Source organism: Mesoplodon densirostris, chromosome 2, assembly GCF_025265405.1.
Source record: "Mesoplodon densirostris isolate mMesDen1 chromosome 2, mMesDen1 primary haplotype, whole genome shotgun sequence".
Taxonomy (NCBI): Eukaryota; Metazoa; Chordata; class Mammalia; order Artiodactyla; family Ziphiidae; genus Mesoplodon; species Mesoplodon densirostris.
Window position 1 is genome coordinate 153,450,513 of NC_082662.1, and position 576,716 is coordinate 154,027,228.

The following is a 576,716-nucleotide window of genomic DNA, read 5'->3' on the forward strand; positions in this document are numbered from 1 at the left end:
TGCAAATGGCATTATTTCATTCTTTTTCATGGATGAGTAATATTTCACTGTATATATATATCATTATCCATTATCCATTATCCATTCCTCTGTCAATGGACATTTAGGTTGCTTCCATGTCTTGGCTATTGTAAATAGTGCTGCAGTGAACACTGGGGTACATGTATCCTTTTGAATTATGATTTTCTCTGGATATATGCCTAGGAGTTGGATCACTGGATCATATGGTGACTCTATTTTTAGATTTTTAAAGGAACCTCTATACTGTTCTCCATAGTGACTGCACCAATTTACATTCCCACCAACAGTGTAGTAGGGTTCCTTTTTCTCCACACCCTCTCCAGCATTTATTATTTGTAGACTTTTCTGATGATGGTCATTCTGAGCCAGTGTGAGGTGATACCTCATTGTAGTTTCGATTTGCATTTCTCTGATAATTTGCGATGTTGAGCATCTTTTCATGTGCCTATTGGCCACCTGTATGTCTTCTTTGGAGAAATGTCTATTTACATCTCTTGCCCATTTTTTTTGTTTGTTTTTTTTTTTTTTTTCTTTTTGCGATACGCGGGCCTCTCACTGTTGTGGCCTCTCCCGTTGCGGAGCACAGGCTCCGGACGCGCAGGCCCAGCGGCCATGGCTCACGGGCCCAGCCGCTCCGCGGCATATGGGATCCTCCCGGACCAGGGCACGAACCCGTATCCCCTGCATCGGCAGGCGGACTCTTAACCACTGCGCCACCAGGGAGGCCCTCTTGCCCATTTTTTGATTGGATTGTTTGTTTTTTTGATATTGAGCTGTTTGTACATGATAGAAATTAATCTCTTGGTCTCATCATTTGCAAATATTCTCCCATTCTGTAGGTTGTCTTTTCATTTTGTTTATGGCTTCCTTTGCTGTGCAAAAGCTTTTAAGTTTTATTAGGTCCCATTTGTTTATTTTTGTTTTCATTTCCATTACTCTAAGAGATGGATCCAAAAAAATATTGCTATGATTTATGTCAAAAAGTGTTCCGCCTATATTTTCCTCTAGGAGTTTTAGAGTATCCGGTCTTACATTTAGGTCTTTAATCCATTTTGAGTTTATTTGTGTAGATGGCTTCACTTCTTGATTGTGCTGATGGCTTGATGTAGCGTTTAAATGTTAAAACATTAAATTATGCCCTGTAAATGTGTATAGCTTATAGTATGTTAATTATAGCTCAATAAAAATGTTACAAATGCCTGGGAGAGGGATCCCATGAGATACTTTTTCTGTGCACCGTTAGAAATGGTGATGGTCAGCGTATTATCTCCACACTTGGGTTCATGGGGTTCTGGATTCATGAAGCATCACACTGGGACATCTCCAAAGCATTCCAAACCTGTAATTTGGGATTGCTTTTTTTTTTTAACATCTTTTTTGGAGTATAATTGCTTTACAATGGTGTGTTAGTTTCTGCTTTATAACAAAATGAATCAGCTATACATATACATATATCCCCATATCCCCTCCCTCTTGCGTCTCCCTCCCACCCTCCCTATCCCACCCCTCTAGGTGGTCACAAAGCACCGAGCTGATCTCCTTGTGCTATGCGGCTGCTTCCCACTAGCTATCTATTTTACATTTGATAGTGTGCCACTCTCTCACTTCATCCCAGCTTACCCTACCCCCTCCCTCTGTCCTCAAGTCCATTCTCTATGACTGCGTCTTTATTCCTGCCCTGCCCTTAGTGGGACAGCTCTTGAGGTGAAGAAGGTATCTGTGGGATAATCTATTGACAGCTCAGGTCGCCTTGACACACATGTATGTAGTCCTTTGCTCAGTGCTTATGGAAACATGGTTTAAAACAGGAGACAGGGCCTCCCTGGTGGCGCAGTGGTTGAGAGTCCGCCTGCCGATGCAGGGGACGCGGGTTCGTGCCCCGATCCCGGAGGATCCCACATGCCGCGGAGCGGCTGGGCCCACGAGCCATGGCCGCGGAGCCTGTGTGTCTGGAGCCTGTGCTCCGCAACGGGAGAGGCCACAGCAGTGAGAGGCCCGCGTACAGCAAAAAAAAAACAAAAAAAAAAAACAGGAGACATTCTAGTCCTTAGAGGAACTTATGAGTCCAGTGGAAAAAGCAAGTCAGCTTCAGCATATAATGATTCAACAAAAAAATTGTACAGTAGGCTTAGGTCTTAGTTCAATACCATGATCTGGTTTGGAATTATTTCATTATTTATAAAACAGATGGGTAATACATATCCTGTCCCTTTTAGAGGTGTTACAAACAACAAATAATTAAATAATTGTGGGAAAGTATTTGATAACTACTTCAATGTCAGCTATTATTAGATGCACACAAGGAGAGGTAGGAGGTGAGGACTGTATGGTCAAGGATTGGTGGGATTGTTAGGTAGAAACTTCCAGAGTAAACAGGGAACACAGGAGATGAAAAGGGCTCCAGAAGGTCCATTAGCTGGAGAATTATACTAACTAAGAGCAGAACACCTGGGCCCAACCCATCAGTGTGGAAACTCATAATTTGAGATCAAATTAGTGGTAGTTGTTTTTCATTTTCTGACTATCCAAAAACCATCCACTCTTCCCAAAAGCACTTGCATTTTCTTTAGGGGTGCCAGTTCTCCCCTACAGTAGATATACTTGGTAGAAGGGAATTCAGTTGCCTGTGTCTTGAACCAAGTCCTAAGGGGCTGAGATTATTGACCATTGTGTCTGTCTAACATCCTTTCCTTCTCAGGAGACCAGAATCTCCCCTTACTCTTGGAACTGTTTCTTCTCCCGGTGCTCATGTGGTTATAGGGAACTTCCATGTGTTCACATCTTCCACATCCACAGTCTCCGGATGATTGCTTTACAAGTGGGTGTTGGCCCAAGCCAAGCCTATCAGGGTCCTTTCCTGGCCCTCTTCAAACTGGCACTAAAATGAAAGAGGTGGACCTTCTCTAGAAGTAAAATCTATGAAACATGAGCCATGGCATCTACACTATCATGCAGAGGAAGTTGACCTGTAGGAAAAGAACAGAAGAGGCAGAAGAAGAGAGCCCTGATGGCATCCCAGGCCCCACAGTGGTTTGGTTATTCAACTCTTCTTTTGCTTACATGATTTACTTTGTATTCTTAAAACAAAACCAAAAAACTCACCTTTTTGCCTCGCCATTTCGGATTGTGTTTATGTCACTTGTAACAAAATTTTCTATTTAATAAAAAGAGAGGAAGAGAATGTGAATTTTGAAGGTTTAGTTAACTGTTGAACACCTACTATTTGCCTACTGCTTTCACATATCTTTAATGAGATCTTCTTAGATCTGTGGCATTATTTCATTTTACAGATAAGAAAAACTGACGAATAATAATAGAGCCAGTAACAGGCAATAGAGCTAATGATGATCAGATTCAGGACGCTAATCAAATTCACTAATTCCAAAGGCATCCACACTCTTCCCACTATTACATATTACCCTCCTATGAACATAAGCTCTTCCAGGACCAAGTCTTATCAATGCTGGTATTTTCAGCACTTTGAAATTTTCTTGTCACCTAATGGCCATCTTGTACATATTGGTTGAATGAGTGAAGTGTTAAGTTAAATTAAAATAGTTCTGGGGGACTTCTCTGGCAGTCCAGTGGTTAAGACTTCACCTTCCAGTGCAGGCGGCATGGGTTTGATCCCTGGTCAGGGAGCTAAAATCCCACATGCCTCCTGACCAAAAAACCAAACCATAAAACAGAAACAATATTGTAACAAGTTCAATAAACACCTTTAAAATGCCCCATATCAAAAATAATCTTAAAAAAATAGTTCTGAATTCAAAGAACTAGGAGGATAGGGTCAAGCAAGATTTGATAGTCTCTGCAAATAAGGTGTTTTACATAATTGTTATATTACTCCAAATGAGTGTAGAATTAAGCTTTCCTGCACCTAGTAATATTTTAAATACAGAGAAGAACTTGCTCTCTAAAGGAACCTATGATGAGTCTTTTTAAAACAATAATTATGCTTCCTTTTTGACATCTGCATAAATCTAGATTTTCCCGTAATATGTTTATTTAAAGCAGGAGTTGTGGACCTCTGGGCTACATATTTAGACTTCAGATATGTTTTGTTTAGTTGGCAGAGTGTTAAAAAAAATTGAAATAATTGCCAACATTTACAAGCAGGAATTTTAAAATTAAACTTGGAAGTTTGGGTTTCTTTTTAAAAATGGGGTATTGTGATAACACAGAGCTTTTGTCAACGTGTGGCCATAATCAGCTGAATGAAGGAATGACTGCCCCTTTTGGTCAGAAGAAGGCCACAGAATCCCCATCTGATTCCCTCACGCTACTTACTTTCCTGTGTGCATTTGCATGAGCAAACCTGGTTTAAGTTGTATTGTCTCTTTAAAAAAATTTTTTTTATTTTATATTGGAGTATAGTTGATTTACACTGCTGTGTTAGTTTCAGGTGTACAGCAAAGTGATTCAGTTATACATATACATATATCTACTCTTTTTCAAATTCTTTTCCCATTTGGTTATCACAGGATATTGAGTAGAGTTCCCTGTGCTATACAGTAGGTCCTTGTTGGTTATCTATTTTAGGTATAGTAGTGTGTATATGTCAATCCCAACCTCCTAATTTATTCCCACCCCTTTCCCTTTGGGTAACCATGAGTTTGTTTTCTAAGTCTGTGAGTCTGTTTCTGTTTTGTAAATAAGTTCATTTGTATCATTTTTTTAGATTCCACATATAAGTGATATCATATGATATTTGTCTCTGACTTACTTCACTTAGTATGATAATCTCTAGGTTCATCCATGTTGCTGCAAATGGCATTATTTCATTCTTTTTTATGGCTGAGTAATATTCCATTGTGTGGATGTACCACATTTTCTTTATCCGTTCCTCTGTCAATGGGCAGAGGAATTTAAGTTGCTTCCATGTATTGGCTATTGTAAATAGAGCTGCAGTGAACATTGGGGTGCATGTATCTTTTCAAATTATGGTTTTCTCTAGATATGTGCCCAGGACTGGGATTGCTGGATCATATAGTAGTTCTGTTTTTAGTTTTTTAAGGAACCTCCATACTGTTCTCCATAGTGGTTGTACCAATTTACATTCCCACCAACAGTGTAGGAAGGTTCCCTTTTCTCCACAGCCTCTCCAGCATTTACTGCTTGTAGACTTTTTTTTTTTTTTTTTTTTCTTTTTTTGCGGTATGCGGGCCTCTCACTGCTGTGGCCTCTCCCGTTGCGGAGCACAGGCTCCGGACGCGCAGGCCCAGCGGCCACGGCTCACGGGCCCAGCCGCTCCGCGGCATGTGGGATCCTCCCAGACCGGGGCACGAACCCGTATCCCCTGCACCGGCAGGCGGACTCTCAACCACTGCGCCACCAGGGAGGCCCGCTTGTAGACTTTTTGATGATGGCATTCTGACCAGTGTGAGGTGATACCTCAAAACTTTCACTCATTAAAAACATCATTAAAAAATGAAAAAGTGAATCATTGTCTGAGGATAAAATGTTCAAATATACAAAAATCTAACAAAAGACTTGTACCCAGAATAATAAAGAATTCCTATAAATGAAAAAAAAATGTATTCTCTCTCTCTAAGCCATATAGAGCATGGGAAGAGCACATATAGAGAATGGAAAGATTCTACTCCATTGTCTTTCCAAAAAACCCCAAAATTCACAGGCTGGCAGCTGTACTTTTTAAAGGCATGTGTTTTCCTGACTACCTAGAAATCTCTATTTGGTAAATGCCAGAAAGTTACTTCTCACACTGATTCACTTGGTCAAATAAAAAACTTGACTTTGTTACTGGCGTATGTACCAGCAGTGGACTCATCCTCTAAATTATTTTCCAGTAATCTTCCCTAATGACATTGAAGTGCAAATCGAAACGAATGAAAAACCAAGAGTTTGGAACCCTGGGCAATTAGCAAGCTCATTTGTTGACTTGATGAAGGAGAAAATGCTGATGTAGAAGAGAAAAATACTTTGTCACTTTTATGGTGTCTGGACTGTCCTTTTGCTTTGTTGCATTGTCTTATTTTGGTTTTGGTTTCTTATGTAACCCTGGTGGAGCTAGCAAAGAAGATGAGAAGAATTAAGATTTATTTAAATCCCCCTTCATCCCATTTGTGAATCACCTCCTTTAGACCATGCAACACCTATACATGATATACAGAAGGACACAGATGTTAAACACATGAGGTCAGAGCCAGAATAACTGGGTTCTTACACTTACTAGAGCAGGGTCTTATTAGTGAAGTTATTTAACTCTTCTAATGTCTTGGCCTTCTTAGAAAAAAATTCTTAGGGTTTTTCATCCTGACTCTATGACTTGCTGTCTGTGTGTCCTTGGACAAGTAATTAACTCCTCTGTGTCTCAGTTTCCTTAACTTTATATAGGGATAATGTCCCTAGCAAATCCTTCACAGGATCACTATGAGTATTGTCAGAGTATGGTTTCCTGAAAGTTAAAAACATTCATATATATTTTAAGGATTGTATCAATGGTTTATTTGACAGTGATGGAACCAGGAGGAGGGCAAAACCTGGTTTAAAAGAAAAGAAACAGATACATAGTCACTGGAAAAGAGGAAGAATGCTGTAATAAGATTGCAACATTTGATACAAAACTGGTTAATATCCTACAAGGAAAACAACCATGACTTTTGTGGCTATCTTTTCTATCAGACAAAAATAATTTGCAAAATTCATTGGTAACATGTCAATTTCCTAACAGTTAAAAACTACCTGTGCAAGTCCTGGACCCAAACAATAGTAAATGGAAAGTCAAAGTTACCTCCCCTAAAAAGTCATAGGGCCTTTAGGCAGGTTGTTAGACACTACTGTGTAAAACTTTGAAAACTCACGATGGAGTCTTTTTACCTTATTTCCCAATTTCAGATCATTTTACTTAAAAGGCTTAAATGAAATAACATTCATAAAGCCCTTAGAGTGGCGCCTACTAAGTGTTCATTAAATGTTATGTTTTTTCAACATTACTCGTGAAATAGGGGAAAGTAAGTTTTCTACCCTATGTGATTATTACAATAATTAGACTATATAAGCTCTTAACATCATGCCTGGCACAGAGTAAGCCCTCAACAAATACGAGTGTTGTTATTGGTTGCTAGAATGTCAGATACTATATAAACATATTGTATAATCATGTTAAGAATCCGTGACAGCAACTTTGCACATGATCACAAATTCTGTGAATTTTGACATTATTAACCTTTAAAGAATGCACAACATTCAAATAGTTTCAATTCCAAATCTATATAGTCTTATCAAGTGGTCTTAATTTGTTCTAAGTTATATGAGGAACACCTGAAACCCTTCAGGAGCAAGGCTCTTCTTAGACTAATCAGTCTGTCAATCAACCAGTCAGGTGTCCATGGAATCACACTGACCAATCTGGATTCTGTGGTCTTATTTCATGGAATACATTTTCACAGGGAGCAAGTGAATTATCCACTTTCTTGTAAATAGTGTTCAGTGAGGTTGTCTGTCTTCAAGTCTGTGCATTAGATGTGACAGATTGTGTATTCTCAAAAGCCCCATGAATAAGATCTATGAGCTTTACTACACTAGACTATGCCTACTCTTTGTGATCCTGTCCTCTCTAGAGAATACCCAAGACCTGCAAAATGTTTTGGGGAAAAGAGGAGTGCCCAGATTAAGAAATGAGGACAGATACTGCTTTTCACTGTCTATATTGGTTTCATTAGCAATGCCTATGCGTATTGAAAACTAGCCAATATTTAGAGGTATTCCCCAATAACGAAGCCTAAAGGCAAGATAGTTCTTTTCCATTCACACTTGACTGTTATTGAGCACCTACTCAATGTAATCTCCCACTACCTCTGTTATCTCATTTAATTTATGCCAAGGGCAGAGATCATGCTTTGAGCTAACTGTTTCACACCCAGTGCAGTTATAGGATTGAGAATACTGCCAGGGTGGAAAATCTTTTCCTCTACCCTCTTAGGTTCAGGAGTGTGAACTAAACCAACAAAAGATAGATTAACAGGAGAAAAGGCACACAGTTTTTTATTTATTTATGTGCACTGGAGTTCACAGAATAGAAGTGAAATTCAAAGAAGTGGTTAGACTCAGGGGCTTACCATTTCGACAAAGGAAAGGGATTTGTTCTTCAAGGGATGATAAATTGTGAGGAAGTGACTAGGAAATATTTGTGGGAACTACTGGGAGATAAGAGTTATTTTAGTAAGGTCTGTTTATGCAAACTCATCTCATTGTCAACTTTCCATCACTGGTAATAAGAGTAATCTTCTCCTTTGGGAGGTGGTGGGAGGCAACTTCCTCAATGGGAAATGTAGGCCCTACTTTTAAGCTGATAAGGGGAGCAGGCAGAGAACTGTTCCTGCAACTGTTGATTTTTCAATTTCCTTCAACTCAAAATAATCCTTTTGCCAAAGTGGCATATTTTGGGGCAGTATATTCTGGACCACTTCAGTACCCATTGGGCATGCAAATGTTGACTCTTAGAGGCATTCAGAAAACTTCAAAATGAAAGGAAGGAAGAAATAGGGCATAGGAGCTACTTTGAGCAGCTTTACATAAGCTGGTTACAGCTATCAAGGAACATAAAGCTTGGAATCTCATACCTATTTAGAGAGACTAGAAGGTAATTAAACATGCTTGCACCTAATCTGCTTTCCCAAAGGAGAGTGGAGAAGCCAAATTGCTCAAATTGGAGAATCCTCACTGTTACACCATAAATTTCCAAGGAATTGAGAAAAACAGAAAATCAGTATTTATTATGTACAAACTATACAATGTTAACAGGAATAAGAAAACCATATCCAAACTCTGTGACATTAACAGGAATAAGAAAACCACTCAGCCTTTTGTTAAGAAATTAGGTTCAGTCAGTTGATAAAGTCCTTGATGCATCAGTGAATATATTTGAGGCCTGTTACTTTCCATCACTCTCTTAGGCATTCCTATTTTATTTTTATTTATTTTATTTTTTTAAACATTTTTATTGGAGTATAATTGCTTTACAATGGTGTGTTAGTTTCTGCTTTATAACAAAGTGAATCAGTTATACATATACATATGTTCCCATATCTCTTCCCTCTTGCATCTCCCTCCCTCCCACCCGCCCTATCCCACCCCTGTAGGTGGTCACAAAGCACCGAGCTGATCTCCCTGTGCTATGCCGCTGCTTCCCACTAGCTAGCTATTTTACGTTTGGTAGTGTATATATGTCCATGCCACTCTCTCACTTTGTCACAGCTTACCCTTCCGCCTCCCCATATCCTCAAGGCCATTCTCTAGTAGGTCTGTGTCTTTATTCCTGTCTTACCCCTAGGTTCTTCATGACCTTCTATTTTTCTTCTTCTTAGATCCCATATATATGTGTTAGCTTATGGTATTTGTTTTTCTCTTTCTGACTTACTTCACTCTGTATGACAGACTCTAGGTCCAACCACCTCACTACAAATAACAATTCTGTTTCTTTTTATGGCTGAGTAATATTCCATTGTATATATGTGCCACATCTTTATCCGTTCATCTGATGATGGACACTTAGGTTGCTTCCATCTCCTGGCTATTGTAAATAGATCTGCAGTGAACATTTTGGTACATGACTCTTTTTGAATTATGGTTTTCTCAGGGTATATGCCCAGTAGTGGGATTGTTCAGGTCGTATGGTAGTTCTATTTGTAGTTTTTTAGATTAAGAAACCTAAGCCACAATTGTAGAAACTCTGGATTGGAAGGAATCATCTGTATTCAAAGGCGGTGTTCATGATTATGTTGAGCCTTTAATAGTTCATTAATTCACATGTGTAGGGGAAGACTTTACCTGCTTAGGTTCTGTATCTGGGGCCTATATATTGAACTGACAAAAAGACGGACTAACAGGAGAAAAGTATACAACTTTTATTTGATGTTAATATTTTTATGTGGCATGGGGGGCTTCATGGAAAGAAATGAAAACCCCAAAGAAGTATTTATACCCAGGGGCTTAGATACCACTTGAACAAAGAGTGAGAAATTGTGAAGCCATGATAAGACTAAGGAAAAAGATGTTTGGGCTAGAGGTGGTATGTTGTGGGAACATGACTAGAAATTAATTGCAAAAACTAATGGAAGTTAAAGGTTATGTTAGTAAGGTTTGTATAGACTCATCTTGGCATCAACTTCTTGGCTCTGATGACAAGAATATTTTCCTCTTCATGATACAAGGATGACACCTTTTCCATGGGAAATTTATGACCTGCTTTTAGGTAGAAAGGGGGAGGTCAGAGAACCTCCCCTTCCTGCATCTGCTGTTTCTCAATTGCCTTCACCAGCAGATAATCAGTAGGCCAAATCAATATGCCAATACGCCACCCCAAAGTATATTTTGGGGTGGTATGTTCTGATTCCCTTTGATTTCAGACACACACAGCAGTGAGTGCTAGATTACAGTGGGCAGCAGCTTGAAGCGAGACAGCTCTCTGACCGGGGGTCAAACCCTGATCCAGTGGTGAAAGCATAAAGTCCTAACCACTAGAGCACAAGGGCCAGTGGCTAGAGTTTGGGTTCCGGGTCCTTGTCTGACTTGAAAAGAAAAAATTCTGACAGACAGAAGGTAGAGAGGAAAGTAGAGTGTTTATTAGAAAAGCAGAGTACATGAGGACAGAAGCATAGGCGAGGTCAGCAAGAGTCGTGCCTAAGGGAAGTTTAAATCCTTTACAAGGGGACAGTCTTCCGGGTCTTTTTTTCCCTCTGGCCAATTGTCTTTCTTTGCCCCCATGGCTGATTTGCCTTAGGACCTTCCCCTGAGAGCGTGCACAGCTCTCAGCCAAGATGGATTTTAGTGCAAGGGTCTCGGGGTGGGGGGTGGGGGTGGGTTGACATGACTTATTATGGTCTGGCATCCCCTGTCTTTTTACCCCTGAGGAGCCTTTCTGCAGTGTCTCCCTTACCCCAAGGATGGGAAATATGTGACTTCTTGATCTTTTGTTCAAACAGGATTTAGCCCCTCTCTGTCCCTGCCATGACTGTTATCTAAAAGTGTTCACAGGAAACAAAGTCCAGCTATTTACCCTGTCCCTGTTGTTATTTCTATCTCGAAGTGCAGACAGGAGGCTGGTCATAAATATCTAGCCTGGAGCCCACTTGCCTCCTGCCTCAGGAAATGTGAACAGGAGGCCGGTTATAAATGCCTAGCGTGGAGCCCAGCTATCTCCTGCCTCACCCTTCTCATGGTTTTAAGTTCCATCTTTTTTAAACAAACTATGGGGAATATGATTGAAAGAAAGGTCCTTTCCTACATGGGTCTACTTTTTAAATAATATGTGTTTTTTTTAAATTAAGGTATAGTTGACATATGACATTATATTAATTTTAGGTGTACAACATAATGATTAAATATTTGTATATATTATGAAATGATCACTACAATAAGTCTAGTTAACATACTTAACTTTCACCATACATATTTATAAACTTTTTCTCTTGTGATGAGAACTTTTAAAATTTACTCTTAGCAACTTTCAAATAAGCAACACAGTAGTATTAACTATAGTCACCATGTTCTAATTACATCCACATGGCTTATTTATTTTATAAGTGGAAGTTTATACCTTTTGACCCCCTTTACCCATGTTGCTCATGTCCTATTCCCCACCTCTGGCAACCACCAATCCATTCTCTGTATCTATGAGCTTGGGTTTTTTTTTTTTCTGATTCCACATATATACGAGATGATACAACATTTGTCTTTCTCTGCCTGACTTGTTTCACTTAGCGTAATGCCCTCAAGGTCTATCCATGTTGTCACAAATGTAAAAATTTCAAGTTTTTAATAGCTGAGTAACATTCCATTGTATGTATATGACACTTTTTCTTTATCTGTTCATCCATATATGGACATTTAGGTTGTTTCCATGGCTTGGTTATTGTAAATAATGCTGCAATGAACATGGGGGTGCATGTATCTTTTCAAGTTAATGTTTTTGTGTTCTTTGGATAAATACTCAGAAGTAAGATTGCTGTGTCACATGGTAGTTCTATTTTCAATTTTTTGTGGAAATTCTGAACTGTTTTCTGTAGTGGTTGCACCAATATACATTCCCACAAACAGTCCACAAAGTTTCCCTTTTCTCCATATCCTCACCACCATTTGTTATTTCTTGTCTTTTGGATAGTAGTCATTCTAACAGGTGTGATGTAATATCTCACTGTGGTTTTGATTTGCATTTCCCTGATGATTAGTTATATTGAGCATCTTTTCATGTACTTGTTTGCCTTCTGTATTTCTTTGGAAAAATGTGTATTCAGATCTTCTGACCATTTTCATATTGGATTGTTTGCTTTTTTGCTATTGAGTTGTATGAGTTTTCTTTTACAATACTTTGGATACTAACCTCTTACCATATATGTGACTTGCAAAAATTTTTCCCATTCTGTATGTTGCCTTTTCATCTTTTTGATGGTTTCTTTTGCTACGCAGAAAGTTTTTAGTTTGATGTGGTCCCACTTGTTTATTTTTGCTTTTGTTACCTTTGCTTTTGGTGTCAGATCCAAAAGATCATCGCCAAGAGCAAAGTCAAGGAGTTTACTGCTTATGTTTTCTTCTAGGAGTTTTATAGTTTCAGGTCTTACATTCAAGTCTTTAATCCATTTTGAGTTAATTTTTGTGTATGGTGTAAATAGTGGTCTGGTTTTGTTCTTTTGCATATGGCTGTCCAGTTTTCCCAACACCATTTACTGAAGAGACAGTCCTTTCCCCATTGTATATTCTTGGCTCCTTTGTCATAAATTAATTGTCCATATATGCATAGGTTTTTTTCTGGACTTGCTATTCTCTTCCATAATTTATGTGTCTGTTTTTATGCCAATATCAAACTGTTTTGATTACTATTGCTTTGTAATATAATTTGAAATCTGGGAATGTGATGCCTCCAACTTTGTTATTCTTTCTCAAGATTGCTTTTTTTTAAAAACATCTTTATTGGAGTATAATTGCTTTAAAATGGTGTGTTAGTTTCCACTTTATAACAAAGTTATACATATACATATATCCCCATATCTCTTCCCTCTTGCATCTCCTTCCCTCCCACCCTCCCTATCCCACCACTCTAGGTGGTCACAAAGCACCGAACTGATCTCCCTGTGCTATGCGGCTGCTTCCCACTAGCTATCTATTTTACATTTGGTACTGTATATATGTCCATGCCACTCTCTCACTTTGTGCCAGCTTACCCTTCCCTCTCCCCACATCCTCAAGTCCATTCTCTAGTAGGTCTGCGTCTTTATTCTCATCTTGCCCCTAGGTTCTTCATGACCACTTTTGTTTGTTTGTTTTTTAGATTCCATATATATGTGTTAGCATACGGTATTTGTTTTTCTCTTTCTGACTTACTTCACTCTGTATGACAGACTCTAGGTCCATCCACCTCACTACAAATAACTCAATTTCCTTTCTTTTTATGGCTGAACAATATTCCATTGTAAGTATGTGCCACATCTTCTTTATCCATTCATCTGTTGATGGACACTTAGGTTGCTTCCATGTCCTGGCTACTGTAAATAGAGCTGCAATGAACATTGTGGTACATGACTCTTTTTGAATTATGGTTTTCTCAGGGTATATGCCCAGTAGTGGGATTGCTGGGTCGTATGGTCGTTCTATTTTTAGTTTTTTAAGCAACCACCATACTGTCCTTCATAGTGGCTGTATCAACTTACATTCCCACCAACAGTGCAAGAGGGTTCCCTTTTCTCCACACCCTCTCCAGCATTTATTGTTTCTAGATTTTTTAATGATGGCCATTCTGACTGGTGTGAGATGATATCTCATTGTAGTTTTGATTTGCATTTCTCTAATGATTAATGATGTTGAGCATTCTTTCATGTGTTTGTTGGCAATCTGTATATCTTCTTCGGAGAAATGTCTATTTAGGTCTTCTGCCCATGTTTGGATTGAGTTGTTTGTTTTTTTGATATTGAGCTGCATGAGCTGCTTGTAAATTTTGGAGATTAATCCTTTGTCAGTTGCTTCATTTGCAAATATTTTTTCCCATTCTGAGGGTTGTCTTTCGGTCTTGTTTATGGTTTCCTTTGTTGTGCAAAAGCTTTTAAGTTTCATTAGGTCCCATGTGTTTATTTTGTTTTTATTTCCATTTCTCTAGGAGGTGGGTCAAAGAGGATCTTGCTGTGATTTATGTCATAGAATGTTCTGCCTATGTTTTCCTCTAACAGTTTGATAGTGTCTGACCTTACATTTAGGTGTTTAATCCATTTTGAGTTTATTTTTGTGTATGGTCTTAGGGAGTGTTCTAATTTCATTCTTTTAAATGTAGCTGTCCAGTTTTCCCAGCACCACTTATTGAAGAGGCTGTCTTTTCTCCACTGTATATTATTGCCTCCTTTATCAAAGATAAGGTGACCATATTTGTGTGGGTTTATCTCTGGGCTTTCCATCCTGTTCCATTGATCTATATTTCTATTTTTGTGCCTCAAGATTGCTTTGACTATTGTAGGGTCTTTTGTGATTCCATACAAATCTTAGTATTGCTTGTTCTATTTCTATGAAAAAATTCCACTGGAATTTTGATAGGGATTGCATTGAATCTATAGATTGCTTTGGGCAGTATAGACATTTTAACAATAGTCTTTCAATCCATGAACATGGAATATCTTTATGTCTTTAGTTTCTTTCATTAATGTCTTATAGTTTTCAGTGAACTTCCATCTTTCTAGTCACTTCCTTGCTGTCTCCTACTTGTATTTATCACATCCAACACCCAGTGTCCAGGAGTGATTACAAATCTCCCATTATGCTATAATTAGTAGAGTGTAGGATAACCATCGTGTCCATCTTTCAATCACCATAGTTCATGTCAGTGCTGCCAAAGTTGAATCCATTTTTTGGTTACCACAGCTCAGAGTATTGACTCATACTCAGCCTTTCATTACACAATTCCTAATCTCCCTCACATGTGCTATTGCTAAGCTCCTTCTCCTCTACCTTGCTTATGCAGATGCTTTTCTGGAACAAGAGGCAACCCTGGCATTTAGAAGGGTATTTTTAAGTGTGGACTCTTTATTAACTTGTTCATTCATTCAAACAATTTTTATGATTTCTTGCTATTCTGCAGTCATTCTTCTGGGACTATAAATTGAATATGGTGGACACAGTCCTTGAATCTTTCAGTCCAATAAGGAATAGGAACAATTATTCCAATGAGTACAACTGAGTAAGATAAGAGCTCTAACAGGAAGTACAGGATTCTATGACAGAGTCTCTCATCCAGGTTTGGGGAATTAAGAAAGGTTTCATGGAGGATATGATATGTTAGCTGAAGAGTCACAGAGATGTAGGTGTTGGTTGAGCAAAAAGAAAGGAAGAATGACCTCCCCCCAAAAAAACAAACAGCTTGATCAAAGAACAGAGAAGCTGCATGGAGATTTTGAGACATTGAATCAGGTTAGGGAGTATAGGATCAGGAAGAAGCAGTAGAGAACAAGGCAGTAAGGGTAAGCCAAGTTTGAGTTTAAACATGATCCTAAAAGAAATAAGGAGCTATTAAATGATATAAACAGAGTAATAGCATCCTATCATCACCTTAGAAAGATCACTCTCGCTTCAGAGTGAAGAACGACTGAAGAGAGACATATTGTTGAAGGCAGGGAGACCAGTTAGGCTGTTGCACTACTCCAGGTGAGCAATGGTAGCAGTCTGAAACACAGTAGCAGCAGTGGCTATGGAGAGAAGGTGAGCAAGATATTTAGAGGTAGAAATAACAGAACCTGTTGAAAGATTAGCCAAGAGAGTGTAAAGGAGGGAGGTGGTAAAAATAATACCTGAGATTTTGGTTTGACTACCTGGATGAACACTGGGCACATTCACTGAGAAAGAGAATCTAGGTAGAGGAGAAGGTGTTTCCTTGGCTTTGTTGTTTGTCTGCTTGGGTGCAGGGTGAGTAATAAGTTCTTTTTTGCACGTGATGGGTTTCAATTGACAATGGAGATGTTAAGTAGGAAACTGAATACAAGAATCTCAATCTGAATGACAGATTCAAGCTGGAGCTAGAGATTTAGGAATCATCAGTGTATTGATAGGAAGTGAATACAAGGAGGGGGTGAGAGGTTCAGTGGTAAGAAGAGACAAGGATATAAGAAACCCAACCATGTAAATTTTGGAAGAGGAAGAGGACTCCGCAAAGGAGGAAGAAAGGGAATGCCCAGAGTTACAGATGGAAAACCAGCAAGGAACTCTCAAGAAGGAGGAAGCTATCAATTGTATCAAATACTGCTGAGAGGTCATCCAATGTATTTTCATTTTTTTATTACAATTCTGTTATCCAAACTTCAAATATGTCACTACATTCATTCATTCACTCATTAAAACAAATATTTATTGAGCCCTTACTATATGCCAGATACTGTTCTAGGTCCTAGACATATATAGTTAATAAAATAGACAAATACCATATGTAAGGCAGATTAAAATGTTAAGCCAAATTAAGAAAAAAAGTCCCGTCTTACTTTCTATAATTTGGAAATCAGCATCCATGGGTTTCAGCTAACTTTGACCATCTAATGACATCAAATTTATATTTTGTTTTCTTCCCCAAAGGAATATCATGAGAGACCTTATGAAGTGGCATGTCAAATACCATATTGAAATCCAAATACAGCATGTATCATGTGTTTTCCTGATCTCCTAGTGTAGCAGTATGTGTGACTGATTTTTCTACTTCCTTGGAGGTGGAATTGTCAGAAAATCAAGTTTTGAAACTTGTCAGACACTTGGATTTCAGCCAGTTAATTAGACCACAGGTTATTAAATATCTGTTGAGCACCTGCCTTGTGCCAGGCACTTTTACCTGGATACCATGGTGGTCAAAACAGACGAGGTCCCCAACTTCTCACAGGAGATGGGGTAGGGTAGTACTTAAGAGCATGAACTTTGTTTAAAGCCCTTCTCTGCCGCTTAATAGTAAGTTATTTAATCTTTTCCTGCCCCAACTTCATCACCAACTAGGGCTTAGTTTCATCATCAGCAAAATGGGGATAATTATAGTAAACCTATCACATAGTTGTTAAAAGATAAGTTTTTTAAAGGATTTGTTAATAGATGCAAAACTAGTCAACATTAACAGGGTGGTAATCAATTGCATTTTACTGAACATGAGAGGTGACATCTGAGACAGGTAGGAATTAACCAGATGATGGTAGGAGAGAGTAAGAAAGGGGAAGAGAAATGCACGTAAGTCTGGAACATTTGGGGAATTGAATTTAGTGTAGTCTAATGGACTATAGACTGCGGTGAAGGGAGAAAATGGTCAGAAAGAATTTGAAGATCTTAAAACCCTTGAACACTGTGTCTAGGAATTTGGATTTTAAGAAAAGGATGAAATGTTGAACAATTTGGTACAGGGAATTGATAAGAATTGATTTGCACTGTAACAAGGTCTTAGGGCTTCAATCAAAGAGCTGTGTGGAAAGAAACAAGACTGAAAAAAGGGAAATGAATTAGGCATTTTTACAGTAATCCAGGCAAGAGATGGTGGTAGCCTCAACCAGGGGCTTAAAGTAGTGATAGAGAGAAATAGAATCAAAATTCTTTATAGAGGTCATCTGACAATGAGTGATGTGTTGTAAAGAGTAAGAGGGAGAAATTAAGGTTCCAACTCAAGTTATAACTTGAGCATCTGAAGAGATGATGCAGTCATTAACTGGGACAGGGAACACAGAAGAGGAAACGAGTGTTTGAGGGGGAAGATAGTAAATTTAGTTTTGGGCATGCATGTAGAGTTTGAGTAGCCAATGGGGCATTAAATGGAGATGTTAATGTAGCTAGATATGAATCATAGAGGGTAGAGGCAGATGTGGAGTCACTGAATATAGGAAGGAAATGAAGCTTGGTTTAGGATAGCTCACCCAGATAGAGTAAGGAGAGAAGACCTAAGACGAACTCTGGGAACACCAACATTTTAAGGATGGGCAGGGAAAGAGCAACTACCAAGGAGACAAGAGGGGGCAATTAAATGTGTAGATGGAAAACCCGAAGAATGCAGAACGGCAGAAAAGAGTGTTTCAGGAACAAGAGAGGGAGTGGTCAGAAATAGTAACTAACAGAGAATGCTCACCATGCAATAGGCACTGTTCTAAGTGTTATACATATATAGCTCATCACATCCTCTCAACAATTCCACATGATAAATACTATTATTATCATCCTCATATTATAGATAGGAAACTGTCAAATGAAAAAAAACACACAACCTAAAACTTGAGAGTTATGTTTGTTTTAATATGAGGACTTAAGCCTGGGACACAGCATCTCAGATAACTCTGAGAGACTGCTCCAAAGAGGCAAGGTGGGGAGCCAGGATATACAGGAATTTTTGCAAAAAAGACCAAGTAGTTGAAACATCTGAAGATTACTGTTAATTAAGGAAAACCAGATATCTCAAGTTAAGGAAGTTAGCACTTTTCTTTATATTGGAAGATGCAAAAGTCTAGTCTCATTGAAATCATTCCTTTGATATGCACCTCAGCTATGGGGGCTAGAATTCTGTGCTCTCTCATCCTGAGTCTCCTCAGAGTGCACTGCTGGGGGTGGCTGCAGAAGTTGACCACTAGATAGCGGGCATCCCGTTTTTATCCTGAGTTCCCTCGGGGCTCGCTGTAGGGGCAGCTGTAAAGCGATCGCTTGATGGCTGCAACATCCTGTGTTTACTGATATGGCAGGCAATATTTTTTATTCACAAAACCAAAGCCAAGAAGTTAGATAACCTGCTCAAAGCTGGCACGAGAATGAGTCATAATTCAGATTCAGACTCTCTGACTAAAGAGTTTCTGCTCTTAATACTCTGCTTACTGTGTTGTCACACACTGCAGAGGTCAGGTCTGCAGAGTCTAAGAAGTGTTCATTAGATTTAACAAGACAGTTATTAGCAACCTTAGTAAGAGGAGTTTTAGTTGTTGGTGTAGAAAGGCATATTTGAGTAAAGGAGTGAATAAGAGACAGTGTTTTTTTAAGCAGTTTAATTGTGAAGGGGAGATGAGAAGATAGTTTAATGAGAAGGGATAAAGGGAGATTGTGTTACGTTTGTGTGTTAAGATGGGAGAGAATTGACTTCATTTAAATATGAACAGCAAGGAACTCAGTAGAGCGGGGTGGTTTAAGATACAGGAGAAGGAAGAAGTAACTAACAGGTGGAAATTTCTGAGAAGGAGGTGGCATACAATCCAGAGATCCCTCCCCATCGATTGTATCATGAGAAAGGTAGGAAAGAATGAATAAGGTAGGTCCCCTTGTAGATCTGAGGGATCTGATTATTAGAGGGAGTTCCTATATGATGGAGGACAGAAGTTCATATATTGTTAGGGGGCGTTGTAGGTTGGAAGAAGAGCAGTTGGGGGTCCAGTCAGGGCCAGAGATTCAGATCAGAAAGTCCAGATCGCAGTCAATATAGTATGGGTATAGCTGGCCAGTCTCTTCTCAGACCTCATCCTTTCCAAAGCCCTCTTCACAGGCTCCTTGGGCCTTCAGCTTCTTGCTCAAGAATTTCACAAAGCCTAAATATGGTCCCCAGGTTTTTCCCAGTGGAGTCATTCATGCAGTCATGAATCACAGCTGGAGGTTATTAGAGGGTTCAGTGCATCTCACAGGCTCTTTACCACACCTGAACACACTTCACAAAGACAGGCCATTCCTCCTACAATCATTTTTGTGGAGGACTTATTGGAGGACAAATATTTGTCTTAACAGCTTTGAAGGAAAAAAAAAGCTTGTATCTCTACCACGAGGTGGTAAAATTATCTTTTCCTGATTTCCACTGAAGAAGCAAACAAACTATCTTCCTTCTCTGGAAACTGTGAGTGAGGGCTGGGGGGATCCCTCACATACCTATCTTATGACCTTACTGGATACAAAATTTTTTTTTTGCAATTTCACAATTCTAAATGTATTGTTGTCTGTTCCAGTGGGCATGTTTAGAGGACAGATGATAACCAGCTAGGTATCTAAGCAACTGTTCTATGACAGACTAAAATTGGGGAGCTACAAGTGAAATCATAAGAAGCATAGAAACATTATGTTAAAAAAGTCACAAGACCAAAAAGCATTGCCAGGGGTTCCAGGCAAGGGACTGCAGCTGAGCATCAGAGCTGCATTGTGACAAGACACTGCCAGGCTGCCATTGCACTGTGGTTGTCAAGGGAACTCAGGTAAACTCTCTAGGAGAGTCATCATTTCTCCTTCTCCAGACTTCCCCATCTTAAATCAGTAGTTATCTCCTCTCATTTATATAACATTTAAAAAATATGTATACACAATGTTGTACACCTGAAACTAATACAATATTGTAAATCAATTATACTTTAATAAAAAAAAGAATAAAACTATGTATAACTGGACTCCCATCCCAGAGATTCTCTTTTTCGACAAAACAGCTACTGATGTTTAGTGGACATACAATGAGCTAAACCTAAAAATGCACAATTTGGTAAGTTTTGCCATAACAGCATCACCACAATAAAGAAAATGAACACATTCATCACTTCCAAGAATTTCCTCCTGCCTCTGGGCAATTCTTCCCTTCCACTACTCTAACCCCCATTATCAGATAACTATAGATATGATTTCTGTCACAATATATTAATCGTCTCCTGAAATTTTGTGTAAATAATATCAGTATGTATTTTTTTTTGTCTTCTATCACTTGGATAATTTTTTTTCAGATTCAATCATGTCGTTTGATCAATGGTTTATTACTTTTTATTACTGAATAGTATTTCATTGTGTGGATATATGGCAGTTTGTTTAACCATTCATCTGTTGATGGATGTTTGGGTTGTTTCAAGTTTGGGACTATTGCAGATTAAACTGCTATGAAAATTCATGTATAAGTGATTGTATAGATACATGCTTTCCATTTCTCTTGGGTAAATACCTGGGAATGGAATAGCTAGCTCGCATGGTAGTTGTATTTTTAACTTTTTAAGAAGCTGCCAAACTGTTTTCCAAAGTGGTTGCACCATTTAAGATTCCCACCAGCAGTCTGTAAGAGTTCCAGCTACTCCACATCCTTTCCAATACTTGATATAGTAAATCTTTTTTTTTAATTTTAGCCATTTTAAAAGGTATGTAACAATATCTCATTATGGATTTAACTTGCATTTCCCTAATGACTAATGATGTTGTGCATCTCTTCATGTGCTTATGTGCCATCTATATGTCTTTGATAAATGGGCATATCCTTTGCGCATTCTTGTTGGGTTGTTTATTTCCTTATTATTGAGTTGTGAGAGTTCTTTATATATCCAGATACAAGTCCTTTATCAAATACATGCTTTACAAGTGTGTTCCCCCAGTCTGTGGCTTGTCTTTTCATTTTCTTATTAGTGTCTCTCAAAGAGAACCTTCTTTTTTTTTCTTCTTTTTTTGATGAAGTCCAATTTATTCATTTCTTACTAAATGGATGATCCTTTTGATGTCATTTTTTTTTACTTTATTGGAGTATAATTGCTTCACAATGGTGTGTTAGTTTCTGCTTTATAACAAAGTGAATCAGTTATACATATACATATGTTCCCATATCCCTTCCCTCTTGCATCTCCCTCCCTCCCACCCTCCCTATCCCACCCCTCCAGGCAGTCACAAAGCACTGAGCTGATCTCCCTGTGCTATGCGGCTGCTTCCCACTAGCTATCTACGTTACGTTTGGTAGTGTATATATGTCCATGCCTCTCTCTCTCTTTGTCACAGCTTACCCTTCCCGCTCCCCATATCCTCAAGTCCATTCTCAAGTAGGTCTGTGTCTTTATTCCTGTCTTACGCCTAGGTTCTTCATGAAATTTTTTTTTCTTAAATTCCATATATATGTGTTAGCATACGGTATTTGTTTTTCTCTTTCTGACTTACTTCACTCTGTATGACAGACTCTAGGTCTATCTACCTCATTACAAAGAGCTCAATTTCGTTTCTTTTTATGGCTGAGTAATATTCCATTGTATATATGTGCCACATCTTCTTTATCCATTCATCCGATGGTGGACACTTAGATTGTTTCCATCTCCTGGCTATTGTAAACAGAGCTGCAATGAACATTTTGGTACATGACTCTTTTTGAATTATGGTTTTCTCAGGGTATATGCCCAGTAGTGGGATTGCTGGGTCATATGGTAGTTCTATTTGTAGTTTTTTAAGGAACCTCCATACTGTTCTCCATAGTGGCTGTACCAATTCACATTCCCACCAGCAGTGCAAGAGTGTTCCCTTTTCTCCACACCCTCTCCAGCATTTATTGTTTGTAGATTTTTTAATGATGGCCATTCTGACTGGTGTGAGATGATATCTCATTGTAGTTTTGATTTGCATTTCTCTAATGATTAATGATGTTGAGCATTCTTTCATGTGTTTGTTGGCAATCTGTATATCTTCTTTGGAGAAATGTCTATTTAGGTCTTCTGCCCATTTTTGGATTGGGTTGTTTGTTTTTTTGTTATTGAGCTGCATGAGCAGCTTATAAATTTTGGAGATTTGATGTCATATTTTTAAATCTTTACCTAACTCAAGGACACAAAGATTTTTCTCCTGTTTTATTCTAAAAGTTGTATAGTTTTTACATTTAGGTATATAATCCATTTTAATGTAATTTTGGTATACAGTACAAAAATGGATTAAATTTTATTTTTCTTTTATATGGATATCTAATTACGAATGATTCAGCCCAATTTTTAGAAAAGAAAAGACTGTCTTTTCTCTACTGAATTGCCTTTGCATATTTGTCAAAAATCAGTTTACAGTAGATGTGGGAGCCTATTTCCAGACTCACTGTTCTGAATCACGATCTATGCGTCTATACTGATAAAACATTGTCTCAATTACTGTGGCTTTATAATAAATCTTGAAATCTGATAGTACTAATCCTCTAACTTTGTTCTTTTATTTTGAAGTCGAATTGTCTATTCTAGATTTTTTGAATTTCCATATGAATTTTAGAATCAGTTTGTCAGTGTCTACAAAGAAACTTGCTGAAATTTTGACTTGGATAACATTTCATCTATAAATAAATTTGGGGAGGATTGATATTTAATAAAATTGAGTTTTCCCACCATGACCATGGTAAATCTCCATTTAGAACACTAATTTTTCTCAGCAATGCTTTATATTTTTCAATGTACAGGACTTGCACAGCTTTTGTAAAATGTATCCCTAAGTATTTTATATTTTTATTACTTTTTACATGTTTTCTTAAATTTCAATTTTCAATTGTTGAATGATTGTATATAGAAATAAAAATTGATATTTACATATTGATTTTCTATCCTGTAACTTTGCTAAACTCACTTATTAATTCTAGTAATATTTTGATAGACTTCATAGGGCTTTTTACAGAGATGTTCATGCTGTCTCTGAATTTAAAAAGTTTTACTCTTCTTTTCCAATATGGATACCTTCCATTTGTTTCTCTTACCTTACTACACTGGTTTGAACATCCAGAACAATGCTGAATAGAAGGGATGATAGCAGACATCCTTGTCTTGTTATTAATCTTGGGGGTATATATTCATTCTTTCACCATTAGGTGTAGGTTTTCTGTAGATGCCCTTTACTGGTTTGAGAAAGAATTCCTTGTTTGCTGATTTTTTAAATAAGGAATAGATGATGGGTTTTATCAATGCTTTGTTTGCATTTATTGAAAAAATTATATAGCTTTTCTTTATTAGTTTGTTAATATGGTGAATGAGGAAATACAGTGACTGATTTTGAAATGTTAAAACAATCTTGCATTCCTGGAAAACTCTTAATTCATCATCAGTTATTATCCTCTTATATATCATTGGATTTAATTTGCTAAAATTGTGTTTAGAATTCTTGCAGATGCCACCAAAGAAGTTCTACTGTACTAGAGCTCATCAATGAAGTTGGCAAAGTTGCAGGATACAAAATTAATATATAGAAATCTGTTGTATTTCTATATACTAACAATAAACGATCAGGAAGAGAAATTAATGAAACAGTCCCATTTACCACCACATCAAAAAGAATGAGATATCTAGGAATAAACCTACCTTAGGAGGTAAAAGACCAGTACTTGAAAAACTATAAGAAACTGATGAAAGAAATTGAAGATGACACTAAAGATGGAAAGTTATACTGTTTCTTGGATAGGAAGAATCAGTATTATTAAAATGACCATACTATCCAAGACAATCTCTATAGATTGAATGCAATCCCTATCAAAATACCAACGATATTTTTCACAGAATTAAAAAAATTAATTTACAATTTTCTATGGAAACAAAAAAGACATGAATAGCCAAAATAATCTGGAGAAAGAAGACCAGAACTGGAAGGATCATGCTCCCTGACTTCAGACTATATTACAAAGCTACAGTAATCAAAGCAGTATGGTATAAGGTTAACAGCTGATCTTTCAGCAGAAAATCTGCAAGCCAGAAGAGACTGGCAGGACATATTTAAAGTGATGAAAGGGAAAAACTTACAACCAAGATTACTCTACCCAGCAAGAATATCATTCAGATTTGACAGAGAAAATAAAAACTTTACAGACAAGCAAAAGTTAAGAGAGTTCAGCAGCAATAAACCAGCTTTACAACAAATGCTAAAGGAACTTCTCTAGGCAGGAAACACAAGAGGAGGAAAACACCTATAAAAACTAATCCAAAACAATTAAGAAAATGGTAATAGGAACATACATATCGATAATTACCTTAAATGTAAATGGACTAAATGCTCCAACCAAAAGACATAGACTGGCTGAAAGGATACAAAAACAAGATCCATATATATGTTGTCTACAAGAGACCCACTTCAGACCTAGGGACACATACAGACTGAAAGTGAGGGAATGGAAAAAGATATTCCATGCAAATGGAAATTGAAAGAAAGCTGGAGTAGCAATACTCATATCAGAGAAAATAGATTTTAAAATAAAGATTGTTACAAGAAACAAGGACACTACAAAATGATCAAGGGATCAATCCAAGAAGAAGATATAACAATTATAAATATATATGCAACCAACATAGGAGCACCTCAATACATAAGGCAAATGCTAACAGCTATAAAACAGGAAATTGACAGTAACACAATAAAAGTGAGGGACTTTAGTACCTCACTGACAAATGGACAGATTGTCCAAAAAGAAAATATATAAAGAGACACAAGTTTTAAATGACACATTAGACAAATTGATTAATTGATATTTAATTGATATTTCTAGGACATTCCATCCAAAACCAACAGAATACACTTTCTTCTCAAGTGCTCATGGAACATTCTCCAGGATAGATCATATCTTGGATCACAAATCAGCCTTGGTAAATTTAAGAAAATTGAAATCCTATCAAGTGTCTTTTCCGACCACAGCATTATGAGACTAGATATCAATTACCGGAAAAAAACTGGAAAAAATACAAACACATGGAGGTTAAATAATATACTATTAAATAACCAAGAGATCACTGAAGAAATCAAAGAGGAAATCAAACAATACTGAGAACCAAATGATAATGAAAACACAATGACTCAAAACCCATGGGATGCAGCAAAAGCAGTTCTAAGAGGGAAGTTTATACCAATACAATCCTACTGCAAGAAACAAGAAACATCTCAAATAAACAACCTAACATTACACCCAAGGCAATTAGAGAAAGAAGGACAACAACAACAAAAAAACCACCCAAAGTTAGCAGAAGGAAAGAAATCATAAAGATCAGATCAGAAATACATGAAAAGAAATGAAGGAAACAGTAGCAAAGATAAATAAAACTAAAAGCTGGTTCTTGGAGAAGATAAACAAAATTGATAAACCATTAGCCACACTCATCAAGAAAAAGAGAAGATTCAAATCAATAGATTTAGAAATGAAAAAGGAGAAGTAACAAATGACACTGCAGAAATATAAAGGATCATGAGAGATTACTACAAGTAACTATATGCCAATAAAATGGACAAGCTGGAAGAAATGGACAAATTCTTAGAAAAGCACAACCTTCCAAGACTGAACCAGGAAGGAATAGAAAATATGAACAGACCAATCACAAGCGCTGAAAATGAGACTGTGATTAAAAATCTTCCAGCAAACAAAAGCCCAGGACCAGATGGCTTCACAGGTGAATTCTATCAAACGTTTAGAGAACAGCTAACACCTATCCTTCTCAAACTCCTCCAAAATATAGCAGAGGCAATAATACTCCCAAACTCATTCTACGAGGCCACCATCACCCTGATACCAAAAACAGACAAAGATGTCACAAAAAAAGAAAACTACAGGCCAATATCACTGATGAACATAGATGCAAAAATCCTCAAAAAAATACTAGCAAACAGAATCCAACAGCACATTAAAAGGATCTTACACCATGATCAAGTGGGGTTTATCCCAGGAATGGAAGGATTCTTCAATATACACAAATCAATCAATGAGATACACCATATTAACAAATTGAAGGATAAAAACCACATGATAATCTGAATAGATGCAAATAAAGCTTTTGACAAAATCCAACACCCATTTATGATCAAAACTCTCCAGAAAGTAGGCATAGAGGGAACATACCTCAACATAATAAAGGCCATATATGACAAACCCACAGCCAACATCATTCTCAATGGTGAAAAACTGAAACCATTTCCTCTAAGATCAGGAACAAGACAAGGTTGCCCACTCTCACCACTATTATTCAACATAGGTTTGGAAGTTTTAGCCACAGCAATCAGAGAAGAGAAAGAAAGAAAAGGAATCCAAATTGGAAAAGAAGAAGTAAAACTGTCACTGCTTGCAGATGACATGATACTATACAGAGAATAGCAAAGATGCTACCAGAAAACTACTAGAGCTAATGAATTTGGTAAAGTAGCAGGATACAAAATCAATGCACAGAAATCTCTTGCATTCCTATACACTAATGATGAAAAATCTGAAAGAGAAATTAATGAAACACTCCCATTTACCACTGCAACAAAAAGAATACAATAACTATGGATAAACCTACCTAAGGAGACAAAAAACCTGTATGCAGAAAACTCTAGTCACTGATGAAAGAAATTAAAGATGATACAAACAGATGGAGAGATGTACCACTTTCTTGGATTGGAAGAATCAACATTGTGAAAATGACTATACTACCGAAAGCAATCTACAGATTAAGTGCAATACCTATCAAATTACCATTGGCATTTTTCACAGAAGTAGAATAAAAAATTTCACAATATGTATGGAAACACATAATTGAGAAAGAAAAATGAAGCTGGGGGAATCAGGCTCCCTGACTTCAGACTATACTACAAAGCTACAGTAATCAAGACGATACAGTACTGGCACAGAAACAGAAATATAGATCAGTGGAACAGGATAGAAAGCCCAGAGATAAACCCATGCACATATGGTCACCTTATCTTTGATAAAAGAGGAAAGAATATACAATGGAGAAAAGACAGCCTCTTCAATAAGTGGTGCTGGGAACATTGGACAGCTACATGTAAAATAATGAAATTAGAACACTTCCTAACACCATACACAAAAATGAACTCAAAATGGATTAAAAACCTAAATGTAAGGCCAGACACTATAAAACTGTTAGAGGAAAACATAGGCAGAACACTCTATGACATAAATCACAGCAAAATCCTCTTTGACCCACCTCCTAGAGAAATGGAAATAAAAACAAAATAAATGGGACCTAATGAAACTTAAAAGCTTTTGCACAACAAAGGAAATCATAAACAAGATGAGAAGAAACCCCTCAGAATGGGAGACAATATTTGCAAATGAAGCAACTGACAAAGGATTAATCTCTGAAATATACAAGCAGGTCATGCAGCTTAATATCAAAAAAACAAACAACCCAATCCAAAAATGGGCAGAAGACCTAAATAGACATTTCTCCAAAGAAGATATACAGATTGCCAACAAGTGCATGAAAGGATGCTCAACATCACTAATCATTAGAGAAATGCAAATCAAAACTAAAATGTAGTACCACCTCACACTGGTCAGAATGGCCATCATCAAAAAAATCTAGAAACAATAAATGCTGGAGAGGGTGTGGAGAAAAGGGAACCCTCTTGCACTGTTGATGGGCATGTAAATTGATACAGTCACTATGGAGAACAGTATGGCAGTTCCTTAAAAAACTAAAAATATAATTACAATATGACCCATCAATCCCACTGCTGGGCATATATCCTGAGAAAACCGTAATTCAAAAAGAGTCATGTACCACGATGTTCACTGCAGCACTATTTACAATAGCCAGGACATGGAAACAACCAAAGTGTCCATTGACAGATGAATGGATAAAGAAGATGTGGCACATATATACAATTGAATATTACTCAGCCATAAAAAGAAACAAAATTGAGTTATTTTTAGTGAGGTGGGTGGGCTTAGAGCCTGTCATACAGAGTGAAATAAGTCAGGAAGAGAAAAACAAATACCGTATGCTAACACATATATATGGAATCTAAAATAATGAAAAAGGTTCTGATGAGCCTAGGGGCAGAACATGAATAAAGATGTAGACATAGAGGATGGACTTGAGGACATGGAAAGAGGGAAGGGTAAGCTGGGATGAAGTGAGAGAGTAGCATTGACATATATACACTACCAAATGTAAAATAGATAGCTAGTGGGAAACAGCTGCATCACACAGGGAGATCAGCTCAGTGCTCTGTGACCTCCTAGAGGTGTAGGATAGGGAGAGTGGAAGGGAGACACAAGAGGGAGGGGATATGGGTATATATGTATATATATAGCTGATTCACTTTGTTTTACAGCAGAAGCTAACACAACATTTTAAAGCAACTATACTCCAATAAAGATGTTTAAAAATAAAACAAAACAGTATGGTACTAGCACAAAAACAGACACATAGTCAATGGAACAGAATAGAGAGCCCAGAAGTAAACCCATGCACTTATGGTCAATTAATCTATGACAGAGAAGGCAAGAATACTACAATGGAGAAAACACAATAAGTCATTCTGGGAAACCTGGACACTTACATATGAAAGAATTAATTTCGAACATTTTCTCATACCACATACAAAAATAAACTCAAAATGATTAAAGACCTACATGTAACATCGAAAACCAAAAAACTCCTAGAAGAAAACATAGGTAGAACACTCTGACACAAATTGAGCAAGATTTTTTTGGATCTCTCTCCTAAAGCAAAGGAAATAAAAGCAAAAACAAACAAATGGGACCCAATTAAACTTATAAGCTTTTGGAGAACAAAGGAAACCATCAACAAAATGAAAAGATAACCTACTGAATGGGAGAAAATATTTGCAAATCACATGATTGTTAAGGGGTTAATATCCAAAAAATATATACCGCTCATACAACTCAATATCAAAAAAACAAAAACAAAAACCCAAACAACCCAATTAAAATTGGACAGAAAACCTGATTGACAAAACAGGCACATGAAAAAATGCTCAACATTGCAAATCAACAAAGAAATGCAAATCAAAACCACAATTAGGTATCACCTCACAGCTGACAGAATGGCCATCATTAAAATTACCACAAATAACAAATGTTGCCAAGGATGTGGAGAAAAGGGAATCCTGTACACTGTTGGTGTGAATGTAAAAAATTGGTGCAGCCACTGGGAAAACAGTATGAAGTTTCCTTAAAAAACTAAAAATAGGGCCTTCCCTGATGGCGCAGTGGTTGAGAATCTGCCTGCTAATGCAGGAGACACGGGTTCGAGCCCTGGTCTGGGAGGATCCCGCATGCCGCGGAACAACTGGGCCCGTGAGCCACAGCTACTGAGCCTGCGCATCTGGAGCCTGTGCTCTGCAACGAGAGAGGACGCGATAGTGAGAGGCCCGCGCACCGTGATGAAGAGTGGCCCCCCGCTTGCCACAACTAGAGAAAGCCCTCGCACAGAAACGAAGACCCAACACAGCAAAAATAAATAAATAAATTAATTAATAAACTCCTACCCCCAACATCTTCTTTAAAAAAAAAAAAACAAACTAAAAATAGTACTACCATATGATGCAGCAATTTTGCTCCTGAGTATACATCCCAAGAAAATGAAAACATGAATATGAAAAGATACACACCCCAGTGTCCATAGCAGCTTTATTTACAATAGCCAAGATATGGAAGGAACCTAAGTATCCATCAACAGATGAATGGATAAATAAGATGTTGTGCAGTGTGTGTGTGTGTGTGTGTGTGTGTAGTAGTAGTATTCCATTGTATGTGTATATATAATGGAATGAAATACTACTCAACCATAAAAAAGAATGAAATTTTGCCATTTGCAACAACATGGATGGACTTCGAGGGTATTATGCTTAGTAAAATAAGTCAGACAAAACAAATACTATAGGTATCACTTATATTACAAACTTTGTGTGTCCATAAAAATAAAACAATCTAAAAAATAAAACAAAAATTTTAAAAACTAGTGAATATAACAAAAAAGAAACTGACTCACAGATATAGAGAAGAAACTAGTGGTTTGTTTGTGGTGAGAGGAAAGGAGGGAAGGGCAAAATAGGGGTAGGGCATTAAATGGTGCAAACTACTTTGTATAAAATAAATAAGCTACAAAAATATTTTGTACAGCACAGGAAATATAACCAATGTTTTACAATAAATATAAGTGGAATTTATAAAAATTTTAGATCACTATGTTCTATAACTGAAATTAATAAAATTGTAAATCAACTATACCTAAATAAAACTTTTTTAATTTAAAAAATTGAAAAAAATCAGTTGACTGTAGATCCATGGATTTATTTTTTGACTCTGTACTCTTTTCCATTTGTTTATATGTCTGTGTTTACGCCAGTACCATATTGTTTTGCTTACTATAACTTTGTAATATATTATGAAGTCAGGCAGTGTTATGCCTCCAAGTTTGTTCTTCTTGCTCAAGAGTGCTTTGGCTTTTGGGGATATTTTGTGATTCCATGTGAATTTTAGAATTGTTTTTTCTGTATCTCTAAAGAATGCCATTGGGATTTTGATAAGGTTTGCATTGAATCTATAGATCATTTGGGGTAGTATGGACATTTAAACAATTCCTCAATCCATGAACACAGTGTGCCTTTCCATTTATCAGTGTCTTTAATTTTATAATTTTCAGAGTACAAATCTTTCATTTCTTTGGTTAAGTTTATTCCAAAATATTTTATTCTTTTTGTTTCTATGGAGAATGTGGTTATTTTCTTAATTTCCATTTTGGGCAGTTCATTGTTTGTATAGAAATGTGATTGATTTTTACCTGTTGATTTTGCATCCTACAACTTATAGACTTCACTTTTAATTCTAACAGGTTTTTGTTGTTAATTCTAACAGGTTTTTGTTGTTGTTGTAGTTAAGTCTTCATAGTTTTCTATGTATCTGATCATTTCAACAGCAGAGTTGATTTTTCTTCTTCCTTTCCAATTTGAATGTTTTTTAAATTTTTTCTCATCTAATTGCCCTATCTAGGACTTCTAGTACTATGGAGAAAAGAAGTGGTGAGAATGGGTGTCCTAGCCTTGTACCCAATTTTAGATGGAAAGTTTTCAGTTTTTCTTCATTGATTATGATGTTAGCTGTCAGCTTATTAGATGTGGGCTTTATTGTGTTGAAGTAAGTTCCTTCTATACCTATTTTGTTGAGAGTTTTAATCATGAATGGATGTTGAACTCTGTCAAATACTTTTTCTCTATTGAGATGATCATGTGGCTTTTTTACTTCATTTTGTCAGTGTGTTGTATCATATTGATTGATTTGCATATGTCAAACCATCCTTGCATCCCAGGGATAAATCCCACTTGGTCATGATGTATGATCCTTTTAATGTCCTGGTGAATTTGGTTTGCTAGTATTTTACTAAGTGTTTTTACATCAATGTTCATTAGGGATATTGGCCTGTAATTTTCTTTTCTTGTTAGTGTCTGTTTTTGGTATTAGGGTGAAGTAGGTCTCATAAGATAAGTTTAGAAGTGTTTCCTCTTCTTCTAGTTTTTGGAAGAGTTTAAGAAAGATTCGTATTAATTCTTTGAATGTTTGGTAGGATTCACCATGAAGCCATCTGGTTCTGGACTTTTCTTTGTTAGGAAGTTTTTTGTTTTTTTTTTTTTTACTTTTATTTTATTATTTTATTTTATTTTATTATTATTTTTTTGCTTTATAACAAATTTAATCAGTTATACATATACATATGTTTCCATATCCCCTCCCTTTTGCGTCTCCCTCCCACCCTCCCTATCCCACCCCTCCAGGCGGTCACAAAGCACCGAGCTGATCTTCCTGTGCTATGCGGCTGCTTCCCACTAGCTATCTACCTTATGTTTGGTAGTGTATATATGTCCATGCCGCTCTTTCACTTTGTCACAGCTTACCCTTCCCCCTCCCCATATCCTCAAGTCCATTCTGTGTCTTTATTCCTGTCTTACCCCTATGTTCTTCATGACATTTTTTTTCTTAAATTCCATATATATGTGTCAGCATACAGTATTTGTCTTTCTCTTTCTGACTTACTTCACTCTGTATGACAGACTCTAGGTCTATCCACCTCATTACAAATAGCTCAATTTCATTTCTTTTTATGGCTGAGTAATATTACATTGTATATATGTGCCACATCTTCTTTATCCATTCATCCGATGATGGACACTTAGGTTGTTTCCATCTCCGGGCTATTGTAAATAGGGCTGCTATGAACATTTTGGTACATGTCTCTTTTTGAATTATGGTTTTCTCAGGGTATATGCCCAGTAGTGGGATTGCTGGGTCATATGGTAGTTCTATTTGTAGTTTTTTAAGGAACCTCCATACCGTTCTCCATAGCGGCTGTACCAATTCACATTCCCACCAGCAGTGCAAGAGTGTTCCCTTTTTTCCACACCCTCTCCAGCATTTATTGTTTCTAGATTTTTTGATGATGGCCATTCTGACTGGTGTGAGATGATATCTCATTGTAGTTTTGATTTGCATTTCTCTAATGAGTAAAGATGTTGAGCATCCTTTCATGTGTTTGTTGGCAGTCGTATATCTTCTGTGGAGAAATGTCTATTTAGGTCTTCTGCCCATTTTTGGATTGGGTTGTTTGTTTTTTTGTAATTGAGCTGCATGAGCTGCTTATAAATTTTGGAGATTAATCCTTTGTCAGTTGCTTCATTTGCAAATATTTTCTCCCATTCTGAGGGTTGTCTTTTGGTCTTGTTTATGGTTTCCTTTGCTGTGCAAAAGCTTTGAAGTTTCATTAGGTCCCATGTGTTTATTTTTGTCTTTATTTCCATTTCTCTAGGAGGTGGGTCAAAAAGGATCTTGCTGTAATTTATGTCATAGAGTGTTCTGCCTATGTTTTCCTCTAAGAGTTTGATAGTGTCTGACCTTACATTTAGGTCTTTAATCCATTTTGAGCTTATTTTTGTGTATGCTGTTAGGGAGTGATCTAATCTCATACTTTTACATGTCCCTGTCCAGTTTTCCCAGCACCACTTATTGAAGAGACTGTCCTTTCTCCACTGTACATTCCTGCCTCCTTTATCAAAGATAAGGTGACCATATGTCCGTGGGTTTAACTCTGGGCTTTCTATCCTGTTCCATTGATCTATCTTTCTGTTTTCGTGCCAGTACCATACTGTCTTGATTACTGTAGCTTTGTAGTATAGTCTGAAGTCAGGGAGCCTGATTCCTCCAGCTCCATTTTTCATTCTCAAGATTGCTTTGGCTATTCGGGGTCTTTTGTGTTTCCATAGAAATTGTGAAATTTTTTGTTCTAGTTCTCTGAAAAATGCCAGTGGTAGTTTGATAGGGATTGCATTGAATCTGTAGATTGCTTTGGGTAGTAGAGTCATTTTCACAATGTTGATTCTTCCAATCCAAGAACATGGTACATCTCTCCATCTATTTGTATCATCTTTAATTTCTTTCATCAGTGTCTTATAATTTTCTGCATACAGGTCTTTTGTCTCTTTAGGTAGGTTTATTCCTAGATATTTTATTCTTTTTGTTGCAATGGTAAATGGGAGTGTTTCCTTGATTTCACTATCAGATTTTTCATCATTAGTATATAGGAATGCCAGAGATTTCTGTGCATTAATTTTGTATCCTGCAACTTTACCAAATTCATTGATTAACTCTAGTAGTTTTCTGGTAGCATCTTTAGGATTCTCTATGTATAGTATCATGTCATCTGCAAACAGTGACAGCTTTACTTCTTCTTTTCCAATTTGGATTCCTTTTATTTCCTTTTCTTCTCTGATTGCTGTGGCTAAAACTTCCAAAACTAGGTTGAATAAGAGTGGTGAGAGTGGGCAACCTTGTCTTGTTCCTGATCTTAGTGGAAATGGTTTCAGTTTTTCACCATTGAGGACGATGCTGGCTGTGGGTTTGTCATATATGGCCTTTATTATGTTGAGGAAAGTTCCCTCTATGCCTACTTTCTGCAGGGTTTTTATCATAAATGGGTGTTGAATTTTGTCGAAAGCTTTCTCTGCATCTATTGAGATGATCATATGGTTTTTCTCCTTCAATTTGTTAATATGGTATATCACGTTGATTGATTTGCGTATATTGAAGAACCCTTGCATTCCTGGAATAAACCCCACTTGATCATGGTGTAAGATCCTTTTAATGTGCTGTTGGATTCTGTTTGCTAGTATTTTGTTGAGGATTTTTGCATCTATGTTCATCAGTGATATTGGCCTGTAGTTTTCTTTCTTTGTGACATCCTTGTCTGGTTTTGGTATCAAGGTGATGGTGGCCTCGTAGAATGAGTTTGGGAGTGTTCCTCCCTCTGCTATATTTTGGAAGAGTTTGAGAAGGATAGGTGTTAGCTCTTCTCTAAATGCTTGATAGAATTCGCCTGTGAAGCCATCTGGTCCTGGGCTTTTGTTTGTTGGAAGATTTTTGATCACAGTTTCAATTTCAGTGCTTGTGATTGGTCTGTTCATATTTTCTATTTCTTCCTGATTCAGTCTTGGCAGGTTGTGCATTTCTAAGAATTTGTCCATTTCTTCCAGGTTGTCCATTTTATTGGCATAGAGTTGCTTATAGTAATCTCTCATGATCTTTTGTATTTCTGCAGTGTCAGCTGTTACTTCTCCTTTTTCATTTCTAATTCTATTGATTTGAGTCTTCTCCCTTTTTTTCTTGATGAGTCTGGCTAATGGTTTATCAATTTTGTTTATCTTCTCAAAGAACCAGCTTTTAGTTTTATTGATCTTTGCTATCGTTTCCTTCATTTCTTTTTCATTTATTTCTGATCTGATTTTTATGATTTCTTTCCTTCTGCTAACTTTGGGATGTTTTTGTTCTTCTTTCTCTAATTGCTTTAGGTGCAAGGTTAGGTTGTTTATTCGAGATGTTTCCTGTTTCTTAAGGTGGGATTGTATTGCTATAAACTTCCCCCTTAGAACTGCTTTTGCTGCATCCCATAGGTTTTGGGTCGTCGTGTCTCCATTGTCATTTGTTTCTAGGTATTTTTAAATTTCCTCTTTGATTTCTTCAGTGATCACTTCGTTATTTAGTAGTGTATTGTTTAGCCTCCATGTGTTTGTATTTTTTACAGCTCTTTTCCTGTAATTGATATCTAGTCTCATAGCATTGTGGTCGGAAAAGATACTTGATACAATTTCAATTTTCTTAAATTTACCAAGGCTTGATTTGTGACCCAAGATATGATCTATCCTGGAGAATATTCCATGAGCACTTGGGAAAAATGTGTATTCTGTTGTTTTTGGATAGAATGTCCTATAAATATCAATTAAGTCCATCTTGTTTAATGTATCATTTAAAGCTTGTGTTTCCTTATTTATTTTCATTTTGGATGATCTGTCCATTGGTGAAAGTGGGGTGTTAAAGTCCCCTACTATGATTGTGTTACTGTCAATTTCTCCTTTTATGGCTGTTAGTATTTGCCTTATGTATTGAGGTGCTCCTATGTTTGGTGCATAAATATTTACAATTGTTATATCTTCTTCTTGGATCGATCCCTTGATCATTATGTAGTGTCCTTCTTTGTCTCTTCTAGTAGTCTTTATTTTAAAGTCTATTTTGTCTGATATGAGAATTGCTACTCCAGCTTTCTTTTGGTTTCCATTTGCATGGAATATCTTTTTCCATCCCCTTACTTTCAGTCTGTATGTGTCTCTAGGTCTGAAGTGGGTCTCTTGTAGACAGCATATATATGGGTCTTGTTTTTGTATCCATTCAGCCAATCTGTATCTTTTGGTGGGAGCATTTAGTCCATTTACATTTAAGGTAATTATCGATATGTATGTTCCTTTTCCCATTTTCTTAATTGTTTTGGGTTCATTATTGTAGATCTTTTACTTCTGTTGTGTTTCTTGCCTAGAGAAGTTCCTTTAGCATTTGTTGTAAAGCTGGTTTGGTGGTGCTGAACTCTCTCAGCTTTTGCTTGTCTGTAAAGGTTTTAATTTCTCCATCAAATCTGAATGAGATCCTTGCTGGGTAGAGTAATCTTGGTTGCAGGTTTTTCTCCTTCATCACTTTAATTATGTCCTGCCACTCCCTTCTGGCTTGTAGAGTTTCTGCTGAGAGATCAGCTGTTATCCTGATGGGGATTCCCTTGTGTGTTATTTGTTGTTTTTGCCTTGCTGCTTTTAATATGATTTCTTTGTGTTTAATTTTTGACAGTTTGATTAATATGTGTCTTGGCGTATTTCTCCTTGGATTTATTCTGTATGGGACTCTCTGTGCCTCCTGGACTTGATTAACTATTTCCTTTCCCATATTAGGGACGTTTTCAACTATAATCTCTTCAAATATTTTCTCAGTCCCTTTCTTTTTCTCTTCTTCTTCTTGGACCCCTATAATTCGAATGTTGGTGCATTTAATGTTGTCCCAGAGGTCTCTGAGACTGTCCTCTGTTCTTTTCATTCTTTTTTCTTTATTTTGCTCTGCAGCAGTTATTTCCACTATTTTATCTTCCACCTCACTTATCCGTTCTTCTGCCTCAGTTATTCTGCTATTGATCCCATCTAGAGTATTTTTTATTTCATGTATTGTGTTTTTAATCGATGCTTGATTCATCTTTAGTTCTTCTAGGTCCTTGTTAACTGTTTCTTGCATTTTGTCTATTCTATTTCCAAGATTTTGGATCTGGGAAATAGAATCTTGGATCATCTTTACCATCATTATTCTGAATTCTTTTTCAGGTAGACTGCCTATTACCTCTTCATTTGTTAGGTCTGGTGGGTTTTTATCTTGCTCCTTCTCCTGCTGTGTGTTTTTCTGTCTTCTCATTTTGCTTATGTTACTGTGTTTGGGGTCTCCTTTTTGCAGGCTGCAGGTTCGTAGTTCCCGTTGTTTTTGGTGTCTGTCCGCAGTGGTTAAGGTTGGTTTAGTGGGTTGTGTAGGCTTCCTGGTGGAGGGGACTAGTGCCTGTGTTCTGGTGGATGAGGCTGGATCTTGTCTTTCTGGTGGGCAGGTCCACATCTGGTGGTGTGTTTTGGGGTGTCTGCGGACTTTTTATGATTTTAGGCCACCTCTCTGCTAATGGGTGGCGTTGTGTTCCTGTCTTGCTAGTTGTTTGGCATAGGGTGTCCAGCACTGTAGCTTGCTGGTCGTTGAGTGAAGCTGGGTGCTGGTGTTGAGATGGAGATCTCTGGAAGATTTTTGCCGTTTGATATTATGTGGAGCTGGGAGGTCTCTTGTGGACCAGTGTCCTGAAGTTGGCTCTCCCACCTCAGAGGCACAGCACTGACTCCTGGCTCCTCAATTTGGGATGATTTGTTGTCTATTCATGTATTCCACAGATGCAGGGTGCATCAAGTTGATTGTGGAGCTTTAATCCACTGCTTCTGAGGCTGCTGGGAGAGGTTTCCCTTTCTCTTCTTTGTTCTCACAGCTCCTGGGTCTCAGCTTTGGATTTGGCCCCGCCTCTGCGTGTAGGTCGCCGGAGGGCGTCTGTTCTTCGCTCAGACAGGACAGGGTTAAAGGAGCAGCCTCTTCGGGGACTCTGGTTCACTCAGGCTGGGCGGGAGGGAGGGGCACGGAGTGCGGGGCGAGCCTGCAGCGGCAGAGGTTGGCGTGACGTTCCACCAGCCCGAGGCGCGCTGTGCGTTCTCCCAGGGAAGCCGCCCCTGGATCCTGGGACCCCGGCAGTGGCGGGCTGCACAGGCTTCCGGATGGGCGGTGTGGGCAGTGACCTGCGCTCGCACACAGGCTTCTTGGCGGCGGCAGCAGCAACCCCAGCGTCCCACGCCCATCACTGGGCTCCACGCTTTCAGTCGCCACTCGCGCCCGTCTGTGGAGCCCCTTTAAGCAGCGCTCTTAATCCCCTCTCCTTGCGCACCAGGAAACCAAGAGGGAAGAAAAAGTCTCTTGCCTCTTCGGCAGCTCCAGAGTTTTCCCGGACTCCCTCCCGGCTAGCTGTGGCACATTAGCCCCCTTCAGGCTGAGTTCTCGCCGCCAGCCCCAGTCCTCTCCCTGCGCTCTGACCGAAGCCCGAGCCTCAGCTTCCAGCGCTGCGCACCCCGGCGGGCGAGCAGACAAGCCTCTCGGGCTGGTGAGTGCCGCTCGGCACCGATCCTCTGTGTGGGGATCTCTCCGCTTTGCCCTACCCAGGTATGTGGGGAGTTTCTTGCCTTTTGGGAGGTCTGGGGTCTTCTGCCAGTGTTCAGTAGGTGTTCTGTAGGAGTTGTTCCACGTGTAGCTGTATTTCTGGTGTATCCGTGGGGAGGAAGGTGATCTCCGCGTCTTACTCTTCCACCATCTTACCCGGAAGTCTCAAGGAAGTTTTTGATAACAGATTCAATCTCCTAATTTTTTATGGCTTTGTTTAGGCTTTCTATTTCTTTTTTGTTTGTTTGTTTGCGGTACACGGGCCTCTCACTGTTGTGGCCTCTCCCGTTGCGGAGCACAGGCTCCAGACGCACAGGCTCAGCGGCCATGGTTCACGGGCCTAGCCGCTCCACAGCATGTGGGATCTTTCCGGACCCGGGCACAAACCCGTGTCCCCTGCATTGGCAGGTGGACTCTCAACAACTGCGCCACCAGGGAAGCCCTCTATTTCTTCTTGATTCAGTTTTGGTAGGTTGTATGTTGCTAGGAATTTATCCATTTCTTCTAGGTCATCCAATTTGTTGGTGTGCTTTTGTTCATAATAGTCCTTGATAACCCTTTTTATTTCTGAGGCATCCACTGTAATGTTTCCTCTCTCATTCTGATTGTACTTTTTGAGTCTTCTCAGAGATTTTGTCTAGGAATTTAGACTCTAGCTAAGAGTTTTGTTTATCTTTTCAATAAACCAACTCTTAGTTTTGTTTTATTCTATTTTTTCTCTGATTTATTCCTGCTCTAATCTTTATTATTTCCTTTCTTCTGGAAATTTTGAGCTTAGTTTGTTCTTCTTTTGTAGTTTCTTGAGATGTGAAGTTAGGTTGTTTATATTAGATCTTTCTTCTCTTTATTTTAGACATTTATTACTCTAAACTCTTGGTACTCCTTTCATTGCATCCCATAACTTTTAGTATGTTCTGTTCCTTTTGTTGTTGTAGTTTCAAGATACTGTTTTTTTTTTTTTTTTGCGGTACACAGGCCTCCCACTGCTGTGGCCTCTCCCGTTGCGGAGCACAGGCTCTGGAGGTGCAGGCTCAGTGGCCATGGCTCACGGGCCCAGCTGCTCTGTGGAATGTGGGATCTTCCCGGACTGGGGCACGAACCTGCGTCCCCTGCATCGGCAGGTGGACTCTCAACCACTGCGCCAACAGGGAAGCCCTTTTCAAGATACTTTTAAAACTCCCTTTTGATTTCCTCTTTGATTCAGTGGTCATTCACGTGTATTGTTTAATTTTCATTTATCTGTGAATTTTGCAAATTTCTTATTTGTATTGATTTCCAGTTTCTTTCCACTTTTGGGAAAAGATACTTAGAATGATCTCAGTCTTTTTTTTTTTTTTTTTTTTTGCTGTACGCGAGCCTCTCACTGCTGTGGCCTCTCCCGTTGCGGAGCACAGGCTCCGGACACACAGGCTCTGCGGCCATGGCTCACGGGCCCAGCCGCTCCGCGGCATGTGGGATCTTCCGGGATCGGGGCACGAACCCGTGTCCCCTGCATCGGCAGGCGGACTCTCAACCACTGCGCCACCAGGGAAGCCTGATCTCAGTCTTTTTTAAGTTTGTTAAGACTTGTTTTGCTACCTAACATGTGATCTGTCCTGGAGAATATTCCATTTATACTTGAGAAGAATATGTATTCTTTGATTGTTGGGTAGAAAGTTCTGTACATGTCTGTTAGGTGTATTTGGTCTATAGTATTGTTCAGGTCAGTTGTTTATAAATTTTTTGTCTGGGTGTCTGCCTATTATTTAAGTGGAATATTGAAGTTCCCTACTATTATTGCACTGCTGTCAATCTCTCCCTTCAGATCTGTCAATATTTGCTTTATATATTTGGGTTTTCTGATGTGTGCATATATATTTATAATTGCCCTATCTTCCTGTTGAATAGATTCTCTTAACATTATACAATGATCTTCTTTTTTTAAGACATTTATTTAGTTATTTTTGGCTGTGCTGTGCAGCATGCAGTATCTTAGTTCCCTGACCAGGGATCAAACCCCGGCCCGCTGCATTGGGACCGTGGTGTCTTAACCACTGGTCTGCCAGGGAAGTCCCTACAATGACCTTCTTTGTCTTTAGAGACAGTTTTAGACTGAAAGTATATTTTGTCTGGTATAAGTATAGCCATCCCTGATTTCTTTGGTTACCACTTGCAGGAAATATCTTTTTCATCCCTTTATTTTCAACCTATGTTTGTTTTTATATATAACTTGAGTTTCATGTAGACAACATATCACTGGATCCTTTTCTATTATTGTTATCCTTTCAGCCATTCTATGCCTTTCGATTGGTGAGTTTAATCCATTTACATTTACTCATTGACAGATGAGGACTTACTATTGCCATTTATTAGTTGTTTTCTGTTTTGCAGTTGTTTTGTCTCTCTCACTGTCTTTTCTGTTGTTGCTGTTATTTGATGATCTTTTGTAGTGATTTGCTTTGATTCTTTTCACTTTGTTCTGTATCTGCTATAGTTTTTCCTTTGTGGTTAGCTTAAAACTTGCTTAAAATATCTTGTAGTTATAATCCTGTATTTTAAGTTGCTAGCAACTTCAGTTGCAAAAAAACCTCTACAATTTTACTCCTCATCTCTACACTTTGTGTTCTTGTAGTCAGAGTTTGGTTCTCTATATATTGTGTATCCGTTAATAAAGTTCTATCTTTTAACTTTCATATTGGGGTTAAAGGTAATTTATGTATCACCATTACATTGTTTCATTATTCTGTATTTGTTTATATATTTACTATTACCAGTGAGATTTATGCTTTCATTTTGCTTCTAGTTTTTGTTTCAATCTGAAGAATTCCTTTAAGCATTTCTTGTAAGACAAGTCTACAAGAAACTGCTCAGTTTTTGTTTGTCTGGGAAAGACTTTATCTTTCTTTCATTTTTAAAATGTAATTTTACTGGGTGTCTTATTTTTGTCAGTTTTTTTTTTCTTTCAGGACTTTGAATTTATCATTCCATTCTATCCTGGCCTACAAGATTTCTGCTGAGAAATCTACTCCCAGTCTTCTGGGGGTTTCCTCATATGTCACTTTTCTCTGCTGCTTTCAAAATTGTCTCTTTGTCCTTGAATTTGATAATTTGATTATAATGCACCTTGGTGTTGTCTTCTTTGGAATGATCCAGTTTGGAAACTTTTGAGCTTTCTGAATCTTGATGTCCATTTTCCTCCCATGATTTGGGAAGTTTTCAGCTATTATTTATTTAAATAAGCCTTCTGCTTCCTTCCCTATCCTCCTTCTGGGACTCCCATAATGTATATATTCATCTAATGTTATCCCATAAATCCATTATTTTAATTCTTTTTGTTTCTGCCTCTGACTGGATGATTTCAAATGACCTTTCTTTGAGTTCCAAGATTGTTTCTTCTGCTTAATCAAATTCATTATTGAAGATTTCTATTGCATTTTTTCCATTTTATTTATTGAACTCTTCAGCAACAGAATTTCTGTTTTGTTTTGTTTGGAGATTTCTATCTCTTTGTTAAACATCTCATTTTGTTCATGTATTGTTTTCCTGATTTTGTTGAGTTATCTGTCAATGTTTTTATATAGCTCTCACTAAGCTTCTTTGAAACAATTATTTTGAATTCTTGGTCAGGCAAGTCATAGATCTCCATTTCTCTGGGGATGGTTATGGGAAAATTATTTTGTTCTTTTGGTGATATCATGTTTCTTCAGTGTGTGTGTGTGTGTGTGTGTGTGTGTGTGTGTAGTCCTTGCAGACTTGTGTTGATGTCTGCATATTTGAAGGAGCAGTCACCTCTTTCAGATTTTTTGTAATGGCTTCAGCGGAAAAGACCTTCACCTGTGGGTAGGTGTGAGAATGTCAATTGGGTGGGGTGCAGTGGCTCCAGCTCTGTGAGGGAGAAGGGCAAAGTGGCATGGACACCAGGCAGCTCTGTCAGCTGAGGTCAGATTCAGTGAAGACCATAGGAATCCTCAGCAGCCAAGGCTGTGGGTGTCTACAATAGCAGCAAGGGCTGTCTGGGTCCTCAGTGGTGAAGGTTGCTGGGATACTCAGTGGTGAAGGCTTCTAGGGTCCTAATGCTCTCCTTTCCCCCCAGAGTGGGAAATTGCAGCTAAGCAGGTCCTTCTTGGAACCAGTTTCTTGGTTGTAGGTATGTGCATGGTGGTGGTGGTTCTGGGGTCCAGGATGTACATGCATATGCGTGTATCGCAATGAAAGGGTTAGAGGTTGTGGTATTTGCATGCACACGGTGGCATAGGCTAGTGGCACTGAGGCTGGAGATGGTGCAAAGGCTCTGGCCTTGGTTGGGGGGTGCACACCTATGTGGACTCCGGGCAGCTTCATCAGCTCAGGTTAACATTGGAGAGGACTGGAGGGTACTTTGTGTGAAAGCTGCACATGTCTACAGCAGTGGCAAGGGCTGCTAGGTTCCTCCTGCTCTCCTTTTCCCCCATGGAGGAAGGTCATAGCCAAGGGGATTCCTCTCGATGCCAAGCTGTGCTGGACTGGGACATGGGATGTTATGGATAAAATACTTCCTATGACTTTCTATACAGCTATCCTGAGTTTTTGCACTCCATTCATTTGCTACAGCTTCTTTATCCTACTCTGGAGCTGTCTTAGAGAGCTTTTTCATGGTGGATAATTGTTTGTGGGTAATTGTTTAACCATTGTTTTTGTGTATGGTTGAGCTTTGGGACCTGTTAGTCTGCCATCTTGCTGAGGTCACTTCCCTACACAGAGCTTTCTTTGTAAATATGTTTTAACTATAATTTCAATTTATTTAATAGATATAGGACTATTCAGATTATTTAATTCTTCTTGAGTGAGCTTTGGTGGTTTGTGTCTTTCAAGGAACTTGTCAATTTCATCTAAGTTTTAGAATTTCTTGGTGTAACCGTGTTCATAATATCCTTCTGTTTTCTTTTTAACATCTGTAGAACCTGTGGTTATGTATCCTCTCCCATTTCTAATATTGGATATTTGAGTCTTTTCTCTGTTTTGTTTTGTTTTCTTATTAGTCTGGCTAGAAGTTTACAGTGTTATTGATTTTCTCAAAAAATCAGCTATTTTTATTGATTTTTTTCTATTTTCTATTTTATTAATTTCCATGCTGATCTTTACTATTTTCTATCTCATGCTTACTTGGGGTTTAATTTGCTCTTCTTTTTGTAGCTTCTTAAGGTAAGAAGCTGAGGTCATTGATATAAGTTCATTCTTCTTTTATAATATAGGCATTTAATTTCCCCTTATCTACTGCTTTAGTGGCATCTCACACATTTTGATATGCTGTGTTTCATTCAGTTCAAAATACTTTCTAATTTCGCTTTTGATGTCTTCTTTGTCCCATTGGTCCTCTAGAAATGTGTTATTTAATTTCCAAATATTTGGGGATTTTCCAGATGTATTTCTGTTTTTGATTTCTAACTTACTTCCAATGTGGTCAAAGACCATGCTTTGTATGACTTAATTACTTTTTCAATATATTGAGGCTTGTTTTATGGCCCAGAGTATGGTCTATCTTAGTAACAATTACCTGTACACTTGACAAGAATGTTTATTTTGATGTTTTTGAGTGGAATGTTCTATAAATATCAATTAGTTCAAGTTAGTTGATAGTGCTCAAGTCTTCTGTAATCTTACCGAGTTTATGTCTAATTGCCCTATCAATTTTTAAGAGAGAAGTATTGGAAGCTCTCACTATAATTGTGTATTTGTCTTTCTCCTTCAGGTTCAATCTGTTTTTGCTTCACATATTTGTTGTGTTATTAGATTCATAAACATATAGAATTGTTATTTTTGTAATTGTCTTTATCCCTGTTAGTATTATTTGCTATGAAATTTAGACCTTCCAACCTTCTTTTGATTAATTTAAGCATAGTATATTTTTTCCATCCCTTCATTCATAAGCTATTTGTGTCTTTATATTTCAAGTGTATTCCTTGTGATCAAGATATACTTGAGTCTCACTTTTTATACAATCACACAGTGTTTGCCTGTTAGTCGTGTTATTTTGACCATTCTATTTATTGTGATTATTGATATGATTAGATTTGTCTAACATGTTATTTGTTTTATATTTGTTCCCTGTGCTCTTCCCTGACCCCCTTTTTCTTCTTTTTCTGCCTTCTTTTGGGAATACTTAAATAGATTTCATGATTCCATTTTATTGCCTTTTTAGCTTATTGGCTATAGATCTTTGCTTTGTTATTTGAGTGTTTGCTTTAGAATATATAGTACACTCCTTTAACTTACCAAACTCGATCTTTGAATGATACTTTACCACTTCATGTATAATAGAACCTTACAATAGTATATTTCTTCCTTCCTCAACTTTGAGATATATTTGTCAAATATTTTACCTCTACATGTGTATAAGATTGCAATAAACTAAACACCACATTGTTATCATTTGTGTTTAAACAGTTAATTGTCTTTTAAAGTGATTTAAAAAGTGGGAAAAAATCATAAATATTTATCCATGTAGTTACCATTTCCACTGCTCTTCATATGTTTTTATAGGCCATATTTCCATCTGGTATCACTTTCCTTCTGCCTGAAGGATTTCCTTTAGCATTTATGATAGTGCAGATCTGCTGGCAAAATAATATATATATATCTTTCTGGTTTCTTAGTCTGAAAAAGCATTTTGCCTTCATTTTTAAAAGCTATTTTCTCTGGGCCTAAAATTCTAGGTTGACAGTTGCTTTATTTTAGTCCTTTAGAGTGTGATTCCACTGTCTTCTCACTTGCATTGTTTCCAATAAGACATCTGTTTTATTCCTTACCTTTATTCTTCTGCAGATAATGTGTCTTTTATTCATTTGGCTGCTCTTAAGATTTTCTCCTTATCACTGGTTTTGAAGTTTTATTATGATGTATCTTGATGTAATTTTATTAATGTTTTTGTGCTTAGGGTTTTGTTGAAATCCTTGCATGTGTATTTTTATCGTATTCATCAAATTTGGGAACATATCAGTCATTATTTCTTCAAATATTTATTCTGAAACACTCCTGCACTTTAGGTTCTTCAATTAAAAATATATTAGGCTGCTTGAAGATATTCGAAAGCTCATTAATGCTATGTTCATTTTAAAAAATTATCTTTGTGTATTTCATTTTGAATAGTTTATATTGCTATGTCTTCTTAGTTTTCTGATCTTTTGTCATGTCTAATCTGCTATTAATCCCAGCCATTGAATTTTTATCTCAGCCATTGTACTTTTTATTTCTTTAAGTTTTCTCTAGCTCTTTTTAAAATATCTTTCATGTCTCTAGTTAACTTTTAAATTCTATAGAATGCAGCATTTAATTTCAATGTCCTTATCTACTAGTTCTAGTATCTGTCAGTTCTCAGTTATTTTCAGTTATTTATCTCCTCATTATGGATTTCATTTTCTTCCTTCTCTTTATGCCCAGTAGTTTTTTATTAGATACCAAACATTTTGAATTTTACCCTGTTGAGTGCTGGATATTTCTGTACTCTTATCCTCTTGGGCTTAGTTCTGGGACATAGTTAAGTTACCTGGAAACACTTAATTCTTTCCTGTGCTTTTAAGATTTGTTAGGCAAGACTGAAGCAGTTATCAGTTAAGGGCTAATTATTCCCCACCACTGAAGCAAGAAAACTTCTGTTTAATCTACATATTGTCCCTTGAATCTTAAGGTTTTCCATTCTAGGTGTTGAGAATAGACACTATTCTTGGCCCAATATGAGTGTTTCATATTAATCCTTTAATCCTTTCAGATTATTCCCCATAGTTTTAGATAATTTTTGTACATATATGCACTGATCAATATTCAGATGAATACTCAAGGAGTACCCTCTGCAAATATTCAAGGCACACACATTCTCTCTCTCTTTATAGCACTTTTCTCTCTGATACTTTGTCCTGAGAATTCTACCAACTTAATTTCACCAGAATCTCAGCTTTCCCTCTCCAGTCACAGTGCACCACCCTGTACCAGAATCTGGCAACAACCTGGCTGCAAGCTAGGGTAATCACAAGACTTACCTCGTTTCTTTCCTGGGACTCAGAGATCACTGTCCTTTGTTTGCTCATGCCTGGGGTCTTGCAAACCATTGCTTTATATATTTTGCCCATGTTTTGGCTGTTTCCAATGGGAGAGTAAATATGATCCCTGTTACTCTTAGTCAGAAGTAGAAGTCCCAGAAATTCTGTCTCAGGAGGTATTGGATTAGGCTTAACATATGATTCTGAGAAGCAACCAAGCTTGGGGGCTTCTGCTCTAGGCTAAAGAGTAACCTCAGGAAAAATGATAACTTCCACAGTCAAATAAGCAATAAGATGAAGGGAATCTCTGTTTTCCTTCCGTCATAAGCAAAAGTTAGAAGATGTTTCCTTCCTGCTGCTATGGCCCTTTGTCTAACCCAGAGCATAGTCAATCTTATATTCTTCTCCTTCAATGTTAAGATTACAGGAAGTACTTCCTGTAATTGCCTACTCTGTCCTCTGACTCTACATTGCCCTCTCTCTCCCTAGTTACTGGTAAAGCTAACAACTAACCTTTGGGAATGATAGGTTTATTATATTATATGTTGTTCTCCATTGAAGACTGAACAATTGAAGGCCAGCAAATGGTGTAGGGCACCACCCAAACAGAAGCAGATCTAATAAGGAAATCTCTGGGTTCCCTGGGGAGTCCATAGATTTTTAACAGAGAAAGGAAGGCAGCCCTTGGGGGAGGACCCAGAACTGCCAGTCTGCAGCCTGAGACCTAGAGACTTGTGTCCCTTGTAATTTTGCCCAGGCAGGTGCTGCTGCAAATGCTATTCTTGTTGTCCGGACTCTAATTTGGGATTAAAACACAGCAGCTTGGCTCACTATCTCAACACTTTAGTTATCACTTTCCCTTCTAGAACTTCAGTTAGAGATTTTTTCACCTTCACGAACTTGTGGGAAAAAAGGGTACCCCCAAATGACTCCTCATCGCCTCATGGATCCAGATTCAGAAGAATCCACCAGAGAAAATATTACTCACTCAGGCTCCCAAGGCAAGTAGAAATGGTGTATTATCCCCTTTTTATAAGTGAGGAAGCTGAGACCTTGATGAATTATATGGCCATGGGCCTGTGCAGAGATATCTCTAGGTTAAGGAGAAGTAAGTGACTGCTTAGGACCTTGAAAACACCAAACTTAGTCTCTGGTTTTGCATTAGAATACAACATAAAGTGAAATAAACATACCTCCTACTGGGCATTTCAGGACTATCATCTAATGGCTAGAGTGATTATCAATCTTTGCCTGCTTGTGAAAGGTACTCGTTGACTGCTGGGCAGATCAATCGGAGCACAGTAAATTTAGCCAAACAAACTCAGCAATGCTTAGCATATGGCCACTCAGAGTTGTTGGGTGATGGTGGTAGTTCTTTTCAAACCACCAGAACTTTGATAACAAAGTGAATCTAGTTGTTTTATATTATATTAAGCAACATATATCATTAAGAAAAGTGAAGTATCTATAAGGTAAAGCTTAGTAAAACAATAAGCCTATGTTTATCCCCCAAATGTCTATCAGTAGAAAAAAATGTTCCAAGAGCAGAAAATTTGATCGAGTTATGCAAAAACAGAAAGAAGGAAAGAGGGTCTTTAGATGGTTTTGTCTCCTGTATGACTTTTGCCTGGGGCCTAACCACTACCTCAAGTTGCCTCCTAATCATATAACCAGAAAATGTAGAGCCAGAATTATTAGGGTTCTTGGTATTAATACTTAGTTGGGTGGCTAGCAAATACACAATGAATGAGTTAATGAGAGAAGAAATGAAACTCCTTTTCTGGCCTACTCGGCCCTTCCTGATGTGCCTTCAACCTGTCTCCCAGTCTCCTCACCTACTATGCTCCTCCTATGTTCACTCCTCCAGTTTCCTTGACTTTCTTGTTCTTTTTGAAGCATGACCTGCTCATTCTTGCCTTAAGATCTTTGCACAGGCTGTTTCCTTTAGCTAATTGCCTTTCTCCAGATCTCAACATGATAGACTCTTTCTTACTGACCTTTCCTGATTCCTGATCTGAAACAGCTCATTAATCATCACATCACATCCTCCTCCTGACTTTCACCTTAGTATTATTGCCACCTGGTATTGGGGTATTTGTTTTCTCTCTCTCTCTTCTTCATTAAAATGCAAGCTCTATAATAACCAGCATTTATATAGACTATGTGCCTTGCATCATTTTAGGAACTTGACATATGGAATAATGTGTTTAATCCTCATAACAACCCCATGAGTTTAGTTTATTATTATTATTACCCTTATTTCACAAGTGATGACTCTGAGTCAATAATGAAATCGAGGTGTGGGGAGATGAAATAACTTGTTAGTAAGTGGCAAGGTAGGGCTTCGAACCCAGGCAGTCAGACTCCAGAATGCATGTTCTCTCTGCCCACTTCTGCAGGGAGTTGGAGACTCTGTTAGTCAGGGTCCTCCAAGAAGCAAACACCAAGATGGGATTAGACATGCAAGAAACTTATCTGGGGGAAATCCCAGTAACAGAATATGAAAAAAGAGCCAGAGGAAACTGGTAGAGAAGTTAGACCATGATGGAGTTCTGACCTTGGTGACAGAGAGAGGGGTGGAAGGCAGAAGAAGGAGGGAAAGAAGGCACACCACAGATTGCAGTATCATTTTAAGAAAAGTCTCCCAAAAAAGTCAGTCAGAATCATGCATCAGAGGAGTCATATCTTCCAGGACCTAGCCTGCCTTTGTACCTCTGCCAAGTTCATTCATTAACTGGGAGCAGTCCTTGGGAAGTGTAGCCTTGGCAGGAATATGGTGATGGATTTCAGAGCACAGCAGCTGGGGCTGTCAGTTAATGACATTCCCTGAGATGTGTATTTTCACAGTCACCACAGGGATGCTGCCTTGTTAAACTACCATACCTCTGACACCTGGACACCTAGACTAGCACATGGCAGACACTTCATATTTGTCAACTAAATAAATTACCCTTTGGAAAATAAATATACTTAATGATTGATTGTTGGATATAAACAAATAAGTGAACAAATGAACACACAAAAGAAATAAAAAGAAGTCTCCTAACCCCTTTAACATTTGCCCATCACCATTGTTGCTTTGGTGAAAAGCAAGAGTGGGAAGAACTTCCAATAGGGTCATAGGAGACAAAGTATCTGCTTCACCCTTTCTTCTTGGTAATGCTGTGTTTAGGCAATGATTTACAAAGGTAAGCGTACTCCCCCAGGGAAAAGAATGCTATTTGGCTGTTGTTTGGGCAGATGTACTTCTGAACACTTCAGACCCGCACATTTCAAGAACTTAATCCACATGAAGTAATGATAGTTCACTCTCCTGAATCCATTCCAAGCTGGCTAGGTATATCGCATTGTGTTTTGTATCACAGACAGGCCCTCTCAGGCTCACAATTTCCTTTTTCTTTCTTCCTTTTTTCCCCTTTTTATTTTTGTTTTCCTCTTTTCCGCTTTCTTTCCATCTCTCCCTCTCTTTCTCCCTCCCTCCCTTCCTTCCTCCCTTCTTTCCGTTTTACCTTTCCTTTAAACAACAAAGATGTATTCTCTCACAGTTCCGAAAGCTAGACATCTGAAATCAAGGTGTGTCAGTAAGACAAAGCTCCCTCTGGGGGCTCTCGGGGAGAGTCCTTCCTTGCCTCTCCTTAGCTTCTGGTGGCTCCTGGTAACTCTTGGCTTAGAGCTGCCTCCCTCCAATTTCTGCCTCCACCATCAGATGCTGTTCTCCCTGTGTCTTCTGTCTCTATATCGAAATTTTCCTCATCTTTATTTTTAATTCTGGCCAAATATATATAACATAAAATTTATTTTAACCATTTTTAAGTGTACAGTTCAGTGACATTAAGTGCATTCACCTTGCTGCACAACCATCACCACGTCGGTCTCTAGAACTCTTCGTCTTGCATCACTGAAATTCTGTACCCACTAAACACCAACTCCCCGTCCCCCTCTTTCCCCAGCCCCTGGCAGCCACCATTCTACTTTCTGTCTCTACAAATTTGACTACTCTAGGTACCTCATATAAGTCGACTCAGGCAGTATTTGCCCTTTTATGAGTGGTTTATTTCACTTACCATGTCTTCAGGTTCATGTTATAGCATGTGTTAGAATTTCCTTTCTTTTTAAGGCTGAATGATATTCCATTGTACATTGTATTCGTTTTCTAGGGCTGCCATAATAAAATACTACAGACTAGGTGGCTTAAATAACAGAAATTTATTTTCTCACAGTTCTGGAATTTAGAAGTCCAAGATCAAGGTGTCTGCAGGCTTGGATTCTTCTTGAGGCCTCTCTCCTTGGCTTGCAGATGGCCACCTTCTCGCTATGTCCTCACATAGTCATCTCTCTGCCTGTTGTCAGTGTGCCAATCTCCTCTTCTACCCACATGACCTCATTTTCCCTTAATCACCTCTTTAAAGACCCTACCTCCAAACTCTCACTTTCAGAGATAATAGGGTGGTATTTCAACACATGAATTTGGGGAGCAGGGCACAATTCAGACCATAACACCCACGGAATGGTTATCAAAATCAGAAGGTTAACACTGATACAATTCTATTATGTATTCTATAGTCTTGGTTCAAATTTTTCCAGTTGTTCCAGGAATGGCATTTTCCTGAATGAGGATACAATCCAGGTTCAGACCTTGCATTAGTTATCCTGTCTCTTTCATCTCCTTTAGTCTCAAACATGTTTTCAATCTTTCTTTGTCTTTCATGACCTTAATTTTTATTTTTTTTTTTTGCGGTATGCAGGCCTTTCACTGTTGTGGCCTCTCCTGTTGCAGAGCACAGGCTCTGGACGCGCAGGCTCAGCGGCCATGGCTCACGGGCCTAGCCGCTCCACGGCATGTGGGATCTTCCCGGGAACCCGTGTCCCCTGCATCGGCAGTCGGACTCTCAACCACTGCGCCACCAGGGAAGCCCCATGACCTTAATATTTTGAAATGTATTGTTCAGTTATTTTATACAATGTCCCTCTTTGTATGTTTCCTCGTGATTAAATTAGGTTTTGCATTTTTCAAGAATGCCACAGAAGTGATATTGTGTCCTTCTCAGTGCATGGTATCAGGAGGCATATAATGTTAATCTGTCCCATTTCTGGTGATGTTATCTTTGACTATTCGGTAAGGGTGGTGTCTGCCAGGCTCCCCCACTGTATTTTTTTCCTTGTAATGAATAAATATCTTATGGGGAGATACTTTGAGACCATGTAAATATCATGTTTCTCATACTTTTGTCTACAAATTTTAGTTTCCACTGATGATTCTTGCTGAAAACTATTACTTTAGGGTTTACTAAGTGGTGATTTTCTAGTAATCCTTCTACATTTATTGGAGTGTAATTCAAGGAAGAGCTTTCCTTTCTCCACCATTTATGTATCTATTCAATTATTTATTTATATCTGTGTGGACTTATGGATTTAATTTTACTCTATGAGTTATAACCTACAGTTACTCATTTTGCTGCTCAAATTGTTCTGGATTTGGTCATTGGGAGCTTATTCATTTGGCTTCAGTGTCTTTTTATATGGCTCTAACATTTTTCAACCATTTCCTAATCTCTGACCCCACAAGATGTTCCAGGCTTATCTTATATTTGTCCTGCCCAATCCTTGAAATGTGCCTTTTCTTCAAGGAGTCCTTGTTCATTTTATTGAGAATTATACTTTATTGAAGCAGTTACTTTTACTAGGGAATAGGCACTAGGTGTGCTCATTGGTGTAGGGGTATAATTGCTTCCAGGCCTTCTCAGCAGACAGAGCTATGAATGCACACACACACACACACACACACACACACACAGAGCTACTTTTATATCTATCTTTATATATATATATTTTGATTGACAAGAATTCTTTTAATTTTCTTTAATAGATCTTTATTGGAGTATAATTGCTTCACAATACTGTGTCAGTTTCTGTTGCACAAGAAAGCAAATTAGCCATATGCATACACATGTCCCCATATCCCCTCCCTCTTGAGCCTCCCTCCCACCCTCCCTATCCCACCCCTCTAGGTCATCGCAAAGCACAGAGCCGATCTCCCTGTGCTATGCTGCTGCTTCCCACCAGTCAACTATTTTACATCCGGTAGTGTATATATGTCGATGCTACTCTCACTTCACCCCAGCTTCACCCTCCCACCCCATGTCCTCAAGTCCATTTTCTATGTCTACCCCTTTATTCCTGTCCTACAACTAGGTTCATCAGTACCACTTTTTTGTTTTAGATTCCATATATATGTGTTAGCATACAGTATTTGTTTTTCACTTTCTGACTTACTTCACTCTGTATGGCAGACTCTAAGTCCATCCACCTCACTACAAATAACTCAATTTCGTTTATTTTTTTGGCTGAGTAATATTCCATTGTATATATGTGCCACATCTTCTTTATCCATTCATCTGTCCGTGGATACTTAGGTTGGTTCCATGTACTGGCTATTGTAAATAGTGCCGCAATGAACATTGTGGTACATGCCTCTTTTTGAATTATGGTTTCCTCAGGGTATATGCCCAGTAGTGGGATTGCTGGGCCATATGGTAATTCTATTTTTAGTTTTTTAAGGAAACTCCATACTGTTTTCCATAGTGGTTGTATCAATTTACATTCCCACCAACAGTGCAGGAGGGTTGCCTTTTCACCACACCCTTTCCAGCATTTATTGTTTCTAGCTTTTTTGATAATGGCCATTCTGACTGGCATGAGGTGATACCTCATTGTAGTTTTGATTTGCATTTCTCTAATAATTAATGATGTTGAGCAGCTTTTCATGTGCCTCTTGGCCATCTGTATGTCTTCCTTGGTGAAATGTCTATTTAGGTCTTCTGCCTATTTTTAAACTGGATTGTTTGGGTTTTTTTGATATTGAACACAATGAGCTGTTTGTATATTTTGGAGATTAATCCTTTGTTGTTTCATTGGCAAATATTTTCTCCCATTCTGAGCGTGCTCTTTTTGTCTTGTTTATGATTTCCTTTGCTGTGTAAAAGCTTTTAAGTTTAATTAAGTCCCATTTGTTTATTTTTGTTTTTCTTTCCATTACTCTTGGAGGTGGGTCAATAAAGATCTTGCTGTGGTTTATGTCAAAGAGTGTTTTTCCTATATTTTCCTCTAAGAGTTTTATAGTGTCTGGTCTTACATTTAAGTCTTTAATCCATTTGGAGTTTATTTTTGTGTATGGTGTTAGGTAGTATTCTAATTTCATTCTTTTACATGTAGCTGCCCAGTTTTCCCAGAACCATGTATTGAAGGGGCTGTCTTTTCTCTCTTGTATGTTCTGCCTCCTTTGCCATAAATTAGATGCCCATATGCACATGGGTTTATCTCTGGACATTCTATCTTGTACCATTGATCTATATTTCTGGTTTTGTGCCAGTACCATACTATCTTGATTACTGTAGCTTTGTGGTATACTTTGAAGTTGGGGAGCCTGATTCCTCCATCTCCCTTTTTCTTTCTCAAGATTGCTTTGGCTATTCGGGGTCATTTGTGTTTCCATACAAATTGTAATATTTTTGGTTTTAATTCTGTGAAGAATAACATTGGTAGTTTGATAGGGATTGCATTGAATCTGTAGATTGCTTTGGGTACTATAGTCATTTTCACAATATTGATTCTTCCAATCTAAGAACATTGTATATTTCTCCATCTGTTTATGTCATCTTTGATTTCTTTCATCAGTGGTTTATAGTTTCCTGAGTACAAGTCTTTTGCCTCCTTAGGCCAGTTTATTCCTAAGTATTTTATTCTTTTTGTTGCAGTGGTAAATGGGAGTGTTTCCTTAATTTCTTTTTCTTATTTTTCATTGTTTGTGTATAGGAATGCCAGAGATTTCTATGCATTAATTTTGCATCCTGAAACCTTACCAAATTCATTGATTAGGTCTAGTAGTTTTCTGGTGGCACTTTTAGGATTTCTATGTATAGTATCATGTCATTGGCAAACAGTGACAGTTTTACTTCTTTTCCAATTTGGATTCCTTTTATTTATTTTTCTCGTCTTGTCTCTGTGGCTAGGACTTCCAAAACTATGTTGAGTAAGAGTTGTGAGGGTCTTGTTCCTGATCTTAGCGGAAATGCTTTCAGTTTTTCATCATTGAGTATGATGCTTGCTGTGGGTGTGTCATATATGGCCTTTACTATGCTGAGGTAGGTTCCCTCTATGCTCATTTTCTGGAGAGTTTTTATCATAAATTTGTGCAGAATTTTGTCAAAAGCTTTTTCTGCATCTATTGGGATGAGCATATGGTTTTTATTCCTTAATTTGTTAATGTGGTGTATCACATTGATTGATTTGTGTATATTGAAGAATCCTTACATCCCTGGGATAAATCCCACTTGGTCATGGTTTATGATCCTTTTAATGTGCTGTTAGATTCTGTTTGCTAGTGTTTTGTTCAGAATTTTTACATCTATGTTCATCAGTGATATTGGTCTATAATTTTCTTTTTTTGTCATATCTTTTCCTGGTTTTGGTATCAGGGTGATGGTGGCTTCATAGAATGAATTTGGGAGTGTTTTTCCCTCTGAAAATTTTTGGAAGAGTTTGAGAAGGATAGGTGTTAGCTTTTCTCTAAATGTTTGATAGAATTCGCCTGTGAAGCCTTCTGGTCCTGGGCTTTCGTTTCTTGGAAGATTTTTAATTATGGTTTCCATTTCATTACTTGTGATAGGTCTGTTTATATTTTCTAATTCTTCCTGGTTCAGTATTGGAAAATTGTACCTTTCCAAGAATTTGTCCATTTCTTCATGGTTATCTATTTTATTGGCATATAGTTGTTTGTAGTAGTCTCATAATCCTTTGTATTTCTACAATGTCAGTTGTGATTCCTCCTTTTTCATTTCTAATTTTATTGATTTGCATCTTCTCCCTTTTTTTCTTGATGAGTCTGGCTAGGGGTTTATCAATTTTGTTTATCTTCTCAAAGAACCGGCTTTTAGTTTTATTGATCTTTGCTATTGTTTCCTTCATTTCTATTCATTTATTTCTGCTCTGATCTTTATGATTTCTTTCCTTCTACTGACTTTCAGTTTTCTTTGTTCTTCTTTCTCTAGTTGTTTTAAGAGTAGGGTTAGATTGTTTATTTGAGATTTTTCTTGTTCCTTGAGGTGAGAGTGTATGGCTATGAACTTCCCTCTTAGAACTGCTTTTGTTGCATCCCACAGGTTTTGAGTTGTTGTGTTTTCATTGTCATTTGTTTCTAGGTATTTTTTTATTTCTTCTTTGATTTCTTCAGTGATCTCTTGGTGATTTCGTAGCACACTGTTTAGCCTCCATGTATTTGTGGGTTTTACAGTATTCTCCCTGTAATTGATTTCCAATCTCATAACATTGTGGTCAGAAAATATGCTTGATATGATTTCAGTTTTCTTAAATTTTCCAAGGCTTGATTTATGACCCAAGATGTGATCTGTCCTGGAGAATGTTCCATGTGCACTTGAAAAGAAAGTGTATTCTGCCACTTTTGGGTGGAATATTCTATAAATAACAGTTAGATTTATCTGGTCTATTGTGTCATTTAAAGCTTGTGTTTCCTTATTTATTTTCATTTTGGATGATCTGTCCATTGGTGTGAGTGGGGTGTTAAAGTCCCCTACTATTACTGTGTTACTGTCCATTTCTCCTTTCATACTTGTTAGCATTTGCCTCATGTATTGAGGTGCTCCTATGTTGGGTGCATAAACATTTATAATTGTTATATCTTCTTCTTGGATTGATTCTTCAATCATTATGTGCTGTCCCTCCTTATCTCTTGTAACAGTCTTTATTTTAAAGTCTACTTTGTCGATATGGTTATTGCTACTCCAGCTTTCTTTTGATTCCCATTTGCATGGAATATCTTTTTCCATCCCTTCATTTTCAGTCTGTATGTGTCCCTAGGTCCGAAGTCAGTCTCTTGTAAATAGCATATATGTGGGTCTTGCTTTTGTATCCATTCAGATAGTCTGTGTCTTTTGGTTGGGGTATTTAATCCACCTACATTCAAGGTTATTATCAATATGTATGTTCCTATTACCATTTTCTTAATTGTTTTGTGTTTGTTTTTGTGGGTCTTTTTCTCCTCTTGTGTTTCCCACTTGGAGAACTTTCTTTAGCATTTGTTGTAAAGCTGGTTTGGTGGTGCTGATTTCTCTTAGTTTTTGCTTGTCTGAAAAGCTTTTGACTTCTCCATCAAATCTGAATGAGTTCCTTGCTGGGTAGGGTAATCTTGGTTGTAGGTTTTTCTCTTTCATCACTTTAAGTATATCCTGCCACTCCCTTCTGGCCTGCAGAGTTTCCACTGAAAAATCAGCTGATAACCTTATTCCTTTGTATGTTATTTTTTATCTTTCCCTTGCTGCTTTTATTTTTTTCTTTTAATTTAATTTTTGTTAATTTGATTAATATGTGTCTTGATGTGTTTTTCCTAGAGTTTATCCTGTATGGGACTCTCTGTGCTTCCTGGACTTGGGTGACTATTTCCTTTTCCATGTTAGGGAAGTTTTCAACTATAATCTCTTCAAATATTTTCTCAGACCCTTTCTTTTTCTCTTCTTTTTCTGGGACCCCTATAATGTGAATGTTGGTGTGTTTATTGTTGTCCCAGAGGTCTCTGAGATTGTCTTCAATACTTTTCATTCTTTTTTCTTTATTCTGTTCCTCGGCAGTTATTTCCACCATTTTGTCTTCCAGGTCACTGATTCATTCTTCTGCCTCAGTTATTCTATTATTAATTCCTTCTAGTGTATTTTTAATATCAGATATTGTGTTGTTCATCTCTGTTCTTTAGTTCTCCTAGATCTTTGCTAAACATTTCTTGTATTTTCTCAGTCTGTGCCTCCATTCTATTTCTGAGATTCTGGATCATCTTTACTATCATTACTGTGAATTCTTTTCCAAGTAGATTGCCTATTTCCTCTTCATTTATTTGGTCTTGTAGGTTTTTACCTTGCTCCTTCATTTGTGACATATATTTTTGCCATCTCATTTTTTTTTTTTATGAGTGGGATTGTGTTTCTGTCTTACTGGTTGTTTACCCTGAGGCTTCCAACTCTGGAGTTTGTAGGCTACTGGGTAGAGCTGGGTCTTGGGGCTGAGATGAGGAACTCCGTGAGACCTCACTCTGTTGAATATTCCCTGGGTTCTGAGGTTCTCTGTTAGTCCAGTGGTTTGGACTCGGAGCTCTCACTGCAGGAGTTTTGGCTGGATCCCAGGCTTGTGAACCCAGATCCTGCAAGCTGCCTTGGTGGCAAAAAACCCAAAAAAACATAACAATAACAAAGTAAAAAATAAAATTAGACTAGGAAACTAACAGGTATGTTAGGAAGAATATAAAAATAAAAATATAGATGAATCAACAACTGGAAGGTACATCAGTACCACAATATTAAAAAAGAGGAAGGGGGAAGAGAAAACAAAAGGGGGGACGGAAGGCTTTGGCTGTGGAGGGTGGGGCCTAAGTGAGGGTGAGTTTTGGGTGGTGGGCAGGGCCAATGCTCAGGACCCACAGGGCTGGAAAAGGCCCTGGGGGCTGTGGGGCATGTGGCTAGGCTCAAGGAACAGAAGGGGCCCAGGCGTGCCCCTCACCCCTGGTCTCAGAGAGCATAGGACCTCACCTGGGAGCCCAGCAGGCTTCCTGGACTCGAGTGGGTGCGGCAAATGCCCTCCTCTCCTCTCCTGCTCCTCCTGTCTGAGAGGGCCCCTCCCTCCTGCCTCTCCTGATCTCCATGGCCTCCCTGTTATGGCCTCCCTGTTATGCCCTCAAGGACCCACACAGCCTGGAGGGAGCCTTGGAGGGCAGGGGACTGGCCTAGGAGCTCAGCAGGCTCCCCGTACCTGAGTAGGTGGGCATTTGCCCTCTGCTCCTTTCCTGCTCCTCCTGGATGGCTCCTCCCGCCTGCCTCTCCTGATCTCCCTTCAGCTTCCTTCCTATGCCCCCAAGGACCCACACAACCTGGAGGAGGCTTTGGGGGGCAGGGGATCGGTCTGGGAGCTCAGCAGGCTCCCCAGCTGGAGTGGGCAGGGCAGTCACCCTCCGCTCTTCTCCTGCTCTTCCTGGATGGCTCCTCCCACCTGTCTCTCCTGATCTCCCCAGCCTCAGGGGCACTGATCCTGTCTGGCTTCCACTTCTCCTCCCCACTCAGTCCCCCACATCCTACTGGTTCACTTTGGGGTTCCTTCTGTCTCCTTGGGCATCAGAGTCCCCCCAGCAGCAGCTGGCAGGCACCCTAGTTCTGTATATATTTTTAAGTCCTTGAGCTTATACTAATGCCTCCAATTTTAGTTCAACTTCACAAGGCTTATTCTAGCCTTCCGCTTTTCCTGATTTGCAACTCCTTTCCCTGACAAAGAGCAACCTAGCTCTTATTATTCATAATATATTTGCCGACTCATAGAATACTCATAAAGTAGTTTCAGAATTGCTAACCCATAACCCTGTGGAAAACAAACCTACCAACTAAAGTATAATATTTGTGTAGTTTTTCCTTTTTTTTTTCTATTTAGTCTTAAATTATATAGTCAAACTTCTCTTTTCCAAAGTTACATTGGTTAGTTATCCACTGCCACCACCACACCATCAGTGTGGTTATATTATTGGTAATAGAGTTTGGCTCATACTTTTCTGTTTATATTCCTTTTGGAGTCTCCTTCACCACCATTCATTTAAATTATATATCTATATTTTGAGTATGTGAGATATTAATATAGATCTAAGTCACAACTATACAATTTTTATTTTTTACTCAAGAAGTGGTGTCCCCCAATTCCTACCACGTTCCCATTTTTCATCCTGTTTCTACCCACTGCCTGTGGCTGACCAATATTATTAGTTTCCAGTTCATCCTTTCTATTTTTAAATAAATAAGTACATTTATGTATATTTTCTTTTCTTTTATTTAAACAAAATATTTTTTTCGATGTGGACCATTTTTTTAAGTCTTTATTGAATTTGTTACAATATTGCTTCTGTATTATGTTTTGGTCTTTTGACCACAAGGCATGTGGGATCTTAGCTCCCCAACCAGGGATTGAACCCACACTCCCTGCATTGGAAGGGGAAGTCTTAACCACTGGACCACCAGGGAAGTCCCTGTATATTTTCTTATTTTTCCCTTATACTCAAAGTAACATGTGATAGACACTCTTGCATAGATTGCTTCTATTCACCTAATATTATGCCCTAAAAATGACTACATATTAGTTCATAGATAATTTCCTCATTTTTTTTACAGTTACATAGTAGTACTGCATTCTGTGGATGTACCATAGTTTATTCAATCACTTTGCTATATTTAAATTGTTTCTTATATTGTACTATTACAAACAATTCTGCAATGAATAATCTTGTGCATGTATATCTTTATATTGCTAAGGGTATATCTTTAGGGTAAATTTCTACACTACTTATAGCAATTGCTTTGACTCTTTGTCTGGGTCAATAATATTACTAAACCTGGATTTGGGTCTGCTTGCCTGAGAGTAGTAAAGCCAATCTATTGACACCACATTGTCATGAAGGAAAGTACAGCGTTTATTGCAGGGTGCTGAGCAAGGAGAATGGGAAGCTCATACTCAAAAGACTCAAATTTCCTGATGACTTTCAGGGAAGGATTTTTAAAGGCAGTGTAAAGGAGGGGGTTGTAGGGTGTGTGATCAGTTCATGCACAATTCTCAGATCAGTTGGCATCAAGGTGAAGTTTCAAGAATCACCAATCTTCTGCTTTCAACCAGTCTGGGGTCTAAGTGCTTGCGGTCAATGGTTTCCATCTGCTTCCTGTGGGAACAACTTAGGAATGTGCGTCAGACCTTTATCTATATCTTTCAGGGAACTGGGAGTTCTGTGATTCAGCTATGTGGCTGGTTTATAGTCTAAATTGTTACCAGTTTCTTGGCCCAATAAGTATTTTTCGTTTCTACCTCTTCACATTTCCTACTCATTAACTCTTGAGCCAGACTTTTGAAACCCAGGGGAGGCCTGGGAGACTAAAGTAAAAGCCCTTTATTTCAAAGGACAAGGATACAGGGACTTGTATGTGGTTTCAATATCCCCTTTTCTTTGATGATTCTCAGTCTTGAGGGGAATAGGTTCAGGACATGAATAAAATTTTGGATAGAGAGGTTAATCATAAACCCAGCAGAGGAACTCAGTTTCAATAGGTAAGTATGTAAGTATTTTTTATTATGTAAGCACAAATTCTTCTCCAAAAGACTTTCACTACTTTATATTCCCATCAGCAATGTATGAGAATGCCTGTTTCTACATAACATCACCCACAAAATGTCTTTTGTTTTGTTTTTTTCACCTTTATACTGGATAAGAATGGTATCTCAGTGTAATTTAATTTTCATAAAATCTAATTATGAGTGAGATTGAACATTTTTCATATACTTGAAGGTCATTTTATATGTATTTTTGTAATTTGTCTATTCATATCTTGTCAATATTTTAATCAGAGTTTTGTGCCTCCCTTCTTAATTTTTATAAGTCATTTACATATTAGAAATATTAGCTTTTATCTATTATATATCCTGCAAATATTTTCTACTGGTTGACCAGTTCCCTTTTGACTTCGCTTGTTGTGGCTTTTGCCATGCAATTTCTGCTTTATGTACTCAAATTTATCAGAAAGGTAGATGATTTCAAGACGATGTCCTATAGGATGGTTGAAAGAGTTTCTAGAGAAGAAAAGCTTAAGAACATAATCATTAATTTTCACTTATTTGGATTACTGTCATGTGAAAGAAGGACTAGACTTATTATTCTGTTTCTCCAAGGGAAAGAATTATATTAAATGACCTAAAATTGAAGGACACAACTTTTGCCATAATGCAGTGAAGGGCTTCCTAGTGATGTATGGACCTTTGTTTTATAAGTAGCTTATTCTTATCACCAGAAGAATTAAATTAAAGGTTGCTGTCATAGTACAGGTTATTCTAAAGGTCAAATATTAGTCTTTGGTACAAAGTAAGATTCCAGTTGAGCTGGGGTAGTAAGCTCAAAATGGATTGTCAAAGACAGGAGTGATTAGAGCAAATTTGACATTGAGTGGCTGAGCCAATCTAAGGTTGAAAAACCGAGGAAGTCTAGAGCTATACAGAGCAAATCAGAATGGGTAACAGGGGCTTCCCTGGTGGTGCAGTGGTTAAGAATCCACCTGCCAATGTGGGGGACACAGGTTTGACCCTGGTCCGGGAAGACCCCACATGCCGCGGAGCAACTAAGCCTGTGCACCACAACTACTGAGCCTGCGCTCTACAGCCCGCGAGCCACAGCTTCTGAGCCCATATGTCACAACTACCGAAGTCCATGTGCATAGAGTCCATGTTCCACAACAAGAGAAGCCACCGCAATGAGAAACCCATGCACCACAATGAAGAGTAGCCCCCACTTGCAGCAACTAAAGAAAGCCCAGGCACAGCAACAAAGACCCAAAGCAGCCAAAAATAAAATAAATTTTTAAAAAATGGGTAACAGAAAAGGGACTGGAGCATATTTAGAAATGTGGGTTAATATCCTCGATGATTTTTATGAGTTTTTGCTGAATATCCAGCAAGGTAAATTGAGTTAACATAAACTATACCAATAGACACCTTGATAAATTTGCATTTTCTATAAATATTTATTGCGCTATGGCTCTGACACCGTCTAGGTGTTCTAAATATAGCAGAACAAAAATAGACATTTTCCTGGTTTTGCAAGGCATGCAGTCTTGAAAGTTGCTATTTGCCTCTGTGAATCTGCTTACCAGAACTTTGTTCCAGGTCAAATTATTTCACCTAACACCTAAGAATATCAAGAAATGTCATCTTGCTGAAATTCAGATGACTTATCTGGCTGGGCTGAACTGAACAAATTGTATTGCCCATATATTTCATTCTACATACTTAGAACAACTTATACAATTTAATCATGACTATTGTAACAGAAGCATTTTCAGTATCCCCCCATGAGAATTCAGAGGGATGAAGGGAACTGATAAGGTGGAAAGTAATAATCATCCCAGGCTGGGTGAATCAGCAATGGAACCCAAGCAGGACTGAAAACCTCATACTCTCAGGATCTCCATTCAATGACTAGACTACACAGCATGACAATTTGGCATCCTCGTCCTGTGCCTTTATGTTGTCTAACAACATACAGAGACATCCATAAAATTCATGGAATAGTGAAAAATTGCTTGAGGCTAAGATTTACCCTAAATAGCTGCATTTCTCTCAACACTTGAATTTAAGCAAATGGACCTCTGGGACATAGAATAATTAGATGTCATAGACCTTTCAACCTTTGAGCTAGAATATTCTGTACAGTCCACCTACTCTAACATCCCATACTGCAATGGCCTGGAGAGGTGAATAGGTCTTCCCAAGATCACAACTGGTTAATTGTATGTCAGAGTCTTCCACACTGTGGCTCCTGGGTATCTCATCTTCATCTCAGGCTATTTCTCCCTCTTCTCTATATTCTGGCTCATCTCATCCTCCTTTAATTCCTCATATGCATGATGCTCTCTTTTGCCTCTAAGCCTCTGCACATGTTATCCCCACTGTTTGGATTAATTCCCCTTTATCTCTCTCTGGACAACTTTCTCACTTAATTTTCTGATCTCAGCTTATCCTGTAGGCTTAGTAAAGTCTCCTCTTCCATGTTCTCATAGTACCCTTTATATCCCCTTGGAAATGCTCATCACATCTGCAATTACATGTTTGATGCTTATTTCCCGCCCACCCCACCCCCGCCAAAGTCAGTAAGCTCTTTTTGTCTTATTCCCCACTGTATCGCCAGATGCTAGGCCAACATTTTTGGACATAGTGGTTACTCAATAAATGATTTTTTATTGAATGGAAACCAGGACACAGATTTAGCTTTTCTGGTTCCCAATGTGACACTATTTCCACAGAATAGTCCTGCCTCCTGACTAAACATTCTTTTCCTCTGGAGGTGTTAGGAGACACTGACAAGGATCAAGTATTTTCTCTGAGGTCATATAATTACTGTGGTACTTAAAAAGTACCTGATAAAAGAAAGATATTTCAGAGATTAGAGTGACCCAAAGTTAGATGGATGAAGCATCACATGAGATAAAAATGTCAGCAGGACAATTTTTCAATTTGTAGGACAAAAATACACGTTTGGTTTGGTTAAATCCTGTATCACAGCAAATGTCATCCGAGATTATCCAGCCAGCAAGATCAGCCCATCAGTTCTGATATTTACTGGTGTGAGAGTTTGCCCTTATTGCCAAGGTTTTTCTGAATTCAAGAATACTTAGGAAGTTACACACCACCAGTCCCTTCCATCAGGAAACTTGCACAAGCCTATTAGATAGCCTCATCCAAGAGAAGGCACAGAGCAGAAGCAAGGAGAACTACAATACTGCAGTCTGTGAAACAAAAACCACATTCACAGAAAGATAGACAAGATGAAAAGGCAGAGGGCTATGTATCAGATGAAGGAACAAGATAAAACCACATAAAAACAACTAACTGAAGTGGAGATAGGAAAACTTCCAGAAAAAGAATTCAGAATAATGATAGTGAAGATGATCCAAGAACTCGGAAAAAGAAAGGAGGTAAAGATCGAGAAGATGCAAGAAATGTTTAACACAGACATAGAAGAATTAAAGAACAAACAGAGATGAACAATACAATAACTGAAATGAAAAATACACTAGAAGGAATCAATGGCAGAATAACTGAGGCAGAAGAACGGATAAGTGACCTGGAAGACATAATAGGGGAATTCACTGCTGCGAAACAGCAGAATAAAGAAAAAAGAATGAAAAGAGTGAAGACAGCCTAAGAGACCTCTGGGACAACATTAAACGTAACAACATTTGCATTATAGGGGTCCCAGAAGGAGAAGACAGAGAGAAAAGACCAGAGAAAATACTTGAAGAGATTATAGTCGGAAACTTCCGTAACATGGGAAAGGAAATAGCCAACGAAGTCCAGAACGTGCAGAGAGTCCTGGGCAGGATAAACCTAAGGAGAATCACACGGAGACACATAGTAATCAAATTGACAAACATTAAAGACAAAGAAAAAGTATTCAAAACAACAAGGAAAAATGACAAATAACATAGAAGGGAACTGCCATAAGGTTTAGAGCTGATTCCTTAGCTGAAACTCTACAAGCCAGAAGGGAGTGACATAATATATTTAAAGTGATGAAATGGAAGAACCTACAACCAAGATTGCTCTACCAGCAAGGAACTCGTTCAGATTCGATGGAGAAATCAAAAGCTTTACAGACAAACAAAAGCTAAGAGAATTCAGCAGCACCAAACCAGCTCTACAACAAATGCGAAAGGAAATTCTCTAAGTGGGAAAAACAAGAGAAGAAATGGACCTACAAAAACAAATGCAAAACAATTAAGAAAATGGTAATAGGAACATACATATCAATAATTACCTTAAACATAAATGGATTAAATGCTCCAACCAAAAGACACAGGCTGGCTGAATGGATACAAAAACAGGACCCATATATATGCTGTCTCCAAGAGACCCACTTCAGAGCTCGGGGCACATACAGACTGAAAGTGATGGGATGCAAAATAATATTCCATGCAAATGGAAATCAAAAGAAAACTGGAGTAACAATACTCATATCAGATAAAATAGACTTTAAAATAAAGAATGTTACAAGAGACAAGGAGGGACACTACATAATGATCAAGGGATCAATCCAAGAAGAAGATATAACAAGTATAAATATATATGCACCCAAATAGGAGCACCTCAATACATAAGGCAACTGCTAACAGATATAAAAGAGGAAATCGACAGTGACACAATAATAGTGGGGGACTTTAACACCTCATTTACACCAATGGACAGATCATCCAAAATGAAAATAAATAAGGAAACAGAAGATTTAAATGACACAATAGACCAGATAGATTTAATTGACATTTGTAGGACATTCCATCCCCAAACAGCAGAATACACTTTATTCTCAAGTGCACATGACACATTCTCCAGGATAGATCACATCTTGGGTCACAGATCAAACCTCAGTAAATTTAAGAAAATTGAAATCATATCAAGCATCTTTTCTGACCACAATATTATGAGATTAGACAGGAATTACAGGGAAAAGAACGTAAAAAAACAAAAACACATGGAGGATAAACAATATGTTACTAAATAACCAAGAGATCACTGAAGAAACAAAGAGGAAATAAAAAAATACCTAGAGACAAATGACAATGAAAACACAATGATCCAAAACCTATGGGATGCAGCAAAAGCAGTTCTAAGAGGGAAGTTTATAGCTATACAAGCCTACCTCAAGAAACAAGAAAAATCTCAAATAAACAATCTAACCTTACACCTAAAGGAACTAGAGAAAGAAGAACAAACAAAACCCAAAGTTAGCAGAAGGAAAGAAATCATAAAGATCAAAGATCAGAGCAGAACTAAATAAAATAGAAACAAAGAAAAGAATAGCAAAGATCAATAAAACTAAAAGCTGATTCTTTGAGAAGATAAACAAAATTGATAAGCCTTTAGCCAGACTCATCAAGAAAAAGAGGGAGAGGACTCAATAAATTTACAAATGAAGAAGGAGAAAACGGACACCACAGAACTACAAAGCATCCTAAGAGACTACTACAAGCATCTCTATGCCAATAAAATGGACAACCTGGAAGAACTGGACAAATTCTTAGAAAGATATAACCTTCCAAGACTGAACCAGGAAGACATAGAAGATATGAACAGACGAATCACAGGTAATAAAATTGAAACTGTAGTTAAAAATCTTCCAACAGGGCTTCCCTGGTGGCGCAGTGGTTGAGAGTCTGCCTGCTGATGCAGGGGACACGGGTTCGTGCCCCGATCTGGGAGGATCCCATATGCCGCGGAGCGGCTGGGCCCGTGAGCCATGGCCGCTGGGCCTGCGCGTCCGGAGCCTGTGCTCCGCAACGGGAGAGGCCGCAACAGTGAGAGGCCCGCATACCGCAAAAAGAAAAAAAAAAAAAATCCCATCTCTAACACTTCAGAGTTAGAAGCAGCCAGATTTTACAATCCTGCAAAGCCCTGGATTTCTGGACTTTCTATTCATTTTATTTCTGCTTGCAAACAAGCTGATTCTTTCCTGAACTTATCTCTTTCTTCTAATACCTCCTCAAATGCAACCAAGAGTATCCAACATGCATTGGTAGCATCCTGTTTTCCAAATTCTTCCCCTAAAGTTATGAAGTCATTAGACACATGATCTGACATCCAGGTTATAGCATTGTATTTCAAGTTCTAGTGTTTCATCAAATGTATGGCACTGTTTAATATGTATCTTGATCTTTTTAGCCTTCAATAATGGTTTGCTGTCACTCAGTGCTGATTTTTTAGGTCCTGGCACAAATTCTGGGCTTTTGCTTTCAGTAACATCCCAATTCAAGATACCAGTTTCTTTGTTAGAGGAATTCATTTTAGCTGCTCTAAGAACCACAAAGGTTTATTTCTTGCTTATACCCTTATCTAATGCAGGTCAGAGGCTCTCCTTGGGGGCTCTCGGCTTGGCAGTGACCTCAAGGTTCAGTACCTTTGCATCCTGTGAAACTGCTATTTAAACATGTGGCTTCTAAGAAGCACCATAGAAAGAGAAAGGAGGAGCTAATTGTGTAGGGACTTTTCTACCCACATCCCATTAGCCAGAATCTGGTGGACTCAGTCTAATTTCAGAGGATGTTGGGAAATGTAGCATTTCTCTGTGCACAAGAAAATGGATTGGTGAGCACCCAGCCTTCCAAACTAGCCTGCCACACTAAGGATGTTCCAGGCTCTTTATCATTGATATTGATTCAATTCTCACAACAACCCTATGTAGAAGGTATTATCCCCATTTTATAGGTAGGAACTAGAAAGAGCTTATGATATTAGTCTTCCCACATTTCGTTGCCTAAAATTAAGAGTCCCCATCATGAGGTCAGGTAGCATCAGGAAGGCTGCCATTTAACCAGATGGTTTCACCTCAGTCCAGATTTTGGTCATCAGTTTCGAGGACCAGAAAATGATTTGGGGTTTCTGAGAGCGAGTTGATTACTCAGGGGTAGCTTTACATTAACTAAACTCACAGGAATTGCTCTGTACATCACTAATAACTTATTAACTTATGAAAAGAAATACAGGGCCTCCCTGGTGGCGCAAGTGGTTGAGAGTCCGCCTGCCGATGCAGGGGATACGGGTTCGTGCCCCGGTCTGGGAGGATCCCATATGCCGCGGAGCGGCTGGGCCCGTGAGCCATGGCCGCTGAGCCTGCGCGTCCGGAGCCTGCGCGTCCGAAGCCTGTGCTCCGCAACGGGGGAGGCCACGACAGTGAGAGGCCCGCATACCGCAAAAAAAAAAAAAAAAAAAAAAAAAAAAAGAAATACAGTTGTCCCTTGAACAACATGGGTTTGAACTGCGAGGATCCACTTATACGCAGATTCTTTTCAATAGTAAATACTGCAGTGCTACGTGTTCCCTGGTTGGTTGAATCTGTAGGTAAGGAGGAACCACTGATACAGAGGGATGACTATAAGTTAGACATGAATTTTCAACTGTGCAAAGGGTCAGTGCCCCTATATCCCATGTTGTTCAAGGGCTAGTGGTATAATCATCACATGGGCTGGAATTTCACATGGGTGTGATATGCTCTTTTTCTAAAGTCTGGTGATATTCAGGAATGAGTGTTGGGGGGATATCAGGGTCACATGGAGAGCACTTCAACATACACATGGTTTCTTGCCTTATCTATCATGATGCTCCCATACTTCCTGGAAAGCTCCCTAAGGGATTCTCAGACAACCTTCCTATTCTCCTCTCTCTTTCTCCACTTTGTCCACATCCACTATAAACAGACAAATCTCTGAAAAGCTACATTCTCCAAGAACAGCCAAGCAGAACAAGGGTATTTATTTAGATGAGATTCTGCTCCCCAGATAGGAAGGCTTGGAATCCTTTCGTGCACTACAGAGAGGGCCCTACCAGTGGGAATCAAAAGTTCTGCCCACATTGGTCTCTTGCTATGTACTTTCTGCCTCCTTTATGTAGCTTAAGTCATCCCGCTATGAATTATCTTTTTCTAAGTTTCTCTTACTGACCAACCGCATCCTGACTGTATGCTTTTCTGAGCGCTGCTCATATATCTGTTTGGATTACAGTCAAACTTTGCTGTACTTTTCAGATGACTTTGCGTATCTTTGCTGTAACCAGAGTCATATATGCTGGGTCATAATTCAGTGAGGGAAATTTACCCCTTTTCCAAATTCTGGATAACATCTTATTTTTTACTCTGTGTGTCCCTTATGAATTATAACAGAGAAAGCCTGGCATAAAAGAAGTAAACAACTTCCCTCTGCTTTGACGTTTCTCCATATTTCCTCTCCCTTAATGCTGTGTTGATCAATTATCAGGTATCAGTGATGGACCGTGGCTCAGCAAGTCATCTGAAGTTTGCAATCAACATGAAACATTCCTATCCCTCTCTAAGTTTTGGCCATATTTAGTAAGGTCATAGACTCTCAGCTTATTTAGGATTGTCAGAGTCATAATTTTCTAATAATTTTGGATACTACTTGATTAGGGGATAGAGAAACTAAATTAAAGAGTGAGAAAGAAATCTCTGAATTCCAGGGGATGTTAAGATTCCTCTGTGGGGGAGACCACTGACCTGGTTTGGAGGTAAAGCTGGATGATCCTCAAGAGCTCTTCCAACCCTGACATTCTGGAAGCTTCCAGGCTCTTTTTAGGCTTCTTAGCCACTCTTCCTTGGGGTAACTAGATGTATGACAGTTGCTGGGGTTTTTTGTTTGTTGGTTTATTGGTTTGTTTTTAACAACTGGACTTCTCCCTGCCTTCCACTAAGATTTCCTTCCCACTGAGAGCTGGCTCTTACTTGAAATCTGAGTATATATCTTAATAAATGTATAAATTATTTTTAGCTAGAGATGATTTTATTGCTACCTAGGGAATGTAAAACATTTATTCTGTCCCCATGACACAGTCTTCTGTTTTGTGTATGCTGCTTCCATCTCCAAGCACTGCCTCTGCCTTTGGGTCCTGGCCTTAGAGCAGCTCAATGTGGGACCCATGTGGGGGTCCTTTTCTATTTCACAAGTGAAGCAGAGTGGTCTGATTTGCCATGGTCATGGTTGAGGTGGGGAGCAGCTGGAATAGCACACATGGAACTTAGCAACATTTTTTCATTTTATTGTTATTATTCTCTTAGTGTTTCTGTAGGAGATGCTGTTTCTGAGTGGCCTGTGTAAAATGAATAATGGGCAAAGGAACAAGGAAACGATCATTGAAGGCAGCCTACTGTGCACTCAGACCACATCAGAGTAGCCAGTGGTAAGACCTTAAGAGAGACTGAATGGGCTTTGTTAAAGAATTCCCTCTCACTGCCCTCAGCTCAGTCAATCCTTGGACCCAGTGGTATACTGGGGCTGGTTGGCATGGGCTCATACAAGCCAATTGTTCATATCTCTTCCCAAACCCCACATTCAGTAACTTCCTAATGGTAGCTTGAAGTTGGACATGGTTGGAATATTTACAACATGGAATTGGAAAATGCTACAAACTAGGGTTTAAAATTTTTTTTTCTTTGAAGAGCCAGTTACCAGACATTTAACAGCAAACCACTGTCCAGATTTAGTCATGGCACCGTGTCAGCTCAATGAATTCAGAGTATAACAAGGATAGAGATCTAGTCACCTACATGTCATGGGGAACTGAAAAGAGCTTACTATTTCAAGCCTGTTGAATTATAAATGTGTAATAATGTACTGTGAATATAAGCAAGGCACACATGCAACATTTATATCTCATTCTTCTCTCATATCCTCTCATATTCCTATGACATATTAAAGTATTTCCTTAATGTTTGAGATTTTATTAACTTTTAACACTGATTGAAATAACTTACTGAACTCCTTTATTTTTCACAGACATTAAAATAAAATACCATTAAGATTCGTGGATGATTAGCCTCTCCAAATTTCTGAAATTTTGCTGTTAATTTAACTATTTTTTTAAAATAAAAAGTGATATAAGGGAACTTCCACATCAAAGTAGTTTGTAACAGTTGATTGTCAGCAGATTGGCACTCCAGTTTTCCAGTTTTTATTAGAGAGTTGAAAACTATATCTGCTGGGACTTCCCCGGTGGCGCAGTGGTTAAGAATCTGCCTGCTAATGCAGGGGACCCAGGTTCGATCCCTGGTCCGGGAAGATCCCACATGCTGAGAAGCAACTAAGCCAGTGTGTCACAACTACTGAGCCCACTTGCCACAACTACCGAAGCCCACATGCCTAGAGCCCACGCTCTGCAACAAAAGAAGACACTGCAATGAGAAGCCTGCACACTGCAACAAAGAGTAGCCCCTGCTCAACACAACTAGAGAAAACCCACACACAGCAATGAAGACCCAACGCAGCCAAAAATAAATAAATAAATAATAAAAACTAAATTAAAGATATGTATATTTTTTTAAAAAGAAAACTATATCTGCAACAACTAAGAAATAATAGGACAATTGAAAAACTTATTTTAAGACATCAAAGAAATGTGGAAGCAATAAGGACTAGATAACACAAAATTCTGGAGGGAGGAAGACCCCTTTCTATGTGAGCTGAAATTGGTAGCATTTTATTTCCTGGGAGTATTTTACAAATCAGGAAAAGGACTGGATATCAGGCATGGCCTAGGCAGCGGCTGGCTTCTGGGGAAAACTGGAATCAGCAGTTCCTATATTTGTCTTTGGTTTTCAACAGGTTAACTATATGTGCTTTGGTTGGCTTTCTTTGTATTCATCCTCTTTGGAGATTGCTGAATATTTTGAATCATTCAAAAGATTCTCATCCATTATCTCTTCAGTTCTTAAGTCTGCCCCAATCTCTCTCTCTCCTTTCCTTCTGGGACTTACACCTATGATAGCCCCCCCCCCTTTTTTTTTACAGCATTACTCTCTTCTCTTTTTAAAAAAAAAATTTTATTTATTTTAATTTTTATTTCTTTTATACAGCAGGTTCTTATTAGTTATCTATTTTACACATATTACTGTATATATGTCAATCCCAATCTCCCAATTCATCCCACTACCACCAACCTGCCTCTTTCCCCCCTTGGGATCCATATGTTTGTTCTCTACATCTGTGTCTCTATTTCTGCCTTGCAAACTGGTTCATCTGTACCTTTTTTCTAGATTCCCCATATATGCATTACTATACATATTTGTTTTTCTCTTTCTGATTTAGTGCACTTTGTATGACAGTCTCTATGTCCATCCACGTCTCTGCAAATGACCCAAATTCGGTCCTTTTTATGGCTGAGTAATATTCCATTGTATATATGTGCCACATCTTCTTTATCCATTCGTCTGTCGATGGGCATTTAGGTTGCTTCCATTACCTGGCTATTGTAAATAGTGCTGCAATGAACATTGTGGTGCATGACTCTTTGAATTATGGTTTTCTCTGGGTATATGCCCAGTAGTGGGATTGCCGGGTCATATGGTAATTCTATTTATAGTTCTTTAGGGAACATCTGCACTGTTCTCCATAGTGGCTGTATCAACTTACATTCCCACCAACAGTGCAAAAGGGTTCCCTTTTCTCCACACCCTCTCCAGCATTTATTGTTTGTAGATTTTCTGATGATGCCCATTCTAACTGGTGTGAGGTGATACCTCATTGTAGTTTTGATTTGCATTCCTCTAATAATTAGTGATGTTGAGCAGCTTTTCATGTGCTTCTTGGCCATATGTATGTCTTCTATGGAGAAATGTCTACTTAGTTCTTCTGCCCATTTTTTGATTGGTTTTTTTTTAAACATTGAGCATCATAAGCTGTTTATATATTTTGGAGATTAATCCTTTGTCCGTTAATTCATTTGCAAATATTATCTCACATTTTGAGAGTTGTCTTTTTGTCTTTATAGTTTCCTTTGTTGTGCAAAAGCTTTTTTTTGTGTGTGTGTGTGGTATGCGGGCCTCTCACTGTTGTGGCCTCTCCTTTTGCAGAGCACAGGCTCTGGACGTGCAGGCTCAGCAGCCATGGCTCATGGGCCCAGCGGCTCCGCAGCATGTGGGATCTTCCTGGACCGGGGAATGAACCCGTGTCCCCTGCATCGGCAGGCGGACTCTCAACCACTGTGCCACCAGGGAAGCCTGCAAAAGCTATTAAGTTTCATTAGGTCCCATTTGTTTATTTTTGTTTTTATTTCCGTTACTCTAGGAGGTGGGTCAAAAAAGATCTTGCTGTGGTTTATGTCAAAGAGTGTTCTTCCTATGTTTTCCTCTAAGAGTTTTGTAATGTCTGGTCTTACATTTAGGTCTTTAACCCATTTTGAGTTTATTTTTGTGTATGGTGTTAGGGAGTGTTCTAATTTCATTCTTTTACATGTAGCTGCCCAGTTTTCCCAGCACCACTTATTTGAAGAGACTGTCTTTTCTCTATTGTATATCCTTCCCTCTTTTGTCATAGATTAATTGACCATAAGTGTATGGGTTTATCTCTGGGCTTTGCATCCTGTTCCATTGATCTATATTTCTGTTTTTGTGCCAGTACCATATTGTCTTGATTACTGTAGCTTTGTAGTATAGTCTGAAGTCAGGGAGTCTGATTCCTCCAGCTCCGTTTTTACCCCTCAAGACTGCTTTGGCTATTTGGGTTCTTTTGTGTCTCCATACAGATTTTAAGATTTTTTGTTCTAGTTCTGTAAAAAATGGCATTGGTAATTTGATAGGGATTGCATTGAATCTGTAGATTGCTTTGGGTGGTATAGTCATTTTCACAATATTGATTCTTCCAATCCAAGAACATGGTATATCTCTCCATCTGTTTGTATCATCTTTGATTTCTTTCATCACTGTCTTATAGTTTTCTGAGTACAGGTCTTTTACCTCCTTAGGTAGGTTTATACCTAGGTATTTTATTCTTTTTGCTGCAGTGGTAAATGGGATTGTTTCCTTAATTTCTCTTTCTGATCTTTCATTGTTAGTGTATTAGAATGCAAGAGATTTATGTACATTAATTTTGTATCCTACAACTTTAACATATTCATTGATTAGCTCTAGTAGTTTTCTGGTAGCATCTTTAGGATTCTCTATGTATAGTATCTTGTCATCTGCAAACAGTGACAGTTTTACTTCTTTTCCAATTTGGATTCCTTTTATTTATTTTTCTTCTCTGATTGCTGTGGCTAGACTTCCAAAACTATGTTGAATAATAGGGGTGAGAGTGGACATCCTTGTCTTGTTCCTGATCTTAGAGGAAATGCTTTCAATTTTTCACCACTGAGAATGAAGTTTGCTGTGGGTTTTTCATATATGGCCTTTACTATGTTGAGGTCGATTTGCTCTATGCCCACTTTTTGGAAAGTTTTTTATCATTAGTGGATGTTGAATTTTGTCAAAAGCTTTTTCTGCATCTATAGAGATGATCATATGATTTTTATTCTTCAGTTTGTTACTATGGTGTATCACATTGATTGATTTGCATATATTGAAGAATCCTTGCATCCCTGGGGTAAATCTCCTTGTTGTGTGATCATTTTAATGTGCTGTTGGATCCTGTTTGCTAGTATTTTGTTGAGGATTTTTTCATCTATAGTCATCAGTTATATTGGTCTATTATTTTCTTTTTTTTATAGTATCTTTGGTTTTGGTATCAGGGTGATTGTGGCCGTGTAGAATGAGTTTGGAGGTGTTCCTTCCTCTGCAGTTTACTGGAAGAGTTTGAGACGGATAGGTGTTAACTCTTCTCTAAATATTTGATCGAATTCACCTGTGAAGCCATCTGGTCCTGGACTTTTGTTTGTTGGAAGATTTTAAATCACAGTCTCAACTTCATTACTTGTGATTGGTCTGTTCATATTTTCTATGTCTTCCTGGTTCAGTCTTGGAAGGTTATACCTTTCTAAGAATTTGTCCATTTCTTCCAGGTTGTCCATTTTATTGGCATAGAGATGCTTGTAGTAGTCTCTTAGGATGCTTTGTATTTCTGCAGTGTCCATTTTCTCCTTCTTCATTTCTAATTTTATTGATTTGAGTCCTCTCCCTCTTTTTCTTGATGAGTCTGGCTAAAGGCTTATCAATTTTGTTTAGCTTCTCAAAGAATCAGCTTTTAGTTTTTTTGATCTTTGCTATTGTTTTCTTTGTTTCTATTTTATTTAGTTCTGCTCTGAACTTTATGATTTCCTTCTTTCTACTAACTTTGGGTTTTGTTTGTTTTTCTTTCTGTCTTTCCTTTAGGTGTAAGGTTAGATTATTTATTTGAGGTTTTTCTTGTTTCTTGAGGTACGATTTTATTACTATAAACTTCCTCTTAGAACTGCTTTTGCGGTATCCCATAGGTTTTGGATCATTGTGTCTTCGTTGTCATTTGTCTCTATGTGTTTTTTGATTTCCTCTTTGATTTCTTCAGTGATCCATTGGTTATTTAGTAACATATTGTTTAGCCTCCATGTGTTTGTGTTTTTTATATTGTTTTCCCTGTAATTCATTTCTAATCTCATAGCATTGTGGTCAGAAAAGATGCTTGATATGATTTCAATTTCCTTAAATTTACTGAGGCTTGATTTGTGACCCAAGATGTGATCTATCCTGGGGAACGTTTCATGTGCACTTGAGAAGAAAGTGTATTCTGCTGTTTGGGGATGCAGTGTCCTATTAATATCAATTAAATCTATCTGGTCTATTGTGTCATTTAAAGCTTCTGTTTCCTTATTAATTTTCTGTTTGGACGATCAGTCCATTGGTGTAAATGAGGTGTTAAAGTCCCCCACTATTATTGTGTTACTGTCGATTTCTTCTTTTATAGCTGTTAGCAGTTGCCTTATGTATTGAGGTGCTCCTATGTTGGGTGCATATATATTTATAATTGTTATATCTTCTTCTTGAATTGATCCCTTGATTGTTATGTAGTGTCCTTCCCTGTCTCTTGTAACATTCTTTATTTTAAAGTCTATTTTATCCTATATGACTGTTGCTACTCCAGCAACAGATTTCCATTTGCATGGAATATCTTTTTCCATCCCCTCACTTTCAGTCTGTATGTGTCCCAAGATCTGAAATGCATCTCTTGTAGACAGCATATATATGGGTCTTGTTTTTGTATCCATTCAGCCAGCCTGTGTCTTTTGTTTGGAGCATTTAATCCATTCATGTTTAAGGTAATTATCGATATGTGTGTTCCTCTTACAATTTTCTTAATTGTTTTGTGTTTGTTTATGTAGGTCCTTTTCTTCTCTTGTGTTTCCCACATAGAGAAGTTCCTTTAGCATTTGTTGTAGAGCTGGTTTGGTGCTGCTGAATTCTTTTACCTTTTGCTTGTCTGTAAAGCTTTTGATTTCTCTGTTGAATCTGAATGGGTTCCTTGCTGGGTAGCAATCTTGGTTGTAGGTTCTTCTATTTCATCACTTTAAGTATATCATGCCACTCCCTTCTGGCTTGTAGAGTTTCAGCTGAGAAATCAGCTCTTAACCTTATGGGAGGTAGCTTGTATGTTATTTGTTGTTTTTCCCTTGTTGCTTTTAATAATTTTTCTTTGTCTTTAATTTTTGTCTATTTGATTACTATATGTCTTAGTGTGTTTCTCCTTGAGTTTATCCTGCCTGAGACTCTCTGTGCTTCCTGGGCTTGGGTGGCGATTTTCTTTCCCATGTTAGGGAAGTTTTCAACTATAATCTCTTGAAATATTTTCTCGAGTCCTTCCTCTCCCTCCTCTCCTTCTGGGACCCCTGTAATGGGAATGTTGTTGCATTTAATATTGTCCCAGTGGTCTCTTAAGCTTTCTTCATTTCTTTTCATTCTTTTTTGTTTATTCTGTTCTGTGGCAGTGAGTTCCACCATTCTGTCTTCCAGGTCACTTCCTATCGATGATTGTTCAGCAGTTAGTTGTGATTCCGGTGCTCTCACAAGAGGGAGTGCTCTCTTCTCTGTTTTTTAAAACTTATTTTTCTTTCTCTCTGATTCAGTTTTTCAATTTGAGTATTTTCTATTCATATATCTTCACTTCACCAATTCTACCTTCTCCTGTGTCCAGTCAGCTGTTGAAACTCTCCAATGAGTTTTTTATTTCAATGAGGCTAAGGGGAAGTCTTCCTCAGTTTGGTGGTAAAATACATAAAGTTTACTATGTTAATCATTTTTAAGTTTATAGCCAATGGTATTAAGCACATTCCTATTCTTGAACAACCATTGATACCATCCATCTAGAACACTGTTTACCTTACAAAACTTAAAATCTATACCTATTCCACAATAACTCTCCATTCCTCCTTGCCCCCCAGCCTCTGGCCACCATCATTCTACTTTCTGTAGCCTCATATAAGTGAAATCATACAGTATTTTTTTGTATGTGTGGCTGGCTTATTTCACTTAGGATAATGTATTCAAGGTTCATTTGTATGGGACCATACTAATATGTATTTCCTTAATTTTTAAGGCTGAATGATATTCTATTTTATGTATATATCACTTTTTGCTTATCCATTCATCTGTCAATGGACATTTAGGTTGCTCCTACTTTGTAGCTATTGTGAATAATGCTACTATAAACGTAGTACACAAATATCTTTTCAAGACTCTGCTTTTAATTCTTTTGAGTGTAAACCCAGTGGTGGAATTGCTGGATTTTATGGTAATTCTATTTTTAACTCTTTGAGGTACCACCTTACTGTTTTCCACAGTGACTGCACCATTTTACATTCCAATGAACAGTGCACAAGTATTTCAATTCTTCCACGTGCTCACCATTGCTTATTATTTTCTGGTTTTATATATATGCCATCCTAATGAGTATGAGGTGGTAGCACATTGTAGTTTTATTTGCTTTGCCATAATGATTAGTGATGTTGAATATCTTTAATTGGGCTTATTGGTCATTTGTATATCTTCTGTGGATAAATGTCTATTCAAATTCTTTGCCCATTTTTGAATTGGGTTGGTTGACTGTTGTTACTGGGTTTTAGGAATTTTCTATATATCCTGGATATTTATCCCTTATCAGATATATGATTTGCAAATATTTTTCCTATTTTGTAGATTGACTTTTTACCCTGTTGGTAGTATCTTTTGATGTACAAATTTTTAAATATTTTATGAAGTTCAGTTTGTCTGTTCTTTCTTTTGTTGCCTGTGCCTTTGTTGTCATATCTTAGAATCATTGCCATATTAATTTTTAGGATTTTGTCCTATGTTTTCTTCTAAGAATTTTATAGTTTAGGGTCTGTGTTTTGGTCATTAATCCATTTTGAGTTAATTTTTGTTTATGATATTAGTTAAGAATCTAACTCCATTCTTTTCCATGTGGATATCTACTTTTTCCAGAACCATTTGTTTAAAAGAGTGTCCTTTCCCCCACTGAATGGTCTTGACATCCTTGTTGAAAGTCACTTGACCACATATACAAGGATTTGTTACTGGATTCTCTATTCCATTCCATTGGTCTATATGTCTGAATTTATGTCAGTACCACATTGTTGTGATTACTGTAGCTTTGTAATAAGTTTTGAAATCAGGAACTGTGAGTGTCTATCTTTTTGTTCTTTTTTCAGGATTGTTTTGGCTATTTGGGTGTCCCTTGAGTTTCCATATGAATTTTTTGGATTTCTCTATTTCTGCAAAAAAGGTCATTGGGATTTTGATAGGAATTGCATTGAATCTGTAGATCACTTTGTGTGGTGCTGACATCTTAACAATATTCACTCTTCTAGGCTACAAACATGGAATGACTTTCCATTTATTTATGTCTTCTTTAATTTCTCTTAGAAATGTTTTTTTCATTGTAAAAGTCTTTTGCTTCCTTAGTTCATTTCTAAGTATTTTTTGATGTTATAGTAAATGGAATTATTTTCTTAATTTCCTTTCAGATTGTTGTTAGTGTACAGAAACGCAGCTGATTTTTGTGTGTTGACTTTGTGTCCTGCTACTTTACTGAATTTCTTTATTCGTTCTAACAGGGTTTTTTGTAGAATCTTTAGGGTTTTCTGCATATAAGATTATATTTTCTGCAATAGAGTTTATTTTACTTCTTCCTTTCCAATTTAGATGTATTTTACTTCCTCTTCTCACCTAATTGCTCTGGCTAGGACTTCTAGTACTATGTTCAATAGAGTGAAGAAAGTGGGAATCCTTGCCTTTTTCCTGATCTTAGAAGAAAAGCTCTTGATTTTACACAATTGATGATTTTCACTGTGGATTTCTCATATATGCTTTTATTGTATTGAGCTAGGTTCTTTCTATTCCTAATTTGTTGAGTGTCTTTTTTTAAAATATATATCATGAAAAAGAGTGCTGAATTTTGCCAAATGCTTTTTCTGCATCAACTGAGATGGTCATATAGTTTTTTTACACTCCATTATGTTAATGTGATGTATCACACTGAGATTTCTTAACCTCTTTGCAGTCCAGAAATAAGTCCCCTTGGTCATGGTATATAATACTTTTAATATGCTGCTGAATTTGATTTGCTTAATATTTTGTTGAAGATTTTTTCACCAATTTTCATAAGGAATATTAGTCTGTAGTTTTCTTTTTTTGTAGTGTGTTTGTCTGGCTTTGCTGTCAGGTTAATGCTGGCCTCAGTGAATAAGTTAAGGAGTATTTCCTCCTCTTTAATTTTTTGGAAAACCTTAGAAGTATTGGTGTTAATGCTTCCTTAAATATTTGGTAGAATTCACGAGTGAAGCCATCAGGTCCAGAGTTTTCTTGGTTGAGAAATTTTGATTACTGATTCAGTCCCCTTACTAGTTATATGTCTATATATATTTTTTATTTGTTAATGATTTATTCTTGATAGGGCTTGTGTTTCTATGAATATTCCATTTTAGGCAGTTATCCAATTTGCTGGCATACAGTTGCTCATAATACTCTCTTATAATTATTTTTATCTGTATAGAATTGGTGATATTGTCCCCACTTTCATTCCAGATTTTAGTAATTTAAGTCTTCACTATTGTTTTCTTATTACATCTAGCTAAAATTTGTTAATTTTGTTGGTCTTTTTGAAGAGCCAACTTTGGGTTTCATTGATTTTTCTCTATTATTTTTCTATTCTCAATTTAGTTGATCTCCTCTCTCATTTTTATTATTTCTTCATTCTGCTACCTCTGGGTTGTTTCTTCTTCCTTTTCTACTTCCCTAGTTGTAAAGTTAGGTTGTTAATGTGAGATCTTTCTTGTTTTCTAGTGTGAACATTATAGCTATAAATATCCCCTTTAGTACTGCTTTCATGTGTTCTGTACATTTGCGTTTGTTCTGCTTTTGTCTTCATTCACTTCTAAGTATTTTCTAATTTCTCTTGTGATTTCTTCTTTCATACATTGGTTGTTTGGGAATGTGTTGTTTGATTTCTACAAATTTGTGAACTTTCTTTTTTTCTTCTGTTATTGATTGCTACCTTCATCTTGTAGTCAGAAAAGATATTTTGTATTAGTCTATCTTTTAAAATCTATTGAGACTTAATTTCTGGCCTGACCTATGGTCTCTCCTCGAAAAGATTCCATGTGCACTTGAGAAGAATGTGTATTCTGTTATTGGGTAGAAGCTTTTTGTATATGTCTGTTAGATTTAGTTCGTTTATTGTGTTGTAAAGCCCTCTATTTTCTTTCTTATCTTCTGTCTGGTTGTTCTATCCATTATTGAGAATAGGGTATTGAAGTTTCCAACTATTATTGTAGAACTGTCTATTTCTCCTTTAATTCTGTCAATTTTTGCATTATATATTTTGATAACCTGTTATTTACTCTATAAATGTTTATAAACATTATATTTTTTGTTGTATTGAAACTTTTATTAATATATAATGTCCTTCTTTGTCTCTTGTGTACTTTTTAAAAATAAATTTATTTATTTATTTATTTTTGGCTGCATTGTTTCTTCGTTGCTGTGTGAGGGCTTTTTTCTAGTTGTGGCAAGTGAGAGCTACTCTCCTTTGCAGTGTGTGGGCTTCTCGTTGCAGTGGCTTCTCTTGTTGCAGAGCATGGGCTCTAGGTGTGCAGGCTTCAGTAGTTGTGGCTCACAGGCTCTAGACTGCAGGCTCAGTAGTTGTGGTTCATGGGCTTAGTTGCTCCATGGCATGTGGGATCTTCCCAGACCAGGGCTTGAACCCATGTCCCCTGCATTAGCAGGCGGCTTCTGAACTACTGTGTGATCAGGGAAGCCCTCTTGTATACTTTTTTGATTTAAAGTCTATTTTATCTGATATTAGTATAGCCAATCCTGCTTTCTTTTGATTACTATTTGCATGGAATATCATTTTCTAGCCTTTTATTTTCAACCTATTTGTTTCATTGGATCTAAAGCAAGTCTCTTGTAGACAGAATATACTTGGGGCTTTTTTAAAATTCATTCTGCTAATCTTTGTCTTTTGATAGGAGAGTTTAATCCATTTACACTTAAAATAATTACTGCTAATTTTTTCTATATGCCTTATAGGTGTTTTTTCCCCTAATTTCCTGAATTACTGTATTATTTTGTGTTTAGGTCACTTTTTGTAGCAAAACGTTTAATTTCCTTTCTCATTTTTTGGTGTATATTCTTAGTGTCTTTTCATTTTAGCCTATAGGATTCCCTTTAGCATTTTTTGCAGGAAAGAATATGGTAGTTATAAACTCCCTCAGCCTTTGTTTATCTGGGAATGTATTTATTTCTCCTACACTTTTGAAGAACAGTTTAGCCAGCTATAAGATTTTTGGTTGACACTTTTTTCTTTTAACACTTTGACTGTATCAGCCCACTGCCTTCTGGCCTCCAGTGTTTCAAATGAGAACTATGCTGATAAAATAATTGAGGATCCCGTGTATGTAACAAGTTGCTTCTCTCTTGCTGCTCTAAAAATTCTCTCTGCCTTTGGCTTTTGACAGTTTGATTATAATACATCTTTGTATGGGTTTCTTTGGGTTCACCCTACTTAGAGTTTGTTGAGCTTCCTGGTGTTTATATTCATGTCTTTCATAAAATTTGGGAAGTTTGGGGCCACTATTTTTTTCAAATATTCTCTCTGCCCCCTTCTTCTGGAACTCCCACAATGTGTATGTTTGTTTATTTGATGGTGTCTCAAAGGTTTCTTAGGCTCTGTTCACTTTTCTTCAATCTTTTTTCTTTCTGTTTCCCAGATTCAGTGATTTCATTATCCTATCATCAACTAAGATTTATTCTTTCCTCTGTCTGCTCAAATCTTCCTTTTAATCCCTCTAGTAAATTTTTCATTTCTGTTATTGTACTTCTTAATTCCAGAATTTTTTGGTTTCTTGTTAGGTTTTATATCTCTTTCTTGATATTTCATTTTGTTCATTATTTTCTTGACCTTATCATCGTCATGTAGTTCTTTGAGTATTTTTAAGACAGTTGTTTAAAAGCCCTTGTGTAGTAGATGTGCCATCAGTTCCTTTTCAGAGATACTTTCTGTTGGTTTACTTTTTCCTTTGAATGGGCCATATTTTCTTGTCTCTTTGTATGCTTGTGATGTTTCAGTTGGAAACTGGTCATTTGAATAAAATAACATGGTATCTCTCGAACACTGATTCTCTCCCTTTCTCATGGTTTTTGTTTGTTTGTTTCTTTGTTTTGGGTTTTTTTTTTAATTGTTCTAGGCCATCTCTGTGCCAAGAATCACCTTAGGTGTAAACTCAAAGTCTTCTCAGGTCTTTTCTGAGCCTGTGCCTTCCTTTGAGCATGCACACTGACTTTCTAATTTCCCCGCAAATATGGTAGCTTTTGAATGTTCTAGTCTTCAATGTCTGGCTCCCAAAGGGTGAAACAAAGAAAAACAGAGAAAGAGAAAGGAAGGGAAAATGGCACTGACCCTTTAAATCCTATTGAGTCACTTCAGTCAGAGGGGGAGGAGCTTGCAAAAATCAGGGGAGATACAACAACTTAACCTGCCACTTATTTATTTGCACATCCATAATCAGAATCTGCACTCAGAGCACACATCCCTCACATTTGGAGGACAGGGTTCTTTTTGCCCACCCTGACTCCTGCAAACTATATGCAAGTGGCTCCAGGAAAACGTGCATAGTGGCCTGCCATGGGGTGGAGGGGTGGGGAATGGATGGCTGCTACTGGGCTAAGAGCTGAAATGGACTGAAATTAACTGTAATTATTTTTTATTTTTGAATTTTATTTTATTTTTTTATACAGCAGGTTCTTATTAGTCATCAGTTTTATACACATCAGTGTATACATGTCAATCCCAATCGCCCAATTCATCACACCACCACCACCACCCCACTGCTGCTTTCCCCCCTTGGTGTCCATACGTTTGTTCTCTACATCTGTGTCTCAATTTCTGCCCTGCAAACCAGTTCATCTGTACCATTTTTCTATGTTCCACATATATGTGTTAATACACGATATTTTTTTCTGACTTACTTCACTCTGTATGACAGTCTCTAGATCCATCCACGTCCCAACAAATGACCCAGTTTCATTCCTTTTTATGGCTGAGTAATATTCCATTGTATATATGTACCACATCTTCTTTAACCATTTGTCTGATGATGGGCATTTAGGTTGCTTCCATGACCTGGCTATTGTAAATAGTGCTGCAATGAATTTTGGGGTGCATGTGTCTTTTTGAATTATGGTTTTCTCTAGGTATATGCCCAGTAGTGGGATTGCTGGATCATATGGTAATTCTATTTTTAGTTTTTTAAGGAACCTCCATAATGTTCTCCATAGTGGCTGTATCAATTTACATTCCCACCAACAGTGCAAGAGGGTTCCCTTTTCTCCAAGCCCTCTCCAGCATTTGTTGTTTGTAGATTCTCTGATGATGCCCATTTTAACTGGTGTGAGGTGATACCTCATTGTAGTTGATTTGCATTTCTCTAATAATTAGTAATGTTGAGCAGCTTTTCATGTGCTTCTTGGCCATATGTATGTCTTCTATGGAGAAATGTCTGTTTAGGTTTTCAGACCATTTTTGGATCGGGTTGTTTTTTTAATATTGAGCTGCATAAGCTGTTTATATATTTTGGAGATTAATCATTTGTCCGTTAATTCATTTGCAAATATTATCTCACATTTTGAGAGTTGTCTTTTTGTCTTTATAGTTTCCTTTGTTGTGCAAAAGCTTTGAAGCTTCATTAGGTCCCATTTGTTTATTTTTGTTTTTATTTCCATTACTCTAGGAGGTGGATCAAAAAAATTCTTGCTGTGATTTATGTCAAAGAGTGTTCTTCCTATGTTTTCCTCTAAGAATTTTATAGTGTCTGGTCTTACACTTAGGTCTCTAATCCATTTTGAGTTTATTTTTGTGTATGGTGTTAGGGAGTGTTCTAATTTCATTCTTTTACATGTAGCTGTCCAGTTTTCCCAGCACCACTTATTGAAGAGACTGTCTTTTCTCCATTGTATACCCTTGCCTCCTTTGTCATAGATTAGTTGACCATAGGTGCGTGGGTTTATTTCTGGGCTTTCTATCTTGTTCCATTGATCTATGTTTCTGTTTTTGTGCCAGTACCATATTGTCTTGATTACTGTAGCTTGGTCGTATAGTGTGAAGTCAGGGAGTCTGATTCCTCCAGCTCCATTTTTTCCCCTCAAGACTGCTTTGGCTGTTTGGGGTCTTCTGTGTCTCCATACAAATTTTAAGATTTTTTGTTCTAGTTCCATAAAAAATGCCACTGGTAATTTGATAGGGATTGCATTGAATCTGTAGATCGCTTTGGTTAGTATAGTCATTTTCACAATATTGATTCTTCCAATCCAAGAGCATGGTATAGCTCTGGTCTGTTAGTACCATCTTTCATTTCTTTCATCAGTGTCTTATAGTTTTCTGCATACAGGTCTTTTGTCTCCTTAGGTAGATTTATTCCCAGGTATTTTATTCTTTTTGTTGCAATGGTAAATGGGAGTGTTACCTTAATTTCTCTTTCAGATTTTTCATCATTAATGTATAGGAATGCAAGAGATTTCTGTACATGAATTTTGTATCCTGCAACTTCACCAAATTCATTGATTAGCTCTAGTAGTTTTCTGGTGGCGTCTTTAGGATTCTCTTTGTAGCGTATCATGTCATCTGCAAACAGTGACAGTTTCACTTCCTGTTTTCAAATTTGTATTCCTTTTATATCTTTTTCTTCTCTTATTGCCATGGTAGGACTTCGAAAACTGTGTTGAATAATAGTGGTGAGCTTGGACATCCTTGTCTTGTTCCTGATCTTAGAGGAAATGCTTTCCATTTTTCACCATTGAGAATGATGCTTGCTGTGGGTTTGTCATATATGGCCTTCATTATGTTGAGGTAGGTTCCCTCTATGCACACTTTCTGGAGAGTTTTTTTTAATCATAAATCGGTGTTGAATTTTGTCAAAAGCTTTTTCTGCATCTATTGAGATGATCATATGGTTTTTATTCTTCAATTTGTTAATATGGTGTATCACATTGACTGATTTGCATATACTGAAGAATCCTTGCATCTCTGGGATAAATCCCACTTGATCATCGTGTATGATCCTTTTAATGTGTCATTGGATTCTGTTTGCTAGTATTTTGTTGAGGATTTTTGCATCTATATTCATCAGTGATATTGGTCTGTAATTTTCTTTTTTTGTAGTACCTTTGTATGGTTTTGGTATCAGGGTGATGTTGGCCTCATAGAATGAGTTTGGGAGTGTTCCTTCTTCTGAAATTTTTTGGAAGAGTTTGAGAAGGATGGGTGTTAGGTCTTCTCTAAATGTTTGATAAAATTCCCCTGTGAAGCCAGCTGGTCCTGTACTTTTGTTACAAAATTTTTAATCACAGTTTCAATTTCATTACTTGTGATTGGTCTGTTCATATTTTCTACTTCTTCCAGGTTCAGTCTTGGAAGGTTATACCTTTCAAAGAATTTGTCCATTTCTTCCAGGTTGTCCATTTTATTGGCATACAGGTGCTTGTAGTAGTCTCTTAGGGTGCTTTGTATTTCTGCAGTGTCTGTTGTAACTTCTCCTTTTTCATTTCTAATTTTATTGATTTGAGTCTTCTCCCTCTTTTTCTTGATGAATCTGGCTAATGGTTTATCAATTTTGTTTATCCTCTCAAAAAAACAGCTTTTAGTTTTATTGATCTTTGCTATTGTTTTCTTTATTTCTATTTCATTTATTTCTGCTCTGATCTTTATGATTTCTTTCCTTCTGCTAACTTTGGGTTTTGTTTGTTCTTCTTTCTCTAGTTCCTTTAGGTGTAAGGTTAGATTGTTTATTTGAGGTTTTTCTTGTTTCTTGAGGTAGGCTTGTATTGCTATAAACTTCCCCCTTAGAACTGCTTTTGCTGCATCCCATAGGTTTTGGATTGTCGTATTTTCATTGTCATTTGTCTCTAGGTATTTTTTTATTTCCTCTTTGATTTCTTCAGTGAGCTCTTGGTTATTTAGTAATGTATTGTTTAGCCTCCAGGTGTTTGTTTTTTTTTTATATTCTTTTCCCTGTAATTCATTTCTAATCTCATAGCATTGTGGTCAGAAAAGATGATTGATATGATTTCAGTTTTCTTAAATTTACTGAGGCTTGATTTGTGACCCAAGATGTGATCTATCCTGGAGAATGTTCCATGCGTCTTTGAGAAGAAAGCATAATCTTCTGTTTTTGGATGGATTGTTCTATAAATATCTATTAAATCTATCTGGTCTATTATGTAGTTAAAACTTCTATTTCCTTATTTATTTTCATTTTGGATGATCTGTCCATTGGTGTAAGTGAGGTGTTAAATTCCCCCACTTTTACTGTGTTACTGTCGATTTCCCCTTTTATAGGTCTTAGCAGTTGCCTTATGTATTGATGTGCTCCTGTGTTGGGTGCATATATATTTATAATTGTTTATCTTCTTCTTGGATTGATCCCTTGATCATTATGTAGTGTCCCTCCTTGTCTCTTGTAACATTCTTTATTTTAAGGTCTATTTTATCTGATATTAGTATTGCTACTCCAGTTTTCTTTTGATTTCCATTTGCATGGAATATCTTTTTCCATCCCCTCACTTTCCATCTGTATGTGTACCTAGGCCTGAAGTGGATTTCCTGTAGACAGCATATCTATGGGTCTTGTTTTTGTATCCATTCAGCAAGCCTGTGTCTTTTGGTTGGACCATTTAACACATTCACGTTTAAGGTAATTATCTATATGTATGTTCCTATTACCATATTCTTAATTGTTATGGGTTTGTTTTAGTAAGTCCTTTTCTTCTCTTGTGTCTCCCACTTAGAGAAGTTCCTTTAGTATTTGTTGTAGAGCTGGTTTGGTGGTGCTGAATTCTCTTAGCTTTTTCTTGTCTGTAAAGCCTTTGATTTCTCTATTAAATCTGAATGAAATCCTTGCTGGGTAGAGTAATTTTGGTTGTAGTTTCTTCCCTTTCATCACTTTAAGTATATCATGCCACTCCCTTCTGTCTTGTAGCGTTTCTGCTGAGAAATCAGCTGTTAAGCTTATGGGACTTCCCTTGTATATTGTTTGTCATTTTTCCCTTGCTGCTTTCAATAATTTTTCTTTGTCTTTAATTTTCTCAATTTGATTACTATATGTCTTGGTGTGTTTCTCCTTGGGTTTATCCTGTATGTGACTCACTCCGCTTCCTGGACTTAGGTGGCTATTTCCTTTCCCATGTTAGGGAAGTTTTTGACTATAATCTCTTCAAATATTTTCTCTTGTCCTTTCTCTTTCTCTTTTCCTTCTGGGACCCCCATAATGCTAATGTTGTTGTGTTTAATATTGTCCCAGAGGTGTCTTAGGCTGTCTTCATTTCTTTTCATTCTTTTTTCTTTATTCTTTTCCACAGAAGTGAATTCCACCACTCTTTCTTCCAGGTCACTTATCCGTCCTTCTGCCTTAGTTATTCTGCTATTGATTTCTTCTAGTGTAGTATTCAGTATTGTTCATCTCTGTTTGTTTGTTCTTTAATTCTTCTAGGTCTTTGTTAACGATTTCTTGCATCTTCTCAATCTTTGCCTCCATTCTTTTTCTGAGGTCCTGGATCCTCTTCACTATCGTTATTCTGAATTCCTTTTCTGGTTGCCTATCTCCACTGCATTTAGTTGTTTTTCTGTGGTTTTATCTTGTTCCTTCATCTGGTACATAGCTCTCTGCCTTTTCATATTGTCTGTCTTTCTGTGGTTGTGGTTTTTGTTTCACCTGCTGCAGAATTGTAGTTCTTCTTGCTTCTGCTGTCTTCCCTCTGGTGGATGAGGCTATCTAAGAGGCTTGTGCAAGTTTCCTGATGGTAGGGACTGGTGATGGGTAGAGCTGACTGTTGCTCTTGTCGGCAGAGCTCAGTTAACTTTAATCTGCTTGACTGCTGATGGGTGGAGCTGGGTTCCCTCCCTGTTGGTTGTTTGGCCTGAGGCAACCAAACATTGGAGCCTACCTGGGCTCTTTGGTGAGGCTAATGGCAGACTCTGGGAGCACTCATGCCAAGGAGTACTTCCCAGAACTTCTGCTGACAGTGTCCTTGTCCACATGGTGAGCCACAGCCACCCCCCACCTCTGCAGGAGACCCTCCAACACTAGCAGGTAGGTCTGGTTCTGTCTCCCCTGGGGTCACTGCTCCTTCCCCTGGGTCCTGATGTACACACTACTTTGTGTGTGCCCTCCAAGGGTGGAGTCTCTGTTTTCCCCAGTCCTTTCGAAGTCCTGCAATCAAATCCCACTAGCCTTCAAAGTCTGATTCTCTAGGAACTCCTTCTGCTGTTGCCGGATCCCCAGGTTAGGAAGCCTGATGTGGGGCTCAGAACCTTCATTCCAGTGGGTGGACTTCTGTGGTATAAGTGTGCTCCAGTCTCTGAGTCACCCACCCAGTAGTTATGGGATTTGATTTTACTGTGATTGCACCCCTCCTACCTTCTCATTGTGTCTTCTCCTTTGTCTTTGGATGTGGAGTATTTTTTTGGTGAGCTCCAGTGTCTTCCTGTCCATGATTGTCCAGCAGCTAGTTGTGATTCTGTTGTTCTCACAAGAGAGAGTGAGAGCACGTCCTTCTACTCCGCCACCTTGGTTCAGGGCCACAAATTTCGCTTCTTCCTTAATTTTCTCCCACCAAAAGTATCAGCTCTGTGAAGGCACCCTCGGTGGCTGCTTGTTTGTTGTATCTCCAACGCCTTGCTCTGTGCTGTCCTGGAGTGGAGAGGGCCCCACACTGTGCAGTGCTGCACAGGGAAACTGTGAGGGTGGTCTCTGGGCACAGAGAAAGAGGCCAACTGCAATTTACCATCAAAGATTTTACTGGAAGTGGCAAGCCTTCAGTCTATACCACAGTGTTCCAAAGTAGTTACATCACACAGATTCTGCCAGTTTTATTGTTGTCTAAGCGAGGAGACAGATTTATGGTGCTTCCTACTCTGCCATCTTCCCAGAATCCTCCTACATTAATTGAATTTTGCATGTTAAACCAATCTTGCTTGCATCCCTGGAAAACCCCATGATGTATTATCCTCCTTTACATATTGTTGGATTTGATTTGTCCAAATTTTGTCTAGAATTTTTGTATCTATGTTTATGAGGGATATTGATTGGTAGTTCATTTCTTGTAATGTTTTTATTTTGTTTCTGTTTAAGTTTAATGTCGAACTCATAGAATGACTTGGAGAGTACTCTCTTCAATTTTCTGAAAGAATTTGTGTATACTTGGTATTAATTATTTATAAACATTTAGTAGAATTAACTAATGAAGCCACCTGAGCCTGGAGTTTGCTTCATAAGGTTTTTAACTAAGTTAATCTAAGTTGTCAAATTTATAGTTATAAATTTATTTATAATATTCACTTTTTAGCCTTTAAATATCTATGATCCATAGTAATGCCCTTGATCTAATTCCTGATACTAGTACTTTGTGATTCTTACTCTGTGTAGCTAAATATTTATCCCTTAATTTCAAAGAATCATCTTCTTATTTTGTTGATTTTTCTCTATTTTTCTGTTTCATTAATTTATGTTTTGACTTTTTCTTTTCCTTTATTCTACTTTCTTTGAATTTAATTGGCTCTCCTTTTTCTAGCTGGGAGCTGAGATCATTGATTTGAGGACTTTATTCTCTTCTAGTATTGGCATTAATTCTATAAAATTGTGACATTCTACAAGATTTGATAGGTAATAATTTCATTTTCATTAAGTCTGAAATAATTTTTTAAATAATTTTATTTATTTATTTATTTATTTTTGGCTGCATTGGGTCTTCATTGTGGTGAGCGGGCTTCTCATTGTGGTGGCTTCTCTTGTTGTGGAGCACAGGCTCTAGGCACACAGGCTTCAGTAGTTGCGGCTCATGGGCTCAGTAGTTGTGGCTCCCGGGCTCTAGAGCGCAGGCTCAGTAGTTGTGATGCATGGGCTTAGTTGCTCCATGGCATTTGGGATCTTCCTGGACCAGGGCTCGAACCCGTGTGCCCTGCATTGACAGGCAGATTCTTAACCACTGTGCCACCAGGGAAGTCCTGAATTAATTTTTAATTCCCCTTTGATATATTCTTTGACTTATGTATAATTTAGAGGTGTGTTATTTAGTTTCCAAATTTGGGGGGGATTTTCCAGAGACCTTTCTGTTATTGGTTTTTAATTTAATTTCATAGTAATCAGAGAATATACTTCGTATGACTTTAATACCTTAAAATCTTTTGACACTTGTTTTATGGTCCCAATATGGTCTATATTGGTAAATATTACTTGTGTACTTGAAAATAACAGGTATTCTACTATTTGCAGAATCTTCTATTCTAGTAAAGTAGATCAAATTAAATGAAAGCGTTATTCAAGTCTGCTCTATCATTGTGAGAAGGTATTGACATCTCTAAAAATAACTGTAGATATGTTTATTTATCCTTGTAGTTCTGTCAATTTTTGCTTCATGTGTCTTGAAATTTTCTTAGATGGTACATAAATTTATGCAGTAGAAGTAACAATCATAATAATTTATCTCTTTATCATTATGAAATACTATCTTTATCCCTAGTAATAATGTTTGCTGCGTAATCTACTTCACTTAATACTAGTACCACTGCTTTAGTTTTTTATTTTTATTTTTACTATTGTTAGCGTTGTTTATTTTCTATCCTTTAACTTTTAATCTATTTGTGTATTTATATTTGAGGGGTGTTTCTTGTAAGTCACATAAAGTTTCTTGCTTTTTAAAATCAATCGGACAAATCTTTGATATTTAGACCATTTACTTTTAGTGTAATTATTAATATGTTTATTTTCAATTTATCCTCTTGCTGGATTTTTTTGTTTGTCACATCTGTTTTTCATTCTCTTATCTTTTTTCCCTGCCTTAATTTGGATTTATTGGACACTTTTTTTTTTTTTTTTTGCAATACGCGGGCCTCTCACTGTTGTGCCTCTCCCGTTGTGGAGCACAGGCTCCGGACACGCAGGCTCAGCGGCCATGGCTCACAGGCCCAGCCGCTCCACAGCATGTGGGATCTTCCTGGACCAGGGCACGAACCCGTGTCCCCTGCATCGGCAGGTGGTCTCTCAACCACTGCACCACCAAGGAAGCCCTATTGGACACTTTTTATAGTTCTATTTTATCTCTTTTTTGTTGTTTATTTATTATGAATCCTTGTTTTGTCATTTTGGGGATTGCTTTAGGGTTTATAGTATACAACTTTAACTTATGACTCATTGGTTGTCTATTTTCAAGTGATATTATACAACTTCTCATAAAATATAAGACACACAACATACTTTCATTTCACTCCTCCTGACCTTTGTCCTATTGTTGTCATAAATTTTAATTTCACAGATGCTGTAAACCACAAAATGCATTGTACTTTTATTTAAACATTTTTAATTTTTATTGGAGTATAGTTGCTTTACAATGTTCTGTTAGTTTCTACAGTACAGCAAAGTGAATCAGCTATTCAAATTTATAAATCCCCTCTTTTTTGGACTTTATTCCTATTTAGGTCACCACAGAACATTGAGTAGAGTTCTCTGTGCTATACAGTAGGTTCTCATTAGTTATCTATTTTATACACAGTATCAATAGTGTATATATGTCAATCCAAATCTCCCAATTCGTCCCACTCCCCCATTTCCCTTTTGGTATCCATATCTTTGTTTTCTATGTCTGTGTCTCTAAAATTGAAATCCTATCAAGCATCTTTTCTGACCACAATGCTATGAGATTGAAAATCAATTACAGGAAAAAAATAAAAATACAAATGCACAGAGGCTAAACATTTATTTTTAATAAATGGTTAATAAAAATATTTCATACTTACCCATGTAATTATCATTTCCTCTTTTCTTTATTTCTTTGTGTCTATTCATATTTCAATCTGATGTCATTTTCCTTCTTCCTGAAAGACCTCCTTTATCATTTCCTCTATTGTAGGTCTCTTCAGATTCTAAAAGAAACCTTATTTTACCTTCATTTTAAGAGTGAATTTCCCTGGGTGTAGAATTCTAAGTGGATTTTTTTTTTGGTACTTTAAAAATGTTGTTCAAGTGTTTTCTCTCTTGCATTGATTATGATAAGAAATCACCTGTTATCCTTTTCTTTGTTCTTCTGTGTATTGGTTTTCTATTTGCTGCTATAACAAGTTATGATAACCTTAGTGGCTTAAAACGGCACGTTTATTATAGTTCTGTAAAAATATTCAGAAGTCTGAGACGGGTCTCACTGTGCTAAAGTCAAGGTGTTGATATTGCTGTATTCCTTTCCAGAAGCTATAGGAAAGAATGCTGTTTTTGTTTGTTAGTTTGCTTGCCTTATTCAGCTTCTAGAAACATTTTGCATTCCTTGATTCATGACCCCCTTCCTTTTGAAGTCAGCAACATCTGGCCAGGTTCTCACACTGTTATTTCTCTGGTTTTCTCTATGGTCTCCCGCATCCTCTTTTGAGGACCCCTCAAAATTATTATATTATATTGGGCCAATTCAGATAATCCAGGATAATCTTCCTGTCTAGGGTTACCAGATTAGCAAATTTTATTTTATCATCTATATTTATTCCTTTAGGCATATAACATAAAATAGTCATAGGTTCTGAGGATTAGGACATGGACATCTTTGGAAGGCCATGGCTCTGCCTTCCACATTCTGTATGTACAATATCATGCCTTTTTTTCTCTGGATGCTTTTAAGATTCTCTTATATCACTGGTTTTGAGCAATTAGATTTTGATCTGCTTTAGAGTAGTTTTATTCCAGTTTCTTTTGTTTGTATTTCATCTAGCTTTTTGGGTTTTGTTTGTTAGTTTTTATATAATTATTTTTTATTGAAGTATAGTTGATTTACAGTGTTGTGACAATCTCTGATGTACAGCAAAGTGACTCAGTTATACACATATATACATTCTTCTTTTATATTCTTTTCCATTATGGTTTGTCACAGAATATTCAATACAGTTTTCTGTGCTATACATTAGGACTTTGTTGTTTATCCATTCTAAATATAATAAGTAATAGTTTGCATCTACTAACCCCAAACTCCCAGTCTATCTCTCTCCCTCCCCCCATCCCCCTTGGCAACCACAAGTCTGGTCTCTATGTCTATGAGTCTGTTTTCATTTTGTAGATAGGTTCATTTGTGCCATATTTGATATTCCACATATAAGTGATATCATATGGTATTTGTCTTTCTCTTTATGACATACTTCACTTAGTATGATAATGTCTAGTTGCATCCATGTTGCTGCAAATGACATTATTTCATTCTTTTTTATGGCTGAGTAGTATTCCATTATATATATATGTACCACATCTTCTTTATCCATTCGTCAGTCGGTAGATATTTAGGTTGTTTCCATGTTTTGGCTATTGTGAACAGTGCTGCTATGAACATAAGGATGCATGTATCTTTTTAAATTATAGTTTTGTCCAGGTATATTCCCAGAAGTGGGATTGCTGGATCATATGGTAATTCTATTTTTAGTGTTCTGAGGAACCTCCACACTGTTTTCCATAGTGGCTGTACCAACTTACCTTCCCACCAACAATGTAGGAGGGTTCCCTTTTCTCCACACCCTCTCTAGCATTTGTTATTTGTAAACGTTTTAATGATGGCCATTCTGACTGGTTTAAGGTGGTATCTTATTGTAGTTTTGATTTTCATTTCTCTAATAATTAGTGATGTTGAGCATCTTTTCATGTGCCTACTGGCCATCTGTATGTCTGGTTTCAAGAAATGTCTATTAAGGTCTTATACCCATTTTTCAATTAGGTTGTTTTTTTTGTTGTTGGTTGTATGAACTGTTTGTATATTTTGGAGATTAAGCCCTTGTCTGTCATATCATTTGCAAATATTGTCCCCATTTCATAGGTTGTCTTTTCTTTTTTTTATGGTTTCCTTTGCTGTGCAAAAGTTTGTAAGTTTGATTAGGTCCCATTTGTTTATTTTTGCTTTTATTTTTATTTCTAAAAATATTCTGGGGCTTCCCTGGTGGCGCAGTGGTTGAGAGTCTGCCTGCTAATGCAGGGGACACGGGTTTGAGCCCTGGTCTGGGAAGATCCCACATGCTGCAGAGCAACTAGGCCCGTGAGCCACAACTACTGAGCCTGTGCATCTGGAGCCTGTGCTCCGCAACAGGAGAGGCCACGATAGTGAGAGGCCCGCACTCCGCGATAAAGAGTGGACCCCGCTTGCCACAACTAAAGAAAGCCCTCACACAGAAACGAAGACCCAACACAGCCAAAAATAAATAAATAAATAAATAAATTTTAAACATATATTTTCTTATTTATTTATTTATTTATTTGCATCAGGTCTTGGTTGTGGTTCACCAGCTCCTTAGTTACAGAGCACGGGCTCCTTAATTGTGGCATGCGAACTCTTAGTTGTGGCATGCCTGTGGGATGTATTTCCCCAACCAGGGATCAAACCCAGGCCCCCTGCATTGGGAGCATGGAGTCTTATCCACTGTGCCACTATCCCTGCTTTTATTTCTATTGCCTTGGGAGACTGACTTAAGAAAACATTGGTACGATTTATGTCAGAGAATGTTTTGCCTATGCTCTCTTCTAGGAGTTTTATGGTGTCATGTCTTATGTTTAAGTCTTTAAGCCATTTTGAGTTTATTTTTGTGCATGATGTAAGGACATGTTCTAACTTCATTGATCTACATGTAGCTGTCCAACTTTCCCAGCACCACTTGCTGAAGAGACTTTTTCCCATTTTATATTCTTGCCTCCTTTGTCAATGATTAATTGACTGTAGGTGTATGGGTTTATTTCTGGGCTCTCTATTCTGTTCCATTGATATGAATACCTGTTTTTGTACCAATACCACACTATTTTGATTATGTAGCTTTGTAGTATTGTCTGACGTCTGGGAGAGTTATGCCTCCTGCTTTGTTTTGTTTTTTCCCCCTCAGGATTTCTGTAGCAATTCTGGGTCTTTTATGATTCCATATAAATTTTTGGATTATTTGTTCTAGTTCTGTGAACAATGTCATGGGTAATTTGTTAGGGATCACATTAAATCTGTAGATTGCTTTTGGTAGTATTGCCATTTTAATAATATTAATTCTTCCAATGCAAGAGTATGGGATATCTTTCCATTTCTTTGAATCCTCTTTTATTTCCTTCATTAATGTTTCATAGTTCTCACTGTATAAGTCTGTCACCTCCTTGGTCAGGTTAATTCATAGGTTTTTATTTATTTATTTATGTTTTTGGTGGATTTTAAAAGGTATTTTTTTACATTCCTTTTCTGATATTTTATTGTAAGTGTAAAGTAATGCAACTGATTTCTGAATGTTAATCTTGTATCCTGCTACTTTGCTGAATTCATTTATTATATCTAGTAGTTTTTGTGTGGAGTCCTTAGGGTTTTCTATATATAGTACCATGTCATCTGCATATAGTGACAATTTTAACCTCTTCCCTTCCAATTTGGATAACTTTTATTTCTTTTTCTTGTCTGATTGCTGTGGCTAAGACTTCCAATATTATGTCGAAGAGAAGTGGTGAGAGTGAGCGTCCTTGTCTTTTTCCAGATTTTAGTGGGAAGGCTTTCAGCTTTTCACCATTGAGTATTATATTGGCTGTGGGTTTGTTATAAATGGCTTTTATTATGTTGAGATATGTTCCCTCTATTCTCACTTTGGTAAGAGTTTTTATCATAAATGGATGTTGAATTTTGTCAAATGATTTTTCTGCATCTATTGAGATGACCATGTGTTTTTTTGACTTTTCTTTTGTTAATGTGTTGTATTACATTTATTGATTTGCATATGTTGAACCATCCTTGTGAACCTGGGATGAATTCCACTTAGTCATGGTGTATGATTTTTTTATGTGTCATCAGATCCTGTTTGCTAATATTTTGTTGATAATTTTTGCATCTGTATTCATCAAAGCTATTGGCCTGTAATTTGCTTTTTTTGTGATGTCTTTGTCAGGTTTTGGTATCAGGATGATGGTGGCTTCATAGAATATCTTTGGGAGTGTTCCCTCCTTATCTTTTGGAAGAGTTTAAGAGGAATTGGTCTGAGTTCTTCTAAGTTTGGTAGAATTTGCCTGTGAAGCCATCTGATCCTGGACTTTTGTTTGTAGGAAGTTTTTTTTATTGCAGATTCTATTTCACTTCTCGTGATCAGTCTGTTCAAAGTATCTATTTCATCTTTATTCAATTTTGGTGGGCTGTATATTTCTAGAAAGTTGTCCATTTCTTCTAGGTTGTCAAATTTGTTGGCATAAAACTGTTCATATTATTCTTTTATGGTTTTTGTATTTCTGTGATATCAGTTGAGATTTCTCCATTTTCATTTCTTATTTTGTTTATTTGGGTTCTCTCTCTTTTCTTCTTGTTGAGCCTGGCCAGAGGTTTGTCAATTTTGTTTACCCTTTCAAAGAACCAGCTCTTGGTTTTGTTGATTTTTATATTTTTTAAATCTTTATTTTATTTCCCCCTTGATCCTTATTATTTCCTTCCTTCTGCTGACGTTAGGTTTTGTTTGTTCCTCTTTTTCTAATTCTTTTAGATGGCAGGTTAGGTTGTTTACTTGAAATTTTTCTCTTTTTTTGATGAAGGCCTGTATTGCTATGAACTTCCCTCTAAGAACTGTTTTTGCTGTATCCCATAGATTTTGTATAGCTGTGTTTTCATTGTCATTTGTCTCAAGGTGTTTTTTTAATTTCCTTTTTGATTTCCTCATTGACCCACTGGGTATTTTTTTCTGTTTTTTAAATTTTATCATGAGACTTAGTTGTGTTTTTTTAAAACATTTTATTTATTTATTTTATTTTTTGGCTGTATTGGGTCTTAGTTGTGGCACACAGGATCTTCATTGAGGCATGCAGGATCTTTTGTTGCAGTGCGTGGGCTCTTCATTGCATCATGTGGGCTTCTCTCTAGTTGTGGTGTGTGGTTTTTCTCTCTCTAGTTGTGGCATGCGGGCTCCAGAGTGCATGGGCTCTGTAGTTTGCAGCACGTGTACTCTCTAGTTGAGGCACAGGAGCTCAGTAGTTGTGGCACATGGACTTAGTTACCACACAGCATGTGGGAACTTAGTTCCCTGACGAGGGATTGAACCCACGTCCCCTACATTGGAAGGCGGGTTCTTTACCACTGGACCACCAGGGAAGTCCAACCCATTGGTTTTTTAGTAACATGTTATTTAGTCTCCATGTAATCATTTTTTTCTCATTTCTTTTCCTGTGGTTGATTTCTAGTTTCATGTCACTGTGGTCAGAGACATGAAATAATTTCTGTACTCTTAAATTTGTTGAGGTTAGTTTTGTGCCCTAGGATGTGGTCAATCCTAGAGAATGTTCCGTGTTCACTTGAAAAGAATGTATATTCTGTTTCTCTTTTTTGGATGCAGTGTCCTGAAAATATCAATTAAGTCTAACTGTTCTATTGTATCATTTAGGACCTCTGTTGCCTTACTGATTCTCTGTCTAGAAGATCTGTTCATTGATGTGAGTGGGGTGTTAAAGTCTCCTACTATTACTATATTCCTATCAATTTCTCCCTTTATGTCTGATAATATTTGTTTTATGTATTTGGGTGCTCCTATGTTAGGTGCATATATGTTGATGAGTGTAAAATCCTCTTCTTGTATTGATCCTTTTATCATTTTATAGTGTCCTTCTTTATCTTTCTTTATAGCCTTTGCTTTAAAGTTTAATGTCTGATATGAGTATTGCGACTCCCGCTTTCTTGTCATTTCCGTTTGCACAAAATATTTTTTCTATTCCCACACTTTCAATCTATGTGTGTCCTTTGCCCTAAGGTGGGTCTCTTGTGGACAGCATATTGTAGGCTCTTGTTTTTTAATCCAGTCTGCCACTCCATGTCTTTTGATTGGAGCATTCAGTCCATTGACAGTTAAGGTAATTACTGATACATATGTATTTATTTCCATTTCAAACCTTGTTTTCCAGTTGATTCTTTGTTTCTTCTTTGTTCCTTTCTTTTTCTTTTTGTGGTTTGATGATTTCCTTTTATTTTATGCTTGTGTTCTCTTCTTTTAGGCTTTTGTGACTCTATTGTATGTTTTTGATTTGTGGTTGCCCTGTATTTCAAATATTTTAACCCCCTTCTATACCTGCTTGTTTTAGATTGATAGTCGTATAGGCTCAAACACTTTCTTAAAAAAAAGAAAAAGAATCTGCATTTTCTTACTCTCCTTCCCCACATGTTTTGATTTTGATGTTCCTTTTTCCATCTTCGTGTTTATTCTTTGCTGTTCCTTGTGTTTATCATTGCCTTCACAAATAGGTTTTTTTTTCTTTTTCTCTTTATACTGGCTAATTTAAGTGATTTACTTTCCAACTGTGAATTCCTCCTTCCTATTTCTTCTTGCCTCTTTTCTATTTAGAGATGGCCTTTCAATATTTATTTTAGGATAGGTTTAGTATTGCTGTATTTTTTACTTTTTGCTTGTCTGCGAAATTTTTTATTTCTCCTCCTATACTAAATGATAACTTTGCTAGGTAGAGTATTCTAGGTTACAGATATTTCTCTTTCAAGACTTTGAATATATTTTGCCACTCCCTTCTGGCCTGCAGTGTTTCTATAGGGAAATCAGTTAATAGCCTTATAAGGGTTCCCTTGTAAAGAACTCTTGGTTTTTCTCTTGCTGCCTTTAGAATCCTCTCTTTATCTTTAACTTTTGCCATTTTTATTATAATATGTCTTGTTGTAGGTTCGTTTGGGTCTACCTTGTTTGAGACCCTCTGTGCTCCCTGTATCTGGATATCTATTTCCTTCTTTAGGTTTGGGAAATTTTCAGCCATAATTTCTTCAAATACTTTTTCATTTCCCTCCTGTCTTTCTTCTCTTTTGGGTATCCCTATTATGTATAGATTGACCCACTTTATATTATCGCATACATCTCTTATATTGCTTTCTTTTTTTTTTTTTTTCATTTGGCTTTCTGTCTGATGTTTTGATTGGGTAATTTCCATTAGTCTATCTTCCAGGTCACTTATTCTTTCTTCTGCATTGTTCATTCTGTTATTCATTTCCTTGAGCTCAGCTTTTGTCTCGTCAAATGAATTTTCTAATTTTTCTTGGCTCCTCCTTATAGTCTCTAGTTCGTTTTTACAGTAATCTGCATTTCTGTCAATAGGCTTTCTTAATTCCTTCAGTATTTCTATTACCTCCTTTTTGAACTCAGTGTCTATTAGACTGAAGAGGTCTATTTCATTGTTTGTTCCTTCAGGAGAATTTTCTTGGTTAATTAAGAAAGTTAAATTTTCTTTTAACTGAAAATGGTTACTCTGCTTCTTCATTTTGCTTATATGTCTCTTAGTCTGTGAATTTAGGAGAAACAATTATCTGCTGTAGTCTTGGAGGGCTATGTATAAGCAGGAGCATACTGTGTAGTTTGTGAGAGTTTAATATTTTTGTGGCATGAGGGCTGTTTTTGGTTTGCATGCTTTCTGTTTCTTTCCTCAGAGTGTATTGGCTATTATCTCCTTGATAGGGAGTGTGAAGTTGCCCAGGTGCACAGCTCACACAGGCTCCCAGGAAGGTGGGGGCAGCAGTTGGATCCTGGTTGCAGGTCCCACTGCAGTGGTAGTGGTTTGTGCACCCTGGGGAAGTTGGCCCCAGATTGCAGGTCCCTGGACAGCAGTGGTGGTGGGTCGTGCACCCCCAGGGAGGTAGGGGCAGTGGTTGGCTCCAAGTCACAGGGCCCTCAGCAGCAGTGGCAGGCCACGTGCACTGCTGGGGAAGTTGGCCCCAGACATTGGGGCCCTTGGCAGTGGTGGGCCACGCCAGCTCCTGGGAAGGTGGGGGCAGTGACCTGCACGCATTCACAGCAGTGGAAGCGGCAGTGATGCACACCCACCTCTGGAGTCCAAGATGGCAGCCACAGCTCATGCCTGCCCCCTGGAGCTCATGTAGCTGGTGCTGTGCCACCTGCTAGCGCATGGAGAAAGAGGCTCCTATGGCAGGCCCTCCCCTTCCCTCATGCGCCCACCAACAATGGTCCCTTGCTTCTCTAGTGGGCCCAGGCTTCTTCCCGGACATGCTCAGTTGTGGTACACTACACTCTAACCCCCTCAGGCAGCCAACCCCCATCCTCTCCCCAGGGTCTGGCCTCCAAAGCCTGAGCCTTAGTACCCAGCCTCCACCAGCCCCAGTAGGTGAGTAGACAAGCATCTCAGGCTGGGGAGTGTCGGTCAGCACCATCCTTCCATGCAGGTCTTTCTCCACTTTGCCCTCCACATATCTTTTTCTGTGCTGTCTTCCAAGTCTCTGAAGTTCCCCCTCTGTCCCCAACAGTAAGGGGACTTCCCAGTGTGTGGAAACCTTTCCTCTTTCACAAGTCCCTCCCAGAGGCTCAGTTCCCCTCCTGATTCCTTTCTCTCTCTCTTTTTTTTCTTTTTTCTTTTGCACTACCCAGTTATGTGGAGATTTTCTTGCCCTTTTGGAAGTCTGAGGGCTTCTGCCAGCATTCAGTAGATGTTCTGTGAGAGTTGTTCCATGTGGAGATGTATTTTTGATGTTACCATGGGGAGGAGGTGAGCTCCACTTCCTCCTCCTCCACCATCTTGATCTGATCCCTCAACTAGCTTTTTGGATCTATGAGTTTATAGTTTATATCAATTTTGGAAATTTTTCAACCATTAGTTTTCAAATTTTTCTGTAGCTTCTTTCATAGGGATTCCAATTAAGCAATTGTTAGGCTGCTTAAAGTTGTCCCACAGATCACTCATGCTCTATTTACATTTTTTTAACTTTGTATTTTATATTGGAGTATAGTTGATTAACAATGTTGTGTTACTTTCAGTTGTACAGCAAAGTGATTCAGTTATACATACACATGTACTTATTCTTTTGCAAATTCATTTCCCATTTAAGTTGTTACATAATATTGAACAGAGTTCCCTGTGCTATACAGTAGGACTTGTTGGTTATCCATTTTAAATATAGCAGTGTGTACATGTCAAGCCCAAACTCCCTAACTATCCCCACCCCCCATCATTCCCCCCTGGTAACCATAAGTTCATTCTCAAAGACTGTGACTCTGTTTCTGTTTTGTAAATAAGTTAATTTCTATCACTTTTTTTAGATTCTGCATATAAACAATATCATATGATATTTGTCTTTATCTGATTTACTTCACTCAGTATGATCACCTCTAGGTCCATCCATGTTGCTGCAAATGGCATTATTTCATTCATTTTAATGGCTGAGTAATATTCCATTGTATATATGTACAACAGCTTCTTTATCCATCATCTGTTGATGGACATTCATGTTGCTTCCATGTCTTGGCTGTTGTAAACAGTGCTGCAATGAACATTGGGGTGCACGTATCATTTTGGACTGTACTTTTCTCTGGATATATGCCCAGGAGTGGGATTCAGGATCATATGGTAGTTCTATTTTAGTTTTTTAAGGCACCTCCATACTGGGTGTATTCTCCATAGTGGCTGTATCAATTTACATTTTCACCAACAGTTTAGGAGGGTTCCCTTTTCTCCACACTCTCTCCACCATTTATTGTTTGTAGATTTTTTGATGATGGCCATTCTGACTGGTGTGAGGTGATACCTCACTGTAGTTTGGATTTTCATTTCCCTAATAACTAGCAATGTTGAACATCTTTTCATGTGCCTTTTGGCCATTTGTATGTCTTCTTTGGAGAAATGTCTATTTAGGTCTTGTGCCCATTTTTTGATTGGGTTGCTTGTTTTTATGATATTAAGCCACATGAGCTGTTGTTTGTAAATTTTGGAGACTAATTCTTTGTTGGTCGCATCATTTGCAAATATTTTCTCCCATTCTGTGGGTTGTCTTTTCATTTTGATAATGGTTTCTTTTGCTGTGCAAAAGCTTTTGAGTTTAATTAGGTCCCATTTATTTATTTTTGTTTTTATTTCCATAACTTTGGGAGATGGATTGAAAAAGATATTGCTGTGATTTATGTCAGATGTTCTACTTATGTTTTCTTCTAAGAGTTTTATATTATCCAGCCTTACATTTAGGCCTTTAATCCATTTTGAGTTTATTTTGTGTATGGTGTTAGGGAGTGTTCTAATTTCATTCTTTTACATGGAACTGTCCAGTTTTCCCAGCACCATTTATTGAAGATACTGTCTTTCCTCCATTGTATAGTCTTGCCTCCTTTATCATAGATTCATTGACCATAGGGACGTGGGTTTATATCTGGGCTTTCTATCCTGTTCCATTGATCTATATTTCTGTTTTTGTGGCAGTATCATACTGTTTTGATGACTGTTGCTTTGTGGTATAATCTGAGGTCAGGAACACTGATCCCTCCAGCTCTGTTTTTCTTTCTCAAGATTGCTTTGGCTATTCAGGGTCTTTTGTGTCTCCATACAAATTTTAAGATTTTTTATTCTAGTTCTGTGAAAAATGCCGTTGGTAATTTGATAGGGATTGCATTTAATCTGTAGATTGCATTGAGTAGTATAGTCATTTTGACAATATTGGTTTTTCCAATCCAAGAACATGGTATATCTTTCCATCTATTTGTCTAGTCTGTTATTTTTTTTTTATCAGTGTCTTATAATTTTGGGAGTACAGGTTTTTGCTCCTTAGGTAAGTTTATTCCAAGGTATTTTATTCTTTTTGATGTGATGGCAAATGGGGTTGTTTCTTGAATTTCTCTTCCTGATCTTTCGTAGCTAGTGTATAGAAATGCAAGAGATTTCTGTGTGCTAATTTTGTATCCTACAAGTTTACCAGATTCATTGATGAGCTCTAGTAGTTTTCTGGTAATGTCTTTAGGATTTTCTATGTATAGTAATCATGTCATCTGCAAACAGTGCCAGTTTAACTTCTTCTTTTCCAATCTGGGTTCCTTTTCTTTCCTTTTCTTCTCTGACTGCCATAGCTAGGACTTCCAAAACTGTGTTGAATAAAAGTGGCAAGAGTGGACATCCTTGTCTTGTTCCTGATCTTAGAGGAAATACTTTCAGCTTTTCACTGTTGAGTATGATGTCAGCTGTAAGTTTCTTGTATATGGCCTTTATTATGTTGAGGTATGCTCCCTCTATACCCACTTTCTGGAGAGTGTTGGTCATAAATTGGTGTTGAATTTTGTCAGAAGCCTTTTCTGCATCTATTGAGATGATCATTTGGTTTTTTTTTTTTTTTTTTTTTTTTTTTTTTCCTTTTTGCGTTATGTGGGCCTCTCACTGTTGTGGCCTCTCCCGTTGCGGAGCACAGGCTCCGGACGCGCAGGCCCAGCGGCCATGGCTCACGGGCCCAGCCGCTCCGCGGCATATGGGATCCTCCCAGACCGGGGCACGAACCCGTATCCCCTGCATCGGCAGGCGGACTCTCAACCACTGCGCCACCAGGGAGGCCCGATCATTTGGTTTTTATTCTTTAATTTGTTGATGTGCTGTATCACACTGATTGATTTGTGGATATTGAAGAATCCTTGCATCCCTGGGATAAATCCCACTTGATCATGGTGTATGATCCTTTTAATGTGTTGTTGGATTCTGTTTGCTAGTATTTTGTTGAGGATTTTTACATCTATGTTCATCAGTGATATTGCCCTATTATTTTCTTTTTTTGTGACATCTTTTTCTGGTTTTGGCACCAGGTTGATCATGGCCTCATAGAATAAGTTTGGGAATTTTCCTTCCTCTGCAACTTTTGGGAACATTTTCAGAAGGATAAGTGTTAACTCTTCTCTAAATGTTTGAGAAAATTTGCCTGTGAAGCCTTCTGGTCCTGGATTTTTGTTTGTTGGGAGTTTTTAAATCACAGTTTCAATTTCAGTGCTTGTGATTGATCTGTTCATATTTTCTATTCCTTCCTTGTCCAATCTTGGGAGATTATACCTTTCTAAGAATTTGTCTGTTTCTTCCAGGTTGTCCATTTTATTGACATATGGTTGCTTGTAGAAGTCTCTTATGATCCTTTGTATTTCTGTGGTGTCAGTTGTAATTTCTTCTCTTTCATTTCTAATTTTATTGATTTGAGTCCTCTCCTTTTTTTTTTTTCTTGGTGAGTCTGGCTAAAAGTTTATCAATTTTGCTTATCTTTTCAAAGAACCAACATTAATTTCATTGATCTTACTGTTTTCTTCATCTCTATTTCATTATTTTTGCTCTAATCTTTATGATTTCTTTCCTCCTACTAACTTTAGGTTTTGTTTGTTCTTCTTTCTCTAGTTCCTTTAGGTGTAAGGTTAGATTGTTTATTTGAGATTTTTTTTTGTTTACTGAGGTAAGATTGTATGCTATAAACTTCCCTCTTAGAATTGCTTTTGCTGCATCCTATAGGTTTTGAATCCTTGGGCTTTCGTTTTCATTTGTCTCTAGGTGTTTTTTGATTTCCTCTTTGATTTCTTCAGTGATCCATTGGTTGTTTGGTTGCATATTGTTTAGCCTCCACCTGTTTGTGTTTTTTTTTTTACAGTTTTTTTTTCCTTGTCATTTATTTCTAATCTCATAGCTTTGTGGTTGGAAAAGATGCTTGATATGATTTCAATTTTCTTAAATTTACTGAGGCTTGCTTTGTGGCCCAGCATGTGGTCAATCCTGGAGAATGTTCCAGGTGCAAGTGAGAAGAATGTGTATTCTGCTGCTTTTGAATGGAATTCTCTATAAATATCAATTAACTCCGTCTGCTCTAATGTGTCATTTAAGGCCTGTGTTTCCTTATTGGTTTTCTGTCTGGATCATCTGTCTATTGATGAAAGTGGGGTGTTAAAGTTCCCCAATATTATTGTGTTACTGTTGATTTCTCCCTTTATGGTTGTTAGTATTTGCCTTATGTATTGAAGTGCGCTCCTATGTTGGGTGCATATATATTTACAATTGTTATATCTTCTTCTTGGATTGATCACTTGATCATTATATAGTGTCCTTCTTTGTCTCTTCTAATAGTCTTTATTTTTAAGTCTATTTGGTCTGATATGAGTATTGCAACTCCAGCTTTCTTTTGATTTCCATTTGCATGGAATATCTTTTTCCATCCCCTCACTTTCAATCTGTATGTGTCCCTAGATCTGAAGTGGGTCTCTTATTGACAGCATATATATGGGTCTTGTTTTTGTATCCATTCAGCCAGTCTATGTCTTTTGGTTGGAGCATTTAATCCATTTACATTTAAGGTAATTATCCATATGTATATTCTTATTGCCATTTTGTTACTTGTTTTGGATTTGTTTTTGTAGGTGTTTTTTCTTCCCTTCCTCTTTTGTTCTCTTTTCTTGTGATTTGATGACTAACTTTAGTGTTGTGTTTGGATTCCTTTTTCTTTTTTGTGTATGTATCATAGATTTTTGGTTTATGGTTAACATGAGGTTTTGATATAGCAGTCTATATATAAACTAGATTGTTTTAAGTTGCTGGTCTTTTAATTTCAAATGCATTTCCAATATCCTGCATTTGTGCTCTCCTCTTCTTATAATTGATGGTTTTGATATACTTGTGTGTGGATATTTCCTACCTTTAATGTATGTTTGCCTTTACCAGTGAGCTTTTCCATCCATAATTTTCTTTTTTCTAGTTTTGGTCTTTTCTGTTTAGCATTTGTAGCAAAGTTGCTCTGGTGGTGCTGAATTCTCTTAGCTTTTGCTTGTCTGTAAAGCTTTTGATTTCTCTGTTGAATCTGAATTAGAGCCCTTCTGGTTACAGCACTCTTGCTTGTAGGTTCTTCCCTTTCATCACTTTAAGTGTATCATGCCATTCCCTTCTGACCTGCAGAGCTTCTGCTGAGAACTCAGCTGATATCCTCATGAGAGTTCCCTTGTATGCTATTTGTTGCTTTTCCCTTGTTGCTTTTAATATTTTTTTGTCTTTAATTTTTGTTAATTTGATTACTATGTGTCTTGGTATGTTCCTCTTTGGGTTTATCCTACCTGAGACTCTCTGTTCTTCCTGAACTTGGGTGACTGTTTCCTTTCCCATTTAAGGGCAATTTTCAGCTATTATCTCTTCAAATATTTTTTCAGGTCCTTTCTCTCTCTCTTCTCCTTCTGGGATGCCTATAATGCAAGCATTGTTTTGTTTAATGTTGTCCCAGATGTCTGTTAGACTGTCTTCCTTTCTTTTCATTCTTTTTTCTTTATTCTGTTCCACAGCAGTGATTTCCATCATTCTGTCTTCTAGGTCACTTATCCATTCTTCTGCCTCATTTATTCTGCTACTGATTCCTTCTAGTGTATTTTTCATTTCAGTTATTGTACTGTTCATCTCTTTGTTTGTTCTTTAGTTCTTCTAGGTCTTTGTTAAACATTTCTTGCATCTTCTCGATCCTTACTTCCATTCTTTTTCTGAGATATTGGATCATCTTCACTATCGTTATTCTGAATTCTTTTTCCAGTAGGTTGGTTATCCCCACTTCACTTAGTTGTTCTTCTGGGGTTTCATCTTGTTCCTTCATCTGGGACATATTCCTCTGCCATCTCATTTTGTCTAACTTTCTGTGATTGTGGTTTCCATTCCACAGCCTGCAGGACTGTAATTCTTGCTTCTGCTCTCTGCCCTCTGGTGGCTGAGGCTGTCTGTGAGGCTTGTGCAGGCTTCCTGATGGGAGGGGCTGGTTCCTGCCCAGTTGGGTGGAGCTGGGTCTTGTCCCTCTGGTGGGCAGGGCTATGCTCAGGGAGACTTTAAGCCACTTGTCTGCTGATGGGTGGGGCTGGTTGGTTGTTTGGCCTGAGGCAACTCAGTACTGGAGCCTACAGGCTGTTTGGGGCTAATGGCAGCCTCTGGGAGGGCTCATGCCAATGAGGACTTCCAAAAACTGCTGCTGCCACTGTTGCTGTCCCCACAGTGAGCCACAGCAACCCCTGCCTCCACCAGAGACCCTCCAATACTAGCAGGTAAGTCTGGCCCAGTCTCTTCTGGAGTCGCTGCTTTTTTCCCCTGGGGCCTGGTGCACACAGGACTTTGTGTATGCCCTCCAAGAGTGGAGTTTCTGTTTCCCCCAGTCCTGTGGAAGTCCTGTGGTCAAACCCTGCTGGCCTTCAAATCCAGATTCTCTGAGAACTCCTCCTCCCATTGCCAGAACACCAGGCTGGGAAGTCTGATGTGGGGCTCAGAACTTTCACTCCTGTTGCATAACTTCTGTGGTATAATTGTTTTCCAGTTTCTGGTCTCTCACCCAGCAGGTCTGGGGTTTAATTTTATTGCAGTCGTGCCCCTCCTACTGTCTTGTTGCAACTTCTTCTTTGTCTTTGGATGTAGGGTATCTTTTTGGTAGTTTCCAGTGTTTTTTTGTTGATGGTTGTTTAGCAGTTAGTTGTGATTTTGGTGTCTTTGTAAGAAGGGTGTGAGTTCATGTCCTTCTACTCTGCCATCTTAAGCTAATCTCTGTGTTTACATTTTAAAATTCTCATTTCTCTGTGTGTATGGTTTTTAAATTTTTTCTTTTACTATATCTTGAAGTTTACTAATTTTTTCTTCTAAGCCTAATCTGCCATTAATTTCATTAGGTTTATTTATTTATTTATTTATTTTTATTTTTTATTTTTTTGCGGTACGTGGGCCTCTCACTGTTGTGGCCTCTCCCGCTGCGGAGCACAGGCTCCGGACGCGCAGGCTCAGCGGCCATGGCTCACAGGCCCAGCCGCTCCGCAATGTGGGATCTTCCCAGACCGGGACACGAACCCGTGTCCCCTGCATCGGCAGGCGGACTCTCAACCACTGCGCCACCAGGGAAGCCCCATTAGGTTTATTTTTATCTCACACTTTGTAATTTTCATTTCTAGAAGCTCAATTTTAGTCACTTTTATATTTTCCATGTCTCTTCTTAAGTTTTGAGCATATGGAACTCAGCTATAATAATTGCTTTAATGTCTTTGCTAATTCTAACATCTGTATCAGTTCTGAGTCAATTTCATTTGATCAATTTATCTCCTAACTATGGGTTGCATTGTCCTGCTTCTTTACATCCTGGCAATTTTTTATTGGATGTCGGATGTTTTGAATTTTACTTTCTGAGATGCATGATATTTTTATATTCCCATAAATATTCCTGAGCTTTGTTATGGCTTGTAGTTATGTTACATGAAAACTGTTTGATCTTTTCAAGTTTTGCTGTTAAGATTTATAAGAGAAGACTGGAGCAGTTATCAATCCATGGCTTATTATTCCCTATTACTTAGGTAAGAGCCTTGTGTATACTCTACCCAAATCCTCCTCAATTTTTTGGTTTTTCAGTCTGGTATTTGGGACTAGACATCATTCCAAGCCCTATCTGATCACCGGGTACTGTTACCTCTAATTATAATATTTCAAATAGTTTTCCCACAGCCTTGAGTAGTTTCTTCATATGCATGTGCTAATCAGTATTCACCTAAATACTCAAGGGTAAATCTTTGCATATCTCCAGAGTTCTCTCTCTGTGTAGCGCTCTCTTTTCTGGTACTCTCTTTTTAGCAACTTGAGCTGCCATAGTCTCCTACAAACTCTCCACTCCTTATCCTCAGCTCAGGGAGTTCACTGGGCTCTACGTGATTGCCCTCACATCCCTCCACCCTGCACCATGGCCATCATAATGTCCCATCTCTCATAGGAATATGGTGTTTCCCATCTCTCAAGGACCATTTGCCTTCATTGCCTGATATGTAGTGTCTTGCAAACCTTTGTTTCATATATTTAGTCCTTTTTTAATTGTTTCAGTTGTAAGGTTAGATATGGTTCCTATTATTCCATTTTACAGAGAAGCTGAAGTCCCCATAGCCTCATTTTTTTTTTTAAAGAGTAGAAACTATTTTGTATAGGCAGCAAGGGAGAGGAATGGAATTCTAGAAGTCATACTGCCTTTCTTTGAGGAGTTCAGATTCCTCTAGCATGTCTCAGCATCAGATATTTATTTGGTTTCTCATTTTCTAGTATATTCTTTAATATCCATGCTGGATCTGCCATCTGCCTTTATGTAATTCTGCAGCTTTCTGTGGACCATTCTTCCTAGGCATGTACTGTTGGTAGAGAGCAAAGTGTACCTAATATTGATAACTCATGACATACCAAAACAATATTTTACTATAATATAACCTCCAGAGAAAATATTTAGAAAAATTATTCAGAAACATCTCTTTCTGATATTTCTGGACTACACAGGTCTGAATCATAGATGAAAGATCAAACTATTTTATGAGTGTTTTTGAACTCCCCAGTCTTTGTCCCCTTCCAAAAAATAGTTTATTCAGTGATGATACTATTTAAGATATATGGTCATAGAAATGTATTCATCATTCATTTATCCACTAAATAAATATTTGATAACCTATTATGTGCCAGGCACCTTCACTCCCTTGGGTTGTATATTTGTGTCTCTCTTTAGCACTTTATACCTTATTACTCTTTGTTTTGTGTTAGTATATAATATCAATCTCTCTTCTGACTTGTGAACTTATTTCATTCAAAATCCATACCTTATTTAACATCTGTATATCCCTCATAGCATTTGACATATTTTCTAGAATCTAGAAAAACCTCAGTAAAGGATTTCCATTTGGAATGAACTTTTAAATACACCTGTGCATTTGTGTTTTTGAGAATATAGATATATACCTTGTCTGTGTATTCCTTACTTACTGACTTGCAGCTTTCACACAGAAAACAATTTTGAGGAGGCAATATAGTCCTTTCTTTGTAAAAGTCATTCCTTCTCAGCAGTAACTGTTGCGTCTCTGCAAGTTTGATCAAAGCAAGGCAAGAGTCCCTCAAGAGGTTGTTGAATTTAGAAGAAAAAGTGTTTTGTTTCTTATGAATATTTGTAAGAGGACTATGCTTGGGAATGATGGTGCTAATCTTTTACATCTATGGGACATAATCATTCCTGTGGATGCACTACAGCTCCAGGCTGAGAGATAGCAAGGGTAGTCCAGACATATATAGATATTACCTGTTTCTCCCAGTAGCTTTTAGCTCAGACTAAATGATAACATATGAGGGCTTTTAAAGGAAAGTTTTCAGCAGAGGTTATTTTCAGCTTTATTTAGGCACTACTGACCTGTCTACTTAGTTATTTTATAAATCTTACCAGGGATAGGAGCTTTTGGTTTCTATCTTTATTTACTCTTCTGCACAAATTTGGGGAGGTATCAATGGATCTTTGCAGTCCTAATCTCTCAGGGTCACAGAGAAAAAAGGACTTTGGGAACAGCATGATGGGTTTACTGCTCATAACTAACTTTAAATGTATGCAGTTACAGACACATATCAAAACCTCCCTGAAGGCATGAAGCCCCTTTTGCTTACTAGTTTAGTCTGATTATTATTATTATTATTATTATTATTATTATTTGCGGTATGCGGGCCTCTCACTGTTGTGGCCTCTCCCATTGTGGGGCACAGGCTCCGGACGCAGGCTCAGCGGCCATGGCTCACGGGCCCAGCCGCTCCGCGGCATGTGGGATCTTCCCGGACCAGGGCACGAACCCGTGTCCCCTGCATCGGCAGGCAGACTCTCAACCACTGTGCCACCAGGGAAGCCCCTGATTATTTTTTAAATAGGCAATATTTATCTATAGGCCAATGAGAGCAAACTCCTGCTAAAATATCTATTTCCTTTTTAAAATTTTCAAAAAAATACTAAAGATGAACAAAGATTTGGGTTAAAAGATGAGGAGCCTAAACTCATGTTTTGCAATCTCACTCTTTCACCTCCTCTCTTTCTTTGCCTCTTCCTTCTCTATTTACATTATGTTTGAACTTTGTATTTACATGAATGAGTTAAGAGGAAAACTTAACATATAAAAATGGGTTAAATAAAAGGTCTCTGACTGCATTTCTACTTAAAAGCATGATGAAATAACATGGACTAGGGCAAACTTAGCTTATAAACAGCTAGAAAACTAGATAATATACATGTGTCTTAGTTCATTCAGGATGCTTTAACAAATTATCATAGACCGCATGGCTTATAAGCAACAGGAATTTATTTCTCACAGTTCTGGAGGCTGGAAAGTACAAAATCAAGACACCTGCAGATTTGGTGTCTGGTGAGAGCCCATTTCTGGTTCATAGATGGCAGTCTTCTCACTGTGTCCTTACATGGTGAAAGGGGCTATTGAGCTCTGTGGGGTCACTTTTATAAGAGCATTAATTTCATTTATGAGAGTTCATGGTCATGACCTAATCACCTCCCAAAGGCTCCACCTCCAAATATCATCAAGTTGAACATTAGATTTCACATATGAATTTTGGAGAGACACAAATATTCAGTCTATAGTAACACAAAACAAGTATTTTCCAACATTTTACCACAAGCAGGACAGGAGCGTGTCCCCTATTAGATAAATGGAGAGAAACAAGTAAAGTGAGCCTTGTGATCATCTTGGATTTCTGCCTGGAGGCAACATCTAGGCTGTGGGCATAGGTGGAGGGGTGTCAACTCAAGCAGGGCCCAGTGACCTTCATGAATTCATGACATAGATATTTGGAAATTAGGGCTCAAGGCAGCTACAGTGTTGGATGTTACAGTACAGAATTTCAGAAAATATGTGCAGAAAAAGAACTCCAGAAACCTAAAAAAGAACCCTCATGAATCTTTGCTGAATACAAGCTGTACAGTCATAGAGGAAAACCATACAAGGCCAGGTAAAGAAAACCCAAGAGAATTGTAATCAGAATAATCCCCAGAGCTCATACAGGTCAATGAGATGTTTAAGCTGTGAGGATGTATTCAAACTATGACTAGCCAAATTGGAGAGCCATTGGTGATCACACCAGGGCATTCAGTGTAGACTCCACAGCTTGGCACTAGGGCTATGCTATCATAGGGTGAAGACTACTCTAGATCTGCTCTAGAAAAGGTTAAAGACAGGCCTTAGAGATCAAACTGATCTGTAAATTACCTAACTGCCTGCCCAACACTCTTTAAGGAAAGACAACACAATCCAGACACTCAACAACATAGTATTCACAAAGTCCTGCATCCAGCAAAAATTAATAGACATTCCAAGGAAAGGAAAATGTGACTCATAATTAGAGCAAAAATCAATCAATAGGAACAGAAATGATAGCATTAGAATTGAGTGTCAGAATTGAGATTAATTGTAGGACAGTTCAACTGGTGTTGAACAACCAGCTGGTGTTTGAGAATTGCGTGGTGGTATGTGGGGAGAACCCTGCCCCACATGCATTGTAATTGGTGACCAGAGTCAGACATGGCAAAGGAGAATTAAGGGAGAGGACAGAATTAAGTTTGCTAATCAGCTAACCTTAAAATAAGGAGATTATCTTGGATTATCTGAGTGGGCCCAAAATAATCACAAAGGTCCTTAAAATTGTAAGAGGCAGGCAGAGGAGAGAACCAGAGTGATGGTAGTATGTAAAGGACTTGGTTGACATTTCTGGCTTTGAAGATAGAGGTGGGGAGGGCCCATGAGCTAAGGAGTGCAGGAGGCCTCTAGTAACTGGAAAAGGCAAGGAAATAACTTCTTCTCTAGAATCTTCAGAAAGAAATGTATCCTGTTTACACATTGACCTTAGTCCAGTGAGATCCATGTTAGGTTTATGGTCTATAGCAGTGTAAGATAATAAACTGTTGTTCCTTTAAAACACTAGATTTTTTGTGATTTGTCATAGCAGTAGTAGAAAACTAACACTCTTGCTGAGGGTAAAATCTCAGGCAGATTCTTACACCAACAGGGCCATGTTCTTCACCATAGGACTCCCAACCCCAATTTAGCCACAGCTAATTTGCACATGGAGGACATGCCACATAAAAGCAGCCCATCTATAATCTGACCAGTGGACAATCAGGTGTTGATTAAATTGGATTAATCAGATGTTTTCCCTTGAGCCTTGGAACTAGAGATATGAAAGAGCCAGAGTTCAATAGAAACAGAAGATAGAAGTGGAAAGGCCCAGAAGGAATCAGCTCTGGGAGGAGTAGCTGAGTCATGCTAGTAGGGCAGAGTACAAGGGTGGCCATGAATGGATGCCTACTTCCAAGGGGCCAGTTATTAACCTATTTGTCAAGTTGTCAGGACTCTGCAGTATCATGAATCTCTTCCAGTTTCGTTGACACCTGGATATGGTCAAGATCACTGTTATTCTTATGTCCAGATGTATAAAATTCCCTCTGGTACTAGGATCAACCTTGCTGAATATAGCCATTCATTTCTTATAAGCAGTGGAACTTAGGTATTACTAAGCGCCTAGAATTTCAAAGGTTCTGAATGGTTAGTGCCTCCCCAAGGATTGTTTAGAATTCTCATGCCCTGTTTCAAATTTTAGTTAAGGAAGGGCCTAAGCAGCTGTAACAAAGAGACTCCAAAACAGAGGGACTCAAACAAGTTGTAGGTTTATATATTCCTCATTTAACAGTCAAAGTCAAGCAGCCTGTGCATGGTAGGTCAAGAAGTTTCACTCTACAAGATCATCCAGGAACCTAGGTTCCTTGTACCTTGTTGTTTTACCACCCCTTAGGGTGCTTTCTGTCTCTACATGTTTCAGTCTCACCCTCTGGCACCACAACTGCCTTCCAGCTGAAAGAAAGAGGGAAAGAGACAAAGTAGATGGCAAGCATATCCTTTCAAGACACTTGTGCATATCACTTCTGCTTACTTTCCCTTGGTGACAACTTGGTCACTGGCTGAAAGGTTGGCTGTGATGTCTTCTCTGGTTTGGTGGTCCCGTGACCTTCTAAAATATCAGTGTGGAGGGAGAATACTATTCTTGAAAGAATCGGGGGAATGAATATGGGGAAACAGTTATCAATATCTTCCACAGTTTCTAATGTTCATCTGAAAATACTACTATTATATGCTAGGTCCTTGTTGTGCCAAGGATAAACATTGTTATTACAGTAACACAGTGTCTGCCCTCACATAGCTTACATTCTAGTGGAGTGAACTGACACATTATAATTTGGTGTGATTATTTTTTAATTAATTAATTTATTATTATTATTATTATTATTTTGGGGCTGTGTTGGGTCTTCATTGCTGCGTGGGCTTTCTCTAGTTGTGGCGAGCGGGGGCTACCCTTAGTTGCGGTGCATGGCTTCTCATTGTCGTGGCTTCTCTTGTTGCAGAGCACAGGCTCTAGGCATGTGGGCTGCAGTTGTTGTGGCTCCCGGGCTCCAGAGCGCAGGTTCAGTAGTTGTGGCACACAGTCTCAGTAGTTGTGATGCATGGGCTTTGTTGCTCCGCGGCATGTGGGATCTTCCCGGACCAGGGCTCAAACCCGTGTTCCCTGCATTGGCAGGTGGGTTCTCAACCACTGTGCCACCAGGGAAGCCCCTAATTTGGCGTGATTATTGGTCTAACAGGGAAACTATAGGGAGCTATGGGAATATATAGTAAAGGTACTCAACCCAGCTTCAGTTCTCCCTGAAGCCTGAGTAGGAAGCAAGGCAAAATGTAGTTGGGAAAGATTTTCTATGTAAATAAAAGTGTGTGTTTACTTCCTGAGGTGAGAAACTTAGTGCATGCTGAATAAAGAAACCTAAGAAAGGGTGGTGACTCTCTTAGGTCACTCTAGTACATTCTAAGTGAATCATTCATTTTTTTCAATAAGATATTTTCAGTGCTTATTATGTACTAGTCCCCTTCTGGGCACTGGAAAGCTGGAATGAGAGTTAAGACTGTGTTGTTAAGCCAGAAACTGCCATTCCATAGCTGTATAAATTTCTTTGTGTTCATGAAATAAGACTAGACTGTCTTAACTTTTCTCCCAAGTAGAATGCCCAATAACCAATAATCTCACAGGGACTTTAATTCTAACCAGAGACTTTCAATACATACTGAACTGCTAACAGATTAGATGTACAAATACAAAATCTCATGACTCAGAGCATCACAAAGGGTTACCTGGTAGAAGGTCAGTATCCATAACAGTAAGTTATACATATAATAATTAGATTAGCGAGCAGTGATATAGAATCAGGTTCTGTTCTAAATGCTTTCTGTGTTAATCTATGTAATCCTTATAAGAACCACATGAGGTGGGAACAAATACTGTCCTCATTTTACAGATAGAACTGACTCTCCCAAGGTCAGTAAGTGGTGATGCCAGAATTTGGACCCAACCAATATGGCCCCAGAGTCCTTGTTCTTAGCCTCTATAGAAAACTGTGAAATACTTGGTAGTTAACGTTACACAACAGGGTCATGTAGTCTCTAAGATGTGAATTGCCCTTTTTTTTCCCCTCTTTCTTTCATACTGAGTTCTTATATCCAGCACCTCAGTAGAAGGTTCAAGTATCACTCCATAGAGTGAAGGTCTTGTAAATGATTATCAGTAATTAGGAAATACATTGATTAGGATAATATTTAAAATTTGATTCTATTTTTGGGATGATGAACATGTTCTCAAATTAATTGTGGTGATAGTTGCACAACTCTGAATATAATAAAAAATACTGAATCGTAACTGTAAGTGGATGCAGTGTGTGACCTGTGAATTGTATCTAAAGCTGTTAATTAAGACAAATCCATGTGACTTCAGTTTATTGTCACCACAGCTAAAGCAATCCCCAGTCCTTACCTGGCAGGTGGGAGGCATGGGTGCTCTCTCCCTCCATTCCCGGGATGGGTCCCTTTTCACAAACTCTTTTCAATCTTGGAAACCTTCAGAACTCCAAGTGAGATATGTCATCTACCTTTACATCTCTCCCCCAGTTCTAATGATGGTGCTGATGTGAGGGAAAGTGGCGGAGCCCAGGAACTGGGTTCAGATCTGCATGACACACTTTAACAAGACAGTAGTGTTCTAGATCATACCCCAAGGAGACAGAGGAATTTGGAAAGAGGACACCTGGATAAATTAGGGATGTTTATCCTGGGTGTCTTGATAACAGTCTTCAAATATCTGATGACCTGTCTTCTGGAAGAATTAGACTTAGGTAGTAGCTCTAGAGGACAGGTCTATGAGTAATAGATGAAAGTTACACAGAGAGGGAAAAAAACACCATGAAATAGGGCCCATCTCAAATTGCCACCTATTTAGTCAGATCCACCTTAAAATACTACATTCAAAAGCTTACCCTTTGATATTTAAAGACTGGCTCTACATGGTATGTGCAAACCAGAGAGGAGTCACACTGACAGGAAATGCCCTGGGTCCAGTTCCACAAAGGACAAATTTTGGAGCCTGAATTAAAGATTCTGTGAGTGTCTGTCTAATCCCAGATACCTTTATAATTAATATCCCTTATCCTGGCTGAGTCAGTGTGAGGTCTCAAACCTTCTATATAAGAGCAGACTGGCTCAAAGCAGCTGATGCTTCTAAGAAACTCCTCAAGAAGGAAAACAAAACATTATAGCTTCTTTTCCTTTGAAGCTGACATCAGCTACTAACAGAAAAGAAATTCCAAGCCCTATAAATATGGTTACATCTAGTGAGTCTCAGTTTTCCTTTTTCTTAAATATTTTCTCGGATAGATGGTATTTTCTGGAGGGAAGATATAAAGAGACTTTTGCAAGAAGAAAGGACCATGTAGTCCCCAAATGCTATAAATGGAAATAACTTTGGACTCAGAAAGGAATGTGTATTTGAGTTTTTATTTTAGATCAGGCTGTAGCTGGCCTATTGTGTAGCCTTACACAGGATAGATTTCTTTTTTTTTTCTAATTTTTATTTTATATTGGAGCGTAGTTGATTAACAATGCTCTATTAGTTTTAGGTGAACAGCAAAGTGATTCAGTTCAGGATAGATTTCTTATCAATAAAATGAGGTGCTGAAATTAAATCCCTATTTCTCAAACATGGCTTCTTGGATCACTTTAATCTGAATCATCCAGGATGCTTATAAAATGTGAAAATATGGAGCCCCACCAAGACCTACTCTCTCAGTATTTCTGGAGGTAGAACCCAGGAATCTGCATTTTCAATAAACAGCCTAGGGGATTCTGATGTACACTACAGTTGGAGAACTATTGGGTCAGATAGTCACTAATATCCCTTTCATCTCGAACATTTTCTCATCCAATACTTTTTCATCCACTGCGGAGAACCTGGAATATCTTTCAAGTAAAGATTTGGTACTGCATCTTACCCTTTATGGAGAGACCTAGGCTGACCAATGGTTGGTTTACCTAGGAGTGAGGGGATTCCCAGGATGCAAGCCTTTCAGACAAACTGAAACAAGTCTGTCATCCCATGAGGACCCAGCTGAAGTGATTATATCTTCCACTAGAGAGACCTGCCGGTCCACCAGGATGCCGGAAACTTCTCTGTGCCAGTCCCAAATACACATGTAGCTGAGATTATAATTCCTGGCACTCTGATAGCAAAGGGTCAAGAAACTGATGTGCCCCTTGGCATGAGAGTCAGCTCAGAAACTGTTGCCATCTCTGTAGTCCATTTGCATGGCTCGCAGTGGGGATGGGTGGGTGGGTGGGCTTCAGTCTTGGGGGGAGTTGGCAGGGCAACTTCCATCAGCCACTCCCATCCATCTGTACAGCTTGTAGCGTGAGCTAACGTGAGTCATCTCTGCTGCATCAGCACAAACCACCCATGGGGAGTCCGACCTCTGCCTATTTCTAGAGGCATTTAACGAAGACTGACCTAATTCAAGCAAAAATAGGTCTCAATTAGTGTGCGACTAACCCACTGATGTTTTCTGGAAAAGAACCTTTCTGCCATGCTTGGTGACGTGATGGTGATGCTTGGTAATGGTGAAGTTGCACTTTGCTTGTGTTAATGCTTCTCTTTCTTCTTCTTTCTTTTCCTCCCTCTCCTATCCTAGCTTTCTCTCTCTCTCTCTCTCAAGGAAGATTAGCTGCTGGTGATCAATCATGGTGCCTGAAAACCCTCTCTTAGTCCCTCTGTCTGGCAGAGCAGCTCCCATTTTTCATTAAATGAATATGGAAATTAGAAATGAAGAATAAGCAAATTGGGACTTGTCTCTGAGACAAGAGTGGGGGCATTATTTAAAAATAGATATATAATAACGTATAAAGACTGTTGTAACCACAACATTTCTTACGTGAGGGATAAGGGGCTGCCTTCTTAGATGAGAAGGCACTGTGATGCTTGGAGTGATAAGCATCACAGATGCTTTGAAGATGGAGCAAGGGTTCACAAGCCAAAGGATACAGGTGGCCACTAGAAGCTGAAAAAGGCAAGGCAAGGAATTCTCCCTCAGAGGCTCCAGAAAGAACCAGCCCTGCTAACATCTTAACTTTAGTCCAGTGAAACCGACTTCTGACCTCCAGAACAGTAAGAGCATAAATCTGTATGGTTTCAAGCCACTAGTTTTTATAATTTGTTGCAGTAGCAAAAGGAAACTAATAGACCATTTTAACTAACTAGCTGGCTCACTCATTGGAAACTACAGGTTGGTTTGTCAGTGTGGCACATCAGCCAATCATCAAAGCCTGCCTAATCCTCCCCTAAATGGACTTCTCAATTCTGTCCACTTCCTTCCATCTCTGCTGTCATTATCCTCGCCCAGGATAATGGATTTCCCCTACAGTGGATTTCTCCTCTTTGAACCCCGTTCACCTCGTTTCAGCCAAAGTGGTTTTGTTTTGTTTTGTTTTGTTTTGTTCTTACAAATCAGACCATGTCATTGCTCTGCTTCTAACCACCTCAGCGGCTGGTCACTGACTTCAGGATGAAGTCTCGGGGATAAACAGAGTCACAGGTCAGAGGGTTTATGATGGAGGTTCCCAGAGCCTCCTGGGAAACGGCCCCTCTGGGGTTCTACAGCACAAAACTGAGGGATTTATGTGGGCTGGACTGTGTTAGGCTGTGGAGGGGGTGGAGTTGAGGGTGACAGAGGGGAGCTGTCCTCCGGCCTGAGAGTTCTGCCCTGTACAAGCCTTGTCCTCGTGGTGTGATTTCAAGACTGATGAGGTGCACCAGTGGAGGCATCCCCTGGCACCTCTCCAGATTGACCTACACGGAGAACAGCTTCAGTGTCACGCCTGGCAGTGGAACCTGGAGGAGATGGGCAGGGCTCCAAAGGGTCTGACGTAACCTCACTCATTCACATCATCATCTTCGGCAGCATACTCCCAGTGCCCAATTTGGTGGTCACAGGATTGTATCTCTGACTGTCTTGGAGAACATTGTTACTTCTCTTCAGTGTATACTGACTGTCGTGACTTTCTTCTGTATCCTTTCGGTAAGCGAACCCGCTCTGGCTCACCCGTGCGATGTCTGGTGTCTAGTCTTCTCATAATTTAATACTCGCCATTGCCGTTGACTAACACGGTGGTTGCATGAAGGCTAAGCTCTGAACACGGTCTCTGTGCTCTCCCTTAATGCTCCAACCTTATCCCTTCGCACACCCTCTCAAAGCTCTGCCCTTGAACCACAGCAAGCTATTAATAGGTCCTCCCACACCTCTACCTGGTACCCTCTTCCCCATCCTCGTGGCCCAGCTAAACTCTGCTATCCTTCAGCCCTCAACTCAAATACTGGCTCTCCCAGGAAGCTGTTTCTGACTCCCAAGCCCCTCTTAGGGGCTTCCATAGTTCCCTGAAAGTTCCCCCCCTGTATAAGAATCACACAGTGGGGCAGTGGTTTGTTTGTTGTCTGTAACTCCAGTAGGCGGTGGACAACTCAAAGCCACTACTTCACCTGTCTTCTTCACCATCAAAATCCTAGTTCTTGGCACCATAGTGTGTGATGAATAAATACATCTGATGAATGGGTGAATGGATTCATAAGAATAGTAATCATGTTTTATGGAATGCCTGCTATGTAACAGGCACCATGCCAGGTACTCTGTGTGTGTGTGTGTACAGCTGACCCTTGGACAACACAGGTTTGAACTGCTTGCGTCCACTTATCTGCAGATTTTTTCAATAAATATAGTACCTGTATTTTCATTTTACAGATCTTTACATTAAGTATAGGGAAAAGTTTGTGTTCAATTAGAGATCACAATATGTGGAATCAAAAGAACTAAGGTTTGAATACTGATTCTATCCAAACTGTTTCAGCTTCTTGCCCTTGTCTGAGTCACTTATCAGTTCCTCTATTTTTGAGGCAGAGGTAGCGGTATGCAGATTTTCGATGGCTCGGGGGTTCGGCGCCCCTAAACCCTGCATTGCTCAAAGGTCAACTGTAATCTCTAATCCTAAATACAACTATGCAAGGTTGGTCTTGTTATCCTAATTCTGTAGTTGGGAAAACCAAGGATTAGAGGCTAAGTTACATGGCTGGGGTCACTATTCGATGCATAATTGGAATTTGGGACCAGATCTATCTACTGCTTTATGTCACTATATTTACTGAGCTGTATTTATAATGAAGCACCCTTTCCCCCTCTCAAACCCCTCCCAGCCATTCACACTGTAATCCCATCCAAGTCAAGCCATCAGATCTGGAGGCCGAGGAAAGCAGTGTTTCCAACATGCCTGGGAACTGGGCCTGGATTCTATCCTTCGTTTCCAGGCCCAAATAGTTTGATGTCACAGCTCTTCCTTTGAATTCCTTTAATGCAAGTAGCTCTGTTTGGGGCTTGGTCTTTCCCTAATACCTCCTGGGACTCTTGTGGGGGAATTATAAACAGCCTTTGGGGTGGGGCTGGGGGATGTGAAGACTCAGGGTTTTTTGTGCTTTTTGTCAAGGGAGAGGATCCATAGCTTCCATTAGATTCCCAAAGGAGTCTTCTGGATGTGTGAGCAAAAGGACCTTCTGGGTATTTCTCTGCTGTTTTCTTCCCCTCTTCTTTTTTGGAAGTTGTGCTAGGGTGGGTGGAGCCAACTATGGCTGTCCAGATTCACAGGAGACCTCCTTGATCTCTGGAAAACCCACATTAGAGTTTTTCTAAATCTCATATCCCTCACGTATGAATGAGCTTGGGCCAGAATTGACGCCTAGGCTCCTTCCTGCTCTAACATTCTGGTTCTATGATTCCTGTGTGTTACAGAATCATTTAAATATCAGCACATGGAGGCTAAAGGTATTTTATGCACACATGTGGTCTTGCATGCAGAAGCAGGGGCCAGAGATTTGGAAGCAATACCCTGATGCATGGGGGTCCCCTTCCTGGATGGACTCACAGCTGTTGAGTCACGTTGCTCTGCCTTTTTGGTACTCTGTTCCCTGCAAAGCACTGCAATTTATTTATGTCCAGAGCTGATGCCTTATGAACTAATAATTTTTATTGACCACCTAGCAATGGTTTTTTTAAAGGATTTTTCTGATTTTTTTCTTTCTTTTAATGGAGTAACAATCAGGCCGTTGACACTGAATCTATGATTCTCTTGCATGTGCCATTAATTTGTCAGTTGCTTCCTATTTCAAATTGCCTTGAATATTGCTATGTTTATAGTGTGCAGTATTTTTAATATTGCCATTAACTTTATTCCTACTTTTACAATTACTACCTCCCACTAATGTTTCTCCCATTTTGTTATTAAATGAATATGGAAATTAGAAGTGAAGAATAAGCAAATTAGGGCTTGTTTCTGAGACAAGAATGGAGGCATTATTTAAAAATAGATATACAATAATGTTTTGCTTGCTTTTTAAAGCTTAATTTATTCCCTTCTCATTAGAAACCTGTCTACAGATTGTCCTCTGTGTTTCCCTGACAGGAGAGGAACACCCACCCGGCATACTCTTCTGGTTAGAAAGTGTCTCTGAGGGTTTAGTTTCTCGGATTTAGGGGGGGTTGGGGAATGTACTTTTATGTGATGATGATGACAAGGATGGTGTTCCTATGGGGCAGGCACTGGCTATTCTCTTTATATGCAATAACGTCAGTACCATATAACCACCCTATGAGGTAGTTACTATTATTGTTCCATTTTATTTTATTTTATTTTATTTTATTTTATTCTAATTTTTTTTTGATAATTTTTTTTTTTTGGCCATGCTGCACAGCATGTGGGATCTTAGTTCCCCAACCAGGGATTGAACCCTCGCCCCGTGCATTGGAAGTGCAGAGTTTCAACCACTGCACTTCCAGGGAAGTCCTACTGTTCCATTTTAAAGACGAAGAAAGTGAGTGTTAGGTTAAATGGCTTGCTCAAGGGCACACAGTTCATGAATGGTGGTGCACAGATTTGAACTCAGTTGGGTCTGACTCCAGCACTTGCTTTTATAATGTCTCTTCTCTTTCTCTGTGTTGCCTCTTATGCTTGAGGTGTTCTAGAGTCATATACAGCTGTGACTAGTCCCAATATTTTGTGTTTAAGGGACTGACATCTTGGTCTTTGGGAATTTTCCTAGCTTATTAGCAAAGGAACTTGGTATACAAGTAAAAACAATTTTTTAATATTGTAGAAAATTTAAAGGACATGTGTTAGTGTAACCAACAAATGCTCAGAAGCATAATACAGAAACACCAGAAAGAAGTGCAGAATAGTGTCTATTTTTCTTTGTATATGTTTCCTAGGGCCATTACCCTGTGAAATACTATGGACCTATGGTCTAGATTAGAAGGAAACCAAAAAAAAAAAAAAAAACAAACCCCAAAACTCTTATCAATCCATGTAGAAATTCCTTACAGACCAACATTTGCCTAAACCAACCAACTAGTAATCCCATAAAAGAATGAAGGTAAGACTGTTGCTGACATTCCATCTTCCCAGCTCCAATGGTGATGGAAGCCATGGGAAAGAAATTGTGACTGGAAAATACACAAAATCTGAGAGTTGGACAAGATCTCAGAAGTTTCCAATCCAGCCTCCAAGGACCTAGACCATTTTCTTATAATCAAAACTGTCCAAAAATATGGTGCAGTAATTCTTACTTAACAAAATTATATGTCTTAGGGCTTGAGAGGTTATCTTTGATGGAACTGCAGAAATGGGGGACTTATCCTAGAATTCTTGGTTTTATTTAATTGATAAAATAATTATTCAGATTAAAATAATAAACCCAACACTAGGATTAGAAGATGATGCTTCCTCAGGGAGAATGAGACAAAAAGTTGTCCTCCAAATGGAGACTCAAAGGGACCACTGGACCTGGGGACTGATTTCTTTCTTTTTATTAAAGAAGCCATGATGGTTAAATAAGGAATGATATGGGCAGAAGGAAAGAATGGACAGTATTTCCTGAAAGCCTTGGGGAGTCTGCTCTATCCTGAACTTGGCAGCTAAGCTGGTGTCCCATAATCTTCTCCCTCTATTGGGAGGGAGGCTGGTTATAGTTCTTCTAGTCAAGAGGCCCTGTGTCCCATAAAGAGATTCTCTGCCTATTTTTAAACTCCTCCCCTGGACATAGTATTTTTCTGATGAGAAAAATGTGCCCAACTTTTTCCAACTAGTTTATCTGGTTATTTATTTACTTATTTCCTCTAAGATGAAGAACATTTATTAATAAAAGAAAATCTTCTAGGACCAGGATGTCCTTGGAACTTTGGGAAGCTCTGGAATTCCTCATAACTAGCTGGGCTGAGCAGACGTTGACTTCTAGAAGCTGCTGCCCATCCCCCTTGAGAGTCCTGGCAAGGATTCACTTCCATGATCTCCCTTTTGAGTGGCAGCAAAGAAACACATCGAGTGAGAGAGGGAATCAGGCCGATTAATTCTTTACAACAAGGTTTTATTTATTTATTTTCTTTGACCACCCCACCACCACCCAAAAAAAAAAAACATTAAAGTTGTTCATCTTTCTTTTATTTTTAATGGTTTTCCTTTTGGATCCAAACGAGCATTTATATTACAGGATATCCACCTGGTTAACATGCAGTGCTGAACTCTGGCTTTGGGAGAGATGCACCAATACCGTGGGCAGTCCAGCACTGGCTGCCATTCCGACACGGTCACTGAAGGGGCGTCAGGCTGGCACAACACAGTGGATGCTGCCTGTAAGGAAGTGTCTCAAGTGCCTTGACTCACACGTGTTTTGTAATGCAGGTGGCAGCATTTTAACAGCCTAAGGCAGATCACCCAATTTCCCTCTTGGTCCCATCTGACGTGCTCATCCTCTAAGAGCAAACCAAGCAGGGGGAATGGCCTGACCTTGGGTCCAAAGGACAGAGGGCATGGCCCGGGCACCCTGTTGTCCACTTCCTTGCAGTGTTCTCTCTTGAGGCTAGTGCACCATGTGGAGTTTGAAATTTATGCCTGATAAAGCTTATCTCCTGTCCCACTCACTCCCTCTCCCCACCTATGGTGCTTGTGCCACTAGGAAGATCAATGAAATCTCTCCACCACTGTCACTACTATATTGAAAAGCTGTTAAAGTCATCGTTTGTCTTCAGGCTGCTTGAAAGCAAGAACCTCCTTTCTCTCCATCTCCCAAGTCTGGACATTTTTTTTCAGGGCTCTATTAGTCTTCTGAGGCCTTCAAATCCACTACCTAGGGTGGAAAGAACCCCTCTGCTCCCGACATCATTGCTAACAAGTTGATCTGGCATAAATGAAGATCCCAGGTCACACTCCTCTAAGCCTTCCTCTACCTGAGACCAGCTGGTATTTCTCACCTTAACCTTGTCTTTGTTCTAGAGCTTGTTTTCCCCACCTCTACCCCACTCATCCCAGCTATGAAATGTCCTGCACACTTAGTGCTTTAGATTTTTCTCCTCTGTTTGTTTTTCTGGGTGAGTTCCAAATCTTGGACTCAGTTTGAGTGGAGATGGATGGCTCTCTAATGTCACCAAGAAGGAGGTTCCTCTGCAATCACAGCACGTAGGGTGGCTTTGTATAAATTTTGGTTGGTCACAAAACCCCAGGGTAGAAAAACACTGATTGAAGTTTGGCCTGCAGGCTAAGTATATATCTCCATGGGTAGCCATTAAAATATAATACTTATGATTTTACTAAAGCTGTTGGGATCTGCTTAATGCTACATAGCTCCATATCAAATGTAACTAAGACCAGAACTACAATATACTTTAATTGGCAGTTAGATTACCTTGTTTAGCCCTCATTTCCTATTACTTTTTTTTTAATTGATTAATGGCACTTTGAAGTTTTGCAGTGTTTTTCCTACTCATCTCTTATCAAGATTTCTAATAGATTTTGAGGGGTGATTCTTCTGTGCTACAGGCCATCACTAGAAGAAATTAGAGTACTGGAAGGAAAATAGAGTCATTAAATAAGGTCAAATTTGAATCTGGCAGTTTTGACTGATTTAGTCTCCTTGCAGTTTGGGGGTCCCCCTCTGAGTGAACCAAGAAGGAAGTGGTACTGCCTGGTACACATTCTCGGATCTGGTCCAGAACACAGAGAATAATCCATCCTTATCTCTGACAAACTGGCAGAAGAGAGAGAGAAAGACCCACCCAGATTTCCAATGCTGAGTAGGAGAAGGGGTCTCAGTGAGGATCCTACGTGTTAGCTTGTGAGCATTTGATCTAAGACTGGCTCAGTGTCCACAAAGGAGACACTGGACTGGGAAGCTCTGAGCATGAACACTTAACTGCCTTCCTGGATTAAAAAAAGTCTGGATTTTTGTTGTTGTTGTTGTTAGCAAGCTAACAGGAAGAGGAAGGGAAAAGGGGAAAACTAGAGGGTGAAATTAAATACTGGATTCAGGATCCATTAAACATGAAGTTTCTTCCAAAAAGAAAAAAAGTGCTTAGAGCAATGCCAAGAATGTCATAGGTCCTAAATGGGATATAGGGAGTGAAGATTTTTCTAAACTGATTTGTGGAGACTAAGTGCTTTATTTAAATGATGAGTTAGTAACTTACTTGCAAATACTTGACACACCCATGAACTAGCCAAGCATTAGTATTTTAATTTTCCTAATAAGGGAAAGAAAGTAGAGAGAGGCGATATGCTGCTGAAGGCACAAGTTAGTACAGAAGGCTGGGATAGATTTTATTATTTTTGACTTTCAATAATTTTCATTTACCAAATTACTACACCCTTTTTAAAATTTTTTATCTTTTCATCAAGACATAAATTTTGTATTTATTGGTTAACGATGTCCTAGAAAAATTCTGTATCCATTCTATTATTTCCTTGGCTTTCCTATGTTTTCAGTTTTTCAGCCTTCTAGATAATATGTTAAGTCCCTAAAAGGAGAAGAGACAGAGAAATGAGAGATAGAAGCTGACATAGAAGGAGAAAGAAGGCAAAAAGGAAACCAGAGAGAGAAAATAGAGCTGGTACTGTGTAACCTCAGATTTTGGACTTAAATATCACATCATTAAATTGGACAGAAATGAATTCCTAAAGAGAAGCTAATTCAGAAACAATGCAAAGCACACATTTACCCTTCTTTGCTGTTCTAGAGCAGGTCTATTACCAAAAAGTGCAACTAACCAAACAAAAAAATCCAAATAAAAATAAACATAAATCTCCTTATCTCTTTTTACCTGATCTACTCAACTCTTTCAAACCCCCAGAAATAAGAATTCAGGGACTTCCCTGGTGGTCCAGTGATTAAGATTTTGCCTTCCAATGCAGGGGGTGTGGGTTCGATCCCTGGTCAGGGAGCTAAGATCCCACCTGCTTCAGGGCCAAAAAACCAAAACATAAAACAGAATCAATATTGCAACAAATTCAATAAAGACTTTAAAAATGGTCCACATCAAAAAAAAAATAATCTCAATAATATATTTACATCACAGCATGCATGACTTATTATAAAATCTCTTCTTGCACTTAGGAGGTCAAGATACCAGCCCCCCTATTTTTAGCATGGGGGGGGAAGTAGGAGGAAGCAAGACTATAAAAATAGAAGCGCAGTCTGGGGACACCCCAGCCTCACCAGCAATGTGATAGGACTCTCCTCTGAGTCCCATTCCTGCTTCTTAATTGGCTTGAATTTTAAGAGCAGCTTTTCAGGCCCTTGGGTAGGTTGGGACAATCTATGAATCAGTTATCTTTGGCTTGGAGTGATCTCTCTGGGATGCATAAGCCTCAGAGGCTCAAAGCAGAAGGGACTCAAGAAAAAGAGGGCCATCAGAAACCAAAGGTGGTTCTTTCTGTTCCTAGTCTTTTCTGCCCCCAAGTGGTACATCTATATCTCTGACGGGGTGAGTTGTAGCACGTGGCAGCTGACAATCGCCCCAACAAGCTGGAGCTGAGCCTGCCACTAGAGCCAGGAGAGAAACCACTGGTTGCTGCTCTGTTGGGTTAGACCTGCCTATGACGACTGGGTGGTTCAGAGAGGAAAAAACAAAAATAAAAAAGACAACCCTCCTGACAGTGGGTTTATCAACGTGGGATCTCCTCTGATCGCCTCTTGAAAATGTTAGGTCGCAACTCCTGAGTTAATCTCGTTTGGCTTTTGTTAAAAATAAGAGTCTCATTGTGGATATATAGTTATCCAAACCGGGACCTGATTCCTTATGGGGCTCCTGTCTGGAGTTAAACCATCATGCCCCGACTGGCCACTTGCAGGGGCCACTCTCCTCCTTTCCTACAGCATAAAGTCCTCTCCTGAAACTCCAGGGAAGTGCTCAATGCTCTGGAATCCAGGGTGGGAAGGACAGACAGGATGGGTGAGAAGCAAGTGAGGAAGAATCTACCCCAAGGCATGGAAACGCCTCTCTTCACCCTGATTCTCTGCATACACTGGCACTGGGGCCTTTAAGATCTCAAACATAAGACATGAAACTGATAACAATAGCAGTGAAAGTTCCTTAGCCTTCTTATAAAATCTCAGCAAAGTAGGTGACTTTCTGCTCCCCTCCTGTTATACATGTACCCCTTTTTCAATACAACCTCATAAGCTGTATTATAGCTGAGCTTAGAAATGAAAGAATCTCTCAACTTATCCCTGGCTTGACCCACTAAAGAAATATTCTGTCCAAAAACGAGACATCTAGAGCAGGCTTTAGAAATAAGGATGTAATGAAAAATTGAGAACTTTCTTAAAGCATCAAAGTTATTCAATTTTGTTCCATTACTCCAGGAGAGACCTGATTTCCCTACGATGGGCTTTCATCGAGTATGTGGACGTTTCATACACACCAGCAAGAGTTCTGCACATTACACTATCTCAGATCATCTTGTATCACCAGGTGAGTCCCCGACTGTATTTCATGAGGCTCAAGCATGCCCTAATGGCAGAGAGCCCAGCAGAGTCAGGCAGGTCGGCAGACAAGCTTGGACTGGGTGGACTTAACCATCTCAGGAGTTGGGTCATTACTAACATGTGGCAAAACAAGGGCTGGGATGGGAGGACAGAGGGCACCCAGGCTCATCACAAAGACTATGTGAAGGAGGATGTGTGTGGAGGATGCGTGCTGGCCGAGTGGTGGAACATGGGGTCTTCTCTTTGTGGTGCCAGAGTCAAGGGAAGGCAAAACCAGAAGATCTGAAGTTCAGCTTCAGAGAACTGGTATCAGTGATTTCGGTACCTCATAGAAACACTGAATGGGGAGAAGTGAAACCCAGATTAGAAATAGATTCCTCAGCTAGAAAAGCACACAGCCCCACATTGGGCAGCTGTGTTCATGGCTCATGTTGAGCCTGGGGGACCCTCAAGGGTACCGTCCCTTCACAGTGTAGGTAAGTCTATCCTGACCCTGGCTCACAGGGCACCTTGGCCTAGAGCCTAGAGCTTTACCCCCTTGTCTGAAGGCCTGCTGGCACTCTGCCCCCTGGGTGACTGAGACAGGCAGAGGGACACACGCATGCATACACGAAAAGAGAGATGAATTCCCTACCAGAAGTCTGTCTGGAGCCTTAAGTGAAAAAACGAGTATCTAAACACAAACCTAGTTAGAACATCTCTCTGCCTTGGTTTCTTTTCTTTTCCTTCTCTTTCCTTCTCTTTCCCTCCCTCTCCCCACTACCTCCCTCTTTCTTATTTTGAGGGGATCCTGAAGACTCATATTGGCAAGGGAAACTGAACATACAGCTAAAGATTCTTCTGAGGGTACCTACAGTGCTGAGTTTGATCACACTGTGTATCTCAAACACTGGTGGTGGTTCTGTTTTGCTTGGAATTTCTCAAGATACTGCCATACTTTTTAATCCAAAGAGAAGCACAGGTTTTGAGATTTAAAGTGGCGGGGGGCGACCTCTTTTCAAGGGAAAGAGGCAGAATCTGACACCTAGGAATGGATCTCCAGGTTGGCTACTGGGGGAAGGTTAGGGTTCATATTTATTCAGAGGTGGAAGGAAACCATGGTAAGATTATGCTAATGCGTTCCGTGACTTCATAGAAAATTGTCTTTTATTTTCTGGTCTTAATAGAAGGGTAAATGCAGGCTAAGGGATTAGAAACCTGATTTCTTGGTCAGGGGGAGTTGAATTAAAGAGATGAGTTCATAAGTTCATGGGTACTAAAAACACCCAAGGAGTCGGTCAGGGGCCTGCATCTACGGTGCAGTATGCCACTTTATTCAGGACTCAAGTGCTTGTGTGGATGTAAGTTTAAGGAGTTCAGATGTCCAGGAAGGTTTCCCGGCACAGCACACTGAGTGTCTGTAATGTTGTCTGCAGGCAAATCCCACTTCTGGTAATTGCTCTCCCAGCCTCAGTGTCTCCTGTTGCAATGGCGTAAGACGTCACTTCAACACCCGTTCTCAAAACACAATGCAATAGACCCGCTGGTGCAGAATGGCCTTCCTGTGTCAGCCTTTCCCTCAGGAAAGCTGCATTTCCGAGGTGGAAGAAAGCAATTTTGTGCGAAGCAGCCCATAGCAGCACTTTGGCAGGAAATGACACCGAGCAGGGGAAACTTAAGACAGTACAAGGCCCCGAGTCTGAGCCTCAGGTAACAGTCCCGTCTGTTAGGATCAGGGTGTTACGGAGTCACACTCTCAGTTACCCCTGAGCACACACATGTGCTGAGTGGGAGAGGAAAGGGAAAAAAGACAAGGGTTTCAGAGTGGGAGGCCTACATCTCTGCCTCACTGGTCTCCTGCCCCAGGACTGCTTTGGTTTGGGGGCTGACTCTGGGCCGTGAAGCTCCATCCATGTCTAGGACAAAAGGCAGGGCCATCACAAATGATTTTGCAGCCACAGGGTTGAATCTGGCTTTTCAGAGCCGCTACGACGATGCCTTATTTCTATTTCCACAACAACAAAACAAAAGAAAACCCAAGTTCATAAGAAAAATAACAGCCACTGACTGCTCCTACCCAAGACGTGAAGTCTGCCTGGGCTGGAGGAGAACAAAGAGTGTTTCTCCGCTGCGATCTCAGTTGGGGGCCTCTGAGTCGCCCCATGGAGGGTCCCGGGAGGCAGGTTCCATCTGCTCCTGGCTGGGAGAGGAGGGCCCTGCCTGGTACCCCCTGCAGGAAATCCTTCTCACCTAACGGTGATGGTGCTGGAGGACTGGAGAGGGACATAAGGGGGTGGTGTGTTTCCACCAAATGGATAATCGATACAGGGAAGGAGAACTGATCAGCCAAGAAAGGGCTCTCTTTTTCTCCATGCTTATGAGTTTTGGGGGTTGGGAACAATGTCCTGAGGTTGTCTTCTGCTCAGCTCTACTTTAGGGATGGGGAAAGCCCAGGGGAATATTCAGGACCACCGGGGCCCCAGGCCTGTCACCTTGTGTACTGAGGCCCCACTGGAGCCTGCTTTGCTAGAAGGAGCAGCCCAGGTCTAAGCTGAGGTATATTTACTCATCACCTTAAAGTATCCTGACAAACTGACCCTCAGTCACAAACTAGCTGCAGAAGCTGCCCGTCCAAGGGTCCGTCCCTCACGGGAGCTCCTCAGTAAACTCAGAGGGACTCTCTCATTGAAGCTTCTCTGGTTGCAATCTGTTGGCCTTTCTCATCTCTATGGAAGAAGTCCCTACCAGGTGATGTGTAGCTCACCTTGGATATGTGTGTGCTGCCCTCTTGGGGAGTGGCTGGGAAGGCTAGGCCACTGGCACTTGGGCTCACTGGCCTTGGCACGGCACTGGCCTTGCTGCTTGGCAAAGAGGTCTTCTTCTGCTCCTGGCCCAGAGTCCGGGCTGACATTCAGCTGGTGTGTGCTGGGCCGGCTGCAGCACCGTTCCACATACTGAGTTACCTCTGTACTGGTTGGAAAACTATGACTCTGCCTGAGCCCCTTAAGTGCCCCCCTGCCACACTCAGCCCACCCTCGGGGCTCCCCCGTGCCCGGTATCTCCCGGGCTAAGTAAGGCCTGTCGTGGCATGGGGCGCCAGCGCTAAGGCCGGACTCCACTCTCATCAGCTGGTGCCCTGGTCACACGGGTTGTTAAATACTTTGAAAATATCACCCTTACCAGAGCCTTCGGCACCTCCCTGGACCTCAGGGGACCTCCCTGGCCTATCCTAAATGAACAGAACACCTACTGAGTAGGTGACAGGCCTCAGACGGGCCTGTAGCGACCAGAACCAGCAGCTCTCCGCTCCCCCGCCCCCTCCGCTATGGTGAGGGCTGCCGCACTATGGCTTTGCTCACCCAGACCAGCTCTCGCTGCTGCCACCACGGCACCCCTCCCCCTCCCCCTCCCCCTTTATCCTCCCTCTCTGCCTCCTACCCTTGACATCCAATGCTCCTGAACTCAGCCTGTGCTTCCTCTGGGGACGCAAGCCACAGGATAACGCGTGAGATGCCGTCGTGGTTGGCCTGGTGGCAGGGGTGCTGGCCGAGGAGGAAGGGCTGGTGAGGGAGGAGAGTCCTCTCCCAGGGTCTCCATGACTCCCCCAGTTAAGAGCCAGAATGTCTTCCAGGCTTCTCAGGGCAACAGGCACAGCCACAGGCCAGCCCGACGTCCCCATGGCTATAGAAAAGTGGGAAGGGGCAAGGGGAAGCAAAGCCATCCTCGTGCCCCTTCTCCCCTGGGAATAACCCTCCATGTTCTTGAATATTCTTTCCCCAGCAAAGAGGCAGAACTATGGCAGTGCCCATCTTGCCAAGGGAAATACAGCAACTTGGTGGGTCTGACCGGTTTTCCTCCTGTCCTTCCCGTCCTCTTCTCTGATAATGCACGGTGTCCTTCTATCTTCTTCCTCCCTCATCCTCCCCCCCGGGCCACGCTGGCTTCCCAACTGGGGTCTTGGTTTTCTCCGTGTTGAGAGAAAAGCATGCATCGGAGGGGGGAGCGGCCTCTAGCATCTGTCGTCTTCTTCCGTGTCACTCAGGAGGTCGCTGACAGCTCCACACATCATGCCTGGTCCAGGCCCCCCGCGCCTCCGCCGCCGATAGTGCCCATTGGGCATCTGCCAGCTGTGCCGCAGGGGCGGGGCCGAGCCGATGGTGTTGGACCGGCCGAGGCTGGTAGCCACAGCTGCTTCAAAGGTGAGCGTCTCCTCCTCGCCACAGTCCGAGACGTGGGAGTCCTCGTGCAGGGCCAGGTAGGGCTCAGAGATGTAGCGCTGTGGGGAGGAGGGGTGGCTCTGCTGTACGTACCGGGGGTTGGAAGACTCGGGCAGGCTGGCGTCATTGCCCTCCAGAACTTGGGAGGTCAGTGGGGAGCCACCCTCGCTCCCATCAGCAGGTGGGGAGATGCTCCCAGTGTGTCTCAACAGGGAGCTGTAGGAAAGGAGGGGCCGAGGCTTTGGAGGGACAGGTGGGAGCTGCCGACGACTTCGTCTTGGGGTGCTGGTGTCAGAGACGGAGGGGATGGAGCTTTCACTGAGGGACCCTGTGCCCTGTGCGGCAGGAAAAACATGGCATGTTAGCCTGGGTTTGGCATCATTCCTACTTGGGACCCGGTTAAGGTCCCTAACGCCTCCTACAGAGAGCCACCAGGGTCCCCTCTGCTACCAGTCACATCCACTCAGGGATGCAGAGATTACAGGAGACTCAGGAGCCAGTACCATCGAGACCAGGGTATGTCAACTTTCAATATGCTTATGCATCTCTGGGGTCTTGTTAAACTGCAGATGCAGCTCAGAAAGTCTGGGGTGGGGCCTGAGATCCTGCATTTTTAACAAGCTCACAGGTGCTGCCGGTGCTTGGAACAAACACATTGAGTAGCAAAGATCTGGAAGCTCACTCTCTCTAGCACGTGGCACGTTGAGAGAAAGACTTGAAGCTTTGGGGAAAGACAACTACATGAAAGGTAAACAAATGCTCTAGAGTTGCTCTGTCTGGGGAACGTTCTTGGGAATTGGATCTAAGGCCATGGCAAATACCTTCCCTCATCTTCTCTTTTTTGCATCTGTGTTTTCAGTGGCATGCTAAGACTAACTTGGCTTCTACCTCCCCCCACTCATCTGCTGGTTCAGGCCTGACTTGACCTGCTCACCTATTCCCAAGGGTCTCTGAGCCCAGGGGTTGGTCAATGGGCCTCCAGCTCGGTGTTGAGGCTTAAGGTGTGCGTGTAACCTAGGAACCACATGCTCAAGATCTCCTGGGAGATTCTGGGGTCCTTCCAAGTGCCGATTTCTGGGTTCTGCTTTACAGCGGGTCTCACTACTGAAGCTTCAGAAGCCTTGAGGTCCCAGGAACGTGCACTTAGAACAAGCCCTAGGTGACTCCATTCTGCACTAAAACTCGACACCACTGCTCTAGAAGTAAACTTCTCAACTGCGTCTAAAAGTTGGCTGTGGAAGCCCTTCCTCTTCCCCACTGCTCACTGCTGATGGGTCTCACATCTGGACTCCGAGAGTATTGGAGCAAGGTAGGGCAGGGAGTGAGGGATGGTAGTCAGGAGGAAAACAGGGCCAGAGAGTGTTTTCACACAGCTCTGGTAGTTATATCTTAGACCTAGGCTGATGTTTCAGCAACAGGCCGAAGGGAGAGATGCTCTTCCTCCTGGGATGGCTGGAAGCTAGATAGATGAAGTTGAATTGATCTGACTTTTGAATCCTGTGTTGAGAGAGGAATCACCATTCCAACCAATACTAAGGGTCACATGACTGGTCAAAACTTTTCTGGCTAAAAAGCCATCCTTTCCTCTGAAATCTGCCTGAGATATTTATGAACTTATTTGTTGTGACTTTGTAACTCTGGATTCTGAGAACCAAGATGGAATGACCCCTAGACACCATTGTCTTTCTTGGGGACTCTTTGGTTTTCTGTGAATTCATATCATTTCTGAATACACAAGTGTTACGTAAAAAGCTAACCTCTTTAAGTAAAAAGCTAACCTCTATGCACAATGGATGCAGTTTCCTGTGAAGCTGAGGTCTGTGTGGGTGCTGGATGCCCACATTTTGCACCTAATGTTAACAGCCCGCCCCTCCCTGTCTTCTGCAGAGGCTCAGCTTCCTCTCCATGCTCACCGGTCTGCTGGGGGTCTGTGACCTGCCCTCGCTGGGAGACCGGGACTGATGACGTTCTGGCGACTCCCAGTCGGCCTGGGTCCCTCGCTCCTCGGAGTTGCAGCGGGAGACGTCAGGAGAGAGAAGATGCTTTCGCTCTTTCGATCGTCCCCGCTCTCTGCCCCCTGAGCGGTGGGTGTCAGACTTGTGGCCTATGAGAGATGACAAAAGCAACTATCGTAACTCTGCCCATCCTGGCAGCTGAACACAAAGATAAGTCTTACAGCTTGGGACCAGGCCCCTCAAGGACCCTGGCTTCTGCAGACATGTCAACAGGTGATCTGAAAGGGAAGAAGGAGAGAAAGACTGGAAAATTACCCTTTTGTGAAGAGGTAAGTGTGCAAGCTGCCACTGGAAAGACGTGCAAATTCAAGGATGCAATCACTCTCTTCTTCCATTTATGCTAGATACAATTAAGGTAGAATCTCTGCCAGCAATGTGGCCCAAGAATACTCTATGTCCTAAACATGGGTGTGTAACTTTTTGGAGGGAAAATGGCACTAGCAGAAGGGAATTAAGAAGTTGCTATGGGTCTTCCCTGGTGGCACAGTGGTTGAGAGTCCACCTGCCGATGCAGGGAACATGGGTTCGTGCCCCGGTCCGGGAAGATCCCATATGCCGCGGAGCGGCTGGGCCCGTGAGCCATGGCCGCTGAGCCTGTGCGTCCGGAGCCTGTGCTCCGCAACGGGAGAGGCCACAACAGTGAGAGGCCCGCGTACCGCAAAAAAAAAGAAGTTGCTATGAACAAAGTAAACACAGTTACTGTAATGCCCTAGGACTGAAGTCAAAGGATTTCACTTCTAGTCCCCTCTCTGCCACTTACTGGCCCTATGATATGGGACATGTCACTGCTTTTTTATCTTTGTTTCTTCACTTAGTAAAATAGTTTGAACCAGACTAGTGATTTTCTGTTTCTATCAGTATGACCCTTTTCCTTAAAAAACAAAACTCAAATGCATAAAACAATTCCAGGTAGCACTGTCTGGGTCGAAGTGCAGTTAGTGGGTAAAGCTCCGCCCTTGCCAGGGGGTCTCTAATGCATCCCTAAGGCAGTGGAGTGGTTTTGTAGAAGGCCCTTGGGAAAACTCTGTTTTAATGATTTCTATAGCCCTGCTCTGGAAGAAAGAAATCTCATCAGCCTTTGTGATGACTAGAGAGGGTTTTGTTGCTTTGTTTCATGATGTGAGTCAGACAGGAAACCCCCTTTGTTAAGGAGCATTCTTCCTTCACTCTCTGCAACCCCATCTTTATCTGGATTCTGTTCCTGTGATTTTCAGTTCTCGTCAGAAAGAGGCAAACGGTGAAGACTCCCTCACCTGAGTCAGAGTTCAGGCGGTGGGCTGACAGCCTCAGGGAGGAGTGGTAACTCCGGCGACGCGACTTGTAGGTGTTTTCGCTGCTTCGCTCCATGGAGAATTCTTCCAGCCAAGAGGAATTTGAACGCTTTTCCCGAATAGTGGAAAATGAACGTCTCATGGAGCTAGGGTCTGTCACCACCTGGAAACATGAGCCCCCAGAAGAACACAAGGTATGGATAAATTACTGAAGTGGTCTAAAAGTAAGGAAGATGTAGGACTGAGATTGTTGAAGATTGCAAATTGTCACTTCCCATAAATCCCTCTTGCTCAGACCTTAGCTGGAGGAGGCTGTTCCAGAAACTGTCTTTACGTTAACATAGTCACTGGGCTGGTGCAGGGCTCCTCTTCACACTCAGGAAAGCAAGGAGCTGAGGGTCCTGTGCAAGCTGCCCATAGAGCCCTCTACCCTGGAGACTCAGCCAGGACCTGCCATGAACCTTGAGCCACTCTGAAATAAGTTAGGGCAACTGTCAAAAAGTCTCCACCATGAAAGAAGCACGGCTTTGCCTTTTGTTTTTTGCCCTCCTCAGAGAAGGCGCCACCCTATAGCGCTAGAGCTTAGGAGAGCTTGTAAATGAATAGCTCCTGAGAAGGCACTGCCCTCTCTCGACCAGTCCCACCCCAGCTCCACCTTAAACTCTGGCATTTTGACTTGCCACAGATTTTAAAACAGATCCACAAAAACTTCTTGCCTCTGTCAAAACTTGATGTAGGACAGACAGACAGAAAATAGAAGCCAGGAAAACAGACAGAGAAATGAGGCGTGGCCTGCACTGGTTAGTCCAGACAGTCCTGACACAGAGCTGTGTGTGTAAGTAACTGCGTATGTGCTGGAGGAACCAGGAAAGGAGAAAAGGAAGGAAAAATACACAGGGGAAATCCTGGAAAATATTTCTTGCATGGCTGGTTGAGTCTTGAGGATGCTGAGCCCATCCGGGGGCCTGCCCTTTTGCTGGCTAGGCTGTTGTGGTTAGGGTTTCATTGGAAACACAGTGTGGAGAAGCAGGCTCTGTAGAGAAAGCCCATGAGCCATGTTTTGCTTATAGAGAAGGGGTGGGGGCAAGTCAAGGGCTCACCTGAAAATATCAGATGTTTGTTCATAACCCACCAATCCAATACAGCCCAGGATGCCACTGCATATGGTAGGTGGTGGTTGCGTTTTACCTGGGGATCCACAGTCAGGCGTGGCATAGAGGATGCCCTCCCCGATCCCGCATGCTCCTGGGTGTCCGAAGGAAGGTAGATGCCATGGTTAGAGGGCTGCACGCTTTTTAATTCACTAACCTCTGGCTCCTAGAAATAAACACACAGCCAAGCTTGTGGGACTTGATTCCATCCCATTGCTTCTCACTTCCGGTGGATGATTCTGCCTCCTCCATGTGAAGAACGGCTTTCAGAAGAGACACTTGCGTCTCTAAGGTCTCAGTTGTATGTGTATATATGTTTGTGTCTATGTGTGCACATATGTGGTATACCAGATGTCCCAAACAGAAAGCTCTAACTAGGATTGAGGGATAAGGATCACCTTTTCTAGTTAAGTATCATCTTAGTTATCACTGAGGCAATGCTTCAGATTTTATAGCTTTGTGAAATTTACCTTCTGCAAGTTGACAGTATGGGGTTTATTCTTGTAATCTGAAGAAGCCATTTGTCAATTAAATAGAAACCACTGTTTTAAGGAAAGTCACCAATTTCTGGTGTCAAGTGTATCTTCTGAAACCTTAAGACACATGATTTTAAGAGCTTTCTTATGATTGAAACCATCCAATAATGGGGGTGGGTAGCCATCTTTCAGGAATGCATTGGACTAGTGCAGTCTAATAGAAATATAATGCAAACCACTTATGTAATTTAAAATTTCCTAGTAATTGCATTTTAAAAAGTAAACATGACATTTAATAATAAGATTTTAAAATTTAAGATTTTATGTAACCCAGTATATCCAAATATTCTCATGACAACATGTAATCAATATAAAAAATTAATGAGATATTTTCCTTTTTTTGGTACCAAGTCTTTGACATTGGTATGTATTTTACACCTATGGCACACCTCAATTTGGACTAGTCACATTTCAAGTGCTCAATTACCGTATGCGGGCAGTGGCTACTGTATTGGACTTTGAGAGCTTTAAGAAGGTTGGATTGGAGATCTCTAGGGTCGTGCCCAAATCATTTAATTTTCCTGGTTAAAGAATGTTAGTTTGGCAAATGTACATGCTCTGTTTAGACAGCTAGTGTCATTGTGCAAAGAGAGCTGCTTTAAAAATGTTTATATGGGCCACCCAACAAAGAGACCTAGGAATATCTTGGACATCTGGAGATTATACCAGAAAAAAAGCATTTTACATTTAGGAAATGACACCTAAATACATGGGTTTATGAGTAGGGTACTTACTATTAAAGGAAAGGGGGCCTGAGACACCCCCTTGGCCTCAATGACCATTTGGCTGAATGGTTCCTGGTATGAACAGGAGGACTGCCTTCAAAGGACATGACATGTGCACCTGAAGAAGTTACAGTGTTTGCAGTATGTGCTTTATATGGCACCCAGGTCTGACTCAAAACAGATGTGATAACAACACTGCAGTCTACGTGGTAACAACAACTGCAGTCAACAGGTATCAGAGGTGGTGTAAGACACGCCCACACACACAAATCATGGCCATGTCCCAGGACGTCGAGCAGGGGGCCCCAAAGGATGGGAAGGAGTACACAGTGGTGAGTGTATAGCATGGGCTGACACCTGAATTGAATTACAGACACCAGTATTGACAATGAGATGATGAACATATATCCAAAAAGTCCTGGCACTACAGCTCAGCCCTGGGAAACCTGCAGAAAGGATGATGTAGTAAAGCCTCCCTGTGAAAGAAAGGACATATTATTGAGATTTTTCTCACCAGACAGACACATCACCAGGCAAGCCATAAAATGATGAGAGGCCCTTTTAAGAATTAAACTATCGGTACCAATTAGTCCCTGGGCTTTGGTGCTAATCTCCTCAGACAGGAAGGCAGGGAATTGCTCCAAGCATTCTTACCCACTTTACCAAGAACACCTTCAGGCCACCACTCATACACTGGGAGGGGGGAGTATGGCTGTCTCCCCAATACAACTGTGTACAATTCCCTGTCTCCTTAGTCACAGGAGATGGAATCACTCATTTGCTGGAGTTACTGAAGTGCTTTTTCCCCTCTGAAGGGTAGCCATTCCATCAGACATGCCCTCCACAAGCAGGCCACACCCACACTCCACCCACACATCCACTGAGGAAGGCGCTGGGGTACACTAACAGTGGGGAGGGGTCAGGGAAAGAAATGAAGGGGAGAGAAGAACACAGGTGAATTAGAATCAAAGTGACATGGAACTCACTTAATACAAGCTGTCTATATAGACTATCGCAAAGGTTGGGTTTTACCCTTTTTCTTTTCAGGCCAATAACCACCTGGACTTTAATTCTAAGCTCCAGAGGGAACTGGATCTCATGGCTCCTGAACTAATAGTAAAGTCCATCATCTCTGGGAGTCCCATTTTAGCTTTGTATTATCAAAATCTAAAGTTCCATCTGTCATCCATTGGTGCCATCCATCCTTATGATGATTCATCCTAAGGCTCCCTCTCAAAGGCAAGATTTCATTTGTGACTTCTGCTTCTCCATTTGATGCTCAGGGCATAAATTAAGAGGGCTTGGCCTGAAGCATTGTAAGTTCCTGAAGCAGGTAAGGAGACTCTGGGGTTGTAAAACCTGAAGAGGGAGCGTTTGTTAAAGAACATGAGAGACTCAGCTATGAAAGGGGAGATGGCAGGAAACTTTCAGGGTAATTGGTTGGACTATCAGAAAGGTTTTTTTTTTTTCTGATGGAGCAAGGCTATGGAATAAAATTTGAAAATGAGAGTGGGAGGGGTCGGGAAACCAAGGAAGTATTTTTGAGGTCATGTAACTCATTCATTCACCAGAGATTGCTGTTCCTGGAATTGTCCATCATCAGCTGGGTCCATACAGGCCAACTGGAATATTTCCTGCGGGGAGAGTGGACTCATCGAAGGGTATCCACTCCGGCCACTCCTGCAAAGCAATGCCAAGTTCAGAGGTAATGTGTTCATGAGAGAAAGAGAAACAGTCATGATGTAGTTGTCATTACCAATTCCCACCCAGACAGGACTTCCTTCCCAGCAAGGGCAATACCCTTTAGCCTTGGCTGGCTTGCAAGCCTGGTAACTTACAGGTGGCTAGCCCTAGAATAGAAAATTTTTTTAAAAAAGCATTGGCAAAGAGGAACCATTGTTTTCAACCTGCATTTGGAACCATTCATCATTTTGCTGGTGACTAGCATATCTGTGACAAATGACATCATTTGTCACACTCAGCCATATGGAAGACCAATGCTCGATTGTAAACCTGTTTCTGCTCAGTTTCTCCATTCGGCAGAAAAATGCCATAGTTTAAACAGTGAACAGTTTGTTTAAATATTAAGCAGTCATGGTCTTTTAAAAAATTTCCTCCACTCTCATTAAGAATATGGTTTTATTGTGCCAACATCGCTGGCCAAACCAAACCATTCAATGCCATGAACATTTATTGAAGGACTGCTCTGTACCAGACACTGTCTGTTGGCGTATGAACTGCATGGAACGATTTCAGAAGAGGTGAAAGAGGTGACAACGTCTGGGTCGATGGCTACGTATGTAGGAGGATGCTTCAATGGTGATGAGGTAAAAGGACAGGGGCCGAGTTGGCCAAGTGTTTAGGGGCCTCTGAATGAAAAGCATGGAGAGCTGTTGCAGTGTGCCTGTTCTTAAGCCACGGTTTGGTACCTGAAAGACACCCTCAGCCAATGGGATCCACTGGGATCCACTGGGCTGGTTAGGAAAAAACAGAGGCAGCCAATCTTTCCTGAGAATTCGGCTGCTGCCGCCACTCATTGCTACTAGGACAGTAACAGTTCCTCTTGGACCTAAGCCAGCATGCAGACTGAGCCTCCTGATCACAGGAAGAGGAAAGTGGTCAGTGACTGGGGCAGCGGCTCCCTCAGTGGGTGTGGAGTTAGGAGGGAGAGATGGGACACCGTCTCTGCCAGTGTCCCATCTGCTCCAGAGACAGCCACTGCAGAGTCTGCTGCTAATGACTGCGAGTCCGGTGGAAAATCCGAGACCTAAGCAAGGATTGCCAGTTACTGAAAAATAATCCATTAGACTGGGATCATAGGGGAAAATCTGAAGAGCAGACTTTTCACCCAACCTGTCCCCTTGCTGCTAGTGAGGGCTTTAGCTGAATTCTTACAACTGCTAGAGAGCAGTCTGCTATTTAAACGACTGCTTAAATGTCAATCATCTTCTTCTGTGTGCCTTGGCCTGAGAACCAAGGGAAACAAGCACTGCTCTATAGGAAATGGGCCCCCTTTTGTCCTACAGAAAATGAGTAACTTCAGGATCCCCAATAGGTAGACAGGACCCTTAAAAGCACTGAACAACCTTATAGACTTGAAGAATTTAAACCCTGAGTAACCTCTTACTTTGAAAACCTTGTCTGGCTTCTCACTGTTATCAGGAGAGAGTCCAGAGGCCTCTTTCATGACCCACTTCCTACCTGGCCACCCTCCTCTTGCATTACTTTCCCTTATTCCCTGAATTCCAACATGCTGGGCTCTCTCAGTTGGTTGAATGTGCCAGGCTTCTTTCTGCCTCAGGACTTGAATAAAGGCTGTTCCCAGAGTGCAGGATGCTTCTCAAACACCCGGTCCCTTGCAAACTCTTTTTGGAATTCATCCTTCAAAATTCTTCTTAAAAGTTACTTCCTTAAGGAAACCTTACCTGATAAACTTGTCAGAGGTCTCTCTCACATGCACTCAGATCATAATGCATTTTTTCCCATCCTAGCACTCACCAGAACTGTGATTAAATCATCAAAAATGACACGTTTTTTTCTTTCTGATAATTCTGTTTCATGTTTGTTTTTCTACCAGCTGTAAGCTCAATGAGAGAGGAGCCCTGTCATGTCCACCACGCTACCTCCAAAGCAATCTCTACTTGAACAATTCTGGGCTCTAGAAACACAGATGGTTCCAAAGAACCAGCCTGCTGCTCCACCAGCATCTCCGTTTCAGGAAATGGACCAACATCCACCTAGAAGCTCAAACCAGAAACCTGAGGGTCATCTTGGATTCCTCCCTGTCCTTCACACCATGTAGCAAATCAATCAATCACCAAATCCTATCCGTTCTGTGTATTAATTGCCTCTCAAGTCTGATTCTCTCTCCCCATTTCTATCCTGTTAGTCCAAGCCACAGTCTCATAATATTCACAATTGCAGCCACGTACTAAATGGTGTTCTATCTCTCGAACTGCTTCCCTCCAATCCGCTCAGCCCACACTGGATTAAAGAATGATCTTTGGAAAGACCAAACCTGATCATGTCACTCTGATGATCGTGTCACCCATTATCCTTGGATGACACTAAACTTCTGTATCCTGCCTGTAAACTTCTGTATCCCTACATCCTGGCCCCTCCAAATCCATCACCTGCCACGTCCCCTGATATCTCTGTGCTCCAACCATCATGACAGTTCTTAGGTTCCTTAAACTTACCATACTTTATTTCACCTCTTGAAGTGCTTGCTTTTGAGTCTCACTCAAATGTTACTTCCTCAGGGAAGCTTCCTCAAATCCTCAAACTACGTGAGTTGCTTCCTTTACACAGAGTCACAATAGCCTACCCTTCCACACTTTAACCTTTATCACGCTTGTAATTTCTTTCTTAAGAACTGTGTCCATGGGGACTGTGATCATCTTGACTGAATCCCCAGTGTCTGAGCCAGTTTTTGGGTCACACCGACTCTCAGTAAATATTGGTCAAATCAGTGAGTGAATGAATCAATAAACATATGGGACAGAGGCTGGAATAGTCCAATGATGGGAGTTAATCTGTACAGCAAACTGTTGTGGCTAAAACAGATCTAGATGGTGGAGGGTGTCCTCTATTTCTAAGCCAAAGACCCTTGAAAAACACTGTAAACTCTTCCAAGGAGGTAGTCCTAATACTCTAATCATACCTCTTGACCACCTTCCTGCACAGACCAAAGATAAACATGTACTTGTTTTTCTGTAGACAGGAGAATCCATACCTGCTACTTTAACACTTCACGTGTTTCGTAAAAATGACCAACGGCCTTGGTCGTTTTTCTTCTTTTCCAAATGCGTTGGATTGTGACCTTTGAAAACAATGCTTTTCAAAAACAGGTCTCCAACACCACAGGCAGAAAGAAATTTATGGCGTGAGAGATTCCAAATGGTATTCTGACTGAGGGCTCATTCCTAAGCCTGGGATTTCACTCCTCTGACAATTACCGAAGTTGTGATATTTAGTGATTTACTGGTTCCACGAGAGCTAGACTGGGAAAAAGTCACTAATCATAACCAACGACAACAAGCCATTTACGTTGGGTAGAGGGACCCTTTGGGTACATCACTTGTGAGGAGAGAAAGAAAGCATTAAAATGAAGCATGTATATTACATTAGATCCTTTATGGCTAATGTCCACATTGGGCCTAAGGCTTACAACTCGGAAGAATTGGCACATTCCTTAATTAGGGTTTTGTTTCCACTTTCAATATAGAAAATTAACCAAAAATTGTTTTGCCTGATTTAAGGTTCTTTTTGTTCATTACAGATAACACAGTGTAGTGGGAAGACTCTGGGCTTGGAAATAACTGACTTAAATTCCAATTCAGCTTCCTACCAGCGATATGGCTTTGGGCCACTTAGTGAACCTCTCTGAGTTCACTCTAAAGTGATGATACTAATACAGCCCCTTACTTCCTTTGTCCATTCACAGCGCTCCCTGTCTCTGGAGCTGGCCATACCACCAAACACGCTCAGCCTGCTTTTCTATTACCCCTGCTGAATAACCATCTTAAGATACAACACGTTGTCTTCTCACCTTCAGAGAGGGGATCATCCATGCATCTCAGCATTAGTATTAGCTCGGGCACTTCTAGGCAATGAGTTTCTGGGTCTGCCCGATGGCACACGTGATAATGCAAGCAGGGGAGTCATGGACTCTCTGGTTATACTCACAGGCCTGAAACGGGGTCCTGCTGGAGATAAGGCAGGGCTTTGGCATTAGCAATGATCTCCTGAGGCAGAGATGACGGCTCCATCCGCTGGAACATGGGTGCATTTTTCTGTGTTAAAAGTGGAAAGGAGGAAAAAGGAACTCAAATGACTGTGGGGGGAACATACCACTCGAGTAAAACAGGAATATGACTGATACCCTGTTTGACTATCTGAACCTCTCTGCCCCACTGGGTTTCTAATCCCTTGATCCTAGGGAGGTTCCTGGACCCTGCAAAGCCTGACCTCTGCTTCTAAGCACTCGCAGGGCACTGTGCCCCAGGGATGCACAGGCCTGTCCCTTCAGGGCCCCACCCACCCACCACGCTGTCCTTGACCTTCACCTGTTCCTCCAGCTGCTGCCTCTGCTTCTTCACCTTGCTCTGTTTATAGTAGTCCATGATCATCATTGCTGCATAGATTTTGCCCACAGTCAGGTCGGAGGCTGAAGACACAAGTGTGGCATGGAGGGGAACAGGGAGAAGACACGGGGGGAGAGTGAGGACACCTAGGAAGCAGGTTTGCCCCTTCGGCCACCCACCCATCCAACATTTATTGAGGGTTCCATCTGTGCCAGGCACTGAGGCTACAGAGTGAATAGGTCCCCATGTCTAGCCTCAGGGAGCTTCCACGGCCACCCAGGGAGGGTGATGTTACCAGTGATGTGCAACACATTAGTAAGCACCTCCCCACCCCCAGAATGGTCTAGGTTTCCATCTCTTTGTAACACCACCTTTTCCCCAACGGCTTCAAGGTTTGCTGAACTGTGTTATGTGGAAGGACAGAGCTATGCAGCCAAGAAGTTTCATCCACAACCACAGTGACCTATCTTAAGGAACTGTTTTCCAGTGTGGAGGCTCCCCAGAAAACTGAAACTAGAACTACCATGTGATCCAGCAATCCTACTCCTGGGCATATATCCAGACAAAACTCTAATTCAAAAAGATACACACACCTCAGTGCTCATAGCAGCACTATTCACAATAGCCAAGACATGGAAGCAACCTAAATGTCCATCAACAGATGAATAGATAAAGAAGCTGTGGTACATATATACAGTGGAATACTACTCAGCCATAAAAAGGAACAAGATAACGCCATTTGCCGCAACAAGGGTGCAACTAGAGATTATCATACTAAGTAAGTCAGAAAGAGACAAATAACATATGATGTCACTTATATGTGGACTCTAAAATATGGCACGAAATGGAAACAGACTCACGGACATAAAGAACAGACTCGCAGACATAAAGAACAGACTTGTGGTTGCCAAGGGGGAGGGAGGGGAGGGGAGGGAAGGATTGGGAGTTTGGAGTTAGTAGATGCAAACTGTTACATATAGGATGGATAAACAACAAGGTTAGTATAGCACAGGGAACTATATTCAATATCCTGGGATAAACCATAATGGAAAAGAATATAAAAAAGAATATATTTATGTATATAATTGAGTCACTTTGCTATATAGCAGAAATTAACACAACACTGTAAATCAACTATACTTCAGTAAAAAAAAAAAACAAAACTTTTCAATTAATGACAAAAGGAACTTGAAAAGTGAGGGATTTTTGTTTCCTAAGAATAAAAGAGCACCCTTATCTCCTTGATCATTCTGTGTCCCCCCCAAAGATGTGGTCTTGCGGGGCTGGGCCCACAGTGACAAGGATACCCTGGAGGAGACCCCACACCTTTGGGCATGGGCACAAGCAGATCTAACATCTTCTGGGACAGGTGAGGCCAGATGGCCAGGGTCTCCTTCTGTAGCTCTGAGTCTAGCTGCTGCCTGTCCGCACCACCTAGGGGAAGATACATTTATTAATAGCGAAAACAGAACAGACACAGAAATAACAAGGATGGAGGGAGGAGGTGGGGAAGGAGCTGAGTCAGCATGGCACCTCATATTCTCAGAGGGGATCTTGGTACTTCGTGACAGTGGACCTTGCAATACTGGGTTTTTCTGCTTTCGAAGCAGAACACATTTTGGCTCCGTTTTCAGTGACTCAGGGATATCCTGTCACAGACAGCCGAGGCCCTGGGACTAAGATCAGCCTCATTCATTCACAGAGGCTCCCAGCTGCTCAATATATCAGAAGGGGAAATGCAGAGAGCCACGAGCCAGCCTCCTCTGCCTTTATACGTGTATCAGTTCTTCCAGCGATCTGACTCCAGAGTCTGAGTGACCTGATTTTAAAAAGGATTTGGGTCAGGCAAGAGCAGAAAGCTGGAGGCCCATCTGGAAGTAGTAAACCCTTTCTTTCCTAAACCACTGAATTAGAAACCAAGAGGAACAAAATACTGCCATGACAGCACCTGCCACAGAAGGCTTCCAAGCTGTTAAAGGCACCACATAAGGAAAAAAAAACAAAACAGAACTAAATTAAAACTCCTTTGTTCAATCAACAAATATTTCTAAAATGCCTACTAGGTGCCAGATACCAAAGATCACATACTGTTGAAGTCAAAAGGAGGCTTAGTGATTATCAAACCATTCATTTCACCAAGAAGAAAGGGCAAATATAATAGTTATTGTAGCTCAGAGGTGAAACAGGGACGGTACTATTTGATCTCCAGGTCACTGCATCATCAGATGGATGAAAGGTCAAACATTTCCATCCTGCGCCACCCTGCGTGAGTTGTTTCAGAATCTTTTTCCTCCCAAAGCTTACTGACCTTTGGCGATTTTAATGTCCAGAGCTGTCCGGATCAGAGCCATAAGCGTGGAAGTGAAGTGGACAGTCATGTCCTCAGCCACTGGCATATTCATCAGGACTAACCTCTGTGTGAAAGAAAAGAAACAGGAGGAGGAAAAAAATATATCGAGAGAAACCTTGGTGAGAAGGGAGGAAAAGTGCAGAGGTCAAGTGCAGAGACAAAAAAGAAGGGCAAGGATTCCCCCGTCCCCTGTCCCAGTCCTGCCCTCTCCCTGCTTCTCACTTAAGGCTCATTGGCTGCTATTTTGTTTTGCTTTGTTTATTTCTAGGGAATGATGCCAAATTCCAAGGGAAGAGGGACAAATCATTCTGTAGGACTCCTCCACGGTCCTAAGAATGTCTTTAATAGGGATTCCTAAAAGCAGTGGCTCAGGGGAAGGAGTCAGCTCTGTGAGGTGACTCCATTCCCTGTTTCAGGGCTGCTCTATAATTCCACTTGTCCCATGAATACCCCCAAAACTCACATGGGGGAGATTTTGCTTTGCTTATCTGACTTGAAAGATGCATCCTGATGCCCCCTTTTTGAGTCTTTAAAAGATGAAATTTGCCAGCACATGGTTGAACATGCAGAAGTCCAGCTTATCCAAAAGATGAAGTGGAGCAGAATGGAAAAGTGGGAGAGTGCAAACAAGGTCTAGGGGAAGAGGGCTGGGGAGAGCAGAGAAGAGAAGGGTGACCAAGGCAGGAGCAGAGTGGGCAGGCCTTGTTCCCCTCACCCAAAGGAAGGGGATCAAACTGAAATGGCCAAATCCACTTTCCAGAGAGTATCTTGCTTTTGGAATTCTTTAACTTTTCCTCCAATCCCCACATCCCTTCTCCCACTGGGCTTCACCCCAGAAATTCAAAGAACTTAGGGCCACATTCCACCACCTGGTACCGTTAGATGTGGAATCATGAGCAAAAAAGGATGCCAGCCCCTAAGCTGCAAAGGAGGAGCCATGTAGTGGGGTGGATAAGGGTCCCTAATGGGCACCCCCCCACACCATTCCAATGAGATGCTCTCTGGAGCTTTAAACTTGGAGGTAGCAGCAGGAGAAGGTCCTCCAACAGAACCACCAGCCTAGCAGGAAGGCAAGTGTTTCTTCCCAAGACAGGGTTTCTAAAACTCCATTGGAACATCTGGCTTAATGTGATGCCGCAAACACGGTGTCTTAGAGTGTAAGGCCAGTTTCTTGTTTGTATCTGACTTCCATCTCTCTCTCACTTCTTTAGGCTTCTAGAGAAGTGGCAACATTGCTAGGGTGTATTCCTAGGTGAAGGAAAGAGCTCCAGAGTTCTGGGTCAGTCTAAACAGCAGTGGGGAATTAACAGTAGCTATTATTCATTGTGGAGAAAAAGTTCAGGCCCCAAGGCTCTGAGCACCCCAATGGCAGTTGACTCCCAATGTACGATGCTGTCCTAAGCAAGCTGAGGGGAATCCACCCACAACTCAGTCATGCCAAGAAGGCAAATCTAATGCTGAATGCAACTTGTGTCCATCATCACCCTTTCCTTTGAATTGCCAGGAAAAATGGGTAGCTGGGCTAATGGGGAAGGGAGCTGCATCCTTCATCATATATCATGGGATGGAGGTTGTTGTTCCTCTTTCTTTTCTGGTACCTAGAAGGAACCATGCCATCATCCCTCCCTACGTCATGGAGGAAGAAATTTGTTAAGAGTTTTCCTCTCTCCTAAAAATTTCTTCTTGAACCATGTTTAGAGGAATTTCTGCATTATTTCCTTAGCTTATCTGATTGAAGTTTTTTTTTTTTATAAGCTCTGATAGCTGTCTTGCTGTAGGCTTTCTTCTTGCCCATATATGCTATTCCACAGCCCACCACTCTGCCTTCTCTAGAAGGAAACATGCTACTTAACACTTTCTTTCTAGTAACCCACTCACAAGAAGCCACACACTTGTAGAAACAGAATAACGTTAAAAAAAAAACCCCACGTCTAATAGTCTTACACACCACCTTGTGTATCGATTCAGGACTTCATCCTTCTGTGAAGCTTCATGACCTTTTCATCTCATCATTCCTTTTTTCCTTGGTTCCCTCCTCTCCCTCCCCAGCCCGGCTTCCTCCCCACATTCTGACATCCCCACAGCTGGCGCCCATTTCCTGATGGTCACTAGCCCAGAACAAAGGAAGAGGTGGTCTACCTTATATGCCACCTTGGAGGGACATCTCTTGCCGAGGCCTAGCGGTGGTGACATGAGAGTCAGCATTTCATACATCTCAGTGTAATGGATGCGGCCACTGCTCATGGCGGAGTGGTAAGTGGGGATGGGGGCAGGGTGGCAGGGAGGGAGGGTGGCAGGAAAAGGATGCAGACAGGGAGGAGAGGAGAACAGGCATTCCCGGGGAGCCAAAACAAACAAAAGAGTACAGAAAACAGGAGAAGAAAAACGAAACAAAATGGACAAACAGGAAAAGAACAGGAAACCCGTTAATCAAGGCAAGTCGTACACGTGTCTCCATCCTGGTGCGGATTTATAGCACACCCAACACAGACCCGGGAACGTGGCAACAACCTTTGGTCTCTGCACGGCTGTCACAGGGACCAGTTTTCTCCTCCAGGATGAGCATCACCCTACCTGTTCACTCATCCATCCCCCATACAACACAAGCTTGTCTTCAATTCCCAGGGCTGTGTGAGAGTGGTATAAACCAGATAGACGGTGTTCCAGCCGTGGGTTAGGATTTCTGGCCCCGGCTGGGGACGGGGGTGCTGGCCTGGAAGTCAGGCCTTCCTCCTGCTCTGAACCCGCAGGCGGAGCATCGTGTATCCCCCTCTGTGCTGTGAGTGCAGCAGGAGACGGCGGCTCGCGCTGAAAGTGCTGCGCTATGGCTGCTGGGCAGAGTCGGCCCGTTGCTTCCACCTGGCTCTGGTGGCAAGACTGCTCTTTGTGCCCCAGCATGCCCCGGGGGCGACGGCATGCTGGGGACAGAAGAAACAAAACCAGGAGGAGGAAGAGCATCTCGCATGCCATGCTGCCCTCCCCGGCTCTCCCACATGCGGCTGCAGGTTTCACCAGGGTGGAGTTTAAAGAGTCTCTGCAGAGGCAGCTGTTCGGCCTCCTGAGTATGGGAATCACTTGTCACCATCCCAGGCCAGCTCCTTCCCATCGCCCAGCCTGGCATCTTCCTGGGCCTAAGTCGTCTTCCAGCTGCCAGACTGTGCTACGCGCCCGGGAGCCCGCGCATCCCTCCTGTAACGCCAGGAGAGACTTCCTTATCTAGTGGGCTTGGCCTTGGACAGGGGCTGGGTGGAGCCACTGTGCTAGTTGCAGAGGGAGGATCTGTGTGCCCCGGAACAATGTCCTCGGTCTCACAAACAAACAGTGACTCGGCAGTCACAACAGAGCCCTCGGTGCCTCCAATACATGGCAGGACCCTCAGGCAAGAAATCTGCTCCGAGCCCCCCGTCCTCTGCTGGGACCTTCCCAGACCCTCTGAGCTATTAAATTCTCCCACCGACTCATCCTCTTTGCCTTCTTGACTTATCCTCCCCTCCTGCCCTCATTTTTAAATTATTTCTCACCTCCCTTTTGTCCTATAGCTTTTATAATCGCTTGTGGCCAAACTATGCAGAGCTGGGCAGAGGTAGGCATGGCTAGAATCACACTTTTCTACACCGTATATGGGATGATGCTACTCGTTTGCTAAAAGGAAGCCCTCTGTCTCCAGGGAAAAGAAACCAGAACTCCTTGCTGGATTCAAAAGATTTCTGCATTCTCTGGAGGAGGGAGAGGTCCCTCTGGTTAAATCCACAGATTAAGGTGCAGTGAGAAAGAGAGAGAGGAGAATGTGTGTGTTATACGTGCACGAATGAGTGTGTGCATGTGAAGAAGACAGAGGTCAAAGCAGCCTCCGTTATTAAGTCCTTAACTCTTTTTTTATCCGCCTTCCCCCCAAAACGTGCCCTTCTTCCTTGTGTAACAGCTGCTGGTTCTGGGAGGGTTTGGACCTCTTTAAACTCAAAGGAAAGCAACATGAAGGTTCCCTCATGTGGCGCAGTGGTGGTGGAGCAGAACGGAGAGGAGGGGGGTTGGAGGCTGCACCCCGCCGCCGGTCACGGTCATGGTCATGGTCACAGCTGGGGACCGGAGGCAAACCTTGCAAGCCACCCTGTAGGGGCAGTTCTCTCCCAGGCCCAGAGGTGGCGAGATCACCCGCACTAATTTGTACATATCCTTATACGGGATCCTGCCGCTGTAAAGGAAGCACAGGTGGGTTAATAGGACACTCAGAGAAGGGTAGGAGAGAAACGACAGCCTAGCCATGAAGGGGATGGCTGGAAGAGGAAGGGCGGCTTCGTTCCTTGGGCCCGGCAAAGCCAGATTAGTAGAGACTGAGGACGAAAAGCATCAGAGAACCACCAGCTTGCAAACAGCAATGGCAAGTATCAGAGAACCATCACTGCAAACTGCACTGCCTCGAATTTTCTAAGGAATCGGAGCTCATTCAATGCCTAGTGGCCACGAGCACCCAGAGATATCTGTTGGGCCTACACCTGGCCAGATGCAGAAAATGGAGCCTGGCGCCAGCTAGGCCTCTAAGAACAAAGCCCACCAATTCACAAATACCTCTGACTGCCACCAAGAGCAGACACCAGGCTGCCGTGAAGCAGACTGCAGAACCCTTTGCTCTTCACAGACACTGATTACAGTCAGTTACTCAGACCCGCTTGTCAGGGCAGTGGGAAAGTCAGCCTCCTTCTACAGACTGCGAGAAAGAAATTTCCCATTAGGTTAATTAGCAAGGAGCACAGTTGGCATGAGGGAATTTGCAAAGGGCTTTGCTTCTCTTTGTGGCAGATTGTTCCCCGAGTTCTGCTTGGGCAAACTCTTCTCAATTTGGCTGGAGCCTGCCAGGATCTGTGCTCAGAAAGCAGCCTGCAAGGGAGCCGAAATGCTCTCCCGCCAGCCCTGCTCCTGCAACCCAGCCCATAGGCAGCTTGGTCAGATCCAGTCAGAATTCCAGGAACACTGTGGCCTATCTTATCACTCCCCTTTCACAGAGCCTGCTAGAGAATGCTGATTTCCTGTGTAAAGGACAGACTCAACAGTTGATTGATTTTCAGTGGCTAAAGCATCTGCTCCCTCAGGGGCCAGAACAAGTCAGCAACAGCCAGGGATCTGAGGGTCTGGACACATCCTGGTACAGATCAGGGTTTCCACCGAAATTATAAGCAGGCATTCTCCACCTCCAAGCAACCAATCCTCGCCAGTGATGTCGAGACTACAACTTTGCCCCAGTGTCACTCTTCCTAATTTTTTCTTGATTTTGCTGTTGATTCCTCCTCTTCTTCCAAATAGCAGCTCAGCCGTACTTCCAAGTCTCTTGACTCTTGAGGGGAGGTTCATTTTACCATGTGTTCTTTTGTTTCTTATTGTGGATGGGACGTGGGTGCGTTGGTCCTGCTGTCTTCAGGCTGATGTGCTCTGCAACCTGTGTGTCTCCTTTTTGAAGACATTGGCTTACTTTACCTTGGTTAGTCTCCCCTCTCATCTCATAGAGAAGGCCAGTAAAACTATAACCAGGATAAGTTACGCTGTGAATTTCAAAGTAGACACAAGAGGTTCTCCTTGGTCTTTTTGCTCTTTCACAGCTCATGCGTCTGAGTCTCATGATTAGTTCTCATGGAATTGTTCTTCCCAGCAGATGGAAGAACTGGGGAGCAGCATGTTTAATGCCTGAGGCACTTGGGTCCCAAAATAATGTGAACCCCAAGAAACTGGGGTTTCTGAGAGCCAAGGGCACCTGAGTGAGGCTAGGTGAGCAATGAACTCCTTTGCTAGCAGCTGCTTTCTCCTCTCTCAGGTGAGTGGAGAGGTCCCTTCTTGGTCTCCCTATCCCATGGCCATCCAGCTTTACAGACACCAGTTTTTCATATTTTCTTTCCCATATGGTAATTAATTATAACAGTTACATACATGATTTAATATAATCTTCACAACCAGCCTTCAAGGGAGGCAGGATCATTACCACTATTATACAGCAAACGTGGAAGCTCAGAGTGGTTGAGTGACTTGTCCGAAGCCACAGAGCTGACAAGATACAGGCCTGGCTGCATTCCCCTGTAACACAGCGCCTACTGCATTCTAAGCAGCCTATCCTACTAGAAAGAAGGCCCAGAAAGTAAAAGCCATTGCTCAGCCATTGTAACAGGAACGGATTTAGAGAACTCTGTGCTAAGTCATTAATAATTACTGAGGGGAAGAGGAATTCTGATTCACTCTTTCAACATCTAAAGCAGTGACCCAAGTTCAACAAGCCTCATAGGAGGACAGATTTGGGAAGAGTCTTAGATTATGAAGTAGTTCCAGGTGGAAGCAACGTGGTCCATTCCCATGAAGCATGGAATTTCTTGTAGTATTTTCAGAGGGGGACCAGAATGGATAGACTGGTGAGATAAAATCCTAAAACTAAGATGACTTGGGACAGAAAAGTTCCCATGGAGTGAGTGCTCACAGCACTCTTACCCTGTCTTCAACTGTGAGGACCAAAAGGCTGCCTTTGAACTCTAAATCAGGGATTAGCAAACTTTTTAAGTAAAGGGTCAGATAATACATATTTTTGAATTTGAGGGCCATGCTGTCTTTGTCACAATATGCACCTCTGCCTCGTAGTGTGAAAGCAGCCATAGACAGTACATAAATGAGCATGGCTGTGCTCCAATAAAACTTTATTTGCAAAAATAGACAGTGAGCCACATTTAGCCCATGGGTTATAGTTTGCCAGCCTCTGCTTTAAAGCCCAGAAGGCACAATATTACTTGAGAACTACTGGAAAGTGAAAAAGACCTAGGGAGGTCATCCCCACAAATTCCTGCCATTTAACTCAGTTCCATGCAATAAAAATCCACAAGTATGTAAGCAGTCAGTTAGAAGAAAAACTTGCTTGCTTTTTAATATAATTTCAGAGTTATCTGAAACTGTACCTTTTGAGAGGGATGAGAGAGAGAAAAGACTAATGTCACTGACCATGGTGGCCAGATGTCCAGCTGGCCCCAAAAACCCTTGTCAACCCCCCTGGTGACTCAGAGGGGTCCACTAACCATTTTGGAAGCTCGTCTAGGGACTGACTCAAACACTCTGAGGTGCAGACTGTGTACTGAGATAGGCAAAGAAAGGGAAAAGCCTGTCACAGAAGGAAAGAGAGGGGAAAGGAAGATAAAGAAGCTAAGTGGCCCATAACTGGCTGGATCCCAGAGCCAGTCTGAGGACCTGGCCTCTTCCACGGGCCACAACCAAGAGGAATCTCCTCTCCTTCTCTAACAGGCAAGCATGGGTGGCTCCAATTCCAACCTCTTCCTTGAGAACTCCAGAGGCCCTTGATATGGGCCTCACGGAGGGCGCCGAGAGGCCTACGCACCATGCCGCTCTGTCATACTCTGCCCAGACACGGACAAACTCGTCCAGGTGGTGAGGCCCCAGGATGGATGAGTCCCGAGTCAGGTACTCAAAGTTGTCCATGATGACGGCCACGAACAGGTTGAGCATCTGGAGGGCAAGGGGGAGAAGAGTTAGGAGAAACCCAAAGCAGAAAAACAGGCTTCAAGGCAAATAAAGAATTCAGAAGCTTGTAAGGCTGAAGCTCCTAACCAAAGCACTGTTGATCCTGCTGAAGGCAACACAGCATTTTCACGACTGAACTACACGTCATTCTGCGTGCATTATGATGTCACTTTCCTATGCCACTTTATATGTGCAAAGTACTCCTCAGTCGCTTTTGTTATCTATTAAATTTCTTTAATTGTTAGTGCAGCAGCAGCAGAGGGAGCAGCAGCAGCAACACGTCTCAAAGGCTAGAGGAAGTCAAGGCCCGACACCAAGTCTCCCTTCCAGCCTCCCTCCCCAATCCTTGCTCCCCAAAGCGGCCAATGAGAGAACTGGTGGGATGCCTTATAGCGGATGAAGGGCTCACTGTGCAATAGCTTGAAGCTGTTCACGGCTCTTAAGTGCTTCCAAGATCCTGCTGTCCCGCTTATTTGTTCAACAACATTTATTGTGCACCTACTGTGTTCCAGACAGAGCTCCAGGTGCTGGTGGTGGGAGTTAAGAAAGGTCTGGTCCGAGATACATTTCCATAACTAGCACGTTGCTTAAGGCACAGCAGGCGTTCACTAGATGTTGTTACTTGAATATTCTTAAAGACATTTAATATTTAGCAGAGACTGTGATGTGTTGGAAACATACAAATGTTACAGATTTTTTAAAGAGCCATGAAAGAAGCATGTACAGCAGGGACAAAAAGGAGTATGGGTTCGAATTTCATATAATTTTCATGTCATGAAATACTATTCATCTTCTGATTTTTTTTCTCAACTATTGAAACATGTAAAAATCATTACTAGCTCATGGGCCATAGAAAAACAAGTGGTAAACTGGATTTGGCTTGTGGGCTATAGCTTGTGGAGCTCTATATAATCTTATCCAGATTATACAGGAAGCAACAGGAACCCCTAAAGGGGTTTAAACTAGGAGAGAGACCAAGGGCTATGTGCATTCAGAAAGAACACTTGGTCGCAATGTGGTAGGCATGGAAGGTGGGCAGGAGACCAGGGGGAGAGTTTTGCGATGCTCCTGAACTAAGCCAGTGCCGGGACAGCATCCTGGAGAGAGAGTTTAAGGAGGTAGACTCAACAGGCCTCGACCACAGTGACCAGCACTTCTTTGTTGTTTCTTGGCCGTCCAGCACCCATATACTGTACTTCTGGTCTCCTGGGGACACACCCCTTACCTATTCCCAGTTAATATGGTTTAGTGGGGCACCACCATGACGCAGGCCTCAACCAGCCATTGAATCCCATCCCCCTGGGCTACAGTGACTGGTGAGCCAATCAAGGCCAAGAAAATGGCATTGAATCTTCTGAGCAAGAGACCTGTTCTTCCTTGCTGGCCTTGAATATGTGGGGAGTGAGGTATACAGCTGCTGCTACAGCCGTCTTGGAGCCAAGGACTGGAGGTGTTGGAGAAAAGAGCTCACAGGCAGAAGCCTGGGGAAGAGATCTGTCAATAAAGAAGGAAACCTGGTCCTGGGGATGTCATCTGAGCCCCAGATCAAACTTGCTTAAGCCTGTCCTGCCAGACTGTTCATTTATATGAGCTGATAAAATCCCTTTTTGCTTAGGTCGGATGCAGCTGGACTTTCTGCCACTTGCAAGTGAAAGAACTTTGCCTGACAGAGATGAATTGGCTGTGGAGGTGAGCGAATAGGAGCCTCTGCTGCTGATTCCCAGGTTAAGTGGCTGGGTGGGTGGAGGTGCCAGATATGCAGACAGGATACACAGGATAAAGAGAAAGTCTGCAGGATGGAGTTGCTGGGAGTCTTCTCTGTAACAGAGACTACTGGCTGCATCCTAATAAGCAGTCTCCTCTCTTCCTTCCTCCCTCCCTCCCTCCCTTCCCTTCCTTCCTTCATTCTACTGCTTAGAATGGAAGTGGATGCCTGGAATCCAGCCATCCTCTTACCATGAGGCTGAGGGACACTCCCTGGAAGTGTGGGAGCAAAAAGAGGGACGGGGTCTGGGGCACCAGCCACTCTGTGGAGCCACTGTAACCAGTCACTGGTTACACTGTCACTGCCTTCTTCCAGGCTTTACTAACATGCCAGGAAAATAAACATCCCTCTTGGTGAAGCGACTGCTATTTGAGGAGCTCCGTTTCGAGCAGCTGAACCTAATCCTAGCATGCACTTTTCTTTCTGTCACTGTGATGGAGCCACAGTGAATTTATTCAATCACTGTCCGGGTTATAAAGGGGTTTCCATATACAATCATCCCTCAGTATCTGCTGGGAATTAGTTCCAGGACCTTCCCAGAGACTAAAATATGCAGATGCTCAAGTCCCTTATATAAAATGGTGTAGTACTGGGAATTCCCTTGTGGCCCAATGGTTAAGACTTGGCGCTTTCACTGCGGGAACCTGGGTTCGATCCCTGGTTGGGGGGACTAAGATCCCGCAAGCCATGCAGCGCAGCCAAAATAAAAAAAAAATGGTGTAGTGGGCTTCCCTGGTGGCACAGTGGTTGAGAGTCCGCCTGCCGATGCAGGGGACACGGGTTTGTGCCCCGGTCCGGGAGGATCCCACATGCCGCAGAGCGGCTGGGCCCGTGAGCCATGGTCGCTGAACCTGCGTGTCCGGAGCCGGTGCTCCGCAACGGGAGAGGCCACAACAGTGAGAGGCCCGCGTACCGCAAAAAAAAAAAAAAAATTTAAAAAAATGGTGTAGTATTTGCATATAACCTATGCACATCCTCCTGCATACTTTAAATCATCTCTAGATTGCTTATAATTCCTAATACAATGTAAATGCTACGTAAATAACTGCTGGTATGCAGCAGATTCAAGTTTTGGATTTTGGAACTTTCTGGAATTTTTGTTTGTTTGTTTTTAACATTTTCAAACTGAGGTTGCTTGAACTCATGGATGCAGAACCCGCAGATAGGGCCGATTGTATCAACACATTTTCTTTACACTCCTTTCCAGATACCTATTATTAATGTTAACAAAAACTATTTGTATTATTATTGCTTTACATTTGCATAGTCTTCTATAGCGTTGTGTGCGTATTCACACCTACCAGACGTTTAATGCTTGCTCTAACCTTTTGTGAAGTGGGTTTAATTACCACCAGCCTTTCAAGGACACAAGTGCTTCCTATACACATCTGTGTTCTTTAGCTCCAAGCACATAGCTGGGCACATCCCAATGCATCGGTAAATCTTTCTAGAGTGGTTGGCTTGAGTTGAGAAGCTGTGTGACTTGCCCAAGGTCACAGAGTCAGTGTCGGGCTGAGATCTGAAAGCAGATCATCTCATACTGAATATACCCTCTATAAAAATAACATTAATGTGTGAATTATGCAGTAGCCTCCATCTCAAAATTCTAAAAGTACCTTTATAGTCGCTAATTAATTTTCCAGTTATATCTTTGGTTTCTTTTGAAATATTTATTAAACACTTAAATGATGTAGGATAAAATGGAGATGTCTGCATGGCCTTTTATATGCTCCACTTCCCCCTATGATAAGCGCTGATACTCCTGTATGAGTTTCACCTTTGAGTTCTAGGTGACGGATGCACTGAAACTCACTGACGGCTTCACCCCAGTGTCTAGCTCAGTGTGAACCTTTTAATGGTCACTCAATAAAAATGTGCTGAAAGTACTGAATACAGGAATGAATAAATAAAAAACTCCAATTTATATCATCATTCTAAATTTCGTGGCAGTTATTTTCATTATAGATTATACTTCCCTATTTCTAAATAAGATAATATTTGCTGTTCTTTTTTCATCAAAAAACCTTTCACATCCATGAGAAGGAACACATGTACAAACTCACTATACCAATAATACTCTTATCAGCAAGTACTTTTTCTTCCCATTTTACAGAAGTCACAAATGGGAAGGTGCCTTGGCCAAGGCTAGAACAGCAACAACGCCAATGTGGGCTCCCCAAGTCTCCGGTCAGTTCAACCCCTGCTACATCGGCCTGCCCACCACCCTTACCAGTCTGTTTGTTAGCCACTTCCCCACACCTGACAGCTGGACACATGGCAAGTCCCCTTGGGATCACTTTAAAGAGGTAGAAATTCCTGGACACCAAATAATTCACTTTGGGATTCCCAGCCATGAAGCTGACCACTTTTAAGTGGCATTGCTTTAGTTTTAGATTTTTTGTGCAGCTGGTGGCATCAGCAGTGAAGCTGAGCTGAGGGACGTCAGGGTGGCCAGAAACGCCAGACTGACCCTTTCAGTGATGTGGTAGCACCTTGCCCATTATTGTCTTTATCACCACTTGTGTGATTGTGCAGGGTAGAGATTTCTGGATGCTGCTGTGCCGAGTCATGTCTTCTCCCAAAGAAAGAATTAAGAAGGCACCTAGGGCTTCTCACTATTTTATAGGTGGGCGTTTGGCACGTATATTACTCAGTATTTACTAACGCCCAAAGCAGTCATATCCTTTCAGGTCTATCAAGCTGGCCAACTGTCACCAAACATAGCGACATAAGAGAGACGCGCATCTATGACATTGTATATTGTCATCATCCTACTCTGATTAATGCTATCCCCTTACAGTTTCAAAGTACGTTTTCTCAAACAGTTCAAAGGTCTCCGAAAGAGAGAGCAAAGATTCTGAGCCCTGCTTGTGAGATAAAATACCGGAGATACAGAAGAGAAAGATTCACTCTGGGGCACAACTGATTCAACGTGATATCCAAAACCCTCCTCCCGGAACCCTACCTACTCCCCTCATTGGCTCTTCTCACACAGTCCTCGCCTAGAAGCAGCAGAGACATCTCTCAGCCATGGAAAGCCACCCACCCTGGCCTCCAAGAGCCTCCTTGAGGGGGACCTATTTCTCATCACGGGCTGGGGCCTGTGGCCGAACGTACACCGACGCGAACCTCTCGTCTGTTTGTCAGAGTGGGGGGACTGGGCCACATCTCAAGCCAAGAGCACACTGCCGCTCACCAAGAAGGAACAGAAGAAGATGAAAGAGACGAAGTACACGTAGGCCAGGTCGGTGCCACAGCGCTCGCTCTCGCTCTGCCCTGAGGGTGCGGTGGTGTCAGGCTCACAGCCCTTCTCCCCGAGGCACGACAGCATTATCTCCTGCCAGGCCTCGCCCGTGGCACTCCTGAGCCCAGAAGACAACTCGGTTAGTAGCAGCAGGTCTGCGTGTCCTAGCCTCTCCTCAGCACTCTTCCCGACTCACCCACCTAGGTTCCTCTCATGCTCAGCCTCCTGCGAGTGCGATGGAGCACCAGTGAGGTCTCTCTTGGGCTCTGCCGCCTCACCCACTGCCTCTCCATCTTCTGTTGACAGTGGTAGAGAGGGCAGTGGGACTCTCTAAGGCCCCACGTAAACCTGGTCGTCCGTGGTTCAGCCCTTAAATGGAATCTGGCCTGCAATCCATCCTCACCTTCCCCTTCTCAAAGCCCTGGAGGATGTGCTGAAACTGCGTTTTGCAAACTGACTACTGAGTCAAAGAAGTCAAGCCATCGGAGCAGTTTTGCGGAGGTCCTGCCCCTGCTTCCACCCCCATCTCACTGTCTATCCTCATAGGAGCAGAGTGAGCAGAGACAAAGGGGAACGGGCGGAAGAGGCAGGCCGACTGTTTCTCTCTCGCAGGAGAGCTCCAGCCACCACAGTTACGGATCCAGGTACCTGAAGAGTAGCATGAGGGACCCAAAGAAGCTCCGGAAGTTGTTGTGCCGGTTGATGTGACTCTCCTCATCTAACTTTATGTTTCCAAAGACCTGGATGAGAAAAACAACAGAAAGCCCTGAGCATTATTGAGCAGTGGGATGTGTCCAGCGCAGGATATTAGATGCACCTGCAGGCTTGGTGAATTCACATGCGTGGCTCCTCCCACTGGCCTAACCATGAAGCAGACAACTCAAAACCCAGGGAGGCTGGTAGACCCCACGTTCTTGGCCTGATATGCGGGAAGAGTTATATTCTCCAGTGAAGCCAAGAGGATGAATGCTTGCAAGGACCACGGAAGGCAAGATCTTTGAAAGCCATTCTGCTTAGGTGTAGTTCCTCCCACACCTAATTTGGTCTTTTTATTTCTATGATACCTACTCACTATGGTACTCAAGCAGTCCGTCAAAGACATTACCCTATAATAGGCATGCAGGGAACGAGTTACCCCCCACCTTTTCCTGTCTCAGCTGGTAATGATGAGAACACTTGTATTTGCACAAGATGTGATTTATCCCTTATAAAGGATAAATAGGCAGATGCTGCCCTGGAATTTGCAAGCAGTTTAAGTCAGAGAGGGGTATCTCTATCTTCCTTGGATATGTTCCCATCCAGAGAGTCACATCTCAGAAGTGTGATACATCTATAACCCAGAGTCCATGAGAATGAACACACACCAAGTCCAGGCCAATAGGATGAAGAAAGTCTGGAAAACTAGATACTTGGAAAAGGAAAAAGAAAACGGATTTGGGCAGATCTGGCTATAGAGTGAGTTAACTAATCTGCTGTGGGTCTCTGGGCTTAGAATGAGGTCACTGTGCAACTTCATGTGAAAAAAAGAGGGAAAAGTCAGAGATCTTTATCTACAGTGAATAATGATGAGCTCTCGGACACAGTGCTGTCTGGATCCAAGGTCGATCCCATGTCTCTCTAGATGGGAAGGGTGCCCTTACACGTGCACTTTCCTCCCCAGACATGATTCAGATCTCAGGATCTACTCTCACGAAGCAATGTGTGTACAACCGAAGGCTTACAGGTCACTTTTCTGGCCTTTTGAGATTATTTTCGGCCTGTATTTAACCTACTTCAGCTTACCTAATATGTGCTAAATGGAACACATTTCCCCCCCACTCCAACAGTGTCTAGAATGTGCAATTGAGGAACAGTCTCTGCTATTTTGCTCAAATAGCTCCCACTGACACCTGCTTGGGGAATTTGTTCTCAACGCTGATTTTCAAAACCTAAATACTACTTGTCTCTCAGGGAGAATGGAGGTGGTAAGCTAGGCAGTGCTGGGGAGGAAGGGAAGGAGGGAGGTAAGGCTGAGGGCCCCCAGTCAGACAAATAGTAGCACTGAAAAAAAATCCCACCCAAACAATCAAACCTAGTTCTGGATGCCCCAGGAGGAAACTGTCATATATCCTTGCCCATGTTCACATCCCCTTCTGTCTTTCTTTACACCCACTTAACTCAAAATCCATAATGTGTCCCTGATTCATCACACACACACAACTTACAGTGTATTTCCTCCCTGTGACACTCCTGAAGCCATCATTAGTCTTCCTCTTTACGACATTCTTGAATACCTTACCCAATCGTGAACTAGCTGGAGGGCACACTGTGACTTTACAAAAGTTATGTCTGTAATAGTCAAGGAACTACTGTCAAGCCAATAATGTATATTTATTATGAAGGTGGTGTTTAAGTTTTTCCACCTTTGTAAAAAGCTTTTCACTTAGTCCTTGTCATTAACCCAAATCTCCGACATCAAAAGGAAAGGGTACAGAAGAGAAAGAAGGTTTGATGAGACCCATCGGAACACTTAATGAAAGTATAGGCTTAAATCTGTTTCACTTGGGATTACAGAACTTTAGAACTAAAAGGGATCTGTAAAGCTATCTATCCAACTCCTCTACTGCACCGGTGATGGGGTCAAGGCCCAGAGAGGTTCAGTGATTTGACCAAGTTTGCACAGCTGGTCAGTGGTGGAGCTGAGACTGGAAGCCTGTAGCTCCAGGACTCTCCCAAACCCAGCAAGTTACTCCTTCCTTCCATCTTCAGATTTCTCTGCAAAGCTCTCTTCTTCTAAGAAGCCCTTGAAAGTTCAGAATAATGGTGCTTCTCACAGATACCTCCTATTGCTATTTATATCTTTCCAATGCTTGTCTACTTTCCTTTTGCTTTTCTGTTTGTGTGGTTCCCTCTGCTTTGTTATGACTGTATGAGACACAACCTTTCTAGGTACAAGCTAGGTGTCTGCTTTGTGTGTGGTGTGGGGTCTCCGTCATGGGACAGGATGAAGATGGCCAGCTAAAGGTAAGTCACAGTGGGAATGGCATTCATGTCTTGGTGGAATGGAAGCAGTGATCTTATTTTTTGGAAATAAGTCTAAGGGCAATAAATTGTTACACATTGCGGTTATTGTAAATACCGCAATTTCACAACTGAAGAACTCCTATCTCCCACTAAAGGGTCAGAGAAATACTTGTATTTGCTTGTTGGTGGGAAAAGAGACAGTGCAGAGAACTTGCAGTGCAGTAGGAACATGGGCTGCAGAGCAGACAGAGCTGAGATTTAAACTCAGCTCTCCCACTTACTATCTGAGATCTTGAGTATGTTACAAGTTACTTAACCACTCTAAGCAACAGTGGAGACGATGAAACCCACATATAAACATTTTCACATCATTCCTGAATACATCAGAAATGTATCTTGTGTGTGTGGTGTGTGTGTGTGTAATATATATATTTGCAGGGAGAGAGAGAAAGTGAGGGAGAGAAAGGGAGGCAGGAGTGGGTAAGAATATCTATTTAGCACAGTGTCTGGAACACTCAGGAATTCAAGTGATGGTAAATGGTATTATCATCATCATCAGTAGTATTACTAACGGGTTAGTATTAGAGATGGTGTTGTTCTAGTTTATTTTGCTGGAAGATGAAAAGGGGATAAGAACTATTTTAAGCATGGACCAAAAAAAAAAAAAGAACCCTAATTTAATCAAGTTTCATTTGGCCATTCAAGAACATTTTAATTCTAGAATCAAATATTTGAGAGTTTGGATGGACTTAATAGAAGTCATCAAGCCAATCTTCCACTTCAGCTGGGATTCAGCTTGCACCCACTTCTGACATCATCATTAAAGCTCTACCGAAATATCCTCTGTGAAGGAGAACTCATTACTTTTCAACCAGATCTCACATTTTTTGACACTTGACATTCTATTGTATTTTTGGAGAACAAAACTCTCCAGTAATGGGATCAGAAGATGAACAAAATTTGGAAGTGCAGGCAAGAGAGAGGAACAAAAAGAAGACATTTCAGAGAAGCGCTCGAAAGGGCTGCTGACATGTCAAGCCTGGGGGATGCGTGCAGTGGCTCCAGATGGCAGCCACCACTGAGAAGGCAGCTGGCCGTTCAAGGCAGCCAGACCACCTGACTGCAGAAACTCCCACTTGGCTGAGGTCCTACGCTGGGGTTTAGTCTCCAAATCTCCAAGTCAGAAAATCAGCCTCTCGGAGCCCAGCAGAGAGCCTGTGTGTCCAACTAGACAGGTGCATGGGATGTGCTGCTGGTTGTTTAGGGTAGGAGTTCACCCACCACAAATGACAGCTGCCTTTGAAAGATCTTTTGGCCTCTTCTGCTCAGCGGGCTTCTGGTTATCTGCATAAGTACCCAGGGTGGGAACCTCATCCACTTCTCAATTCCGAAACTGGAAAGGATGTGGTAACCAAGGAGAACCATCCAGCGAGCTGCGTGGTCTTTTGACAGGCATCAGCTGGAATGTGGCCCTTGGGTTTCCTGAGGATTGGGCACACTGCCAGGAACTCTGAGCTCTTCCCAGTGGTGGGTCTTAGGGCATCAATCTCAGCCATTTGGGATGTAACTCGCATACATTTTGTGTTGCTGTCTGCAGAAGAACCACCACCTGACCTTCTTTTAGGTCTGGCTCAAATATGGGAGGGTCCTGAGATATGGATCATCAACGAGCCTCACCCTATCCTTAGCCTCGTGGGGGAAACCCCTCTGGCTAAGAACGGCGGTGTCATCTTCACTGGAGTCCAGCTGCTTATGAGGCAGCACCATGACCTGACAACCTCAGAGGAAGCCCCTGTATCAGACCACCCTGACCACCTGGGCAACCCGAGTGGGGAACCCTGCACATGTGAATGCCCAAGGTCATACTGCAACAAGATCTTGGGAGTGAGCCTCGGGGCAAGAAGGGATTCTTGAAAGGATCTCAATCCTGTAGGCTGAGGCTAGAAAGCCAGAGACAACCTGGGCAACAACTGTCCCCCACCAGAACCCTGATGCACCCTCTCACCTGCATCCCAATGATGGCATAGATGAAGAAAAGCATGGCAATCAGAAGGCAGACGTAGGGGAGGGCCTGGAAAGAAAGCAGAGACACGACCATGAATTTAAAGGCAGGCAGCTCCAGGGTCAACAACCTGCAGCACGGGCAGTCTCTTGTCCTGAGACTGACTTAAAACACAGGGCTGGGGCTCTCTATTCACCCGGGATGTTCTGTTTTGGGATTCCATACTTTTGCAGATGTCCACATCCTCTCACAGATATGTAAGCTGGTGGCCCCAGAGAGGCTTGTAATTTCCCCTCTGTCGAGAATATTCCCTGACCCACAAGTGTGTGGCCCATATATCCAAGGGAGAGCTGGGAAAACTTCTTGGGATTGGGATTCATCCCACTCTGTATGCAGAATATTAATAACCTGAGCAGTTGTGATGCAAATTACACAGCAAGCATCTAGCTTTGGCTCCCAAATCCCTGTATTACCCTTCCCAACCCTCGCTCAATGTGAGGTCCATAACGGAGCATTTGGAAGCAAAATGAAATGGCTGGGGTCTCAGCTGCTGGTCAGTTCCTAGCAGGCTCCTTCAAGCTCTGATGAAACATCTTTTTCTGATGTTGAAGCGTCCTGACCTTTCATTCTGTGTCACGCAAAATTCCAAAAAGGCTTTCAAAGTGTGAGCCATCACAAAACCCTGCCATGAAGCCACATGGCACAAAATTCCATACTGTGCAAGTTAACTGTCACTCTGGGATGACAACACTTTACTGATGGGGGTGAAAGGGCGAGTGGAAGAGACAGGAGGCAGGGAACTGCCCCTGGTGGCTGGGAGAGGATGGAGACACAGGGCAGTTTGGTTTGGAGGCCAGGGTGGGCATTATAATTCTGGGGTGATCTCAGTGCTGACATGGAAGCCCCTCTGCTTTACCACCCAGGAAGCCTCCCTGGCAGTTTGTGCAACTCCAAGTCTCCACTCTCTCTCGAGTGTGCACAGCACAACTCCCCAGAGAGCAATTGAAGGCTTTCAGACTGCATGAACCAGGCAGAGCTTATCAATAGAGCTAACTAAATGAAGAGCCCTGGGAGACTTTTACAACTTGAATAAAGAATAACATTAAGATGCAATAGAGGGGGGCTTCCCTGGTGGCGCAGTGGTTAAGAGTCCGCCTGCCGATGCAGGGGACACGGGTTCATGCCCCGGTCCGGGAGGATCCCACATGCCGCGGAGCGGCTGGGCCCGTGAGCCATGGCCGCTGAGCCTGCGCATCCGGAGCCTGTGCTCCTCAACGGGAGAGGCCACAGCAGTGGGAGGCCCGCGTACCGCAAAAAAAAAAAAAAAAAGGATGCAATACAGGGGTTTCCCTGGTGGTGCAGTGGTTAAGAATCTGCCTGCCAACGCAGGGGACACGGGTTTAAGCCCTGGCCCGGGAAGATCCCACACGCCGCAGAGCAACTAAGCCCGTGCGCCATAACTACTGAGCCTGCGCTCCAGAGCCCACAAGTCACAACTACTGAGCCCACGTGTCACAACTACTGAAGCCTGTGTGCCCAGAGCCCGTGCTCCACAACAAGATAAGCCATGACAATGAGAAGCCCGCGCACCGCAACGAACAGTAGCGCCCGCTCACCGCAACTAGAGAAAAGCCTGCGCAGCAATGAAGACCCGAGCCATAAATAAATGAATGAATGAATAAATAAATACATAAATGTATAAAAAAATGCAATTGAGAGTTGGTGGGAGAATCCCTTCTCCAGTGGAGTGCTGATTCTTAAGATCTGTGAGGAGCGACTACATCCCAAGGGGGCAGGTGAAGACACCATCTGCTGAAAGGAAAGAGTAGGGAGGCAGGTTTCTCTCCCAGCTTCGAGGAGAGGACCAAACAGTCATCCTGATCTCTCTTCTTGTCATGTTGTAAATTCCAACACAAAATAAGGAAGACAGAAGAACTGAGTAGGGGTCAGTGGTGGAGAACTGGGTGATGCTCAGGGTGGGGCTGGGGAAGGTAGAGGCAGGGGCAACGCTGTTTACACAGTGTTACTTTCTGCTGTGTATGCGCAGAGGCAGCCTTTATTAAACCAGCTTCAAGAAAACAACTTCTACACTGTGTCTCAGGGCTGCACCCATCCATCACGGTGTCACCTGGAGGCAGATTCAGCTGTCTTCACTGTTCTCTCTCTATTCACTGGAATAAGCCAACCATTTGGTCATCAATTTTTGACATGCTTTTCTTTGCCCTCGATAGTATACACTTCTACAGAGAATCAGTGATCATGAGAATATGACAGGCTGACACATATTTCTTAAGAGACTCACTAACAACTGTAACTTGTTGCACAGGCCTCTACAAAAAGATTTTAAGACCATCTTGTGTTTCAAATTCTAAATCCAGACCCACCCGAGACTCAAATGGTAAATTCTTGCTAAGGTTTTTGATTTCTCCTGTTATTGAGCTTTGGAGAAACAGTTTTCATTGAGGTGACACCTTTGTGGGAGTCATAGCAACAAACAATGATCTGAATCCAATAAAAATGTCAAGGTTGCTCGTGCGACCCTGAGCATCCTTACAACTGGCCTCCCGTCTCAGATCCCCAGGACTTTGCTGAAGAAGTAAATCAGTCATGATGGTGTGGCATGAAGTCCCTTTCAAGTGACAAGAAACCATGAATTCACTGACAAGCTTTCTTTAGTTCAATTTGTAATTAAAATGTACAAACAATTAAAATAAAGAAGGCAATTCAATACATTCATGATTTTTCATCTTTGAATCAATTTCATCAACTATATTTTTAAAGTACATTCATTGTAAGACTCTTTTTTATAGGAGGAAAAGAGTAGGCTTTTGAGCAGCATTGATGTCCCCCAAAGCTGAAAAACAAACTAATTATATTTGCTAGAGCTTGAAGATATTGAAATATGTTTGGAAAACTTTTTTTTTTTTTTTTTTTTTTGCGGTACGCGGGCCTGTCACTGTTGTGGCCCCTCCTGTTGCGGAGCACAGGCGCCGGACGTGCAGGCTTAGTGGCCATGGCTCATGGGCCCAGCTGCTCCACGGCATGTGGGATCTTCCTGGACCGGGGCTCGTACCCGTGTGCCCTGCATCGGCAGGTGGACTCTCAACCACTGCACCACCAGGGAAGCCCTGGAAAACTTCTTTTACTGGAAGTCTCTGCCATTAAAGTGGATCTCAGGTATCAATTTTTAACTTGTTTATTACATGTACATCTCTGTATGGCTCCATGAGATCATTCAAAAGAAGCTCACCATATTAACCTTGCCCAGATACCCTACTGGTTTGTGGGATGCAGAGGTAACCATTAGCATGGCATATATTCAGTGGTTCAGGAAATACACACTAATGATGACATGGGTGGGACTGGTATGAATCATCTTGTTATAAAACACAACTCAAGGAGTCCTTTGAAAAACCGTTCTGTGAAATAAAGCCACTGACGAATCCCTGAAAAATGCAGAGGATATGTGACTACAGGTGGCTGGCTCTGTCCGTGGATGGGATTGCTCAGGGCATATTGAAATACCTTGGGAGGGAGCACACCTCACAAAACGAGCCCCCTGCCTCAGTGGACAGAGAAGGTAACTGAGTTACAAAGTTGGGGTGATCTTTTAGCATGAGATTCTAGCCAATTAGTCATAAGCTAATCGCTGCCTGGCCAAGTTGTGTTGTAACTAAGAACTGCTGTGTTTATCTAATGCTTCTGACAAACGCCCATCCCCAGAGGTGAGGGGACTTGTGGAATCATGCTGCATTGCCTGGTGTGCTGTCTGATGTGACAGGGCCGCTGCAACCCTCAGAGGGGAGGAGCTTGTGCCCTTTACCTTAAAGGACTGCACGAAGGTCCAAAGTAAAATACGGATGGTGTAGCCTTGACGCAGAAGCTTGATGAGGCGGGCGGCTCGGAAGAGCTTCAGAAAGCTCATATTGAAGCCACTGGTGTTCACCAGCTGGTGGAACAAAAGGAAACATATCATTAGTGACATTATGGTCATTTAGAACATCTAAGCACTGGTATTTGTGTATTTATCTCTCATTCAGATCATAGAATAGAACATGGATGCTGTCTTTTGTTTTTAACCCCATTTTCAGCTGATGGGCCAGTGGGGACCATCTCTCAGAGCCTCCCCAGGCCTGCCCTCTATTCCCAGAAGGAAGGCATGGAAGTACCACAGACGGATGCCCCATATACAAGTGATAAAACTGGCCTCCCCAGCCTTCTCTAAGTGGTCCTAACTCTGCACTTGGATGCCAGAGGGCAGACCTAACAATCTCTATTGCACATGACGGCCCTCCAATATTCAAAGACTTGTGATGAACTCTCCAAGTCTTCCTTAGGGTGAACCATTTCAGGGAAACAGTTCAGGTCTAACAACTCTGAGGGCGAAGACCCTGTGCCTCTTTTGTGTCTCCCAAAGAATCTAGCAGGACACTGTGCACACTCGGCCTCTCCTGGGCCCTCTATCCCATTCACCCCCATTGGATGGCTGCTATCTGAGTCGTGCAAATGGGACCAAGCCTTCCATGAGATCCAGCACCATCTAATGTTCCCATTTTCTGGCAAAAGCTCAGGAATGAGGAAGTGAATAGGGGGCTGCACATTGGGTTTGTGGAGCTAAAAATGGACTGAATGTGCAGAGAATTTTTTTTTTAATGCAACTCCAGGGCCAAGCCTAAAGAGAAGGATCAAGGAGCCATTCACCTTGCTGTCTGTCAGAATAATTTCTGTGATACTGCCGATCACGGTGATGAAGTCAAAGATATTCCAGGTGTCTCGGAAATAGTTCTGCCAAGTGAATGCAGCCATGGGAGCATCAGGAAAAAAAGAAAAGAAAACACAGGAGAAAATGGAAAAAAAAAGACATCTTTCATGACATAACTTTGTCACTTGGAATTAAAACTTGTCAATTCCAGGACAAGTTCATTCTAACTTTGGCTTTAGTTTCCTATTTCTAACCAAAAATGCTGTTTTTTCCTTCACTAATATGAGCGTTTCTCATTTGGGAAGCAGTTTCATCACTATTTGGAGACCTTGTTTTTGAAGCTGTCACTAAAAAGCTACATTAGAAAAATGTAAGATTTTTTAATGTAATATTACATAAAAATATGTAAGAAAGAGATTTGTGGCCTAGAACATTTTGATGTCCAAAAATGAAAGATCATAATTGTCACCTACAAGACAATAAAATTATTTACAGTATTACTCTAAGGTTTTCTATAACTTTTAAATTATTATTTATATAGTATCATGTGACCCTATAAATATACAATTCTGACTTTCAACTAACAATGAAAGTCACAGAGATGTCCTAAGTGACTAAAGATCAAAGATGTGTCAAAAATCTCTTCCTAACTCCACTGAGCCTTTTCACACCAACTTCTGATTGGCAGTAGGATGAACAAACTCATCTTTCCCCTCTTTCCCTGCTCCGTTACACCTTTTGAGGAGGTGTAACTAAATAAAATACAAGGAAGCAGTAATAGAATGAGTGGGTTAAAGGAAATGAAGAAGTAAAGGACCTGGATAAGGCACCAGCCAGCCAACATTAAGCTTAATAGAGAAAATGGGTTCTGCTCCCATTTCCAGTGCTCCGGTGAAAACAGACCTTGGACTATATTCCTTAAAAGAAACAGAACGCTTGGGACTCCCAAACATTACCCACTTGCCCTTGGGTGGCACCTCCTGTAAGAGACCCTCAGAGCACTGCAAAACACACCCACTTCCATCCCCACAACTGGCATTCATGAATCCTTGCTACACATGCCAGATTTTGTGCCAGGTCCTCCCTTGGCATTCTTTCAGGTCATGTATTCCTCCCATGGATGCTCTAAGTAGGTAGTGATAAATGCCTCATAAATTACTGACTGGTAGGGCTAGCAAGAAGAATGGGTAGAGATAGGCGATAAAGAGAGAAATGTCCTGGGGAGAGAGAAGGTACGTTTATGAGCACCTATTCAGGACTAGCCACCTTAGGTATACTCCCTCATGGGACACACACACAGTATGTAAGGCTATATGGCAGCTATTGTTATCCTCCTTTTATGAATGAGAAAACTGAGGCTTAGAAAGGCCTGTCTGATTCCAAAGTCACAGGCACCTGCCAGGCATGTACAGAAACTAAGCACACAGCCTCACAAACTCACTGTTGTTAAGGATGACTACCTCAGGAGTGGGGTCAAGTTGAGTCTCTGAGTCCCTCAATTCTCAGTGCTCTCCTATTACCAACCTGGGGTGAGCTTCCTAATTCTTGGTTAGGTCCCTATATAAGAGCTAGAATATAAAACTAGCTCTCAGGGGACAGAAGCCCTAGATTCCAGTAGAGGAGGCCTTACAATACAGTATGGTAGAGCACAGCATAGCATAGTACAGACTAGTAGATTATGGTGGACAAAGTGTGGGCTTTGAAGCCAGAGAGACCAGGATCTGAACACTGGCTCTGCCTTTTAGTAACCTTGTGCAAAGTACTGAATCTTCTTGAGCCCTAGCTCATCCGTATAAGAAGAAAACCATAATGGCCATCTAATAGAGTTCTTATGAAGCTAAAATGAATAATACATAAAGCTTTTGGTACTTAGTAGACAACCAATATATGTCAATTCTCTCCCTCTTTCTTTTTCCTCTTCCTTCCTTTTCTATTCCCACTCCACTTTCCAATTCTACGGCCTTTTATTCTGCAATCTTCAGAAAGTGACACAATTTTTCTGAACTTCAATTTCCTCATTTAAAATAACAACAACAATGATAATGACAGCTTCCGCCATGCCTATTTCAGAGTCATTGAGAAGATCTGACAAAACAGTATATATTAGGGCGTTCTGAAAATCTACAGTACTGTATCAATGAAAAGACTTATTCGGGACTAGTGGTGCCTTTTATAGTGTGACAATGCTTCTAGACCTTGAATGAAAATACGGGGGTTAAGGTAGGAAGGAGGCAGGCTTTGGGGCCGAATCATCTAGTTAAGCCCATAAGCATGTATTCGGCATTCACCATAATTTGACACAGAATTGGGGACTTCGGTCACAGATGATGTCAATCCAACATGCAAATAATCAAGATGCAGAGAAAAACTTTCCCTGTTTTTACACAGGCTTCCCCCACCCCCTGCTCCTCCTGCTCAGGGCCAGACTGTATTATAATGGCATCTTTGTTGCTGGTAGTTTACTTTTCTTTATTTCTCCAAGACTCAAAAGGGAGTCAAACAACAACAATACAGCCACCTGCAATGGGTTCCCTTCAACTCTCCTCCCCAAACCATCAAATCAATGACTTTTCAAAGAACCACCAGGAAACCAGAAGCAATCCCCACCATCAACACTCACAACCATCAAGCCGAGGCCAGAGTCCCTGTTCAAGCTGCCATCAGACAAACCCATTGTCAGATAATCAGCTGAGTTTCTCTTATTGCACGGAAAGCCATATACATATAATTTGAAATGGTAGCTCACACACAAAATAAGTATGAAACAGCTGTTGGGTGGGTTTATCTGCAGCCCACTGATCTCACTGTAAACACTGAGCCAAGGGTGGCAGAGAGGATTATTTTGTCGACAGGACACTGAAGTGAAGGGCTAGGTTTGCTTAACACTCTTGATAGCAGATGCGAGAATCTGCCAAACAACTATAATTAGTAGCTGAGGAGAAGTAGAAGGAGGACTCATGCCAGAAAAACTCAACCCAACCCTCCCCAAACCAATTCCAGAAACTGCCCCCCCCCGACCCCATACTTACTCACTCTCTCTTTCTCTCTCTCATACACACACTTTAAAGGCCATTAGCCTTTGAAAGCTTAAGTACTAAACATTTATTTTTAGTGGCAGAAATTACTCTTCATGTAACTAAAGGGAGGAGGACTACTAGGTAAAATCTATTATTTGCTATGTTTGAGGCTAAGCGGGACAGATATTTTCCCATTTGAGTTATAAGATTTTAAACCTTTCACCCGTAAATAAGCACTCAGATTTATTAGTCCAATCCTTGTTTTGCTCTTCCTGACAGATGAATCTTACTAAGTTCTAGTAAGACTCAATGATCGTCGCCCCTTGACAACTGACAGACTTTGACAAGAACAGAGCTGATGACTAGATGGGTACAGAGCTGGGGATCTGGTTCTCTTTGTCTTTTCTCCTAACACCCTCACACATCATCCTGTCTCTATGGCAGTTTTCTGAGCAGTCGAAACAAGCCCACAATTAGGTGGGCAGGTGTGCGAACCCTTTCTGGAATAGCGGTGACCGCCCTCCCTTCCAACAAAGGCTGGGAATGTACCCAAACAGAAGGGAAGACAAGAATGATGCCGGGATCAATTCCATGACATACCAAGAAGCCAAACGCAATGATCTTTAGGACACATTCCAGGGAGAACACCATGGTGAAGGCGATATTCAGGTACTTCAGGGCCAGTTCATAGGTACAGGGAGCAGAGTAGTACTGCCAGGAAGAGAAAAGAGGAAAGAATCAAACCCCTAAAGGTGAGAGGGTCCATGAGAGAGGCTGGCCATCTCGCGTCCCTGCCCTTGGGGGACGTTCTGGTGCATGATGCAGGAGGACAGTCATCTAGGGCTAGAGAGGAGAAGCACACATCCTATGGAGCAAAACAAAACAGAGGAAAACACAGGTCTTATTAGCAAAATGACCAGTCTTCCTAGAGCTGAAGGTGAGAGGGGCAGAAACATTTCCTAGAGTTAATTACATTACCGTTTCGTATTAAAAACCTCTTCCGACTCTCTTTTGGAACCCCATGATCATCTACATCTCCTGACACTTCCACCCTTGTGTGCGTATGATTGCCATCACCAACCTTTGCTTTCAGAGTTCCTGGACTGCTACTATATATTTCACTGCATTTTGCCCCAAAGACCCAAAGGCTGGGCTGTTGATGGAGACAAGATGAAAGAGAAATTCCACGATGGAAAAGTAGGTGAGGAGGCAACAGACGGGTAAGCTGGAGTGTTTTCTCAGTGTCTCGGGCACACACACAAGTGCCTGCGAGGGGACAGTTGCCAAGGCTCAGCCTGCCCGAGTACCTCCCAGCCACCACCTTCTCACCTTCATCATCAGCACGATGGTGTTCAGGGCGATCATGGCCATGATGGTGTACTCAAAGGATGGAGACACCACGAAGTGCCAGACGCGGTACTGGAAGGTGTGCCTGTTCTGGGGCATGTAGCGGGTGAGTGGCTTGGCACTGATGGCGAAGTCGATGCACGCCCTCTGCAGGAGAGTCACACTGATTAGCCAAGCTCAGAGTCCCTAAACCTCGCACACTGGTGAGCTCTCTGTTAGACGGCTAGAAGAAGAGGACGGTGTGTGAGAAGAGGCTAGGGCTGGGCAAGCAGAGGTAAAAGCAGCAAAAGAAATTATCTGGACAAAGCTACAGGTGAGGTGTCACCTTAACTGAATACACAGAACTAGAAGGGTTCAGTCCCATGTGGTAAGGACTTGATGGTTATTAGTAATGTCCTTTTACACAGCACAAGACTTAGATATTTGGGCAGGAAGCTCACCGTCAGAAGTAAAAATCTCTCTCTCTGTGCATTCCCATAGCACTTTATTTGCATTTCTCTTATAGACTCTAACAATTTCTAGTTCAGTTCCAGGAATAAAAACAATGTGCCAGAACTACACTTGTTACCACAAAAGCAGTAATAAGTTAGACAGGTTCCCTGCCCTTACAGCAAATATACACCACTGAGGGATGCAGGAAGGGAAGGAGACGTGCTAACGTTATAATGTTGGCACACGTCTTTCACCCCCACCTCCAGATGATGTGCCACATAAACGTAGGGGCTGCATCTTAAACACCTTACATCCCTCCCAGTTCTCTGTGTCTCATACCTGGGCTTTAAACAGAGCGGACACTCCAAAAACATTTATTTAATGACTGGCTAATTCATTTCCCCCTAATTCTCTCTCTAATTCACAATAAAGTGGAGAGCATTCTGTCTTCCTCCCAACACTGCTGGTCTGAGAGTCCTTTCCAGAGCCACCCCTGCCCTACACTCCAGACCCCTCGTTTCACCTCGTTCTTCTCCAGGCTGCACTCCTCCATCATCTTGTCCCCTTGCTCCTGGAAGGTGATGATGATGAGAGCCACAAAGATGTTGACGAAGAAGAAAGGAAAGACCACAAAGTAGACCACGTAAAAGATGGACATCTCCATGCGGTTGCTGCGGCTCGGGCCTCGGTCTTCCTCTGTCACATCGACAGAATGCTGCAAAACTCTGGGGACAGAATGAGAGGGCACGGATGGTGGACGGCGATCTTGGCAGCTGCTGTGACTCAAGCCTTCATTAGCAGATGTGCCATCTACTGTATTTTCTTATCTGACTTTTTAAACTTTGTGGATCCTCCGTGAATTTGGGGCTCCACAACCAAGCTGGTGGAGGTCCAGTGACCCCCAATCCACTGCTCTTTCTAGCCCCGGTGCCATCATGCATCCAACTCCTAAACACCAGAGTGACATTACTTTACAGTTGAGGTTGTCATAAAGTACCAAGAGACTCCTGAATTTCCCTTTGGCATTTTGCTGCCACCAGAAAGTGGTGTCTTGGTTACTACCAAGTCTCTGAAAAAATAAGCCTGCAGCTACGAGCAGCATAAAAACTGCATTCTGTTGTCTTTGACATGTGAGGTATGACCACAGAAAGCATCTCTGGGTTCTGCCACCTCATCCTTAACCCTTGACCCTCATGTCCAGGGCCAACTCAGAGGATAAATCTGTCTAAAACCATCCTCAGGGACTCTCCTACAGTGCGGAGAGCTGTTCAAAACTCATTTGTTCTGTAGGAATCAGATGGCTCTATTCACCTCCTTGATCATGGGCTGAAACACTGTGTTTCAAATATTTCCCTGACTTCGCCAGCTCCCTCCTGATTCCTGCTTGAAGGATTTTCATTCTTCCTCTCTCCTGCCCATCTCACCTACTCATAACCACTTACTTTCCTTGGTACAATAACAAAGGGTTAGCCTTGTTTATCTCAAATCAACTTCTCAAGGCAAACACATGGCTCTAGCCCAGCTCATAGACAAGCATGCTAAGCCAAACCAATCACTCACTGAGGCCATCCTTCCCCTGTGGAGACGGTGAAGAGGGTCAGCAGGGCCCAGATGATGTTGTCATAGTGGAATTCATGGCGCTTCCATTCTCGGCCTTTCACCTCCATCTTGTTTTTCTCATGATCTACATAGTTTCCTCTAAAACCAGAGCAGAAGTGAACCAGAACCTCTTCACTATAGCTCATGGAAGAGCAAAGAAATTCTAGGGACTTCGATAATGTACAGTAGTAATTATCAGCATTCAAACGCAAGCAAGAGGGGATTTTATTAAGGCAGTGTATTATCATGGAATAAAAATGAGATTTGGTGCCCAACAGACATGGAAGATTAAATCCTAATCCTTTCACTAGTCACTGTATAACCTTGAGCAACTTCCTTAAACTTCCTGTGCTTAGGCTTCCACACCTATAATGTCCAAATAAAACCTATCTCAAAAGGTCATTAGAAAGATTTAAAATTAAAACCTGATGCAAAATGCTATGTTCCATGTCTGACACAAAAGAGGTACTCACTCAAAATGTAGCAACTTCTTATTTTGCCTTTTTTCCCAAAAGAGGAATGGATTTAAGAAAGGGAGAAAGAAAAGACCTATCTGTAAAGGGTTGAGTGGACCTTGGCAGAACACACTTTAGCAGAAAGTGAGTGGTATGTGCTGGTGGCGCTTACATGCACTCCTTCTCTGTGTCCTTGGAACTGTCTGTGCAATAGAAGAACTTGCCCTTGAAAAGTTGAACTGCGATGACAGCAAAGATGAACATGAAGAGCTTATAGACAATTAGTATGTTGAAGACATTTTTCAAAGAGGTGACCACACAGTCGAAGACAGCCTGTGAACAGAAAAAAGAGCCATGGTGTGTGAATCCCTGGAATGGCCTGTGTATTTGCCTACAGCTGAGTTGGACCCACACTACCACCAGCCAGCCCGCTGAGAAGGTGCCCCAGGAGATATCACCCTAGTAAGAAGTGACACTCATGGGATTCGGACCTGTTTTCTAAGCTGGTCATGACTGCAGGAACCTATAATTTAGGAGGGGAACACATGTTCTGAATCTGAAAGGAAACCCAAAGCAGTAGAGACCAGATGGTATCAGGCAGGGGAGGGAGTCCTTTGTGGAATCCTATTACGTGCATTCCACTTAGTGTGAAATAGAAATTTATTCCAGAAAAGGGATCCTTGAAATCATTTAGCCTGTTTTAGGCGTTAAATAGCTTATCCGTAACTTCATCTATTTGGGGCACAGTCTTAGATTTGATTTATACACTGAATATGTATTGCTTTCTCTTAGCCTTTCCAAATAGATCAGGGAGTGATAATAAACTATCACCTTTGTTCATTTTAATGATATTTTGGAATAAGTTCACACATTTACCCCAATTACATTCCACACTTCACGTAAATGTTCTCTAGTTTAAAGCTGGCTGTGCTGGGGATGAAGATTCAACAGGTGATGTGGGAAGGGGTAAGAGCCACCCTCTCTTAGAGATGGGAGGACCAGATGGACAGAATCTGGCACTTGCACTTCAGTTCAAGGCAGTGAATCTCCTTCTGAAGAATCCACTGTAGGCCCTAAGCCATGAAGAGTTACATGGGAATTCAACACATTTCAAACCATTTTTAGGTTATTTTCTAGGTTTGTAGGTTTAGCTCACTGGAGAGTCTAGCCCCATGGTGGCGCTGCATTTGAGCGGTTGCCTCTTCACAGCGCTGGGTGAACACTGCTGGTTTAATTAGTTCAGCACTGCAGGGAACGTGAGTGACATGCAGCCTCGTGGAATTATCAGATCCACCTACATTTCCCTCAGGTTATGGAGCTGCAGAGCAAAGAGCCAGCCCTTCCTAATTAGTTGGAATTAACCAAGGTTGGGTCGCCTTCTTCAGCCTGTTAACTAATCTCATCATCCTGTCCAAGCTCTTCTCAGGACCCCAACATAGCTCAGAGGAGGAGACCAGTGGACCTGGGCTGCAGCTAACAACATTGGTTAGGGCCCCAGGCCTCCCGGCCATATTTTTCTGGGGGTGAGGCAGAAAGGAATGAATGTTCACAGGCACCGACCCCGGCCAGGCCCTGTGCTGGGGCCCGTCACCAGGTGGAGGGTTATAATGAACAGCGTGTGAAAGATTTCCCGATACCGTGGGAGGTGCCTGATCCAGGAGGGAAGGCAGGGCAGTGGAGGAGGAGAGCAGGCAGTGAGGACACTTCCTTTGGAGCATGAGTATCTCTCCTCAGGAATCCATGCAGGAGGCCAGGGCCCTGGGCTCTGAGAGGAGGCCATGTCTCAGCCAGTTAGGGGTCCTCCAAAAAAGACTTTCCTGTGGTCTTAAGCCTTTGATCAACCTGGTTGGTTTAACACCTCTCTGCAGAGCCAGAGGGCTGAAAGGGAAGCAGTTGGGGTGGCAGTGGAGGGATTGGTGGGGAATATCAGAGGTGATGCAAACCCAATGTGAAAGAGGAACTGGGGAGCAGGGGAGTCCCTTGTTCCCTCCCTGGTGGTGGCTGGCTCTCATTCACAGGAATTCAGGAAGGAAGAACTTTTCTCCCATGAGGCTTCAGCTTCCATAACAGCAAGGGATGTGTGTGGGAGAGGCAGGTTCCACAAGCCAGCAGCCTGAGGGCAGGAAGGCTCAGGGAAGGAGCTCAGGGTGGGTGAGCAGGTCAGAGGGCAGGAGAACCCAGATAATAGACCTCTGAAGACACAGGTCCTGGCAACAGGGAGAACTTAGTTGTGTGAGCTCACTTTCCCATTTCTTTTCTGCTTATGCCAAAAATGACTCTGTGTCCTTGGGCAAGTTATTGGCCTCTAAAATATGAAGGGTCAGGGCTAGAAGATTCTTTCTTTCTCTAGAATCATGAGGAGAGAAACCAGCCCAGGTGACTTGGTCTGACCTAGTATGCAGACCACAACACGCAGGGCTCATGCTCCTTCCATTCTGGTGTCTGACCCACCTTAATGACACAGGAGGCTCCAGGATAAAGCCACACAGGGTTCTTCCTATGACTTCCCACAGAGGGTGGGGCCAAAGTCCTTAGGGATAGATTTCTTAGGATATTGGTTATTTTCCTTTGAAACTCAGACCCTTAGTTCAAGCAGATGAAAAGAATCTCAGTCTCTGTGTGAGCAAAAAGAATATCCCCAGAAATAATTCTCCCAAAGCAGGCCACCTAGGCTGCTCTCTCTAGATGAAGGGGAGCTGATGGGAAGAAACTGGCAAACGTTACCTTGAGCTTGGGCAGGCGCTTGATGGTCTTTAGCGGTCTCAGCACCCGCAGCACCCGCAGGGACTTGATGGTCTTGATGTCCCGGCCCTTGTTGGTTCTGCAGGGGAGAAGTCCCGGGAAATCACAGGACAGGGGAGTGTTAAAGTGACAGTCACACTACTACATTAACAACAGGGAGAAGGGGGAAAGAGGTGGGCAAGAGGCCTGAAATTGGGTCAGAGTAGACCCCAAACACCACCCTCTGGGAAAATTTTCCAATCACTCCCCAGTGTGCACACACTCATACACACGCACACTCATGCATACTCACAAAGAGGAAGACACAGGTACACCACAGAGGCACCCATGCACACATGTTAATCAACACTTCCTACCCCTAACAGCCGGAGCAATGCTGCTCATGACCACACTGACCAAATGGAAATGGAGGATCAATTGACTAGGGAACAGGACCGTAGCCCATTGTGGACCGGCATGGTGCCTAGCCTAGGGAGTCTTCAGTAGAAGGCTCTCAAATAGTATTTGCTGAATTGAATAGGGAGCCATGGTTGAGAGCAAGTCTCATCAGAGGACTCAACCTAATCCTTCCTTCAGCTCTAGGTTTGTCACCTCTGCACAGTTCATGAGTTCAGGGGAGAGCAGGGTAAGGAAGGCTGGTGGGGACATGGCACCCGTGCTGTGCTGGGCTGCTGGCTCCAGAGAGAGCATGTCATGCAGGCTTCTAGCCAGGACTTTGGCTCACACCCCGATTATCTCTGTGCGAGTGGCGCTTCCAGCAGTCCCTTCCCATTTCCAGCCCTCTGCACCTAGCACGAGCTGCAGAGAGCCTGCAGTTGGAGGAGGCCCAAACTGCAGCCCACGCCCACCTTTATCCTTGCCCTACAGCTAATGACCCTTCCTCTTCAGCCTCTCGGAAATGTTTGCTCCTAGTAGACAAAATACATCTTTCTATTTTTAGGAAGGAAATGAATAAATCAACCTGCATTTCTCTCTCCACCCTGCCCATCCCCTGAGATCTTTGCATTCAAGTCAAACAACTGCAATGTGTAAAACATGCAGATGGTAGAAAATGAGACTCTAAATAGTGAGCTCAGGTTCTGGTTCTTTCCTCACGTTGGCCCAGATCACCATGACACCAACTATCAGAGGAAATGGGATCCATCTAGAACATCAGATGGGAACTACAAGGCTTCTGCCTGCTTTTCACCCTGTCCATCCTGCCATACCCGTCCTCCAAATAGGGAGATCGAAGGCCATCCATTCCTTCATACAAGGCAAGGTAGGAAGACATTTGATGGAATGCTGACTGCCTAGAATGTGAATTTTGAGACCCTCTTAAATGGTTACAATCCATGATCTATAAGTTGCTTTTACTCAGTTCTAGATCTGAATATAGATAACCCAAAAGTATCACATTGATATCAATGGCCTCTTGCATCCATGGGCTTTGTATATTTTATAAACTCTTTTACTTTAGTAGGTTCGTCTATCTACCTTTCTAAAAAGGCAACATATAGGCCAAATACATATCCAAACCAATAAGAATGATCAGTTCCCAGGAAGGCTTGGTGACTCCTAGTTTTTGTTCTCTCGGATATCAGGGAAAACACACCACTCACATAAACTCACCACTCCTTTCTTAGTGAGCCAGTTCCTTCCCTCTCAACCATACTTTCTCCCTCCTCCAACCCACTCCCCATATTCTTTTAGTTCAAAGAAAACTGAAGAGAAAAATATTTACCCCAAGGCATTCCTATGGAGGATCCAAGCAGAAAGCAGTAAAAAAAAAAAAAAAAAAAAAAAGGAAGAGAGGTAATGGAGAGAAGGGAGATAGTCAGTAAATTCAGGGAGAAAAGAGAACTTTAGGACAATGGGAAATTGGAGATGCCCAGACCCTAGAGATCCCGCTTACAGCCTTGGCACTTGCAGAGCCTGCACGCTTTGTGAAGGAAAGGAAGGGCCAGCACACCATCACTCCACACCCACCTCTCCACCCTGCAAAGGCAAAGGACCTCTGCAAGTGTTAGGGACGCTGCCTCTAACTATATGGCATTCCCCATGTGTACTTTATTCCATGGAGCCTCGCTGAATTGGAGTTTTCTAAATGTAGTCTTTCAATTCCACTTCCTTAGTAGCCTTCAGACAAACTCCTTCTGTTTCCAGTGAATTTATAAGAAGCCAGGCTAGAGGAAAAGTGCCTGATCTGGGCCAGAAACTATGTCTTGGAAAAGGCGTTTCAAGACACAGTGGCATACGTATGCTTATGAAGGAGTTCATTTGAAGAGGGAGACACAATGTCCAGAAGAGGGCTACTCTGACATCTCTCAAAAGCACAGAGGGGCCATATCATAAAACCACCTTGAAATATGCGGGAAGGCATAGTCTATCAAGGTCCTGATGTCACATAAAGGGATGCCTTTTGATAAATTAAATGACCACCCGTCCTTTGTGAGCTATTTACCGTGTAGCTTGCAGACAAATCATCCCAGTTCTATTGGTGAGGCTTAAAAATGACAAAAATAAAGATGGAGAGCATAAACATGAAACATTTGAGATAGAAATAATAAAAGCTAACTTTCTGAATATTTATTCTTGGCCAGACTCTGTTAAGCACTTGTAGTGCAACTCTTTATTCGGACGTCCTAATAACTTTCGGACAAAGGTATTATTATCTCCATTTCACAGATGAGATGCTGAGAAGCTGAGTGCCCAGCAGTGGCAGGGAAAGCTGGGATTTGAACCCAAGTCTATATGATGCTCAGAGCTCTTGCTCTGTACCATTAAGCTTCTGCACCAGCAAGTTTTTGGTTCTAGGCTCTGTCAAACAGCTCACCAAATTCTAAAGCTGGAACATATCCTTGAAATCCACTTAACTGCAAACAAAACTGCAGCCTGTGGAAGGTGTGCCTTGCATAAGATCTCAGTAAGTGAGCCCCAGTGCCACGGGTGAACAGGCCGGCTGCTATGAAGAAGTGCCTAAAATTCAGCCTTTGCTTCTTGGTTGACAGTTGGCTGTGAAGGGTACTTTTTCTTCCTTTCTTTTAAATTTTTTTACTTACCACAAACCTATGTTACACCACCATATGCCACAAGCAAAGATTTCCAATGACCATTTTATTCAGTGAATGATCCCACATTCAAAATTATATTAATTTTCACTGTAAATGCCAAATGAATGGTGGTTTGAGAATCAAACCCAAAGCCTTATAAACCTTAAATCCCTCATGTGATAATCTCCAAACGCTCAGAAGGCAGAGGAAATATCTTCCCCTGAGTTATAACAGTGTCTTCTCATGCATGAGACTGGGCATGTGGTAGGTCAGCCAAATATACCTTTATCCATTCATATAACAGCACTGATGGAGTCCTTAATAAATGTCTGGCACTATTCTAAGTACTAACTACACGGTTGTGAACAAAACAAATGAGGTCCCTCCCTAATCTAGGAGGGAAGACAGGCCTTAAATAAACAAGCAAACAAATGAAGGTATAATTGCAAGCTAAATGCTTGGGAAAGATGGAATCATTTGATTGAAAATTTTGCCAGAACAACTACATAGGTCACCATCTTTCCCCCAGGCTACATTCATCTTAAGCAAAAGCTCGGGGAGAATCTTCCAAATCCTTGAAATGAGAGAACAAAGTGGGATCAATGGATGGACAGGTGGTCCAGGCTTTCACCTTCCATTAGCCCAGGTCCTTAGCCCCAAGACCTTTATATCCAGTAGAGTCTAAATGGGTTCATACTCACAGATACCCATCTGTTGATTTTGAACTTTCCTATTGAAGGAAAGTTCAATAATTTTTTCTCCTCCTACACACCCAGATAAAGGACAGAATTTGCTCTCTACAATTAATTTTGTCCCAGGATCCTAGTAAAATGTCATGCTATGGAACAAAGGGGATCTCTGACCTGTGTGTGTGTGTGTGTGTGTGTGTGTGTGTGTGTGTGTGTGTGTCCCTTGGTTTGGGAAGTGGAATTCTTCGATGGTACACTCTGATCTTAACAGCTGACTGTGACTGCCAAAGTACTGGGCTAGTAGTCCCATTCTGACTCCTACAGAGTTGAGCCAAGGATAGTAATCAGACACAGGCCAAAAGTAAAATAAAGATTAGTCATTGCTCTGCACATCTTTCAAACAGGTCTGCAGAAGAGCTACTGAAAAGCTAGGATTTTGAGTGGCTGTAAAAAAGCATGCTTGGGTTCTCAGTTTTGTTCAACATACATTCAGTACAAACTTGAAAATTGTCATTTGAAATGAAAGGAATACTGGCTAACAAAGCCACAGGGTCAGGAAAAGCATCAACAACGTAGTCCCCATTAATTAAAATATATCATAAATTTACACATGGGCTAGGCTAAACTACCTCTCCCAAATCCCCGCATACAAGATTCATTTAAGCCATTATCCAAGTCAACAAGATTGCAAGGGAGAGGTTTTATCAAACCAAGAGAACAGACTCTTCAAGTACTTCAACTGTGGCATATTGTTTAAGAAAAAATTCATGAGCTTTTTACAGGTCATTTAAGTATAATCATTTGATAATACTTTGCTACGCTTTGCTACTAAATGTATAAGCAGAGTTTTTTTACACTGTCTGGCTAATTGGTGAAATTTTATCAGGTGTAAAATTGACTCTAGAAGTTTTAGCCACAGCAATCAGAGAAGAAAAAGAAATAAAAGGAATCCAAATTGGAAAAGAAGAAGTAAAGCTGTCACTGTTTGCAGATGACATGACACTATACATAGAGAATCCTAAAGATGCTATCAGAAAACTACTAGAGCTAATCAATGAATTTGGTAAAGTAGCAGGATACAAAATTAATGCACAGAAATCTCTTTCATTCCTATACACTAATGATGAAAAATCTGAAAGAGAAATTAAGGAAACTCTCCCATTTACCACTGCAACAAAAAGAATAAAATACCTAGGAATAAACCTACCTAAGGAGACAAAAGACCTGTATGCAGAAAACTATAAGACACTGATGAAAGAAATTAAAGAAGATACAAGCAGATGGACAGATACACCATGTTCTTGGATTGGAAGAATCAACATTGTGAAAGTGACTATACTACCCAAAGCGATCTACAGATTCAATTCAATCCCTATAAAACTACCAATGGCATTTTTCACAGAACTAGAACAAAAAGTTTCACAATTTGTATGGAAACACAAAAGACCCCGAATAGTCAAAGCAATCTTGAGAAAGAAAAACGGAGCTGGAGGAATCAGGCTCCCTGACTTCAGACTATACTACAAAGCTACAGTAATCAAGGCAGTATGGTACTGGCACAAAAACAGAAATATAGATCAATGGAACAGGATAGAAAGCCCAGAGATAAACCCACCCACATATGGTCACCTTATTTTTGATAAAGGAGGCAAGACTATACAATGGAGAAAAGACAGCCTCTTCAATAAGTGGTGCTGGGAAAACTGGACTGCTACATGTAAAAGAATGAAATTAGAACACTTCCTAACACCATACACAAAAATAAACTCAAAATGGATTAAAGACCTAAATGTAAGGCCAATCACTATAAAACTCTTAGAGGAAAACATAGGCAGAACACTCTATGACATAAATCACAGCAAGATCCTTTTTGATCCACCTCCTAGAGAAATGGAAATAAAAACAAAAATAAATAAATGGGACCTAATGAAACTTCAAAGCTTTTGCACAGCAAAGGAAACCATAAACAAGACCAAAAGACAACTGACAAAGAATTAATCTCCAAAATTTATAAGCAGCTCATGCAGCTCAATACCAAAAAATCAAATAACCCAATCCAAAAATGGTCAGAAGACCTAAACAGACATTTCTCCAAAGAAGATATACAGATTGCCAACAAACACATGAAAGGATGCTCAACATCACTAATCATTAGAGAAATGCAAATCAAAACTACAGTGAGGTATCACCTCACACCGTTCAGAATGGTCATCATCAAAAAATCTACAAACAATAAATGCTGGAAAGGGTGTGGAGAAAAGGGAAACCTCTTGCACTGTTTGTGGGAATGTAAATTGATACAGCCACTATGGAGAACAGTATGGAAGTTCCTTAAAAAACTAAAAATAGAACTACGATAGGACCCAGCAATCCCACTACTGGGCATATACCCTGAGAAAACCATAATTCAAAAAGAGTCATGCACCACAATGTTCTTTGCAGCTCCATATACGCTAGGCAGGACATGGAAGTAACCTAAGTGTCCATCGACAGATGAATGGATAAAGAAGATGTGGCACATATATACAATGGAATATTACTCAGCCATAAAAAGAAATGAAATTGAGTCATTTGTAGTGAGGTGGATGGACCTAGAGACTGTCATACAGAGTGAAGCAAGTCAGAAAGAGAAAAATAAATACCATATGCTAACACATATATATTGAATCTAAAAAAAAAAGGTTCTGAAGAACGTAGGGGCAGGACAGGAATAAAGATGCAGACACAGAGAATGGACTTGAGGACATGGGGAGAGGGAAGGGTAAACTGGGACAAAGTGAGAGAGTGCCATTGACTTATATACACTACCAAATGTAAAATAGCTAGCTAGTGGGAAGCAGCCACATAGCACAGGGATATCAGCTCAGTGCTTTGTGACCACCTAGAGGGGTGGGATAGGGAGGGTGGGAGGGAGACGCAGGAGGGAAGAGATATGGGGATATATGTATATGTATAGCTGATTCACTTTGTCATAAAGCAGAAACTAACACGCCATTGTAAAGCAATTATACTCCAATAAAGATGTTAAAAAAAGAAATTAATTTAAAAAATTGACTCTAATGTTAAAATTTGAGGATAATTTCACATGTGAGTATGTACTGGCCCTACTTTAATTGGGGTTCAATTGGGCTACCCATTTCCCCATTTATTTCCTACTTATTTGTTAAGTTTCCTGGTTGCTCTCCAAAAAAATAATTGCCACATTTCTCTTATGTCTCATCAGTAAAAGATGAGAATCTTCCAGCTCAACTGTCAAGCTGCCCTCCAGATCTTTCATGTGTAATCACTCATCATTCCCTGTAATCTTGCTTTTCATCTTCTATGTCCCCCTTTCTCAAACGATGTGCTCTCAAATTGATTTCTGCTAGGAACTGACTCTCCTTCCATGGTGGGAGGTGCGTGCTGGGGGGCAGAGCCAGAACATCAGTTTCTGAACAGTCCTTCCCTCTTTTAAGTGGAATGGTCTTCTTCTTCCCTTCCCCATGAGCCCAGGAGGGAACAGCACAGGGATTTTAAGGAATCTCTTGCATTAGAGGAATGGACAGGCTTGCTGGAATGTAAAGGGGGCGGCGGGGTTATGCTGTGAGGAGCCTTGAACTTTGCTAGTGTCTGGACTATTATTTAGTAGTCAATAATAATTATCACTTATTATGTACTTACTAAGTGCTTGGCACTACACTGGACACAATATATTTTACCTTAGTTAATTCTCATAAGACCAAAATAGAGTTATTTTTAATTTTTACTTACAGATGAGCAAGTAGAAGTTCAAAGAGTTAAGGTAGCTAATAATTAACGGTGCTAAGTTTACCTGACTCTGAAACCTAGGCTCTTATTTACGACATTACAATGCCTTTCCACATGGGAACAAATGGAGGGTTTTAACCAAAGGAGGAAACGGCAAAAGAAACCAGCAGTTCCCGAGCTCAAATACTGAGCCATCTATCCTAGTCTTCTTCATCAGTCTAGGGCCTGTGAGGGTTCATGGGAAGAAAAAGATACAGATGGAACAGCAAGATCGACAAGGTCAGGGATGCCTTCTAAATTAGGCCCACAGGTCTTGTCCGTTTCCAGGCAGAGACAGAGGATCTGTGGGATAAGGAGAAATCCATACCAGGCCACTACTTTGAGCTTACAGAGGTTAATGACTTGGAACTAAGTAGAACATCAGAGGTAGAAGGGGGCTTAATGTAATGGAGAAAGCCCTGAACTTGAAATCAAAATGATCAGTTGTTTAAGAACTGGCTTTGCTACTTACTAGTCAAATGAGTCAAACTAGTCAGACCTCAGGCGATCCATTTCTCAACTGTGAAGTAAGACTGTAGAGTGACAAATGAAATAAAGAGTGTGAAAGCATTTTACAAATTCTGAAGCCCCATGGAAGTGAGGAGGAAGTTTCCCCCTTTGCATTGGCCCTGCTTGTCGCTGGAAACAGAACTCTCTAGGCAAGGCTAGTTCATCTGCACGAAGGATCTAAATCCAGCACTTTGACCTTGTCACTGCTTGGCTGCTGCCATTTGGGGATTATTTTTCTTCCTGACCCATACCTCAGCATCTTTTGGGATCACCCAGGAGCCATAAATCCTTTGGGACTCTGCCATCTTTCTCTGTTCTGTGACCAGAGCACTAGTTCTATGCTAAGCGGTTAGCGCGTAATCCTTTTCTTCTTGCATACGGACTTCAACAAACTCCCTGTAACACACTCATCGTTGCCTTTGCAAAGTTTCTCCTTTGCAAAACTCGAGCACTATACTCTTACTGGGAGATATTTTTGTCCAAGCACTGGGAAGCAGCAAGAGATAGCAAAGCATCTATCGCCTAGCAGTTCTGTTGTTCATTCTGGTGAACAGTGACCTGATTTGTCTTGCTTCTTAGTCTTCCTAATCTAAACATACCCCAAGACCCCTTATCTGCTGATCTTTCTAAGAAGACCTTCATGCCAGCTGAAGTCCAGCCCGTACACTCCCCCAGCTGGAGACTAACTCATAATGCTAGCCTGTGCCTCTATGAGTGTGGATTAAGCAGATGGCTGGCAGGTCACATGATCTGAGCAGATACTTCCCAAGTCTCATCATGAAATCTTCTGACCCAGATTACTCTAAAACCTACTTTTAAATCTGGAGGGCACTGTGATGAGTTTCTACTAATCCTGCAGAACTGGGCTCTTCCCACAGCTGTGAAGCCTCACCTTTCTGTGCCAGGTGCTTTTGCATCTGAGTCTGGTTAGCCAAATGGTTTGGTTAACATGTGGACTGGACCATTTCATTTTGCTTGGTTCTGTGGCCACAGGCTGAGATCCTATTTACAACCAACCATCTCCCCAATTTGTGCTTATTAATAAAGAGAAATATTAAGATGTTCACACCCATTGTCTCCATATGATAAAGCTCCCCAAGCGCACATTCTACAGAGGGTTCCCCAGCAGCTCCAAGGCCATTTGTAACAGAATGCATTTTCCAGTGTTCATCAAAAAACATGCATGCTGGGCTTAAAGACAAGAACAGGTAGACTGGGAACTTCTGTCTTTCTTTCAGACACTTCCTTCGTGTGGCTGCCACTGTGACCTTCCTTTTCCCCTCCCAAACCCTGTTTGCAAGGCAGCTAGGGTGTAAAATACAGCAGTGGGAATCCCAAGAGTCCATGGACATTAATCATCTTCAGTGCCCCTGCTGGGGTCCAAAGTCAGATAAAGTCACTCTTGAAGTGACTCTTAAGGCTGGAGTCTCAAGCAATGACATCCTTCTATCTGCTCACAGCTGGAAATTTCCAATTTCAGCTCAGCTGGCATCCTAAATCCACAGTTAATGGGCTACCTGATGGCTAAATTTAATTTTAATCCTTCATTCTCTTCCACAGAGCAGTGGAACTGGATGAACTGTCTGGCTCAGTGGTAAATGAGTCTTCTTTGAATGGAGTAGGACTTTGTCCACCCTCTTTCCCCCTACAAGATTAATGAGTAGTCATAGCTTCCTGTGGGAGACACCCCTCTCACTTTTAAAAGAATGAGGGCTGTCAAGAAAGAAGCCCCAAAGCAAAACTTGAGGTTTGAGGGGACTGCCTCAGACACAGGCAGACAGCAAAGGACAGGAGAAAGGGTCAGGCAGGTGTAAGGTGAAATATCAGTTCTATGATTACCAAGCTCCGCTGAGTGTGAGCACGTACCAGCATTTCAGTTCTAAGTAGTCACTCCTTTCTCATGTATGCACACTCCCACCTTCACAAACACAAAGCCTCAAATGCAAAACCAGAACCAGAGTACCATTTCCAAGTCTAAAACTGTCTGTGCTTGTGTATGTCGCTGAATGAATTCAGAACCAGCTCTGCTGCTGTGGCTGGTTCTGAATGCGTTCAAAAGACCTTATCCATCTTAGAGACTAGAGCAGACTGTCAAGTGTCAGGAAAGTGACATACTTCAATGAAGAGAATGTACTAAAAGCTAACGTGGGAATTCCGGGTCCTTCTGGCATCAAGAGGCGATTGACTCATGTTTTTCTTTTCTGGCTAAGGACTGAATAATGAAAGGCCAAGTGCGGCTGTGATCCAGATCCCCTGCGTGCCAGGGAGCCCTGACCTTACCTCGTGCCCTGCTATGATGGAAAATGGTAACGGGAAGCTTCGGCGTCAGCTGCCTGAGAGCCTGCATGACTCTGACTGGTGTACACAGCCATGCTGGGGAGGAGGTGGGAGCTGAATTGCTAGTTATTTTTCTTTTAAACTGTTTGTGTTGAGAAGCCATCATAAGCTGCGAATTTACTATTAAGAATCCAACCTAGGACAGCTCACCTGGTGACTTGACTTGAGCTGGTCAAGTAACATGTTGTAGAGCAACAAGAATGAAGAGGAGGGAGGGGCCTGGGCTGGAGCGCAGGATCACACCCTTCCCATCCTCCCCTGCGGTCCCTACTGAGGTGCTGGCCTGGCCCCGCCCACCTGTCTGCCAGAGCCCTTCACTAAAAGTGGAAGACAGGAAGCCTGAGGGCCAGACAGCATCGCCATCAATGGGCAGGATCCCATAAGGTTCATGTACTCAACCTGCACAGTGGACACATGACCCCCCTACAAGGCAGCCGACTCTGGGGGGTGCCCCAAAGTGAGGGGGTGTGTCCAATGTGCAGATACCCAGAAATGCCAAGGCTGGAACCATCTCTGCTTTCCCACCCAGCAGACCGGGAAGCAGAAGTGATGGCAACAGGGTGTGAGAAAAGTGGGAAAAGCAGTTTCTGGTCTTTCAGGGGACAATAATTATCAAACAGCAGAATCCCTCTTTTTCAAATAGAAAAAGATAAAAGAGAAAGGTTTCACAGGCCCAGTCACTCACCAGACTTTTCTTGAAACCACAGAGAGGAAAAGGCACAGTCAGGATATTTATAGTTGGCAAACACTCCGTGTCCCCACGTGGCCCAGAAAGCGGGGTGTTGTGAGGGCAGTGGGATGAGGGAGAGCTGTAGCCAACCTCTGTCAAAACTCTGCCCGCCTCTACACAGGTATCGGGCTTATGGAGGGAGACCTGAGTGTTCTTATAAATGCTTTATAATGTAAAAGTGGACTCGGAAGAACAGGAAGGGTGCAATACAGGTATCTTTCCATTTATTTTCTTATCCCTTGCTATGCCCACACTCAGAAAATAAACCCCCTTCCCCTCCTCCTCAAAAGTCAATAAAGTGCCCACAAGGAATCTGTCGAGTTTACACTATAAAGAATCCCTTCACTTCACATATGCAGCTATAAAGAAGAGAGATCCCCTTTCAGCCAATACATAAACAACATACATGCTCCTAGAAAATATACATGATGGCAGGTGCAGACTGCTGCAGTAGAAGGGCTCAGCTTTCTCTGAGAATTCAGCTAGAGGCCATTTTCTCCCCTTGGTTGGGGTGTTGCTATTGGGACTTGGGCTGGGTCCTAAGAAGGCTCTGGCTGCCAGTGGTGGAAGAGATACCAAGTCACTTCTGATTTCTGAGGAGCCACGGAAAGGTATTACCATGTCAATCAACATCAGTTCTGCTCAAATTGAGCAATAACCTTTGTAGAAGCCTCAGTAAAACAAGGTTCAATTTCAAGGAGAGAGAGAGAGATAGGCCAGGAGTAAGGTTATGTGAATGGTGGACATTCTTAGGGGCAAAAATATGGGATATGACAATGAAAGTTGTATCCACAGAGAGGGAGGTCCTTGACAAGCCTACAGAAAAACTCACACATGGTTCTCTTGGCCTGAGCCCCTGACCACAGCCCCGCCAGGGGACATAGGCCTTATTCCAATATCAACCCATTTCAGGCCAGGCCCTTGCTTTGTTGGCAGGGGAAACCCTGGCTAACCCTACCAAAATGATGGGAGAGCTGAATTCTCTGTGCCCTTAATGAGGAAAGCGGGAGAACAGAGTTAGAAAGCATGAGCATACGAGCAAGAGAAAGCATTACCTGGACCTCAGCAAACATGACAAAGGCCAGAGGAGGGGGGTGTGAGCCTGTCCCATAAGCAGGAGAAAGGGGAGAGGAAATGTGCATGGTAAGCTTAGAAGGATGCTAACAAAAGAGAGAGTGTGGATGGAGAAGGATGAGCAAGTACCATTTACATTTTGGAGAGAAATGAATAAAAAGTTCAAGAAGTGAAATCACTAAAAGCAAGCAATGGATCATAACGCTCAATCCATCACAATACGTGTGGACCCCAGAACCAGGGGATTTCTGGGGTACCCTGCACTGTACCTGGTCTGAAGACCAACAGAGAGGCTTTGGCTCCGGGGCTATTAAGGCTTCCCCCACCACAAACACCAAAGCTACCACTGCCACGTTTCAAAGGGCACAAAGAAAGAACAAGACAGATGACAACCCTCCAGCCCGTCGTCACTGCTCTGGATCTGAGGAGACACAGCTGGACTGTGGACATGGGGCAGGCGTGCAGAGGCTTCCTTTAACACACACCTCCTTCCCACTGGCACCAACACAGGCCAGGTGTGTGTGCACAACAACCAAGTCTTGGAAACCAGCCCGTGTTCAACTTTTTGTGTACGTTAGGTCTCAACATACATTTTACTCCATATTCGGACTTCATGACGTGATGGAGAATGGAAGCATAAGGAAGGGAATTCACGTTTACTGATCGCTCACACTGGGTAAGGCTCTGGGCTAAGCCCTTGAAACACATTATTTTGTCTCCATGTCAGAGATGAGAAACGGAGGGTAAGAGGGTTAATACTTGGCTATGTTGCTCTAGGCCATGAAACTGGTAAGTGGAGGCGCTGGGCCTTCCTGACTCCACAGCCCACCCCCTTCCTCCCGCTCTGCTCTGTGACCCCAATGAACTCCGTTCTTCCTCAAGATGAGGTGTCTCCTTTCCTATATGCTCCTCTCTCCTTGTCCTTTATTTCTTCAAAGAGAGACAACGTATTTTACTGAGATCAAAGTAAGGGAGAAGAACAATATGGTGAACCATGTACACAAATGAGTTGGTAAAATGAGACGGGAACTTGACTTTAAAAACTCAGGGGTAAGATTTATCTCTAACATAAAAGGTGGACCTCCTTAGGATGAAGGCAGACTTTGGTGCTTCTTTCCTTGAAGGAGGAGGAAGAGGAGCTGGGAGTCCCCTTATTAGAGCCAGAGTTGCCTTTATTTTTATCTTGCTGTGAGAGTCCATACAGGGACCAGATGCTTGGAAAAATCATCCTTTTGTGAAATCTCCTTGGGAACAGTTCAGAAACGTCTGATAGGAGGTTTCCTTGTGAGGGGCCCAGGTGACTCCACGTGACTCTAATGGGGGAAATACACTGGTGCACATAAGGACAAAGGACACTGGAATTGTCCTGACTGCCAGCTCAGGGTCACAAGTCACATTCAGCCTGGTTCTCCTTTGGAAGGTCCCCCATGGCTGGGACAGCAATGGACACAGTCTACTTCCAAGTCCTGGGAGGTCTCAAATTCTTAGCACAGCTGGGGACCTTTCATCTCTCCTCCCACTCTTGGCCACCCGAGGAACATGCCTTCATAACTCCTACCCCATTTCCTTCTCTGCCAGGTGAATAGGGATGGAAGCTGACAGTGTCTGGGGAGAAGGCGGGACAGATGACCCCTACTTGACCACTTGGATCTGGGAAGGTCAAGCCTACGGAGGTGTTTTGCTCCTTCCCTTTTGTAGATGTCATCAATGACAGAAGCTCCCAAATGCTTTCCTTGTGCCCCATCACACAGTGTAGCTCGTCTTGCCTAGAAGACTTGGCTTTCTCTTGTACTCAGAAGGCTGGAGGGCATTCTACTGTGCCATCCGGCAAAGGGTGAAGCTGCTCCGACCGTGGAACAAGGTACGGACAGAGCCCAGAGGCTGTCATTCATCTTCTGGGGCCCTCTACCCACTAGCTTAGGGAAAACGCTCTGACAATATGTCTACTTCCTAGCTACCCCCTGGAGGGCTAGGAAAGCCCTTCCCTGGATCAGTGTTCAGAAAAAAAAAAAAAAATCCCCTAATGTAATGACCATGGTTAGTCACCTGAATGGTTTAAGACTGTTTTCCTAAGTGTGTTACCAAGGAAAGTTGGGAAGGTCTTTCCTTCTGGAGTTCATCATATTAACATGCTTCTTATGTCCTTGGAATAGCTCTGGGGTACTTCTGCTCATGAGCAGAGAATCTCCCCACACCCAGGATTCTGTGATTCCCCAACTCTGCTCTACCCGCTGCATTCTTCTTTCAAGCTGATCCTTTGTTTGACAGAATCAAGAAATGAAAAGGTACCTCGGCTGTCCCTGGGTCCCGTGCTGAGCCCATGGGGGCACACAGGTGAGTGCCTGCCCAGGCTCACCCATCTCGAAGGGAGGAATGCCAAGGCCTTTGGCTTCTCCCTAGAGACTCGTTCTGCTCCTCCTTCACCAGTCCCACGACTCAGGGCGTGTGAGCTGAGGCTGTAAGGCTCTCAGAAGCCCTGTCGAGGGGCAACTGGGAAGCAGACTCCCAGGGCAGTGTTCACGGGCACCACCGAGTGAATTGGCCCTGGAGAAGCCCTCAAATCAGCCGTCTCAGGAAGGAGGGAGGGAAGGGAATCGAACGAGAAAAAAAGAGTTACTTACGCCAGAGCAAAGGCCACCAATGCACCAACCACTACCACAAAGTCGAGGATGTTCCACAGGTCTCGGAAGTAGGACCCATCCTGCAGGATCAAGCCCTGGTCTATCATCTGCAGAAGGAGGATGTGAACAGCCACCAATGAGCCCGGGAGGTGCCGGTCATACGTGCCCTGAGCTCTGGGCTCCCTATGGCAATGCCCCCGCTGCCATTGCCTCTAAAAAGCAAGCCCACACGGGGACCCAAGGAGCAGGAGGACAGGTCCCACAGGCTCTGTCCACCTAACTGTGAGGCCCAAGGCCCTTCTCATAGCCACCGGGGTTCACTTAGACTCCCTGGCTCCTCGAAAGCCACCACATCCCTCCTTACATTAGTGGCTCAGAGCCCCAGGCATCACCACATATGCGCAGACGAGAAAAATCTCAGATGGGTGAGACTGGGAATAAGATGGTAACGTGGGGTGTTATGGTGGCAGGGAAGAGAGTGGAGGGCAGTGAGTATGGTTGAGACTAAATGAGGCCAGGAAGACATCCCTACCTACGCCTCTGCCTTGGCAGGCACCCAGGCTCAAACCAGGAAGCGTGTTGGGGAGGGGAGGACAGTCCCCACGCCTGGAGCACCTCTCCTGCCTTCCTGAGAGGGGGCCTGCCTTCTCCCCGGGCCATGCCCACAGGTCTGCACCAGTCTAAACAGATCCCCACAGGCACGTCCTGCCACGACAGACCTCACTGGGATCTGAGGCTGGAGGAGGGGTCAGCAGAGGCGCCGCTGAGGTTCTGTCATTGATCAGGAGGTGACAGTCCTGGGGAAGGGCACCAGACTAGAGAGGCAGACAGGTGGCCCATCCAAGCCCCAGAGCCCAGGTTTGCTCTAGAGGCTCTTACCTTTATAACCATCTCAAAGGTGAAGACGCCGGTGAAAACATAGTCAAAATACCTCAGCACCTGTAAGACACATAAGGTAGAGACCACCAGGCTACACACACCCCTCAAACACGGGCTCTCATGCACGCCCACCCCAAGCCCCGCTCGTTTCTACCCTGGAACAGAAGGTCGGAGTTGTAACTGCTAATCAGACGCAGGGAAGAGAGGAGCCGTGGATACTGCTGGGGCCCCGTGACCCGCTGGCCAGTCCTTGGCCCTTCCCCCCCACTGTGGTCAGAACTTAATGTCTTGGGTCCGAATTGCCCCACAGATCTCTCCCTCCCTGGGATCCTTGTCCGTTCCAATCCTCCCCACCCCCTTGACCCCTCCTGACATCCACCCTGGCCCTCCAGGAGGTGCCTCCGCTCCCTGGGAGGAGCTGCAGCGCCCTGACATCACCCACATCACCCATGCCCCTAGGTCAGACCCCACATCCAACCCATGGGTGAGTGCAGACCCCCTTTCAAAGCCCTGGCTGGCTCTGGGTGTAAGGCCCACTGCTGAGCATAAAGGTAAGCAGTGTGGTCAGGGTTAGGGTTGCGGGTGGGGACCGGCCTTGAAGCGGTTCACGCTTTGCCCTGAGGACTGGGACCAGGCAATCTCTCAAGCCTCTCTCATTCTCCAGGAACCTTCCTTAGCTCATCTCTAATGTTGGGATGGGAGGGGCTGGGAAGAGGCGGTACCAGGGCACTACGGGGGCTGGCAGTCAGCCCCTGTGCACCCACTTTGTTGCGCTCCGAGTTGGTCAGGACGGGGTCCTCGGCCGCCAGGGCGATGCTGCTGGCTGCGATCACCAGGAGGATGCACATCTCAAAGTAGCGCAGGTTCACGATGTAGTGGCAGGCCCTGCGGATCCTGTGGGGTGGCGGATGAGCCCGCTGAGCCGGCCGCCCTTCCCTCCCATTCCCATCTTTCCTCCCCACCCCCATGCCCATCAGCCTCTTCCAGACAGCCAGGTCCTGGGCAGAGGAAGCCAGGGGGAGAGCCATTTAATTTCTCAGGCAACCACCCTTGATTTAAAGTGACGGTGGGGGGAGGTAATCAGATTGGTTAGGGGCTGCAGTACACAAGCCAAGATACGTTATCTGCAAAGCACATCTGAGCTGGGGGGAGCGGCGGCCAGCACCAGACGACACACGCTCGGGTGTCTACAAGGTACCTTCCACTGGGTCTCAATGTCTACTCCCCAACTGTACAGAAACTGGGGCACAGCAAGGAACTCCTAAGAACCAATAAATGTAAAAACAGACCTTGATCCTAAGATTCCTGATGAAAGCAGCAAAAGGCTTCCCTGAGCCTCAGGTATTCTGATTAAAGTGACTATTCTTTTTTTTTTTTTTTTTTTTTTTGCGGTACACGGGCCTCTCACTGTTGTGGCCTCTCCCGTTGCGGAGCACAGGCTCCGGACACGCAGGCTCAGCGGCCATGGCTCACGGGCCCAGCCGCTCTGCAGCATGTGGTATCTTCCCGGACCGGGGCATGAACCCGTGTCCGCTGCATCGGCAGGCGGACTCTCAACCACTGCGCCACCAGGGAAGCCCCTAAAGTGACTAGTCTATAGACAGCATCCTGGCCTCAGTTGGCCTGACATCTCTTAGCCCCGGTTCCTTCCTTCCCAGGGCCATGCCTGAATACCACCCACATGGTCAATGAAAGCCTTCTCACCTTCCTAGACTCAGAAGCTGGTCTACGTGTACATCTTGCTCATTTCCAGGGTGGAAGGCAGCTTCTCTTTCAAAATTCCATCTTTCCTAAATCTAACCTTCCAGATTCTTCCTCGCCAACCCCATCTCATGCCCTGCCTCTGCTCTGAGGGACACACCCACTTCAAAATTCACACGTAGGGCAGCCAACGGATGATCTAGTTATCCTAGGCTCCCTAGTCTCAGCTCTGTCCACTCTGGAATATTTGGTGACACATCCCAAGTAGATCTCCTTCCTTCTCACCCCACCCCACAACCTGCTAACCAAAGAGTAGGTGAAGAGTCCTTTCCTCATGACATTTCTCATTCTGTACTGTCTTAAATTACTCTTTAGACTATGGGCACAGAGTTCCGAGGCTGTTCATTAATTCCATGACTCACCTCAACTAGTGAGCACCCTGGAGTCTTCAGATGTCTGGCCACATTCCACCAGGAAGGCTCAGGAGGAAGACTGGACCCCCATCCCTCCTTCTCATCACCCCGCCCTGGCTCAAACCTTGGCTGTTTACTCCAGCACCAAAGGGAGGTGGCAATGGAGGGTGTCTTACGGGTTGGTGGTGCTGAAGATGAACATTGAGCTGTGAGGCACCATGGCTTTGCCCGTCTCACGCTTCTCCTTCTTCTGCTGCTTCTTCTCCACCTCCTCCTCATCGTCTTTCATCTCCTCCTCTTTCAAGGGACTGGCTTCTCCATCAGTCTTGCTGCTGACTGCAAGAGGAATGTGTTGAAATCTTCAGAAACCTTGCTACCTGCAGAAAGGTGCCCTTCATTTTCCACTGGGGATGGGATGGAGGGGATGGGAGAGGCAGCTAGTGATGTGCCTGGCAAGGTGTCTGAAAACATCAGGGTGTTTGCTAGATTATACTGAGTTAAGCCCTGCTCTCTTCCTAGCTTTACCCCTGCCCTGATTTCAGGTGGTATAGCCTTTTTTTTTTTGCCATATAAATGATAATCATGTTTCCCTGGGTAAAACAGAATGGTTGTTTCTGTTGTAAAGTTTACAAAGTTTATTTATATCTAAAATCTGGACTCTTTGTATATATTCACTTATGACATTTTTCACATCAGTACACCCTGGATGGCATATATTATTATTCCCCTTCTACAGATAGGAAAACTGAAGTTCAGGGAATTCAAGGACCTATCCGAAGGTCATACAGCTGGTACGGGTTCCCAATTCAAAATTCTATCTCCTTTCAAAGAAATCACACCGCAGTGGAAGATTTTAAGAAGACATTACTCTGTTTGTGGCTGCCTTTCTGGCTGTGCTTTTTCCCATCATGATTAATGTAGAGACAAGAATGCAATATTCACGCGAAGATGGGTCCATGACTTTATCCCAGGATTGAGAGGATGAAGAAGCAGAGACAGAGTGGGGTTGCTGGACCACTACTCTCTGTTTCCTTACCCAAGTCCCAGAGTGGGGTGAGTGGCAGAGAGGATGAGGCTATCAGAGTGAGTGGGGCAAAGGAACCTCTCCCCCATTCCCACTCAGTGAATGCTTCTGCCCTGGAACCTTGTGTAAGTAGCAAACCTCTGAGGTCCTGACCCCTTCCAGGTCTTTCCAAAAGGTAAGTCATCCAAAGTGTCCCAAAACCCTCTGATGACATGCTCTTATCTATGACCAAGGACAGGGACTAGCTCCAGAAAGAGAACAGAGGGGGGTCAAACTTTCTTAATGTTGTGTCTCATAAAGGAGGACCCCCAAAACTTCATTATGAGAACATAAAATTAAATAAGACAGCAAAAAAGGTTGTGAGTCTGAGATCCTGAGACACGCCCACCCAAGTCAACCCCAGGGGCACCGGATATGCGACATTCCACTTTTTTTTTTTTTTTTTTTTTTTTTTGCAGTACGCGGGCCTCTCACTGTTGTGGCCTCTCCCACTGCAGAGCATAGGCTCTGGACGCACAGGCTCAGTGGCCATGGCTCACGGGCCCAGCCGCTCCGCGGCACGTGGGATCTTCCCGGACCGGGGCATGAACCCGTGTCCCCTGCATCGGCAGGCAGACTCTCAACCCCTGTGCCACCAGGGAAGCCCGAGATTTCACTTTTTAAAGTAGTACTGGCACTTTGAAGAATACTTTGAGACAGTTTCTTCACTTTGAGAAGGTGAAGAAATGGAGACAGAGAAGTGGGAGAGAGAAAAACAGGGAGAGAGGACTGTTCTGTGAAAAGAGAAAAATATGGGGAAAGAAAGAGGGAAAAAAGCAAGCGTGGAATCCTGTGGTCACAATTCAGTGACGATAAGGTGGATGGTGGGATTAATGCAGAGATGGGTGGGGTGTCAGGGCAGGGATGGGTGTGGGTTAAGTGCTTTTTGGTTGTTTCTGTTTAAGGTCTCACAGGTGAACATCCATTGCCTTCAGGAACTATGAGAGAAAGTGTGACTAAGAGCTCCTAGGAGAAAAAGAGTAGAAAAGAGTAACAGATTCATAAAATGTTAGCACAGGGAAAGATCTCAGAGGTCATCTGGTTCGATGCCCTCACTTCACAGATGATACACTGAGGCCTCGAGAGACACAGGGTTTAGGAGGCTACACACTGAGCACAGCCAGTGCCGGCCCCAGCCCACCTGCCATCTTCTGTTCCAGCAACGGTCCCCAAACTGTCAAGTGGCAGAAAACCTGGGGGGTCCCAGAGAATGCCATCAGATACGCATACAATGAATCAAAGAGCTGAATATAAAAACAGGTAAAAAATCACATGTGGTCTCTCTGAAGACTCTAGGATGGTCACAGGGGCGAAAGGCCTAAGGACATTTTATGGGCAAAACTTAAGATTGAGAAAATTCTAACTAATTTTTCTTGCAAACTGGGATAAAACTGCTGCTATTTTTTTTTATGTGTTGAAGAGTGATTTCATCCCACTGGTGGGGTTTTCCACGCAGCTCTCCAGGGATGACTCCAGAGCCATGACTCCCCCAGCCCTGGGCACGATGGGCAATGGGGGTGAAGGGGACAGGAACTGCATTCTCACTGTGCACCACGGTCGAGTCCACCAAGGGGTCCACGTCGGGGATGGCGACGGTGACGCTGGTGCTCTCAGGGTCAGCCTTGTCCGTGTTGGCCGTGGCGCAGGAGAGGTCGGGCTCACTCTGGCTGATGACCCGGCCCATGTCCAGCTGCACGTCCCCCAGCAGGGCTTGCTCACTGCTGCCCTCCGGCTCCTGTTCCGTCAGCGCTGCATCCTTCTGCGCTTGCAGCTCTGGTTGGGGCAGGGCGAGGGGTGTGTCGGCCTCGTCGAGGGCTCCTGCCAGCCCAGAGCCTCTGGATAACATCAGACTATTGGTCCTGTGAAGAGAGAGGGGGACACAGCGGGTGCTCAGATCGAGAAGCTGTTCCGAAACGGGTGATCCACCTGGCGAGAGGGAGAAGTGAGGGGAGCCAAAGCAGCCCTGCTGGAGAGCACATGGCATCTGGTGCCTCCCACCCCCCCCAGCCAGGCAGAGAAGCTAAGGTCCACGGGCAGTATCCACTGCCTTTACTCCCATCCATTCATGCACTACCCACTCCCAACAGGAGATGCCCTGGTTTTCAGAGGGGTAGACGCCATCGCTGTCGTATTTACACATGCCTCGTAAAAGGTACCTTAGCATCACCTCCATGTTACGACAGGGGAAACCGAGCCTTGGAAAGGCTTACGTTGAAGAACCCCTAACGCCAGCCGCACTACATGCCTCCAGCATGCTCCTGTGTCTAATTTACCTTCTTAAGTCCTGGGATCGCTCTTCTTCCTGGATTGTGGGCTCCTTGCCCCCGTGGCTGTCCCTGGGCTCGAGGTCCCTCTCCCCCTCACTGGGCACAGCTTCATCCAGGCTCCGCTCCTGGCTGGCAGACCTGCTCCTGGAAGCGGAGGAGGACTCCTTGCCCTCCGTCCTGACGCGGCGGTGCCGGCTGCGCCGCTGGCTCTGCCTGTGCCTGGCCCGGTCCTCGAAGGCCACCACGGTCTCCCCGCCCCCGGCCTCCTGCTGGGTCGGGTCACAGTTCCCATGACAGGGCCTGGCCAGCCAGGGCGGCTCCCGTTTGCCCAGGGACAGGGGGCTCCTCTGGTTGTCCAGGGCACTCGACAGGTCCCCTCCGTCCCCCTGGAGGGACCCCCCGCGGCTGACGCGCTCTTCCTCACACTTCTCCAGACCCAGGCCCAGGGCCGGCCCCTCGATGGGCCTGGGTCTCCGGTAGAGGCTGGGGTGGGCATTGAGTGGGTGGAGGGAGCTCAGGGGGTTGAGGGGGTTGAGGGGGTTCATGGGCGGGGCCTCCTCCTTGTTGAGGGCCTCCTGGCTGGGCATCTGCATGTGCCTTCTCAGCTGGCTGGTGCGCTGCTCCCACACCGACATGTGGTGTCGGCGCCTTCGCTCCCTCCTGGCAAAGGGGAGAGGGCGAGGGCTTGGTCAGAACTGACGGCTAAGGGCCAGGGAGGGCGGCCACGGGGCAGAGGCCAGCCCTCGGTGGCCGTGGGATGGGGGGACACACAGTGCAGGGAGCGAACGGGAGAGCCCAGGATCTGCAGACAGCGTGCACAGAAAGACGCGAGGGGCCGAGGAGGTGGTGGGACCACTGCCCCCCGGTCCGTGGGGCTTCCCGCTCTAATCACTGCTCTGCAGGAGCTGAGACGGGTGGGGTCAGCCCAGGACTGAGTCCCGGTCCCCAGGACAGTAGTACGAAGGCTTACCAGATGTCCACTCCCCCAGCTCCCCTCTGCTTTCAGGGCATCAGCCTGTACCTGCTCTGTACCCACCAATGGCCCTTAGTTCAAGGTGAGAGGCCTTTCTTCCTCCTCCTCTCCCTCTCCTTTCCCTTTCTGAGGACAGCCTGGGAGAGCCAGGGCTGAGAAATACAATGGGCAGGTACTATCCAAGGGTGACGGATGACAGTGGCGAGCAGACCCATGTTATAAAAGGTCTTGGCATCACTCTTGCAGTGATGCAGTGGGGTCTCTTCCACAACCACTAATCAAATCCACGGGACTCTAAGTCCAGGGACCACCAGCAACTCATACTCAAAACAATCGCTGAACAGTCCAGCTCAGGGGCCTGGCTGAGCATTCACGTGGCAGCGGGAACACACAAACGTGACACAGAGAGTGGGCTCCCACAGGAGGGGGCGTGGGGTGGACGCCTATGCCCGCACTCACACACGCCTGCGGGCGCACGCCTAGAGCCCGTGCAGGGGATGCTCACATGTGCCCACACGCATCCTCACTGGGGCCCACACGTGCTGTCCACAAGTGCCTGCGTGAAAGGCACCCCACCGGCACTGACGACCCATGCCGACACGTGCCCACTCACAGGCCACACGGAAGAGCAAACTGCACACGGGGTCACATACCTGAGACGCACACTGAGATAGGCACATGGTGAGAGGCGTGGAGGGGCAGATCCACAAACCATGTGCACGGAACGCCCACGCACACACCATGGCACACACTGACACGTGCACGCCCAGTGCCACTCTGCCCACGGCAAGGACAAAGACACGGTGCCCCCGCACCCACACATAACCACTCACAAACACGCAAACCGGTACACACATACAGGTGGCTGCTGCGTGGCTCCCACATCGACATGTGGTGTCTTCTCCTTCTGTCTCTTCTGGGGAAGAAAAATGGACAGGTTCAGTGCATCCTGACCTCCAGGACCCGCAAGCCCCACGGCCACCAGCCGATCTCCAGGGAGAGGTGCAGAATCCCCTACGGGTCTGCTGCCCTCAGTAGACTCCCAACCTTCAGCTCTCCAAGGGAGTGACCTTGGTTCCTTGCTGTGTGCAAACACACGGATCTACTATTGAAGCAAACATGCAGGCACACAAAGGGTCTATTGTTTCCCAGAGGTAACAGCTTCGGATACTCAGTCATCAAGCCCCACCGGCACTCACGCTTTCACCTAAATATCCTTCAGAGACCTATTTTGGAAACCCTGTAAACTTGGACAAAGAGTTGTATTTCCCCCTGATCATTTCTAGGAGATTCACAAGGGTGTGACTCCCCAGCTTATCACTCCAATCTCACATAACATGCAGGGAACAAATGCACTGCCATGCACACCATTGAGGCCACCAAGCAGCCCATGGCCAAAGGCGGGGCCACCACTCCGTGGGCTGCTGTCCACATACTTCAGGATGTAAGCAGTGTCTTCTGCATGTGTGCAATGCAGTGGCCCTGACCAGAGGCCTTGAATGTTCAGTCTATTCAGCTGGGTAAAGCACAGTATTAACCTTCCTGGCCTTGCACAGGGAAAAATCTCTTCTACAGATACACACGTGTTGTGTCCTTTCAAACACAAGGAAGGTCAGAATGGTAGGGTAGAGGCATCACCCACAAAGGCAAACAGGAAAAATGAAGCTGTCAGTGCTCAGGTGGAGGATTACACATCTGGGACACCTGTGGAATGAGCTTGCCCCAGTTCCTGGGCTGACAAACCCAGTCTGGCCCAATGGGCCCTGCCTGGACCTGGGAGGTTGGCAAATGCTGCTCCTTCCCTGATGAAATTGACACCCACCAATGGAGAACACACAGGCAAACTAGCACTGTTCAAACACCATGTCCACATCTGCAGAGACGCGTGGTCCACGGTGGGCAAAGGGAGCAGAGGCAGCTGGTATGAGCCTGAAGAGGCGCAATGCACATAAGCACCCATGGAATGCACGTGGATATCACTGTGGAGACACCTGTTAGCTCCGCAAGTGAATGCACCCCTCAGCATTGACACCTGCAATGCACGTAGAGCGGCCATGCCAAGAAGCATGGGCAGCACAGAGAAAGAGAAGCACACACTCTAGACGGGCAGCATGCACTCCCACCAGGAAAAGCACCTTCCACTGGCTATTTGCAAATTCTCAAATATTCAGATGCCAGCCCCCCAGAAGCACATGTGTAAGACTGTAATTACACGGAAGAATTCTCTCTCTCTCTTACATGCTCACATGTGTGCATACCCACATATGCGTGCACGCGCGCACACACACACACACACACCAGGCAAAAGAGAGAACCAACCTCTAATTTCCACACAAATCAGATACACACTTCAAACTTCACTTCTCCAATCGCACATACAAAGATCCAGATTCACATCCCATCACAACCATTAATATGTCTTCATACCTAAAGTCACAGAGAAGCATCTTTCCAACTCATGCATATATGACCTCACATACACCCTGCAAGGACCCTGTGGATGAGGAAGGGTAGTTGGTATTCTTCATTTCGAAGATGGGGAAACAGGGATTCTGAGATGCCAGGAGGTTCCCTCAGTGTGTGAGGGACCGAGCTGCAACTAGCACTTGGGCCTTTTAATTTGTAACAATGTTCTTTCCGTGTTTCTCTATGGACACCACCTTCGCACTTAGTTATACCATAGTCCAGAAGTCAGGGGTCTGGCCTGCAAGCCCAGGCAGTGCACACACCTTGACAACGTTCAACCTGCAGCACCCACCTCGCAGCACAAGCACCGCACCCAAAGCCTGGATCTCTGCTCATCTTGGACGGTCACAGCACCTCTCCCACCTCACTGTGCCCAGATACGCACACAGCTCAATGCCTACTGCCATGTGCCTACCAGCATCTCATTCATTCTTTCATTCCATAAATAGTGAGTTTCTACTCTGGGCCAAGCATCCTTCCCCCGCGAATCTCTAAACCCACTCCTCCTCCAGGCTTCCTCATCTCAGTAAATAGAACCACCCACTGCTAAGTGCCAGCCAGCCCTACCCACCAGCATGTTTGGATACCTGTGTATATGTATTTTTAGCCCAGACTCATGAGTGCAGGGCAAGTGGAGTAGAAACTGCTCAAGGCCCAGAGAATGCTCTAGGGAGGAAGGAGTTGTTTCACCTTTCTTCATCAATCTTCAAAAAATTTGCCGGGGGTGGGGGGAAGGAGAGTTTTTTTCTCATGCAGGGGTGGGAGGTCCCCACACATAACTCTGGAATGTTCCTACAGGGTGAGGCCGAGGACATTCATAGGCTTTCACACGAGCTCTGGGTAGAGAAGGGCTCCTCCCTGATCAGCTTCAAGTAATAGATGACAGGGTCTGGGGCCAGGATAGAGGTCCAGCTGCCAAGGGTCTCAGACCCTCCCCAGTGATACCCCAGGACCCCTCACTCAGTCCTCAGGAGGGCCAAGAAGCCACAACAGGAATTCCGTGGTTCTGTGGTCACTTCTCAAGGCCCTTCTCCAAGGCCCTCCCCCAGCACCATACAGTGGCCAGCTCCCCCCCACAGGGCCCATGGCCTGCCGGTTCCACCAGCAGCCACAGGGCCAGGCTGGACCCTCAAAGAGAGTCTACACTCGCCACTCTAATTCATCACCTCCCATTCTTTCCCTAATCTGCTCCAACTGGATTCTGTTCCCGCTGGGCCACTGAAACGGCTCTTGGGAAGGTCGCTAACAGCGTTCATTTCGCCAAACCCAACGTTCCCTTTTCTGTTCTCATCTTACGTGATCTTTCAACGGTCCTGAGCTCTGCCGTCCACTCCCTCCGTCTGGAAGCGTGTTCTTCTCCACATCTCCAGGACACCACGCTCCCTTGCTCTCTCTCCCACCTCCGGGCTGCTCCCCATCAGTCTCCTCGCGGCTTTTCCTCGAGGCCCGGCGTGCTCTGGCCCCTGTCCTCAGCGCCTCGCTTCTCCGGCCCACCTCTCCCTGGGTCAGCTTTCCCGGGCTGACAGCTAAAATGCCATCCAAATGCAAATGCTCCCCCAAGCCCTTATTTCTAACCCCGACTTCTAAACTCCAGACTCACAGGCCAACAGCCCGTTCAACATCTTCACTTGCATGTCTTACAAGCATCTCAGATTTAACGTGGCCAAAATGAACCTTGGATTTCCACTGTTCTCCAGGCTAGCGGTAAATACCACCATCATCTACCCAGTTGCTTAGGTTCAAACCTAAAACCCTGGGAGAAACGTTTGTTTCTTCTCTGTTTTTTTTTCATCCCCACCTCCATCACATTTATTCCATCAGCTCATCCTATTGGTTCTCCCTCCAAAATACAGACCGAGTGGGGTGACTTCTCATCTTCTCCATTGCTTCCATGGTCTAAACCACCACCAGCTCTCACCTACTTTACTCTAAGAGCCAACCTCTGTCTTCCCGGCTCCAGTCTGGGCCCCTACAGTCCACCTCCACAGAGCACAGTGACCTTTTAAAAGTATAAATCCTAACCTATTCATCTTTCCCCTCTAGACCCTCCTATGGTTGTAATTAGAACAAAAGCTAAAGTCCTTCACCTGGGCCTTCAGGACCTCCCCGGCCGTGTCTCCTTCTCTTCCCCCCTTGCTCCCTTCATACCAGCCACACTGGGCCTTGCTGGGGATGTTCCATCTTCGTAATGTCACACGACCATCTTCTACACATTTAGGTCTCTGCTTAAATATCATCTCTTCAGAGAACCCCTCTCAGATCGCCCGAAGGTACTCCACCCAATTCCTGTTCCTCTGCCTTAGTACCCTGTTATATTTATTTTACAGCTATTCTCACTATCTAAAATGATTTCTGTGTATTTATCAGCTATCTTGCTCACTGAAATAAAAGCTCTGTGAAAAAAAGGGACCCTGTCTTGCTCACTGCTGTATTCACAGGACGTTTCCTGGCATGGAGCAGGCGCCCTCTGAGAGTTCACAGCTTTGGAATTGAGCGACTGGCTGTCAGCACAGGAGCCCAGGGGTCTGTGAAGTGGGGACAGCGACTCACTCGATGGAAGGCATGTTGGGTGCAGACATCGGGCTGACCTCCTTGGCCTTCTGCAGCGCGTGTTTCTGGTTGAAGGCCTCCTCTTCTTCCTGTTCATCCTAGACACAAAGCAGAGAGGGCTTTGTCTGGGACCCTCGTGAAGGACAGCAGCTCCCTTGGCTCTCCCCAGAAGGCGTGCTGGAGACCAGGCGAAGCGAGACAAGCAGGGGAAGAGGTGAAACAAGGCAGAATGACACAGACCTCAGGTGGCCAGCAGTCAGCCCCCTTGAGACAGAAGCCTCCTGGCCAGCAATTCTGGCCTCCACCCTGCCCCACCTCCTCAGGACAGCCGTGCAGTTCTACCCCAGTGCCAGTCCTCAGGGGAGCTGGCCGGGGCTGTGGAGGGCAGAGGCCAGAGCCGACACTTCTCAGATGCTCTGCAGTGTCTGGAAGTGATGGAGGGGGACCTTCCAGGCAGAGCCCCCTGAAGTAAACACCACACTTCCCATCACACCCTCCCTCTTCCCTGCACAGCTAAGTGACCCCACCCTGGGGCTCAGGCAGGGACCTCATCCCCTCACCCACATTCCTGCTCATAAATGTCCCTCTGTGTGATGACACCAAGGAAAGCCGGTTCAGGTAAAATGACTAGAGCTACTAAGAATACATACATCTTCACAGCCTGCTCTGGTTTTCACACACATCATTTTACTTGATCCTTGCAGTACTCCTGTGAGGTATGCAAGGCAGATATATCATTCCTTTTTTACAGATGAAGGAAGCAATGCTAATGGAGACCAGGGGTCAAGCACAAGCTAAAAGAGCCAGTGAGTGGTAGACGCATGACTCACAGCCAGCTTTTCAGATACTAGAGCTGGTATTTTTCCCTGCCTGCAGATAAGAAGACCCTCAAGGACGTAGGGAAGAGCAGTTACGGAAACATCACCAGGTTGCTATGGGCTCTGCCCCAAACCAAATTTGTATTATGTAGGGAGAAGTTTTCACTCATCTCCCTAGACCATCCCACTGCGATCAGTATTGCCTCCACCCCTGAAGAAATGACTCAGAGGAAATAAAGGAACAGTTCTTTGAGCAATGTAGCAACTAGCTTCACTGAAACTTCCCTCAAGATGACCATGGCCACTGGAATACCCCAGGAGACACAGTCTAGAAACAGAGCTGCTCCTGGCCCTTCTCACCCCCAAACCCAGAAGTGTGAAGGCACATGATTGAGGTCACACAGCCACAGGTCACAGGAGCAGAGGTGGGACTTAAATCCAGGACTTTGGGGTTTTCTTTATTTTCCAGGGCATAATTCTGCAAAGGATATCTTTGGGAGTTTGCAGTGACTAAGTGACTATCTTCTACATCCCATGAGAGATCCAGTCTGCTCCAAGGCTCAGCAAACTCAGTGAAAGCGAACCAGGCTCCTTTCATGGATGTGTGGCTCTCCAGCTGTCCACAAGCTCCCAGAAGGGGCCTTCCTGGCAGGCTTGAGCCAGGCAACACAGACTTTTGGAAGCAGCCCCAAGGCCCAGCAGGCACCCAATGGCACTAGAGAACCATCAGATCCCCGGAGAACAATGCTTACCTTGGTCAGCTCCTGGGCATTGGCCAGATTGTCCACAGCGATGGCCAAGAACACATTCAGCAGTGTGTCTGGGGTGATGAGTTAAGGATGGGCAAGTAACAAAAGCAAAAGGCTCCAGCAAGGCTGAGAGGGCATCTCCAGGCCTTTCCTGCCTGGGACACCAGCAGGAACAGAAACCACCCCAAAGAGTCACTTAAGCAGGGGCTGTCGGGGGAGGGAGAGAGATGTTATGCAACTCTGTTTGATGGAGAATATGTCTTCTCTCCTTCCACATGTCATCTCTTTGTACAGGACAAAGAAATACCTGAATCAAAGCTCCCAGAGGGCAAAGTGAGCTACTTTGTGACAAACTGGCCTTCCATTTCTGTGACTCACTGCCTAGCTTTCTTTTTATGGGTTTCTCATGTTTAGTTTATAGTCTGCTCTGGCCCCTACAAGTTTTCAGGGCAGAAAACTTAAAGGAATATCACTGTTCTGTGAGACTATGGAAAATGCAAAAATATAGCTGCATCACATGGCTGTCCCTTTTCACTCTAGAAATCCCAATTCAAGGCAAGTCCCACCCCCAAAACTTCTAATGATCACGTAGAAGTTTGCAGTTTATAACGTAACATTCAAGCAAATTATCTCATTTACTATTCATAACCATCAAAGGAGAGGGATATTGCTTCTTCCTTTCAGGTGTGAAAACTAGAAGCTCAGAGAGATTAAGTGACTTTCCCAAGGCCACACAGCTGGTAAACAGAGTTGCTGGGATTAAAACCTAAATCTTTCTGGTCTAGAGCCCATGACCAGCCATGGATTTTGGAATTAAATGCACTTAGTTTCTAGTCTCCCTTCACAACTTAGTAATTGTTTGACTTTGATTAAGTTATTTCCTCTAAGTCTTATAAGGTAAGGATTAGATGCAATAGTGCCTGGAAAGCATTTAGTACAGGGTCTCATGAGTAGCACAAGCACGATAAATGTTAGCTATGCTCAGTAGTATCAGCATTAATCAAAATACTAATATTTTTGAGAACTTACTATGTGGAAGGCTCTGTTCTATATTAACATATAGAGCTGCCATATCATCCTGCAATCCCGCTCCTGGGCATATATCTGAAGAAAACTAGAATTCAAAAAGATACATGCACCCCAATGTTCATTGCACACTATTTACAACAGCTAAGACATGGAAGCAACCTGAATGCCCATTGACACATGAATGGATAAAGAAGACATGGGATATATATACAGTGGAATACTACTCAGCCATAAAGAAGAATGAAATATTGCCATTTGCAGCAACATGGATAGACCTAGAGATGATCATACTAAGTGAAGTAAGCCAGACAGAGAAAGACAAATATCATATGATATCATTTATATGTGGAATCTAAAAATCATGATACAAATGAACTTATATACAAAACAGAAATAGATCCACGGACATAGAAAACCAAGCTTATGGTTACCAAAGGGGAAAGGGGGAAGGAGGAATAAATTAAGAGTCTGGGATTAACGTATACCCAGTACTATATATGAAATAGATAACCAACAAGGACCTTCTGTATAGCACAAGGAACTATACTCGATATTTTGTAATAACCTATAAGGGAAAAGAATCTGAAAAAATATATATATGTGTAACTGAATAACTTTGCTGTACACCTGAAACTAATACAACACTGTAAATCAACTATACTTCAATAAAAAAGTCTTTTTTAAAAAAGTTAAAAAAAACCATATAATTAATTCATTAGTATTATACTCTTGTCACTATTTCAGCCCATAGGGATCTCTGCCCTTTCTTATTTTCCCCAGCTCATAGTATCTCCAACCATTTACTATAACAGACTCATATGTTTTTGTGATGATAGTTTGATAACTTGGATATTATGATATCTGATAATTTGGATGATACCCTATCTTGCTTATATTTATCTTCTTTACCCAACTAGCAGATGTTCCTTAAGATCGGGATCCTTGTGCCTCTTAGTACACCTAGCAATGGTCACCCCAGTGCTACCCACCCCCCACTATTACCACCATCAGCACCACTACGATCACCTCCTCCTCCTCACATGCTAGTCCGTGCAGGCAGCCCAAGAGAAGCCTTTTAAAAAGGATACAGTTTCCAAACAAGGTGAGCACAATGAAATAGATAGCTGACCACATGCCTGAGCTGACCCCACCCTGGGAGCGGATCCCATTGTACATCACCTCATTCCAGTCCTCACCCGTCAGGATCTACACAAAGCAAACAACAGGCAAATCAGAGACCTGGGTTGGATGAGAAAATGGGGTTAACGGAAGGGGGAAAATTCTGGGCCTGGGTCTTTTCCATCTACCCCTTGCTTGATTATCCTGCCAGAGAGAAAAAAATGTCACGCCCATGACTAATCCTCAACTTCCTTCTGATATGTAAGAGACACTGAAAACAGAAGGAGAACATCAAAAGGAAAGATTCTATTCCTCAAAATATAGAGTCTCCCCACCCTGACCCAAACCTCAGCTTTGCCCGGCCTGTGGGAATCACACAGATGAGGTGGTCTGGTCACTGCCTGACTGTCCCCAGGAGCTGCCAAGATACAGTTCCTGACACAGCAGCATTATTGGAAAGGGCTTCATGGGCTCCAGTTATGGAAACCTGGGTTCTGGTTCAGCCTCACATTCTGGCTAAACAGTGTTCTCCTTTGGCTCTTAGTCATTATTGATTTTGAGTTTCCCCCATGATTTAAAAAAAATTGGGGGGGGGGTGCGTGGAAAAGATACTTCTTTAAATGGACACGTGGGTTTGAAGATACTTCCAATTTCATAAAACCAGAAATGCAATGTTGCTGAATGACTTGGACTAACATCCCTTGCAAACTCACAAGTGTAAGGAGAAAGCCAATGAGGTCATCACAATAGAGCTCTTTTATTATTGGTAAGGACATAGCTATAGAAATGCTAGGAATTACAGTGGTGATGATTACTCAATAAGCAAGAGTACCCAGCTGCCTGAGAGGAGCTTGGAGAGCAAAGGGAGGATTCTCTTCACACATCATTTTGTAGTGTGTGCACCAAGGGATCCCAAGTAACATTTTTTAACGTCTCATACCTGGAATACAGTCATGATGGCTGCAGGGAAGGTGTCAAAGTTTGCTGAAGGAGTCCCATCATTAAAGTTGAACCTGAAAAAGGAAATTCAGAGAGAATGAAATGAAAATCTCACACATCAAGTTTTCCTTTCCCGAGATTATGCCGTTTTCATCACTACTTTTCCCCTTTCTCCGCATCCCCCTCTGCCCTACTCTCCCCTCATCCGAGTAACTTATGAAGACAGTTTTAGTGACTACTACTGGAGGACTGTGCACTTGAAGGGCCCTGGTAATGGGACGGGGTCTGGGCTGATCCTGAGTTACAAAGCCCCAGGCTGTACCTTTCAGGGACAGCTCCAGGGAGAGGGGTCCCCTCAATAAGAACCCTGTACAGTGTGAACGGATTAAAAACAGAGATATTTGTTCCACACACATGCTCGTGGTTGATTTGAGCCATAGACACGAACGAACGAGATAGTTAACATGGCAATCAAATTAGTGACCCCAGCGCTCACAGGTTGAAGTCTAGGTTTTGAGGCCCCTTTGGATGCAAAGTTCATTGGTGCTTACCTGCCTCCAAACAGCTGCATTCCTAGGAGAGCAAAGACAACGATGAAGAGGAAGAGAAGGAAGAGCAAACTGATGATTGACTTCATGGAACTCATCAAGGAGACCACCAAGTTCCGTAGGGATGCCCAATACCTACAAAAACCCAGACAGCATTACAGCAGTGAACACTAAATACCAAATTATCTCCATGCACAGCTGGGCATCTGCCTGGTGGTCTATGAGATAAGCCGCATCTGCATACTTGTAGGAAGGAGAGATGACAGCAAGAATGTGGCTCCCCTTGGGAATGTGGCACAGGATACGGCATCATGGGCATTTTTCTGGTTTAATCTTCGGAGAAGAAGAAGGAACTGAAGAACGGAGTTGGGGGTGGAGTCGGGAAGGGGATCATGTGGTAAGGGCATGTGGGGATGGAAGGCAATAAATATAATAAGGCAGAGAGAAGCATCCGCTCTCGAAGGTGGTTGGGAAGAGTCTAGATTCTGATCACTTACTTGGTTATTTTAAATATTCTTAGAAGCCGGAGAGCTCGCAAGACACTGATTCCAAAAGATGTACCAGGTCTGAAGATCGCCCAGACCACTTCAAAGATGCTGCCCACTGTGACCTAAAGAGCCAAACCCAGCCACGGTGAGAAGAGGAAAAGGAGCAGGAGGTGAATGAGGAGGAGGAGGAGAGAGGAGTAATCTTGTATTCTGCAACCAACAGCTCTCACTGGGCCATTTTGAAATTCAAACTCTCCCCTCCCCCACCAGCCCACCTGCAACAGGACCACCTGTTTGTGAAGGCTGCCAAGGAAAAACAAGACTCTACCACCTCTCTCCCCACTGCTCCCCACTCCCCTTGCTAAATTTCCTCCTTCATACTATAGATTGCTTTACTGACTGCTGTTCTGTCCTTTGTGAAAACTGCAGTAGTCATTCACCACTTCTGCACACATTTGACAGCCATACTGTTCTTATCACACCTTGAACAGACAAAAGAGTGGTCCTCAAATGAGAAAACAAGTTTACATTAATACACGTTGCATTCCAATATAAAAACCTCTGAGAAGATCCAGGTTCTCTCACTGTCCTAGAATTTAGTGCTAACAAGAATGTTTCAGTGGGGCTTTCCCAGTGGCGCAGTGGTTGAGAGTCCGCCTGCCGATGCAGGGGACACGGGTTCGTGCCCCAGTCCAGGAAGATCCCACATGCCACGGAGCGGCTGGGCCCGTGAGCCATGGCCGCTGAGCCTGTGACTCCGGAGCCTGTGCTCCGCAGCGGGAGAGGCCACAACAGTGAGAGGCCCGCATAGCGCAAAAAAAAAAAAAAAAAAAAAAAAGAATGTTTCAGTCACCTGTACATGAAATATCTTTCAGTCCCTCAGGACCCCATACCCCAACGTGATGGTACTACTTGGTGGCATAGAATCTGACTGCTATAGAAATAGCAACGTCAAATTAACCATCCAATTTGTTTTACGCTTTAATTATATGTTTATCAAAGTCTACTATATTCCACACATTGCACTAGGAGAAAGAACAAAAATTAATTCTCACAGCAATGCTGAAAAGTATGTAAATAAGGGAACTAAGGTGAAAATGGTCTTTCACTAGTTATTATGCCTGAAAATTGCCTGTACCCAGAAGCATATGTTCCAAGTTAAAATGCAGATTGGCAAGGGCTCAGAATCGTTAGCACCTAACTGGAGATTTGGCAGAAAAAGAAGTGGGTTTGGCAGAAAGAGAGGTGGTTCAGGAACCCAAAGTTTTGCAACCTACTTCTGCTGCTAACTGGCTGGGTGAACTTGCACACGAGGTCTCCTATTTACTCATGTGTAAACGGGCAGCCTAACTGCCAACCAACACCTAACATCGTGGACGTCGGACCCCTGTAAGCAGCGGAGGACAAAAATGTATGTGAAAGCACCTTGAAGACTGTTAGTAATGCACACATGTATATATCAATATTATTTAGGAACGTGGACACTGGGTGAAGTAGTCTACGTGGGGACTTGCTAATACCCGAGTGTGTATGTGCCTATGTGTATGAATGTTTAAGGGTATACCCAGATAATTTTCCCAATTTTAAACTGAACTCAAAAAATAAATATATAAGTTTCTCATTTTTGATTGAACCACCTTCTGGAATGAAGTCTTTTGTCCTTCTCTCCCAGGCTTCCCCCAAGAAAATAAGTGGTTCAAAACTTTGGCTACGGGTAGCTTTGTAAAATTTACTGAAGTGTTTACTCTATGGTATGTGTGTTACCATTCAGTAAAAACATTAAAAATAAAAGAGCATTTAAAAAACCCAAACAAATCCTAGTACGGCAAGGATTCACACATTCCTGACCTCCCTTTTGCTAATCCTATCTATTCCCCTTTTATAAATTCTGATTTCAGCGCTTCACGCCGAGGCCCGGAGCAAGCTGCTTATCTCAAACCATGGCATAGCAACCCCTGGCAGAAGGATGGGCGGGCTCCAGAGCACTTACCCCAAAATCAAAGCAGTTGAACGAAGAGTGAAAATAAAGGCGAGGCCCCATGCCGTACATCTTCAGGGACATCTCCAGGAGGAAGAGTCCCAGAAACAAAAATTCTGCATAGTCTGAAAGCATTAAAGGCAGAAGCGTTGGTTCCATGGATGGCACAGGCTTCTGCCCTCCCCTGTCCAATCGCCCCACCTACAGAGGAACCCTCAACAGCAGCAGGACCTACACAAGCGGGACTTCCAGTGACCATGCCAGCTCAGTGCCAGGCAAAACCTAATGATGTCTGAAGACGCTCAGACCCAGAATGAGTCCCAGGCACACTCCACAGGTCAGCTTTGCTCTCTTGACAGGTGGCTTTGTCATTGCCCTTCAAATGGTAGGTGGCTCTCAGGAGAGAGAGAAAGGGCTTAAGCATGGCTTTGATGAAAGAGCCGGATTCGCTCTCCACACTCCCGGCAGTGACAGCCTCTGGGAGCCTCACTCGTACCCAGCGGCAGCCTGACCCAGAGCTGACCTATACGTTTCCTTTCTGGTCTATTGAAGGTATCCATTTCCCTAGGAACTTTTCCCCCTAGGACTTTGGTGACCAAGACTCCCTACATCACTAAACCGACTTAAGGCACTAAGCCGGCCTTAGACTACCCAAGGTGTAACACCATCTTGTTGACGCATCAGCAAAGATTTGTTGATCTGATTCAATAATGAATGACGGCTGGGAATGGTCGTGTGCTAACCCCGACCCCTTGAGGACAGCTCTGGCCTCGGTCACAATGTGGTGGAGAGGCAGAACTCTGGGTGGGCAGGACCACTGCCAGGCCCACGTGACACCTTGCTCTCTTGACAGTACACCCCAATCGAGCTGCTGCCGTGAAAGCCAGGAGTCACCGTTCACTTACAGAGAAGGTGGGTGAGCCACTGGGGCTGGTTGTGATGGACGATGGCCACACAGGCGGTGTTGAGAGCCACAAGGCTCAGCACAATCCAGTAAAACACCTGGGATTTAACCATGTGGCGGATAGAGATACGCAGAAGCCGCTCCTTGTGCCGGAAATAGGAGGCCCCGTCCACCTTTGTACTCTTGATGCTGGCCCTGGCGAGGGGTGTGCCTAGGTGGGAGAAGTAAGGAGGGAGAATGAGGCTGCAGAAGAGATCACCCTCCGTGGCAAGCAGGTATTCGCAGGGCAAGGTGGGCAGCTTTGGTCCCAGGGCTAGGGTACTGCCACGTGTTATGAGCTAAGAGTTTCCACAGCACAGCAGGGAACCCTGCTTTTCCTCTGGGCACCCTCAGTCCTAGGAAACAGAAAGATTCCCCAGGCAGGACACCAGGCATCCAGCCGGTATCTTGAATCCTAACAGGATCGTGTTTATGTCTGTAACAGATTGGGCTTCTCTCTGGCTTTTCTTTTTAAATATGCTTCAGGCACTGGAATCATCCTGCCGCATTTGTGATTTTTTTCTGCCACTGGAAGCCTAAAGCAGCGATGAGCTCTGTACGCCTCTTCTGCTTTTGAGGATGAAGTCAGACCCTTCCCTTTTATCTGGGGAGGAAAAAATCTGCCATCAGCCAGAATCTCTAAGGGAACCTGAGGTTGAACACCAGTCATGGTAAAGGGCTGTCAGTAGGAATTTGTTTAAGTATCACATGGAAGCAGGCGATGGAAGTAGGTAGAGGCTACTATGATTAAGCAAATGATTGCAGGTTCTCAAATGGGTGTCCTCAGGATCCTTTGAACCATTTCCCAAAGTGGGTTCTCATTATCACATCCAGGAGAGATGGGATATGTATGCCGATGGGATACATCTGCCACACTTGAAGAATCTGGGTTGGATTCTTGGCCCTAAGCCCCATGTTTCACATAACAGTATCCCCTGGTCCATCTTTTTCTGTAAGTCATTGTCAACTAGATTAGATTCCAACGCCTTTTCCTAATTACATCCCAAAGTTCTGGATTCTTTGGCCTCCCTTCCTCCTGGTGGTGTTTCTCCAAAGACAGGATGTTCCCTTTCAGAGGAGGTTCAGAGCAGTGAAAGGAGATCTGACGGCCTCCACTCACCCACAGAGGAGATGTCGACACAGTGCTCGTCACTGGAGTCTCGCGTCATGGCCTCCGTCCGGCTCCTTTTGATGGTTGCCCTTCGGAGCACTACACCAGGGAAGGCGGAGGCCAGGGAGAGGACACAAGAACAACCGGATCAGTCTGGTCAGAACTGAGGACTGTGGGCAAGAGGCCCCTCTGACACAGGCGCGCCTGCCTTTAAATACCCGAGCCAGGGTTAGTGAAGTCACAAATGTCTACGGAAACATGGCTCCCATGCTCAGCAGCACCTCTGACACACGAGGCTCTTGAATCCCATGGGACAAGGCTCCCGAATCCTTGCTAGAGCTTATCTAAATGCAGTAGGTAACAGGTACTCCGTATCTATTTGTTCTGGTTCTTCATAAACAATGGCACTTCCTGCCAATGAAAGTGGTCCCAAGATGATCCCCACAAATTGTCAAAGAAGATCCCTTTCTGTGCCATTGGTTGTATGGTGGCTTTTTCACTGCCCGTATCAATCACACGCCCTGGAACAAAGCAACTCTTGGATTTCATTTTCATCACTTTAAAAAGCATTTAAATCCATGACTCAATTCCCTTCATTTTAAAGCATGAGGGATTTTATGACAGAGAGACTTGCGTTTCAAATCCCAGAGCGCCCCTCTTTTATTTCTTTCTCCTCTTTTGATCAAGAGAGATTGCCTCTGCAGAAGAGGGGGCAAATGCGAAAGGAATGAGGCCTTGGAGCACTTCCTTACCTTCTAAGGCTGACGTTCCAGCATTTTTATTTTCTTCAGCGAGCATGACTTCCTCTATATGGAAACAAATGGTTTAGTAAATTATTGGTAAATGCCAAATTATTTTGCAACATGAAAATCCCTCTGGAACGGCTCTGGCTCCAGAGCAACAGAGAGAGAGCAAAGAGTTCAGAGCTGGTCACAGGCATCAGCATCAGCAAGACATCAAGGGTCATGAAGGGAGCACCCGAACGTCAGAACAGAAAGGAAGGTCTTCAGTGAGGGGGTGTTGGTGGGTGATCGGGAAGATTCAGCTCTGTCTCTGATACACTGTTTAGGAGAATAGCCCTGAGAGCGAAAGCTGATCTTTTTTAACTAAAATCCCCTAAATGGATAAGAATGACAAATTTCCATTTCTGTTTTTTTCTTTCATCCAGGTTCCTTAAACCTTTTCTAGCAGCAGGAGCTCCCTTAGTTTTGCTTGTCTGCAGCCCCTAGGTCATAACACCCACCCCTTCATTCTGAAGGTGAGACCATGTTTTGGGTTCTAGCCTACTTCTTTAAGGAAAGGGCAGAGGAAGGTGCTCACAGCCACCCCAAAGAGAGGAGCAGGGCTTGCGGGCTTGTTTCCTCGCCCCGCCACCACTTCCATCCTGCCTAGTTGAGCAGAGCTTGAGCTGAAGAGGCTTGGGCCCATCATGAATTTGTCCCTGTGATATAATAAAATATAAATATTTGGTCTCTGTCCACCTTCCTGGCACAGAGCTTCCAAACCCTTGGAATTTACTGTCTTTTGTACGCTAATGAGATGACTCACTGTGGGAGACGCCTAGTTAGTGTAAGGATGGGGGCTGGTCCCCCCAAAAAACCAACCACATGATTAGAAGGTTGTAACTTTCAGTCTCATCCCCTTCCCACCTCGCAGGAGGGGAGAGGGTCTTGAGACTATTCCATCACCAGTGGTCAATGATTTAATCAATCATGTCTACATAAAACCTCCATAAAAAACCCTACGCGACGGGGCCCGGGTTGCTTATGGGTTGGTGAGCACAACAGGGTACTGGGAGGGTTAAGTGCCTGGAGAGGGCATGTAGGATCTGCACGCCCCCCAAACCCCACCCTCATACCTTACTCTGTGTATCTCTTCCATTTGTCTGTTACTGACTTGTGTCCTTCACAATAAACTGGTGGTAGTTTTTCCTGAGTTCTGTAAGTCATTCTAACTAATTATCAAATCTGGAGCCCTCTGAAATTTTAGTCAGCCAGGAAGAGGTGCAGGTCACCTGGGGACCCCACTGTGGCTGGTGTGTAAAGTAGAGGCAGGCTTGTGGGATGGAGCCTTTCACCTGTGGCGTCTGCACTAACTTCGCGTCAGAATTGAAATGAATTGTTGGACACCCCAACTGGTGTCAGAGAGTGGAAGGCCTGGTTGGCATTGGGACGATGTAATTGGTTGTTGGCGTTTGGAAAACCACCACTTAGTCCCCTGGACGCCCCTCTTGGCCTCCCCAGGAGCAGCCTGTACTCCACAGCGGTGTCATCATCGGCAGGGTACTATTTTCTACTAAGACTTATTAGGATGTGCCTCACTGACACCCCTCCAAACTTATAACAAAACAGCCCTTCATTCCCACGTGTGCTGGGATTCTGAGCCCAACTATTGGGAGTGGTGTGGATGAGTTCTGATCACCGCCCCTGTCTCAGCCACAGGCGAGGGAGCTGGAGGCCCCAGCAATCATTCCCTAAGATCCCAGCTGCCGGGAAAAGCTTGCAGCAGGGTCTGTGAAGCAATGCTTTAATTTAAGCACTTCTAACAAGTAAAAGGACAGGCATAAGAGGGTAAAGTTATTACCATAATTCCACCTGCATATAAAACTGAGAGTATAGGGCTTCCCTGGTGGCGCAGTGGTTGAGAGTCCGCCTGCCGATGCAGGGGACACGGGTTTGTGCCCCGGTCCGGGAAGATCCCACATGCCGCGGAGCGGCTGGGCCCGTGAGCCATGGCTGCTGAGCCTGCGCGTCCAGAGCCTGTGCTCTGCAACGGGAGAGGCCACAACAGTGAGAGGCCCGCGTACCGCAAAAAATTAAAAAACAAACAAAACAAAACAAAAAACCTGAGAGTATATAATGTATTTCCCAGGGAGGGGAACACTTTGAGGCTCGGAGGGTATCATGCAGGATGGCCATTATAAAGTCATAACATTTAGCTTTCTTTTTTAAGTACAGCCCTGTGGCAAAACTAAGTTAACAGGTTAAATGTTATTGGTGGGATGCTCCTTGATGAGGACAAAGAGGGTTTTAAAGTCATTAATAGCACTTGCTTTTGGAGGGCATCCTTTTAAAATTAGGTACTTGTTAAAATACCTCATAGCAACATGAATGACCTCAGCGAGAGAGTCTTTTTCGCTCTGTGCAGTGTTGGGGCTTTGGGATCAGCAGACGGAGGGTGTATGGTGCTGCTGAGTACCTCTGGGAAGCGCTCGAGGGCTCTGGATGGGCTGGAACGGCCCTCCCATCCCCCCCATGCCTTTTGCCAAGTTCGCTTTCGAACTTGAGCATGTCTTTCCAGGCAAATGTAACCCATATGTCTCTGAATCACTCACGCTCCACTTGTAAAGGGAAGGGCCAGGAAGCACAATTTGACGTCGCAGTGCGTCTTTTTTTCTTAGAAGAAGAGTGCTGGCTTTGCCAACTGGAAGAAAACGGAGCCTTGGGATTCTGCATGCGATTGAAAAGCAAAGCCGCAAAGAGCAGCATTCTGGGCTGCCTGACCCTGAGCAGGACCGTGGCAAGGGTAGGGAGGGTTGTCTTCCAGCTCTGCTGCCAGCGTACTAGCTAGGGTGGTCTGTCAGACGGCTCCCCTGCCCAGCAAGCCAAGGGCAGTTGGGAACTTCAAGCTGCCGGCCTGGCCTGGAGGCAAATCTGCTGAGATATTGTTCCAGGAAGAGGGAGGGGAGAGTCACATTCACCTCCACACAAGAGCCTCAGAGGAGAAAGGGCAAAATGGAAGTACAGTCACCACTCCCATGGCTCTTGCTTCCAGAAGCAGCAAAGGAATGCAGATAGTCCCAAATGAGACATGGCTTTTATCTGGCTTTGACATGGCCCTTTCCACCACACATGCCCTCTCACCCCTGAAAGATAATCCAAAGTTGACTCCTGAACTGAGAGAGCCTTTGTGTGCTGTGATCTGAATAAGAGTCACAGCATCATTCCAAAGCTTAGAGAAGAATAAGGGTCAGGCACCTAAGTAACCAATCCTATTCCAAATTTTTCCAGAGAGACCTCTTTGTTCTCTGCTTTCTACCAGGAACAGAGCAAAGATGCTGACTATCATGTGTATTTTTTTTGATTAAAAAATATTTTACTCTTTTGCTCAGGAAGATATACAACATCAATGCAACGCAACCTTTAAAATAATAAGGAAATCAAATACATGCTTTTTACTGACAGATGTGGGGTGATCGATGCCCCTCATAAGCAGCAGAGCCACAGTCAAACTTGCATCTGGGGGCTCTGTGGGTTAATGAAATCGGGATAAATCTGGACCTATCCTCAGGGCTGGGCAAGAATTTTTCCCGAGCCTGAGCCACAGAGTGAGGAGTTGACGACAGTGCAGGGAACAGGGAAAACCAATTCTCACCATCATCTATTAGCTGCCTTACTGCAGTGGCCTCACAAGCAGTCTCCCTGCTTCTGGCCTCGTCTTCCTACTGTCTGTTCTCAGTGCAGCAACCAAGTGCTCCTTCAAAATCTTAAACAGAGCATGTCCCTTCTCTGCTCAAGACCCTCCTGTGGCTCTTGCCTTACTCACCGGAAAGCCCCAAACTTTACAATGGCCCGTAAAGGTCACACACAATCTACTGCCTCTGCTCCCACCACAGCTGTCCTCATCCTTACTCCTGACACCTTCCCCTGCTCACATCTCCTGCTCTTCCTGGAGGGCTCCTGGCCCCTCCCACATTAGAGCCCGGGCACTGGGGTTTTCTCCCCTCAGAGTTCCCTGTGGCTCACGCCCTCATCCCTTTCGAATCTCTCCTCACACAGGTCTACCCTGACCCTCTATTTAAGACTGCAACCTACCCTAAACCCCTAACCCTACCTACCTTGATCTGTTTTCACTGTACTTATCACCTTATCAAAAGTTATTATTTTGTTCATCGCTGCCTTCCCCAGCTACAGGGTAATGAGCTCCAGAAGAGTAGAGCTCTGGGGGGAATTCTCCGGCAGTCCAGTGGTTAGGACTCAGCGCTTTCACTGTGGGGGTTGGGGGGGGCCGGGTTCAATCCCCGGTTGGGGAACTAAGATCCTGAAAGCCGCGTGGCATGGTCAAAAAAAAAAAAAAAAAAAAAGTAGAGCTCTGGCTCATTGCTGTATCCTAAGTGCCTAGAATAGGACTTGGCACAAAGTAAGCTCTCAATAAATATTTGTGGAATGCACAGACTGTTGTTACTAGTAGTAACGGTAGTAGTATAGAATGTCATCAGCCCAAACTCCTGGGTTATGTTACCTTTTACTCAGGTCACCTTGCTAAAATGCCTGCCCCGTGAAAGGCGTTTGGCTGAAGAATGGGGACAGACTCCAGAGGGAGAAAAAGGGATGAGCAGGGAATCCAAAAAGCCAACAAGTCATCTCGAGCTTCTCTCTGCTCTGGTCTAGGCTGCCCCTTTGAATGGAAGTACTGGGAGTGGGAACGAGGGCAGGTCCCTGATGTCTGGGCAGCCCATCACCAACCTCCTCCAGCCCCCAGGCCTTACCTGCTTTGTCTATCCAGGCGCGGTACCCATTCAGCTCACGCTCGATCTGCTGCTGGCGCCGCAGTTTCATGAAAGCTCTCCGGTTCTCCACTCTCTCTCTCTCTTTGGCAAATTCCCTGTGGACAAAGCAGATAAGATTCACCAGGCTTGGGCAGTGCCATGACTAAAAGGGTGAAACAAGCAGGAGAGAGAGCGTGTTTGAACAGGCACTCTGTATACCCCATTTCCTTTGTCCCAGGCTGCAACGGTGATCTCCTTAAAATGTTGCACAGAAAGGCACTTCGTTCAGCCTCCTGCAGGAAGCCTTCACAGATCAGTTTCATTCCAGCACCGATGCTCTCTGCTTGCTCTATTTTGAAAGGTATTGACTTAGTAACGTGACCAGCTAGCTTCCAGAATGCTATGTTATATCGCTCTGGCTACGACGGAAGCCCTTCACCCTCTGAGGGGCCCAGCTACCCTTTCTGCTCTTAATAACAACAGGGACTAATGTACATTGACTGATGACTATGTGCCAGCCTGTATGAAGTTTTTCATACCCATTAACTCATTTAATCCTCAAAATCACCCTATAAAGTAAGCACTATTAAAATTCTTATTTAACAGATGGGGAAATCAAGGTTTAGGGGAGGGAAGTAACTTGCTGGGATCTGAACTCTACCCATAATGCTGTGCTTTCTCTGGTGGCCTGTACCCTGTGGTGCTCAGTATGGGCTGCCATGGAAGACCACGACACTGAGGCCTAGAAGGGCTGAAATGCTGTTTGAAGATGACTGGTCGAGATTAAACAAGAAAGGTAAGGGACTCCCCTGGTGGTCCAGTGGTAAAGAATCTGCCTTCCAATGCAAGGGACATGGGTTCAATCCCTGGTCAGGGAACTAAGGTCCCACATGCTGCAGGGCAACTAAGCCCTCGCGCCACAACTCGTGAGCCCACACACCACAGCTAGAGAGAAGTCCACATACCACAATGAAAGATCCTGCCAGCTGCAACTAAGACCCGACACAGCCAAGAATAAAACAAACAAACAAACAAACAAACAAATAATAAATAAAAAGAAAGGTAAGGACACAGGAAGGGCACATGGCTCCAGTAGAAAGACAATAGGAAGATGGGGTGGTGTGGAGGGGAAAATGAGACAGACGGAAAAAGCCAGCATGAGGGTCAGAGATAAGACAGAGCCCACTAACAGGCACAGGGGACCACAGCCACTCTGTGGCACAAGATGATTAAAAAAAAACAAAACCAAAACGAAACAAAAACGAAAGCTCCATGGGAAAAAGAAGACAGAAGAGGAATGAGGCGTCCCTGGCAGAGAGGAAGATGATCAGATCCAACGAGTGAACAAATGGGGATCAAGAAACATTCATTTGCTAACAGGCCCCTCCAGATACCACCTCTGCACCAATGCCCGTCTCATCACCAAACACCCTTCCAGCCAGAACACCTCTTGCTAGCGTAGTGCCTCCCAGCCACGGCTCACGCACTCTCCTACTGCCCTGGAAGCTGTTCCACTTACTCAAGGTGTTCCCCGTCAATACAGAGCAGCAGCTTGAAGATAAGAGAGTCTAGCACCCACTGTGGGTCCTGCCATCTACTCCCTCATGTCCAGGGAGGAGAAAATGAGCCAGGGGCTGAGGGACGTGCCCCAGCCCCGGTGCAGGGAAAGGAGAGGTGCCAGTCTACCGTGAGGCAGAGGGATATACCGGTTTGGGTCTCATACGGCCCCTCCTTCCAAGACAGAGATGGATTCCTCGGGCACAGACACCTTACAATGGTCACAATCAGGCTAAGGGCATGGGGACAAGGCACACGGGCAGGGGAAGTTCTCCTGGGCTTGGTTTCAAGCTCAGTGGGTTCTCCTAAGGCTGCTGTGGGGGAAGAAAGAGTTGAGCAGGGCCAGCGAGAGTCAGGGTAACAGAACTTAAGCCCTGGGACCCCTCCTTTTTTCACCTGCCCTTCTGGATTTCAGCAATTAGAAAGTAACAAAGAGCTAGCTTGGTTCATGGCGTCACCATCTACTGAAGTTCCTACCTTTGGTTCTTTGTCTTCTTTCTATCCTTCCTGTCTGATTAATGCCATTGTTCTGTGGGTTCTGTCTTCAGAATGGCACTTGGATCCACCCTCCCTCCTCACCCTTACTGCCTCTTCGTCCAGAACCTCATCCTTTCCTGCCTGGACAACTGCAATAGCACCTACTTGGTCTCTCTTCCTTTCATTTCATCTATTTCACAGTTATTCCAGTTATCTTTCTAAAACGTGCACTGGATTTTACCACTTCCAAACTGAAAATAATAACCATGGTGAGTGACATTTATGGAGCACTTTCTAATTTCCAAGCACCTTCATCCATTTTGTGCATTTAATCTTTACAACCAAAATGAGAAGAAGGTAGAACATGTATTTTCAGCCTCGATTTAAAAGTTAAACAACTTGCTCAGGTTCAGGTAAGAGATGGAGCCAGGTTTGGAACCCAGGCCTGTCTGCTCTAAGAGCCCAAGCTCCCCACATATCTGCCAGCCCAGTGGCACATTTATATGCTGCTTTCTTTATCTTTTCATATGTATGTGTCTTCATTTTCCAACTACGCTCTAGGGAAATCCAAGAGGGTTTTGCAGGAGGCAATGTTTTGAGTAAGACGTTGAACAAGGAGAATTTAAGCAAGCTATGGGCAGGGGAACACAATAATCTTTTAGCTTCTGCATTATTACCAACATCTCCATTTTCCAGCTCAGAAAAGTGAATCTTGGTGGTGGGATGAATTGGGAGGTTGGGATTGACATATATACACTAATATGTATAAAATAGATAACTAATAAGAACCTGCTGTATAAAAAATAAATAAAATAAAATTCAAAAATTCAAAAAAAAAAAAAAAAAACCCAAAAACTGAATCTAAGGGGAGTTAAGGGGCCGGCCACTAAGAGGAACCACGACCCTCAGATCTTCTAAATTCCCTCTTCTCTCTACTCTATCCTCCCCTCCTCCACAGTCTCCTCCACCAGCTGCTAAACACCTAACAGACCCTTCAAAGGCCTTCACGGCTGGATCTGAACCTTTCATTCAAACCTCACCTCCCATCAATCCGATCTATCTCTTGCCTACTTGCAGCCCACCACGGCCATGCTCGAAACACAGCACACTTCCCACAGTTCCTGAAAAAGCAGTGAGGGATCTCAAGGTTTAATTCACACTGCCCAGAATCCATTCTTACCTTGCCTGAGTCTTTTTTTTTTATTTTTAACATCTTTATTGGAGTATAATTGCTTTACAATGGTGTGTTAGTTTCTGCTTTATAACAAAGTGAATCAGTTATACACATACATATGTTCCCATATCTCTTCCCTCTTGCATCTCCCTCCCTCCCTCCCTCCCTATCCCACCCCTCTAGGTGGTCACAAAGCACCGAGCTGATCTCCTTCTTCAAGGCCAGGTTGAAATGTCACCTCTAATGTTTAGCTTTCCCTTCCCCCTCTCCCTTGCCCCCAGTCTTCTGGCCTCCTTTCTACCTTCCCTCTAGATCTTCACAGCTCATGTTACAGCCAGACCTCTACTGTGGTGAGCTGTACATGTGACTCTCTCTCTCCCTCTATGTGAGCTTTTTGAAAACATTTTGTCTTACTCAACTTTGCATCTTCCAGGACTAGACTAGGTCTGGCATATAGTACTTATTCAATAGCTTATTTTATTAAAGATACCCAGGCTGACTTGAGGAGCACACTGATAGCTCTGACCTGATTCCCAAAGGCTTAAATGAGGGGGCACAGCATCTCTGCACTGACCCAAATGGAGCCAGGTGAACTAGCGGGAATTTAGCAGTTGCCAGGTAACTCCTGGACACTGCCACCACTATTTTTCTTTGTTTGGCTCCACTAAAATCTCTGTAGCATTCGTCTATGAAGTATGAAGTGTGGCACCTCTATCTGACCCCCAGGATGACCGCGTGGCTCGATTTCCAGTGGGATAGCCCAAGACACCACAGCCTAACCTCCCTGTATATTTGGAAGTTTCCTGGCTCCAGTCTCACCAGTTGGCTTCCCTGCTCTCCTCTGCCACTGCAGGCCCCCATTTCCTCCCACCCTCCCACCTGGCATCTTACAGGTCCAGAACCCAACAAATCTGGCTTGGTCTTTTTAAGAAGCCTATTGGCTAAAAGAAATAAAGAGTATGCACCAACGGGGCTACTTCCTAAGCAGCTCCCGCATGTCAGTGGGGGGAAGAAGGGCTGTGTTTGGGGTTCCTCTGTACTATGTTTATCATTTGGCCTTCTGTGGGTTTTTTTTTTCATCTTTGCTCTTATTTATTTATTTATTTATATTTACAAAAATTGGATCATCGCATACTGTCTATAGCACGTGACCTTCTGTGTTTTGTTTTGCTTTGTTTTGTTTTTCAACTGGGAGCCTAGGGCAGAAAGTCTGGCAACCAGTGTCTTTCATGACACTTCTTAACCCCCTCCCTTGCCATCACAGTGTTTGTGCCCATGGCTTTTCTCTGACTAATCTGAAGGTTCCATGAGGCCAAGTAGAGGCTGAACCATATCACATTCTATCAAGGACCCATGAAGTTTAATCCACAGCCTAGTATTATAGTAGATTCCATAGATTATAAATAAAATATTAAGCTTTTTAAGCCACGTTTGTCAAATTTTTATTTTCTAAATCACTTTCATGTAAATTATTTCATTTCGATTTGCAAAGACCCTGGGAGATTCAGAAAGGTTACGTCCCCCAAATGACCAAATTATCAGGAGGTAGAGCCAGAATTCAAATGAAAGCCTTTTGATTCCAGATTACGTGCTGTTTCTACGAGGCCTGAGCTGTCTTCCATGTTACGTAGCAGTCAACATTCAAAATCCACAAGAGGGATTTATTTTTCAGCCAAAGGTTGAGCAAAGTAAGGATATAAAAACAGAGTTTTGTGTTTTTTCTAAAAGGACTATCTTTTTAATTGAGAGAGCAGCATAAAAATCCATTGCTCTGTGTTGCGTTACTAAGGACCTAGTATCAATGCTACTAATTTGTTGCATTAGTCAAGCTAGTGATGTGCTGCTTGATTTTGTGTCTCTATCACAGTCACCATTTATTTATACACATATTGCATTCTGGAGAACACAGGGACAAACAGGATTCAGCTCTATTACCTGCCAAAAATAAGTGATTATTCTAACCTTAGATTCAACATGTCTGCCAGTCTTGTGAGTATATATGTAGCCAGATGGAAGAAAGGGAAATGTGTTCCTCCCACTGGTCCCTCTCTTCCCTGAGGACCTGAGTACTCTCTCCTCTTCACAGAGGATTATCCTGGGGTTATTCAGATGATGATGCTTTTGCAAAGATAAAACATATGGCCGTTACCTTACTTAGCCATCTCAATGACCACTGCCAAACTTCTTAATGAAAGGTGCCTCAAGGAGTGGCCCTATGGATATTTCAATTTATCCAGTTTCCTTGGATCAAGCAACAGGAGGTTCAAAAGGAGAAAAATCTGGCTTACATTAGAAGAGTGCTCATGTCCCCTAAGAGCACTTAGCTTTAGCCTGTGGCTCAAGGTAAGAGGATGCGTAGTCAGCTCCTTTTCATTTGCTCCATCCAGTGTTTCCACACCCCTAGATGTAACAGAACTCAAGCTAAGATGCATCTAGGCACTCAGGAAAACAAAAATAAATCCCCATGTGATGTGGCATAAATACCACCAAGTCAATTCTCAGAGCTAGGTACCCAGGTAACCTTTGCTGCTAATAAACTAGGCAGTAAACCTCTCTGTCTCAGTTTCCTCTTCAGCTAGTGTTGCCATTAGAAAGACACGAAACCCCCCTGCTCATAACCAGAGCAGGAATAAATCTGTTTTAGTCTGGAAGTCCTGAGTGGATTCTTGTAAGAGATTGTAAAATGATAAAAATTCAATGAAATGGCAACCTATGGAATGAAAAGGCAGCCTATGGAAAGGAAGAAAATATCTGCAAATCATACATCTGATAAGGGGTTAATATCCAAAATATATAAGGAACTCACACAACTCAATAGCAAAAATAAAATAAAATAAAATAGGCAGAAGAACTAAATAGACATTTTTCCAAAGAAGACATACAAATGACCAACAGGTACATGAAAAGGTGCTCAACATCACTAATCATCAGGGAAATGCAAATCAAAACCACAGTGAGATATCACTTCACATGTATTAGAAAAGCTGTTGTCAAAAAGACAAGAGATAACTGTCAGAATGTGGAGAAAAGGGAACCTTTTTGCACTGTTGGTGGGAATACAAACTGGTGCAGCCACTATGGAAAACAGTATGAAGGTTCCTCAAAAAATTAAAACTAGAATTACGATATGGTCTAGCAATCCCGCTTCTGGGTATGTATTCAAAGGAATTGAAATTTCTCTCTCAAAGACATTATATACCCCCATGTTCACTGCAGCATTATTTACAATAGCCAAGACATGGAAACAACCTAAGTACCCATCAAGAGATGAACGGATAAAAAAATGTGGTGTGTGTGTGTGTGTGTATACACACACACACACACACACACACAATGGAATATTATTTGGCCATAATAAAGATGGAAAAAAAAAAACCTTGAAGGCATTATGCTAAGTAAAATATGTCAGACAGAGAAAGCCAAATACTGTATGATCTCACTTATTTGTGGAATTTTAGAAAAACTGAACTCATAGAAACAACATTTTGGTGGTAGTCAGGGGTGGGGTTGGGGGTGGGGGAAATGGGTGAAGGTGGTCAATAGGTACATACTTCCAGTTATAAGTAAGTTCCGGAGATGTAACGCATAGCATAGTGACAGTAGTTAACAATATTGTGGTGTGTATTTTGAAGCTGCTGAGAGAGAAGATCTTCAAAGTTCTCATCACAAGAAAAAAAATGTAACTATGTGAGGTGACAGATGTTAACCTACTCTGGTGATCATTTCACAATACATACAAATATTGAACTAACACAACTTAAACTCATACAATGTTATCTGTCAACTATATCTCAATAAAACTGGGGGGAAAATCCATTGCATTTCATTCAAATATTTCTTACCCAATTCTGTTATCCATAATTTTTGGCTGCCTTTTTTTTTTCCTGGGAGGAGAAATGGCAGTTCCCCTCAAAACACAGCTGTCACATAGATGGAAGGATGATGACGTGGAGACAAGCACAGCTGGGCCTCTATTCTGGTTGTCTCATGTGTATGCAAGGTTTGGGATTTTAAACTTTAGTTACCAGAACAAAGAAGGAGGCTGATCTATATCCCCATACTGCATGGTTACGTACAATTTTCTTCTTACGTCTGACTTAGTGAATTTACATTTGTGACTGCTTTTGTTTTTTAGCAGTTTACATGAGAGGCATAATTTGTACAAATCAACTATTCATACATAGCCAGTTCCATATTATTCACAATTAGATAAAGTGGAAGAATGATGTAGATAATCTCAAACATGGTACAACATCCATGTGTGTTTATCTTGTTTGCCAGGGGGGCGGGTGGTGGGGAGGAGGTAGAGTTGTCTTTCAAGTCATGTTTAGGTTAATATTAAAATTAATTTATATTTTATGAACTTCTGAACCTATAAAGGAGCCATAGGTAATTCACAAAGTGGCTCATCTGTATATTGATAAATTAAAGTGGTTGGTTTTGGTCCATAGGGTGATGGGAGGGGCTTTGAACACTCACGTTGCTAGAATTTATTATGAGATGACTAACTGTTGGGGGTTAGGAGTGAGGTTTGCTGAAGCCTTTGCTCCAACTGGAAATTCCTGCCCATGTTATGTCACCTCAGGATCACAGGGCACCTGAACAGGTATCTCTATATTTACCTAGCGGCGAAGATGTTCCGGTAGGTCTGCTGTGACAAGAAACAGGAATAAAGACACAGACCTACTAGAGCCTGGACTTGAGGACACGGGGAGGGGGAAGGGTAAGCTGGGACGAAGTGAGAGAGAGGCATGGACATATATACACTACCAAACGTAAAACCGATAGCTAGTGGGAAGCAGCCACATAGCACAGGGAGATCAGCTCAGTGCTTTGTGACCACCTAGACGGGTGCGATAGGGAGGGTGGGAAGGAGACGCAAGAGGGAGGAGATATGGGGATATATGTATATGTATAGCTGATTCACCTTGTTATAAAGCAGAAACTAACACACCATTGTAAAGCAATTATACTCTAATAAAGATGTTAAAAAAAAAAAAAAAGAAAGAAATACTCTGTTGGAGGATTAGATGGCTCCCAGTTTTGGCTTCTAGCTCCAGACTCCTCCTCCTGGTTCAGTCCACGTAGGGAGCTTTGTTTACAGATACGGAGGCCCTCGCTGTTGTCATGGCAACCAAAAGGAAGACGAAGCCCGCCAGGAGGGGCTGTCCCCTGTGACTCAAAGACCTGTTTACCCACACTCCTGTATGCACTTGTACACTTCATCACACACACACTGGCACAAATGCACACATGCTCACACTGGCACGCAGAAGCATATGTGGACAGACTGCCAAGCTCACAAATGGCCACGTGGTCATATTTCTATTAATCTTCAAAGTCCATATTTCCAAAGTGCTTCACTGCCCCAGTGGAACCTTGCCAGTCTTCTTGTAACATGTTTGCTTTAGGAAAGAGGAATTTGGGTTAGACATAAAACAAAACAAAACAAAACAAAAAAACAACCCTTTGACCCTAACTGTTCTAAAACTAACAAAGAAATTGGGGGAGGTCAGAGAAGCACTTGTGTGTTGGCAGTGTTTTCATTTCGATTTCATTGGAGAATGGCATGGGTGTGGTGGGGTGGAAGGGGGTTGTAAAACAGTCTTTCAGTGTACTTAGGAGCCTGGGGAATATTTTCTCCCATTTTTCAGAGGAGCAAACACAGCCCCGAGAAGGTAAATATCTTACTGAAGGTCACATAGTTCAGCTGTATTACAGTTATTTATACCTTATCCCTTGATTTGTTCCAGAAAGGATTTAAGGAGACTTAGGTTGTCAATAAATAAAGGCCAAAACAGCACCCAGTTCTCTAAATGCCATCCAGTGTTGACTCTAATAAGCAGAATGGATGGGCATAGAGGAGGATGAGGGATGCATTAACTCAGGCACTGCATCATACCATGTCGCTTCTCCTTAGAGATCAGGGGCTCCAATGAGCAGAAGTCCTTCCCTAAAGCAGTGAAGGCAAATAAATGGTCTTACACAGAGTACTATAGCCTACCCTCACTCCTCCACGCTATACCCACAGCAATGAAAGAAAGGCCACGAGTCTCACAGGCCAGAATATCAGGTGGGAAGGACCTCACAGACCACTTCCCCAAGTGTCGCCTTTTACATGCGAGGAAACTAAGGCACAGAGAGGTCAGAGGGCTTGCTGGCCCCAGGCTGACAGGGTGCTCGGAGGCTGACCTGGAGCATCACTTCGATCTCCAGGTTCCAAAGCCAGTGCCATTTCACATCTTCATGATATTTCAGTCATGAGACCTCAAAGAGGCAGATTCTTTTAGGATCCTGGGAAATTTGCTCAGTCTTTTTTTTTTTCCTTGTTCTTCCTGACATTGAGATCTCGTTTATTTATTTGTTTGAGCAGATGCAGGGGAAGGCCTGGCAACTAACATAAAGGGCATAATGAAGGAACTATGTTTCCTGTTTTGCTTTTTAACCTTGAAGTTGGTATAATCCAGACTGTTATAGCATAATGATTAAAAGTTCTGAAATGTGACCGAACTGGGTTTAAATCACGGCTCCGTCAGGGACCTGGGGCAAGTTCTTAACCTCTCTGAATCTCGGTTTCCTCATTTGTAAAGTAGGAATAAATACTGTACCTCTCTCAAAGCGTTGTGAGGATTAAATTAAATAATAGATGGAAAGTGCAAAGTATAGTATCCAGCACAGACTAGGTATTCCAAGTGCCTATTTTAAGTACTGCTGACATTCCTAAGAATGTATCATAATACACACAAACTACTATCAAGGTCCTTATCTATCTATCTATCTATCTACTTATTCTGCTTCCAAAATATAATTTATTGAGTGCCTACTACATGGTTGGCATTGCTTTAGCATATGGGGTACAGCAGCAAACATAAAGGTAATAATCCTTGGCCTCATGGAGCTTACATTCCAGTAGAGGAGACAGGCAATAATAACAAAGATAAGTACAAGTATAAAGGATGTTATATACTGATAAGTGCTGAGGGGAAAACAAAGCATGAAGAGGAATAGTAAGTATGGGGGTAGGGTCTGGGGTTTGGGGTAGAGTGGCTGGGAAAGGCCTCGCTGAGAAGACTTGAGAAATGACAGGAGAAGTGTGAGAGAGTGAGCCATGCAGATTTCTGAGGAAGAACATTCCAGAAGAGGCAACGGCCAGGGCAAAGCTGTGGGGCAGGAACATCCTGGAGGAGCTTCCGAAGAACTGAAAGGAGCCAGTGTGGCCGCGCTGGACGGAATAAATAGAAAATGAATGAGATGAAGTCAGAGTGCGTAACAGGCCACATGGAGGTGGGAGGCTAGACCAGGTAGACCGTGGATAATAACCTGACTTTCACTTGGTGTGATCTGGAAACCATGGGGTGGGGGTGGTTTGCAGCAGAGAACTCATGTGACCTGGTTAAAGTTTTCAAAGAATGTCTCTGACTGCCCTGTTGAGAACAGACTGACAAGGGCTAAAGGTGGAAGCAAGGAGACCTCCCAGGTTATTTCCAAATCATGACTGCCTTGGTCAGAGTGGGAGGAGTGGGGACACTGAGAAATAGCGGGATTCTGGGTATATTGTGAGGGAGAGCTAGGAAGACTTGCTGACACATTGAATGTGGACTATAAGAGAGACATGAGTCAAAGATGACCCTCAAGGTTTTTTAGCTTGACCAACTAGAAGGATGGAGTTCAAATAACTGAGATGGAGAAGAGCAGTTTCTGGGGGGCAGACCAGGAGTTCAGCTGTGTATCAAGTCAGCTGGATATCCTGACACATTTATATGAAAGATCATTGGGCCCAAGAGCACCAATTCTCTGTTATCCACACGAGATCAGCCAGCTGTTTCAAAAATCATCTGCTGTGACTGAAACAGCCATCCTAGACTCCTTCCATACCCTGCTTTCTCCTCCAATGCCCACAGGTGCTAGAAAGATGTTAACTGATTTTTCAGCAAGATATTATCAAGAAATTGTTTTAGCTATTGCTGCAAATACAATTCAAAACAAAACCCCACAAACATTCTTGAATGCTGCACTATTTCACTCTAACTAGCTTTATCATTTCCTTCTATCATCAGAGATGACCACGGAGTAGCAGGTACTAAGAACACAGTGAAAATTTTTGAGTTCTCACAAGCTTGTCCTTACAACTTTTCAGGAAGGAAACTAAGGAACCCTTCACACTTTTACCCCCATTTTTCCGATTGGAAAAATAAAGCCCTGAAGGATCAACTGACTTTTTTTTTTAATGAAAAACAGTTTAACGTATATACTGTGCCTCAGTTTCATCTAAAGAAATAGTAAGAAAATGCAAAAATTCTTTCCAAAGTCTACTTTTCAAAATATACAAGCATGTCAAAATAACCATCTTTACTGTGTGTCTAATATAATCAATGACCACTACCTTTCTTTGTAAAAATGAAACCCCCTAGATTAAAAATTGTTGTAATAATAGAAACACATTTTTAACACATATTTAATGTGTTCTATGCCACAGGCATTGTTCTAACTGCTTTACTTCTATTATTTCATTCATCTTCACGACACTTTTAGGTATATACTATTCCTATCTTTGTTTCCAGATGTGAACATAGAAATATTGCCAGAATTTATGTTGAGGAATGTGTTCATTGTTCTTTAAAACTTGGGATACAGGCTAAATCAGTTCATCGTGACTCTTGGAGAGGCACAGGGTTACAAGGCAGAATTCTGATCTCCCTACTCTGTTGAATTCCCCCCAGGGTGTACCCTCTCACTTTAGCACATAGACACCATGGAAGCAGAAACCCAGGGGCACACATGTCGCTTTCTCCCTCTCTGTGCATATAACAGTGTGTGTTTCAGTCACAATATTTCAGTGAGTTCAAAGCCCTGCGGTGCAGGAAGAATAAGCCGCGAGGGGAAGTAAGAGCGTTTCATATTCCTCCTTCTCCCCCATTTCCACCCCCCTAAAGCACTCTAATTACAGTATGAAAGAGGCATCTTGACAGAGAACAAATGGCTGTGTTCTTTTCAGAGACACGTTCTGCATGTCTCTGAGAAGTGCCGCAATCAGTACCCTCCCCGAAAGGTTCTGAGGCGTGTGAGGAGTGGGCGCGGCTGGGTTCAAGGGAGTGGCTGAGAGTTGATTACCAAGTTCAGCCATTATACACTGAACACTGTGTGGGCAGTTTGAATTTCCCAGAATCCTTTGTTCCACCTCCCCAGATCATTTAAACATTAAAGATGCCTCTCAGGAAGGTCAAATCTTCTTGGTTCAGCATCAAAGGATTCTTCTCTGATTCTTCTCAGCATCAAAGCCCTTTCTTCTGCTTTGGGATGGACAAGCAGAACCAAAAAGAAGGCCCAGAGCTGAGAGAACAGCAATGGTGAAGGGTGAGGAGAGAAGCAGACATCTAGAAGGAAAAGTTGGAGACTTGCTGTAGGCTAACACACCAAACGTGAGCTCGCCACACAGACAGGCTGACCAGGCCTCCCCACTCACTGCCCTTTTAGATGTTCCATGAGGGGCTAGACAGGAGTTTTCAATCACACATCCATCCATTCACATCCTCAGGGTATATCAGAAAGCTCCTCAAACGTAGTTCCATTTCTCAGATGGAAAATCAAGGCTTAGAACAGCAGCTATACTTGCCCGAGTCTCACAGTCTATACTAAAAATAGCTGTACCTCAACCATTTCTGTTCATTGTAATTGTCCACTTGTTGGTGACCCTATTATGTTATAAACTTTCTGAGGGCAGGGACTGTGTCGAACTGTTCTCATTCAGTGTTACACCCACGGTGCCAGCACAGAAGGGTTGCTCAACAAACGTTTACTAAGTGAACGAAGGGGCAACCACCGGACACAGAGCAGGTTCGGATTTTGGAACAAGAGGCAAGACTGGGTCCAGTGGAGTGAGTGGGGCCTGTGCCGTGTCTCAGTCCCGGGTCCTGGATGTGCAGGGTCAACAAGAGGCGGGGGGCACGTGTGGGTGTGTGACTCCAGCTTATTCTTTCAGGAGAAAGAAACTTCTTCACTTAGGCTTCTCTGCTTTGCTTTTTCTCCATCTCCTTCCTTCTCCTTGACACACGGGAATGCCTCAGCATCCAGGCCTAGGTCCTCCCCCCTAGCCATTCTCCCTCCAGATGATCCTGTACAGGCCCACGGAATCAACCTCATCTCTATATTATCAAATCTATAGCTCCAGCCCCAACTCACCAATGAGCTCCAAACACGTTTATGCAACTGTCTACTTGTGATCGGTAACTGGGATGGCAAACAGGCATCCCAAACTTAACATGGCCAAAATCGAATTTTTGATTTCTCCCCCAAGTCCCTCCCCCTCTAGACTGTCCCACCTCAGTAAAGAATATCAGCCAAGCTAGGAGTCACTTTCAATTCTTCCCTTCTTCTCACTGCAACCCCAATACAATCCAATTCCTAGCCATCCAACTGCCTCTCTCCAACTCCACTGCTGTCCCCTGAGTCCAAGCTACTCTGCTCTCTTGCCTGGATGCTTCCTACCTTCGGAAGCCTGAAGTAACCTCTCTAACTCACTTCTTGTTTCTACCCTTGCCCCAATCCCCCTATTTCCCTCATAGAAGAAAAATAAGGAGTGACTTTTTAAATAAGTCATGTTACCCTCCTGCTTAAGACTCTCTGCTGGCATCCCACAGTTGTCTACGAGACGCTGCATGAGTCTGACCCTTGTCTGTCTCCTTGACTTCAGGGAACCTTCCCTGATCACAGAACCAAAATTAGTAATCCCACTACTTGTCACACTCTATTACAACTACCTGTTTGATTTTATTAATAACATTTGTTGCTAAAAGATTACCTTGTTCAACTATTTGTTTTTTTGTCCTCCCATAAGAATGTCTTATGGGGGAAAAAGGGGGTCTCTTCTGCCATATTCACCCTTATATCCTCAGTGCTCATAACAGTGCCTGGTACTTAGAAGGAACTCAACAGATACTTATTGAATGAATGAATAAAGGTAACAGAACATGCAGAATTATACATTCTTTCCTCTGTAGGTAAGTTATCATTATGAGTCATGACCATTGCATATCCTATCTACTGGTAGTGTGATCAATTCCTCAACCTCCAAGAATTAATTCTCAACCAAATCTAAAACTAAAATCTGCACCTTTTCTTAGAACATGAACTTTCAAAACCACTCCAAAGCTATAAAGCATCAATCATGGCAGGAAATTCTTTAGTGTATTCGACTTAAATATTTTCTACTGCAATTGAGACCTTATCCTTCTGCAGTCTCACTGAAGTTGATGGTTATCATCTTTTATTCAGAAATCTTTCTCAAGTTGAGGATATTTAATACATCACCATCTTCTTTAGCTTGTCTTAGAGTTAAGCAGGGTTCTTTGTGAAAATGTAATTAATTATTACCTCATTGAAAGTTTCAGTGTCTCTTAGCGACAAATGCTACAAAAGCAGGTGATGTACAAGCAAAGATGTTCTCCTGAAAGGCTGGCATGTGGTGGACATTACTGTTTAGGACTATGTAGGCTATGCACTTTCCAACGAGGACTCTGTAATAATACATACACAACCAAAGAAACAAGATGTTCTGAGAGATAATTAAACATGCACTATAGTTTAAAAGAACTGTACTTAGACTCAGTACACCTAGCTTTGAATCATAGTCCATGGGAAAGTCATTCAAGCTCTCTGAGGCTTGATTTCCTAATAAATGGCACTGATAAAAACAACCTCACCGAGCTGTTGTGTCAATGGGCTCAAAAGAGCAAAGGTACCCATCATGGTGTGGAGCATGGTACGTCTTAAATATGCACAAGCTGAATTTGAATCTGAAGCCCCAAAGTAGCTAGTTCACTTAAAGTATAAAGCACTGTGAGTGGATGACTCTCGCTGTTGATATTTTATCATCTTGGGATATTAACTCAAAACAGGTATTTGGGTCAAGGATAATGTAAATCAACACGAAAAAGGAAGGAATACCAGTGAAGTTCAGAGAGGAGAAAAGTACGTCTTTTGACAAAGTCTATGTTACCAAACATTAGTAAACTATTTGGCCACTTCTCAATTCTAACTGCTCACCTCATAGATTTCTCGATAACTCTGCCACCTTCAGAAGAAACCACTCCTGCATAGGACTTTTTGATGAGAATTTCCTTTAGAGAAGATGTTCCAGAGTTTGGAACAATCAGGGTCATGTGTGCAAATGAATACATTAGTCGGGGTGGGGGTGGGGGAGCCGCCAGCTTGGATCATAACCCTTCACCCTAGCATAGACTTCTAAGAACTTCCAAGCCCTTCCCTTACCAAAGTTTATCCTAATATATATATATAGCCATCATAGATCTGCTCCTCACAGAGCAGTGGTACTCAAAGTGTGGTCCATGGACCAATGCCCATCTGCACGTTGTTACTAGTTCATGATAAAATAAATTCAGAAATTAAAAGTGCTTAGTAACTTCTACAACAATTTGATAGATATTTTATGTTAATCAAATTTAAGAATAAAGTTGAGGGCTTATATTTATGTCTCTGTGTATTTTTATTTATTATGGTATTCCATTTTTGTTACAATTGCATTTCACAGAAGTATCAATACACACTAGACTGGGAATGTTCAAAAGTGATTTTTCACTAGAGATAGTTGGAGAAGCACTGTCTGGAGCAAAACCAATGTTTTTTGCGGCTGGAAGATGTGGTATTGAGATCATAACACTAATTTCCATTTATTTTGTGTTTATGATATAACAGAAACTCTGCTAAATGTTTTATAAGCACTATATCATTTAACTTTCATAAAAACACAAAATACACGCTGTCATCTCACTTTTAAAAAGAGGCCAAAGGATATTTAAAAACCTGTTTGAAGTCATAAAACGAAGGAGTGATGGCACCAATATCCTTTTGACCATAAATAGCTCTAAAGAGGCAGATGAGAAGCCAGTAGGCTAGTGCCACTTGATGCCCTTATGATTATATTGGTAGCATTTAGTCACATTTTTTCAGTGTATCTTTCTCTTCTTTCTTTTTTTGCACCCTCCTCCTCTGCTTTTTGTTTTTCTTCTTTTTCATTCTTTTTTTCTGTTTTCCCTTCTGTCTCTCATCCCTGAGGATGGACTCAGCCAAAAGGATAGAGCCTGAGGTCACAAAATCCCCTGAACTCCACTACAGGATGTCCCTGCCCTACCCTGCTCTGTGTGGTTGAGCGACTGAAGCCATAAGGAGGCATGAAATTCACATTCTCATCCTGTGTAGAAAGTATTATCAAATGGTAGTTAAGAGAAACGAATTCTCATTAAAAGCACCAATATTCAATAGCATCAATCACAGCCACATCCTTTTGTAAGTTAAACCTGCTCTGCTAATAAACACTAATCATTTTTTCACATATCTTGCGTCCAAATATTACAATGAATTCTGAGTTTAAGTTAAAATATTACTTATTTTCAAATCTTCATTCTTACCAGAGAACACACCTTATTTGAAAACACTATCTGTGAATACATGTGGCTACACAGTCATGAAATGGTACATGCACACAATGGGTCTATACATAACACGTGTATAGCCAGAGCCCTACTTATAGGAAGGCTCACACCTCAAAACATATACCATGCCGACATTATTTCCAGAGGTTAACCTACTGCTTTGCAGTCATGCATCCTACCTGGGGAAGCAGTAAGTACAGGCTTTATGTTTGAAGGGGTAACTAGATAGGTTTTGACTAAACAATTTTGCTTAAGTGTGAAGTAAGGTAGTCACTATCATGCTAGAACTGTATTTCCACCTCATGATGCTCAGGAAACTGTTGTATCTCACAGGTAATCTGAAAAGTAAAAAAACTGACTTCTACTTCTGGCAGACTCATGCACTAATGTTCTGAAATACATTTTCCACAAAATATCCGGATGCTGGATAAATTACAACACGCATGCTAATTAATACATTCCTAAGCTTACAGGAAAGTAATAGAAATCTCTAAGGTTAAAAAGGTAAAAATGATACATATTATGCAAGTATTGTCCCTGGTCTCATCTTTTCTCAGATTTGTTCCTAGATGTCTGATTTTTTTTTACTTTAAAATTCTTCATTCATCTTAATTCATTTCAGTTGAAACTGAAGTATTTTCAGTTGAAATTGAAGTACACTGCAAATATTATTAACCCAATTAAAATTTTGAATTTGACCTATGTCCTATGATCTTGCTAAATTTGCTTATTAGCTCTAGTAGTTTGTAGATTCTATTGTTAGATTTTCAAAACATGCAATCATATTGTCTGTGAAAAAATTAGTTTTACTTCTTCCTTTCTGATCTATGTGTCCTTTATTTCTGTTTCCTACCTTTATTAAAATGGCTCGGATCTACAGAGCAATGTCGAACAGAAGTGGTGAAAGTGAAAGTTCTCGCCCATTTCCGGATCATAGGGGAAAAAAAGGATTCATATTTCACCATTAAGTATGACATCAGCTGTAGGTTTTTAGATGCCCTTTGATCAGACTGAGAAAGTTCCCTTCTATCGTTAGTTTACTGTGAGTTTTTAATCATAAAAGATTATTGGATTTTGTTATATTCTTTGGGGGCATCTACTGAGTTGTCACATGTGCTTTTTCCCTTTAATACTGTTAATGTGGTATATTATACTGATTGATTCTCAAATGCCAAGCCAACCCTGAACTCATGGATTAAACAACATTATCCTTTATAGGTTGCCAAATTTGACTGATAATATTTTGTTAAGGAATTTTGCATCTATGTTCATGATGAATATTATTCTGCAATCTTCCTTTCTAATTATATGTTTGTCAGGCTTAAGTACTGGGGTTATGCTGTCTACATCAAATGAGTTGGGAAGTCTATCTTCCTCTATATTCGAAAGAGTTTGTGAAGGTTTGGTATTATGTTTGGTAGAACTAACTGATGAAGCCATGTGGACTGGAGTTTTCTTTGTGGGAAAATTCTAAATTACGAATTTGATTTCTTTAATAGATATGGGTTTAATTAAATTTTCAATTTCTTGTGTAAGTTTTGGCAATTTATGTTTTCAAGGAACTTGCCATTTTCTCTAAGTTGTTGAATTTGCTGGCATAAATGTATTCATACTATATCCCTATTACCTAATGTCTGTAGGATCTATAGTGATGATCCCCTTTTTGTTCCTAATGTTAATAATTTATTTCTCTTTCTTTGAGATTTAAATTTCAAAGGTAAGTTATACAGTAAAGCAGACAGCATTGAAAGAAAAAGGCAGTGAACTGTAAAGAGATAGAAAAGATCAAAGGGAGGTTAATACTAATGTTAGACAGGATAAAGATCTTAAATAGGTCAAGTCAGGGTTCCATAAAAATAGAGGAGATAGAAGAAGGAGAAGGGGAAATATTTGAAAAGATGCCTGAATTTCTCAGAATTGATGAAATACTCAAATATATATAGTAAGCACAATACATATAAAAGCAGGGTAAATAAAAAGCAACCCATAACAAGAACCATTCAAGTAAAACCATACAGCACCAAGGACAAAGTCTTTAAAGAAGCCTAAGAGATTTTTTTAAATTATCATTTATTAAGGGATGTCAATTAGGTCTCATCAGTAATGTTGGAAGCCAAGATATAGGGAGCATATGTTTAGAATGCTGAGACAAAATTATTGTCAGCTTTGAATTATGAATCCTGACAAACAAACTTTTAAGAATGAGGTCAAAATAAAGATATTTTTTCAGATAAATAAAAACTGAAGGAACCTGCACCAAAAGATCTCTGCCAAAGGAAACTCTGAAGGATGTACTTTAGAAAGAAGGAAAAGAGAGTATTGAGTAGAGTTCCCTGTGCTATACAGCAGGTTATTATTAGTTATCTATTTTATATATAGTAGTGTGTATATGGGAAAAGAATCTAAAAAAAAACAGGTGGATATATGTATATCCACTTTGCTGTACACCTGAAACTAATGCAACATTGTAAATCAATTTTACTCCAATAAAAATTAAAAAAATAAAATAACATGTTGAAAAACTAAAAAAAAAAAAGAAAAGTTTACAGTGGAAGAAAGAATGGTAAGCAGAAAATGTGGTAGACATGCAAGTAAATCTAACAAATATATTTGTTTAAAATTGTAAAGATTATATATCTAAATTGTTGAATTAAAAAATTAGAGCTTCATATTGACCAATAATAGCTTATAAGCCAAAAATCAGGTAATACAAGTAATTGAGTTTTTATGTTATGAGGTAGGAGGGTTAAGGCGCTGAGTTTACAAAAATTTCATTAATTTAGAGTGCCTGGAAAAAATTAAAATTTATCCACTAAAAGAAAAGAAATAGAATGCTACCTTCCCATCTGATAGAAGGTATAAAGTAGACTAAGTGGAAAAAAGAATTAAAAAGCTATGTGAACTTTGGATGATAATACTATGTGCTGAGAACCCCAAAGAATCTACATATAATCTAATAGAATTAAGAGTATAACAATATTAATGAATACAAGTTATCAATTTCCAGAAATCAATGAAAACTAGATACCAGAGCAATTAGAAAATTAATAATAAAAAGGTACTATTTGTAATAGCAACACAAATCATGAGGTACTTAGGAATAAATCTAACAAAAGATTTGTATGACCTTTCTGGAGTTATGAAATTATACTGAAAGACATTAAAGAAGGCACAAAAAAATGAAGATATCTATATGTTCGTGGATAGACTTCTTATTGTAAATACGTCTCCCTAAATCACACTAGAGGATGCGAAGCATTCCAATAAAAACCCTAACAGATATTATCTTGGAACCTGATAAGGATGTTAGAATTCATATGGAAAAGAAAAGCACCAAAAAGAGCAAGCTGTTTTCTTATAAGTGGTGGGTCTCTAAAATGAAAATGGGTCCATTTCCCAAATCATTCTCTCTCTCTCTCTCTCTCTCTCTCTCTCTCTCTCACACACACACACACATCTAAGTCAGTTAATTACATGTAAAAGGCAAAATTTTATAAAATTTTTAGGATAGAATATAAGAATATCTTTATAACCTTGAGGTAGAGAAGGATTTTTTTTAAAAACAAGTTTTAAAAAAATAAACCATAAAAATAAGACAAAGAAATTAGAACTTCAAACTTCTGTTCATAGTTAGGACATGACAAAACAAAATAATGATGTGTTACAAGCTGTGAGGAGTTACTTCAAGACAAAATACTAACAGCAACAAAAGTAATGTTTACCTAGAGCATACAAAGAACTCCTAGAAAAGGACAAATAATCCAAAAGAAATATAGACAAAAGATGGAAACGGGTAAAATACAAATTGGCAATGAACATTTGAAAATATGCTCAACCTCATTAGGAATCAAGAAAACGCAAATTAAAACCACAAGATGCTGTTTATACACATTAAGCTGACACAAAATCAAAAGTCAAAAAGTTTAAGTGTTAACAAGGATGGCGAACAACAGGACCTCTTATAAACTGCTGGTGAAATTGTAAACTGGTACAATCACTTTAAAAAATAACTATGCATTGTCTCATAGAGTTGAAAATGCATATGACCTATAAGCCCAGAAAACCACTTCCAGAATCTTCATGGCAACATACTTGCATTAGCAAAAAACTAGAAGGACCCACCAACAGGAGAATGGATAAATAACTTGCAGTACATTTACACAGTGGAATTCTACACAGCAATGACCCAAGATGAATAAAAACATACACAGTACGTTCCAATTCATATAACCAAACAACGATTTATTGTTTAGGGAAGCATACATAGATAGTAAAACTAATGAAAAGCAAAGGGATAATAAGCGCTACCCTTGAGGGGAGGTGGGAGAAGCAGCTGGAGAAAGGCCATTGGGCTCCACTGGTACCAGTAATAATGCTCTCTCTCCAGCTTCACTGTGAATACACAGACACTCATTTCATTTATGTTTGTAACACATATATGGTACAAACCTTATATAAAATTACATATATTTTTTCTTTTGTGTATATGAAATATTTCAGACAGAAGGGTTTTTGTGAGTCAATGAGCCATGAGTCATGAAAACACATTGCTTCATGGTTATGAGGGTGTTGAGTTACCTTGAATAATAAGAAAAATAGCACTGACTAGAGGGGAAGAGCTGGTTTCCAGTCCCGACTCTGACGTAGCCTAACTGCGTGATTCTGGCTAAGTCAACAGTCTCTGTTCCTTACAAAATGGGGATAATAATTTCTCTTGAAGTTATGGTGCAAACAAAAGAATAAAAAATATATACAAAGGTGTTCTGGAAAAGGTAATAAGCCATATATATATATGAAATATATATATATCAAAAGACCCTAAAAACACATGCAGGAAATAATTTTTCTTCCATTTCAAGACACTGTGTCTGTCAGCTGCATTCTTTTATAGTTGACCCAATGCCCCTTCTTTTTTTTTTTTTTTTTTTTTTTTCTTTTTCTTTTTGCTGTATGTGGGCCTCTCACTGCTGTGGCCTCTCCCGTTGCGGAGCACAGGCTCCGGATGCGCAGGCCCAGCGGCCACGGCTCACGGGCCCAGCCGCTCCGCGGCACATGGGATCCTCCCAGACCGGGGCACGAACCCGTATCCCCTGCATCGGCAGGCGGACTCTTAACCACTTGCGCCACCAGGGAGGCCCCAATGCCCCTTCTTATAAAAATGTATGTGGCAGTCGGAAAGCACGTTAATATTTACCCTCACCAAGTTCAGGGGGGAGCATCTGGGTTCTCAGTCCCAGCTGCCTGTGTTCACTTAAACAGACCCTTTGACATGCCTTCCTCCCAAGCCTGCGGTTACCCACCTTCTCAAAGGGCCAAGCCCCAGCCAGCTAGGTTGGGCTTGACAAGCCAGAAGAGCTGTGAGGAACCCCAGGCCATTTAAGTCCCTAAGTAACACACCTGATTTCCCAGCATATCACCCTGAGCGACTTTCCAGAGCAGACTGTCATAGATTCCAGAGTTCATTAAAGGAACATTAAAGATCAAGACAGAAGACAGGAAACCCCCAATGGAAGACTGTGAAGGCTGGGGTGAAAGTGCCATCTGTTCTCCCTGCCCCGGCACCTGCTTCCCTGATAACTCCAGGGTCTCTGTTCCCATCTGGCTGCTGGGGGTTAGATGTCATACTTCTTCCTTCAGGGGGAGCCCTTCTGTACCCACACCAACCACCTCTCTTGAAATCTGTGAATTAAGGGTAGCTTGTTGAAACACCCACCCCCCACCCCCGGTCTCATGGTCCTCATCAAGCCAATCACATTTCTCTTGCCAAGGAGATAGCAAAAGACACACAGCAGCGATAGTACCAACAGGCAGAACAATAAAAATTAGCATCACAGGGCTTCGTGTCCCGGTCCGGGAAGATCCCACATGCCGCGGAGCGGCTGGGCCCGTGAGCCATGGTCGCTGAGCCTGCGCGTCCGGAGCCTGTGCTCCGTAACGGGAGAGGCCACAGCAGTGAGAGGCCCACGTACCGCAGGAAAAAAAAAAAAAAATTAGCATCACAAGTCGCCCAGGATCTCCACCCCTCTTTGAGGGGAGCTAGAGGAAAGTCCATTTTAGAGTCTTTTTAGAATTCCCTTTGTCCTTCACCCATAAGCCTGCTTTCCTAAACACCTCCACACAAGAGAACTCTCCACAGGAAATTCCTGCTAGCATCCCCACCTTGGCCCGTCCCCTCTGGACATGCCCTCCCTGGATTAGGAGGGCCTTATGATTCCTACTAGCCGCAATCCGAGCTGCAATATCTGGATAGCAATAAGGACTAAAGGAGGCTCATCATCTTACTACCAGCCTGAAAGGCCAACACTCAGAGACACGAAGCCACTGTTTGGAAACCTGGGTTCTTATTGACCTCCAAGGCTCTGTAATCAATTTAATATGGGATGAAAGTGTGGTCCTCGGCACCAAATGAAGGGCTGGGGATAATAAGGATGGAAGTCAAATATCAAAAGGCACATCTGACAAGGGTAGATAGACAATAAACATTGAAGAGGAGTCAAGGGGCCTGAATTCCAGCCTTACTCTGACACTTGCCACCTCTGGGTCTTAGTCAAGATAATTCGTGGGGTGGAGGTGACTCTATGACCTCAGCCATGAAACATTCTCTAAGGGCCTTGCTAGCCTGAGCACTTTCAGATTATAACTCAAATGAAACCCAATGTTAGTTACATCTGATGCTCCCAGGAAGTGAAATTTACAGAACTAGGATGCAGGGCGTGAAGCATATGAAGAAATAGTCCAAGTTATATAAAAAGCAAAACAATCGGGGTACAAAATGAGTAAACTCTAGAAACCAGGGATAGTAAAACAATGAGATATAGGTGAATTATTCTAAACAGTCTTGGAGATAAAGTTTGAGAGGGTCTCTTAAAAGTAGGTATAGTCATGCTTTTCCCACAGAACTGAACATAGCACCTGGCTCATAGTAGGAACTATATTTATGCATTGAATGAATGAGACCAGGATGGAGAACATCTGCTGGAGAGGGAAACACCTGCCCAAAACACGGCAATTTAGAACATTAAAGGAAAGACTTAGGATCCTTCCAGAAGTAAAAAAGAGGTATCCAAGAGAGTCTGAGTCAGTAGGGGTAAGGGGACTGACCCCCAAGGAGGAAGATGGTACAATGTGCTGCTGTCGGTAGAAGGTAGACTGCATTGGGTTAGTCATCCACAGGGTCCAGCTGTGTTCCCCTGGAGACTTGTACAAGGCCTTCAGAACACAGCACTGACTGACTTGAGGGGTACAGTTTCTGGCTGCAAAACAGCCTGTCATGAGGACAACATGAAATAACAGACGTAAAAACAATTTGAAAAATTAAAAGTGAGCTATGTGCAACCCAGTTAGGCAAGGAAACATCTTTGTAAGCATACACATAGGGGGAAAAAGTCTTCATTTGCTCATCAAATTCTCATTCAGCATCTATTATGCACCAGACATGATGCCGGATGATAAGTAGAATATAACATTAAGTATACTACTTATAACAGTATGTTACCTTACAGTTTGTAAAAAACCTTCACACAGAGTATCTCAAGAGTAACTCAGTCTTGGACTTCCCTGGTGGTGCAGTGGTTAAGAATCCGCCTGCCAATGCAGGGGACACGGGTTCAAGCCCTGGTCTGGGAAGATCCCAAATGCCACAGAGCAAATAAGCTCATGTGTCACAATTTCTGAGCCTGTGCTTTAGAACCTGCAAGCCACAACTACTGAAGCCCGCACACCTAGAGCCTGTGCTCCGCAACAAGAGGAGCCACTGCCATGAGAAGCCCACGCACTGCAATGAAGAGTAGCCCCCTGCTCACCACAACTAGAGAAAAGCCCACGCGTAGCAACAAAGACCCAATGCAGCCAAAAATAAATAAATAAATTTATTTTTTTAAAGAAAGAGTAATTCAGTCTTTGCAAAACATTAAGCCCCCGAAGCCATATAGAATCCTTTAATTCAGGCTGTCAAATTGCAAAGTAGAATTAATCTATTTATTTCCTGTAGCATGATCCTAAAAGGGCAAAAAACAAAACAAAAACTCAAAAACTTTTGTTTAGGGAGAACATCCATCTAGAATGGGAAAGTGGTATTATCATCAAATGAGTAACAAAGCAAATTGGCAAACCTAATGAACAACAGAGGAAGAAAATCTGATAAGAAACAGTCTCCTAAACCCAAGAATAAGCACATGGAACACAATTCTGTAAGAGACTAAAAAATTACAAGCTGAATAAAATTCAGTAGAAAGTGGGAACAAGAATCAAGAGTCTTAGGTTTTGGTACCAACTCTGCCTGTTTGTGTGGCTGTGGGAATTGTTTTTGTTTCCAGTCATTCAGACACAGAATCTTATCCAGTGGCACTGGATAAAGTGCCACTTGTCAGATTGGAAAATACAAAGATGTATAAGATACCATTCCGATACTCAAGTAAATCCAATCTTCCCAGAAGACATGCAAGTAAAACAATAAAAAATGGTATATGCTATAAATGAGACATGGATGAAACAGGGAAGAGAGAGGCTCCAATTCTATGGGGGTAACTAGGGAAGGTGTCCAGGGAAGAAGAGATGCTTTGAAAGATAAGTCAAGAATAAATGGTAACACCAGCCACTGAGAAAACACAGGTTGAACAGGGGGATTTGCTGGCAGAGATAATGGGGGCTCAGGATGGACATGCTGAGTCTAAGATGCCAGGGAGCACTACGTGGGGATGTCTTGCCCTTCTTGGTCCTTCAGTTTCCTCATCTGTGATGAGTAGAACTGACTAAAAGATAGTTTGCATTCCTTCTAGTTAGAGTATCTTTGAGGGTCAGTTCTTATCTTAAAGTCCTTGACATACTTAAAACTATTGTGTCCCATCCTCTTTGGAAGGAGGCTAAGAAAAACCTGACAAGGTTGACTAACTAGTGGTCCCATGGAGTCTTCCAGGTCAGAGCTTGATCAGGCAAGGAGGCGATCCAGAGGCCAAGGGTCTGAGGTAACTGCTATGGGGTAATGCAGCAGTCATTCAAGCTGCTCACATAATGTTTTTGGCTTTCTGCCTTCTTAGCCCCTGAGGCTGGATATGGCCATACGGCCAGTTCTGTCAAATATGTTTGAGGACAAACACTTCACTGCCAGGATTAGAGCCTCCAGAGCTCTCTTTCCCCTTGTCATGGTGTGAGGAGGTGGCTGAAGTACAGTGGGCAGAGGGGGAGGAGGAGGGGATGAGGTCAGAGAATGGCTGCTCCATCAGCCCAGGTTTGAGAGGAAGCATAATAACAAGCCCCCAGCCAGCTGGATGATGGACATGAACATGAGCAAAAGATAAAGCAACCCTGTGAGGTAGGTATTATTATCTTCTTTTTATAGGTTGGAAAACTGAGAATCAATGAGATTAAATAACTTACTCACAGCTACTGGGTGGTGGACCACGATTCAAGCTCCTGTCGGTCTCTGTTCAAATACAACTCCATTCCCCCCAAAGAATTGATGTGATTTACTTTATTCTGTGGGTCGTAGGAAATTCTCAAAGGTTTTTAAATAAGGGAGCAACACAGTTAGATCTATTTTTAGGAAAATCGCTATGTTTTTGCCAAAGACTAAAGATGAGGAAGAAACACTATTTAGTAGACCATGGCGGGAATCCGGGCCTGACGTGACCAAGGGCATTGACAATGGAAAGGAGGATGGCTAGGCCAACAGACATTTCACAGAATAAAAAGGCATTTGTAGACCAGACAAGGAAGAGCCAGAAATTTCAAAGGCCCCCAGGATGGCTAAGTGGGTGTGTTAGCAGAGAGAGGAGGTGGGGAGTTTGGTATCAGAAGTTCATTTGGTTTGCAGTATGATGAGCTTAAAGTAATTCATTCAGATCTATCTCACGATTGGGAATATGGCTTTGCAGCAGAGGAGAGAAGCAAAAGTTGGGGATGTGGCTCTAAGGGTCAGAAGGACATGGAAGGCTTATAGCTGGGGGAGTACATGAGACTTCCCAGGAAGGGCAGGGTGATGTGGCTCAGAATGGCTCCTTATGGGGAGCCAGTGTTTCACCAGGACCTAGAAGAAAAAGGCCAGCAAACAGAGTGAGGGAGACATTACTGATAGTTCTCTTTGACTTCCGGGCACATGCAGAACTGCTCATCTTCCAACTTTGACGTTAGGCAAGGCTATGTGACAGGTTCTGAGCAATGAAATGTGAGAATTGTTAGCTGGCACTTCTGTGCCAGAATAGAGAACCGTCAGCCTGAGTCTCTGAGAGGCATCTATGATAAGCAACCTTGACCGTGTAGCTTGAGTAAAAAATAAACTTCTATTATTTCAAGCTACTGAGATTTGGGGGTCGTTTCAGCCACATAGCTTAATCTATACAAATACTGAGAGGGAGTGGTCAGAAATCTAGGAAGTGAAAAAGAGAAACCTAAGAGAAGAGGAAAGGTCTCCATGAAGTCATCAACATTTTCAAATGCTGCAAAGCGTGGAAGAGTTTCATGACTGAAGAGACTATTAACTCGGCCATGGGGATTCCCTGGGAATAACTAGAGACAGGTACGGGGTGTGGTGAAGTGTGCCGTCAAGTGGACTGATGTCTGGAAAACTGTAGAAACCACTATCAGGAGGTTTTCTTTCTTTGGGCTCTTCCTTTCTGGATGCAGAGAGCCTGAGAGGCACGGTGGCCTGAGCTGGTTTGCATGTGAATTAGAGAACACACAGTTCCTTGATTTGCCTTGGCCCTGTTGGTTGGCAGCCTACACACTTCTCACTGTGGCAATTTTCATTCGCTCTAGCCCATTGCATTGCCACATCCTTGGCTTGTGCTCTCACCCCAAACCACATCCCACTGCCCACTCCCCCGCCCCTGGGGTTGGAGTTTCATGCATTATAGCACATTATAGCTTGAGAAGTGCCCAGCCTGTCTTCACGAGGAGGACAGAGAAACCACAATAAAAGCCCACTCTCTGCCCAGGGAATCCTTCCAGAGCCACCTCCCCACACCCGTGTTCATTCTCCTCGCTCACTGACCCCTCCTACCCACTGGGTCCTCCAGCCTGTATCCTGACTCCTGTTTTCTCTGTAGCTCCTTAGATTGGGGACCCAGATTTAGAACATCAGCCCTCACTCTGACTTTGGTCCCCTTCTGGGCATGGATCTGTTTGTCAATTCCGCACACTATTATGGTAAATAACGAATGGTCTGCCTATCCTAGGCTCCCCCCGGCCACTGCCCACTCAGACCTGCTCCTTGCCCAGCCACGGAGAGGGGACAGATGCTGAGCAGTACCTCTCAGAACCCCAACCCAGCTGCACTGTCCTGACGGCTAATGTGCCTTGGGAGTGTGGACAGGGGCTCACTCTGTCTCCTCCAAACCAAGCCAGCCCTAAGGGACACAGGAAGTAGAAGCTGTGAAAGCATACCTTTCCTCCACTGTCCCCCATTTCCCTGTTAACAAGTCTACCTCCCTCACAACTTTACATTGGGCCCTTTGGCATTATGCCCTTAGCCTCTCCTTGGCTTCCCTAGGACCCTTGGCCCCCTGAGTTTGCCTTCTTCCAATAGGCATCATCGCTCTGTGCATTTCCCAAGGGCCAGCAGAGTACAGGACAAAGCACACAGTCTTTGGATTAAGAGAGCCCTGAGTTCAAATCCTGGTCCCTCCATTTACTAGCCGGGGATCCTTGGGCAAGTTACTTAATCTCCTGTAGTCCACATTTCCTCATTTGTAATATGAGGAGAACACAGCCTACCTTATTGAGTTGTTATGAGGATTAAATAGATAATATATAAAATTTTTCTACCATATTGTGGTTACTCAATATATCTTGTTTGGAACAAGATGTTTTAGCTTTTTACAGACTCTTTCATCTTTTACAACTCCATTCCCCAACTATTAAAATGATTCTGAGACTTCCCTGGTGGCACAGTGGTTCAGAATCTGCCTGCCAATGCAGGGCACATGGGTTCGAGCCCTGGTCCAGGAAGATTCCACATGCCGCGGAGCAACGAAGCCTATGCGCCACAACTACTGAGCCTGTGCTCTAGAGCCCGCAAGCCACAACTACTGAGCCTGAGTGCCACAACTACTGAAGCCCATGCGCCTAGAGCCCATGCTCTGCCACAAGAGAAGCCACCGCAAATGAGAAGTCCGCGCACTGCAACAAAGAGTAGCCCCGGCTCGCCGCAATTAGAGAAAGCCCACGCACAGCAACAAAGACCCGGTGCAGCCAAAAATAAATAAATAATAAACAATTTTTTAAAAATAAGTAAATAAATAAATAAAATGATTCTGTCCTGCCTAGGTACCACTCTTCTGGGGCTCTGTTATTCTAAGATGCTAATAAATGAGTCATGCAAAGCTGTTGAAGGAGTATGAGGGAGAAAATGTGTAACTTTCATTATATATCGTGTTTTAGTTATTTAGAGGCTCTTATAAAGCCTCAACTTAAAGATACAGTGGATAATAGAAAAATTATGCTTCTACAGGAGGTTAGTTAAGACACCTTAATAATAACAGCTCTACGCTACTGAACATCCATTATGTGCCAGGCACTGTTTAAAGTTCACTGCATTTATTATCTCATTTAATCAATGCCAAAATAATTCTATGAAGTACTGCGATCCCCACTTCAAAGACTGGGAAACTGAAGCTTATAGAGGCTGGAAAATTTGCCCATCATCATACAATAGTAAAATGAAGAGTTAGGATTTAAACTTGAGCTCTCCAATTCCAAAACCACTATGCTAGACAGTCTCCTAGTTTTGGTAAGGGACTCTTCCAAAACATTCCCATCAGGGGTTGCCTTTTTTTGTCTGTATTTACCCCCAGCACTGTAAAATCCTAATGACTGTTCATTATGTCCTTGTTAGAAGCATATATGCTAGAGATGCCCAAACACAGTAAGAAAAGCCCTAACACTCAGTAAACATTTTATAAACAGGGGCTTTATTATTACTATTACTGTTATGACGTACAGCCCTTTGCTACAGCTTCTAGATGTGTGTGTTTACAGGGGAGTGGTGACTATTATTTTTGATTTTTCATTTATCTTTGAAAAAAGGCCTTTCTTTTGAAACAATGTGCATGCTCACATGTAACCGCAAATCTCAAAGCCATGGTCTCGGTGGAATGAATGCTCTTTCAGTCCTTTCAGAAGCATCCTAGCCTACCTTCTGTGCCCGGCATGTCTGTCACAGTGCAGAGTGGCTGACAGAGGGACACAGCCATAGTCCTCCTGAGAGACAGCTCAGAGCTCCTAGAAGATGAAAGAGTTGGGGAGGTGTCAAAGGAACTAGATAAGCAGGAGTCCTTGCCCACAGGACAGGTCTGTAAGTCCATACTATGTCCCTCATGGTCACCGTGTATCCTCCATCCAGTAGACACAATGACTCACCTGCCCGCAGGAGCAAACCTAATCCCCTCTTTTGTGAGCCCTGCCATCATCTGGCCAGACCCAACTATAAGCCAACCTTGTTTGCACCACTGTCAAATGCAATGTCCTCTATCTCACAAATAAATTAGGGCCTCAAAGCTGGTGCTCGGGCTTCCCTGGTGGTGCAGTGGTTGAGAGTCCGCCTGCCGATGCAGGGGATGCAGGTTCGTGCCCCGGTCCGGGAAGATCCCACATGCCACGGAGCAGCTGGACCCGTGAGCCATGGCCGCTGAGCCTGCGTGTCTGGAGCCTGTGCTCCGCAACGGGAGAGGCCACAGCAGTGAGAGGCCTGCGTACCGCAAAAAAAAAAAAAAAAAAAAAAGCTGGTGCTGATCCTATTCCTCCAGCCTGAAATGCTCCTCTCCCCCAGCCCCACTCCACACCATCCCAGGTTACCTAAATTTTAGCCACTCTTCAAAGTCCGGCTCAAATCCCCCTTCTTTCCACAGAGCTGCTCTTCTGATAGAAGCCACAGTTGATCCCCAGCCACAGAACGCCTGTTACAGCGATGGCCAACATGAAAGAATGGCAGGTGTAAGCTTCTTGGGGAGGACGTAAGCCCCAAGAGAAAGAACCAGTTCTCAGACTTCTCTTTCATTCGCCTGTTTTTGGTGATCAGAAGGCCATACACCAGTCCAGTGTGCTACAAAGATAATTTCTGTCCTGTAACTATGCTTTCCCGACGGACCTTCAATATAAATATCTAAGGGATGCACACTGAAATTTCTGGATTCCTTGAATGTGACAAAAGTCGCATCTGAGATTATACTGTATCATTTTAAATTGCACGTTTAAGGGGGAAAAAGATTTTCCAATCAAGCCTAACAGTACTGTGGGGATCAATATATTTCCTCTCCTCCTGATTATGGAACCAACTGAGATAAACAGAATATGCAGGCATCTGATACAAGAAGACAAAACCATCAGCTTTAGTTCGGATCCAGCCCAGTGGAGACATGGCTTCAGCTCCATCTCTAATGTTTGCTTCAGCATTTTGAGCCACCCAGTCATAGGCACAAGCTACGAGTCTAAGCCCGCCCTATTGCAGGATGCTACCCCTGTAAGCCAAGAGCCAGAGGAGGCGAGGACACCCACACCTGGAGGGCAGGCTGGCCCTTAAAAAGGAGAAGAAGGCTGAGGGAGCCATACCCAGTTCTTTTATTCTTACCAGTTATGAGTCGGGAGGCATGAATGAAGGGTAGGGAGAGAAATGTAGTGTTTTCTGGAGGAAGGTCCTCCGCATGGATACTTGAAGCCAGAGAAAAAAGAGGTCCCCTCACTAATAAATGGGTCGAAAATATTGGAAGTGTAATGCAATACTAACAATGTAACTGGTTAATATCTGAAGGAGAGATCAGTAGATTAGTCTCTGCTGATCCAAAGAACTCACTCAGTGTGATTTGCTAATTTCAGTGGCGTTGCTGTCCTTCTTAGGTGTATAGGGGCTCACCTATATGTCGTCTGTTGAGCTTGGTATGCATTATGGCCAAAAAGCCCTTTGTTAAAGAGTCTGGCCAGAGCACATATAATAAAAAGGGCCTAAAACCTGAACCGGAATCAAGCGCTCATTCATTCATTCAACAAACATATATTAAGTAATTATAGTGTGCTAGCTACCGTGCTTGGCAGCAGAGATGTAACAGCGTACAGACTAATGGGTACCCATGTCAAGCAAGCACAAGGTGGCAGCAGGATCCCCAATTTCACCCAGTTCTAAGAACAAGGCTGTTAATTCACTGATTGGTTCATAATGCTGTTAAGATAATCACTGATTATACGAGGGAAGGATATGTATTGAAATGTCCACCGCTATTCTAATGAGAAAAAAAATGATATTTGAATAAGGATAAGAGAACACGGAGGGGTTGCTTCATTAAATATACCTTTTTTAAGAGTAAACAATTCTAAGATGCTTTGGGTGCATTTCCAATTTGAGTATGGTAGACAAACAAACCATTACCTACAAATCCTTCTCAGCCCTCACATTTTATGCTTCTCAATGCTGCCTTCTTTTGTCTGAACCCTACACAGTTCTGGGACTGGGGAGAAGAGCTTTCTAGTTATAATGAGTGCCCCGTGATGGAGACTTTCTGTTCTAAACTGTTGTGGTGAGAGGGATACAGCGCACACTGTCACTTGAGTGCCAGGGAACCCACTGCAAGAAGGAACGCTGAGAGGGGGGCAGGTGGGAGGAGAGGAAAGGGCAGCAGAGCAGGACGAGAGCCCGGCTTTCCGAGGCTTCTCCCCCCACAATATGCTTCACACACAATGCAGTTTCCTTTGTCAGAATCTCTTAGCCTTGCATTGTCCGGAGCCCAGGAGGTTGCGAGGAGCCCGCAGTCTCTGCCGCGCTCGGCCAGGAGCAAGCAGCTCCACAGTCCAGGTCCCCAGAGAGTGGCAGGATGTGTTAAGAGCCTCTTCAGAGGTGTCCTTGGCCTCATGATCACTGCTTTATTATTTGTATTATTTTAATTCTTTCCTTCTGGGCTCCCCTGCCTTCCCCTGCAAAACTAGTTCAGAGATGCCATTTTGGAGCTCATTATGTTGTTATGGCAACTAGAATTCTCAAAGTTTATTTCTCCTCCACTTCTCCCTTCCATGAACTCCTTTTCCCTCTTCCAACTCTTGCCGCGTATATGTTTTGCACATGAAACAAAACATGGAAGAAAATACGACCAATATCACCGCCAGGTAAATGTTCTCTCACACTTTCTACTTCAGCACTGCTTGTCCCCCTGGGTATTTGAAACTGCCCCTGTTCTCACAATATCCAAGTAATATTCTTAGGCTTCAAATCCCTGTGATGTTTGGGAGCACGGCCTTGGGTAATAGCCATCAGCTTGCCCCTCTCTTCTCTCCTCCTTCTCTCTTCCTGCAGAGAGAAGCAGATTTATTCCTTCCTGCTTACATAAACCATGCACATGCTGTGTCTTATTTATCATTTGTTAGCCCTTGAAGACAGCATTTAAAAAAAGAAACAGCCACAACTGTACATGAAGGAAAGGGAAAACACCTTGGATGTGGGCTCTCTGGAAATCAGAGGAGCTACAGTTGCCAAAAGGAAAGGAAAGGCAAGCCCCCAAGAAAAGTTACTACATTGATTGTTTAATGATAACATTAACCTTTGCTATCAAGAACCAGATGGAGACAGAGAGGGACAGGAAACCAAAACGGGGAGGAGAGAGCCTGAACTCCCACACTGAACACAAGCCATTGCGAGAGGCTGGCGCTTGCTCCCACCTGCTTCATTCACTTGTGAGGAGGAAGCTCGGAGCTCTGGCAATGCTGGGGCACCTGTAGGTGAAATGGTTGTTTGGGCCACACTGCTGCTAAAGGAGCTGTCACCCCAAGGACTCATGCTCTGGTTCTCTGCGCTGGGGTCTGGGTGACCCAAGAGAGGTGGTCAGGACAAAGTACACCCACGAACTCCTTCCTCCTGACAGCCCCACGCCTCTGCTGCTCTCCCCACTGGGGAGAGGGAAGATGACTGGGCCAGAGAACATAGGATGCTAGGCTGAGGGGGGTACGAAACTGACAGAAGGGGCCTGACCCAGATTATGGGACAGTGTCCTGAGGCTCTAAGATTGAATGACCCTCTGGCTACTGAGACCCAATATTTTTTTTTTTTTTTTTTTTGCGGTACGGGGGCCTCTCACTGTCGTGGCCTCTCCCATTGTGGAGCACAGGCTCCGGACGCGCAGGCTCAGCGGCCATGGCTCACGGGCCCAGCTGCTCCGCGGCATGTGGGATCCTCCCGTACCAGGGCACGAACCCGTGTCCCCTGCACCGGCAGGCGGACTCTCAACAACTGCGCCACCAGCGAAGCCCTGAGACCCAATATTTTTAATTCACGGACCAAATGAGTTTGAGATTAGACTTTGGGACCTCACCAGTGATGGATAAGTGTTTTAATTGAGACTCTGCTTACTTATTATATCATTCATCACTGTTAACAGAAGGAGATCCCCACTTGCTTAAGTCTTAAGAGCTCCAGACTCCAGCATTGCTTAAATTGGCCCATAACAGGATTAGCTGCGTAGACGAGGGAACTAAATAATGATAAAGGGAATACTGTACTTCACAGCAAGGGGAGGGGAGGGTGAAAAGGGAAGGAAGGCTGAGTAGGACAAACGCATGTTGGGATGAACTGGAATATGGTGGGTGTGTTGGGGAGAGGAGAAGGCGGAGAGAAATGGGTGAGGAGGAGAAGAGTGGGGTCACGTTGACCTCAACTTTCAGGACTTGGGTTGGCCTTGTGCGATATGACAGGGGTGTCCTGCCCAGCCCATGGCTTCTAAGCAGCACACCTACCCCCAGAGCACCTGTCTCCTCCCCATTAAAGGATGCTCTCATTCTGGGCAGTGGACCGACCTCCTGCTCCTCCAGCCCACTCCATACCTCAGGCTCTATTCCCACTCTGCTTCTTTTAACTTACCTGGACACTAACCTCAGAAATACTGTTTCTGGCACATAGTAGGTGCTCAACAAATGCTGGATGAATGAAATATTCCTTGAATGGGCAGCAAGCAGTGTATGCTCTGGATGGCCCACTGCATATCCCCTCAGGTCCCCTTTGAGTTGTCCTGAAGCTGCGGTGGACGGGTCCTGCACGCTTTGACAAATGTGACAGCCCCCCCCCCTCAAGTGCCCACATCTTTCTGTTTCTCTGCCTGAGGGATTTCTCCAGTCCCCCAGGGGCTTGATCAGCCCACAAGCAGGGCAGATCCAAAGTGTCATCACTCAAGGAGGGTCAGGAATTAAGGGAGATTATATGTAAATATAGATCCCAATGGCTCAGTCCTCAGTGGAGCAATTCTGAAATATAACCTATATGGTTCCTTAGAAGGTTCCCAGTGGGTTAAGCCTCAGCAACCCATACTAGAAACTCTCTCAATTAATACATATTATTTGGCTTTTCCACTTCTGTCTCAATTTCCCCATTCTTTCCCTTTTGCAGCTAGAGATCACTTCCCAAATAAACCACCTAGCCCCAATCCTTTTCTTAGGATCTTCTTTCAGAGGAACCCAGCCCAAAACACTACCTGTGAGCCAGTTAGTCCCGCAAATCATTTTCCTTCCTGACAAAAGGATGGGAAAAAGGAACGGGTGACATTAAACTTGGGGAGAACAAAGGTATGTCATCTTAAGTATCAATGCCTACTTTTCAAATTTTGCCAGGACCAAATCTTGACCAGGGTTGAAAGATTATATATATGGACCAGAAATTCCTAGAAAGAAAGGTTAATTTTTGTTTCACTCATCTGTAAAAATGACCAACCTAGAGATAGCTATTTGTTACTGCTTCTAAGGATAGTGCTGAGAAAAGGGGCCAGAAATGAGTGACTGAATGAATAACATCCTTCCTCTCTGGGGAGTAGACAATCTGGGACATGACTTGGCCTTGAGGTTCCCTCTGACCGTTTTAGACTTTTCCTATTCATAGGTGTATGCAGAGGGAATGGAGAAGGCAGAGATATCAATAAAAGCATAGTCCTGGATGCCGGCTCATTATCTCTGGAAGGAATATTAAGTTGCTTGATCCAGTGGGGCATCTTTCACTGACGGTTAACACAGAGGCACCCTTTTTAACCCCACCGAGTGCAGAACAGGGGGTGCCCCACACAGATTAATTAACACATTCAAGATACTATTGCTTGGGCTTCCCTGGTGGCTCAGTGGTTGGGAGTCTGCCTGCCGATTCAGGGAACACGGGTTCATGCCCCGGTCCGGGAAGATCCCACATGCCACGGAGCGGCTGGGCCCGTGAGCCATGGCCGCTGAGCCTGCGTGTCCGGAGCCTGTGCTCCAAAACAGGAGAGGCCACAGCAGTGAGAGGCCTGCGTACCACACACACACACACAAAAGAAGATACTATTGCTTGTTAATTTTTTGTAGCCCCATTAGTTGGGAAGTGACATTTTCAGAATAACAGACACTGTCCTTCTAGAGCAAAACACATGCCGCCATCTCTCCAGTGAGGGAGCCCTTGTGTCAGGCTGAGAAAAGTATGTCTACAGATCTGACACCTAGGTCAGACCCATGTTGTTCTCTCAAGTCTGATGTTTTTCATCCTAAGACAAGAGTTAGAGTTGTTATTCAAAGCCTGTTCATTTTCTTCATAACGTGTACCATTAATACGGTGCTACTTGCTTGTTTTCTGTCCTGGCCATTAGAACTTCATGACTATGAAGTTCATGAGGGCGAGGGACTCTACTTCTCGTCTGCTATCAAACACAGGTGCTTAATAAATGTGCGCTGAAAAAAAATCTTCAAAATCATCAAATGGGTGTTTCTTCTCCTTGCCTTCCTCTACTTAAAAAAATCATCTCATATCTCCTTCTCTCAGTTCTGGGTCTCAGATACCTCCTGGCTGAAGCACTGATGTCTGCTAATAAGATCATCCCTCCCTTGTGTTATATCTGACTATTGGGTATTGTTCTAAAGGAAGAACATAATGTGAAAAAACGGTGATGTGAAAAAAGGTGATGGAAGAGGTACTTCTCTGTGTACAGCACACAAGGTCGTGGGAGGAGTGGAGAAGATTCGTGTCCCATTTTACTGCCATTTCAGTCAACTCTGGTGAGGGTCTCCTCTGGTCTGGTCAATTTGAGCTTATGGATCTGTCAGCTGGTAAACAGATGGATTATCAAGTTTAGTTTAACATGGGTAAGAGTAATGTGGCCCCTTTAACAGGCTTTGGGGTCCCCTCGTGTTCTCTCAAAGCTTTCAAGAGCTGTTCATTTCCTGGGTTCTCTATGGAACACACCATCTCCGTGTTCTCCCCGCGTAACAGAGTTTGCTTCCTCACCAGGAAAGAGTAATTTCCATATTTTTGCTAAATGAGGAATATTTGGGGATGCAATGATAATTAAGTGTTGAGAATGTAGTGATGCACCTGACACCGAGGGGAAAATAAAGAACTTTTAATTCAACTACAACTCTAACGGCATTGGAACTTAACAGCTAGAAATGCCAAGCACCCAGTATATAACCAAGTTATAAAGACTGTGATTATCAACCGGGGAAATTGGGAGGTATTATTTCAGCCACCTCAGTGTGCACATGTCTGCAAGCACACAGAAAACATGTCTAATTATAGGGGCTTGACTGTGGGCTATAAGCTCGGAATGAAGTGAGGATCTAATACTATTATGAATTTCTATGTGGTGAAATCAGTTACTATGAGATTCCACAGACCAGAAAAAGAGACATTAGTTCAAGCAAAAAAATTTTCTCATGTTGAAAAGACTAAGATTTTGGCATAAAAGCCACAGTGAAATGAGCACATGGGATAAATTTTGTCAGCAAAAAAAATCTGTCAAAAAGCCCCTCAAACAGCAGTGATTTGATACAGTGGCTTATGTCCATCAATCTGATAATGACAAATGTTCCCTCCTTCTCCCTGTAATGGATAATGACAATTCTTAGAGTTGTTCCTTGACACCAGCAAAAGAATGGAGTTCTGCTACAGTCATCTGTGCTCCGCTCTTCAACTAATGTTAACCTTGAGTTTCAGGGAATTACAGCCACTGAAAACAGTGCCCAAAATCTCCAGAAAATTTCTGAGAAATGCAGACATCCCATACACAGGAAGACGGCCTTTGATTTGTTCACTAGAGGGTATCTACTGGGAGCCCACTGAATGCCTGTTAATTACGCTTGCCAAGTGCTGGAGAAAGGAAGGTGAGCTCACCATGGTGCCTGCTTTCATAACCCTATGAAAGGGGCAGAGACCTCCACAAATAGCTATAAAATAAGACAAGTGCTCTAATAGAGGATTACCTATAGTGCAAGAAAAACGCAGATGAGGGTACTTAAGGGGAATTTGACCTTGAAAGATGAGTCAGCGTTTCCTAGTCAAATAAGGCAGGTGTGTGAAGGGGGATATGGTGGTTCTTTCTAGGCAAAGGGAACAGAGGTGTGTGTACCTGGGGCATCCAGGAACAGCGAGTGTGTAGCAGGGCGAAAGGAGAGGGAACATAGCATTGAGGCCAGAAAAGTATGTTGGGCTAAGCTTTGAGAAGTCTTGCAAGACAAGGACCATTTCTTAGGACTTTTTAATAAATTGATGATTAAAGAAGCTAGCAGTTGAAGATGTGTTTGTGATTATCCTGTCTTAAAGCCTTCAACTATTAAAATTAAAAGTTATTAACTCCATATTTGTCTTTCCAATCTAGTCAATGTTGGTTTTGTTGTTGCTGTTTATTCTCTTTTTCTGAGAACTTCCCGGTCCATAATGTTTAAAAACATGATCTATCTAATAATCATTGGTTTACATTACTTATATTACCTTAAAATTTCCACATAAATTGTGATATTTTTTAGTGTTCATTGTATATTATTATTTAATTTTTAAAAACCAGCCAGTGAGGACAAAGAAAAACCAGAATTCTCACTTTTGCTGGCAGGAATGTAAAAGGATACAGCTGCTCTGGAAAGCAGACTGGCAGTTTCTTATAAAACTAAACATGCACTTACCCTATGACCCAGCAATTATACTCCTGGGCATTTATCTCATGGTTACGTTCACACAAAACCATATAGACAAATGTTCAGAGCAGCTTCATCTGTAATAGCTCAAAACTAAAAAAAAACTCAAATGTCTTCCCAAGGGGTGAATGGATAAACAAACCGCGGTACATCCACACCATGAAATGTTATTCAGAAACAAACAGGAATAAGCTATTGATACGTGCAAAGATCTGGATGGATTTTAAGGAAACTATGCTGAGTGAAAAAAAAGTCAATTTAAAAAGGTTATATACTGTATGATTCCATTTAAATAACATTCTTAAAATGACAAAATTAGAGAGATGGAGAACAATTGAGTGGTTACCAGGGGTTGAGGAGTGGAGGACAGTGGGTGTGATTATAAAGGGGTAGCATGAGGAAGTCTCATGGTGATGAAATAGTTCTGCGCCTTGATTATGGTGGTGGTTACACAAATCTACACTTGATAAAACTGCATGGAACCACACACACACAAACACACACTTGCACACACACAGGAATGCATGTAAAACCAGTTAAATCTGAATAAGCTCTACAGATTGCACCAATGTCAATTTCCTAGTTTTGGTATTGTACTATAGTCATGCAAGATGTTATCACTGGGGAAACCAGGTGAAGAGGATACAAGTCTTCCCTGCACTTTTTTTTTTTCAACTTCCTGTGACTCTATAATTGTTTCAAAAAAAGAAAAAAAAACTTTAAAAAAAAGCTAGCTAGGTCCTCCACATTGAAAACTTCAACAGCTATTTTTTAGTCATCTTTGTATTGACTCCATGATTCATTCAGCATTTGGGATTTTCTCATTCCTTTTAGAAATCCTGTATTTCTTTGCCCTCTACGATGTAATGCTTTTGTGATATCCTTTTGACCAATCTTGATGTTCTAATTCTTTAATAGCTAGTGTTCTAGAAATCTTCATCCTTGGCTCTGTTTTTTCTTCTCTACATGCCCTCCATGGATAACCTTATCTATTTGTGCCATCTTCTCTACTATGTTCTGAGAGTGTGTCGCATCTGTTCTCCCTCTGTTCTCAAAACACAGATATTGGCTGATCCTATCTACTTGTTAGGCCCTCCTGAACCACAAACACTCTCTGTCTGAAACTGAATGCATATTCCTCCCAGAACAGAGATGTTTTTCTTCCTCAGTAAATGGAAAACCAAAGTTCTCCAAGACATTTGCAAGTGAATCTTGGGATGTATCTTAAATGATCTCCCCTCACCCATTACAGCCAATCATTTTTGTTGTCCTGACTATTCTACCACCTAAAATCTTCACCTCTGTTTTCCCTTTTTCATTTCAGCCATCAGTGCCTAAGATCCTCACTTTCTATCCACAGCTAGAGCTCTTCACAGTCTTATTACTAATCAATCACCTTTTTTTTAAACCACCTTCCCTAAACCTCAATCTAAAATTCAAAACTAACTCAAGTTTTGTCTTTTGATCTTATTAATGAATTATGGTAGTCAGCACATTTTTATTTTTACAAATTCAATTTATCAATTGTTTCCTTAATGGATTACTGATTTGTATCATGCTTAGAAAGGCTTTCCCCCTTAAAGAGTTTTAAACAGTCCATAATCTTTTTGAATATTTATAGTCTAATTTTAAAAACATGTGTACTTGCTCCACCTGCAATTTACTTTGGTATAAGATATAAGAGATGCGGAGCCAATTCAACTTTTTCTTTACAAGTGACTGGTCAGTTATCAACACAATTCATTGAATAATTTCACTAATTTGAAATGACACTTACATACACTGTAAATTCATATATATATATATATATATATATATATATATATTTGAATCTCATTTTGGTCCTCCTATTACTACATCAGGCCGTACTGTTTCAATTACTGCAGCTTTAGAATACATTTTACTACTTGGAGAAAAGTCCCTGTTCCTCACTGTTCTAAAAAATATCTTGGATATTCTTATATACTATAGTTTTCAGATAAATTTCCATTTAGTAAAGTAAAAATCTTATTTGCATTTATTAATATTCAAGTTAAAAATGAAACTAGGGAAAACAGACACCTTTGTCATCTGAAGCATTCCTTTTCGAGTACAGTGTTTGTCTTCTTATTTACCTAAATGAGAATAAACAACCTAGAATCTCCCCATGTTGGAATTCAAGCTCCACAAGGGCAGGACTTTTTGTTTTGTTCTGTGCTATATTCCCAGTTTCTAGAACACTTTCTGGCACAGTAGAAGCACAATACCTATTTGTTGAAAAACTGAACAAATGAACACATAAATTATTCTATTATTTAGGCAATAGAAAAGCCATTATAAATAATTAAGGTACACAAACTGTGTAATTAGATGTCTAGTTAGGAAAGACTGCTTTGATCGTGGAGAGCAGGCTGGTTTTGAGTAGGGAGAGCACTTACAGAGGCAATTGCTACAGTCCAGGATACAGCTCGTGAAACCTTTCAAAGGGGGAACCAGTAGGTCTTGATGAGCAACGAGATACAGAGAATAAGTAAAACGAAAGGACTAAGGTTAACTAAGGTTACTATCTTGGATAACTAAAGTGATAAAAGATAACAGAGGGAGAGTATGGAAGAATAGTGGGTGTTTTTAGTGGTGGAGTAGGGGAATGAGGCGATGAATTCAGTTTAGAGCATCCTAAGTTTGAGACACGTAAGGGATACCCAAGTGAAAATATCCCTTTTGGAGCTTAGTACCAGATGGGTAAATTAAATCCAGGCTGGCCTGGTAATAAGCCATCTTCTTAAATATAACTTTATATTATATTATTTTATTAAACATAAATTAGCTCCTCCTCTGAAAAACAGATAACTTAAATGGGATTTTAAGACAGAAACAGTCTTAAAAGAGGCTTAACTATAGTGTGCAAGTGTGCAATACAGTGTACACTGTACAAGGCAAATTCAGAGAACGGTATAGTCACCTACGGGGTCCTTAAGTACTTCATGGAGGAACAAAGACTGGAATACAGCATGTATATAAAGTTTGAGCATGAATATAAGCATCATGTACATGTGTGGAAATATGTGTGTGTGTATGCATATAAATATGTGTGTATATTTGTGTGTGTGTGTACAAATGTAGGTATGTACACACACATATATAAATAAAGGTATCAGAGTATGCGAGAATGAATCTCGAACCTAGTTATTCAGGTTATGGCAGAGGAGATAACACTATTGTTTCAGCCACCTAAGAACTTGGCCAACTAAAAATTTAATGCATGAAAAATCCTTCAACAGAGAATAGAGGCATTTTTATATTTAGCTGTAGTCTTCATCACCAAAAAGGCACCTAATGGATTCCAGGTCTAATGTTCAAATTGCTCTAGAAAAAGTATGAGTCCATGTAAAACAGTACCTTGTTTTGATGATTTATCTTGACTGTCCTACTCACTGATTTCTCTATTCCTTTTCTGTTAACACTTTGATCCTGCCTCTTGGAGTTGACCTTTCTTGATAAGATTGTTAGCTTCTACCAGATATGACTTCACCGCTCCATCCCCACCACACACATATTCAGACAATGATCCTCCCACCTTGGCCCAGGCCCTCAGAACCATCTATCCCAGTGCAGCCCCTGCTCCCCCAGATAAATAAAAGAGTGCACTAGAGCTTGACTTTTGAGAGGGAACTAAATTTTAAACAATAAAAGAGACCTAGAGCCTTTTTCTTCTCAAAGCATTACATTTCACATTCACAATCTCTGCCCGTAAAGTTATCAACAAGGGTGATTTCAGGGTATTGGCACTGATTATGCTTCTTCACATTAGTACATCTTAAAATGGTGAGTAATATTCTAGAAAACAGAGATTACATGTGCAACACAAAAATATAAGTTACATGAGGGGAGGGATTTTTCAATTCCAGCATCTAGAACAGTGTTTGGCACATAGTAAGTGCTCAATAAATATCTGTCAACCTAATAACTAAATTCAAAAGAGCATTTTGTGGTTTGTTGGAGCATGTATGTAAATCACACTGCTATGTCTTGAATAGAAGCTGAGCAGCAAAGATTCTACTGGCAATACCCAACTCCAGAATGGGAAAAAGTGTTTTGTGTAACCAGGAGCACTGGACTAAGGGTCAGAACACCACACCCTTAGATTTAGGATTTAAGGCATGTTGTTTGCTCACTTTTGAACTTCAGTCTCCTTAGTTGTAAAATAACAACACAGTTCCTAGAGTCACTATGAGAATTAAACAAATGAATACCCATGAAATGCTTTCTAAATGAAGTGCTCTATGGTAAAAAAAAAAAAAAAAAAGAAAGAAAAGAAAAGAATAACTGCTTTAGTCTTTCTGTGCTTCCAACAGACTTAGTTGCCCACAATTCCCACTAGGATGACAGCTTTAACTATCCTTAAGTGATTGTTCCCTAAATATTTGCCACATGTGATTTATATGGATCAATATCCTCACTGTATAAATAGAAATTTTAAGTTCATGTGAAAAAGATAAATATGGCTAGAGGAAAATGGGCAAAGGACATGAGCAATTAACTAAAAGAAAAAAATCAATAGCTATGTGAAAAAATGTTCAGTATGTGAGAATTTCATGTTTGTAACACCTGTTAGATGCAAGCAGGGACCACCACTCTGCAAAGTAAACAGCCTCTCTTGAGCTTTCCCCTGGATCTCCAATGCTAGTGATTGTGCTCCTGACTTTCAAGATACCAGCCTCTTCATAGTCCTCTGCAGTATTTTTCTCCAGAATGTCACCAGGGGGTAAGAAATCTTCTAAGAGGGCCCTGGTGTTAGTTGGTTTCCCTTCAATTCAGTAATTTTGTACTGAGCACAAGATAAGGCACTAAGATGTTAAGAGAGGTCCAATTATGTGGAAAGCCATCTCCAACATAGGAAATAAAACCTGGACTTGCCTGTGGCTCAGTGGTTAAGAATCCACCTGCCAATGCAGGGGACACAGGTTCAATCCCTGGTCTGGGAAGATCCCACATGCTGCGGAGCAACTAAGCTCGTGTGCCACAACTACTGAGCCTGCGTGCTGCAACTACTGAAGCCGGCATGCCTAGAGCCCATGCTCTGCAACAAGAGAAGCCACTGCAATGAGAAGCCCGCGCACCGCAATGAAGAGTAGCCCCCACTCGCAGCAACAAAGACCCACTGCAGCCAAAAAAAAAAAAAAAAAAGGCAAGAAACAATTTTTTTAAAAAAGAAAGAAAACCTAACAGGTGACAGGGACATTCATAACTCCAATACAAGGAAGACAGTGCATCCTGGGTGGGACAGGAGAGTTCTGCCCCCTGATATCAGTCATATTCAAGACTCAAACTTTCTCAGCCTCCATTTCCTCATTTATTATAAAATGGGGTTAACAATACTACCTTACTCGTGAGGCTATTATAAAATTAATCAAAATAATGTGTATGAAGTATTTAGCACAGTATCAGGCAGATAACGAGCTTTCAATAAATGTTAGCTCTTTTCTTTAGCATTTTTATTATTATTAAATGACATAACAAAATAGTGTAATGTTATACTGAGTAATAGGTTCTAATGGACAGGTACATAGTGCTATAAGAGCATATGGGAGAAAGATTTTAATCCTAACTGCAGAATGGGAGTGGCGGCATGGATCTGGAAAGGTCTCATGAAGGAAGTCAAAGCTGAAACAGGTGATGAGGGATGATCAGGAATTCAACAAGGAAAACTAAGGGGCAAGGCTTACTCCAGACCACAGGAGCAGAGGGCATTGCTAAGAAACTGCAAGGGGTATAGGGTCCAAGGTGATGGCCACATGTGGAGGTACAGGGGTGTGGTCCAATGATCCATCATTACTATTCCCTCTAGGGAATAGGGTGCCATGGATGGTCAGCCCTACCAGTGGTATCTGAAAACATCCGAGTTCATGCTAATTGACTCAATGGGGAGACTTGGTAGGTAAAAATGACTCTTTCCCAGCCCTACCTATTGAGGTGTAAACCAAGGTCTGGAGAGAAGAAATCCGCTACTCAGAGCTAACACTGATTAAGTATTTACTGTCTCCCAGGTACTGAACATGAATGATCTGATTTAGTTTCCCCAAGGATCCTAGAATCCTTGTTTGCAATCGGGTAATCGAGGGTATAGAAATGTGGAGCAACTTGCCTAAGGTCATGCAGATGACAAGTGATGGACATGGGACTCAAACCCAGGTATGCTCTCTACAGAGTCTGTATTTTACTGCTAAGCTATCCCCATTGTGCAGAGGAAATAAGCATTCTGAACAGGGAACTAGAGGACTAGGTTCTAGTCAAGATCTGCCGCTAAATAGCTGCATATGACTTCAGGAAGTCTCTTCACTCTCTGGTCACACTTCTTCGGTTATAACATGGAGGTCAGGAGTAAGCTACACTTATAGTCCCTTCTGCCTCAAATAATTTTTATCACACTCTAAGGTACAATTCTGACAACTGATACACAAAACAGCTTCTTGGGGAAATGCAGACTGTTTCCACAAACCCTCATAGCTTTATGTGGGAGTCTCATGGGCAAGCAACTCATCCAGGAGCATGCTTCCAGTCAAAGTGGGAACTATGAACACTCTACTCTGGTCATTGCAGGTGTCTGACATGAAATCTCTGTCTGCAGGACTGGAAAGCTCTATATGTCCCACCAGCCACCAAGGGCCCCTTCATTTCCATCGAGTTCTGTGATACTAGATCCCAGATAAATTCCTTTTAACAAGGACATTTAAACTATATGCAAGATGTATTTGGGTCTGGCCAGACCTCCATCCAAATTCTGAACCTGCTGCTTTGTGAGCTTAGGCAAATTACCAAACCTTCCCGTCACAGCTATCCTATTTATAAAAGATAGTAATAACTCAAGGGTCACGGTGAGGATTAAATGAAACAATGTGTGTCATGGGATTAGCACAATGCTTGGTGCATAGCACAGTCTCAATAAATTACAGCTTAAAAAAAAATCAACCTAAAACAAACCCTACACTACTGCTGTGAACTAGCCAAAGGTGTAAAATGCATTACGCTTTCTCGAACCCTATAGGTACAAAACCTAAATTCTTTCCCTCAAAACCTCTTTGTCCTGTGTTCTCCCTCGGCCACCTAGTGGCTCAATTCCGAATGAAAGAGACTCACAGACAGAAAACAAACTTATGATTACCAAGGGGGAAAGAAGGGTTAGGGGAGGGATAAATTAGGAGGCTGGGGTTAACATATACACACTGCTATGTATAAAGTAGATAATCAACAAGGACCTACTGTAGAGCACAGGGAACTATACTCAATATTATGTAATAACCTATAAGGGAAAAGAATCTGGAAAAGAATATAAATGTGTGCATGTGTGTGTTTGTATATATATATATATATGCATGCTGTGCTGCACACCCGAAACTTACACGATATTGTAAGTCAACTATACTTTAATATAAAATTTTTTTAAAAAATCTAGAAGTAGTCCAAGACACTTCCCTCTTATTTCCACCCCCAGTACACACTCAAACACACCCACACAGTCACCAAGTCATGCAGATCCCATCCCACCAACACCTTCTGGATCTGGTCCACCTTCTCCATCACCACTCCCCTCTGCCTCACTGCTTCTCTGTTTCTTTCTTCATCTGTTGCTCCAAACATGTCTCCCTGCCTCTAATCTCACTTCTCCAGGGTAATCATCTTCAAATGCAAACTGGCTGTCTTCCCTGCTAAGCTTGAGAACCCCCCCACCATGAGCTCTAGGGGTCAGGTTTGAACTCAGGTTTAGCCCATAGGAGGGGCCGTGCATGATGAGCCTCTGCCTCTAGTTTCACCTCCTCTACAGCCCCCGACATGCTTCACTCCAGGCACTCACAATGGCCTCTCGTTATACATCTTCCTGACTACCAACCTGCTGGAAAGTCCTCTTCCCTTCTTCTTGCTGGCCATTACTCATTCTTCAAAAGAATGCATTAATGTCACCTTCTTCAGGTGGCCCTGCCTGATCCTTGCCCCCATCTAATATAAATGCTCACCCTGTGCTATCTCTCTACCTCTCCACCTAGACTACAAGCTCGCTGAGGGTAGCAGCTCTCTGTCCCTGTCTGATCTCATTCCCAGCCCTAGGAGCAAGTGACATATGGCAAGCACTCAGGAACTGCTCGCTGAATTTCTCCCAGTTGATTCCAGTGTTGGAATCCTGGCAGGAGAATTACCGTGTGGTTCATGCACACGCTTATCTTAGCCAGTCTCCTTCGATGTCAGTCTGACTCGGGAAGATCACACACAGGCCAAACTGATACCCACCAACCCCTCAGAGTGCTCATCTGGACCACCGATCTGGGCATGAACAATTTCCTTCTTAAGACCACCAGCCATTCCTATCTCAAGTCAGGCCTGGGAAATGCTCAGGTGCCGCCTCGCAATGGCAGGTGACTCAGGATATCCAACATTTAATATTGAAGGTACATTCATTAGCCTCTTCTCTGTGGACAGGACCTAGGTCCTACTCACCTTTGTATTCTCAGCAATGCTTCACAAGACAGTAGGTGCCCAAAATACATGACATATGAAACTTTAACTTTTGATAGGGCTAGAATTCTGAATCTATTGAATTTAGACACCATTACATGTATTTTGAATGATTTCCTTAATTATCTACCATCTCTTTTACTCATCTTTGTAATCTCAGAGTCTAGCATGGTGTCTTAAGCATAGTAGCCACACAATCAGCTTTTGCTGAATTACACTGAATCGTCAAACCTACCCAGCAAAGGAGTTGGTGGCAAGACAGACAGACCACAGTCATCTTGCCAGTAATGGGAGCCACTCCACTCATTCAAGAGATGCGACCAGAAGAATTCCTCCTCTTATACGGACAGTCCACCACTCCCTATTAGTCTTGAGGGCAAGAGGACCTGGACAGTGGGCCTTGGCATCTTCTACTTTGTATGTACCAGGTCACATTGTGTACTGAAGACCAGTGTATGAGAATAAGTATGTGCTTCAATGTAGGTACAGATTAAAACTTGTACCAACATCTGTATGTCAGGATGATATTCTAGGTTAACCACTGGCCAACTTGCTCTAGTTGTGCCACATTGGGTGCCAGTATTCCTGGATGGAGGCCACCTGGTGTAGGTGTATTAAAACAAGTCCCTAAGCAGAAGGTGGGAAATTATTACCTCTGGCCACACCTCTGCCAGCAACTACTTGGGGGTTAGCACCTCTAAACTGCCCTCTTCCCATCTGTAAATAAAGATAGTGTCTACCTAAGCAAAGGTGCTCTGAAAACTATGACATGCTTTACATACATGCTCCCTGTGTGCATGTGTAAGCAATCCCTGGCTTGGCTGTCCCTGTCCTAGTTTGGAGACAGCACAGCTGCTCCCGCAAGCCTACCTCCCTCTCTCCAGAAGCCCTGGGAGCAGAGAGTAGAGGCAATGGGGTAAGGGTCATTTTCTGTTTGCATGAGCCTTCTGCCCTGTAGCCCCTGACTGCACTTCAGGATGTACTTAAGCACCCCTGTTTTGTTTCCATGGAGACAGGAAGCTCTGCTTCTCTTCAAGCCTAAACTAATGGTTTTCATCAAATCCCATTTCCTCTGAGACAAGTAAAAATGCAACAAAGCTTCTATCCACATTTCCTGTTTAAATACACTGAAACGGACAAACATACCTCTGAGCCCTCCTCCCACCTAGGCCCATGCCCATGGGACAGGTGCATCCATCACTTCCACACTTGGTGGGCCATAAGCACCAGTGTGGCCTGCCTGCCCCCACTCACCGGACTCTTCTTCACTTGCCCAACAGAGGGGTTCCTCCTTCCATTGCCTTCTCCCTGCTTTAGGAAACCTCGGTACCTAACGTTCAAACTGCCTGCAGGTCACTGGGAACATGTATCCCAGAGATAAAACCTTCAGAGCTTTTGCCTGGCTTATGAGTGCAACTCCCAAGCAACCTCTTACTCGAAGGAGAACGCCTCCATCCCCTCCAGGGGCATGTGAAAATCAGACAAAGCAGGAGAGACAGACCATGCCCCCCCCACCAACCCTGTACACAGAACTAGCTGCTGCCGAACCCTCTGCAGACACCAGTGAAACCCAATACATGTTGAGCATCAGAACGAGAAAAAGAAACCAGGACAGAAATATTCCAGCCCCAGCCTGTAAGGCCCCTATTGTTAACACGCTTTTAAATGTTGGAATTTATTCACACCAGCTGTTCCCAGCTGCTGCTGTCACTTCCTAGGCTTCTCCAGAAGCGCTAAGGAGGCATATGCCATGCAGTTCTGTTTCATCTCCGAACCTGAGGAGGCCGCCTCCCGGTCAGAGAGGAACTGATGGCCTGGCGGCAGGTTCAAGCCCAACATCATAGGCTGCTACTCAGATGATAGCCACCTGCACCTAACAGGCAGAGAAAACGAACATCGATAATATCAAAGGGTGTAAGAGCTGACGGCTACTCCATGCCAGACCTGGGCTAGGCTTCTGCCTGGGAGAGGGATATGGCTACCCCATTTCACAGAGGAGGAAGCAGGCTCAGAGTAACTTGTCCAAGTGCACAATGCTAACAAGCGGCAGGGTTAGGATCTCACCCGTGACTGTCAGATACCCAAGCTCACATTTCTCCCAACCTCCCATGCTTTCCCACCCAGAGAAGGATGTAGGAGAATTCAAAGATGTAATTCCAAACTAGAGCTAGTCCATCAGAGTGGACACGGTCAGACAGGAATTGGGTTTCAGGGCAGTGCTTTGTCCCACTTCCAGCTCTGTTATGACACATCCTCAACCCACACTGGAACCTTATCTGGAACATCAATGACCTGTTATTCAATAGTGAGAATCTGACTTGAATTTTCTCAACTAAAACATGGACAAGTAAGGACAAAGAATGTCGGATAAGATTATACAAACAAGAGATCATCCCCTCAGTAGAAACACAAGAAGAAAGAAGTCTATGGTCAGGTCCCTCCTGGGCAGTCATTGAGGTAGAGCAGGTGAGTTGTAGCTATAGGCTATGTGGAGAGAATTACCTATTGAGCCTAAAGGATGTCAATAAATGCTCACTGAATGAGTACATACATAAGAAATCGCATTATGTCTTACGACTCTCCACTCAAGATACACACTATTAAGAACTTCTTCACACTGTCTCTTGTCCTTCCTTCATAACCGTTTCACAAGTCACCCAAGGCTCTTAGTACCACAGAGTGGACTAATATGGCTGTTTCCTCCTTAATCCTGTATCTAGTCTCTCTCCAGGCCAATCCTCCCCCCACGATGCTAGATGAATAGTCTTATACACTCCTTTCATCCTACACTTTTTGTGTGTGTGCAGTCATTTTAAAATTTAATTCCTATTTTTCTCCAAGTCATGCATGTTGAGTTTTAAAGTCAAAATTTTTTAAAGCTTGTGATGAAAAAATAGCAACCCACTGCCTCACCCCTTCTCACCCCTGAATCTGACTCCCCAAGGCAACCACTTATAACTCTTTTACCTGGTTCTTCTAGTATTCATTTCCAACTTTATAAATATTATACTTACACAACTGTTCTTTCTTGATATATCAGTTTTAGTTATCACTTAAGGACTTCCCCACTGTAGAACCTAAGATTTTAGTCTTTGACATTCCCTTCTCCTCCCACATCCTTATTCTCCCCCATCCTCTTAAGGCAATTATAGCACCATAGGGGCTATCTCAAAATCCAGTGTGAACAATGTACGTCTGATTGACAGCTGAGAGGTATGGAGTACTTACTTTGCTTATATTACTTTAGTGGTAACACTTCTGTATTTTGTGGAATTAATTGCTTAGATTGGTGTGTGTGTGCAAATACATATAAATATTTGTATATTCATATACAAAGTTTTAGAAAAAATTAAACTCTTGTAGGTAGAATAATACACATTGGGAAACATATTAATTTCATTTTTTTCTTAAACATATTTTTAGAGCCCTCTGTCATCCTACTCAAATCTGAACTTGCTGCTCACTAGGCCTTCTGACAGTTATTATCCTTAAGTTCCCTTCATCATCATCCTGGAAATCTCCTTTCTTTCTCTCTAATGGATCCCTTGTTTCCATGAGTCTCGGGTCCTTCTCTTTCTTCAATTAATTCTTTATTTTTAGTGACACACATTCTCCAGTAACTTCTTCAGAGAAAGTGTCTCCAAATATTGCTATTCCATCCTCACAAATAATTGCCATTTTGGCTAGGTATATGCATTCTATCTTGGAAATTTTTTTCCAAAAAATTTTTTAGGAACTTCTCTATTGGTTTCTAACTTTCAATGTCATGGAGATGTCCAAAGCCATCCTAATTCCTGATTCTTTATAGATAAAATTCAGCTCCTTACTAAGCTTTCAGAATATTATTTTACTCAGATGCTCTGAAATGTCATGATTTATCTTGGTGTAATCTCTTCTCAACTGTTGTGTTGAGTGCTCAGTTGGCATTTTTATGATTAATTCACTTGTTCCCTTTTTTCTCCACATCCACCTCCCATCTCCCTGCCATATAAACAACCATTACAATATATTCAATGTATAGTTTTTATTTGAATGAATTTTTATGAACTGTATATTATGTGTACATGTATTTTTAAATTTATGTGGATGGTATTATACTGTTTCCTTCTTGTTTTCACTAAACTCTGTTTTTAACATGTACATGGTCTTTGTTGCTCTTGACTGGCACATAGTATGTCATCCAACAGACACCTAACTACTCTCCTAGTTATAGGTACCCAGATTTTCTCCAAGTCCCCACCATCAAAAACTAATACTAGAAAGAATATCCTTGCACGTGTCTCAACAGATCTTTTAATCTGGCAGTATGAGTTTATTAGTTCTGAGAACATTTTTGGTATTTTTCTTTGTTAATTTCTTCCTCTCCATTTCCCCATTTTCTTTATGGAATTCTTATTAGTTCAATGTTGAACCAATCCTCTAATTTTCTTATTTCTGTTCTACTTTCTGAGTGATTTCATCAACTTTATAAACCAACCATTTATTTTTATTACATTTTAATGTTTTTACATTAATTAATTTTACATTAATATAAATTTTACACTAATTTCCAAGAGCTCTTTTTAACTGCTAAATGTTCTCCTTTTTAATAGCAATCTGCTGCCGTGTGGATAAAATAATTTCTCTTCTATCTCTGTTGATATCAATTATACTTTTAAAAAGTTATCTTCCGCTCCCTGCATTATTCATGTTCCCTCAAGTTCCTTTTTCCTATTTTTTTGATTTTGTCTTTTGTGTTGGACCTTTTCTTTGAATGCTGATGACCCCTAGCTGTGTGTTTATATTTAAGAGCAAAGCATAAAAGGCTTACTGGAAACTCCTGCATGAATGGTTGGGGCTTGTAGAATGCTGGGTGTAGTGGTTTGACTGGTGGCCCCCTCCCCCCAAGATAGGTCCACATCCTAATTCCTGGAACCTGTGAATGTTCCCTTATTTGGAAAAAGGATCTTTGCAGATGTAACTAAGTTAAGGATCTTGAGATGAAGAGGTCATCCTGGATTATCCAGGTGACCCTAAGTCCAATGTCAAGTGTCCTCATAAGAGAGAGGCAAAGGGAGATTCTAGACAGAAGAGAAGGAGGCAACTTGACCATGGAGGCAGAGACTGGAGTGACACAGCCAGAGCCAAGGAATGCCTGGAGCCACCAGAGGCTAGAAGAGGAAGCAAAGAAATTCTCCCGTAGAGCCCTTGGAGGTAGCGTGGCCCTGCCAGATTTTGGACCTCTAGCCTCCAGAACTATGAGACAATTTCTCTCACACTTTTAAGCCACCTAGTTTGTGGTAATTTGTTGGGGGCAGCCTCAGGAAACTAATATGGTGAGCCTCACTGAAGGTGAGGGATGGGACCATTTCTCTGATTACCCTCAAATATCAGGATACAGACGTCTTTTCTCTTCAGATGGGTAGTTCCCCCATAGAGGAAGGCTGTGAACTCCTCCATTTTTGAGAGCCAAGCAGTAGAAGTGGGCTGGGACCATGACATTCAGTTTGTAGACTTTCATGTAACACTCCCATTTTCAGTACAGAATATCAACCCCACCCTGATGTTACTATTCCACGCTTCTCTGATTCAGCCTCCACAGAGAGGAAATCTTCTAACTTTGGCTGGTGGGGGGAGGGGGCTGGGTGGGACAGGCACCTGTGAGCAGTGTCTGGGGGAAGAGATCTAAGGTACTGGGGAGAGTGCATCTAGGAACTGGGAAAAATCCTCTTGTTCTAGAATCCCCCCCATACCCCAGCTTTTAGACATACCTGGTGCCTCAATTCCTGAGCCTTTCTAGGGCTGTCATTTTGCTTTTTTCTTGGCATTCCTCGCCGGAGGCAGTGTAACCTCAGCTTTCGTGCCACTAGATTAGTTACCATTTACTGCCTTCAAAAGTTCTGTTGACATCTCTTATCTGTTTTCATACCCTCTCCTGTTCTCTTTGTCACTGTGTCCTTTCAATATTTACTTCCTGTGTTAGTGGACTTATAAGAGATGCCCAACTTGGTTCAATCTGCCACGTTTAAAGAGAAGGACCACCTTATAAAATTCCATTTCAAGAATGTCTGCCATTCAGACAAGAGATTACGTTCAGTTTTGCTTAGAAAAATGAAAGCCTCTCTAAGGCCCTGTTTTAGCCCTCCTATTTTATCCTTTCAATTCCCAAATGAAATTTCCACTCAAGTTAAATTTGGTTGCATTCTGGTCTCCTCACTCTCCATGAGGAATCCCATTTCTTCATGTTTGCTTATGGTGTGGTACTCAACTTCCTGGAATATTCACTCCCATATATTCTATTTTATTCTATTACATATTTTGTATCCCAAGCAAAATCCCAATCCTTTATGAAACCATTTCTGATAGCTTCAGACTATATAGATTTGTCCCTTCCCCAAAACAAATGAACTGTATCTTATATTAGTCAGTAAAAGAACTCCTGTTCCCTGTTTCAAGTGTTTGTGTTGTCTTCTCAGCAAAACATAAGTTTCTTAAAGGCAGAAACCGTGCCTTGTACTTTATGTGCTCTTTGCAATGGCCTTGAACAGTCATACTTGCTAACTGATGTATACTAATTCAAGCCACAAATATGGAATTTGATGTCCAATACACAATAGAGTAAGAACCTTTTGAGGGTAAATCCTGTTTCTTATTAAACATTATATGTCTATCAACCAGCACAGCGTTTGACACAGAAGGTCTCTGCTGAATGACAGAATGAAAGGATGGATGGATAAATGGACTCTCACTAGCTACCATGTTCAAGGTTGTACCAGTCTAAAGATTTTTTAATTCCTAAGAATACTAAAGATGATTAAAACGATGGTTCACGACTGCATTCCCAGAATCTAGAACAGCTTTTGGCACATAGGGGCTGCCCAGTTGATGAAGGTTACATGAATGAATCTGCAAGGAGTCAGGAGCACTAGTTTATTGTTAGAAAGAAGAGGAGAGAGAAACATTTGGCTTACCCAGAAAGCACTCCCAGGACGAGGTTGAGAACAAAGAAGGATCCAATGATGATCAGGGGGATGAAGTACAGCCAATTCCAGGTGGCTCCTAAGGCATCATTGGTCTGAAAGGAAGAAAAATGGTTCCTTAATACTTCATCAGAACCATCCGCCAGGTGAAGGCCTCCGTTCCTGCAGCACATATAGGGTGACGAAAAAGCACAGTGCAATACAGTTAAACACTGCCTCACTTCACTCCCAATTTAATGTGGTTGTAGATTAACTCATGTTCTCCATGTACACTGTGAAGGGCACCGTGTCAGCCACACATAACATCCTGAATTGGAATGGTCTAACACCCTCACTCAGCAGGTAAGTGAACCCAGAAAGGTAAAATACTTTTCTAAGATCATGCAAATAATCACTGGTTTTACAGTGTTTGGTGATGTGGGTACTAAGCCCTTGTACTCTAAACTGGGCAAGTTCTCAAAGGACAGAGGCAGGCTGTGTCCATCACTTTATTCCAGGGATGCTGGCAAACACCTTCACAGGTTGCTTGGGAGAGATTAATGTCATCCACATCCTGCTCAGCTCGTGACCCTGGGCTCTGGCTTTCCTGCTTCCATCATAGTCCAATAGTACAGAGCTAGATCAGGCCTGGCCCTGGGAAGGCTCTGGTAAAAGAAGGAATAAATCTAGATTTGAAGAGTGATCCCTTGTTCTCTCTCTAATGTGAACACACAGTGAACTAAAAACTGCATGGAAACCCATATTCTGGATTCTTATACCACAAGTGAGATGCAAGGCCCTTGAATGGTAGGGGGCTGAGGGAGGATTATATGACATGTCTTAGCCAAAAAAAAAAAAAAAAAAAACATAAAGCAACTCTCAGTAGGATGTCTCATTAAGGACCTTTAAACAGTTTTGGAGAATTCTGAAAAGTCCTAACACATGGACCTCTCAACTAAGCTTTGTCTCCTCATGATATCAACCCCAAATCTTCCCAACAAGTCCACCTGAATTGCATTTTACATATACAGGGCTTTGAATCACCCCAGTCCCACTCCACCCCTCACACACAAACTTTAATACCTGTTTGAAACTCAAAAGTTTCTGCAAAGATATTTTATTCCCAATTCACTGGAGAAACAAGGCCATCCAAATCAAATGCCATGCCTAAAATTCACATGCTAAATTAGTAAAATGAAGATCTGAATTCGGAATTTCTATTGCAAAGTGTTTCTTATCCCCGTGATTTACCTTTTTCTCCTCTCACTACTAACTTTGCAAACATATTTTGATTCATTGTCTTCCTGCTTCCCATGGACTTCTATGACATTCTATCTTGTTTTTCCCCAAATTATCTCATTTTCCTTCTGCCTCCCATTCAAAGATGTCAGCCTATAAAATACAGCCTCCCACTGATCATGGCAGCTATCACCGTACAGTAGATTTTTCCATTAAAAAATAGCTTCTAAGGCAACCTCTTTCACCAAGCTCGTGTCTTTTTGTCTTGCCCCTATGCTGTTCAGAGAGATACATTTGCAAATGAAGCAGAATAAAAGTTAAAAACAAACAAACACCTTCTGAACTGTATGAACAAAAGCAGAGACCTGCCAATTTCAGTGTATAAGATCTAGGCTCTTTGGTTCAACCAGGGCTGGTCAGTCAAGTGTAAGCAGGGCAGATTTGGGTCAGACTGCAGAGAAAATTTCTCCTGATATCAGAAGGAAGATGCAGAAGAACTAGATGCCAAGGGCCACAGGGGGTTTTAATGGACACAGGAAGCTATTTTTTCTGAGATAATTGAGACATGGTTCTTCCTGTGAGCTACAGGATGGACTGAATGATCTTTGTATAACTAGCTCTATCTTTATCCATGACTATAAATGCAACATTTTGTAAAGACTGGTTAGCGCTGGTGGTTCACCGGTGGTGCTCCAGATAAACAAGTTTCATTCACTCCATGGCTTAGACAGTCAGCCCCACCCTTAGAGTTCTTTGGCAGCAAGAACTGAGTCTACTCCCAGCACCCAGATCAGGGCTCAGTTGCCAATAAACATTAGTTGGTGTCAGCAACGGCAATGATGAAATTGTGACTTTTAATCTGTTTTTGGTCCCAGGAGTGACTGTGCTACGTTTTGAGGATGGTTAGAGCAATTTCAGTTGGGTGACTATTTGCCAGGGATGCTGCACAGTGAAGAACAATTCCCAAATTGTGTTCTCCTCATTGCTAGCAATCTGTAAGATGTTCATGTGTTCTGTGGAAAATGAGCTTCTGGAACCAAAGAAACTGGGGAAACACAGCAGATTATATTTTCGTGTCAGCCTGTGAGAAGACCCACCCAAAAGGAACATTATTAACTTTATTTCCTCCATCATTTCTTACACTTCCTTGATTACAAAACCTCCTTTTCAACGGCAATCTATTAACATATCAGGAAATACAGCCTGTGAAATACAGGGAGAGAAGGACTTCCCTCACAGGCCCCGAGTCTGGAATGTGCTTCCCCATTCTCTAAAATACTGCTGATGGAGAGTGTCCTTTTACTCAGTGTGCTGTGAGAATGTTTTGGTTTCTCTGTAACCTACATTAAGGCAAGAGCCTTCACTGTCTGCTCATTTCTGTATCTGGCATCTGACAAAGTGTCTGGCACACATAGATGCTCAACCAATCAATAAATGACCACACTTTGAATAAGATGATTCTCGTGTTTAAAATATGCCAAACCAAATTCATTCTGATATTCTCCCCAAGCTTTGTCTGAATTGCTTTAAAAGAAAAAAAAAAAAGTCATCCACCATGGTACTGGGGCCTGTTGGATGAGAAGAACAGAGGAGAAAGGGAAGAGAAGGAGAAAAAGAATATCTGGGAGGACCCCAGCACCAGCGGCTAGGGGGTTAATAACCCTAGGGGGTCATTAAGGATGACTGACAGCTTAAAAGGTTCTTCTGGAGAAAGCAGCTTGACAGCTCCCCGAGATTATTCACAAACCTTTTAATAGACTTGCCGTACCCTCTCTACACCTTCCGCCTCTCCCTCCGGCTTCCTCTTCCCTCCGCCCCTCCTGTTCCTCCTCTCCAGGTGGCCTCACACCCTCACCTCCCATGCCTGTCAGTGGATCAATGACAAGGCCACCAGGACAGGGGAACAAACCTCAGCAGGAAGTGGGCAAGCCTAGGACTTCATGCTTCCCTCCTCCAAAATGGCAAGGTTCTTTCTGATGCTGATCAGAGCTTCAATCTCCTTCTGATTCATCATTATTAAAACCTTAAAACTGTCCAATGTAGGAGAGACAACTATTGAAGTGTCTTTTGAGATGAAAAAAGAAGAAAGTAGTCGACAACTCTGAAGGCAGCAAGTGCCCTGATACCATATGAGGTGGGAACTCAGGAGTGCCAAGCAGAAAGGTACCAGTTCAACCTCAGAGTTGTGACTGTGTTCCCTCTGGGGTGGGCATGTGTGTCTGGGACACGGCAGGACACGGGAGAGAGGAGGGGCTACCTGTGTGAGAGGGAGAACCTCTCTCTTTCCTTCCCTCTCCCCTGTACCCCCTGCTTCTGTGACTCTCCCAAGCACCTTGCCTGCGGGAGCATCACACTTCATTCTCCCCAGCAACTCTTCCTTCAGGGCCAGGGGACAGCTGTGCTAAGTACTCTTTGCAAGATCCCGGGGAAGGAGACCTACAGCTTTCCAAACATGGTCCACTGGATTCTCGCCCCAGGAGAGTGGACCCTTCCCTGCCCAGACCGCTATTGTGGAGCAGCTAAAGTGTAAATCAGCCCCTCACTGCAAAGACGGCTGCACACAGAGTACCAGCTTCCTCCTCCCCACCATTCATGGAACACCTACTCTGTGGCAGGCAGTACATGAGAGCGCTTTTCTTCGGGGCAACGTCCTCTTATTTAAGATGCTGATTCTCCTCCCACCGACCCGGTCAAGCCCCTAGACTTGGCAAGCAGGCTGCCCTCCATCTCTCTCACCTGCTGATTCCCTGAGTGACACACACACATGCGCACACGTGTGCAGGATGGGGCTGATGACAGAGAAAGCAGTCGGGGGTGGCAGCCCACCCTGCACAGGGAGTGCTCAGCGGGTACCAGGCCTGACACAGTGGGAATGTGTTCCTTTGGGAACCTGCCTGACTGGGGGTGGTGAGTGCACCCACTCCCTGCGTAAACAGGCACACATGGCAATTATCACATTAATCTCCGGGTGATGGGGGAGATGGTGGAAGGCAGGGTTGGGAGGAGGGCTGGAAAGAAGGATGGGGATGGAGATGACAAGAGGCAGGGGGTCCCTGCCCAGCCCTGGCCTGGGTTGCAAAGGCAGTGCTATAGCCCTCATCCTTGGAAGCAGGTCTCCATCAGGGTTCCACAAGGCTCTGCAGAAAGCAGGGTGAAGGGCCTCCTCTTGGATGTCCACGCCTCTCACAGAGCAGCTCTGACCAGGGAGGCTGAATGACATATAGCTGAGCGGGGAGGCTGAGTGAATTGGAACTGGGGAAAAAAACGAGGATACTTATTCCAGGGTTCTTTCAGAGGAAAAACAAAAAGGTCTCTCAGGTACACCTGCTTCCCAGGCTGGAGGTGGCACCCACTGGCAAGCCCTGGCCTGGCCTGCCGCAGGCTCAGCCTGGGCACCATCGGCATCGTGGGCAGGATAATTATTGGCTGTGGGAGCTGTCTTGTATGGTGCATTTGCAGATCCGTGGCTTCTGTCCACTGGATGCCAACAGCACTCCCCTAGTTGTGACAACCAAAAGTGGCTCCAGAGCTGCCAAAATGCCTGGGGGCAAAAATGGCTTCCAGTTGAGAACTGCTGGCCTAGAGGCTCTGTCTCGGAGAGAGAGCTTTGGAACTGCCAAGTGAGCTCAGGTCAAGGGAGGGCTGGAGCAGCCACCCTGGGCTGTCGAAGAGGCCAGGCCATTCGTCTCAGCAAAAGCATCTGTCCAAGGCCTCTGCAGACCATCCCGGGGAGAGAAAATTCAGAGAGGGCAAGAGGTGGAGGAAATAAAGTTAACAATGTTCCTTTTTGGTGGGTCTTCTCACAGGCTAACACAAAAATATAATGAGGAGGCCAAAGACAATTCAACTGCTTACCACCTTCCCTGAGGGTATGACGCCTGGGCATCCGGCACTGCCCAGCTCACTTGCCTTGCCTGGGCCCCTCACTTCATTCCAGCACCAAGTGTACAGCTCCTTTTCATCCCCAGGGACTTGGGACTCGCAGTCCATGTCTCAGAGCCTAAAGGCCATATTTTGTTCAACAAATTTGTGGACCATGTACTAGGCAACAGATATTCTCCTAAGTACTGGGGATAAATGATGAACAAAACTGTCTCAGGCCCTGGTCTCCATGAACTAGTATAATGGGGAGACCCACATTAAATAAGTGAGCTCACACATACTGTGCGGCTTTAAACCGAGATGAGTGTGATGAAGGGACCACCGGGGAACCGACCCACAGGTGCGTCTGATCTGGTCCAGGGGGTCAGGAAAGGATTTGCTGAAGCTTTCAGAGTAAAGAGTCACATGAGAGTCTAAGAAACTACCTTGGCAGGAGGCAGCAGAGGTCAGAAAGGCAGAGAAAAGGTTTATCATGGAGGTGAAAGAAAGAGGAGGAGAAGGTTAAGATTAAGAAGTCATAAAAAACACAGTCATTGGGGCTTCCCTGGTAGCGCAGTGGTTGAGAGTCCGCCTGCAGATGCAGGGGACATGGGTTCGTGCCCCCGTCCGGGAAGATCCCACATGCCACGGAGTGGCTGGGCCCGTGAGCCTGCGCGTCCGGAGCCTGTGCTCCGCAACGGGGGAGGCCACAACAGTGAGAGGCCCACATAACACAAAAAAAACCAAAAAACAAACAAACAAAAAAAACCCCACAGTCATAAAAAAAAAACTTACGGTTACCAAAGGGGAAAGGGGGGTGGGGAGGGATAAATTAGGAGTTTGGGATTACCATAGACACACTAGTATATATAAAATAGATAACCAACAGGGACCCACTGTAGAGCACAGGGAACTCTACTCAATGTTTTGTGATGGCCTGTAAGGGAAAAGAATCTGAAAAAGAATGGATATATATATATATATATGTATATGTAACTGAATCACTGTGCTAGGCACCTGAAACCAACACAACATTGTAAATCAACTACACTTCAATTTAAAAAAAAAAGATTCAGAAGTGTCAAGAGGTAGGGGACACGTGAGAAGAAAAATGAGGGAACTCCTGCCTTCCTGCGATAGCAGCCCCCGGGCCTCCGTGTGGATGTTGTACTGAAACATACATGAATCGTAAGCGCACTCTTAATGGATTTTTTCAAAGCGTACATAACCGTGCAGCCAGCACCCAGATAACCCCAGGGCTTCCCTCACACCCCTTCCTAGGCACCATCTCCCTTCCCTCAAATGTAACGTTCTCCTGACTTCTATAACCATCAGTTACGTTGGCCTAATTGGAAAATCACATCTGAGCATTTCCCGGCATGTCCTGAGCCATCCCCATTCCCTCTTTGCTCAGGGACTTATACTCAGAATAGCCCCCTCATGCCTTGCCTCCTAGCCCCACTCCCTGTCCGGCTCTCAGCAGCCTGGATGTGGCAGATTCTGTGCTGCCTCCATCAGGTCTCCTTTACCAGCAAGTGTACCCACCCCCCTCCCACCAGCAGCTCTGGGTGTTGGCTGCTAATGGCTCACACCTGGATCCTCCTGAGATGTTGGCCCCTGGCTGACAGACCCTCCTCATCTGGGAGTTTATGCCTGTCCACGGGGGGCAGTGACCTGGAACCAATAACTCACTGATGCAGGGGTGTCAAGGGCCCAGCCCCTCCACCTCTGCATGGGACAACTTCTGTGCTGCAACTCACTGTGGAGCCGCCTGGGGGATAAGACTGAGGCTAAAACGTCTGCAACCACACCTTTGCCTAGTATTTTCTCCTGACTTATTCTACTTCCCTCCTATCGGTACAGGTTTCTCCCGAAAGCAGTCCATAGATAAATCATTGCCACAAAAATCTCTGTCCCAGAGACAGTTTATAGGGAATCTGACTTAAGGCATTAAATCCCTTTCTCCTCAGGGTTTTGACCAGCCTTACAATGCAGGTAACATCCTGCCCCTGAGTCACACAGATAGATGGTGGATGGTGTTTCTAAGGGCAGAGTCACTGCCCTTTGACCACACCCACATTTTAGCGAAAGGACACAATGCCCACCCAGCATACCATACAACCACTGAGCAAGTAAAGCTTGTGGATCATGCAATCTGGTTTCTTGTATACCAGGAATGCTAGCCACAGTCTTGGAAGATTATGAGAACACACTATCCAACCCATCAGTTGGTAGAAGAGGAAACCAAGGTCCAGGCGAGCAAAGTGAAGGGGTCCCAATCTAGAACCACAGTGGGTCAACTTCTTGAGGACACTTGACTCTCCCTATCTCGTTGGGTTCCAAATCTCTTAAAAGCAATCCTACCCATACTGTCACCACCTTCTAGGGGAGAACCACAATAAAGAAGAAAGCCAACACTAGGATCTGGCAGCCAGAACATGAAAGCTGTCTTCCCAGTCCCCAGGCAAGAAAGAAGGGTGGGGGGAGCAGGTGAAAAGAGTGAGGACAGAGAGCCCCGAGTGCAACACAGCCACCTGCTGCCACCCAGCAAGGACGCAGAACCTGTCAGTCCTGGAGGCAGGGCATTTCATTCTGTCTCAGATCCCTGAGCATATCTAATGAATATGCTAAGTCTCCCCACACAAACAGGCTCCAAAGGCAGCATCTGGCTTAGCCAGGGGCCTGTGACAAGTAATCAAGACTCTCCACGCATTCTGGTCCTCCCAAACCCTCCCGGACTTGATGGCCAGCAGCCACTTGCTCCACTTGCCTGGACTGCCAGTGACCGTCCCTGATGCAGCAGTACCTCAGCCCATATGCAAAGCACCTCCAGGAGGACTTCCTATTGGGCATTTCACCACCTATTCTTCCCCTTCTCTGACTAGTGGAAAAACAGAGCAGGACCAGTCAGCCAAAGAGGAGAAGCAGAAAATAACAGCTCTCCCACCCTGGTCCACAGGCAGTGGCATGATTCCAATGAGACCACCCTTGGGAGCTCTGCTCAGCATCATGGACCAGTAAGCACTGCCTCATTTTGGACGTGGGCGGTGATCACCACTGGTGCTGGGCAGACAGGGGTTGACGTGTCCATGAAAATCCATCCACATGCCTGGGAAGAAGACTCAAGAATAAATGTCAAAGTGAGGGAGGATGAGCAGTGCCACATCTGACCAGAAAGGCTGCCATGACGTTGTCCACGCAAGTGAGAGCCTCAAAACCCACGGAGCTCGGAGCCCTGCTGTGCCTAAAAACTCTTTGGTTAAATCCTAATAAGTCCAATATCCCAATTATTCCAATATCATTGTTATGTCACCTCCCTTTCTGAGCCCTGGCCCGGAAGCCCAAAATGGAGATGAGAGATCCTTTCAAGATCTTTTAACTGTTGAAGCTGGGTTTGGGTTACACAGAGGCTCAATATTCTATTCTCTCTACTTGTGTATATGCTTGAAATTTTCTACAATAGAGGGTTTAAAATTTTCCCCAAATAAAACTGTATAGGTTATTTATATGGTTCAGGGTCATATGTGGATTTTATGATAACTGGGGGTGGGTAGAAATTAGTGATTTTGTTTAAAAATCTTTTTATACTTTTCCTATACTTTGCAACTTTTCTGCAGTAACTAAGTGGTTTTTGTTTTGTTTGTTTTCATGGTCAGAGAAAACATATAGGGGGAAAAAAAAGCCAAAGAGGAGGTCCTCCTGCCCAGCGACTGCAGCAGGGTGCTGAGGAGGCTGACGTTCCTGGGGCCACTGGGAAGCCGGACAGTTGACCATACAGTGAGCCATCCAGGCCAGGATGCTGCACTGCTCTGGGAAAAGGCGAGTGTGTTGTTCTGATGCTGCCATATGCCCGCTGGCCAAAGTAGGCCACTTAAAGAGGATGCTTCCTATGATGATCAGCTAACACACATCACCCTTCTACACGGCAGGCTGACTAGAGACTGAATGTATTTTTGCAAGAAAGTCAAGCACCAGAAAGAGCTCAGAGAATGAGAGAAGACACGAGTCTCAAAAGACCCTTCCTTTGAGGGCCAGGGACAAAGGGTGCACAAGGCTTGACAGATCCTCTGCCCTGTGAGAGCTTTGTGTAGGGTCCACTGTATTCTAGAAAGACTGTGCTGATGACACCAGATCTTCAACCAGTCCCCAGCTGGTTCTCGGCTCTATCCTACAGTCCTTGGGGGTCAGTCCTTCTGGTTACCATCATTTACTGCATTTCCATGAGTCCCCGGTCCCCTCCAGCTAACCAATCACTATTTCCCATTCATCTAACATGAATACTGTAACTTTCATCATCTTGCAGTATACAGAGCTAGGAGGAATCACAGCATCTTGCGCAAACCCCTCATTTTATGGATGAAGAACCAAGGGTCAAACGTTAAGTGACTGCTGAAAGATACTCCACTAGTTGATTACAGAAGCAGAACTAGGACTTCTGATCCCCAGGCTACTCTGTATAGCCCTTGTATTCTCTACCATATCATTTAGTACTGATAAATATGTATGGCCCTGCTCTCTCTGGTTATTTTGTATGTAGTAGTCTAGCTTCATGCTTTCCCTTGGAAGTTACCTGAAGGTGAAGACCACGGCGATGTGTCTTACTTCTTCTGAAGGTTTGGAGCACGGAGCTATGAACATGGCTATCTGATTTCATAAAGAAAGGAGTGAGGCTAGAGATATCCTGGAAGGTTTCCTGGGGCTGTGCCTTCACCTGGACTTGAAGTAGGAGTAGGATGTAGATTGGCCCATCAATGGAGGAAGAGAGTCCAAGAGAGGGAAGGAAGTGGGAATGATGAGGCCACAAAGAGTGGCTGTGGGCAGTAGCGAGGAAGGCAAGATGAAGAGGAGCAGGTCCTGGAGGACCCTGAATGGTGGTCTAAATGTTTGGATTTGCTTACTCCCCAAGAGCTCTTCCTTCCTTCTACCCTCTCCTCTCTGTGCCAAGCCATGAGTTCCCTCATACTGGAGAACACTGCTCAGTCTCTGGAGCGCTTCCCCAAGGGGTATCACTCTGCTTCTCTCCAGAATTTCCCAGCGCCTAGGCGTACCCCATAGCAGCATATATATTCATTCAACATTTTTGAGTGTGTACTCTGTACAAGATGAATGAGAAAGGAAAACAGTCCTTAAGGGCCTTGGTATCCGTAAGAAGGCTTAGAAGTCATGAGTATAAATGCCTATAATTGAAACCAAAACATTAAGTGCTGCACTTGGGTTTTTATTTGTACTTATTTACAGGCCCTCTTTAGATGTATTCTGTCTCTTTCACATATTGGTCCTCCCTTTCCATCAGGGTTGACTGGTTCTTAAAGACAGAACTGCATCTTTTATTTCTCTGTTCACTCTCTAGTGCCTAGAATATTCTACAAACAAGAGATTCTCAGTAACGTTGTTGACGACCAGGAGATTGTTAACACCACTACCATTCTTCTGCTTCACAGGCCTGCATGAGTTTCCTTCTCTGGAAATAAATATATCACTTGTAAAATGGCATCTCTGTTGACATAGAGCAAGAACACTTAGCTAACTCAAATACTCAGCACAGCATATAAGAGCAGACACTCAAGAAAAGAGCTTCAGGTCATCATTTTTCTTGGCTTTCATTCTCTCCACAAAGAGCAGGTGAATTAATTTATCACTGAACAGCCCCGTTTTAATTAACGATTGCGTGTCAAACACTAGGTAAGGCTGGTAAGTGCAGCTGGTTCCCTGAAGAAGCCCCAGGCCAGTTAGTTTCATTTATTTTGTGGCCACAGGAGCCACTCTTACTCCTTGGTAAGAACAGCTTGAAAGCAAGAAACCAGGGCTTTGAAGTCTTTATATCTTCAGATTTCAAGAAAACATGCTCAATTAATCTGCACTGGTACTGACAATTGGTGATAATGAAACGCCCAGTCCCACATGCCTATTTATCACCTGAGGGTCTGAGAGTACCTGGGTGAGGCTCTTCACTCTGGTCCTGCTGGATCAGAGTTTCTCTAAGCACACCGGGCTTGGAGAAACACAAGTGCCCAAAACATCACTCCACTCAACTCTCACGGCCGCTGGCAGAGCCTGGCTCAGCCAGAGTCCCCAAGGCAGTCACCTCCACTTGTGAACAGCTTTGTCCACTCACCCCAGCGTTAGACAAATGTTATTTTCTATTTGTTCCATGATGTGAAAAAAAATGGGAATCACTGTGCCAGACGACCATCTGTCAGGGACACTGAAGAGGGAATTCCTCGCCTGAGTAGGTGCCTACATCAGACAACAGATGTGGGGTCCCTTCCCACTCAGACCCAGATTCCTCACTGTGCTTCTCCTCTATCTCATGGACTCGAATTCTCTGGTTGCAATTCTACCACTCCCTCAAAACCTTCTCTTTTCTCATCTCCTGATTTCTCCTGACTTGTTCACTCTGCTGCTGCCCTCCTAGTAATTCACCTTGGTTCTCCTTCTTTCCCCTAAGATACACAGAGTGCATGCCCCAACTGAGCTCTCCCATTGGTTTGGGGGCATAACAAAGTTGAAACAAAATACAGATAATAAAGTAATAATGTTCACTGCTTCCCCAATCTGGGAACCATTGGAAAGAAAAATCTCTTTTGGCCTTTCCCATTCTTTGTACAACTTCCATTCCTGTTCCTTAGGGTGGAATGTACTGAGAGCCACCACGATGGGTGACTAATACAGGACTGCATATAAACTGTTGGATGGCAAATCCAACACGGAGCCAGTCAGACCTATTTCTGGAAGTACTAAGAAGACCTGATTAAAACATTTTTATCTCCACATTTTCCTTTGACTTATACCCTAAGGCTCCGGTGTAATTGAGAAGGAGAAAGAATCATGGTTTCCATTCGTTAAGCATCTAGTCTACGCTGAACAATGAGCCAGGCGCATAACAACCATGTGTAAGAGAGGTGCAACTGTAATTTCACATGTTAAAAACAAATAACAACAAAATCCAGGCTCAGAAAACCTGAGGACTTGCTCAAGGCCCCATAGTCAGTACGTTACAGAACCCAAATCCAAACCCATGTCTGACTTCCTCTTAAGACATGACATTGTGTTGCCTCTTGTATGGTGGGAAAGGGGGAGAGAGACAGAAATAAAAATGTTGTTTTAACATGGAACATATCTGAGAACAGAGTTATGGGCGCAGGTATTTACAATAGCAGTGCCAGCAGAAGAAATAGTTTCTGACCAATTGCATACTGCAATCCCATCTGAATGTTATGTCGTTTCAACTCCTTTGATGTCTACACCTTAACGCAGTGGTTTCTTCTCTGCCCTCGATGTCTGATAAGATTGGAAGAACTTGTCATAGCAAGTTCCCTGGCTAGTAGTGCAACAGTCACTCTGTTGCCAGGGTGATCTTGTAAAGTGGGACGAGTGATTCCCAGCCACGGTTGGCTTCAGTCTTCAGAGCAGGGGAAAGATGTCATTTCTCACCAGCATCTCTCACCTTGTCTCTCTTCTGCTTAAAACCCTCCAAAGGCTGCCCTTGCCAAATCCCCTACCACGTGCGACCCCAGCCCAACCTCTCTGGCTCACCTCACAGCCCCCGCCTCCTCGTATAGCAAGTCGAGTGGCCACACCCCACTTCATGCCATGTTCTTTCACAGCTGTACGCTTCTGCTCATGTTGTTCCCACTTCCTAGGATACCTTCTCTGCCTCTTTCACCTGGAAATCCTCTACGCAGGCCCTGATTAAAGGTTACTTCTTCCAGGAAGCCTTCCCAGAGTTGGTTGCTCTCTTCACCCTCTGCACTTATGGCTACCACGCCACTCAACTCTACTGTAATCATGGCTTGCTGTTATGTCTTTCTCTACAAGACTTGACACCCCACAAAAACAAGGAGGAGGTCTTATTTTTCTATCTGCCCCAGAACCCAAGTTAGCTCTCAGCAGGTGCTCAGCAAGTGTTCATTGAGTGAATAGATAAATGAATAAGTTAATAAGCTGAATGTATGGCTCTGATTAAATCTAAGACAAGCAAAAGAAAGAAAAGGTGATGAGAAAAGATTTCTTAAAGAGTTAATTAAATGCCTAGAGGTTTCTTTTATCACTAAGAGGGCAGAGTCACTGGATGATTAGAGGGGGTTTATCAGGAATTATCACTTAGTAAGCCCTTCCCAGGTGTATTTTGCTACCGAAGGACTTCATCCTCTAATCCTCTCTGGAAGATGAAAGGCTTTATCACTCATCTCTGATGAGCTCAGGAAAGAACTAAAAACAAAACTGGTAGCTTCTGCCACTTCATCCAGCTACAGTTTCAGCTGTAAAGCTGGGTTTGAGGGAGGCAGAAAATAGACTTGATTCTCAATACAGTGTGGACAGTGGTTCCTGCAGGGCCCCAGGCAGAGATTAGGGGAACTCTCCCTAATCTCGGAACTAGAATAGTGAAACTCATCTCTCAGCAGACAGTGTGGGGTGGAGTAGGGGGAGGTAACCAAGAGGGGAGAGAGCAGTCCCTTTGGGAAAGCAGCAAAAAATGCAGCCTCTTTGCTGTGGCCTCTGGGCACGAAGGTGATGGGGAAGAAAGTATGTCTCAGGGAAGGTGACCCTGGTTCTCTCAATGTCAAAGGTAAACTTGAAACTTTCTAGATCCCAGCCGGAGGGCTCTGTGTTCTGTCCTCTTAAGCTTTGCGAGGTAGAGATGTTCTTTTTTAACATCTTTATTAGAGAATAATTGCTTTACAATGGTGTGTTAGTTTCTGCTTTATAACAAAGTAAATCAGTTATACATATACATATGTTCTTTCAGCTGGGAATTCTTTTAAGCCTCCATCTAAAACCGCCACTCATCCTCTCAGAAATAAGAAATGCTTTGTCAAAAATCCTGGCCATCCTTCAAGGCCTTTGTTATACTCCATCTGGATGAAATGAGGCCCTGATCACCCAGCCAGGGCCCTCTGGTGCCCCAGGGGCTTTTTGGACTTGTTCGGAGATCCTCTAACTCTCACATTCAGAGCCAGCCCCAAACCATTCTCTTGGCTAAACCCTGGTGATTTATCTAGTCTGAAGAGTATAAACTTCTCTAGGCAAACTCTCCTGATATTCAACATGAGGTCACACAATATCAATAAAAGTCAACACTTTTTGGAGAAATTACTATGTACATTTTGCCCACATTTGCACATTTAATCTTTTCAAGAATGCTTTAAACCTGATAGTAGTACCATAGCCTTTTTCTCCAATGAGGAAACTGAGGCACAGAGTGGTTAGCTAACCTGCCTGAGGTTGCACAGACAGTAAGTGACAGGACTAGGACTACAGCCAGCAGTCTGAGAACTGAAATATAGAAAATGCTCCACACACATTACATATTAATATTATTTAAATAGGTTAAGCTCAGTTCCCTTTAACCCTTGAAAAAGGGGGAAAAAAAGAATGGATGAAGCACTATTATTTTTTTAACATCTTTATTGGAGTATAATTGCTTCATCTTGTTGTGTTAGTTTCTGCTGCATAACAAAGTGAATCAGCTATATGTATACATATATCCCCATATCCCCTCCCTCTTGTGTCTCCCTCTCACCCTCCCTATCCCACCCCTCTAGGTGGTCACAAAGCACTGAGCTGATCTCCCTGTGCTATGCAGCTGCTTCCCACTAGCTATCTATTTTACATTTGGTAGTGCATATATGTCAGTGTTACTCTCACACTTTGTCCCAGCTTACCCTTCCCCCGCACTGTGTCCTCAACTCCATTCACTACGTCTGCGTCTTTATTCCTGTCCTGTCCCTAGGTTCTTCAGAAGCTTTTCGTTTTTCTTTTTTTCTTTTTTAGATTTCACAAAAATGTGTTAGCATATGGTATTTGTTTTTCTCTTTCTGACTTACTTCACTCTGTAGGACAGACCCTAGGTCCATCCACCTCACTACAAATAACTCAATTTCATTTCTTTTCATGGCTGAGTAATATTCCATTGTATATATGTGCCACATCTTCTTTATCCATTCATCTGTCAGTGGACACTTAGGTTGCTTCCATGTCCTGGATACTGTAAATAGTGCTGCAGTGAACATTGTGGTACATGTCTTTTTTTGAATTATGGTTTTCTCAGGGTATATGCCCAGTAGTGGGATTGCTGGGTCATATGGTAGTTCTATTTTTAGTTTTTTAAAAAACCACCATACTGTTATCCATAGTGACTGTATCAATTTACATTCCCACCAACAGTGCAAGAGTGTTCCCTCTTCTCCACACCCTCTCCAGCATTTATTGTTTGTAGGTTTTTTGATGATGGCCATTCTGACCAGTGGGAGGTGATATCTCATTGTGGTTTTGATCTGCATTTCTCCAATGATTAGTGATGTTGAGCATCCTTTCACGTGTTTGTTGGCAATCTGTATGTCTTCTTTGGAGAAATATCTATTTAGGTCTTCTGCCCATTTTTGGATTGGGTTATTTGTTTTTTTGATATTGAGCTGCATGAGCTGCTTGTAAATTTTGGAGATTAATCCTTTGTTCAGTTGCTCCATTTGCAAATATTTTCTCCCATTCTGAGGGTTGTCTTGTTTATGGTTTCCTTTGCTGTGCAAAAGCTTTTAATTTCCATTAGGTCCCATTTGTTTATTTTTGTTTTTATTTCCATTTCTCTAGGAGGTGGGTCAAAAAGGATCTTGCTGTGACTTATGTCATAGAGTGTGTTGCCTATGTTTTCCTCTAAGAGTTTTATAGTGTCTGGCCTTACATTTAGGTCTTTAATCCATTTTGAGTTTATTTTTGTGTATGGTGTTAGGAAGTGTTCTAATTTCATTGTTTTACCATCTCATCTAAATATTTTGCTTGCCTTGTGCAAGGAGATTAGTGTCTACTTCTAAGCCTCTTATCATTTACAGGTGATTATAATATTTATCACACCAAACAATGATTATTTACTTGTCAGTCCCCTGTACAAACCTGTGAAATCTTGGAGGACAGGGTTTTGTGTTTCGTTGTATAGCGTACCTGCTATAGTACCCTGAATACTGCTCAATTAACATCTGTTGCACGAAAGGGTGAATGAGCTAATCAAATCCTTTAGAATCGAAATGTAAAGGAATATTCCAGCCATAACTAGTTCAAATTGGACGAACACAGTCTAGAACAGTGGTTCTCAAAGGCGGTCCCTGGTCCCCCAGCATCAGCAGCTTTGGGGGCCTTGTTGGAAATGCACTGATCCGAAGGTACCAGTAGAGACCTTCGGATCAGAACTCTCGGGATGAAGCTCAGCACTCTGCCATCTGTGTTTTAACAAGCTCTTCAGGTGATGCCTGCTAAAGCTTGAGAACTAATGGTCTAGGGAAAAAAATAAGTCTGCCATGGTAGCCTCAGTTGCTATGCTGTTGTATCCAGGAGTGCAAAAGACAGATCTGAGGAAGGAGAAAGTCTGAGGTTGAGTGGGGAGGAGGGAAGATGACAGAAGGGTGTGGGGAGAGATGGAGAGGGAGGAGAAAGAGGGTGGGTGAGAAGGAGAAATTCATCTCCTGGGAATGAAATGGGTTCATGATCTCAGCAGCATGTTGCCACAGCAACAGGTCCAGCACCTCCCCCACCCCCTCCCCAGGATGACCAGGCATTAGACACACCTACGCTGAGGCCTGAGCCCTGCAGAAAGATTTCAGCTTCAGCCAGTTGGAAAAGCACAGTGAGGGGAAAGCTTATAGAAGTGGCTCCCCACACAGGCTCTGGCCCCCAGGTGCACTCCTGGAAAGGTCGGTTCTTCCCAAGGTCAGTGATCCGTCCCAAGAGGCGGTGAAGACACAGCCACGTGGGTTTGCTCCTCTGCAGCCCAGCTCACAGCCTGGCTAGGAGGGCTCTGCTGCCCTGCAGAACTCACTGTGAGAAAGGATGAGTGGCTTAAGAGGAGAGGGAGAGAGCCCACCATGCTGCAGGGGTGGAAGCAGAGGAGGGCCTAAGGAGACAGGGCTCGGAGACCAGGGATGGATTACTCCAGAAGCCAGGGCGGGAGGCCAAATGGAGAGGGAGAAGAGCAGCGGAGCTTGCGTGAAGATTCAAGGGGCTCAGGGGGTGAGAGCAAAGGGGTAGTGAGGAGCAGAAGGCCCTCGAGAGCATCTCGGCCCTTTGCTGGGAATGGCTGGAGCTTCCAGGGCACCCACAAGGCAAACGCACATCCGACTGGCTTCCCTAATAAAGGCAAGACAGGGGCTGCAGGAGGACACTGAGATAAGCAAAACGCACAGTGCTCCATATGCTCGATGGAAATAACTCCGGGAAAGTGAGTTTACAGCCAATTAGACATTAAAAGTAAGATATAATTGCTGTTGCTATGTTTGTTTCCAAGAAGAACTGTGTTATGATTAGACTAACAGGCTAGTGTTAGAATTCTGAGCGAAGTGCATGGAAGACTTAGTCTCGCTTTGTCTCCGCGTGAGAGAAGAAAGAAGGTGAGAAAAAGATGAATCAATAAACCACCACTATGTTCAAGGTATCCACCCTCTGAAAACCCCTGTGAAGCCCTGAACCCTTTTTTTGGAGGGGGAGAGGGGGACTAGGGGAGAATATGCAGAGATTTCTCCCATCGGATTCCTTCTAATCCGCATTAACAACCCAATGAAATCATCACTGCACCTCCCATTTTTATGGATGGGGACACTGAGCCCAGAGAAGTCAAGGAGCCTGCAGGTCATAAAACAAAGACTGGGGTTCCAACTTACCTCTGCCTGACTTCAAAGACCATGCTCCTTTACCCACAACAAAGGGCACAATTCTGTCCACAGAAATGGAGGTGGGGAGAACTGGTGGTCCATATGTTACCCAAGGGCTGTGTGCTATTCCAGCCAGAACGGGGTGTCTCTCACTGGACAGGTTATTCCTGTGAGATGCTATAGTGTAATGGGAAAACACTAGCCTCACCTCTCATCAGTTCTGTGACAGTGCGCAAGTCATTTAAACACTTAGTGCCTCAGCTTCTCAACTTGAATAATGTGGGTGATAATCTCTCTCATGAAGCAGTGCTGGGAAGATTAAATGAGAAATATAGTGTGATAGTTAACACCCCCCACCCCCCCCATGTATTAGCTGTGGGATCTTAGGTACGTTACTTAGCTTCTCTGCCCCTCAACTGCCTCATCTCTAAACCGGTTGGACTAGGAATAATGCAGCTAAAACACTCAGCTCAAGGCATGGCATGGCACGCAGAAAGCATGTGATAAGGGGATGCCATGTGTTCTACTTCTAGCCAGCTCTCTTCCTTGGAGAGCACAAGCCCATCCCACAGCTGCTGGGACCATCTGTCTCTGACAGCTCACAGCTGCATCCCTCACTGGGCATTGCCCTGTACCTCTGAAGGGGCACCTAGCTCAGCTGGTGTGGGTCAGCCTCTCCTCTGTCCGACTTTGGTCTCCTCACTTCCTCAGGTGTATCTCCCAAAAGCACACCCCGATCAACACTCTGCACACAATCCTCCAGGGCAGAGTTGTTTTCCAGAAACCCCAATCTAATCTATATGCTCTATATCTCAGTGCTCAGCAAAGAGTAACTGATAACAGCAATTATGAAGTCTTCAAACTCTAAAGGCTAGGATACTGTACATGTGACTCCTAGAAGCTTTATAGAATTATTGGCCGGACTGTACATTCTTTAAGAAGCAGGACTGTGTCTTGAATGTCTTTGTTTCCTTCAAGCACCCTCAAGACAGCACATCCTCTAGAAACATATTTGACTCACACAGGCTATAATTCTATTCAGCCCAGAATCAAATCCATCTTCATGGGTCCAGGGGGTACAAATTTCATTTCCACAGCATTGACATACATGGTTCATAACCAGGGCATGCAGAGTCTCAGCAGTAAGGAACTTTATAAATGAAATCCCTCTGACGGAATAACTTTGTAAAAATGGGCCACACAAATCAAACAAGGGAAGTAGGTTATATGAACTACTATTATTAGTTCTTGAAAAATTAAATATTAAACAAAGTTCACATCTGTAAAGATAGGTGTTCCTGACCTGACCCTCCAGCCTCCCTGAGAGAGAGACATAAGCTCCTTGGGGGACAGCCGATCCCAGCACAAGTCTCCTTCTACCCTGCCTCCTACCAAGGTGACACAGAAAGCCAGTGACAGTGCTTGGAATAGAAACTAGTTCCCCTATTCCCAAACCTGTATTCTTGGGTTACACTATACCGTCTATAATTTGCTCCTCTGGAAACGTAGGTATAAGAGAAAAGGGGAAATGCACAAACTTGCTCTTTTGGTGCCGTGAAACAGGTTAACCCCCTGCTGTTGATATTCCTCAGTGATGTCCATGTGTTAGCTGCAGGGTGGAGAGAGGCTGAGAAAAGACATCTCAGGCAGAGACTGTGTAGCTACCAACATTGCATCAGCTCATTCAGTTCAAGGTGGCTCTAGTTGGGTCTGAAGTCCGTGGGGCTACACAGGGATGAGTTCTTTCCTCAGGACTCCCAGACAGACTTGCTGCTCTTTACATCTATCTGAGTTCTGGTGGGTGGGGTCTTGAGATCCATGGAGCAGTATTCCTGTCACTACACGAAGCCTGGGCTGAATCTCATCTCCCTGGGCTTGTGGAGCCAGACAGGAGGCCCTCAGAAAGGCCGTGTTGATCGTGTGGCTTCCCTGGGGCCCAGCCAGAGCCATCCATCAGAAAAAGTGGTCAAACCAAGGGTTCCTCAACTTTCCCTTCAGCTTGCAACGAGAGACAGGAAAATAGGCATTTTAACAGGTGAGCTTTCGGCATGTTCCCTGGAAGCCGAGGAGCGAGCTTCTCCTTCTCCTCTTCCCTTGGAGTGCAGGTTCGGGGGCGTGTTCCCTCTTCCCCTCAGCTGCTCGGGGGTTCCCTTCACTCTGACGGGCAGCATCCAGATGAGGGGCCAGCAGGAGGTCCCGCGATGAAAGATCCTTCCCTGCTGCCCTGCCTGCTGCCACAGGTCCCTGGGAATACAGCTCCAGGGACTCCCCGGAATCCTCACACACTCCAGGTATCTCTGGGCTTACTGAGCACTACGTATGCCCAAAGCACTATGCTGGGGGAGTAAATTGTTCGAGACAGTCCTGGACCTCAGGCAGCCTAAGATGCAGTCAGGGAGACTGGAAAGTGCAACCAACCAAGGCCAAACAAATGATACAACAACAACAACAAAAAAAAGACACTCAGAGAGGGAAATAGGGTCTGAGGGCCTGAGGGGTCCTATAAGACGTTCTCAAAAGAAAAGTCATCCTGGGACCTGAAACATGAGAGCTCTCTGCAGAGGACGTCCATTCTCGGCCAGAGGTCTCCACATCAGCCCAGACTCATTAGCACCCAGCCCGGGCCGGGACAGCAATATAATCACCTAATTAACCGAGCATCACGCACCTGGCTGGCAACTCGGCCGCCCTGGGCACCGAGCCTGAGAAAGCGCCCCTGTGATGTGGTGTCAGGCTGGGTTTGTTTGCTCTTGGAGGGTAGGCCTCCAAGGAGCACCTCCCAGCTGAGGGTGACAAGCCAGGCTCCTTCCAGCCAGGTCTTCTGGCTACCTAAGGACAATTCCAGAAGATGCTAGCCTGCCTGGCCTGAGAGGAATCAGGTCAGAGTTGGAAAAAACAACACTAACACTTGGAAGGTGAGCAGGGCTCAGAGTCAGTATAAGCGGAAAGTCTGGCATAGAGTAGGCAATTGTGCATGTACGTGTGTGTGTGTGTGTGTGTGTGTGTGTGTGTGTGTGTGTGTGTGTGTGTGTGTGTGTGTGTGTGTGTGTGTGTGTATTTTTAAATTATAACTAAGGTAAGAAATTGATAAATGAATGAATGAACGATAGGGCCTCAAAATGGAGAGGCTAAAATAAAACAGGTGTAGTGGGTAGTGTCAATTACACCACTCTGTTCTAGGCATGATATTAAAGTCCCCAGCAGGAGGAAGGACGCTCACCTCACTTAGCATCATGTAGCTGTTTTCTAGCTGGTTTGAACAACCGAATGGCCAGACGGGAGCAGATGGGAACAGAAAAACCATCCTAATCAGTTCTTAATATTTAAGTACTTGTGAAATTTTAAATTACAAGAGCAATGTGCCTTAGGAATAAGTAATAAACAATACAAAGAGGTATAAAGAAAGCTTTAGTTTCCCCTCACCTCCACCCCATCCCACTGTGTTTACACCATGTCCATGGCCTGATGTGTATACCTCCCCTCCTATCTCCATGCACATTCAAACTAACATATAGCCCTTTGCTATTTGTTTATTCTTTTAATGGGATCACACTATACACATTACTCTGTAACTTGCTTATCTTATGTAAAACACGTTAGGAATGTCCCTCCAGGACAAACACATAGATCAAACTCATTAAAACACGCCATACACACACCACATGGGCACAGACATACACAGAACCACAGCTATGTGACAGTCCACACAGATCTCCCTACTGCTGTTTGTTTGCTTTTGCTTTGGGTGCTGTAAAATAAGGCTGAATACTCTCTCTTGCATATGATACCCATATTGACTGGTCTTTTCATTTCAGTAGGTGCGTGTCTCAACAATTGGGCTTACAGGGTCAAAGGCAATACATATTTTCAGTATTAATTCCCCTAAAGGTTGTAGCAATACACCAAATACTCCATCAAAATTCATGAATGCCTCTTACTCCACATCCTCACAGGTACTGGATGTTATGACCCTTAAAAGTTGGTCAATCTGATGGATGAAAAATGGGTTTTCTTTAATACTTTATTTTGCATCTTTCAGAGGTCTCAGCATCATTTCAGGTGTTTAGTAGCCATTTAGATTGCCTTTTCTTTGAACTGCTTACTCATACCCTTTGTTCTTTCTTTCTTAATGTGGTTATCCTTTTTCTTATAAATTTGTTGGGGCTCTTTGTATATCAGTTACATTAGAATTTGCTTTATGTCATTTTTCTCAATCTATCAATTGTCCTTTGACATTACCTAAGGTGTCCTTTGCCACAGAAAACTTGTAATTTCTTATAAGGTTGCTGAGTCAAATATTAGAGTTCCCACTGGAAATTAAAACATTCATGTTCTTTTTTCTCTTAGTCTTGTTTGGGGGTGTCCTGCTTCATGAATAATAAGGTTTCAGTCTTAAAGACTGAACTTACAGACTGAATAAGGCAGTTCATAGTACAAACTCCACAAGTATACTTGACAGAAAAGTTGAGAGAAAAATAGTAAAATAACCTCTCCTGATGATTAGGGAAGCAAACGTTGTGAACAACTTTTCACCAAAATTCACTCCACGTAGAAGGCTAGGCAAAGACCATCAACTGCTGATTGCTTGTCCTGACACCTGAACCACTCAACACCGAAGTCCACCATGCCTCTGATCCTGGCCATCTTGGGGGGTGGTGGGAGGCCATCACCCAAGCAAGCTCCTCCTCACATTTTCATCTCCTTGAGCACTCAGCTCTGGCAACAGCTATACCTTCCCTCACCGCCCCAGGCCAAGGGACTCTGATCTAATTAACGGGCCTCCCCGCACTCCTTGGTATATTACACTAACCTCTCGTTTGGTAATTATTTACCTGTCATCCTTATTTATATCCCCAACACCTATTACTGTGCCTAACACACAGTATTTGCTCCTTAAGTAGCTGGTGAAAGAAAGGGAGCAAAGACAAAGCACGAAACTGAGGAAGAAGCACTAAAATCCAAAGCTGAAGGTTCGCAGTTAACTGCCAACTCAAGATCAATCAGGAATGAATCTTAAACATTGCTGGAATTACAGGGTAAGTTAATAATAATAAAAAAAAAGATTCCATTTACAAAAAGCTGATTGACACACAAAATTTCAAGAACAAGCCTGGTTCATAAAGAGAAGCCCGCCTACACTTCAGGCTTGCTGAGCTGCCATTCTCCAGCTACCATGTTTCACTCTGGGATGGATGGGTTTTGGTCAAGGATAAAGTCTAAATATTCATTTTTCAGACTCTTAATGAGTTTTTAGAATGATCACTATCATTCAGCCCTAACTGCAGCCAATTTTCTCTGAGTTAATCTTGACATCAATACCCCACCTAAAGCCTTTTCTATGATAAAAAATGATTCACGTGATAGTGTTCACACAATCAAGCTTGAATCTTCCAGAAGCAGAAGTGACATGTTTTTGAATTGACTATCAGACTACAAAGAAGGCCACCAGCAATGAGCTCCTGGGAGAATGGATTTCAAATTTTTAATAGAGGAAAGATAATCTGGTTATACAGATTCCTCCTTTAGAAATAGAGTCCTGTCTTCCTCTCTGTAAGTGCTATGGACATTTACTCTCTGACTTGGCCTCATGTATGCCCTGAGAGTGAGTACTTCCATTCCTGAGGAATGCTGAAGAAGCTAAGAAAATGGAAGGCTCCTGAGACACCCACAGTGATCAGAGCTTGACACATGCGTTTGCAGTAAGACAGTTGAGCTTTTCACCTAGGATGGGGTTCAAAGGTTGCTGACACTGGCCAGTTACTTAAGGGACACACAGACCATCTCAACCCCTCATCATACCATCTAGCTTCTTGGTGGTTTTTTTCTTTCTTCAAAGTATGTTTACACAGTCCCATGATTCTAGCTTACAGCATTACAGAAAATTTCTAACGATCTAAACATGAATTGCCTAATAGAGAAGTAATTTAGCTCACTTGAGAACTAAAGTGAATACGAACTAAATGTCAATAACGGGATGGAAGAAGGCTAGACAGAGAAAGCAGAGGTGGGTTGACAAGACATGACATTAAAACAATGAAATTATTGTATCACAATTCCAAAAAGTTTAGCAACCTTTAGCCTCACCCACTGGATAAGCATTTTAGTGACACAACTTAAACCTTATTCTCCCTAATTTGTAATAATTAAGGACAGTGGGGAGAAGCCTGGTGCTCACAGAAGTATCTACCATCTTGAAAGGTCTTTCTCAAAAACTAGGATCCCTAGACATTCCCTTATAGCTGAATTACTCTGCTGGCCTGATGATTCCCCTCCAACCCACTCAGCAGCCAACACACTGCTTTATTACAGCCTTCCTCTGTTCAGGACTCTGCACTGGCTACACTCTGTTCACCAACTAGAGGCCATGAGTGCAACGAGCTGGGCCCAATCTGTCTGTTAGACTCATACCCCCCTCCCAGATACGATCCCTCCCACATACCTAAACCTGACCTTTCACAGTTCCTTGATAACACACTACATTTTCCAGATACAGGTGTTGTTTGCTTTGACAGAGAGATCTACTTTCCATATTCTATCAATTGCTAACTCTTCCCATGAGGCCTAGTTCAACAGCTTTCTCTTCTGTGAAACATTCATCCTGTGACCAGCTCTCCATCTTGAATCATAATTATTTGTAACCCTCACAGTGCTTGTAATATTATAAAGGTTAAATAAATATTTATTGAATGATACGGGTGTTTGTTGAAATGAACTGAACTTTGAAATTTTTCATTGTTCTTTTACCCTGCTAGGATTTTTTAAAATAAAATTTTGTTCTTCTGCTTATGAAAGTAATACATGAACATTTGAAAAGTACAAAAAAGCAGAAACAGGAAAGCAAAAATTACCCATAATCATCACCTAGAGATAACCACTCTCATTACTCTCTTAATTGCACATTTTACATCCATGCAATTTAACAAATTTACATATGGAAGTCCTACGCTCTGTGCCTCTTTTCCTGAATTTAGATCAGGTCACATACTATGTACTCACCCAGCATTTGGTTGACCAGAAGTCTCTGCCAATGAGCACTCCTACATATCAATAGTACAATGCAAGCAAATGTTCTTGGTGATGCAAGTCTCTGAAGTACTTTCTCCCAAATCATACATTCATAGAACTTTACTGCTCAGAGTGACCTCAGAAAACATCTCCATTAACACCACCTCTCCTCCCTCCTGTGCATTTGGTAGACATGGCTAATCATTTAAGATACTCTTCAAAGATGGGTTTGGACATGATCTCAGAATCCTCTAGGAAATCATATCCATTGGGTGAAAACTGCATGCAATGTGAAACCCAGTTGTCACCTGAGATTCCATCCACTCATTCTGCACATGGTAAAGGTCTTGAGAGAGACTGAGTAACTTCCCAAGGTCCAAAAGCCCATGAGGGGCAGAGCAAGAGGAAGAACTCTCCAACTTGCCTCTACTGTCCTTTGCTTTATGTCACCCATCTAAGAAAGACGAGATGAGACCTGTATGGTTTTAATTTAAAATAATTTTATTGCAATTTGATTTTTTCAAAGTTCATAATTTGAAAAATCTATACACCAGCCTATTAAGCACTACATTTGATTAAACAGACATTTCTAAGTTTATGGACCCGAAGAAATACCACTGCTTCAGACAAGTCCTGTAATCATGTCATCATCCAGCAAACATTTGAGAACCTGCTCTGTGTCTACTCTCTGCTAAACTCTGGCAGAAAAAAATATATAAGGAGTGATCCTTGTCCTGGAAGAACTTATTAGGTAGGGTTTCTAAGCAACCACTTCAGATCCCACCCTTTTATCCTCTGGAAACAGCCTAAATGGACTCCCAGAAAAGGGGTTGCGGGGAGTGGAGACAACAGACGGATGAAGTGTGGAGTAAGGAAGAGCTTCCCCACTGTTATGGGCTTCTTTGTGCCCTCCAAAATTCATATGTGGAAGTCCTAGCTCCCAGTACCCTAGCATGTGACTATACTTGGAGATAGGGCCTTTAAAGTGGTGATTACCTTAAAATTAGGCCATTAGGGTGGGCCTTAATTAAATCTGACAGATGTCTTCATAAGAGGAGAAATAACAGACACATGAAGCAACACCAGGGATGCACACACAGAGGAAAGACCATATGAGGACATGGCAAGAAGGTGGCCATCAACAAGCCAAGGAAGATGTCTCAGGAGAAACCAAACCTGCTGACACCTTGATCTTGGAATTTCAGCCTCCGGAGCTGTGGGAAAATATATTTCTATTGTTTGAGCCACATAGCCTGTGGTATATTTTGGTTTCCCTAGCAAACTAATATACCTACCAACTACTCTAACATAACTACTCTTCCTCATCAGAGAAGGTTCAACAATGAAACTTGACTCCTTGAAAGAGCAGCCCTCTACTAAGCCAAGAGCTGGCTTTCAAAAAGATCTAAATGATTGTGAAAGACTCTCAGGGGAAGGAAACGGAGGAGCTCACCTTGGATATGCCAAGCATTACCTGATAATAGAAATGGGCCAGAGGCAGCTCTGATGGATCAGTGCCAAGGAGAGGTGGTGGAGCTCTGGTTGACCTAACTCATCCAGGAGAAAGGAGTAGGGACTCTGCTACTCAAGGACACTATTAGGGCAGGGACATCCTGGGCAGTGAGAGAGGCCCTGTACTGGATGCCTTAGCTCAGCAGGGTCTTATATGCCCTTTAAGGAGGGGATACACTCATGACGGGGTTGGGCAAGACCCACACCACAGCTGACAAAGCTGGTTCTGTGAGTAGATACTCCCTTACCTATGCATTGTAGGGAGACTAAGCTTGATACAGGCAAAAACTCTGGCCAGTAGTGGAGAAAAACAGAGCTAGTAGTAGAGAAAGTTCCCCTCCCCTCCTTACACGTATACAATCCTACCTACACTTTCTGCAGGGTCTTCCATGGCTGTAAAGGAGATACACAAAATGTAGCACAAGGCATTATGGGAGTAAAAAAAGCATTTCTGGAATCAGCAGTCAAGAGTTTGAGACATGCCCTGCCACTGCCAGACTGGGTGACTTAATAGGTCATTCAGCCTTTCAGTATCTTCGTTACCTCCCTGGCAGATAGGGTTGATAATACCAATCTCACAGGGTTGTAGTGAGAATCAGGTGTGATAATATATGGTCATGTTTTAAGCCATTATGGAGCTCCACAAATGCTAGCTGAACTGACAATTATTAAATTTCCTTACCATAGCTCTTCCTGCTTATCTAAGTTCTGTCCTCTTTTATTGGCTAGTTGACTTGCAATGTGGACATGCATTTTATATTTAGTTAGACTTTGAGCGATTGAGGGAGGAAGCCATGTGTTCAATTTTTTTCCCTGTCTCCCATCTACATGTATTAGAAAGCTACGGACATGGTGAGCACTTATCATGCACCTATTTGGTTAATGTACAGTCAGGCCTGTGGTACATGCTTGGAAATGGTTCTGTGTCTTTCCGTTAACCCTAACAACATTGTTTTAACACTCTCAATTCTCCTTCTAGCCTATTCTCTTCCTTCACTTCACCACCACCAGACATCTCATGACCCCAGCCTGCCTTCAGTCTATCAAGAGATCTGTCTAGAACACATTTTTAAAACATTCAATCTCTTATCCAAGAACTTCTAGTCAGCTGATAACTGCCAATATGGTGAAGTTCTAACTCTTTAGCTTGACAGTCAAAGCCTTACATAATGTAGCACCAATCACACATATTTGTCATGAATCTTCCGCTATGGTCAATGTGGCCTGTTCACTGGTGACACACAATATTTGCTGCATACGTAGATGGACCGTATCATGGCTGATTCTACCTCCTGTTTTTGTCCATGCTCTTCCTCCCTCCTGGAGTGTCTGTTCTGGGGCCACTGATTAGGCACATAAGGCACATGATTAGGATATATATGGTGCTGTATGAAGTTGTGTAGGTATTTCCTGCACAACCACAAAGAGGAGCCTTCCCCCTCTTTCTTTTACTTATTTAAGTCCCTCCATTTCTCAAAGGCTGGTTCAATCCTCACCTGCTGTGAGAATGAGCCTTTTCTGACTCCATGGTACCCAGGAGTTTCTTTCTTCTCTGCATTCCTCATGACACATATTTCCTTCACCATGCCCTTGCCTTCTAGCACCCTCCATCTTGCATTATTATTTGAACTACACAGTGGATGTAAGTCCACCAGATAATAAGTCCCTTCAGGAAACTCTTTAAGTCTTCTACCTCTTTGCACCCACCACATTGCTTTGAATGTAGTGCAATCCACTTGGAACTCCTAGGAAGAGGACAACAAGCTGGGAGCATCTGTCTTCTCAGATTCATGAGCTATCCAGTGTCGACCAGTCCTAAGCATGCTCTGATCCATGTTATCTCTGGCCCATTTGTCAACTCTACCTCAAAGTCTCACCCTGAGATGAATGAACCCTAAGAAAAATCAGAAATGAATTCAACTGCACATGTCAGCCCATGACTCAACATATGGATGAGGGGTGTCAGCATGGTGAAATGACATTCTCCAGGTGACTTGTATCTGCATATCTGTCAAAGCAATCAGGACGTGCTACCCTTCACAGCAAGGATGATGACATGCTGACTCACCCCAGTGAGGCTGCTTTCCCAGTAGTGAGGCTGGCTGATGCTGATCCATCCCCCTACTCTCCCCAGGCTCACCTGTAGACTTGATGCGCACGTGCACTATACAGCTAGCTTGGGCTAGTGGCTCTGAAACTAATCAATGGCCCCCCAGTAGAAAGACCTATTTGGGTCACATACTAATGGAACACATGACATCGGCTTTGTTCTCATCGAATTTTCATGGCCATCTATATGCTATAATAATAATGTGATACTAAATATAAAATATGTATAAATAACAATAAAACAAAATAACAAAAAATATATAATAGAAACTTTTTCTATATACTATAATAACCCAGAAATATAAAGGTTCACCACAAACCTCTCCTCTGAACTCCAGAGTCATATGTCCAGCTGCCTATTCCAGATCCTCCGTGGAGGTCCAACAGCCATCTCAAACTTCACATGTCTAAAACTGAGTTCCTGATATGCCCCTCACAAGTCTGTTTCTCCTACAATTTTCCCCATTTTAGTTAGTTAAAATGCCATTCTACTAGTTGTTCAGGCCAAAACCCTTCAAATCACCCTTAACTCCCCTCTGTCTCTCACATCCAACTTCTGGTCCATCAAGAAATCCATCAGCCCTTTCCTTCAAAACTCATCCAGAATTTTACTCCTTCTCCTCCCATTCTCTGACCACCCTGGGCTAAGCCACCACGATGTGTTACTGGGCTTAGAGCCTCTTTCAGTCTATTCTCAACACAGCAGTCAGCATGTTGCATTTAACATTTAACAGTGTGACCCTGTTAAAACATAAGCTGACTCATGGCATTGACTTCTTCTAAGCTCTCTAAAGGCTTCCGAGCTCACTCCAGGTAAAAGTCAAAGCCTCATCATGACCCACAAGGACCCTCCATGACCTGGGTCCCCAGATCTCACCCCATCTCCTAGATTGCTCTCTTGTTGCTAAGCTCTACCCACACTGTCCTCTTCGCTCTTCCTCAACCTCTGCAGACCTATTCCTACCTCAGGGCTTTCACATGTACTATTCTTCTCAGAATGCTTGTTGCCCAGATATCCATGTGTCTTAATTCCTAGCTTTCTTCAGGTCTTTATTCAAAAGCCAACTTCTCTTTGAGGCCTTTCATACCTATCCTATATAAAATGACAACCTCAGGCCCTCCTACCAAAACTGCCCATGCCTCCTCAGAGTGTACCCCTTTCTATCACACTATGTATTACTTAATACTAACATGACTAATATTACTTATTTATTTTACTTTTTAAATTGTTTAGAATGTTAAGTTCCATGACGGCAGGGATTTGGATTGTTTTGCTCCTTGCTATCTTCCCATTACCTAGACCAGTGCCTGGTACATAACAGATGCTCAATGAAAATGTGCTACATAATTTAATAAATCTAATTCAGTAAACTGAAATTCACTTATTTTACCCATTACTACTGTGTACCTATGAATCAAAAATTTGATAATCTTTGAGGTAAATACTTTAGGACCAGATTAATCAGATACTCTGAAGAATATCTTAAAGAGTAGCCTTGAAGGAATTTTTACTAGCAGCAGCTAAGTATTTGGTGTTCATTCAACAAACATTTATTGAGCACCTACCCTGTGCTAGGTATTGAAATAGGTGCTGGAGATACAACAGTGATCAAGGCAAATATAGTCTTTGACCTTTGAAATTTATAAGCTAGCAGAATCAAAGTTTAACTTCTTTACCAAGTAATGAAACATCTCTGAACATCAACTGTGTTGTCTATAAAATATGGATGAGGATACTTCACCTACCCAAGAACAGAAGACTCAACCAGATGATTTTTGATGTCTCTTCTACTATCATGAATCTAATCTGCCATGCCCACTATCATCCCTTCTCTGGTATCTTCCTATTCTTCCCAAGAATATTTCCCTCTGGCTCATCTAGCCCCTTATCTCACATATCCACATTAATACAGACACACAGTCACTTCATAGTTGGTTTTTCTAAAACATTCGAAACACCACTGCAGGCAAATTAAATGTCATGCAGGGACTCACTGTCTATAACTTTGGGTCTCTGGAGCAAGGCAGTGGGGACAAGCCATATCGAGTTTGGAGTCTTAAATGAGAAAAAAAAAAAAAAAAAAAAGAGGAGCTGCCATGCAGATCCAAGAAGCCTTTCTTTCCACACTGAAAATAAACTCCCTCAGTTCTAGGACTCACCCAGCTAAATGTGGACAAAGCAGCAGTCATCCAGATGACATGAAAAGCCCTAATGGCACTTCCAACAGACTCACTGTGCTGATACCATATCACTCTGTCACTGTCACAAAGCTGTGCCCCTTAAAATACCCCGAGTCATTTGGGCTCTTTTGTAATGCAGAGAGGGGTGGGAGGCAATCCTTCCTTGGGGGAACATTGAAAAGGAGGGGCTGTCGGCAAAGAACAGGAGATATACTTAAGTCTGAAGCACTTCTCACTGCTTTCATTGTTAGTGACGGGGGTGGGGGAGAGGGGAAGTAGAAGTCCTTGATAGGGGGACTGCTAGGAAACAGATCAGCATGAGAGCCGCCTAAATCAGAGGCAACTAAACAGAAGACAAAGGTGCCCAAGGGAGTTGCACTATTCACTGGCGGCTGAACAAACTCGGATTTCCGACTACCTCTGTCCAAATCTCCTGCTCTTAACAATGAGTCAGTGCTTTTCACTCATTCATTCAACATTCTCTCGTGGAACACTAAGAATGTGCCAGGTACTATTCCAGGTGCAATTTACCATGGTGAACAAACAGACACTAAAGACGCTTATTAAAAGAGAAAAATTACTTACAAAAAAACACACCTTAGATATAAAGATGCACAGAAAGGTTGAAACTGAATAGCATATTAAACCACTCCCCAAATTTGAAGAAAATAATAAAGAACAGAAAGTGAAATAAAAATAAATTTGCAATACAGAAAATCAACAAAACCAAGAATTGGTTCTTTGAGAAGATTAATAAAATTGATAAACCTCTAGCAAAACTGATCAAAAAATAAGTAAATAGAAGAGGGAAAGCAGAGATTACTAATATCGGGAAAGGGAAAAAAAAAAGACAACATCACTACAGATCCTACGAACATCAAATAACATAATAATGTATGATTAACAACTTTATGCAACTAAATTTTAAATTAAGATGCAATTATTTGTGGAGTCTAGAAAAATGGTACAGATGAACTGGTTTGCAAGTCAGAAATAGAGACACAGATGTAGAGAACAAACGTATGGACACCAAGGGGGGAAAGAGGGGGTTGGGATGAGTTGGGAGATTGGGACTAACACATATACAGTAATACGTATAAAACAGATAACTAATGAGAACCTGCCGTATAGCACAGGGAACTCTACTTCACTTTGCTGTACAGTAGAAACTAACACAACATTGTAAAACAACTATACCCCAATCAAAAAAATAAAAATAAAAAAATAAAGATGCAATGGATAAATTATTTGAAAAACATGACAAAATAATTGACAGTAGGAAAGTTTATAATCTGATGCCTAGCAAAGAAATTAAATCTGTAATTTAAAAAATCACTAAACAAAATAAAACTTGAACTTTACTAAATTCTTTTTCTATATTGGTCATGTTTGCATTGATCACAATTTTTCTCTTTCATTCTTTTAATATAGTGAATTACACTGATTGACTTTTCCACTGCTAAACAAACAAACTTGCAACTTGGATAAAGCCAAAACAAAACTTTAAAAAGTACAAAAACCTGGGCTTCCCTGGTGGCGCAGTGGTTGAGAGTCCGCCTGCCGATGCAGGGGACACGGGTTCGTGCCCCGATCCCGGAAGATCCCACATGCCGCGGAGCGGCTGGGCCCGCGAGCCATGGCCGCGGAGCCTGTGTGTCCGGAGCCTGTGCTCCGCAACGGGAGAGGCCACAGCAGTGAGAGGCCCGCGTACAGCAAAAAAAAAAAAAAAAAAAGATTCAATGCAGCCAAAAATAAATAAAGAAAATAAATTTATTTAAAAAAAAAAGTCAGTGTTGTTGACTGAAAAAAATGCACAACCTAAAAGTGGAAAATTATGTAAAAAAAAAAGAAAAGAAAAGAATATAGGAGAAAAATCATGTGATCACTGCAGTAAGTACAGAATGAATTTAAGGAAGTTCAACCTCTGTTCATGCTAAAATGAAAAACAAAACAAAACTTTAGCAATTTAGGAATAGAACTTTCCTAGCCTGAAAAGTGGTATATATGAGAAACCTACAGCAATCATCATATTTAATGAGGAAATACTGAAAGTTTTTCCACTGAGATTGTGAATAAGAAAAAAAAATCCATTTTTTATCACTTCTATTTGTACTATAGGTCCTAGCCAGTGCAATAAGAAACAAAAGGTATAAGGATTAGAAAGGAAGAAATAAAACTATTCTTATTTGCATGATGGCATGAGTATGTATGGAAAAAATCCGAAAGGATCTTCAGATACACTATTAAAATAAACAAGTGAATTTAGCAAGATAGCTGGACATGAGTTCAATAAACAAAATTCATTTGTGCATTGATATATTAGCAACAAAATATTAGAAAACAAACTATAAAAATAATACTAATCACAAACAAAACATCAAACACATTGGTTAAGAAAAGATGCATCAGACCTATACACAACATACTATAAAACATTACTGAGAAAAATTAGATATAATAAATACTATGTTCATGAATGAGATGGCTCAGTATTGTAACGATATCAATTCTTTCCAGTAATCTACAGATTTCATACAGTCTCAGTCAAAACCCCAGTAGAAATTTTTTATGAAAATTGATAAGCTAATTCTAAAATATGTATGGAAATGCTAGGAGAAAAAAATAATAGCTAAGACAAACCTGAAAAGGGAGAACAAATTTGGAGAAATTACATTACCACATATCAAAATTTATTATAAAGCAACAATTATTAAGAAACTGGTATTTGGAACAAAGACAAAGAGACACAATGGAACAGAAGAGAGAATCCAGAAACAGACTCATACACATATGGTCACTTGGTTTATGATAAAGGTGACAAAGAGAGTAATAAAGTAAGGATAGTCTTTTCAGTAAATACTGCTAGGTCAACTGGAAATCCATTATGCAAAAAAATGAATCTTAACTCCCACTCACAACATACCTAAAAATCAATTCTGGGTGAAATGAAAACTAAATATGAAAAATAAACCAATAAAACTTCCAGAAAATAAGACAGGAAAATATCTTCATGACCTTGAGGTTGGAAAAGTTCCTCAGTCAACCTGGCAGTTTTGTGTATACTCAAGAAGTGAATGAGGAGGTATCTTACTTGGCGCTGTAGATGATAGTAGCTATGGATCAGAACTTTTCACTCTGTTACAAAGAATGATTAAGAATATTTGGCATCTTAAACCTAAAAACCTTAGATGCACAATACTGTACTCTGTGCCTGGCTTTGTTACAGAACAAGCAAGGTAGAAAAGTGCTGTAGAAAACGGTATGCTCTTGGGTATATCCCAACACAACTCCTCATATTCGCTTTGCTAATCCCCCAATTACACAAAGACATGTTTGGAAGGAGACTTCTCAAGCTTATATGTTTAGGTTACTGGTCTATGATTTGAGATAGGGGTAAGAGGAATGGCTGGAAAAATTATCCAATTGGTACTATATGCAGGGACTCTAAGAGGGCTGACCTTCAGGCAGTCTGCTCAGGCCACAGACCCTCTTTGCAGTACTGGAGGCAAAAGGCTTGCCCCCTCTTCTCGTACAACATGGGGAACAAACCATCATGGCTTTTAGACTAAGAAGATCTGCTCCAGCTCAGGAAGGTGCCTACTACACACCAAAGTGACGGGGCTTTCCCCAGCCTTTCGTGACCATCCATCAAATGAATGCTTGTGTTGGTGCGTCTCTCGGCCAGCTCCCAGAACGTGGGGGGCTGGGGGGTGGGGTATGGGTGGAGATGTGCTCTGTCCTGGCAACTCTTCCCTAACTCCATTCACCCAGTTAAGAGTTCTTGCTAAGGACCTAGGTCCAGGTGGAACAATCCCTCGACAATCCTGGCTTTGCCCCTTTGAGTTTGGGATAAACCTGTGCCACTTACCAGCTGTGCCACTTACCAGCTGTGTGACCTTAGACAAGCTACTCACTCAGCCTTGCCATCTCTAAGCTGAAGCTAATAGTAGTTCATCTCATAGAACTGTTGTGAGAATTAAATACGATTATGCATAAGGGAGCTAAATACAGTGCTTCATGACATGATGAATAAATGATTATGATGATTTGTATTGGCTCATTAGCAAGTTTTCTTACAACTTGCACACAAGCACCCAGGCAAATCCCTCACCGACTCCCCATCCTGACCCAGAGCTCCTTCTACCTCACCGAGTCTGGTGTGCCCCGGTCACCTGCCCCCTCTGTTCTCTTCCTATTTCTATTCGGCCACACTTGGGGCTACTATTCCTAACGCTTGCTTCCCCATCACACCTGACACCACCCCATCCCTGCCACCGCTAAGAATGCATCCTTTCCAAACAGCTCGCCTCCATTCTCTTACCACTGACCAAACAAACAAAAGCAAATAAAGAAATTAAAAAAATACAAACATCTTTTAAATAAGAGGTTGTAAAGGAAGGGAGAGTAGAAGAGGGGGCCAGACAACCAGAAAGCAAGCAAGCGAGCCCCACGGCCATTCTCTCTCCCAGGGCCCTCATCTCCTGGGGTGATGTTTTATTTTCTTGTTCGTCTTATTTCAGGTCTAAGCTCAGGGAGCACCACTAGCATTTCGCTTTGTTTCCATGTGGCCCTGATGCACCTTTTGTGCTTGGCAGATGTTAAATAAGAATTGGCATTATACAAAGAAATGGCACTGGATAGATGGGCAGGAGGTGGCCCTGCTAGGTAAAGCATTCATTCCGTCAGGTGTACGGAAAAAGCCAGGGGGAAGAAGTGCCCTCTCTTCATTTCATCTTCCCAAGATTAATGCCCTTTGCAGACCCTGGGGCTCTCCTCGGAGTCTAAAGCTGCCTGCGTGGTCCAGGCTGCGGCCGAAGGGTTGAAACACAGTCAGGAGACACCACGGCCCCAGCCCCACAGGCTCAGAAGCCTCCGTCCATCATTCCTGAGTCTTACAGTAAGTAAGTAAGTCCATTGGGACTCAGGAATGTGGAAGAGGGCCAGGCAGCTGTAGCAGAGACGTCCCAAGGAAGAGAAGAGAAAAGCACGCATCACAAAGACCCCTGGCATGGGACTAGACAGAGGGGAGGGAGGTACAGGGGAAAGTGAAGCAATCTCGCCCAGAAATGGCAGGACTGGGGGCCTCTTTGTGCCCCTGGGTCTCCTGCGGACATACATGGTGGCTGATAACCTCCACATCCAGATCTCATCCATACCCAGCGGTCCCTGTGTTCATCCCGCGCTTTCCACTCTCATTCAGCTGCCATTCAGTCCAGGCCCCCTAGCCCCTCACATCAGGCCCCCTTACAACAGTCTTCCAGTCACTCCTTGCTTCCCTCCACCCACATACTTCTGCCTAAAACATTCTTCTAAACACAGGTTTCCTAATGGGTCTTCTCTGTTGAAACATCGATAACTTCCCTTGTTCGCAGGATAAAACCCAACCTTCCAAGCGTAACAGTCAACAGTGGTTTGGTTGACGCTATCTACTTCTTAAATCCTATTTTCTGTTGATTTCTTCAGCTGATCCCTAAATACTCTCCAGCCTTTCTGCTCTTTTTCTTACACCATTATCCTCATTTTTGCCGCTCCTTGTGCCTGTCTTCCCAAATTATACCCACCTGTGCTGGTTATTCTCCATTTGCCTGCCCCTCCCCCATGCATTCCCTGCCCTTCTCTGTGCCCTGAGAGCTAGCCCCTTCGAACTTCATCATGTGGCTCCCTAGCCTTCTCACTTCTCACAGAGGCACCAGCAGGAGGAGAGAGCTGGAGGTATGTCTTTCCCAACTCCCTTGGACTTTGTTGTGGGACTATGGTTGGACCAGGTCCCTCTGTCCAGTCTGATCGCAGTCTGGCAGTCCCTCTTCCCTGCTCCCAGCTCTCACTGGGCTCTGTTCACCCCACGCCCAAACTTGCCTCGCTCCTCTGGACCCAACAGTGGAAATGGCCTTTCACTGAAGCTGTCCCTGGAGTCTAAACATCACTGGCTGGCTCTGCCCACATCTCTTAAACACTCCCTTCATGAAATCTCTCCCTACCCCAGCTGAAGGTACCTTCTGTTTCCTGTCAGGATCCTGCCTGAAATACCATCTTTCCAGCCTCAATCTCAATCCCACCCCCTCCAAGAAACGTTCTTTTCCACTGCAGTTGAGTGACGGCTCATCTCTCGTCACTCCCCAGCATCCTTACTTAATTCCAACACTCTTATGGAGCTGTACGGTTTTCAAAGTATTTGACATAAATGAACTCATCTTTTCCTCACAACAACCCTGAAAGATAGACAAGGTATTATTACCATTAATAATCTCATTCGCATTTTGCAGAGAGCTGAAGCTTCTAGAGAATAAGCGCCATGGCTGAGAACACGCAGCTATTCGGTTGTCTTAACGCGGTGGTTTGGGCCACAGGACCTTCTGGGTTCCCAGGGATACAAGGCCAGTGGGAAAGGGGAGGAAGGATACATCTTGGAAGACAGGGGCTGGAAGGGTCTCTGTGTATATACAACATCCAAGAAAACAAAACCCAGTGAACGTGTGTCCACAGAGTTTAAGACACAGTCCTCAAGGAGTACAAACCTCTATTTGGAAACATGCATATGTGCATGCACAAGTTGATGACACAAAACAGATTAGGGCCGGGTGGGAAGGGGCCTTAGGCCAAGGACTCTTGGTAATCCCTTTCTGAATGTCCTGCCCCACCCCTACCCTGTGCTTGAATCAAAGCCCCAGACACAGAGGTGTTCAGGGCAGATTCATTCATTTGTTCAGCCTCTACAATGCGCCAGGCAGGGTGTCGTATTCCGGAGACACCACAGTGAACAGGACAGACAGGGCCCTGCTCTTGTCGAGCTTGCACTTATTAGGAGGTATGGCATTACTTAAAACATTACAAAATGACCGGAATAGCACAATATTGGTAAGCACTCCAAAGAAAAACAGGAAAGAGTCACGACTGAGATTTCTGGGGAGAGCTGACTTTGTTTAGGGTCGTACCAAGGGAGCATTTCCCTGAGAGTATGTCCTTAAAACTGAGATCTAAAAGACGAGCAGGAGTTGACCAGCAAGGGAAGGGGCTCCGAGGGAAGAAATTCCATTACGTGCAGAACAGCATGTCCAAAGGTCCTGAGGCTGGTGCAGCTGGGGGCTGTGTGGTTCTGACAAAGGCCAGCGTGGCCACAGTACAAAAAGCAAGGGCCAGCGAAGCTAGAAAGGCTCACAGGGGCCACATCCCTCACAGATCACGTTAAAGATTTCTGTCTGTATTTCAAGTGCAACAGGAACCAAATAAAGGGAAAGGGAAGTGACGTGGGAGACGTGCATTGTTTAAAAATCATTCCAGCTGCAGAGTAGAGAATGGATTGAAGAGGCACAAGAGAGAAAACTGGGAAGGCAGGAGGCGACAGCAGCAATGCGGGGAAAGAGCACGGCAGCTGGACCAGAGGGGCTGTAGTGGAGATGGAGACGGGGGACTGGAATGCATTTTGAGGGTAGAATCCATAGGATTTGGGTTTGATGGGAGACAGAAGGTGAAGGAGTGGGAGGAAACAAGGAGACAGGAGGCTTCTGCTCATGCCACTAAAGAGGTGGTAGGGGGCTTCCCTGGTGGCGCAGTGGTTGAGAGTCCGCCTGCCGATGCAGGGGACACGGGTTCGTGCCCCAGTCCGGGAGGATCCCACATGCCGCAGAGCGGCTGGGCCCGTGAGCCATGGCCGCTGAGCCTGCGCATCTGGAGCCTGTGCTCCGCAACGGGAGAGGCCACAGCAGTGAGAGGCCCGCGTACTGCAAAAAAAAAAAAAGAGGTGCTGGGGCTTTTGTACTGGGATGGGGGAGACCGGAGCAAGAGGATGGCAGCGGATCAAGAGTTTAGTTTCAGGCTCATTATTCTGAGGTATTTCAGGATGGTGCAGGCAGTAGGTAATTAGATATATACGCCTGGAGCTCAGAAGAGAGTTCTGGGCTAGAAATATAAATTCCAGTCATCAGAGGATTGTCAAGGGACTTTCAACAATACCTCCCAGGGAAAGAGTGTGTGAGAAGAAATGAGGGCCCCAAGGAGAAGAAGCAACCAGAAAGACGGAAGGGAACAGGTCAGTGTGATGGCTCTAAAGCTATAGGGAAGGAGCATCCCATAAACCAGGATATACTGGTCCAGAGCCACACACCAAAGGTAACATGACTGGGTTTTTAAATGTTCAAATGACCTCATGTTTATATCTATACCGCAGGAAAAAAGTCTATGCTAAAATCTCCACGTACATAAATACCTACTAGGTAAAGCCTGAAACCTCCCTCTGCTGAAAGCTTCCCAAGATCACGGTCTCTTCTCCCACCCAGGACAAAGACCAGGACAATGAGTCCCAGGCGCTGGGCCCTGGTGGGTGTTGCTCCGAGGGCCCCTGGGAGGGGCCGGAAATAGCTGTATAGATAATAAGATCTGTGCCCGCTCCGAACTGCTAAGAACACTGAGTGTTGATTAAATTTTCATACCTCCGTGACAGATTCCGCCCCCTGCCCCCACCCCCGTCTCCTTTTTCCCCCTGTGTTTTGTTTTTGGTGGTTATTCTGTTTCCAAAACCTAAAGAAAACACAATAAAAGAGGTTCTTTTCTTGCATGAGTTTTGGCTTGAGGTTTGAGTGCTGCCTGGGGCATCAGTCTGGCTTCCAGGAAGAGCTGTGTCAGCATCTGGGAAGCAGCGCAGGCTCCCCACCTCCCAGCTCCCCTCTCTGCCCGCTGCCCCTGCTCCTCACTCCCTTCTTTACCTCTCCCTTTCACTGCCTCTTCAAGCAGCCTCTTCTCTGTCCTCTTGTCCATGTGATGCCTCCTTCTCCCCCACCTCAGTGTTCTTCCAACTTGTTCTCATTTCTCTCTCTCTGTTTTCCCCTCAATTGCCTCCTAAGTTTGGGTTTTTTTTTGCGGTACGTGGGCCTCTCCCTGCTGTGGCCTCTCCCACTGCGGAGCACAGGCTCCGGATGCGCAGGCTCAGCCGCCATGGCTCACAGGCCCAGCCGCTCCGCGGCATGTGGGATCTTCCCAGACCGGGGCACGAACCCACGTCCCCGGCATCAGCAGGCGGACTCTCAACCACTGCGCCACCAGGGAAGCCCGCCTCCTAAGTTTAAATCCACGATGTTGAAGTGTGCACACAACACAAGCAAAATGAGGTTCTTTTCTCTCCCTGTCCTCCCTTGCTCGCTTAGTCTCCGGACAGCTCTCCTTATTTCCATTTTCAGAGAAGAACTCTAGAGATTGCGGTTCTCTGAGAGAAGACAAATAATCGCCCGTGCCTTCCTCCACGCTTGGATTGACAAATGGGGCCATTCTCATCTCTCCCACACCAGGAGGGGTTCAGGGGCACTGTTCTCCCCTTGTTCTACAAATTGGACTTAGAAAAAGAGAAAAGATTCACTCTGACCTCTGTTAAGAGCCCCTGTGCTAGGTGAAGGGACGCAGCCTGGGCCAAGCCTCCACCCCGAGGAGATCAGAGTGGCCCTGGGAGGTCTCCTCTCCTCCCTCCAGTCGGGATGTGGGATCAGATCCAGCCGGAGGTTAAAGTAGGGCAAGGTGTGTAGTAAGCACAGTTCTGCCTCATCCCACAGGAATCGCGACAGGTGACCCAATTTCATCTCCAGTGACTTGGTAGCAGCCTCACCCTTGTCAGTAGAAAGTGGCAGCAGGAACCTAATCACACGAGCGTGAGGCTGGTGCCGTGCAGACAGAACCTACTGGTCCTGATGTAGCTACTGCCCCCAGGGCCACGCCCAACCGGTCCATCCCTTCTCCCTTCCCAATCTCAACCCAAGGAGAGGGGAGCCAACCTCGGCTCCTTTTCCCAAACGATTCCACGGCTGCCCACTCCACGAGAGGCGTTACTCAAGGCTGCCTGCAAGATGGGTGGGATGTGCTTGTGTTGTGTGGAAGGTAGTGGGGTGTGAGGCTCCTGATTACTCCCCCAAAAGGAAGGCTGACTAAGGTGGGGCAGGTTCCCCAAGGGCCCACACTCTGGTGGCAGATGGGACCCCAGTCTGAGACAGGGTCAAGGTGGAACTCCACATCTGCTCAGGCCTCAGAAGGCAATGGTACTTGAAGACTGGACGTCAGGGTACCATTCATGGGAGTCACAAGGACCTTCCTTTCAAATCAGGATGAGTCCAGCAAACACAAGAAGCCTGGCCATTCTCTTAAAATCAGTGCTTCTATTAAGATGTTACGGAAAAACTCAAGCAAACTTTTTGGCCAACCCAATAGAGTAAGAAGAGCTGGCCAGCTCTGTTACCCACAGCTCTGTTACCCACAGGGCAGGGCAAAGTGTAGAGGGGGGTGGGGCAGAGGTCAATCCCCAAGCTGCATTACCACCAAGTGTCGCTCATCTTCTACCATCACTCTCCGTCTGAAGTGCCCTCAGAGGTCCACAGGTGGGCTGCTGAAAACCTGACCCCCTAGCCCCGGACACCTGATGGTGAGTCAGCACACGTCCATCATCAGGGATGGAAGACAGTTGGGCAGAGGCAAAAACAGGAGAGGACAAGAAACCGGCTCCTCTAATCACTAGAGAATCCTTCCTGGGTAATCAAGAATTTCTTAGTACAGAGGATCAAAGGGGAAAAATGCTTAATAGCATCTAACCAGTCTTCAAGGGTCCCAAACCCTCCAGGACTTTCATCGAAAGGACAGCCCTACTTTAACATTCTCTCTTATGAAAATTCAAAAAAAAAAAAAAAAAAAAGGTGTCCTAAGCAAAGTCTCCAGCTAGGCGCAGTGGGGGAAAAATACCTGTTCTCTCTTGGAAATACTGATTACAGTGTTCACATATGCATGCCTCATAAAAACATCCGTTTTCACACACAGCTACTCCCCACAATAACATCACAAGTCAAAACATAACATGTAAGCGTATTAAACAACCTCTCTATTCTCCTAAATGGCCAGTTAGCCACACTTATTTTGAGACAGTTGGTATAATGATTAAGGGCACAGACTCTGGGAGCAGATGGCCTTGTCTTCCCAACTGTACAATGGGGGTGTAACAGTCCTATCTGAAAGGGCTGTGGAGACTATCAAGTGGATTTATACCGATCAAGTACATAGAACAGTGCCTGGCGTACAATATATGCTATATAATTGTCTGCCGTGATGCCTCACCCTGGGCCTTTCACGACACTAAATACCCCCAAGGATATAAACAAGAGGTCTCCCAGGACTTACGGCCAGTAGGTTTTCCTTCCTGGTTTTAAGGTTCACTGACCTCCACTTCATTCACAGATTCAAACTCTATTCAGTGGGGCTGGAGGCTTGCTGTAGCACCTGGATGAAGGCGTCAGGAGGGCTCCCTCGGGAATTTGGATCACCTCCCCCATCTCCCAGCCAGAGATCTCACAGTTATCTTCATGCATAAAATTAGATCTCGTGAACCTTCAAAAGAATGACTTGCTTTTGTGAATATGACCTCAGTGAGCCCCTGCGTGGATTTATCTAACCTCATACCTGGGATGGTCAGTTTGCTGCTAAGGACAGCTGGGTGAATGGCTCACGCACGCGTGCGCGCACGTGCACACACACACACGCACACACACACACACACACACACGCCCCCCGTGGCAGCCAGCTGGCTTCTCGAATGGGAATGCTGTTCTGAGAGCACAGATTAGGTCCCTTATGGCAGCCAACCATCTCACAAATGCACTCCACCCATCAGCAGAGGTTCTGGTGCAATAGCCAGGGGAGTAACAGTAACTATAACAGATACGGTGCATTGACCACAACACCTCCCTTGTGGGCTCGTATTCTGTCATTTATTCATTCAGCAAATAGTTATTAAAAACTTATCTCGTGCCTGGTATTGATCTGAGCAGCAACTGTTCAAAGCAGTGAGTAAGACAGAATTCCTGCCTCCCGAGGCTTATTGTAATGGGATGAGTTAGTCTTCAAACAAATAAATGGTTAAAATATACACTGTGGTAAAAGGTTAAGTGCTCTGGAAAGAAAGAAAGCAAGCAGGAAGGGGGATAGAGACTACTGGGAAGGGGAAATTCAACCTTAAACAGGGTGAGCATGAAAGGATGCACTGAGTAAAGACCTGAGGAGGGGAAAGGGTGAGCCCACTCTGATCTCTGGGGAAGCACATTCCAGCAGGACAGCACAATTGCAAGGCTCCGAGGCAGGAACGTGCCTGGTGTGTCTACTGCAAGAAGACCGCTGTGGCTGGAGGAGATGAGTGAGGGGAGAAGGGGAGAGGGGCAGAAGGGGGGAGGGGCAGATGGTACAGGGTCCTGTGGCTTCCCGGCTTTCACTCAGCGAGAGAGGAGGAGCCGCTGGAGGGTTCCCCGCAGGAGAGACGTGCGCTGACTTACATGTACCAGGGTCACAAGGCCAGACTTTTTCGTTTTGGTTTTTTTTTTTGGCTGCGCCACATGGCATGTGGGATCTTGGTTCCCTGACCAGGGATCGAACCCACGCCCCCTGCATTGGGAGCCCGGTGTCTTAACCACTGGACTAGCAGGGAAGTCCCAAAAGGCCAGATTGAAGTGGGGCAGTGATGCACTCAGGGAGACACTGCAGTAACTCAGGCAAGAGATGTGGTGGCTTGGGCCAGGGTGCAGTGCTGCAGGTCAGACTGGTGGTCAGAGTCTGGATAAATAGGGACTGTGGAGCTGACGGGAGTTAGCAATGAATTAAATGTGCGGTATGAGAAAAAAACCAGAAGAATGGTTCTGAGGTTTGGTAGCTACGGTATCTAAAAAATCAATGATGTAACAGCTTTGAATAATGGTGTACAGGTGAATAATACAAGGAGTGCAAACAAATCGAGACCAGCTGGGAGAGAGCAGATGACCGAGCAGTAAAGAAATTTTCAGAGGAGCCCTGTGTTGGAAAAGGAGCATTCCAGCACTGAGCCCAGTGTCTAGCACAGAGTAGGCCCCCGATAAATGTCTTGAATGTAAAGGAGTACAGGTACACAAATAAAAACCAAGCTTAACAAGCAATATCATCTTGAGGGAAAATATAATTTTTATAGAAGAGGAGCAGACAAAAGGAAAAAGAACCAAACCAGAACAGACTTGGACTGAAGAGCTTTCTCCACACCTGAAACTGTATGTGTCCTAAACCAACTCATTGGCTGGTGGTGGGAACTCCTATCTGCCTTCCCTATAGTAAACAAGTCCCTGCCATAATCGACAAACTGGCCCTAGAGCATGTTATTATCCTGCTAATGTCCTAGGAGAATTAATAATATTACATTTGGGCTAAATTCCAAAAGAAATAGCTCTGAGAGAAAACCCCGAAGTTCTTAGGGCCTTAATAATAGGGCCACTGCTGGGCGAATACACATTGAGTTGTAGTTCCTCGGAGCTCAGTCCTTAATCCTCTTTTCTATCTATACCTTCTCCCTATGCGGCACCAGCCAATCAAGCCCATAACTCTAAAACCATTAATAAGTTGATGCTTCTCAAATGTGTATCTCCTGCTCTGCCCTCTCCTCTGAGCTCCAGGCTTATGTATCTAACTACTCACTCATCGTGACACCACTAACTTGGATACCTAAGATGCATCAAATAGGCATCTCCAATTTAACATACCCCCAACTGAACTCTTGACCCTGGTCAATCAACCTGCCCCTTCTCTAAGCTTCCCTGTCTCAGGAAATGGTACCACTGTTAATACACTAATGTAGCTGAAGAGCCATCATTGGTCCCCACCTTTCTCTCTCAATCCATCGGCAAGTCCTACCAACTCTACCTTCAAAATACAGCCCAATCTGACCACCGTTCATCACTGCCAGCGTGACCATCCCAGACTTCACCACCATCACCTTCTATTACCTCCACCCTTGCCCACCATGGCCAGTTCTCCACACAGCAGCCAGAGTGATCTTTCAATATATATCAAGTCACACCACCCATCCGCTCAAAATACTTCAAAGACTTCCCATCGAACGTGAAATAAAACCCAATGAGGCCCAGTGGGATCTGGCCCCGACTGGCTTTCTGATCCCTCTTCCCTCCATGCCCTTCTGGAGTGCTCCTGCCTTCCTGTTGTTCCTTGAACCCACCAAACAATCATCGTGCCAAGCAAGCCACTGTGAGGTTTCTCTGCGAAGCCTTTCTTGACCACCTCAGATAGAATACGGCCATCGTCTGGTTGTCCTCACAGCACTCAGTCCACAAGGGTGGAAGGGATGATAACACTTCATCATGGCATCCACTGAACACAAGTCTGTCTTCTCTCCTCAAAAGGAGCCACAAAATACCTTCTACCATCCCGGCAATGAGGAGGTTGCCTAAAGTTTGTTGTAAATTAAGTTGAACTGAATGGCCCAATCATCCACCATCTCCTCTGCCAATCTGTTCTAACTGATGGCAGCAGGGAGTAGTGGAAAGAGCCTGGGCTTTTCTAGTGACACAACACTAGGTTCCAATCCAGGCTTTCTACCTTAATAACTGAACAACCCTGGGCAGGTCACTTAACCTCTCTGTGCCTCAGTTGCCTCATTTGTAAAACAAGGAATGATCAGATTCAACTTCAAGGCTACTGTAAGAACTAGAAGCCACACAGGTAAAGGACCCGGCACAGTGCCTGGCACACAGTAGGTATATGATAAATGGTAGCTAGTATTATTATCCACATATGTCTTGTCTTTCATCTCTCTTTACGGCATTACTGAACGTCCAGAGATTCCAACAAAGCATGTTTTGTCCTTCGAGAGGAGAAGTAACACAATGAGAAAGACATCAAGATGTACGGATGGGAGGAGAGGCTTCACTCCAGGTGGTGGAAGGGGAGGTCGCAGACTGAGGCCACGGGAAACAAGATGACTGACAACAGCAAGCTAAGCCCCTTTTCCTCTCCAGCCAACCTCTGCCCACTTCTGAACTGTCCATGACCTCAAAAGCCACAGAGGACCCAAGTCCCCGCTGAGGTCTCAGTGCCTGAGCGCCAGGGTGGGTCTCATAAAAAGAGATTGGTTGCCACAGCAGAAAAGGATATGCAAGCTCTTCCAAATTAGAACAGGAATTTAATTAAACCAGGAGAGAAATGAGAGATAGGGAGATGATTAAGGCCCCAGGATATCTCCTTCCTTAGAGGCGAGGGGAAGAGGCAGGGCCGAGCTAGGATTCACCCCCACTCACAATCTGCCCCTTTCCCCCCCGCCCCTCGGCCGTCTCCCTGTACACCCCCTACCTTCTGACTCCTGGGCAATCTTCTTCCTCCGTTCTGGAACCCCTGGCCCCTACCCCAAACCCAGCTCGGCACAAAGCTCTCCCTCAAGACATATGGGCTGTTGACTCATTCTCCTGGCTTGTAACAAAGCTTAAAACTTTTAATTCCCAGGTTTTATTATCTTTTCTCACTCTTTCTACTGCATCTTGCTTCATGTTATGAATTATGTACAGTACTTCTGGTACTCAAGAAAGACCCTTTATCAAATCTGTGCAAAAGAGAATTCATGAGTGATTCTGATCGACGAACAGTCTCCTGAAATGACAAAGAGTTCCCCGGGCCTGCGGGGAGTTCGAGCTTGATAGGCACACAGACAGGCACATGGTGGTAGGGAGGGACACTGTGCTGTGGAGATGAGACCTCATTGGGATTCGGTGGCTATAATATGTTCTAAGGACACTCTCCCTTGCGTGTGTCCCCTCTGTGAGGCTGCTTAAGACCAGGGCACGTAGGGAAGAGATGTGATCATGTCAGGCGGGCACAGAGGTGGGGAGCTGCCTTACCAGGTAGGGTAGCTCACTGCAGACTTCATGCAGTCTGCAGGGCATGCCTTCGTTTTTTTTTTTAATCCATAAATTGTAACTCAAGATAATGTCCACAGGAGGCTGCTTCCCAAATGCCTGAGACAGAGAAAGCGCTTCAAGGTCCTCCAGCAAAGGGGCTCCCTCTGGACAAGCCACAGCACACGCATGCCTTACCCATCTGAAGGGAGGGGAAAAGCCACCTCTTGTTCCTCTTGGCCCCTTTCTCTGAATCTCCTCTGCCCAAGCTCCCATCTTTCTCCCTCCTCACCGCCCACTTCCCCACTTGCTGAAGACGCCCGAGATCTGGCTAAATAACCCACTTTGCAGTTTATTTAGCTCTAAATGGAAGTCGTAAGACAAATGCAATAAATAACTTGGGTACAAAAGAGAGGCACGCGTCCTCCCTCTCACTCTGTCACACACGTGCACACAGACTCAGTAGGGGCGGGTACTCTCCACGGTAACCTTTCCCAGGCTCAGTGGGCCGACAGTCACAGCTGCTTCTAGTAATGCAGGATGACAGGCAAGGTTCGTGTTCCCGGGTAGACTGGGGTCCTGGAGGGTAGACCAAGACTGCTGGCCCAACGAGGCCACAGAGTCTGTAATTCCCAGGACTGGAACCCCGCTGCCCACTCTTTGGGGAGCGTGACCTTGGTGACTTAGTTATTAGCCATGGGTGCCACTCTGCTCTTCCCAAGCCATTCAGGTGGCACGCTCCCTGAGGGGCTGTGTCATGCCACTCCAATGCCACCTGCTAAGGAAGAGGAACCTGTCACAGAGAGAGAGGAGAGTGGGAGACCTGGGGAAGGGAAGGAAGACGGAGAGAGAGAGAAAGAGAAAGAGAGAGAGAGAGAGAGAGAGAGAGAAAGAGAGAGAGAGAGAGAGAGAGAGAGAGAGAGAGAGAGAGAGCGAGCCCTGATTGGAAACCCTGGGAGAAAGGGAGGCTGTAACAGAGATGCGCCAGCCTGGTGAACCACCCCAGCCCCACCTGGGTTTGGGGGACACGTTGCCAAGAGCTCGAATGTGATCACGACTGGCGGTGAGGGAGGCGTGATCACCTGGGTGTGCGCGTGCCTGCTGCCCTTTCAATCCTGCCTTTCCTTCCAAATCAGGAAGAGCAGCCTCTCTGATTCAATGGCACAGCTGTAACGAGCAGCACCCCCGAAGGCAGGTGGAGGCACACCTCAGTCATTCAGATCAAGGTGAGGTCCCCTTACTCATGTTCCCACACTCCCTTTCTTTTCTGCTTCATCTAGGAACCTGCTCTTTTTATACAAAAGACTCCGGGAGTGGTGGCTCTGTTTTACATCATCAAGGAAACAGCTGGAAAAGGTCACGGTACTGTGTTTTGTGCACAAAGGAAAGAGAAAGATCCTAACGATATTTTGAATATATATTCTGCCTTATTTCCTAGGGATCCCACTGACCATATCTGCCAAAACACATTTAAAGATGATACGTGAAAAATCGATTATTGTGAAGCTCAAAAACAGAAATCCTCTAAACATCACTGTTCATAACCTTAAACTATTTTAACAATACCTTTAATTTATAAAGCATATCTGGGTGCACAAAGCCCTTTCATACATACATTCTGATCTAATTCTTACAACCATAATATGAACTAAGTGTTCCAATTTAATGGGAAGAGGAAGATGAGTCTCACTGAGGTCATGTGACTTGCCTAAGATCATGGTATGGGGGAGGGGGGAGTATAGACAGAAAATAAAACCTGAACTTGAACCCAGATCTTCTGAGTACAACCCAATGTTGAATACTACCTATTCCTTATGGTATTCGCTATGCCAGCCTAACTGGTTTTCTAAAATATTTGTTCTTTGGCGACAAGTCACATAAGCAACTACTAATTCCTATTAAAATTAATGTAAAAAGCTCACTGTCACCAGAACGGGGAAAAACAAACAAACAAACAAAAAACTCACATGCCAAGCTGCTAATAGCAATATTGTGCATTCACAAGTAAATTATTTACATCAGTGTAATTATATTAATAGATTAATCTATTATATAGATAAAATCTATATAACCATAGTTTTTTTTTTCAACTTTCACAGATCAGAGAATTTTCACAAAACAAATACAAAAGAATATGGGCTTGCCACACAGTTGTTAACTTTTACTTCTGCCAAGAAAAGATATTAACTTTGAAAATTCAACTTCAAGCTGAACAAATTTAGCTTCCAAAAAAACTGTATTGCTATTATTTTCTCATTATTCCAGACTGCTAAAAACTTCATCAAGGGCTCAGTCCCCGCCCATTCAGGAACACTGCTGGAGATAAACATCAGGTCTGCCCTAACACAAAGCGTAGAAAGTCCTGAAGTGTGTTAGAATTTGAGAGCAGCTGTAACATCAGCATTTCGCCAGTTATCCAGAGGTTATTCAAGTTAGTAAGAACTGGTATGAATACCTAAAATGTGTTCAGAAGCCATTTTAGCATCAACTACAGGTATGTTTTTCAACATGCACATAATATAAATAACACTACACTTCAAAAGCAAAAGCACAGGCCGTGAGAGCTCCCAATACATAGAGCAAATGGAAGCTAAGGAAAAGGAAACATGATGGGAGAATTTGCCTTACATGCCCCCAGCAGCAATCAGATACTCTATTCGAATAAGCAAAACAAAAAACAACAAAAAAAAGCTCACTTAGCAAAATCGAGTTTATAAGTACACAGCCCTTATAAGCAAAAAGGAGGGAGACGCAAGAGGGAGGAGATATGGGGATATATGTATATGTATAGCTGATTCATTTTGTTATACAGCAGAAACTAACACACCATTGTAAAGCAATTATACACCAATAAAGATGTTGAAAAAAAAAGCACTCATAAAGCAAAGAATGAGGGTCTTTTTCAAAGCACTTTCATATGTTTTATCTCATGTAATTGCTACAAGACTCTTGAGGTTAGGAACAGCTGGTGGTATTACCCGCGTATTACTAATGAGAAGACTAACACATGTTTATTTATTCATCTGACACTTACAAAGAGACATAAGTGTTTTGCCTGCGATCACAGGGCTCATGGCAGAAAGGGGTCCAGTGGCTGTCCCCCTATTCTCAGTGTAAGTATCAAATCCCAAGCTGATGTTCACAAAGGTAAAAAATGGAACTTGTAAAAGGTGGATTCAGCCACAGAAAGTGATCCCAGAAAGTGTGTGTGTGTGTGTGTGTGTGTGTGTGTGTGTGTGTGTGTGTGTGTGTGTGTGTGTGTGTAGTCTTCAATTTGGGGCTGCTCCTGGTCACGTTTCATCACAGAAAACAGGGCATACTTTCTCTTTGTTCTGTTCCCAAACCCTAACCATGTCTCAGATTGCCATCTCTTAGGTCTGGGTCTCTTTAAGGGCATTTCAGAGCCAGGTTCCAAGCCAGGAAGGCCAACTGTGTCACAGAAATTAACTACTAATTACACACAAACCCTGTGTAAACCTTCCAATAAATTACAGTCCCCCTACTTTTCACTAGTTGGGTTTGTTTGTGTGTGTCTCTACCTGTCACAGGAGAAGGGAGCATGGCGCTGAGCTGGAGCACAGCGGGGAAAGCAGACGGCAGTAACAGTGGGGACAGCCCACCATCCAGCATTAGTGGTGTCCTTCCCGACAGCAGCTCCTTCATCTGAACCTAGACCCTATGCTGCATATGCTGACAGCCAGGCGGCCTGGAAGCCAGGGCAGCCTGGGTGGGTTCACAGAGCCTCTCTGTGAAATTAGCCTATTGATGGATATTTACTGAATACATAATCATGTCTGGGGAACTGTGGTTGATGCCAGAAGACAGAATGGCGTTTTGAAAGGGAAAAGGGACAGAGGCGCCTAAAAGACAACTCCTGATAGGGGAACCTGGGAAAAGCACCAGCTGATGCTACTGACGTTTAGGTCTGGGGGAGAGGGCTTAGAGGAAAGATCTCTTTTCCTTTGAGTTTTCAGGGCTGGTCAGAGAAGGCTCTGTGGAGGAGGTGGCCAATGTTTTGGCGGAAAAACTAATTCAAAAAACATGAATGTAAGATTGGCAAAGATGCATATGAAAGGTACTAAGTGGCTAGGCTGAGAGCTAGGAAAGGACCAGTCGGAGAGGAGAAGATCTGGACAGCGAGTGGGCAGTGGAAGAAGATGTTCTGCTTGTCTCCCCTATATGAGTGGTTTCCACAAAATGTTCTAAATAATTATTTAACACCATTAGTGCTTCCTATGTGCTAGGCACACGTCAAGGGCTTTATCCAAGATATTTCATTTAATTCTTACTACAACTCTGTGAGGGGGGTACTGAAATTATCCTCACATTACAGTTAAGGACAATAAGGCATAGAGGTTAAGTTGTCCAGGTCCCACAGGTAGTAAGGGTGGGACCAGGATTCCTAACCACTGTTATACCGCGTCTAGTAACAGAAATCATTGTTTCAAACAAGATCATCAGAACATCAATGCAGAAAACTTACAGAAAGGAACACCTTTGGCATAAATGTATTTTTGCTATTTAATATATATGTATATGCATTTATAATACAAAAACATGTAAGTAATGTAGAATCAATCACTCAAAACATAAGGTGGTTTTGGGGAAGATGAGCACTAAAGCCAGGGGTAGGATGACTGCTGCAGTCTTCAATCAGCTTTGACATCCAGTTTATTTCTGTATTTTGTTTTAGTTTCATAGTACTGAGAAAATCCTGAATCATACAGAAAAGTAATAGTGTGCTCACTTATATCACTGTCTGTGAGCAAACAAGCTCAGGCCTGAATTTTTTAAAAAGACTAACACAGAACTACCAGCCTTCTAATAGTACATTTACACAAAGTTCAAACGAACACAGAGATGGCAAAGGGAGCTTTACTCCAAGGGCTGCACAAATAAGCCAGGGCGATCATGAGCAGTCTCCAAGTATGAAGATTTGGTCTCGAACACACTGATTACGTGTGGCTTTTTAAATTAGTTTTTTTTCATCATTTTCTACTTCCTCGATTCTAAGATACACCTTTCTTTGCAGACAAAGGTTTTAGAACTAAGGATATACGAATTTGTAACATACAGAATGTAGTAGGGGTTCCCCCCCGAAATGCCATTATTAACTTTTTAGTAGATCTTATAATCAACGGTACGTATCTTGTATTCAAGGAAATGTGACAGTTAAAATATATATTTTAACTATAAACAAAACGAAAAGACAAACCACGGAATAGGAGAAAATATTTGCAAATGATGCAACTGACAAGGGATTAATTTCCAAAACACACAAACAGCTTACAAACAACCCAGTCAAAAAATGGGTGGAAGACCTAAATAGACTTTTTTTTTTTTTTTTTTTTTTTTTTGCGGTACACGGGCCTCTCACTGCTGTGGCCTCTCCCGTTGTGGAGCACAGCTTCCGGACGCGCAGGCTCAGCGGCCATGGCTCACGGGCCCAGCCGCTCCGCAGCATGTGGGATCTTCCCAGACCAGGGCACGAACCCATGTCCCCTGCATCGGCAGGCAGACTCTCAACCACTGCGCCACCAGGGAAGCCCAAATTTTGGTTAAAGTAGGACCTTGTAGAAATCTATGTAGTGGGGGAGACGGGCTTTCTGAAGGCTTTCTCTTTAGTATGCTCCCACTTCACCCTCCCCGGGCTCAGTTATTACAACCACACGGAACTGTCACTGTCACACTTCACTGTGGCCTAGAATCACAAGGGAGCTTGTTAAAAATACAGATTCCTTCTTCCTAGCTCTGTAGCTGCCAGTTCATTAGACCCAGGAAGAGCCCAGGAATCTGAAATTACATTAATTGTCCCCAGGCAATTCTAAGATGGCCCACACTCTGAGGGGCACTGAAAGAAAGTCCTCAATAAATATTTTTCTAGTGAATGATAAATTGAGGGAAAAATGAATAGAGACCTTTTGGCTGCCTAGTGCCAGAGGCTGGCACTGTGCCATCCAGTTTGGCTGGGATTCCGTAAGGATTTGGCCTCCAGAGTGAGCCAGTTGAAAGTACCTGAAACGGCCACTGAGTCACCAACACACCACCCCCAGTTAATTTCTGCCCCTTAGTCCTAAGGCCTGGGGTTGCCTCAGAACAGAGAGATCATAGCCTAAGGCTGCATGACACACCCGGTACCTGAGGCCTCTGGCCACGGATCAGAAATTAAACCGTGTATTAGAGTGGGCTAAAACAAAGGCAAAGAGCCCTGAGCCAGCTTAATGGTTCTGCACAGACGAAAGATCTGGAGACTGGCCTGGTGCGTGCGTGGTGTGAAATTCAGGCACCTGATCAGGAGGCAAACTTCGCATATTTGGAATCAACCCTAAACACGATGACATCTCTGGTTTGACAAGTTATTAAGAAATCAAAATGGATATGAAAGAGTAGGAATAATTTCAGGGTAGAAGCAGCTATGGATGGGAAGGAGAAAGAAAGCAAACTGCGTTTTTTTTTTTTTTATCCCACGGAGGGAGCCAGGGACTGGAAACTGTGGACCCCGGGCTCCAGCCCAGCGGGCAGGGAGCAAGAAGAAAGGCATTGCAGGGTTTAGAGGGAGGACACGTGATTCACATGGAGAACAGGCTGCCAAAAGCAGCAGCAGAAGCTACAAACATGAATGTTTTTTTTTTTCCACCTGAAAAGCCGATATCTTTTTTTTAAACATCTTTATTGGAGTATAATTGCTTTACAACTGTGTGTTAGTTTCTGCTTTATAACAAATTGAATCAGCTATACATATACACATGTTCCCATATCTCTTCTCTCTTGTGTCTCCCTCCTTCCCACCCTCCCTATCCCACCCCTCTAGGTGGTCACATAGCACCGAGCTGATCTCCCTGTGCTATGTGGCTGCTTTCCATTAGCTATCTGTTCTACATTTGGTAGTGTACATATGTCCATGCCACTCTCTCACTTCGTCCCAGCTTACCCTTACCCTTCCCCGTGTCCTCAAGTCCATTCTCTACGTCTGTGTCTTTATTCCTGTCCTGCCCCCAGGTTCTTTAGAACCTTTTTTTTTTTTTTTAGATTCCATATATATGTGTTAGCATACGGCATTTGTTTTTCTCTTTCTGACTTACTTCACTCTGTATGACAGACTCTAGGTCCATCCACCTCAATGTGTTTTTAAAAAGAGACACTCTGGGGCTTCCCTGGTGGCGCATGGTTGAGAGTCCGCCTGCCGATGCAGGGGACACAGGTTCATGCCCCGGTCCAGGAGGATCCCACATACCGCGGAGCGGCTGGGCCCGTGAGCCATGGCCGCTGAGCCTGCGCGTCCGGAGCCTGTGCTCCGCAACGGGAGAGGCCACAGCAGTGAGAGGCCCGCGTACCGTAAAAAAAAAAAAAAAAGAGAGACACTCTGAGGAAGAAAACAGGATTACAGAGTACAATGCTAGTGAGGAAGGTGGGCGGGCCTGGTAGGTTTCAGTCCCCCAAAGTTTCCCCAGTCAATGCTCTGAATTGGGCTGACGCGGGGCGAGGTGCCCAGGGGTGAAGTCTGGGAGGGCCCAGGAGGTGTGCCACACCTTCTGTCACAGCTTACTCTGCTCACAGGGACACACACCCCTCACTCACTCACTCTCCCTCTACTGGGGGGCAGTTCAAGCACCGAATTAGAAATCAGAACAGCTGGTTTTAAAGCTCACTTCCTACTTCTTCTATTTGAGACAGGTTTCTCAAATTCATTCCATAGACTGAATTTGTCCAGGAGATTCCAGAGTAACATTTGAAAAAAGGTCTATAATCCATTTACTCCCTTTTCACAGTCTCCCCCCGCCTCCTCACCTCTTTCTTCCCTACCCAGCTCAAATTCCACCTCTCTTGATTCTCATTTTATTGTGCTCACCAGTTAGAACTATGCTGGTGAAAGCCAACTCTCCACCTACTTCCTTGCCTGAACCTCAGAGGCCAAATGTGACTACAGGAAAACACAACACATTCACTGGTCTCACTTTCACCCCAGCACCATTAACCCCGAGTGGGTCCTGAATGCTGCCCGGCAATCAGATCCCCACTGCACTTAGTCCCTCACTCAGACTTCCAGCATTTCCCTCCTCCCACCTTCTGCTGATGACCTGACTTTCTATTTCATCGAGACAATAGAAGCAATAGGGGAATTTCTACATGCTTTTGTCACCACGTCTACCCCCATCCCAGCCTCTTCAGGCTCCCTCCTAGGACTATGGATGAACCATGAAGTTGGGCTCCAAGCCTGGCCCTCCACCTGTGCTCTGATGGGCTAGGAGTCCACCCCCTCTCACCTGCTTTAGAAGGCTGCTCCACCAACTGTCCTCTCTCTCCAGCAGCAATGATTTTTACCTTGAATGACTCATTCTTGCCAAAAAGCAAATGGTGTTTCTTCTACCTGCCCCACTCTCTCTGCTTCTCTTTCAACAAAACTCAACACGACGGTCTGTATGGCTGTCTCCAAACCTCTCTTAAACCTTCTCCAATCGAGTTTTCGCCCCTCCCACTTTCCCCTCCTGGCCTCTGATGATTAATTCTTAGCCCTTATCTCCCTTGACCCATCTCTAGGCAGCATTTGACTCAGCTGATCACTGTTACTTCCTCCTTCCTGAAGCACTCTCTTCCCTTGGCCTATAGGACACCATGCCCCCCTACGCTCCTTCTCAGTCTTCTTGCTAACTCCTTAACTCACCCACATCTTAACACTGGGACTTAGTTCTGGAACCTCTTCTCTATAGTTAGATATTCCCTTCCTTGATGGTTTATCCAGACTTTGGACTTTAAATACCATTCTATACACAGAAAACTCCCAAATTTATTATCTCCAGCCTAGGCTTCTACCCTGAATTCATTTACCCAGCTCTCTCCTTACACCACCATATCAAATAAGCAATGCAAATTTTTCATTCATGTCCAAACTCAATTCTTTATCTTCCTCCCCATCTACTCAACCTTCATGGGAAAGGGGCAGACTAACTTCCGGTAACCACTATCCCTTTGTGTATTAGACAAGTCACAGGTGAACAGGCACTGGTATCAGATTCCAGGTGTCATCTGTATTACAGAGACCCAGACAACTGCAAGGACACAGGAACAGGCTCGTGCAGACAGGCATGTGGGGGAAAAAACAGCCTATTCCAGAGCATGACTGACCGGTTACAGGAGTCTACAAATTTTACCAACTAGACACCTTATCCTAGGTCAGCTGGTACACCTTATCACTCTGACACCGTAAGATGATGGTAGGTTCCTGGCCCCTATCTGTCAAATGAGCTCTGAGTATGTTCTGTTCCCAGAGCATGTGGAGGAGGTGTTGATGAAAACTAAAGCAGAGATGAGTAGACAACATTCCCTAGTCGCATGGAACTCAGCACCGAACACGTTCTCTGCAGATACTATAAAATCAGAGAAACTTCAGGAAGCTGGAGATGGCAGTTTTCCACCAACCCTCGGATATGGCATTATTCTTTCAACATACATAAGCAAAACAGCAACGAGGCAGAAAGTGAATTCTCTGTTAACCATTTAGCACATATTAACTATGTGTAGCTGGGAGAAGGCAACTTAAAGGAGCGTCACAGGCTCTGTCACAGACCAAAGGACTTCTGAGAGTGAGGAAGACTCTCAGAAAGCATCAGACCACAGGTTGCCTCTTCTTTCCAAAAGCCAGGAAAGAGTATAAAAATCTTCCCCACAGCGGCATAGAGCACCGAGGCAGTCAAAACAGATACAGCTGGCGCACCTGCAAAGCTGAAGAACAGCACGCCTCCAAGAAACGTCCGCATCTGTGTGTTATCAACACCAGGTGAGAAGAGAAATAGCTTGATGAAAAATACAGATGAAATGTAGAAATACAGATCAAAACTACCGGACTTGAAGAGCACAGATTGGAGGAACGGCAGACAGCGATTGGGAACCCCTGCAATCTGTATATTACATTCCTGGTACCACAAACAGCAGAGAACATAAAACCAGAATGACAACAGGGAAATCAGACTCAGACCAGAATCGGGAGAAAGCCAGATCTGAGAGCCACACCTCACCCAGGTGAAGAAGGTCAGAAGTCAATAATGGAGCCACAGTAACATCTGTGGAGTGACAGCACTGAGGGAGAAGGTGCTGTCCTGGAGAAGCAACACCTATCCAGATTAGAAGAAATGAAAGGAATTAAACTCGTAAGAAGAGGGGAGAGTCTGCAAATGGAGGAGACCTTTGGAGAGACAGTCAAAACAGGAAGAAGCAGCCAGCAGAACCGTAGACTGCTTTGCATCTTTCTACCACAAGAGGGAGGGAAGCCAAGAATACAGTTGGAATGTGACCAAGCCGAGTTGAAATTTTGGGAGAGACTAAATTGAGCACAGCACGCAGGACTCCAGGTTGCCCTGACAATGGGAACTCTCCCCCACCCTTACAATCATGCATCCTCATGAGAAAAGCTACATGCAAATGAAGTCAACGGTAATCAATGGCAGAGCCATACAAGGTCACAGGAGGCATTTAGGACGGGTCTGTGCAGCAGAAAAGGGATGCAAGCACCAGGGAAGCATTTAAGTTACATAGAAAAAGGTTAAACTGAGTCCACATGTTTGAGAGAGCTTCTGCGTACAGTGTAAACCTGAAGGTTCTCCTAATGGTTTGGTTATAACTGGCGCCAATAAATCTTAACGTATTTGTTGTAACCACTGAATAGAAGAGGCATTGGATGAGGAAATAGGGACTCCCTTTACTTTGTGGTCTTTGTGAAGAAATACAGTGGCTGGGTGAATTGGGCCTTCCAGGAATAGTGGTAGGAAAGGGAAATCAACACAGTTATATCTGCGTCTTATTAGCAGTGGTAATAATAAAAGGCATAGTGGGTAATTTTTCTCTATGTAGAAACATACATATATACATGCATCTATTTAGAGTACTCAGGTGACTAGTTGTTCATAGTTAATTCAGTGATGTGTAACCAGTTCTAATATATATGTAAAGTTTTGTCATTACAAAATCTTAAGTTAAAATTAAGAGAAGAAAAATAAATACTCAGGTATCATTGACATGGGCTTTCAGAATCTGCACGTTTTCAACCAAGATCCTAGGCATCTCTAATCTCATACTTTCAATGGGCATAAGCGGGAGAGGGGTGGTAGGTGAATTAGTCTGTACTATTTGTTTAAAAAAATTTTTTTTAATTTATTTTTGGCCGTGTTGGGTCTTCGTTGCTGCGTGCAGGCTTGCTCTAGTTGAGGTGAGCGGGGGCTACTCTTCGTTGAGGTGCGCAGGCTTCTCATTGCAGTGGAGCATGAGCTCTGGGTGCACGGGCTTCAGTAGTTGCAGCACACGGGCTCAGTAGCTGTGGCACATGGGCTCTAGAGCGCAGGCTCAGTAGTTGTGGCGCACGGGCTTAGTTGCTCCGCAGCATGTGGGATCTTCCCGGACCAGAGCTCAAACCCATGTCCCCTGCATTGGCAGGCGGATTCTTAACCACTGCACTACCAGGGAAGCCCAGTCTGTACTATTTAAATTGTTATTTTCCCCCATCCTGGATCCTCTTTCCTGTCCAAGCTAAATGGTTGAATTTGGATAAATTAAAAGTGTTTATAACAAGACAACAGGTTATGCTAAGCCCCATATCACCAATCCAAAACTTCATTTCAGTGTCAGCCTCTCCCACAAATGGGCTCTTAAACCAGTCAATCAGGAATCACCTGTTCAGCACTAGTGACCAGGAGAGTCATCTGCACCAGCATCTTCCTGATAAAACCCTGGCACACCCCAAAGGAAAGTGACTTTGCCACAACTAATCCACTTTTTACTAACTTCCTGGTCCAGCGCCCTTCTGCCTATAAAAGTCTTTCGTTTTTTGTACAGCTCTTCAGAGCTCCTTTCCAGCTGCTAGATGGGATGCTGTCCAATTCATGAATGGTTGAATAAAGTCAATAACATCTTTGAAATTCACTCAGTTGAATTTTGGTTTCTTTAACAAAAGCTTGTATGATGTGACTCCACCATATACTGCAAGCCCTACGCCCACCAGACTGAAGAGTCCACAGCTCTGAACCTTCCTCTAGTAGCAGAAAACCCTAACTCCAGGAGGTGCATCCAGCTCCTGCAAGAGAGCTCTGCCTGGGCCATGCTTTACACCCCAGTTTCCTGCTCAAAGGAAGCCCAGACTTTGATGGCTCCTTCTCTTCCTAAGGAGCCAGACTTTGTCTGTGTTCCACTGGCTGAAAATTGGATGCCTTTTTCATCCAACTTCTCCTGAATCCAGGGGTAGTTAACCATCTAACTACGACCATCACTTCTGCCTGTGGACTCTTGGCTCCATGCCCTCCCCCTAGATCCAATGCTTTGGAAAGTGATGTCATCTCAAAGTGGGCATGAGTTCATTCTGCCCCATAAGCAGCCACTTTTTGGAAATCAGCCGAACAGCTCATGGAGTTCCCTCAAGTCTGGATCCAGGCACAGGGATAGCAGGAGGCCTTCAGTAAACTGAAGTTCAATGACGAATGTCATTGTCAGAGGTACTGTGAGTCTGTGGCCCTGGGAGCCCATGCAATCAAAGGTTTCAGAGAATCCGCAGCTTGACCTCTTCTCCCTGCTTCCTCGGTAGAGCACACCTAGAGAGGCGAGCAAGTTCACTGTCTCTGTGTGACCTCCATACCTATGTTGGATAGATAACCTGAGAGAGACTGGAATTCAAAGAGAGTACCAGGAGAGCAGGGATCATGGCAATTTTTTCTCCGTTTCCCCAGTGCCTAGCACACTGCTTGACACATCAAGGATGCTCACTAATATATGTTGAAAGAATGGATGAATGAACAAAGGAACTAATGTAAGTGATGACTGATGCCTGTTTATCTCAGTACCTTCTGAGCCTTGGCTCCGGAGGACCAACAGGATCTCGCCTTTATCTTCCAATGCAACACTTCTCCCTTCAGGCTTGCAATGCATTTACCACATCACTTAGGTGAGTCTACACACATAACTGAAATACATCCCTCCCAAAGGGGCCAGTGCTGTCATTTCCAGAGGCGCCTGGTTAATCTGAGTGACACGGCTTCAAGACACCCCTCACATCGCAAATGAGGAGCAACTGGACTCATCAACCTTGCCTCCCTTCCTGCCACCCCACAACTGGTGAGGATCTCAGAGTGTCCTCAAGGGTTTTCTAGGTCACACATAACCCCTGGGCTTTCTGGGCATATGCTGGTCTTTGGGACTTCTTCACTGCCCTGCAGAGCTTTGGCATAATAGCCTGTGGCTCTTTTCTGCAAAGCTCCACCTGCCTGGGAGCTTGGGAATGGGTGCAGGTTAGTGATGGACATTTACTAGGTACCTACTTGTACGGGCTTCATGCAGACCCTGGCTCTTCCTCCACGACAATCTGGTTGAGTCTCTCCTGAGACAGCATTTCCTTGCCTTCCAGTACAGATTATGTCCAGAAGTCCTTCTAAAGGGGGCTTTTTGTAAGCCACCCCATGTTCCACCCATTATTTATACAGACGGAATCAGGTTAGAAGGAAAGGTAAAGGTAGACTGTGGGAGGGCAAGTAAGATGGATGATTGCTCCAAAGGGATCTGCCTTGGGGTGGGCTGGCTGTATGCACAGGAGGGTACAGACCTTTATGAGCACCTGTTTACAAAGACAATTTGCCCAAATTGCTTTGCCCCCCCCTTGGCCTCCTATGCATCAAAGCACACACCTCCCCACCCTTTCATTTTAGAACTCAGACTCTGCACCATGCCTTTCATAACTTGTTGAGATCAGACTCTGGGAGGTGGAAGACACTTCAGTGGTCACCCTAACATCCCACACAGACAGTTAGATAGCCTTGTCTTGTACACCAACTCAGAACTTTCCCAACAGGCCTGATCACATGAATCACCAGGGGCACGTGTAAAAAATGTAGCTCAGCTCACCGACTATTCAAAGCCACATGAAATAAAAATCTCCAAGGGCCTGTGAATCAGAATTTTCAACAAGCATCCCTAGTGAGTCTTACAATTAAGCATGTTACTTATGTGCATGTAATGCAATGGTTCTTGAGGGAAGCTACATATTAGAATCAGCTAGGAAGCTTTAAAAACAAAAATCAATGACAGGTCTTTACGCCTAGCTATTCCTACTTAAGTTGTCTGGAGTACAGCCCAGGCGGTGTAAATTTTTCAAGCTCCCTCCCAGCTGATTCTAGTTGCGGCCACGGGTGGGAACTACTGGAATACCTTCCCAGACCAGTGGTAAGCTCTTTGAAGACAGCAACCAACAAATCTATACCTCTTGGTGCCCCTCACTGAATCCCAGCACCATGTCGAACCAGTCGCAGAACAAAACGGCTGAGGTGATCTGATTTAACTAGCAGTTCACCCATCAAATATGGCATGTAATTTCCTAACTATATTAAGAAGCTGTGTACTTAGCAAGAGGCCACAAAACAGAGGCAAATAAACTGCTAAGTATAGATTACATCCAGAAGTCCTTCTAAAGGGGGCTTTTTGTAAGCTACTCCATGTTCCACCCATTATTTATACAGACAGAATCAGGTTAGAAGGAACGGTAAAGGTAGCCTGTGGGAGGGCAACCATGGTTGAGTCTACACACACACACACAGCCCTCCCTTTTCCCAGACTAACTAGCCCAAACCATGCCAGAAGCCCCATTCCATGATCCTTCCCTCCTGCTCCAGCCCCTCGCCAGCTCTACTCACATTGTACAGCACAGTGGTCCACCCTTCCATGGTGATGCACTGGAAGACAGTCAGCACGGCAAAGAGGATGTTATCAAACTGGGTGATCCCATCATTGGGGCCGATCCAGTCCCGGCATTCATAACCAGCTGGGCAGCCCTGCACACCACATGGGTGAGGGGGGTCAAATCCTTCTAGAATACCTGCAGACACATTTGGAGGGTGGGGGATAAAGCACACGATGCTTAGCATGAGCTGGAAATGATCCCAGGAGGCCATAAGCATGCAATTCTATTTCCCACAGAAAGGTTTGTCCTTCTTTGTCTCCGGCTCCTACCCTTCTCTGGCATCTCTACACCTCACAGCTCACATACCATGTGTTCAACCCAATGTTTCCCAACCTCCTGTGAAAATGAAGCCTCATCCACATGCCCCCCCCACCCCCTCTTTCCTCAGGTCACATCTTCTACCTTTTCCTGAGTCCCACGGGAATTTACAGGACTGGGTCACCCAGAAAGGTCTGAGCTGAAGGCAGAATCCTACTGATTTTCTAACTTCAGACTCCAGGATAGACTCTTAGTTCTTTCTGGGTTCCTTGGGAACAATTATAAACTACAGTCCCTTCCGTGGATCTTAACTCCTTGTTTTTATGGCCTAAATTCCTCATCTTAAATAAGACAAAAATAAAAAATAAAAATCCAACATGAAAGGTGTCCTTTTGAAGATTCTTTTCATAAAAACATGGTACCTAATTGGGCTCCTTCAAGCTCTCCCCTGCCCCCTTTCCTTCTAAAGCACTCTACTGAACTTGAAAAGAACAAAGAAGATACAGGGAGACAAGAATGCCAGATCTGTGTACCCTGCTAATCTCCCAAGTACCCCTGCCAAGTCAGGCTCAGAACTCCCTCAGTTCTTCCACACTATGTGTGGGTCATAGCAGAGAGGGGGAAGGTCATGAGCTTGAGCATGGATGGAAAATGTCCCCAAGATCTGGAGGGCCCCAGATCTGACTCCAGACTCCTGGTCTCTCTGGCTGTGGGCCAAAGAGGCCATACACAAAGGGTAATTCTTCAGGCAGAAGGTTTTTGACATGCATTCTGATAGCCTCCTACCAAGGGATGGGGCAGCTGAGACCTTCTATTGAAATAAACTATAAACCTAAGAGGTTATTCGCTTTGCAATATCAATGCACAATGGGGATCTTTAGGCTGGCTGTGCCTCATAAAGCTGCTGACAAGGAAGTCTCTGATTCTAATTCTAGGGTTGGGATAGGACATACTTTTCCAACCAGCCTCCAAATGCCCTGAAATTACCCCAATGACCAGAAGAGAGAGGAAGGAAGAAGGAGAAGTCAGAAAATAGTGACCCTACCTGAATTGTTCATGAAGCAAGCTCGGTGCAACTTCCCACTGTAGAACTCCAAGCCAATGATAGCAAACATCAGGATGGCAAAAAAGAGCAGAAGGCCAATCTGCAGAAGAGGCACCATGGCCTTCATGATGGACTTCAACACAATCTGCAGGCCTAGAAGGAAAGAAAGAGAATGATAAATGGAACCCTCGCTTAGCACCACCTGATACGGCAGGCTGACTTCTTCCTGGGAGAAGAGGGGCAAGTCTTTGAGGGAAAAGAACCATTGATCCTGAAATGATAAAGCAATTCACAAAGGGATAACCAGGATAAGTCAAGCCAAAGACTGCCATCACCTCCTCCCTTAGGGATCATTCGCTACCTGTTCTTCACCATTCCCTGATCATTTACATGCCTATCACCCTTCCCTTATTCACTGCACCCATGCTGTCTTCTGGATTCCTCTTCCTAAAGGGAATTAGGTCCAGCCCTGCTAGGCTATAAGTCTGTAAGAACAAGGAAAAAGTTCATCTTCCCCACAACTCTATCTCAGACCCAGCTCTCCCACCCACTATTGGAGAAGCAGAATTAGTACAACCGCTGTTCATGAAACACCATATCCTTTGACCCAGAAATTGTCCTTCCAGGATTCTAGCCTAAGAAAATAATCAGAGATTTGAATAATCTTTAAGTAAAAAGATGTTTGTTGCAGCACTATTTCTAGTTAGAAAAAGAAAACTGGAAATAACCTAAATGAATAGCAACACAGAAATGACTACCCAAGTCAGGGACCGTATAAGACAGATTATAATACAGATTTTAAAATCATATTTCTGAAGATTTTTTTTTTTTTTTTTTTTTTGCGGTATGCGGGCCTCTCACTGCTGTGGCCTCTCCCGTTGCGGAGCACAGGCTCTGGACGTGCAGGCTCAGTGGCCATGGCTCACGGGCCTAGCCGCTCCGCGGCACGTGGGATCTTCCTGGACCGGGACATGAACCCGTGTCCCCTGCATCGGCAGGCGGACTCTCAACCACTGCACCACCAGGGAAGCCCTGAAGAATTTTTAATGTCAGGAAAATCAAATGCTTATGATGGGATCCAATACCAAAATTACAGCATGATCCCAATCACATTAAAATGCGCAGGAAAAAATGAATGAAAAAATACGCTAAAATGTTAACAAAAGTTATTTCTGAATGATAGGATAATGGGTGCTCTTCACTTTCATTTTGTATTGTTTCCTTTACTTTCCCAATTTTTTACAAAGATCTTTCATTATCTTTTAAATATGAAAAAAAATCTGCTAAATTTTAAAGTGGAAGGTGATGCCAGATTGCTGCAGGAACTCTATTTATTACTGCAGGGGCTTCTTCTCAGGAGAAATTATTTCTTGTTTATCCCTAATTCTCTTCGACCCTGGATCTGGTTGAGGACATATCAGTAAAGTTATCAGCAGAGGAGAGAGAAGAAAGGTGCTCACTAGGTATCCCCGACACGAGCTTCAGGGGCCTTAGGACACGCACAGCCCGGAGCGTCCTCAGGTCCACATGTGTGTTGAAGTGGGTTCCCGCAGTGGCCAGGATGCTGCAGATGGAGACATAGAAGGTCAAGGTTACCACAGTTTGCCTTTCTCCTGTTGTTCCATGGGGGAAGCTGAGTTAAAGAAGGATCATCAGCCTGGAAAGCACACAGAGCTGATGCCAGCTGCGTGTGGGCGCACCTGAGCTTGGGTGAATCACCAGTGATTCCGAGTGGAATTAAATTTAGCCGCATCTGGATTTCACTTCGAAAAGGAGGAAAACTGATCATCACATTGGAATCCTAGCTCCAAATCATTAGTAAAACACAAGGTCCCCAGCATCTCTCATTCCTGCCCTGAAACCGTGTCCCTTACCCTCCTCTTTGCCCCTTGCCAATTTCCTTCCCCTCTTTCCAACCTACCAAGGGCCTCACATATTTTATTTTAAATTTTTCTTAGATTCTCCTGTCTCCTATCGCCTTCAGGAAATTTCTCTGGATTAACTGCAGTAAAGGAGTAATTCACTCTTCTTTACCTTGACGCTTAGAATTTTTACCAAACAAAATCAATCACTCTGATGCTTATACTTAGGGAATAACGTCACTGGTCCCCATGCAGTATTTTTATAATCGCCCCCAAATCACTGTGTGACCTGGATTTGGTTTCTCTGTTTCCACTTTTCTACTTCCACAGCCATACCCAGGAACACACACACACACACACACCAAAAATCCATAACAATCCTATTAGATGGTGTACACCAAGTACCTTGCCTTGAGGAGACAATTTATTTCATATAATCCCATGACACTGCAGGTACTTTGGAGAGACAAAGACACTTAAGTACTTATGACAGGTACAGCAGAAGACTAACAGTCAGAAGAACTGGATTTCAGTCCTGACTCATGTACTTGTGAACTGGGTGCCTTGAGGCTAGTCAACCTCTATGAGCCACACTACCCTTATCTACCAACTGGGGGAGTACCATGGCCTAGTTACAAAAATAAAACTACATGGAATTGAATGTTATGAGTGTTCTGTAAACTATAACGTACAAAACAGACATTATATCTAACACAAATGTTAATAATATTGCCTTTACAACTTTGTCTAGTTTTAGTCTTCTTTCTGTAGGGTGCTGCTTTTTCTTCCTTACAACCTCCAGGACAATTTCAGCTATGTGGAACTACTGGGGAATGACTCATTCCGAAAACTGAGTTTTCTATATGGTCAAAGGGTGGCAAGAATGATTTATTTCATTTAATTATTTTAAGAGGCTTTGGAGGACTGGGGAGAGGTTGGTTCAGCTGAGGGTAAAAAGGGCCTGGACACATCTCGTGGCTGGCCCCGCGAGGCCCCTGCACCATATTTTTGCTTCTCTCTGACGTTAGCTTTACTTTTCTTCTCTTTCCCATGTCATCAATCCTGTTTCTCTGACATTTGACATTCCAGATACCTTGAAGTCCCTTTAATACGTGAACGAAACGTTTATGCTCTATTATCTCTAGAAAGCAGATACAGGATCAACAAAGACAAATTACGCAGATCCAGATTATAATCACGAGCAGTAACTTTGATACAAGCAGTGCTGGCCAACAGCCAAGTGGGCTGCTTTACATGGTAGTGACTTCCCGACATTCGAAGTATTCAAGGACAGACAGAAGAACTCTCTTTTACGAAGATAAGAGGGTTCCAACATTGGGTTGAAGGTTATTTAAATGACCAATAGAGATTTCTTTCAACTTTAAGATTCTATAATTCTATATGGATCCAATCTCAAAATCAGAACCAGAAAGAAAGTTTAGTCTCATAAAGCATCTCAGGAGCTAGGTTTTCTTTGTCTCTCCCAACCCAAACTTCCATCCTCTCATCTTAAAAGGAGGGAATTTAGGAGACACTGCTTTTGACTCTATCTTCCAAGGCCAAAGAGTAACATTAGGGAGGGGAGTGATGTAATTTCTAGTAAGTAGGAAAAAACTGAAGAGAAGAGAGAACAAGGAGAAACATGGAAAATAGGAGTGAAAAACAGGACAGAAATAGAAAAAAAACAAAGAAAGAGAGAAAGAGAAGCTTCAAGGATAGGTATAGTGATAGAGAAGCAGAACCCCAGGAAAATGGTGTCATTGCTCCCCTGATTCTGGTAACAAGGGAAGGAGCACTGTACTCTCAGTCTTCGGAGGGGCATGCGTGGAGGCTGCTTTCCCTCTGGTTCGCTGTCTTACAAACACAGTGGATAGAATCTGCCCCGTTCAGAAACCAGAGTTCTGTTTCCTAGGATACCCAGATACATGTGAGATGCTCTTTCATATCATAAGAAGGGCTGTTGAAAATGAAAATCTCCTCCCCAGCCCAGAGATGAACAAGGTACATTTCAGAACACGGAGGTAGGAGGCCAAGGACGACATTAAAGGGCAAGAAGGCACAGGTGTAGAGAGAAAAAAAAAAAAACCAGTAGAGGGAAAGGAGAATGAGAGGATGGGAAGTGAACAAAGGAAATGTGGAGATGAAAGCAAGAAGGGAAATAAGAAGAAATGAAACCTGGTGGAGAAGCAAATGTCAGAGAAACAGGGATGATGACATGGGAAAGAGAAGAAAAGTAAAATTAATGTCAGAGAAGCAAAAATATGGTGCAGGGGCCTCGCGGGGCCAGCCACGAGATGTGTCCAGGCCGTTTTTACCCTCAGCTGAACCAACCTCTCCCCAGTCCTCCAAAGCCCCATCACACTTCAGGCAGGGCTGTGCGCCTGTGGCCCTGTGCTCCCCTGGCCCTCAGAATTTTCTTCTCTTTCACCCAGTGCAGGAAGGCTGTCAACTGAACCTCTGGCTGCCGTACATTGGCCACTGGCTGACTGCTAGTATTCAAATCGTCTTTGAGGGCAGGAATCACAATGCGGCTCCCTGATCCACCTGTCAGAAACAGGAGCAATGGGATCCTTAGAGGAAAAGATAATTAAGGAAAAGGGCCCTATTCTGAGCTCCCATAAAATTCTGTGCCCACCGCCATCACTGCCCTTACCACATCCCAAAGGAAGTCTCTGTGTTCTCATCTGTCTACCCTCTGAGATCCAGAGCAGCTCACCAGGAGACACTGTCTTCCTCATCTCGACAGGCCCCACACCTAGCCCAGGGTCTGGCAAGTAAGAGGTGCTCAATAAATGCTCGAAACTGCACTGATAAAAGTAATAAATGTGTTGATGCAGAGACCAAATGGACAGACATACTGCAGAAACCCTAGAACTTATCAATGAAAAGATTAGGATAGCACGGCTGATTTGCTACCCAAACACGCGCCTGTGTGAGCATACAGGAGTGCACTGGAAATCTGGCCTCGAGCACTGTAGGGTCTAATGAGGATCTTCTGAGGTACTGCTAAGACTCCTGCTCTCAAACAGATCCCACAGGACAGGATCCGCCCAGCCCTCAGTGGGAGAGTTAGAGAGGGAGGGAGGAAGGAGGAAGACTCAAAATTCAGAGACTTGCCTCCTAGCAAAACCCAAGTACTGAAGAGTACCCAACTCAGCACAACTCCAAGCCTTGTCCGGAGCAGGCCTGCGTGAGAGGCTCTGGGAAAGTAAACCAGAGGAAAAGACCCTGGCCCTCAGTCTAGTGGAAGGAGACAGACACGGAAATGAAATGATCATAATTCACCGTGAAGAGTGTCAGAACAGAGGTGTTTACAAAGTGCTATGAGAATGGGAAACACTGCAGTGGACAAATACAGAGCTTACTATCTGCTAGCATTTTCTAATATGTTATCTCATTAAATCCTCCCAAATATCCTGATATTACTATCGACTCCACTTCATAGGGGAGGCAACTGAAGGTCAAAACAAAATTAAATTTCTAATAAATGGCAAGAAGAGGCATTAAAGTTAGTTCGCCTGTGAGATCAAAACCAATCGTTTCCCTCTCTGCCATGATGCCGGGCAGCGTCTTCTCGGTCCCAGGCAGCTCCACTGTTCCTTAGTCCAGTGAGTTGCTAAAAACACCAAGGCTGCAGAGTGTGGTCGCCAAACAAGCCAGGGAACTTGGCTTCCTTCATTCCAAGGCCACACACTGCTAACTCCTACAGACTTGACAGCAGTCACTCCCAGGACCAGCAGGGTGTGAGGCTCCTCGCACCCCAGGTGGTGACCGCCACAGTACCTACATATACACACAGGAAGGGACATGTGCACCACAAGGTCAGAGGGAGGCCACTGAGGAGGAGTTCAGGTCTGAGTTAATAAAAGCTAAGCTCTCCTCCGTCCCAAGAGGGCATACGCATGTGCTCTTCAGCAGTGAAGGCTGTGTTCTCCATTCCTTTAGTCACCATGAGCACAGAGCCTGGTGGAGAGGTCTGGACACGGGGGGGGGGGTCTTCATTACTACTTTATCCCCCATGCAGAGGACAATTGGACAGCAAACAAACTTCTCACCAGCACCAACACAGAGACTGTGTTCTATAGGCTGTGAATGTTCAAAAAGTGTTTCCTGATGGATGTCAGGGCTCAGTCCTGCCTCTATCGTTTTTGCTTGTAGGTGTCAGCAGGTAAGAAGAGAATGGAGGCCGATAGGATTCTGAGGGTGTGGCCTGACCATCACACAGTGGCACAGCACAGCAGACGATGGGAGCAATGCTCTGGGCAATGATAACCAAGGGTCTCTTCCCAAGTCGTCACTCAAAGAATTCTTCAACGCTGTATTCCTTTTGACCTTGGGGTTCTGCCATAACCTCCTTGTCGATCCAGATCTAACAGTCTCTTTGCACACATGTATTTCACTATACACTCCCATGGCTGAAGGTGCCTGGAAGCACTGTACAAATATTACACTAAAAATGATTCGTTGCTTATCTGAAATTCAAACGTAACTAGGCATCTCATATTCTAATTTGCTAAATCTGGCAACTCTACTTCAGTGGTGACCAGAAATGACCAAGTAAAGAGCCTCCCTCTCAGTGGTTGCCCCAGCCCTAAATGAACATTCAAGTTGTCTTCTGAGAAAGAGACACAAGCCCAGGACTGTTAGCATCAGGCCTAGAATTCCCTCCTGAGCTCCAGAAATCACCTGTTTTGTCTCTGACCATATAAATCCCCAGGGAGAACCTCATTAGCATTTGAAAGCCAAGTTGTTGATATCTGTGCAAAAAGACTGATTAACAGTAGCAAAAGGTGTTAGGTATTTATCCAGCCCATGTTATGAGACCCAGAGGAGGCAGGAAGGCACCTAATTCAAGTTGGATTCTAACCCAGAGTTGAGTCAGGATATCATTTCCTTGGGTAGTCAACAGAAATGAGTTGCTGTGTTCACTTAAAACTGTTCCCTGGGAGGTTGACTCCTTCATCTCTTTTACTATTTTATCTCCAATGAGGTACCAAAGTCCATCATATCTTTCCTCTACTGCATCTCTTAGATTTACCTGTTACTCTCCAGCCTCGCTCTTGCCTGGAATGCCCTTCTTATGCCATCTCTCTCCTGCCTCAATAATATGATCCAGACTTCAAGGCCCAGATGAAATCCTGCCTGTCCTTGAAAAAAGGTCCACAATCAAGAGAGACTTGAACTAGGATTCTGAGAAAGTAGTTGATCCCATGCTCTCCAGTCATACTGGCTGGTTTTAATACCAGTTCCATCACTCACACTAGCTGTCCGGCCTTATGCAATTGTCTCTCTGAGCTATAGTTTTCTTATCTGTAAAATGGGGACAGTGCTTCCCTAAGAGGGTTGATGTTGTTTAAAAGAGGTTGCTTGTAAAGTTCTTCACACAGCGCTGATTTACCAGGTAGGGTTCCTGGCTGAAAATGACAGAAACTAATTTTAGCCTTCTTAAGCAAACAAACCAAAAAAAAAAAAAAGTATATTGAGAAGATATCAGGATCTCACAGAACTGAAGGTATATTGGAAGACCAGGCTGGGAAAACAGAAAAGCAGGAATCTTCGTGTAGTTGGCTGAATAATGCTCCCTAAAGATACCCAGGTCCTAATCCCTGGAACCTGTGAATGTTACCTAATATGGCAAAAAGAGGTTTTGCAGATGTGATTAAGGATTTTGAGACGGGGAAATTACTCTGGATTATCTAAGTAGGCCCTAAAAGCAATCATAAGTGCCCTTATAGGAGGGAGGCACGGGAAGACTTGACTAGAAAGAAGGCAATATGGTGAGTGAAGTTAGATGCTATGCTGCTGGCTTTGACAGATGGAAGAAGGGCCCAACAGTCAAAGAGCACAAGACATACAGCTCTAGAAGCTCAGAAAGACAAAGGAATGAATTCTCTCCTAAAGCCTCTGGTGGGAGCACAGCCCTGCTGACACCTTGATTTTGGCCCAGTAAAATGGATTTTGGATTTCTGACCTCTGGAACTGTAAGAAAATTAATTTTCCTTAAGCCACCAAGTTTGCAGTAATCTGTTACAGCAGCAATAGGAAACTAATACACTTGGCAAAGGTCAGAGAATCCAGGACATCTGATTCTTAGGCCACTGTGGATATTCTTAGGAACATATCTGCCAATGAAAACTAATGTCAGAATGTCACTAGCTTAAAAGTCATGTGGAAAAAGCAATGTGGTTGAGCTTAAGTCACACGTCCCCTTATACCTCATCTGGCTGCACTGGGACAGTCCTCCACCACTTCCAAGGAGAGCAAGACCCCTAGCAAGAGCACAAACAATAAAAGATTCTCCCAAAAGGGAGATCAGGGACCATGGAGGAAGCTGGATGTAGGATAACTAAAAAAAACAACAATGTCTATTAAGTAATAAATAGGTGTTGTGGAGGAAAAGGAGAAAGAATATATTTGTTTTCTTATCTATAAAATGAGGTCAGATAGAGAGCCCTCTTGGACCCCTTCAGGCTGTCAAACTCTGTGAGTCAAAGCCTACCCACATGGTGCTACACCCCTGCAGCTCACACCAATCTCCCCTTTCTTTGACTATCCAGAGGGCTGCACAACATTTAACACTTGATTGCATACTGTTCTTGCATCTTAGAACAAAAGTCTGATCATTAATGATAATTAGCTGGATCCTGATAACTCAGTTCAAAGCCAGCTCCTTGATAGCAGGAACTGCTTTTCACGTTTCCATCTACCACGGCCCCTTCCCTAACAATATGCAACAGTGGTGTCCAAGAAATACCCTTGACTCAGGGATAAATGAGTACTAATACATCCCCCCATTGAGACGGATTGGCTGGACTTGTCCATGGAGCTGTGAGTGAGCCCACAGGCACCTGTACATGTAACGGGACATCCATTTAAACCACATATGCACATAATGATGATCTATCAAAAATCTACTGAATTACACCGTATGTTTGGCTCTCCGTTTCTTTTTAATGAATTATTGAAAGTGTGATTTGATCTGGGAATCAATTTCTAAACACTTCACTTCATCTACTTAAAACCAAAAATGTCAGTATATATTAAACTGTTTACATGGAGACAAGTCTCCCCTCTCCAACGTTCAACTTGACCAAAATATACTTGAGGGAAGACAGTGAGGCTAGGAAAGAGACAACAGGGGTCAGGCCCAGCCCAGTCCCCAGTCTCTGCAAGCTGCCTCCTTTTCCTCCCCAGCACTTTTGCTGGGGCCCCTTGATCCCATTCAGGCTTAGCTCCATCCCAGAGCCCAGAACCCATCTACAATCTACTGATACGTATTGAGTGTATGCCATGCAGGATGCTGGCATTACAATGGAAAACAAGATGGAGATGGTGGTTGTCCTCATGAAACTTAATGAAGAAGACAGGCACTAAATAGATCACAATTATAGGAAATGGAAGGTCAGGAAAGAAAGGCACATGAGGGAAGTGGAAATAGCACATGAGCTCAAAGGTAAGGTATGAGTGGCCAGAGGAAGCAATGTGGGGAGAACATCCCAGATGCAGGAAAAGGCATGTGCAGAAGGCCCAGAGGCAGAAAGGAGATTGGCATACTTGAAAAATTCAAACAAGGGCTTTTGTGGCTGGAACCTAGTGGTCCAGGGAAGGATGGAGAGTGGAGAGGCTGCAGAGACTAGAAATAATCTTCCCAGATAACAGAGATATCCTCTGGTCATGCCAACTAAAGAGGCTGGGCCCCTCTCCAGCCCAGAGAGTGCACCTAGATTAGTCTAAGCAAATTGTCTAAGCAAATTAGTCTAAGCAAAAGTCTAAATCCATTGTCCCGAGTAGTGACTGGTTAAGGAATGGGCAGGGGATGGAACTCAGGCCTTTGGTGTAAGGGAAAACATGCTCTGGGGCTTCAAGAACTGACCCACGTTCTTAAAACAAAAAAGCATAAACAGCAATGATTTTCAAAGTTTTTCTGACCACAGCCTACAGTAGAAAACATATTTTACATCACAAGCCAGGGGGCATGTACATATATAATTGTATAATGCTTCATAAAATAATACCTACTCTTTCTATGTGTAATACATTCATATTTTCTCTTCAATTCTTCCTTCCTACCTTTTGTTTAATGCTGGTTGCAACCAACTATATTGCTTTCATGACCCTCTAATGGGGTTTGGCCCACAGTTTGAAAAACCCAGATGTAGAAACCAGCCAATACACACGCTCATTCTCTCTAAGGAGAGGATGAGATGAACCAACATGAATTGCTGCTTTAATAGTACCATTCTTGGTGTTTTCCCACAACAATGAAACAGTCTGCCTTGAAAGGTCTAGTGATTTTCTAAGAACTACAGACACAGCATTGTAGGAGGGACGCTGTTCCCTCCTATGGTATCTGAAGTAGCATTAGCATCTTGCTGTCCCGGGGAATGGGCAACGTTAAAGAGATCACATACACACGCGCTAACTTCAAAATCATCCTGAGGCAGCCACTTGTTTCTGTTTTGTTTTGTTTTGTTTTTTTGGGGGGTTGGTTGTTTTTCTTTGTTTGTTTTGGTATTTGGCTTGGGTCAGAAGAGTGGAGTATGGACTTTCTAATAAGTCCACAGATAATAAATCATACCCAGAAGCCCTAATATTTCTTAGGAAGATGGGAGGAGGGCAGGGTCAAATTGCCCCTTTCCAATAGCAAAGATCTATTTCCAGGAGGAAACAAGTAGCTCTGTATTTAATAAAGATAAGGCAACTTTTCTGGATTTTAAAATGGGGTTTCTAATTAAGTTTCATAAGAATCTTAGTGGACATGAAGGAATCCCAAAATATGCCTTTTGATGAGCAGTAAATTCTTAGCCTAAAAATCCTCTCTTTCCTTTCCCACCAAAAGAAAGTTCAATGCAAATTGATACAGCCACTATAGAGAACAGTATGGAGGTTTCTTAAAAAACTAAAAATAGAATTACCATACGACCCAGCAATCCCACTACTGGGCATATACCCAGAGAAAACCATAATTCAAAAAGAGTCATGTAAGACACAGACTTACTAGAGGATGCACTTGAGGATATGGGGAGGGGGAAGGGTAAGCTGTGACAAAGTGAGAGAGAGGCATGGACATATATACACTACCAAACGTAAGGTAGATAGCTAGTGGGAAGCAGCCGCATAGCACAGGGAGATCAGCTCGGTGCTTTGTGACCACCTGGGGGGGTGGGATAGGGAGGGTGGGAGGCAGGGAGACGCGAAGAGATATGGGAACATATGTATAACTGATTCACTTTGTTATAAAGCAGAAACTAACACACCATTGTAAAGCAATTATACTCCAATAAAGATGTTAAAAGAAATAAAATAAAAATTAAAAATTAAATGGGTAAAGACAATTTAACAATAAAGTTGGATAATATACATGAAAAAATAAGTTCAATAATCAAACCATGTCACACCAAGGAGAGGAAGTTGTATTGACATTTGAGACCATATGTTTAGGGAGTTGTGCTGTGCATTGTAGGGTGTTGAGCAGCATCCCTGGCCTCTACCCACTAGATGCCTATAGTGTTCCCTCCTCCATTCTCCCCTCCCCAGGTTATGACAACTAAGAATGTCTCTAGACATCATCAAATGTCCTCTGAGCGCACCCTTGGTTGAGAACCACTGCCATAAGAGAACCTCTCAGACAGTGATTCCCTCAAGCTGAGCAATAGTCTGACCAAAGGCAATGTGCTTCACAACTAGTCCCCACCCACTCTGGGAGAAGTACACATAGCCTCTCTCAGGCAGAAATGAAGAGGTTGCCAGGATTACCCCCAGCCACAAGTCATAATTTGCAGGGACCTCCAGCACTGATGAAAATTCCCTTCTGCTTTCTTCTTTAAACATCCCCTAGGGGATGCATAAAACTTAAGCCCACAGTGTCTCCAAAAGGAAGCCTTAATCCAAAGGAAAAGTTTCCCCAAATGATGCAAGGTGAAGAACAAGGAAACATAAAGGGGGTTTTTAGCTCCTTAACCTCAGTGTAGTGGAAACAAAGGTCAAGTTCCTACCAGTGGTCCCTGGTTTCTTTCTTTCTTCCCTTTCTTCCTTTCCTTCCTTCCTCCCTCCCTCCTTTTTCTTTCTTTCTTTCTTTCTTTCCTTCCTTCCTTCTTTCCTCCCTCCCTTCCTTTCCTTCTTTCTTTCTTCCATCCATCCTTCCTTCTCTTTCTCTTTCCTTCCTTTCTTTTTTCCTTCCTCCCTTTCTTCTTTCTTTTTCTTTCTTTCCATCCTTCCTTTCTTTCTCTCTCTTTCCTTCCTTTTTTCCTTCCTTCCTTCCTTCTTTCTTTCTCTCTTTCCTTCCTTCCTTCTTTCTTTCCTCCCTCCCTTCCTTTCTTTCCTTCTTTCTTTCTTCCATCCATCCTTCTTTCTTTCCTTCCTTCCTTTCTTTCCTTTCTTTTTTCCTTCCTCCCTTTCTTCTTTTTCTTTCTTTCTCTTTCCTTCCTTTTTTCTTTCCTTCCTCTCTCCCTCCCTTTCTTTCCTTCCTTCTTTTTCTTTCTTTCTTTCTTTCTCTTTCCTTCCTTTTTTCTTTCCTTCCTCTCTCCCTCCCTTTCTTTCCTTCCTTCTTTCTTCCATCCTTCCTTCCTTTCTTTCCTTTTTTTTTTTTTTTAGAAAGTCCCTGATTTTTCACTCAGACACAGCAAAGAGAAATGCCAAGGCAATGGGTAGAAACTCTGACATTCAGGACCAGGTGATGACTACAATGATAAGAGAAAACTGCCTCAATGTTGTTTCACAGCTTACATAACCCTGTTCCATAGCGATACCATCATCCATTTTATAAGTGTGAGAATTAAGGCTCACAGAGAGAAATTGGCTAGCCCAAGGTCACTGAGACAGTAAATGGTCAAACTGAGACTCAAACCCAGAAATTTACATTCCAAATTTGGAGTGATTTCAGTAGCTACAAAAGATAATGGCTAATAGTTACAAATATATTCCAAAGGCACATATATTTGACAAATGCCTTCTCTTGGACAACCACAGAGCTTCCTCTCTGCAGAGCCTTATGGTGTCCTGTGATTGCAGCATCACGTGCACGTTACCAAAACTGTGCTTCAGAGAGTTGGCAAAGAAGAACTGCTGGAGAGGGAAATCCCACATTATAAGAACTCGCTAACGTAAATACATGTTCTTTGAGTTGTTTTGCTTGTAGTGGTGAGGGATTTCTGTTGATCTACCACCCACACACTTTCTCTCACCAGGTCTCCTGCAGGACCAGGAACAAGCTTCTGTCAGACGGCTAGCCAGGGAGAGAGCCCAGCTGAGGAACAGAACACAGCTAATTATCCATGTGGGGGCCAAGGCCCTAATGCCAGCCTCGGCAGAAGAATGCACTAGCAAACTCCAATACCAGATTACAGACACCAGCTTTATAGTCCAGCACTGCCCCTACTGAGTGGCCGCCTATGGTTTGTACTGCCTTTCTTCCAAAAACACCACTCTATCCCTACAGTTCTTTTCAGAAATGACAATGTTCTTATGTGACATGGCTGGCCAGTTTACAGGTTCAGAGACAGGGAGTGCCCTGGGATGTTTGGACTTAGGACCAGAGTTTGGTTGAACTGTTCTGAAGCAGCTATAAAATAAAATATAAGCCATAAAATAAAAGGCTGTCACTGTCCATGTTTCCTCTCACAGAACAAAGCTGGCTGCAGTGAAAGAGAAGAATAAAGTGGATCCCACAGAGGTAAGAAGAAGGAAGGAAGGAATTCTGCTGGAGATGGCACCCTGATCCTACAGTTCCTGAGGCCCTACTCTTCCTAACATTTCTGCAACTTGGTGGTGCTGTGAAACCAGGACCCTGAAAAGCCCCTCTTTGCTTAAACTAGTCCAAGTTTAATTTCTGTCACTCACAATGACCTACTCACCTATTCTGTCCAGATAATACCAGCTGGATAAGAAACCAAAGTGAAGAACTTGAAATAACTGGCATGGTCAGACAAGAGCTAAGTGAGATTCATGAAAAACAAGGAAAAGCTCAGAAACATAACCCTGGCATGGTACCAATATATCAATTAGAGGATGTACAAGCTTTTTTCTTGATGTCGCCTTAGCAAGTGGCTTAATTCCTAAGATATTGAAACTTTGGTCTCTCTACAGCTTCAGAAAGACTGAAAAACTACACACATTCATAATCCTGGGGAGAGTCAGAGGCCTCTTCTCAAGACATCAAATGCTGATGAGTGCAGGTTAACCCTGGATGGAGGGTTGACTGAAGGGATGCTTAAAAGTAGAAGGAAAAGAAAAGCCTAAGTAATAAAACTGCTTTCTCATGGTGTGTTGAGGTAAGGAGCACCTCCCCTCTTTTTTTTTTGGATGTCTGGGAAATACCTGGCTGAAAGAATCTGTTTGAGTTTATAAAACATTCTCAAATCAATGACTCTTTGAGACAAATCATGGATCCATAAATGTTAGACAAAAATATATTTGTCCATTGTTCCACTTTCCTAGTTCTGCCTACAATGCCTGAGATGCTGACTTGCATGACAGGCATATGCTTTCCGTCTTCTAGGATAACAAGTATTAAAAAAGAAAATACTTGGATAATTTCCCATACTTGCATAGAAGACAAACCTACAATTATGGTGCATGATGAAGAGGCAGCCACAAAGTTGTTCTAAAATATCAACTGTCTGTAGAGCACCCAAATGAACTAGAGCTATTTGTCAAGAAAACAAAGTGTTTTTTACTTTTCAGAGTCATTAAACCAAAATTCATTCCAGTACTTCTGAGTCATATCACATCCCATACCACCTATTTGGAATACAATAAAGAACAATCAATTTTAATGATTAAAAAGAATTGCGCTTATATACAGGAACCCTTTGTTACCCAAATCTATTTGATAGAGTATGTAAGCACAAACAAATTAAGTGGTTTTAATTGCACTTTCATTGCGAATAAATAAAATGCTGAGTTGTTAAAGGAATCAAGAGGTTGCTCCTCCAGCTGAAGAACTAAGTAGCATGGACATTTTCTCAGAAAGGAATTTAAAAGAGCGCCTTTCTCTATTTATAAGGAACAATGGGGTGTGTTCATTAATAATGGAGTCTAGACGAAGGAACTGCTGCCCCTTGTACAAGTGCTGACACCCAGGGTCCAAATTTAACTCGATGGCAATGCTCTTTCTTTTCAGCTCTGAAGTTATTTTTACCTTGCCAGCTATGCAAATTAACTCATGGCCTCCGAGCATGAAAGAGAGCAGGCTGAGATTGGTTAATATTTTATGAAAAATGAAAATACTGTAAACCACTGAGCTTCACATACTCTATAACTGACCCTGTGAAGATAGAGCCATGAAAAATTTCTGTGCTATTCTAGCATCAAAACCAGCAAGGCTAGAGATGGTTTACAAAAGAATAAAAAGGATGTTTAGTGATTATATGAAAAAGTTCCATAGCATTATAGTCAAAGAAATTCAACTTAAAACAACATGATAGCCTGTTCAGCCTATCAAATTACCACCACTAGAAAGACAGTAAATTGGTACGACCACTTTGAAAAATTCTTGAACACTGTGCATATAACGACACTGAAGATGTTCACACTTTGATCTGGTGGTTTTAGGAAATTATTTTAAGTACAAACTCCAAACTGAGGGCAAAGTTTTACACATAATGTTCATGGAAGCACTTTTTATGATAGTAAAAAATTTCAAAATTACCCACAACTAAATAATAAGAAAACAAATAACCCAATTAAAAAATAGTCAAAAGAAGTGAATAGATGCTGCACCAAAGAGAGATGTGGACGGCAAATAAGCACAAAAAAAGATGCACCATTATTAATCACTAGGGAAATGCTAATTAAAACTATGATAGTTATTACTACACCCCTACTAGAAGGCTAAAATAGAAATGAAACAAAACAATAAAAAGCCTGACAATGGCAAATGCTGGTAAGATTGTGGAGCAACTGGAACTCTTGTATATTGCTAGTGGGACTACAAAACAGTACAGCCATTTTGGAAAACAGTTTGGCAGCTGCTTAGAGTTAAACATACACTTGCTATATAACCCAGCAGTGAATAGTTACTTATCACAGTTAGATTCATAATTGCCCCAAACTGGAAACATTACAAATGTCCCTCAAATGATTAATAAACAAATTGTGATACACTCATACAATTGAACACTAGGCAGCAATAAAAAGGAATGGATTTTTGGCATATGCAACAACATGGATGGATCTCAAAAGCATTATGTTAAATGCAAGAAGCAAGAGTGAAAAGATGACATGCTAAATGATTCCATTTATACGATATTCTGGAAAAGGCAAAACCATAAGGACACAACAGAGCAGTAATTGCTAGGGTCTGAGGCCGGGGAAAGAGGATGGACAATAAACAGGCTTGAGGGAACTTTCAGAGTGAAAGAAATATTCTATATCTTGATTGTGGTGGTGGTTAGCTGACCACATACATCTGTCGAAACACACAGAATGGTATACCTAAAAAGGATGGATTTCACTATATGTAAATTATACCTCAGTAAACTTGACTTCAAAACATATCAGACTCCTTAGTGGGTTTTTTTTTAATTGTGGTAAAACATACATAATATGAAATTTACCATCTTAACCATTTTTAAGTGTACAGTTCTGTGTCATTAAGTACATTTACATTGCTGTGCAAACATCACCACCATCCACCCTCAGAACTCTTTTCACCTCATAAAACTGAAACTGTACTCATTAAACACTAAGTCCCCATTCTCTCCTTCCCCCAGCCCCTGCTAACTACCATTCTATTTTCTGTTTCTACAAATTTGACTACCCTAGGTACCTCAAGTAAGTGGAATCACAATATTTGTCCTTTTGTGACTGGCTTATTTCACTCAGCATAATGTCTTCAAGATTCATCTGTGTTTTGCACATATTAGAATTTTCTTTCTTTTTAAAGCTGCATGATATTCCATTGTATTTCTGTACCACATTTTGTTTATCCGCTCATCTGTCAATGGACACCTGGGTTGCTTCCACCTTTTGGCAATTGTAAAATAATGCTGCTACAAACACTGGTGTACAAATACCTGTTCAAGTCCCTTCTTTCAATTATTTTGGGTATATACCCAGAAGTGGAACTGCTGAGTTATCTAGTAATTCTGTGTTTAATTTGTTGAGGAACCACCATACCATTTTCCACAGGGAGTCTTTAGTGTTATAACAAGAGGGGAATGGTTGAGCAAAGAAAGTATAGTGCCCTCAGTGAAATAGTATGCAGCCTTTAAAATACTATTTCTATATTACTTTTAATAATACGGGAAAATTCATCACATAGTCTTAAAGGGAAAAACAGTGTAATTTTAAAGGAAAAATATTTTATGTACAATATAAATTCAACAATGTGCAATGTGTAAGAGCAGAGAAAAGACTGGAAGGAAATACACCCAAATGGGGACAGTGATCATTGTTAGGTGGTGGGAACTACAGGTTACATATATTTTCTTTATGCTTATCTGTACTTTGCAAATTTTCTTTACTGAGAATGTATTCCTTCCATAATCAGAAAAACATAACTATAAAAAAAAAAAGGCAAGGTTGCTTGGAGTATCTCCCCAACCTTCTGAAGTTAGCATCATAGAGAACAACTCACAGGCTTTCACAAAAGCACTCTTCATGGCCCCATCCAGGAGGGCCACTGAACTGGGTGGGGATTTTTACATTCATATCAAGACATGTTTTGATTGATAAATCTGAAAATATGACTAAAATATAACACATGTAAAAAAACTCTCCAATAGTCATTGGATCCTTAACTTAAAACAATCCAACGCTCTAGTACCAACACGGACTGGGCAGAGGTGACGCTGTTCCTCACATCAAATCCTCATCTGAGGCCCTGTGTTCCGCATCCTCAGGGGTCCTGAGCTATGAGTGCCCCTCTCCTGTTTCTTCCACTCCTTAATCTCTATCTGTTGACACAGCTCTTCCCTGGGTGCTCAAGGGGCCCTTCTTCACCTTACTTCGCTATCCAGCCTCTGAAGCTGGTCAACATAGCCACTCTACCTCCTCAGCCCACTGCCCTCTGGCCTCTTCCCTCACCACTCTATGAGAGTGATTCTCATTAAAGGTCATCAATGGCCTCCACGCCCCCAAATCCAACATGTACTTGTTGGTATTCTTATTATAGCACTTTCTAAATCTGTAGGCTTTGGCGCTCTCTCTTTGAAATTCCTCCTTTTCCTTCTGAGTTACCTTTTTCCCTCTGGCCACTCCTCCTCCTGCACCCTCCTTGAAAAGCAGTGTTTCCCAAGGTTTCATACTTGCACCCTCCTCCCTTTTTTTTCAATTCACACATTCTCCCTCAGTGGCCTCAGTGAAACCAGGTTTCTATCACTTAGATACTAATGACCCAACCCCCACCCCCAATCCCATCTTGATCTGCAGGGCAGACCTCTCTCCTTGCATCTCCAGTCCCCAGTTGGGCACTTCCACTCTGCAGTCCAACCACCTCCTACAGGTCTTCAGGCCTGCATGCATCCTCCACAGTGCTTTCTCCACATGGCAGAGTGAACTTCCCTAAAGCGTAGATCACATCAACTTGCCTAAAATGCTCTAGCTTCTCCCCATGCTTTCAACAACGACTTCCCACGGATCAGGTCCTGCGTGATTTGGGCCCTGCCGCTCTCTCACCTCGTGTCCCTCCACTTTCTCCACCACCCTCTGTGATCCAGCCATACCAGTCTCCACTCTGTTTCTCGAACATTCCAGATTTATTTCTGGTTCAAGGGCTTTGCTGGTCCTTTGGTTTGGAACTCTCTTCATTCCACATTTTCACATGGCTGCTTTCTTCTCATCATTCAGGTGTCACCCTGAAATGTCACCTCTTCTGTCTTTCTCTAGATATTGTCTTACAGTAATTCCTGTAGCTTTGTCTCCGTTAGTCTCCCTATCCTCACTGCCCATGTCCTCATCATTTTTCAGGTCACTACCTAGTGGTTTCTCTCTGCCTTGTTGCCCTCTTCTCCCACAATCCTATCTCCAGACCATTACTAGAATGATCTTTCTAAAATGCAAGCCTAATATGCCACTTCCCATTTTAAATCCCCCATACCTCCATGTTGACTTTCAAATAACACCATGATCTAGCCCAGCCTGTTCCCACACCTCCCCCACCCCACCCTCCAATCACCTGAACTAATTATGTTTTCCTACAGGTGTCAGGCTCTCACATGCCAATGCCTCTGCATGTACTTTGCCCTTGTCTGGGTGTAACCTGCTCCTCCAAAGCATTTCCCTCAAAAGTCTGTTCAGCGTGAACTTCCTTTAGGAAGTCTTCCCAAATCACCCTTTCCCCCATCTTCTATCTAGTAACTCATTCTTCTTATCTGTCTTCCCTACTAGACTGAGTTCTCTGAGGGCAAGGCCTGTGCCACAGTTCCAGTACAATATGGAATAAAGTATGTCTTAGTCTGTTTGGGCTGCTATGACATAATACCAGACTGGGTGGCTAAAACAACAGAAATGTATTTCTCACAGTTCTGGAGGCTGGGAAGTCCAAGATCAAGGTGGCGGCCTATTTGGTATCTGGTGAAACATGTTTCCTGATTCATAGACTACCACCTTTTTGCTGTGTCCCCACATGGAGGAAGGGGTTGGGGGAGCTTTCTGGGGCCTCTTCTTATTAGGAAACTAATCCCACTAACCGATCACCTCCGAAGTCCCAATTACAAATATCATCACCTTGGGAATTAGGTTTCAATATATGAATTTGGGGGGGACATGAACATTGCCTATGACAAGGTACCTGGCACACACTAAGTAGTCAATAAATGTATGTTGCAGGGAAGAGAACTAGATCAACCTCAAGTTGGAAACGATCTTGGAAAACATCAAGCCCAAACTCCAAGCCACTATATAGTGTTCCAAGGCAGCCCACCCCTGACCTTGAGGTTATATAAAGGAACCCCCTCTTAATGGAGCTGCAAGACTGTCCTTCAAGTGTTCAAAGGTCCGCACTCCTGGTCTTCTCCAGGCTTACATCCTTATTTCTTCTCTCATGTCCTGTACCTTTTCTTTAGGCCAAACCCTAGTTATTCTGGACAATTTTATGTGTAACCACTCCTTTTCGTCACTTGTTTGGGACCTTAAATTCTGGTTACAGAGGACTGGATGGCATTATCCCCTTCTCAGCAGCCATTTCACTCCCTTAAGGTATCCTGAGTCCTTTCCCACAACCCACTGCTCAGCCAGCTCAGACATCCCCCCTGAGAGACGGGAGCCATGGATGGTTCTTGACCAGGGGGACAGTGTGAGCAAAGCTAGGCTTTGGAAGGTCGTCCAGCAGTGGTTGAACGAGTGGCCAGAGAGAGGAGAGACGCCTGGGCAGAGGAGCAAGGAGGCTGTGAACTTGGTGACAGGAAGTGGGGTGCAAAGGAAGTTCATTCTCTCCATCTCTCAGAACACTCGGCATGTTGACAGGCTGCGTCTACCCCACATGGGGGTCAGCAGAAGGACGATTAAAATGCCCAAAGCTGTCAAAAAGGGCTGAGGCAGCCACTGTATGGCAAAGGGTGACCGCAGGAAGGTTCGATTTGCTGGTGTAACTTTCCAGAGGGGAAACGAAGGCTCTAGAGAAAAATCAGGAGGTGCTCCTGAGCCAAATACAGAGGCTTCCCACACATCCCTCTCTACCGGCCCCTCCACACCTGCTGTTTGCACCTCTCAACAACCTCATCACTAGAGGAGCCCACATGACTGTCAAAGGAAAGCCCTGCTGCAGGCCGACAGGCTGGACCTTCTGGAGGCCAGGAACCAGGGTCCCAGGGAGGAGAGCTGTGGGAATGCCGACCTCATGCTCCCCCTGAGCTGATCCGCGCACCCCCAGCCCTCGCCAGAGCCCCTGCTCCCAGAGCTGGGGGGCGGGGGGTGCCCCGCAGCTCCCATCCTTACACCGCGTGATGCCCCTCCCGCTCATCTCACTGTCTCTGACATATTTAAAAGAAAAGCCGTGGGGATGGGGAAGGGGGACTAAAAATTCTGTGTGAACTGTGGGAAAGGCTGTGAACTAGCAAGTTATCTCTGGTTCTCTCTCCAAAGTCTCGTTTTACACCTCTTGGTAGCAGCAGCCGCGGCAGCAATACTGCACGCATTCCGGTCTCCAGCCCAGTAATTAGGAACATAGGTCCATCAGAACTGGAAGCTTCAGCATCTTGTTTCCTCAATATGACTACCCAACTGACCCCACCCGACTTCTGCCCAGCAGCCCCACAATGTGGCCTGAGGCCATGCACCCTCCAAGAGAATCCGCAGGAAGTGGATTCGCACTTCAGGGGGACCCCTCTTTGGGAGAGAAGGTCCTGATACTATTATGGGAAGAAGTGCATTCAAAAGACCAGTGTCCACAGGGCTTCTCTGGGAATGAGCTGTCCAGGGGAGACAAACTGCTGACTCCACCCACACGCCGCCCCCCTCCACACCCCATCCCTTCCAACAGTTTGGATCTGCTGTGATTACGGAGGAAGCCTGATTTTTTTGCCTCTTATTTATATTCTTGCTTAGAGGTGACTATTATGGGGACATGAGGAAGCAAGACTCTCTCCTAGAGATACCGACGATATCTGGACGATAATGGATGAGAATGCAACGTCTTGGGAATTTAGTGTTCAGTGCAAACCCTGCATGAAGGTACACCGCACCACTTCCGCCCCAGAGGGATGAGGTGAGGGGTGTTGATGCCACCCTGCAAGACATCCAGTAAGAAGATGCCCTGGAACACTCTAGTATATCCACATTTGAAGCAGAAAATCCATCCTGCATCTTACTCCTGCAGTACCCTTCACCCATGACAGCAGCTGGAGGCCCAAGCACTCCTACACCACTCCAAAATCATTTGCTCATCTAGGCCCATGTTTCCAACAATCTCAGAACATTTCCATTGTTTTGGATAGGATTTAAAGAGCAAAGATGGGTGGAGCTTTTCTGATGAACTCCTTTCTGGGACTCCTCATCACAAAGCTTAAGAAAGATTGCATGTCATGGCAGAAGCCACAGTTTCCACGAAAACGATTTCTCCCTTCATTCCTTTGTTCATTACTTCCTGCATGAATGTACGCTGACATTTCATGTGTACCAGGTAGCAGACAATGTGAGGAGCTAGGATGCAATGGCAAGCAAGATGGTCATGAGATCAGGGCTTACAATCGAATGGAGCGCATCTTCCGAGAGCTAAGACCAGGGATAGAACACGGCAGCTCTGCTGAGGTATGACACCACGTAAGCCCATTCTTTTGCGTCTTAGTTTTCCCAATGAGAAAATGAGGCTGCTGCCCATAGGGGAAAAAAGCTGGTTGCTCTCTGTATGCAGCCCACCTTCCCACAGTAACACCAGAAGAAAGTGCAGGGGTAACCAGATTATTCTGCTGACACGGGGAGGGTGGAAGAATAAAGAAAAAAAAAAGAAAATCTATGCATATGGTCCCCTCCTTCTGGGATTAATGTGATTTGCTTCTTTGAGGACTTCTGTCAGTTAGGAACTCCTTGAGTCTGCAACCCCATTTCTTGCACCTCAAGCTAAAACAGTAGGGAAGATGACTAGCGGGTACCTCTTTCTGGGTCTGGCGACTAATATTCGGCCATACTTCTGTGTGTCTTATAAATATATAAAATAAATAAAAAAGGGTAGGGCAAATTTTGTTAAGAGAAAAGTGAAACCCAGGTAGGAAATAATATAAGAGAGAATCCCTAACCATTTTAGATAATAACAATAGCTCAAATATGTCTGGAACTTTCAAGTTTGAGAAGCATAAACATTCTCCCAACACGAGTATTTCAAAATCCCTAGAAATATTCTGCACAGGATTATTGTCCCCATCTTAAGGATGAGGAGACCAGAGCTCAAGAAGATTGAGTGATCTGTTGTTCGTCCCATAGATAAAAAGCTACAGTAGAACTGGATTTGAACCCAGTCTCCAGCTCCCACGTTCAATGCTCGTTTAGACTCAGCACTGAAAGAACATCCAAATTGCTTGTGAGAAATTGGGGATAAAAACAGAGGCCTTAAAAACCTGAACAAATGTCTTGACTGCCAAAGAGAAGATTCTAGAATGGTAACAAGTAAGCTCATTGTCAACCCCGGAGGAATTTAGCAATATATTGGTAAACAGTTTGTGAGTGATGAGAAAGCAAGATGATCAAATAATGCATGGGAAAGCTTAGCTCAGTTCCTAGCAGAGGTGAGGAGGGCTCAGTAAATGTGAGGACTATTCCTATCACTATTATCATTGTTTTTTATTACCAGGAATTAGCATGGGATTGCTTGGAACACACTGAACTAAGCTAACCTTGTTTCTTGTTTTTAAAGGGTTATTGGATGAATAAACCAGGAACATGCTTACGATTTGGTAGCCCTGTATTTCAGTAAGCCCTCTGACAAAATCTCTTATGCTATCAGAGTTGTGGACAATACCATTGGGTGAGTTGCTGACATTTGAAAAATCTTGCCCAAATTATACTGATCAGTGAATAAAATATGGAGTTCAAATTCTGACTTTGCTATTTAGAGCCTGTGAGACCTTAGGTAACTTACTTAACCTCTCTGTGGGGTTCCATATCCTCATCAGAAAAATACTATTATCATTAAATAATAGCAACCAACTCAGAAGACCACAGGAGGTTGATTAGATGGATGGATAGAGAGAGAGACAGAGAGATAGAGAAGCAGCAAACATTAGCTGTTAATGTAATTATGTTATCAATTTCAACCTATAGGGAGGTCTCTAGAGGTGTGCCACTGAGTTCTATCATTATTTCTGTCCATTTCAACATATTCATCAACAGCTTAGATGACAACAGCAAAAAAAAAAAAAAAAGTAGAACACTAGAGGACAATGACAGCTGTTCATATGTAAAACATCTGAGGATGACAGACCATCAGCCAATGGTGTGATGGGGGGACTAAAACGTAAGCCCCGACTGTGTTCACAGATGTGTGGTACCATCCGCAAGTTTGCTACATGGGTCAGACCAGTGGAGTACGATGTTCAGTTCTAGGTGTCATATTTTAAGAGCAATACTGGGAAACATGGGGGATGGGGTAGCACAAGGAGTCTTGTCTTGAAATGTCAGGTGAGAAGAAATTGAGAAAAGCATGAATGTTTTGTTTGGTAGCAAGTGGCTATCGCTTGGATGAAGACTTACACTGCTTTTCTTCTCGGTGTTACTTGAGCCAGTGGATCAAATTAGAAGGGGCCAGATTTTGCCAAGAAAGACAGACAGACAGAAAGGAGTGGAGGGAGGGAGGATGGGGAGAGGGGTACCTAGGAACTAACAATGGAACGGTGTGCCTTGTCCAGTAGTGAGCTCTTCAACACAGGGAGAGTCCAAGCAGGGGCTTGATGACCAGACATCAGGGATGCTGTTGAAGAGTTTGATGAACTAGATAATCTCAAAGGCCATTTTCAGTTTTCAGAGGCTATAACCATCCACCTCTGCCCTGCTCAGAGCTCTCTTCCACACACCCCTTCCTCCATCAAAGTCACTGTGGAGCTCCTAATCCCATGAGCACCTGCCAAAATTTGGCCTGCGAGATGCATTTTTCAATAGTGACGGATACAGCTGGCTGAACGTGGCTGGCCTGTCTGGAGACTTCGACACTGCAGCAAGTGGCCCTCTGGAATCCAAAATGAATTGTGGAGAGCATCAGAGCCCGGGCTTCAAGTCGCCTGCTCTGGGGACCTCAGCCACACAGGCCAAACGCTGCATCACTACCTCCCCTCAACCGCCCACCATCACCATAGCAACCACAGGGGCTGACTACCTCTCAAGGCATTTCAATTCAGGCAGAGGGAGGCCCAGTTTTTCCTGCAATTTTCCAAAGAGTGAGCCCTAAGGGGATGCAGGGAGGAGGACTCGAGAGGGAGAGTTTCTCCTGTCCTCCCCCAACAGGCTGCCCTGAGGCCACCATGAGTCATAGCCCGTCATCCATAACTTGACCTTGGCATCCTCTCACGCTAACCAAGAAACAGGAGAGAAAGCCACTGGGGAATTTCATTAGTTTTAGAAGCACAATCACGTAGAAACCTAAACATCCCATTCTTCCCCACCCCTCCAGAAGCCCAAAGAAATAAACAGTATTGAGGACTCCAGTGTTTGACTCTGATACAGCATGAGAATGTAATAATAACAATATTTTCTATTTATATAGAAATAAAGCTTGCCTTCCAAGGAGCTCAGAGAGTCTTGGTAAAATTAAGGCACTAACCCGTTGCACCTAGCCCCCTCTGCTTCTCAGTGCAAACTTCCCAAGGGTGACTTGTCTGCTCTTTCAAGAAAGCCTACACCCAGAATGGACTTTACGTATGGAATCTAAGACATGGAACAATAACAATTCATTCCAGAGGGGCAGGGTCCCTGTATATTACTGCCTCCTGCAAAGAAAAGGCACTTATCTCTAGCAAGGAAGCAGAAAAAGGTCAGGGTTTCTCAAGCAAATGCCAGCAGTGATTTCCCTCCTCACATTTCACCCTGTTAACCATTTGCTTCTTCTGTAAAGTACCCCCTGCTAATGGTCTCTGCTAATCTGTCTCCCACTCTCTGCCTGCTGCCTCTCAGCCTCCCCTCCAGGTTGCCCATGTTTTCTGCACCTGTTTAATGCAGGGTCCTCTGGAGTCCATCCTCAGCCTCTTCTCTCTCTGCCACTCTCCTGGGACAACCTGATCCATGTCTATGGTTGCATATGGCAACCACACACCGATGAACCACAGATGTCCACACAGACCCCTGAACTGACCTCCAGCCTTTGACCAGGGTGCCATACCCAGTGGTCCAAAAGGCATATCCAATCCAACAAAGACAGAATCATCCTCATTCCCCCACTCCTGGGTGCTCCTCATCTAGTGTGTTATCCTCTCTCTCAGGGAAGGTGTCCACCCCCCACCTTGTCAAACCTGGGACTCATCTTTGATTCTTCCCTCTCCCTCATACTCCCAATTGAAGGATCCCTAAATTAAGAGTCTCATGCTCTACCGACTGAGCTAGCCGGGCAACTGTGCAGGATCCCTAAATTATATCTGTCCCCTCTTCTCTGGTCTCACTGACACAGCCCAGATTCATACCTCCATTTTTTTCTAGACAGTAACACGCATAAAGGAGAGCCTCCTAACTGGTCCTCGGGGCTCGAGTCTTACTTCTTCCTCCCTAACCAGCATCACCCACTCACGTGTACCACGACAAGAATCTAAGTCTTGGCGAGTTGGAAGGTTTATCTAACCAGGAATGCTTTCTCTCTTGCTTTAACCCTTTAATGATCCTCTGTTGTCTTCATAATAAAATCCAAATGTGTTATCATGGAACACAAGACCCTAAGGTTCCCATTAGGAACCTGCCTATTGGTCTACCTCTGGAACCACCATGCTTGACCTCCCTACGGTCCAGTCCCTGCACACTCCAGGCATGCCGTTCGCCAAATTCAGCAGGCTTGTTCTCGCCTCCGTGCCTTTGCTTGTGTTCCCTCTGTATGGCTTTCTTCCCCAGCCCCACTGTGCAGCTGAGGAGCCCCTTCTGAATGTCTCCATTCAAGCAACAGCTCCTCTGTGGGGGCTCTTTCCCTGACTCTTCCAAGAAGAGCTAGATGCTTCCTCTTTCATGCTCCCTGAGCACCTTGTACTTACCCATCTTACAGCCTCACCACCCTATGGTAATGGTTGGAGTCCAGGTCTAATTTCCCAAGATACTTGGACTCCTTCAGGAAGAGGCCGCATCTTCCATCTGTGTCCCCTGAACTCATCACAGCGTTCGCCATTTACTAAACACTTAAAAGCACCTGTTAGAAAGGTACTCTGGTTTCCAGAGCTCCACACTCTGCTGCCGCGCTCCTCTGAGGGGATTCTAGACAGTCTGCGCCCCTTATACAGTATACAGGAAACAGTATATAGCTTGAACAGTATGCACCTTGAATTAACACATCATTTACATGGAGAGTGAAGTCAAAAGAACACACATACTATTACTGCCTTTCCTTTGGATCCAGTATTTCTACAATACTAATGCAAATTAAGATGACATTAGTTAAACCAGAAAACACCAGTCTTTCTCATATGCATTGCTGGAAAGCCATAGCTCTGCTATCTGGTTCTTAAGTTAATCAATTATGAAATCCTAATTCAGAACTTTACAATTCTCCCTTTCTATTTCATTTATGTAGGACTTTGGATCTACTTAATTAGGGATTTGGGGAAATCTAATCATTATTATCTACTCCGTTCCCCCACCAGAAGATACGCGTCCAGCCCCGTGGGGCTCCACTCATCAACAGCTCCTTCTGCCAATGCCGCTTGCTCCAGCAAGTATCATGGGAACCCAAGGGTAATTCCTCTTCTTCCCTCCTCCCCCTTTGAAAAGATTCACTCCCTATAAGTTTCCAGAAAGCTCTACAGTTGCGGCAACATCATTATAAGGGAAAGAGATGAAACTGGAAGCAGCCTGGTGGGGAGCTGTTTATCTACACCTCCCCAGCCCTGATTCTTGTGGCATGACTCTGCCTTCTCTCATTCTCTTGCTTGTTCTTCTTTCCAGAGGAGGAAAGTATCCTGAATCAGAAGCAAATACCAGGGTATATGCCCAGTAGTGGGATTGCTGGGTCATATGGTAGTTTTATTTGTAGTTTTTTAAGGAACCTCCATACTGTTCTCCATAGTGGCTGTATCAATTTACATTCCCACCAGCAGTGCAAGAGTGTTCCCTTTTCTCCACACCCTCTCCAGCATTTATTGTTTCTAGATTTTTTGATGATGGCCATTCTGACTGGTGTGAGATGATATTTCATTGTAGTTTTCATTTGCATTTCTCTAATGATTAATGATGTTGAGCATTCTTTCATGTGTTTGTTGGCAATCTGTATACCTTCTTTGGAGAAATGTCTACTTAGGTCGTCTACCCATTTTTGGATTGGGTTGTTTGTTTTTTTGTTATTGAGCTGCATGAGCTGCTTGTAAATTTTGGAGATTAATCCTTTGTCAGTTGCTTCATTTGCAAATATTTTCTCCCATTCTGAGGGTTGTCTTTTGGTCTTGTTTATGGTTTCCTTTGCTGTGCAAAAGCTTTGAAGTTTCATTAGGTCCCATTTGTTTACTTTTGTTTTTCTTTCCATTTCTCTAGGAGGTGGGTCAAAAAGGATCTTGCTGTGATTTATGTCATAGAGTGTTCTGCCTATGTTTTCCTCTAAGAGTTTGACAGTTTCTGGCCTTACATTTAGGTCTTTAATGCATTTTGAGCTTATTTTTGTGTATGGTGTTAGGGAGTGTTCTAATCTCATTCTTTTACATGTACCTGTCCAGTTTTCCCAGCACCACTTACTGAAGAGGCTGTCTTTTCTCCACTGTATATTCTTGCCTCCTTTATCAAAGATAAGGTGTTCATATGTGCATTGGTTTATCTCTGGGCTTTCTATCCTGTTCCATTGATCTATATTCCTGTTTTTGTGCCAGTACCATACTGTCTTGATTACTGTAGCTTTGTAGTATAGCCTGAAGTCAGGGAGCCTGATTCCTCCAGCTCCGTTTTTCGTTCTCAAGATTGCTTTGCTGTGATAAAGCGAAAGAGAGGCATGGACATATATACACTACCAAACGTAGGGTAGATAGATAGTGGGAAGCAGCCGCAGAGCACAGGGAGATCAGCTCGGTGCTTTGTGACTGCCTGGAGGGGAGGGATGGGGAGGGTGGGAGGGAGGGAGATGCATGAGGGAGGGGATGTGGGAACAGATGTATATGTATGACTGATTCACTTTGTTATAAAGCAGAAACTAATAAAAAAAATGGAAAAAAATATATATAGCAGAAGTTAACAGGACTTAACAGTGAAACAAACAAATTCATAAATACATTGGGAGATTTTCACATACCCTTTTGGTAAATGATTGAAAAAACAGACAGAAGAAATTAGTAAAGATGTATTCTGAATGAGAAGGCCAATAAACTTGATCTCTTAAACATATAAAAAAAAAAAAAAAGATTGCTTTGGCTATTCGGGGTCTTTCGTGTTTCCATACAAATTGTGAAATTTTTTGTTCTAGTTCTGTGAAAAATGCCATTGGTAGTTTGATAGGGATTGCATGGAATCTGTAGATTGCTTTGGGTAGTAGAGTCATCTTCACAATGTTGATTCTTCCAGTCTAAGAACATGGTATATCTCTCCATCTATTTGTATCATCTTTAATTTCTTTCATCAGTGTACCCTGAGAAAACCATAATTCAAAAAGAGTCATGTACCAAAATGTTCATTGCAGCTCTATTTACAATAGCCAGGAGATGGAAGCAACCTAAGTGTCCATCATCAGATGAATGGATAAAGAAGATGTGGCACATATATACAATGGGATATTACTCAGCCATTAAAAGAAATGAAATTGAGTTATTTGTAGTGAGGTGGATGGACCTAGAGTCTGTCATACAGAGTGAAGTAAGTCAGAGAGAGAAAAACAAATACCATATGCTAACACATATATATGGAATCTAAGGAAAAAAAAAAAGGTCATGAAGAACCTAGGGGTAAGATGGGAATAAAGACATAGACCTACTAGAGAATGGACTTGAGGATATGGGGAGGGGGAAGGGTAAGCTGTGACAGAGTGAGAGCGTGGCATGGACATATATACACTACCAAACGTAAGGTAGATAGCTAGTGGGAAGCAGCCGCATAGCACAGGGAGATCAGCTTGGTGCTTTGTGACCACCTAGAGGGGTGGGAGGGAGGGAGACGCAAGAGGGAAGAGATATGGGAATATATGTATATGTATAACTGATTCACTTTGTTATAAAGCAGAAACTAACACACCATTGTAAAGCAATTATACTCCAATAAAGACGTTAAAAAAAAAAGAAGCAAATACCACTCACCCCTCTGTCTTTACTCCTTCTTCTTCCCCTCCTCTCCAGCCCTTCCGTGATCACCTGCAAGTCTATTCTAATCCATTCACTTCTATTCCTAGCTTAATGCCCTCAAAGCACAAAACAACCCAGTTGTGTGACATTTCTTCTAACAACCTAACAGGGCTGTGGTATTAGGGGAACCGATACCTGAGAGCCAGGACAGGGGCCCAAAAGGCCGAGCTTTCTCCTCCCCCCTCCCCTGGGACTTTGGGCTGGCCTCTCTTCTTTGGACCTCCATTTCTTTATCTGTAAAATGAGGTTAGACCTTTTAGCCCTCAGGGTTGGAATTCTCTTTCTTCCTAGCTTTCCCTTTCTGTTTCCCCCAGACACACCTTTCCTTCCCAGGCCACTGCAGTTTGGGTGCTTGGAAAATGCTGCCTGTGCCCTGTTACTGGGAATTTGCTTTATTCTCTGTGCCACAGAGTAAACAATAAAAATGTCATCTCTTCATTATCTGGGCTGACGGAGGGAGGAAGAGACTTAGCCAAGTAACCATGATGGATAAAACCAAAGTAATTTATTGTGTATTTGACTTTGAGAGGAGGTTCGAGACACACTCACAGACATACAACTACCTCTGCCCATCTGGAAACCAGCCCAAACCCTCTCAGCCTGGCCTGCATCCCAGCCTGGGGTTTGGCTGCATTGGTGGAAAGAGGTCCTGGGCTGTGCAGAAAGACCTCATGTGGATAAGATGGTGTTAATTGTGTCATTATTCATAATATTCAATTCAACAACCATGTATGGGGCACAACTTCTTAATGTCTTGGGACACTCAGAATCCAGGAAAAGGCAGGACTTTGTTCATAATTATCCACATGTATTGAGCCACAATCAAGATACTAATCAAGTGCTATGAGAACAGAGGGGAGGGGGCTACCTGATTCTAACCAGGTGGTTCTGGGAAGCCTCAGGAGAAGAGTTTAGGCAAAGCCAACACTGGTATGGCGGGGAGGGCCCCCCTCACAGCTCCCACGTGAGCCTTGACTGAAATTGCCTTGAAATCCAGTGAATCCCCAAATAGAGAGTGAGTTCCATTTCATGCCTGGAACTGTGTGAGACGTTCCAGGCTACAAAAGATATTTAAGACAGTTTTGACTACCAGGCATAAAGTAATAAGTGAACAACGCAGTGTTATATTCTGATATAATAAAGGGCTTAATGTGTGGAACTGACAACACTAATGAGATCAAACTCTAACAAAGTGCTAATTGCATGGAGAAGGCGGTGAATAAGAAATCCTCCACAAACATTGTTATTTACTTCCACTGCATCTCCGTGGCTGGTGATGACAACATCCCAGCTAGCTGTGGGTGAGAACACTTCCTCTACATCTGTAGGCGGCATGTTACGATGGGAGCGCTGGACCAGGAACGGGAGGCCTGGCTCTGGAATCGCCTGGTATGTATCACAGGCAGGTTATTTCCCCTCTCAAGGCCTCAGAAGAGAAGCAAGACTCAAGGCTCTCGAAGATCCCTTCCAATTCACATGAAGTGTGGTTCTGAAGGCAGAGGAACCAGCTGATGTCATGGTAGAAGGTGCTGAGGAGAGGAGAGACTGAGGATGAACAGGAGATGAAGAAGGAGGGACGACAGAAGGGATTTCCAATGAGGGCAGATGCTGAGCAGAGCTGTGACAGTCAGAGTGATGGAGGTGTGCTTAAAAGAACAGGGCTGAGCAGGTGGCTACAGCGTCAGGGCAGGGACGTGGACAGCATCACCAATCAAGGAAGGCTTCACAAGCCATGCAGAAGAGGTCAGACCTGGGACCATAGGAAACAGGTGGCCATTCTAGGTTCCCATTCAGGGGCATGCCTTGCTGTGGAAGGGCCTGTAGGAAGAGTCTCATAACAGTCAACAGACTGAAACTGGGGACAAAACGAAGGCAAGGAGCCAGCGAATGAGCTATTAAATCATCCATGTAATTGAGATGATGAGGATGTGGGCTGCTGGCTGGGAGGATGACATTGAATGGAAGAATAGATTCCTTATTTTGAAAGGACAGGTAAGACTTGGGAAACTCAGGTATGAAGGATACAGCAAAGGGATGAGTCCAGTACCTACCTCACCACTTCAGACCCCAGGCAAACACCCAACCCCCAGTTTGAAATAGCCCAACACCTATACATCTCATGCTCCAAAAGATGGGCCGTTGACAGGAAGAGGCAGAATAGGAATTGATGAGCGGGCACTGACCCAGCAGACTCTTTCTTATGGAGAAGAAGGCCCTGTTTAACATTGCATCTCCAACGGCAGCTGGAACAGTGCTTGGCATAGAACGACCATGAGCACTTGTTTATTCACTGAGAGTCACTCTGAACCTTCAGTAATCCCTCACGTAACCTTAGAAACATTAAGAGGCATCAAACCTATATGAGAGCAGATCTGGGAGGGGACCATTTGAGATAGAAAAGAGAGGGCACACAAGAAGCACATGAAAAGCTGCTCAACAGCACTAATTATTAGGGAAATGCAAATCAAAACTACCATGAGGTATCACCTCACACCGGTTAGAACGGGCATCATCAGAAAATCTACAAACAACAAATGCTGGAGAGGGTGTGGAGAAATGGGAACCCTCTTGCACTGTTGGTGGGAATGTAAGTTGATACAGCCACTATGGAGAACAGTATGGAAGTTCCTTAAAAAACTAAAAATAGAACTACCATATGACCCAGCAATCCCACTACTGGGCATATACCCTGAGAAAACCGTAATTCAAAAAGAGTCATGTACCACAATGTTCACTGCAGCACTGTTTACAATAGCCAGGTCATGGAAGCAACCTAAGTGTCCATCATCGGATGAATGGATAAAGAAGATGTGGCACATATATATAATGGAATATTACTCTGCCATAAAAGGAAACAAAACTGAGTTATTTGTAGTGAAGTGGATGGACCTAGAGTCTGTCGTACAGAGTAAAGTAAGTCAGAAAGAGAAAAATAAATATTGTATGCTAACACATATATATGGAATCTAAAAAAAAACATGGTTCTGACAAACTTAGGGGCAGGACAGGAATAAAGACGTAGACATAGAGAATGGACTTAAGGACATGGGGAGGGGGAAGGGTAAGCTGTGACAAAGTGAGAAAGTGGCATGGACATATATACACTACCAAATGTAAAATAGATAGCTAGTGGGAAGCAGCTGCATCACACAGGGAGATCAGCTTGGTGCTTTGTGACCACCTAGTGGGGTGGGATAGGGAGGGTGGGAGGGAGACTCAAGAGGGAAGGGAAATGGGGATATATGTATACATATAGCTGATTCACTTTGTTATACAGCAGAAACTAACAAACCATTGTAAAGACGTTAAAAAAAAAAAGAAGACACATGCACCCCAATGTTAACTGAGCACTATTTACAATACCCAGGTCATGGAAACAACCTAAATGCCCATCAACAGACAAATGGATAAAGAAGATGTGGTACACATACACAATGGAATATTACTCAGCCATAAAAAGGAACAAAATTGGGTCATTTGTAGAGACGTGGATGGATCTAGAGACTGTCACACAGAGTGAAGTAAGTCAGAAAGAGAGAAACAAATATCATATATTAATGCATATATGTGGAATCTTAAAAAATGGTACAGATGAACTGGTTTGCAAGGCAGAAATAGAGATGCAGATGTAGAGAACAAACGTATGGACACCAAGGGGGGGCGGTGGTGGTGTGATGAATTGGGAGATTGGGATTGACATGTATACAGTAATACGTGGGATTGACATGTATACAGTAATATGTATAAAATAGATAACTAATATGAACCTGCTGTATAAAAAATAAATTAAATTAAATTTTACAAAAAAAGGAAAAAAGAAAAGAGAGGGCCCAGCCCCAGCAGGGGCTGATGTGGGGAGACCAAGGGTAGCAGGAAACTGGGAGGGAGGGAAGGAGGGCAGATACAGCAACTCTAAAATGATAAATCAGCCGTCTTCCAAATGCCCTATGTTGTTCTCAGCACCTCCGTGCGGTAGACAGAGAGCAGCACTACCTGCTTTCAGAGAAGAGGGCAGAGGATTGGGGAAAGAGGAAGCTGGCAAGAGCCCAGGTCTCTGAATTCTCAGGCCAGCATGCTCTGCCAGACCTCCCTCCTCCTCAGGGACAGCACACGCTGGCAGGCTTCTCAACTGGCCTGAGACTGCTTTAAAACTTGATGACTTGGCATTCATCTCCTTTGAAACCAAGCTCTGCATCTGCTGGATGTGGACTCTGCATTTACCAAAGTGTCAGAGGCCAGCCGGCTGCTTCCCATCACCTGTACCCCTCACTCAAAGCCTCAGCTTCCCTCTCCATGAGGCTGGTCAGCCCAGCTCTCCTGCAGCCCGAGACAGAGCCCCACAGCCCAGCAGGTGGCCACCCTGGAGTCTATTTGGTGACCTCCTCTGCACCTCCATGCCCAGACATGTAAAGGGGACCAAGGAAAGAATACACCTGAAGAAAACAGCAAAGAAAGAAATTAGATTGGGGCGGGGCAGGGGGGAGCTGAGGTAGCCTTTGACCAAAAAACAAAAATTCCTCCCTCCTAGAGATAGGGGGAAAAGGCAGGGGTCTTAAAACCTAGGAGGGAAAAGAAAAAAAAGTGACAACTATTATGATCCAAACATGGCATCCTCCCCAAACTCTCAGAACAGATGTCTCCTGGGACCAAGCAGGCAGGCTGTGGTTTCCTCATTGCTCCTCTCTTTCCTGTTCTGTCAGTAGAAATTCTATCCTGGGGCTTCTAGAGTTTCTGCATCCTGCCCTGATGGATTCTGTGTGGAGCCAGGAGTAGTCACCAGGGGACCCTCCGGGCAGAGGGCCTGTGGGAGGAGATGGGCAGGGCCAGGCCCACCAGGGGGCTTCCAAGCTGAGGGCTGCCATCACCTATAGCCCCACAGGAAACACGAAGCCCGATCTAAACTTCCAAAGGTGATAAAGTCCTTTGATATATTTCTTATTATGAGATATTTCAGGTATTCAGGACATAAGGCAATGTACATAGTGATACATGGTCCCATCTTTAACAGGGGTTACCATTTTCTGCTAAGTGAAATCAAGAAAACGCTCCCATTTACCATTGCAACAAAAAGAATAAAACATCTAGGAATAAACCTACCTAAGGAGACAAAAGACCTGTATGCAGAAAATTATAAGACACTGATGAAAGAAATTAAAGATGATACAAATAGATGGAGAGATATATGATGTTCTTGGATGGGAAGAATCAACATTGTGAAAATGACTCTACTACCCAAAGCAATCTACAGATTCCATGCAATCCCTATCAAACTACCAATGGCATTTTTCACAGAACTAGAACAAAAAATTTCACAATTTGTATGGAAACACAAAAGACCCCGAATAGCCAAAGCAATCTTGAGAACAAAAAATGGAGCTGGAGGAATCAGGCTCCCTGACTTCAGACTATACTACAAAGCTACAGTAATCAAGACAGTATGGTACTGCTGCAACTCATTTTTTTAAAACAGATGAACATTTCAGACACAGCTGAAGCTCCACCCCAACCTGTTTTTTCCTCCACCTCCCTAGAGTTACTACTGTCTGGAGTAGCTCACATCAGTCGCATACAGATTTATGTACTTTCCCAATACAGTTTAGGTGTTTTTCTAGCTCAGATGTTTTCAACGGTGTCCAGAAACCACCTGCATCAGGGTTATCTGGGTGCTTCCTTAACGGGCAGATTCTCGATCCTCTCAGGGTTAAGGCCAAAGTTCTGCTTTTTAAACAAGAGCCCCAGGTGATCTTAATGCACACCAAAGCTTTGAGAGCCACTGTTCTAGCTTAGAACTTTAAGCTTTTTAAAGTGCAAAACAAACAACAACAACAACCAAAACCAACCAACCAACCAACCAACCAGTCCCAGGAAGGGTAAGGCATGAAATTGCTGTCACTTACTGCCCCATGTGAATGACAGATCCGAGGCAGGTTTTATACTTTCTCCAAACTGTCTGAGGTCACCCTGCTGCTTCACCATCACTGCCTCAGCTCACTCAGAGTCACAATGAAACAACAGTAATGTTTATTATCTCCTTGGGGAAGGAGGAAGAGAAGAGAGCTAAAGGGCCATCCATATCTAAATGTCCTTTGTATCAGCCCACTGCCTCCAAATCTCTGGCACCTTACAGATTATAACAGAGTTTCAACATATGCCGCAACTGGATATCTGTATTTTTGTTGTTATGCTAATTTAGAAGCTATACACATTCCTTTTTACAGCTGCTTTGAGTTATAATTTACAACCACAAAACTCACCCATTTAAAGTGTACAATTCAGTGGTTTTTAATGTAGTCACAGAGTTGTCTGACCATCTGCACTGTCTAATTCCAGGATATTTTCCTCACTGCAAAAAGATGCATTAGCAGCCTCTCCGCCACACCCTGCCCTCCAGCCTTGGGTAACCACTATTCTACTTTCTGTTTCTATGGATTTGCCTATTCTGAACTTTTCGTCTAAATGGAATTATACAAGGTATGGCCTTTTTTTAAAGGACTTCTTACACTTAGCATAATGTTTTCTAGGGTCACCCATGTTGTAGCATGAATCAAAACATCCTTTCGTAGGTAAACAGTATTCCATTGTATAGTAGATCACATTTTGTTTATCCATTCATCAGCTCTTGGACACTTGGGTGACTACCATTTTTCACTATAATGAATAATGTACAGTTTTTTCTGTATGGGCACATGTCTTCATTTCTCTTAAGAATATAGCTAGGAGTGAAACAGCTGGGTCATGTGGTAACTTTATTTTGAGGAACTGACACATTGTTTTCCAACATGGCTGCACCATTTTACATTCCCACCAGCAAATGTTTAAGGGTGCCAATTTCTCCATATTCCTGCCCAACACTTGTTACTGTCTGTCTTTTTTACTATAACCATCCTATCGGGTGTGAAGTGTACCTCGCTGTGGTTGTGATTTGCATCTCCTTAATGGTTAATGATGTTGAGCATTCTTTCCTGTGTTTATTGACCACTTCCATACTCCTTCTTTAAAGCTTTTACCAAGGAGCCTGGAATCCACTGTTTACAGTGATTCTCAAAATGTGGTCTCTTCCCTCCCCTGCACACACTCACATACCAGCAGTATCACCATCACCAGAGATCTTATTAGAAATGCTAATTCTCAGGCCCTACCCCAGGTCACCTGAATCAGAGATTCTAAAAGTGGGGCTCAGCAATCTATGTTTTAACAAGCTCTCCAAGTGCCACTAAGCTCTCTTAAGTGGAGGCTTAAGTCTAAGAATCAATGCTATAGAATAATGTTTCTTACAGGGTGTTCCACAGCATTTTACCAAGTGATATTTGATAAAGAAATTTCTTGGCAATATAAATTTGAGAAACATTGGGCCAAACAAAAAATTCTTTACTCAGAACTTCTCAGACCCTTTAACATGTTTATGAGCGTTGTGAATCTACAGAAGGAGATCCAGTGTACAGCATTTCCCAAACTTATATGAGCATCAAACCCCTTTGATATGGAGCATCTTATAGGACTAGTGTTCCATAGAAGTTACTTTGGCAAACATTCTTTTTTAAGTATCCTGTGCCACTATTTTCTTTGTCAAATCAAAACCTGTTAACAGTATCCTTTAAACTAGTTCTTTACAAAGTCTTTTGCTTCTGCTGTCTCCCACTGCACAGCAAAACGGAGTCGCTTACAACAACAATCAGCATGTGTTATCTCACACAGCAGTCAGGAATCAGAGTGACTGAGGTGTCTGGTCCTGGAGCAGGATCTCTCAGGGTCTTATAGTCAAGATGTCAGCAAGGGCTGCACTTATCTGAGGCTTGACTATTCTGGGTTTCCAAGATGGCTCACTCACCTGGCTTTGGCAGGAGTTCCTCACCATGTGACCTTCCACAGGGCTCACTGAGCATCCTCAGAATATGGCAGCTGGCTTTCCCCAGAGCAAGTCATCCAAGACAGCAAGGCAGAGCGGCAATGTCTTTTATGACTGAGCCTCAAAAGTTATACCCTCCCTTCTGCCATGTTCTCTTGGTCATGAAGACCAACACCAACAGAATGTGGGAGACGACTATGCAAGGGGGTGAGGACCAGGAGTTGAGGATCACTCTGCTAGTAAGTGACTGGGCTGCGATGGACCCCAGGCAGTCTGGTTCCAGAGTCCAGGAGGCTGTGTCCTGTTGCCTCTCTGTTAGTCTTACTAAACATGCTCTCTGTTCTCTGATATTCCTTTAAGAATGGGTAACTTAAAAAGACCAGCTTTTGCAGGTCAGAACTCAGCATGGGTTCCTCTGCTTGGTGTTATCGTGTCCATACGCTTTTGCAGCTGCTGTTAAGCACTGCAGCTTGCCCAGAAACTGAGCTTTTCAGAACACAGGACTGGAACTGTTCATTAGCTAATTAGGCTGTTCTTAACTAATCTGGGATATGAGCATCAATTTACTTCTGTTTATGCTCGCAACAATCCTGTTACTACTAAACTAGAAACCATGCCCCTCTCCCTTTTTTTCCCCTTCATTGTCCACCTACTAATTGGGAGACTCATAACTCCTACAACCTCCAGCTTCTAAAATCCTCTTCTTAGAAATTCCCTCCATCTTTTTTTAGTTGTATTTTTAACTGCTATTATTACGGCAATGGAATGTTGAGTATAAAGCCTCAGCTCCTTTCAAAATGAAATGTTAATATTTTTGACTAAAACCATGTTAAATCTTAGGACCCCTAGGACCTTAAAAACATTCTTGAAATATATGCCTGCCTTCCTAAAATCTCCCCATTTTCATATCTGCCATTCATTCATCAGCTTGTTCAATATTTATCAAATATTGCTGAATGACTTCTAAGTGTTATGCACATAAGGAATAAAAACAATCCTATGGGCTTCCCTGGTGGTGCAGTGGTTGAGAGTCCACCTGCCGATGCAGGGGACATGGGTTCGTGCCCCGGTCTGGGAAGATGCCACATGCCGCAGAGCGGCTGGGCCCGTGAGCCATGGCCGCTGAGCCTGCGCGTCTGGAGCCTGTGCTCCGCAACGGGAGAGGCCACAACAGTGAGAGGCCCGCATACCGCAAAAAAAACAAAAAAAAAAACAATCCTATATAAAATCATATAACATATTGTGTGCCATAGAGTATGGAGACCATGGTGGTGAACACAGGAGAAATCAGATGAGGCGACGGGAAATTCCTGATGATGAAGCACCCAGTCAAAGACCTCTGATGTTTATTATGTGTATGTGCATAGTTATGATCAACTCTACAAGGTATGTAGGAAATGTGTTTACATTAAGGTGGGTTTTGTGAAGATCCTTCATTTCCCTCATAAACAGGCTCTAACTATGCATTGTGTCACCAGCACATCATAACCACACAGCAGGTATTCATTGGGTATCTATTGGTGGTTGTGATAAGGAGGATGGAGGCCAAACAGGGACTAAATAGAGAACAGTTTTATTTACTGTAAGACTGGGGACCTGAAATCAGAAATCTTGGTTTCTAATTTTGCCTCTGTCCTATTTGAACTTAAGACCCCTGGTCAAGTAACACAGCTTCACCGTACACCACTTCTTACATACGGCAACTGAGAGCAAAGTCTAGACTCTCCATCAGTCTTCTACAGAGAAAAAGTAAATTTTAACAGGAGTTTTATCCATTAAGTAATGTAATGGCTTTATGTCTAATACTCAGAGGTTATTGACCTGAGGAAGGATTTCTATTAACTAAGAAGAAAGCTTAACAGTTTTTTCAGGTTGCTTTTATTCAGCTCAAGGAAAGCTTCAGTGGGACTCAGACATCGTAGGACACATGCAGTTGAGCAGCTCATGCAGAATTAGTAATGTTAAAGGACCACTGGAGAAGGAGAAGGAGAAGGAGATGGGGAATGATATATTCTTCCTCCCATGAAGGTTACCCTTGGACAAAGATTGGATCAACTCGGCATTTCTTCATTTGGCCTTAAGAGCATCCTTGAAACATTGCCTGCCTTCTTAAATTCTTCCCCCTTTCCCATCTGCCATTCAGTAATTCACTCATTAGCTTGTTCCATCATTCATCTGTTTTTCAGCAATATTTGCTGAATGACTACTAAGTGCCAGGGACACAAGGAGTTCAGATAAGGATAAGATATATCCCACTAGATGGGTTGCTTGCCTGCCCTCAAACCTTCAGCAAGCAACTCAGCAAGCAAACCCTCCTCCTCCTCTAGTGGAGGAGACACTAATGTCAATCGTGGGAGTTAAGTTCCAAGTGAGCCTAGCCAGGGAGGAAGGGAAGAATGGAGGGAAATGAGGAATTAGCCAAAGGCATGGCAAGCATGGTGTAACAACAGACAAAAGAGCATGTTCAAAAGGAAGGAGGCACGAAATGCATAAAACTCAAGGAACGGGCTTCCCTGGTGGTGCAGTGGTGGAGAGTCCGCCTGCCGATGCAGGGGACACAGGTTCGTGCCCCGGTCCGGGAAGATCCCACATGCCAGGGAGCGGCTGGGCCCGTGAGCCATGGCCGCTGAGCCTGTGCGTCTGGAGCCTGTGCTCCGCAACGGGAGAGGCCACAGCAGTGAGAGGCCCGCGTACAGCAAACAAAACAAAATAAACAAACAAAAAACTCAAGGAACTGTAAGTAGTCCAGTATAATTGGAGGGCAGGCTGCATATGGTCAGGTCAGGAGGGATCTTGAATGGCTCTTGTACTCTGCTACAGATAACAGCGAACGACTAAAGAAGGGCTTTAAGCAAAGAGGTGCATAATCATATTGCATTTTGAAAATCCATGGTGATCCTCTTCTGCAAAATCTTTTTTCAAAATTCAGCAGAAGTCTTTTCAGATTAACATGATACCATTGACCAGATTTCATTTTGTAGATTCTTAGGGGTTTGCAATTCAGTTTGCTTTATATTGGGTGATATCTTTTGCTTTCCTGACTGAATACCCTTCCCCACATTCTCTATGGCAACCCCTTATCCATCTTCAACAACAACCAGAAACAAACATCATCTCTCCTGTGATTTTTTTCTTCCCCCAAACACAGTCATCTTCTCTTTCCTCCATGCTCCTAGGATACCTTCTATAGAGCATGACTGCACTGATGCATTCCAGTTACTTCTTACAAGTCTCTCTCTTCCTAGCCTCTGGGTCCCATGAAGGCAGAAACTTGCATTTAATTTACATATACTACAAGCTCATTGTCTCATCAGTACTTGATCGAACACTTGCTCTGTGCTGAACACTGTGCTGGACACTGGTTTTTTTTGTTTGTTTGTTTTTGTGGTACGCGGGCCTCTCACTGCTGTGGCCTCTCCCGTTGCAGAGCACAGGCTCCGGACACGCAGGCTCAGCAGCCATGGCTCACGGGCCCAGCCGCTCCGCGGCAGGTAGGACCCTCCTGGACTAGGGAACGAACCCATGTCCCCTGCATCGGCAGGCGGATCCTCAACCACTGCGCCACCAGGGAAGCCCTGGACACTGGTTTTTAATACAGTACTACTGAAGGAAGGAAAATTTTCTCAGGCAGTATATGTAAATGTGTTTGTGATGTATATGTATATGGAAATTAAAAACTGATTCCTTTAAAGCAAAAGTTAACGTCTTCTTCAGTACTCTGAACATGAGAAATTACAAACAACTGATTTTCTTTAAAACTTACTAACTAAGTTACATATTTGTAATCACGCCCTATGACAAAGCAGAAAAAGTTGAAATGGTCTCAAGCACCAATACCTAAAAATCTAAAATGCTGAGCTGGCAGGGTGGGAACCAAGTGGCCAACATCCAGAAACCCACATTTTTTTAATTACAAAAGAAAGCACCAGGATAGAGGTTTCTATCCAAAGATTGCTATATGACCTTCTGCAGACCAACTTTTTGCTGTCTTTTCATTCATTCACCATGTATTTTTTTGTGCCTGTTATCAGCCAGCTCTGTTGTTAACTCTGAGAAAAATGATAATTGCCATTTTTTAAATGAATTTAACACATTTCAACTACCATGCTAAGTGCTTTACATGTATTAATTCAATAATCCTCAAACTAACCCTATGAAGTAGGTAGCCACTTATTTGGGTAAATTACTTAACCTCTCTGTGCCTCAGTTTCTTCATCTATGAAATGGCAATAATAATATATATCATAGGGTTGTTGAGGAATTAGATGAGTTTATACATGTAAAGTGTGAACTTAGAATAATGCCTGACACATACTATACTTTCAAATATTAACTAAGTGTCACCACTATCACCACCTGGTTGTGAACATAAGAAAACTGAGGATCGGTGAGATTAGAATAAGTTGTCCCAGCTTCTCTCTCTCAGACAGGCAGACAGCGCACACACTGTGGCCTCTTCTTCTTTCCAATTCCTAGAAATCATTTTACAAATACATATAATAACCACACTGGAAAGCAAGAAGGGAAATAGGCCTTTGGTCAACTAGAGATTGTAATGAATGCCCTTAGGACAGAAAATAGATGCAATTTGATTTTTAAAAGAAAACCACAGCTCCCAGACCTCAGAGCAGGATGCCACTCCCATAAATGCAGGCTCGCTCCGTGAGTGCTCCTGTCTGCAGATGGTGGACACCAGAGTCCGGAGGGATCCAGGGGTGACCAACAGGGTGACAGTGGGTAGAGGAGCAGTAAGATCAAGCACACATTTTACTCTCTCCTCCTTACCCTTCTTTCCCTTCCTTACCTCCTTGGACCAGGAAGCAATAAAAGAATGTCTGCCTATAAGCCAGGGCAATGGGCATGGAAGTTGGGTGAGAAAGTGGGGCAGTGCCCTTTGTGCCTTTCCATGCCTGAAAGGAACAGGCGACTGGCCATCAGAGCGACCCACCCAGCAGCAGGTTGCATCCCTCCACACTCTCACTAGACTGTTAGCCTGTTAGCCTCATAGTCTAACGTCCCTTCAAGCAGTTTGCACAAACAGATATGACAGGTGATGTTACAATCAAGAACCACAAAATACTTGAGGAAATTCAATACCACAAAGTGAGGAAACAAACTCAACAAAGAACTTACACTCAATGAGAATGAATACATATAATTACTAGCTTAGGGGAAAGTGTGAGAACATTACAAGCATTTTAAAAAATTGCTAGAGATAGGGCAAATAAAGATTTCAATAACTGAAAATTTTTTAAGTGGCTAAATAAACTGAATGGCAAGATAGACAGTTGAATTAGAGACCTGGAAAATAAAACTGAGCAGTGTTCCCAGAAATCAACACAAAGCAATAAAAAAATTAAAAAAGCAAAGTTAAGAGATATAGAGGATATACAGAAAAGTCCCAACGTTATATATAATGAATGCTAGAAATAAAGAATAGACAAAATGGAGAGAAAGCAATATTAAAAAGAGAAAAAAGGAAGGAGCAATTTGAAGGAAGGAAAAAACAATTCAAAAGTACTTCCCAGAATTAAACAATAAAGATATGAATCTCTGGATTGAAAGGGTCCCCCAAACTGGCATGAAAGATAAAAATAAATAAATAAAAACCATCATGTAAAGCATATATTAGTGAAATTTTACACCACCAAAAATAAGGGGAAAATGCTAACATTGTGTAAAGAAATAATCAAGTTCATATTAGAATTGTCATCAACTACATGGGATAAAAGACAATGGTAGGAAGGTTTAAAATTTTAAAGGTAATCATGTGTGTGTGTGTATGTGTGTGTGTGTGCATGTATGCATGTGTGTGTGTGTTGAAATGGAACTGAACCTTTTTGTAAAGAAGAAATTCTGGTTGTATTTTGTTCAAAACCAGTTGGAAATCTCTTTAGTAGCTACCCTTTAATATTAAGGATACCCTTAAATTAATATTAATATTAAGCTACCTTTAAATATTTAACAGATATTTATGCTGATGATATATAAAGATGTAACTTTTACATCTTCTTGAACGATTTTCCTTTTATCAGAATGGAATAGTCATCACTGTCCCCTTTAATGCTTTTACCTTAATGATTTTTTAAAAACCATTATATTTCTTTTTTATTGAGACTTTCTTTTTATTGACATTGTCTAGCATATTTTTCACCACCCTTTCTATTTTTAATTTTCTAATATCATTTTTATTTAGCTAAATCTTTTAAACATAAGTTAAAATTAAATTAAATCACAGTTTATATTTTAAAAAGTAAGTTTAATCTATTTACATTTGTTCTGATTGCTATTAATCTAGGACTTATTTCTACATTCATATTTTCTGTTTGTCTTATTGTTTCATTTCTCTCCTTTCTTGCTTCTTGATGGACTTTCTGGATTTTCTTTATTACCTTTTTTCTTTACTGGTTCTATTTGTCTACAGCTTCTATTTCAACTTAGGGAATACTAGACCTTGCTGGCTGTGATTAAAAATTATGTGTACCTTGCAACTCCATGAATTTCCATTCCATAGGCTTCTTAATTTAGTAAAAACTTTATTTCTACAATAACACCAACATTATACCAAAATCATATGCATATTATCACTCCAAAATAAATGTTTATTTTTTTAATAAGAAAAATGGTTATAATTTTTTAATTATTTAAAAACAAGGTGAAATTTTTCATTTTACTATACTCCAATAAAAATTAATTTAAAAAACAATATGTACTCTAAAAGTTTATTGTTAATGCTAAACTTTTAAAATGAATTTTCAATAGCATTCACAATAATTTCAGTGTTTAACCTTCTAAAGAATGAACTTCCAAATCCTTTGAGTTTATAAATTAAATGAAAATACTGAGCTATTGGTGAAATTCATTTAACTGTTACTCTTTACTTACTTTATAAAGGGTATCTACAATAACATATAGTGTTATAACAAATATCTGTCTTGATGGTGAAGCTTTAAAAATATTCCCTTTAATATCAGAAATAAGATATGAATGCCTTCTATTACTGCCATTATTCAACATTTTCCTAGAAGTTCTAGCTAGTGTAATAAGATAAGAAAAATTATATAGAGTGCGTGAAATGGAAAGAAAGAGATATAATAACACCTATTTGCAGTTGATGTAATGTTCTACATAGATAATCTAACAGAATGTCAATTAAAGAAAGGGTTTGACATGACTGGAGGGTATAACACCAACAAACAAAAATAGTAACATTCCTATACACTAGCAATGTTTGATTAGAAATCAGCAGTCAGTGGGCAAAAGATGTACTATTCACTGAATGAAGTTGGAAACCTATGGAAAAACATATAGGTATATTCATACTTCACATAATAACACAAAAATAAATTCAAGAAGGATTAGAACATCAATATGACAAGCAAAATCTTAAAATAGTACTAGAAAATATAGGGTAATATCTTTATGACCTTCCTGAAAAAAGTCCAAATGACCAACAAACATACTGCCATATCTTCATCAGTCTTGCATTTTACTTATACACTGCCTCTGTCTCAACTCCCTAAAATAAAACGTGGAGTCTGACTGCCTAAGAAAACAATGAACTCTGTTTAGGTAACCAAATTATTTTTTCTTAGCTGGCTTCCAAAGATCAGGGTATATTCAGGAGTCCCAACTCTTCCTTCTAACATGACTAAACCTGAGAGGGTTTGTAGGGAGAGGATGTCGCTCTTGTACAAGCTAGGCATCAGTCCTACTGTCTCAGGCACACAAATACTTAATGACAGTGTTTGAAGATAAGGAAAAGCTATAAAATGAATGATAACCAGGTGTTCTCTGTCTTCAGTGGAGGAGATATATGAGGAAACAAGAGCGTGGCAGCAGAACGTAACTAGGTTAAGACTCTGGGTTAAGAAAAAAAATGTCCCTTGACTAGGAAGGTCTGAACTACTGTATCGCAAAGGGAGGAAGGCAACATACCCCCTTTTTTCAAATGCTTTGAAAATCAAATGAACCATTCATCTTGGGAAGAGTGAATAGCTGGTAAATTTAAAGGGGATAAACTCCGGTTCCCTGATTAATCTGACCAAAACTAGAACCACCGATCTAGAAGGACTGAAATGCATACGCACACAGAAAACCTTGCTTTCCCGGGGGAAGCTCCAACCCTCTCACCTTTGCTAGAACACAGAGAGGAAAGACCACATGCAGTCTGTTCTGCCCCTGGGGGATGGTCTGTACCATCCCCTCCACAGAGCCAGGGAGAAACCTCTGACCTTTTGTAGGAGGTGCTGATCACACACACAAACACACACACACACACACACACACACATGTTGCCCCACCATATGGGCCATGAATCATTCACAAAGCTTCTGAATCAATTATTCATCCAAACCAAAGACCAAACACTTCGCTAATTGTCCAGGAAGGAGGGGTGAAGGGGGAAGGGAGACTGATGGAAGGAAAAGGAATCTGAGCCAATCTGACAATTGGCAGTATTAATACTTCATTTATTTTAAAGAAACAACAACAAAGCACAAAGAGAAAGCTTCCTCTAAGTTAACTGGATAACTAATATGGGATATGAGCTGAAAGAGAAGAGGCCCTCCCCCTAGAGTCCTGATCAAAGCACTCCACCCCTTGGGACCCCATTCTCCACCTTTAGCCTCCCCACCCTCAGCTGGACTAGGAGCTCAGCACCCACACACACCACTACTGGGCCTAAGGTTCGGCCAAGGCCTGCATTTTTCCTCCTGCTGCGTGGGCTGAGGGTGAGAAAACACACCAGGGCAGACTATGAAACTGGAGTTCAAGGCTTCAGCTGGGTCCATGTTTCTCTCCCCACCCGCCCCACTCAGCTCCATGGGCAGATACCAACAGACCCTTGCTTTTCACCTCCTTATTCATCCTGCCTTTGCTGGGCATTTATTATGAGTCTGAGAAAACCCAAGTCACCCTAGGGAAGAAGGAAGGAGTACACGTCCCATCCTCAGTCTCAATGCAGAGACAAGAAGGCCACAGAAATAACGAAAGAGGAAACACAGCACCTGCTGATGAAGCGAAAATGCAGCTAAGTGCTTAGGGAGCCTGGAGAAGGGGGTCTATCTTGCTGAGGAGTCAGGTCTTGAGCTGGTTCCCACAGAACATCATGGCACAGATTATTAAAAGGCATGCAGGATATAGACAAAGCAGGGTGACAGCAAGTGAAGGAATACAGAAAGAAGCTTTGAGATGGGAAAGGCACCTCTGAGTCGGGCCCTGCTGGGGTGAAGGAGACTTCAGTGACAATAATGACACCAGAGGGGCAATGGGCACGAGGCGGGGGGGAGATTCAGCGGACGGGTGTCCGGGATGCAACGCTGAAGAGTTTCTTTTCTTCTTTTCCATACCAAAGAGGAAAGAAAAGATTGTCAAAAGGCCCTGATCAGGAGAGAGGTATACAGAAAGAAATGATTCAATTGCACGTGTGATGACAGAGGAGAGCTGGGGCAAACCTGTGGCCAGAAGTCAAGTTATGATGGCCTTGCAGGGCAGGGACTCACTGATGACAATCCCAGGGAGGGGAGAGATGACAGAAATAGGCAGGAGGAAAAGAAGGTCTTGGGTTGGTGAAGACATCAAACGTAACAGAAATGTCTACATGACGGGAAGGCTAATAAAACCCAAATAAATTCTCAAACTTGTAAGTTCCTTAGAGATCATTTAAAGGAATGGTCCTAAAATGTGGGTCACAGGCTCCTTTGATAAAAGCTACGGACCCTTTTCCTGGGGGAAAATGCTCATATATATTAAATTATTGAATGATTTTAGGTGATGCAAGACTCCCTAAAGCCCATCCATCCAAACTTTCCAGGCTGCAGCTGGGGTTGTGGCTCTGAAGGGTCTGGTGGTGCCTGGAGCAGATCCTAGTATCCCTGACACGCGTCAAGGTCATTTCCTTGTAACCACACAGACTACTGACACCACTGATAGAAATGGTGATGTTGGAAAAGGTGTCATTTTGTAGGAAAGAATTTAATCAAAGAGAAAAATCAAGGAGGTAGAAAAAAATAAATAAAAACTGTGCTGTGAGAAGTTACCTTTCTGGAATGTCTCTGAACTCAGTTAAAAAAAAAAAATCACCCTTTTTTCAAATCCCTTGATGTTTGTTTTTGCTTTTGTTTTTAATACACAATTAAATTTGGAGGAGATGTGCCCTTCAAAAATCATCAAACAGGCTCTCCTTCCTCCCTCCTTTCACATAAATACAGGGAAGATAGTCTCAGCTTACCCCATTGGGAAATGGGTCTGCCCTCAAATAAATAAAGGCTGAGTCGCTGTCCTTGCTGTGACAAATTCATTTTCAAATGTCCATCTAAGCCCAGGATTTGCATTCCAGAAATGATGACCTGTGGGAGTTTATTCCCAGGAAGTTCTAAGGGTTGGGTCCTCCTGGCAAAGACAAAACCAAACCGGTCAGGGTTGGGGGCTGAGGACGCCACTGAGGTGGAGAGAAGGAAAGAGACATCGCTTTGTAGCAGTTTACAGAAAGGCAGGGAAACCCACCCCTAGAACAAGCTATGGTAATATTATAAACCAATGTTACATCAATTAAAAATAAATTCTTTAAAAAAGGAAAGAAAAGGCTTTTAAATCCTTTTAGCAAAATCCCTGATAAAGAAAAACAGCTACTAAGAGAACACAGCTGTCATGCTGTTTGCATTCAAGAGTTCTTCTTATGGTAATACACGATATGGTGGATACAGATGAAAGTATAGATGCAGATGTACTTTGACACAACGTCAGGCAAGGATATATATGACACATTGGCAGGCACACATATGGGCAGATAATAAACCATAAGCCTGTGCCTATCTTCTTCAAAAGCTGTACAATTTGATTGTTATACTTATTCTTCTCTTCCCTTCCATTTCACCTCTCCAGCCCAGCAGTGCCCAGGAGCACCATCAAACTTTAATGGGCTCCCTCCTCTGCAGCACCACGGCCTGAATATAGATAAACTGCATAAGGGGCCTCCGTGACTCCTCCTATTGATGCGCGGAAGTCAGGAGGAAGGTAGACAGGAAAAGGCGGCAGAAGCAAGGAAGGTACCAGACACTCTCACATATGTCATTGCATTTAATCTCCTCAAAACTCCTGGAAGGCTAGCACTGCTCTCTTTGTAGAACAGAAGATTAAGACTCAGGATGGTTATAAACTAGCCCTACCGTCATACCAAAAATAAGGACAGGCACTAGGAACGGATCAGTTTTGATCTGGATGGGCTTTCCACTACAACAAACAATTTCTCACTGGCACTGACTCAGTTTGACAGTCAAATTGTCAGTGATACAGTAAGTCTTAAAAATCAACTACAGGGCTTCCCTGGTGGCGCAGTGGTTGAGAGTCCACCTGCTGATGCAGGGGACACGGGTTCATGCCCCGGTCCAGGAAGATCCCACATGCCGCAGAGCGGGTGGGCCCGTGAGCCATGGCCACTGAGCCTGCGCGTCCGGAGCCTGTGCTCCGCAATGGGAGAGGCCACAACAGTGAGAGGCCCGCGTACTACAAAAAAAAAAAAAAAAAAAATCAACTATAAACTCAGCATCAAGTTTAGCGCTGCTATGTGTATTCATGCTTACAGCCTGCAAAGGAGTGGGGGAAGTGATAAGGAATAAAACAAAAAAGATAAAAAGTAGTATCTCCACCATAAGACAATAATTTGGTTGACAATTATAAGAAACTGATTATAAGATTCCGATCAATACAGAAAAAAATAAGGAAAAGAAACATGAAAAAGAATAAGGTCTAATGAATAGCAAATACTGTACAAATGAAAGCAGATAAATCATTTATTATAATAAATGTTAATGTTTTGTGTTCTTTCAAAAGGGGAAAACTCAGCTGTATAATCAGAAAGCAACACACACACACAAAAACAGAACTATCATAAGATGCTGACTCCAATTTACTTGTTGTAGTCATGCATAGTTCACTAGTAAACATCTGACTTCTCAACCTTCTTTGTGCAAACTAAGGATAGAAAAGACATCAGTAAACTAAGAAGCTGGTTTTCCCTCTGACACTGGCTCCTGATCCTCTGTCCTACTGGCCACAGAGTTTGGAGTTTGACAGATGTTAACCAGCAGTGATATCCAGGCCAACATGGACATTTTATAAATAGCCTCAGCTGGCTGACTACCACTGGGAAAACAACACAAAAATAAAATAAAATGAAATAAACTACTTGCTTCTCATCCTTATCTTCAAAGCCTGATCAAAAGAGGTGGCAAAAAGCGTTCAAGGGCTGCTGACACCGGCTTCTAGTATAGGTGCCAACAGTAGCATTAGAGCAAAGTGAAACCAAATTCCCAATGACCTTCCATCTCCTCCTGATTTAACTCTATCACTGTCCCTCTTACTACTCACAACTATGCTGTGTACACAGTAAGCACTTAATAAAAGGTGGGTAGACAAAGAGATGGAAAGCTAAATGGACAGAACAGATTTATTTGCAAACTTTCCTCCTGATCAAATGGTTTGAGCACAAATTAAAACTATCTGTATACAGATGCTATCTCTGTATCAGACTGACACTCCTTGAGGGCAGATATCTTATTACTTATCTTTTTCGTCTGAGTACTTAGTAAAATGTTTTATACATGTGTAGGAAATATTGCTTGAATCAACAGATATTACTAATAATCAGAAGAAAACATTTATTATATACCACTATCTGTCCAACAATTTACCTACATTTTCTTTTTTAACCTTCATATAGACAATGAAGAGGTCACTACCTGTCCTCCAAAATTGATGCTCACCTTTCCACAGTGTAGCGTTGTTGCTAGGAAGCAGCTGCCCAATTAGAGATTAGATCTCTTAGTCTCCTTTGCACCTAGGTTGAGTCATGTGGCTGGTCCTTGCCAATGAGGTATTAGTAGAAATTATGTGTGTCTCTTCTATGCCAATGAATGTAAAAAGTTACTTTGCCTTCTTCATACTCTTTCTGTTTCTATTGAGATGTAAATCATGAGAACCTGGAAGATGGCAGAGCCACCAGACAGGAGGAGACTGGGTCTCTAAATCACCAAGTGAGAGAAAGCCAAGAACACACTGACCTATTCAAGGAGACAGAGATAAATCTATTGTGCTAACCCACTGAAATATAGGGGTTTGTTTCTTAGAGCAAGTAGTGGTACTCAATCTAGCACATAAATCTTGCAACAGAGGTATTTTAGACTTAAAAAACAACAACAACAAGAATCCAACAGGCTAAATAACTTGCCCAAAGTCACATCCGAATGGCAAAGCTGAAGTTCAAGTTCAGGTCTACCTAAACCTAAAGTCCTTAGTCTTTTCACTAAAGTATGATTTGATGTTGGTAATGGATGGGTACACATCTACGAAACAACCACTTCTCCCCTCTACCAAGTGCAGTAGAGGCAACACCAGGCTAAGCTTCCTTATTCCTCCCTAAGCCTGGATTGATGGTAAGTTCCATGAGGGAATGGACCGTAACAGTTATATTACTGATATAGTCAGCATCCAATATAGTGCATGGCATTCCATATTTACTTAATAAATAATGCATGATGGTTTGTTGGATGGATGAGTGGATGGATAGGTGCATAGGTGGATGGGTAGGTGGGTGGGTGGATGGATGGATGGGTGGATGGATAAGTGGATGGGTAGACAAATATATGGATGGATGGGTGGATAGATGGATGGATGGATGGATGGATGGGGAAGAAGTATTACTAGGAGAAATCTGGTGAAAAAAGGACTAACAATCTCTTTCCCCCCATCCCACATCCTCTTGCAGCAAGAGCCAAGGATGCTGAGAGTCCTTATATATACTATTATACCTTCTTTCCCTGTTCAGTTCCCCACAAAGTCTCTCTCAGCCTTGCTATGAATCCATAAATTTTCATTGGTGAATTTCAGCGAACAGATTTAAAGAGCTAACATTGTGCTCCTTTATCAAGCAGAAATCAAATCAAGATCTATAGTCAACCTGAAAATGCTTGAGCAAAAAGACATTTTCTTTTAGGACAGTAATACAAGGTGTATATACACACAGGGTCAAGAAAAGATGGGCAAGCAACCACCAAAAAAGACTTAACTATCCAAGTTACCTTGGATCAACAGTGAAAGACAAAGACTCCAAAGGCTAACTATGGAATACCTAATCTTGGATACAGATCTGGGTATCACTGGCCCAACTTACATCTTTCCCTTCTAGCCACTCCTAGAGACTGAACCACCTGACCAGAACTAGGTTGTGTCCTGATCACACTGTGCTGAGCTGCCTTAGGTACAGATATATATACATATGTATTCTACTCTAATCAAACCATTTCGTTCATGAGTGCACGCACTGGGTCTAACTTCCACTTCTACTTCCCCTCCATATCTATACCGCCAGACTGAATACAAGAAATTATAAGCCTGACCAAAATCAGGTGTTAGCTGTAGGCAAGTAACCTCCCAACCAGAGACAAGAGTACTAGGCATACACTAGAGTTCAAGCTCTCAAAGCCCTCTCTGGGCCTCAGCCCCTTCGTCTGTAACAATGGGTCACACTGGGTCAGCCATTCTTACCCTTTCAAGTGTGAGGCTCCTTTTTTAATGTCAAGAGTCCAAGACCCACTTGACCCTCCCAGAGGAGTTATTTCGTTAATATAGCCCCATGACAACTCTGTCAGACAGATGTTATTATCCATCACCACCTCCCCTTTTTTACAGAGATGAAGGCATTGAGACTTACAGAAGCTGGATCATTTGCCCACAACCACAGAGCTAGTAAACAGCAGAGCAGAAACAGGAATTCAGGTTTGCTTGCCTACAGAGCCCAAACTGTTAACCGCTATGCTATACTGACTAAATGAGAAAAACAATGCCACCATTTCTTCAAGAATGCTTCTAAATTTATTTATATCTAATAAGTTACAATGGCACCCACACACATTTTAGAAAAATGATACTATGGTACATATTTGTGGGAAACACTATTCAGGAAACAGCCAGTGCTAGGTGCGGCCATGGAGCTGCATGTCCACGGCAATAATGCCAGGGGTATCTTAAGGTGTATTCTTAAGGTATATTCCTGCTTTAACTTTCTACCTGTGGTCCTAAAATTTGAATTCCTGGGTGACTTCAAGGTGCTTAGCTTTAGTTTGGTTTCAGATCAGTCACAGCTGGGGGGGAGTTGAAGTACTCATGGAAATTCCTCCTCCTTTATTTTCAGTAGTAGCTGTTCAAACTTTGAACTATCAGATTCCCAGTAGGGAGAACCCTCCTCATATACGGATTTGTTTGCTGGAGAAGAGGGGTTGAACGTCAGACTCACTCTACAGACAGAGATCTAAGAAGGAGTCTGTCAGAATTAGCAACACATACAGACACACACACACAAATACACCACCTTCCATGGCACCTGTCCTCAACTCACCCAGTCTTTTATTTTGAACCAGGGTGAAAAATGAAACCAGAGAAAGGTTAGGGAGAGTAAGAAGAGAACAAAGCAAGAGCAGGGAGGAGGAAGTTGGAACATTAGAGAGATGGCTGCACTCATGTGAAGAGGGGATGTGAATTTAAGTACTCAGTGGGAAAGCCTGGGGTAAGCAGTGAACACCTCCCATCGCTAGCACCAGAGCCCAGCTGTGAAGCCTCCATCCGGATGACCTGTCTCTAAAACAGAGAACAGAACACTTACTTAGAAAAGGAATCGGGAGGGAGGCCTCTATTTCCTTTTTCCAAATGAGAAGTGGGAAGAGGGTGAATTACAGAGCATTTTGAGCTCCCCCCAGAAGGGGCCCCTAAATCACAAAATGGTATATTTATCGTGGTTATTAACCAGAGTTCAACTTGGATCCAGATTCAGCATCATGATGTGTCATGGGCTTAGAAAGCAGGAAAAAGAGAAACATCCCATAAACAAGCATGTGGGTTGGCTTGATCTTTTGACTATTGTTCTATGAGAAAAATAAAAATCATAATAATCCTACAGCAGAGTTCTCAGAAAAGCATTTTTAAAATAATATCTCTGCTGAACATCAAAAATAAAAGCCCACACACTCATCAGTTCTTACCCATTATTTGAATCAGTAGGAGATGCTCAGAATGTGAACCCAGAAGGCAGGACTATGTCTTTACTCTGGGCAGGGCTAACAGATTTTTAGCATAGGATGGGCTAGATGATAAGGTCTAGAGACTGGGTTTTGGTACAGTTCCAATAGGTTAAACAAAATTATAGTTGAGGGTCAGTGTTGGAAGGAGGAGGCCAGAGGAGAGAGGGAGGGACTCTTCGAAAACATTAATTCTATCCTAATTCTGAGCAGACTTGGAATCATTCAGGGAAGTTCTATTTTCTCAGGGATCATCACCCATCCCCAGTCATTTTCTGCAAATATGTCTGCTTCCCTGCTTCAAACCAGTCAGTGGCTTCCCATTGAACACCCTTGGTGATGCCAATGAGACCCTGAATGATGTGGCTCCTCTCCCTCTCCAACTCCCCTCAGGTTACTGTCACCTCAGACACTACACGTTGGGTTCCACTGGCCTTCCTGTTTCCCAGAGCTGCCAGGTCCTCTCCCACCTCCAGCCCTTTACACCTGCCCTACCTTCCACCTAAACCCTCCTCACCCTGCCCCCTTCCCTCTTGTCTTCTTTTCCTAGCCAAAGGCTACTCCATCTCCAGGTTTCAACATTAACATCAACTTCTTGACCTCCTTCCCCTCAGATTAGGTTAGAGTCCCAATTTCAAACCCCCCTGGCACTGTTAACACTTCTCCTTTGCAGCACTTTATACACCATTGCATTTAAATTTCATTTACTATCTGTCTTCTCTGCTAGACAGCAAGCTCTAAGACAAGAGAAACTCTCTCCATCCAGGGCTGTACCCCTTATAGTCAGCACGATGTTTGGAACATAAGAGGTCCTCAACTAATACTGGCTGCCTCTAGCCTTCCCTCTCCCTTGTCTTCTCCTGGCTCCTCCTATGTCTTTCCCCATAATTCAAAGTTTCAGATATGGGGGCTAGGGATGCTTAGCTCTGAGTGGGCCGGGGCCAGGAGATACATCATTCTGGTTATCACCCCTCACCCAGAGTTTTGATTAAGTCTCAACAGCAAAGATACCCCAAACAAGTTCTGTTTCAGCTTCAGCTCTCCATGGCCACTCATGTGGCCCTAGACTAAGGAACGACTCCTCAAGGACCCTCCTGGCCCTAGAGGGTTGATGGGGGAGGAGGTGAGATGCATGGAACCACCCACAGTGACGTAAATCATGAGACTTCACCACAAATGTCATCTGAAGTGTGAAGCAGCCACACCTGTCACTCTGCCTCCCAGTCACTGTCCCAGAGTTTGAGGCCAGGGAGAAAAGCCATGACCTTGAGCCCCTCTCCTAACCATTCTGTCACCAAGGCCCAGGCTCCTGACAGAAGAGTGGCAGCCGAGATGGAAGGAAATGAAAGACAAGGGGAAGGTCATCAGAACTCAGCCTTTCCTGTCAACTCCCCTCAGAGCGAGGACTAGAGTTCTGTGCACGATCCTTCTGATGGGACATTCCTCCTTGGGGGGAAAAAGGCATCCTCTTCAGCCTCCTTTGTAGCACTCAGAGCCTTCTGACTTGTGTGTGTTTGTGTGAAGCGGGAGGCCAGAAGATGAAGACAAAGACACGGAATATTAAAAAAATAAAAGTAAGGGGCTTCCCTGGTGGCACAGTGGTTGAGAGTCCACCTGCCGATGCAGGGGACGTGGGTTTGTGCCCCGGTCCACGAGGGTCCCACATGCCGTAGAGCAGCTGGGCCTGTGAGCCATGGCCACTGAGTCTTCACGTCCAGAGCCTGTGCTCTGCAACGGGAGAGGCCACAGCGGTGAGAGGCCCATGTACCGCAAAAAATAAATAAATAAATAAATAAATAAATAAATAAATAAAACAAAAGTAAGAATATGGAAAAATGTAATATTTTCATTGTTGATAAGGCTAAAAATGAAGGTCTTTGTTTCCGCTTTTACTTGGAATTTCTTTGCTGTTGTAGATAATAACCGTAAAAGGATTTGACTAGTTCTGATAAAGTTAGATACTTCTAAGAGGAAATAAGATATATCTCACGTTCAGTCTGGAGTAAACTTCTGCCTTGAAGCAAAATGACAACTAATGGGAAATTTTTAAATCAGCCACAGCCTTGGAATTTGCAGTAAGTTGCAGTGAAACTTGTCTTTGTAGTTGCAATTTTTATGGAGGTAAATGACTATTCTGAATGAGCTACAGAGCTACAGTATTTTGAATATTTTTAAACATCTTTTTCAAAAGGCACTCAACGTGCTTTGTGTGTATTTTAACATTTATCTTCATAATATCACTGACCTGGGCGGGAAAGTATTTCTGCTCACTGATTTCGTATTTTGCTTCATTGTCTTCCCAAACACTTTTGCTGAGGCGGCTGTGCTGTACAGTAGACACCACATGGGCTTTAGAACTGCTGATAATACAATGAAAATGCCCATCTCTCCCCTTAGTAAGTGTTTGGCCCTGAGCACGTGACAGCCTCTTTGAGTTCTGAATTCCTCATCTGCAAATCGGAGATAATATTTGCCTTGATTTATGTTTCTATACTTAAAATGATATATGCAAGTGCTGACAATAGTATATGAAGGCTTCCACATTTTAAATAAGACATGTGAGCTCCTGGTAAAATGCGAGCCATCATCACCAGTATCAGCATCATCATTACTGTATTTGTTTGTCGCAAGACCTGGTGAGGTAGCTCGTGCAGATGCTACCTTCATTTCATAAATGAGGTTTCATGAGGAAAGCTGAGATGGTTTAGGTATCACCCAGTATCACACTGAGGTATCAGAGGGAGAATGTATATTAGGGTCAGGACCAGGACTCAGGGCCCCTGAAATCATTTAGTCCACTAAACTAAACTCTGTTTCCATATAAGTTGCATATATATATATATATATATATATATATATATATATAAAAATACACACACACATATATATTGCTATATATATATATATATATATATATATATATTCCAGCCAACTAATTACAAAAATCATTTATTTCTTAACACCCCAGTTTAATGGCCTGAACACAATCAAGAATCATCAGATTCTCACTGCCGGGGAGCGTAGAGCATAGCTGCAACCAAGTCCTGGATTTGGAGTTAACAAACCAGTATCCAAGTCCCCGCTCACCACGTTCCAGCTCTAAGACCCTGGACACGTGGCTTAGCCACTTGGGCCTCAGTTTTCTCTTCTGGGAAAAATAATAAATACAGAAAGTGGGACAAACTTATCATTCCCCCAGGTCTAAAATTTGTTGGTTAAATTTTAGTAACCTCAGACTTAACCTTCCTTTATATGTTCTCCTTAAGCCCCGCACATCCTCTTTTTCATTTCAGCATCTGCACTGCTTCCTGTGTTAACCACTCTGCACTCCTCACACCTGCTATTTTCTGACTCCAGGGAATCATACATTGAATAGCACTGTTGCATTTTGCGTTTCACACTGAACTGTGGACTATATTTACAGTACAGACAGAAGTGCACAAAAGCTCTATCCAAAGGAGGAAACGTGTATCACCCACAGAATGGAAATGTAAACACTCCCTTTAATTCTCAAGTCTCCCTTGTAAATTTAGAGAATGAACATTTATGCTATAGCCATCTCTGCTTTGCAATCCTGCCTTGGAATTTTCACCCCTGCTGCGCTCTTCCACACACAGTCATGCACATGCCTAAGACTGTATGCACTTAACAGCCTTCCAATGGCAGCTCCAGGCCCAGGGTGGCGGTCTGGCTTAGAAAGCATCTGGCCCTCATTTCTTTCCCTTTGTTACCCTGAATGAATATAAAGCCAGAAAAATACTCTGAAACCAAACCACCCGGGGGGTCTGGACCTTCCTCCACTTGCTATGGCTTTCCTTCCTCCTTGTTGACACCAAGACCAATTCAGGCCCCCACTCAGTTCTCTCCAGGTTGAGCTTCTATCAGTCAACGGAGGTGACAAGAAGCAATGTTTTAGGAAAGAGAAACCATCCCAACAGCAATGTCTTACACCCAGAACACAGTAAGTAGTCAATAAATACCTGTAGAATGTATCAACGATGACTCTCAATACAGAAAAAGGATAGAGTACATATGTAAGAAGAAATGACTTCCCACCCAAGGAGTAACCCCAGCTCAACTGCCTGTCAACTACTACCTGGGACTCTCATCTGGGGTCTCCCTAAAAGAACTGGGTTTATCATTAGCACAGAGTAAAGAAGAGACCTCCAAGCTCCACATTTTGCCTTCTGCCTACCTCTCCCCTGAATCCAAATTCCATATCCTAACTCTATCTTTTCCATCATGCACCCATCTGGAGGGAAATGGAATTAAAAGAGAACTAATGTTCTGACAAACGGAGATGCTGCAAGTAGCAGCTGTGTTCCCCCAAAGTGAAGCTAGAAATGAACGAGGAACTGGTGAGGAGGTGGAGGTCTTTCAGACAAGCAGCCACCAACTCTGCTGGGAGAGAGAACTTGAGAGGCAGTCAGAGCTTAAGGACTAGCGAAGCACCCCAACGTCAGCATGAAGGCACCGAAGACCTGGTCTCCTTCTATTGACTCGGGTCTTCTGAGTAGCTCCCAGCCCCCCATATCACCTCATTCCGCCTCAGTTTCCCCGTCGCTGAATGGACAAGCTCCAATGTCTCCTCCCTCTACCCAGCCCTTCCCTGTTCTCCACCTTCCTGCTTCGCCCACTTAGAGCAGAGAGGATGAGTAAAAGACAGGTCTGTAAAATCTCGCCAGGCTCACTGGCACGGAGATGCTATATAAATACCAAGTGTTATCATACTATTACCACAGAGATTTAAATTGGGCTGGGGGCCCCGGGGCTGCGTTCACAACACCTCCCGCACATTCTCAGCACTGGAGAGACGGTGCTGGAGAAGGAAAACTGTGCTTTCCTCGATCTTTAGCTGCTCGGGAAACTCGTGTATTAGGGCAGCCTCCTTACAGAAACCCTCTAAAAATACCTACCGATGTATATTTAGCTCCAGATACCGTCCTCCTACCAACAGGCTCTGCTTGTGCCACTGGTGAGAAGGTGGGGACATCCAATAGCAGCTCCCAGCTCTTCTGCAGCATCTCCTCGGGCTCTTCTCCTCCCCGTTCCCTTCTCCCTTCATCCTTCTTTTCCCTGCTGGGTGATGCACCTCCTCCCAAACTGCAACTAAGGGTATGGCTATGGCTTCCCTCTCCTTTCCGTGCCCTTTCCTCAGCGTTAATTCCAGGATGACAAAGACCTGTGCAGCATCCAGCACTGAGTTAGAACTAATCATTCCACCCCTGCTCAATGCCTTCAGTGGCTCCCCACTGCCTTCTGGCTATGGTACAAGCTCCTCCTCATGGCCTCGGCTGGCCCCTGCTGACCTCTCTGGGAGCATCGCTCACTATTCCACTGGCCAACTCCCCAGAAGCATCCTGCGTGCTCTCTCTCTGCTTCCAGGATTTGTATGTAGCATTCTTTCTCCCAGAAAAGCTCTTCTCCTTCCTTGTCTAAGTCCTAACGGCCTACCCTCACATCCCAGTTTCAATGTTACTTCCTCCAGGAAGTTTGCCCCGGTCCCCAGAGCTAGGTTGGATGCCCTTCTTCTGGGTTTTCATGACATGCGGCCTCCTGGTGGGGACACTCAGCCCTGCCCCACCCACATCTAGCACAGTGCCTGGCGCATTGTGGGTCGTCAACAATGTCCCTTGAAGGACTTGAAGGAAGACAGAGGGACAGGTGATCACCTGGGCCCTGGAGTGATGGTCTTGGTAGAGGAAGGAGGCAGAACCCCAGGCTCAGATACACTCGCCCACTCTTCAGAGTCTGTACCCATGTTCTTGCAGTTAAGAAAACAGTCAAAACAGGTCATCTCCCACAGAAAAGCTGGCAAAACTGATAGTAAAGCATGTTCTGAACAATAGGTATAGATATAGATAAAGATATAGATACAGATATAGATAGAAATGTAGTCTTTACAATATGGCTCAATAGATGGAAGCTTTCATTACATGGCAAAAGCCAGGTGAGACATTCTTCTGCTCTTTCTGCTGCTTTCTCCATACGCCTCCCCCAACCCATAGCCACCTCTAGGAAGTTGGGTCTTCAATATTCAGCCCTGACCCCAACCCTGCACCTATATCACCCAGGAAGCAATTCCCAAAAGGTAACACTGCGAACCTAGTAAGTAGGCCCAAATGATATGAAGCCCAATATCTTACTCACCTAGAGGCTGAGTTCCCAGCTTTCATTTCTCTAATGGAGTGATCAGGATGTGAGCAGCCAGGCTGAGTCATAGCTACATGAGAGAGATGTAGATACTGCCTGGCTCAGCCAGACCAAGAGGCAGGACTGGGAATAGGCAACCCCTCCACACTGCCAGCCCCAGGCTGCCCCCAGCACTCTCCTTTGTATCCTATTGGTGACAAGACAATCTGGGATGGAACAAGTGATTCCATTCTACTAGCATGTATTAAGTACCTACTCTGATCAGGCACAGACATGAATAGGGTTCAAAGACACAGTCCTGGCCCTCACTTCCCTGTTCCTACCCATGGGTTAGGAGTACCTTTGAGTTCTCATCCTCCCCTATCATTGCCCATCTATTCCAGGGACTATGACTTATTATTAAGACTAATATATAATAACAACTTCGAGTAATTTAGAATTCTCCAGGTGGCCTAACAAATGGTTCGAAATAGCATCTCTTGAATTGTTACCAGTACAAGAGAGATTCCAAGTTATGTAAGGTAATAATTTGTTAAAAGAATAGCAAATTCCACTGTCTTTTAGAAGAAATGAGAATACATTAACCCTGGTGTTTCTCAGTCCCAGAATTTGCTTGAGTATTCAACAATACACGTTTTGTTGAATAAATGAATGGACGGATGGGTGAATGAATGAATGAACAAGCCAATTAATGAAACAAGCTGGAACTTCGGGTTTAGTTTTTATGTATTAAACCATGAGAGTTAAGTAACGTGCCTTCTTAACCACAGAGCAGGGAGTTGGTTGTATTCCAAGCCCACAGAGAGAAGTCTTAGGATGGACACTTGGGGCTCTGGTCCTCTTCAAGTCATACGTGAAGCCTCAGCTCTGGGTCAGGGACATCTGCCTGATTATGCCGCTCCCTGAGCCCATTCCACATTGCTTCAAGGGGACCAAAGGAACATGCAATCACAGAGCTACAGAACCACAGAGCCTGTGAGGTTGTGAGGTCACTGATGGTGTGGGGAAATGAGCGTTGAAGAAGGAACTTGGATCCAGAAGATACGGGCTCAAGTCCCAGCTCTAGTACCTCCTAGTATATCACATACCTTCTCTAAACCTCTGTTTCTTCATCTATAAAACAGGGATAACGAGATCCCATTTTGGGGATTATGAGGATTAGGTGAATAATGTACATAAATTAACCTTCTGAACCATGGAACTCCCTCAGCTTACAGACCTAAGAATTCTAAAGGTTAGAAGGTCGAGAGTACAGGCAGAATGTGGTGGCCCAGGTCTCCCAACCACCCATCCCTGAGCAAAAGGCAGTGATGAAAGGTCTTTGGCTGAGCCAGCTGTCTGGCACCTCAGCCCCCCACCCCTCCGCCTCCCATCACACACTGAGAGCTGAGAAGTTGTACAGCCTCAGCCTGAGGCGATGTCCTGCTCTAGTATCTGTCACTCCTCCTGTGCGCTGGTGGCAGATGTGAGGTGACACCTGGAGCTGAGGTAAGAAGTCGGAGCAGCCAGCACAGGCTGCTGCAAGGGCGGGTGTCAGGAAGCCTAAAGGAGGGGCTGCACCGGGCAGAGGTAAAACACCAGGCTTGGGTCAAAGGGCACAGTTCCAACTCCTGTATCTGCTGTCAAGGAGCTGGTGGTCTTGGGCTGAGCACTTAACCTCTCTGAGTACTGGATGACTCCTATCTAAAGCCTGATCTGCCTGCTTCCCTGGGCTGGTATTACAACATATTCACTGCATCTAAGACCCCAACAGTTGTAAGAGGCCCCGTGGTTTTATTTACTACTATGAAAGACAAACGCTGTCAACTAAACTATATCATGCCATTATTGTAGGACACGGGCTGATTTTAGAGATGCTCCAGCAGGAGAAATATGCATTTTAGAAACCATGCAATGTGGTAGATGAAAGCATCGTGTGAACAGAAGACAAAATCTGATTACCCATTCCTGCGGGGCAGAACCGCAACCTTGAGCTCGGATCTCAAGAGGGCCAAGCCCTCTCCCTGGAGAGAAAGAATGAGTAGCTGCAGGAGGAACAGGGGCAAAGTCCTATTGGTTCAGATGGACAGCAGTCGCCTTTCAGCAAAGTTTGAAGAGCACTAAGAATGGGAGATGCCCGGGCTTGGGGGAGAGAGAGCAGAGAGCACAAGTGACTTGGCCAAGGGCTCAGCACCTGCACCCACTCGTGTGCACCCCACACATGCAGGCGAGGACACAGAGGGCCTTCTTGGCCATGCTGACGAAGGACTCTACAAATCTGCCCCTTCAACCACCTGGCAACCCTCATTTGAAGGCAGTGCTTATGGCTCCCACCAGCCTTCTCTCATCCCATCAAATGGCTGGCCCATTTCCTCCACCTTCCCTCATCCATCCTGGTTCCCAGGCCCCACCCCAGAAAGGCAGATTCTCCTTTAGAAGTACTTCAACCCGTCAAAATGTCTCTTAAAATGTGACATCCAAAAGACATACATTGAGCATCTTTAATAATTATTTATAATAGCCAAAACTAGAAAGCAATCTAAGTCTCAGATAATTGCAAAAATGGAGAAGTAAGCTGGGTACATCTATTTAACAAACTGCTAATCAGTCCTTACAGATTTTAACCAAAATATGGAGTACTATGTACTATGCCCATACTATACTGAGAAAAGGTAGCACAGTTACAGGCATTGAAAGGAGAGCTTGCTTAACATTAAAGGGGATGGAAGGAAATACCACAAAATAATCAGGAATTTTTCTTAATCAGTGACTGCTTTTTTTCTTTTGATTTTTCTGTATTTTCCAAATTTTCCTTAATGAACATAGAATAGTTTAAAATAAAAATAAATAGACTAGATGAGAAATTTCAAACGGCCTCTGACACGTATAGGCCTCAAGGAGACCAAGAATAGAGATATGGGAACATATGTATATGTATAACTGATTTACTTTGTTATAAAGCAGAAACTAACACACCAATGTAAAGCAATTACAGTCCAATAAAAATGTAAAAACAAAAAAAATTCATGCAATTGTAGCATATAATCCATATAACATTACAGTACTCTTCTTTTAAACAGAATCATATTTCTAAAATGACTCAGACTCATTTAGGCCTTTTACTGTACATATCTTCCTTGACGTACAATGAGGTTACACCCCGATAAACCCATCATAAGCTGAAAACAACGTAAGTCGAAAACACATTTAATACACCTAACCTACATCATAGCTGAGCCGAGTTACCTTAAACATTCTTAGAACACTTGCATTAGCCTACAGTTAGGCAAAATCATCTAACACAAAGCCTATTTTTTAATAAAGTGTTGAATATATCATGTTATTTATTGAATACTATACTGAAAGTGAAAAACGCAATGGTTGTTTGGGTACACAATGGTTGTCAGTGTATCGGCTGTTTATCCTCGTGACCTCAGGGCTGACAGGGAGCTGTAGTTGCTGCTGCTTAGCATCACAAGAGAGTATCATACTGCCTATCACTAGCCCAGGAAGAGATCAAAATTCAAAATTCGAAGTACAGTTTCTACTGAATGCGCATTGCTTTCACATCATCGGAAAGTCAAAAAATCATAAGTCAAACCATCATAAGTTGGGGATTACCTGTACAGTATATATTATTTATTTTAGGGACATTTAAAACATCACCCAGTTATTAGCAAAAGTCAAAAGATAACAATTGTCGGTGATGATGTGGAGAAAAAGGAACCCTTGCGCATTGTTGGGGGAAATGTAAATTGGCACAGCCACTATGGAAAACTGTATGGAACTTCCTCAAAAGAATTAAAAATAGAACTACCGGGCCTCCCTGGTGGCGCAAGTGGTTGAGAGTCCGCCTGCCGATGCAGGGGATACGGGTTCGTGCCCCGGTCTGGGAGGATCCCATATGCCGCGGAGCGGCTGGGCCCGTGAGCCATGGCCGCTGAGCCTGCGCGTCCGGAGCCTGTGCTCCGCAACGGGGGAGGCCACAACAGTGAGAGGCCCGCATACCGCAAAAAAAAAAAAAAAAAAAAAAAAAAAAAAAAAAAAAAAAAAAAAAAAAAATAGAACTACCATATAATCCAGCAATTTCACTTCTGGATATATATCCCAGACAATGAAATAATTATCTTGAAGAGATATCTACAATCCCATGTCCATTGCAGCATTATTCACAATAGCCAGATATGGACACAACCTAAATTTCCATCGATGAGTGAATGGATAAAGAAACTGTGATACAGGTACACACACACACAGAGGAATATTATTCAGCCTTTGAAAAGAAGTAAATCCTGCCATTTGCAACAACATGGATGAACATGAAGGATATTATGTGAAGTGAAACAGAGAAAGACAAATGCTGCATGATCTCAATTATATATGAGGTCTAACTTTTTTAGAAGCCGAAGTCATAGTAACAGAGGAAGGAATGGTGGTTACCAGGGGCTGGGAGTAGGGGAAAAGGGAAGATATTGATCAAAGAGTACAAACTTTCAGCTACAGGTGAATAGATTCTGGAGACCTAGTATTCACCATGGTGAATATAGTAAATAATAATGTATAACACACTTGAAATTTGCTAAAAGTGTAGATGTCAAGTGTTCTCACCACCAAAAAATAACAAAAAAAGTAACTATGAGAGGTGACGGATATGTTAATTAGCTTGATTGCAGTAATCATTTTACAGTGTATACATATATCAAATCGTCACACTGTACAACTTAAATATATTCAATTTTTATTTTTCAATCGTACTTCAATTAAGCTGGGGAGAAAACCCCACAAAACATCATCCAGGTGTACTGCAGTCTTTGACCATGTACTTCTGAAACACTATGCAGAAGGTGTATCTTTATACACTAAATCACATTTTAAATGCAGTAGTAGAATTTTCTTTTAGAAAAATAACCTTCAGAAAATCCTTTTGTAAGGCAACAGACATTTTTAAACATAAAGAGTCATCTCCATCTACTTATCAGTTCCCTATATTAAAGGGTTCGATGCTTGTGAGCTTCCATTTATACATTCTAGTCAATTACCCCTTCAACCCCTTCACTTAATCACAATTGACATGAAGGTTAAACATATGAGGATTCTGTCTATTGCAGAAGACGTAATGAAGAGATGCAAATAGTCTCAAACTCACTCTTGTCAGATTTTACCTACGCCCACTCCTCTGGCTATTCCCTGGGTGTGTGGGGGGAAGGTCCTCTTTGCTCCCCTCTGCCTTTGGTCAATCATAATGGTAGCTCATATCTCCCCACTCCTCACTTTTCTACTCCACTCTCATCTTGTCCTCACAGGTTTGAACAACTGGGCAGCCGAGTAAGGGAATTTCCATGCCACACCCCTTGCTGCCACACCCACACAGGATCCACCTGGCCTGGACTGCTCCCCTCCCCTGCAGGTACCAAGAGCAACCTGATACAAAGACACACAAGAAGCCACAGAAGCCCAGGGAGGCAATGCCCATCATCACCAGTCCCAAGGTCCATCGCATATGCTGCCAACAGTGCTGGATCAACCCCAGTATAGGTATACTATATTCATTTAAAAAGAATAACTATCGAATATTCATATAACTGTACTGCCATCATATATGCTGCTTATGACACAACACATTATTACTATGTTAATTTTCAAAGGGATACGATGTCAGACATTTTCGTGTGATTCAGTTTTATACCTCCTCATATAATAAATACGTATAAATCTGTAAATCGTAAAAAATTCTGTTGTCAGGACACGAGTCTCAATTATCAGTTCAGAAAATATACTTCGAGTCTTTTCCAACCCCCAGAAGAAAACTGCACCTAATGGCATCTTCTGGCCCATTTTGCGGGGGGCGGGGGGCGCCCTCAGGCTAGCGCAAGCCACTTGCTTTAGTGAAAAGACTCACTTGGAAACGTCTCTGCATCCCTAGCCAAACACAGAATGGGAAACCAGAAGCAGCAGCGGCCAGACCTTGGGTCCATGGCCTCTGCCGAATGCCACATGCGTCTCCAGAGTCCTCGCACTCCCCTGCAGGTGGCTCATCTATGGCTCAGCCCCATGGGAATCTCACCCTTGAACTTCTTCCTCCACCGAATTCTGCCTTCCCTCCCCCAGGTTCCTCGCACCAGCCGCTTCGGTACCCCACAGGCTCCTCCACACGCAAAGACGAGACAGGAAGAGGACTCACCCACTGAGGACCACGATGAAGTCCATGACATTCCAGCCATTGCGGAGGTACGAGCCCTTATGGAAGATGAACCCCAGGGCTACGATTTTGATCCCAGCTTCAAAGCAAAAGATCCCGATGAAATACGGTTCTGTCTTCTCCTGTGGGATGAAGAACAGAGGTGCTGGTCAGAGAGGACTGTGCTTCATCAGACACGGGCCAAGGCACACCCTGGCTAGCTATCCTCTCTGCTCTGACATTTTCTCTCTCCTACAGGACACCTGGACGTCTGTGCTGAGCCAGCCCCATGTACGGGTGAGGGTGCTGCGGGACTCTCGGAGAGCACAAGAGCAAGGGAAGCCAGCTGCAGAAATGGATGGATGTGGGTCTCATGCCCAGGGCCGGCCATCTTCCCACGACAATGACCAACCGTGCTGGCTTTGCCTTGAAGGAGTCAGCTTTCCCATTGCTGGCCTTCACTTATGTTGGAAGCTTCAGAGTTCTTTCTCATCCACGGATTATCAGGCTGGAGCCACTTACCCGTACAATTGGATTTTAGGTATTTTGTTTGCCCTCTTTAGAGGGAATACTTTAGACACATGGATGATTGCTTTATAGAGAATACGGACAAACGTTTAGGAAGTTCAGAACAGTGAATGCACATAGGCTTTGAGCATCCTTCATGCTCTCTCCTTTACTCTCCCTCTTCCTCTCACTCCCAAAGTCCCTCAGAAAGAGAAGTGTGTGTGGGCCCCGTGTCCTCCCTTTCTTCTTGCCTGGCTTCCATGCAGTGTATACACAGAACTTCCTGGGAGCAGGAATTTAAAAGGTCAGTCCTCTTGTCTTTATGAATCCCAATGGGACTTGTTACCAACTTGTCCCTCAGCAAAGAACAAAACTCACAGAACTGTACAGAAGGGAGGGGAGCCAGGTGAAGAAGCAAAGGAGAAGGGAACCAGGCAAGAGGAAGAACAGGGGGAAAGAAAGATGAGAAGGAAGGAGGCACCTACCAGTCTGCGGGACATTGGGGTCTTGTCATCCTCAGGAAGATGCTGCTCCAGGGCCAAGACGATGCAGTTGGCAATGATGGTGGCCAAGATCATGTACTCAAACGGCGTGGGAAAGGAGGAGTTAAGAAACACATTCACCAAAGAGAGAGGGACACAGCCTCCAAGATGGCTGTGTACATCAATACACAAACTTTATCAACCCACACTGTGTCTGTGCAGTCTGCATGACTGATATGAGCAAACAGGCAGGTAGGACAGTGGGTGGTCCTTAGCATGTGGAACTGTAACCATTTCTGATTAGGCTCTGAACACAAAGTATCTTCTCAAGAAAAGAAAGAGTGTAGCCAATAAATAATATATTAGACATATGGTAGACACTCCAGATACTTAGTGAATTCAGGGACATATCCGGGAATTAACCAGGACTAAAAAGGGAAGTGGGACGAAGGGAAGAAGAAACACTGATGCTGTTGCAGGCTCCCCGTTCTTCTCAGTCTTCAAACCACCGGACTGTATAACGATGCTTCAGCAAGGATCCAGCTGCGGCTGTTCATTGCTGCCTCGGGGAATCACATCTGTAGTGCCCTCTTCTAGAACCTCTGCTCGAATGAACAGAAGAAGAGCCCTTGGAAAAGGAACAATTCTCTCCATGAGCTCCCTTTTATTTTAATACCCAATTCAGGAAAATCTATAATGGGGCCAGGAGAAACTGGCTTTGTCCCACCTTTCTCTCTCCTAAGCATCTACTTCTATAGGAAACAGACAGACAAATCATTAGTCTGCATTCAGGGCAGCAAAGTCGGGGCCTCTAGGAATCAAACTACAAATGAACGGATAGTGAATTCCGGCTTCGTTTTCTGTTGCATTTTTCTGAAGACAGGTGAGTGGGCTCCCTGCGACGTTTTGAAAAACAGGACTACGATTCTAGGGCCAGCATCCTTGACTCCCGCAGAAAGGTTGTGCCGTTAAGCCCAGGGGAAGGCCGGAGGGGGGGACTTCTAGAAAAGAGAGAGGGAATCACCGGCTCCAGGATCACTCTGCACGTGGGATTTCATTCTATAACTATGGTTGTGACAAACAGAAGTGAGCTGTTGCCACTGGCCTTGCTGAGCAACCTGGGATCTGGCAGCTTCTGGAATCCAGGCGGGAGAGATGAGTAGTAAGTCTGATAAAGTGGGGGGAAGGGAAGGGATCTTGTCTCCCCACACACTCAAGCTGGTTGTGTAGGATGTAGGGCCCAGAGCCCTCCCTAGGGAGTACAGAAGGAGGGCAAATCATAAACACGCCCCCATGCCTCCCCATCCCCTCCAGGACATGCGTGTCGGTGAACATCAGTGGCAAAGAAGCACTCGCAGCATCTCTGAGAGGGGTTAGGGCAGAGGTGGTACGTGCAAGATGTGAGCGGCCCCAGCGGCTGCTCTAGTCCTGGTGCTGGAATGGGAGGCTGCAGGGGGTGAGATGGCCGGCCGCGTCCGAGCCTCCAGAACTTTCATTCTCATTTAGCAGCACCGCTCCCCGCCCCCTGCCCCCATGCAACCCTGAGTCACAGCCCATTCTCCAGCAGCTGGCCATCCTCCCTTCCCACACACCCCAACACTCACACGGGACTCATACCCTGGGGACAGCTCTGCTGGCCTCTAGAACCCAGCCACCGGATCTGAAAACTGGATGGATGGGGCTCAGAGGACCTCAGAGCCAGCCTCCTGCCTCCATACCCTACTGTGCTGGCTGAAACCCTCTCAGTCAGAGGGGAGCCTCATCACATGCAAAGCCTCATCACATGCAAAAGCCTCATCACACCTCACTACTCTTCCTCCTTCCGTCCTTCTGGGCACCGAGCATGGCCCGAGAGCTAAACGGGCCAGCAAATACACACCAGAGATGTCCACCGCACTTACAAGCCTACTTTCTTGTGACAAGTCCCCACACACAGCTCACCCGGGGTACCAGTGCCCACCAATCACAGGGGGAGTTCTCCTCCTTCCCATCATGGGCTCTAATCCAGAGCTCTGAACAAGTGCAGGATGACCAGGACCACACCAGGATCTGGTGTCCCATAAGCCCTCTGAATAGGCTAGCCTGTCCTTGGCCTGGTTCAGACACCCAGAATTCCCCAGACCCGAATGGTAAAATGAAGATGGGAACGTGGCAGAAGTGGAGGCCCAGGAATCCATGCCCTTTCCTGAGAACATCCCCAGGGAATCGGTACAGATAGGGAACCAAGAACATGACAACAAGCCAATGACAAATGGCAAAAGAAGTGAAGGGCACTTGGGGCATGTTTCTAAGATGCAGGCCACGGGATACTAGGGCTACAGGAACTTGCAATCAAATGAATGAGGGAAAGCCTGGGTTCGGTCAAGGAGAGCAGGTTTCCTCCCAGCAGGGTGCTTGGAGCCTTTAATACTCTTGTACACAGCATGCACCCCCTCCCCCAAAGGGGGCTGGGAACAGGACACAGCACTCCCAAACTTCTTCACCATATAACCCTTCTGTCAGAGCATCTCTCCTGGGGATGCTGCTCCTAGGAACACATCTGGGAAGCCCTGATACAAAGGGCAGAGCTCACGGCCAGTCCCCAAGGGTCCGGGGGATGCGAGGATGGCGGCTCTGACAGGAGTGAAATTAATGCCTCTCCCACCTCACGCCCTGTCCTCGTCTCTAACAAAAATATTCACAAAGTATCAGGCTTGGCCAGCCCTTTGCCATGGCTGGAAGGCCCCACACAAGTTCAGAAGGCTACTCGGCGGGTCCAAGGGGCCCAGCACGTGACCTGGGAAGCAGGACCGGGGACACGCATGTTCACATTCAAGCTGCAGATGTCGCGCACTCTCATTGATCTACTGAGGGGACAGGTTTCTTCTCCTGAACACCTTCGAGGGACAAGCACAGACACAAAAGTGAAGGAGCTCTTAGTTCCTGACCTTCAGGCAAGGCAGCTCCTGTTGGTTGTGCATTTCCAAGGCTTTCCACTCAGCAATGCCCACTTGGGCTGCCGCAGCCCCTCTGTCGCCCCATTCCTCATGCCCACTTCCACACCTGCATCCTCCTGGCCAGACAGTCTAAGCATACAGCTCCCTGCTAGGACCGGTAAGCTCACCTAGCCCAGAATGTCCAGGTGCAGACAGATGAGGCTTCTGGGGGACACAGGGCTAGCTCCTTGGCCATTACCATGACGGGCGCTCAGTGCAGGAGAAAGGCTGACGAGCCAGACTTCCTTTGACCAGACAGGTATCTGGATGGCCAAGAATTCATGAGGGCTCAACAAATGGCACCACCTATGGCCCAGGGGCCTAGAATCTAAAAGTGAGGGTTTGGGGGCTTCCCTGGTGGCGCAGTGGTTGAGAGTCCGCCTGCCGATGCAGGGGACACGGGTTCATGCCCCGGTCCGGGAAGATCCCACATGCCGCGGAGCGGCTGGGCCCGTGAGCCATGGCCGCTGGGCCTGCGCGTCCGGAGACTGTGCTCCGCAACGGGAGAGGCCACAACAGTGAGAGGGCCACGTACCGCAAAAAAAAAAAAAAAAAAAAAAAAAAGTGAGGGTTTGGTAATTCAGTTTCTGAGAAGACCCTGTTCCCACATCCTCCCGACTCAAATCCTCTGCCTGTAGTCTGATGGCTAAGGACCCAGTCAGAGCAGTGATCCTTTGGCTTGAAATTCTGAAAACCTCAGGAAATTCCCTGGCAGTCCAGTGGTTAGGACTCTGTGCTTCCACCGCAGGGGGCACAGGTTCGATTCCTGGTCAGGGAACTAAGATCCCACAAGCCGCGCGGCAAATTTTGAAAACTTCAAATGCACATACCCTGGAGAGGGATGTCCCTTCAGGCGTTACAGAGCATCTCGACCTCAGGATGAATTCATGTCTGGGGCAATTAAGGATCTGAGGTGAGGGCCTCCCTGGTGGCGCAAGTGGTTGAGAGTCCGCCTGCCGATGCAGGGGATACGGGTTCGTGCCCCGGTCTGGGAGGATCCCATGTGCCGCGGAGCGGCTGGGCCCGTGAGCCATGGCCGCTGAGCCTGCGCGTCCGGAGCCTGTGCTCCGCAACGGGGGAGGCCACAACAGTGAGAGGCCCGCATACCGCAAAAAAAAAAAAAAAAAAAAAAAAAGGATCTGAGGTGAAATTTTGGTGCAGAAGTAAAGGTGAAACTATGGGAATTCTGTGTATCTGTGACTAGGTGAAAGAAAGAGGGGGACGGCAATTTTAGGAGAGGAGAGCAGGAGAGAACACCCAGCTCGGCCCAGGCCCTAGCCACGCCCCCTTACAGCCCTTTCCTTTAACCTCTTGTCCACTTCCCTTTCTGAAGAAAGCACAAAGAATGGGCACTTACATCTTAGTGATTTTGCTTCCTCCTGCAATGGCCTTTCTCCTCCTTTCTGGTCATAGATCAAGATGGAGGTGAGATTCACCTTGTCTGTAAAGGCTTCTCCCTGTGCCCCACAGCTCTCTGCATGGTACAATTTTATCATCCCCCCTCATACTGATCTCCCCCAAGAAACTATACCTAGAAAGCAGGGACAGTGTTTTGTTCACCTCTCCACTGGTGGTTCTCAGCAGAGCTCCTGGCACACAGTAGGAGCTCACTCGGTGTTAAGCGCAGGCATGAATGAAAGGGAGGCATCCCCGTCCGTGAGCAGTAGCTCCACTGAGGAGCTGTCACGAAGACCAGGCTGTAGTCACTCCCCCTGGCTCGGGCCCCCAGCTTGGGATCTGACTCAGGGGCACCGCTCCCTGAAACAGAAGTTCAAGAGCCTTACCAAGGGCTCTGCTACATCTCCCAGAAGAAGAGCCTGGATTGCAAGTAACAGCCCACAGGGCACAAGGATGCACCTCACAGGCTAGGCAAAGATGTGCTTGGAAAGGTCAAAGGAAGCTCCGTGTTGCAAGGGCTCAGAGAACAACGCCCTTCATGAAACAGAATGGAAGTCTGTCCAGGACTCTGATGCCTTCTGCCCAGGAATTCAGAGACTCCTATTACATTCTGTGCCTGACACCAAACACATTTTGGAGAACACTCTCTCTCCCTGGTGTCTGCACCGTTTGTGGCTTGAGATTTTGACTATATGGAGCTGATGGAACAGTGAGGGAGCCTGAGGGCAGAGGCTTTGTTTGCCCCAGGGACCTCTGTACCCCAGTGTCCAGCTCACAGCGGTCACCCCATGACTGGTTTTTAACTAATTAATAAAGTAATCAATCAGTTCATAGGCTAATAGCCCAGGAAAACCAGAGCCGGAGCTATCCTTACAAAAGCTACCCATACTTTCTCTACACAGTACACCCATTTGAACTTTGTGTGCTATATGCCGTGTACACACATTAGCTCTTCAAAAAAAGAAACCAGCATGCATAACAGACCCCTTTAATGTAAAAAAAAATTTTTTTACGAGCAAAGGAAAAAAATCTGTCTTGCTAGAAGGATAATGAGTTTTCTTGGGGTAGTAGGATTTCTTCTTTACTCCTTTACTCACTGTGTTATAATGAGCATGTATTCATTTATAACTATAAAATCAATTAAAGCTATATCTATTCTGAAAAAACCAAACCAACACAAAGACCCATGCCAACCTGAGGGTCATGGAAATCAGCACAAGATTTCTGAGAGGATCAAACGCAGGAGAACAAAGGGACTGGACCGAATGAGGAAATGACCACGGAAATTCTCTGAAACCTGCAAAGATGCCTCTTCTCTGCATCAGTCTTGCTGTCTGCTCGCTAGGGGCCTCATTTTATAAACTTCCTTGGCAATCTCCCCAAATACCCCTTCACTCCTTTCTCGCTCTAAGCCCATTAATGAGGACCTGTGTCACTCCAACACTCCCTTTCCCATCTCGCAGCTTCAAGACAGTCATTAGGGAAATGATAAAAATAGGATCCCTGATTGATTTATCTCCTTTACCCAATGCTCCTTCCTTCGAATGGTTGACTTGTTTCCTTAGCAACACAGCTAATTTGAGCAGCACGACTTGGCCTGCACACCTGCTATTTGTTCTTCTCCTTCCTGAAGCCCAGAAAGCTGGGGCAGGGGAGAGAGAGGACTGCCCTACCATCTAGCAACTGGCTACCATGGTGGCACTGGCTCTGATTGTCAACAGAGCCCCGGGGGACTGGCCTGGGAGCTAAGCCCTCCCTTTGCTCACCCAGCAGAGCTTCCCCATCCACACCTCACAGGGACTGATGTGCAGGTACAGGACTGGGAAGGACTTAGGGCCCAAGCAGCAAATCTGGGGTGTCCCCCGGGAAACATGCATCTCTATACCATCAGGAGGCTGATCTTAAGACCCTTATACTCTCAGCTGCTTCCTCTCAGAGCTGTGATGCTAGAATACCAAGGGGGAGACTGAAAGAGCTCAGAGCGCTGAGGGCCCACCGGGGACAGGCAGTCAGATGGAACGCTGTGCCCTCTCTCCAAGTCCTGGCCTAATGGAGAATGTGCTTCTGTGGGGGGCAGCCTGTGGCCCCCTAGGCACTTCCTGTAAACTCCTGGGGAGTCTAGAACAGCACAGTCTGAGAGGCGGCAGACCTCAGGACCCATCACCACCCCTCACCCCAGGCTGAGAGCACACCCCCTCCGGGCAGGTCTGCCTCCTGTCCTCCTGTCCGTCCCTGCCTCCTGTTTGGGGAGGTCTAATTCTAAGAGATGGAAGAGTCTCAGAAGACAGCCTGGGCAGCGTTGTGCACATCCTTCCACTCCTCCCTCACCTGCACAGAAATGTCATTCTAACCAGTGGAATGTTGACTCAAAAACAGTCACGGGGGGCTTCCCTGGTGGCGCAGTGGTTGAGAGTCTGCCTGCCGATACAGGGGACACGGGTTCGTGCCCCGGTCCGGGAAGGTCCCACATGCTGGCAGAGCGGCTGGGCCCGTGAGCCATGGCCGCTGAGCCTGTGCGTCCGGAGCCTGTGCTCCGCAACGGGAGAGGCCACAGCAGTGAGAGGCCCGCGTACCGCAAACAAACAAACAAACAAAAAACAGTCACGGGGTGAGGAGTGCTGCCTAGTCTGTGATTCCCTCAAACACAACACCAAAGGGATATTTTAAATATGAACAATAGTGAAATCCAGCTATCCAAGACCTTCGTGCTGCCTTTTTAATATGAGAAGAATTAGAATCTTCCCCGAGACATGGAATGCAATGGAGAAAACGTACCTTGGCAATGGAGACCAGAGCCACAGCTCTCCATGCAAAAGTCACCCCAACATGATATTCAAGTCAGAGAAAACCACCGCCACCCATTCCTCCAGAACCAAAGGAGGGCAACAAAAGGATCAAAGTCTGAGATGATACATGAATACGTACACACTACTATATATAAAATAATCAACAAGGACCTACTGTATAGCACAGGAAACTCTACTCAATACTCTGTAATAACCTATAATGGCAAAGAATCTGAAAAAGAATAGACACATGTATATGTATAACCGAATTACTTTGCTGTACACCTGAAACTAACACAACATTGTAAATCAACTATATTCCAATATAAAATAAAAATTTTTTAAAAACCCTTTGAAAACTGTAAGGTGCTAAACAAATGCACAGTCATTTTTATTCTCCTACTAAATCAATCTTTAAGCACTGCTCTGGCTCCAAGCTTTGGGGGAAGCATCTGTTAGGGGTCACAGCCTCCGGAAGCGGGCTGGTTGGCTGCAGCCATGGGCTGACATTGAAGAGACCCACCGCAATAAAGGATTTAAAAGAAAATTATGGAAATGGGCCTCCGGGAAGAAAGCAAAGACATTTGGCCCAGAACCTCCTGGGAATATGGAAAGCACATCCAAACACCAATCCCCAGAGGAGGATTTATGAAGCTGATGGCTCTGATGCAATCTCGCCCAGTGATTAGAAGGGACATTCATCACACCCAAGGCCAGGGCTAAGAACAGGAGGGGTTGAACCGCCACAGAGGTCCGGCTCTGGCTCCTACAGACCCTGATGGAAATGCAGTGAGATCATGCTGGTGAGATCATATCCCCCCGCCTGGGCTGCAGAGGACAATACATCTGCCCTGGAGGGACCAGTAATAGCGAAGAGATGAGACTTAGGCCTAAAACCCAGACATGGCCAGAGCCACCACCATCGTTTCCACATGCCGTGTCTGCACCCCTCCCTAGAGGCTGACATTCTCACAGGAATAGCTGTCTCCTAGCCTTTCCACACACGTCATATGTACAGTTCTTCAATGCCTCACAGACTGAAAAAAAAATTAAAACCAGCCCTGTTAGGCCTGGGGCCAGCTCTCCTTCCTGGAAGGATGCTTCACCTTTTCTCCAGATTGTGGAATGCAGTAGGAGGAAATAAGAGATAAAATATGAGATAAAAAGATTGAGCCAAGAGGGCTTTCTAACAGCTCTCAGCAAGCCTTTGCAGCCCTGCCCCACTGAGGCCAGGTTCAGAGGTTAGCCACGGTCCAAGGGAGCTTCGGCCCAGTGGCTAATATGCTCCTGGATGGGCTCCTCCTGGACTTCTCTGAACTTGCTCCCGTGGCTGACCTAGCAGGACAGTGCGTCCAAAGAAGACTCATCCAGAAAAGGGAATAAATAGAGACACTGTATTCTGTGGGGTTCTGAGGGGCTACAGATAAATTTTTCAATTTCCTGAAAAACAATGTTAAGCATCTAAACTTATCAATGTATGAACCACTCTCATCTCTGGGGCAAGTCACACCCTCAACTGCATTCCCATCTCTTTTCTCAGTCCTTATTTTTAGGCTTCCAGGCTCTGTCCCGGGCTCGTCAACAGAGGGTGGACCACATGTTGCCACCGAAGGGCAGGAGGGCTAAACCCCTGTGCTTCCTCATGTGACAGAAGAATCAGTACACAATTCCGGCGGCAAATCTGGAAATCCATCCTGGATCTCTCCTTCCTTTCCCACACCCATGGCAGCAGAAACGCACTGTTAACAAGCAGAAAAATGGGGTGGAAGGCTCTGCATACTTCGTATTGTCCCATTTCATTATCTCATTGCTTTCCTTACTAGAATTTTTCTCGTCTTAAAAAAAAAAAAAAAAAGCCCCAACTCGTCTTAAAAAAAAAAAGATTGAAAAACCAAACCCCTTTTCTTTTTTTAAAACAAAACAAAACAAAAATGTATCATGTGACTTCCAGCCTTAACATTAGTTTTTTAATTTTGGTTTCCATGGTGGTGGGATGCAACCTGCCATCACCATGACAACAGCTGCCTCTGTTCAAATTCACCGTATGACAGGCAGTCCTGAACACACCTCTCTCCCTCTCTCTCTGTCAAGAAGATGGAAATGCCATTACACCTACTCCTAAAGACTTAAATCCTAATGAATGAAAAACAAAGGAAACAATGTTGAGAAGACAGCAAAGAGGCAGAGACCCCCCACCCCACCGAAAGAGGCTGTTTGCCGGTACAGTCCCACTGCTCTCTTAGGAAGGTCAATGGACTCAGTTACCCAAAACAAAGATCCCTAGCATTACCCTTGCAATGTTGGCTATGTAGCTGCATTGAACTTTTCATTGCTTTTAGACCAAAGAACTCCCGTCTGACTCCCATGTCCCTGCCCTCTATATAAGAGGACTAAAAGGAAGTTCACACTATTGCCAATTTGGTTAACCCGTGCTGAGGTCAGTTCCAGACTCAGCCAAGCCCCAATTCCAAAAGGATGGGGAGTGGCGATTCTGCGGATCTCAGACAGCACCGGCTTCCTTCTCTCTTTTGTCTCACTAACAGTCAGCTGGATAAGTCTTAACAAATTCCCTTTTTGTGTGTCTGACTGAATCCTGGACTCAAAACGCTGTCATTCGACACAGAGTTTTGGTGATCAGGAGGCAAATGATTGAACGCTACAGAAAAGGGAAGAAAGAAAGGGGGAACATTAAAAGCCTCTGGAAGGAAAACAAAACAGTGGTGGGAAAATTACCTGTTTCAGAAACCAGAATCTGTGTTTTGATGACACTCTGATGAATTCAAGCCCATCAAGCATTCTGGCAGCAATGTGCATTTTAGGGAAAGAATGTGGGCTGCAATCAGCAGCCACACCCAAGACTGTAGCCTACTCCACATCCACACTCACTCCGTGTGTTCACTCTGAATGTGGAAAGAGAATGAAAAGCCTTTTGTGAAAAAGTCCACAGGTCATCTCTGGGAGAAGTTTTCGTTTTCCTCTAAAAACCCTGCAACTGTACCCCAATATTCAAAGACACCTATTGAGCCTCCAAACCACATGAGAAAAACGCTGAACACACTAAGGGTACTCAGCTTGGAAAGGGAAGACTTGAGAGAGACATCACAGCTGTTTTCAAATATCTGAAGGGCTAGCTTGTTGGAGGGGGCTTTGATGTCGTCTAAGTTATTCCGAAGGGCAAGGCTGAGACCACTGGGTGCAGTGGCCACCCAAAGGCAGATCTGCGGCAATACAGAGAAGTTCCGCGGTTCCACAAGTGAATGGACTATTCTGTTAAGTAGTAAACTAACTGTTGTACGAATAGATGTTTAACAACCAGCCTCTCTGAAGAGAGAAAAGCCCTGATGTGTAGCGTGTGTCAATTTCTGGAGTGTAAAGACTGTCTCCATGGCGACTGAGGCTACCAACTTGACACCAATGCACATGGAGTTGGGAAGAGATACACACAGTTGAAACCCACACGCTGGGACTAGCCAGTTCCACACACCACTTACTGTAAGTTCCATGTCTCTGGGAGACCATCGAGGATATTGAGGAAGAGATTCCTGTATTTGATAGCAGTTGAGCTGGATCAACCCTCCTATGCATAAGAGTTAACAAATGGGAAGGAAGAAAAGTCAATGAGTCTTCGGTCTCTTGCTCAAGGGCCTCACGGGTCAGCATGACTCCCTCTGTCCCTTAGACTCAAGTTGCTCTCTTAGCTGGACCTGCCTTCATGAAGTCTGAAGCATCACCCGTATCACAGAAGGCTGGTACCTGTGTGGCGGGATGTGTGCCAGAAGCAGCCACGGGTGAATAGTTTGCCAGCACCATGAAACATAAGAATTAATCATCCCATTCTCTCAGGTTGAATTCCGGGAGACCCGGGGGCTCCTGCTACATCACCGTAGCCTGTAAGAGAACTGAGAGGAACCTACCAACACACATGATTAAAAGCACAATCCAAGGAAACAAATCAGGTCAAGGCTCACCTCTTATTCTGGAAGGTGAGCGGATCTCAGCCTTTTACTACACAGTAGAATCACCCGGGAAGCTTTTAAAAATTAAGGATACGGATATTCCATCTGTAGAAATCCTGATTTAATTTGTCTCAGCTACCATCTGGGCATCAGCATTTCTAGAAGGACCTAGGCTGATTTCAATGTGCAGCCAGGGAGAAGAACATTGCCTTCAGTGCTGGAGGCCATGACAGCTAATGGTGTCCTCAACTCAGCTGAGATAACAAATGAGGAAACAATCCCAGAGGCACCTCGGTAAGAACGGAAAGGTGCCTTAGAGCTCTCTTAACTGATCCAGCACACTCATTTTATAGATGTAGATACTGAAACCAGAGCAGGAATAAGACTTTTCCAGAGCCAGGACTAGAAACATCTATGGATTCCTGAAAAGCTTAGGAACCAATTATCACAGCCATCAAATAAAACTCCCTAGCTTCTTGGCTTGAATTGACAGTTCTAAAGACAAAAAGGTATCTTCTTACTGAGTTTACTGCCCCATCCCTACTCGACTGTTCTCAAGAGCGTATCTCTTAAGGTAGGGTGTGGACAGTTTACCTTTGTCAGGACCACTGAAGAGTCCAGAAAACATTCTGAGATGAGTACTCGCCTCAGCAGCCATTCTCCCACCTGCTGAGATGTGATCTTGGTTTTACGCTGGGTAGAAGCCCACTGCCTACTGAGTACTACCACTTCATAACATTCTCCAGCAATATTTTTGGGAAAGGAAAACATCGACCATTGTTCTGAATCCCTGCTTCCCATTCTCATTGGATCTGTGCTGGCTGGCGTCTCTTAAATTTTCCTTCTCTTGTCTACTTTTTCTTAATTAAGTCCTTTCTTATTAATCATGATCCAGCCTCCTATGCCCCAACCCAGAGAAACACTAAAAACATATACCTGCTAACAAAAAAAAGGAGGAAAACATCCCAGGAAGAGGATGAGGGGATAGAAGGATGATGGCTGAGTGGAGGAAGAGTACTGAAGAAAGCACAGAGGAAATGTGATAAAAAGGAGCCCTGGGGCTTCCCTGGTGGCGCAGTGGTTGGGAGTCTGCCTGTCGATGCAGGGGACGCGGGTTCATGCCCCGGTCCGGGAAGATCCCACATGCCACGGAGCGGCTGGGCCCGTGAGCCGTGGCCACTGAGACTGCGCGTCCGGAGCCTGTGCTCCGCAATGGGAGAGGCCACAGCAGTGAGAGGCCCGCGTACCGCAAAAAAAGAAAAAGAGAGAAAAGGAGCCCTGAACTGAGAGTCAGGAGCCCTGGGTTCCAGCCCAGGCTCTGTCACTTACTGAGACATCAGTGACAAGTCACTTAACCTCTCTGACTCTCAGCTTTCTTACAGATAAAGGAAGGTTTGATTACACTTTCTCTTAGGTCCCCGTAACTCTAACATTCTCCTAGTCTGTGGTGCTAATAAGTAACATGATGGGAAGGGAAGTGAGACAGAAAGGGGGAGCGCCCATTATTACAACTGAGAGAAGCCACTTTTGGCGAAGCTACTAATGAGTACATCCAACAATAACACCCAAAGCAGAAGTCCTGGCACACCTAGGAGTACCTTTCAAGTGTCTAAAGTCAATGGAAACACTTCTAAATTTTCAATAGCAGGAGCTCCAGGACAAGCTGGACTGGCTAGAAACACCTCTAAGAGATAGTTAATAAAAAGTCAGAATCCTCCAAATGGTGACCTGAAGATGAACCTGAGGCTGCTTTTCCATAAACCTACTGTAAGCCTTTTCTACGCTCTCTGTCGGGATAGTAAAGTCTTTTCCGCAGCCTCTCTGTCCCCACAGCCCCCATGTCCTTAACAAGCCGCAAAGGTAGAAGCATTCAGTAAAAGGTGAAAGTTCAAAACAAGTCATAGATGTTGTCTCCTCCACACTACCACCCACACTATGGGTGCCCCGGAAAAGGGAGGGCTGAGAACAGACCTTTTGAGGGCTGGAAAAAAGAAAGTGGACTCGATATGCTAATATTAAAAAGAAAAGGAGAATTAGCTCTTCCAAATCAAAAGTCCTTTGCAGAGTGATGACGTCTGACAGTGGAGCTTCTGGTGAAGACAGAAGACAAACTAGCAAAGGGCCCCATTCCCAAATGAAGCTTGCATTCCAGTGACACAGGGCAAGCTGCCTCAGACCCACTTCATGACGATGGGTAAGAGATCTTTGTGCTTTTCCCATCTATCGCTCCTTTACTCCTCCATGGGTTTAGCCTCATACCCAACGGGTGCTACTGATACAGGCAAGCAGTTCACAGTGTCATCCTAAAAGATGCTCTGTTAGGGAAGAGTACTTGCTACTCTTCTGGTCTGACCTGAGGCAGTGTGGTTCAGTGGAAAGAGAGGAGCCAGTGGAGTCGTTCAGACCACATCTACCTGTGACCCTGGGCTAATCATCTGTAAGATGAGAACAATAATATCCACTTCACACAGCTCTGGGTAAAGTGATAATATGGCTCTAAAGCACACTGCAGAGTGTCTGCCACACGACAGGCATTTATTAAAGGTTAGGTTCCTCTGAACACTCCCAGGGATGTGTACTGAGGGGTGGATGACTCTCCAGGTCTGGATCATGGTCTCTACAGCATGTTGGTAAAATGATATGAAAATAATTACTTGAAAATAAAAATAAATGAAGGTAAGAGAAGAGAAAGGGATGATAAACCTTATCATTGCGCAGGGTTGTTCTGAACCCAGCCTCTTCCACAGTGCAAGTGTGGAAAGCTGTCGGACAGTTCTCATTTCCCAGAATCTATTCCCTTGCTTTGCTCCTTTGAGCCTGTCTACTGATGTTTGTGACAGAAGTGAGCTCAGTCTTTCTGAGCCTGCACATTCAGGGGTGGGCATTTGTTTGTTACTCTCTAGTCATCATCAAGGAAAGAGGTTACCCAGAGAAGATGTACCATCCCTTATCCACAGAACTTTGGGGGAGGAGGGGCAGATGGTGATCTCAAAAATAAATAAATACATAACAATCGATGAGAAGGGATTATCACGTTGCCAAAATGCCCAGATCCTCGGAATTTACATGGGCCCATATCCCCCAGAACTGCCTCTCCCCATGTGACCACATCCACCTACCCACCCCACCTCCAGAAAAGCCCACACCCTTCAACTGCTCCTCATATCAGCAGACCAGCAGAACACATGCATCCTTGTACATCCATATGGCTCAGTTATCTCATAAATACAAACTCCCTTGCAAATACAATCCAAAGTTAGCAGAAAGAAGAGGCAGTTCCTTTCATTTTTCTTTAGGCCCACTCCCTAATTTCCTTTGAGTCCTCCACCTGGTTTCCAGAAGCCAAGTGGTACATCCTGGTTCTCCATTCACATCCACATCAGTGCCCAGTTCCCTCAAGTAAAATGCCCTCCAGTATCCTGGTCAGATGACCTTCCCTAAGCTCATAGTGCTCCAAGCCATGGAGGCTCCCCCTCTCTGCCACATGCCTCTAACCCTTTCAGAAGTTTCATCCACAGTTCATGGAATCCCACTGTGACTCCCTTCTCTGACAGAACAAAGATGGAGACTTTAAATACCCAGAAACCCAAACAGGAGGAGGAGGTAGCTAGAAGGCTGGCAACCTCTGAGAAGAAAACCTGCCCAGAGGCCAAGCTGGGGTTCTAGGAGGGACACTTCCACACACCATCAATCAGGCCATCTGAAACTTGTGGCTACCATTTCTGTACAAACAAAATCGAGTGACTTTGTCTAATTGATAGTTTTGAATATCTCATCTGCTTTTATCAAAAGTTTGCTGGAAAACTTCTGCATCATTATTGCTCCTACAGATATCTTTTTTCTGGACTGTAAATCCAAGTGTGTCCTCAGGGCCAATGTTGCTGTAAAACTGGCATCAGAGACCCATGAAGAAAGACAGATTTGGATGCAGATATTTTTAATGTACCTTTTAAAATGTAAACCCAATAACTTTGAGAAGAAAAACAAAAAGGGCTGGTGGACAAACCACCTAGTTGCAGTGGTTGAGAGCACGGGCTCTGATCCAGGCCTCCAGGTCTCACTTGCTGTGTAATCTTGGGCAAATGAGTTAACCTCTCTATGCTGTAATCTTCCCAGCTGTGAAATGTAGAAAACAAGCATGCATATCTCTGTAGAACTGTCATGGGGAATAAATGCAATAATCCATGGGATGCACTTAGCACAGGAATCTGGCACATAGTAAATACTCAATAAAATGTTGGGTATTTATTAACCCTATTGACATTAACACTAGTGCTAATATCTAACATGTTTACAAAGGCTTTTCATACATATTAGATGATGCTGGCCTCACAACAGTCTTGCAAGGGAGGCAAAGCAGGGCAGGTGACCTCTACCTCGCACCTGAAGACGCTGAGGCTCAGAGAGGTTACAAAACCAATGCAGGGTCACATAAACATCTGGCAGTGCTCAGGTTAGACAATCGACAAGAGTCAGGAGAAAGTAAATGGTATTGTTAGAAGGAGAAAACTTAGCTGCAGAAATTTAATGTTGATTCAACTGAAATTAACCAGATACTAACAACTAAGATGTATTCATGGCTTACTATGTGCCAGACATCATTCTCACATTTTACGTGTGTCATCTCATCTGATCATCACCAAAATCCTGTAAGATACACCTTATAGGTAAAATTCCTATTTCCATTTTATGTTTGAGGATTCTAAGGCACAGCAAGGTCAAGTAACTCCCAGAGGCATGAGCAAGGAAGTGGTGGAGATGGTACCAAGATTTGAATCTAAAGGCCACATTTTTAACTATGACACTCTAATGCTTCCAAGCAGGGGCTGGTAAATCCTAAACCCTAAGGTGAAGTTTTCATCAGCTGGGCACTGGACTACCTGACGTCTAATATCACTTCAACTCCTACGATCACTTCAACTTCAACTGTCCAGTAAAGAAATTAAATACTGTCTAAGTGAGTCTCTGAAAATGACACACAGTGCGGACTTTGGAGAAAGCAAGATGCTATATCCTGGCCTAACAAAGGCGTGAAATAGGCATAAAAGTGTGTATTGATTTCAGCAAAGCATGTGACAAGGATATCTCGCACAATATCCTTACAGGCAAAATAGAGGGCTAACACCTGGCTAAAGCACCGTTCAGGAAATGTGAGAAAAGCTCAACAGTCGATGAGCACTTACCAATGCACTAGTAGTAAGCAGAAGGGAGGTCCCCAGTTCTAACCATATTTCTATCAATTACTTGAATGAAAGCATAAAGCACATGCCTATCCAGTCTTCAGTTGATGTAGCCCTCAGGGTAAAGAGCATGCCCACTAAACAGCAGGGTCTAGAGACAATGTGCAATGGAAACCACCGAAGCTTTGGAGTCAGACCACCAGGGTTCAGGTTCACTGGTGATGACCTTGGGCAACCGAATGAATCTTCTTTAGCCTCAGTTTCTCCATATATAAAATGTGGATAATAATATGTATGGAGTCTGAAGTTTATGGATGCTCAGTGAATGTCAGTTCCCTGTCCCCACTTGAAAAGGATGTCTACAGGATGGACTGCTGGACCAAAAGCAAGGAGATAAAATGTACTTGAAATAAACACGGAGTCCTGAATTCACATTCAAAAATTAAATTGAATGAGAACAGTTCGAGGGAAAATTAACTCTGTCATCAATTCATAGTAAAAGATCCAAGGTTTTAAGCTGACTACAATCTCAAGTCAAGTCAGAATGCCATTTCTTCACAGAAAAAAAAACTTTAAAAAATTATTTTAGGGCTTCCCTGGTGGCACAGTGGTTGAGAGTCCACCTGCCGATGCAGGGGACACGGGTTCGTGCCCTGGTCTGGGAGGATCCTGCATGCCGCGGAGCGGCTGGGCCCGTGAGCCGTGGCCGCTGGGTCTGCACGTCCGGAGCCTGTGCTCTGCAACGGGAGAGGCCGCAACAGTGAGAGGCCCGCGTACCACAAAAAAAAAAAAAAAAAAAAAAAAAAAAAATTATTTTAATTTAAATAAATGGGGACTTCCCTGGTGGCACAGTAGATAAGAGTCCGCCTGCCAATGCAGGGGACACGGGTTCGAGCCCTGGTCCGGGAAGATCCCACATGCCGCGAAGTGACTAAGCCCGTGTGCCACAACTACTGAGCCTGTGCTCTAGAGCCCGCGAGCCACAACTACTGAGCCCATGTGCCACAACTACTGAAGCCCACGCGCTTAGAGCCCACACACCACAACGAAGAGTAGGCCCTGCTCGCCGCAACTAGAGAAAGCCCAAGTGCAGCCACAAAGACCCAACAGAGCCAAAAATATAGTATAAATAAATAAATAGATAGATAGATAAGTGTGTTAAATGCCAATGTTAGTAAGCACTGTTCTAAGTCCCAGTAATTTAAAAACTTATAATAGATAATGGTCCTTCGCTTGTAGGGACTTTAAACCAACACTAAAGCTATGTGGTAAGTGAGTGTTATAAGAAAGTAATAAACGAGGTGGCATATGGGAGCCAGAAGGAGGGAGTTGGCTTTACTCTGCTGAGGGAAATCAAGGAAGGCTTCATGGAGGAAATGACCCCTGAGTACAGTCTTAAAGCCAGGAAGTCAGCGGGGGGAGAGAGAAAACATTCCAGGCAGAGGGAGCAGCAGGTACGCAGGCATGGAGGCCTGGGAGAGGATGGTCCCTTCAAGAGGCCCATTGGAACAGCTGGAAAGCAGGGCATCATGGCGGTTGAGACAGGTTGGTGCCATGTGCAGAGGGGATCACAAGAAGCCCTGTGCAACAAGCTAGGGAAACACTGTCCAGTTACAAAGCAAACAAAGAACAGAACCCAGACAGGAACGCAGACTTTCTGACTCTATCTAGCCTCTCTACTTTTGCTTCCCTGTACTGTAGCTACTAGCCACATGTGGCTATTTAAATTTGAATTAATTAAAATGAAATAAAATTTAAAACTTAACATTCGGTCACGATGGCCACATATCAAGTGCTCAAGAGCCACATGTGGCTAGCAGCTATAGCATTGGACAGCACAGATAAAAACATATCCATCATCACAGAAAGTTCTAGCCAACAGCACTGCTCAGTACCATAGTACCATTAAGTGAACAAGAAGTAGATTCGGTCTGTGTTGCTTTACAGAACAGAAACAGGAAAAAAACAAACAAACGGGTGGAAACTATAAGGAGGAATATTTCAACTTCCTACACTTTAAGTTTTCTAATAATGGAAGAGCACCCTGACACTAGAAGCCAGATGGTCATCTATCAGGGTGATGGAGAAAGAGTTCCAGTATTGACTTAATGCTCTTTGGTTAGAATGCTAATGTTTCATCGTGGTAGCATGGCTGATGCACTCACACAAACAAATATCTGTAGCTCTTCCACGTGAAGTCCTGTCATACTTGTACCTAAAGGATACACTGTTGGGTTGGGAGTCCCTATTCCTGATGGCCCAGCATCCCAACATCCCAGAATGTGGGAATTTCCTAACATAGTTAGCATTTTAAAATTGTGATCCATGGACCACCCCTCCATGAAATTTAATGCAAAATTGTATGTGTATTTTTCAGGAAAGAGGGGTCCACAGCATCACTTGGATTGCAATAGGATTTGTGATCCCGATATAGAAAGCAAGAAAACACTGTACCAGAAGGACGTAACTGTCCCCATACTCCAAGAACAGTCACCTAGATGTCATCTACACAGTCGTTCGGGTCAGTCCCAACTCTAAAGTTCCATAGCCTTAAGCATCTAAAGACCATCACCCTGAAATGAACAGCATCAAACCAAACATCCTCTGATCTTGATCAAGGAGAAATGAGATGGGAGTATAAAAGAGCATGGAACAGTCCAAAGCACAAAAGTTGGGTAATTCAATCAAGTTGGAGAAGGTGTCACCTGTCAACCTCTTGCTGAGATGCCTATTGGAGACCCTCTTAGAAATCTTGGTGGTTCATTTTCAATGTAAGCCCACAGAACCAAGCACACCCAGTTAGATGCAGTGCCAGCTTGTCAGCTGGAGAACTTGCCCACTAAATCTAAAGCTTGCTGAGCTATTTAAAAAATAATGACTTTGTTCTAACCACCACCTGACATTATGACAACTGTACCAGGATCCATCTCCAGGTCCTACAGTATTACTCGAGTTGAAAGGACTCATTTCTAGAACAATGCAGAAATTCCTCTATTATCCGGTATAGCTGGAGAAGAAGATTTTGGTTAATTTAACAAAAAAGTGATAAAGAGCTACTTTATATAATCAATATGGATTATACTTTGCAGCAGCTCTGAATACAATAAAGTACACACACCATTCAAACCATGTTGACATAATGTAACGAATGCTTCATTGGCCATCATATTCAGAAAGCACTACAGCATTTTGTGGTACCTAGGGGCCATCAGTATAAATGTCAATTGTCATTAAACCATAGATCTCTGGGTGCCAATTAATAAACAGTTTTGTACAACCAAATGCCCGATAACAACAGACACCATGTACTTTCTGCACAGCCTGTGCTGGATATTATAGAAATGAGAGCAACCCTTAGCAAGGTTCTAAAGTAGGTGAAGCTACTTTCCAACCTCCAAATTCCCATGTAATGACCTTTCAATCCCCTGCCAGCCATCCAGTGCCCTCACCACCTCCTAGCATTCTCCTCTTCCCCTACTAAGCCTATGCCTGGTCCTACAGGTCCCAGTCAGTGCAACACTAGACACATAACAGGCACTTCACCGATGCTTGTGGTTTTAATCAATAGCAACTGATTAATTCGATCATTTAACAACAGTTTACTGAATGCTCACCAAGTGCCAGCATTGTGCTAGGTGCTGGAATTAAATGGGCATGTCCTTTGCCTATTCTCAGAACAGCCTGCTCTTAATTATAAGCCCAGAAAGAATAAGAACTAACTCTAAGTTGATAATGTCATATACTAGCTTACCTTGTCTCTGCTCCCAAGATCATCTGTATTTTGGTAAAGAAAGTCTCAAAGACTCACTACCTGAACCCAAAAAACCCCTGTTAACAGCAAGGCTCCAGGCTGTTACATGAGAGAGAGAGAGATTTAGAATGGGCGCTTTGTAAGACTGGTCTTCTCTAAAGGCACTGCCAGGCATAGCAGTGGTTCTCAAAGTACGGTTCCAGGGCCAGCAGCATCAGTGTCCCCTGAGAACTTGTGACAAATGCAAATTCTCAGGCTCTACTTCAGACCAATGAAGTCAGAAACTCCAGGACTGACGTCCAGTAATCTGTATTTTAACAAGCCCTTCAGGAGATTCTGAGACACAATGAAGCTTGAAGACTAACGGTAGAGATGAAACAGACAGAGTCCATATGCATGACTTCAACACAAAGAAGCTAAATGAGGAATTAGCCTTGATGCTGACAGCAATCACCTGCTGGCAAGGAACATCCCTGACAGAGCAGTAGCAAAACAGTTCCCAATAGCACACAGCTGGAAATTGCCAGGACGTCAGTGAGTGAGTGCTGAAAATCCATTTCATGCTTTTTGACTCCGACCAGCCCCATGACCAAGAGGTGTGGAAATTGAGAAAGAGGTACAGAAAGTTTGCAACACTTCAAACCTCCAACTGAGCTGAAGGCTGGGAAAGACTTGAGAGCATGAACTTCCTCCTCACGCTGGTGTGCAGAGGCTCTCCTCTGGGTCCCTGAGGCCACTCCCAGCACCCTGTATCTTGGCTACGGAAATGATACCAGACTCTGATTACTGGCAAACCTCAGTTCCTGACACTGACCAGAGCACTTCTCCCCTCTAACCTGTTACCCACTGTTTGGCCACATCCTTTTCATCTCCCCTAAAGGGGAAGAGGAAAAAAAAAAGACACCCCACTCCACCGCCACCTTCTGGCTTTAATGACACAAGCCTTTAGAAAGCCAGTGCATACATCTGAAACAGGCTTTCCAAATTCTCCAGAGATGAGGCGAAACAGATGCAGGAAAAATGCAGCCCCCACCCAAAAAAAAAGCCTCAAAATTATGCAGAGTTGCAACAGAGATTCAAATCAGCCACCTACAGGCACAATGGCCACACAGGAGGGGCCCTCCCTGAAGCTGCTCACTTGGCTGGACCACAGGAGCCTAGAGCTGGAGCCTAGCCTGGAGTTACATCCCCAAGCCCCGCCCACCTGCCTCTGGGATGAACTACTTTACAAATGGATTCATTGCAGGCCTTAAAACAAAACAAAAAAAAAATTCAAAAAGGCTGAGAGTGGAACTGTTCAGTCCTACAAACTTGGAACTCAAAATACAATAACTGATTCACTTTGTTATAAAGCAGAAACTAACACACCATTGTAAAGCAATTATACTCCAATAAAGCTGTAAAAAAAAAAAATAAGAAAAGAAACCCCTAAGGGATAACCCACTGCATTGCCAGGGACAGGGTGGGGTATGGATTAGATAACAGACACTTTTTAAAGTCATTCAGTGCTGTTCTCCTTAATCTGGCCCATTTCTGCCTCTTAAGGATATACCTTCTAGCTGCTCCTTGCTTTCCAGAGATGGGGACATAGGGGCTCATAAATAGGGTTAAGAGTTTATAGCCAAAGACTGGCCAAAGATGTGGGGAATGTAAAACTCAGTAAACATTCTTGGGGTGCTCAGTGACCAAAAATACACCATAGACAGCACCCTGAAGTAGGCTTAACGCATAAGAGAGCGCTCGGTCGGAGGAACCTAAAAACTCTGTGCTGTACTTTCCGTCCTTAATTAAGGGCAATGCTGGCAACAGGGCTGGTGAACCTCCACCGGCCCTCTCTGCGTAGGTTTAGAATGTTTGGGAAGAGAAGCGTTGATAGAGGTCCCTGGCATTTTTATCCCTCTTTGAAAGGACTGCTTTAGAAGTCACATGGTGATGGGGGGCGTGATACACTAATTTAAGTGTCTGCTCCCCACTCCCCACTCCAATCCTATGTGAATTCACACTGGAATTTGAAATGAAGCAGTTACAGAAGCCTGCTTCTTAGCTCAGTGGCTCAGCATTTATCAGCATGAAGACCTAGGAGGATGAAAGGATTCAGAGTGACAAGTGCTTGGGGACGTAAATATCTTCTAGTTAACCAAGTTCTCTGAATACAGGAGGGGAATGGCTGCAAACTGATGGGGCACCCAAATGTAACAGGACTGGGTAGGAGGCAATCATTACAAAAGCAGCAAGAATAAAACGATTTAAAAAGATTCTTCCCGGGCTTCCCTGGTGGCGCAGTGGTTGAGAGTCCGCCTGCCGGTGCAGGGGACACACAGGTTCGTGCCCTGGTCCAGGGGGATCCCACATGCCGTGGAGCGGCTGGGCCCGTGAGCCATGGCCGCTAAGCCTACGCATCCGGAGCCTGTGCTCCGCAGTGGGAGAGGCCACGGCAGTGAGAGGCCCGCGTACCGCAAAAAAAAAAAAAGATTCTTCCCCCAGCTACCTTTCTCATGTGTCCCAATCCCACTGCAAAAATATAGAGGACTTAGAGAAAAAAGTTGATTTGTGAAGTTGGCCCTCTGCAAGAGATCTTGCTCATAACCAAGAAGAAGATGAATAACCTTCCTTTTCCAAAAAGCCTAGGAAAAACCCACACATATAATGAATTATTCACAAAGGCTGAACCTAAAAATGAGAGGGAGAAATATAGAAAGATGAAAAGGGCGGAGGACTGGGCAGAAAGAGAAAGTGAAGAAAAGGACCTGGTCTCTCGTGAATAAAAGGGTATTAATTACAGTCACGTATAGGTTCCCCCTTTTAACGTCTTAGTGGTCAGTGATAAACAAAATTAGATCAGCACAGTTGCCTCTGATGGGTTGGACCACATGCTGGCCTTGGGGAGCTGCAGCCTCCCAGGCAGCCCTGCAGATGACAAGAGGGAGGCTACTGATGACATGATAGAACACAGAGAGCCAGAGTCTGCAAGAGTTCTGAGAGTTTTGCACATCTTGACTGCATTTTATTTCAACTAAGAATATGAAAATGGAAAGAAACCAGATGTTCCTATAAAGGGGGGGGGAATGCAGCAGAGTTTGAGGGGGGAAAAACACCTACATTTTGTACAGCAGCAGCTAAAAAGAGATAAGCAATTCTGGATTGAGCTACTAATCCCAGAGTCTGGATCTTTCAAAAGAAGATAAAAAGAAGGCCTGGTTTGTGACCACCTAGAGGGGTGGGATAGGGAGGGTGGGAGGGAGGGAGATGCAAGAGGGAAGAGATATGGGAACAGATGTATATATATAACTGATTCACTTTGTTATACAGCAGAAACTAACACACCATTGTGAAGCAATTATACTCCAATAAAGATGTTAAAAAAAAAGAAGGCCTGTTCTCGTTATTTTCTTCCTCCTCCTCCTTTAATTCATAGTGTGCCCTGCACCTAGCGCAGGAAAAGCAAGTGGAGAGAAGTGGGGGAAATAATGACATGCAAACCAACAGACAAAACTATCACATCCAAGATATTTTTGTCTCCATCCTCAAGTCATTTCATTTCTGTCAAACTCCTTCACTCCAACTCGCATTCCAGGCTGCATCCCAATTACAACTGGTCCCCACGACAAGTCCTAGCCTGGTTTCTGGAGGAAACATTTCTCACACCTTATTTCAAGGGCAAAGCCACTAGGCAACATGGAGATTGTCCTGGGAGACTCAGAAAATGAAGACCTTTATCCCGCAGCATCAGTGTCAGTTACAGTCGCCATCTGTTTCACTGCCTCTGTGCCCAGGTACACAGAAGATGTGAAGACTTTCTGCATTATCTGATCACAGGATATAATCACAGACTTCATTCTTGTTAGCTGCCACCCTCTGTCCTAATCAAGGTGCTCTGACTCATGAGCCATTAGAGTTACATCAAACCTGAAATTCTTGCCAGGATTACAGTCTACTATCTTTCACGATGCAATATACTTACAGGCAACAAAACAGGAGAAAAGTATATGCCATAATGGGAGATTGGGGAACTAAAGCTTTCAGTAATCTTCAGCAAAATCCTCCAAAAATAATGGATAATTGACAATGGGGAATTCTCCACAATAAAGCACATAACCTCTGACTCAAAGCCAGAGTCCTTTGGGGCTGTAAAGAAATTCTCTGAAACAAGAAATCACGAATGAATAACCACAGGTTCATTATAATGAGCTTCATCAGCTCAGTGGCTACAAACACATTTGATCTTCCTACTTTAAACCATGTTCATTTCCACATGAAACATGTGCTCCCCTGCTGAGATAACCCACACCATCAGTGGGGGAGAAATCTCCCACTGCCCATCAATAGCACAAAGTCAGACATGCCATTTCTTCCCTTCATCCTCTAACCTGGAAAAGTGCAAACGTGTGGGGAACATCTCACAAACCATGAGGGAGACCCTGTAGATCCACAGGGCAACTGGGCCTGGGCACAGAAGGGTTAGAGCCAGTAAGCTTATGACACAGTGAACGCGGGGTGACATGCACAGCAGCCAATTCCCTGAGAAAAAGAGAACCCTTTCGTTAGATCTATTAGATGAGGGAAAAAGAAAAAGAGGAATCATATAAAATGTAATACCACATTTTAAATCAGATTAGCATTTTCAAAAAGGTTATGGCATCCACTGCAGAAGAGAGTGCCATAAGAAAATAAAATTATCTCCCTGTGCAGATGTAGCTTCCAAGAAAAATGAAACACATTCAGAGTGGGCTGTTGACTTGCCACCATTTTTCTTGCCAAATCTAGGTTATCCTATGCATTTCTTCCCATAAGAACGAGACCTTCCCTGTTAATAACTGGATGAGGTATCACCACCCCCAGCCAAGTCAGAGAGTGGCAAGTATAAATTAAATCATTCCTTCTATTTAACGGATCTTTTCAGCCTAATCTGATTAAAGACCAGTATTATGTGGTGTTCAGAGACCCCTAACACAGCACACAGAAGTACATATTATCCCCCTAGTTCTACAGTGACTTTTTGCAGCCAATAAAAGACGTAGACATCTCAAAAAGTGTACTACATGAATAATCAAAATCCTCAAGCATGTTGCATATGAACATGACAGCTCAAAACAGGTCCTGACATGTGTCCTGAACCTTCCTTTCTGTGAAAATCTGGCCCTTACGTAGAGCACAGAAGTGCTTGCCAGACGTGAACGGGCATACTAATCACCTGAGGATCTTATTAAAATGCAGATTCTGATTTAGTAAATCTGAAGTGTGGCTCAGGATTCTGAATTTTTTTTTTAATTGAAGTATAATTGATTTACAATATTATATTAGTTTCAGGTGCACAACATAGTGATTCGATATTTTTATAGATTACATGCCATACAAAGTTATTATAAAACATAGACTATAGTCCCGGTGCTGAACATTACATCCCTGTGAATTATTTATACTATAACTGCTGGTTTGTACCTCTTAAGCCCCTTCACCTATTTTGCCCCTCCCCCTGCCCCTCTCCCTTGTGGAAACCACTGGTTTCTTCTCTGTACCTGGGATTCTGAATTTTTAACAAGCCTCCAGGTGATGCTGGTCTTTGCTGTCTGTGGGAGACAAAAGCCTAGAAGACTTCGTTCACCTAGAACTAAGATCCCTCCCTTCTGGTATGCTGCAATTTCTGAAGGACTCTATTAATAACAATAGCTAGTGTTTACAGGAAATTAGGCGGTGTTCTAGGAAGCTGACATATATTAATTCATTTAATTCTCCCAGTAACTCATTATTACCATCCTTATTTTACAGATAAGGACACTGAGTCACAGAGAAATGAAGTAACTTTTCAAGGTCACAGAGCTGGTGAAGGAACTGAGATTTGGACCCAGACAGCTTAGCTCCCAAGCTTTACTGGTAACCAGTGCTCACACTGACTCCCAGTAAGAAAAAGGAATATAATTCCAGAAAGGAATTAGAAAGGAAGAGGGGTGAGACTAGGAACTTATATGCGGTATTAGAGCAAACGCAGAACCCACAGAAGCGCGATGTGTCCACATGGTCACCACCACAGGGAATATATATTAGTCAATTACATTGTACAGCCAGGAATAAAGAGCAAACATGGTGTATTTTAAATCTGCGAACAGGGCTCCACTACACACCTTAGCAGATGCTCTCCAAACACTAACAGCCTACATGCTGTAGAAGCACTGCGAAACTTCCAACTATGGGGATGGAAGAGACCACTGGGACGGGGCTCAAGGCCAAGGCACTGAGGAGGATGCCGAAATCAACTCCCTAGTCTCTCCTTTGAGTCTCTCTGGTGCATTCTGGCCGAAGACAAGGAAAGAGCGCGGTGAAACCCACAGTCGCACCTTGCGCCGCTCGCAACACCTGCTAGAAAGGCGGCGTTTTTGCAGCGGAAGAGAAAACGTGAACAGCGGCGAACGCGTGGGGTAGGAAACGTACTTAATTTCCCCGCCCGGGAGCCTGGGCCCGGCCGGAAGTGCCCGAGGTGCTGAAGCCCGGGGACGGTGGCGCCCAAGCCGCGGGGCAGTTTCGGTGGCGCTGTCCGAGGTACCAACGCTGCCTGCGGGCACACTCTGCCACCCGCGCGGTGGCTGGGCGGCTTTGTCTACCGCCGGGAAACGGGAGGGCGCCTGTCTAGGTAAACAGGCCCCTAAGAGAGGCAGCACCTGGTGGGTGGGAAATTTTAGAAAACTGTAGAAGATGGGCGGGCGGGGAAGGGGGTGCCGCTGAAGAAATCTGTAGGGACCTGACTAGAGCAGTGTTCGCAGCCGCAGCACGAAAAACACAATGAGAGTTGTCGCTTTGTGCAGCGCACCGGCGGGCGGGACTGCAGGGACCGGACCCTTCCCCCTCCCCAGTCCCCCACACCCTAGGCAGGTTTCACTCTGGTACTGTTTGGCCCCAGGGTCACTCTGTGCGGGTAGGAGAGGGAGGGGAGTGCAGGGAGAAGGAGAGAAGCAGCCCAGCCAGCGGGGGCTGTGGGAGGATTCGAGCAGCAGCAGGAAGAATATCTGCCTAGAGATGCTCCTCCGTTTCTAATGAGGGGTACTGCCTAGAAGCACCACGAGCCAGCCAATCGCCATGCTGCTGAGGCAGGGAACTAGGGAGGAAAGAGGGGAAGGCCAAAGACTAGGGTGGGGGTAGCAGGGAGATGCCCAGGCCCCGAGGGGAGTGAGCCACGAGCCTCGCTGCTACTAGAGACCCAGCGTGGCTCCAGCTGTCTCCCTGCTGCACACCTGGAGGGTGGGGGTGGGGAGGAGGGAGGATCGGGAAGAAGAGGAGTGGCCTCTTTTGCAGGTGCATCCCTCCCAAGAAATCTCTCTCCACAGGCATCAAAGTCCCATGTCTCCAAGCCTACCCCCATATATAACACCATCCCACGGGCCTGCTCCCTACTCATCCCCCTCACCATCCAGCAGCCCCCAATTCGTAGAGACCTTGCCAGACGCCCATATTCTTAGTGAAGAACGAGGCAGTGAGATGCCTAATCAGCAGCCCACATTTGGTGCGCTTCATTAAACCTGCAAAGAACCTCCCTCTATGCCCATTCACCCTGACACCGTTACCATCAGAGATTCCCCCCACCAGCTCTTTGTGGAAAGCAGTTCCTCTGGAACTAGGGACAGACAGACTGCTTGCACACCTCTGGGCTCAGCTGATGCAGCACCCCGCTGATGAATTCAGGCCCAGCAGATCTGCCTGGATCCTGGGCACTATCGAATCACTCAGCTGGTGAAGCAGTAAGAGGCAGGAGTACCCAACCCAGGACTAAGGAAGGGATGGGCCCTGATGAGCTGCTCTTTCATGGCTGAGAAGAGAGCCCGAACTCTGCGTTGTTTGGGCCGTGTCATTAGAGATTGCCTCCCCTGACATGCTCATTCGCTCCATTTCCAGTGGAACTTAAACTCGGTCCCCAGCAGAGTTAGCTGGGTCCCAAGCCAAACGCCTGCGTTATTTATCCATTTGTCAACTTGTCTACAGGGTTTTGGCTCAGAGCTCTTGAAGCTTCTGAACTGATAAATGCCCTCATGGAGTCTTGACTTTCCTACAAGCGGATAGTGTACGTGTCTTCCCGGCTGGTGGGGATGGGGGCAAAGGGGATGGCTTAAAGGGAGGGAAAGGGGGGGCTGAGTATGAAAGAAAACCCAGAGATTAGGGGCAACCCGTTCTATGCAGCTTGTGAAGGGACTAGGGGGCTGAGAATCGAATAAAGCCCAGCCACGAAAGGGGCAGACACCACAACACCACGCACCCAGGGATGCTGGAGACTTCCACGCAGGAAATATCAAAAACCAAAAGTCTTACCTTGCAAAACACTAGTGCCCACATCGGTTTCTACAGCACCAAGCTTGCCTCTTAGGTGCACCAAAGTACAGAGTGCACTTCAGCAAAAGAGGCAAATCGGCACCAGGAAAGGAATGGGGGTGCAAATTCCATGCTAGGTTTCCCCCCTTACCCGAAGAAATGCAAAGGGGGAGAGGGGAGTGATGGTGGGCAAGAAAGGATATGGCCAATCGATGAGCTTCTTGGCGTATTTCCTGACAATGTTATCTTCTCCGAAGATGAACAGGGATCTGTTGACGGTGAAACAGTTCTGCCGGACGGGAATAGGGTTGTACAAAGCCATAGTCCGCGCCCTCTGCGCTTTCGACTGCTTGTAGGCGGCCGCCGGCCCGGAGGCCGGCACGGGGGTTCCTTGCCGGTTCCTGCTCTGGTCCGAATCTCCATCTCCCGACCCCGGCCTGCCGACCACCGCCTCCCCGAAGCGAGCCATCCTGAAGTTTAAACAGACAGAATACACACAAAGGTGATCGTGGCCGAACACCCGCACACAGCAACAAGCAGAAAGACACACGGAGTCTCAGAGCCGCATCCAGACGGACACGGGGACCACCGCCTCCGGGGAGCCTCGCGAGCTCTTCGGAAAGGCGGCAGCAGCAACCCCGCCGCTCTGAACTGTTGAATCTAAATACAACCTCTGCGAAGCTCCATTCCTCAAGGAGGAAAAAAAGGGGGGAAGAGCTTGGGTGTGCTCAGTTTCTGGAGGCAATTTTTTTTTTTCAAAATGCCAGTGTGTGGTGGCGTTCAGGGACTGGAGAGGAGACGGGTGGAGTAGGCTGCTCTTCAAACATAGCTCCTCTTCTGGCAGACGCACCACCTAGTTCTGGGAGAGAGGCAGGCACCGGCCCGCTAGGTAACAGTTTGGTAATTTATTGGTGGGGGGAGGGGGAAAATGAAAACAAAAGAACTTTTCAAAAAAAAAAAAAAAAGACAAGGACGAGGTTATGGTGACATGCTTTATAACGCCAGCCCCCGCAAGTCCATCTGAGAAATCCCACAGCCAAGACTTGGGTCTTTAAATCTGCCAGCACAGACGAATCCAAAGGTTGAGAGAGAGAAAGGCAGAGAGCGGGGGAGAGCGGTATTGAGGTTGCTGCGTAAACCGCAACGCCCAAAATATCAAAATAAGAAGTCGATCCAACCGGAGAGGGACAAATGACTTCAAAGCTCCTGCGCTTGGGAGAGAAGTTGAGCAGCATTCAGAGAGCCGCGAAGCCCGAGTGCCAGCATCCGCCCGGAGCGCTCGTCGCCGCCGCCGCCGCCGCCGCCGCCGCCGCCTCCCCGGATCAGCATGCAACAGCGATCCGCGGCTGCGCCGGGGAGAGGGCGGGAGAGCGGGAGCGAGCGGGCGGGCGGGCGAGCGAGCACTTGGGCGAGGGAGGAACAGGTTGCAGCCGAGCCCAGCGGTAGCCTGGCACGGGAGTTGTCCAAGGACCGAACTTGCTCACTACCGACTCAGTCTTCCTCTTCCACCCTGGCAGCCCCACTCCGAGGAGCAGAGGAGAAGAAACGCGAGGCCAGGAGGGGGAGAGCGAGCGGAGCGCAGAGGCGCAGCCAGGCGCGCACTGAAGAGCCAGGAGAAGCGGGGGCGGGGCTGGCGAGCTAGGGCGGGGCGGGGATGGAGCCGGAAGGACCCGGCCAACAGTTGCAGGAGGTTCCTGGGACCCGAGGCTGGCTTAGGCTACTGATCGATGTAGCCAGAGGGTAGCGGGCCCCCTCTGCAAAGACCCAGGCAAGAATCGCCTTTCCCCAAGTACTGCAGAGAGGAAATAGGCTGGCGCAGCTGGCGGCGCTGCGGAGTCTCCGCCTGAGAGCCGAGGCCTGGCGGGGGCGCACACGCACGCGCGCACGCTCTCGCGCCTCCAGTCCCCGCCGAGAGGCGCCCGCCGGGGCTGTGCTCCGCGCAGTGACCGGCGCGCCGCCGCCCTAGCCGGGAGTCGAAGCCTTTGCGCTCTACGCGCCCTGCGCCGGGGCCGGGTCGCCGCGCCTCCGCACCTCCCAGGCTCCGAGATCGCTGCCCTAGGGTTTCCGCAGAGAAGGCAGCACCCTCTTCTGCCCATGTCCCCACTTAGCAGCCTGGAGGTCCCACGAGGGACGCTAGGACCTCTGGGGGCTCCGCACTCTGGTGTTGGAGCCAGCTCTGGCGGGAGCTTCTGCACCCCGCCCCTCTCCAAAAGCGATCTGGGACGACCTCTTGGGTTTGGCTCTAATAGAGCCCTGTATCTCTGGGATACTGAGTTCCGAGGTAGTGAGTTCTAGGCTAAAACTACCTTCTCAATCAGGGGGATCCTCCCACCCCTATCTTTTACCCCCAAGTCCTCTCCACTGACCTCCTCAAACCCACCCCAATAACGAAGAAAAAATAGAATTAGCGTCTGAGCTGCAGAAGCGGGAATGGTGGACTTCACGCCCCAGAGAACGAGTCCCTGGGTTTAGCAACCAAGCCCTTGCGCACAGGTGAGTCAGTGGTTTGAACTGAAGATAGGTACCAGCTGACCCCCTGCTTTGGCCTGAACGCACAGCCCTATCCAAATCCTCCCCACCTGAGCCATGGAAGAAGCGGGGGGGGGGGGGGGGCAGAGGAAGGAAACAAAGAACTGACCATAGCCCGGAGGCTGGAAATCATGGGTGAGCATGGATTCGTGGGTGTGGAAAGCAGTGTCGGTGTGTGAGATTAACTGGTGAGAAGAGAGGTGACATCTGAGTGAGAGGCACGTGTGTTCCTCGGTGGATGTGTGTGTGTGCTGGACAAGGCCATGTGAGCACTGACACGGGTCTGCTGTGTGAGAATGTATGTGAGTGTGTATCTGTGTGAAGGGAAAGTCTCTGGTGCTGGAAAACGAAAGCTATGGTCTCAACACGTCCTCCCCCAGCAGGCACTGCTGCCCTTGGGCATGGCGTGTTGACCTTTTGATTCAGGAAGGCCCATTTTAAGCCAAATTACTATTCAAGGTGAGTCAGAGTATTTTGCTTTCCCATTACTGCCTTACTCAGTCCTTCGACCTACCTCAATTGGAGGGTCCTTTTCTGCCTGAACACCTAGTCAGAGTGAAAGGGAAGGCGATACTGTGAACCCAGAGTCAGCTGGCAGTCATTTAGAACCAGTCACAAGTGGCTGTCTCAGTAGCCCTGTAAACTATACAGGATTAGAAAAGACTTTCGGAAATGATCAAATCCATGCTTCCAAAGGTAGGACCATAACCCATAGCACAAAATTCATTCAAGTCATTTGACAAATATTTCTGAGGCCTAGGCACTGTTTTAGGAACTGAGAGCACCATCATGAACAAAATAGATGATGATAAAAATAAAGTATATGCTTCTGGGATTAAATTAGACTGTATAACTTTACTGGCTAGAATGCCTGATGGACCTCATTCTCATGCTGCAGCTTCATCCCTCTGCTTCGTGTCCTGGCCTTTGCAGGCTAGAGGGTGGCATGCCTGTTAATTCTCAGAGGAAGCGGGGCTCACCAACCTATTGCCTCCTGGAAGAAGTTCGCGGAAGATCAGGAACCCTTGGCTTGTGTCTTCAATGTCACCTACTAAGCAGAGATCCAGTACTAATTCCTTTTGCTCTCTCTACAATGTCCTGTGTTCTCTGTTGCTGCTATAATTCTACGGACCTAGAATTCCCAAGACAGGATGTTATTCACAGAAATGTGAGGACCCACTGCAGTTGAGGCTTAACCTTCCTACCTTCTCAGGAGGCAGGGATCACAAATGCATGTGTTGGGGATGATGTAAAGTGTGCTGGGGAGCATGAGCACCTCTGTAGGGGAGTTAAAAACTGGGAATTCCTAGAGGGTGGAGCCCAAGAGGACAAAGGCAAACGTGACGGCACAGATGGCTTTGGGAATGGACTTGGCCTAAGGACAGTAATGCTGGGAAGAAGGCACACTCTCATATTCACCCCCACCTGGCTGTCACAGCTCTTGAGCCCTTTGAGATCTGTGAACTCCTTCCATGCCTTCCGATGCCCCCATTCTCCCAGTCCCCAGAGGTCTACAATGTTAATGGCTGAACGATATCTTATGTGTCTTCAATAGTTTTCACTTTATGTAAATCTAACTCCAAACCTCTGAGGTCAGCCTGGCAACACATGTATTACAACCCTGATTTGGTGAACGAATTAGAGTTTCAGAAATGTTAAGTAGTTTGTCCACATCTGATAAGAGGCAGATTTTAGACTTCTAACAGATCTTTCACTTGATGGCTTTTTCCAATACCCAGACTAATTTCTCAGGGGCAGTAATAGTGTGATCCCAAATTGTTCAACATCAAGAGAAGAAACTATGGGGGCTTCCCTGGTAGCGCAGTGGTTGAGAGTCCGCCGGCCGATGCAGGGGACACAGGTTCATGCCCCGGTCTGGGAAGATCCCACATGCCGCGGAGTGGCTGGGCCCGTGAGCCATGGCTGCTGAGCCTGCGCGTCCGGAGCCTGTGCTCCGCAACGGGAGAGGCCACAACAGTGAGAGGCCCGTGTACAGCAAAAAAAAAAAAAAAAAGAGAGAGAAGAAACTATGCAATCACGCTAAGCCTATGGGAATGCTGGGCTTACCATCCTCAAATTGAATCTGATCAGTGGCCAAATGTTCCTGGGACCACGCTGGGAAGATGCTTAACTGGGAACACATCTACGGCCCTCAAGATCCAGGAGGATCCTTAGAAAAAACTTCAGATTAGGTCACTGCCGTAATGCTCTTTGTAAGGGGAACTTGGTGGGCCTTCGCCTTCCCATGTCCCTAGTTCCAGTGTCCTCTTAAAGACCCATAAATGGAAATGTAAAAAATCAGCAATTGGTCATAACTCTGATTGGAAACCGGTTTCCTAAAATCCCTTTCCAGCCCAGGAGGGAGAGCAGCCATATTTTCATGTTGTTAGAGCACCATCTACTGGTCATTTGTGAGCATATCCCTGTGAGCTCAGGTACTTGGCAGCCTAGCACCTCGGGCACCACACCTCAGAGCCTAGACATTCCTAGACGTGAGCTCTTGTCACTAGCCCTCTACTCCTGTGGTACTTTGTTGAGGCCCAAGCCCCAAATTTCACCAACAATGAAATCAGCCATCTCACAGTACTTGAAACGTGCAGCCCCACACACTGGGCACGTGGGTACAAGGTACACGTACACACACACACACACACACACACACGAGTTAAGATGGTGCAGCCAAAAGGTCTACATGTTTTCCTGTAAGAAGTGACCTGCAGACTAGAAACCCAAAAGAATCCAAGGAAGCAAGTGAAAAACTTTCCTGAAGTATGAATCCCATGCAGACAGTTCAATTTCAAAGCATTAACCCCGCAACTCCTCTATTCCAGGGCACCATTCAAAGTGCAAGCAAGAGAGAAGCTGACTGGTAGGGGGTCCCTCCAGCATCCTCTGGAAAAGGAAGGAAACAAGGTTGCCATGCTCCCCCCAGACCAGGCAGGCCGTGGGAGTTTGTACCAAGATGGAGAGATGTGAGTGGCAAAGATGGAGAAGCACTTAGCCTATTTCCCTCATTCATAAGCTCTTCCCAGATCTGTCAGGTCTTGGGCCATCTTCACAGGAGATTTCAGCCCACCACTGGGGAGTCTGCACACCTTCGCCTCATCTAAAGGTGTGTGCCCTCCCACCAGCCCCACTCCCTCATCTCCCCCTACCCGGCCAGTTCCACTCAGATAGCTTATGCTTAAGTGATCAGGGCCCCTTTTGTTCTATTTTTGCCCTGTTGAGCCTTTCCAAGAAATAGACTCTTATGCAAAGCATTGCTCTAAGGAACATAATGCAGAAAGGATTGGGAATTGGGTTTTAAGAAGAAAAGTTGGCAGGAGACCATGTGCAAATTCATAGCACAGCAGAGGAGCATTATGGTGATGCAGACATCTTGGGAGTCTGGCAGCTTCCACAATACCTTACAGCCCTGACTTGGGTGAAAACATAGCTCCACATCCTTATGTAATGTCTGTCCCTAGAACTGGCATTTCTCAAACCTATGCCTGAGAAACCGCACAGCTCCAACCCTCTATCAGCTAACTATAGATGTGCAAAGTTTGCTAAAAAATATTTTTTAAACCATTCATTTACGACAACTCAATATTTCCCGGGTGCCAACCGTGGTAACGTTATCTCACTGCATCTTCGCTGCAGGACTGTTGAGACACATTCTATTACCTGGGGCCCAGAGGTTCAGGGACATGTCCAAGTGCACAGAGACAGGAAACAGCAGAGCTGCATCTCCTGGTAATGAGGTCAGGATTCCTTACAATGTGTGACTACACTTAACATAACTGCATGTCAGGATAATGTTTTCCTTGCTTAAGAGTCTAGTCACAGGCATGATCTTAGACCTTGGAGAAGTAAGCCATGACCTTGAGCCAGAGAGTCTCCCAGAGGGTTAAATTTCTAAGAATGCCCATCACCTGTCCCACAGGGCTGTTAGGAAGATTAAGTTAGTTAATACATATCAAGCTCTTAGATCAGTACTTGGCACACAATCAGTGCCGCCTAAGTGTTTGTTAACTACATTTTAGCTGTGACCACGGTACACACAGCAAACACCGCACATCTGACAGCTTTCTGCTTCTGAAAGCAGACTTCAGAAGTGCGTCCCACGGGTGGCTGTGGTGTGTGCAGGATAGATGGAGGTGGAGAGAAGTGTAAGTGCCTGAGACTTAGAAAGACGAGGGAAAAGAGAAAAATATTAGAGACCAGAGTCTTAAGACCCCCAAAGGTCTTGATACCTGGGAGAGTCGTGCTTGTTTACTTCTTCATTAATTCATAAACCCACTGAACAAATAAGCACTAACCCCTTTTAATGTGCCTGGCATTGTTCCCAGAGATTCTTAGTGTCAAGGATAAATTAGACACAGTCACGGCCCCTAAAAGCTTACGGTTTAAAAGAGAAGGGGAAAACATCCTTATGAAGAACCCTAAGAGGAGGCAGAATGTGGCGGGCACCCTAAGAGAGCACAGGGTCTGGGATGGAGGAAGAGCCGAGGGAGGCGTCCCCTTGGGCCGGGGCTGGAGGCAGCTGGGAAAACAGAAGAATCAGTGGCACTCCCTGAAAGACAGCACTGGAGACCTGGAGAAGCGCTGGGGGACACAAGAGCCTGGGCGTGCAGGGGATGAAAGGTAGGGAATTCATTAACCAGTCAGCATCTTTAATTTCTTTCAGTGTATCTAGGATCATAAACGAGTCTAGTATTACCACTTCAATCCTTTGTTTTCCATAAGATGAGGTTACTTTTCGGCCTGGACAAAAGTCAAACTTAAAAGACATTAACCCCTATTGGGAAAGTCACTTTGGAGGTGCAGCGTCTAGCTCCAGACAGCCAAGGATGCCTGCCCCATCACTGTGCACCTCAGCTCCCACCCTGTGTCCAGCCCTGCTGTCCGGCCGAGGCAGAGGACGGCAGGACCACTCCGCAGAGCTCCAGCTCTGACCGACAGGGCTGAGCCGAGGGTGCCTCGCCATCTAAGGGTGAGAACAACTGACACAAACACGCCCATTCATCTGCCCCCTTGGCCTCTTGACTTGGAAACCAAAATACAGTCCACACATTGCAAAGCTTGCTCAGCCTGGGTGGGCTCGGGCTGATGCATTCATTCAACAGACAGAAAATGAGAGCCTTCCACGTGTCAGGCGTGGCATCGTGCTGAGGATGAGAGGGCGCTGGGCTGCATCCTGCACTGACTGGCCGCTCTTGACCCACTCACTCCCCACGTTTCACTCTTTTTTTTTTTTTTTTTTTGTGGTACGCGGGCCTCTCACTGTTGTGGCCTCTCCCGTTGCGGAGCACAGGCTCCGGACGCGCAGGCTCAGCGGCCATGGCTCATGGGCCCAGCTGCTCCGCGGCACATGGGATCCTCCCGGACCGGGGCACGAACCCGTGTCCCCTGCATTGGCAGGCAGACTCTCAACCACTGCGCCACCAGGGAAGCCCCCCACGTTTCACTCTTGAAGAAGATGTCCCACCAGCAGGGAAAGCAGCAGCTCAGAGCCCAAACAGAGCCTAGAGGAGCCCTGCCAGTCCAATGAAGAGAACTCGCACCCACCCCGCCCACCAGGCTTGTCTCTCACAGGACTCCGGGTTGGAATCATCACAGATTAAGCCACCACCTGTCCATCACCACACCCTTTCTCTCCCACTCTCTCCTCCGCTGAACAGCTGGTTACACCCACCTGGTATAAAATAATCAGAGTGAATAAGGCATTCCCATATGATATGGACTTGAGGCCAGCTTTGAAACGTGCATCCGGGCAGACCATACTGGAAATTGCACGAAGACCCCACTGACCTTGTATGGTCCTTGTTTTCCCCTCCTTCTCCTGGACCATCCTGCAGGCTTTGGCACCACTGACCTCCCCTTCTTCTCAGAGGTCCGTCCCTTAGCATCCCAGTCTCCACCCCCCCCCCAGAATAAGAGTAAGAGAAGGACCCACCTCACTGCCCGGTCCTTCTCGTACTCCTCTTATTCCTGTCCCTTTATCGCGGGAGCCCCCATGGGTCTGTCCTCAACCCCTTGACCTTCTCTCTCTGACTTCTCTCCCTTTGGGGTCATGTCCTTACCCACAGTTTCAACTATCCTCTACTTCCACATCTAGCCTCTATCCTGTACCTTTCACCTCATTTCCATAGCCAAATGCACAATTAAGTAATGGGTAACTCTGTACCGACTGGGCTACCCACCATCATCTCAAACTCAATGTATTTGAAAGTGAATTCATTATAATTCCTTCAAAGCAAGATCTCCCTCCAAAAATGCCACTTTCTACCCAGGGGACATCATTCTCCCTGTCATTCACTTGACTTCAGTGGCTCCTCGCTGCCTAAAACACGGCCGAACTCCGTAGCCTGACAACTCAAGACAATCTGAATCCACCCTACCTTTCCAACGCCATCTCCCCGTGTACCAGAGCATTAACATAGTTATAACACGTTGTGCCCATGCCTACCTCAAAACTCTTACTCACAGCACCTGCTTCGGACTGACCCAACCACATGCTTCCTCTTTTCTGCTTCCCCAACTCCAAGGTATCCCTCAAGGTGTGTGGTTCAGTTCAATTCTGCCTCCGCCATGAAGACTTCCATAACCTCTCCAAGTCAATCTGTGATCTCTACCTCCTATAAACTCACAGAGCTTTTGTATCGCTCATCCGCAGTACCTTGTTTACTCACTGTCATTGTTGCCATGGATACAACTTCAACAGTACACTCCTATTTAAGTTTGCAGTTAGGTATGCCATGTCTCCTCCCCTGTGGTATAAGCTTCTCAAGTACGAAAGACATATATTCCCCTTCATTATTACCTAGAGTGCCTGCATGATTTTATCCTCATAGCAGGCCTTTACTAAATACACAGTCAACGAATGAATGATTGGGTCTCCTGCAACTCTTTTTGGTGAAAAAGAGCTTTGGCATCAACCAGGTAGCGGGTCCCTGTCTGAGGGGCTGCCCTTCTCCTAACACATTCTGCCACTGACTTTGAGTCTCTGTTCTGTTGTCTGATGTTTCCAGCTGATCTTTCTGAGTTGAGTGTTCATCCTCCCCTTAATAAGAAGGGATGCTTACCTCTCGCATAGGAGATCAGGTGACTCTAACTCAGGGGGACCTTTTCCAGCACAATAACAGCCTCACCCTCATTTTATCCATCATAAATTATGGGGTTCATTCCCCTATGAGGAATATCTCCTGCTCTTTAAAAATGTAGTTGAATTAAGGTTTGGGGAATCCGTTATTAAAAAGAGACATTCAGATCCCTACATAGAGAATATTTTCAGATCCCTTTCCTCAGAAAATAAAACATAGCAGAATAAAATTCTGCTTCAAAAAAAAAATTGACTACAGAATTAATTGGTTCTATCTCTTCTCTCTACAAAAAAGGCAAATGTCACCATCATACACCTCTTTCCCTTATGAAGAATTACATGTGAAAGAGACACACACACTTTTGACTGTATGCAGACACACGCACTAGCTTCTGATCTGATCTCAAGTTCTGCCAGTCACGTGTCCAAACAAATACAAGGAATCTTCCTATGCTGTTGAGAGCTTTCAGACAGGCTTAATAATACAGTACATTCAAAGGTGAAGAATTATAAGCTCTTCTGAAGATTTCTAAATATTCCTAATGTGTCACTTAAAATGGGAAAGGTGGAAATGTAATTCTCAATCAAAAGAGAGAATTTGTGAAATACTCCTAATACCCTTAACAAGCCAGTCCCTTGGACACACACACATAGACACACTCACTATACAGCCCTTTCCATTAAAAACTTGTTTTTGTTTTGTTTTGTGTTTCACATAATCACCCCATCACTCAATCACATTCTTCAAAGAAATTCTGCCAGATGTAAAGTGGTCACATATTAATATAATCACTCAAAGCTTCCTATGATGCTATTTTCCCCTTGTTAAAATAATCTCTACTCTCCAATGTCATAATTTCATATTAAAAATTCCAGGACTATAAAAAACAAAGAGAAAAAGGGACATGCGTCAAGCAAGCAAAGAATCATTACAAAGAAAAGTACTGGGCTTCCCTGGTGGCGCAGTGGTTGGGGGTCCGTCTGCCGATGCAGGGGACGCGGGTTTGTGCCCTGGTCCGGGAAGATCCCACATGCCGCGGAGCGGCTGGGCCCGTGAGCCATGGCTGCTGAGCCTGCGCGTCCGGAGCCTGTGCTCCGCAACGGGAGAGGCCACAACAGTGAGAGGCCCGCGTACCGCAAAAAAAAAAAAAAAAAAGAAAAGTACTAATTAGTGATAATACTAATTGCAATAGCTATTAAATACATATTATGTGCAAGGCACTGTCCTAAGCCCTTTACTTTCCTTATTTCTCAGAATAATTCTATGTGGTAGGTATTATTATAATCTGCATTTTACACATAAGAAAAGCAAAACTGAAAGAGACTAAATAATTTCACTTAAGGTCAGACAGGTGGTGAATGACATCACAGACGATCAACCCTAAGTCTGTTTGACTCCAAAATCCATTATCTTCAGCACCACACTGTACGGCCTCTCACTGGTATCATTAATAGAGATTTGGGGCGGTCACTTACTTTCACGATGATCCTACAATTCCAAGAGGCAAGAAAATGTCCAGACACTACAGCAGGTTCTGAGAGACCCCAGAATAAGCGAGTTATGTGTGTGTGAGGCAAGACAGACTTACCCCTCAGTCCTGGTTGGGTTTACTGCCCCACCTGCGGAAATGACAGCAGTAGCGCCGCCATCTGAATCTCAGGAGACTATTGACAGACCAACTGTGAAAACAGACCGTCAAGTGCATTGTATTCCAATCCACGCTGCTCCTATTAGCCTGACCTGCCTCAGTTCTGCATTGCTACGTCCCCAGGCACAAGCCAAGCAAGAACTGAGTCCTCCTTCAAAAACTGTTCAAACTCTCGAAAACTTCGCAAAATCCAGTGTATATTAGTGTGCACAGTTTACTCACAACCAACATGGTTTTCTATCTCATTTACTTGTTATCCAGTGAATGGCCAAATCTACCCCAAATGCCCCAGCCCCTGAGCTCCCTGGTGGGTCACTCTAGGTAGCTATCTGGAAAAGTTTTCAGCCCAACTCTGGAGGGGTCACTGAGGGAGAGAAGGGAGAAGAGGAGATGATGCCCAGCAGCAGAGAAGGAGGGTCCATGGCACTGCAGACCCAAATATTAGCCAGTGCTCTGCGTTCAGGAAATCCAAGGCTAGTGCCGTTCCGACCATTCAGGAATATCGATCTTGATCACTCAGTTTGGCTTGAATTTTTTTTTCTATGAATACTTCTGCTGCCAACACGTGCCACTAAAGGATTCAGCACACTTAAATCCTCCTGCCTTTCAACTTGCTGTTTCCCTGCCTACCCTCCAGCAGGTAAGACACCCACAGACTCACGGTGCTCCAGGCTATAGAATTCACAGGAGTCTATAATGTTCAGGTTATTTTTAAACTTTCAGGCCACTTTCCTTCCCCACGAACAGCAGGCCTGCCATTTAGAACAGTGTTTAACCCACACCCCATCTACTTTGAAACTTTAGCTTTTTGTGTTAAAAGAAAGGAAGCTATCCTTCATGCTCACGCACGCACACTCACACACACACACACACACCTAAAAAATGAAGACAGTCACCAGCTCTCTGGAGTGAAAGACCCAGCTCCCCAAATGATGCTGAGCTTGTTGAGACGATGTGTGTGAAAATGCTTTGTAAACTTAGAGTGTCACACACGGTAGGTGGTATTATTGTGATATTTGCAAGGACAGATACCAGGCGTTATAGGTGATGCCAAAAGACAGCTCCCTACTTCCAAAAGGGAATTATACCAGAACAATCAAAGCATTCAAGGCCCTTCATTTGCCTAGAGAACCAGACAGGAGCTGGCTAAGGGGTGTTAGGTTATAATTTTCTTCAAATTAATTGCTTTTTTTTTTTAAGTGGAAAACATTGGAAGAGAGGGAAAGAAATTCTGAAAATAATTCAATGAAAAGAGAGTGAAGCAGAAAAATGAAAGAAAAAGTTTCAAAGCCCTAACAATACCTACCATTTGTGGAAGGTCTAACTAATAAGCACCATGTATGTGTTACCTCATTTGATCTGCATAAGAATCCTCAGAGGCTTCAACCATTTTTCAGATGAGATCAGAGAAACGATGTCCCTAAACTAAGATCACACAGCGAGTATGTGGCAGAGCTAGACTGGGAGCTGGACCTGCCTGATGCCAGAGGTCACATCCCACACCTCCCCTCACTGCAAGAGCCACACGGAAGGAGCAAGTGTGGCCTGAACGGTGAGGCTGGGTAAGAATGGTCTCAAGGGCCCACAGTGGAAGAGCTCAGGGTCACTCTAGAGTCAGCGAGGGTCAGGCAGCGGGCACATAGCCTCCTCCACAACCAAAAATAAAAACATGAAAAGTCCCTATTCCTGGGGGAAAGCTGAAGGATTTGCGTGAGCTATGTCCACACAGCCATCCAGGCTGTGGGGAACAGGATGGCTCAGACAAAATCCATCACAGACAGTCCCCAGTGTCTTCCTGGTGGGGGGATACCTCTCAGGCCAAAGGCTGTACCTTCTAAAGTCCCCTTGTTGCCACACTGGTGCCTACCATAAAACAAATCAAGCAGCTTTTCCCTCACAGCAAACCTCTTCACCACAACTCCGCACACACAGGAGGGAAGACTCACTGGAGAGCCTTCTCCTCCCCCTTTCGCCCCCCCTCCCCCTCTGGCTGAGGCCCTGAGAAGTGATAAAATGATCAGGTGGCTCAACACTTCTACAGCTAAATACGTTCCAAGGGATTTTTAAAACCAGAGTCTGTTTCCCTGGAGGCTATCAGGGTATGTACACATTCTGCTGTATCCCGGGCTCAGCAGGAACTAGCTTTCCCGCCTCCCTGCTTCCCGACCCCTCCAGGAGTATCTCCAATCTCCTGTTCTCCGCCCCCACCTTCCTCGCTGCCCTTTCATCTTCTTCACCTTCTCTTCTTCCTTTTCTTCCCTTTCTTCCTCCTAAAGGTACAAATCTCTCATGGACTGTTCCCTACCTTCTTCTCTATGTAGACCCCTCTCTCTTGGTGATTTCATCCATCCAGATGGCTTCAACCACAGCTAATATATGGAAGATTCCCACATCTTTTCCTTTGGCCTGTTCTGTTTAAAGTGTGGTACCACATTCACAACTGCTCAAAGGCTCCTCCACCTGAATGGCCTGAAAGCGCCGTGAATCAACTGGTTTAAAAATCAACTCAACATCTTTCCCTCCAAATCAGCCCTTTCCCGGGTCTCTAATTCTGACTGCAGCACCAGTCTCCCCCTAACTCAGGCACGAAACTTTGGAATCAAAGTTGATTCTTCCTCTTGCCCATCTCCTCCACCAACCCTTCCCCAAGTCCCGTCAGTTTTTTTTTCTATTCCACTTTCAAAGGCTTCCTTTCATTCCATGTGCACCACCACCTCTCAAGGTCAGACTTTTATACCTCCTTCTCAGAAGCTGGGAAGAGCCTCCCAACCCATCTTCCTCTTCCAGGTTCTACCACAAGTGTTCACTGCATAACCCAACTCTGACCCTATCCCCAGCCTGCTGTGCAGCAAATCCAAGAATTTGTTCAATGTTGCACTCCCCGTGCCTAGCACACTGTCTGCTAAAAAAATCATTACATTTATTTATTGAATGAAGAGATGAGCTTTCTAGTGCCTATCAAATATAACTACGGAATCACGAGACCCTATAATCTTAGGGTTGTAAGCAAACTTAAATGCCATCCCATGTAAGTCCTTGTTTCAAGGACCAGAACTGAACAAAATGCCCTGCCACATCTAGGCTCCCAGCAATATCTCCTACGACTGTGCAGCTCTCGCTGCCTGCTCCAATGAAGCAGGACTCTCGCCAGTCCACAGACACATAAATACACACCTTCCACAAATGCAAGTCCTCCTGCATATCATTTCTCATTTTCTCTCTCCCTTCTGTCCCCCTTCTCTTGTACCTACCTGTCAAAAAACTAGACTTCAAAGCCCAGTTCATGCCAAACCTCCTCGGCGAAGCATTTTGTGATCATAACACAACATGATCTCTTTCTCCTCTGAGAACCTTGGGCACTTTATGACCTCCTGCCTCAGACACTGTGGTGTATGGATCTCTTCCCCCCACTACACTACAAGGGGCTTCATTTATCCGTCCTTTCATTTTCCACACAATTAATGCACTGCCTTATGCCTGGTGGGTACAAAACACATATTGAATGATTGTATGAATGAATGGTAACTATATGAGAAGCCAAATGGACACAACCAGGACATGGACTTCTTAGGATCTGCGCCGTGTTGGGAAGGTTGTGTGGGAATAGCTAGAAGTGATAAACCTGGTTCTGCAGACAAGCAGTTCAGCTCAAAGAAGACAGTCCTTGACTCTTACGTCACAGGGACAAGTGTGGAGGCAAACACAGTGGTCGCTGTGAACCTGCAAAGCTCCCAGCATTTTGAGGACACAATTTTCTTCTTTTGGCTGAAAATGAGGTATGTTTTTAGCCCATTTTATCTAATTCATGCTTCTATGGATGTGACATGGATAGAAGTGGTCTGTGTTAGATAGGAATGCAAGTTGAATATTAGAGCTTACCTAGTCTAGCCACACACATATCAACCTCCTCTTCTAACCCCTCCTTTTTATATGAGAAAAGGCAGGTAGAGCAGGGTTTTGTCCACCACAGGCATGTCAACCACAGTACTATCGACATTTCTGAGTCAGATAATTCTTTGTCATGGTGGGTGGGCCTGTGCGCTGTAGGATGTTTAGCAGTGTTCCTGGCTCCTTACCAACAGATGCCAGAAGCACCTCCCAGTTGTGACAATCAAAAATGCTTCCAGTTGCCAAATGTCCCTTGAGGGGCAAAACTGCCCCTGGTTGAGACCACTGGTAGGGAATAATTAAATGAATTCCTCAAGACCACACGACTCACCAGCATTGTAACCAGGAATGCAGTAACTCCCAGTAGAATGCTCTTGCCACACCAGCACTGTCTTTCACTTCTCTCCCTCATATCTGATGAGACACAGCCTTTGGGGGCCAGAGTGAACTCAGAGCTGCACATCTGGTTTTCTAATGGCCTCATAGCCCTACATGGGGATCCACACCTCAATATGAGACATATTCCTAGCAGAGACCAAAGGGAGAACTCAGGCTGAAGCATAAGAGTGATCATAATCCAATATCATCTGCTTAAGGCGTAGCAAATGGATCTCAGGCAAGTGGCATTTCTCCTAATACTTCGGATGCTAAGAAATGTGGTTACCAGGCCTCGCGGAGAATAGGTTTTCCCCCACAAATTGGCTTTGTCTTCAGTGAAAACTCCTACACACATGCTTTCAACTCAGTCCTTTACACCCTCACCCCTGCTTCTCCTTCTGTTTGCTTCCTCTTCTAATGTTTAAATTTAGAGGAGAGCTTGAGTCCTTCAATCTCTCCTTTCCCCAACACCTCCTGTGGCTCCCACTTTGCTTTTAGAATTTACTTTCACTAGAACTTGAGAACCATCTCCCTGCTTCCAGATTCTGATCTTTTATTCCCTAAAAAGACTCAATCACTTCAGGCAAGATATTTTTAGAAGCTGCTTACCAGGACTTGTCAATGATCACTTTTCTAAGTGAACTTCCATTAGCTAAACACTCAAGTACCATCTGAGGGGGCAGAAAGTAATTGTCCATTAATGCACTACTGTTCCTCCCCCACTTCCTTCCTCAAATCTTCTTCTACACTCAGTCCAGCACTGAGTAACCTCTCCATTAGGAACATCACACTTACAAGTCTTGAAGGATGCTGTGTATGCCCCCAGGAAATATCTTATGCTTTCCTATTTTAGTGAATTCTCTTTGTAAAAGTCATTTAAGGATCCAGTACTAGCGAGATGGCAGAATAAGAAAAAACCTCTTGCTAAAAATTTCTAGAAAACTAAAGTACAGAAATATATTTTCAAATATATTTTAAAACATATATTGCTGAACTTGCAAAACATAAAAGGAAATCCCTAGGAGGAAATGAAAAACATAGAACTAAGCATGTGAACTGAGACTGCAGCTGTCCCATGGGCAGTGATTAGTTCTGGTAACCTAGAGGATTTAATGGATGTGTTTTAATGCCCATTCAAGAGCAAGAGATAAGGTCTTAAGAGCACCTGTGAACAGAAGTTAAAACTAAGATTCTGCATTAAGCTGGGACACTTGAAGGACTGCACTCTCAGTTAAACAATAAACTGCATAAAAGTCAACTCTATAGCAAAAGGAGATGGTGAAGAAGCTTTTATCTCTGAGTGAGTGAAAAAAGCAAAACCCTGAGAAATCAAAACCCAACATTGTATATGTTATATGAATTTATGAGCTGAATTCATACCACATGTTCAGGAGGGTTCAGGAACCCGTAAGCCAAAGTAAAAACCAGTCCTAGTAACTTTCCTGGGTTAAATAAGAGAACTAAACAAAACCATCCTATGAGGCTACTCTCACAACCCAGACTCTACTGTATTTCCATAGGAAAAACAAGCATCATTAGACATGAGCTTGCAATCAAAACTTTTCACTCACACAAGGAAACAATCTACTATAAGGAAAACTTAGTTGATATAATAAATAATTAGAGCACTAGAGCTTGAAATAATAGAAAAGGTATATAAAGAAAAAGACATTAATAGGATACAATGAAAAAAAGTTTAAAGTGACAGATGCAATGTTTTGTAATGAAAAAGCTAATCTTTGAAATTAAAGGCAGTAGATAAGTTAATTATTAGGTTAGACACACTAGGGAGAGTGTTAATGAACAGGAAGACACATTTGAGGAATCTGAGCATACGGCACAGAGAGATAAACAGATGGAAAATATGATTAAAGGTAAGAGAAAGGGAGAACAGATTAAAAAGATCCAAAATATATCTAATGGGAGTTCTAGAAAGAGATAATGGAGAAAGACAGTTTTTGAAAAACTAAAGATTAAATTTTCCAGTATTAATGAAAGACATAAATCCTCAGAGTCAAGAATTTCAATGAGTTCTAAGCAGGATGAAAAATAAATCCAACCTATACACATTTTAGTGAAATATTAAAAGTTCTAAAATTATGAAGAGAAAAATCTTAAAAGCATCCTGAGAGAAAATACAGATTGCCTAAAGAAACAACAATTAGATAATCAGCTATAATACCAGAGGCTAGAAATGATAGAATAATACCTTCAAGTGCAAAAAATATTCAGTAAATTGTTACTCAAAGCTGAGATTGAAATAAAGCCTTTCTCAGAATAATAAAGATTTTACCACTCAAGTTCAGGTGAAATAAGTACTATACAATATTCCTCAAGAAGGACATTTAAATGGAAGGAAAGACTGCCATGCAAGAAAATGGCATGATGAGCAAAAAATAATGGTAAACATGAGGACAAATGTAAACTAAAGATAGATAGATAGATAGATAGGCAGATCGATGACAGATAAAAGAGATAGCTTAACTTGTGAATACACACACACACACACACACACACACACACACACGACGAAGGCATATCACTAGACAACAGTGCCTTGTAAGGTAGGAAGGATGACCAGAGGTAAGGTATTGTTCAGAAGGAGTACAGACCTGAAGTCAAACCATATATTTGAAGTGAGGTATGTGACTAGGACACCCACTAAAAATGTTTCTATTCATTGTTGTACTTAAAGTACCAGTAAGTGTAATAAGTAAAGAAAAAGAAAGGAACAGCATATGGATTGTAAAGGAAAAAACAAAGCTGTCATTATTCACAATTGATACTGTCTACATAAAAAATATGACAGCCTATAGGGGGAAAACCATTCAAAGTAATAAGACAGTTCTGCGAGAATGCTGGATATGAAATAAGCACACAAAAGTACAAATTCTGATACAACTACAACAAAGAACCAGAAGATAGATACAATGATAAAAAGGCATCATGCAATAGCATCAAAACTGTAAAACAAATCAAATAACAATATGTGCGGTAAAAGATGTAGAGAAAAAAATTTTAACTCTCTTGGGGGACTTTAAGGAAGATCCAAGCATAGGAAGAAGCATGTCATGTTCAGGGCTGGAAAAATAGCTTGAAGATTGCAACCCTCCCTCAAATAAAACTATAAATTCAGTTTCAATCAGAATCCCAGTTTAAAAATGAAATACAAGAAGCTTATCCTAAAAGTCATATTAATGAATAAAGGCCAATATCCAAGACAATTTGGCAAGGGTGTGGAAAGGATTTACCCTAATATATGAAAACCACAAAGCTATAAAAACTAAATTAGTGAGATAGGGGTGAAAGGGGTATACCATTAGACCAGTGGAATAAAAAAGATGCCCAGAAACAGTGGAAACAAATTGACTAGTCACAAAATGGTGACTAATGGGACAAAGGACTAATCATGGGGGTGGGGGGGAGATTAAAGATAAAATTAGAGCCTACCTCTACACACAAAAATTAATTCCAGATGAATTAGAAGAGCCAAATGTGACAAGAAAAACTAAAAATTGTAGTTTAAAAAAATACAAATGACGGACTTCCCTGGTGGTGCAGTGGTTAAGAATCTGCCTGCCTGGCTTCCCTGGTGGAGGAGTGGTTAAGAATATGCCTGCCAATGCAGGGGACATGGGTTCGAGCCCTGGTCCGGGAAGATCCCACATGCCGCGGAGCAACTAAGCCCGTGTGCCACAACTACTGAGCCTGCAATCTAGAGCCCACGAGCCACAACTACTGAGCCTGCGTGCCACAACTACTGAAGCCCATGCACCTAGAGCCCGTGCTCTGCCACAAGAGAAACCACCACAATGAGAAGCCCACGCACCGCAACAAAGAGTAGCCCCCCGTCACCGCAACTAGAGAAAGCTTGCACACAGCAACGAAAACCCAATGCAGCCATAAATAAATAAAATAAATACATATAAAAAATAAAAGAATCCACCTGCCAATGCAGGGGACACGGGTTCGATCCCTGGTACAGGAGGATCCCACATGCCACGAAGCAACTAAGTCTGTGCGCCACGACTGCTGAGCCCATACTCTAGAGCCCACGTGCCACAACTACTGAGCCCATGTGCCACAACTACTGAAGCCTACATGCCTAAAGCCTGTGCTCCGCGGCAAGAGAGGCCACTGCAATGAGAAGCACACGCACTGCAATGAAGACCCAATGCAGCCAAAAATAAATAAATATATTAAAAAACAATACAAATAACTTCTTTTTATCTCAGTTTGTGGAAGGAATTTTTAAATAAGACAAAATGAACAAAAATCACAAAGAAAAAAGCAGATAAGTTTTACCACACTAATATTAACAACTCTGTGACAAAAAGCACCATAGACAAAGTGAAAAAGACAAGCCATGTGAGGGAGAAGATATTTTACAACCCACAAATCATATCTGTTTATAAGAACTCTCACAAATCATAAGAAGAAAACACAAACTACATGATAGAAATATGAGGAAAGGATATAAACCTACAATTCACCTAAGAAGAAATCCAAATGCCCAATAAACATATGTTAAATGCTCAATTTCATTAGTAATAGGGGGGGAAGGAAATGCAATTAATGCAGTAATTGGATTTCATTTTACACCCATCAGATTTGTCAAATTTTAATAATTCTGATCATCTCAAGTATTGTGGAAGATATATGGAAATGGGAACCCTACACATGGTGGGAGGGTAGATGACACAGTCACTCTGGAAAGCAATGTGGTGACACCTGATAAAGTTGTAAATGTGCATTCCAAACCTCAGTAATTAAACTTTCAGGCACCTACCCTAGAGAAAAATCTCACATGTGCCCAAGGAGACATGGACAAGGTTGATCATTTTCACACTGCTTATAATAGCAAAAGCATCGGAACAACCCAGCTCCCCTCAGAAGGGGAGTAAATTAACAACCTGTGATTTATTTATACAGTGCAGGTATAGGCAGAAAGTGAATAATGAACTAAGTGTTTGTGTAATAACACTGGTAAATCTTAAAAATAAATGTTCACTTTGCTGCAAAAGGGCACATTCCATACATCATTTATATAAAACTTTAAAACTCACAAAAATTCACATGCATATTTTATGAAAACATACATATGTAGTAAACTTACACAAATGCACATGGTAATGAATATCAATTTCAGAAAAGTGGTGACTTCTGGAGCTATGGATAAGGATGAGGGTACATACACGCACCTGTAACATTTTATTTCTTTAAATATGGGAGAGAGAGGAAGTAAATATGGCAAATACCATGATCCATTTAATCTTCGTGTTAAGTATATGGATGTTTCTTAATTATTTTCTATACTAAATGTCTGAAATATATCATAATTCAAATAAATGTTTAAGAGAAGTTCAGGAGATATTCTTACTAATTAAAATACAGAGAGGGGACTTTCCTGGTGGTGCAGTGGTTAAGAATCCACCTGCAAGGGACACAGGTTCGAGCCCTGGTCCAGGAGGATCCCACATGCCACAGAGCAACTAAGCCCATGCACTAAGCCACAACTACTGAGCCTGCACTTTAGAGCCCACGAGCCACAACTACCAAAGCCTGCGAGCCACAACTACTGAAGCTGGCGTGCCTAGAGCCCGTGTTCCACAACAAGAGAAGCCACCACAAAGAGGAGCCCAGGCACCGCAATGAAGAGCAGCCCCCACTCGCCGCAACTAGAGAAAGCCCGCATGCAGCAACGAAGACCCAACACAGCCATTAATTAATTAATTAATTAATTAAAATAAAATACAGAGCTGGCAAAGATCTGGGCAATCTTATCCACTACTAGCAGGGGTGTAATTAGTACAAACTCTCCTGGGGGAGATTGGGCAATATTTCTCAATGCATAAATATATGCATTGCCTATGCCCCGATAATTCTAAGAATTTACCCTTATGAGATCATTGAACTTGCACACAAATATGCATTTGTAAAACTGTCCATGGGATTGTTAATTCGAATATACAAAGCCACAATCCAAAATAACAATAAGGAACTGGTTAACATATTATGATACAGTCATACAATGAAATATTTGACAATTATTTAAGATCATAGGCTAAAATAAATCATATGGTAAAATAACATTTAATGACACAGGAAATTGCTCACAGTATATTATTAGGAAAGCAAGTTACAAAAGCAATATGTATGCACTATAATCCCCATTGAGTATAATAAACTGTATTTAGGTATACGTATGTGACTGTTCATATGAATGCGTGGAAGCAGGGGAGAAACTGATCCAATGTTAGTGATTAATTATATATGCAGGAATATTGATCCAATGTGAGTGATTAATTGTACATGCTGGGATTGTGGATAACCTAAATTTTCTTCTTGTGCTTTTCCATACTTTCTAAAATAAAGTACTTTTGTAATTTCAAAAAAGCCACATTATTATACCTAAGATGGGTCTAAGGTTCATATGAGTTGTTCACATCAGCCACTGTTAGCAACTGATGATTTATCCTGCAAGTGCCAGCATTATTTTTAGTTGAGTAAGGGAAGAAGAGAGCATGGAGGGGGAAACGCCTTAGAGTTTGACTGCAAATTGGGAAGGCACAATTGTCTGAAGTATTACAATCTTCCATCTATAAAATGGATTGAAAACACTTGTCTCAAATTATCTCACAGGGGCATCATCACACTTATTCATAGATGGATGCTGCTTGGAGTCTCTCAGAAGAAAGGGCTAGATTCCAGCCTCCTAAATATCACCAGAGGAATGTTTTATAAGGATCTATTACCTCCCTTAATGGCACAAACTCCAGAATCTCCAGACTAAACCCTGGAAAGTCGTCTGCCAGATGAGGGTCAAGGCTGAACCCAACTCAATTCAACCCCACTGAACTGCATCTTCCATGGGATGAATTTATCGTGAGTGCAGTGACGGGAGAGACAGAGCCTGTATCAGGCAGGTTATACACCTAAATCATTTCATCCTCACAACAACTCCAAGCAGTTGGTGTTATTAATCTCCATATTGAAGATTAGAAACTTAGACTGAGGTCATATAACTAGGAACTGGTCAAGCTGGACCTGAAACCAAGAGCTCTGTGAATCTAAGGCTCAGTCTGGTCTTATGGTAAATTACTACTCCTTAACGGAAGAAGTATTTCCTTACACTTTTAGCCACGGATCCCTTTCTGCAAAAGAAATAACCACTCTAAGTGTAGACAAATGAAACAAATGAAAGTGGAGGGCTACTCTGATTCAGCTAAGAGTGGAAAACACAAACTCCTTCCCCCTGAGCAGGGAGCAGTTCGAATAATGCCATCCCGAGGTGACTGCAAAGGTCTTCAGTTCTCCCCAGCAGTGTTCCCCAAGGGTGAGCCTTCTCTACTCTCAACATAGATGAAGGTCCATCTATGGACCTTGTAATTTGTCATCTTGTTGAACCACATATTTGAATTCCAAGCATAAAGGCTGCTGTGCAGAGGTGAGTCCATTACTAAAAGCAACGTGACCCACCACCCAGGACCCATCTCAGTGCAGCCTTGTCTTATGATTGCCTTCATCGCAGACACACATGCTTATGCCCCCCACTGCCCCCACTCTCGTTTGGGTCATCATCCATCTCTCACCTGAACTATGGCAATAACCCCAACACTCCTCAGCCTGCTTCCACTCCTGCCTCCCTTCAATTTATGCTCCCAACTGCAGAGTCATCTTTTTAAAAAATCAGATCATCGTTCCCCTGCTCAATATTCTTTAACTACTTCTCCTAATTCTCAGAATGAAATGCAAACTTCTTACCATGTCCTACAAAGCCCTCCATCAGCTAGTGCCTGCTGTCTGTCTCAGCTTCCCCAGAAAGCAGAGCCTGAGGCAAGGATTTAGGTACAATCACATGGAAGCAGGAGTGAGGGAACAGGGAAGGAAGGCAGGGAAAGAGAGAGCCAATACAAGGGTGTATTACCAAGCTGGTTGCTGCTAAAAGCCCAGGTAACTGTGTATTGGGGCAGTCCATCAGAGGGGGAGAATTCATCTGCTGGGTCTCCTATGGGTCAAAAGTTATCACTCAGAGAGTTAATTCCTCTCTTCAACTTGCAGTTGCCCAGAAGAGTCCCGAGTGTCTCATGGGTCAGCATCAAGAGAGAAGCTCCAGGGTAAGAGGTAGGCAGTGCACAGTATGAGGTCAAGGGCTATCGAGTTTTATATGCATAAAGGTGGCCAATCACTACAGTGGTGGCTGGGCTGGACCAAGCAGCCAAAGGTCCCAGAAACAGGTGAAGCCAAGAGTCTCTGACATGGCCCATGTTAAGGCATCTGACACGATGACCTCAGATCTGACCATATCTCCTACCTCCTTCTCCTTCACTCATTCCACTCACACTGACTTTGATATTTCTAAGCACAGGCTTGCTTCTGCGCTAGGGCATCTAAGCTAATTGTTCCAGGCTGGGAATGTTCTTTCCCCATCTGCCCATAGTGACTACTTCCTGGTGCTCCAACCTCAGCTTACATGCCACCTTCTCAGGGGCCTTCCTAGACCACCCACCCAGAGACCCTCTATGACATCACCCTATGTTAATCTTCCACTTTTTACTATCTGGTATTTTCGTATTTATTTATTGTTGACCTGTCTCAGAAGAATGTAAATTACTTGAGAGCAGAGACTGTCAATCTTGTTTACTGCTATATCTGCATAGTTGGAAGGTACTCAATAATTATAGGTACTCAGTAATTGTAGTAGGTACTCAATAATTATTTCTCCCATATTTGTTGAAGAGATGGATGAGTAAATAAGTGATTTAAAATGTATCTTGTGAAACATAGCCATGATGGGATAGAAAACCCAAGTGAAAGATGAAAAGGCTAACGTGGTGATGCAATACACCAAAAATACAGGACCCTCAAAAAAACTTGCATATCCCTGGGCTCTGAGATTCCCAGCTAGAGGCTGCTTAGCTCCCAGAGGCCAAGGGCCCACAGCACATCAAATTATGCATGTTTCCTAGATGTGGCTTTTCACAGGCTAAATCCTGGCTCCCTCTCTACTGCTTTCTTTTCTCTTCCTGGTTGTGGATGGGACAAGTAGATCCAACGTGTTTCCTTGGGGTTCTTCCCCCAAACAGCCATCCCATCTGAGCTCTTCCATAGCTTTACCCTGAAGGAGGCAGCCCATGCCTTGCCAGGCTGTTTATGAAATGGCCAGAATAAAAGAAAACTGTAACTATTGCTTCCTTTTTTTGCTTTTGCCTTTTGGCAAGCATAGGTTGTGGGATCTTCAGGGTGAAGGGGGAAGAGGAGGCCAAAAGGGGACTTTGTAGCACAAGGAGTTCCAGAAGTGCCATCCCAGGATCACCTGTGTCTTCTGCCTTCATGTCCTGCCAGCAAGACACCCCCAGCCACTGGAGACCCCTAGCCAGCTACCATAGCAACGCGAGTACAAACTGGGGCAAGAGAAAATCATGACACACAGCTCAAAAAAGCAGTTTGAAGAACAGAAACAGGCTTTCTGGTAAACAGCTAGAAAGGCAGGAAAAGGCAGCTAGAGGAGTGAGTGGAGGAGGGGCACTGGTCCACTGTGGGGAGTCACACAGGTGGATCCACACCATGCCCAGAATTTATATGGGGTGACAGCCCCACCTGCTCCCAACTTTGAGATTCCTCTTTTCATCCCTACTCCATCTCCCCTACGTGTCCCTTCCTCCAGCATCCCTGGGAAACCTCCTTTCCCATGGCAGGAACGTATCAAGGTCTTAGAACATCACCAGTTATTCACCTTCCTATCACTCACAAGCCATGCTGAGTTGAGACATTTCTCCTATTCCTGGTCTCAGACATTTGTTCAACTTACTACATATGTTCAACTCCTGATAGGTGAGCAGGTAAATATGGAGGCTGAGTCAGCATCTGGCAGAGTCCCAGGGGTAGGAAGCAGTTAGGTACCCAGCCATGGGAAATCTGTTCGGCCTCCCCTGTAGGGATGGTCCACACCGGGAGCACCAACTGAGACCATCACAGTAATGCCTCAGATTCTGTCATTTATGTCCTGTAGTCCCCAACTCTGTGGTCCCTCACCTGTAAAAAAAAAAAAAAAGTATCCCTTGGCTGGCAGCTACTCCCCTTCCCGGGCTGCCCAGGGGCTGGCCCAATCTTTAGGGCATCTCCCCAAAGCCATCTGCCCAGCAGACTCATCTTCCCTCCTTGCTTTTTAGTAGAGAAGTTAACACAAGACCCCCAACTCTTCCCAGCTATCTCCGAATTCTCAACCAGGCAGTCCTGAAGATTACAATTACAATTTTTCCCCTTTTCAAACTTCTAGGGAAAGACAGGTGGAGGAGGAAGAGAGAAAAACGTCCTCTCCACCTCCAGCTGTCACATCCCACAGTCCCACAGCTAATGCAGCAGGTAAATATTAGCTCCCATTGGAGCTGAAGAATACCAGAAAGAGAGTGAGAGAGAGCGGGGGGGAGGGGGGAGGGGGCATGTGAACTTCTGCTGCTTAGCACTTTCTTGGCAGTGTGGGAAGCTGGTGGAATAAGCAAAACATGGGCTCTCAACTCCACACACATAAATAAGCTCAAATAGATGCCCTGCTTAGCAGCCCATGACAGAGACCCAAAGAAGGATGGCCCCCTTGGCCGCGACCCTCTCTGTGCTCTACAGCCACTCAGTTCCTGGAAGCAAGGACCGCTTTCCCCTGAGGAGGAGTAGGAGGCAGGGAAAGGCATGAAGACACCAAGCAAAGGAGGTGGAGGTTTGTGTCAAGGGAATACCTCAAATCACACAGAGGCTCATAAAGCGAGCACACCTCTCCCTCACCCTCAGGCTGCTCACCTATAGTGAAAGATGACTTCTAGTCCTGAAAGGATGGGTCCTTGCCAAAACCAAGTATATGATCTCTTGGTTAGTGGAGTCTCTCATCTTGTCTACCATGGGCTCCCCAGCCCCCTATGGTCTACCCAGCCCTTCCTGCACTAATTCCAGCCTTCACATGAGGCTGCACTCTCCAGTTTCCTCCTCCTCCATGCTCTCTGGACCTGTAGCAGTGATGCACTCTCTCTCTAGAAGCTCTCGATCATGAATCCTTCTTGGCTCCAAATGGATCTGGTCCTTCTCCTCCAGCCTCCCTTTATCTCCCTTCTCATTTCTGGGCTCAACAACTTTGAAATCAAATTCTTTTCCTCTTCCAATCAGGCTCTCTTCCTATTTTAATCAACGGTGACCATCCCAGCCCCACACCCACAGGCTTTGGCCACTGGTTCCTCCCTCTCCACCCAGTCACGTATCCTATTGAGACTTTTTCCATTCCCTCAATCTGCCCTGTGATGCATCCTACACACTACTGCTCACTGGGCCCTCCTTAGGAGCTGGGGCTAACTCCATAAGGGTGCTACCCTCAAGGTTGTACATCTGGCCTAGGGTGTATATCTCTGGACAAGGCCAGAATGAACGAGTTCAGTCCAACCCAGTAACGAGTCCAAATTGTGCTCAGGGATGCAAGCAAGAGGTCAGAACTGGAAATGAGTGACTGCTGGCCAGAGGTGAGTGTTAAGGCAAGGTCAAAGATCAGCATGTGAGAGGGCGGGCCAGAGCCAGAATACCAGGTGGGCTATGTCACTGATTTAGTGACTGGGGTAAGGGGTTCAAGACAGTGACTTGGTTAATTCAAGAAAGCCAGAGATCTGTTGTTATTGTAGTAACAGCTGGGTGAATTTTTTCTGGGCCCAGCAGGTAAATGGACAAGGCTTCCAAACTTCTTCCTATTACCCTAAATGAACCCTCCAATCTTACCCCCAAAGTTCTTCTCACATTACTCCCTCAAGGGGAAGATTCCTCACAGCCTTCCACTTTATCAAATCCTTTGTCAAACAAAATCGATGTTTATCCTTTCCCTGAACACTCCAGTACTCAATAATTGCTCCTCCCCTTGGCTCTGGACGTGTGTGCACACCAAAGATTCTCTTGCTTTTGAGTTTCAAGGATGAGCAAAATTTCAAAAAGAAGCATATTATGCAGCCAACTTTTTATTTTTCTAAGTACGGGCTTTCAAAAACAACTACCACTATTTAGACCCCATCATTTTATAAAAGAAAGAGCATTTTAACACTAAAATTTCAGAAGCATATAATCTCAGAAAATCCTGTAAAACAAATACCTCAGAGATATCGTGGGTTCAGTTTCAGATCATCGTAACATAGCGATGCAAAAAAATATTGCAGTAAAGCAACACACCCGAATTTGTTGTTTTCCCAGTGCATATAAAAGTTATGCTTACACTGCACTGTAGTCTAAGTGTGCAAAGGATTATGTCCAAAAAAGCAATGTACATACCTTAATTTAAAAAAGACTTTATTGCTAAAAAATGCAAACTGTCATCTGAGCCTTAGCAAGTCACAATCTTTTTGTTACTGTAGGGTTTGAAATATGGCAAGAATTTCTACCAAAATGAGACACAAAGTGAGCAAATGTTGGAAAAAATGGTGCCCACAGATTTGCTCAACGCGTGATTGCTGCAAACCTTCAATTCATAAAAAAGGCAGTACTTGCAAAGTGCAGAAAAGTAAAGTGCGATAATACAAGGTACGTCTGTAAATTGAGCCTTATAAAATAATCACTACTTGCCTAGCTTTTCACATTTCACAACAAACTGAGGAAAATGTTGTCACCAACAGGCACCAACCCATAAATTAGCATTGGAACCATAAATAGAGATGTCTCATTTGACAATCATACAGTGCATTGCAGTTTTGCTTAGTTTTATTTTCTCCCATATTGTTTATCCAACTTTTCAACTGTTCATGTTTTCTCTGTATGCTAGATGGGAAGACCCTCAAGTGCTCTTTATATTTCTTTGAATCCACCAACTCACAAAGCCTTGTACACGTGGGATAAATACCGAGTGAGTGAAGGTCAGGTCAGAGCAGGGAAACACTTAAGAAACCAAAGGTAAAGAGGGAACTAAGCTGTAAAAACAGAGAGGAAGACAGCACTTTTCCACCCCCACTTTATGCTACCTTTATGCTACAAGTCCTTGAATGATGCTGATAAAAACAGCATTTGTCTATGATAAATCTGATAAGTGTGTGTGGTCCAGCCAAAGGGATCATTAGTTCATGATGCATGAACTAACCTCCCAAGCCTCTGAGCTGTCACCAATTTTTAGAGCAACTATGTAAAGGAGGAGCGTTCTACTAGGAGGCAAGGGCCACATTTTCTGCTCTGCCTTTGGGGTGTCATTTCACCTCTTCTAGGCCTCACCTGCCTCTCCTGTTAAATACCTTTATTTTACATTGTATTGGAAAATCCTCTCCAACTCTGAGCGTTGTGATTTTTTTCACTTCCATTTTATCAGTGTACAGATAGGACTAACACACAGAGAAGGTTCAGAGGCTTATCCCAGAGGCTTTGGGGAGGATCCTGATCACTAGACCCTCACTCCACCATGCAGCATGGCTATCCTGACACTTGTGAGAGTGACGTGTGACATCTGTGCTAGGCCACCACAACCTGTGGCCTCGATCCCCTTATGAAGCCCTTGGATCATAGTGAAAGTAATGAAGTACTATTTATTTGAGTGCCTATTATACACCAAGCACTTTCCTTGTGCTGTCCCCCATCTCCTCCACAATCCAGCAAGGCAGGCATTATTTCTCCTTTGTACTGTAAGGAAACTAAGGCCGAGAGAAGTTAAGCAACCAACACAGCAGAGTGGGAAAAAAGAGCAGGGACTTGAACCCAGGCCTCTGATTCCAGAGCCTGTGCTCTCCCAGTGGTAGATCTGGTGGGTGAGCTGTTCCAGGGTAATGTCTTGCACAGCTCCAGTCTGTCAGGGACTAAGAAATCAAGAGCTACTCATGATCAAATTTTCAAAAACACACAATTGAAATATCTTTTTTTTTTTTTTTTTTTTTTTTTTTTGCGGTACGCGGGCCTCACTGTTGCGGCTTCTCCCGTGGCGGAGCACAGGCTCCGGGCGTGCAGGCTCAGCGGCCATGGATCACAGGCCAAGCCACTCCGCGGCACGTGGGATCTTCCCGGACCAGGGCATGAACCCGTGTCCCCGGCATCGGCAGGCAGGCTCTCAACCACTGCGCCAACAGGGAAGCCCTTGAAATATCTTGAGTTTGTCTCGGCACGAGGATTCCACTTGAGTCCAGAACTCTCTACCATCAACCACGCCAGCAGTTAGGACTTGATTTATCAGTGTCAGCTCTCTTTCGCTGGATCTTTTCTGCCCTCTGTCCCCAGCAGAACTCTACCATCAACCCCCATACTTCTGGAGTAGGATACACAAGGGTCACCTGTCAGAACACCAGTGTTCTCACTCGGAAACTTGAAATCATCTGATTACTTCCATTTTTCAGGCCACCCTCAGTACTCACTCCATTTATCCATCCCTACCTCCTCCTTGTATTATTTAAGTCCATGCCAGGGCCATTAACTCCCTTGAAGGCAGAAACCATTTCTTAAAATCTTTGTATCCTCTACATAATCTAGAACTAAGCTTTGCCCCTCAATAGGTGTTCAATAAGTATTTCAGAAGAAGATAAAGGCTTAGGCCTGAATTTCACAAATTGTGAGTCAGGAAGTTGCCACTCAATTCTAGGCAGTCCTCAGAAATGGAAAACACAGAAATACTAATTCTTAATTTTGATGTATAATCAGGAAGTAAAATTATTGTCTTTGCCTCTGGGTCTTTTTTCTTTAGCCTCTAACGCATACCTACTGGTGCATCAAGGCGAACTGCAGCCTTTTAAAAAAATATTTTAATGGAAAAGGGATTGTTTTAATGCAGGTACAGTTTCTGAGGACAAGGGAATTGGTAAATTGATATGCGTGAGATGCAGTGGTTTCAGGAAAACACTGCCACTAAATGTCCAAACACAAGCCCATCAAGATTTGAAGATACTAAAACTATCCTGCTGATGGTCACAGGGTCAGGAACAATGCATGTCCAGGAAAGAATCCAAGCTGGTAAATTTTTACATTCACTCTTCCAGTGTCTGGAGTGCCAAGAGTCTATAGGAGGAGGTGGAGGGACAGAAAGCAAACAGACATCCTGATGAGAAGAACTGGCACCACAGAGCATAGGTCCGGAGGGAAGAGGCCAGAGCTGAGGCCAAAGGGTTAAGGTTAGAACAAAGCAAGTGGCTTGCTAGGTGTTGTGTGTGGTAAACAAAGGACCAACACCAACTTTGGGGGATGGTTTGCAGACAGACGTGCCTTGAGAAGTCTTAAAGACAGGCTGGTGTACGTTCCCCACACTGGGAAATGCTTCCCTGGGAGAAAACTTCCAAAGAAGGCTGATCTAAAACACTGACAGGGGCTTCCCTGGTGGCGCAGTGGTTGAGAGTCTGCCTGCCGATGCAGGGGACACGGGTTCGTGCCCCGGTCCGGGAAGATCCCACATGCCGCGGAACGGCTGGGCCCGTGAGCCATGGCCGCTGAGCCTGTGCGTCCGGAGCCTGTGCTCCGCAACGGGAGAGGCCACAACGGTGAGAGGGGCGCATACCGCAAAAAAGAATAATAATAATAAAATAAATTAATAAATTAAATTAAATTAAATTAAGGGCTGACAAATGCCTGAGAGCCTGGCTGAGGTAGGCTGGGAGCTAGCCCTGCCTCCTAGATGCTTCCCAACACCTGTAACCCAATGCAGTCCCTGAAGGGCTCCAAGGAACACAGTTTGCAAACCACGGGAGAAGTGTGAAAGAGCCAAGCCTTGGATCTAAAGACACAGATTTCAGGCTGGCTCCGTAACTTATCAACCTCAAACGTCTCTGAGCCTCAGTTCCTGATCTCTGCAATATCCTCTAACTCAGCGGTCCCCAAACGTTTTGGCACCAGGGACCAGTTTCATGGAAGACAATCTTTCCATGGACTGGGGGGATGGTTTCGGGATGATTCAAGTGCATTACATTTCTTGTGCACTTTATTTCTATTATGATTACACTGTAATATATAATGAAGTAATTATACAACTCACCATAATGCAGGATCAGTGGGAGCCCTAAGCTTGTTTTCCGGCAACTAGATGGTCCCATATGGGGGTGATGGGACCGCCTCAGCTCCCCCTCAGATCATCAGGCATTAGATTCTCAGAAGGAGCGCGCAACCTGGATCCCTCACATGCGCAATTCACGGTAGGGTTCACGCTCCTATGAGAATCTAATGCCGGGGAGGCGGAGCTCAGGCGGTGATGTGAGTGATGGGGAGCGGCTGTAAATACAGATGAAGCTTCGCTCACTCACCCGCTGCTCACCCCCTATTGCGTGGCCCGGTTCCTAACAGGCCACGGGCCAGCACTGGTCGGTGGCCCAAGGGTTGGAAACCCTTGCTCTCACTTACCTGCTGAAGGGATAAAATGAGGTAATATACCTCAAAGAGTTTTGTAAACTGCTAAGTGCATACAAAGCCTTTTACTTTTACTAAGAACGCTTTCCGCCTATTCAAGAATCTAGGCTTTGAAAGGGAACTCAAAAGTCATTTAGTTCTGAGGTGCCCTCTCTACTATTGAGCATTCCAGCAAAGGCAAATGGATTGACTAAGCCCTCAGCTGACCCTAAGCATCAGGTGAAGGAAGAGCCTTCACACTGGGGGCTCCGGACTATGCTGTGGGACAGAACTACTTACTGAGGGATGGTGCTAATCACCACATGTGGTGAGCCATTTCCTTCTGAAGAGGCAGTATTATCTTGCCTACCCCAATGAGAGCATAAGCTCCTTGAGGGCAGTCACCTTATCAGACTTCTTTGGCACTCTTCTTGGCCCTGGGAGTTCTATTAGTTGCCTCATGCTTCTGCTTAAAATACTTTATTGGCTCCTTACTTCCTGTAGGGTCGAGTCCAAATTCCTTAGCCCTGGGGGGCCCCTCTTCTTATTCTGTACACTCTTCTTGAAGACTCTCATCCACTCCAAGGCTTCAACCTTTAGGCTGATGACCTCAAATAGAGTACAGTCATCTCTCGGTATCTGCGGAGATTGGTTCCAGGACCTCCAGGGATACCAAAAGCCACAGATGCTCAAGTCCCTTGTATAAAATGGCATAGTATTTGCATAGAACCTACACACATCCACCTGTACACTTTAAATCATTTCTATACTACTTATAATACTTAATACAATGTAAATGCTATGTAAATACAATGTAAATGTTATGTAAATAGTTGCCAGCAAGGCAAATTCCAGTTTGGCTTTTTGGGACTTTCTGGAAAAAATTTTTTTGAATATTTTCAATCCGTAATTGGTTGAATCCAAGAATGCAGAACCCACAGATACGGAGGGCCAACTGTATTCCTGACCATGGACCTCTCTCTCCCCTGAGCTCTTGACCTTTTACAACCAACCGCCTGCAGGACACTCTGCTGTCTTCAAGGAGAGATGTTAAAAATACTGAACAGGCCTGGCAAGGGCACTAACCAGTCAGAACAGGAGACCTTCTGTCATGCCGCACATGACCCACATTATTGGTTTAGTTTCTAGATCTTGGGGAGGTCCGAGTGGCTGGCAAGCAAGGTGGTGGAAGGGGAACAGGGATGAGGGGCTGCTCTGGACAGTGGCTCTTTATTGGCAGCACAGAAGTATTTCATATTTCAGTAACCAACCAGGCCCCATGAGTCGACACCGAAAGCTCCAGCTTGGCCGTCCCACAGCCCCTCACGTTCACCCTGTCCACACTTCACTCATCTTCTCACCCCCAGCCTCCCACATCTGCTCTGCCGCTCCAGCCCTTGTAGCTGTGAAGGCGGTACTATCCACGCGGTTGCCTAGGGCAGAAATCTAGGTGAATTCTTAGTACCACTTCCTCTCCCTGCACCCTACTGAATCAGTCATCAAGACCAAGTCCTATCCTTTGCAATTCCTAAATATTTCTCCAATTCACCCACTTTCTCCAGCCCGAAATTTAAGTCAGGCTACTGCTTTTTCCACTTAAGACCCCTGTAATGAGCCTCCCTGATGGCGCTGCCTCCTCCAAGCGACTCTTCACATCGCAGTTAAACTAACCTTCTTTAAACGATAAATGCTGGAGAGGGTGTGGAGAAAAGGGAACACTCTTGCACTGCTGGTGGGAATGTGAATTGGTACAGCCTCTATGGAGAACAGTATGCAGGTTCCTTAAAAAATTACAAATAGAACTACCATAGGACCCAGCAATCCCACTACTGGGCATATACCCTGAGAAAACCATACTTCAAAAAGAGTCATGTACCAAAATGTTCATTGCAGCGCTATTCACAATAGCCCAGAGATGGAAACAACCTAAGTGTCCATCATTGGATGAATGGATAAAGAAGATGTGGCACATATATACAATGGAATATTACTCAGCCAGAAAAAGAAACGAAATTGAGCTATTTGTAATGAGGTGGATAGACCTAGAGTCTGTCATACAGAGTGAAGTAAGTCAGAAAGAGAAAGACAAATACCGTATGCTAACACATATATATGGAATTTAAGAAAAAAATGTCATGAAGAACCTAGGGGTAAAACAGGAATAAAGACACAGACCTACTTGAGAATGGACTTGAGGATATGGGGAGGGGGAAGGGTAAGCTGTGACAAAGCGAGAGAGAGGCATGGACATATATACACTACCAAACTTAAGGTAGATAGCTAGTGGGAAGCAGCCGCATAGCACAGGGAGATCAGCTCGGTGCTTTGTGACCGCCTGGAGGGGTGGGATAGGGAGGGTGGGAGGGAGGGAGGAGCAAGAGGGAAGGGATAGCAGATGTATATGTATGACTGATTCACTTTGTTATAAAGCAGAAACTAATTAAAAAATGTAAAAAAAAAATAACCTTCTTTAAGCCAAACTGGTTTGTGTAACTACTCTTCTATACTCGTTCAGCAGCTCTCCATTTCCCTGAGGTTGAAATACAAATTTCTTTACTTGGTCTATAGATTATCTAGTTTTTCAGTTCCCGCTAGTCTAATCTCTCTCCACTTTCCATCCATCATCCTACTCTGAATCCCACCCATCATCTCTGCTTCTAATTCTCTTGTTTGCCTAATTCTCTCTGGCCTCTGGGCCTTTGCCCATGACATTTATTCTGCCTAGAATTCTTCTTCACTTTGTCTTGAGGCCCCTACACACACACACACACACATCCTCCCTCACCTGAAGAAAAAAGCTCCGGTTTGCTTTTAGGTGTAGCTTGTATGTCAGTTCCTTTAGGAAGCCTTCCCTGTCCATCCGCTGCCCGGATTGGGTTGGCACCTTCCTGTGTGTCCCCATAACTCACTATACTTCCCTGCCTCCCATACAGCATTTACAACACTCTATTGTATTTGCCTTTTTAATCGAGGGAGAGGTTTGTCATTGTTTGCCTTTGAATATCCAGAGTAGATGTTCATTCAGTGTTTGCTGAAATGAAACGGAGGAGCCCACAGCCCAGCACTTTCACATACAGGTGGTTTGTGGGAAGGCACTGGTCATCAACAGAAAGAAGCCCAGGTGTCTGCTCACCCAGGCTCCTCCCTGGGGCCTCCCACCCTCCCGGGTGCAAACAGAAAGACGCCAACACCACTTCCTACAACATTCTTGATGCAGAAGCTAAGAGGGAGAAGAGATTAGGGTATACATTAGAAATTCCTCATCAGTCAGAACTCAAAAGCAAGTTAGCAACTTGCAATCCTGATCTGTCAGAGTCACTTTAATCAACATGCAAAGACAGAATCGTGGTGCCCTGCTAGCCCGTCAGAGCAGTACCAAAATTGGCAGTAAAAACCAGAATACTGAAGCAGGACATAAGCCGATCACATATTTAAAGTGTATACGTGAGTGTACGTATCTGTGTGTGTGTATGAGGCTGAAATAGCTACAGCCTCCCCAAGTTGTTACTGTGGCAGGCATCTCAGGGATGGGGCTGCGTGTCTCTGGGGATCTTTCTAACTGAGGCAGAAACCAGGTATCTCTGGCCTGAACTGTGAGCTCCCAAAGGCCACAGCATCAATAGTCTACCCAGATCCAAACCAACTGCATCGGCAGGAAATCAATGATCATAACACTGGGGTGTTTTACAGAACTGGTGGCCTCCAGGTGTGGACCCGCTGACAGCCACACCACACCTGGCATGCCCTTCTGCCCCACCCTGTCGCTCTGGTCCCTGCAATTCCTGCAGAGCTCCTCCAGTTCTGATGCAGCTGGCACAGACACCCCAACCCCTCAGTTTCAGTCAACTGGGAGGGCAGTCACTGCTTGCCCAAGGCCAACCTCCTGCAGGGCTCCAGGCATCTGAGATGAGCAGAACAGAGGAAGGAATTCAACCAGCTTCCCAACACCCAGGATAGGATACCACAGGGACAAGATTCCTGGTTCCACTTTAAGTCACTCTTAAAAGATGTGGAGCTTGGCCAAAGGCCCTGAGACAGAGTTTCCTCACTTCCTCAATTTTCTTTCTTGTCCCAGGTGATATAAGTGATATAAAATTGGTTCTGCTGCTCATCAGAGACAGGAGTCTGGGAGAATGAGTAAGCTATACTCCACCTCCAGCTCACATCTCAAACAGACTTAAATGAATCTAGAGGAAACATTTATATTTAAACAAGCCTAATTCTGAAGCTCTTGGTTGAGATCCCAGGAGAAACAATATGGAATGATAGAAAGAACAGCATTCAGACTTTGGAGTCTTACCCTCTTGGGCTCAAATCCTATAGCTCTATCATTTATTAAATTTTGGATCTTAGGCAAGTTACTTAATTTCCCCAAATCTCAGTTAACTCATCCCCCACATGAGGATAGTACTTGTCTAATTAATGCACATAATGCACGTGCAGGTCTAGCATGGTACTTGGCATACCGTAGGTGCTCAGTAGATGTTAGTTCCCCTCCTCCTGATTGTAACCTCTAGAATTTAATGCACTATGGGCTTTCTGAAGAAACTATATATGATAAGCATAATAATACCCAGCCCCCAAAGATATCCCCATCCTAATCCCCAGAACATGTAAATTAAGAGGATTAAGTCTGCAGATGGAATTAAGGTTGCTAATCAGCTGACCTTAAAATGGAGAGGTTAACCTGGATTGTCACAGTCCCATCTAATGTAATTACACGAGCTCTTAAAAGCAGAAGAGGAAGGCAAGAAACGTGGATGAGAGGGATGTGACATGAGAAAGATTCAGCCTACTACTGCTGGCTTTTAAGATGGAGGAAGAAGGTCACAAACCAGAGAAGGCGGCACCCTTTAGAAGGAGACAGTCCTCAGGCTACAGCCAGCAAGAGACTGGACACCGAGATCCTACAACTGCAAAGAAATGAATTCTGCCAACAACCGGAATGAGCAGGAAACACACTCTTGCCTAGAGCCTCCAGAAGGGAACATTCTGCTGACACCTTGATTTTTTTTTTTTTTTTTTTTTTTTGCAGTACGCGGGCCTCTCACTGTTGTGGCCTCTCCCGCTGTGCAGCACAGGCTCCGGACGCGCAGGCTCAGCGGCCATGGCTCACGGGCCCAGCCGCTCCGCGGCATGTGGTATCCTCCCAGACCGGGGCACGAACCCATGTCCCCTGCATCGGCAGGCGGACTCTCAACCACTGCGCCACCAGGGAAGCCCTGACACCTTGATTTTAGCCCACTGAGACCCACACCAGATTTCTTCCACACAGAACTGGAAGGTAATAAATCTGTGGGGTTTTTAAGCTGCTAAATTCATGGTAATTTGTTATGGCATCAGTAGAAAAACTAATGCACTACACTATGTATATATAGATTTAACTTTTTAATAGAGTTCTATTTTGATAGGAAAAAAAATCCCAAACTGGAATAGCAATCAAGTTTTCTTTTACTCAGTTAATGACTCCTAAGAGAAGCTTGGATATTCTGGATATCTGAACTCTGAGGCTCTCATCCAGGTCCTTTCCTCCTGGTGTCCACTAGTAAAATGAGGCGTAACATTTGGAAGACCGTAAGAGCCTTGGGATTATAGTCTAACCAAATCACCCTATGACATAGGATTACATCATAAGCCTAAAACACAATGGCCCAGATTCTTCTGGGAGTAAGAAAGGCTCCAACAGATGCAGTTCTAAAGAACACTTTTAACAATGGTGTGTTTGGCCATTTATGCTGAACATGGTATCTGAAAATAACACAATGAGCCAGGAGGAACCACAGCCCTACCAGCCACAAGAAAAGCTTTTCTGGTGACATGTATGGCACATTTCACAACTCCCATCAGGTTAGAATCCACCCTGCAACCAAATAGCAGGATGCAAGAGTCCCAGAGGGCACATGCTGTAAAAGAATAATGGGGGTGAGTAGAGACAGCATGGGGACCAAGATAAATTCTTAGTTTTCAGTCCCAAGGACTTCTAGATTTAGAAAGCCCAAGCCAAGAAGCTGCAAACATTAATTCAGCATGGCATTTGATCATCTTATTAAATGCCTCTGAATCTTCATATAGTGCATTAGCCACTCAAACACCAGGAACAAGAAGAAGCTGATGGCAGTAACTCCAAGCAATGGGTGCTGAGGGAGCCCACAGCTGCATAATGAAACAGCAGTCTGCCATATTAATAAGCACATCTATAATAGCTTTATCCACAGTAATCAAGACAATATGGTACTGGCACAAAATCAGAAATATAGATCAATGGAACATGATAGAAAGCCCAGAAATAAACCCATGCACATATGGTCAACATACCTTTGATAAAGGAGGCAAGAATATACAATGGAAAAGACAGCCTCTTCAATAAGTGGTGCTGGGAAAACTGGACAGCTACATGTAAAAGAATGAAATTAGAACACTACCTAACACCATACACAAAAATAAACTCAAAATGGATTAAAGACCTAAATGTAAGGCCAGACACTATAAAACTCTTAGAGGAAAACATAGGCAAAACACTCTATGACATAAATCACAGCAAGATCCTTTTTGACCCACCTGCTAGAGAAATGGAAATAAAAACAAAAATAAACAAATGGGACCTAACAAAACTTAAAAGCTTTTGCACAGCAAAGGAAACCATAAACAAGACCAAAAGACAACCCTCAGAATGGGAGAAAATATTTGCAAATGAAGCAACTGACAAAGGATTAATCTCCAAAATTTACAAGCAGCTCATGCAGCTCAATATCAAAAAAACAAATAACCCAATCCAAAACTGGGCAGAAGACCTAAATAGACATTTCTCCAAAGAAGATATACAGATTGCCAACAAACACATGAAAGGATGCTCAACATCACTAATCATTAGAGAAATGCAAATCAAGACTACAGTGAGGTATCACCTCACACCAGTCAGAATGGCCATCATCAAAAAAATCTAAACAACAAATGCTGGAGAGGGTGTGGAGAAAAGGGAACCCTCTTGCACTGTTGGTGGGAATGTAAATTGATACAACCACTATGAAGAACAGTATGGAGGCTCCTTAAGAAACTAAAAATAGAACTACCATACGACCCGGTATTTCCACTGCTGGGCATATACCCTGAGAAAACCATAATTCAAAAAGAGTCATGTAGCACAATGTTCATTGCAGCACTATTTACAACAGCCAGGACATGGAAGCAACCTAAGTGTCCATCGACAGATGAATGGATAAAGAAGATGTGGCACATATATACAATGGAATACTACTCAGCCATAAAAAGAAACGAAATTGAGTTATTTGTAGTGAGGTGGATGGACCTAGAGTCTGTCATACGAGTGAAGTAAGTCAGAAAGAGAAAAACAATTACCATATGCTAACACATATATATGGAATCTAAAAAAAAAAATGGTTCTGAAGAACCTAGGGACAGGACAGGAATAAAGACGCAGACTTAGAGAATGGACTTGAGGACACGGGGAGAGGGAAGCTTAAGCTGGGACAAAGTGAGAGAGTGGCATTGACCTATATACACTACCAAATGTAAATCAGAAAGCTAGTGGGAAGCAGCCGCATAGCACAGGGAGACCAGGTCCGTGCTTTGTGACCACCTAGAGGGATGGGATAGGGAGGGTGGGAGGGAGACGCAAGAGGGAGGGGATATGGGGACATATGTATATGTATAACTGATTCACTTTGTTATAAAGCAGAAACTAACACAACATTGTAAAGCAATTATATTCCAATAAAGATGTTAAAAAAAATAGCTTTATCCATTAGGCCCACTGTATTCCGATGTGCTCAGAATGCAATGTTTGGCATCAAGCAAGCCTCGGCCCTTTGGCTGAGATTCATTTCATCCTCTATTAAAGGCAGAGGTAAAATCTAAGCTGTGCTGCAAGGCCAGGATAGCACCTGTGTGGCGACCTCACAGATGCTGGGAGACCCCAGACAGGTTCGTGGTCCAGCAGCCGCTGCCACATCCCTTTCCTGGTCTGGAAGTCCCTCCAAAGACCACCACAGTCTAGCAAAGTAAATAAGATTGCCCCAGACTCTGAGGTCAGCCCTGTTGGTGAGCATGTAAGGAGCCAGTATAGAAAAATGATGCTATTTTACCTTGAGAACAAACTGCCAGGTGGGCTCCAAGATGACTTCGTGACAGTCATTTGCAGGAAGAAGAATAAGCGTGCATCCTTACATTCCTCCTCTTCCATGAATGCCGGGGCTGGGTGCTCAGTGTGGCAGGCTGAGAGAGCAATCATCTCCCAAAAGTGGGGTTGCTGAGGATTCTCTCTGAACCAACTCAGGAGCCATATACAGAGACGCAAAGATGCTTTCCCCAAAACGATGTCTCTCTTTTTGGAACCTGAACGATCCTGGCAGCATGAACCACTGATTTAGCAAGTGAGGTGAGGCTGGGACCAGATTTGTCAAATGCTGCAATTTTTAACTCTCTAACTTGGAAAGTTCCCCAACTACTGTGTGTCAGGCTTATTTCCCTCTGTTCTTTGAGGGCAGGGCCCCTGTGTGGTGCGTCACCTGTTATACATCACACCCCTGATGTATGCTAAGCACAGGGCAAGTAGGCAATAAAAACATATGGGTGGGCTGGGAAAAGCTCACCCACCACTCAGACAGCCACCCCAGAAACTTCCTCCAGGCCAGAGAACCACTGCCACTCTTCATCCTCACCACTGTCCTTCATCCCCACCACCATCCTTCATCCCCATCACCATCCTTCATCCCCACCACCCATCCTTCATCCTCTCCAGCCCTGAAGTCTAGAGTCTGGAGCAGGGGAAGTGGCTTCAAGGCTTCAGGTCTTCTGCTGTGTTCATATTTTCCTCATGTTTGATTAAATCCATGCTAAACACAGAAGGGGCACTCAGGAATAGTGCTAAAATGAAAATACAGGGGAAAATAATCTTGAGTTGGAAGATGATGCATTGTATTTTTATCTTTTCTTGTATTAATAATTTTACAAAAGAAGTAAACATACAATTCCTCAAACACTAATTTCCCCAGCGCATGTAAAAGACGACTCAGTGCTTATGAACAAAGGGATGAATAAGCCAGTTTTCCTGCCCTCAAGAAATTCAAAGTCAGGAAGGAGAATGGGACGCAAAAACATATAAATTATAGAACTGATCAAGAGAACAATCTAAGTACCTGTCTCCTTTCCTTTCCCTCCATTTTGTTTTGTTTAAGAATACATCTATAACTAGGACTGGAAAACAAGAACGCCATCAGTGAACCAGAGGGGTGAGAAAATTCTAAAAGATCAAAAGCCATGGGTACAAACAGACAGGGAGAGAAGACAGAGGAACCACAGCCAGAAAAATTGAAAGAGGAGACCCTAGACGTGGGAGCAATTCCAGGGAACTCCAAGCGGAGTCAACTTCAAAGAGCACTCAAGGTAGTGAACTGGGGAACTGCCTTCCGAGCTCTGGGACCAGCTCTTCCCATCTCTCCAGCTGGAGCTGAGGCCCCCCAGCAGATGACCGAAGGCTAAAGCAAGGAACCCATCTGCCAGGGCCAGACAGATGGGGCCCTAGTAGACAGTGTCTCAAGTAGATAGCAAGGTAGCCCTGAGTTCAGAAAATATATTCTCTTCCCTAAACTCTTCTTCCCCCCACCCCAACTCAAGTCTGTTTCCCTTCCAGAATTCTCCATCTTATTCTACCCTGTTGCTGTAGCCAAAATCCTGAGTCATCCTTCCCTTTTCTTTCCCTGTCTCTCCAGGCAATCCCCAAGCCCTGTAATTCCACCTGTCGGTGTCTCATAGCTATCTCCTCCTCTCTTTCCCCAGTGGCCTTCTCCGTAGCTTAAGCCCTCTCTTTTAACTCTCTCTCCTTCATGCTTTCCCGTATGAAACAATATAGAGGAAAATCCTATTTTTTTAAAGCATAGTCCTCCCTACCCTTGGAGGACACCAGCTCTGTTGGGTGAATACTTTTTTTTTTTTTTTTTGCGGTATGCGGGCCTCTCACTGTTGTGGCCTCTCCCGTTGCGGAGCACAGGCTCCGGACGCGCAGGCTCAGCGGCCATGGCTCACGGGCCCAGCCGCTCCGCGGCATATGGGATCCTCCCAGACCGGGGCACGAACCCGTATCCCCTGCATCGGCAGGCGGACTCTCAACCACTGCGCCACCAGGGAGGCCCTGGGTGAATACTTTGATAAGCCACTTGGGGAGATAACAGAATCACTGCAAATGCTCACTGGCCTGTGATCAAAGGGAGTCAGCTCAATGCACTGCAGAGATTCTGCTTGGCTGCCCTGTGTATGCTGCTAGGGTGGGCGCCAAACTGCTTGGAACAATGGAGGGGGTAGCAGGGGCCAAAGGAAGAGAGTGAGAGAAAACAGATGAACCCACCCTGAAATGGAGCTGAGGGAAAGGCAACAAGGAGAAGAACAGAGATGTTAAAAAAGAATTCAAGGAATTCAAGAAACTTTTCCTAAGTGATGTGCAATGCAAAATGTCTTCCTCATCCGGCCCCAGAAAATCTTCAGTCAAAGCTCCATTTCTCACCAACATGCTGTGAAGCTAGATTTATTCTGCAGATTCGTCCAAGTGCTAAGTCCTGCTCTGAGGTGGGTGCAGGGTGAGAGCTGCCATGTCTAGATCTCATGCATAGTCAAGTACATGGTGCTGCAGTGGGAAGAGGATGGATCCTGGCGTTTGACAGACCTGGGATCAAATCCTGGCTTCACCACTTTCCACTGCAGTAGCTCTGTCCGCTCACAAAACCTCAGTCTTCTCACATCCACCGGAGGAATAAGAATCCTGCCAGCGCAGTTGTTATAGGACACCCCATCTCAGAAGCTGCTGTCTTCATGAATTTGTAGTGAGATGGTAAGACTGGTGGTCCTGCTGCAATGGGTGGTCTCCCTCCTTTTGAACCTGCAACACCCCTTGTACTTTTCCTCAGCAGTTGACTGTGGTTGGAAGGGCCAGGACTCAAAATGTGTTTAAGCCATTTTCGTAGTTGTCTTCAGCATCTTAGAAACAAGAAGAGCACATTTCCCCATCAATTGGGAAAATCCAGGGAAGAGACAAACCTTGAAGTGTGAGGTCAAGGACTGTGGGGACGAACACCGTGATGTTTGTGATAGAAGAACAATTGAGAAGCCTGAGCCTGTCCAAGCCTGTCCAGAACCTTACTTTCATCTAGTATTTAATATTTTGCAAACAGCCTTTGCACGTTTTATATATTAGTGCTGTGAGGGAGAGAAAGTAGAGACATTTTGCAAAGAAAGAAACGAAGTCTTAAAAAGCAAAGTGACTCATGCAAACTTACAGAGTTTGCAAAGCCAGAGGCAGGACTCGAACCCAAGTCTGGTGTGCTTCCTATCACGTTAGGCTGCCCCTCTGGGGCGTGGCGGGCTCATCTCTGTCTGTGTTTTTCTTCTCCTTGGTTTATGAGCATCCTGCTCTTCCTCCTCTGGGCTGAGGGAAAGGAGCAAAGTCACCCTGAGCCAGAGGGGAAAGGCTGAGGAGGGTGCTCCCAGGGCAGAGTGGGTCTGCAGAAACAGTTCTTCTGCTGAGGGAGTGACCCTCGGATGGGACAGCTAGGCACCGTGGCACTGAGACACTTGCTCTCTCATGGGGTGAAACATCATTAGCTGAGCCATTGCCCCCAACATCCAACACCTTCTGGGGGTGGAAGAAAGCAAGGGGATAGAAGGATGTGGAAGGACTGAGAATTAAGGGCATTGAGTCTCTCTGAAGACTAACAACGAGGACATAATCATGTCTTCAAACTCTTTCTAGGATCTTAGAGAACCAGGACATTTGGAAGCTGGAAGAGACCTTTGGGGACCCCTGCCCTCTGGGTGACGGGCAGCTGGCCTGCTCCCAACAGAGGAAGTGGGAAGGCAGACCACCGGGAAGCTCTCTGGGAGCAGCTGGGAAGAGAAGGCTCAAGAACACAATAAGGAGCCACGATGAAGGCCCCCGCCCCCCACACCCGTGCCCTTCACAACCCAATCCCCGCTCCCACGTCCCCCAGTGAAGCAGGAAGCAGCACTGCTATTCTTACAGCCAGTTACAGAGCATGCCAGAGTCGAAGGTCCACGTGGGCTCTAAAATGCTGTAACTGCACTGACTACACAACCTGTGAGGCGTAGATGCGGCAACGTCAGCGTCTGAGCTGTCACATGAGGTGAACGAAGGCTTCCCTAACTCTCCCCCGTCCTGTCTTCCATCACCCTCTCCAAGGCTGCTTCACGTTCCCCAAACCGAGGTGTCCCTGCTTCCAGCCACTCTCTATGGCTCCTTTCCTATGGCGCTCTGTAGAAACAGGCTAAGAACACACAGGAGTTTGGCTCCAGCCCAGACACACTCGCAGCTGCCCACAAATCCCACTTCCCAGGCAACCCAGCAAGGCAGAGGGAAGAAAGCAGAGGCGGCACTCGATACATTCCTCTGAGGCCCCATCGGCAATGCGTTCCTCCCCATCCAATACGATGCACTTTAAGTTCTGAGAACACACAGTGATCCACGTGTTTGCATTAACCAAATGCTACGACAGAGCAAACTCGGCACTTCTGACTTGGGTAGGGAAGGAAAAGCATGACCAACGCCATAGTGTTCTTAAACCAAGCAGCCATCCGACAGCACTTCCTTGGTATCAGTAAACAAATGCTAAAAGCATTGAATCATTAACTTAGCCAATTAAAAATAAGAGATTGAGGCCTCACCACCCACTGTGCAATGCAGATTTGACATATGCCCTGGGGGCCAAGAAGCCAGCTTTTTCAGGCTCTGGGAAGACCTGGGCATCTTACCAGCTGGGGCCCCAGTCAGACCATCTTGAGTTGAGAGTATGGAGTTGACCCAGTCATCCAACAAGTTATGTCAACTTTTTCAGTAACACCACCCCCTTTTGCCTCTGCCTAGCCTGCAGGTGTGAACACAGACCAAACACTCCCCCAGATTCGGGGGAGTTTCAGGTGCCTATTGTTCTATGGCTGATTGACAGCTTCTTTGATACACAACTTCCAGTCCACCTCCCCTGGTTCGCCCCTGAATAGAAGCATTGTGCTACACAGCACATATGTGTATTTTAAAAATGGAAGTAAATGACAATTAATTTCCTTTGAAGAATTCCAAGACAACCCTGGGGAATCATTAAGCAGGGCTGGGAATCACTGATGTAAGGTTTCACCGCTGGTGGGGGTACTTTTCAGCCTTGGCTCCTGCAACTCCTTCTATGGGAGCACACAACTGCCTCTTTCCCCCGCACGCTCGTGCAACCCAAAAAAGTAGGTAGCCCAATGCTGGAGACCATTTTCCAAAGAAAACATCTACCTGATCACAAGGACTGCCTGAGACTATGGTCGCCAAACTATGCTGAGATAATTGACAGGAAAGTACTTTTGAAAGGTATAAAGCATTCTATAAATGTAAGTCCTTATTATTTCCTATTATTCCTATTATTGCGTAAAGGATGGTACTCCATGTACCACACTCTATTTCCCACTCATTCTACAGAGTTCTGGTCATCTCATTGGAATTGCCCCCAAAGCTTCGACCCTGTTGCACTTAGCATTCAACATACATTTGTGAGACTGGATGAACTTGAACAGAGCTCCACAAGGGTATTTCCTAAACGGAAAAGATCTGTCTCCTTGTAGGGATGGATCTGGCCATCATTCAGGAAAGCCCATTTTTATGCTATTTCCTGTGACCAGATGACAAGTTATTCTCTTGGTAGACAGACCATGCTATCTCTGTGGGTGAGACCTGTTTTGGGTGGGGAAGTGCCTAGATAAGCCTCTTGCCAAGGCAAGCATATATACCAGGAAAGTCACCAACGAAGTGATACAATTGAAAGGAGCTAGCAAGTGCTGAGAGCTTGTTCATGGCCGATCACTGCACTGGGTGCTGCGGACACCAAGGTGAGTGGTGCAGACCCAGTCCCTAGGGCTCATCCTCTAGACAATAGGGTGACTGACTGTGCATAGTGGTTTCATGTCATCTGCAACTTGGAGCAACTTGGGGGCAGAAAGGAGCAAAAGTCCACCCCTAACCGCCATCGACAAAGGCCTGACCCACTCACGCTAGTCCTGGACCTGGGTTTTAAAGGTGGTTCTTAAAAAAAAAAAAAAAAAAAAGACATTTGGGAAATGCAAATCTAGCATTCTGAAATTCAAGGGGGAAATGTTTCAGATCTGAACTTTCTGTCTGATTTTATGCATGCTGTTCTTCCCTCTCCCGGAAATGACTCAGGAGGCACCGGGGCTTTTACATCTTCATCCCTAATTCCCACCTTCAAACCCCTCCCCCCGCACCAACACCTTCCCTGACACATTTAGCATATAATCTTAAGTGTTCGTTTATCTTTATAAAATATGAGATATAGGGAGGGAGGGATGTTTTCAATTTACCTAAGTCATATTATGTTACGAATTTCATTCAGTTCCTCATTTTTTTCACTCAGTACTGTTCTTAAAGCTTATCCGTGTTTCAGTATGCAGGCTCTTGCTTCCCTACTGCATGTCCTATAACTGCTTCCACTGCAGTTAACTGTTGCCTTTGTAATGGGCACCTAGGTTGCCATTAACTCCTTGCTATTACAAGCAACATGACAATGAAATCTTTGGACATGGCCTTTCAGATCTATGCAAAGTATTTCTCTAGGATCTATGTATCTGAGTGGGACTTCTGGGTCATAGGTCATACATGTTTCATTTCACTAGATTCTACCAAATTATTATATTGATACTTTCCAGGGTCGTTGTACCAGTTACGCTCTCACCAGCAGTCCATGAAAGTTCCCATCTCCCCACATCAGTGCCAACGTGGGTATTATCCAGCTTTCTGAATTCTGGCATTCTGCTGGGTATAAAGAAGTTTGTCCTAATTGTTTATATTTGTCTTTCTTTGAGGATTTCTAGCTTAAAACACCATCTGACTGACAGTGTTTGATTTAGACTCTCCCACTCCCCACCGAAATACCCATGATGATAAACGAAAAAATGGACAAAAACAAATAATGTTTTTTTTAAAAAAAATAACAACTGAGAATGGAATTGGAACAGAACAAACTTACTAGCCTGAAAGAATTTCCAGAAATGCACCATCCCTCATCTGCAATTCCTGCTGCACATCACAGGGAGGCAACGGTTCTACTACCCAGAGAACCAGGAAGCCAACCTTCTCTTGCCTGGGTATAACTTGTGAGAAGACAGAATACCACTGCCCACTCTAGCCTTCAGCACCTCTGTTTCTAGAGTCATTACAAGATCAAACTTCCTAAGAAGGAACAGGAAGTGGGAGTAGTGGGGAGGGAGAACTGGCCACAGACTTTGGGTTCTGGGACATGTGCTACAAAATAAGGAAGGTCAGATCAGAGAGAGGACAGTCCTGGAAACAGCACCCTTGGGAAACGTAGCTGTTACCTCACCACACACCTTCCTTAACTCTTCAGCATTAACTGGGTTTGGAGCCACAGTGTAGATGGTAGTGCCATTTGTAGAACAGGGAAGACATGGAGGAGGAGGAGCTTGGAGGATAGGGTAAGTTGAAAGTTCTGGTCTGGACATGTTAAGCTGAAGATGCTACTAGACCCCTGAGTTAAGTTGTCAAGGATGCAGCTGGATTAAGCCTCAGAAGCTCAGAGGAGAGATAAAGGCTGGATCTATAAATGTGGAAGTCATCCACATACGGATTTCTGGAAACCTGTAAGAATGGATGAGATCCTAGCGGATGAGTATAGATAGAGAGGAGAAGAGGGCCAGAACCCAGACCTGAGGCACACCAACATGAGGAATAGAGCAGAGAGGAAGAGCCAGCAACAGAGACTATAACGAATAGTCACAGAGTTAGGAAGGAAACTAGGAGAGCATGCTATCACAAAAGCCAAGAGAAGTAAATGTTTCAAGAATGACAGTCGTGGGCTTCCCTGGTGGCGCAGTGGTTGAGAGTCCGCCTGCCGATGCAGGGGACATGGGTTTGTGCCCCGGTTCGGGAAGATCCCACATGCCGCAGAGCAGCTGGGCCCATGCGCCATGGCCGCTGATCCTGCGCGTCCGGAGCCTGTGCTCCGCAATGGGAGAGGCCACAACGGTGAGAGGCCCGCGTACCACAAGAAAAAAAAAAAGAATGACAGTCGTCAGCCGTACCAAATACTCTGAGAAGTCAAACAAAATAAAGGCAGAGAAGGAACCTTGGGACTCAGCAACAAGGACACCACTTTACAAGGGCAGTTTTAGCAGACAGAAGCCTATTAGAGTGGGTTAAAGAGGGAACAGCAGATGAAAAAGTGGGGACGACTATTGACAACTCTTTCAAGAGGTTTTGCTGTAAAGGAGAGCAGAGAAACAGGACAGAGGATAAAGAGGGGTATGACATTCAGGGAGGGCTGCTTTTTTTTAAATATGAGATTATATAGCACGTATTTATGCTGGTGGAAATGATCTGGTAGAGAGAGAGTGTGGGAAGGTGAAGAGATGACATTGAGAGCAAATGTGGAAATTTTTAAAAGAGAATATAAAACTGTCAGAAGCAAGACTACACACATCAGCCTTGTGGTGAGAAGGGAAGCCTGTGGTGGTATGAGGCTACCCGTGGCACACGGTGATGGGGTGGTCTGCTGGCCTTTAGAACAACCAGTCAGAGATGCTGTTGGTGAGCACACAGGGAGGTCCTGGCAGTCTCACTCGAATCACGCATTAGTGAGAGTTCTTAGTTGTTCATGTTTTAATGGGTAAAAGATGTTTAGCTGCATTTTATTGCATAATATTTTGTTATCAATCACTGAGCTCTTTGGATTTAAGACACCTCAACCTCAGAAATATCATTAGACTAGAATAAGCCAATCCTGGACATTCCAAGTAAGAGAACTCATTCAACTGTATTAGAATTAACTCAAGAGTTCAGAAAGGTAGTCAGATGCACTGGTTCGTTCCAAGAATATATCAATATATTGAGAGCCTACTATGTGACAGACACTGTCCTAGCCAGTGGGCGTAGCTTGATAAGTAAATGGCCATGTTCTTGCAAATAAATAATTACAGATTGATAGGGTAGTTAGGAAAGTCCTCTGGAAAGAGGATGTGTGAGCCCAGACCTGAAGGATAAAAAGGAATCAGCTACATAGAGAACAGAATGGGAAGTTCCAGATAAAAGGAACAGACTGTGCAAAGTGGTAAAACAAAAAGGTCAGGATGTTGGAGGAGGTAAGAGAAAGCCAGAGGGCCCAGAGGACAGAGAGAAGAGAGAAGGTGTAGGAGATGAAGCTGGAGGGGCAGGCGGTGCCAGATCAGGCAGAGCTTTATAGGCCCTGGGAGTTTAGATTTCAATGGCACATCAATATAAATGGTCAACATACATGTACACAAAAAATTACAGCTTGCCTACATGCCAGCAATAACATGTTAGAAAAAAGTATCTTGTTCATAATAGCAATAAAAACTATGTCTAGGGCTTCCCTGGTGGCGCAGTGGTTGAGAGTCCGCCTGCCGATGCAGGGGACACGGGTTCGTGCCCCGATCCCGGAAGATCCCACATGCCGCGGAGCGGCTGGGCCCGCGAGCCATGGCCGCGGAGCCTGTGTGTCCGGAGCCTGTGCTCCGCAACGGGAGAGGCCACAGCAGTGAGAGGCCCGCGTACAGCAAAAAAAAAAAAAAAAAAAAAAAAAACTATGTCTAGAAAAAAAACCTTAACAACAGAATTTGTATAAAGGAAGGAAATTATAATATTTTACTGCAAAAGGTAAGAGGAACCTTGAATAAATACCATATTCCAAGATGGAAAAAATATAAATGTCCCTTTTATCCAAACCAATTAAAGACTGTTGCAATTCCCAACAAAATCCTAACTTTTTTATATTACTGCAAAGTGATTCTAAAGTATGCTAAAGGAGACTTTACCTTATCAGATATTCTAATATATTATAAAGCTCAAAATAAAAACAGCGTGATAGTAGGAAATAATAGATCAATGTAACTAAACAGAAATAGAAACAGACTCTACTATACCTAAAATTGTAGACGATGATACAGATAACATTAAAAACCAGTGGAAAAAGATTTCTTCAATAAATACTGCTGGGAAAGTTGGTTAACCATTTAGAATAAAATGAAATTGAATATTAACTAAAAATCTTAAACCAAAATAAATTCCAGATGGATTAACAATGTATTTTTAAAACATAATTAAAACATAAATGAAAATTCCTCGGGCTGAAGAAACAATATAGATCTTATTCCATAGAAATGTAAAACTTCAATATATATATATATATATATATATATATATATTTTTTTTTTTTTTTTTTTTGTGGTATGCGGGCCTCTCACTGTTGTGGCCTCCCCCGTTGCGGAGCGCAGGCTCCGGACGCGCAGGCTCCGGACGCGCAGGCTCAGCGGCCATGGCTCACGGGCCCAGCCGCTCCGCGGCATATGGGATCCTCCCAGACCGGGGCACGAACCCGTATCCCCTGCATCGGCAGGCGGACTCTCAACCACTTGCGCCACCAGGGAGGCCCCAATATATTTTTAAAAACTAAAAGAGTAAAGAATAAACTAAGAAAAAATATTTGTACTGTAATGACAAAAAATTAAAACTTTTAATATATAAAGAGTTCTGACAAATCAATAAGAAAAATAAACACCCAATTTTTAAAAGGAGTGTAGGACATGAATAAATAATTCAATAAAGAAAATAAACATATGAGTGATAAACATTCAATCATTAATAATCAAATAGGACACCATTTTTTATCTAACAAGTTTAGTTTTTTCTTTTTTTCCCCCTTTCTTTGCTTGCTAATGATCAGTATCAGTAAAGTTACAGGAAAGGTGTCTCTTACTGCTGGTGGAAGTATAAAATGGTGAAAACTTTAAGGAGGGAGCAATTACATGATTTTACGCAGTAATTTCACTTCTAGCAATTTCTCCTAAGGAAGTACTCAGAACTACAGTCAAAATGATACGTTCAAGGATGTTCATTACAGTATCACCTCCATATAATTCATTCTCCACAGAGCAGCTAAAGAAGTGTTTTTAAAAACCCAGATCAGGGCTTCCCTGGTGGCGCAGTGGTTGAGAGTCCGCCTGCCGATGGAGGGGACGAGGGTTCGTTCCCCGGTCCAGGAAGATCCCACATGCTGCGGAGCAGCTAGGCCCGTGAGCCATGGCCACTGAGCCTGCACGTCCAGAGCCTGTGCTCCACAACAGGAGAGGCCACAACAGTGAAAGGACCACGTACCGAAAAAAAAAAAAAAACAGATCAGTGTGTTCCAGGGGTGTGCTGGTAAATGCTTAACAATGGACCCTCTGGAGGATGAAACCCCTGATTTGTAGCAACTGCTACTGTAGTGTGAACACTCTCACCATGGCCATTGAAGTCACCAACATGATGTCACTAAACAATTAGTTGGGAAGAAATGGGTATAATCGGCTCTCACAAGCCCACATGAGCCAAGTCCAGCTCACATGACTGAATGTGTGTTTCTCCCCCACACAAAACCCCCCAGTAGGGGTCCCTCACATTTTGCAATAAAGTCCACACTCCTTGCTCTGTCCCCCAAAATGCTCCATGATGAAGTGGCCCCTGCCCATCTCCCAGGCACCTCCTCCACCCCCCTTTGCTCACTAATTCTGATTTTTTTTTTATATCTTCATTGGAGTATAATTGCTTTACAGTGTTGTGTTAGTTTCTACTGTACAACACAGTGAATCAGCTATATGTATACATATATCCCCATATCCCCCCTCTTGAGCCTCCCTCCCACCCTCCCTACCCACCCCTCTAGGTCATCACAACGCATTGAGCTGATCTCCCTGTGCTAAGCAGCAGCTTCCCACTAGCTACCCTTTTTACATTTGGTAGTGTGTATGTGTCAGTGCTACTTTCTCACTTCAACCCAGCTTCCCCTTCCCCCGCTGTGTCCTCAAGTCCGTTCTCTAAGTCTGCATCTTTATTCCTGCCCTGCCACTAGGTTCATCAGTACTGTTTTTTTAGATTCCATATGTACTGCTTCTGAATTTTGACTGAACTCCCCAAGTTCACTCCCACTTCAGTCTTTCAACTTGCCCTTTCCCACTTCTTCCCCTTGTCATTCAAGCCTTTCAACTTGCCCTTTCCCACATCTTCTCCCACATCCTTCTCCAATAGGATCTCCTATTCAGAAAGATCCTCCCTGACCACCCCATCTGAAGTTGCCACCTCTTAGTTCATTATCTTGTTTCATTTACAGCCCTTGTCACCACCTGACTTAGCTTGTCATGTCTCTCCAGTAAAATTTAAACTCCGTAAGATGACACCTGTCTAGTTACCCCATGTAATTCCCAGCATTTAGAAGAATATTTGGCATCTAGTAAGTACTCAATAAATATTTGTTGAACATTGATAAATTGATTTGTTTTTAATAGTGAAAAAAATTTAAAACACATAAATGCCCAATGATAGGGAAATGGTAAAACTAACATTTATTGATCATTATCTGCCAGGTACTGTGATACATGTTATTTGATCACCTCACTTAATATGTACAAAACTCTATGGGGTGAGTACTATTGTTATCCCCATTTTACAGATGAGGAAATAACCAGAGAGGTTAAGTCATCTGCCCAAAGCTACACAGAGCCAAGTAAGTCAGTCAAACCCAAGTCAGCTCCACAGGCCCATCTAGATCATCTAAGATTCCAGGGAGGGGGGTTAGGAGGCTTCACTTAGACCAATGAGCCCAGAAACATCCAAGTGCTAGTTTCAAGTGCTTGCTGAGCTATTATTGAAATAGTTTCTTATTTCACAGTTGGCTGCTGCTCTTCACAGTTGCAGTTCTCTTGGGCAAGAGCTCTTTAAGGAGGAAGAATAAGAAGCAAGACAGGAACTAGGTTTACATGAGTCTCTATCTTAACAGCAGCATAAGAACCCCCAAATCTCTCCCTGAACTTCAGCCATTAGCCATTACAAATCCGGTTTTCAAATAATATTTCATGGTATTACTATAATACTCACAATATAATGAAAAGTGAAAGAAACAAGATAGAAAACTATATACTCTGTAGGAGCTCAATTTAGGAGGGGGGGCTAGAAGTTAAAAACACATTTGTATGTATATAAAATGCTTCGAAAAAGACCACAGAGAAAAACACACCAAAATGTTGGCAGTGTTTGGATTCGAGTGACTGGATTGTGTATGATTTTTATATTCTTCTTTATATTCTTCCTTATTTCCCAATTGTTTTCCAATGAATATGTCTTTTGTAATGAGAGGGAAAAAGTCTATATCATTACATTTTTTTAAATGGTTGAAGATTTTAAAGGCAATGGGGGCCTCCCTGGTGGCGCAGTGGTTGGGAGTCCGCCTGCCGATGCGGGGGATACGGGTTCGTGCCCCGGTCTGGGAGGATCCCATATGCCGCGGAGCGGCTGGGCCCGTGAGCCATGGCCGCTGGGCCTGCGCGTCCGGAGCCTGTGCTCCGCAACGGGAGAGGCCACAACAGTGAGGGGCCCACATACCGCAAAAAGAAAAAAAAAAAAATAAAGGCAATGGGATGCAAAATTGAGAGAGTGTTAAACAGCCCAGATAAGCAGGATTGGGAGACTGCAAATATGGTTTCTCCGGGGCCAGGCTGAGAGAAGCCTTGCGGGGAGAGGCCTCAGGTACTTAACCTGAGAAACAGCAGCAAGAGAAGTGGTCACAAAGGAGACAAGCACAGGACAGAGAGGGGATGGTGAGGAAAGGTAACAGGGTAGGTTAGGTTTCGAGGGTTGGTCCCTTCCCCCGACACTGGAGGGAAGTAAGTTCTAGGTTAGGGTAGAGTTTTAAGCCCCTGGACCCAATTCCAATACAGGGTGGGGTGTCCCCTACAATTCAATTCAATTCTGACACTATCAACCCAGAGATACCCTACGATTCCACAGGTTAAGGGATCAGTCCTACAAGACCGCCCCCCACTGCCTCCACTTCAGATGCCAATCACAAGCCCAGGTTGTTACCTGTGCTTCTGACCAACCTGCTACAGATTGGAGGTTCCCATCACCTGCTCCTTGGACTTCAGATGCCTACTGCAAGCCCAGGTTGCTACCTGTACTTCATTAAAAGGTATGAAATTTAGCCATTTTCAACAACATGGATGAACCTAGAGAATACCTTACTAAGTGAAGTAAGTCAGACAGAGAAAGACAAATACCATATGATATCACTTACATGTGGAATCTAAAAAACAATACAAATGAATCTATTCACAAAACGGAAACAGACTCACAGACAGAGAAAACAAACTTATGGTTACCAAAGGGGAAAGAGGGAGGAGGGGATAAATTAGGAGTATGGGATTTACAGATACACACTACTATATATAAAATAGACACGCAACAAGGATATACCAGTACAGGGAACTATATTCAGTATCTAGTAATAATCTATAATGGAAAGTAATCTGAAAAAATAGTATATATATATATTACAATCACTTTGCTATACACCTGAAACTTAACACAATATGGTAAATCAACTATACTTCAATTTATAAAAAAGAGTCATGATGTCTTCAAAATGATGAAATGACATACCTCTGAGTTTCAGGGTCAGTATGTTGTGATCAAAACCAAGTCAAAAGCAACCGGAGAGCAAAGATGATGTACCCCTGCCACATCAAAAATCACTTCACAATTTCGGCTCCTTATTCAAAGCAAACAACAATTTTCCATTCAAATTTACTTTTAAGCAGAGCTTAAATTTATCTTTTGCTTTATTTGTACAGTTTGAATTGATTTTTTTTTAGCAAATGGTCATTAATTTCTACATGAAAAATTGAGGAAGAGGCATACTCCTTTGGAATACCATTTTTCTATTTTATGTATATGAAATAAATCACTTATAATAATTTGTAGGCAAAATTTTTCAGGCTGGTGTGTGTGTATGAGTGTGTTTCTGGGTGGGGAGAGTTCTATAGCTTTCCTAGGATACTTGGAGGAGCCCATAACCCTGAAAAGGTCACCACAGTTCCAGATCTAACAATGGCTGAACTTATAGAAAAGTTAAGTGTCAGTGGCCTTGTTCCTTTGTGACAGTGTTAGTCCCTGGGCCCTCTGTGAACCTTACTTATTTACAGTCATATGAAATTGCAAGGTCCATGCTCAGCAGAGTTGTAACGTAAACGAAAATGTGGGTTCAATCCCAGCTCTAGCTGTGTGATTCTGGGTAAAACATTTAATCTCTCTAAGCCTTTCATTTTATCCATAACAACTGGCCAGGTCATTACAAGCTCAAATTAGATGACATAATGAACATGCTTTGTCCACTATATAATGTCCTAGAATTGTAGGGTTGTATTGTAAGGTACATAATGTCTTACAGATGAGGAAAATGAGGTGCAGGAGAACTAAGTAATTTACCCAAGATCAGACAACTTAGAATTGCTGGATTCAAACTGGATTCAGATCCAGATAAGCCTTCCCCCTCCCATTATCCCAGGACTCAGACAAAAGGATATAAATTATCATCCAGTGAGCCTTGGCCCCTTATTTTACATGTACAGAGATGCAGAACCCCTCAGAGATGCTCTAATTGCCTTCTAAAAGGCCTACAGGAGCGGTCTACCCCCAAAAAAAATGTGGGGGGTCTCAGGAGATAGTCTCAGACAATCCACTATGTCCCAGTAAACATGATAGAGGGACTGACTCCTGACAAAGGCTGGACACAGATGCCTGCCCATATGCAGCCACAGGTCTGGGTCAAAAGCTCTCAACCCTGGCTGCACCTTAGAATCACCTGGGGAGCTGTAGAAAATATATATATATCAATATACATATATACATACATACATATCCATACATACACACATATCAATGCCAAGACTCCACCTAAGAGTATCTGCATCTGAATCTTTCAGAGTTGGACTCCAGACACCCATATTTTTTAAAGCAAACTGGGAATGGTGTAGGTGGGTCACTGAAGCTCACTGTGTAAAGTGAGCTTTACACAGTGACGGTCCTGCTTCCTGGCTACAGCCTAAGGAAAGTGCGGGACAGACAAAGACTGCAATGGACTGAATGTTTGTGTTCTGCTAACATTCACATGTTGAAATCCTAATGTGATAGTATTTGGAGGTGGGGCCTTCGGGAGGTGATTAGGTCATGAGGGTGCAGCACCCATGAATGGGGTTAGTGCCCTTACAAGAAGAGGCCAGAGAGTTTGGTCTCTTTCTACCTGTGAGGACACAGTGAGAAGCTGGCCGTCAGCAGCCCAGAAGAAGGGCCTCACCAAAACCTGACTGTGCTGGCACCCTGATCTCAGACTTCCAGCCTCCAGAGCTGCGAGAAATAAATTTCTGTTGTTTAAAAGACACCCAGGGGCTTCCCTGGTGGCGCAGTGGTTGGGGGTCCGCCTGCCGATGCAGGGGACGCGGGTTCGTGTCCCGGTCCGGGAGGATCCCATGTGCCTCGGAGGGGCTGGGCCCGTGAGCCATGGCCGCTGGGCCTGTGCGTCTGGAGTCTGTGCTCCGCGGCGGGGGAGGCCACGGCAGTGAGAGGCCCGCGTACCGCAAATGGAAAAAAAAAAAAAGACACCCAGCTATGGTACTTTGTTACAGCAGCCCAAACTGACAAGCCAAAGATGAATAATAAACGTTAGTGAAAATGAGATTAAACACATCACGAGAGCATAAGAAAGTATGAAGCTTATCGGTAAAGATAAATACATAGACAAAAACAACCCGGAGATGCTGCTGCTGTTAATCCCAGAAAGAGGAAGAGACGTGTCAGGCTACTGGGTGACAGGCTCAGGTCTACCTAATTCCAAGGATTTTCAGCCTCCACTAAGCTCTGCTGAGAGAAGCCCGGGACAGCAGAGTCAAGCCCAGGCGCCGGCAGGTGATCCTGGCTGGTGAAAGTGAGCAAAGACCCAGACCCTCCACTGAGAGGCTCCAACCATCGCCATAGGTGTGCAGACAGGTCGGAGCAGAAAGGCAAGCACTCACAACAGAGGAGCACCCTTGGGAGAACAGGTCCTGGATGGTGTTCCAGAAGGTTCTGGCCAGCCCCTGTGCCTCTGCTCAGAGGCAAGTCTGTACTGTGTGGATGGGGGAGACACAATGTCCTCCCTCCATGTGGTGCAGGAGTCCTTAGAGTAGTGTGGCGGATGCCGTGACATGCCCTGTCTCCAGGATTGCAGGTCCTTTCCCCCAGCTGCTGGGATGCTGTTGGCACACAGTCCGCACTGTCAGCCCCCTCAGGAATTGCCTTAGCTGCAGCTGCCCACCTGGACCAAGGTCAGGACACCTTCAGGGCCGGTGGGGGGTGGAGCTGCATCCAGTGTCTGGTCAACGAGGGAAGAGAAAGGCCTGGCCTCTTTGCCCCAACTCCGGACAACTCTGGAAGACCATCCAAGCTCTAGAGTCCTCCACCTCCACCCCACGAGGTCACCTGAGGCCTCTGTTGAGACGAATCGCAGCTCAACTTCTCCCTCAGCCCAATCCTGCTTCCCTCCCTTCCTCTTCCCCAGTGCTGATCCCAAGAGCACCCCCAACCCTGCATAAACATCCTGCACATTAATCCTTGTCTCAGAGCCTGTTTCCCGGAACCCGGTCTGCAACAAGCAGCCTCCCACCCCTGCAGCAGCGTGGGAGCAGAAGCCCCAGAGCAATGTGGGAAGAAAGGCAGGTGTCCTAGGCACCGGAGGGTAAAGGATGGGCTTGACAGAGCCTGGCCCTTAACCAAGCCAGGGCCAAGTGCAGAAGGAAGTGATGCCTGCATCCCAGCCCAGAGGATGTGGCTCTGTCTTAGCCGCATGGCCCCCACTGGCTCCATAGCCTACTTGGGAAGACGGGGAAGGAACAGGGCTGAGTCCCAGCCAGGCGGCCTAAGAAATTTTATCTGGAGTCCATGTCAAACAGCGTACAAACGTGGGAAAAAATTATTCTCACCAGACTGGAGTTTACGTCAATATCAAACCAAGATTAGTTCTAAATAATAAAGGGAGGAGGGAACAGAGGCCCAGAGAAGTGAAGTGACTTACCCAAAGCCACCCAGCTCCCAGGTGCTAGAGCCCGGATTGAAAACAGGCAGTCACATTTATAATTTGCGCTCTGAGCCATCTGGCCACACTGCCTCAGACAGCAAGCAAGGGCTACCTCTAATCCATATTACAAACAGAGCCCAGAGACATAAAGAGGCTTGGCCAGGGTCACACAGCTTCTTGGTGACAGTCTCCTTTATAGAAACATTTCTTGAGCAACTTTATACAAGCCTGGCACTATGCACGGGCCAGATGTTCCACCTCATAGGAGTGTACGTGCAGTGAAGGAGGACGGTGGGGTTAGAACAGTATTTATGTTGAGGCAATCTTCCTGGGCCACCGCCCCCTAGAGGGAGCCTGTGATGTGAAAGCAAGGCTCCTCCCTGAGACAACTACACCCAACGCAATTTGGCAAGTGTCACTCGCCTGCAGCAGAACCAGAATCACAAACCTGCCACCTGGGCCAGCACACACCAGCCAGCGCCACCTGGACAGTAACCCCCAACCCTGCCCGCCCCCCCGGCCTGTTTCCATTCCACCCCCCAACCCAAGGAGGCACACAGGGTTCCCTGGAGGAACTTCTGAATTCAGCCAGCCCCTTGCAAGGAGGCCCCTACTTCACCCAGGAAGGCACCAGGGCTCCCTGCTCTGCGCCGGATGCCACAAGCTGAGCCACAAGCGTCCCCGAAGCATTGCCCTGGCTCTGGATAAAACCGAAGCTGCCAGCATGCTAATTACTGAGAGGAGAGGTTGGGCACATTGACTGACAATTAATGACTCCATCTCTCTGTTTCCTGCTGGCATATTATTAATTCATTGTGCTTCTCCGGTGGGGCCGGAGAGATAATAAAGACTGCGAAAGTTCACATTTCAATTTGCAGCCAAGATGAGAGGAGGGGTTTGGGTAGAAGCATCAGTCCTCAGGGGACGAGAGGGCACAGTGTGGGAAAGCCTCCTCCACCCACCCCCTCCTTCAACTCTATCCTACAGGAAGGAAAGCGCATGCCACAGAGGCTCAAACACAGAGGGTCGCTGGAGCGCGGCTCGTAATCGCCCAGCGACCGGAAACTCCCATGAGAGGAGCTATGTGAATAAATTGTGGTTCTAAGGAAACTGCATCTAAGGAATACCATGCAGCATTAAAGAGACATTGTGGTCATCTTTCTAGAAACTGCCAAGGAAAGATATCCATGACAGAATGTTAACTTTTAAAAAGCAAAATTAAAAGCAAAATACAGACCTGTATGTCTAATATGATTGCACTGTCATGACAGAAGGAAAGGGAGAGACAAGTGTTCCCAGCTTCAGCATAGAGATAAGGAGAAGAGAGCCAGCAAAATGGATGATGGCTGGGGAGCGCTAAGATGAGGGGGGAGGAGGAGGAAGATGGACTTGACCTCAGCAGACCCAGGCCAGGTATGTCCAGCCACCCTACCCCACACCAAAGAGCACGCCCCCAAGTAAGTATTTCTGTACTCTAAGAACAGGAAGAGAATTTACCTAACTCCTCCCTGTATTCTTTATAAATCTGGGGAGGGATGCAGCTTCCCCATCACTGAGATCAGCAGGTGGTGAGCAGTGTGGCCCGGTAGTGAGATGTGTACACACTGCAGAGGGTCTACACAGGGCTTCCCAGGTAAGAGAAGGAGGAAAGGGAGAGAAGCAAAAAAGGAACCCAACCCCACATTTATTCATTCCTTTCCACATTGGGCTTTGAAGAACAAATGAGGAAGAGAGAGGTGGTGAGAGGGGCCAACGGCAAAGAGAGGCAGAAGACGGCACAGGTGGGAGAGCAGGCCTCCTGAGGGGCATCCTGTGCTGAGAGGAGGAGCAGCCCCTGAAAACAGCACAGACCAAAGGTCACAACAGAGTGGCCGCAGGGCCTAGGGTGATGCACTTCTTTCTGTCCACCTCTGCTTTCTCATCTGAACGTTAAAAGAGAGATTACATGAGGCAATGTTTTTAAACGTCTTGTTTATCACAATGCCTGGAATACCGCAGGTGGTCTGATATGTGTGTGTGATCTTCAGCACCGAGTATGTCCTTTTCTACATGGGTCTTCATCCATTCTGTCACTTCCAAGAGAAAAACACCCCTGACTCATCTGGAACCATGCATCCAGCGAAGGAAGGACAAGGCAAGGCAGTGAGGGAGATGGGAAGCCCTGGACTGAAGCAGGAAGCCCTGCGTGCTCACCCAGCTCTGCAAGGCCCTCCATCTTCTGGCTTTGGTGTCCTTACCTGTGGTAGATGGGTGACCCCTAGGCTGCTCCAGCCCATTCCAGCTACATGGCACTCTGTGAAAAGCTTCCAGGTGAGAGACAATGGCTGCACTACACAGAAATGACCACTTGGGGGCACCATAAAACAGGAAAAATTATCTCAAGAAGCAGGGAAAGTGTGACAAATTGTGCCGCTGACAGTAGAGGGCGCCCCTTTTCCCAGTTTCTTCAAAAAGGTATCTCAGGGGATAGAATCGCTTCCTATTTTGACGTGTTCAGAAGGCTGAACGTCTCCTTCTGAAGGCACCCAGGCATGGATCATGCTGGCAGAGAGGAGATGGCCAGGGGGGCGGGGAGGAGAGATTGGCTCAGCTGTCCCTCAAAACAGACAAGACGGATGCTGCCAGAAAGGGAAGCACAGACATGGACTGGACACCTGGGGCACATCAGGAAGGAGAGGTGGGCTGCAGGCTCACACACTCTCCTCCCCTGCCTCCTCCTCCCTGACCTGGTCTTGAAGGGACAAACCAGGACAACAGAGAATCACCTGACCCCACTCAGTGCTGGCTCCTGGCACCATGCTCTGGAGTAGGTGACAAATTCTGCTTTCCCTTAGGGCAGCCGGTGGCTCAGCGAAGGAACAGAGAGGGTATGAGGGGTGAAAGTCACCAGGCACTGCGGGAGGGGGCTGGGCACCTGCACAGGGACCCCCCACTGCTTACGCTCTCCACCATGCGTATCCCCACAGCCTGCTCTCTGAGGGAAGCTTTCACAGAACTGCCAGAAGGTTTGAAGTTGAAAAAAAAGGAGGGATAGGAAAGTCATTAGAGAACAGACCTAGAAAGAGACCATTTTTTTTGAAATCCCTGAAGGACAGGTAAAAAAAAAAAATTCAAGGATGTGTGCTGAAGCTCCCCCAAAGGGCCATCATAAAGCCAGTTTCTCGGGGTCACCAGAACTGTGTCGGTTCCCGGGATGGGCTGGGGGGTGGTGCCCTGTGTTGCTCAGAGCTCCAAGAAGGCAGGGCATATGCTGCAGGTCCCCGCTTGGCTGGTGGTTTCCAAACGTGTTTGTCGGCTAGTGATAACGCAGTGTGTTGAAGGCTCATGATTTCTGTGTTCCATCGGCACGTGTCCTGGTTTTTGCAAGGCTGTTATGTATACTACGACCCTAAGAGCCTGAAATGCCTTGTCTGTGAGTGAGGGGGCTGAACTCTGCAGGGCTGCCTGCTCAAGTGCCTTCAGGGCAAAGCTGGTCCTCTAAACGCATGAATCAGCCCTGTCGGAGGCAGCAGGGAGTGATGGGGACTGCAGTGACCTTCCTGCCCCTCCTCAAAGCATACAAATTTCAACTGTATTAAAATATCGGATCATTCAACGAAGCACTTCCATTCAACTGAGCAAACTCTGCCCCCGCGCCCTTCTGGCAATGACACTTTTACAGACTCTAGTATTCTAAGAACTAACCCAGATGAGCCTGATTTTGCCAGCAAGTGACAGCATGTGGAAGGACATCCCCACTTAGTCTGACTCGTTCTGCATGGGGTTAGCTGCCTTTCAAGAGCTCAGAAAAAAATTGGCCACATGGCTTTAAAAACTGAACCAGAAAGCTTCAAGATTGAGACGTCTGGGGTTTTTTTTTTTTTTTTTTTTTTTTTTATACAGAATTTGTCACGGATGTTGAGTGTGGTGTGAAAGCTGGCGAGAATGTTGGTGGCGTGTTTGAGTTATCATCTCTCCCAATCTGGCTGCCCCAGTCCCACCTCCCAAGATAGCACAGCTGCAGGGCTGTGGGTGGGAGTGATGGGTGGGATTTACAGGGCTGGGTCCTCCAAGCCTTTTCATTCACCACAGTCCACTGACCTTGCCATCAGAAGAATGGTTTCTGTAAAGCAGCAGCAGTCACCCAGCCCTCAGGACCCGTTTCCTCATCTGTAAATGAGGCAGCTGGACCAGATGGGAAAGATGATGAAGAAGAAGAAGGAGGAGGAGGAGGAGGGGGAGGGGGAGGGGGGAGGAGGGGGAGGAGGGGGAGGAGGGGAGGAGGAGGGGGAGGAGGGGAGGAGGAGGGGAGGGGGAGGGGGAGGAGGGGAGGAGGAGGGGGAGGAGGGGAGGAGGAGGGGAGGGGGAGGGGGAGGGGAGGGGGGAGGGGAGGGGGAGGGGGAGGGGAGGGGGAGGGGAGGGGAGGAGGAGGGGGAGGAGGGGGGAGGAGAAGAAGGAAATGGCTGATGCACACCGACTCTGTGCATTTCCTCATTTCATCACCTGAGAGCTGCTGGGGTCCACTGACTTATGCAGCTGATCCCAACCCTGACTGCACCCTCTGTGCCACGGACTTCAGCAAACCTCTATGCCCTGCTGTAGACAGTGATGGCAAGTCACGGCTCTGGAAGGTGAGGAACCCAACATTAGGGGGAAAACAACCAAACACTGGACTAAGTACTTGATGTGTTCTTCAGAAAGGTCAACGTCCTCATCCACAATCCAGCTAAAGAAGAAGATGAAACTCTGAATGCTTGAATATTTTTCCCCAGGTCAAATAACACATGTTTCAGTGTGATCAAAGGAAGGTGTGAAGGAGGACAGTGTCCAGATGACCTGCAACTTAACTAACCTTGGTATTCACGGCCCATGAGGCTTTACACCCCAAGGGCTGACGCTGGTCTAGACTCAGAGCCCTGAGCTCCCCAGAGCCCATAACATGTCTGGGGGCTGTCAGAGGCCGGGTGAGCATCGAGATCATAATTATAACCATATCAACTGTTCACTGAGCAATCATTCATTCACTCACATATGCAGAGAGCTTACAATCAGCCCCAGGTCCCACAGTGTACAAGTTTAGAATCAACCCCACTAGTTTGAATTGGGCTCCTGTCACTTGCCTGTGCTGTGTAGTCACTGCAGGGGATACTAAGGTGGGCAGAACGCCTTCATGGAACAAGACAGGCGTTGAAGTCAGAGGGCCTGGTGTGAATCCTCATTAGCTGTGAGACTGTGGACAACTAACGTAATCTCGTCAAACCTGAGTTTCCTAGTGTGTCCAATCACATCTTTCTTTCTTTCTTTTTTTTTTTTTTCATTTTGCAAATATCTATTAAGAGTCTATTACGTGGGCCTCCCTGGTGGCGCAGTGGTTAAGAGTCCGCCTGCCGATGCAGGGGATACGGGTTCGTGCCCCGGTCTGGGAGGATCCCATATGCCGCGGAGCGGCTGGGCCCGTGAGCCATGGCCGCTGGGCCTGCGCATCCGGAGCCTGTGCTCCGCAACGGGAGAGGCCACAACAGTGAGAGGCCCACATACCGCAAAAAGAAAAAAAAAAAAAAAAAAAAAAGAGTCTATTACGTGCCGGGCACTGTGCTAAGTGATGGAGACACAATGAGATTCAGACAAACTTCTCTGCTCTACAGTCTAGTGGGGGAGACAGACATGTAAACAGGCAATTACAATATAGCATGATAAGTACTATGATTATGGAAATACTGTTTCCCTCTTCACAGAGTAAGTTGTACCAACCTACGCAGACTTTAAAGTTACACATATTTTCCTTTCCTCCAAATCCATATGCAATAATAGTCCCATATGAAATGTTTCCATTCTTTATAATAGTACCTGTGATTTCCATTAGAATAAATAACATGCAAAGCATCTAGCACGTAGCCAGTGCTCAACTGATAGCGGCAGCTGTTATTAAGACTTGGGTTTTTTGACCTAACACCACCTCTAACTTTGCAGCTCATTTTTCCTTTCTGTAAATTAGAAATAATAGTAGCTGGTCCATAGGGTCATAGTGAGGGTCAGATAAGATAGTATATATGAAAATATTTTGGAAGCTTGAGGGAATTATATTACAGCATTAGTAAAACATGGTTTCATGCCCACTTGCTAGAGCTATAAAACTTAAGTGTTAAACAAAAGGGCTCATAACCAGTACATTGGGCCTGAGGAAACCTTTTAACAGGTTCTTTGGGAGATAACATTCCTCAGAAGAAAATCTGCTTCATCCAAATGACCTACAGTCTGTCTTCAGGAAAACGGAGACCCTTTCCTTGAAGTCTCCTCCTACCCTCCCAACTCCCCCTCCCAGCATTTAGCTCCCCCAGGCAAAAGCAAAAATGCTGGAAACAGCCCAGGTTGGTTTCTAGTCTGCTTCGTGCAGCACCAGAGTCCTGAGTCAGTGCCAAGGAGGCAGGATTTGTAAAGCGGGTGGTGTGCGTGTGCCATAGGCTGTCAGCTGTGTGGGCGGTGGACAGGGCCTAGGCAGGGGCTGGAGCTGAGGGAGGAGCAGGAAGCTGGCAGGGCCACCGACAGACTCCCTCCTGATTCCCTACTGCAGCAAATCCATGCTCTGCAGAAAGCCCAGGCTGCCCTGTCCTATGCCAGGAGGAGCCTGTCTATAAAATGTTAAGTCCGGAGAAGCCAGAAGGCAGAAGACAGAAGAGAGAAGAAGGCTCCATCTCTCCAAGGTGCACCACAGACACGGGGTCCTGGGCAGCCCTGAAGGAGGGCAGAGAACAGACTCCCCACTTCCTCTGCTGATTGTTCAACTGGAGGGCCTTGTGCAGTCAGCAACCTGCACAACTGCACAGCTGACCCAGAGAACCCACTTACCTCTTTCCCTGGAAGCTAGCTGATTGGAATAGGTATCAATTCCCCTCAGTGCGTTTATTTCATCATTCATTCAACAAACAGTTATTGCGAGTCAACTACATATGGGACGTTATTCTATACACTGAAAATAAGCCAAGTCCCTGCTTTCAAGAAGCTTACATTTCAGTGCAGGGAGACAAATGTACACACACAAAATACGTGTGTTTGTGTGTGTGTGTGTGTGCATGTATCTCTATGTGTTTGTATGTGCACGTATGTGTGGAATGTGTGTGTTGGGAAAATGATAGTAAGGCTATGATGAAAAATAAAGCACAATAAAGAGACAGGGTGACAATGGGGGGAGGCTACTCAACAGAGAGGGGTCAGGAAGGTCTCTCTGAGCAGGGGCCTCAGTGAAGTGGGGGGTGAGTGCTCTGAGGGAAAGAGCACTCCAGGCAGAGGGAACAGCAAAGGCGAGGGTCCTGCGGGGAGGTGGGTCCAAGGAATGGCCTGAGGCCAGCAGAGCTGGAGCAAATGAGTGGAAGATAAAGAGATGACGTCGAAGACGCCTGTGCATCTTTGGGGGAGAGAAGTCAAGGTCAAAGTCAAGGAGGGAGGTCACGCAGAGCCTTGTAGACCATGCTAAGGACTGGGGTTTGTTCTGTGGGGTGAGCGCCACTAGAGGGTTCTGGGCAGAGGACTGGTGCAATGGGTTTCTGAAGACTCTTTCATGGAAACTCTATGCACTATCTTTCCAACTCCTTCGTAAATCCTTTTTTTAAAAAGAAAAAAGAAAAACAAGGAAAGGCAAAAAAGGACGATTCACTGCAGTGAGAGCGACAAAAGCCTGATTGGAAAGGTTTCCAGAGGGAATTGTAGGAGAACAATTAGAGATAGAGCGAATAGACAAACAGGCTTATCATGCTCTACGTGGGCACCAGACCTCCACATGGAGTGTGCTGAGGCGTTGGTCCACAGAAACAGGAGGAATGGCCTGGAACAGGGTCCAGATGCAGCAGGTGGTCAATGCGGGTCAGAGCTCATACAAGCCTCTTTGATTGCTGCTATTTTCCCAGTGAAGTAGGAAAGCAATTGTGGTCATGAGCTAGGAATAGGCTGGCAAGAGATGCTGGGGTTTGAGAATGAAGGAAAAAGTGTGTGAAATAATCTCTAAAAGAGTGTGAGGGTGGATGAAAAAGGAAAAGTAGTGGGATTTCTGGGCAGGACTAAGGGTGGACCTGAGGTAGGGGTCACAAATTTACAGCCAGACCAATGAGCGCAGCTGTGAGTTTTGCTATAGCAATGCTCAGCTGCCCAGGTGCAGGTGAAGAAGAGATGGCAGGTGGGATTTAAGCAGGGTTGGAGTTTTGCCAGACCAGCATAATGGAGCACCAGAGGGGCAAGGAAGTTGAGGGCGAAAACAAGGAAGTGATCACCACGATGGTGAAGCATGAAGTAGGCTACTGAGCAACTTGGGAGTCATCCAGCATCCTGGCCCTTGGCTGCTGACTGGCTCTATCTTAGAAGGTGGCAGGAGAAAGAGTTGAGAGGGTAGGAGGAGACCTCAAGTGAAATGTCACCATTTTTCTCTGGAAAGTATTTTTGGTGCTTACAATGGAGTTTAACTTGATAAGATGGGAAGGGAGGATACGGCTGGGGAGGGGACAGTGACAAAGTAATAGGATCAACGTCTTGTGGAGGCCAGTGAGATTAAAGAATCTTGGAAATGGAGCACCAGAGGGAGTGAACTGGACAGAAAGGAGGTGATGGTCAGACAGTGGGATGAGTGAAACTGAGACCGTGGAGCAGTGCAGTTACGACACGGTCCAGGCTGGTCAAGGAAATGAGGTCTCAGCTGGAAGCATGGAGCAGAATCATCGGAGAGAAGAGGTTAAGGAACCAAGAGGCTAGGGTACAAGAAGAGTTATCTAAGTGGATACGGAAATCACTAAGAACTGCTGGCAGGAGAAGAGATGGGGAGAGAAGCAGTAAACCAAAAACTGAAATCTTCCTGGCATGAAGGAGAGTGGTCTGGGCGTCTGTAGATGGCTGCAGCAGGAAGGAACAGCAGGTGCTGTTGTCTGATGCCACGAGCTCCAAACTGGCATTTTAGGACAGGTATGAGGGATAATGGTCTGGAAGCAACAGTGAGAAGCAAGGAGACACCTACCCCACCTTCAGGCTCAAGGGTACGAGGCAGTGTGGGAGGGAAGACAGCCATCACATGACGCGGCTACAGGTCAAACAGCATTCTTGGGGGAGAGGCAGGTTCCAGTTAGAACAGGAGGTGAAGGGACTGTCCAGAGAAGGCTCTTGCTGATGATGGAACATGAGTCCTAGCCAGTGCAATATGAGGGAATTTGGGGAGGAGGAGGAGGAGGAAGGGGATCAGACTAAGGCATGCACAGAGCCTTGTGGGGAGGGAGTTTGTGGTGAGGAAAAGGTCTTGGTGGTATTGACCACAGAGATCTCCAAACAGACTGCAGTGATGGCTGTGAGTGCTGGGGAGCAGGGAGGGTGTGGCCATGTCACTCTCACTTTCTCCGCAGCCCACTCCATCTGGGGCCTTGCCCCATCACCCTACTGAAATTGTTCCCATTAAGGTCACCTCCATATTGCCAAAACCCAGTGATTCCTCTCCATCCTCATTTTACTTGGCCTTTCAGCAACATCCTACCCAGATGATGCTCTTTCTGACACACCCTTCTTTTTGATTCTCTGTCCCTGTGCCCTCTGGTTTTCTTCCTACCACTCCAGCCACTTCTTCTCACCTCCTTTGTGGGCTCCTCCTCTACCGCTACTCTTAGAGGTTGACATGATCTCAAGCCATTGGTGTGTCTGCCCTGGCTCACCTCCTCATGGACACGCCCTGATGAAAGCACAGTCTCCCACCATCCCCACAGTCACCCCATCCTCCAACTAGCAAACATTTAACTTAGAGAAAGACCTAAGAGTTATTCACAAATTGCTAGCCATGGTGAAGCTAAGTTTTCAGCGAGTATTGTAGGAATTCTTGAGTTAGGTCGTATGACAGGCATTGAGTGACATGAAGAATGTGTAAGACAGTCTCTGCCCTCAAGCTGTTCAGCATCCTCTCAAGAAGACAAGACAGAGGTGCATAAAAATATAGTACTTCTGGAATATGAAGAAATACCAACTATCAGAGTTGTACCCTATTCAAATGGTCACCTACTTTCTCCTAATCATTTTTCAAAGCCATGATGAGATGACTTACCACCTATAAGGTCACCCTGGGAATTAGCCCCATGTCTCTCAACCCCCAAGCCAGTGCTCTTGCCATGGCATCTCAATGGGTGGTTGAGATAAGGAGTACTGCGAGAACTAGAATAAAAGGCACTGTGCCTTCAGAGTTAGAAGCATGGATTCTAGAACCAGACTTCCAGGGTACAAATCACTTACGAACCTCAAACCACATTAACAATGCAGTAATTATCAGAGTGACCTTGGGCAAGTCACTTAACTTCCCTGTGTCTCGTTGGTTAAATGTGGACAATAATCGTACCTACCTCATAGTAATGATGAGGAGTAACATGAGTTAATATAGGTAAGGTGCTTAGAATGTTGCTGGCACCTAGAGAGCTATGTAAGGTTTTTAAAACTAACAGCACTGGAAGATGATCAACAGGAGAGAAGGTCTGTTGAGTGCTGAGTGCCCAACTCCTCTCTGAATCCCAGGAGCCTGGTACATGTCACTGAATGAATGAACTAACAACCACCGGAAGAAACCACCAGAGATCAGTCAATCTACCCCCATTTGCACCATACAGGATGTCCACCAAAACCAGGTAGGTAAATTCCACCAGGACCAGCACCGTCAAAAAACACCTGTTGCGAGTCTAACATCTAACAACTCAGTCTAAGGCGAGAGAGCGAAAGACATACAGATCACAGGACATGCAAACATGCAGAATAAACACTGGCATCCGAAGGACAAAGTCCCTGGGTGGGATGTAAATCTGGAGTGATTGAGAATTAAATGAAATACTATCTTCCTTTACTTCATGACTCCTAGGAATAAAATCCCAGTCCTCAATAAGCATCAATCAGGGTAAAGGTAGCCCAAGACAGAACACAGATCCTTTTGCTCTACACAGAAAAGATCAGAAATAAAGTCATGGGGGGGGGTGGGGGGGTGGGGAAATCTTGGTCAATCTCCTCTATCCACCGAAGACTTGTGCCAAAAGTAATCATTCACCCAAGAATGACACCAGAAAGAGGAGGGCTAGCAGCAATTCCGGAGGGAAAAACGAGATAGATGCTTCCCAGTTTGGTGGATACTCCATGGTTTATAGAGCTCCTCTTCTCAGGGAAGTTCAGGGTGAATCAGAACCCAGTGCTTTCTGCCCAGGCTCTCAGTAAACTAGGTGTACTTCGTGGGGGGATGGGGAGGGCGGGCTCCAAGTGAACCAGCTGTAGGCCTCAGTGAGGTTCCACGCAGCCCAAGGCTGACCAGTGAGATCAATCGGGTCTGACCTCAGGGACCTACCTCGGAGGGTCAAGCCCCTCTTTAGCGGGAGCAGAGACAGATCCATCTGCCTCGCTGGCCCATCCGTTCCCGCGGGACCACCGACCCGGTCCCCACGCGCCCTCGGCTCCGCCCTGGCCACCAGCCGGGCTGACGCCGTGCTCCCCAACCCCGCCCGCCGGGTACTCACTCCCACTCCTTGCGCCGCGCCTGCGGGGTGCTCTGCATCTTGTGCGCCTCGTGGGCCTTGACGATGTCACGCTGCTCGATGAGACCCCCGCGCCGCCGCTTCATCACCTCGGGGCTCACCGGGAGGAAGGGGCTGGAGCCGCCCTCCCAACCTGGGCCCTCGCCCTCCTGCACCGGGAAGAAGTTGTCGAAGCCGGCAGTGGAGGCGCGCGGGGAGGCCGGCAGCATGCCCGCCTCGTCCGAGGCTTCGGCCTCGAGCAGGGCGCACTGCTGGGGCCGCCATGCCTCCTCCTCGGGCAGGGCCAGGACGTGGCGGTGGCGGCGGCGGCCCTCGGCCCCGGGCTCAGGGCTCCCGCCCGCAGCCGGGCAGAGGGAGGGCTCCAGCAGCCTGCGGCTGGGGCTCAGTCCACGCATCTCGGGCACCATCACAGAACATTGCTCTGCGCGGGGAGGTGGGCGAGAGATAAGGGGTGGGAGGGCGGGGAGGGGAGGGGTGGGCACAAGGGAGATAGAGAAGAGAAAGAGGTTAATGACTTTGTCCTCCAGGGCAAGGCTTCCAGCCTGGCCCAGAAACTGGCACACAGTAGGAACTCAATAAATGATCGTTGAACTCAGGAGCATCCACTGTGGACCAGGCTGTGTGCCAGGTGCTGGGTGTCTAGAGTCAAACGAAGTAGACTTGATTTTTGCCCCATGGACTTCAGTCTAGCGCAGAGGACAGACGTTAAAGAAATAACTGTATGCAACTGTGATAAATGTCTCAGGGTGCTGCTATCAGGAGAGAATGCCAAAGGCTGTCCTTCTCAGCCCCTACCTCGACAGCTACCTGGCCGTCCTGGCCCGTTGTGGTGAAAGCATCCCCCTAACCCTCTCCCCAACTCCTCTGGGGAAGTCCTACCCACCACCCGCTGCCCTACCTCTCACACTCTCTCCCGCAGGACTGCCACAGGCAGGCTGTTCGGGAGAACTGGGTCCCGTACGTGGGTTCCTTCCTCCTTTCCTTATGCTCATGCGTGCAGGATCTGGGGAGCGTGTGTGGAATGAGGTGCCTCGGCGGGCTCCCTTGAGCCTCATTCTCCTTTCCCATGCCAAGGAGGATGTGGCCGGATTTGCCTCTGTAAGATGTACTCATTCAATCAACGTTAACAGGGCTTACCACGTGCCAGCCGCTGGGCACGCCAAGAGGAGCTGGATGTAATCCACATCCTCCTCGTGGGAGAAAGGAAGAACATGAATTTGACCACACAACGCGATGTGCTAGGATTGATTGCTACGTGAGCTCCTAGGAGGGGCCCCCCAGTCCACTTGAAGGCTTTGTGGAGGAAGGGACCCTCAGTCTGGGTTTAAGCAGAGCTTGCCCGGTGAGGAAAGGGAGAGGATTACAGGCCAAGGGGAGAGAGTGGGCAGAGAGGATTTAGGGAAACGGAAGGATTCAGAAAGAGTTCCCACAGCAAGTCTGAGGTCTGGGGGACAGTCCTGACTTGAGAGAACCTGAACTTAGCACCTTCTCCAGACCTCTACTGACTGTCTCCCTCCCAGCCAAGAGCCCAGCATCTGAATTCCCAGCCTCCTCCCATCCATCGTCCAAACCACGCCCCTAGTGACCCAAGTGGCCCACACATGCCCCCTTGGCTCCAAGAAGTGCCATTTGCTCTACACGCTGGGAGGAGCCCTGGCATCCAAATCACTCATACGGGGCTTAGTGAGCACCCACTACGAATTGAGGGCTATGCTGGGCCCCCAGGGGAAGCATCTTCCCAGAATGCTGTCCTCCAGACCCTGCCCCACCTTCCCCGGTCTGGACTGCCTATCAAATCGCAAGTCACAGAAACAAAGAATATTAAAATGGGCAGGAATCCTAATGGCTGAGCCATATCATTTTACAGGTGAGGGAACTGAGGTCCAAAGAGGTAGACAGTCTTGCCCAGGGTCACACTTAGCAATAAAAGTCAGAGCTGGGAGGGGGCTCAGGTTTCAAATTTAGCTCATAGTTTTCCCCGGTATTGATCACACTGCTTCTACCCCATGAAGCGGAATCCCTAGATGCCTCTCCAGGCCCCTCCTCATTACACTAAGGAAGCAGGTAGAAAAGAAAAAGGAAGGATGATCTTGGCACACAGGTGATCAAGCCTGATGCGAATATTAAATAGACCCTGACCTTCTTGGAGAGAGGGTGGGAGATATCTTCCTTATTTGTCTCCTCCTGCATTTCTAGCACCTGGACTGGTCGTCCCAGCCCCACCAGCAAGCATCTTGGGAATACTGGGCTGGAGGCCCTGGGAATGTGCTGGTCGGCGCTAGATACTCAGCCCCCAAGCTGGGTCAAGAGGACAGGGCCAGGGGAGGTAAAGGGTCCAGGATAAGCTTGGTAGGGGGGAGAGAAGAAAATAATTTCCAACCCTGCACGCAGTTGGGTGGGTCCCTAGAAAGAGTGATTCATGTTCCTCACGTTGTCATTCTGTCTCAACTCTGCTTGATGGATTTTAAATTTATCCTTCATTCCTACAATGTTTAAATGTCTCTCCTCCACCACACACACGCACGCACCCCTCCCGGGCTGCTCCCACTCGCTCCGCAAGCTTCAGCACCGCCAGAAACCCAAGCCGTCTCAGGTTCTGCTGCCTGCAGCCTCCTCTTCCTCATGTCACCCTATGGCAGAGGCTTCTGGGCCACCCTCCCAGCTCCCACCAGGCCACCAGGACCTGGCTCCTTGTCTACGCTTCCTGGCCCACCCTCTCCCTCCTTCCTGGATTTCCCCTTCCCAGACACTCTGCCAAGTTGAATCACATCTTTGCCAAAATTACAGCTGCAATAATATGCACCACAGCGCTCCTGCTTCAACGGAATCAATTTTACAAATATCAAAACATGAAATTATCTCATCTTTCCTTTAAGAATTCCTGTTAAACAACCCTTCTATTATTGATATAAATGTTCATCAGGGGAATCTGTCGCTCCCACTGCCTGCCAAGCTGGCCAGTCCCCAGGTCTGGCTATCATCAAGCTGAGAAAACATCTTTCATCTCAGGCAATTTAGACAAGACAGAGTCTACATCTTCCAGGGAAGGACATTTGAATCTACTCTATACTTAGATTTCCCCCAGCCCCCAAATTCTGGCATTCCTTGAGTTCCTTGAGATCAGGGATTTTGTCTTATCTTTCTATATCCAGCCCCTAGTACTGAGTTCAACACATAGTAGATCGCTGTGGTGGTCACTGGTACTGTTGGCCAAAGAGTCTGGTTATCCCCTTCCTGGGCACATAATAGGATGCACTTCCAGCCCCATGTGGTTGAGCAGGGTCAAGTGACCGTGCGGCCCTGTGAGTTGTGAGTGGAGTTCGCATGTCACTTCAGGGCTAAGCACTTAAAGCCAGTGCGAGATCTCTAGATCTAGAGGGACAGGCAAACTTTGTCTGTAAAGGACCAGATAGTAAATATTTTAGACTTCGCAGGCCATGCAATCTTTGTTGCAAATACTCAAATTCTGCTGTTGTAGCCTGAAAGCAACCAGACAATATGTAAATGAATGTTTGACTGTGTTCTGATAAAACTTTACTTATAAACATTTGTAAACTTTGCCCTTTCAAGTGCACCTCTTGGACACCATCACTGTCACTCAATCTGTGCCCATAGGAGCAGGTTCTACAAAGCGGCAGGCAAAAAGAGAGGATGGAGACCCACAAAACAGAATCAAGGGTGGATACACCAAGTAAGAAGCTTCCTGAGGGCAAAGTTGCTGTCCTGTGGGCCCCAGCCCCAGCCCCTAGGGGAAGGAAAACAGGTCCTGCTGCTCTGAGATACTGACCTAAGAATGAGCTCATGAAAGCCCCGAGGGCACCTGTCTTATTCCTCTGGTGTTGCTTTCCACTTACCTCTCTTCTTTTTCTTTGTTGCTTTTTTTTGGCTAACGCGCAGGGGATGGGATCTTAAATTACAGGGGTCCTGAGGCGGAAGAGGGCTTAGTGACACATTTGCAATCCAGCAGCTCCATTAAAAACTCTTCCTTTGCTTGTCAGGCCACATGGGGTAGCAGGGTAAGGGCTCCCCTTTCCACCCGTACCCCAAGTACCCTGCACTGCCAAAGATGCTAGAGTCAGTAGTCGCACTCCGGCCTGCCTCTGAAACCTTCTCCCCTCTCTCCCCTCAGAGCCGGAGTCGAGATCTTCCTCCACAAAGGAACATTATGTTCTTTGCACCACCTTTCCCTTTATATCCTATCAAGAGTTTTAATTTTATTCCACTATTTTTGATTGTTTTAGTAATAATGGCCCATGCATCCCCTTGGCCTCTCAGGCCCAGCAGGTGAGTCTGCCATGTTGAAGACATGTCTCTTCCTCTCACTGGGTTCATGCCCATCCCACTCTCACCCCTCACTTTCTAATTCTTCCAGAACATGTGCATCTTCCAGCCACCTTCTGAGAAATGGATACACTAGGAAGTCAACAAGGTCACAATGTTCTGATGAATGTACTGCCTTTATACCCTGAAAGTTTTGAGTTCAGCAAAGAGGAAGAAGTCACCATGGAATACACCACCAAGCAGCATGGGTTGGGAGACAGTGAACAGAAATGGGACTCATAGGCAGTAAAAGGTGAGTGGTGGGCACACATATGTGCCTGAGCTGGACCTGACATATCCCAGCCCTGTGCTCTTTGTCTGACCTGGGCAGGAAGAGGGCAGAAAGGTCCCCATCCCAACTGTAAGAAATGAACAATCACAAGAGGAGAACACTTTTCAGAATAAGATCCTACACAACTGAGATACCGTTCTGAGTTCTTTTCTAAAAATGATGCTCTAGAGAAGAGAACTGACACAATTAATGGGCTTCCTGCCCAGTGAAAGAAAAGGCAAGGTATAACCCTACTCTTCATCTTCACCCACCTGCTCAGAGAGGAACATTCCTGGTATAGTGATTCGTCTAGGGATTCTTTTCTGAGCCAGCTTGCTACCTGACTACAAAGGAGGAGTAAAAGCTGGGTTAGTTCATTTGTTGTAACCTCCCAAGGTTGTGGTTCTCAGGCTTTAGTGAACCTCAGAATCATCTCCATTGCTGGTTTTACAACAGAAGATTCCTGGGACCTCCCTCCAGAGATTCTCAGGCAATAGGTCTTGGGTGGGCTCAGGAATCTGCAATTTTAATAAGCACCACCCTACTCCCTCCACCCCCAGGAATCATGTCTTGAGAAACAGTGTCCTAAAAGCAGCCTATAGTCCTGAGAGGTTGTGCTGAGTTGGTAAGAAGTAATGAATTAGGAGGTTAAAGGCCCCGTAGGTAGGACAGTGTTCCTTTCACCCATTTTCAATCTACATCATGAAGTGAAGGCACCAAAAAACATCCAAGATGAGTTCCTTGACCCACCCACACTCCCTGCAAAACTCCATTCTCCCCTCGACTGGCATCAGTTTTTGCCCCTCCCACATCCCTCTCCATATGTCTGTGTTGTTATGGTGACTGTTCAAGGATGGGCTAATGTCCAACAGCATTTGACAGCTGGTGCATTTTGAATGGAAACCAAGACCCAAGGAAAACACACGACTTCAAACATGGAGTGATCGCTACGTCTGCTGGAGTGAAGGAGGCAAAAGAGCCTTGATTTGGGGTCAGCAGCTCGGGGCTTGGGAGATAGTTCTGCCATTTGCTAGTCAAGCAAGCTTTGGCAAGTCACCTTTCTAGGTCAGTTTCCTCTCCCGAACAATGATAATAATAATCATTATATAATTTATGTTACATTATACAACATTGAATAATAAATATATTCTATAATTATATATTGTCATGGATAATAATATAACCTGTCTGTGGTGAGAATCGAATAAGATAGCCCCTGGGAAAGAACTTGGAGATGGGAATTATGTAAATATGGAGCAAAGAAGAGAGTCTGGGAGTTAGCATGCTGAAACCAAGCTGCCTGCGTATGAATCCCAGCTCCCCTCTGACCAAATGAATTCCTGGGCAAATGGCATAGTCTTTCATTTCCTCATTTTTAAAATGTCACTAAGAGTAGATACTTCATAAGGTTGTTTTGGGAACTGAATATATATAAACACGTAGAACAGTACCTGGTAGAAACACCCAATAAATGTTAGCTCTCATTTTTTATTATGCAAATGACATTTTATTAGAGTAAGTAATGCTAGTAACAACGCCCAAATGTCTGTGGTTTAATACAGTAAAGGTTTCTTTCTCTCTCACGTCATAGTCTAACAATGCGAGTTGGCCTAGAAGCTGAAAAAGAGGGACTGCTCCATGATGTCATTCTGGGACCCAGATTTATTTCATTCAGGGGCTCTGTCATCCCCTAAGGATGGCATGTTTTTCTTAAAGGGCTGGAAAGTAAATATTTGAGGCTTGGCAGGTCGTGAGTTTCAGCTGCAGATACTCACTGCTGCCTTTGTAGTGTAAAAGCAGCCACAGATGATACATAGGCAAATGAATGTGGCTGTTTCAATAAAACTTGACTTACAAAAACAGGCAGCTAACACCTGAGCCTAGAGCCTTAGAGTCCTCCCCTAGGCTTTTTCTCTCCAGCCTGGAGACAAAGAAAAAGAAAAAGCACTTGGGGGACATTGCAAAAGGTCTTGAGGCCAGACCTGGAAGCGATGGATAGCACTTCTCCCCTCTTGCATTAGCCAGAACTATCTCCTGGCCCTCCTCAGCCGAAGAACAGCAGAAATGCTGTCTACCTGAGTGCCAAGGACAGGGAGGAGAAACCAGTATTGATTGTCTGTGTCACACTATTGCTATTTGCATTGTGATATAACCACACAAGCCAATCGAAACGCAAATACTCACAAATATGTCAAATACATGGAATATTGGCCAATCCAATGAAGTATTAATCAATTGCTGAAACTTAGCCACATCATAATGTGCACAGAGAGAGACAAACGGATACATTTTACACAAAAGAAAAAGGAGAAACCCTAAGTGGTGTGACAATCAGTTCACCAAAGGATCCTGATGATTTGGAAAACAAGACCTCAACAGTGCAAAGTGTTGGTGGGTAATCAATTACGCAGCAGGCTCATACCACAGACACATCTATCTTTACAGTCCTTTGATGAATGACCACCCCCCCTCACACACACGCTGGCCTTCAAGCTACATGAAGGCAGAGGCCACAACGACTTTATCCACCGCTGTACCCCTAGCACCCAGGCCTGTAAGCATTCAATAAAGATTTATAAAAGGAAGGAACGGGGGTGGGGGGAGAGGAGGGAAGGAACGTAGGGAGAAAGAAAGATACTCCGCAACTTCCCATACCATAATTTTGCTATTGTGGTAAATTAGTCCTCTTAAAGAGCTGGCTTCTGCAGAGATCCTTACAACTACATTTGAGTGGGTAGGAGTGGGTTTAAGGGGCTTTTGCTTGCAACTTTCCAATCTGCTTGAATATTCGCCTTTACTGTTCTGCTTTAAGAACTGCTTACAATCTCTACAGGACCTGCCTGACTTGGAGGAGGGAAGGGAGATGCTTTAACATGGGAGGGGAGACTTAATACACCCCTGTGCAGAAATGCCCATAGATTCATTCAACAAACATTTATTGAGCACCTACTATGTGTTGGGGAGTGATAAAGGCACTGAAAATTTTTTACGGTACCACAGAAAGAATCCAGAAAGAAACCCAAGGGGTTAGGCGCAGTACAGGCACTTTTTTTTTTCTTACTTTTTTTTTTAAACACAACTACTTTGGAATGTAGACCAAAAATTACTTCCACAAGAGTATCTTGAAATTCCTTGAGCATTTGTGACTTTTCCAGGGTTTGTTACTTCTGTCACTCCTTCTACTTCCCTAAGGCACCCAGACATAAACAGACAAAGCTAAAAAGGAATGCATACGTTTTCTGAAGATTTTAAGGGAAGGAGAAATCTAAGGACAGAATACTGTTCTTTGGATAGGATCTGGAAGGAGTCAGTTATGATGACAGCTGGAAAGAAAGCAAATGCCACAGTTGTCTAGCCTGGGATAGAGAAGGGCTGGGGGGCTTCCAGGAGACCACACGTATTCCCTGAAAGGTATGTGGCCAAACCACTGCAGCATCAGGCTTGGACAGCTGAATCCAAAGTGCTGCAAAAACTCCTCCAGTACCCTTGTTTCCATCAAATACTTGTCAAGTGTCAATTCCAGGAGCACTGTGGGTCCCCAGCTAGCACCTAATAATATCCCTCCTGCCCACAGAGACCAAGATGCCTTGAGCTGATTTCCCTGGAAGCTGTCTTTTAAAGAGTAAGTTACTGCCACAGCAGAGTTTGGGGTGGGAGTCAGCATTATTTGTGCAGCCAAGTGGCATCTCCTCTCTGAGCACGATTCCAATTCCGTTACAGGCTCTCAGAGGCACTAGCCCAGGAGCAGCCCCTCACTCTGCGGATTTAAGCAGGGAGCATGGTTTGCCCTGAGAGAGCCCGTCTGAATCACCACCCACCCAGAGAAATAAGCGCAGAGCCCCGAGTCTGCATTCAAGGCTTCCACAGTGTGGCCCCAGGAAGAAGGACAGGCCTACAGCCCTCAAGGTCTTGCGTTTTGGCCAGCTGTGAGCCCCTGTGGTGGTGGCTGTCCCTTCCAGACGCTGAGCTCTGCCCCATCTGTCCGCCAGTGCTGGCCCCTCCCAGGGGTCAGGCCCCCCGATGTCAGACCTGTTCAGAACCCAGCCTTTGTCCGGCCACCCACTCAGCTGTGATCAGACACATGGGAAGTGACAGTGAAGCCTGCCAGCAAGTGCAAAGTCATGGCTTCTGAGCAGGATGCTTAGGCGCTGACGGAAATAGAAGGATGAACTGATGCCTTCCAAGCGTATCTGGCCTCTGAGAGCTTTTACACTCTTTCCTTCATCCCACCCTCATCTCTGCACTCTCTCACTGTTCATTTATGCTTTTTTCCTTCCGGTCATTTACTGTATATTTTGCCACATAATTATTAAGAATGATATTATAATTAACTTGTTTTTTAAGCCAGAGAATTCATTGAGAACAAAATTTGCATTTCCAGGGATAACATGACCTGAAGGATTTTATGCTCAATACATACGCACAATGCACAATGTCGGCAAAACCAGGTGTGCAGCTCAGACTGGTGGCCCCTGGAGTTGTGCAACAGGACGCAGAGCACTTGTGAGATTAGACCAACAATTACAGCCACGCTGAAAGTGCCCTGCACACCGGCAACAAGCTAAAAAGGAAAACTGTAGTGGGCATTACGGTTAATCTTCCAGATCCTTCCATGCCCCACCCTCATGCAGTCTCTATTCAATCTGGGCAATGGGCTCCAGCACCAGGGTGGGTTCTAGTTAGTCTATGCCAGTCAAGGTAACCCTAACCTTTTGCCAGTGACTAGGTAAGGGTAGGGCACATGACTCACTTAAGGCCAATGAAGGAAGAAGTCAAGCTTACTGGGGCTGTGGAGAGAATTCTCCCGGCTTTTAAGGAAAGCTTTTAACGGAATTGCCTCTGGACAGTGTCCTACACAGATGTGAACCATACAACTGCTGCCACCACCTCATTGCCAACCTGAGGACAAAGCTGCCACATGGAGGAGGGCAGGCCACAGGAATGGAGTCGCCAGATTCCGTCAGCCTGGAAGCCATCCACCTCTAGACCACTAGCAAGATGAGGCATCACAGCTCCTGCCTGATGGCTGCAGCCCATGCATTAGAGTTAGACTTTCTGTCACTTGCATCCTAAAGCTTACTAACTGTAGAAGCCCCGTAACCACCCGTACAATGATAAGATGTTACCTTTTCCACGAGCCTGCAAAACCACTGAATTGTTTTGGTCACAGCAGGGCGAAAGTTACCTCATGCTCCTCTACATGTTTTCTGGTTGTAGTTCGTCTTTTATACATAGACACTGGGACTTCAGTCTTGCATAAAATTCTTGAGAGTGAGATTCTAATTCTAAGATTCCCTGGTCTAATGGGGAAATGACTCAACTTAAACTGAATAAAGTTAAATTCAACTGAGCAAGCAGTAAGTTCTAGGTGGGGAAGGGAACTGAATTACATGGAAAGGACTTACTGCAATTAAGTGTAGCATAAAAATATTTAGTGGTCCTAGCAGACACTGTCATCATTATCATCATCAATAAATACAATGGTTAATATTTACTGGATTTTTATTTTATGCTAGATACTGTATTAAGGGCCATTCATGCAATAGATCCTTTAAGATTTCATTTAATTTTTGAAAAAATCTTATGAAACAACTCTTATGATTAACTCGGTTTTACAAGAGAGAAAACGGAGACTTCAAAGGGTTACGTAATACCGCAAGGTTAGGGTTAGATAGTCATTAAGTGGTACGGCCTCTAACACGTGTCTGACTGACTCCAAATGCTCTGCCGTCATCCACTGCATTGCCCTGGCTCTAATGACAGTGATAATACAACAGTAATAATGTTTTATGACAATAACTTTCACTTACTGAACACTTCGGCAGAGCCAGAAATGCATGTTTATTAACCACCCTATAAGGTAAGAATTATTACTATTCTCATTTAATAATGGAAACTCACCCAAGGTCACATCACTAGTACACACTGAATCTGGACTTCAACATCAGATTCCTCCCCCAGTGTCTCTCTGGGAAGCTGTACTTTGCAAGTGGAGAAGACCTCAAATGGTCCTATCCCTAGGCCATCTGCATGTTTCAGTGACTGCATATACATGTATGTGTAGTGGGTTGTCAAGTTCATGCATGTTTGTGCCAGATTCTCCCTGGCCCCTCACCCGGGTCTGGCTCTATGTCTTTACACAGGACTGTGCAGAAGAAGCAGAGCTGTGGGCAGTGGCACTTTCTAAATAAGCACAGCATGGCACGAGGGCAGAGCACACTCTTGGCAGCAAGGTCCCAGGCCTCCCCAGGCAGCACCAAGCAGGATCATCACAGAACGGGCTCTGGGACTGCCCAGAGGTGCGGAAAAGAGGGAGTGAGTCGTCAGTTGTGATCGTGTCATCACCTGATAAAAATCAAGGGACAGCTCTGCTCTGGGATAAAACAAGGAAAAAATGGACAAAATGAGTCTTGGGATCTTTCCACCGCCTTTCCTGGTCCCTAGGCTCTGTCTTGCCACCTTATAACCCCATCCTCTGGCTGTCAGGGTCCTTATACTGCCCTCTGGCTGTTGCCAAATTCCTGTCTTCACCACAATTTTGTCCAAAAAAGTCCACTATGATTATGGCAACCTTACTTTTCAATCCAAACATTAAAACTGGTCTGAAAAAAAAGATTTTTTTCCTTGAAAAATTATGTATAAGAAACATCTCATATAGTTACCTATATTGGAAAAAATATAATTATACAAAATTGGGAAGCACCAGAAAGGCTGGACCATCTAGTCATCAGACACATGCTCCAAGATAGTCTATCCTGCCTTTCTTCTACCTCTTTTTCCCACCTTAAACTTGAGTTCCCCCCAGCAGCAGGCTCTTAGAGGTAAAATGAAAATCACTTAAATACATTAGCACATTCTAAGGTGCCAGTGTTGCAGGGAGCTGGGCTGCTTGACAGCCAGTCAGTGATAACAAGAGGTAAGGCAAGAAAAGGGGCCTCTGCTAGTCGTGTGTAAGAAAGACTTGATGCTGTAGAAACGTGGCGCTGCCCCTTCCATCCAATGCACATTTTCCAAACATGTTAGTCTGATATTTTTATACAGTTCTCCGGTATAAAAATCAGTGGCATTTTCTCTGGGACTAGTTGAATTCTAGACAATACAGAAGTTCCATGGCAAGAAGCCCTCCCTTATCATACAAATTATACATTCCCTCTTTTTGAGCCAGGCACCATGCTGAAGGCTTTACAAGCCTTCTAGTTATTGCAACAATCTTTTTTTTTTTTAATGAACTGAGTCATTCATTCATCCATCCGATCCTTTATTTCTTCCACACATGTATAATGAGCACCTAGTACGTGCCAAGCATTGGGCTAGGCATCAGGGATAAAAACAGACCAGTAAATAGATTCTGACACAACACTATGATAAGTGCTTACATGAGAAAAAGAATAACATGCTTTGGGAGTCCACAGAGGGCACTGGGGAGTCAGGGAGGCTGCTTGGAGGACAGGATATTTAGTTAAGCTGGGAACCGTAACTTAGGTAAGAGACGGCCATGTGCAGGGTGGGGAGAGTTGGGGTGGGCTGCAATTTAAATAGCCTGGTCAGGGTAGGCCTCCTGGGAGAGGTGACATTTGAGCAAACTTGAAGGAAGGAAAAGAGTGAGCAATTCAGATCTCCGAAAAGACGGAAAAGGCAGTGCCAAGGCCCTAAAGAGGGAGCAGGCCTAGAACATTCCAGGAGCAGGAAGGAGACCAGTGTGGCTAGAGCAGGAATAGCAAGAGATAAACTGAGAGAGGTAACATGGAGGGACTTTGCTTTTGCTCTGAGTGAAATGGGAAGCATCAGAGGGTCTTAAGCAGAGCTATGATACTATCCTACTTGGCTGGTATTGAGAATGGGCTCTAGAGAGCAGGGGAAGAGACCAGGAGCCTAAACTAGTTGGAAGCCATTAGAGCAATAATACTGTAAGTGTGCCTGCTTCCTCTCTGGAACCCTGGGCAGAGACAGCCAGTAGAAGTTCCCTGATCAACAGGAGCTCAACGTGCCACAAGGAAAAGTAGAGGCAAGGCAGGACTGGGGAGAGGCAGAGGGAGGGCCTGGGATGGCCCCAGCCCACCCCTAAAGCTCGTGAGTCCTCTGAGTGGTGCAGGAGAATCTCTGAAGATTTCCCATCTTCAGCACACACTCCTGCCCACAGAGAGGAGTGGGGGAACCTTGCCACTGTCCTGAAGGGGCCTCAAGGTTCGGGCAAGGAAGAGACAGGAGACTAGAGGCATGGCAGGGCACGCAGAGGCTCCAACAGCTAATGCAGTGACACCAGTGCCCGCCCACCAGAGGACATCTACACTCCAGTCACGGCCAGTCTGCAGCCAGCCCAGCAGGCCACATACCCCACGCCAATGTCAGGCCATGTAAGCTCCAGGAAAGAAGGGGTAGGAGACAGAATACTAGTTAACTCTGTATTTAATCAAAAGAATGATAAATCTTGAGTTAACTAGAAAATCTCTGGCTAGAACCAAGCAAAAACATGACTGAAAAATTCAAGTTGTTCTCCATTAAAGTGACTGGGGATTCAGAAATCAAATCAGGTTCTAGAAATAATGAAAACCATTTCTGAGTTTTGTGGCTGTGCAAATTCAAATCTGTGTCACAATGTACCCTGGAAAAGAGCACTGAGATATAGCATAGAAATACTGTACATATGATTCTGGATTATTTATCCGGATCATCTGTACAATTCACCCTTTGGGCTAGTTAGAGCTGAAATTCAGCAATGAAGGTTTTAAATGTTCAAGGTCATGTCTTAGGACCCCACCTGTAATTTGTGCAGTCTTACTGTGGGTTACCATGGCATTGATTGTCTTAGCTTCATCCTAGGCAATGATATCCATAAAATCTTGATTTGATGTGCTGATTCTATTTTTACTTTTTTTTCAGTTTTTTAAAAAGACTTTAATTTTTAGAGCAGTTTTAGGTTCAAAGCAAAATTGAGAGGAAGGCACAGAGAGTTCCTATATACCTCCTGCCCTCACACATGCACAGCCTCCCCCCTTGTCAACATTCCCCACCAGAGCGGTACATTTGTTACTACTGATGAAACTACACTGACGCATCATTATCACCCAAAGTCCAGAGTTTACATTAGGATTTATTCTAGTCGTCCTGCATTCTATAGGTTTGGACAAAATGTATAATGACAGGGATCCAGCATTATAGTATCATAAGAGTATTTTCGCTGCCTTAAAACTCCTCTGTGCTCTGCCTATTCATCCCTTCCTACCCTTTGGACCCCTGGCAACCATGGATCTTTTTACTGTCGCCATAGTTTTGCCTTTTCCAGAATGTCATATAGTTGGAATCATATAGTACGTAGCCTTTTCAGATTGGCTTCTTTCACTTAGTAACATGCATTTAAGCTTCCTCCATGCTTCTTCATGCCTTGATAGTTCATTTCTTTCTAGTACTGAATAATATCCCATTGTCTGATGTTCCAGTTTATCCATTCACCCACTGTAGGACATCTTGCTTCCGAGTTTTGGCAATTACGAATAAAGCTGCTAGAAACTTCTGTGTGCAGGTTTCTATATGGAGATAAGTTTTCAACTCCTTTGGGTAAATACCAGTGAGCATGATGGTTGGCTCATATAGTATGTTTAGTTTTGCAAGAAACTGCCAAACTATCTTCCAAAGTGGCTGTACCACTTTGTATTCCTATCAGCAGTGAATAAGAGTTTCTATTGCTCCACATCCTCACCAGCATTTGGTGTTGTCAGTGTTCTGGATTTTGGCCATCCTAATAGGAATGGAGTGGTATCTCGTTTTATATTTTTCCTGTTTTTAATAGTAAATTCTTCACCAGTGAAAATCCTCTAGCATACTACCACGTGGGAAACATTGTCCTGGTCGAGATGCAGGCTCTACCTAAAGCGATTGTCATCCAGGGTTTTAATGCTGAACACGAGACAGAGGACATTAAGGATTACCCAAGCTACCCTCCCAGTCATCACTTGAGACGGCCCTAAATATTCCCTGCACAGTCACTCAGCCTATATTTGAACACCTGTATTGACAGGGATCTCACTGCTCCCAAGGCAACCCTTCCAATTTTAGACAGCTCTATTAGGATGCTCTCTCTTATTCTGAGCTGAAATCGATGTGCATCAACACAGAAATCAATAAACTGTGAGGAAGAGTAATTCATTCACCTCTACCCAATGCTGACAATCTAGAAAAAGAGGATATAATCAGCCATAAAAACAATGAAGAGAAGCCAAAAATCAATGTGTCTCCTGTTGGAAGAGCTCTCCACTAAAATAATTCAGAATTTTCTCAATTGACTCAGAGGACCACAAGATTTTTCAGTTGCTTCTTTTTTCTTTTTCCACCTCTTTTCCTTTAAAAATACATCTCTTGGGCCTCCCTGGTGGCGCAAGTGGTTGAGAGTCCGCCTGCCGATGCAGGGGATACGGGTTCGTGCCCCGGTCTGGGAGGATCCCATATGCCGCGGAGCGGCTGGGCCCGTGAGCCATGGCCGCTGAGCCTGCGCGTCCGGAGCCTGCGCGTCCGGAGCCTGTGCTCCGCAACGGGGGAGGCCACAACAGTGAGAGGCCCGCATACCGCAAAAAAAAAAAAAAAATACATCTCTTTGATCTTTCTTCCCAGTGAAAAGCTAATTGTAACTTTCCTAAAAGCTATTACTTTTTGATTCAGGTTATGTCAGGAAGAGTCAGCTCCCACAACTTCAGAAGGGCAGAAAGGTCACAATATGAGGACAAATCTTTAAGAGATTTGGGAGGTGGGCTGAGGGGGCTCACTGAAGGGTCAAGATTCACCTAGAATCTGAAGAGGAGGTTCTCCTAATATTTATGTCTTCTTGGTGTAAACAGAATTTCTGAAGTGTTGTTTTTGCACAGCAGGACCATGTGAAGGGGAGGAAGGGATTCGTTTCTAGTTGGTTCTCCATTGTTTTTTGCCCTTTGATCAAGCTAAAAGGCTGATTTTTAAAGATGGGGCTACAGATTTCAAAGAGTACTTGGTTTTGCCAGATGAAGTGAAACCCCTTAGAAACATACTAGAGTAGGTCCAGCAGTGCTGCTAAGACATTTTCCTGAAAATGAGACAGAATGAAAAGCTGACACAGTGAAAGGTGATCCAGGTGGGGCGTGGGGGAGGCACAGAGGTGCTGGTGCTCCAGGAGCCCCAGTCTCCTTCAGCGAGGTCTGTGGAGAGAAAGCACTCTCGAAGCCACCTGGCTCCAGCTGCCAGGAGAGTTTCATCCAGGGTTTACCTTTGCTTTGAATCACCTGTTACTGGCCTTTTATCTTCTCCTTCCTCTATTCCTAGCTTTGTCATTTACCAGCTTAATGTCATTGAGCAAGTCAGCAGCCTCTTTTGGCCTCAGTTTTCTCATCTGTAAAATGGAGATAATTGTCCTGGCCTCCAATAGACTTATTATGAGGATTAAATAAGATAAAATGTGAGAAAGCACTTTCTAAGTTATTAAGCTTATGGAGGAAAATGTTGTTGTTGTTATTGTCATCTAATTTAAAGTTTTAGCACACTTTTGTCCTATTTTTCAGGAAATAGGGAGGAAAAGAATAGCTGTTCCTCACACTCCAAAGACTGCATGAGAAATGGGAATTAAGCTGCCCTCTGTCGGCTGAAGCATCTGGGTAGGGCCTGTGGTCTTCACAGATGTTGAGATGGCAGCAGTTTCATTTTACAACTGACCTCAGAATAGACAGAGGTCAAGAATCAGCCCACTGCAGGAATCCTGTGGCCCGTGGAGCCTTCCAGAAGCTGGGGGTTGACGCAACAATGGAAAATTGAGCGCCAGAGCAGGGATAGAAGGAAGAGGCAGCTCCGCTGAGACATGTACCAGCTTGATAAGGTGGCATTAGTACATTAGCATCAGGCTGGCTAATTGATTTGTTCCTCTTACAGGAGCATCTGTCTCTGCAAAAATGAGGTGGCCACCAGCTCTGGCACGGTGGCTAGGAGAGCATCCAGGATCTCCAAGGTTACTTTCTGCCCCAGCCAATGGGATGAGGGCTTTGGGGGAATCAGGAGAGCGCCCATGGGAATTGCCTACAGGACAAGAGGATCAAGGACCGACCTCATGCTCAGGTCTGCACATGGAGGTCGCAGGGCTGACGAGCCAGGCGGGGGGAAAAGAGGATGAGGAGAAGGTAGAGGGAGGGGTGCCAGGTCTCAAAGCTGGATTCTAAGCATCACAGGTGTGGTCCATTCAAAAGCTTCTCTCACTGTCCTCCCTCTTCCTAGAGCCTTCCTAGTGGACTCAAGAGAAGACCAAGTCACTTGGCCCAGGCCGGAGGCTGGGCTGCTTAGGGGTCCAAGGCAGAGTCCTAACCACTATTTATTCCAGTGAGATCTAATAAGAGGAGAGGATTTGATAATGTAAGCCCTGCTGGGAGCTTGGGGCGGGGGCGTGGGGGTTAGTTGATGCCCCTGCTTCTTTCAGAGACATTCTGAGAACTCCAGCAAGCCCCTGTGCTTTTTCATTATGCAGTCTATTTGGTCAGCTCTATAATTCCCTCATCTTGAAACAGAAAGCCTGTCTATCTTCAGGGCTCTGAACTACCCTAGAAGTCCCAGCCAGTCATTCGCTAGGTTGACTACAGAGATTTTCCAGCCAGGCTGCAGGCTGACCAGATATGTTCTACTCCTGAAATAAAGAGACTCCAGTCTTCTCCTGATTCCCAGAAAATAAATTAGTTAATGAAAAGAATTTCCTCAATATTAAGATTTCTCCCCTGTAATCCTGTAATTTTTTTCTTAAACTCTTGAGATCTGGTACCTCTTGTCTATGTAAGAATGTGTAGGTGATTTTATCTGTTTTAGCATAAACTATTTATTTGGAGTTAAACAGACCTCTGTTTCTATGTTAATTTGCAAAGAGTACCATGACTTTGCAGATGCCCCACCATCTGGACAAGTTATGAGAACATAAGTTCTACCTTTCAACCACAAGCAAAAGGAATCGTGAGGAAGGTGCCTTAACTGTAGCCATAGTTACCCACCATCATCAAAGTCATCAAAGGTATCAAAGCCACAATTTTAAAATATATATACCATCTAGCCAGCCTAGCTGATGACCTTGCTTCTCACTTCACTGAAGAAAAAGGAATGCTCAGAAGACAACTCCCCTTGGTGGGATGAATTGGAAGATTGGGATTGACATATATACACTAATATGTATAAAATAGATAACTAATAAGAACCTGCTGTATAAAAATAAATAAATAAATAAATTTTAAGAAAGACAACTCCACAAACTCCCATAACCATATCTGCCCACCTACCATGTAGTTTGTCTTCCTGAACCCAGCATGCTTCTAGCTAAAGTCCACTCTTCCTTGACACAAGCTCTTATCTCTCTCTCCTACTCAAGGACAATGCTCCAGTAATTCTTTCTCTTCTATAATACATCAACAATTTTTCACTCTCTGTTGGACTATTCCCATCAACATACAAACATAGTGCTATTTCTCTCACCTTATAAAAAATACTTTCTTCACCAGCTGTTACCCCATCTCTTTGCTTCCCTCTTCAGTAAACTCTTCAAAAGAGCTGTATACTGACTGTCTTAGTTCCTCTCCTCCCATCCTTTCTTATACCATCTGTAATCAAACATTTCTCTTTGTGGCTTTTGTTAAGGTCACCAATGACCTCCACGTTGCTAAATCCAATGATCAATTCTTCTTGTCATACGTGATGTGGTAGCCAACTTCCATGATGTCCCCCACCTCCTGGCATTCACACCTTGTGTAATCTTCTGCACATTGTGCCATGTTTGGTCTGTGTGACCAAGAGCATCCAGAGGTGATGGTATGACATTCCAAAATTAGGTTATAAAAGGCTATGACTACCATCTTGGGTGCTCTCTTGCTTGCTCTCTCTCTCTCTCTCCCTTGGATCACTTGCTCTGCAAGAAGCTGCTGCCATGTCATGAGGCCACTCAGACAGCCTACAGAAAAGCCCACATGGTGAGGAAATGAGTTGTTTGGCCAACAGCCAGTGAGGAACTGAGGACTGCTAAGAACTGTAAGAGTGAGCCTGGAGTAGGGTTCTCCAGCCCCAGCTGAGCCTTGAGATGACTGCAGCCCCAGCTAACAGCTTGATGGTAACCTTGCAGGAGATCTTGAGTCAGAACCACTCAGCTTAGCCACTCCTAGATTCCTGACCCTCAGAAACTTTATGAGATAATAAACATTTGTTGTTTTAAGCTACTAAGTTTTGGAGTGATCTGTTACATAATAACTACTATACTTGACCCGTCACATTATTTGACACAGTTGATCACTCCTTCCACCTTGAAACCCTTTCTTCTTTTGGCTCCCGTTGCAGCACTCTCCCTTGGTTTTCCTTCTACCTCATGAATCACTTCCCCTCAACTTCCTCTGTTGGTTCTTTTAAAGTTGGAGGCCCTAAAACTTGGTCCTTGGTCCTCTTCTCTTGTATGTCTACACTCTCCCCCTTGAAGACCTCATCCAGTCTTTAATGGCTTTAATTATTACCATCTATATATTGTCAACTCCCAAATTTATATCTCAGCCCAGATCTCTCTCCCAAACTTCTAATGAATGTAGCCAGCTGTTTACATGATCTCTCCACTTGGATATTTAATACACAGCTCAAATGCAACATGACCAAACGTGAACTCATAATTTTTCCCATCCAAACCTGTTCCACATTCTTCTGAACTGATGGCAGTTCCATCCTCCAAGTTACTCAGACTGTCCTTAATTCCTATCTTCCTCTTAGTCCTCACATCCAATCATCAGTGACTTCTACTGACTCTACCTTCCAGAATATAAGAAGATCTAGTTGCTTCTCACCAACCACTGCTACCACCGTGGTTCAAGCCACCATCGTCTCTCACCTGGACACAGCAGTAACCTTCTAACTGGTCTCTTTGTCTCCATCCTTGCCCCTCTCAGTCAACTTTGGACACAGTAGCCAGTGTGCAGTGTAATTCTCTTAACTAAGCAGATCACACCATTCCTCTCTGCTTGACATCCTGCAATGCATCCTCATGTCACTTAGAGTAAAAGCCAAAGCCCCACCCCCACCAATGGCAGCAAAGCCCTACACGGTCTGGTTTCCCTGTTACTCCCTGACTTCATCTCCTTCTCTTCTCCCTTTACTCTGTTTTCGCCACACTGGCCTCTGTGCTGTTCTTGCAACACGCCAGGCACAGCCCCACAGCATTTGCACTTACTGTTTCTTCTGCATGGAATGCTCTTCCCCTAAACATCATCATGCCTAAGTTCCTCATCTTCTTCTTCAAGTCTTTGCTCAAACACCACCTTGTCAATAAGAGGCCTGTCTTGGCCATCTTATTTAATATACACACTGCCCCCCACCCAGCACTCCCGAGCTCCCTGATCCTACTTTTGTTTTTGTTTTTTTCCACAGCACCTAACATCTTTTTACACACTAGAAACTTTATTCATTTATGTTAGTTTACTGTCTATCTTCCCTTGCTAAAATTTAAACTACCAAAGGGCCAGTTATCTTTGCTGTTTTATTCACTGATATGCCCTAAGCCCTTAGGGCAGCATCTGACATCCAGTCAACACTAAAAACAAAATATCTGTTGAACGAATGAATAACTATTATCTATAATTATGATAAAAAGCCTCACAAGATTTTTTTAATCTACATTTCACAGATGATGGAACCATGGAAAAGGGAATTAACACTTAGTCTTACTATGTGCCAGACTCTCTATATACATTATCTTAGATATTCCTCCCGTGTTCCAAGGCTCAGAGAAGTTAAGTCGCTTCTTAAAGTCACATAAGTGGTGATAAGCCAACCCCGATTTGAACCCAGGTCAGGCTGGCACTAAAGGCCCGAAGGATGCCCCTACCACTCTTCCCTCTCTTCCACTAAACACCCACCACACGCTGGACTGGTCAGGGATCTGCAGTCACCTGAGACAACAGTCTTTGGCCCAGAGAATCCACAGCATCACACCCTCATGGCATCCCTAAGGGTCCTGTCTGGAGACCAGCAGCCAAGTTCTACCTTTCCTCCTGTCCCCAGGTGCAGGCATCCATCTCACCAGTGACACATGGTGACGGACAGTCACACAAACAGCACCAGCCCCTCAAACCCATAAGCCCAGGATGAGGTTGTTGGTATTCACCTTTTGAATGTTGCAAAAATTTTTGCAAATATTTGAAATAGCGGGGCTTTCTAAGCCTTTGAGGCCAGATGAGTACACATTGGTCCATGACTTCTCACTGCCTCCATCAGGAAAGAACACCAGCTCTTCCGTCAGTCCCATCCTCAAAGCCTTGAAGACACTGCCAACTGATGGTAAAAATAACTAACAGTATATTGGCTCCTGCAACATGCTAGACACTCCTGAATGCTTTACGTAAATTACACCTCATTGAATCCTCACAGCACTATAAGGGAGGTGCAATTATTAACCCCATTTTACAGATGAGAAAAACTGAGGCACAGAGAGGTTCAGTAGCATTCCTAAAGTACCATAAGTGGTAAGTAATTGAGCCAGGATTTAAGCCCAGGCAGCCTACGCCCCACATCCTGTGTTTAACTGATGCACCACACTTCAGCATGGAAGCATGTGGAATGTGTAAACAATACCTAGGGCTGTTTAAGGCTCCAGCACTCCACAGAGCAATTCCATTCATAGTCACAGACATCATTGAGATTGGTAAACAAACTGACATTATATCTTCCAATATAGCTACCCACAGTTAACTTCCTTATCACTCCACAGACCCCATTTTTACCTTCCTAAAGAACCAACCCTGCATTTTCCACGAGATCAGTCATCTATTACTCATTGCTAACTGTAACATTTTAAAATTGCCAACATCACACAGTATCTTCACGCTAAGCTTTCTCAGCCTGCTCCCCATCTCAGCCTCTCACGCTGCTGTCTTTTCTTTTTCCAGCTACCCATTAATTAAGGGCAGCCTCCCTTCTCCCCAAGGGCCACAATTTCACATTTGCTGCCAATGACAGTATTGCTCTGTCTTGTTCCTAAAGCACTCTCTCTCGGGGGCTCATTAATCATTGACCACACACCTTTCTACCTGCCTCGCTTTTCTTCTTCTTTTTTAAACACTGATTGCTTGATCTTTAGGATTGCATAAATTTCCACTCACCAGATGTTGGTCAGACATCCACTCTGTGCCTGCATATAGTGGTGACATCTCTGAAATATCTCTCTTGGGAGAAGCTGATTTAACCAAGTAGTGAAAGCAACTTTAATCCTTTGAAGAATTCTGAAAAGGAGAGAAAGATCTCTGTGGGCTAGAGGAAACCAGGAAGGCTTCATGGAGGAGGTGAGGTTTGAGCTGTTCTTGAAGGATGGATACGATTTGGCCAAAGGGATTCTTATATGCAAAGGTGAGGAGGTTGAAGTTAGTAAGGCTTAGTCTAGTATCAGGCAAAAGATGCCAGTTGGAGAAACATGGGAGATAAGATTGGATGAAACCCGAAAAGGCTTTAATGCTGCCTGAAAAGTCACTGAGATTATATTCTGGAAGCACCAAACTGCCTGTGTTTTGCACTTTCTCTGCTAATCTGCCATAGAATTCTCTTAAGAATAATAATCACTGCTTACCATCCCAGGGTCAAAAAGAGGCCAATAAGAGGTTCTCCACCATTTACTCAGCCCCTGAACCAGGAGATACCTGTCCCTCCACTAGACACACACGCACACTCACACGCATGCATGCACATGCACACGTGCACACACACACACACACAAAGAAATGTGAAGAGCTGAGCAGATTCCTGGGCTGTGGTACTTTCTGACAGACAAATTCAGCAGCTTTCTGTTCCACCCACGAGTCAGACTCAGTCTGCACCAATAGTTCAGCCAGTGCCTGATATTCCATAAGCTAGCAGTTTACCGCACACCCTCCTCCAGGATACAGTTTGGCTCCCAGGCCACCTGCCTCAGCCCTCAGCCCCCAGCCCCAGCCCCTACCCGTATCCTGATGGCTGCAGGGCATTTCCAAATACCAGTGGTGAACAGCTTGGTTCACCACTAGCTAAGCTTAGGGATCACCATGTAGGGATCTTTAGGCAGGGTCTCCAGGGTCTTTTCAGTTTGCATCTACATGGTGATTCCCTAAGCTTAGTTAGTTCTCACATTGTGACCAGCCCTTGTTTCACCCCATGTGCATCCCAGACCCAGGTTAGGTGGGAATAAACCCACCCTGCTTTGCCATTCCAACACTGCCTTCCTCCACCTCTCCCTACAAATGGACAGACTGCCTTTTGAAGAAGGTCAGGGCCAGCTCCCAGCCGCAAACCTACAACCTCTCCCATCCCCGTGCCTTGCCCTTGGCCACCAGCCCTGCCCCCAAGTAGAGAGAGCCAGTGGAAGGGGGGTGAGGCTGAAAAACAGAGAACAGAATGCGAAGCTTGTAGAACCTGTCATCCCTGACAACATTTCTTGGTATTTTTTTTCACTGTGGTAAAATACATGTAACACAAAATTCACCATTTTAAAGTTTACAATTCAGTAGTATTTAGTACATTTATAACGTTGTGCAACCATCAGCACTATCTAGTTCAGAACTTTTTCATCACTCCAAAGGAAACTCTGGACCCGTTGAGCAGTCTCTGGACAATCCCCCTCCACCCCACTCCACCCCCAGCCCCTGGAAACCACTAATTGACTTTCTCTACGGATTTTTTAAAATTAATTAATTTATTTATTTTTGGCTGTGTTGCGTCTCCGTTGCTGCGTGTGGGCTTTCTCTAGTTGCAGTGAGCAGGGGCTACTCTTCCTTGCTGTGCACGGGCTTCTCATTGCGGTGGCTTCTCTTGTTGCGGAGCACGGGCTCTAGGCACGTGGGCTCAGTAGTTGTGGCTCGCGGGCTCTAGAGCACAGGCTCAGTAGTTGTGGCGCACGGGCTTAGTTGCTCCACGGCATGTGGGATCTTCCCGGACCAGGGCTCGAACCCGTGTCCCCTGCATTGGCAGGCAGATTCTTAACCTCTGTGCCACCAAGGAAGCCCCTCTCTATGGATTTGCCTATTCTGGGTATATCATATAAATACAATCATACAATACGTGTCCTTTTGTCTTTGGCTTTCCTGATGAGGTTCTGAATCCACCCTAATGCGCGTTGAGGACCCTGAGGGTCTAGGCCCTAACGACAAGGAGAACAGGGTCTTGTCTGGTGGACCCGTGACACCAACCATATAGAGCCTTGGGAAACATGGTCCACCTGCCTCTGCACATAGAAGGTGAGCACCCTCACCCCAAGGAGAGCCAGGCCCACCTACCCACTCAAGGCCCTGTGAGGTCCCAAGAGATCTAAATCAGAGGCGAAAGCCACAGCTTCCCCAAGCCACCCAAACAAAGGGCTTCAGCTTAAAGGAAAGACAGGAAGGCAAAGGAAAGGCCTGGGATGGTCAAGGAAGGCTTCATGGAAGAGGTAGCACTGACTGTGGTCCTGAAAAGGTGGTCAGGACAGAGACAGCGTTTAACTGGCATTTATATTCAGACGCCCAAATGTCTACTTCCACCTTTGACTTCACCCCGGAACTCCTGGCTCCTGCAACCAGCTGCCCAGATGGCATCTCCACTTGGGGGTCTGACAGGCTTCTCCAGATGAAAAGTCTTCACCCCCCTGCTCGGTTTTCCTGTCAGTGTCTCTCGTCTCTGTAAATGGCACCACCAGTCAACCAGTTACTCAAGTAAAAAAACACTGGGAACCACTTTTGACTTCTCCCTTTCCCTAAAACCCCACGTTCACTCCATCAACAAATTGTATTGACTCCACATGCAAAATGTATGTGGAATTTGACCGTTTCTCACCACCAGCACTGCTGCTCAGCTGTACCAAGCCACCATCATCTCTCACCTGTACCAGAGCAACTGTCTCCCAACTCATCCCTCGACGCCACCTGCCCCATTAAAAGCCTACTTCTCAGAAGCAGTCAGCGTGATTCTAACACAATGTAGGTCACGTTACATCAATCCCCAGCTCAAAACCCTCCAATGACTCCTCATCACATTTAGAATGAAATCCATAACCTTGTCTGTTACTTACAGGCCTACCATGATTGCTCCCTGACTTCTCCCTCCATTCCCACCCCTCTGCCTTCATGCACTGTACTCCAGCTTCCCTGTCCTCCTTGCTCTTCCTGGAATATCTCGTGTCTCAGGACCTTTGCACTTGCTGTTCCCTCTGCCTAAAACACTCTTCCCCATGATATTCACATGGCTTGCTCCTCACTTCAGGTGTTTTTCACATGTCACTTCCCACAGCACAGAAAGACCTTCCATGACCACCTAAGCTAAATAGAAATCCTCTTGCTTCACGTTTTAATTCCTTACAAAGTTTGATTTTTCATAGAACTAATCATTACCTTGTCAAAAAAACTAATATATATATATATATATATATATATATATACATATATATATACACATACACACACACACGTATGTTTTCAAGAAATTAATCTTTACTTGGCAAAAAATAAATACAAATAGTATGCATACATATATATGTATATATACACACACACACAGGCATGTGTCTTCCTCGCTAGACTATAAACTCCACAAGTTTACCTTATTTACCACCATATCTTCAACTCATAGAATAGTGCGTGGCATATAATAGAATCTTATTAAATATTTTTTTCAAAAAAAATGAACAAATGGGTGAAACTTGGGTGTGTCAGGGCCACAAAGAGACCATTTCTGCTACAAGCAGAAGTCAGGGAATGGTAGGAAACAGTCCTCCTCTTCAAACTCCTTACATGGTGTGGAAGTGCCTTCTCACCTGGCCCCTCTCAGCTTATTGACCTCTCACCTTTCATCATGTCCAGGTCCCTTGCCCATCCCCCCACCCCCATACACTCAGCCCCCAGAGCCACTGCTTCCTGTTCTCCAGACAGCCATGCTCTTGTACCCCTCTGGATTACATACTATCCCTCAGCTTTCATTTCCCTTCACCTTCCAAACTGGCCCTGGGATATGAGCAATCTTCGTGACACCCTGGGAAGAGCTGGCTGATCCCCGGCTCTGGCCCCAGTGCCTTGCACAGAGCTCTGTTAGCACAGATCACACTGCACTGTAATCATCGGTTTACAGGTTTATCTCCCATATTAGACAGTGAGCCCAAGGGAAGGGACCCTGGTTTTACATTTACATTAACACCCTGTTTTACATTTAAATGTATAAAGCAGAAACTAAAGCATTGTAAAGCAATTATACTCCAATAAAGATGTAAAAAAAAAAAAAAAAGTCTCTCCCCTTACACTGGCAGAACCCGGTTCTTACCAGGCATGCCAGTCCTTGATGAATAAACGATTCAATCAATCAACCACACTAGAATTCCTCTTAAGTTCACTAGTCTTTGCTAATGGCATCCCTCTGTCTAAACCAATTGTGACTAGGATGGTTACAAAATTTTCACTGGAGTTAAAAATGTAGTAACTCTTTGGACACGTTTTATGCCTTCTTCAAAGTACAGTTCTGAACACCCTGCTCAACAGCTTTCCATGGTTCCCTATTACCTAGGTGAATAAACCCATTAACATAGCTTTTAAGGTCCTCCACGATCTGGCCTCAGTCTGCCTCTCTTGACCTAACTCCTACTTACCGCCCATCACCTTCTTTACACTCCAACAAAACAGAGTTCTCATCTTCCCTGAAATACACACTTTCCAATATCTCTGCTTTTATTTTTGTTATTCCACTGTTTGAGAATGTTCTTTCTTCTCTCCCGTCACTGCTTATTGAGATTCTACTCAGTTTCAGCACTCTTCATTTATTCATGCCACAGATATTCACTGAGTGTGTACTACGTCTGGCATCATTCTAAGTGCTGGTAATGTTCACAGCAGTTCACTCTGCTGAACAGCGCACACAAAACCCCTGCCTCCGTGGAGCTTTCCTTTCAAATGAGTAAGGTAAGCGAGCTGCTTTCATGCAGTTTATAGTCTAGTGGGGAAGATAAATAAGTGTGTGTGTGCACACACACCAAGTAATGACTAGCTCTATAAAATAACAATAATAAAGCTGTGTAATGAAATAAAACATGATGGGTGAGGGGCAAGGCAAGGTGGTCGTGGAAGGCCTCTCGGTGGAGGCAACATTTGAGCAGAGACCTGAATGAAGTGACGGTAGACAAGAATAAACAACAAACAAATAAAATGATTTTGCTGAAAACAAGTACCATAAAAAACTCTCAGGGTGGGCTTCCCTGGGGGCACAGTGGATAAGAATCTGCCTGCCAATGCAGGGACACGGGTTCAATCCCTGGTCTGGGAAGATCCCACATGCCGCGGAGCAACTAAGCCCGTGCGCCACAGCTACTGAGCCTGCACTCTAGAGCCCGCGAGCACTACTACTGAGCCCACGTGCCACAAGTACTGAAGCCTGCGCACCTAGAGCCCATGCTACACAACAAGAGAAGCCACTGCCGTGAGAAGCCCACACACCGCAACGAAGAGTAGCCTCTGCTCACTGCAACTAGAGAAAAGCCTGTGCAGCAACGAAGACCCAACGCAACCAAAAATAAATAAATAAAATTAAAATAAAAAATTAAAATTAAAAAAAGATCTTATCCACAAAGCCAGTACAAAAGAACTAAACATTAATTCATCAAAAAAAAAAAGAACTATCAGGGTAATATTACAGAATAGGTGATATTATATCAGGGTGATATTATAGAATAAGGTGAGGGGAGCTCCTTTACATGGGGTGGTCAGGAAGGCCTCTCTGGGGAGGTGCCATTTGAGCTAAGACTGAGGATGCAAAGATAGGAGCCAGCCAGGAGGGTAGCCAAGGGATGCATATTTCAGAAAGAGAGGACACTGTCCAAAGGGGTGAGGAACGATGAGCCTGGGGAGCTCCACGACTAGAAAGAGGACTAGTAGAGCAGGCCTGCTAGGAGGAAGGGTACAAGGCAAGTTGGTACAAGGCAAGGGTGGACAGGTAGCCAGGGGCAGATGGTGCGAGTCCCCACAGGCAATGGCAGAGAGCTGGGAGGGTGCCAGTCTTTGCCTATTGTCAATCTGCTTCCGCCCTTCCACACTTCGCCTTCAGCATCTCCCAGGCTCCCTTGACAACGAGCTTCTGGCAAAGTTCAGCCATTGGGAAGCCCTAGAGAGAGATCGCAGATAGGGAGAAGGGAGAAGCAAGAGTATTTCTCCCTGTCCTTCTTGGTGCTAGCCGGCATTTATGGCAACAGCTGTGTCCCCTTTGTCACTGCAGCTTCCCACCAGACAGCCCCTCCCTCTGAGGTCCCAGCTCCCACCACAGGGGACCCACCAGAGTTGAGTAACTTCTAGGTTCTGGGCTTGGGTCCCTCCAGCCTAGAGTTGGTAGTGGCTTCCTGCTCTGGGTTGCCTCATCCTCTGTTTGCTTCTTTGCAACAAAATCCTTGTATTCGTATTCCCTGTTTGAAATACCTAAAGTTGTTTCACTGACTAATACAGGAAGCCACAAAGGTTTTTGAAGAGGGGAGTGGCAGGATCTGGAATTATCTTTTGGAAAGATTACTCTGGCTGCTGCAAAAACTACTGATAGGAGGGGAGGTTGGGTAGAATTTTAAACCACCCAGGAAGCTCTTTCAATAGCTCCAGCAACGGGTGGTTGTACCCAGGGCTTCAGTGGTAGCAATAAATAAAGAGTGCAAGGGATAGACTCGAGCTCTATGCCAGAGATAGACGCTAAGCAAACTGGAGAAGGACTGGATGTGGGAGATGAGGAAAAGAGAAGAAGTTGTGATGGATCCACTAGAGTTTTGGCTTGACCACCTGGGTGGGAAGCACAGAGGTGGGACTAGAAGGGCAGGGGCGGCGTGGGGGTCGAATACCGTGTCAAATCAACTCCTTCTTCAGGACTCATCCAACAGCCCTTCCAGTAGGGAGTAATTTTTCCCTCATTTGTAATCACATGATGGTGGGAAAATATTATAATTATATAGCTATATGTCCATCTGACTTACTTCCCCTGCCAGACTGTAATTTGCTGTAGCTCACTGTATCTAGTTCATCTTTGTGACCTCCCTAGCACCTAGGGCTCTCAGATGTGCAGCCACAGGGCAAAGCACTGAGCTGACAACCTAACAGAACAGAATCGCCCCTAGGCGGCAGGCCCCAAGTTCCATCTCTTACTATACAAAAGGGTACGAATTTCAGCAACCACTTTGAGCCGTTGCTAACAGTCCTGGATGTCCTTCCCCAGCTCACAGATGAAGCTCACTCCCCTGTTGATGGGCAGCTGTCCCTGAGCAGATTCCATCTCTGCCCAGCCTATGATTCCATCCTTTCCAGCAGGAAGGATATACAGAGGCTCAACAAGTGACTACCGAACTAAATCAAACTGACATCACCAAACAGCATGAACAGCATGTCTTCTTTTATAAGCTCTCAACTTCCTCCACTTTCCTAACTTCTCATTTAAAATAAATAAAATGGTGTCCTCTTGTCTGGCCATCACAGAATTCAGCTGAAGCTGTTCCCTATGGTCAGGTCAGTGATGGTGGGAGCCCAGGTTCCTGTTCCCTTGGGAAGGTGGCTTAATCCCCCCTCCCCACCCCATGGGCCCTTTGCCCATTTGAACAGTGGGCATAACAGCCCGGCCGTCTCAGGGAGCTGTCGCGAAGAGCAGCCATCTTTTATGTGGAAGGGAGGCCTCGTGTTTTCAAGAAGGAGAGTCCTCCCAGGGAAATGGAAAACAACAAGCCTCTGCCTCGCACCAGCCCCATCCCAATACACAGAGTCTGTTTCTCCCCACATCATCCTTCTGTGGCTGCAGCCACTTCAGTCTCCTCTCGCAGGTCCTTCCACTGCCTCTTCATTTATTTTTTGAATCAATCTTAAGCTTTGTATACTCACTCTAAGTGCTCCTTAGGTCCTCCGTGCATCCCTTGTCTCCTTTCATTCTCTCCCTCCACTCCCTCTGCTCTGAACCAGCGCTGACAACATCCCCACAGCCCTCGTAGCAAAGAGTCACCCAGTGCCCACTCTGGGCCAGATAGTGAAGATGCAAATGAGAAGCATGTCCTCCCCAAGCTGAGTCCATCCAAGGACACGGGACAAAAAGTAAGACCCACTCACTATACGGTCAGGACCAATACTTTAGACCTTCCTGCAATACACACTTGCATAGGATGTCATACAATTTCTGCCCAGGCATTCACTCTCCACATCTCTGCGTAATGCTAACCATTTTTCTACTTCCTCCTCTTGTTTATGATATAATCAATCCTCATTATTCACAGATTCCATATTTATGAATTCACCTACTCACTAAAATTTATCTGTAACCCCCAAAATCAATACTCGAGCCACTTTGGCGATCATCCACAGACATGCCCAGGTTGGCAAAAAATTTGAGTCACCCAATGCAGACTTCCCAGCCAAAGTCAAACAAGGTGATGCTCTGCCTTCTCATTTCAGCTCATACTGTAAACAAGTCATTTTCACTGTCTCTTTTTTTCTTAATATATTTATTTTCTTTTAATTATTTTCGGCTGTGTTGGGTCTTTGTTGCTGCGCACGGGCTTTCTGTAGTTGTGGAGAGCGGGAGCTACTCTTCGTTGCAGTGCATGGGCCTGTCCTTGCGGTGGCTTCTCTTGTTGTGGAGCACAGGCTCTAGGCATGCGGGCTTCAGTAGTTGTAGCTCACGGGCTCTGGAGCGCAGGCTCAGTAGTTGTGGCGCACGGGCTTAGTTGCTCCACAGCATGTGGGATCTTCCCAGACCAGGGCTCGAACCCATGTCCCCTGCATTGGCAGGCGGATTCTTAACCACTGCACCACGAGGGAAGCCCCTCACTGTCTCTTTAGGGCCATGGTTTTCACACTTTTGTGCTTCCTGTTGGTGATTTCACTGTTTAAAATGGCCCCCCAAGCCTAATGCTGACATGTAATCTGGTGTCCCTAAGCACAAGAAGGCTGTGATATGAAATACGTTTGGTAGATAAACTTTATTCAAGCATCACTTTATAGCGCTGTTGGGTGTGAGTTCAATGCTAATGAATCAAAAATATATATTACATGAGGTGCCTTTAAGCAGAAATGCATATAAAACAAGGTTATGTATTGATTGGTTTATGAAAACATGACCAGATGCTCACAGGAACCCTAACCCTGTATTTCCCCTAGGAACAGTGCTCTAGTATTCACTAATTCAGCAACTCTATAGAACATAACTACTGCAAGTAACAAGGATGGACTGAAACTGAAGTTCTACAGTCCCCCAGGGTGTGTTAATGAAGGAGAGCATCTAGAATAAGGGAGGATGTAGCATTACTCTGCGTGGTCTGCTGAGGCCACCAGTGGTCTGTGAAGTTTTAGCTCTGCGTGCTCCACTCTGAGGAGAAATGAAAGACTGCCAGCCAAGATGACCATGGGGATTGATTGCTTATCCTCCACTCTGGGGAGAAATGAAAGACTGCCAGCCAAGATGACCATGGGGCTTGATTGCTTATCCTCCAAGAATGGGGAAAAATGAAAGACTGCCAGCCAAGATGACCATGGGGCTTGACTGCTTATCCTCCAAGAAACAGGGAGCCTATCTGGAGAAGGAAGACTCAGACTACCATCAAACACCGGTTGGTATTCATGTGGAGGAGGGATGATCAGGCTGGGTTTATAGGGTCCCCTGGGGAAGGTCGGGATCCAAGAGTGAAAGCTACAAAGGGGCGGATTTTAGCTCAGCCCCGTGAAGTGTGTTCCCAACGTCAGAAGGACCTGCACATACGAGGGCAGCCTCGTGCGGTAATGAAGTCTCTGTCACTGCAGGTGACAACAACCAGAGGAGACCCTGAGAAAATGCAAGCACTGACAAAATGATATTTGAGAGTCTGTTATTCTACGAAAATAAATTTCCCAAGTGGGAATCAGGACTCTGCCAGGGCAAAATCCCAATTCCATCACTAAAATTACCACGTCTCCAGTCTCTGTGTACTCTGAAAAGGGGGCGACACTATCTGCACTACCAGAGAGAGGAGGACGAGCCCTGGCCACCGTGTCACATGGGCCTCCTGCGCTCAGGAATGGCTCTCCCTCGGAGCAGGAGTGGCTCTGATGGTTGCGGGAGGCTACAAACGTGGCAGATCATTGATTATCCCCAGATTGATTGAGAGCAATTACCACAAGAATGTTTCCTTTTATGACTCGAGCTGAGCCAAAAACATACGCGCGGAAATAAGACTATTTCCCAATCCTTTTAAAACTGTAAATCTCAGTGGGAAAGTGATTTGACTGTTGAGAAAATGCAGGAATGGAAAGCAAACTCCCTGTCACCATAAGGCTTTCAGAAGAGCAGCCCAACCGTCCTTTGGGGGTGGTGACAAGGTCCCATGAGGTGACACCTCGCCATTCCCTGTGGAAACAGAGAATCCCTCCCTCCCACTGCACTCACAGCACTGAAGTGTCCCAGGGATGGGCAAGCGAGAGAGTCTGGGGCTCCCGGGAAGGGGTCCCAGAGGCCTTGCAGTTCAAAGGCAGATTTCTTCCACGCACCCTCTGGGGGCTGGGACACAAGCCGGTATCTGCACCCTTAGAGCTTTCTATCCATTAGCTCACGAAGGAAAACAAGAGCCAATCAGTGAAACAAAATTTATTCGATGAATACAGGCTATGTGGCCTGCCATGGGGCAAAAACAAAAGCCAAGAGCAGTCCCTACTCTGAGAATATAAAGACTCATTGAAGAGGAAGGGAGACACATAAAAACTGGTAGAAAACCCAGTTAACCAGGAGATTCGACTGGTACAACAGGCCTCAGTGGCTGGGGAGGGTTTGAGAGAAGCAGAAGGGCCAGCATGGGGGTCCTGTGCAGAAGAAATTCCATTATATTTCTGGGTATGATGAGCAGACAATACAGATGTGTACTGTCCAATATGGTAGCTTCTAGCCACACGTGGCTATTTAAATGTAAAGAAAATAAACATTAAAACTCAGTTCCTTGGTCACGCTCGTCACATTTCAAGTACGCAACAGTTACTGTGGCTAGCTGCTACTATGTTGGCCAGAGCAGGATTTCCACCATCAGAGAAAGATCTATTGGACAGCTCTGATCCTAACTGTCCATACCCTCTCCAGCATCCTTCAGATGCCCTAGAATGAACGCCAAACTCACTATCGTGGCTTAGGTGGCCCTTAGGGATCAGCCCCTGCCTGGCTCTCAAGACTCATTTTTGCCACTCGGGCTCCACAGGCCACAGGCACCAGCCGTGCTGAGCAAGCTCCCTTCCATTCTTCTCACAAGCTGCTCCCTCCAGCAGCAGCTAGCTGAACCACGATCCCTTTTGGCAATTTAATTTCTTCTCAACCTGCAGGGTTCAGTCAAAGAACCCTTTCTCTGGAGCCCCTCCTGAACCCTCAGATGAGACCAAGTCCCCTGCTTTGCAATCCCAGAGAAGTCTGTTCTTTGCTCATCATGGCCCTACCATCAGTTGTTCATGGATGTATCCCAGGGCCTAGTACACTGCCTGGCTCACAGGAAACTCTCCGTAATTATTTGCTGAACGAATGAACAAATGAATAACTCTTTGTTAGAATTCCTTGTTTCATTGTTTGTCAACCACTGTAGTTTGCAATTAAAAGGGACCTTGTTTATTTCATTTACCACCTTATCTCCAGTCTCTTCATTATAGTGAATGATCAAAATTATTAAAGAATTATTGATAAGAAAGGAAGGGCTGGAGGGAGGGAAGGAACAAGAGAAGGAGAGAGGGGCTTCCCTGGTGGCGCAGTGGTTGAGAGTCCGCCTGCCGATGCAGGGGACACAGGTTCGTGCCCCGGTCCGGGAAGATACCACATGCCGCGGAGCAGCTGGGCCCGTGAGCCATGGCCGCTGAGCCTACGCGTCCAGAGCCTGTGCTCCGCAACGGGAGAGGCCACAACAGTGAGAGGCCCGCGTACCGCAAAAAATAAAAAAATAATAAAAAAGAGAAGGAGAGAGGGATGGAGAGGAGAAGGAAAGGAGGGAGAAAGGGAAATAAAAGTAAGAAAAACAAAAGGAAGAGGTAGGTGAATGAATGATGGATGTCATTTCTGCCTTAGAAGACAGGGAAAATGAAGGCATTATTGAGTAACAGAATAGCTGGGAGCTAATGGCACCAGGCAACTAAGCTCTGACTACACAATGTAGGAACGATTATTTTCCCATCACCGACTAAAGGACAGGCTTATAAAGCCTCCCTGAATAGCCCCATCCTTGCCACCCCTACTCCCCAACCCAGTGGAGTGAGAAATAGAAGTGCAAATTCAGCTTTTTATTACAATTAGCAGCCTAACACAGGCATCGCCTGTCTTGCTGAAATGTGATATTTCATCTAAGACACTCATAATCATAGCCCAATGGGGGAGACTGTGAATCAATTCACTGCCCATTTTTCAACAGCTTTATGTGAAATGATTTTTATTCTTTACACTTGCTAGTTATCCCCAAGGAACTCAAGGCAATTTACAAACTTTTAATTCTCCTGACACCCAGGGAGTGCAGGAGGTGAGAGCCTAGAATGTAGAGGTGGGGAAGAAGAGCCATGTGACAGGAGTAAGGCACCCAGACAAAAGAGACTCACCCGGTCCCCAGAGCCCACCCTTCTGAAGCTGAACAGAGAATCATTATAGCGATATTACTAAAAGCCACCTCAGCAGAGAAGTTGAGGCAGAAGCTGGGCTGGAGAGGCTGAAGGTGAGCAAGGCGTGAGGCGGTAGCGATCGCAGGTATGCACGTAATTGTTGGTAAAGAAAACAAAAGCAGTGAACGAGGCAAGAGGGCTAAGTGCTAAGACTGAAGACAGGGGCACAAAACAGAATGTGGAAGGGCCTTTGGTGGGGTGGGCGTAGGGTGGCTGGAGCCAGGGCCACTGGGAGTGAGAACACTTTCAAAGGAGGAGGAGAAACAGAGGGGGCAGAGGAGGGCAGATATTTATCATTTTTTCCTTTTTGTGTGTTTATTTTTAATTGTGGCTTTAAAAAAAATCATTGGTGGGCTTCCCTGGTGGCGCAGTGGTTGAGAATCTGCCTGCCAATGCAGGGGACACGGGTTCGTGCCCCGGTCCGGGAAGATCCCACGTGCTGTGGAGCAACTGGGCCCGTGAGCCACAACTACTGAGCCTGCGCGTCTGGAGCCTGTGCTCCGCAACAAGAGAGGCCGCGATAGTGAGAGGCCCACGCACTGCGATGAAGAGTGGCCCCCGCTCGCTGCAACTAGAGAAAGCCCTCGCACAGGAACGAAGACCCAACACAGCTAAAAATAATTAATTAATTTTAAAAAATCATTGGTATTAAGTACATTTAGTGCCATGCAACCATCATATTGTCTATTTCCAGACTTTGCCAACATTGCAAACTGAAACTCTAGACATAAATGGTAACTCCCCTCCCCAGCCCCTGGGAACCTCTAGTCTACTTTCTGTCGTATGATTGGACAACTGGGATACCTCATAACTGGAATCACACAGGATTTGACCTTCTGTGTCAGGCTTATTTCACGCAGCCTAGCTCTTCAGGGTGCATCCATGTTGTAGCATGAGTCGGAATTTCCTTCCGTTTTAAGGCTGAATAATATTCTGTTGTTTGGATGGACCACATTTTGTTTATCCATCCATGAGAGAGCAGATATTTAAAAGAAGCATTTTAGGGACAAAAAAAAAAAAAGGTGGGTGAGCACACCCAGAAATCACAATTTTATGGGTGAGGAAGTCAAACCAGAGAAAAAATGTGACTTGCCCGAGCCCACATGGTGAGCCAGGATGGAGCAGTCTCTGCTACCCTGTGCAGGGAAAGGAAGTAGTGTTTGCCTCCTGAGCTCCATTTCCCAGCCCCCAGCCCCCCCACCCCCCCACCCCCTTACCCCCGCAGCAAGATAGGGTGGGGCAAGATTGGGAGCTCAAGAGAGGAGAAAGGAGCTTGGATTGCCCATTTAAGAATGACACTAGATAACTGGGCTTGATGTTAGATATTGAGTTTGTCCAGCCACACTGCTGAGCAGCTAAAGATGGATACCATATGAATTTTTAATGGAGCTGCATCAGCAGGTATCCCTCACTTTACGGAAGAGATACTGTACCTCAGTGTCTTAGCACAGTAAATATTTCTTTCTCATGCACTTTACCAGGTAACGCAGATAGGCTGGAACTCTGCTCCACCCAGCCACTCAAGGACCAGATTCCCTCTAAACAACGCTGGGCTATCCAGTGTGGTAGCCATAGCCCTCTGTGACTATTTAAATTCATTAAAAGTAAATAAAATAAAAAATTCAGTTCCTCAGTCAGACTAGCTACATTTCAAATGCTCAGTGAGCACACGGCTACCATATTGGACAGCAGAGTTAGAACATTTCATCATCGTAGAAGGTTCCACTGGATAGGGCTGCTCTCCACTGGAGCTCTGGCATACAGCCAGCAGGCAAAGAAGAGAAAGAGCTTGGATAAGGATGCAGGAGTTTTATCAGCCAGGCCAGAAGGTGCCACACAGCACTTCTGCCCCTATTCCACTGGCCAGAGCTCAGTCACACTGCCACACATCACTGCAAGGGGACCAGGGAAATGCAGTCAAGCTGTGTGCCCAGGGGGAAGAGGAAATGGGTTTAATGAGCATTTGCCAGCTTCCTCCACAGATACATTCTAAAAAATTCCTAAAATAAAAACTCATTTCCCGGGCTTCCCTGGTGGCGCAGTGGTTGAGAGTCCGCCTGCCGATGCAGGGGACACGGGTTCGTGCCCTGGTCCGGGAAGATCCCACATGCCGCGGAGCAGCTGGGCCCGTGAGCCGTGGCCGCTGGGCCTGAGCGTTCGGAGCCTGTGCTCCGAAACGGGAGAGGCCACAACAGTGAGAGGCCCGCATACCGCACACACACACACAAAAACTCATTTCCCAACTACAGTTCTGTAATAAAATCAGACTGATGATCCTAAAAGGAGAATACCTCTCCATAGACTGTTTTAAATTTTAAGTAAGTTAGAGTTAAGATGGGGCTCAGAGTCGTGGTTCTCTGAAGGCATTTCAATACACATACCTTCCTAATTCAAAGCACCCCCAACTGCTCCATTTGTGCCCTCTATTTCCTTTGTGCCCCCCACTCCCAGCCCATCATTTATACTGGATACAGAGATACCTGAATCAACATTCACAGGGGAGGCAACAATTCAAAAATAAACAAGCAAGACTACATCAAACTAAAAAGCTTCATTCTGCACAGCAAGAGAAACCATCAACTGAATGAAGAGGCAACCTACTGAATGGGAGAAAATATTTGCTAATCATATATCCCATAGGGGATTAATATCCAAAATATATAAAGAACTCATACAACCAATAGGAAAAAAAAACAAAATCCAATTTAAAAATAGAGGATCTGAATAGACATTTTTTCAAAGGAAACATACAAATTGTCAACAGGTTCAGGAAAAGGTGCTCAATATCACTAATCATCAGGGAAATGCAAATCAATACCACAATAAGATAACAGCTCACATCTGTTAGAAAATGGCTGTAATCAAAAGATAAATAACAGGGCCTCCCTGGTGGCGCAGTGGTTGAGAGTCCGCCTGCCGATGCAGGGGACACGGGTTCGTGTCCCGATCCCGGAGGATCCCACATGCCGCAGAGCGGCTGGGCCCGCGAGCCATGGCCGCGGGGCCTGTGTGTCCGGAGCCTGTGCTCCGCAACGGGAGAGGCCACAGCAGTGAGAGGCCCGCGTACAGCAAAAAAAAAAAAAAAAGATAAATAACAAGTGTTGACAAGGATGTGGAAAAAAGAGAAACCTTGTACACTGTTGGTGGGAATATAAATTGGTGCAGCCACTAAGGAAAACAATATAAAGTTTCCTCAAAAAATTAAAATAGAGCTACCATATGATGCAGCAATTCCACTTCTGGGTATTTATTCCAAGCAAATGAAATCACTATTTCCAAAATATATGGACAGCCCCATGTTCACTGCAGCATTATTTACATTGGTCAAGACATGGAAACAACCTGTGTCCATCTATGGATGAATGGATAAATGGGACGTGGTATATACATACAATGGAATATTATTCAGGCAGAAAAAAAGGATATCCTGCCATTTACAACAACATGGATGGAACTTGACAGCATTATGCTAAATGAAATAAGACAGAAAGACAAATACTGTATGAACTCACTTGCATGTGAAATGTTAAAAAAAAAAAACCTCATAGATACAGAGAACAGATTGGTGGTTGCTGGAGGTAGGAGAGGGGGTGGGAGCTGGGAGGGGCCCAAAATGAGTGAAGATGATCAAAAGGTATAAACTTCCAATTATAGGATAAATAAATCCTCGGGGTGTCCTTGAACGAAACTCACTGCAGCCTTCCAGCCCAACCAGGTCATGCTACCTTCCTCCTTCCTGACCAACGTGAGCCACACTGGTCTCCAAAAACAGCTCCTAGAACACATCAAGGTCTTTCCCATCTCCAGGCCTCTGCAGTTGCTTCCCCTCAGCCTGGAAACACTGTTCCCTTTTTTTTTTAACCCCTTTATTGGAGTATAATTGCTTTACAATGGTGTGTTAGTTTCTGCTGTATAACAAAGTGAATCAGCTATACATATACATATATCCCCATATCTCCTCCCTCTTGCGTCTCCCTCCCACCCTCCCTATCCCACCCCTCTAGGTGGTCACATAGCACCGAGCGGATCTCCCTGTGCTATGTGGCTAACACATATATATGGAGTCTAAAAAAAAACAGTTCTGAAGAACCTAGGGGCAGGACAGGAATAAAGACGCAGATGCAGAGAATGGACACTGTTCCTTTTGATCTCCACACGGCTGGTTCAGCTCAAACGTCACCATTTCAGATGACCTCTAATTGCCCTATCCCAACAGCCCCTGTCCCCAATTACTATTATAAAATTTGCTGGGAGTGTCCGCAGACTTCTTCTCTTCCCTTGCTCCCTGCTGTCCTTCCAGGTATCTCCTCCACTCTCCTGTCTCCGGCTCTCACCTCTGAGCCCATCTACACATACACGTGGCAGCACTCACCTCTGCGGCTGCAGCGCCACATTCCCAACTAGCTCCTGGGTGTTCCCACCTATAGGTCACGTTTGGCAAAACAGAAATCACTATCTTTTGTGAACCAGTTCCTATTCCTTTCTCCCTTATTTCTGCTACTCCTACCATCACCCTTCCAATTTCCTAAGCTTATAATCACACGGTCTTCTTTAATTAATTCCTTAAATATAATTAAAAACTGACTTTTCTGTAGTGTTATACAGTATATAAAAGACTTTCACATGTCATCTTCTTAATCACTTAGGTGATCAATATTATTTTTAACAGGCTTATTGAAGCAGAATTGAGTAAACATAAAACCATTACCAAAATCAAGATAATGAATACATCCATTATCCCAAAATGCTGCCTTGGGTCCCTTGGTAATCTCTAACTCATCCCACCCCATTCTCCATCCTCTCCTGGAAACCACTGATCTGTTTTCTGTCACTACATTAGTGTGCATTTCCTAGAATTTTACATAAATGGAATCATACTTTATATACTCATTTTTGTCTGGCTTCTTTCACTCAGCATGATTATTTTGAAATTCATCCCATGTTGTAACTTGTGTCAATATTTCCTTTTTATTACTGAGTAGTATTCCATTGTATTGGTGTACCAGTTTGTCCGTCATCTGTTGATGAATATTTGGGGTTTCCACCTTGGGGCTATTACAAATAAAGCTTCTAGGAACATTTGTATGCAAATCATTATACGGATATGATGAAATAAAATGTATATTTTAAGGCACAACAAGAAAAAATTAAACAAAATTCGCTCTGTGTGTTTATTTGGGCCTCCTCCCTCCCTAATGCGCAATGTGCATTTGCATTACACATTAACCAGAGCTCCTCAAAGACGGGAGTGCCTGCTCAACCACAAAGATTTTCTTTTCTTTCTTGTGCTCTAGCAATGAAACTTCTTAAAAGAATAGTGTTCTTTCCCAGCTCTGTAAGGGAGTCATGGTGACTTGCTGCTCGATTTGTATGTGCTTACCTGGACTAGGTATCCTTGGTGACCTTTATGTAAAATATCAGTATGTCACTTTGATGTATGATCCTTTGTCTCAAAAATGTATATGACTGTGCCTTCGCCTTCTAACAGGTGGAAGAATTCTCAGAGTTTTCTGAGAAGCTGCTTCCTGGGTTATAATCCTCAGTTTGGGTTGAATAAAATTCCCCTTTTTTCTTCTCAGCTTGATAGCTAGTTGAATTTTCATTGACAGATATATGCTTTCATTGCTCTTGCATAAATCACTAGGGGTGGAATAGCTGTATCGTATTGTAGATATGTTTAGTTTTTTTGTTGGGTTTTTTTTTGGTTTTTTTTGTGGTACACAGGCCTCTCACTGTTGTGGCCTCTCCCGTTGAGGAGCACAGGCTCCGGATGCACAGGCCCAGCAGCCATGGCTCACGGGCCCAGCCGCTCCACAGCATGTGGGATCTTCCCAGACCAGGGCACGAACCCGTGTCCCCTGCATCGGCAGGCGGACTCTCAACCACTGTGCCACCAGGGAAGCCCTATTTTTCCTTCATTTTTGAAAGATACTTTCTCTGGACGTAAAATTCTAAGTTGACAGGGATAATTTTCTTTCAAAGATGTTCCACAACCTTTCATCTGCATTGTTTCCAAAAGATATCTGCTGTCATCCCTATCTTTGTTCTTCTATACATAACTTATCTTTTTCCTCTGGTACCTTTTAGTACTTTCTCTTTACCAGTGGTTTTGAGCATTTGATTATGATGTGCCTTGGTATAGTTTTCTTCAGGTTCCTTGTGCTTGAGGTTTGTGAGCTTCTTGGATTTCTGAATTTATCATTTTCATCAAATTTGAAAATTTCACCCATTATTTCTTCAAATATTTTTTCTGTCCCTTCTCCCTCTCCTCTCCTTTGTGGACTCCAGTTACATGTATGTTAGGCCACTAGAAGTTGTTCACAGCTAACGAATGCTCTGCTCTTTTAAAAAAATTCTCTCTTATTCCTGTGTTTCATTTTGGATATTTTCTATTGGTAGGACTTCAAGTTCACAAAACTTTCCTTCTGCAAAGTCTAACTTACCATTAGTCTCATCCAGTGTATTTTTCGTCTCACACATTGTAGTTCTCATTTTTAGAAGATGGATTTTTATATCTTCCATGTCTCTAATTAACTTTTTGAACATATGGAATACCTATTATACCTATTTTTAATGGCTTTGTTTGCTAATTCTAACATCCAGGTCAGTTATGGGTCAGTTTCAGTTCATAAATTTATCTCATTGTGGGTTGTATTTTTCTGCTGCTTTGCATGCCTGGTAATTTTTGATTGAATGGCTGATATTGTCAATTTTACCTTATTGGATGTTGAAAACATTTTCCCCATAATTATTTGTGAGCTTTTTCCCGGGATGCAGCACCTTGGAAACTGTTCGATCCTTTTGTGTCTTGCTTTTAAAATTTGTTATGAGGAACCAGAGCAATGCCCTTGAATCTTGAGGTTTCCAGCTAGGCTAATGAGAACAGGTACTATTTCTGGACCTGTGTGAGTGCTGGGCACTGTTACCTCTAATCCTTTCGGCGATTCTTTCCCCAGCCTTGGGTAGTTTCCTCACACACATGTACTCATAAGTCCTCAGCTGAAAGCTCAAAAGGGATTCTCTACAAACTCCTGGAGTCCTCTCTTTGCAACTTTCTCTTCTCTGTTACTCTGTCGTGAGAACTCTAACTGCCTTCCTCTCCCTGGACTCTCAGCTTTGTGTCTTCAATTCAGGGAGTCGGTTGGGATCTACCTGGGTTTCCCTTTCCTGTATGTGGCCTGGAAACTCTCTCAAGACAGTAAGCTGGGACAGTGATAGAGTTCACCTCATGTATTTCTCATCCCTCAAGAATTACTGTCTTTTTCTCATGGAAGCAAACTAAATGTCCATCAACAGATGAATGGATAAAGAAGATGTGGTATATGTGTGTATACACACACACACACACACACAATGGAATATTACTCAGCCATAAAAAAGAATGAAATCATGCCATTTACAGCAACATGGATGGACCTAGAGATTATCACATTAGGTGAAGTAAGTCAGAGAAAGACAAATATCATATGATATCACTTATATGTGGAATCTAAAAAATGATACAAATGAATTTATTTTAAAAATAGAAATAGACTCACAAACACAGAAAACAAACTTATGGTTACCAAAGGGGATAGTGGGGGAAGCAGGCGGAGAGATAAATTCAGAGTTTGGGGTTAACATATACACACTACTATATATAAGATAGGTAAACAACGAGGACCTACTGTACAACACAGGGAAGTGTACTCAATATCTTGTTTTAAAAAAAAAGAATTACTGTCTTTTTCTGCCTGACGTCTAATTTCTTGCAAATAATTATTTCATATGTTGTTTCTGAATTTTGGTGTTTCAAGTGTAAGTTAAGTATGATCCCTTTTACTCCATCTTGACAAGAAGCAAAATCTCTGTCATTATTATTATACCCGTATTATGAATGAGTAAATTGAAGAAAGGATCGGCCCAAGATTCCAAATTTTAAGTGTTCTTAAGCTTCCCAGCAAATCTAGCACCAAGTTCTGTCAATTATTCCCTTTCTTAATTACCGTCATCATAGTTTAAGACTTAATTATCATCTGAACTATCAAAATATTTACCTCTTAACTAAGTAATGAAGAACAAAACTATGTGTATTTTATTTACATTTATATGTTGCTAGCAGCTCCTTGCGCATTGTTGGGGTTCAATACATCTAGGGAAAATATACAGTGCAGCATTAAGAGTACGTAAGACTGGAGGCCGACTGCCTGTGTTCAAATCCTGACTCCACAACTCACTAGCTATATGACCTCAGACAACTCACTTAACTTCCTTACGCATTTGTGTTCTTGCCTGTAACACCAAGATAATAGTATCAAACACAGAGGACTGTTGTGAAGATTAAATGATTTAATATACGTGAAATACATAGAACAATGCCTGGTACACAATAAGCATTGTGCAAGTGTTAGCTAGTATTACTGACTTGAATTGAATTGGTCTCCTTCCTTTCAGTTTCTCCTCCCTTTAATTTATCCCCCAGTTGATACTTCTAATAGAAGATGCTTCCTAAAATCCAAGTTTTATTCTAATGCATCCCTACTGTAAGATCCTCTGTGGCTCCCCACGTAACCCCCAAAGTATTCCCACTGTCTAGCCCCAGCCCTCATCTCTAAATTCATCTCCCCACCACCACTACCACATCAACTCTTCGCTCGAAGACTATTGATCCTGTTGCCTGACCCCAAATACATCTTTCTCCTGACCTTTGCCCACACAATCTCCTCCACCTGGAATTTCTCTACAGCCCCCTCCACCCAAGTCCACTCTAATCGAGATCCTATCCATCCTCAAGAGTCTAACTCAAACTCCATCTCCCTATAAAGCCTATCCTGATCACTCTCAAAATATTCAATCTCTGTGTCCTCTCAACAACCTCGGCCACACTGTCCATGATTTTCAAAGGACCCCTGTTGACTTCCTTTTTTAGTAATTGTTATAGACCTATTCACCTAGCAGTCACTCGATAAACAACCACTCACTGAACAAATAAATTAATTTGACTCAGAGGACTAATGGGGACATTCAAGGCAAAGAACTGTACAGTCAGTTCTTTCCTTAGCCAGTTCTTCCTGAGACAAGCTGAGCTCCTAACATGCAAATGGCAGGAAGAACTGAGCCCAAAATAGCCACATTATCCCTGGCAGCCCCCGGGGGTACAGAAGTAGCAAAGGCCACAAAACTTCAGTTGCCAGTTTCCGGGCTCTTGAACTCGTCTAATTAACACAGCCTCACAGAGTCAAATGTGCCAAAGAGAAGCAGAACATCGCACCAAATACAGACTGCTGCCGTCCTCCCCTGGAAATAGAAAGGAGGAAGCAGCAGAAGCTCAGGACGCAAAGGAAAAGTGACATGGTGTCACAGGACAGGAAACTGGCCCATTCCTGCCATCCCTGCAGCAGCAAGAGAGAAGCCAGGGGTGGAAACCACTCCCCATCCCCTCCCACCTCAAGCTGGAGGGACTTTCCCGAAAGGTTGGGAAAGGACGGAACAAAGGAAGGCACGTCACAAGCCACCTCCCAGCATGAGGTCCTTTCTGCATCTGTCTCCTAGAGACTGAAGGAGGAAAAGAGAATTAAGATATCAAAATGTGGAATCTAAAAAGATAATACAAATCAACTTATTTACAAAACAGAAACAGACTCACAGATAAAACAAACTTGTGGTTACCAATGGGGAAATGGCAGGGGGAGGGATCAATTAGGAGTGTGGAATTGATAGATACACACCACTATACGTAAAATAGATAAACAATAAAGATTTACTGTATAGCACATGGAACTATATTCAATATCTTGTAATAACCTATAATGGAAAATAATCTGAATATATATATATATATATATATATATATATATATATATATAACTGAATCACTTTGCTGTACACCTGAAACTAACACAATATTGTAAATCAACTACAGTTAAATAAACATCTAAGAAATAAAAGATATAAAAACCTGTTCCTGCAGGTTCTGCACCCCTAGCCTGGCTCAGGAAACATCCAATAGGCCAAGGCTGTCAAAGAATGCAAATTGGCCCTGTCCAAGCTCCTTCCCTGTTTCTCGTCTCTGCCCCAGCAAAGTAAACAGTTTTACCTTCCTGGGTGGGTCATCCAGGCTGAGGTTTATTTTAAAGCAAACAACAAAAAGAGAGGCATCCGTATAGGTGGCAGGCATAATTTGTAGGTTTGTCCCATGTATCTCCACAGCCTGCTCCCACCTCCCTGCCACCTTGGGTTTTGACCACACATTCTTCATGCAGCTCAGGCCCCTTCCAGGCTCCACTCACTCAACGAATATTTGTTGAGTGCCTTACATGTGCCAAACTCTTGCACTAGAGATTAAATAGTAAAAAAGATGCCCACACAGTACTTCTGCCCCAATGGAGATTGTGGTCTACAGGGAGAAGCAGACATTAAATAATTTCACGGATAAGTGTGTAATTATGTAATGAGTTCTAAGAAGGAGAAGTATACAGTGCAGTTAGAGCCTGCAGCCAGGAAACCCAGCCTCATCTGGGGTCTCAAGAGAAGTCACCCAGAGGAGACAAGAAGGATGAGGGGCTCCAGGCTTGACATCACTTCCCAACAAGGAAATCCAGGGCACGTTGCTTAGCTTCCCTGCGCCTGGGTCTCCTTATTTGTGAAATGGGTGGGGATCATGGTCATACCTACTTCACAGAGCTCTTGTGAGGAGTGTGAGTTAATTCAACACACTTTATATGCACCCAGTGATTGGAGTAATTCCTGACAGAGTAAGTACCAAGTGTTTGCTGTTGTTCTTTGGGTTGCTCCTGACCCTTCAGCTCAAGTTTCTCCTCTTGGTAGACCGCTCCTTAACCCACCCTGGGAGAATCAGACATCTCCAGAAATCTCAGCTTGTACCTCTGTAATAGCACCCACCATAATCCACTCTGACTAACCTGCCTATGTGTGTTACCTTCACGGCCATGGGAGGTTCTAGAAAGCCTTGACTCCATCTGATATTTATCTTTATGTTCTCAGGGTCTCCCATAGTATGACACAAATAAGGGCTCATAAACATTTAAGGAATAAATGGATTCCTTTTCAGTTTCATAGCTGCTCCTATCAAATTTAAATTTAAATTTAGACGAGATGATTAAAGAGCTACAAATGCAACCGACATGAATTTGACCCCTAATAAAACCTCTTTTGCCAGAACTGCTTTTAAGGTTTGTGCCCCCAGCCTGCATGGACAAACCTATAGGAAACAACTCCCTGAAACTCAATCCAGCTGTGAGCTCTGTGAGGGCAGGGCCTGAGTCTCATTCTTTGTTTCATCCCCAGCCCCTGGCATGGTAAGCGTGCTGTGCACATCCTATAAATATTTGTTGAATGAACTAACAAATGCCCATCATATTGCTATTCATCCACTACATCACTCAGCACCTTCTGGTCTCTCCATCTTTGGTATCTGGAAACCTTTCTCCAGAGCAACTGCTCTTCTTTCATCTTATGAAAATGTGATACCTATGACTCACTGTGCTTCTCTTTTTACTCCGGCTTCAGAGAAGGTCAGAGCCAAACTTGAAGTCCACCCTCTAACTGTGAAGGCGCTTAGGGTATGCAGTGCACCAGCTTTCTGTTTGGTCTTAACTATGTTATATTATTTTTCCCTTCACTTTAGTCATTCTTTTATGTCTTTTACTTTTATTACTTGATATACCCAGAAGTGCAAAAATTATACACAAATCCTAGATGTGTAAAAAGTATTTCTTTTTAATTTTTTTAACTTTATTTTATATTGGAGTATAGTCGAGTACAATGTTGTGATAGTTTCAGGTGCACAGCAAAAAAAATATACCTTTTTAAGTTTAAAACTGAATTCATTTTTATTATTGAGCCCCAACCCTTGGATAGTGGGGGAAATTTTTAACTTGCCATTTCTAGTTATTTTAGACTCTACTGACATAAAACGTTTCTTTCAGGTTATCTCAGGCTTTTAGGGGCAAAATCTGAATCAACTGAGAGTTGAATTTCCTACCAAGGCTACTTCTACTAATTAGATGATGTCTGAGATGGAGGAGGCCATTCAGGCATCTTGATGGTCTTAGAGAAGGGACCCGTGGTCTTCACAGGTCTCCAGTGCAATGTGGCAGCTACAGCCTGGCTCTGGGGAGCTGGAACTTCTTGGCTCTTCTGAGCTCATGTTTCATGCTGACACCAGCTGCTGAGGGAGTCCCTCCAGGAGTGAGGGCCCCATCTTTGAGGCCTATGTATTGGAACTATAGGACAACTTTCATTCAACAAATTCACTGGAGAGAAAGTTCGGTGATGTGGCTTTTTTTTTTTTTTTTTTTTTTTTTTTGCATTACATGGGCCTCTCACTGTTGCGGCCTCTCCTGTTGCGAAGCACAGGCTCCGGACGCTCAGGCTCAGCGGCCATGGCTCACAGGCCCAGCCGCGCCACGGCATGTGGGATCTTCCCAGACCGGGGCATGAACCCGCGTCCCCTGCATCGGCAGGCGGACTCTCAACCACTGCGCCACCAGGGAAGCCCTGTGATGTGGCTTTTTGAGCCTCATGTGACTTCTGCATCCCAGAATGCCTTAGTTAATGTGTGGAGAATTCCATTTCTTCTTAGGGGGACTCTGATTGACAGTCAGAGCAAGGCTTGTTACATAACAGGCATCAGTTTTCTCCTGTGGCCCAGTCAGACCAGGAAACAGAGACTGGAGAATGCTGCCATTAAAAAGCCTCGGTCAGAAGCCACGTAATTTCTCCAGTTCTCAACCGCCACCCTGCATTTTGTGCAAGGTTTAAATTAGTGGAAATCTCCAAGCTAGAAATATCTCGGAGTCAACTAGCTTTGAAATGTTGACATGCAACTATTCACCTGTGTACTTGCTAGGCCTTTCTAATGAAGTGAGGAGTGTCCCAACTTGACCTAGAGAACCACTTAGACAAAAGGATCCACTCTCTTCTACAGCATCTGCTTCAACCTGTCTCCATGATGCTTCCGTTAGTATAGAGTCAGAATCCTGACAAATCAGCATCAATACAAATCCTGGTGGTAATTTAAAACGAACCTACTGTGTGCTGAGTACTTTATATACATCATCTGTACTCCTTGAAGAATACACAGGGACAGTGTTATAAGATCCACTCTGTGGACGTGGAACTAAGCAATTTGACTCCAAAGCCCAAGCCATTCACACCACTGCCTCCAAAATATTTCGATTCTCTCCCCCTTGGAAAGTTGGAAACAAATTTAGTGTAAATAGAGACCGATCAAAAAAACTTTTTTTTTTGCTTTCTTTATACAACAACTTTTTCAAAATTGGTTCCATGCAAACTTACGGATACCAAGGGGGAAGGGTGGAGGGAAGGGATAGTTAGGGAGTTTGGGATTGACATGTACACACTGCTATATTTAAAATGGATAACCAACAAGGACCTACTGCATAGCACAGGGAACTCTGCTCAATATTATGTAACAACCTAAATGGGAAAAGAATTTGAAAAAGAATAGATACATGTGTATGTATAACTGAATCACTTTGCTGTACACCTGAAAAAAATTAATTTAGAAAGAAGAAGAAAAATAAAATTGGTTTCACAGCCTCTTGTATTAATGATGACTGTGGGCAAAATACTACCACTCTCCTCACTGGTCCTGTCTCCGCCCCCATCGGCTTTCCTCTGTCCTCAGAAGACACAAGAGGAAAAACATCAGATGTAAATTTTGAAAAGTGCCTTTTATTAAGGCCCCATAAGGTTGTCTGAATTGTTTCTGTCACACAACTGAACCGCCTTTTTCTTGCTCAAACTGATATTCTTATTTCAGGCTAATTGTGATTTTCAGCAAGCTTTTATTACTTCTAATTCAGATGTCTTTAATAACTTTTTAGAAATCTTTTTGACAATAAAATTTGTACCCCAGGTTGTCTGTGGAAATAGTTTTCATTTGTCACCTAGTTATAAATATCTCCTTTTCAGTTACTCTGGCAGATCTGTGATGCATTTTCTCTTTGCCAAGAGCTTCACACGGCTGTCTATCAAAAGTGGCACATATATACAATGGAATATTACTCAGCCATAAAAAGAAATGAAATTGAGTTATCTGTAGTGAGGTGGATGGACCTAAAGTCTGTCATACAGAGTGAAGTAAGTCAGAAAGAGAAAAACAAATACCGTATGCTAACACATATATATGGAATCTAAGAAAAAAAAAAAGTCATGAAGAACCTAGGAGTAAGACGGGAATAAAAATGCAGACCTACTAGAGAATGGACTTGAGGACACGGGGAGGGGGAAGGGTAAGCTGTGACAAAGTGAGAGAGTGGCATGGACATATATACACTACCAAACGTAAGGTAGATAGCTAGTGGGAAGCAGCTGCATAGCACAGGGAGATCAGCTCGGTGCTTTGTGACCACCTAGAGGGGTGGGATAGGGAGGGTGGGAGGGAGACGCAAGAGGGAGGAGATATGGGAACATATGTATAACTGATTCACTTTGTTATAAAGCAGAAACTAACACACCATTGTGAAGCAATTATACTCCAATAAAGATGTTAAAAAAAAAAAAGCACTGGTAAGGATTTCTGAAAGCTCTATGAGAAATAAAGCCCCATTTTCAAGGAAAGCAGAGAAAATTACAAATAAGTGGTCATATTTCTCATGGTTCTGGAGCAGAATCGTATTTGTTGCATTTGAAAATAATTAAAATATAAAAGCTAATTTACCATATCTTACCCATCCCTTATGAAACAATCTCTGAAGTAGTTAGCTAGTGACTCTGTTATTTTCACTTCTAACTAGTACAAACATAATTATTATCCCAAATCAAGTTCATCTGGAGAGCTTCAAGCTTTGATTTATTTTTTATTCATATTTTTCTACAACTGTACATTCGGCACCCCTCTGAGGGGGCAAGCTTCCTAAATGGTTTTCAAGGTTGCAGTGCACAACAAAAACAAATGTCCAGGTGGTCCTAGAACAAACTAAGGGAAAAAATCTTGAAGCCCAAGATGGGAAAGAGAGAATGTGAAAGGAGAGATGAGATGGTGACAGTTCAACTCAAAACAGAGTTTCTGAAGCAGCACTTTGGATCGGGCACCAGGCCAGAGATCTTTGACAAATTCTAAATTTTGCTATGAATCTGCCTCCATCCTGAGGAGCAACAGGGTCTCCACAGGCTGAAGGTGATACCGCAATACCCTTGAACAACTCTCCAGGGATGGGGGAGGCAGGAGATGCAGATCCATCCCAGGAAGTCGGGGTGTCCTGGGCCCAGGTGGGGCTCACACCTGGGGTAGCGCTAAAAGGAGCTAATAGGATGTGTTAGGCAGAGGGGTACCTCCTTCAATATAGACACAGGATCACATAATGGAAAGAGGTGGAAGTTTTAAGGGACGCCAGCCTCCAAGCCATCATCCTTTCACTTATAAACTTGAGCTAAAAGTACTTCAAATGGGGCTTCCCTGGTGGCGCAGGGATTGAGAGTCCGCCTGCCGATGCAGGGGACATGGGTTCGTGCCCCGGTCCGGGAAGATCCCACGTGCCGCAGCGCGGCTAGGCCTGTGAGCCATGGCCTCTGAGCCTGCGCGTCCCGAGCCTGTGCTCCGCAACGGGAGAGGCCACAACAGTGAGAGGCCCGTGTACCGCAAAAAAAAATAAAAATAAAAATACTTCAAATGGCTGTTGTGAGAATTATAGAGGATACAGGTATGCATCTGGCACAAAACAGGCCTTTAAGGGATGTTAGATATAATTACTATTATCAGTATTAGTCTATCATCTCTTCAGTTACCCAACCTAAAGGCATATGTTTTCTCTTCCATTTTTGTGAGAAAAAGTCTCCGGTTCAGAGAAGTGAGGTAAATTGCCTGGGGTCACACAGCAAATGGGTGGCAGGGTCAGGGCTCACACTGCTGCTCCTTGCCTTTGCAGTCTGCCCCTTAGCCCACCCACGTGCAGGATGCCCTCTCCTCCTGCAGCAGCTCCCGTGAATGCCGTCCCTGCAGGATTAGATTTGTGGCAGCTGTGTGGTGGCTCACCTCTCAAGAGGTGGGAGAAAAGCGGGGAGATTACTGGGAAAGCAGAGGAAAATGACTAGATTATGCTGGGAACCCTCAAAGGGCCATAGGTCAAATCAGTCAGTTGGAGATATTGAGTCCTACCCTTGAGATAACTGGGTCTCATGCAACCTGAAACCCAAGTGGATCTAGTCAACTTATAGCACAAGGCATCGCCCAGTGTCTGGTAACAGGGATCACAGAACATCAGAGCCCCTGTGGTAAGAAAAGGGGAGGGGGAGGGGAAGATGCAACACAACAGCTGTAATACGTGCAAGGTATCCGTCCTCTCCCCCGACCCTAAAACAAAAGGTGTAAGATGGGAATACAACATCCACAGAGGATAGTCAAATGAGACTATGGTCCAGGGCAGGGAATGGGGAGGCTCATTCTCTGGGGACACCAATCCCAGGCTCCATGTGACAGCCTTTACTCCAGCTCTCACCAGCCCGTGGGTGTGGAGTCAGAGTGACAACAATAACCCCAAGTTCAAAGGCTCTGGCAGGCCTCTGGTCCTCACAGGGTCTTCCCAATCACAGGGGAAAGGCTCCAAGAGCCATCTCGACTATGCTCACCAGCCAGTTTCCACAGGGCATCTGTCCCGATCTTCCCCTCCCACTCTGGCCCCCTCAACCACTTCCTCCCATGACGATGCTTGTGGCTGTGAGCACTGCCAGTGTCTGCCTCAAAAGACTCTCCCCTGTGCCTGGGGTGCCATTTCCCGCTAGATGTCAGGGGCTCGTGGCCCCCAGACACAGGGAGAAAGCCCTCTCCTGCCACCAAGGCAAATACAGCTCCTGGAGCTTCTGCCTGAGGCACCCCTCCCTCTGCTGCCCAGACCACATGCCCCGGGTTTGGGGTAGAAAGAAAGATCAGTGACTGAGGCGGTCTCTGAACTGTCCACCCCAGTGCAGGACTCCCCTTGCTAATTTTTCAGGAGAACAGTAACAAACCATGCCACCAGGCTGCAGCTGCCCCACCCCAGCTCCTCAGACTTACCTGAGGCTTCTGAACTCCAGGTAGCTCTAAAGGTGGGTATCCCCATCCCAGTAGGGGCTGTCCCCACCTTCCCTCATACTCACATGCACTCACTACTAGCTGGCTGGATGCTCAGTGCTGCTCCCCGACCATGCCAGGGGGCTTGGCTGATGGTGCCAAGGGCTGTGTACAGAGGAAAGGCCCCGGGAGCCACTCATTATCCCAGCAGCCCTGTCAGCAGGAAGGAGGCCACGGGCAGGAGGGTGGGAAAATCCTCTGTCCGCCCTGCTGTGCACCTGGCTTTCCCCAGCACAGGAGTCAGACTCAGGCCCCAGTGCATCATAGAGCAGACTTCCCCTTCCCCACTCCCCTGCCCACTCCTGGGAAAACCTGCTCCCTAGACCGTCAACTGCATTGTGTATTCTTCCAACGTGCTCCACCTAGAATCCTGCCCCGGGGGCAGAGCCATGCACCAGTGACACAGCATCACTCTACTTTCCTTGCCCAAATCTTCATGATCCTTCTTGTATTCTCCTTCCACTCAACCCCTGTGTCGACCCATTCCATCCCTGTTACTTCTTCCCCAAGATATCTCTGAGGTCCAAGCCTTCCCATCTAGCTCCTTCCCTGGTAGCCTCCATCCTACCTCTGGTGAGCAAAAGAGGTCCTTGTCCACACAGAGCTCCCATCACAAAGAGAGACAACTAACAAGAGATGCAATAAATAGGTAAGTTACAAAGTGTGTTGAAAGCTCCTAAGTGCTATGGAAAAAGGAAACTGCAGAGCGGAATAAAGGAAACTGGCAGCATAGGGTACAGGACAGCACAGTGCAGAAATCAGGGGAGGGGTCAAGGTAGACCTCGGTGAGAAGATGGAATCTGAACAAAAACCTGAAGGAGGTCAGGGAATTCACCAATCCATGGGGGAAGAACATTCCAGGCGGTGGGGAACAGCCAGTGCACAGCCCCTAAGGGGAAGCACGTGCCTGGCCTGCCCGGCCTCTGGGCTCTGCCACCTCCATCTCCTTGAGCATCACCGTTGGGTTCATCTTTCTGTTTCCCTGTGCCATCCAACTGCTCAGGAATTTATAAGGGCTTCCAGTTGAACAGAGGACCCAGTCTGGACTGCTTACTCGCGTACTGAAGACATCCCATACCCCGGCCCCGCCCCGCTATCTGTAGGTGCTGTTGGCACTCTGCCCGGATCCCTGTCACCGCTACTGTGCACCTCCCTCCTTGTCTCGTTTCTGACGGCTGGTACTTGCGATATTATGGAGAGCCTTGCCACCACCACGCAGAAAGTCAGAAGTACCTGGGGTCCAAGTCACCTGCCCTGCAGCAGCCTACAGACACTGAGTGGGACTGTGAAGGGCCAGGTCCCTGCCTAGAGCTTGGACAGAGTCAGCCGTGTCATTTATGCTCCAGAGCTCCCAGAGGGACCAGGCGGAGGCTGGGATGTCACCTGGAATAGCATCCTTGCTTGGTGCCTTCCCTGCCCTGTCCTGCTCCCCCTGGTCCCTTACTAGTTTCTCCTGGAAGCATTTTTTTCTTTTTTTTTTTTTTTTAGGTATTTTCTTTTACTTTTTTTTTATTCAGGTATAGTTGATTTACAATATTATATGTTTCAGGTGTACAACATAGCAATTCACAATTTTTAAAGTTTATAGTTATTATAAAATATTGGCTCTATATTATATATATTCTCTGTGCTGCAGTATACAGTATTCAGCTTATTTATTTTATACATAGTAGTTTGTACCTCTTAATCCCCTACCCCTACCTTGCCCCTCTCCCCTTCCCTCTCCCCACCGGTAACCACTAGTTTGTCCTCTATATCTGCAAGTCTGTTTCTTTTTTGTTATGTTCACTAGTTTGTTTCATTTTTTAGATTCCACATATAAGTGATAACATACAGTATTTGTATGTCTCTGTCTGACCTTCCTCACTAAACATAATACCCTCCAGGTCTATCCATGTTGTTGCAAGTGGTAAAATTTCATTCTTTTTATGGCTGAGTAGTATTCCATTGTGTGTACACACACACACACACACACACACATATACACATATACACATATATGTATGTATGAATCTCACATCTTCTTTATCCAGTCCTCTTTTGATGGACACCTAGGTTGCTTCCGTATCTTGGCAACTGTAAATAATACTGCCATGAATACTGCAGGCGGACTCTCAACCACTGTGCCACCAGGGAATGTATCTTTTCAAAGTAGTGTTTTCGTTTTCTTTGGATATATATCCAGGAGTAGGACTGCTGAATCATATGGTGGCTCTATTTTTAGTTCTTTGAGGAAGCTCCATACTGTTTTCCACAGTGGATGCACCAATTTACATTCCCACCAACAGTGTACGAGGGCTCCCTTTTCTCCACATCCTTGCCAACACTTGTTATTTGTGGTCTTTTTTTTTTTTTTAGTTTCTGCTTTATAACAAAGTGAATCAGTTATACATATACATCTGTTCCCATATCCCTTCCCTCTTGCGTCTCCCTCCCTCCCACCCTCCCTATCCCACCCCTCCAGTCGGTCACAAAGCACCGAGCTGATCTCCCTGTGCTATGCGGCTGCTTCCCACTATCTTGTCTACCTTATGTTTGGTAGTGTATATATGTCCATGCCTCTCTCTCGCTTTGTCACAGCTTACCCTTCCCCCTCCCCATATCCTCAAGTCCATTCTCAAGTAGGTCTGTGTCTTTATTCCTGTTTTACCCCTAGGTTCTTCATGACATTTTTTTTTCTTAAATTCCATAGGAAAACCATATTAGTGGTCTTTTTGATGACAGCCGTTCTAACAGGTGTGAGGTATCTCATTGTCACTTGCGTACAAATCTTTAACTCAGGCTCTGTCTCCAGAGAAGTAAAAGTGACCTAAGAAGCCGTTCCAATTTAGTTCCCACTACTTCCAAACATGGATTCTCTCCTTCCTTCCTAAGCCGTCCTGGCAGTACCATCTCTCCCCTCTGGATGACAGCAATAGACATCTCACACACGTTTTGGCAAGTGTTTCCGAAGGGGTGTGTTTTGTTACAGTTTTCATAGATCTATTTCTTATCTTCCTAAAGAGATTGTGAGTGCCTTGAGAGCATTCCTTGTAACCTTCAGTACCAGACCAGGCACAAAATATGTCCTGGCAACTTACTGAATGAAACTTGAAATGAATGCAGGTCTATTTGTCTCCTGTTCATGGCTGCTTTGAAGCAATCTGGTTTCAAAGAAAGCAGCAAGAGGCGACCATCTGCACAGCTCACCTGTCTTAGAAACACAGCTGCATCCCCCCAGGGAAACTGTGGCCTTTGCGGGCCTATAAGAGGCCTGATGCCAGACCTGAGATGAAAGATTTAACCCCTGCAGTCTCCTCCTGGCCTCTCTGGTAAACTCATAATGGGGTGTCTGAGGAGGCCTCAGGCCAGGGGTTGGGTCAGCTGGAGACAAACTATACAGTCAAAAGAGTCTCTGGATTCTCCCATCCATTCTTTCATAGTCCTTCCCAATTCCCCAGTTTCCCTTCCTAGATGTGCGCTTCTAAATCTTATTCCTATCATGCCTTGCTCTAACCTACTGATATAAGGCTTCAGGTGAGGTGCCTCTGGGAGATATTTGTGTTTCAAGAGGGGTGGTAAAATCTTCGGTAGTCAGGGAGTCTAAAACAATAATCCCTTACAACTGTACAGCATTTTACAAAGTATGTAATATTTTCACATTCAGTGTTCCACTAGATGCCAGTAACAATCCTGTAAGGGGGGCAAGTCAAAGAGCATCATCACCCCATTCTACAGATAAGGAAACTGAGGTCTGGAGAGGTTGGGAGCCTCACCTAAGACTACACACACCCACCAAGCAACAAAGCTAAGGCTAGGTGAGGAACGTACCGTGTGGGGAACAGCGACAAAGGCAAAGATTGTTCCCATAATGAGGAGGTCTTGCTGTCAGCCAAGGCAGACAGGACCACAAGTGAGTCCGTTTCTCCATTTCTGCAGCCACTGGGAAAACACATGAGACTCTGGGCCTCTGGGAAAAAAAAAAGAGTCTGGAGTAAAACAGACCCAGAGTTGTGAGACCATGATGGGGACAAGGAACCTCCCTTTTCTGTCTCTGATGAGAAAGGACCAGAAGCTGTTAGAGAAGACGTGGGAAAAGGTGGATTAAGGTTCATCTGACACCTACTGAACACCAGATGCTGGCATGCAACCAGCCTTCAAAACTCTCCTGTGAAGTAGGTAATATTAGCCCCATGTGACAGATGAGGAAACAGGCTCAGAGAGGGTAAATGAGTAGCTCAAGCTCATGACCCAGCTAGTAATAAGTCAATATCATATCAGCCATTTATTGACACTTGCTGTGTGTCAGGCACTGTGCTGAGTAATAAAGATACTTAATAATTCTAATAATCCTTAAGCCATAGGCCGGAGAGGCTTGAATGCATTAAGTAATCGAATTACCATTTCCAGATGTGGAAACTGAGTCTTGTCAAGAAATTTGCCCAAAGGAGTCAGCTTGTGGGTAGCAGAGCCATCCTGAGGACTTCAAGATCAATTCGAGTCCCCTTCCTTCCCCATGACATCCTCAGAGACGTATAGAGCAGTGATCGGTCACAGGCTGCTCTGTGGGCCACCGAGGCCCACAGCTGCAGGAGGGGACAGGTGGCTGAGGAAGATGTATTTACAGGTGAGGGGGGAGGAGAGTAAACAGCTGTCTCCATGGGGCTGGTTTCAGGGGCATTAAAAGGCCTCTGTTCATGTTGCCTCTGCCCAAGGCCAGCCCCTCCCAGTGACAATCCTTGAGGCTTCCAGGGGGTCATGGGGAAATCTAGCAGCTGAATCTCCTGGTCTGTGAACCTCTGAGACCTTCCCTGCTACATCGGGCAGGGGCCTCACACAAAGTAGAAGACTAGGCGGCATGTGGTAGGATGATATTCTGAAATGTTAACCGAGGTTTCCAAACCCAGCTCCGTATCTCCCTGCACTGCTCGGTCCTTCCCTCACTGGGTCCGCTGAGACAGTCTGTGTGCGCTGCCTCGGGAAGGACAGAACAGAAGAATCACAGAGGAAGAAAGAGTTCGTTCCAGCTTTTGAGTTTTCCAAGCCCAGCCCTCAGGAAGGAGCAGATAGGATTCACCAGCTAGACCACAGACAGAAGGGAATTACACGAAGAAGCAGCTCAGAGCTTCCCATGCTGGGGGATCTGGGAGACATCAGGGGTGAAGCAAAGATGGAGAGATGCAGTGGGTCCCTGAGAAAGGGGAACGCTGTGCCCTGCTCGCACCACCTGAGGGTCCTTGTACCACCCTCCCCATGAGTTTACGGGATATGAGAACATCAGGGGTCCTTGCCCCCTTACCCAGGTAGAGTCCTAAAGAGGCTACAAGATCTCAGAGAAGAAATAGTTGCATAGGGTATGCAGAGAGAGAGTGGATTTTTCACTCTCTCTCTTTTTTTTTTTAATCTTCAAAATAAAGATATAATTCACATAAGATTCACCATTTAGCCCAACCTTATTTGGCCAAAAGAAACATATGAGAGATCTGTGGTTAAAATGAAAGTGAGGATGACTCTACAGAAAAATCTTTTGACTTCAGGCAGTGACTTGTGATAATTTGTTACAGATGAAGAAATAAGTAGAAAAAAGTTGCTTTAAGGGTTTTGATATTTCACTAAAAATGATGGTTTTTCTTAAGAAACACATGGCTCAGGGCAATCAATGATCCATTAAAAATTGCTACCTGTTATTCCATAGAGATTTATTTTGCACACAATTACGCACTGATATCAGAAAACGTTATTAACATCTCTGGGGTTTTTTCATCATAACCTCAGTAAAAATGATGTGTCCACACACTTAAAAAAATTCACCATTTAAAAATGTACAATTCAGTGGTTTTTAGTATGTTCACAATGTTATACAACCAACACCACTACCTAATTCCAGAACATTTCCATTCCCCCACCAAAAGAAACCCCACACTGTTAGCAGTCACTCCCAATCCCGCCCGCTCCCTGTACACGCAGCCCCTAGCAACCACTCATCTACTCTCTGTCTCTATGGATCTGCCTATTCTGGACATTTCATAAAAATGGAATCATACAATATACGACCTTTATGCTTGGCTTCTTTCATTTAACATAATGTTTTCAAGGTTTATACCCAGTTATAGCATGTAAGCATACTTCATTCCTTTTTATGGCTGAATAATATTCCATCATATGGATAGGCCACCATTTGTTTATATATTCATGAGCTGATGGTCATTAGCTGATGGACATTTGTGTTGTTTTCATTTTTCGGCTATTATGAATCACGTGGCTATAAACATTCATGTACAAGTTTTTGTGTGTCCACAAAACACATAAATTCTATTGGTTATATACCTAGGAGTGAAACTGCTGAGTCATAGCTCTATGTTTACCTTTTGGGGGAACTGCCAAGACTCCTTTCCACAAAAGGCTGCGCCAGAGATAGGGCTTTCGACAGCCTGTGGAGCTACCCGTGGAGCTACCCATGGAGCTACCCATGGCCTAATGAGTCATGGATGCAGCAAAATAACTATGATTCCTATTTGCCAAGGGAGAGAGCCAGACATGAAGAGATCTTATCGTTGAGAGAGGGAAAGTCAAAACCACTCAGCAGTGGGTTGCAAGGCTGGTCAGCAGTGCTGACATTTCAGCAACTACCAGGGTGAATGTTTATGCCAGCTCCCTCCATGCACCCCAGATTTAGCTATAACCCTAAAGAAAGGAGAGGGCTCCAAATTAAGTAAGATTAACTTTCCTCTCTAGCAGAATGGAAATTTATTATAGAAATTAAGTTCAATTATAGAGAAATAAAATTACATTTCTTGCATACCTAAATTGGTGAATTGAGATAAGTAACTACTACACAGCTGAACCTTGGAAACATCTCAGAGAGGAAGCCAGGGAAGCCCATGAGGAGCTGTAAAACCCTCCACCCCCCAAGCCTCTGGGTACTTATCCAAAAGGGAAGAGTAAGCTCAGATCCATAGCCTATCAGAACTAGAAGGCCCTTAGTGGGAGTGCAAGCCCACATGCCTTAGACTGGCCTATTCAACCCAGCTTCCTCTCTGACATTACATACCCCTTCAACCACACTGCACTGCTTGCTGTTCCCCACATCCATGATGTATGTTTGAACTTCTGTGTCTTTGCCCACACTGTTCTTTCTGCCTTTCCCCCTTGTGTACTAAAAAAAATCCTACTTCAAGGCCAAGTAGAAATGTTACTTCCTGCAGTGACTCATTTGCTGTCCCACTCAGGCAGAATTAATCCATCCTTCATCCATGCCCCTGAGCATGCTGCACACTTGGCGTTGTATTTATTTGTTTATTTGTCTCTGTCTTCTGTCTAAAGCCCCTCCAACCACCACCACCTGCCCACCCAGCTAAAGGGCAGTGTATTATTTGACTGGGCATCCCATGCATTTAGCACGTAGCTAATGTTCCATAAATACCTGTTGAGTGAATTAATCAGGCCAAGCCTCTATTATACAAATAGGGGACTATGGCCAAGAAGGGTAGGGGACTTATTAAGGATTCCAACAGTTAGCGGATGGCTGAGCCAGTGCTCAAACCCAGCACATTCAGGGTGATTTCCAAGGAATGGCCAGAAATTGCATCCAAATAAATATTCTAGTGTCAACCAAAATACCGGTTGGTCCCACAACTGCTTCCCTGAGTTTCTGATAAAATGATAAAAGTAAGGAAGTGTTGTAAGTGGGGAACATTGCTGGCATATGCATCAGACTGGTATTTGAGGGAGAGATATGTGGGGGGAAATGTTACAAGGACGTTATGTAGTGTGCCAGGTGTACCTCTGAAGGAGGACAGTTTCTAGAAGCCTACTTTACATTGATGTGAAATGACAGCTCGTTATGAATAAATCAGATCTAACACACAGCTCTGTAATGGCCAGATTCTCCACTTACCAACACTCCTTCTGCAAAACAGGACGCTGCCATTCAACTCATTCCAAAAAAGCAACTATCTAGGCTTTTCCAAGAAATCTCCATGGAACGAGTAGCCTTAGTGTTCCTTGGTTCACTTGATCACCAGCCCACAGTAAGAAAGCTCTTTCAAACATCTAAAACAAATCCTCCCTGCAACCTTGTCAACTTTCATAAGATTATACGTTGAATAACTCTTTCAAACGTTCCTTTATACACTAGAGTAGAAATCATCACAAACCCCACTGTTGCATCTTGCAGCAAAACCAAACTGAGTGTGTGACCTTTAGCATGATTTTGCATGCTTCCAAGGTCTTAGCTAAATCTCAAGAAATAGCTCCTGACCAAGGAACAGGAGGAATGGGTAGCACTCACCCATTCCAAATGAAAGAAAGGCTGCTTCTCCCTGGTCCCCGCAAAATGTGAGGAATTTGAGATTGCTCGGGTCATGCACTGAGGAGGACGTAGCACCGACCCTCCACGTGGAGCCGGCTGTGGACAGACGCAGTCGAGTCTGTTTTTAGAGCCAGCACTTCCCTGCCCTCCGGAAAGTCATGTCAAGCCCTCTCTACTCCACCTCCCCTTCCACTCAGCAGAGGACCAGACCTCCCACTCTGTGACAGAGAGAGCCCTCTACCAGCAAATCTCTCTCCCTCCCTTCCATGGCAAAGGTCCATAGCCCACCTCTCACCATGAGAGGCAGATGTCCATAGCCCACCTCTCACTTTCCTCCTCTCACCAGGAATGAACTGCAGGAAAATACCCCTCACTGGAGTGCAATCGACCTCTCTGCTACCCTCTCTGCCCTGCGATAGACAACGTCAAGGGGCAGAGATTCCAGGGATGGTATCTAACCGGGACACCTCAGGGGCTGGGCGTTCATAGCATGTAGGTTGCAAATATCATTCACCTGTTTGGGGGTTAATCGATATAGCTTCGAAATCCAGGAAAAACCAAATACCCTCTTATTTGCCTCAAACTGAACAGTGATGGGTTAGGCAGGGCTGAAGTTCCCAGTAGAGCAGGGGGAGGTGTCTTCTGGGTAACACACAGGCAATCCTGTCTGTGAATTATCATCATCAGCCGACTCTAACTGAGCTCACACAGCGTGCCTGGCAGCGTCCTTTATTTCAAATTGAGAAACAAATAAAAATAGGAAAACCAGAACAGGAGTCTGTCCCACCACAGAGGCTAACGGCCCCGGAGGGACAAGCTCTGATCACCGGGGGCCCTGAGAAGAGTCAGAATTATGCACCTCTGGTTTTCTCGTACAGAGATGGGAATAAATAATGGTTTGGGCGTTAAGAAGTCCCCAGAGTGTCTCGCTGAGGACTTCTGAGCATGGCAATGGGAGGTCGTGCCCATTCCTGGGGGCCCTGAGCCCAGCAAAGGAGTGGGCGCCAGTGCCGTCAGCCAGGGCTCCCAGGGACCTGCCCATCTTTCTGCTGAGCGAGCTGTTGGGGTTAATCCAGGAACAAGAGCAAGAGTAAAGACTCCTTTCAAACAGTGGGCGGTCGAGGCAGCAACAGGTGGGAAGGCAGGAGGGGAGCAGCTTCAGTGGAAACAATTACATTTGCTGCTAAAAGAGAGGCAAAGAGGAAGCCTGGGAGAGGGCGGCTCCGATGATTGGTAAAATAATCAGAAATAAACAGTCGTTTACCCAAGTACAACTTCTCCATACCCTCTAGCTGAGCCTCTTTGCTGAACTGGTTATATTTAGAACCAATGTGAGCAACCAGTTAGTTTGTCCACTGGAGCCAGAGAAGCCTCTAAGGGCTCCCACCAGGGCTTGGGAGTAGAGAGGAGGAGGGGACAGGGGGTTGAGACGTCAGCCTCCCCCGACCTGGAGCTCCGGGTTGAGGGAACCCCCAGGATATAGCAGGAGTCGCCCTGGGAGGAATAGAGGCCAGCAGTGGACCCTGGAATAGCCTCCAAGGCGGTGCTGACTGAAGCCAGTGGCGAAGGAATCTAAACAAGGCTGAGGCCTGCAGGGCCTGGATATCTTCTCCCAGCAAGGCCTGGTACCAGGCGGTGCAAAGGCCAGAGCACGCATGTGTTCTAGGTCTAGCAGGGCTCTGGGGAGGGTCCAGCCACTAAGAGACCAAATCAAACCAAGAGTCTATCGTGCATCTTTGTGCCCCAAGCACCAGGCACAAAGTCATATGTTAAAATAGGGGCAGGGGAGATGCTACGGGTTAGATACAGAGCAAATAGATGATATAGGAACCACTTTCTATAATGTCACAATCAACCTGGACACACACACACACACAACTGGAAGGCAACAGCCAGGGAATAAGATGACTAGAGAGTCCTGCTAGCCGTCTCCATCCCTGCATTCTCCTGCTCCACTTTCCAACAGTTCAAGGAAACAGAACTCCACCACAAGCACCTCTAAGTCATCCCAGACATTCTTGATAAATCTGTCCGCAGGTGCACACCTGCGTGAGGGAAGGAAATCACAGGCCGGTCAGTGAATCAAGAGTCTCCGCGCCTTTTCCACATGCCTGCTACCACTGGGTGCCGCGACAGCCCTGGGAGCACAAGGTGAGAACACTTGCCTGCACCTGCTTTTGCTCACAGGCCAGCGTGTCGTTAGGTAAGGGCTGTCCTTGACCTTAGCAGAGTAGGGTCAGCTCAGGTGCTCAGCCCACTTCTCACGAGAAACACCCATTCGCCCTCACCACTGTTTGGTTACGTCATAGGAACCCCCTGCCTGCACAGGTGCCTCGGTTCATCAATAAATGTGTTCCTGAAAAATGAGCTGTGGGAGGTATTAGTAAACGAGAAAAACGAGAAGCAGAAAAGTGTATATACGATGATCACCTTTTTATAAGATGCTGACGAAAACAATCCCCGATCTATATATACATGCCTCTGTTTTAAAAATGATAGCATCACAGAGAGAAGGGCACAAAAGATGCATTTCAGGTTGTAAACACGGGGAGGGAGGGTGCTCCAAGGGTGCCAATAAAAAGGTAAAAGAGGGGTACTGCAAAACTGGAAGGGGGGAAGTGAACCCCTTACACCAACTCGGCATATCTTATGTGAAATTCTGGATCACCAAGTAGTGTGCAAATTAATTGTCTTATGAAGCAGGCCTCGATGCCCCACTGGTTTGCCGCACAGTCTTAGACGTGCTGCACCTTCATTTCTGATGCTCCAGACTTGGCAACGCCTTCTGTCAACTCAGCTTTAACATCCTGTGTCCTCTAGCAACTGTCCATCAGTTACTGATCCGAAAACAAGCATGGTGGGGGAGAGCTCTCTTGTAAAGGAAGCCTTTCCAGATTTGGGTTCTAATTATTAGTAAAATGAGTCCTTAGTCCACGGGGTGCCCCAGGCTAAGAACTCCGTACACAATGCCTCATGTAACCCTCACCTCCACCTGTGATGTATTTCTCCACATTTTCCAGATGAGGAAACAGATGTGGAAAGGATACTGATTTTGCCCAACGTCACCAGCACGGCAGGGCCAGGATTCAAACCCAAGCCGTCCGCTCAGGGCTTCACCCAGCTCAATCACCTTGCTGGACCATTTCCCCTAGAAACTGTCCTGTTTAGGAAAGTCACCCCTTCCTCTATGGGGTTCCTCCAAGTGGGGCTCATCCCTCCTCGTGGAACAGGGTCCCAGCAGACACTGGCCTCTTCCATCTCCTCACACAATGGAACACAGCTGGGATTTCTGGAGGTCTTGGACAGGAGGTCATAAGATCCTGAACCGCGTTTACTAATGCTACTCATTAGGCTTGGGGTTGGCTGTTTCCATTTTTCTGTTTTGGTTTCTTCGTGGGCAAAACCCTCCTTTTTCTCCCTCCCCCGCCTTCCTCTTTCCATAGGAACTCAGCCCCCGGCCCTCCCACGTCACGCCCCGCAATGCTATCTCCTCGCCGGAACACTCTGGGGCAGCCAGGGCCTTGCAGCTTTGCCCCTTCTCCCTCTAGGAAAACTTACGCTTGGGGTGGGATAGGCTGAATCTCCCACACTGAGCTCTCACAGTCACAGCTCCGTGTCCCTCTAAAAGAACAGGGTAAGGTACAGACAACTCAAGCTGCAGGAGGGAATCTCTAATTGTGACTTTTCTGACCCTGGGAAGTTGGCAAGGAAGGTATGGATTTTGATGAGGTGGGTTCCCACTGCCCCAAACAAACCATGTAAGCTCATTCATTCATTTCTTCAGATCTTCACACAAAAGTCACCTCCTCATCAAGGCCTTCCTTGAGGGCCCTATTTGAAAGAGCAACTCTTCCCTGGCACTCCCCATTCTCCTGCCTGGGTTTTCTCCGTAGCACTTATCAACATCTGACGTGTTACAGATTTTACTTATGTATTCTGTCATGTGTCTCTCTCGATGCCCATAATGTGGCTGGCACATGGTAGCTATGTATATCTACCATGATAGATATTGATTTCACTCATTTTTTTCATTGAGCAACATGGATTAACTATGTGGCAAACGTGATTACAATAGACATTGGTTTTTAAAAAAAAAAAAGTTTGCATCCTTATTCAGCTTCCAGTCTGATATGGAGATAAATATCACACTTGACAAATACACCAATAAAGTAAAATTGCAATTTCTGTGTACAGGAGAGGGACCAAGTCAGCCAGGGCAGTTAGACAGCACTCAGGAGCTCAGGGAAGTGGCTCTTTACCAAATATGTATGGAAATATTTCATTTTTCACAACCCAGTATAGCATTACTGGTGCCTACCAATTAACTATCAACTTTAGGAGTCAGGGGATCTCTTCAAATTCCTTACCCGTAAATAAGGGTAGCCCTGCCATCACCTTCCATCCTCAGTATGCTGGCCACAAACTTGAATATCTGACACTCCTCCAATCAAGAAGCAGAGTTTTTACCACATACCTTGAACCTCAGTGGGTGGTTCTATGGCTGCTTTGACCAATGAAATGCATTGGCAAAAACTCTCTGCCAATTTCTGGGCCCGGGCCTTGAGAAACTGACAGTTTCTAATTCCTCTCATGGGATACTCTCTCTCTGAGGATCCTGAGCTTCCACGTAGGAAGTTCAGCTACCTTGAGGTGACCTTACTGGAGAGTCCCAGCCAAGCCTGACCTTCCAGCCACCTCCAAGGTGGCAGACGTGTGAGTGAAGCCTCTTGTACCTCCAGACCAGCCCATCTGCCAGCCGAGTACAACCAGTGACCTGTGTCAACCCCACATGGAACAGAAGAACTTCCCGGCTGAGCCCTGCCCAAATTCCTGACCCACAAAACAGTGAGATATCACTGTTGTTGTGTTAAGCCCTTAAGTTTCTCTTTTTTATACAGCAATAGATGATCTCACCTCCTCTCACTCAGTGCTATTCCTGGAAGATCTCATCTCTCTATCCGTTCAGTTACCATCTACGTGCTGAGGATCCGAGTCTGTCTCCTGTGTTCCAGACCAGTGTCATCTCCACTTGAAGCATCTCAAGCCCAGTATCTTTCCTTAAAAGTCCGCTGCACCTCTTGTATTTCCTATCTGAGCAAATGAGATCATCATTCAGGCCTGTTGCTCAGAAAATGAAGTCTGGGTGCCATCCTCTATTCCTCCTTCTCCCTCACCCTTCACAATTGCAAAGCCCTGTCATTCCTTCTCTTTTAACATTTCAAATATCTTGTTTTCCCACCATCCCCCCTGCCAAGACCTTAGTCTATCCCACTAATGTCTTTTGTCCAGATGACTAACAGCCCTTGAACTGGTGTCCCTACTAAAGAATCCTAACGCTTCCCCAAGCCATTCTGCACACGACAGCCAGAGTGATTTTTCTAAAATAATAGTAAGTGTGAGTCTGATCATGTCACTCCCATGTTTAAACCCTTTTATGATCCACTGCCCTAATGCCCCATCCGAAGAGTCTGTACCTGGTTCACCCTCAACTCTTCCCACCCCCACCCCTCACCCAACACTACATTCATGCCAAACTGCTTATGGTTCCCCAAACACAACATGCTCTCTCTCTCCAGAGCTTGGCCATATGTTATTCCCTCTGTCTGGAATGTTCACCTCCACCTTTTACTTGGCTAATCCCAAATTCTCTCTCAGACTTCACAGTAGACATGACTGCCTTCAGAAAGCCACCCTTGACTCTGTGCTCTCAGATCACCCGGCACTCAGGCTGGTAGCAGCCCTTATCCCACTCTATTCTGATTGCCCGTTACTTGTCTGTTTCTCCCATTAGACAAAAGCTACTTGGGGACCAAGCTCGTGCCATGCCTCGTGGTACCCCCAGAACCTGACCCAGAGCAGACACCATTAAATGCTTGTGGGATATATAAATGAAGACCCCTCGCAGGACCTCAGAGAGATGATCTCCTGCAGGCCCTTCTAGCTTAGCAGAGGAAGCCCTTAGTTCTTCAGAAACCAAACAGCTACCTGTCCCATTAATTCCGAATATGTGTAGCTGGCAATGATCTGCATGAAACAGAACAGACAGTGGCACAGTCAATACCAAGCTGCTGTCCGGAAGCCAGGGCAGCATGACTGAAGCCCCAGAGACAACTCTGACAGGGGCATTGAGAGTCAGTCCAAGTCCCTGTCCTGCCCTCCCTCGGGTCAGAGCAGTGCTCACTAGTCCTGCCTGGGGACAACCCCAGCCCGCACTTAACCCCACCCTCCTTCTTCCCAATCAGAAACGATGCCTTATTTTAAAGGGCTCACCAACCTGAGTCCTGCACTGAGACAGATTAACGGGAGTAGACATTGGCACAGACCCCCAGGAGCTTAGAGACGAGGACCCTCACCCTCAGATCATAACCACCACCTCGACCTGCAAGCCAAACGAGCAATTTAGCCGATGTCTACAAATTGCGCTGCCACGTCTCTGATCTATCTCTTTGTGCTCAAGCACCTTCAGATGATATAGATGCTAACAAGTGGCAGAGGAGGCAGTGAACAGAGAGACCAATACATTAAGTATTCAAGTGTATTCTTGTTTAACTTCAGAAATAATAAAAAGAAATTCAATATTTCTGGAAAGACTGTCTAGGTAGGAGGCCTTAATGCTCCTTTGACAGCTCTAGGAAATACAGCGTTCTTATTTACTTAATCGTATCTTACGTAAGTATTCAAGTCCATGAATTCTCAGAATCTAACAATAAAAACTCAGAACTGAAGGCAACAAGGACCCCCCCCCCCCGTTAATGCCAGTGGAAGTCCCCCCCGCCCTGACACCACCCTCCGTCCTCCACATCAACCGCACTTGCTTGGACACCGTCATTCCCCACTGCTCTGTGCCCTTTCATTCCATGTCAGGAGGCTTTTTATTTAAAACATAAAAAGTTGATGTAACTGAGAGGCCCAGGATTTCTGCCACCCCAAACTTCTCATCCCTCTTTCCTGCTGGCCAAATCCTCTCCTGGGAATGACAGGATTAAGATATAATGAAAAACTGAAGTATCATAGCTGGAGGTATAATTAAGTATTTTTACCAGTTCTCAGTGGGGCTTCAAACCAGGTGCCAAGCATATCCACTTCAGACACTGGTGCCCGGACCCTGCCCACGCCCTCCCCAACCTCCTCCTTCTCCTTCTCCGTCGCATCTTGGGTAGGCTAAAGAGCAGCCTCCAAAGATGACCACATTCTAATATCCCAGAACCTGCAAATGTTACCTTATATGGCAAAAGGGACTTTGCAGATGTGATGAAGGGAGATTCACCTGGATTATCCTGGTAGGCCTAAATGCAATGATAAGTGTCCATATAAGAGGGAGGCGGAGGGAAATTTGACACAGAAGTAGACAGTGAGACCAGGCAGCAGAGATGGGAGGGGAAGTGGCTACAAGCCAAGGAATGCCAGCAGCCACTAGAAGCTGGAAGAGACAAGGAACAGATCCCCCCCCCCCAACCCCTAAGAGCCTCCAGAGGGCGATCAGCCCTATGGACACCTTCATTTCAGTTCAGTGATTCCGATTTCTTACTTCTGGCCTCCAGAACTGTGACACGACAGATTTCTGCTGCTCTAAGCGTTCTGCCACTGCAGAAAACTGATATAACATCCAAATCACTTTTTCTCCATAGTAAAATCCAAAGTTCTGCAGCTCCAGGACTGAGGCCATTTGCCTCAGTCTTGGAGAGTCCAGGACGGGACCCTTCTTTACCGGCCATGTTCCATGATACACCGTGGACCCTGAGCACTTCTTGTGGGCCTTGGGACTTCAGCCCTAGAGGTGGTCCCGGCTGACACTCAGTACATTCCCGCCCTACTGCATGAACGACCCACCCTGCCTTAATTCCATCGCTGCTCATGAGTGAGGAACCCAGGCACACCAGTCCTCCTTCAGGTATTCCAATGTTCCCGGCCACTCCCTCTATCTGAAATTCTCTTCATCCTGCTCTTCAAATGGCTGGCTCCTGCCTCAAATCTAAATTTAAATGTCACCTCTTAGAGAATTCTTTCCTAACACAACATCAAAAAGAGTTCCCCTCCTGGATGGACCTAGAGATTATCATACTAAGTGAAGTAAGTCAGACAAAGAAAGACAAATATCATATGATAGCACTTATATGTGAAGTCTAAAAACTACTACAAATGAACTTATTTACAAAACAGAAACAGATTCAGACATAGAAAACAAACTTATGCTTACCAAAGAGGAAGGTGGGGGGGGATAAATTGGGAGTATGGGACTAACAGATGCACACTACCATAAATAAAATAGATAAACAACGATTTACTGTATAGCACAGGGAACTATATTCAACATCTTGTAATAACCTCTAATGGAAAAGAATGTGAAAAAATATACAAATAACTGAATCACTTTGCTGTACACCTGAAAGTAACACAATATTGTAAATCAACTGTGCTTCAATTAAAAAAAAAAAAGAATTCCCCTCCCGTTTTTCTCTTCCAGCTCCTTGTTTGTTTTTTTCATAGGACTTGCCACCAATTATAGTTATTTCATTTATTGGTTTCTTTAGTTGGTTTTTTAATTGTTTGGTTGCTTCCCTCCCAAAGTATAGGAACTGCGTTTGTCTTGTTCTCCCCTGTATCCTCAGCACCAGCACGTGCCTAGTAAATGGTAGGCACTTAATAAACATTGTTGAATTAACTAATCCCTTAACTGTAGAGGTTATGGATAGAAAAAATAGGGACATATAAGGCAAAGGAGGTGGGGAGATATTTCTGACCATTTCCAAGTCTGAGACATGGGGGATGACTGTTGAGACAGGAACCCAGTCTGGATGGCTAAAGTTGTATGTGCTCCCTGACTCTTACTTGCATGCCTGTTCTAACTCTGTGCCTTTCTCCACCTTCCCTAAATCCTCTCCACCATCCTTCAAGGCCCATCAGCTCGCAGCTCCTCCAGCCCCTTCAGCCTGTCTCCTATAGTCTCAGCCCTGCCTAGACTACAACATGACAGAGAAGATCAGGGCAGCTTCAAGGAACAGGGCCATCGTAAGACCAAGGATATATACACCCAGGGTTGGCCTCACAGGCTCTCTGGACTGGCAGTGTCCCCTCTTCCTTTGCTAGACTTTGGTGTAATTTTTAAGGCTACCTCCATTTCCTGATTTGCACTTTAGTGCCTGTCCTGCTCCAATCCAGACAGCTGACCACAGGAACCACGGCACCTGCACACACACTCACCCCTACCTGATGAGCACAGCCACTGCCTAGAAACTCTTGCTGCAAGGCCCACACACTCATCACATGCTCTTGGACCCAGACCAGAATTGAAGTCATCAGACCCCTCTGGACACTGTGATGTGGACCTGAACCAGGGGAGCTCCTTTCAGCCCAAATCACCCAGTCCCAGTTTTCCCTCCTCCCCTCATCCGATTCTGCTTGGGTCCCAGGGCACCTCAGAGCTGAGCCACTATCATTACCTCTGGGCCACTGAAACCCCACAGTGGGCATCTGGTGCTACTGTCTGGCCAGCACCCCCTCTTCTTTAGAGGCACTGTTCCTCCCACCTCAGTCATGTGATTCTGATGGGAAAGGAGATCATAGAACCTACCTGACCAGGGTCACAGCGTTGGCCATGAGATGGAGGCCAAACCAAAGTCATTCATTCTCATACTGGGCCAGAGTGCTTCCCTCAGATTTTATTTATGGGTACTGAAGGAGAAAAACTCTCTCTTTTGCTACACTCAGATTAAGGAGCCTGGAAATACCATCCTTCTCCCCATTCAAAGTGTATTTGTAATACTGAGAAAGAAAGTCAATACCCAAAAAGCAGCAGAGGAGAAAACATGAGTGAGGGTGAGCAATCAAGAGAAAAATGGAGAACGGCAGTGTTTGAACTCTTGGCCCAGTTGAACCTGATCTAGATCCACCCCTCTTCTTCCCATTTACATGAACTAAAACCTGCCATTTTTACTCTCAGCCAGCTGGAGCTGAATTTCTGTCTCTTTTAACTGAAAAAGCCCTAATACTTCACTGCCACTTCTGCATTGATCTCTTTCCACATACACCTTCTGGGCCACTTAATGCAATGCTGTGCCTTCTCATTGGTTAACTGCTTCATGATAATCCTTGCTTCCTCCTCAGCTGGTTGAATGTGCCTCTATGCAGGGCTGTTGTCCTAGAGCTACTCTGATGCCCAGGGGTCAGGGTCAGTGCAGGCACATGACATGTGTGAGGGCTCATTCAGTCTTAGATTCTCTCCGTCCTGGGTGAGCTGAGATCTACGAGCCCATGTGAGGTTAGATAAGAGACATGGAACCAGAGGGCACATCAAGTCCCCCCACTCTTGGATGTGAAGGGAGGGATGAAGCGGGGGGAGGAAAGAGGAGGCTGCTCAAAGCCCCAGAGGGCAGGGCTCCCCTGTGTCTCTTCTTTCTGCCACAGGACACCCCTGTTCTTGGGAAGCAGCTACCAGGGACCCGCCCCCTCCCAGCACCGGGTGATGGAGGGCTCCCCGTACCAGGAGCCATCACTTACATCCTCCACTGGGGCTCCAGGGAAGTGTTTCCAGCCTGAATGATGACACATCAAGAGAAGAAGAATATCACATACCTGAGCTTCCCAAAATTAAAATGGAGAATAGGACCTCAGGGAAGGCTGCCTAGATAATGAAGGCATTAATTCAGGCTCTGGTTTGCCTGAGAGCGCCACTGAATTTCTCCCAATAAATATCAGCGGCTCCAAGGCAGTCTCCCGGCCAGGGTGCAGGATCATAAAAGACCCCCTTCCTCTCTGTCCCCTGCCTGTCATCCTCAGGGAAGATCTCAGAAGCAGTAAAATCAAGGAGTTGAGGGTCTTTACTCAAAATGCCTCTCTTATGAGTTAAGGCTGGATGTGGTCTGGAAAGGCAACTAACTACACCCCAGAAAACTGAGGAACAGAGAAGGGACAGGATTTGCCTGAGGTCACAAAGCTGTTGGTAAGTAAGAATGGAATTAAGAATTCAATATCCTGATATCAGGATAATACATTTCCAACTTGGTTCCATCAAACATTTCTTGGATCCTCATTCACAACACGCCAATATGCACACACACACACACGTATACAAGCACGCACATGCACACACACATGAATCCATCCTTTCTACACAGGCCTGTCTCCCCGTTGTCACCCAGTAACTCTGTGCTTTTGTTCGAGATGCTCCCCCCCACCCCCACCCCCCGGCAGCCCTCACACCTTCCCTCCCTCTCCAATTTCACCCACCAGGAAGCTTTAGTTCAAGACCTCTCTTCTATTACCTGCCAGGGCTCCATTCCCTTGTTTGAACAACTCCAGCACTTTGAGTTTTCATACAACACATCTTAGCCCTGAATCCTATGGTGTTGATCTCATCTTCCCAACAAGACGGCAAGTTCCCTGCAGATTCCTCTCGGTAGCCCCTGCCTCCTACCCCAGCCCAGCCCAGCCCACAGCGAGAGCTCCGTCACGCCGCGCTCCTTGGAAAACAGGGATTCAAGTCCAGACCAGGATTTGCTGACTTTCATGGCCTTGGATAAACCCCATGGTGCACCTGCGCCTCCGTCCCCACCCAAACGTGGGCATCAACTCTACCAAGGGCCAAGTTTATGCCACACCGTGATGTCTCTCTGACCTTCTCTCTGTCCCATAACAGCATCCAGCCCGGTCCTGCCACCTCCCTGCTCTCCCCACAGGTTCCCAAAAGCCTCCCAAGGATGCTGCTGTCTGCGGAGCTCCGTGAGGCACGTCCACCAACCGCTCTGTCCTCCCTGCCCGCCTTCAGGGCCCTCTCTGGACTCGCGCGGGAGATGACGAGGAGCGGCGTACCCAGTGGAGGCACTGGACGGGAGCTCTGGGTTGGATCCTGGGTTCTGGTCCTGTCCCCACACCCACTGCCTGTCCACGTGCCCTTGTCCACTCTCTGTAGGCTCACGTCTGTTGAATGAGGATGCTAGAGTTCACTGCTGCTCCCTAAAGACTCAGTGCCCCGTACTTTTTGATGTCTTTAAGTAGACATCATTGTCTCCATACACAAATGACAAGCAGAGCAGCTGAAAGCATGGCCTTAAATGTCCTGGGCACGTAAGAGGAGAGGAAGGAAAATCAGCCCTTTTCTTGGAAATCTGGCTTGTATCTCCCAGAAGAGTGTGCAGTCAATGCTAGAAGCTATGAAAATCTCTGAGGCAACAATACACCCACCTGACACATATACACACTCATCGCCACCATGCACGGCTTCCCAAGAGCATGGCAATGGTTAAACATATCTGGGACCCAGCAACTTGTATCAAGGCCCATCATTCAGATAATAACAAAGAGAACTGCCTCTGAGCAAACCACATAGACTCTCTAAGTCAGCACCTCAGATCACAGATGTTTTCTTCAACTGTAAATGAGGGATGGACGAGACGTGGGGCGGGGAAGATGAGATCCAACCTCCCGCAGGATAGGCAGACCTTGGGTTCTGAAGCTCCAAGTTATGTATGCCCCTCTCTTTCCCCTGGTGTCCGAGTATGCCCAAGTGCGACCCTTCATCTCCATTGCAAGGCTGACCTGTCCCCCTAGACTTCACCTAAGCTCAGAGGATAGTTCAGTGCTGGGCACAACTGGCGTTCACATCCTCCCTCCCCGAAACCAATGACTTCGAGGAGTGGGACTGAGTCTACTATTACAACTATCAATGCCACTGCTCCAGGTGGAAGGCACCTGGAGAAGGTGACCCTGCCCATCACCCTCCCACACTCCAACCCCACCAACTTAAGTATCAGTGACCAGGTGGTGCCAGTCCAAAGAGATGGTCCAGCAGAAAAGTCAGCCCATCTCAATAATAGCCAAGTATCACCTGCTGGTCACCTGAGCAGGTGAGAACCAAGCTCCTATTCCCACCGCCCCAAGCCTGGCCCCGAGTAGGTTCTGCCTGAGGGCTGCCTTCTTCCTCCTGGCTGTAAAGTGAGCAGGTGTCTCTGGACCGGCACCCTGAGGTGAGTGGCTGTCCTGCAGCGTCAATAATTAACGCTCTGCAAAATGCCTTTTCTGCCTTCAGCTGGGGTTTTGTTGTTTCTTGATAAGAAGGGGAAGTATTTACTGTCATGGAACACTTCTGACTAGAACCCCACAGAGCACAATACCGAGGAAAGCCCTCTGTGGTGAAACGGCCACTCCCCACTCCACCCGGCAGGCTGCGGCCATCTGCTGTCACCAACTCCATCACCCAGGACAGTGGACACAGTCACACTGAGTTTAGACTTCATGAGCCCACAAATGACTAAAACGTGTAAAGTAAATGAAGGCTTGAGGCCCAAAGACCCAGAATCATGGATGGAGGAGGAAGAGGATCAGAGGTGACGACGGGTCCTTTCATCCCCGCCCCTCATCCCTGAACCTGTGGGGTCTTTAGTTTGGGGATGGAGACGTAAGCAGGTCTCTGAGGCTCTCTGGATGGGAGCCTTCTTGAGAAGGAACCTGTCTGCCTCCCCGTACAAAAACAAGCCACATGTTGATTCGGGGGCCAAAGTGCCAGACAACCATATGGGGATGGGAAGAAAGAAAAGGCAGGGTTGGAAGAATATTCAGATACGTTCTTATTCTTTCATCCCTCACTTTGTATCTCTTCAGCTTGGAAAGTTGCTTGGAACTTTCTGGCTTCCTGGACAGGTATGCTTTAGAGATAATTAGACCAATCCTAAGAGAAAGCAGGTTAGAGCTAAAATAAATGTGGCTGTGAGTCAAGCCTGTGGGATGTTTTATTTCTGTGCAGGAAGGTAGTGGCCTTTCTTCAAAGTCGAGGAGAAGGGAACTGAATCAAGGAATTTGGGAGAGTAAATATTTCCTTGTTTTCAACTATAAGGCAATTCTGGGAAGTTCCCATTAAGAGCTGTGGTCCAGGGCCTCCCTGGTGGCGCAAGTGGTTGAGAGTCCGCCTGCCGATGCAGGGGATACGGGTTCGTGCCCGGGTCTGGGAGGATCCCATATGCCGCGGAGCGGCTGGGCCCGTGAGCCATGGCCGCTGAGCCTGCGCGTCCGGAGCCTGCGCGTCCGGAGCCTGTGCTCCGCGACGGGGGAGGCCACAACAGTGAGAGGCCTGCATACCGCAAAAAAAAAAAAAAAAGAGCTGTGGTCCTCCTTGATTAGGCCACATTCAGTCAGCGAGCATGTCTTGGGTGCCCGGCTCTGTTCTCAGGAAGTCTGTAAAGAACTCTGTACCCCAGGTGCAAGTCACCCTCAGAGTGCACTGCCCAAGGTCTGCTTCCATATAATGGAACAGTCCAAGCAGTGGTCCTGCAGCAGGTGGGGTCAGCAGCCACCTCCTTCCGGCATCTGAGAGGCAACCACTGGAGGCCTGGAGTCAGGAAGGCCCTATCCTTGGCTGTGATGCCTGGAATTCCCACCATTAGAGATCCAGCCCTTTGCATGGAGGGAACATGGTCCCAAGAGTCTTCAATTAAAAGTCAATAGAAAGTAAAGGCATTAACGCACACCCCAGACTGGCTCACTCCCCAGGGGGAAGCATCTTGAGCAAATGGAACCCCGTCCGGAAGGTTGCAAGAAGAGATTTAGGAAAGATTAGAGGAGAGACTTCCTGGTGGTCCAGTGGTTAAGACCCTACGCTCTCAATTCAGGGGCACGGGTTCAATCCCTGGTTGGGGAACTAAGATCCTGCATGCCACACAGCCAAAAAAAAAAAAAATTAAAGTAACCTGCAGTAATTAGGAAGAACAGGGTCTACAATAGCAGCCTGCAGCAGCCAAGTTTGGTGACACCCATGGTGGCCCTCTCCCTTTGACCACAGGCTGCCAGGCAGTTTGGGCTTATATAAAGTAACAAATCAGACACAGATCCCCGACCTCCTATCGCCTGCATTCTAATGGAGGATAGAAACAATATCAAAAAAAATTTTTTAGGTATAACAAATGGCATTTTAGATGGTGGTAAGGGCTAAGGAAGAAAAATAAGGCAGGGAGATGTAGTGGCCTAAAGTTTAGAAAGAATGACCAAGGAAGATCTTCCAGAGAAAGTTACTTTTGAGTAAACTTCTGAAGGGAGTGGAGGATAGAACTATGGAGATATGCGAGGAAACACATTCCGGACAAAGGGAAGAGCTAGTGCAGGTGCCCTGAGGTGAGAGCAGGCCTGGGGAGAGAGGAGGGGCAGGAGGAGACCGCTGGCTGGAGCACAGGGACGGGCAGGGTAACGGAGTGATGCTGCTCATGGCCCTCACTGACCTCTGCTGTCTTCAGCCTTCAGCCGTGCAGGAGTCTCCAGCACACACCCTACTAGAGCTTGCCTACTTTGGGCAAAGCCCCAGGCTTAGCCCTTTCGTGCCCAATCGCCCATGGAAAATGTCAGACGGGCTTTCCCTCAGGAACACCTGGCTCTGCATTCAAGAGAGGTGTGAGCTAATAAGGACCTACTGTAGAGCACAGGGAACTCTACTCAATACTCTGTAATGGCCTATATGGGAAAAGAATCTGAAAAAGAACAGATATATGTATAACTGATTCGCTTTGCTGTACACCTGAAACTAATACAACATTGTAAATCACCTGTACTCCAACAAAAAATTTTTTTAAAAAGAGTGAGGTGTGAGGAGGCGGACCTAGCCCTGCAGCCCCTCCTTCCTGTGACCTCGCTGCCCCCCAGTATCACCTGGTGGCCCCAAGAGCCCACTCCTCCTCTCTAGTGGAACCTGGAAGGTGTTGAGAGGGCGCCTGGCTGGGAGGAAGGTCTAGGCTCAGCCCTGGCTCAGTCACTCAAGAATCAGGAAGACGTGAGCAAGTCATCCGACGTTCCTGGACCTCAGTGAGGACACTGGGTAACTCCTCTCTGACATCTCTTCCAGCCCCTGGTGAGCCCCCTGCTCTACTGATAGACCAGCCTTGCCCATGTGTCCATTTGTGTCTCCTCTCAGACCGTGAGCTGACATTCTAGCAGTAGCCCTGTAGTCACACAGCCAGATGCCTAGGGAGCCTCTGTAGCCAGCAGACCCTGAGGTGCTACTTTAGGCCCCAGACCTTCTCAGTGGCACGCTCACACCCCAGGTACGGCCACCTAGGCTGCCGTCTCAGCGTGTGACCACGCCCAACAGTGAGGAGGAATGAAGCGATTCTATGTCTTGCAGGCCCCCCCCCAAGTGGTGTTTTCTATTGCCCAGGCTCACACCAACTGCAAGGGACCTCAAGCCCAGGGTCCGCAGAGCTCTTATGAAAAGGCTTTACAAGGAAATAAGCCACCAGCCCTCCAAGGCGACCGCCTTCAATCAGGATGGCAAGTGGTCACTCACCCTGCAAGGCAGCTGCTCCCCAGCTCCGCTCCCCAGGAGCCCAGGCTGAGTCTGCAGTCTGTGCCGGGGCACCCACACGTTTCCCTACTCTGAC

General features: G+C 44.1%; 1 protein-coding gene across 3 annotated transcripts; it reads right to left on the bottom strand.

Annotated features, from left to right (window-relative positions):
• Positions 1-131,638: 131,638 nt before the first annotated feature.
• Positions 131,639-432,010, bottom strand: CACNA1E (calcium voltage-gated channel subunit alpha1 E). 3 transcript variants are annotated; one of them, XM_060088529.1, is made up of 48 exons: positions 431,745-432,010; positions 403,207-403,312; positions 402,218-402,357; positions 337,724-337,827; positions 336,264-336,416; positions 334,914-335,095; positions 274,065-274,168; positions 220,090-220,205; positions 215,354-215,407; positions 214,611-214,700; positions 213,453-213,662; positions 212,560-212,672; positions 210,579-210,691; positions 210,085-210,216; positions 209,535-209,607; positions 208,564-208,681; positions 206,450-206,517; positions 204,880-204,977; positions 200,723-200,779; positions 198,897-199,550; positions 198,169-198,482; positions 195,737-195,896; positions 194,211-194,340; positions 193,447-193,506; positions 192,568-192,674; positions 179,512-179,523; positions 177,771-177,867; positions 175,219-175,379; positions 174,553-174,690; positions 173,516-173,717; positions 172,543-172,707; positions 171,814-171,924; positions 168,196-168,279; positions 167,318-167,443; positions 163,498-163,563; positions 159,138-159,229; positions 158,442-158,607; positions 153,338-153,465; positions 148,120-148,216; positions 145,939-146,044; positions 144,957-145,064; positions 143,613-143,713; positions 143,233-143,339; positions 139,113-139,224; positions 136,321-136,449; positions 135,115-135,295; positions 133,760-133,950; positions 131,639-132,181 (listed from the first exon to the last, which is right to left on the bottom strand). In XM_060088529.1, the coding sequence occupies exons 1-48, from the start codon at positions 432,008-432,010 to the stop codon at positions 131,639-131,641; spliced, it is 6,945 nt and encodes a 2,314-aa protein (XP_059944512.1). The 3 variants fall into 3 exon arrangements, with proteins under 3 accessions (XP_059944512.1, XP_059944513.1, XP_059944514.1); XM_060088530.1 differs by lacking the exon at positions 136,321-136,449; XM_060088531.1 differs by lacking the exons at positions 136,321-136,449; positions 200,723-200,779.
• Positions 432,011-576,716: the final 144,706 nt, after the last annotated feature.

Excerpts from the sequence above, each read along its gene's own strand:
- CACNA1E (XM_060088529.1), bottom strand. The coding sequence starts at position 432,010 with ATGGCTCGCTTCGGGGAGGCGGTGGTCGGCAGGCCGGGGTCGGGAGAT. Across the intron at positions 174,691-175,218 it reads GACACAGAGAAGGAGTGCAT|AGGAAACTATGTAGATCATG; the intron begins GTAAGCGCCACC and ends CTCTGGTTTTAG. Across the intron at positions 163,564-167,317 it reads CCTTCGTGCAGTCCTTTAAG|GCCCTCCCCTACGTCTGCCT; the intron begins GTAAAGGGCACA and ends CTTTCTTTCCAG.